This window comes from Neopsephotus bourkii, unplaced genomic scaffold, assembly GCF_033783945.1.
Source record: "Neopsephotus bourkii isolate Nb327-2 ecotype Australia unplaced genomic scaffold, CSIRO-AGI_Nbou_v1 NB_168, whole genome shotgun sequence".
Classification (NCBI taxonomy): domain Eukaryota; kingdom Metazoa; phylum Chordata; class Aves; order Psittaciformes; family Psittacidae; genus Neopsephotus; species Neopsephotus bourkii.
Window position 1 is genome coordinate 2,548,944 of NW_026900684.1, and position 542,982 is coordinate 3,091,925.

General features: G+C 39.3%; 12 protein-coding genes and 1 long non-coding RNA gene across 51 annotated transcripts; 7 read left to right on the top strand and 6 right to left on the bottom strand.

Moving 5' to 3' along the window:
- Positions 1-12,736: 12,736 nt before the first annotated feature.
- FGF20 (fibroblast growth factor 20) lies at positions 12,737-19,824 on the bottom strand. Its single transcript, XM_061370059.1, has 3 exons — positions 17,312-19,824; positions 14,998-15,101; positions 12,737-13,855 (listed from the first exon to the last, which is right to left on the bottom strand). The coding sequence occupies exons 1-3, from the start codon at positions 17,610-17,612 to the stop codon at positions 13,610-13,612; spliced, it is 651 nt and encodes a 216-aa protein (XP_061226043.1). The 5' UTR covers positions 17,613-19,824; the 3' UTR covers positions 12,737-13,609.
- Positions 19,825-24,845: 5,021 nt separating this feature from the next.
- MICU3 (mitochondrial calcium uptake family member 3) lies at positions 24,846-78,731 on the top strand. 4 transcript variants are annotated; one of them, XR_009728072.1, is made up of 16 exons: positions 25,161-25,616; positions 36,775-36,928; positions 40,886-40,917; positions 41,739-41,817; positions 47,466-47,513; positions 48,923-49,005; positions 53,791-53,862; positions 55,149-55,187; positions 58,363-58,458; positions 63,495-63,595; positions 65,001-65,172; positions 67,345-67,453; positions 68,385-68,542; positions 71,564-71,638; positions 75,993-76,136; positions 76,347-78,731. XR_009728072.1 is itself a non-coding variant. In XM_061370964.1 (15 exons), the coding sequence occupies exons 1-14, from the start codon at positions 25,335-25,337 to the stop codon at positions 71,630-71,632; spliced, it is 1,494 nt and encodes a 497-aa protein (XP_061226948.1). In that variant the 5' UTR covers positions 25,161-25,334; the 3' UTR covers positions 71,633-71,638; positions 76,347-78,731. The 4 variants fall into 4 exon arrangements, 3 of the variants coding, with proteins under 3 accessions (XP_061226959.1, XP_061226948.1, XP_061226941.1); XM_061370964.1 differs by lacking the exon at positions 75,993-76,136; XM_061370975.1 differs by lacking the exons at positions 25,161-25,616; positions 71,564-71,638; positions 75,993-76,136 and adding an exon at positions 24,846-24,961.
- Positions 78,732-87,192: 8,461 nt separating this feature from the next.
- Positions 87,193-121,799, top strand: ZDHHC2 (zinc finger DHHC-type palmitoyltransferase 2). The gene is made up of 13 exons (XM_061371008.1): positions 87,193-87,438; positions 95,913-95,939; positions 98,538-98,632; positions 101,697-101,817; positions 102,713-102,782; positions 104,419-104,451; positions 109,448-109,568; positions 110,292-110,424; positions 112,842-112,968; positions 113,144-113,236; positions 114,683-114,792; positions 115,260-115,338; positions 118,260-121,799. Exons 1-12 carry the CDS (start codon positions 87,264-87,266, stop codon positions 115,298-115,300), a joined length of 1,146 nt encoding a protein of 381 aa, XP_061226992.1. The 5' UTR covers positions 87,193-87,263; the 3' UTR covers positions 115,301-115,338; positions 118,260-121,799.
- Positions 121,800-125,968: 4,169 nt separating this feature from the next.
- Positions 125,969-146,293, bottom strand: CNOT7 (CCR4-NOT transcription complex subunit 7). 5 transcript variants are annotated; one of them, XM_061371066.1, is made up of 7 exons: positions 146,175-146,293; positions 144,951-145,157; positions 144,459-144,652; positions 141,099-141,260; positions 135,058-135,202; positions 130,396-130,506; positions 125,969-127,687 (listed from the first exon to the last, which is right to left on the bottom strand). In XM_061371066.1, exons 2-7 carry the CDS (start codon positions 145,065-145,067, stop codon positions 127,559-127,561), a joined length of 858 nt encoding a protein of 285 aa, XP_061227050.1. In that variant the 5' UTR covers positions 145,068-145,157; positions 146,175-146,293; the 3' UTR covers positions 125,969-127,558. The 5 variants fall into 5 exon arrangements, with proteins under 5 accessions (XP_061227050.1, XP_061227023.1, XP_061227033.1 ...); XM_061371039.1 differs by lacking the exon at positions 146,175-146,293 and adding an exon at positions 146,000-146,134; XM_061371049.1 differs by lacking the exon at positions 146,175-146,293 and adding an exon at positions 146,004-146,133.
- Positions 146,294-146,347: 54 nt separating this feature from the next.
- Positions 146,348-161,924, top strand: VPS37A (VPS37A subunit of ESCRT-I). Of its 2 annotated transcripts, none has more exons than XM_061370987.1 (12): positions 146,348-146,528; positions 150,852-150,926; positions 151,771-151,885; positions 152,799-152,899; positions 154,184-154,400; positions 155,440-155,510; positions 157,669-157,796; positions 157,887-157,945; positions 158,040-158,108; positions 160,092-160,235; positions 160,893-160,973; positions 161,201-161,924. In XM_061370987.1, exons 1-11 carry the CDS (start codon positions 146,401-146,403, stop codon positions 160,971-160,973), a joined length of 1,188 nt encoding a protein of 395 aa, XP_061226971.1. In that variant the 5' UTR covers positions 146,348-146,400; the 3' UTR covers positions 161,201-161,924. The 2 variants fall into 2 exon arrangements, with proteins under 2 accessions (XP_061226971.1, XP_061226979.1); XM_061370995.1 differs by having other exon boundaries at positions 146,392-146,528; positions 150,860-150,926.
- Positions 161,925-168,485: 6,561 nt separating this feature from the next.
- Positions 168,486-288,807, top strand: LOC133221866 (uncharacterized). Its single transcript, XR_009728080.1, has 2 exons — positions 168,486-168,646; positions 284,558-288,807. It is a non-coding gene; the product is annotated as an uncharacterized LOC133221866 (long non-coding RNA).
- On the bottom strand, positions 168,743-212,218 carry MTMR7 (myotubularin related protein 7). Of its 3 annotated transcripts, none has more exons than XM_061370900.1 (14): positions 211,849-212,218; positions 193,352-193,474; positions 192,093-192,255; positions 191,710-191,867; positions 190,001-190,129; positions 187,415-187,549; positions 182,702-182,834; positions 178,594-178,703; positions 176,513-176,638; positions 175,718-175,767; positions 174,138-174,338; positions 172,800-172,940; positions 170,785-170,911; positions 168,743-170,321 (listed from the first exon to the last, which is right to left on the bottom strand). In XM_061370900.1, exons 1-14 carry the CDS (start codon positions 211,870-211,872, stop codon positions 169,962-169,964), a joined length of 1,980 nt encoding a protein of 659 aa, XP_061226884.1. In that variant the 5' UTR covers positions 211,873-212,218; the 3' UTR covers positions 168,743-169,961. The 3 variants fall into 3 exon arrangements, with proteins under 3 accessions (XP_061226884.1, XP_061226894.1, XP_061226902.1); XM_061370910.1 differs by lacking the exon at positions 211,849-212,218 and adding an exon at positions 203,049-203,087; XM_061370918.1 differs by lacking the exon at positions 176,513-176,638.
- On the top strand, positions 229,542-282,863 carry SLC7A2 (solute carrier family 7 member 2). Of its 5 annotated transcripts, none has more exons than XM_061370931.1 (12): positions 229,542-229,671; positions 266,513-266,903; positions 268,163-268,318; positions 271,540-271,705; positions 272,433-272,569; positions 273,077-273,296; positions 276,037-276,176; positions 279,460-279,562; positions 280,230-280,435; positions 280,744-280,910; positions 281,798-281,906; positions 282,457-282,863. In XM_061370931.1, the coding sequence occupies exons 2-12, from the start codon at positions 266,528-266,530 to the stop codon at positions 282,642-282,644; spliced, it is 1,968 nt and encodes a 655-aa protein (XP_061226915.1). In that variant the 5' UTR covers positions 229,542-229,671; positions 266,513-266,527; the 3' UTR covers positions 282,645-282,863. The 5 variants fall into 5 exon arrangements, with proteins under 5 accessions (XP_061226915.1, XP_061226920.1, XP_061226911.1 ...); XM_061370936.1 differs by lacking the exon at positions 229,542-229,671 and adding an exon at positions 236,516-236,599; XM_061370927.1 differs by lacking the exon at positions 229,542-229,671 and adding an exon at positions 261,055-261,219.
- A 3,051-nt stretch (positions 288,808-291,858) lies between the features above and the next one.
- PDGFRL (platelet derived growth factor receptor like) lies at positions 291,859-315,891 on the top strand. Of its 2 annotated transcripts, XM_061371019.1 has the most exons (6): positions 291,859-291,929; positions 301,183-301,477; positions 309,073-309,224; positions 310,660-310,953; positions 311,253-311,392; positions 315,226-315,891. In XM_061371019.1, the coding sequence occupies exons 1-6, from the start codon at positions 291,872-291,874 to the stop codon at positions 315,412-315,414; spliced, it is 1,128 nt and encodes a 375-aa protein (XP_061227003.1). In that variant the 5' UTR covers positions 291,859-291,871; the 3' UTR covers positions 315,415-315,891. The 2 variants fall into 2 exon arrangements, with proteins under 2 accessions (XP_061227003.1, XP_061227012.1); XM_061371028.1 differs by lacking the exon at positions 311,253-311,392 and having other exon boundaries at positions 315,226-315,364.
- A 4,285-nt stretch (positions 315,892-320,176) lies between these two features.
- On the bottom strand, positions 320,177-407,090 carry MTUS1 (microtubule associated scaffold protein 1). Of its 5 annotated transcripts, XM_061371096.1 has the most exons (15): positions 404,854-407,085; positions 402,421-402,613; positions 389,872-390,048; positions 385,037-385,171; positions 383,702-383,791; positions 382,402-382,449; positions 348,472-348,689; positions 336,072-336,138; positions 327,485-327,699; positions 326,905-327,010; positions 325,863-325,936; positions 325,663-325,758; positions 323,095-323,211; positions 321,713-321,810; positions 320,177-320,869 (listed from the first exon to the last, which is right to left on the bottom strand). In XM_061371096.1, exons 1-15 carry the CDS (start codon positions 406,906-406,908, stop codon positions 320,653-320,655), a joined length of 3,906 nt encoding a protein of 1,301 aa, XP_061227080.1. In that variant the 5' UTR covers positions 406,909-407,085; the 3' UTR covers positions 320,177-320,652. The 5 variants fall into 5 exon arrangements, 3 of the variants coding, with proteins under 3 accessions (XP_061227080.1, XP_061227082.1, XP_061227087.1); XM_061371098.1 differs by lacking the exons at positions 382,402-382,449; positions 383,702-383,791; positions 385,037-385,171; ... (1 more) ...; positions 402,421-402,613; positions 404,854-407,085 and adding an exon at positions 370,669-371,145; XR_009728082.1 differs by lacking the exons at positions 320,177-320,869; positions 321,713-321,810; positions 323,095-323,211; positions 383,702-383,791 and having other exon boundaries at positions 325,863-327,010; positions 404,854-407,090.
- A 45,443-nt stretch (positions 407,091-452,533) lies between these two features.
- FGL1 (fibrinogen like 1) lies at positions 452,534-480,349 on the bottom strand. 2 transcript variants are annotated; one of them, XM_061371285.1, is made up of 8 exons: positions 480,213-480,349; positions 470,501-470,576; positions 464,748-464,928; positions 461,279-461,438; positions 459,197-459,294; positions 458,253-458,341; positions 457,507-457,694; positions 452,534-453,088 (listed from the first exon to the last, which is right to left on the bottom strand). In XM_061371285.1, exons 2-8 carry the CDS (start codon positions 470,564-470,566, stop codon positions 452,929-452,931), a joined length of 942 nt encoding a protein of 313 aa, XP_061227269.1. In that variant the 5' UTR covers positions 470,567-470,576; positions 480,213-480,349; the 3' UTR covers positions 452,534-452,928. The 2 variants fall into 2 exon arrangements, with proteins under 2 accessions (XP_061227269.1, XP_061227265.1); XM_061371281.1 differs by lacking the exon at positions 480,213-480,349 and adding an exon at positions 474,966-475,111.
- A 617-nt stretch (positions 480,350-480,966) lies between these two features.
- Positions 480,967-526,999, top strand: PCM1 (pericentriolar material 1). Of its 19 annotated transcripts, none has more exons than XM_061371138.1 (41): positions 480,967-480,985; positions 487,889-488,007; positions 488,587-488,832; positions 489,982-490,254; positions 490,781-490,951; positions 491,124-491,240; positions 492,484-492,672; positions 494,318-494,495; positions 498,689-498,798; positions 499,204-499,420; positions 500,566-500,764; positions 501,050-501,226; positions 501,957-502,114; positions 502,341-502,555; positions 504,046-504,197; positions 504,279-504,405; positions 505,093-505,227; positions 506,771-506,961; positions 507,492-507,686; positions 508,576-508,798; positions 508,918-509,063; positions 509,703-509,896; positions 511,021-511,204; positions 511,947-512,302; positions 512,842-513,000; positions 513,744-513,800; positions 514,982-515,154; positions 515,234-515,362; positions 515,953-516,073; positions 516,387-516,524; positions 516,793-516,926; positions 517,490-517,624; positions 518,153-518,350; positions 520,683-520,742; positions 522,572-522,710; positions 523,580-523,728; positions 523,886-523,961; positions 524,917-525,167; positions 525,399-525,491; positions 525,595-525,718; positions 526,664-526,999. In XM_061371138.1, the coding sequence occupies exons 2-41, from the start codon at positions 487,912-487,914 to the stop codon at positions 526,687-526,689; spliced, it is 6,411 nt and encodes a 2,136-aa protein (XP_061227122.1). In that variant the 5' UTR covers positions 480,967-480,985; positions 487,889-487,911; the 3' UTR covers positions 526,690-526,999. The 19 variants fall into 19 exon arrangements, with proteins under 19 accessions (XP_061227122.1, XP_061227101.1, XP_061227131.1 ...); XM_061371117.1 differs by lacking the exon at positions 480,967-480,985 and adding an exon at positions 480,992-481,245; XM_061371147.1 differs by lacking the exon at positions 480,967-480,985 and adding an exon at positions 480,992-481,245 and having other exon boundaries at positions 511,950-512,302.
- Positions 527,000-529,051: 2,052 nt separating this feature from the next.
- Positions 529,052-532,773, bottom strand: LOC133221988 (general transcription factor IIE subunit 1-like). Its single transcript, XM_061371297.1, has 4 exons — positions 532,326-532,773; positions 530,889-531,090; positions 530,165-530,391; positions 529,052-529,769 (listed from the first exon to the last, which is right to left on the bottom strand). The coding sequence occupies exons 1-4, from the start codon at positions 532,771-532,773 to the stop codon at positions 529,381-529,383; spliced, it is 1,266 nt and encodes a 421-aa protein (XP_061227281.1). The 3' UTR covers positions 529,052-529,380.
- Between the last annotated feature and the right edge of the window lie 10,209 nt (positions 532,774-542,982).

Here is a 542,982-nt window from a genome sequence, read left to right on the forward strand (position 1 = left end):
GATATGATGAAAGCTAGCCCTCCATTATAGTTAACTGAGTAACATTATTTTGCATGGAAAAAAGTTATTAAATATAAAAAACATTTGCAAAGAGCTGCAGAAGGGTATTTTTTACCTAGTGACCAGGTAATTGAAATGACATATGAAATTCAGTGGAAGTCATGTTTCACCAACCTTATAGCCTTCTATGAGGAAGTAACTAGGTGGATGGATGATGGTAGAGCAGTAGATATGTTTTTTCTTGATTTCGGTAGGGCATTTGATACTGTCTCCCACAGCATTCTCATAGATAAGCTAAGGAAGTGTGGGCTTGACGATCAGGTAGTGAGGTGGATCAAGAGCTGGTTGAAGGGAAGAAGGCAGAGAGTTGTGGTCAATGGGGCAGAATCTAGCTGGAGGTCTGTGACTAGTGGAGTACCTCAGGGGTCGGTGCTGGGACCAGTGCTGTTTAATATTTTCATCAACGACCTGGATGAGGGAACTGAGTGTACCCTCAGCAAGTTTGCTGATGACACTAAACTGGGAGGAGTGGCTGACACACCAGAAGGCTGTGCTGCCATTCAGCGAGACCTGGACAGGCTGGAGAGTTGGGCGGGGAGAAACTTGATGAAATTCAACAAGGGCAAGTGTAGAGTCTTGCATCTGGGGAAGAACAACCCCATGTACCAGTACAGGTTGTGGGTTGACCTGCTGGAAAGTAGCGAAGGGGAAAGGGACCTGGGGGTCCTAGTGGATAGGAGGATGACCATGAGCCAGCAATGTGCCTTTGTGTCCAAGAAGGCCACTGGAATCCTAGGGTGTATTAGAAAGGGTGTGGTTAATAGGTCAAGAGAGGTTCTCCTCCCCCTCTATTCTGCCTTGGTTAGGCCACATCTGGAATATTGTGTCCAGTTCTGGGCCCCTCAGTTCAAGAAGGACAGGGAACTGCTTGAAAGAGTCCAGCTCAGAGCCACAAAGATGACTAAGGGAGTGGAACACCTCCCTTATGAGGAGAGGCTGAAGGAGCTGGGTCTCTTCAGCTTGGAGAAGAGGAGACTGAGGGGTGACCTCATCAATGTTTACAAATGCGTAAAGGGTGAGTGTCAGGATGATGGAGCTAGGTTTTTTCAGTGATGTCCAGTGATAGGACAAGGGGCAGTGGGTGTAAACTGGAGATAGGAGGTTCCATGGGAACATCAGGAGAAACTTCTTTACTGTGAGAGTGACAGAGCACTGAAACAAGTTGCCCAGGGGGGTTGTGGAGTCTCCTACGTTGGAGATATTCAAGGCCCGCCTGGACAAGTTCCTGTGTGATGTACTCTAGGTTACCCTGCTCTTGCAGGGGGCTTGGACTAGATGATCTTTTGAGTTCCCTTCCAACCCTTGGGATTCTGTGATTCTGTGAAAAAGCGATCTCACACAGTAGTGGTCTCCAACTAGCTACTGAGACTCAGAAAAAGGATCTAGTGTTACAGCAGGTAGTTTCATGAAAACTGAGAACTCATCTCAGTTCTCAGGAGTAGTGCAGGAAAAAGCAGTCAAGAAAAATGATAGGGCTTACTTTACATGAATTCGTTCTTAGAGCACAAACCAGAAATCATATCCCTATATCATGAATTTAGTAGACAGTTTCATCAACGACAAAAAGAATAGAAATAAATTGGGAATAAGGACATTCAAAGGTACCCATATAAGGTATGAGTCAAATAGAGAAAGATAGAAAGAAAGATAAAAGGCAAATTTCTGTATTGAATATACAATTACATAGTGGAAATCACTTAGGTGCTAAAGTTTTCATAAGCTCAGAGAAGTTTAGACAAATTTGTGGAAGACAACACATAAACACAAACGTTCAAATACAAAGGCATTGCCTCTAATTCAAGAAACCCCTCTGTTCCAAGGAGTTGGAGAGTAAAAGGGTGCTGGGGAAATAACACTGTATGTTTGTCCTGGACATATATTCACCTCTGGCCTTGGCCATTAGATAGGGCAGGAGAGTGATTGACAGACCTTCTGGTCCAACCTGGTACCACTGTTCATAAGGAAAAAAACTATTAAGAATAATTAATGCTATGTACATGCTTCAGAATGTTCTCAAGTGCCACATGCTTCAGATGACATCCTTTTTTTCCCCCCCCGGGAATGAATTCTGCCTTTGAAACATACAAACACAATTTCCACCTATAAAGTGGGGTTTGCATTTTGAATCATTCCATCCATGCAAATCTATATTTCTATACTTTTTGCAAATCAGTAGGGTTTCAGTCTTGCTGGAGGAATATTATAGTAAAGAACTATACTAGTTTTACTTCAGCATTTCTTTATCGGCAGCTGTTCTGATAGCAGCAGAACTTTTACTGGGAAAAAAAATAATTCCCTGTTAAAAAATGCAGTTTACATTTCTCCCTTTTTGCAATATACATGCTGCCAACAAGGTTACTGATGTACTGTTTCTTCTGATTGTCCTTCTCAAGGTTACAGAGCTAGTACTGCAGGTGCCTGATAAGAGAAAGCACCCTCCTTTGTGTTGTACTGTCCTTCCATGAACAGAAGTCTCAGGCAGTGTGCTGAAGTGGACTGGTTTTGCCTCACAATATTCCTTGCTTGAGGGATTTCTAGTTTTCAAATAACATCTGATGTGACAAGCATTTTAAGAATCTCTGGTTCTTTAAAATGCCACCTATTCCTCTGGAAAGGCATGTTAGCAAAATGCCATGTCCTTTACTGGCATTTACCCTGAAGGCTAGGAAAGCATTTCTGTGATAAGTGGAGTTCTGAGAGTACAGAATTACAGCAAATGTCTTGCAAAGACCTACTTTAGGCTGGTTGTTATTCCTGCACTCTATCAGAGCTGATTGTTTTCCCCTGTCTGTGTGAAATTATTAATTCCTTGTGTTTACACCAGAATAAACATAGCACAGATTTGGTCACAAACTTGTGTCTCTGATAGAAATGCCTCTTTGGGACTGTCTTCATTTTTGATTTATTTAAAATGTCATGATTATTAGCCCCCTACTTTTCTTTTCAAACTTCATTAAGAATATAAGATTCTCTTAATTTACTTTTCGCTTCTACTTTATTAGCAAGTTACTCAGTTCCACGAAATAGAATAGCAGAAAACTAACATGTCATTGGGTCCTTGGAAGAAGAAAGACTACATATAACATGATGAGATGACACAAGTCTATTAAAAATAGAAGGAAAGAACACAAACAGAAGAAATTAATTATCTAAATACTGATGATATATGAAAAAAATTGGTTTCTAATCTTTTTCTGGTTTTTTGCCATCTACATGGCTATGAATTGTTGGGGTTTTTTTCCATAGTAGCTTTAATATAGCAAGCAGAAATATAACTTTTAAACTGAGGTCTTTAAAAACTAAATCCAAGATGATGAGGATGAGGATTATGATGATGATGATTAACATTGTTATTATTCTTGTTAAGAATAGTTATTGTTGTTATTGTCTGTAGTATAGCAAAAATATACTGCAGATCATGTTTTATAAGTTCATTAAGATGCATTATAGTTGGCTAGAGCTCCCAGAGAAGCTGAAGCACTTGCTAATGGCTTTGAAATATGTGTTCTATCATGCCTTCATGTTAAAATACCTTCTGGCAAAACTTGTCTTCTCATTGGACACAATCAGATACTAACTCAGATTTGAAACATACAATTCTCACATTCATGTTTACTAATATATTAATGTTTCACATTTAAAAAATAATTCACTGGAACATAATTTTTCTCTTTTTTTTATAATACTAGAAAAACCTAAATGTTCTACAGAGCCATCTGGGGATTTAGGAAATTTTAAATGTAAATCATATATATGAAAAACTACAGAAGTGAATATGAGCACGTAACTCTATTAGCATGTTTTATCTACAGATGAATGTGTCAGACCAGGACAGAACAGATAGCCCAAAGTCTTTAGAATTTTGTATCATGAGTCACTGGTGCCAAAAAAAAAAAGTTACTATAAAATTATAGTTTGATCAGCATTCACTATCAAACAAATTCATGCTTCCCATTCAGTTTGCAGAATGTGTGAAAAACACCATTATGGTTGCCAGTAATCACCCTTGTTTGACTATCTAGCTGGCAAACAAAATACAGAATGCTGAGGGATATGAAAACTTGTACCTCAAAAGGCCTCAGGCACCACAGTTCAGACAAAACGGAAAGTGGTGTGTAATGCTACTGAATGTTTTTAAAAGGAAAAAGTTCTTCTGCCTTTTAAGTATAGGCAGCCAATGAGATTTGCATCAGAACATTTTCTGATCCTGCTTCCCACCTATATAACCAAGGGCTAAACGCTAGCAAAGTGGTTTGATCTCAGACTGCTGTTTTCTCCCCTCTCTGCACACACACCTTTGCTGCTATTCATATCCCTCAGTGCACTGCTTGTATCAAGCACTCATTTGCATTTCCTAACCCTTCTCTTTTACCCATCTCAGCTCCATTTCTTCACACAGAAACACACTGGTGTTACTGCTGCAGGCTAAGGTAGCCGCGCTGGGTGAGGGATTTGGCATGTCGCAGGAAGCGAGGCATTGCTTTCCTTGAGAGCAGTAAGAGATGCCTCTTCGTAAAGCCGGGGCCAGCTTTACAAAATCCAGAGTTGCCTCTCACAGTAAACACTAAACAGTACAAGCATCTGTGGCACAGCCTTCATCAGAAAGGTCCAGCTCTCTCCAATTAAACAGGAGATAAGGGATGATCAAGGAATTCAGTCTATAGTTTCTAAAAAATGAGAGGGTAATTAGGAAGACTTCATTTCCTCATGAATCTGAATGTGGCTTGTGAAGGGAGGTAAGAGGATATGCATGTAGAAGAATTGATGACTGACAGATCAACTTTTTGGAGGGAACCAGCTTCATGGAGAGCATAGTTTGTGCAAATAGTCGGGGAATTGGGACTGGGAATTGTTCATAATACATTAACCCCATCCTGCCATTCTCAGTGCTTTGGACCACTTTCTAATTCTGCCTTTCTAATTTGACAAAGAGAAGCGGAGATGTTAGCCAATTATGATTTAATTAGCTGAGTATTCCCCTATATTTCTAATGATCTTAAAGAGATTAATTTCCTGCTATGCTGTATGTATTTACTTTCTGGTAACAGGAAAAATAAATGTTATACCTTGTAAGTCAGCAGCAAAATACATTAATTTTAGTATCATTACACATTTATGAATTCTGTATAGAAAAGCAGAACACCAGCCAATTTCCTTCGCTTTTTTTTTTCAGCTATGTGAAGGAAAGCCTGAACAAAAAAAATGAAGTTCAAAAACACCCAAAGATCAAAAATACATCTTTTGATTATTTTTCCTTTACTATCAGATCTCTTCTGCTGATTTGAATAGGTTACCTAGGAGAAACAATGTATAAAAGTCTGTCTTTAGATCTCTGATAGGAAATCCCCACTGCAGCAATAAATATTCTATCTGTGGCAGGCAATTGGCAAGCTACCTTGATTGTGATAGTCCCTGGCTGACAATCACACAAAAGTGAGACCAGAAAGTATATCTTAAATGTTTCAGCACTTGGATTTTCCTAACTACTCCTTTCAAGTACTTTATGAACAACTTGTATATAGATCAAAACATGCTAATTTCATCATTGCTGGCCAGCATCATAAAAGAATCATGAAAGCATATGGGCACACTCACCAACTTTTTAAGCAACCAAACCTTTCATAGAACTATTGAAGTTTCTTCATGAGATAAAAGAGTTTTCTGTTTTGAAACAATAGTACCTCTTTTTTAATATTAAAACATATGAGAGTGCTATATGTCATTCATTATCTGTCACCTTTTCATTTAAAATGCTTTCAAGGGGCTGCCTGAATACGTAGAAGTAGCAAGGGCTAGTATACTGCACTGCCAAGATAGCTTGGAGTTTTGACCCTGAATACACTGCCTAATTCCCCAAATCAACAAGGAAAAAAGTACAAAAAAAAAAAAAATGCAATACCTGGTTATGAGATTATATCTTATTTTATCTCTCTTGCAACAGTATTTGAAGGAGCACTGAGGAGCTGCAAGTGGTCGGTTCTCAGATATGTGCAGGGGTAGGAAATCCATCCTAAAGTGTAACCTAAAGGGAGGAGGTAAGAGCATTAAGAAAATACAGACTTGCCATATGAAAAACATCAACAAAGCAGATAGAATGTCTTAAGGCAAACTCTGCTAATAACCCAGAATTAGATGACTTGAGCTTTTCAGAGGGTATGTGCCCTGAATAAAACCTACAGAAACATCTACATTTTACTTATTGCAGTTGTTTGCCTAGCACCATCATAAGAATGAAGAACACTTTACATAGTTAAAATTAGCAGACACATTCCTAGATAAAAAAATTTATCGCTTCATTACAGTAAACTTGAGGAGTTAATTGAGGTTATAAGCCACAAAACCAGAACCACTACAGAAATGCAGGTATCTTGGGCCCAATTTGTAGTAATAAATCAAATGCAATATGGCACCTGCAATGGTACTTGAATATAAACCTGAGATATTTCTGGTCACATCAGACAATTTCACCCTGCACCTTACAATGCTCAGCAATCACAAAGCACAAAACTCACCCTGAGAGACTTTATGATTTTGGAATGTGTATGGATGACACCATGACCTAAAAGATGAAGTGTGAGTGACTAGGTACTATGCCACACACATGTTTAGGGTCTAGTGTTTGTTGGTTTCTATTTTATACATAAAGATTATAGCATAGAATTAAGTCCATTTGGTGACTGTTAAGTACTGAATTCTAACTCACTACGGAAAGTTTGGACAAAGCAATTGTCTCATAGAAAAATCTACTGCCCATTTATTCAAAGAGGAATAAGACTGTAGCAAGAGAGGGTATGCTTTTGGATTAGCTGGAAAAAGATTAGTAAGAAAAAAACAGGTATCCAGATCCCTACAGTAAATTATAGGGGGTAGCTAAAGTGGTTTCTGTAAAAAACAAAAAGGAAAAGGAGAGAAGCCTCTGATCTATGTTAAGAGCTGCAGATCTCAAAGTTTGACTGGAGGGCCAGCAACACAGTATAGCTTTGTAGAACCATGACAAGGAGTTTCCTGAACAGGAAAAGCTACCATCTGACATTTTAAAAATCAAATCCTGTTATAAATCATACCTGGAATAGAGTAGCCTACAAGCAGGCATCTGTATCTTTGTGTTAAAAGTTACCAAACGTATAGACCATTTTAATAGGCCCATTCTGCAGCAGGTTAAATCTCCTGACAAATTTGCAGTCACGTGTGTTATAAGACTTTTCTGTGGTTGTTTAGCTTGATGATTTATTATAAATACTGACCCCTTATAGGTGTTTAAATTAAGATTTAAAGACTTTAATAGACAGTCCCATGTTTGAATAGCTGGAAGAAAAGGCAGAACAAGAAGCATAATGCAATTCTGACTTTTCATGCTGTCATTGGATTATGCTACTTTTCAGAAGAAGTAGATGGCCAAAGTGGTGCTAAATTTAAGAGATGAAGACACAGTCTTTGTTCAGCTAAAAAGGAAAAGAGTTTCTGGCTGGAGTTCAAAACTTGATAAGCTACCCGTTCAGTAGGATCTCTAGTAACAAAGACTTACTAATTGTGACAATCATCTTGGAGCTTGCAAAAAGTCCTCAGAATATTCCCCTTCCTACCATTTCACCTCCACCACGTTCATGCCAAGTTCCAGCCAACTGGCTTCCGCCCATATTTCTACTAGAAAAAGAAATTATATTCTTCTGGCTCAAGCAAAATAGGAGACATAGAATTAGCATTATTAGGATATTCATGATTTGGTAGCTAATATTACTTTATGCTCCTACCTAGAAGTTTCAGCACAGCAAGGGTCAACTGCTAAAACTCATAGGTCTAAGCACCATCATAAGTATAAACCTATCACCTCCTTCTGATACTCTCAATCATGTACAGATGAAACCATCCTAAGGCAAATCTAGCCACCATGAGCCCCATGTTCATGGCTCGGGCACCTTACAGCCACTGGAATTAGAGACGGATGGTAGATCTCACACAAAAAATAAAAAGGCAGATATGTTCCCTGAAACACTGAGACTATTACTGCCAGGAACAAAGGAAATGCTTGCAATTTTAGAAGCATCTTCAATGGATATATGCTCGTATATATATAAAAGATGACATTTGGGTGACAAATGTGATTTAACTTGAGCTCTATTCATAAATCAAGTAACACTCAATATTTGAAGATATCCATGGCAGTGGTTTGTGATATTTTAAGTGTGAATAAAGTATGATTAAGTTTTCCTATAATTAGAGAAAATATATAAACCAGGATTTTATCACAGAAAGACTTTTATTAAACTCACTTTCAGTAGACCACCTTTCTAAAACTCTTACTCCTTTCCCCATGAATTGCAATTACTAGAGATCTTCTATGATAACAGAACACCAAAACCATTTTGGATGAGTTTGAAATACAGAGTGCTACTGTCACCACTGTGTTAATTCAGTATTTTCCCTTTTTCCTGAACTTCCAGAATGGTTGTAGTGTCCGATCATGTTGCAGATGAAACAGTTATTTTGGCAAGCTGCCAACCAATTTCTGTTTGAAACTTAATCTCTCTCCAACTGGCAATAGAAGTAACTGTTTGACCTCTTCCCTGTTTAGGGTTTTTTTCACCCTATTCGCACACAACTGATTCATAAAGTTGTCATGGTTAAGTATGTTCCACCTGAGAATGTTTTACACCTTTCTGGTTTTTTGCCCACAAATCTCGGACTGGTAAGGGTTCTTAACAGCATGATAATGCAGCACTGTTAAGTGCTGCAAAAATCTGTATCAAAAAACTTAGCTACAATTAGTGCCATAAACCAAACTTTCCTGATTAACATTTTGACAGAATAACTTCAGAATGTTTTCTTTTTCTCTCTACCATAGACAAATTTATTTATTGCCTTGTACTGAGACAAGAACATGTATACATGACACTAAGTATGTCAGACATACACTAACTAACAGCAACGATTTCACCACAGCAGCTGAATACACCACAGCAAAGGAAATTGTTTTAAGAGAAATGTCTGATAAAGTGCAGGTTGATGCAGACATCCAGGAAGTGCAGAACTCCACCATCATGTTCTTCAATGTTGTAAAATGTTTATTTCTCTTTTCTGCCTCGTAAAAGGAAACGACCCAGAGGAGAATTGACTAATCCTAGCCAGGTCCTAATCTTAGTCAGGATTCTACTGTGAATGCCCAGAATATAAACCTTATTTCTACACTCTTTCCCATGCAGTAGAGATGTGGTGTGGTCTGATCTCGGGCAGCCATTGTTATGTTCCTATAATTTCAATCTTCAAATGGTTGCACTACCAAAAACTCCACCAAATAACTGCAGTGACTTTAAAAGCAACGAAGTTAACAGGTTTTTTTTCTCATGAAAAGCAAAAGGATCAAATGCAGAGGTTTCCAAAAAGGCCTCCTTGCTGATAGCTTCTCCATGCAGTATGGCACAAAACTTAAGCATCTTAACCACAGTGCTCTCAGTATTTATGACACAGGCTTGGTTCAGTACATTAAAGCAATAGTGAAGATGCATTTATGGTGTATAAAACTGGCTGAGCTCTGTTTAGTTCTTTGCTGTACAAAAAAAAAAGGAGCACGGCAAACCTAATGGTTTGCAATGGTATAACTAGAGCCACGGTACAATGGTACTAATATGATTACATAAACTGAAAAAACAAATAATACTAATCGCACCCATAGCCCATATGGCTGCTGGTAAAGACCTCTGTTTAAGTAAAACATCACAAAGCTAGTAAATCATGATTGGTTGGCTATGAAAAAGAGTTAATAAAGCACATAAAGAAACAAAAATAGCTGGAAATTGAAGCTGATATTAAAATGTACTTGCTAAATGACTCTCACATGTCAGAAGTTAAATTCTGCACAACCCTGGAGCGCTACCAGAGTGCATGGCCATACCAGTGATTTGAAGTTTCAGACAGAACCAGTGAAGCTGGTCTGTCACACCTGAGCATGAGGATAACATCAATAAGCTTATGACAGAAAACCTGAAGACAGCGCCAAACTTCTCCATGCAAACACAAATGGTTAAGCCCAATGAAAGGACTCTGTGCCTGTTGACTACCTCTCTCTTTTTCTGATTATATCAGCTTACCTGATAAAAAGTACCCATTTCCAGAGGCATTTGGGTTCTCCTATATCTTATAACTCTTACAGCTGGAAGACTTCCACAAAAGACTGTTAAAAACACTGCCATCTGCATTCTGACCAAGAGCACAAAGATTAATAAAAGTAACAATTTTACTTCAAATGTGCTCAGAAGTCAAGGTTACCCCTGGGTTTCAAAAAATCTCCTGCATGGCCAGTATATTATTTCTGACACAACTTGGAAAAGAAAGCAGCAGAAAACAAAGCATGTGAAGAAATACAGAACTGGCATAGAAAACTCAATTTCCAGCCAGCTCAGAGATCAAAGGGACAAGTTTTACAGCTACTAGGAGAATCAGTGAGAAGCAGAAAGTGGGGCTGCACCCTCTATACAAAATCCATAATACCTTGAATAGTTCTCCTTCCCTGGAAAAAAGGAAAGGCAAAAAACAGAGCAGCTACTGACATTTTCTCTGCCTTCAGAGATTTCCCCTGAACCTCTGTATTACAGCAGCCCCACAGCTTTCATATTGATAGGGCTATGCAAAATGTAATGAGAGGTAGACTAGATCATTAATTCTAATGGCTAAACAAAACCAACCCCTCCCCTTTTATCCAGTTGGGCTTTCTGAAACCACACAAATAAAAACAACCATTGACAACTGAAGTTATTAGTCTAATGACATCTGGAAAGAGCTACTTTGAGGGGTTACTTTTGCATCTGCCGTTTTCAAACTACAAAAACATTAACTGCATCTGAAGATCATGATGGACAGAATATAACAGTGAATAAAGAAATGCCGCAAGCAAAATGAAATAGGAAAATGCAGTATCTTTCTTCAATGCAGTACATGAGAACTGAAAAAGGAGGCTGTGACAGATTTTTAACGCTCTGGAGGTTTTATACAGTCATTCATCACCACCATACCTGCTCCATTACATTTTGTTCAAGGGTTATTGGCATATATCTAAAATGGGAATGGGGCAAGAAATGATAAGTATATATTGCTTTCTTCATCTGAATGTTGGCTAGGTGTTTGGATGCAGAAGTTTCAGCTGATTATTCACCACTTATCCGTGGTTACTGTTCTGGACTGTGTCATATCTGCAAAAGAAAGATGCATAATAACAATAATAACAAGGATTATAGCCTTTCCCATCTTCAAAGTACTTTTGAGGTACTTGGATTAACAGTAAACTGCTAATCCAAAGAAAGACAATTCTATTTTTGGTATGATTTAAACACTGTGTTTGCCAGAAACGCATGGAATTATGCCCTGAGCAGCAGCCAGGGTTTTTTACACAACTTTTTAACATGCGGAGCAAAAAGAAAAATCTATTTAAAGCAAATACTTTAGTTCTCAGCTATTGATCTATTACTAATGTGACTCAGTGTCATCCATAAAATCATTATTTCATGATAAATTGAAGTGCATTACAATAGTATTTTATTAAGCTGCATTCAGTGCATAGTAGATATTTCACTGCCTGTTTGGCAGAATATTATAATGAAGCCTTTAACTTTTCTAAGTTGCATTTCGCAAGCCACAAAGTGCTGAAACTTTTTTGTGTATCTGAATTCAACTTCTGTTAGGCAGAGCACAAAATGATTTTGTCTGCAGTCCATCAGTAATCTATACTCGTCCACTTCTTGTTAGAGATTGAAAGAAGTTGAGATACAGTAATGGCTCTAGCCAGCGTGTTATATACTGGAAAATGCTTTTTGTTGGTATCTTGGTTTGACATAAATGATGTGTATGCAGTACTTGAATCACATCCACAAAACTGAGCTAAAATAAGTTGGAGCCCACTGGGAGCGTTGGCACCTGAAACACGAGCACATGTCTGGTACATTATAAATATTACTGCCCTCTCCTGGATTTTGTTGCAGGCCTTTTTCTGGAGCAACCTTTCCCATGGAGGTGGTAATCACCTGATAGAAAGCTTTAGCAAGTTTAGGTCTAAATCATGTAGGTTCTGTCATTAACCCTTGGTATTCTTACAGAGGGCAGAAACTTCCTCATTAGTCAATATGTAGATGAGTTTGTGCTTCATAATTGACAGCCCTGAGTTACTTGAAATTAAATTAGTGTGATCTGTTGTATAGCTGTAAATAACTAGCCTAGAGACATAGCTCATCTTTGTCCTGACAGTCTTCATACAAAATCTTCTACAGAGATTATTCCTTAAAGGAGGAATTAAGATGAGGAAGTAGCCTCCTTTGGCTCCTCTGCATTCCGTGGAAAAACAACCTTCACCCACAGAAGCTTTCCATTCAGCAGTATCAGAAACCTCTTATTCTGATACTGTTTCTCCTTGAACTATTGATAGGGAATATAATCAAAATGTATACTGTTGAGAATCATACATGAAAATTTTAAGTAATTCAGAGAACATTTATTTCTTAGTAAAGACAGTAGGAACCATTTGGCAAAAGAAGAAAAAGAAATCAAGCATGCTGTGATTTGCATCAAGATTTCAAGAGCTAACACTTTTTCTTTCAAAGTAACTGCAATACATGTCACAAATGTTGCAGGTTTGAAATGTTACACATAGTGTGCTACCTGACTCTCAATTTAAAAATGACAGTAAACCAAATAAAGTAAAATAATCTTTAATTCCCTTCTTAAATGTGCATTGGAATTCAATACAGATCTGTAAGGCACTCTCATAGGTAAAAAAAAAAAATTAAAAATTAAACATTCTTTTAAAAAATAATGACAGTCACAAGGCAATGGTATGTGCATAAAATATAACCTTATCTGTAACTGATAAACAATGAAATATGAATGCTCAGGGTTTGGATGCATTGCAATGTAATGTCATTTCTGCCTCATGACACTACTCAAATGTAAATATTGGCACTGTAAATGATTTTTCATTGGGGTTAGGGGCTTGTATTCTCTTCATATCCCAGTAAAAAATAAACTCTTTAATAAATAAATATATAAAATAAATATATGCTATCTGGAGATGTATAAATAGGTCCATTCTGAAGAAAAGTTCCAGCTCTATGATGCATCAACATCTAAGATTCATTGCTAAAGTGGAGAGACTATGACTTCATATACAGTTCTCAGGTTTTAGTACTATTTAACAGTCCATTTATTTCTGTTTCTTCCAGCTGTCGTCTCATCAGTGTGATGCAGGTAGTCCTCTGCTAATTCACGGACTATAAGTAATCCAGACAAATTTGCCAAGATTTTGTTATTTTTAAAAAGTCACACTCCAACTTCCCTCTGGTTACTGGCTACCAAACAGTTCAGCAGGTTTGAAGGAGGATGGTCCACTGTCAGCTTTAAGGCTTGTCTCCTAAATCCAAAGGTTATAAAAAAGATGCTTGCCTATCACAAAGTAGCTTCTTCCAGTCCATCACCCCAGACCTCTGCAGGTTCCTCATGCTGGTATTGCTATGAAAGCAGGGGCAACAGCTCCAGTGTGGGGGCGTTTTCCCCACAGTTGCCCCCTTCCTCAGCTGTATCCTAAGACATCTTTGTACAGTTCTGGAACTCTTTCAGGATCCACGGGCCGGGGCAAGAAATGAGTGAACTTCTGGTGTCTTTTGGACCTTGCCCCATCTCTGGGAGTACCATCTTTGTTCAGTGCTACGAAGTATCGCCGCCCCGAATCTCCATGTTTGTACACATTGGATGAGTAAGTGTTGTACCAGTTCTCTTCAAACTGTTCCCTAAAGATGCATTCAGAAGTTAGTTTCTCCTACAGAAAAAAAGAGCAAAGAAAAATAAGTCAAGCTGTTGCTAGATATCATAACACACATAGAAAAAATACACGATAGAAATAAACAAAATGACTTAGGCTCTGTGTAGCCTTACTGTTCATTTAACTGTCAACACATCAAACCTCAGAAGAGTATGTAGACTTGACACTGAGTCTGGAAGCCTACTTTAATCTTAATTGTTTTTAAAACTGGACCTGTACATATACAATTTTGCATCTACCATTCTAGAAATGAGATTTGGTGGAAGGACTCAGATGCAATGGAACATATCACGAAGATACTTCCATGTGTTCTTTGTGGTATGCATCACTTCTCACATTTTAAACCACAAACAAAGTAATTGGAGAGACAGAGTATTTTATCTCAAGATGTTTTAAGACTTGAAAGGAGAAGAGTCTAAGACTTACGGGAAAAAATCAAAGATTACATTTTTACAGTCATATGTTGAAGTTATTTAATAGACACAAATCAAATGCTTCATTATTAAATGAAAATATTCCAGTCAGGATCTACAGATGCTGCCAATATTCTTGCAGCACTTCAATTTTTCAAAAGTGGCACCTAACTTTGACATATGGTATTGTACACTTTTGCCCGGCATTTGAAAGATTGCTTTTATGTTAAAAAGCTGGTACCTGGAAGTACCACCCGCTGATCTGTAAAGGAGCATTAGGCTATGCATAAAGTAAGTCAGGACATTATACTAATTGTTGTTTATTTGTTCCCTAAATATCCTTTTATCTTTTTTCCAGTTGCATTCAATGTTTTTGATGATAGAGTATGCACCATGATTCACTGGCAGTATTGATAGAAAGAAAATTAGATAGCAGGCAACTTAAATGCTGTTTGAATACTTGGTTTATCTACTTTTTGTTATAATTTAAGAGGAGTATTTCTTTTTTATTCTCTTCATCTAGAGCAGAGAAACTTTTCTCATCAAATATTCAGTATCCAAGGGTATACAGTATACTTTAAAAATGTGTTATACATTTCCACAGGCAAATATGTTAGTGTTTTGAAAGCTAAGATGACATCAGGTAGCTGCTTGAGGGGTTTGCACAGTGCTAAGAAGTGAATCAAAACTTCGACATGTATGATCTGACTTGAAAGTGGTACTTACAGAGCCATAAAGTTCTCCCTTCTCATTCATTCCAAGATAAAGGCCACTGTCCACACCTCTAATACTGACCAGTCCCACTGCCACACTGATGAATTCAAGGATACCTGAAAAAATAAGAGAGATTGCTTTAGTTCAACCTGTAAGCATACAATATGTAGCATCCAAAATACAGTAGAAAACAATAAGTGAAAAATAAGTAGAAAATAAATTTACACATGATAGTAAATGTGGCTTAACTTCTCTGAAATTTCAAATACTGCATTTGAACATGCAAGGGAAAGCATCTGAGAAGCTGCATCTAGGAACAAGAACCCTACTCCGTTTAAGAACCTGGGGTATTTTAACACAGAACATGCAAGGATTTTACTCAGCACTGACTCTAAAGCCTTCAGTACTATGTGCCTGGAGTCTATATTGATTACACACTATTTGCTAAACTGCCTACTCAAACATTGGAAGATAGGTTTGAATTACCTGAACACATACTTTGCTTTCTCTATAGCGTTATCTTAAAAAAACACACCCATTATCAGATCATTTGAATAGAAATCAAAGTACAGATGGGAATTTTATATAACAGAATCTACCCACAGGAAAAAAAAAAAGTATTTGCCAGACATCTTATCTAGCATATGGGCCCACACCTCTTGACACAACTTGCTGTCTTCAGTACAGGCTTTTTATGCGCATGAAATATGCTTCTTATTTGATAATGTTTGGGTTATAGTAATATAAATAATGCATTTGCCCCAAAATGTAATATATATTAATAATATATTCAAGAGATGAGGCACTATTTGAAGCCTGAATTTGGCAAGGGTATACCGACATATTTAACCAATTGATATGCACAGATTACAGTACATATAAAACATGAAAGAAAGGGAATGTGTGAACTGGCTTTTTGGAAGTTGTTAGCAGTGTAAACAAAGCCTCAAAAAGAAGTTGTTCTAGAATCATACCTGAGATTCTGCTGTGCAGCACCAAAACCACAAAAGTCTGAATCTAAGATAAGTGGGTTTAAGTGGCGCATTTGATAACGACATTTGTCTATTTGCTGTGTTTATAGTTACTCTTTATCATTTAGGACCACTTTTCACTCTCACACAGATGGACTGTCTGGACTACATGACAATTTAAAATGTTTTGAATTTTAATTGAGCTTTGCAGGTTTCTTATTTATATTACCAAGCAGCAAGGAAAGTAAATCCTTTACAAAGAGTAAGCATTACAAACTGATGCACGTAAATCATCCCAGTCTTCCAGGTCCTGAAGGACAAAGTCCCATAAAAAGAGGTGGAGGTATTTTGTCTTTCTGGTATAATTTTCTAAGCCAGCCTTTCTCAAACTCTAATAAGCAGGTGACTCAACCCACAAAGCAACCACATCAGACAAACCTGCCGAGAATAGTGGTAGCATAAAGGAAGAACGTTTCTAAAAAGCCCAGTAAATGTTTGATCTGGGGCTTTTTAATTTTTTTCCTTTTAAAGCAAAGATTTATTTCATGTTTACACGCTGTAGGAAATCTTCCTTCTGAGAACTGTTTGACTACTGCTCTTCTACTTCTGAAAACACCCATGTGTTACAAAAGCAATTAAGAGCTATTCCAGCAGATTGTTTTGACTATGGAGAGGAAGATAGGAAACTCTTGAATCACCTTTTTACGACTGCTAAATCAATACACACAAAAACTCACATGTAATTGACAACGGCAGGTTTGTTCAGATGTCCAGTTCCTACGGCTACTACCTAGGATTTACTCTTATATCACAGGAAGCATTTATATTTTGGGGTTGCCTTCAGCTGCTTTTGGTTTATTGACAGAGAAAGTTGACTGGGAAGCATGTTACAGATTTGAGCAAAGAGGTATTTTAGGCCCCTCTGCTTCAACCTTCCACCCTGCAAACCAAAGCAGCCTAACCCAGTCTAAGGGTCAGGATGCCCAGGAACTGTATTATTCTACAAAGACTCAAGCAGCTGCGATACGCACCGGGAACACAGAAAAAGTCGGTCGGACTTTAGACCCTCCCCACTAAACCTGAAGCGCATTACCGCAGTGCCAGCCACCCAAGCAGCAGCGGAGCCCGGCAAGGGATGCGCAGCCCCTTTGCCCTGCTGCAGCCCCAAGATTTGATGCCGCTTATCCCACCGATACCCCTGCCCAACACCACCGGTCCCGCACCGCCTTCCCCTTGGCATGGGAGATACATGTACACACGGACGCGCGCGCGCGCACGCACGGACACGAGCGGGAGCACGCTCCCGCGCAGGCCCGCAGGCAGAGCGCGACCGGGGCCGTGCCGCAGCCGCCTACCGAAGAGGCTGTGGTCCTGGCGGGTGCCGCGCACGCTGCCGTCGGGCAGGATCTGCAGGTGGAAGCCGGTGCGGCAGTACAGCTGCCGCCGCCGCAGGATGCCCTGCAAGTGAGCTAGGTCCGCTGCTGCCGCCGCTGCCGCTGCCGCGCCGCCGCGGGCTGCCCGCTCCGGCGGGGCGCGGCGGTCCCCGAGCAGAGCCGGGCGCTCCCCGGCGGGCGGGAGCAGGAAGTGGGCGCCCACTGGCTGCCCCAGGCCGTCCAGGCCGCCCAGGAAGCCCCCCACCTCGGCCAGCGGAGCCATGGGGGAGCGGGGCGAGCGGGCTAGGGCACGGCGGCGGAGAGCGGCTGCCGGCCTCTCCCGGAGGGCATGTGGGGGGGCGCAGCGGGGCCCCAAGCATGGGGAGCCGGCAGGGCCGAGCCGTGCTGAGCTGAGCCGAGCCGAGTCGAGTGAGCCAGGCGGCGCGGTGGTGTTTATACGCCCCGCGTGTGTATATATATATACGGCGGTCCCCCTGACATATGCTAATGAAGCCCTCTGCGGGGAGGCTGCGTTTGAAATTGTAAACCGGCTCCCCCTCTCCTCGCACCTTCCTCTGATCTGAGACGGCGGCGGGGAGGGAGCTCCGGGCGCAGCCCCCACGCCCCGCCGAACGCAGGCAGTAATCGGGGAGGCGGGGGAACGGCGCTCAGCGGGCAGCGGGGGGCGGGCAGGCGGGAGCGGGGCCCGGGCGGGAGCTGCCGGAGCATTACGTGGACAGGTGCAAGGAGAGGCAGGAGGGAAGAAGGAGAAAGGGCGTTACCTGAGGGTTAGACCTGCCCAGACACACATGAAAGGAAAAACACAAAGATCTGACAGTTTTACTCCCAGTTTCTAAAACGCTAATAAAATGTACATGCATTACCCTTCCCTTTTATCGCTTCAGCTACAAGGAGGGGAATTTCTACAGAAATTGGCATAGTCGGGAAGGTGTTTTCCCCTCTGCAAATTCTCCCTTGCATTTAATTTATCGTTAATGTGACATGAAACCGATTTATAGCGCTTGGGTATCGACACATCATCTTAAAGACAGAAATGGGCATGATGTCGTGGTTTAGGATAAATATTTTCAAAACCTACAGAGAAGAAAGATTGAGAGGTGGCTCCCCTAATCCATCTTCTTTGGGGTTTTGCATTGGGTCCGTAACCAAGGTCTGTGACCATCACAAATGAGCAATAACATCATCTACTGAAAGATCTCTGTTGTCTTCCTACAGTGTTTTGAAACAATTTAGGACTTTGCTGTCCTGTTCCAGATGAGCATATGCATTTTTTTTCATCCCCAGAGTAGAACGGTTCATGCACATAAATGCATTGGTGGAACACGTGTTCATTATTAGCAATGGTAAAAAAAACCCAAAACCTAAGAGCTTGACTTTTCCCTTCACTGCTTTTTTCTGTAACGTCTAATGAATTTTAGGACTCAAACTAGCGTTCAATATATGCAATGCAGTTTCTTGCCAGTATAAAATGCAAAGATCTCTCATAGTTTTTTCTTTCAAAAGTTCAAAAGAGAATCAGTGGCGGTTTAAGATTTCATTTAAACAAAAAAGTTGCAGAGAATCATGAAAGATTAGTTCTCCCGTCTTGCTCCGTGGTCTTTTCAATCACCGTCTAAATCTGAGAGATCAAATGGATTTGCCTGCTTAGCTTTATTTGCTATGGAGAGTATAGGGCTAATTAATTGGCAGGTGCTTTAAAGCAGGTAATGCTACACCTTTTCATCATTGCAGTCCTCGGTTCTGCCCCTGTGTGCACCTGAATTACAAAAAGGTTGCTTTAAAGCAAGTGATTTACTGTGGAGGGATTTAAAACTGAAAAAACTAACGCTAAATACAATGATCAGATAAATCACCTCAGAGGAGCGCACAGGCGGACCTGCTCTGAAGGCACTTACAGATAGATGTTATATTATTTTACCTTTCAGATAACAGGAGCCTGTCATGTGGTGGGACCCAAAAATCCACCATAATCGAGATTTCAAAGCACATCTGTGTAAACATTATCACATCAGTGTAAAACATCAACCAATGAGCTTTCTCTTTGAACCAAATCTACTTAATTGCAGTGCTAAATCAAAGAAATAGATCAAAGTTGAATAATCTATATGGCACCTATTTCTCAAGTAGCCTGTACATTGATTGCTCAAATACACCTAAAATGTTTGAAACATGCATCAAGTATTTTTATTGACATGATTGGCAGGTTAAGATCAAACTGTTCATCACAGCTGCTAAGTTGCAGGACATGTGCTAGGATAGTACACCTAAATGGAGGAAGTTTATTATTCTGTGTCTAAAGATGCTCCAGTACACATAATGTTTCTGAGTCCAAGCAGTACTCGCCAAGTCCTACAAAGAGTAGAGGGCTCTTCTGATTTGATGGCACCACTGTCTCCAGTAGAGAAGGGTTCATTTTGCAAACAAACTCCAAAATCCTCAGCCATCACACACTGGAAGACCCTTATGGCTAAATCTTTCCTGTCATATAGTGGAAACATTTAGAGTGGAATATATAACCTCAATCTTTCCCAAGTGGAGTCTTTAATGTCTGGGCACTAAACCGGTTATGCTGTTTTGTAAAGTACCAGAAAAGAAACAAAAAGATAAGAAATTTTTTTGTGTTTGCACTAGTCACGTGACAGGAAAAGATAACACTAAAGATTTTTCTTTTGCACCTTCTGAGACTATACCATGGGAAGTTAAATAATTTTGAAGAGTGTTTTTACAAGAGTACATAATTCAGCTTAAAAGTATACAGTACAATCTAATCGACTCTACGTATACTTCCTAGAGACGGCACTTTTCAGTGTCGTTGAACAAATACATATGTGGTCGAGTTTTCATTTCCATAGCCAAGTAGTTAGGGCTTCTATAGACAATATAATTACTGTGTATTTCCTAAGAATTGCATATTGTCATAGGCAAAACCTGGTAGCTACCAAGGGAGTGAAGAAAGCAATGGTCTGAAATCTTTGATAGGTAGGCTATATATATATATATATATGTCTATATATAGATAGAGAGATAGATCTAGGTTTCTGTCAAGGTGGATAAAAAATATCTGTTGGCTGTAAAACTTTATGCCCACCAATTTATTGCACTTTTATTAATTTTAGAACTCCCTCACAACAGTGCTGTGCAAGCCATGAAATTTCAATGATAAAATACTGGCTAGGAGAGTGAAGGGGGGAGGCCGTGAATACATGAGAAAGCAAACATGGCGTGGAACAAAAAAACAGTAAGTAGAACATAAAGGAATATGCCCAGCTGGAGATATCAGTGTATCATGGACAGTTCCAGATTCTTCCTAGACTGGACAAGAGAACATAGTTGGCTGCTTTCAACACAATGAGCACAACACAAAGAAGTTACAATGAGAGCCTTTCTGAGCACTGCAAGCTTAAGTAAAATAAGGTGTTTTCTTGTGCAGGATTTACTAGGAACAACAAAATAATTTTCACAGATCCATGTACAAATCAGGACATAGTCTGATGACCTAATGCCTTTTAAATGCAACACATACAGACTTAGAAGCATTTAGAACTTTTTCTTCTGAACTGATAAAGTTACATGTATGTATGCATGTATACATACATGTATATATAAATATACCTACCTATTTATGGTGCTGTAAAAAATATTTTCATATGGAAGTTGTACATTTCTTGCATCTTCATTTTTGTTTTGTTTCTTTAAATGAAGACAGAAATTCATAGAGCTTTTTAAGGTTCAGGATTTTGTTGTCCCTGCTTTTGTGGATATACCTGAATAACTCCTGCATAAGTAAAATGGGACAGAGAACCCGGGTAGTGAACACACATTTATACCCAGTTCCATCCAGTGAGAATGGACCTTTTCCATATATATCAACATTCAAATGCTGCTTCTGTCAGGTTTTATATTAGCTCTGCAAGAGGATCACTGGATAAAAACTACCTTGAGTTATTTAAACTACATAGTTTCTAAATCAGCACACATAAGATGTGCAGACAGCTTATGGTTTTTGACTTGCTGCACAAATAAATTGTGCTCTTGTTCCTAAATAAACACCTCAGCAGGGAAGTTCTGACTAACATACCCAGGTGTAAGTAGTTACAGATGTGTATTGGGTTTTTTTGAAGTGGAAAAAAAAATTAGCCTCAAGGTGTTATTGAAAAGTCATTAAAATGGTCATTAACCAATTTCAGGGAAACAATGTAAGCAGGGAGATAACTCACAGTCATGTCCACAGTTTAGGGAACTCATGAGTCATACAGCAAACAGGTTTACTTTGGGGCACTACACTGACCAAAAGTGGCTTCTTTTCCAATCAAATGGAAAAACTAGACTATTTTTAAAAGGTAATTGTATTGGTGAATGATGTCTCTTAATGAGGCAGCTAGAACTGAAAAGATCCAAGAGCCACATTGTACCAAATTTTCCAGACTGGATGTTTAGTCCCGTAACTGCAGGAGAAATACTTGAGTTTCAGTCATGCTAAGCACTGAAACTGTTATTGACACATAAATATTGGCCTTTGTATTGGCCTTTTGTCATTTAGTACAGAGATGTAAAACACATTTGGAGACGAGACTTTTGCTTGAGAAACATACATATATCATAAATAAAGCAGTAGACATGAAAAAAAATAGTTTTTAACATGGGAATAATGAACTGAATTACTTGAGGAATGAATTGGCTTACAGTATTCTAAAATGTTGAAAGAAATATTGTAACTGTCATTCACCCCAGATACCTGCCTTTCCAGACATAGCTCTGAGGTAATTCAACCCTGGCCATGATTACAGTGTCTGTCAGATTGTTGGTTGATAAACATGGCCACGATTCTCCCTTGACACAGTATCATAACCACTGAAATGGTTTCTTAAAAAATTAAAATGCGTGAGAGTGGCTTAAACCTATTAAGGCTGACCTGACAGTGTAAGCTTGCAGCCCAGAAAGTCAAATGTATTCTGGGTTACATCAAAAGGAGCATGGGCAGCAGGTTGAGGGAGGTGATTCTGCCTCTCTACTCCGCTTTTGTGAGACCTCACCTGCAGTACTGCATCCAGCTATGGGGCTCCCAAGTGTAAGACGGATAGGGCTGTTGGTACAAACCCAGAGAAGGGCCACAAAGGGCTGGAGCACCTCTCCTATGAAGACAGTCTGAGATAGTTAGATTTGTTCAGCCTAGAGAAGGCTAGAGGGAGACCTTAGAGCAGCCTTCCAGTGTGTAAAGGTACCTATAGGAAATCTGCAGAGGGACTTTTTATAAGGGCATGTAGTGACAGGACAAGGGGGAATGGGTTTAAACTGACAGAGGGAGATTTAGATTAGATATTCGGAAGAAATTCTTTAGTATGAGGGTGGTGAGGCACTGGCAGAAGTTGCCCAGAGAAGCTGTGTCTGTCCCATCCCCAGCAGTGTTCAAGGCCGGGGCTCTGACCAACCCAGTCTACTGGGAGGTGTCCGTGTCCATGGCAGAAGTGTTGGAACTAGGTGATCTTTGAGGTCCCTTCCAACTCAAACCATTCTGTGATTCTAATTAAGTTATAATTTGTGTATTTTCTGAAATCTTGTTCATAATAATATACAAAGCCACCAAAGATTTAGGGGGGAAAAATGGTTGAAACTTGGGAAAAACATATTTACACAAAGACTGAGGATGTACCTGACCACTGCAAAAAAATAGCCTGTGTTATGCTGTCACTTGAAATGTCTGTGTGCAGTTTATGAAGTTTTATAGAATCATAGACTAGTTAGGGTTGGAAAGGACCTTAAGATCATCAAGTTCCAACCCCCCTGCCATGGGCAGGGACACCTCACTCTAAACCATATTGCCCAAGGCCTCGTCCAACCTAGCCAGGGATGAAGCATTCACAACCTCCCTGGACAACCTATTCCAGTGCCTTACTACCCTAACAGGAAAGAATTTCCTCCTTATATCCAATCTAAACTTCCCCTGTTTAAGTTTTAACTCATTACCCCTTGTACTGTCACTACAGTTCCTAATGAAGAGTCCCTCCCCAGCATCCCTATATGCCCCCTTCAGATACTGGAAGGCCGCTATGAGGTCTCCACGCAGCCTTCTCTTCTGCAGGCTGAACAGCCCCAACTTTCTCAGCCGATCTTCATATGGGAGGTGCTCCAGTCCCCCGATCATTCTTGTGGCCCTCCTCTGGATTTGTTCCAACAGATCCATGTCATTTTTATTTTTGAGGACACCAGAACTGTACACAATACTCCAAGTGAGGTCTCACGAGAGCAGAATAAAGGGGCAGGATCACCTCCTTTGACCTGCTGGTCACACTGCTTTTGGTGCAGCCCAGGATACGGTTGGCTTTCTGGGCTGCAAGCGCACACTGCCAGCTCATGTTCATTTTCTCATCGACCAGCATCCCCATGTCCTTCTCCGCAGGGCTGCTCTGAATCTCTTCTCTGCCCAGCCAGTTTTGAGGTAACACAGGCGGTGATGCAGGCTGCAGCATGGAGAATGCCCCAAATGAAATGCCACACAGTGCCTATCACCCGTCAGCACCAGGCAGGGGTAAAAGAACATGATCACCTTTAACAACTGGTCTTTAACTGCAGGCAAGAGTGTCAGAGGAGAGGCTGTTGACATGGCAAGTGTCTGTCTTCCTGAAGAAAGGGCCTTACAACACAAGAGTGTGGAAGGGTAGGACACACCGTGGTTCGGCACCCTGTGAAATGAACAGCAAATACACTTGAAATAGGGCCAGAAGAATCTCCCTTTTCTGAGAACCTAAGAGGCAAAGAGAGGTATTGGAGGAAGAAGTCACATGGACCTGGGGAAGGCAGCCTACTGGTATTTAGGAAATTAAGTATTTAAATTGGGTCCCAATGCATCAGTGCAGTAAGCAACCAAACAGGAGTGTTATTTAGATCAGTCTTGAGAATGGTGAAGGACAGATCTTTGTTGGCAAGTTGGCTAGCTCCGTTTCACATTTAATTTCTAAAAACTCTTACTTATGGGACTAAGTGCCATCTACAGTTACTTTACAACACAGTTCGAAAACATGCAATAGTCTGCCAGACTGTTTGTCAGCTTTCAGTAAATTTTAGAAGCAAAGATTTGACAAATGCTGTATCGCAAGCAACACTGTTAGAGTTTATGTGAAACAATCCTCATGCTTCTTGTTTCAGGTGTATATTGGGTATTCCCCAGGAGTTTCGAAGGCTTTGGAAACAGGTTGGGACATTACTAGGGTTTACAGGACTGACAGAGTTGCATCAATCTTCATTCTAGTAACTAGGATCACTGGATGCTTCTAAAGCTTTGGCAGTAAACCAGTGACCAATCTTGATGCCGCAGCCACTTGCGGCCTTCGGGCCTGTGAAACCAATGAGGTATGCTTGGAAACTCTTCCTTTTACAAAACAAGTGCTTCCAGATTACTGCAGACACATTGCAGGGCTGTGTTGGCACACTTTCTTGGGTGCAAGGGTACAGAAGCAAAGGGCCAGGCTCTGTCATGCATTTCTGAGCGTACACAATCTGCGTAACAAGCTGCAGCGAGGCCCACACATGAGCTCTGTCAGCAGTCGTGGCAGTTTCCACCACGGGAAGACATTGCCCTTCCTAGGCACTTCGGCTTCAACTGCCCCGACTCAGGTTCACACCTGTTCTGTTCCCTGGTGTCCAACCACCCCGTGTCCCACCAACCTGGCTGCAGCCCGCAGACAGCGCTCAGCCACCTGCTGCCGCCTGTGCCAGAAACCGGGCGACCCCTCAGGCAATCCCTCAACAACGGCGGGAACCGGTGCTTCCAGCCTCTCTGGCGGGTTGCGCGGGGTGAGGGGGGCACCCGTGCGGGCTGCTGAGCCGCCACAGCGGACAGGCCTACGACCGCGGTACAGCGGCGCAGGTGGCGCGGGGCGGGGACTTGAAGGGGCCTCTCGGTTCCCCACCCCTTCCCTGCTTCTCGCGAGGCTTCTGCTGGCAGCCTGGGGGCTCCGTCCGCTGTCGCTGGGGCGGAGCGGCGGCCATGGCCGCCCTGCGCACCCTCCTGCGGTGGCGCCGTCGCTTGGGCCCCGCGCCTGGTGCGCAGCCCGCTCGGCGGCTATGGGCTGGCGGCGGGGCCGGGGCGGCGGGGTTGAAGCGGTGGCGACGGGAGCTGGGCTTGGCGGCGGGGGCTGCTCTCGCCGCGTACATGGGGTACCGGCTATCCGACCGGCACCGGGAGCCCTCCCGGGAGCCGGCAGCCGCCGGGCCGGGCGGGCCTCGGGCGCTACTCTCCATCCCCGTGGCGGCCGCTGCCAAGGAGACGGTAGGTGTGTGCGTGCGCACTGTGCCGCACTCGGCGGGCAGGCTCGGCTCAGCGCGGCGGGGACACCGCCGGGCGCTGCCAGGGGGGATGGAGGAACCGCTCCCCTCCCCTTCGTTGTGTAAAGGTCCATGCGAGGCGGTGGCGGAGAGGTGACCCCGGGTGGGGTCGGCCCGTGGGCTGGGAGGCGAGGCAGGGCCAGCGGTGAGGACGGGTCCCGAAGCTCCGCTCAGGTCGGGAGGGAAGGGCTGTCAGTGGGGCGTCGGGGCAGGCAGCCGGCCTTGGCTGCGCTTTAAAGCGTCAACTGCATGCGTCCTCCACGGCTTTTCGACTTTGGAGCTGTCCTCAGCGAATTTTTCTTCTTTGATAGAAAATAGTGTTTTACAAATGGAACTGCAGCTGATAGTGCAAAACCTGTCCTCATCTTCTTTGTATGTTGGACAGTTGCCTTCTTACTGTAAAATGTTCTGTAGAGTGAAAGTTCTTGCAGAATTTTGTAAGAAGTGATAGCATAGTGATTGGTGTAAATAAGTAGCACTTCAGTTGAACTAATTCAGCAAAATGCCCATGGGTAACAAAACGCAGTTGATGTGAGTCTGGAAAAGAAGTTTCCTGTATTAGGAAACTTCATGACAAAATTTTCTATCTCAAACATTATGTTTGAGATAGTTTGTACCGTTATGCATGGTACACCTGTACCATGCTGTATGTAACATATGGTGATGCTGTACCATGCTGTATGTAACATATGGTGATGATAGTAGTTTCCTCATTAAAAAAAAATGGTTCTTTTTAAAATGTCAAGAGCTGTGGTTAGGCAGTTTGTCAGTATGGCGTCTGCTGAGACTGGAAGTCAGTGGTGCAGACAGCCTGCGTTCTGTGGATCAAGTCTATCTTGTAATGTGTTTAGGAAGAGGATATGTGTCTTTGCAGTGGGGGCCTTGGGCTTAACAATAAATGTTGTTAGCCCTTTTGCCCTGAGTCGTTAGCCAAAAGGCAGATTCTGTTAGCAGCATCCTTTATGAAAGGAAGTGGAGCCAGGTGTTTTTTATTATTCATGTGCTTGTTGTCTTGAGTATGTTACTGTGGCACAGAAAACCAAAGGCAAACTCTTCCAGCTTTTCATAATGCCTTGATTTGACAGAACTTTACATTTTTACTTAGATGGTCTTAATTCTCAGTCTTCTTTCAAGGGAAATACAGCTGCTGCACCCTTGAAAAGGGTGAATTTAGTGTGATGTGTCATTATGAATTTTCACATCACTATAAAACCCCTGAGGTTGCAAAGTCAGAATTAAGGTTATATTGGAACAATGTAAAATAAAAAAATGTATAGAATATGTCTTCTATGTGTACACAAGCCTCTTTCTTCAAGACAAATGCCATAATCCTTTGAGAAAAGTCTCTGATTAATTTGGTTTTCCATTTGCATAATAAAAAATTTGAAAGATTAACCAGCACTTAGTTTGTGTGGCCAGAGTGTATGCACAGCATGACATCTCAGAATATTAGCTTTATGTTCCATTTTTTACTTTCTGAATGAGGGGTCTCACTGTTTTTAAATTTCAGGTCTGAGTGCTCAGCATTCCTGAAAAAATGGTGTTTTAATTGAATCTCACCAAAAATGAGGCTCAAATAGTTGTGGAATTTTTGGTCTGAGGTAGTAGGTTGCTTCTGCTTTTTTTATTGTTGACTGTCATGCTGCAGAAGGACTTGTGTGGTAATGGGGAAAAACTATAGTTGGATACGGGATCTAGCTGGTGAACTACCAAGGATAGTTTGACCATGAGCTCCATCTGTGATCTGTACTCCCATTTATGTTTGCCCTCTAGACCTGTGTTGAGCACCAACTCTTTCATTACAGGTTCCTAAAACACCTCCAGAGGTGTCTTCTGGGTGGGGGCAAAAAAGTGCAAATACTGTGTTCAAACTGCATTGAATAGTACTCTGCAGTGGTTTTGTATTGCAGTGTCCTGTATTAGAAGGCTGTATTTATGGTGCTTGGGTGACAGTAACTTTTTAATTCCTAATTGTAAGTACTGAGCTTACACCTTAATAGTGTTTTACAGCTTAAAAAAAAAACATAATGTTTGAGATAGAAAATTTTGTCGTGAAAAGTCATACACATTTCATTGGGTTCTGTCATGTAAGTGTCATTAGGATGAAGGTTGGAGCTCATGGGTCTACTGCAGAGTGTGTTTAAAGTAATGGCTGGAAAATGATAACCTGCAATTTCTATATAGATGAGTTTGATGGAAATGTGATGCACTTTTTGCTAAGAGGTTTTTATGGTTCTATCATGTACTGGCCAGCAGAGAATGATGAGGCTCAGGCATCTTGGGATCCTCTCCAGCTGCTTTTGAAGGTCAAAGACGTTTATCCTTTATTCCTGATGCACAAAGTCTAGCAATGGCTTCTGGGGCTTTCTAGGTTTGTCCTTCCCCCACTTTCCTATTTCTTTAGCTCCCCATTTAATTTCCAGTCTCAGTCTGCTTTTCATTCCACAAAGGCAAATCATCCAATATGGTTTTTTTCCTCCTTTCATCCAATCCAAACTTTTCTATTTCATCTTAATATTGCCATTTACATGGAATGTCAGTGTCTTGGTATAGAGATTTACAGCAGCTGGTAGAAGCAGTTACACTGAATGTTTCTGTTGTCCCCATCAGTAAGGCTCTGACCTAGAATGACCATATAGCAGGTGGAAATTTTGGGGGACTTGGCTAACAAATTGAGTATTTTGGGGTGATGGTTTGCATAGATGCATACCTTAGTTACTTCTTAGCAGAACCACTAAGAAAAAAGCCCCAGTACTGATGCTAAACCCTTGAAAAATGTGAAATAATTTCCTTTAAAACATGGAATTGCTGGGGTTTAGTAAAGAATTTAAAAATGTTCTGATGTGGGAAAAAAAATTATCTCCTCCCATAGTTTTTTGTTCCATTCAAAGAAAATCCATTCTGAAACATTAATTGATGATGGATAATTTCATTTTTGTTAATGAGTAGTAAGTTTTTAACTGAGACAGTATCACAATGTAAAGTATTCAGATATTCAAAGTGTTGAAAAGTACTAAAGATAGCTATGACTGTCTCATCCATCTTGTTGGGGTTTAACCCTGGCCAGAAGCTGCCACACAGCCCAGACTGCTGCTTGCTCACCCCCACTGCTCCCCAGTGGGGTGGTGGAGAGAATTAGAAGGGTGAAAGTTAGAAAAATCATGGGTTGAGATAAAGACATTTTAACAGGTAAAGCAAAAGCTACGCACGCAAGCAAAGCAAACCAAGGAATTCATTCACCATTTCCCATCAGCAGGCAGGCGTTCAGCCATCTCCAGGGAAGCAGGGATCCGTCACATACAACAGTTACCTGGGGAGACAAATGGAAAGATAAACACCACTCTGAATGTTGTCCCCTTCCCTGTCCTCCTTCCTCAATTTTTTTTTATTACTGAGCATGATACTGTGTATTATGGAATATCCCTTTGGTCAGCTGGAGTCAGCTGTTCCAGGTGTGTCCCCTCCCAACTTCTTGGAAATTGGGATATGTGTCACCAACATGGGGTTAGTGGTTGTTGTGGTTTAAACCCAGCCAGGCAGCTCGTTCGCTCACTCCCAGTGAGTCGTGCCAGGCTAAAAGCAGTCGAGGCCTGTGTTGTGTCCCCTCCCCCCCCCCCCGGGGGCTCCCCCCCTTCCCTGCTCCTGGAGGGACGGGGAGGAGATTCGAAAGAATGGAACTCCCACAGGTTGAGATAAGAACAGTCCAGCAACCAATGTACAACACAGATCACCATCGCTACCACCAACAACAACAATGATAAGAGATAATAACAAGGGAAAAGTGTACAATACCAGCCGCTGAGCAACAAGTCCGACCCAGCAGACCCCCTGTCCTTCCGGGTAACTCCCAGTTACCTCCTGGGCATGACGTGCTGTGGTATGGAATACCTCTTTGGTCAGTTTGGGTCAGGTGTCCTGTCTCTGCTTCCTCCTGGCTTTCCCTCCTCCCTGGCACAGCATGAGCCTCACAAAGTCCTTGGTCAGGGTAAACATTACTTAGCAACAACTGAAAACATTGGTGTTATCAGTGCTGTTCCCAGGCTGAACGTCAAAACACAGCGCTGCACCAGCTACCAAGAAGGAGAAAAATTGACTGCTATTGCTAAACCCAGGACAGTGGTGTGGCAGACATTTTAAACAGACCAATCTCATGTGGTCAGTACAAAAAAATACTAGCTTGGCCAAGCATATCACTAGAGGTGTTTTGGTAGAGAGTAATATTTGTTACAGGACCAGTATGAAGCTAAGGTCCTTACAGGATTCCCTTTTCCCAGACCCTCTCTGAGAATGATTGCAGTCTTGAGGGCCAGGGGTTTATTTCTGATTACCCGGAGCAAAATCTTAGACACAGTAATAAAGCCACAGTTTTTTAATTCCAGCGTTGCCAGTGCATAACATTTCGGAACCAAAGTAAAATTCTGCACTTAGAGTTGCTGGTTTTGTGTCTTAAGGTTTTGGTCTAGACTGGGAAAGCTCCACCAATAGGCAGTTTCTTTAAAGTCTAGGAGAGGCTTGTGCAGAGCAGAAAACTCTTTGAAAAAACTATTACTTTGATACATATTCTGTGTGCTGACAACTGAGAATAATACTGGCTCAAGAACCTTGATCCAGTATACCACTCATAAAGTATTTACCTTGTTGGAATAGCTGAGTATCATGGGGCTTTTTTCCAGAGGAAAAAAAAAATAATTTCAGAAAAACATAATCCAGTGTCAGAATTCCTCAGAGGAGTTAATATTTGTCTTACAGTTCCTGGCTTCTGTGCTCCTTATTTTCAAAAATACAGTTAATTTGTAAAGCTTATTAAAATGGTCTTGAAAATACCAATGATGTCTCTCTGCACTCCAAAGAGATCTTTTCTGTAATCATATTGTCACTGGGTAAAGGTAATGAACTCCAGGTCTCTCTGTTTTTACAAATTACTCTGAGAATCACTTCCTTCAGAGGTGATTTAGGAATTAAAAGGTGGGCAGGGAAAGGCAGACACAGAATATGTACTTTATCACATTTCTTGAAGGCACACTGATTTCCAGGAGAAGGAAGCTGCATACTTCAGATGTTTCCAGAGGTCTTTTTTTTTCTAGTACCTCAGCATTACTGTCAAACTCTCTGTCTGTGAAAATACTCAAAAGGTCCAAGTTTATTTGTAGCAGCGCATTTCTAAGTGGATTACATAATGTATTTCTATCTGTATAATGAAGAACAAGATTTAACTCCAAAAAGTAAGGCAGACTGCCCTAGGGAGGAGACTCCCGCCTGCTCAAAGAGGATGCTGTTCCAAGAGGTGCATAAAGCATCACTTTTACAAGAACCACTTGTAGCTAACCTTTTTTCATAAGCATGGTGCATTTCATGTCATAGGTCAGTTGGCAAATGTAGGAAGATGATTTGCCCTTGGCTGATGATATCTGAAACTCTTCACGGTCATCACCCTGAGAAGGATACTGTGCCAGGCAGCTGTAGTGAGAGATGCTGATGGAAACGGAACATTTACCTCTCAGCATTGATTCTGTGGTTCCTCAGGATGCTAAAAGGGATGAGACGTGTTTGGGACAGACAGCTCCAGCTTCTACTATGGTGTTAGTCTTACAAGCAGTGAAGCATATGGCAATGTATAGCAGCATATACACACTGACAAAAGCTTCTTGAGGAACTGTTAGAGATTAAGTAACTTCCATATGAAATTAATGTAAGAAGGACCGTTGGAGAATATTTTATCATAATACTTATTTTGGAAAAATTCTGGAATAGCTGTGCTTACAGCTAAACATTGTTACCCCAAGGATTTCCTGTAACAGAATTTTATTTGAACAGGGCCCTTTTTACAGCATTTTAAGCACATTCTGGCTTCCTATGCTTGTAAATATTTTAATATAATAATGCCCTTATCTCAGTGAAGCGGGATCAACTGACAGAATTGTTGGCTGCACTACATCTAAGTAGTCTGCTAGAAATATAACTTCAGTAAGCATCAAAACAGTTTTGTCTACTTGGGATTTTCCCACACTGGGAACTTGACGTTTAACCTTTTGGCCACCCAGCATGAAAACAAAATGTGCTACTTTTATCTACATGGGAGCATATTAAATAAGCCTCAAGTCAAATATAAACGAAGGAAGTAAGGAACAGCATTGCTTTGAAAACCTTTTTATTTTAATAGTTTGCACAGATTCTCATTGATGGAAGACAGATTACTTTGCAAGCAAAAATTCAAAGAAACTCACTTGAAATAAATTAAAGATTAAACTACTGTAACAGAACGTATATTTGACTGCAAGCAAAAGGTACTTTTAGTAGTAAATGTTGGCTTCTTTAGCTAAAATAGTCTTACCTTTATCTCAGTTGGAAAAAGCAATAGAACGCTGATTCAACTTGGAACTCTGCAAAGTTGTGGGACTTTATGTGGTACTCTTGGAGCTTTTTGCCTTGCATGCACATGCAGCATATATATATTTACCTATTTGTTTTGTAAAATGCATTGCATTATTTGTAGATATTCTCAGAATCTGGGAGCGGGGAGCATTGTTCTGGGTTTTGCAGATTACTTCTGCAGAGCTTTATAACCTTGTACGCATCAGTTTTTCTGCCAGTTTATCTGGCATTTGAGCTTGTTTTTATGGGAAAAAACAGATTTAATCCATGTTAGAAAGTGATTTGAAATGTCAGCTCTGTGAAAATTGGGTATGTGTATATACATTTCTGAGTGAGTGGGATAGCAAGAAAATAGGCAGAGATAATTTTTTCTCTTCATCTGATTTAATCAGAGTTTAGAAGAGTCATGCAGTCTCTGTTCTTAGTTTTGCAGAAGGCAGATGGAAGCCAAGACCGTGCATAGCATCACCTCAGAAAGGTGCTGTATTGGCTCTGCACTCCTTCTGCAAGATATGGCACTGGAGGACAGGAGGTAGGAAGTGAAATACAGAGCAACAAGGTACCAGAGTTTGAGGGAGAAAGGGCAGAAGGATGATAACCAGGAGTTTTCTGATTACAGCTCTTAATGCTGAAGAGTTTTTTGAGAATAGGGAAAAGATGATATATTGTTCTTGAGAGCTAATGAGCTTCAGTCTTGCCCCTTTTTATTTACTTCATGAGTTGTGAAATTAAAAGGACAGAAATTCTGGCTACTAGCTAGGTTCTTGGTTTCAGCTGTGGCACTTTTGTTTTCCTAATAGTTCCCATAACAAAAGTGGGTTGGTGTAGATGTGCAGATAAAGCAGAGCTAACCTGCTACACCTAAAATGAAGACAGTACTGCTGTTGGGAGATTAGTGACATGCTGCATGAAGGAAATGGCCGTGTCTAGTTTTTAAAAGGCAGAAAACCATAACATAACATGATACAAGATCACAGTAATTAGTAAGCAGGATAGCCAAGAAGGTTAGTAAACAGAGCATAGAAGAAAAAATCTCCCCTCTTTTGTTTGTCAAAGAGATGTACTTTCATGAAAGTTTTTGAAGATTGCTGATAATTACAGAGAGATTTAGTCTGGATAAGCTCTTGGAACTTCAACTAGAAATTGAAATCTTACTGAATCTTGTTCATTTTTTCACCAATGGTACCTTCCCTGAGGTATTTAACATCTACTTTCTATGTCTTGTTTATGTGTCTGTTGGATTTGATACTAATCCTAATAGTATCAAATAATAATAATGCTGAATACAATAAGATTGCCTAACCTAGGCATAAATATGGAATAGATTAATTTAGAGCAACTGCTGTCACTAAGATTCTCCCACTTGTCGCACTGGATTATGATTTGCTAATGTTGGGGAAAACAGGGACATTTCATACTTCAGTGAATTCCTGAAGAGGTGCAGATTGAGGCCATACTTGAGAATGGGTTGGCCTTTAATTTAGCATATTTATTAGTTCCTTATAATTGCAGCTTTTGTGCAAGAGAAGGTTGCTGTATGATACCTAAATTCTTAAGCAGTAATAGAAAAATGAAAGCTATAAACAAGGAACTTGGGCAAAAAATAGTAGTATTCCCAGGGATGGTTTTATTTGTCAGTTTGCTAAGTTATGTTTCTTGCAGTCTTCTGCAGCCAAACCTTGTTTTTTATTTGGACATTTAATGTATGGCCGAGTGTACACTTAACTGTACACATTAAGCCCTGCGTACATTTGTTTGACTTCATGTTGGAGCAGTAGCAGAAACAACTTGGTTTGGCTCTTTCAGATACAAGCACAGTTCAAAATAAAGTGGTACTTTTATCCCTTGGAATAAAATTGTCCTTGAGCTTGCAGTTTTCCCAGAGCTTGCTTCTGGAACAGGTGATAGCTTCTTTGCATAAGCTGCAAATATCCATGGCCTAGGTTTTGAAATAACCGTTGTGGAGTAGATCCAGGCATTTGTCTGGCTAAAAATTACATCACCAAAACAAAAGTTCTCAGTCAAATCAATTCCCTTATCCAGTTTGACATGTGGAAAAATGAATATAAAGTGCCAGAGCAAGAGTATGCAGGGTGTTGAGCTCTTTTTGGTGGTAGGCTGCATTCTTACCAGTTTGCAATGACTTTGAACCAGAGTGTGGAATGCGGGCATTGCTATATACTCAGAGTGAAACCGTAGATTGGCTAAAATGAGGCAGAAATTAGGGTTTTGCAGACCTGAGTATTGACATGAGTTAAGTTTAAGCATGTCTTGAAAATTCCTTGTTTGCAGAATGTTACTTTATATTTATAGTAGCATAGAATACTTTAGATAATGTTGAAATATGTGTCTGAGAATTTAGCAAATGCTTTTCGAAGTGTCTCAAGCAAAATACTAAGCAGTAGTATCTGAGAAAGTGTGAATTTCTTGAAAGAGCAAAGAATCTCAACATGCTTTCCAAATGCTAACAGTGATCAAAACTAAGATGATATTTCTTGAGTGGTACATTATCTACAGATTCTCCTGATTATGTATGATTGATTATGACTGATTACAATCGATTACACCTACTGCACGTGTAATACTTCCTTGAAGCAGTTTCTTTTCTGAAAATTGACATTGCAGAAATACAGCTTTATCACTCATGCTTACAACCTGCATGCATTAAAAAGCATGTTTCTAGTACTGATAAAATAACATGTATAAAAAATAAGATAGATTATTAAACTTCAAATACGGGGATAATCAGTTAATGTCACTACAAGCTCTATCAAAACAATTGACTCGTGTAAATCCCACATGAAGGCATAGCTTGAATGCCGCTGGACTCCTGAAGGATCAGTAAGACCATAACATTCAAGCAGTGAGATAGGACAGAAATATTTTGGCTTGCACGTGAGTATGTTGGAAGGGAATTCAGCTTTTTTCTGTTAGTCCAAAGTAAGTTTTTTGGTCTAGTTGTTAGATTTATTTTTTTCCCTTCCCATATTTAATTTGGTGATCATTTGAAAATTCTGAACACCACAAAGACCAGGTTTAAAGCTGCTCCTTGGGCAAAAATGCAGTATATTTATATGTAAAGTAGTGTCCTGAAAATTAGATGGTTGTATAAGCATTTCTATTTCTTTCCATGACAGACTTTTCCATTGAAATGAAACATTTTCACATATTCACACACCTACTAAAAGGAATAATTTCAAAAGACTAGAGACAATCCAGAAGCAGAAGTATGCAGTCAATAGTCTCTTTTTCCTTCTAGAAGGCTGGTTAAAATCTAAACTGTTGAAATACTGAGACTCCCATATATAAATTCAAGGAATTGTGAGTCTTCTGTTACAATGTGATTATATATACATGATTTTTTGTTTTCTTTTCCAAATAGAAATTGTTTGACTTCCTTCAAAAGTAGACATACTTTTGATCTATTTTACACACATAATTTAATTTCCTAGTTACAACTGAGGCCATAAAAATTGGTTTTGCTGCCGTAATCTGGCTAATGTGAAATCTGAAACCTGTTCTTACAAGGGTTTTGGAAAACATTTCCATTCGTAGTTGAGGACTCATGTCTTAGTGTACAGAATTGGAGACATCTCCCAACTTATCTTTGTGTTTATATGCCTCTCTGAAACAAAATGTATTTACCTGTTTTACTAGTTGTTAAAAGAAAACATGAACATTAGTTAAACCAAGTGCTACTGATTGCATTTTCTTAGTTTGACACCTGAAGAATTCAGGGATTCTGTATGAAATGACAGAAGCAGTGAGAACAGTGGTAACTTGGGGTATTTCATAGGTAAGATGAAATTCCTATTTTAGCATACTGGGAGGAGTTAGCTATGTCATTGTTTTACCTTTTATGAAACAGTTTGTGAAAGATTTATACTTTTAATTTCTGAAAAAAAAAACTTCAAGATACTTATATTTTTTTCAGGATGCTGATTCCACTGAGTTGTTTGCCTTGTTACGGGCTAAGAAAGGTTTTGCATAGTGGTAACATATTTTCTGTTAGAAGGTTGGACAGTGTAACACAGAGATGTAATAATTTAGAACACTTACAGTTTTGTACTACTAAGTTTACATGTAAATCAGCTGGATGGTAAACATACCAGACTCCTGACATCTATAAGCTCTCATGAGGTGTGAAATTACTGCCATATGGTACTTCTGCAACTCTGGAGTGCTTTTCTCTTCTCTCCCCCAAGTACGGTAGCTTTAATTGCACTGGACACTTGATACAGTTGTATTCATAGAAGATTTACATTGGGGTATATTATGAGGTGTCTTGCCTTAGTATTGTCAACAGCTGTGCTCTACATTAAGAAGCAATATAAAAAATGTTATTCCATTCTCTTATGGAAATGTCAGAGAACTAAATAATTTTAGCAGAGTTGTTTAAAGTTTGACTGCCTAAGTTTCGTGGATTTCCTTGAGTCAAAGTTGCCCCTTCTATGATTCAAGAGCCTAAGTTCTCTCTTTTTCTTCTTCCTTTTTAATTTTTGTGATCTTGGGTAGTGTCAGCAATTTGAATATGTAAAGATTGATTGCAAAAATTGTAGAAGACTGAAAATGATAGCAGTGAAATCCTGATTGGTGTTTCAGCTCTCACCATACAAATGTATTTGGATGCATGGACCTTATATTTACAGTTTCTTTATGGTGAATGGCAGTAGAAATTGTAAAACAAAACTTTTTTTGCACATTAAAATTGTCTCCTTCTTTCTTTCAAGGTTACAGAAAATAGATCAGACCTTGAAGATTTGGAGCTTTATGCAACTCCTCGGGAGCAACGGTTTCGCAGGTTTGCCAGTTTAGAATTTGAAGGACAGCTATATATGACTCCATATGACTTCATTCAGGCTGTCACAAGTGATGAGCCCAAACGTAAGCAGGAATTTTATATTGATTAAATTGCTAGGGAAAATGCCAGTGGTGTCTGTTATTTTTTTCCATTTGCTTTTGATTACTACTTCTGTTTCTGATTGTGGTAAAAAGATACTGCATCTTCCAGAGTTTTGTTTTTAATGGTATCCCCAAGTGCATGCAGTCAATATCCTGATTGTTATTAGATTGCGAACATCTGTATACTTGTCATTATTTAAATGTTCTTGTCTTAGAAGTCACAGGTAGCTCAACAGGCATGAAAGACAAGAAGTTCATTTGTACCATTCGCACTGACACAGGTCCTTTTTTTTTTTTTCCTGAGCAGGTCAGTATACCTGTAAAACTCTTTCTCCTCCTCTTTGTAGTTTCTGTGTAAATAGGCAAGATATGAGTTCCCTAAATAATTTAGGATAATTTTATTTTGCGATTTTTGCCATCTTAAATTGTTACCTGCTATCATGTTGGGATTTTTTGCCCTACAGAGATTTTACAACCATATCACATCTTTCTAAATAACATGCTTTGACTAAAAGTTTCAGTCCCCCAGGGGATCCACTTTCTATGCTTAGAAGTTGCCAGAGTTAAGCATATGTGTTAATTAAATTAATGAAAAATAAACTCTCAACTTTAATTCACTTATTGTAAAATGTTTGCTTTAAGTATCAAAGAGTGACTAAATAGTAAGGTGATGTATTTCTGATCTAGTTTGATTTCCTGGCCCTCAGGCTTGCAGTGCATTGATAGCAGCACACAACTTCTGGGGAAAGTGAATGTCTTTGCTCAGGTGTGACATGTATAATAACTTACCTTAAGTCTTTTTTTCCTAAAGTCTATACCACAAAGCTAGTATAGAGAACAGTCAAAAGCAGCTAAGACAGTCAATGGAGATCTTAAAGCTGTGCACAGATGTTAGATTTTTTTCTCTTTGTTCTCTTAACAGTAACAAAACAAGAGGAAAGAATTCAGCTGTGGCACATCAGTTGTCAAAACTTCTGTAACTTTTGAGTAAAGATATAATCTCATTGTAACAATAAAGACAGAAGCTTAGATGGTGAAAACTTGGAAAACTTTGAAACTCTTAACCAGAAAGCAGATCTTCAGTCTCTTTTTTTAGCTCTGCAGTTAAAAGGGAGGAAGCAGTTTCCTTATCACAGAAGTTAATACAAATACACATCAGCATTTTACATGTACTTCCTCTGCCTAGATGTCCAAGTCCTCCTTTTTTTGTTAATATGGGGTTTAGTTCCACCACATATGGTTGTGAAGCATTTGTGACATATACTGGACATCAGTTAAACATTTCGGTTTAACTGAATTTCATGACAGTTTGATTGGCTTGAACATACTGTATGTATGATTTGCTATTAAGATTTTCCCATGCTGAAGAAATTTATGTTTCCTGCTTGCTGACAGCAGGTATTCAGACTTAAAAACAAAACCAAACCAAAAAACGTTAAGCTTGCAAGGACAATCTGTTCAACTTATGCCAGAAGTGAAGAAATCTGGAGTTAAACAGTTAGGCAGCCTTCTGAGTGTAGCAGATCTTTTATGTACCAAAATCCTTCCTGTGCATACAGTTAGTCTTTGAGACTGGAAGCAAAACTAACCTGGATGTCCTTTAGTTTTATAGACTAGTATCAGAGTTTACATGACTGAGATAGTTATTTTGAGGGATAGTGTAAGAGGCTGTAACTAAGTAGAAGTGGATGACTTCATTATAGTGGAAGTCATATTGTATGGGACATTTGGAAGAAGGCTGACAAGTAGGAAATAATAGATGAAGTAGATGACCTGCAGATTACCAGTTCGAGCTTTTGATCTCCAACTATGTTAATTTTAACCTTTGTATTGCAGCTTTGCCAAAGAACTGCTTTGTCTGTTTTGGGCAAGTCTTAATTTTCTGCCTTACTCTGTTGAAAGTAGTAAGTTTAAGGAAGCTATTTTTCTGAGTAAAAGAATTCATTCTAAACATCTTATTTTGTATTTTTTGGATCATTTTGTAAATAAGCTGCAAGTTGTAAATAATGGAGTCCATTCAGGCTGACACAGTAGAGCATCTGTATTTTGCAGGAAAAAAAAAAAAAGAACATTCACCTGGGGGGTTTTTTGTGGATGAAGACTAGAAAGGTCTTGAGTTTTGTCAAAAAAGCAAAAATGCCCTTTGAAGAGTAATAATAGTAGCTCTTTATGGCTTTTTAGAAAAGCTAATAATACTAGACCTGAATGAGATTTGTGATGGAGTGAATGCGTCTATTGTGGTTGATTTACTTTGGAAATCTTGTAAACCCTACAAAAGTCAAGAGGGTGTTCACTTCCTTTTTTGATTAAACACTAATACTGTAAGGGTGTATTTTCTTTTATAAAACATAACTTTTGTCTACAGATGGTTATTATAAAAAGAGATATATAATAAATGCTGTAATTAATTTGCTGATGATTTTTTAGTGCAGGCTTTCATTTTGGAAAATCCAATAGTTTTAGCAGTCATGCTTCATACATTTTTATCATCTCTATATATGTTTATATATTTAGAAAGCCAGTTAAGAGAAGAGGAAATGTATTTTGTTCCCTTTAGCTCTAACTGTAGTAATTTAGAGTAATTCTGAACTGTAAGATAAATTTTCACTTGCTTGTCCAGAAAGAAAATCTATCTATCATGTATGCGACTGGGAAATTATCTAATTGGAAAGTTATTCTGCAAGTTTTTTATGGTAGGCATAAACATATATAAATTTGTATGGCAGATGATGTTGTTGGGGAGGTGGGGGAAGTATTTAATATTTTGAAACAAGACTTTAATTGATGTTAAAAAATTGAACTGAAAACTACATGAAAATCTGCTAGCTCATGTTATGATGTTGCTTGATGTAATTTCACCATAGTTAGAGTAGGATCTGTGGACAGTCTTGGTACTAATCTTTACCGAGATGTAAAGCTAAAATTTCACTAAGTTTCTAACCATGAACTAATGATGGACTATATTGAGTAGCTTCTGTATTGTGGTAGTTACTTCATGGAGCATGGAGTTCATAAAGAAGGGATTTCTAATGCCAGAGTGGTTTGCTCTATAAAATGAGCCTTTACAAACCAAAAAGTTACGGATTTGACCACACACTATGCAACTTTTTTACCTTTGTGAATTCTGATATTCATAGTGCTTTATCTTAATATTGAACCTGTGCACATTTGTCTTGAGTATGACGATGAACCTCTTGGATACTTGTAGACAACCGTTGTCAAATGCAAGTATCTTTGCTCCTGGAGTCTATCATGTAAGGCATTAGGAAAAAAGGCATACGCTCAGTTTTACTCATCAGTTTTCAGTGTTAACAAGCAGTTCCAGTTCTGAACTGGGGGCCCTCTTCAGCTCCTCTGTTAAGACTACTAACAAAACAGTGAGCCTGACAGAGGCTGGAAGAGGAAGCATGAATCTGAGTTATTAAAAATGGCCAAAGGGAGTCTTGGCACCTGCTGTAGTTTCAAAGATTATTTTTCTTGTATTTGCTTTAAAAGGCACAAGTAGTCCCTGAAGCAAGAGGCAGAATCCAGATCTCCCTACAATCTGCTGTGTAATACTGCTGCTACTGCTGCTACTAAATAATTAATTTCATAATATTGATAACAGTGGTTAACATGAATGCTTTGTATTTCCTGTTTAATCTTTTAATGGTGTATTTTGGAGGTAGAAAGTATTTTTTTCTCACTGAACTCTGGTTCAGTGGATTAAAAACTATACATCTGAATTGGTTCTTTAAAGTTAGGAGTTTATGTATGTATTAAACTAATTATTTCTTAAATACAAAGGAGAATATTTTGGAATGAGGTCAAGTATTACTCTCATGCGTAGGGAAAATAGCTCTTTGGCTGGAAAACACAGTATAGATGAAGTCCAATTTTTATGGCACCACATTGGCATAACTAAATTCTGTGCAATCATAATTTTGTCTTCTGTTGCAGGTGCTAAAAAGTGGCGATCCCTTTCAAAGCAGGTAGGAAATAATTCCTGTACTGTCTTAAAACCATAGATTTCGATACATTTACTCTCTTTCATGCAGTAACTTAGAGTCACAGGAGAAGTAAGGGACTCTTTTAGTTTATTTTGTTTTTAAGAGAGAAAGAGACTTTTAATTTCTGAATTTTTGTCACTTCAGAGTCAGCTGAGTGCAGAATCTCAGATACTTGATCAGCTGTGCCTGTTGTGGTGGATTTACTGACTTTCTCAAGCCTCTGTCAGTTCCTTCCTCAGCCCGCATCTGACTTTTCTTTAGTGTCACAAGTATAACAGGTGTATGAAAAACTGCTGTTTAAGTGCCTCTCACATTTTTTATTATTTTTTTTTTTTTTACTTTTGTGCAACTGCAAAAAGACTGTCATTATCCCTGTATTTTAAGTAAAGTACATTCATATTCATGGATGAAGTTTGCTTTAGTTCAGGCTGAGTGTTTTAAAAGAACAGTTGCTTGGAACTTGTATGAAAACCTTACTGAAATCCAGGGCGACTTATCCTTGGCTTCAGTGAATATGAGCAGTGGTGAGTAATTTCAGCAGCAAATCCGTTACATGTCTCTCTCCAACTCTGCAAACAGTATTCATGCAGATGAATATTTCTTGTAAGAATCATGTGTGCAAAATTTATGTATGTGCTTGAGTACTTCCAGAGTCATTGTGGTAAACTGAAGTTAAATTAACTGGCAGATTTGCATGCAGTTCCTTGTCTTTTATACTGATTCCTAGTATTTGCTCATAATTTGTTAACTGTTTCATCAAATGTTTATATACCTACTTTTATCTTTTTTAAATCTTATTTTAGGAGCTGAATCAGATCCTCATGGAGACACCACCAGTTTGGAAAGGATCATCCAAGCTTTTTCGTAACCTTAATGAGAAAGGTAAGGGTTAGTAATTCATTTTCCTGAACCAAATTATCACTTGTATTAATTTACTGTGGCTGAAGTGATGTTATAATCTGAGTCACATCTTTAACAAGATAAAAAGCATTTGTTGCTTTCCACATTTTACAGCATAGAAAAGTGTTCTTTAGTCTCTACAATGTTTTAATCATTCCATCTTTCAGCTAGGCTCTTCAAGTGAGTTGGTATTGTAGATTTTGTTAAACTGATGTTTGAATGTTTCAAATTCAGTTCATTGTAGCAAAGAATGATCTATAGACCATAGGTAAAATATTCTAATGAAGGCACTATCTCTTTACTTTTTTTAATAGGCTCGGTGATATGATTATTTTTAAAGACAGTAATGATATATCACTAAATAAGCATTTTCTTCACAAAGAGACAGTTTCCGAAATGCTATATATCCCTTCAGATTCTGCAGATAAGGGCTTTGATAGCTTTTAAAACACACATTATTGGTAAATGAAGATGCACGAGCCACTTCTGGTCTCTCTTTTTTCTTTTTCTTTTTTTTTATGATGGCTTGCATGCAGACATTTGAAAGCTATTTGTGATACATAATCCACGTATTCCTTTGCTTATATTCAGAATGGCAAAGGTCTGGCGGAGCATTTAAAAATATTTTAAAAGGCAGCTGCAAGTAATTGCTATGAAATAAAGGTGGTTTAGGAATGCTTAAAATAAGCATGCCAGCAACAAAATTCCAAATTCGTGTGTGTAATTGATGAATCTATTTTAAGCGTGGCTCAAATTTACTGACGAAGTAAGTATGCATGTCAGAGAAGTATCGCAAGTTTGAAACTAGTACATGGAGGTGCTTGCTTTTTTCCTCTGAGTCTGCAGCCAGAACTCCAGAGATGCAGAATCTGGCACATCATTGCACTGTATTTTCTTGTTATTTCCTTGCTCTAGGCTGCTCTCTATATAGTCAGAACAGCTGACTTCTGAAATACTAGTTACATAAAAATTCAGCTTCAGAATCTGTTACACCAGTATGTTATCAGTGAGAAAAACACAACCCTGTATGGGCATAGTAAGTATGTAATAAAATGTCTGCAGTGTGCAGCCTTAATTCAGCAATATCTTACTTCAGTTTTCTGCCAGTGAAATTCTACAGAAGTTGGTGGAATCAGAGGACACAAAAGTGGCTTCATAATCTGGTAAAATCAGTAATAAGCTTTAGCAGTTCCATAGCTTTTCAACATCCTTTATAAAAAAGTTAGTTCTGTTATCCCTGTGTATAGTTAATAGAAGAAAAGATGATGGGTCTTATGACTGACAAGTTCATTCAGTAAGCTAGTGAAAGGAATGGGAATAGGATTTAGGTCTCCTTAATCCTTAATTAGTGAGGGTTTTTTTTATGTATTAGTTTACTAATTTTTCTTTAAAATGTGCACATTTTAATATGAAGAAAGTAGCAAAAGCCTATGTCCATTTATTTTGCTGTAGTTTGATTTAAATCAGATGAACCACACAGATTTATGCAGTCGTTAAGTTTTATTTTTATGTTTTACTCTAGAGTGACCTCCCTCTCTTCTTTTTTAGTGTAAGCTTCTTTTTCCATTCAGTGTCATTTCAGAATTTTTCTCCCTTAACACTTACAGCAATCAACCAGAACTCTCTGCAGCCACAATATACCAGTACAAACAAAAGAAGAGCATGCTTTCAAGGCCTTTTATATTGCTTTCTCAGTAGTACCTGAGGGACTGCTTAACACACACACTTTCGTCCCCTGTTTTACAACAAAGAAGGTGTCATCAAACAAACAAAAATACATATTTACATGTATTGACTGGCTATTAAAGAACTCTTTACATCACTGGATGAGAACCTTTGAGATATTTGATTTCTTGATAGCTGCTTGTCCAAACAGATTCAAGCAGGGCTTTGAAAACTAATTTGTGCAAGCTTCTGTATAAAATCAAGAAGAGAAAGCATAGAACATGTCTACTTAAATGCCTGCATTTAATCTTTGCTAACCTTCAGTGTGGAGTTATGTGTAAATTGAGGAAAAGAGTAGGTGATATTAACAATAATTAGTAGCCTTCCTAACTAGATCTACTCGCAGTACTATAATCTTGATTTTAAATACTTAAATTTGCTATTCCATCAAAAGGTGGGAAAAATTTTACTTTTTTTATGAATGGAGTGATAGTTGGATGGGCAGTGTTTCAGCTAGTAAAGGTTGAGGGTTAAAGATCTCTCTGGTTGGCTATTTTTTCTTTTGTGTTTGAGGATAGGCAGCCTGATTCTCTTGAAGGTCCTCCTCTTTCAGGACAGTTGCTTCTGGGGAGGAGTATTGAAGTATCATTGAAGATTTGGAGAGGCATTTGGAAATCTGGACAGATCCAAGAGAAATATAGCTGAGATTTTCATATCTCAGCTATTCAAGAGGGCAGAGAGTCCCTCCTGAATATTATTACAGTACAGATTTAATTTAGAACTTTTGGTGCTGTAAATAACAGTAGAAGATGCCAAAGTATCTTACTTTAGCAGTGTTGGAAATGCTGATGTTAAATGTGTTCAATAAATGTAAAATATACATTAATGATAGAATGCTTTGAGTCTAATTGTACAGGGTTTTCAGTGAAAAAAAGATCAGATGACTTTACATGCTTTGTTACATATTCATTTAAGTCAGATTTTAAAATATATTTAAACATCCAAAGATGTGGCTGTTTATAGGAAAGCGTTTGCACCTGACTTGGACTGAAATCAAGGAAACAGCCAGCGACTTTTGAAAATCCCAGTTGATAGACATCTTTACTCTCAGGCATCTAATTACTTTGTTTTTACTCTTTTGAAATAGTCTACTATTGTGGACTGACTTAACACTTTTAGTTTTGGAGGACAGACAGAGTCAATTGGTTAGAAATCAAGAACCAGTTTTGCTAGTTCAGCCTCAAAGATCATTACATCTAAAGGCTTTTGGGAAAGCTGCAAGTCACTGTTCTCAGTTCTTACTGAACTGTAAGATGCTTCTCTTTATTGGTACTATGGGCATTCTGCAAGGTTATCACTATACCCCACAGCTAGAAAATCAGAAATACAGGTTGTGATACCAGACATGCTATTTGGATATTGACTTCATCTCTAAATTTTTCCTTAATCACTGCTGGAGAGAAAAGGAAGTGCCATTCCACACTTTGATTGCCTTCTGGCATTTAAAGAAAGGGTAAAAGCTTAGAATGTACTCCTTAAATTCCTTCTGAACATAGAAGAAGGGATAGTACATGTGTCTCTGACAGGCTTTAAAAATATTGAATAAAATTTATGCTTTCATTTAGTATGAGTTTTAATATAAACTTCATGTAATTATTGTGAAAATGTTCATAGAAGGACAACTCAAAATCTGTGCTTTCATAAGTAACATGAAGCTAAGATTTCAATTAATACAGGGCATGCACTTAGGAAACATGTATTAAAGTCAAGATTTGTATTCAGATAGTACATACTGGGGGGAGCACTATTAATGTTCTCATAGGAAGAATACAGGGATGTTGTCTGGGAAGCTCGGGACCAGGTTAGGAAAGCTAAGGCCCAGTTAGAATTAAACTTGGCTAGGGATGTGAAAGATAACAGGAAGGGATTCTATAGGTACATTGCAAATAAAAGAGTAGGGACAGCATGGGCCCCTTCCAGATGCTATTGGGAGAACTGGCTACCCTAGATTTGGAGGAGGCTGAGGTTCTGAATGACTTCTTTGCCTTAGTCTTCACTGGCAAATGCTCTGACCGCACTACCCAAGTCTTGGAAGGCAGATGCAGGGACTGTGAGAATGAAGACCTTGGGCCCCCTGTAGGAGAGAATCTGGTTCAAGACCATCTTAAGAACCTGAACGTGCACAAGTCCATGGGACCTGATGAAATCCTTCTGCAGGTCCTGAAGGAGCTGGCAAGTGAAATTACTAAGCCACTGTCCATCATATTTAAAAAATCATGGCAGTCAGGTGAAGTTCCTGACAACTGGAAAAAGGGAAAGATAACCCCCATTTTCAAGAAGGGGAAAGTGGATGACCCAGAGAATTACTGACCAGTCAGTCTCACCTCTGTGCCTGGCAAAATCTTGGAGCAGATTCTCCTGGAAGGCATGCTAAGGCACATGAAAATCAACAAGGTGCTTGGTGACAGCCAGCATGGCTTCACTAAGGGGAAATCCTGCCTGACCAATTTGGTGGCCTCCTATGATGGGGCTACAGAACTGATGGACAGGGGTAGAGCGGTTGATGTCATCTACCTGGACTTGGGCAAAGCATTTGACACTGTTCCACCTGACATCCTTGTCTCTAAATTGGGGAGACATCAATTTGATAGGTGGACCACTCAGTGGATAAGGAACTGGCTGGATGGCCACATGCAAAGAGTTGTGGTCAGTGGCTCAATGGAGACAAGTAATGGCTGGAGACCAGTAACGAGTGGTGTCCCTCAGGGATCGGTGTTGGGACCGGTCTTGTTTAACATCTTCGTCGCTGACATGGACAGTGGGATTGAGCACACCCTCAGCAAGTTTGTCGATGACACCAAGCTGTGTGGTTCAGTTGATACGCTGGAGGGAAGGAATGCCATCCAGAGGGACCTTGACACGCTTGTGAGGTGGGCTGATGCCAACCTCATGAAGTTTAACCATGCCAAGTGCAAGGTCCTACACCTGGGTCGGAGCAATCCCAGGCACAGCTACAGGCTGGGCAGAGAAGAGATTCAGAGCAGCCTTGCAGAGAAGGACTTGGGGGTGCTGGTCAATGAGAAAATGAACATGAGCTGACTTCAGTGTGTGCTTGCAGCCCAGAAAGCCAACCGTATCCTGGTCTGCATCAAAAGGAACATGACCTGCAAGTCGAAGGAGGTGATCCTGCCCCTCTGATCTGTGCTTGTGAGACCTCACCTGGAGTATTGTGTGCAGTTCTGGTGTCCTCAACATAAAAAGGACATGGAACTGTTGGAACAAGTCCAGAGGAGGGCCACAAGGATGATCAGGGGACTGGAGCACCTCCCATATGAAGACAGGCTGAGAAAGTTGGGGCTGTTCAGCCTGGAGAAGAGAAGGCTGCGTGGAGACCTCATAGCAGCCTTCCAGTATCTGAAGGGGGGCTATAAGGGTGCTGGGGATGGACTCTTCATTAGGGACTGTAGTGACAGGACAAGGGGTAATGGGTTAAAACTTACACAGGGAAAGTTTAGATTGGATATAAGGAAGAAGTTCTTTACTGTAAGGGTGGTGAGGCACTGGAATGGGTTGCCCAAGGAAGTTGTAAATGCTCCATTCCTGGCGATGTTCAAGGTGAGGTTGGACCGAGCCTTGGGTGGTACGGTTTAGTGTGAGGTATCCCTGCCCATGGCAGGGGGGTTCAAACTTGATGATCTTAAGGTCCTTTCCAACCCTAACTAGTCTATGATTCTACAGTCAGTGTATTCCTCCCCTAAAATAGTCGATCCCAAAGATAAACCTCCTACCCCATAGATCAGTATTTTAGACAACTCATTGACCAGCTTGGATACAGTCACGTGTACATGACTGTGAATATGCATATGCAACAGAAATTGTTCTTCTTATACGTAGATTTAATATTTTCAAGTTGGATGTGAAGACAAGGCAAAACTAATATGGCATAACTTTTTTTTTGTCTTCAGGTGTGATATCTTACACAGAATATTTATTCCTCTTATGTATTTTAACAAGTAAGTATTTTTGGAAGTGAAAAAAACAACCAAACAAAAAACCACAAACAAAACCAAAAGCTTTCTTGTAAATTTACAAGTTCTGCATGCGTTGTATGTTATAATACTCTTTCCTTTCCCCTCTCCTGCATGTCATGCATCTCTGTGTCCATTTGAACCTCTCCTGTCCTACTGGAATCTTGTGTCACATTTTATTTAAGGGCTTTATTACCTCGAACACCTTTTACTGAGGTGAACGCCTTTACTGATGAGGTAGTTGAGCCATACGCTTCAGCCAAGGTCGAGTTAAGAGCTTAAGTTTATTTTCTTCTTTGAAATTCTGATAGAAATTCTAGCTGAAGTTCATAAAGGATACTGAGTAAAGGGAGAAGAGCAAGATACACATTATTACAGGGTTCTTTCACCTATTAGTCCATAATGGGTGACATCAGTGAGACCGATAAAATACAAAATCTGCCAGACTGAAGTACATGTTTATTTATGTTAGAAAATGCTAACAGAATTGAATACATATTCTTCTACCACTCATAAAACCAAAGTAGAGTAACTTAAACGAAGCCTGATATAGACTATGTTTTGGTTTTTAAAGAGGTGTTTTTTGGAAGGAGCAAAGTGTTTCACTTCTATTCTGTTTGTATGTAATTAAAATACTTTTATAGAATTCATGTTTTTTTTCTCCAGACATGTTCTGGGTTCTTACTATGAATCAGAGCAGGAACTTGACCTTGAACCCTTACAATCTAACTGTTGATCGATGGATGTTCTTCCATAGTTTCCTTGTTATCTTTACTAACTTCTGGGCATTATTCATCCACATTGCAAATCACTGAGTATCACCAAAATGTTGCCTGAAGCTTCACTTACAGTTAACCTTCAAAATCCCCCTATTTCAGAAATAATTCAAAATTCAAGCCTAATTTTAAATTTCAGGGACTCTAGGCTTGTAAACAAGAAAATTCTGTGTCTTTTTCAGCACATCATTTCTTGACCGGAAGTTGCATCTTGTACCTTTTTTTTGCAAAAATTTTAGTGTCTTTTAGAATGCTGTGTTTTCACAGGGAATTTGTTTTCTACAAATGTGTGTTCTGTAGCATAAAAGGGACTCTAGTTGTGAGCTAACACTCTTAAGTCCCCAACCGGGCACTGCTGTGTGATATTTTTTTTAATATTTCATTTTCTATTTGTACTGTCTGTTTCCCCTAATCTAGGAATTTGTGAGCATGCCTTCTGTTTTCATAGTATGGATAATGCTGTTTTACAGATGTTATTGTTTTACTATATACACAAATGTATTAATTCAGATCAGTTGAGGATATGGCAGTTATAAACAGAATCCAAATAATTTCTTGGAGTTTTATATTTGATTTCTTTCCAAGCAAATAATTTAATAGGGAATTTTTTTTTGGCAGAGCCACATGCAGGTTTTAGAATTGCTTTCAACATGTTTGATACTGACGGCAATGAGATGGTGGACAAAAAGGAATTCTTAGTGGTACGTATATTTTCTGTCTTTGAATATTTTTATTTACTTTTGAAATTCATTTTTCTGAATCATGAGAACACGGTCTGTTCGCTGAATGTAGTTGTTTGTGTCTTATTTAATGCAAATGGAAAATGTAAATTGTAAACAGTAGCTCCTTATTACAGTGCACAGGTGAGTTGTATAAAATTTCTGAAGCTTAATTCCAGTTTTATTCTGGATCTTTTTAATTGCTACTGTATTCACAGGTAATTAGCCTATTAAAGTAATATTGTTGTATCAGTGGTCAGAAGAAGAATTTAATTACCATAATGGTGAAGGGACATGCCAAAGAATCTTTTCCTGGGAGACCACTTCACTTTGTCATTCATTTTGCATATAAACCCAGGTGACCTGAAAATATTGACTGACGTAATGTGGCACTATCACCTGTTTTGGACAAAATTTTTAATGAAATAAAACATACTGTGTATATATATATATCTCCATCCCATGAAATCCATATGCTGAAGCAATTTGTTCATTGATTTCTTTTTAAGGAGAAAATTCCTGATAGCAAAATTGATTTTGAGCTCAGTAATTTTCATGTGTGTAGGAACAGTTGGCAGGACATCTAGAATTTGGCAGTAGTTTCATTACACCCATGGTTTTGTTAATTACAAATCTGAATTACAGTATTTTTCAGACTAGAGCTTTACTCAGTTTATTGCTTTGAAAAAGCAATTCTGTAAATTTTTATTGCTAGTTATTTAATCAGAGAGTTTGTTTTTCTTCTGGCTAGAAATCTGAACAGTCATAAAAGGTACATAATTTGAAAGAAGAATTGGCTTATTTCCCATCATTGAGATTTGTGCATTAAGAATAATTCGTCACTTGACAGAAAATCTTCAAAAAATCTTAAATGACCCACTATAATTTGATTTTTATCATGATAAATCTGATAATTGCATCTTAAAGTTCTGATACTTCATCATTTTCATGGTGATAGGATCCACTAACTACAGAAGAATCATGTTTGCACTGACAAGTATAAAATTAAAAAGCCTTGGAACAAGAGGGCTATTTCAGGTTTATGTTAATGTCATTTATTTTCTGATTAAAAAAAGAAAAAGGGAGAATAGTTAATGCCATTTTAAACTAATGTCACTGATGAAGTAAAAAATTGGTAATTTTTTAAAAAATCATGAAATGCCGAAGATCACCCACTCATCACTGGGGCTTCTGATTTTACGACACCTACATGGTTTTACGTTAACAAACTCCACAATGCAGTATAAATCAGAGTTTTCTAAATTGGTAATATCCATACACAGCAGATGTCTGGGATTACTCAGTTATGGCAAAAACATAGTTTTTGACATTTTCAAAATTATCATTTAAGATTTTGTGGTTAGTGGCTTAGACAAGCTTTCTGAAGACTGCACAAGGCCTTTATTTTCTACTGAACAAGTACAGGTGATTGATAGAATAAAAATATTTGTAAGAATTTAATCAGATGTTTGTAAAAAATGTGTTTGCAGAAGTCAGCAGTTCTTCATACTTTTTTTTGGTGTAGTTTAATTTTTAAATGAATACAGTGAAACATGAGAAAAAGCCCACTACCTTCCTGAAGAACAAGAATGAAGCAAAACATAAAGATGAAACAGACACATGGAACGGATTTCAGTTTCAGACCATGGTTTACCTAAAATGAAGACATCCTAATTTCTTGTGTGCTGTTTCTTAATTGTTTTCAAGTCAACTTACAAGGTTTGATTCATATAAGCTATGCTAACCTAAAGAAAAGGGAAACAAACTGAACTTCCCTCTATTTTTCTTTTCACAAAAGTGATTTCTGAGATCTTGCAAATTGTGGCATGCTGGTAATTTTTTGTATTCCAGTATTAAACATGCACATCTTTCTAATTGTTAGTTCCTGACAGCCATCTCTTCCAGTTGAGGGAAAAAGCCAGCAAACATCGGATTACATTACAGTAGCTAAATGGGAGGAAATTGAAGCGGGAGGCTTTGTCTTTCAGAAGCTGATGCTGAAAATTAAATAAGTATATAAGGCAGGGAAGCAAGGACACCAGTTAACAGTGGATATTTCGTCTTTCTAATGATACTTCTATAGTCCTCTTCACATCTTGATTTTTATTTGTTCTTTGCCATGGTTCCTGATAAAAACTTATTTTTATTATTCTTTTTCTTTACCAGTCTTGGTGGATAGAAGAAAGCAGAATTTTCAAACATTAGATACAGTGTTCCCACCTATTATTGTATTTAACAGATTTGTATAAATTAAACCTGATCCTAAATGCTTGATTACCGTGTCAGTGACCCTTCACAAATGACATCAAAACGTGTAAGTCAGAATGTTAGATCTAAAGTGAGAAAGACTAAAATAAGTAGGTACATAGATAATGTCTGCGTAAATAAAAGTAAATATGAAAACAAAAGTGGATTCAGTGATGCTGCAGCTGTGATAGACCTGGCCCCAGAACATGCATTTGGCATCTCTGCTTTGCCTGCATGTACATCATCTTCTGTGCACCTGGTAGCAGGACATTCTTTAAGTGTTGCCATTTGAATTATATCAAACATTTGAGGTATATTTCTCCATTGATTACAGTCATAGAATTGGAAGTATAGCTAATACTATTCAGTTTTGCAAATGAAGAGACTTTGAAGATAATTGTGTAGGGATCACATGCATTTCTTGAAGAGTATGTGTAGTGAAGAGTTGAAAAAACACTTAATTTTTCTGGATAACAGCTTTAGTGGTCTTGTAAACTAATTCCATGATGTTTGTTCTTTCTTCTTTGCTTATGTCATAGGGTGGAGGTCAGGGAACAGAAGGCTTGTGTTACCTTGTTACAGGAGATCTTGGCTTTGCTGCTTTCAGCAGTCAATTTCATTATCCTCTTTCAAACAATGTTTCTATGAAAGTACTCCTAGATCCTTTTTGCATTCACTTTTCTACTCACTGGTATCCTATAGCACTTCTTCTGAACAAAAGATCCATTTCCAGAAGTTTAGCAAGTGCTTTAATGATGAATGCAACAGAATCCTACTCCCTTTGCCTCTGTGGCAGGGGAAATGCATCCAAGGATGCACTGCTTTCTACTGATCTTTTTTGGTTTTTCAATTGCTGCCACTCTTCTCTCCTACTTGATGGCTTGTCACTTCACTTTTCACAAGGTATTTTCTTTCTACTTCTCTCTCTTCATTTGCTTTTCTTTTTTCCACACAGTTTAGGGTTGCAAGCAGTGTAATACTCTAGACCATCCAGCTAAATGTCCTATTGTGACTCTTGTCGGCATAGGTTATGGTAATTTGTGACTGCAGATTTGCAAAAAAAATGAGAAAAAACATAACAAGGTCTGTAAATTGATCCCATACTCAAAAACATATACACACAATATTCTGCTCTGTTCTGGAAAGAGACAATTGCAGAACACAGTAGTCAATTTTGGAAATTCATAAAACATTATTTATAAATTCATTTGCTATTTAATCACTAAACACTGTTCATTTATTTGAGTGGTATTACACCCCTGCAGTAGACCTTGCTGAACCCTTTGTCTGAGTAATCTGCCTTCCCTGAAATGCAGTATTCTGAAATTCAGTTTGATAAATTTGCTTGTAGAATTTATCACACACACCCTGTCTTTCACATTCTGATCCCTGGGGAGCTCTGTGTCTGTGTCACTACAGTATCAGGTTTTTATCAGACTTGTGGTAGGTAAAATCAGGACTTTGCAGCAGCTGCCACAGTTCTGTCTGTATGCCATGATGTTTGGTTCTGAAAATACCATATTCTAGATAGAAAGATTATTTTTTTTTTTAGCCACATCATTTATTCTTTTTTCATTCCACTTTCAGATTACCAAATGCTGCAAGTGACAGTACGATATTTTCATGTGCAGGTTTTGAAAGCTGAAGTTTGTTGGTAGAGATATAGGTGGCATCTTGTATATTTAATACTGATCTGTCTTGCAGTAAAAAGTAAGCATTGTGACACTTTTTTTCTAATTGTTTGGGAATATTCGCAAGTATTACTATAAATAAAAATAGCTAAATAAAACAGGTACTTAAAGGAACAGACCACTGTTTGGAAGACTTTATAATTTCAAAAAAATAAGTATGCTCAAGAATCTGTGTGTTTTAGATCTGGTATTTGAGGTTTTCTCAGAAGTCATGTTTAAAGCTCTTAAAGTAGAGAAAGTTGTGAAAGGGGTATTTTACAAGACCTGAAGGTATTCTTTGAACAGACTTGAAAAAAAAAAAAGGTACTTGATAAATTATTCTTGAGTAGTAGTTTGTTGCTGCTGAAAGGGAATGTTTCACCCCCACCAGGTGCTTCCACTCCTCCCTTGTGCCAGCAGAAGTAAGAACTGATCTGGCTGGAAACAATATGAAAAAAAGATCGATCCATCTGACTACATAGCCACACAGACACTAATTTGTAGCTGACAAGAAAGGATGTGCCTCGAAGTGATGAAAAAGACTGGAACTTCCCCTTTTAGTATAGGCTTGATTAGCTAAAAAGTAAAGCTAAATAGGGTATTATTAATATAGTGCTCCCGAATAGAATTATTATACCTTGTGGAGAGAACATTTCCTTTTTCCTTTCTGTGTAATGGTTAAGGTCAAAGGAGGAACATGAAGGCATTAATATGAACAATAAAGCACCACTAAAACACTGATATTTTAATTACAGTTTGTAATGTTCCTCACAATCAATTATTGTTATTCACGTGAAATAGCCTAAAAACTGAGTGTGAACAAAATGTGGGGTTTTGGTTTTTTTTTCAGCTACAAGAAATTTTCAGGAAAAAAAATGAGAAGAGAGAAAGAAAAGGAGATGAAGAAAAACGTGCAATGCTGGTAAGTAAGAATAGTAACAGCTGGTAGGTGGTTTTCTGGATTTTTTTTAATTGATATAGGATGAAATTGCATATTTCATTAATCACTTTTTTTTTTCAAACAGTAAATTCATAAAATAAAAAGCATGATATTATATATATATATATATAGGAAAAAAGCAATGTTTAGCCCCAACTGCAGTTATTTAAAAAATCCCTATCTGAGTGGTCTATAGAAAGGAAAAATTAGTATTTTAATAGTGTATTACATATTATGACAGCAGGATTGATTCCATCTGGACTCTATAAATTTAGGGAAAAGTGAACAGTAATGACCCAGTGTTATTGTCTATGACACTGAGAGATCTCAGTGGCAAGACCAAATTATACTCCTGCTCATAACTAACTGAAGCTGTTCATGTAGACATACTGATCCTGATGCTAAAATAGCTGATGAAATACTGCAAGTGAACTTAGATTTTATATTCAGGTTTACTTTTTTTTTTTTTTACTAAATATTGATTATGACCAATGAAAAACGTTTCTAGCTAAATATTGGATACTCGTGTAACGTCAAATTTGCATTTTTTATATGCAAAAGAAAAGGTAAGTCAGACAAGTCTGTGGTGGTTTGTCTGGAGGATGGCATAAGTAGCAGAAACTTGTTTTACTGTTGGATAGGTAAAAACAGGGACAAGTCCCTGTCACTCACAGCAGAATAAAACATGTTTGTTTGCAATTTGGATATGTATGGCAAAAATTCTCTATCACAAGAAAGTTTTTGTCATACATGCAAAGCTTCTCATAGTGCCCATTATCTGAAACCATAGGTGCTTGATCTCAGGTCCTTGTCGTGAAGCCTAGGAACTTTGCATTTCAAGAATTAACTACTTTTCAAACCTTCCCTGAGCATAAAAAGGGATCTTTTCTTCCCAGGCAGAGAGACCTGTCCTTCTCAGTTTTTCAAAACTGTAGGTCAGCTGTTGAGTCTTTCACACACTTTATTCTGAACAAAGGAAACTTACACCTAAAGGAAGAGCTTTAGGCAAAAGTAAGGATTGTAAAGTGGAACCTTTCTCCTGAGAGTAATCTCTGCAACTCTGTACTTCTCTTGAAATTTTGAAGAATAAGATTAAAGAACCATTTTTTTCTTCACTGTAATCTTAAAAACAAACGAATCTAGTAATATATCAAGTTATGCTTGTCTTAACCTATTCTGTTGTCTTTTTTTTTTTTTTTCCTCCCCTCTTCTTTTGGCATCATTCTGACATGTGATACTTGGTTTGGCCCATGTTTGCTGTATGTCAGCGTCTTCAGCTGTATGGATATCATACTTCTACTAACAGTGTATGTACTCTAATTATTTTTAATGTATGCAGTCTTCACCAGTGAGGTGAAATAGTCTGCTATAAGAAAATTAACTGTATTTGTCTTTTTCATCAAGTAAATTACTTCTGCTAATCAGTAAAAATGTGATGGATCTTTACTTGCATAAAAGATAGTGCATGCTTGTTGCATGCATTCTGAAACAGGCAAGCGTACTCGGAGGAAAGGTTGCTCTATTTATATAAAATGAAGGAAACGTTATTTTGAAGGGAAAGGACAAAATGTGTCTTAAGAAATCATTGACTTGTTTTTAACAAATGTGTGTAATTTAAGTCGTTCTGCATGAGTCATTTAATCCAGTTCTCTCTTGTCTCCTTGTGTATAATGTGAAATAATAATTAGTCAAATGAATCCTTCACCTCTCACTTCCTCCCCCTGCCAAAGAAGAAACTAGAAGAGAGCTTTTATATTTTTGTGCTTCACTTGGAAAACAAACAAATAAGAACTTTCACTGCTGGACTAGAATAGGATTTACAGAAAATGGTCCCTGTATTACACAGGTGATGGTAAACTTAACTTTCAGTCAGTTTTGAGGAGTGGGAGAGAGAATCTGCAAGAGACAGATCTTCTGGGTTTTTTAATGTCTTCATCATGATCTGATTAATGTTTGGATCACAGCAGAAGTCAAACTGGTGGAAAAAAAAAAGATGATATTTGAAGTGAGGGGAGGGAGCCTTTGAGAACTAGACAACTAGTGAAGTTCCAATTTTAAAGTCTGTTTCTCTATATAAGTATTCACAGGAATGCACAGATTTATTTCATGTGAAGTTAGCTCCTACAGTTTGGGCAGTATGCAGGAAGGAAGTCTGTTGAATGAAAAGGTGCGGTGGCATGATGTAGATGCTGCAGTGTTGTGAGAATAATGTAGGGAATGTAAGGCCTTATGAGTCAATGGATTTTCGATCAGGCTTCACTGCAGTGAAGGATGCTGTAGAGTGATTGCCATATTCCTGTGATGCCTCCTTTTTTAAAATGAAACCAAACTAGTTAGGCTTTCGTACTCATATAATATTTTTAAGCCTTAGTAAGCAGTCTCCTTCTAGACTCCAGCCATATCCAGACTCATTATCAAAATGATGCTCAGGTGTGCACCGTGCTTTTCTGCCCTCATGCAACCTGAATGGAGGTCACCGTGTAAAGGAGAGTCAGATGTATAAGAAATCACAGTATCTGACAAATACCCCAGTCCAGAAAATTGATTATTTTGGGTTTCTGTTTCTCCTACTCCTATTCTGTTTCTCCTTTCTCCTACTGAAACAAGAAGTGTAGCAGCATTTTCAGTTTGCCTTGTTGTCCTGGGGAGTTGAGGATACTCAGGACCAAGGAGATGCAGCCCTAAAATGTTTGGGATAGTCCAGAGTGTTGAGCCCTCCTGCTCACTTAATCCTTCAAAACAATTCTAATTTTTTGAGAAGTGTCAAGGCCTAGTCTATAAGCCATAGAGTGCATACAGCGACATTTTAAATGGGTTAAATATTTCTGTATTTTTATTTGTATAGGTTAATTCTTTCAAGTCATGTTCTGGGGCATATTGCAGCTGTGTGTTGAGGCTACTTCAGCATGTATTGCATGACTTTCCTCTAGCCAAATGCTAACCAGAACATGGTAATTATGATGAGATGCATGTAAGGTAAATAAAATGTGCACACTTGTAAATACTAATTCCACTGGATAAAGTAAATTCCAGTAAGAGAACCAGTTCAGTGAACACTTAAAATAGATAATTACAGAATTGTATGCAGAAAAGAATGAGGTTTTGTTTATTCACATGACTCAATAAAACATCAAAGTGTAAGAAGGAAACTGCTAAGGACTTAACCCTGCACACACTGAAGTAAACAAATTATATGAGTTTAGCAGTTTAGGACTGAGTGGAGTTATGTATGAGAATAGTATGGCCATGATGTAGGAACTGTTACTCCAAAATAAGAGAAAGATGCGTAAAACCAGAATTTTTCAAAAAGGAAACAAACATATAATATACAGTAAGCATGGATATAATTCGTGGTAGTTTGTCATGTTTCTTTGATAACAGTTTACAGAAAGCTGAATTGAATTGGTTAGTGGAGGAAGTACGTAATAGAACTTGCAGAAGCACTACATAAAATGTTGACGTAATGTAGAATACATAGAGACAATAAACCTTAAAGTCTGTACCATATTCTTTATGATAACAGTGTGGGTTTATACGTCACACAGCAGCATAGATCTTCTAAGAGAGCAGTGTGTGCCGAGTCAAAAAGAAAGAAGTTTTTATTTGTAGTTAGAAGATTAAACTCATTCTGCATTTGTTTTGCTTGCCCAGATGGGTGTGAGTGGGGAGCCCTGAAAGTAGGAGACCTAGTTTAGATTACCTTGTGGAGGGAAAGGAGAAAGTTCATTCAGTTGCAATAACCCTAACCAAGTTCAAATAGCCTTCTACTGTCTTTAGGGTCATGTTCCCTAGGTTTGGGGGGTGGGGAGGAACGTGTTGCATAGTCTGCCAAGACTAATTTCAAGATAAAGGAAGGTCTGTTTTAATAGGGGAGGATTTTTCAGGCTTTCAAAAAGGAAACATTTCAGAGCAAAATGTAAGCGTATTTTACTTGGAGAGATTAATCACGTTTTCTATTTAAACAAGGTAAGTTTGATCATCAGATGTGCATAGTGTTTTCTGTATGTTTCAGTTGAAGTTGGACTTACGAGACTTGTTTTTTCTCTTTCTTGATTGGTGCAAGTATGTCCTGATTATTGGATGAAGGCAGTTTTAGATAGCTAGCTGTATTGTAATATTTATATTTTGAACAATGAGAAATTTTGTAAGTACATAAATAAATGTTTTTGGGGGGGCAACACAGAATTGCTTAAAAAACCAAGAGCAAAATACTGAATTTAAATGGATGTTTTCTCTAATTTTGTTCAGGAAAGTGGAGTGTGGTGATACTTTTTTCACAGCCAGGTTATGAGTAATAAGCAAATAGCTGTAACAGACCAGTGTTCTTTTAATTTATAAAGTGTCGTTTAACTGGATAGAAATTTCTCTGTGTAGAAGCAAAGGAAGCAAGCCATGCTATTGAAGATCAGTTTTAAAGTCTGTAAATGGTTGTTTTATTGTTTGTTGGTTTTCAAACAATTGTGCTTCTTGAAACTTCTGCAGGTCCTTAAAACAGAAGGAGAGGACCTTGTTCCCAGAAGCTATTGGGATACTTTGAGACGTAGCACAAGCCAAGCACTCTTTTCGGACCTTGCGGAGGTATAAGCCAACCTCTGTCTCTGGTCCATAAACACACTGCTATTTTATTTATTTATGTTCTGATTATTTTACTGGTTTATGCACTTTGCTTCTTCTCTTCCTTTTAATTATTTAAAAAACAGAACCAAAACCAAACCAACACTGAAAGTTTTAAGATGAAATAAATTTGGTTCCATGCAGTGGGAATAATAGAAAATTGTAATTTCCAAGTAAAAGCCAGGTTACCTCTTGAAAGACTTGGAAGATCAAATCCTCTTCAGTCCTTACTGTACGAAGCATTTGCTAACATTAGCAGTGACGATATTTCACAGTTGGAGAAGTAATTCAGGAAAACTTAGTCATTTAGGCTTGGTCCTAAATGACAACTTTAATGAGAGTTGAAGCCCTCTAAGCATTTCATTTTTTCAGGTCCTTAATGTGCTTATCTTCACAAAAACAGTATCACACAAAGATTGCTTTAATTGTTGGATCAAACAAGGAATGTTGTAAGTTATATTAGTTAATCTTTTTTAATATAATGCGCTTGTTATGGAGGACTAGCAATATCACTGAGCTGGCAAATAAATTTACATAGTGCTTTAAATTCTAGTAAGATTCTTGTTTCATGAATCTGCTTTCAGATAATTGAGACATTTATTTCCATTGATCATTTAAGTGGGTCAGAAAACTAGATCATTTAAGCTTTACTATGCCCATACAGTCAGGGTGCTTGCTCTGCTGGTTGTGGCATTAAAGGGCATAGAGGAGCTCCCCACTGACTCTGATCTCAAGTCCCATGGTTCATAAGCAGGATCATAATGAGAAAAGAACAAGAAACTGAAACGGACCTCCAGGATAAAGTGATCTCTTTTTTTGCTTCATAAGCAATGTGTGCTCCTCATTAAAAGTAATTAGTGTTTTGTCCCTGCTGTTCCTCTGCAGAAGCTATTGAATAACCTTAGGATTTGGATGGACTTTTTCTAATTTCCAGGTTAAATTTGCTCATAGTACCTTTGTACCAGTCTGTTGTCCCTTAATTTTCATAGGGCTTTTTCTTCTTTAGTGTTAATCTTCTTACTCATGGTTGTATTTATAAGTGCAGTCATAGCCCTCAGTTTCAATTATCATAGGATAAACACAACAAGGTTTTTGGTTTTTCTCTTACGGTAGAACCTGTATTTCCCAGGTATCAAATAGGCCTTCTCTGTACCTCTCTCAGCTTGAGTCCATTTGCTTTTGAACAAAACAAAATGTAGTGTTACAGAATTCAGTTTTATCCTATTTGTAGCAATACTCACAGTAATAATACCCTCATAGTAATCTTGCAATAAAGCCTTTCTTTCCTTGCTTTTCAATTGATGAGGTCCTGTATTAGTCCAGTTATTAGTCCTTATTTCTTCCACTATATTTTAAAACCCAGAAAATCAGCATTCTTGTCTAGTCAGATATAGACGAGAAAGCAGGCCACTTTTTTCATTAACTATTTAAGGAGCTTGAGGAACTGAGTTTTCTGAATTAACTGTTGTTTTAATATACAATTAGCTGGCATGGATTCAGTCCCAAGTATCGATGGACTCAAGTTCAGTAATTTCTACACATCTTTAATTTAAAGAGAGAGGTTTTTTACATCTGGTGCCTTAGACTAGTATCTGTAACTACAGTATAATTGAAGCTTAGCAGCAGCTATACTAAACATTGATTAAAATTGGTCTGCAAAATGTATAAAGGGTCTCGCTGCTCATCATTTTATCGAGAAAAATCATGTCCTGCGTTTGCTCCATTGACGATTTCCCACTTCTTTCCATAATCATCTTTTATTTTGCTTGGGTTAAGGTTGCGCCAACTGGCTTTCATCCATATTCTTGTCTCTCCTAGGTACTTTAACTACTAAGTAATATTATAGCCATCTGTACTAAGAAAGTGGCATAAAGCTAGGTGACACTGGCATCTGTGTTGTTTCATAGCCTTTTGAGAAGGCCTTGTGTAAATTGAAAAGGAAAGTAAATAAGGTTCCTTGTTGTGGGAGTCAACTTAATAAGGTCTCTGCTCTTTATTCATCACATGCATTTTCTTTCTAGGACAGCTTACAGTACTGTTTTGCCTATTCCTAATTTGCAGCTACACCATCCTGTTGGAATATGCCAGTTATCACTGAATTCAGTTTGTGGGTTTATTCTGAGATTTCTAAATGAAACTGGGAATCAGTACAGTCATTATGACTATTGAAAAAGTTAGGGGTTTGAAGCAAGAAGTCTCTTGTTAATTCAAAGCATAATATGCATACTTCATTTTCAGAATTTGTTGCTACAAGTGGACCATCCCTCATGAGAATAATTTAGTTTTAATCAGTTCTCTTTAATTGAAAGCTTGAAATTATTTTTGCAGAATATTAAAATAGATTTACTGCTCTTCAAGTTACAAAATTGAGAGGAAAAGATGTTGCCATTATGCAGCAAGCCAATAATGTGACCAAAACACTTTTCTCTCCTGTTTGTCTCTTTACCTGTATTTGTATTACAGCTACGTAAAGGTAAAGAGAAATGAGGCAGGGCTTTATCCTCATTTAAATGACTGCACAATATATTAGATCAAAATAGAGGCTCATTTATATACATGGAAACAGGTGTGGTCATTTCATTTTCACTGATCAATTTTTATGAACAATACATAATAGTTTTAAATGATTAAGGTTGTTTTTTTTTTTATCCTTACCCCTTCAGAGAGAGGATTTATTTAATGCTGTCGAGTGCAGAAGGAGCACAGGAATAGTTTTCAGTTGCCTGCCATTCTGCAGAGAGGCATACTGGGTTGAGTTTCTGGGGTGAGGTTTTTGTTTGGGTTTTTTTCTTTTAGAGAGGTTGACCAAATTGGAATTGTGAAAAGACTTACAGATTGTATTTTTTTATATAGTTCTTTAAATATGGTTGAATGCAACCTAGTTCTAAGATTTTGAATGTTTTTGCAAGATGAAAGTCTGTAATTTAACATTGGTATCTTTTTGGGATACTTGAAGGATATTGTTAGGGTTTAATTGCTTAAAAGACATAATAAATCGGGGTATCTGCATTTCAATATATTGTGTCCTGTAGTGGAGAATAACAATATTAAAAGACAAATAGTGATTACTTCTCTGAATTAGTTTGCTGACTTGAAGAGCGGAGCTGTCTTAATTGAAGAACATGAAATATCTTTCTGCCTACATATACCCTATATCATCATACTTCTCCCTGGAGAAGAATATGAGGATAAAGAGGAAGCTAGAGTACATGAAATACAATCTTGAGAATCCTAAACCGATTATACTAAAGTACAGAAAAGTCTCTCTCATTTCTTTAGTTGTTGGCTGTTGAAGGGATTGTGTTGTTACTGCCTAATATTTTTCCTTGTTGTTGATACATGAATATTCCTAATGGGTATTGCAGTTTACATTTTTTACAAATCAGTATGTAAATTTGAAATTAATATAGTATATTTCAGAGAATGTAGATACAAAATAGTTTTTTTCTGGTAAATGATGTTGGATTACTGCATACTGTTCAAAATCTTTTTCCTAGTTTCTTCATGTAGAGTTTCTCCATCTGTTATAAGTTTTATTTATGGCCTCTTCTGTTATGAAATAAAGTCAGACTTAAAGGACTCTTTAAGTCCAGCTTGCAGGTTCATATATGCAGATCTTCACAGATATGTATAAACAGTTTTCTATACTTATAGTAAATCCCATAGGTTCATAATCTATGACTACGGTGATAAATTAGTAGCTACATCTCCCATACGTACTAGGTTTCTGTACTGTGTATTCTGTTTTGTACTTCAGCAGTAGAGTTGGTAGGCACACTTTTGAAAAAATATGGTGTTGCTGATGGGTGGTAGCTTGCCTAGGAAGAGCAGAGACCACTGGATCCTACTCTTTGCTTTACTTCTATCTTGCATTTGTAAGAAAAGGGAGAGCTCAGATAGAAGGTTCTCCCTAAGCAGGTGCAGCAAGGAGACTAAGTATACTACCTTTTGAACTTCAAATGTTGGCAGATGCACATTAACGCAAGATGGACGTTGCCATGGTGGCTGTGGCTTATTTAAGAGTCTTTTAATTGCTGACTTATATTACTAGCTCTTCAGTTTATCAAGAGTTTCTTTTGTAAAAGAGGTAAAATCAGTGCATAGACATGACATTAGGGGTAATGAGTATGCAGTAAAAAAGTGGAATGTTGCACAGTCACTATACACAGATGATAGCTATTTCTATTTATATGCGTGTCTTCTTATTTAAAACTTGCTATTGCAAATTGTCAGAATTAGTTGGCATTACTTTTCTATTCTGTTGCCTTAAAATATGGTAGTTACTTATTAAGGAAATACTATTAGTATGTGTTCAAAGATTTCTGTGTGATGCAGAGACCACATACTCGATAGATAAGGAACATTCTTATGAGAGTGAGTCAGAATTTATTCTTTCAAAATTTCTTACAATTCTGTTGTTTTAAACATATTTGGGCAATAAAATTTTAACTGTCATTTTCTGCTGCTTATAGAAAAGAATCATATCAAGAACACCTCATTGATGTGAATGGGTTTGAAATACAATCCCACACTTAATAATTTTGAAATATAAAATAGGAGTATATGAGGTACTGTCCCTTAATTTCTTTGTAGTTGAATAATAGAAGGGAAAGGAGATTGTGTAATCAAAGGGATTTATTTTTATGGTTTACCTCAGCTGACTAGAACATGGGGTTTTTTTCTTTGGTTCCGTTCCCCTCCCCCCCCGGTTTTGGTTTTCTTTTTCATGCTTTTCCCTTTCATTGTAGTTTCCATTCTATTATATTGCTGTTTTAAGTGTTTCCTGCTAAATGCAATTAATAGCCTAATGCCATTTTGTGTGAAAATTGCATGACTAAATTCAGTTAATGTTTCTTAACGCAAAACTATTTTTTCAGACTGAGAACATAAACCACAAAATCTTTCGAGAGAAATGTCTATTATGATGATAGGCATTCTGAGATTATTCTTCTGTAACTAATCCAATCATGGCCTTTAATTTTTTTATTCTAATATTTAAGCGTGCTGATGATATTTCAAGTTCACTGTCAGATACTACACTGCTTGTACACTTTTTCGGCAAGAAAGGAAAAGCTGAACTGAACTTTGAAGATTTTTATAGGTGAGTCCCAACTTTATCAATTCCTGTAAACTACACTTGCCTACTTGGTCTAATTAGTATGTATTATATTACTATACTGTATTATATTACTCAGACATGCATGAAGTTTATGTTCCCTTTGTGTGTGTATTATATGTGCAAAGAACAAAATAAATCAGTAAGTCTACCAACAGAAAAAATCCTGTACTACTGCTGCTGCCACATTTGCAGATTTGTTTAGCACTCATGTACATAGTTGGTTTGGGGTCAAAAGATTGTACTTCAGCCTGTCTTTATTGTATACAGGAACTCTTCGTAAATTTTCATTAATTTTCTTCCCCTGTTTTTCAGTGCTTTGAAAAAAACTTTGTGTGCATCTCTAGTCTTAGGGACATGTATAAATGTGAGGATTTTTCTGAGTGTGTAGGCACCTTAGAACAACCTCCTTTGGGAAGAAGTGAAAACACAGTGGAAGCTATCGGCTTAATTATTACACCAGTTAAAACAGTTTAAAAATATAGGGAGAGTGCCATAAAAACAAAGCCATAAAACTGTTTCTGTGTAATTGATGGATACTGTATTTACTTAAATATTAGTAAATACTCCCAATACCTATTGTCTTTATAGCTGTCACTTAACTGTGCATTCTAATCAATCAGATGTTTGTAAAATAATTAAAATTATGTTATCAAAAGTATTCAGTATTTCACATAATATTAAAAACTGTGTCATTAAGTGAAATCGTGATGCAAGTTCAAAACAACCACCAGAAAAGATGGTACTTTTTCAAAAGGCATCTAGTTAAAATATCCATCTATTGCTCTAAGATGTTGTGAATGCTAAAAAGGTAAAAACCTAGGAGATGCATTCTAGTGTAAAAGAGGGAGCTATCAAGTTTGATTCAGTGCTGCTTTACTAGCTCAGAAAAATCATTAAACTATAGATTGGTGAGGGAAATACTGTTGTATGTTTACCTTGCGCTTATATTTTTGCTGAGACATCCTTTTGATTTTAACTCTTTGTAGTTCCTGGAAGTCAAGTTATGTATTGGTAAGGAGTGTTGCAGACAATGTCTACAGGATGGGAACCTTTGTGAATCTCTTAACAAGGAAGTTACAGGTTGACAGTCAGATAAGCTCCCAGTGCAGTACTGTGACTAGAGAGCTAATTCCATCCTTGGGCTTTATAACTAGAACATCAAGCAGAATAAGGGAAGTTATATTTCCTGTTTATGTGTAGCTGTTTTTATACTTAACCCAGTTTTGGTGTCCAGAATATACTAAATCTGTTGTTAATCAGAAGAATTTAAAGAAATATTGTAAGAAGAGTGAAAAATTAAAAAAAAAAAAAAGGTTAGATTGAAAGCACATGAATAGTACAAATCTAAGGTACTACTACTTCCTCATATTTATGTTTGTGCTTACAGATTTATGGATAACCTACAGACGGAAGTTCTAGAGATAGAATTCCTTTCCTACTCTAACGGGATGAACACCATTAGTGAGGAGGACTTTGCCCATATTCTTTTGAGGTATACAAATGTGGAAAATACATCAAGTTACCTGGAAAACATGCGCTGCAGGATTCCTGAAGAAAAGGTAATTGTTTAGCTACAAGGACAGCAGTGGGCCACAGCACCCAGTCCCAGTGTCATTTACAGGAAAACATAGCCTTGTTGGACTGAATGTGATTCTGTCACTAAATTAATTGGCACCAGGATTTTATTATGATCATAAACTGTCTCATGTTTTTCAGATTGCATCCTGAATAAAATGTAGAAGAGTAAATAGCAGAGAATTATGTTCCATAGGGTTTAGGTAGTAATGTTTTTGAAGTTTAGGTAACAAAGCTCTGTATTACATGAATATTCAGTTTAAGCAGGAGGAACCATAAGACTTGAAAAAGAAGCATTTTTTAGCAATGAGGGGTTATTTTTTTCTTCTGTTTTGCACGGCCACTGGAATAACACCTCTTCAGAAATAATTGACATTCTTTGTCTAGTTGTTTTATAGTCTTAATAATGGATCACAGCTATATAATTGTTGATGGGTATGTAGTTCTTACTAATTGCTGAAGAGAGAAAAGATAATAAAAACAGTAAAGGTCATGAGTTCCTTCGTTTAACAACCAGTGTGTTGTCGGATGTATACCTGAGAGAAAAGCAGTGGCAACTATGTATCAATGGTAATCAGTAGGATAATGTTAAAAGTAGCCCTTCAAATACAGGATGTTTTGGATATACTCCTTTTGTTTGTGTTGGAAAGATTGATGTTTCCTAGAAATGTAACTCTTTGAATAGCTATATATTTTAGTAGCATTGACAGCAGAGCTTGTGAAGAAAAGTAAAAATCAGTTTGTACAGTTTTGGTTTGGTTTTGGGTTGTGTTTTGTTTGGTTGGTTTTTCTTTTTTTCCCTGAGGAATTCCATTGTAATTTCAGTCTACAGAGGAAGTAAGTTCAGTCAGCTGACCTGGTAGAAGCATACCTCAAAAATAAACAGCTTTCTGTTCAAGTAGCTGGATTTTCTTATTCTTGTTGTGATTGAACAGCAAGTAGGTCCACTGAGAGGGTGAATGTAGCTGGGGAATAGAAAGGGAAAGCACCAGATTTAAGATGAAGTGGTAAGATTGGGACCTGTAAAAGATCTGTGCAGCATTCAATATTCAAAGCCAAGACAGTGCACCAGAAGTGGTATAAAACTCTTTTTGCGTGATTTGCAGATATGGTTTGTTTTTTTTTTGTTTTGTTTAGGGTGGAATGAAGATTTCCATATATATGGGAATCTGGAAAAAATATGTTTTGGGACTTGTATAGCAATGACATCTTAGGCAACTGAAAAATTAGAGTCATAGGTGTACAGAAATACTTTGAATGGCAAAAGTTGAATAAGTAAATATAAATATAGACACTTGTCTTTTAAACCAGGGAAGTAGTCTTGGAAGTTCATCTGTTATGTCTTCCAATGCCACTATTCTGATGGCAAGCCTTCCACAGTAGTTTCCTCTTTTTGATCTCTTGTGGGACCAAGGAATACTTCCACCAGAAAGCTGTGACACACCATTACAGGTTTGCTTATGCTGCATTCTGGGAATACCCTGGCACTTGACCAGTAACATACATCAATATGTCATACGCTATACCTCCCATAAGTGAAAAAAGATGTTGCCATTTTTCGTAGCTTCTTATCACTGGCTTGGTAAACACATTGTCAGTACAGTGGAAAAAGTAAATTCCCAGACTTTTGAGAATGGGACTTTGCATCTTACTGCCATGGAGGCGTTGTTCATATATTTGCACTTTTTTACACTTGTAAAAACATTATAATTTGAAAATTATAAAATATGTGCTCTATTTTGTTGCACTGATATGCTGCAATACTAATAAAAACTAGGGATTCCATTTAGAAGAAAAATTAGTCTAGCCTGTGAAGTAATAGGCAGCTACTCTCACAGTTGGCGATGTTAATCTTCCGTGGTGCTATATGTAGAAGCCTCTAAAGCAACACGAGGATTATTTGGCGTAGTGCAGTCATATTAAAATGTTCAAATGGCATGCTGCCTGCTCACAGGATGGTTTCTCCTTTTGCTAACTAGATGCCAAGCAGTGATTCATTTAAGCTGGCATCTTGGATTGCTACAAATAACAGCTCCTAAAGAAAGTCTGTGCATTTTTAACAGCATTGGCAGGCATGTGTAACTGCAAGGTTTATGTATTCAGTTGTCATCACTGCTGATAACTCTTCTGGTGCATATTGTGTTTCCATTTTTTAGGGTATCACATTTGACGAGTTTAGATCATTTTTCCAATTCTTGAACAACCTAGAAGACTTTACAATTGCGATGCAAATGTATAATTTTGCAAGTCGTTCCATAGGTCAGGGTAAGTATATTCGTATAAAAATTTGTTGATACACAACTGTTGACAAAACTACAAAAATGCTTTGGAATTCCTAGTTTGTACTTTTAATGTCTCAGGTAAATGGCTAAAAAGGCTAGGACTCCAGCTTTGAAAGGAAAAGTCTCAGTTATATCATAAGAGGTATGATAAAGGTTTACAAAGTCATATAAGGCCTGGATAAACTGAATGCAGAATAGTTAGTCACCACATCCTACAATGTAAGATTTAGGAGACACTTGATGACACCAATAAGAGATCAGTTTGAAGCAAACTCAAGCATTTCTTTACACAGTGGGCATCTGGAACCTGACCTCCTACAAATGTTGTAGTAGGAAATGGTGTCGGTCTGAAGAGGGATTAGACAGATTTTTGAACAAACCAGTAAGTGGGTGCTGAAAGAACTAGGCAGGTATCTTCTGACTAAAATCATTAATAACAATAGCTAAGATGGTTGGGGAGTGCAGGTGAACAGTACATAAACCGGTCAGACTTGTGTGCTGTCTTCACGTGGCATCCTCATGGGCCTGACACAGTCACACAAACATTATCCTACTTCATGTGGCCTTACCAAAGGACTATACTGATTTCTGTTCTGTTTTCAGATGGCAATTAAGTGGATGCCATTGGTATATATGTAGCGTAAGTTTAATTATGATACTCTAATTTTGTTATTACACATAGTATATGGGCTCTTATCTTTTGTATAATTGGTACCAATTAAACAGCATTTTATATCAGTTGAGAACTACTTGGTTTAGAACTCTGAAATTCAATCCTAATTTTCACATTTTCTTTTTTTTTTGACTGCTTAAATGTAAAAACTCAAGTTTACTTGTATTTCATAATATGTTGTCACAAAGGACAATTAAATTAATTCTGTTTTGTTCTTTCTTCTGATGTTCTCTTTATGCAGATGAATTCAAACGTGCTGTGTATGTAGCCACAGGTGTGAAGCTTTCACCACATTTGGTGAACACTGTGTTCAAGATTTTTGATGTTGACAAAGACGACCAGTTGAGTTACAAAGAATTTATTGGCATTATGAAAGACAGACTCAATCGAGGGTTTAGGGTAAGTATTCTTATAGTTATCTTAGTTGACTTTACTACTTCCGCTATATACTTTAGCACCTGTAGTACCAGTATGTTGCAAATAGTATGCATGTTTAAAGGCATATGTTTTATAGAAATCTGGATCAGTATATAAGATAAATTCCTTCTTAAATTCTTGACTTTTTTGTTAGGAAGCAATACATAGAGTACCTTTATAGTACACGACCTAAATTGGAAATGGGAAATCCTCTGCATACTGTTGCTTCTTTGGTGTTGTATGATTGATAGATAGACATTAAGAATTTTGACAAGGGTATCTATAATGACTGGGTTGTTTGCAGGGAAAAGAGAGTCTGTCTCTCTTGAACTCTGGCAGTTTATTTAAAGGGTAGCCTCTTCTAAAACATTATTTAAAGTACCAAGTGTTGATAATGACTGTCGAAAAGAGTTGCAGCAGAAGATAGTTTTAATTTTCAAATAAACAATTGCTGCACAACGCTATATTCTAGTTCAAAGATGCTTTTGATAATTTACCCATCTGTCTTATATATTGAGGGCTGGAAGTCACTTGCAGAAACTTTTCATAGGGAACAGCTCTTAAATCATACGTTTTAGGTGAATGTATAGGCCTTGCTGCCATCTTCAGGTTCTGTGTAGTACAGGAGAATTTTGTAGTAGCAGAAAATTTTTCATTGGAATGTGATCAATAAAAGTCACTTTTTCTTTTCTTCACATGGCAGGTGTTAACATTTTTTTACCAAATGTAAAATGGTGTTGTTCCTGACAACATAATCACTTAGAAATAAATCTGAAACACTATCATACTTCTTGAATTCACATTCCAGTATGTTACTTCTGTATTATAATTTTACTCATTTTTAGTTAGCTTCTTCAATATAATTTTAGAACTTTTTGTGAAGTTGTGTTGAGTCTAATAGTCTACTTGTTATTGTAATATTATGATCAAACGTAAAGTGCATTTGTAACAAACTTATTTCTTTGTTGGTCCTCAGTTCCTTTTATTATGGTGTGGGAATGATGATTGTTTCGTAACTTGTTTCAAGATGTTCAGCTGTATGTTTTAATTGTTTACTAATTGTAAGTGTGCAGTGTATGTTTAATTTAACAAGAAAACAGTCTGCTTACTAAGTAATTCTTGTAAATGTATTACATGTTTCTATTTCACAAAATGCATGACAGAAATCAGGTATAATCCTGAAGAATCTGTATCATCCAGCACTGTTCAGTCTTTTGCATGTGTCTTTCTTTTGCATAGGCCACTATAAAGCATTCCAGTGGCCTGTAAAAGAACTGTAAAGAATAGCCAAGGATGTACAGAAGAATAGCACCCTCTTTCATAACTGAAATGTCTAATTTTGGTTGGATATGAGATCTCCTGGTTTGCACAGGAGATGATAACCTGTAATTCAGTTATATTCAGACATGCCTACATGCATATTTGTTAGATTAGTCACAAAAATGGATTCCCTTCACTAATCATTAGTAGTCCAGGACAATTACAGTACCAAAATTAAGAATTAACAATTTCCAGTAGGTTTTCTTTAAGTGTCACGCAAATGCAATTTTTCCAAGAGTGGGTAGTAGTAAAAACTGCAAAAATTTGCCTTTTCTTAGTTTAATATACTAAAAAAATACAGTATTTTTAATATACTAATCATATTAGTGTAATTAGTATGATTAGTGTAATTACTACAATTATACTAATTACTAGTATATTCCATTTAATTAATTATGCTAATTACTAGTATATTCAGTTTAATAAACACCCCTTTCCAACCCCAATTTTGCTTTAGAATGAAAAGAAGAAAACACCTAAGAACCTATTGCCCAGAACAAATTGGTGAAAAGCACCATTAATTACTTTCTATTCTTTGTACATTAGAAGTTGCATAGCATTTAGCTTGGCCAGAACAAGTAAAATTTATGCTCTTACTCCTCCATTGTGGTGGCTCAAGTGTTGTCTTGTTCCAAATTAAAACTAACAAATCATTAACCTTTTTTTGTTAATAACTGTGTTTCGAATCCATATTAAGATTGATCAGTTCTGTTACACAGATAAAAGAACATTATAGCCTCTGTCTATGCAGTATTTTGTAGCAACATGGAAATTTTTACCATGAGAAATTGGAGCCTGTTTATAAAGTGTAAACACCCAATTTTAATGTTAAGTACCTTACAATTAATGTCTGCCGAAATCATTGTAGTCTTTTATTACCACTCTAAAAACATCTAAAACTAACAGTTTAAAACAGGCCTATAATTTGAAGTATGATTTTAAAATTACCATCTTATACTTAGTAATTCAACTTTTTAAAAAAGTTGTTTTACTGAAATGTTTTCCCAGAAGAAACTGGAGCTTGGTTACTAGGGCCATGTATTTTGTAGTTATATAATCTGACTACAGCAAATGTATTTAAGAGCAAAGTTTTGCACAAGTCCAATGAAACTGGAATTCTGAAGGGTCCTTTTTGAAAGCTCAGCCATAGACCTGAGATCAGGTACTACCCCTTATAGGAACATAATAAACACTCATATTTTAGCTATGATTTGGGATATGAAAATGTCTTAAAGAGTTTATCAAATTAAATTTCTTCTTTTCTGGAATATTGTATTATAATCTGAAACCTTTTGATTTTAGTAGTTTGAAACAAACTAATATATTAAGCTGCCATCAAGCGGTCAATCAGAGTATTGCCATAAACTTATTAAAGTGTGCAGAAATTAAAAGCTTTATTTTTGCCTGATGTTTGGTTTAAAACAGTGATTTCATGTCTTTTTTTATTTAAAAATATATATGAAGATTCCCTTTCCTTTATAAATTCAAATTTTAAACTGAATTATTTGGAACATGATTAAATGATAAATGTTTTACCTAGCACAAACTATACTGTATCTTCTAGCTATTCATCACTTAAAGCCATTTTTTTTGTATTTTCATGTTACTGTTGTCTTATGCTTACCTCTGGCTGCCTTCACATGTTGTCTGCATCTGCACACTTCTCCATCTTCTGCTCCACAGGGCTACAAACCTATACAGAGGTATACTACTTTCAAATCCTGCGTGAGGAAGGAACTCTATAGCAGATAAATGACGGTATGTGTTAGCCGCCCAGTCTGAGTGTGCTGGCATGCTTGCAGGAATGGCTGAATGTTAAACTGTCCCTGTTTTGTTTCCCATTCCAAAATGCAGGAATAGGTTATCTGAGTGTAAGCAGTGTAGTAGCTCAAAGTGTCACATAGTTTTGACTGAAGCAATAGAATTTTGTTCTGGAGTTGGCAATAACTGACTTGCACTGTCACTGTTTTGTAAGCCACCTGCGATTCTGTACTATGTTTGAAATAAGGAAAAGTATTCTTTCATGGTCTCTGTTGCTGTTTTCCATCTGTCCTGTGACCACTTTATAAGTAATTTCTCGGGTACCTGTAGCTAAGAAGTATTTAGCAGTGAAGACCACAGAGGCAGATTTTTCTTCTTGAGAGACTGTTAGTAACTTGTTTCTAGTTTTATTTAGACTTTTGGAAGCATTAATATGGTTTTAGCTCAATTAATGCTATACCAGCAGTTTTCAAAAATCAGCATCACCATGGCTGTTTCTGCCTATCCACTACATGAATATTATTCTTACAAGTAGGCTGTACTGAGGGTTTCAGTGTAAAAACTGGGGTGTGAATATTCTGTAGCCAGAACTGTAACTGTTTGGCACATGGTGGACGCAGAAGAAATGCGGTAGTAGACATTTCTCTCACATAAAGTGAGAGTTTGCTCCTTTGCAATTTAAGGTTTTGGTGCCAGCAAATTTTTCCTGTTTATATTTGCAGTAGTTGCTACAAAGGCTGTTAAGAGCTAACAAAGAGATGTATGCCATGACAAGCAAGGCCTCATGGCTCGTGGTCTCGTGTGAGTGGACCTCATGGGGTAGTCAGCACATCTCGTGCTCCTGAGCCAGGAGGGTTTGACTGTCATCAAGCCTAATAAAATTAGCTTGGTGACAAAAAGAGAAACTGTGGTAAAAGCATCAGGTTACATACATCAACAGCTTGACAGAGATCTGAATTCAGGCCATAAATTAATTCACATTTTGAGATGGTGTAAACAGGGAAAAAAATGCACAGCAGAGATTCATAAAGGCAGATTTTGTTCACTCTGTATAAAGTCATTCTCAAGAAAAAAAGATCAAAGTTAAATAATAGTATGTCTACACTATGCACTGGGAGGCAGAGAACCAAGGTGAGTTCTCACAGCACAGACATGGCTACAGGGAGCCTCATTGACATAGTGTAGAGGTCGCTGGTTGTATATTTTGCTCTTTTTCCCACCTGGAGCTCCTGGATGCTGTTAAGAAAAATGCTTCTTCTACCTAAGCTTCCTTGTGTAGGTCTGCATCAGATACCTATTACCTGTGCCATGAAGAATACAGTGTAAGCCTTGTTGACTTATATAGTATTCTTTCTTCCCTGCTGACACATTAGTTGGCTACTGCTCTTCACTGGAGCAACTGCTTCTTGTCTGTTATCATGAGTTATAGTCACATACTCAGTTCTTAGCTATTACGAGTTTCATTTTGTGCAAAACGTTACATAACGTAGAATCATAAAATAGTTAGGGCTGGAAAGGACCTTGAGTTCATCTAGTTCCAACCCCCCTGCCATGGGCAGAGACACCTCACACTAAACTATGTCACTCAAGACTCCATCCAACTGGCTTTGAACACTGCCAGGGATGGAATATTCACAACTTCCTTGGGCAACCCATTGAAGTGTTTCTTCAGATTTGTTGTAAACTTTAAAGTGTCAGTTAATGCTATGGAAACTTTAGCCAAAACACGTGTGAGGTGATTTGGTGTTAGTTACTGCTAAGGAGGAGAACAGAAGTAGTCCTGTCTTTGCCATACAGTGTGGAGGGAAAGTGGATTTACATCACTCTAGAAAAAAAATATTTTCCATTTAGTTTATAAATTGAAAAGATAATAAAGATTGAATTGTTGTAGATTTGAAATTGAACAATTTTGGTTGGGTAATTAAATTTCCATTTGATGTACACAGAAACATAAATGTATATGAAATACAAAAACCTGCTGCACCTGCATCCCAAAGTTAGGTCCAGTACAATTACTATTAAATTTACTTTGTTCCCCATATAAATGTACAGCTCATTGGGCTTTGATGTACTTTATGTGGTAAACGTAGAACTCTGATGAGAGATTAAGATGCTTGGCATATGTACCACAGATTACACTATACTTTGAATCTGCACCCTGAAAAGTGACATACAGCAGATTGTGCTGTACATTACATATCTCCATATTGAACTAACTCAATTTACTTCACAGTGTAAAGCATGTTATACCCTTGTAATAAATAATGAAAATCTCTCCTTGGGGAACAACTGTACAAAGCTCTGTGTGGTCCAAACACCTGGCGGCGTTCTCAGAGAGCTTGTCTTTCCTCATTGCTCTCCATGCAGAGCACATAGCCTGACTCAGCATCAGCAGGTGCTCCTTTGCATACACTGCAGGGAGAACAGAAGTAAACGTGTTAGTAGAGAAATTCCTGCCAGAGCAAAGAGGAGAGCTCCACTTTGAATGTTTTATGGAAGGGAAATTTCTAACAAAGCCCTTTCAGAGTTCATTTCTGAAAAAGGCTGCTAGTGGCCAACTTTAGGAGACATTCAGGTCTGTCTGAAAGTCCTATTTGTGTGCTCAGTAGCTGCAGTAATTTTCATTTTGTTGACTTCTGAAGTATTTAAAGTAACTATTACGCCACAAATATATATCTAGAAATTAAGTTGTATGTCCCAGTAATTCCCCCAAAATCTTAAGATTTTTGCATTAAAATATCTCTTTTCTAGATGTTCTCAATTTTGTGGGGGTTCTAAATTTTTTGATTAAAGGTTTTTAGAAAATAATAGTTAATAGCTAAAAATAGTATCTTGGGACTGATTGAGGAAGGAAATGTCATTTTGGGAAAGACCTGAAAGACTGAAGCATGGATTCAGAACCTCATTTCAGGACATGTTTCAATAATAAATTGCTGTCTTCTGTAAATATTTCATTAAGTCAAGTGAGATTAAATTTGTCATGTAGTTATTATTTTGAAAGCTTGTAATTTCCATACTTCTCTAGTTCACAGTAGTTGAATGCATCTGGTATAAGATCTTAAAAATAAACCCCAAACCTGAAGAGGCTGTTGCTTTTGTCTTTAAATCTGATGAAGTGAGAAGTGTGTGGTAGGCATGCCTTACTGACTCATCTTACAAATGTAACTGGAAATTACAGAACCCAGACTTCTCATTCTAAACCTGCCGAGAACTTTAAAAAACACACCTGTGTACAGTGAGAGGAAAATGTTCCAGTGAAATGTGAAAGCATTGCAGACTGTGGACAAAATATTCTTTCTATGGATTTGGTACACTACATGTGGATACAACAGTGCATACATTAGAAATAAGTAGACAAACAGTTAATATACTCCAGTGTTTCTCTTAATGATTTTCATGAACATTTGTCTGAACCTTTCTCATAAAAAAAAATAATGCATGTACTAAAGCACTGCTTAATTAACTGAATGTGATTTTGTTAAATAATGCAATGCATTTTGCAAGTAATGCTTTTTTTTCATAAGACTATAAATCTCAATGAAATTATGTGTTCATGTAAGTACTGTTTCTAATATTTCATGTAAAGTCTGGATTATATACTGCTGTGGTTTAGTTTGTTTTCTGAATCTTTACAACTTCTCTATAATATTCTGTGTTTTTTAATTATATGAGTGATGAGAGTAAGTGGATATAGGCTTCAGTCTCTTAATGGGCAGGTTTATTGTACTGCAGTATTGCAGTATTTCTAACATCTTAGTTCAGTCAGACCAAGCTATCAGACAATCTCTCACCTGGTTTTGGTGAGATAGCGTTCATTTTTTTCCTGTTCTGGTGGGGTTTTCTTCCCAGTTCTCTCTCCCATCCCACTGAAGGGGCTGGGAGCAAGCTAAGCGCTTTGTAGCGTTTAGCTGCCTGCCAAATTAAGCCTCCAGATAATGGACTTAAATTGTAATCCATTTTAGGAATTGAAATTGCTTGTAAATGCATCTGACTTACCTATAGCAATTGCAATCCCTATTCCTCCCTTAGCTTCTTTCCCTAGTTGCTTTAATAGTCTCTCTCCATCTTTTGATACTTACTATCAAAATAAGCTTGTGAAGTTAGGAATAGTGGAAGAAATAAGGAGATCCAGTGATAACTATGGATAGCATAGCATCCAGTGAATCTTCCAGGCCAGCCTTTGGCCAGTATTCCTCTCCACTCAGTGGGCATTCATTAACAGTGCTGAACCACAATGCAGTTTAGGATTAAGGTAATCCAGTTTAATAATACATATTGTGTTTGACTTCTGTTGATGCCTCAGTTTCATGAACACAGTAATTTTCTATGCTTTTTTATTTTGGTGTTATAGGTGACCTTTTTAGTACAGTGTCAATACAAAGAAGCAAGAAACAAAACTAGAGACAGCAGGACATATCTGAATAAAAAGGAAATCCTTTCTTGCAACTTTTAATATAAATAGGCTATTTGTTGAATGATAACTGTGTGCTGTGAGGTGAGGATGCATTTTGAATACTTAACCTGTGAATGAATTTATAACCCTCATTTTACAGAAGTACTTTTGAGCTATAGAAGTATTTGATCTTCATGATTTTAATATTAAAACCTACATTAGTGTGTATGAGTCTGAGTAAAATTTAATGGAGTATTAAGGAATTTAATGAACAATATCTTTTTCCAATTGTACGTTTTTCACTTTTCATAGGAGACTCCAAAATACGGTTGGAAGGAATATTACTCTTGCGTGATGACTGTAACCAGTGAACACCTCAGAGATCTGTGGAAGCAGTTTCGGAGACGAGATATGCTGAGATAAAGGAAGAAAGAATGATTATCTGCACTGGCTAACTATTTATCTCTATGAATTCCTGATGAAGAACAAACTAACCCAGGTGAATCGTGAATCTTACAGCTGCAGTAGAAAACACAGGACTTCTTTTCCACTCAAGTCTAGTGATCATCAACTCTTACAACTGCTTTTTCAGTATGTATTTTATTTAATTGATGAACTATCACGATTGGCAGAAATCTTTTTCTTAAGAACGTTTTGAATATTTTTTATTATTTTGAGATAAATTTGCAATTTAAAGGAAAAGATAAATAAGTTTCACACCTGGGTAGGCAAATGTGGCAATGAAGAGAAACTGCAGCAGCTTAGACTGTGAATTTTCTTTCAGAAGAGCACTATGAAAAGTTTGTGCAAAATTGGCAATGAGAATGCATTAAGTAGCATAACAGCTGTGTACGAGTTGAATGTACAAATGAAACTCTTAGAAGCTATTATTTTAAAAAGAGTAAAGCTGTTATGGTTATAATGTGAATGATAGGTATTTACCTAGGAAAGGTACTGTATGGACTCTGTTCAGATTCTCCAGGTCTTACTATTACATTCAGTAACTTATCCTTTTAAAAACATAGTATAGATTTTAAGATGTCTTATGAGCAGTATGTCAAAAAATCAGAATGTTCATGTTAAGTAATACACACTTTGTAATACTACGAATTTTATTGCCATACATATAAATTCACTGTTGTATTTCTGGTAGAGTAAAACTTCATGTGTTTCTTGTGAATAGTGCACTTTTCTATGAAGTGGCACTGAGTAGAAATTACAGCTGTCTAATTTGCTACTCTGGAATGCAGTGTCTGGAAAATAGATAATAACTTGTGCTTGTGTCAAACAGCAAAGCAAAACAAAACATGAATGCATGCAACAGTACAGAGCAACACTAAGTAATATTATTTGAATATTACACATCAAATATTAGACCCAAATTAGGCTTTACAAAGGTCATGGAGACTACAGGCAGGCAGTAGCCACTATGCCCTTTCGTGCCCTGTAGGCTTAGATGTTACTGAAACAGTGGTAAAGATGCTGTTACATTTGTTTTTCATATTCTTGAAAGTTTTTTTTGCTGTCCAGCAGCATTTTTCCTTATTCATTTCAATATTATTTGTATGTGGTATCAATTAAACCCACAAAGGAATGAACACCTATTTCTTACATCCTTCTTGAAAAGGTTTGCTGGACGTTAAATAAGTCTGTACCTATTGAGGAATAATCTGTGCCTTGAAGTATTTCTAGCTGAATACACACAGACTAAAACTAATGTCAGTAAGTTGTTATCAGAAAGGCAAATATATAGTGGAGTCAGATAATTAAAATACAACCAAAATAATGGTTTTAAATCTTTTATTACTCAAAATGCATGAAAGCAAACTTTGCAAAATTCTGTTTAGTGCGCATGTTGCTCAAATACCATCTGATTATCATGTGAATAGAAAGGACGTATAGCACCTGTGTAAGTGCAGCTAAGTTTAGAAGTGCTTAATTTATAGTAAGATTTACTTCTGCTAAAAAATTAAAATGAGAAGGAAGGTGGGTTTTAAGAAATACCACACTGGGCATTTCAGAAAATAAAAATGTGCTACATGTGTCTTTCATCTGAGAAAAAGCTAGGTCAGAAAGCATTTGAAGGGTGCTTCTTTAAGTAATGTTTCATGCTAGTTGCTTACAAAATATCCACCTTGGTGTCATTAAACTACTGACAACAAGAAAATCAAATAAACTGGGGTAAAGGTTTTGAATTGATACAACAGAACACAGATAAGCTGCAATCGCTGTGTGATGATTTAGGGAACCAACTATATTCAATGTATCATCTTGGTACGCAGAACTGTCTCACTGCTTCGTGTCAGCATAGGCAAAACCCAGATTGCTACTTCAGTGATGAAGGACAAAAAAATGGAAGAAAAGTTAGGGAGTTATTGAAGGGGTTCACATCCTTCCTCTTCATTCACTACTGCCCAAGCACACCAATCCTCCCCTTGGAAGCAGCAGTACCATCACCATTTTGCTCCTCCACTGCTCTAAGCAATAATGCACTTTGCTTTTGTGGCTGGCTTGAGACAATTTTATCATTTTTATATGTATTTCCTAACTATAGTCACTTAATATAAAATAGAATGTGAAAGTGTCAGATTAGTTTTTAAGAGTATTTTTTCTCATGTTTAATAATGTTATTTAATATAAATATGAATGTGCATATAGTATTCTTGTTTATTTCTAAATAAATGCACTTGAAATTAATTTTCTTTGCAGTTTATATTCAATTTTTTTGTCTAAAAAACCTTTGCATAACATGAATGTGTAAGTGCTTTGAGTTAGAGCATCTCACCATCATAAAAAAACAGACTTGTTTGCTTCTTTTGGTCACTTATTTAAACAGCCTTGCTCTTCTGCCATGTAATTCGGTATAAAAGAGCTGGAAGTGCAAGGACAGAGGTGAAAAGAAGGCTGGGTGATGGGATATGCCATCTGCTGTAGAGGCACCCCTCAGATAGACAGCAGTCACTGTGCTCAATGAAACATTCCTCAAAATCTGCCAAATTCCTGGCAGCAGAGAAAACATGTATGCTGCAGCTAAATTCTGTTAAAAGTTGCATAAATGAAGGGCTTTTTTAAAACCAGCTCTTGTTAAGCTAAGAAAACTGTAATAAGGTAAGAAGATATTCAGAGGATGCTTTGGAGCTGCCTGCTGATGCCCAGACCTGCTGTAAATTGTAGTGAAATGGTAGCTATTAAACCTGGAGCTTTGGGTAGCTTTGTGATACCAACTTTTGCCTGAGCTCTGATGAATTCCTAGTTCCGGCAGAATATCCTGTACTGCAGGCTGTTCCCTGCTCATCTTCTTCTGGTGTTTAAGATTACCATGGCAGTTTCCCTTCTTGCACATTTTGGCAGTAAGTCAATATAAATTACTTCCATTGCAGATTCTTGTGTTGTAGGACATAGAAATTTATTAACCTGAGGAAAAAAAAAACATTATTTAACAGTGACTTGCAGCATATTATTGGTCATACTGCTGGGTTCTTATAGTTACATGGTTTCTTCATGTAAATATCAAGATAAGGATGCATTGAAATGGAAAAAAAAAGAAAAGGAGAGAGGAATTTTTCACTTTGATTTCACTTAATATTATTTACATAATGATGTCTCGCACTCCTGTCTCACCGAGGACATTCTGAAGACAGTTTCTAGCAGAAGGACTCCAGACTTATACTTGCAGAAGGAAAATAATCAGTCCAGAACCTCGCTATACAAAAATTAATCTGAAACTAATTTATAGCAATACCAAGTCTGAACTCCCTTAAAATCAAGCCAAAACTAGTAAGAGTGTTTTCTAATATATGTGAGATCTAAATATACAGTGTTTTTCCTTGTATCTGAAAATCCATGAAAGCATTTGGCACCCAAACCTGTCAGCAGATGGTGCCCTTGGATATCTTATGTTCTTTTTCATACACACAAAAATTAAATACACGAGGATCTGCTTTAATCTTGAATGGGTAATGTGATTTTTTTACCACTAGTTTTGACTCATAAATTCTTCCCACAGAGGAACATTATTATTAGCTAGGGACATTCCATGAAAGTGTTTGTGTCCACTTGAAAATTTTAATACAAAATACCTAATTTTGCATATATAAACATTCATAGAAACAGCAGCGTATTAAATGTGTTTAAGTTTTATTAATATGTTTCTATTTATTCAATATAAGCAAGTAAACTGGAGTTATTTATATGCCCATCCTAATAAAAACAAATATCATTGTAGAGGAACTTTTCCAGTTCCTGGTTCATAGCTGTCCACTGCAAATAACTTTTCATTTACAGTTTGCTTCTGACAATAGATTTAGAATCCTTCTTTTTAAGTAGCCATACCTGTATACCATGGTTCTTTTAATGTGTGGGTTTACTGCTAAGTGGACTTTGGGAATGTGCATGAGGCTGTGAGTTCTGTTTTGAAACAATGAACTTTTAACTCACGCTAACCCTGATTCAGAACCTAGATTCAGAAAAGTGTAGTGCTGTGAAAAGAAACTTGATGTAGTCAAATCTCTGCAGTAAAATACTCAGTCTGAAGTTAGTCACCTGGGCTCTCAGAAAATGCATGTGGAGAATTGCATACGATCCAGAAATACCACAAACTGTTTTAAATTGGCAAACTAGCTCAACTAGTTAACCAGGCAGTAATGACTATAGGGATGTTGTAAGAGCTACTGCGAGCTGTGCCTTCTCATGCACCTTCCCTTATGGGCAGTAGCATGTGTGTGAGGGGAGTGAGATGCCTCAGAGTTACAAAGTAGCACATGTAAAAGAACCACATATATATGTATCTATGTACAGATGTGATTCAATGAGAACAGCTCCCTCTTACACGTGATGGGAACAGCATGGAGGTGGTGTGGAAATACACTGCCTGAAGCAGAGATGAAGAGCAAGATAATGGCAGTCAGGATTCAGAGAGACCTGAGCTGCTGTGGTAGTTGCTATCAAATTATGCTTCTTGACAGAGATAACATAGCCTGTGAAGAGAATATGCCCCTGCACCCGGAAACAGCGTGACAGGAAGAAATTCTTCACTATGAGGGTGGTGAGACACTGGAGCAGATTGGCCAGAGAAGCTGTGGCTGCCCCATCCCTGGAAGTAAGTCTTCAAGGCCAAGAAAAAAACAAATAAGAGATTGTCAGACTGATAGTTTTACATTTAAATGCCTACTTTTGGAGTCAGCCATTAAGCCCCATAACTTCTACTCCTAAGGGCATAGGTACTCCTAAGCACTGGATCAGTGCACACAGCCTGGGACGGCACTAGATGGGATAAGGTTTCTTAAATACAGCTCTTTAGGGCCCTTCCATGACAGGGGTTGTGATTTTTGCGTAAGCAGAGTCATGCCTTGGGGTACAAATCTCTGTTGCACCAGAACTAGTACTGGCTGGAGCTGCCTTAACTTTTCCCCTTGTTTCCCATCTGAAGTGGCAAAAGGGGAAGCAACAGGGGAATGAAAACTCTGAAGATTAATACATCTGGGAAAAAACATCACAGTGAAAGTGATAGAAGAGTGGATGGGAAAGCCCAAACAGGACTTTGAACAACTTCCGTAAGACAGACTGTGGCAAATAATAGTATTGTATTAATCCACGGGTAGTGTCATGGCTTAACCCCAGCCAACAACTAAGTACTACACAACTGCTTGCTCATTCCCAACACTGCTCCTCCCCCAGGTGGGATGGGAAGGAGAATCAGAAGAAGGTAAAACCCACGGGTTAAGATAAGAACAGTTTAATGATTGAAATTAAGTAAAAAATAATAGACATAAGAACAATAATAGTAATGACAATACTAGGGAATGACAAAACCAGGAGAAATAAAGATTTAGAAAACACGAGGCACAATGCAATTGCTCACCACCCACCAACTGATCCCAGCCTGACCCAAGCAGCAATCTGGGCCTTCGAGGTGACCCCCCCCCAGTTTATATACTGGACTGGGGATGATGTGCTGTGGTATGGAATATCCCTTTGGCTAGGTCAGATCAGATGTTCTGTCTCTGCTCCCTCCTAGCTTCCCGTGTCCCTCCTCACTGGCAGAGCATGAGACATGGAAAAAGTCCTCGATCAAGGTAGGCATTACTTAGCAACAATTAAACCATGGGTTCATTATCAGCCTTCCTCTCAGATTGAAGCCAAAACACAGCACTGCACCTGCTACTTGGAAGAAAATTAACTCTATCCCAGCTGAAAACAGGACAGGTTGCAATCAGGGAATTCCCGGAAGGATTTCATTATTTGAAAAGGAACAAAATGAGCCTTTCCTGTGGAGAACCAGGCAAATTTCCACTTGTAAATAACTAAGTTCCTATCTGGGATGAAGTGAGAGCAAGTGGATTAATACATCTGGGCTAGTCCTTCAATTAAAATGCATCTGACAGCTAGATCGAGACAGGAGAGGCAACCAAGCTGCTTGTTTTCATGTAGCTGGGAGCTACAAACTACACATGGTTGGTACTTGACTCCAGCTGGGATGCAACATAGATTTTCTAAGCGATGTCTTATGTTAGATGTAAGTGATGTTGCAGAGAGGCTTCTTTTTCCATGTGTGTTAAGTGTGGTCCAACACCCAAGCATTCTAGAGAGAATCAAGCAGCATGATCGCTGTTGTGAAAGTAGAGAGCATCCCTGCAGAGCCCCTGGGTCACGTCATTAGTGTCGTGTACCTGTTTGTCTGTGTCCATGTGTATTCCTGCTTCTGGCTGCTGGTCTGTGTATTGCACTGTTGTGAGAGCAAGGATTTATACTCCTGTCCTATTATCACTCCTCTTCTTGCTGTTCCACTGAATATGTGGGAAGCGGCAGGAGAGAAAGTATTCCAGCATATCAGATTGCTTACATAGAGGAGGAGATATTCAGAGTCTATAAACTGTAAATTCCTAATCTGAAAAATACTTGTTAAATTAAAAGCATTTTTCATGTGGGTTTATTTATTATTCACTGTATTCTGCATACAATTTGGGATTTTTTTTAATTGACCAAATAATAAATACCGTGATTAAAATCATCAGGAAGTTATTATGAGATTAAAAAAATGTATCATGCTTTATCATTTTCAAACTGGTCTAGCACAGTAGGTCTGTGACATTTTAAAATGATCCAGCAACATGAAGTGTTACTTTTCCACACTCAGTTGTAATGGTAGTCTTAAGAGTTCAGTGTAATTTTTTAGCTGACATATAATGAGCTAGATACACATAGGATGTTTCAAGCTTCTCATCATAATCTATGAATGGACAGCAAATATGAACATTTGTAGCCAGCCTTAGATATTAAATCCCCAAGAGGCTAAATGAATCCTATCGTAATGTTAGCCAAATGCTCATTTTATTTTTTTATTCTTATTTTATGACCTTTCAAACTGGCACAAAACTGAGCTCCAAAGACACTTGCTATGCTGCATTACCAGTAACAGGTAATTTTTCTCTGCCATATGTTAAGCGTGCTTTTTTCCTTCCTTCCATTTTGCCACCATTATCAGGAACTATTTATCACATCTTAAAAAAATATATTCAGGACATCTGTGTAACTTCATTAGACATGTAAAAACCTCCTACTACTGTTTGCTCTAGATAGATGACTTAGTCACACCAGAATTTCTAGTAGTTTCTTACTTCTTAAATGTCCTGAAATGCTCTGAATAGTATCCATTTACAATGAGCATTGTAGAAATGCAGCATCACCTGACCATAAGTATCAATGAACTTTTAATGTCAACAATTAGAACCACCATGTAATTATTTATCTAAAGGTGGTTCACCAAAGTAGAGCCCCTAGACTTGTGCACGAAAACTTTTTAATTGGGGCTGCATGTTAGGGTACTGGGATGCCTTCCTGCAGAAACAGGCACTATGTCCACTCTATCTATCCAGCTGGGTTATTTGTCTGAGCCCAGCTGGAATCTACCTGTCAGCATATGTGGAAGGAGAGGGTTCCTACTTCATTAAAGTCATCCTTCAGTAATGAAGGACCTTGTCAAGTGGTGTGACAAGGAGAAGGGGGGAAGCCAAACATACAGAAGCACAAACCCAACTGAACAACACTCAGAGACAATAGTGGGGACCAGCCAGACTGACTGGTAAGGGGGTGTGGAACAGGAGGATGCTAGCTCAAGCAAGATCAGATGGACAAGGACCATGTCAAAATGCAGTGATGCCAGGTCCCCAGGCTAGCCTCCAGCAGCCAGGCAGGAGGATGCCCAGCCACAGAGCTGCAGGAGGCAGCCCCTTCACACTAGCTAGGTCACACAATTTGATACAGTCAGACGTGGCAATGTTAGAAATACCCAAATGTATTCCAGGAGAGACGCTTCTTTAAAAAAATCCACCAGCAATGCTTTGCACACACCTTGCCTGAGGGGAAAAGCTGAGTTTACCCCTTAAGAACATTTTGTTTTCATTTGTCAGACACTCAAGCCTCCTCCCCAAACTCCAGCTATCTTCAGACCAGCTTCTGACAAGAAGAAAAGCCTGTAAATTACCTTCATTTCCTCTAGCTTGTGAATATTTCACACAAGCATCAACTATCTGTGTTCCAAGTAACCTCTCTCATTGTAGAAAGAGGCTGCCTGAGCAGAGTCATTTGGGAAATCTGTCCATGAATACCTTATGGTTTAGATTATTCCAGGATTTACTTCTGCCATAACACTCCTTTGAATATGCTCACTCTCAAGTTGTTCTGCTGTTACCTAAAACTTATGCAGGTTATATCGTGGAGGGAGGAGGAAAGGCAGAGAAACAAGGGTGTCATATGACCCAGTGGTAAGAGTTGTGCAAGGAACAGAAAGGAACTGTAAGCATGAAAAAGAGCGAGAGAGCCCAGATCCAGGGGGAGAAGTCAAGAGTGCAAGGGCAGGGGAGAATTCTTTACAGGTCTCTGACCAAAGAATGCTCCAAGGTAACTGGGAGTGTCAGTCAAGGCAGGCTTTTTTGTCCCAACTAAATTAAAGTGAGATTTGCCTGTTTATTTGACTACAACTAAATTAAAGTGAGATTTGCCTGTTTATTTGACTAAATGGGCTAAATTTTAACCAGAATGGCCATGATTTTGGAGCTCTGGTAAAGAGTATGCTATAATAATTATTATTCGTGTAATTATTAGCATACTAAGCAAGAAAACTCGGATTATTGTGAAATCCAAGCAGTGAGAAAAGGGTGATAGTGGCCAAAGGAAAGTTAGAAAGCTGAACCTGAACTTATAAATTAGTTAAGAGTTAGAAAGCTCATTTCAATGAAAGGGTAATAAAAAGCCTCTTTTTATTATCTAGGAATTAATACCAGGAATTGTATGATTTATTTTGAGGTCTTTGTAACACATCATCTTTTTATTCCATTATCTCTAGCAAACTGCCATCTCTCTATGTACAGAATTTTGTATAATAACTATTAATTCAAATAATTACTGCATTCAAAAGCTTTCTCTGATGTTTACTATGTTTCCCTGATATGTGTTCTTGTTAACAACCCCCATAACACATACAACATTTAAAAATGGCTTATAGGAGGAAGCCTTTCATTGCCCCCCCTCCCCCCCAGTACAATACAAAACCTCCTTCATCCTTATACATAGGGCATCTAGCTGCTAGCTTCTTGTGGTACAGGTGTGTCTCTGGAAACACACAACTCATTAGTTGTGTTACTGTTTGCACCTGAGAAATGTCACTGTCAGCTGCTCTCAAATTAGTGCAAAAAGCCAGCAAATGAATTGAATTACCTTAATTTCTTTTCACTTTTGCTTGTAAAACATGGGGTAATCTTATTCCTTATACTTTTAAAGTCTGTTTTGTATAACTATGGATGTTCTCATTAAAACATACTGAAGTCAAATCCTTTAATTATTGTATTAAAATGTGGTGACTTCCATAATTAATTGTGGTAAGCTAAAGAGGGTTTATTGCTTATGTCATGTTGGGTTTGGTGAAATACAGTATGCAGGAATATCAAATGTAGTTTTTCAGCACCAGTAATTACATCTCTGCTTTTTTTGATGTATAATACATAATTCCCCATTATGCAGAATCTTTTCTTAAGTTCTTAAGTTCTTATGTTCACATTTTTTAACCTCATATTCCATCCGTTTCTATAATAACTATACGAATTCCTCTGCTTCCTCTTACAATAAGGGGGGGCACATGGTTTTGCATTACATGAAAATACAGCAGCCATAGTTAACTTCTTTTCCTGTCTCTCTGTTTCATCCTCTGGAACCTGGCAGCACACCTACTATTGTATTGTCATATTTTCCCTAGCTTTTTTCCTCCCTCGCAGCCTGTTTCTCTATCAAAGGCAGTTGTACACCTTCCATGCTGTGATCACTTCACTTCAGTCTCCAGCGTGTGGTATTACACAAGCCTTTTTTCAAAGTCCAAACACATTTTAACCAAGCTCCTGCCTACCTCCCATGCTGCCAGTGCTCTGAGAGACTATAGCAGATTGCAGAAATACTACGGGCCGTGCTTGGCATTTCTAATTCTGCAACAGTAATTCACCAACACTGCACCGCAGCCTGGGTTTACTATGACATTCCACAGGCATTTCATTATGATGGCCATAACACTATTCGGGAAGGAGTGAGTCAGCACAACCCTACGCCGCCTTCCCTTGGCCGAATATCTGACAAGCACGGGGCCAGCCACTGCGGCCTCACCATGACATGACTGCCTGCGACACTTGGCCACTGTTGTACCTTACTCCGAGACATGATTCACAAGTGAGGCAGTGCCCTTCCTAACGAGGTGTTTTAAAGTATTTCCATTAAGTATCCACTTATTTTGGAGGTTGGAAAAGCTGGAAGAAGCCACACTGGGCCTTACAATGGGGGAAGATGTTGTGGGTGTCTCCAGCCACCTAATACCCAAGCGCTCCTGCATGTCCTAGGTGCTTGAGGCATGAAACTCATTTTGGAGGGAGCCGAGCTGCCTCAGGGCCCGGACCCCAACTTCAAGGAGTGCGTCCCACTACTCCCGCTATATCTCACGGGAGGCGGCGGGGAAGTCCCCTTTCCTGACAGGCCGGCGGCGACGGGTCCTGCAGGACCACGACTGGGGTTGTCGCCCTTCGGGCAGCCCTTCCTCAGCCCGACGCTGCCCCGGAGGAGAGGCAGGCTGGCAGAAAGTGGGAGGAGCGGCCATGCCGAAGAACCCTGTCAGCGCGGGAGGGAGGGGCTGGGGCGGGCTCCGGCGGGGTGCGCGGCCGGGGCTCGGGCCCCCGGAGCGAGCGGGCGGACGGGATGCGGTGCGGGAAGATGGCGGCACCGCCGCCGCCGCCGCCTCCAGCCAGGGCGGCGGGCACCTGGGGCGGCGTGCGGCGGCGCTGCCAGCGGCTGCTCTACTGGGTGCCGGTGCTCTTCATCTCCAGCATCCTCTGCTGGTCCTACTACGCCTATGTCACCCAGCTCTGCCTGCGTGAGTGCCGCTGTGGCGGGTCCCCAGGGACGTGGTGGGTGCCGCCGCCGCCCCGGTGCCCCTTTCCCGAGCCCTGCCGTGAGGGCGCAGCCGGCGTCCCGACGCCTGTGCCTGGCGGGATGGGGCCGGGGCAGCGGCGTTGTTTGTTGTTTGTCAGCTCCTGGGCGCCCCCGCCACGCCCGTGGCTGGGCCGGGAACGGGGCTGGGGCTGTTCCGCCGCTTGCGGCCGGCGGCGGGCAGGGCTGGGCTGGTGGGTTGAGCTGGGCTGGAGACTGGCAGCGCGAGCCCCCACGGGCCGGTCCCCCTGCGCGGCCGGGAATGAGCTGGGCCTCCGCGCTGCCCTGTCGTCCCCCCCCGACCCGCTGCGTGTGTTTTGCACGGGCGTGAGTTCCTCCGTGGCGTTCACCGGGAGTGACTGATCACACCCCGCTTGAACACGGGAAGTGGGGACTGTGCCGCAAAGTTAGCGCCCCTTCGCTTTCCCTGTGCTGCATGAGGGCACGTACATAATGTGGTCACATAGACAGACCTGTAGGGTCTTCTGTCAGCAGACCCGTTACCTATTCCTGGGAGCAGGAATAGGTAACGGGAAATCGCCGTGCCACGCTTCAGTCATCTAGAAAATGCCCAGCTGCCATAACTTCGTGGTCCTTTGGCATCAGCAGCTGGAATTCATGCCGGAGTCATCCCGATCGTGTCCCTCAGCTGCTCCGTCGCGGTAGGCAAATAGTCGCATACTGGAGACTGGGTGTGATCTGAGTATCTCTGTGAATTCGAGCAGTCGAGCCCGAAGGATTAACTAAATGACCAGCTTGCTAGGCTGCATTGAATCAATCCACTTATGTTTCGGTATATCCTGTAGAAAACATTGTGATCTTTGCATTTTAGAGGGTAATGTACAGCTACTGGCGTTTCATGAGTACTATATGAATGGCACGAAGGAATACAAATTAGCTGCTGTTTCTACTTGCTACTGTAGGTGAGGTTCACAGTGACTGTTTGTCATTTAGCATGTTTAATGAACAGCAGTGAGGGGAAAATCCCCAACTAAAGCTGAGTGCACTTATGTGCCTGTATAATTTTGGCAGACTTCAGCTGTTCACGTTGAAAATCTCAGCAGCCTGGTACCTAATTTTGGATTTCCTTTTTTTTTTTTTTTTTTTTAAGAGAAGAGTGTGATAAAATTCTTGTCCTACAGATGCTTGGCTGAGCAGTTGAGACATTAAGCAAAAAAATCATTGCCAAGCCTAGCACCTCTGGTTTGGAGGGAGGTATCAAGACTTTGTGTGGTCCTTAAATTGGAGGTGGGCTTTTTATATCTTCAGGTTTTGGTTTGTTTGGGTTTTTTTATTAACAACGTTCAAATCTGTTAGTTTTAAGTACTGCTTCTCAGCTAGAAACTGGGACTCGGGTTGTGGGAGAAGCTACATGAGTGAGCCTGGAAAGGGGAGCTGAAGGGCAAGAATGTCTGGGAGGAAAGTGGCCCTATAGTTAACAGCTGATGTAGTGTACACAGCCCCATAGTGCTTTGTGCAGTACAGTAGCCCTGATTCAGGCACTACTGTTTGAGTGATCTACTGTGGGTTTTTTTTTATTCTGTGTAATTCTGTATAGCAGAGGAAGATTGTGGTTTTGCTTACATGAAAGCAGGTACCTCTTAAGGAAGTGGCATGCTTGAAACTTGCTTTAAGTTGTGGGTACTGTAATTCCTTGAGAACCAGTCAAAACAAAAGGTAATGCAATGGGAGGGGAGGAAGAGGGAATCATAGGCCTCTGCTAAAATATCTTCTACTGAGCTCTTCTCTATGGACAAAGATGACTTTTGTTCCCTACCTCATCCCCACCCCTTTCCCATTCTGTCTGGCTCACCAGTTTTTGAATTCAGCCTAATAGTTGTCCGCAAGTTCCACTAATTCCATATTTTATCTGTATCTGGATGTTTTCCCTCAGTTTTGGCATATTAAGATAAAATAAACTTACATCTTGTCTTACTGATGAATATTTACTGTAAACAACAGAAGGAACAGCTAACAACTCTGAGAATGAAAGCCAATGGCAGGAATAGACTGGAAGCATTTCAGCACTTTGAAGCCAGCCTGTCTACTCAATGCGTTTTAATTCCAGTAGCACTGATTGCTAAAGAGGATGCATCTAGCTGCTTATTTTACTGCAGCTTACTGTCATTGATGCTAATGATACAGGGAACAGTGTTAACCATTGTGCAGTAGGACTTTGCAAGGACTTTGCACAGTTGTAAGTGAAGTTGTAAGCTTTTAATAATGCGAAACTGTTTCAAATGTAGTATCTTGAATGTATTTTTTGCAATTTCAATCAGGTGTTTTAAGAGGGAAATTGCACATTTTTTTAAAGAAAGAAAAAGTCTACTAAGATGATCCCTTTCATCCCTAAAGCTGAGTAAACTACTGAGTAGCATTTAGCATTTCACTCCATCCTTTGGATAACATGTAACCAGTAGTTTTTCGCAGTTTCTAGTAGATGTTGGTCAGAAATGTTTTGGACAAACTTGGATGTTGAGATCCTGTTTGTTTTTTTTTTTTGTTTCGTTTTCTTGGCAGTTTGTGGTTTGGAGTTGCATATAAGAAGGAAAATGGCAAAATTTGACAGTGCTGTGGAACATGTTTTTTAGTGACAATAACGACTGCACTGATGAACTGTGAATATATGTTCAGTTTTGATCAGTTTTTACATGTTGCTGATCTTAATTCTAGGGATGCTTTTGCTCAGGGGGTCCTGTCCAAAAATGCAGCTTGAATTTGTAAGTTGAAGAAGGAAAATAGATTTGCTGTGGAACATGCAAATAAATAATAAGCACTTTCTGGCTACTTAAGGGAAGGGAAAGAAATACTGTCACCTAGTGAGTGGTTTACCCAATTTGGTGAAGAATAAATGAATTCAGCACAGTTGAGGAGGTGGACAAGACATTCACAATACAGTGAGAAATGCTCATAAGCCTCATCTCTGGTTTTGGAGTAGAATATGAGACTGAGATCTGGCCACAGCTACTGTCAGTGAGGAACAGGAAAATGTGGAATGACATCCAGCTGCTAAAGATGTTAATGATCATGAATGATTTTTGCTAGAGGATCAGATTGATTAGTGCTGAATTAAGGGTTTTGACTCCCTTTAACATCAGTGGAATAGAATTACAGCAGGATAAAAAGCTGCTTAATTCATCACAGTTTAGAGGCAGAATTAATGAGTGCCCTGTAGGCATGGCGCAGTGTCATCAGGGGATCAGAAGCTGATGGATAAAAAATATGGAGACAGAAACTGATGGATAAAAAAACAGGAAGGAAAAAAAAAAGGTGAGGCCCAAGATTTGATCAGATGGATTTGAGCTCTTTCCTCAGGATGTTCTCCAGATGGATCAAAGGATGAATAGTAATTGCTGCTCATGTCTTGCAATCATGTACAGCTTACATTTGGCTATAGAAGTACCCATACGTTGTAATATTGCAGTTGGCAGTTGCCAAATACCAGTTAAATACCCTGTCTGTACTTTGGCTGTTAAGGTAGCAAAAGACTTTGGTCAATGCAGATTTGGTTTTTTTAATGCCATAATTTGCAAACACCATATTTTTTCCTCTTTGAGTTCCCTGGTTACTTTCAGGAAAGCTTCAAAACTGGCAGGTGAAGCAAAATAGGCTTCTGAATTTTAGCCAGTAGTACTGCTCTATGTTTCTCAAATTTAATTTAATTTCCTTCTCAGACAAGTGGCAGCTGCCATTCTCTACTTCTGAAACTGAACTCAAGTCTTTGTTAAGCGTGACTGGTTATCTCTCCATGTAGTGCCTAGTGTACTTACTACCTATAGGTTTTGTACCTTGAAATTCAAACCATGGCTTTAAGTTAAAAGCATGAGGTCTGTGGTGAGGATATAATTGTTAGATAAGATTACGTTTTCAGTTAAAGATTGAACAGTACTTGATACATAGTAACTTCTTGGGTATTCTTCTCAGGGTATACTCTGTTTGCTAAGAGCAATCTGATCAACAACTTCTTTAGGAATAGCTTTCACTCTTCAGTTAGTCTGTGTGACTTGGAAAGTAAATGGAAGTTTGTAAAGCAGAAAGATGGATCAGTCCTTAGTCATACTCAATCCAAAAGCAGTGGCGTCGTGACCTTAACTAAAAAAGTACCAGGTAGCAGCTTGCTGCTGGGTTGGTGTGTATGGTGATATAGTTTGCTGGGCACAGGGTTAAGAGGAATTTACTGAAACATTCACAAATACTGTCAAATCCAGATGTGTGGGTTATTGATAACTACTTATGCCAACCATCAGTCTCCCAGAAATATTTCTGTTAATTTTGTCCTGAAGTGAAGAACTGGTGGCAGTCTCCACCTCGTCACTCAGAATCAATGCAAACCACTGCTCTGCCTAGGAAAGAAGTAGTTTTTACTGTAAGTACTGATTTATTTTTTTTCTAAAGAACTGTTGCAGGCAATGATAGAACACTTGTCACAACTATAAAACACTTTTATGTGTACAGAGAGCTGAGTAAAACTGCATCTATAGATCAGTGTTTCACAGTTTCAAACAACACTATAAAGATAAAATATGTACTTAGTTTTGTGGATCAGAGCCAAGATGTTAAACTCTACGAAGTTTGAGAGAAACAGCTATTTATAAATGTGGCTGCAGAGTCTCTGAATCAGATGTATCTTATTTTCCCATTCCAAAGTTTTAAATATTTAGCAAATGTACTTAAAATATGGAAGCAAGATTTTGTATGTCTACTTTCATCAAAGCTTTAAAAAAATTGCTTTCTCCTATCTTTTTTTAATCTAACCATTACATTTAGTATAAGGGTCAGGAGCTTGATTTTTGGCTTTAAAAGTAAAGCAAGATTTAATGTTAGAAAATGAATACCAATTCTTTAAGTGAATTTTATCTTCCAAAATCTTTTGGGGTTTGTAGTAGCAATGTGTCTTGCTATGTCTCTAGGAGACAAATGCCTTAATTTTTCCATGGGTGAGCAAGAATAAAGATTTCCAGAGAAAATGAGCCACAGTTCAAGAAATGGGAAATCCAGTTCTATCACTGAATTAAGGTCTGACCCAGTGCAAGGGGCATAGCAGTGTGGCTTCTCTTCTTAGCAAACTAATTAGGTGATGAAGTTGTGACAGGCAGGTTTGAGATACTGTGGTGCCTCTTTGCTTGCCAGGGCAACATTTCGAATGCTGCGTAACTTTCTCCTGGTGGGGAAGACTACTAGCAAATGTGGGATGAATTTTCCTGGCTTCTCTGGGTGTCCTTTCCATCCTGGGCTTTTTTTCTGTCTTTTGTAACACAACTTTCTGTCCTCAGTCATTATTGATTTTTGCAAACATAGGCTGTTCAGCAGCACTGATTACTCATGTGCTGTTTCTGTTTCTGGCTGCCTGGGGCTCAGGGTAGCAGGGAATGATGTTTCTGGCTCAGAAAATTGGCATCTATGTTGGCTGAAGTCCTGCATACGTCCTAGACTGATCCCTAATTCTCATGAGCACTGTCTGCAAGCTGTGTAATGAAGCAGAGAGGCTCTAATTATGTGATAGTCTGCTAGTACTGAACTGTAAATGGCATCCTGATGCTTTAGCAGTGGAAGGCTGATTCTTAATGAATGCAGTATCTCAGCCGAACAGAGCTGTAACTTTGTAATGACTTCTGGAAGACAGGTCATAGTTTTATAATTATCTCCATCTCTGAGTATACAACAGTATCATTCCATTTCCCTCTCAGAGTGTTACCTTGTTTTCTCCCAGATTGTAGAAATTGCTTAATGGTTAGGATTGGCGTGTTATTGGTGCGTATTTTAAGCTATTGTAGACATAAATGCTTTTTACCCTTATTATTCATATGCTATTTGACTACTAGTGAGTGAATTCACATTTAAGCTGATATTTATTAAGGACAGGATGCACAGCCTGACCTACTTTTCTGTACACTATCAGCAGTGAATATAACCCCTTGCAAGAGAAATTAGAAAACTGCCAGAAATATTAGTATAAATGATTCACAGAAGACTGTACGATTGAATATTATTGAATAATATAGCAAATCTCTATCACTGAATCTACTGAAAAAAATAAAATTTGGTTTAAATAAATACATCAGGTGTGCTGTTCAGAAGGCAGGGAAAATAGCAAATGTTTCTTTGATCAAATCCAAGATTAGAGGAGTTCTTTCATGTTAGAAAATTACTTTCCATGTTTTTTTTGTTAAGCAGCTCAGCCAGTCTCCTCATGAACACCAGCTGCAGTAAGTGTGGAGAAAAAAGATGGTAAGATTGAAGATGCTGGCATCTCTCTTCAACCTTGCCTTTTATACTTTAGTCTCTTACGCTTTGTAACTCAGGAGTGTATCAAGTAATTTTGAGTTATACTCAGGTGCTAGAAGAGATTAAAATGACAAGATGTATCAAAAAAAAAAAAAAAGAAAGGGTTCTCACTCTGATGGGATTAACTGGCATCTTTGGGCACTTAAGTTCTAGCTTTCATGGTCTACAGCTCCTGACTGTCAGGAACATTTGGCTTCTAAGCTAGATACTACAGAAGGTGAAAAGGCAGTCTGCAGAGCAGGTACAGACTCCGAAGAGAGGGCAGAAATTGTGAAGTGGGCTTGCGGCCAGGTAGAAATCTGAATTTGGATTTTTTAGTTGTATTAGTCCTTTACTTACAGACATGTGGAAAATGTAAAAGTCTCAAACACATCCATTAATACATTTTATCTAAGGTTGGAGGTGTGTGTGTGAAACATGACAACTGCTTTCACAGCAATGTTCTGTGCCATTCCCTTGTTAAGAGAGAAAAATATCACAAGTCATTGTGAAAGGTTGGTGGATTGTAGTTTGAAACTGGTGATTCTGCAATGTATGCTTGGCTGTGGCTTTTCAATTAGCAGAGAGCAGTTATTCCAAGCAGACTGGCAAAATGTCTGTGCACCTTGCGGACCATACCAAGTGGAGAAATTAATATCAGAATTTGAGAAGTGGCTAGTTTGTCCTATCAGAGAGCTCCAGCACCTTTAAGTTACACATCAGCTCTAAAGGTGTCTCCTGTTTTTTTTGCCGGTGAATCCCTGTTTGCATACAGTTTTACAGTTCTTGCACATTATTGTACTGTAGCATCTCTGCTCCTCAGATTTAAATGTCTATGCATATTCCCTCAGCTTCTCTCTAGGGGTTGTCTAGATAGATTTAGCTTATCAAGCTCTAAAGACTTCTCTTAACTGAACTAGAAAACTAGTCTAGAACTAGTTCACGGCTGAACTAGAAAAACAGTCCCTAGGCTGTGTTGTTGCAGGGGGTTGTTTCTTTACAGGTGCATGACCTTTTCCCTTGTTGAATGTCCTAAAGGTGCTGTTGGCCCATTCCTCCAGTCTGTGTCTTCTGGATGGCAGTCCTGCACACAGGCATATCAGCTGGTGTCCCAGCATGGTGTCATCTGATAAATGTTCACCCTTCCAGAGCATTAGTTAAGGTGTTGAGCAGCACTGGTCCCATGGTACATCCTTACATTGTGCAAGATATACTTAAATAGTGACTTTCACTCTGTCAACACGCCTAAGTTTAATACATCAGAATAGGACAGTGTGGCTGCTTGGCCTTTCAGTAGGAGTTGCCTTGTGCCTGCTGTTTGAAGAGCAGCCATTTTTATTAGGACAGCAAGAGGGGATGAGAAATCCATACAGATACTGTCCTCTTGCTCACAGTTGTGGGCTGCTTAATTGGGATGGGCAGATGTGTGGTTTGGGTGGAGAGGAAAGAGCACCATGGGGTTTTTGATCACTTGGGAGTTTACAATCTCTGAGTTACCTGTTGTGGGGTGGTTATTTTTTAAATATGACTGGGGGTGGAATATAGGTATAAAAAAAAAAAAAAAGAAAAAAAAGGTCTATTCTCTTTAATAAATGCGGTGACTGATACATAACTGTACTTCACTCCATGGCTGACATACTTGTGCCTCTCTTACTATTCCCAAATCCTGTAATGTATGGACAGTTTCTTGATGGAAATGCAGCTTTTGTCTACTTCAGGTTTTTATGCCTTGGAGATCTAAGGTATCACTGAGTATTGCTGCAAAACTACCTCTGGAGCCCGACACCTCTGCCTCAAGAGCATAATGTATGGAAACAGTAAAGCCTGTACAGCCACAGTTAAAGAAACAACTGTTCCACAGAGGTGGCTTTTCTTGGGTTAAACTTGGGTAACTTCAGATAGATGGAGGTGCTAGTGAGTACTAGGAACTTGGCCTGGAAATGGGAACCAAAAAACCTGATAAGCAATTGGCATTGTCTACCTATTCTTGCCATGAATGTACACAGCATAAAAGCTGAATAGTGTGTGGCCTTCAGCTTGTATTTTTTAGTGATTGCTCTCCCCACTTTCGTTGAAAAAGAGTTTAAAATATTCAGTTACATCATTTGCTACTTAAACATCATTTTTACTCTGTCCTTTTTTCTCATTTTCCAGTGACAATGACAAATATTGGAGAAAAAGGTAAGTTGATTTTTATTAGCTGTTTATAAGTGGAATTCATATATCAGGGTAGTTTACTAGTGGTATTGAGATACAGATCTAACCTGTTTCAAGTAAGTGTACTTTTTTGTATTCCTCAGCTTCTCTTATTATCCTGCTTTTCCTGAGTATTGCTTTTGCTATTCCAAATCAAGATTAAAAAAAAAAAAATAGAACTTTTAACTCTACTCACTGGCTTTCTGAAGTGTCAGCTAAAATAATCCTTATATTCTGTTTTTCAAATTTTTCAGTCGGAACAAGTAAAGCTCTTGTAAAACCAGGACTTCTAAAGATGAGCAGTGTTTGTGCAGAGTGCAACATACTTAAATGGGAGGTTATTTTCTTCTGCATTTTTTTCTGTCCTTGAAGAAACAGAAGCCTTCAGATACATAACTTTTTCAGAAGATAATGAAACTGCCTGATTAGCGGTCACTGGAGTTTGTACCCCAAGGCTGTAGCATGTTTAGATTGCTGTTCCAGATGCTGTTTTAATACCACAGCACAAAATGGCAATGTAAAGTGTGGTTCCATGAAGGTTTTGCAGGAAAGAGTTCTGTCTTAAGAGGCAAACTGAATGCATTTTACACTTGTGTAATTCCAGCATGATTTACTATGTCATTGCTGACTCGCTCACTTCTAAGTGTTTACTAATTAAAAGACCCAGTGGAGCAGCTGGTGGGTCAGGGTCACTTTGTGGTGCAGGGAGACTGGTGGGTAGGTAATCTGGGAGAAGTGATTGATCAGGACCTTGGCCAGGTTGGAGAACTGAGGTGCATGAGTGAACAAGAAGAGCTTAAATCTTGTGCAGACTTTAAAGGGGAAACATGGGGCAATGTCTTCAGGCTAAAATTTTGTCTTCCTCCAGCAGTCCAAGTTTTTTAGTGTATGAAAAGGAATCTTCTTATCAGTTACCATTATTCTCACAACAATAAAATATTAATGCAGATTAGTAAATGCATAGCAAACAGGACTGATGTAACTTGCCCTACCTTACTCTCACGTAGTGCCATGAATATACTGTTGTTTAAAAAAATACTGATTTAGTTTGAATAAATCAGGGTGGGTTTTTTTAGTTAATAGAAATGTTTTGGTAAAAACGCAGGCTGTTCCTGCCAGGTGCTTGTGCAATAACCAGATGGTCAATTAATGTATTACGCTTGATGGGGAGTCCAGTTCCATTGCTTACTTATATCGATGAGGTTTTTTTCCAGTTTATAGACATGGCATATGGCTCTTTTCCCCTGTCATCTCAAAAGCTCTCTGCAGGGTTGCTCCTCATATTCTGTTAGCTTTTGTGTATTGTTTTTTTAACTGCCTAGTGAATAAGAATAAATATTTACTGTGTTTCTGCTTTTTTTGAGTAAACAAAACTTCAACACTAGAAACATTTATTCAGTGTTACTTTTGAGGCAAAATTACAAAACCCAAGAACATACTGATCTACTGTTCCTGCATTTATACACCGTCATACATGTGTTACAGAAAGTTCTCTAGCACTAAATATCATTGTGTATGTGAAAACATGTGCTAACCATAAAAGGGCAGTATTTCAGATTGTGTAGTGAAAGTACACAACTTTCCCTTTATGATGTTTTTTTTTTTTTGATGAAGAATTTATACAAGTTGTATAAAGGCTATTTGACCACATAGCCACATATAACCTTGAGCTGTCTATGATCTGAGTTCATCTGTACAGCAGAGAAATAGTATTTTTGACTGTTGCTGGCCTAACTGTTCTCTATTTTCTGCTTCTCTGCCCGAGTAGAAAAAAAATCCAACAAAATAAGTTTTCTTGTGTGTTAGAGCAAGTTTATCACAGGATACAAGTATTGGATTTACTGTGATGACTTGCTTGGTACAGTGAGAGATTTTAAATGGAAACACCACGGCAGGCTCTTTGGAAAAGATGTTACCTTCTGTATGCTGGTAAAACAACTCATCATGGTAGGTGTTGACTGGCATCTATTAAAAGAAATCAAAGAATAAATCACTGGCTATGAAGAATGTCACGTAGTGAGTGAATGTTCGAATTTAAAGAACCTGCAGGGTTTTTAAAACCATCCTACTGTCCTCCCTCCTAAAAATCTAGGAAAACAGATTAACTGGTTATGGTTACTGCTCAGATATCATATGCATAGCCACTTGAAGACTCCCCTTGTTGTAGTCATTGTTTAGATAGCTGTACTTCCTTTTGTGAGATTTGGGGGTTTTGGTTTGTTTTTTTTTCCTTTTGCATGGCTAGAAGTATCTATACATGTTTTATAAAACTAAAAAAGAGGTACATCGGTTAAGTAGGATTTAAAATGCGTAAATGCTTGCTAAATAATTACGGGGTTCTCATAGGCTTTTAACTGTTCCCCTCACAGTTTTGTAATGTGTGTAGCCTGTATCATGACTTTCCTTACAAAGTGTCTGTTTGTCTTATGTAAAGTTGCAGTGCAGTATTTTTGTTGTTAAGCTTTTGCAGAGGCTCTATTTACATCTGTTAGGGTAACTATCTGTGATATATATAGCAGCCATTAGTAAGTACTATAGTATCGCTGGTCTGTTTGTATTAACTCTGTTCCTTTTTGATTTTAGTTGTGTGCCTGGTTGCTTACCACATATTTTTCATGCTGTTCGTCTGGTCATATTGGAAAACAATCTTTACGCTACCAATGAATCCTTCAAAAGAAGTAAGATAAACTTCACTTTTGTTTCTGAAGTAGCCTACTCAAATGCCTGATTTTGTAGTTTTTTAATATCTTAGGCTCTGATTTCATGTAGTTTTACACTGTAGAAAATACAGATGGTCGTTAGAGCTGCTCAACGGCAGTAAGATTGCAAACAGCGTAATGACCAAGACAAAAAAAATTACACCTTCTCTAAGTTTAAAAGGTTTTTTAATTGCTTTGTAAAATTACATTGTGTTTATGATACTAAGAAGAAAAAAGCTCTCCACTTGAAAAATCAGAGTTGCTCAACCTAGCAGCTTAAGTCTTTGCATGGGGCACAAAATTGATTTCCCTATGTTTAAGGCATATTGCCTGTCAGCATCTGTCTGTTGTCCTCTGAGTTAGAACTTCTTCCCCATCTGTTTTGGTATGAAGGAATTTGAGGTTTGCGACATGAGCACACAAACAGGTAAACTGATGCTGGGAAGTCACAGCTGGCTAGGCAAGAAGGGGAGCTGCATGGAAAAGAGGTCTGAGTAAACCTATACCCCAAGTCTAAGTCCAGCTAGTTTAGAAGTGTTAAAGAAGGATTCAGTTGTCTTGGAGAATATTAATACACAAAACTGAGTTTAACATAATGTAGCCTCAAGATAATTGCTTTTAGTACTGTATTGGCTTTTTAAATTATTTTAATTTCATGTTCTTTCTAACATAAAAAAAAAAAAAACCACAAAAATACAAACAAAACCCCAAACCTGTCAATAACCTTGATGAAAAACCTCCCCGTGCAGCTTGGTACAAGCAGCACACCTTTTTAGCCTCTTCCGTCCTGTCCTTGTACAGATATCCCACAGTCCTCAGTAGGTGCATTCTCAGACAAACTCTGAGGTCAAGAATCATCATGCTGTGGCTAGTCTGCAGTTTGAAATATCCACAAAGCCAATGCTTATTTTGGCATGGACTTGAAACTGCAGTTTCTATAAGTACTATGGCAACACAAAATAAATAGCTTGTGATTTCTGCTGTCTGTTGTGTGGAAGTTCTTTTCTGAATAGTCTTTATTCACTAATAAGATGTGTAATAGTGGAAACAAGTAGATAATTCAAAATAATTGGCATCTTCCTTGAATTTCACACTGCAGTCTTTACTACAGCTTGGGGCAGAGAGGAGTGAAATAAATTAAGAACCCATTTCATTTGGTAATTGCAGCAAAGTATGTGTATCTATATGGTGAGTGTAGTGATAATTAGAAGGGATTTCAAATCACTGGGTTGATGCCAGTAAAAGACTTCCAAAACATTTTGACAAATCCTTAGTAATTACAGTGGATTTCAAAGCCATCATACAATGCTACTGGAGAATTTCAAATGGGATATTAGAAGTATTGAAATTGGGTAATAGAAAGCAGTGTATGGTGTTTCTGTGTTCTTTGAATTTACACAATGTTGCTGGCAGTAAGTGACATCCTTGTTCCATGTCTTCTTCCTGATGCAGTAAAGCAAAGTCTGTAAATGAACCGCTGTACCACCTATAACAAATACTTGTTTGAAGGCTGAAAACACAGATAAAGATTTTGTGGTTTCTTTTAATGGATACTGCAGGTGGTGCAAACCATGCAGCCTGTATATTTCTCTTCAAGCTTATTTCAACTTCATACACGTATGAAAACTCTAAAGTTCCAGCTGCAGTTTCCCTTAGGGAGACTTTGAGGGACTTCACTTTAGTGTGTGCCATTCTGTACCTATGTGTACTTTTATGGCTCACTAGCTGTATACAATCATTACATGAAGGTGGGAGAGAAGATGGTTTCCCAGGCAGGAAGGTTTTGTAGACTTAGGACAACTGTGAGAACCAATACAAAGTGAATGTACAATAGCTCCATGTACATCAAACAGGACACATTCCAAAAATAAAGTATTCTGACTCAAGTTTCTGCAGTGAAAAATCCTATGTATCCCAATATAAATCAATTCAGGTGTTAGCAAGAGTGTGTTCTTGCTAGGGAAAAAAGACAAAAGGTGTCTTGAGAAACTGATGCTAAATAGAGAAGCTCCAGCTTCTGCTGGAAGATTGTGAGTCTTGTTAGGAACGTAAAGTGGTGCCTTCTCTGTGTAGGGGAGAATAGGCTGCTAACTGTATGTTTGTCTGCTTTCTTAGTTTTGCATGCCTCGCTTCCATTGGGGGGGGAATATTACAATGATTAACCTTTCTGTAGACATAAACACTATTCAGAGGTCTTGTATTTCCAGTACAGGTTAGAGACATCCGTATTTGTCAGGAAAAGTGCTTGATTTTTCAGAGGTGATTTTGTATCCTGTTTCTCTGGTAGAGAAGCTTTGGCATCTCCCATTTCTTGAAGCTACAGTGAAAGCTGACTATGTCACTGTGTTGCAGAGGACTTAAGAGCGTAGGAAATCTGGACTGTGTCATGTATATTGTGCATCTCTTTCAGTAATTTTTACCCTCTCAGTTTTTACTAGAGCAATGTTTCTTGTGGCCATTTTTGCAGTGACAGAAGCTGTCCTTTCATGCAAGAAAATGTTAAGTGGTTATTCTGTCATACAGGATACCCATCTCTTCCTTCTCTCAGCCAGTCTCTGAAGTAACACATCCTAACAGCTGGTGAAGAGAACAGCGAGTCTCCAGTGGCAAAGAATAAAAAGGAAAACATGAGACACCAGAAGATAAATTAACGTTATCTTTTCTGCTATTACTAGTAGTGTATTTTCTTTCAGTTAAAGACTGGTACCTAGCTTATATTAACTATATAATATTTAGTATTACGGAAGTAAATTCACTCACCTTTCAAAGGAATGCTAAGCGCTTGAGCCTCTTCTTGAACAGTGCTTATTACTTCTGGAAACATTCAGCATTGCATCAATACCAAATCAGAAGTAATTATAATTTTGTCTTTAGTTGTCATAAACTAAATTAGGGGTCTTAAGAACACTGGGTTATTTGCTGTAGTACCGTGTATGTGCTGCAAATTCATCATTACGAAATGAATATTTACTTCTCTTTACATCTCTGCAGATACTTAACTTGGAATTTGCTAACATATCTTTGATTTTAAAAATTATTCCAGTTTCATCTATCATATTCAGACAAGGAATCCCTAGAGAGGGAGCCTAGAGGTGAATCCCAACAAGAAGTCTTAAGACGGGCAGCCAAGGATCTTCCAATCTATACACGGACAATGTCTGGAGGTAAATAGGTGTTCAGGAGACCACTAAAGGCAGGTGTCTTGATGTATTACCTAAACTAATTAAATAAAAAAATCCAAAGGTTTGGATTGTAGGGAAGATCTGCTTTTCATACTTTATAAAATAAAGTGACCCAAACCTTTAATATAACTTTATGCAGCTACATTAATTAAGTGGGAACATTGTTGGAAAGTAAATTGCTGCATATGATTTAGGATTTAAAAGTGGATTGACAATGCCTTGCTAAATGTTTGCAAACTGACATTAACAAATAGCTTGTAATACCAACTGTAGAAGAGCCTGTAGCAGTCATTAACTGCATCAACTTCTTCATAGGTTGAAAAAAACCAAAAAAATAATTAATCACTGCATGTCATGTACAGCTAGATCACAGTAACAAACTTGGTGCTTTACTTGCTGGTTGTTTGATTGCAAGAACAAGCTAAGAGTTAATGTTAACCTACTGATACTGTACATTTGTAAATGCCTGCTATCTAAACAAATCCAGGAGATAATCTCATATAGTGAATTAAAGCTCTTAGAATAATAGCTTAAAATAGCCATATTGTTGAACAGTCTTTAAAGGTTTTCCCATCTAGTACGACTTTTGTTTGTGAGTTTTGTTGATTCAGTGGGTTTTTTTGCAGAGCTGAGGGGTTTGGAAGAGAGAGCTTGATTAGCATGATTAGCAGAGATTGCAAAAACTGAACTTTTTTGAGTGCACTCTGCCAGATTCAGCATTGCAAGTACTTACAGAATGAAACTGTTTCTGACCACGCTGAAATGTTTTCCTGGGGGTTCTGCTGGGCTGAGCTGCTAGTATTTACATTTTGCAGACCTCAGGAATCAAGATGTGTAACTGTACATTGAAATCTAATCTTGGAACTTTTTCCTTTAGCAATCAGATACTGTGACAGATGCCATCTTGTAAAACCAGACCGTTGCCATCACTGCTCTGTATGTGACAAGTAAGAAAATATTTTAAATAAGTGTTTTTTTTCTGAATTAATGGATTTTTTTTCTTTTTGTTTTTTTTGTTTTTTGACACGGAGCCTTTATATTTTGTGCATAGGTTTTTCAGATTTAATGTTTTAGCATATGAGCTTTTTTTTTCCCCCTTAGAATTTTTTCAGATTTAATTTTTATTTACTTACTTCTAGGGAAGTCTGTACCTTACTCAAATTCATTTGATGGCTTTCTTGATGCCAGCATTAATTATACGGTCTTATACATTCTTTACATAAAGGTTAAAATGATGAATATTAATAAAGAACTTTCCTTAAGAATGTAACCAAAAATAGCTGATAAACAAAAATTTGCTTCTTTTGTTAGAATCTGAATATCACTACCCATGTCAATCTAATCATGATGTCACTTGCATCTTATCTGAGGTAATAAACTTAATATCCTATTTTTCATTGGATAACTTGCAGGGTTGAGGTTTTTTTGTTGTTTTTTTAAGGAAAGAAACAACAAAGCATCCCCCATTTTTAACTGAAGTCATAAAATACAAGTTTTGTTTGTCTAACACAAAAGGAAGTTCATAGCGATGCTCCCCAGAAGTCTAACTGATTTCTAATTTAATGTTATTTTGGCTGTTCTTCAGTCTGACCTCTATCCATTTAGCTTGAGTGTCTGTGTCGTTCTCCACTTTGCCCTCAGTGATTTAAATTTCTAACTTTAGAGAAGGGGCTTCCTCCGCAATTGATTTATTCTTAGCTTTAAGGCTGTTGGTCCAGGAGCTCTTCAGCTGATAATGCATCAAACCTCTCAACATGGTTGTGAAGGGAGATGACTTTTCTTTGGTCTAGCAAAACAGCTGAGGCACTGAAAGAGTAGCTGAGCTGAGGCAGAAGGAGGATCTTGGTTGTGTTGTATGGGATTCTGGTTGTAATGTAAGACAAGAGCATTCCCATGTCTGAGCAGGGTGGAGAAAAAGGATGACCTGTGTTATCCTATGAAATGTGAGTAATTTGCAGAAGGCTATTAGTGAATAAATTTTGCAGAATACCTTGATTTACCTTACCTTGTCACAATTCACTTAAGTCAGTTACATCTGATTTTCTTGTGCATGTTTTATTCATGGACGGTGATTAATTGAAAAAAAGTTTGGGTTTTTTCATACAAGGTAAGCTATTAAAAACCTTGTGGGTTTTTTTTTAACACCTATATATTTCTAGAAAAGCAAATCATGTACTTGGAAATAGATTTTGTTGCATCACTAAGAATATAATAATTGAACTAGCCTAGTTTCTAAGTCTCTGTCAGAGAATAAACAACAGTTGAAAAACCAATTCAGAATGAGCACCAAATCCTAGGGTTGAAGTTACAGGCTGTGTTGTCTTAAATGACTATGCTCTTGACAGAACAAGTGTCATGAGTTTGGGTTATCTCCAGTTTACTTTTAGGTAAACTATATTACCTGAATTTAAATAGATACCTTTTTAAAATAGATTAGGTAACCAGTAGTACATATGGGCAGTTCTTAATCTGTATGTGAATAATTTAAATCTGACATGTAACTCTGCATCTGACCTTTTTTTTTTTTTCTTTTTTTTCTTCTTGCCTTTTGCTATGCTATGAATTCTGTTGGGGTTTTTTAAGATGTATTTTGAAAATGGATCACCATTGCCCTTGGTAAGTGTACTATTGGCTTTCCTTTTCTTCTTTATGATTTTGTAAATTCTTGAGGGGCTGGTTATGAAGGTGATGCTTCACTGTTCCTGCAGTTAGATGCTTATGTGAAGTTACTGGTCTTTCAGGACTATTGCAGTGTCGTGGTTTAAGCCCAGCTGGTAACTCAGAGCCACACAGCTGCTCACTCACTCCCCCTCCCTTCTTCCCCCTGCTCCCAGAGGGATGGGGAGGAGATTTGAAAGAATGTAACTCCCAAGGGTTAAAAGAATGACAGTCCAGTACCTAAGGTATAACACAAACCACTACTGCTGCCATCAATAATAATAATGATAAGGGAAATAACAAGGGAAGAGAATACAATCGCTCACCACCCCCCTACTGATACCCAGCCCGACCCGAGCAATGATCTAGCCCTTCCGGGTAACTGCCCCCAGTTTATATAGTGGGCATGACGTGCTGTGGTATGGAATACCTCTTTGGCTAGTTTGGGTCAGGTGTCCTGTCTCTGCTTCCTCCCGGCTTCCCCTCCTCCCTGGCAGAGCATGAGACTCAGAAAGTCCTTGGTCAGAGTAAGCATTACTGAGCAGCAACTAAAAACATCAATGTTATCAGTGTTGTTCCCAGGCTGAAAGTCAAAAACACAGCACTGCACTGGCTACTAAGAAGGGGAAAAAAATGCCTGCTACTGCTGAACCCAGGACATGGAGCTATTTACTGTGTCTTTTTACCCTAATTGTGAGGTATGGAAAGACAAGGGGTAATGGGTTCAAACTTAAACAGAGGAAGTTTAGGTTAAATATAAGAAATAAGTTCTTTACTGTGAGGGTGGTGAGGCACTGGAATGGACTGCCCAAGGAAGTTGTGAATGCTCCATCCCTGGCAGTGTTCAAGGCTATGTTGGATGGAGTTTTGGGTGACATGGTTTAGTGTGAGGTGTCCCTGCCCATGGCAGGGGGATTGGAACTAGATGGTCTTAAGGTCCTTTCCAGCCCTAACTATTCTAGGATTTTTCTTAGACCTATGACTTAGGTATCTCCATGTTTTTACAGTTAGGAATATCTAGAATTCTGGTCACTAAGAAAACTTCTTTTAAGAATTTCATCTTCATGGACTTCTTAGTGTGGCTTGGTTGCACTGAATGATGAAATACTACCCTATGTTAAAAAACAAAGGGAAGGGCTGTGCCTCACTCCCCTTACTGAAGCTCCTAGGACAGCTGGAGTGGCCTTGGTGGAAACAGCAAGTTAGCTCTTTTTAGTTTTATGGGTTCTTTGTTTTCTTTCTGGTTTTTCTCCCCTCTCCCTCCCACCCTTCCTCTTTTTGTTTTCCTGTCCTTTTTCAGCAGTCCTTAGAACCAGTGGGTAAACAGGATGTGTAATTAATTTTACATCAGTTTGGCAAGTATCTCATGAAAATACTTAAGATAATTCTTTAGTAAAATTCACGTTAAGAGGATTGACTGGTAGATGGCAGTTCTTTACCACATGAAACCAACTGGAAAAGAAGAATCTCCTAACAGTGGTGGACGGTTCTAAGCAGCTGGTTTGACCTTCATAGATCAATTTGTTGTGGTGGAGGAAGGGGTGCAGGGCTTCCTCTGTTTGTCTTGAACCTGACTACAGCTTCTGACATAATGCAGTATGATTTAAGAGTCTCCCCTTATTTTGCAGCTGTATGGTAGATACAATTTAAAGAAATACTTAACAACATAGGGTAGGGTTACTTCCTATATATTTTTTTTGCTGTAGGGATATTAGCATGTGAATCTTGCTGATGCTTACTGTTGTTAGTGTGCTTCTTAAGAAACAAAAAACACAACAAACAAACAACCTCAAAGCAAAAATACCCACACAGATAAAACCACTGAATGTAGAACAAATTTCTTACAAGAAAAAAGCTGTTGCCTTTTTTCAGCTTTCTCACTGCTGTCCTGTAGAAAGCTGTAAGAAAAATAGCTGTCAGGCTATTCCTGGCAAAATGTCAGTGAAAAGGCTCAATACTATTATTATTATTATTATTATTCAGTGTTAAACACACTTCTCATAAGATTTATGGTCTGTTTGGGATTTTTTTAGTTGTCCTTCTTTAGGATAGTACATGAAAATGTCCTTCATGTAGACTTCAATTTAAGAATAAAAATCCATTGCATCAAATAACAAATCATAAACTGAGCACTTATGTGTTGTGTGAAGGGGTAGTGAAGTGGTATTTCACCAGGGCATAGATTTCTAGAAAAATAAACTCAATTTTCCTGTCAGTAGCATTTGCTTATTTTGCCTGTTTGCACACTCTTTGTAGCCAAGCAATATAAATATACCCAGTTTGAGAGAATATTTACGTTGCTCATTGGTTTTAATCTAGTAAGCAATGGCTGCAAAAAAAAAACCCAAAACACAACCTAGAGGTGGAGAAGGTACTTGAAAGACATGTAAATGCTCTTATTGGAAAATTGTTCTTATTTTACTCCAAGTAGCAGGAATGCACTAGAAAAAGAGGTATTACCTTGCTTTATTTTACCTAGTTTGAGTAAACTTCCATAGTTCCTTGCTCACCCTTAAAAAATAACTCTGTGGAAGTGACAAAAGTGTTTGAAATGTTACACAGATGCTGATCAAATCCTGTACTGGGAAACACAGGGCTATTTTGCCAACAAAAGTAACAGTGCAAATCAGTATAAGGGGTTGTGTTTAGCCCCCTTGAAAATACCATTAGGTCCTCTTTGCTTTTTGTGTTGGGATTTTTTTCGTGTGAGTAAGAAAGAAGGGGAAGGAACCCAAGCAATGCTTAGGGAGACCACAGAAACATTAGTGGGAATTACTACTATTTTAATACTCTGCTAAGAGAAGGGTTTTTGGAGAGAGGACAGGCTGTGGTAAAAATAACCTAGAGAAAGTAAGATGAAGTGTTTGGAAGGCAGAGGTAGTAAGATGGTAGTCATGTCCTAGTCCCAGGTTAGCTGTCTTCTCCTTTTCTGGGGGCTTTGTTTTGGATATCACTCCTGCACTAATGGAAGTGCTGTGATAAACGGAAATATTTAATACTAATTGCCCTCTAACTACTCTAAAAGGTTTAAGTGATGCAGACATAAAAGCATTAGTGATTTCTGTGCTAGTACTGAATATAGATGGAGCTGCAGGCAGGAATGCAATGGGTTGAGGTGTCACCAAAAATATAATTTGTATATAAGAACTCTAATAATAATAAGGTGCATTAGGAACACCTTAGGAATAATTTGAAATATCTCTCCTTTGTCTTTTGAGTCATCTGAAAAGAATTTCTCCATCATTCTGTGATGCTTTTTGTTAATCAAGTTGCATCACTTTCAGTGTCTTGTAGGTTATTTGCTTGGCACTTTCAGTAAACTTAGTCTTGAGACAGAGAGTATCTCTGCTATTTGTACTTCAAGATTAAGTATTTTGAATGTTATCTGTAGTCCAAATTCTTAACCTGGACTGTTCTTTATATGAATGTTTTACTGCAATAGCACATCATTATTTAAGCAGTTGTTGGTACATTTATCAGTTTTGCTCTTCCTCAGAAATCATAGACTTCAAATCTAACTACCATTCTTAGGTTTTATTATAGGTTCAAATAGTACAATTACAAACCCTTGGTGTTTACTTTCTCTTCAATCTTCTGATGAGCTATTCTGTTCCCATAAGAACTCCTCAGTCTGCAGCTCTTTCGAATTTGAATAAAGTTAAATAATTTATGAAAGTTTATTTTAATGTGTCTACCATATGCAATAGCACAAAACAACGAGAAATCTGTCTTTGATTCAAGAAATTTCATCTTTGGGGAATAACATTTCACTTAATGTTTGCTCACTAAACAGTGTCATAAAGTAAGAACTGTCCTAAAATAAATACCATTAAAGGAAAATAGGGTTATCAGAGAAACCTGGAATCTGAATTGCTTGCAGTTTATCATGGAATGTCTTACTTTGACACATTTAATGAAAAAGAACACTTTACTGTGGAGAATTATAAATTTGCTTTCCAATAAGAATTATGGTGAGCTTAGAAAATATCCTGTGGGTCTTTTTAATTAGAGCAATCTGTTGCATGTCCTTAACTGTAGTTGATACAGATGCTTAGCTATTACTGCATGTTTAAATGGCAATGCTAAATTTAGTGTTTGGCTAAGGTGGCATGTTTTATAAAAGTAAAGCCAATAACAAACCAAACAACCCCCTTATCCATCCTGAGGATGGATGACAGTAGTGTACGGTGAAAATTTATTTGGTAGTTTGAGACTTTACCCTCTTCTGATTACCATATATTACCTATTCTGCCATCACCATCACTGACTCCCTAAAGAAGAGAATAACTGCAATAACTTTTCCTGCACTTCTAAAAGCTAAAGTTAAGTCTTACCATGAATTCTTATGTTTTGAGAATTACTTTTCAACATACAAATACTTTCATGGATGTAGTCTCCTCTTAATTAGCTGATCTTTCTGACAGCAATATCAATTAGTTTAAAGTATATGGATTAAATGAGACTGTTTTTATTCTCACAAAATTCAGTTGAGATTCAGTTTCTTGGCTTGTAACTGTCTTAGTTATGTGCAATATACCTGACAGTAAAACATGGATACTTAAACTTACCTACAAGCTAAAAAATTAACTATAACTGCAGTCACATTTCTGTCACATGCTGGGAACAGATTTCCTGCAGTAAGTGAAAATTCAGTTTCAGTAAGCTGTTGAAAATGGTTTTACCTGGTAAAGTTTTTGGGGGGTTTTTTGTGGTACTTTTTGGTTAGAATTACTATACTAGTTTGGGAGTTGAAGCTAACTAAGTTTCAGTAGCTTGAGACACTAGAGATAGGAAGTAAAACTTGGTTTACATGCTGTTAATTACTTTTTTGGAGTAAATAAGTTTAAGTTGGATGAAAGGAGATAAAATTAACCATTATATTCCATTTTTACTTCTTTATTATCACATATTTATTATTACATCATATTACATTTTTTACATTTTATTATCACAGGGTGAACAACTGTGTAGGATTCTCCAATTACAAATTTTTTCTTCTCTTCTTGGCTTACTCGCTACTGTATTGCCTGTTCATTGCTGCAACGGATTTACAGTATTTTATCAAATTTTGGACAGTAAGTACCATACTGTCTTTAAGCATGTGAAGTTACCACTGTACAAGAAGTCGAAGATTCCAAGGTGTTGTATTGTTATTTAGTATCTCCTACTAGGAGGCACAGAAGTTTATCTAGTAATCATAGCCCACTACTTGTTTATGATAGTTTCCAAATTTTCACTTATTTCTTCCTTATTTTGAAGCTGTGTAGAACAAGTATGCAATTGTTTAGAAAACATTTTACAATGGAGTTTACATTATAAGTAGGCGCTGTGAACTCTGGTGCTATGCTGTGCAAAAGTTCCAGAGACATTTTCTAGTATTTTAATTATAATTATCTAGGTTCACAACTTAGGGTATTACCTTCTTAGATTTGCAATATTTATGCTATAATGTGAGTTTTCTGAAAAGGTTAATTAAACAAGACAATTGATGTAAAGATAAATTATTCTTCAATGAAAGACACTTCAAATTTCAGATCCAAATCTCAGATTATTCTTGTCAGTATTTATACTTTCTCAAGAAAGGGCCTGTTTGTTTAACTTAGATACTGTCAGCAATTTAGTTTCATGGCCATTTGTACATAGAAGGTGTATAATTCATTTACTGAGACTCTTGTATGTGGTGTGTTTGTGTCTGCACTGAATTTAATTTGACTGGATAGAGGATTATTAATAATCAAATTAAACAGCTATTTCCCCAGTTCTAACGTCATTTTCTTATTTGTTTGTTTTATTTGTAGAATGGCCTTCCTGATACTCAAGCCAAGTTCCACATCATGTTTTTATTCTTTGCTGCAGCTATGTTTTCTGTCAGTCTGTCTTCTCTCTTTGGGTATCACTGTTGGCTTGTCAGCAAGAATAAGTCTACATTAGGTAAGTAGATTGAATGCTGCTGTGTTTGACAGCTGAAAATAAATAATAAATGTATATGTATGGGGGTAATAGAAAAAGCAGGCAACCCTATAGAGATTCCTTTGATCCTGGTTAGAAGTGCCTGAACCAGGCTGTGTCCAGTATTGACTCCCCCGTTCTGGCGCTCCACAAGAATTGTATGTCTTCCTCTTGCCCCATGCTACTAATGAAGTTACCCTCTCCCTCCCATTTCCTCTCATGCACAGCTTGTTTAACAGTAACTAAATAAACTAAATAATAATAGTAAAATAAATAAATGAAAAAGTTGAGATCCCTTTGCAATAAATGCCATCTCACTAATGCATGCTTATGCAAGTGCTTCTTTTTTGGCATTTCCAGCCCTGCAGAGCAGTCAGCTGATGTGATGCCTCAGTAAGGGCAATGACTCCCATGCTCCATTCCCACCATTGCTCCCTGCACAAACCAAAGTTCCTCTGTTCAATTCGCCTATATTTTTGTTCAGAAGTTCTGAAAAGCATAGTTATTAATTCCAAAACTTTGCCTCTACTGGAGGCAAGGAGAGGGGGAAAATGTCCAGAAGGCAGGTTGATTGTCACCCTAGTGGCATTAGTTTTGATCAACATGAATGAGCAGAAAGAGGCGATGTCAGAGGATGATCTAATATGGAAGAACAGACTTCGAGAAAGTGTTTCTATTTTTGGTACGGTTGTGTGTCCTGTCTGTCACATAATTACGAATGCATTGAGAGGACTCTTGTGTTACAAGCTTATTTTGAAAAACTCAAAGATAGCCTATGCCTTTGCTATGCAGCAGTATATAGAACTTCATTGAGTATCAGCACTGAAGTGGGATTTCCCACCACTTGAGTGCATGTTTGCCTGGTTACAAAACTTAGTAAATGGAGGTGCAGAGAATTTGGATGCCTGTTCTACACTATATCCTGGATTATAATAATACCAATTTGCAATAATGGTCATTAAAGTTTCTAAATCTCTACATGCTTTTCTGTTGATATAAACTGAATTAGAGTGAGCCAATAAATTGATTTTTTTTCTTTTTTTTGCCCCCAATTCTCTTGGGATTTACTAATATGTAGGTGATTAATGAAAAACTTTGGATATATATATTTGAAAGACAGCTTGTTTACTTCAGGATTTCTCCAGGGTTTGTGGGTCTCTTCAGTATGCTGCAAATGATCTACTTAGCAATTAATATCGGAAAAAAATTGTTCAATCTAGTGATAAATGGAGAAAAACTTCTACTAATGATGCTTAAATGAACAGAAATAATTAAGCATTGTGTTTATAAACTGGTCTTAACCATTTTAGTGCAAAAAAAAATTTGTTAGAGCCACTTTTAATTCAACATTTCATACTTTCAAAACACATTGCATTCCATGCAGGTAATAAATCAAGTTTTCTGTATACCAAAGCTACTCAAAAAAATCTGTTTGTCTCTTCTTCCTATTTTACCTTGGGAAATTGCTCAATATGTGAAACCCTGAACATGCAATAGTTTGGAAATTAAGCCATGGCAGATCTAAGTGTGAGTGTTCTTAAATCCAGGGAGCTGTTTTCGTAGCCTGACATGGACATCTAAAAGGGTATCCATTTTTTTCTCTTCCCCCTTCTTTAAAACATCTTGTAACTCATTAGTTATGTATACTACATGTTGAAGATAATTTCCATCAATTCATAGCTAAAGATTTACTGCAGAAGGATGATTACTGCATGGTTTCAGCATGGTTTGAGCTGTACTGTCAGACACCAGAACATGGTTTGCCTAATATATATAGCCAATTAAGGGAATTAAATGGCTATCCATCACTTGGTGGAAAGTGGATGAGTTTTCTGCTTTAGGCACTTTCCAACACTTGAAGCTATGTTTAGCACTCGCCTCTAGAAATTTAGGTTGGATGTCTGGGGAATAATCTGGGTCTATGTGTAAAATGCTTTCTTTATGTAGCTGTAAAAATACACAACACTTTAATACACCAGGGTGTGAAAAGCTAGTCTTACTACTAAAGTAGGTTAAGCTTTTCCTCTTTTTTGGTAGTCTTTCTTTCATAAACCCTTCATTTAGGCTTTTCTTTCTTGAACATTGTGGTATAATCACATGCTGTATTCTTCATATACCACACCTTCTTAAAAAGTGAGTTACATGCTCTCCTTTGCCTTGATTAGGGAGGAAGGTAAAGGAGACATCCATCCTTCCTTGGCCATAGGACTTCCTCTGCACACACAGTGACTGTGGTACTGATTTCGGCTTTCATGTACATACTAGCTTTCTTAATCATTTGGGCAGTACAGCCTCTCCTCTTGGGTAACGGCATCATCAGTGCAATTGCCTAAATACCAGTGTGAAACTTGAAACATGCTACCCTGCAGAGATTTAATTATTTTTCTTTTTCTTTTAAGAGGTATTCAGAGCTCCCATATTTCGTCACAGAACAGACAAGAATGGCTTTAGCTTGGGCTTCAGCAAAAACCTAAGGCAAGTGTTTGGCGATGAGAAGAAATACTGGTTGCTGCCCATATTTTCAAGGTATGCTCAGTTTTTAGTGCTTCATTTGTTGGAACTGTTGAATAATCAGGATCCACAGGGTTTCTGGGAGTGGTTGGTATTTTGTCATAAGATACATTAATACTTGCTTCAGAAAAAAGTTCTTTGGAATTTGGGTTGGGTTTGGTACGTGTGATGCTAATTCTGAATTTTTCAGTCTAGGGGATGGTTGCTCCTTCCCAACTTGCCTCGTTAATCAGGATCCTGAGCAAGCTTCCACACCTGGTTGTCTTAATTCAACATCCAAAAAGTAATCTGCTTTTTGTTACTTATTTCAAATAGTTGATAATCTGTTTTTACCTCTGCACATGTAAACAGAACCGTTTATAAGATACGTGAAAGTGGTAAGCAAGCAAAGAGTATCCTATGCATAAGTACAAGTCAGGTTTTAAACAGCTAAGCTGTAATTCTACTAATCCTCAATTATATTTAAATTCATGGAAATAAGATGTTTTACCCACCCATCCAATGTGCTTTGTCTCAGTTCAGTGGCATCCCAGGACTTGAGTTTTCCACACCTGCCTAACATTCTGTTCTGCATACATAGGAGACTGTTGGTCTGCCTGTGATACGGATGCATTATCTTTCAAGCTTTTGGGAAGGCTTGCTGCTTTTTATCTAGTTAAAGAGGTTTCACATAGGGGAATCGCAGGCCTCAGCACTTGGAATCATAGAATCAGCTAGGTTGGAAGAGATCTTTAAGGTTATCCAGTCCAACCTTTACCCCAGGATTGCCAAGTCTGCCACTAAACCATGTCACTGAGAGCCTCACAGTTTCTGAACACTCCAGGAAGGGTGATTTCACCGCTTCCCAGGGCAGGCAGTTCCAATGCCTGACTATCCTTTCAGTGAAGGGATTTTTCCTAACATCCAATCTAAACCTCCCCTGGTGAAGCTTGAGACCATTGCTTCCTGTCCTATCACTTGTTAGTTGAGAAAATTAATCAACCACCTCCTCAGTCCATCTTCCTTTCAAAAACTTGTGCCAAAGCCCAGGAGGCTGCCTTTTAAATGTACATGTTGTTTCTCCTAATATTAGGACATATTTTCTTAGTTGTTATCCTTCATAGACATGACATCTTTATAAAGTGTGAAAAGTACACAGATGCTTCTTAAACTAAATTAATATAATAGCTTAGTATTTCATATGGTAACTTTTTTGCAACACTTACATAATGAAGAGTGTGGTAAGTAGAGTAGACTTGAATATGCAACTAAGAAACTATCATGGAATAGTAGAGACAATCTTTTATTCATAAAAGAAATACATTACATTTCACCTAGTGGTTTATTGATGTTTTAAACCTTACCCCAGTGATCCATAGCTTGTATTAAGTAAGAGAATCTGGAGATGTTCTCTCTGCTATTTATTATGTCAGGTTTGTTGTAGTGGGGGAGAATATGGTTAAAGTACATTTGGAACTGAAGTACATGTACTAATACACAGCAGCTGTCAAGGGGAAAATTGGAATGTTCCCCTGTTCTGTTCTAGGGAGTTGCTTTATAGATTGCATCTGTCACATGCTTGCATCTCTGACAGCTACAGGGTAATGTTTGTAGTGATAGAAGTGTTGTGATTCATCAGAAAAGAAGCAATGTAAGGTAGGTAAAATACAGATTATGACAGTTTGTAAAGCGTGGTAAGATAATGAAAAATTACTGCAGTTTACTGATGTTCTTTTTATTGGTGTTACAGTGAGAACCATCTGTTTCCTGCAAAGCCGTTGCGTGATTCCCAGAGCCACCTTCTCACAGATACACCATCTTGGTCTGAAACCAGTGCAAAGGCTGAAAAGGGCAAAGTTGGTAAGGAGCTGATCTTAATGCTGCAGTGGTTTGTTTTGTAGTAAACTAGTTTTGGAGGATACAGTGTAAAACTGACCACAGTTACTTGGTTTGTATTCATGAACCAAAATTCATGAAGCTTATTTTAAATCCATGTTTGTAGGAAGTTTTGTGTATCGAGCTGCTGTGTCTTCCCAGTTAAATCTGACCAAGAGGTACTGAGACCTCTAGTACTGTTAGATGCTAATTATCGTTTAAGCTGAGCCTGATAGTTCTTTTGGCAACAAATTGCTTATACTAGAATAGGATAACACCTCGTTGCAACTAATGAAAAGCTGTATAATGGACACAGGGGAGGAATAGACTTGGTAATAGTGGAATGACATTCAGGTGGCTTGTTAACTAAAGGCTGTATTATTTGTTGAAGTAGACATGAGACCTTTTCGTATGGAAATGCCTCTTTTTGTTCTTTTTTTTTTTCTCTAAAGGTATGAGCAATCCTGCATTAACCATGGAAAATGAAACCTAATTTCCCTAAAAAGAAACATTTTGAATATGTAAGGAAAGGTATGTTAATATTCTCTGTACTTAATATGCTTCCATGATACCTTGCCACTTGAAGAATGCACAAAAAAAATTATTAAAGCAATTCCTATTTTATTTTCTTAAATTGAATTATTTTACTACTATTAGTAGCACAGGAATTCCTAGTTTTAAACTAGGTCTCCTATTTCTTGATATGTCATGTTTGCAAACTAGTTTAACCTTTATACCGTTTGCTTTTAGGTAATATTCCAAAGTATTATTCCCTTTCTTTAGAAAGATAATGAAATTATGACTCTTCAAACAGTCCAGCAAATATTTGTCACTCTGAGTTCGAAAATGAAGTTAGTTCTTAACACTGAACCATAGCTTGGTCTGCTAAAACAGGTAAAGATCTATCAGATGATGAAGGAAAAAAGATTTATTTAAGTACGTAAGCTATTACCAGCTTGTTCTTCTGTGCCAAGGACTGAGCTGAATCCTCTTTAATATCAAAAACGTGCTTCCTGCTGAAGACAAAAGGTGCCCATATGACTTTCTGAGCATTTAGTCACCTGTCATCAAATCCAGCTACAATTTTTTCAATTTCTTGCATTTGTATCTTGCAACACAGACCTCAGGTTTGAGAAGCAGTTAGTACATTCTGTTATGTACATGAGAGTAGGAGACCATAGTAATTGGGTTGCAGGGAATGAACACAATTGATCATCATATTCACTTTCATATTCAGAGGTTTCTAACTCCACCAAACAATATGGAAATCAGCTTTTTAATATTTAAAGCTGGATAAAGAATTTTACTCCAATCCTAAGAATTTCAGCATACTGAATAATGTACAATTTTCCAACATCAGAGGAGTTGCTCCAGCAAGGTCATTTCTATCTCTGCTATTGAAGGCACCTTTTCAATCATCCTGAAAAAAGTGTTTCCAGTGCATGTCCTTCATTTGTGTGTGACATGGCTCCTAAACATGCTGTGTCATAGCTGTCAGGTTGCTCTCAGTCACTCCTGGGGGAAGTGGAAGGCATGGAATGCCACCAGAGAACTGCAGTGATTGTTACTAGATCCATCAAGCATGGTATTGCAATGTCAAGGCAGATGATAAAAATGGTAGGTGTGCAGACAGCAGCAGGTGGCCTGCAGCTTCTACCAAAACAGGTCCCACAAGTTCAGTTAGATTCATTGGAGAAACTGAAAAGTTCTTGACCCTTACATTCTGGTTTTGTGTTATGTGGTGAGTGAAGACGCAGATGGTTCCAGATATAGGTACATCTACAGACTTGATGGTGCGAAGTGTTAGTGTTGAAAATGTAGGTGTCAAATAGCAGAGTTAAAGAGATGAGAGAATGAAACAGCCATTTTCTGCAATTTTGACTGCTCTGTGTACATTTTTTTAACAGAATCTAAAAATCTCATTTCCAGCCTTTTGTTCAAAATGTAAGATGCTATGACTCTACCAGTTCTTTCTGCAGAATGGCTTCTGGGAAGAACAGATTACTCAGCTTCAGCTAGTTTGGTATCTTACATGTCATCGCTACTCATGTAAAGCTTTGGAGATAGGTTTTAAAGAACTAGTTTTGTCCAGTTAGAGTCCTGTTTTCTAAAGTCCTGTTAAGTAATAACCTTGAAATGTTCATATTTCTTTCAAGAATGTGTACATTTTACTGGGACTTTGTCATTAATATTATTCTGAGTTTCAAACATAGGCTGTGATTGTTCCCAAGATGCTGAAAGTGTTTTTTTAAAGCTGTTTATCTTGATAAACATCTCATGCTCTTTTTGGTTGGTTGTTTTGATTTGTTTTTTCCTTTATCAACCTGAGAAAGTAACAATTAGGGTTGTGTTTGCAATCTGATTACCTCAGCCCCTAGGTTTTGGGGTGGAATTTTTGTCTGTGATTTTATTACTTCTTATTGTGAGCATCCATTTTGAAATGCAGCTTTTTGGAGAGACAACCTTCAGAGAAGGTTATGTTCCAAAGAATAAGAGTAAAGCCACATAAAGAGGGTTCTGGAAGTTAGTTTTGCCTTAGACAGATACATGTACATCTCAAAAGGGCAGTAGCTAAGGACTGATAATTTTTCTGGAATTAGATTGTCAGTTTGTTTTCACCCTTAGCTCTGAGGTATTTCTGTGTGGCACTTAAAAGACTTTCTGGAGATGTAAAAACAGATTACTGTATGTATGTGTGTGTTTATATATATCTGACATTTAGTTGATGGAGTGAGAGCCTTTAAAAGTAGAAGTAACTACTTTGCTTTTAACTTCATTACTTTATTGTCAGTATTGGAGTTATATTTGTTTCTAGGGAGTGAATAGAATAATAAAGATTTTTAAGTAACAATAAACAACAAAACCAAGTAATTTAATCTTTGACATGAAAAATACAGCTCACGGTTCCTGCCAGTGTGTTAGTAAGTTGAATTTGTGTCCTAACTGAGGATATGTTGGATGATTGAACAGGGCTTTGAGCAGCCTGGTCTAGTGGAAGGTATCCCTGCCTGTGGCAGGAGGTTGGAACTGCATGAGCTGTAAGCTCCCTTCCAACACAAACCATTCCATGATTCTGTGTTCAATATCTTGTATTTTGTAATCTTTTATAGTTAATGAGGGGACTAATTACTGAGAGTGCCAGGTACAGTTTACACAAATGTGATTGATGGAGAATTATTTTTTGATGATGTTGGTATCTGGAAGTACTGCAACAATAGCTCACTTAATTTTATAAACTGGTGCCTGCTTGCTGTGTAGTCAGTTTTTAATCACTGTCATCCTGAAGTGGATTAATAACATAACTGTGAACAGTCTTAGCAGGTTCCTCTTCAGGGTGCGTTTTTCATGTGGCTGTTGTTCACTTTTCACTTTGAGTTGATGAGGCTTGTTGCAATGTCTTAAAGTGTTCTTCAATTCTAATACTGTATGTTGTGATTAATGTTATGTTCCAGTTCAAGAAAAAGCTGTTGTTGGAAGGAAAATGAATTCTTCCACGTATCAGCCCTGTTGGTCAGCTGCTCCTGTGAGGATGTGCTCAGAAGACAAACGGACAGATGACTAGCTGTCTCCATGTCACTGCTTGAAACATGAAACTAAACATACTACTACTTCTGAACCGTATAAGGAACGTTTCAACTTAGAAGTTACTGATTTGGAATGGTTAAGGATGATGAGTATTAGGAAATTTAAAAAACAGAGTCTGAGTTTACAATTGTAAAAATTCCACGGCTGATTGTACTTCAATATTCAGCACAAGAAAGGTGTGACCTCCTTATGTATCAGTCCATGTTCTCGCCTTGGTTGTGAAAACTCACCTGTTAATTGCTATAAGTAGCTGACTTCCAGATCAAGGTTTTGCACTACCGGCTTTACAGATTCGGAAACGAACCAGTATTGATTATGAAGAATTTAGTGGCTTGGTGGACTGTGTTTTTATTTCGAGCATTCGATAAGCACGTTTTGCAGATACGGGGACCCCAGTGAAGTGTGACTATTTATGAAGTATTTTTGGAAAACATGATTGCAAGAGCTCCGTTGTCCCTCAGATCTGGACTATGAATAGCTGGAAAAGTTGTGGAGGGGGGAGAAAGTCCTCTGTTAATTGAGTGCTGCAGTGGGTCACTGGCAAGTGGAGTGATAAAAAGCCTGTGTTCAGATGGATAATACATAAATGAATGTGGCCAGGTGGGGATTTTGATTGGAATTGCACAAGACAGTGCAAGAAAGAAATTGGGGATTTTATTGTGCCATTTGGAGCCATTAGCCCCTTTGAGAAATGAATGTTGGCACTTAACTTCGATCCAAAAGGCTTTTTACCAACCTATGTTCCCAAGAGCCACTGTCTTTCCAAATCCTCATTTGTTATTAATCAATAGTTGTCTCAGATCTGTTTTTCACTTTTCACTGTTGTTTTTTAAGACACTGCCTTTCTTACTGCATAACTTAATGAATACCTTGTACAGTCAAGGACATGGTTATAACTTGTGGTATTTGCTTTTACAGGACAGCAGACATTTGATTGCAATACCAAAAAAACAAGCTGCTGCATGTAGGAAACCCCCTTCAACTGAGTTAGAAGCTGGCAGCTTGCTTAGGATCAGAATTTACCAGCCAGAGAACAAAAGATGCATTATCAACTTTCAAAGTTAGGGAAGTTTCAGCTACACAAATCTAATTGTCTTGTGCCTTTTGTATACACTGCATTTATGGTATCAGTGTTTACATTTAAATGCAAATTGTTATTCTGGAAACAACTTTAGGAGGAACTCGGTAATGCTTTCTAGGTGGCTAGATAAAAGGACTAGTCCAAAGAAAAAGTTAAAACCTCTCACACTAAGCTAAGTTCAGTTGAAGCAGAAAGGTACGTCTGTTATCAAACCCAAGTCACGTAGCAGGTTGGTTTGCAGTGTGAAGATGCCCGTGTGCTTAGAAAACTGGCAGCAGGAGTGACAGATCTCTGAAAACAAAAATCTTACCATTCACTCTACTACAGGCAGGTAACCTTAAAATCTGTCTTTTCTGGGTTTTCAACTGCAGTGACAGCTGTTGGAGCACAACCGTGGCTTTTTTTTTCCTAATGAGAAAAATGTACTTATTTGACTTTTTTTTTTTAATAGAATCTCAGAACTTTACCAGCCTGAAAACATGTTTCTTGCCAGAAGTGCCAGATTGTGGATCCCTTGATGCAGAACACCAGTTTTTAAACTAGCATGAAGGTAGCATACAGTTTACATGATGGCTGCAGACATCTAGCAACCAAAATTTTTTGCAGCTATTTATTCAGTGTTGTTCTGTCAGCTTACCTCGTATTAGTGTTTGTTTAAAGGCTGACTTGTCAAGAGAATAAGGGGGAGAGGGAAAATATATTTTTTAACACTTCGGGTTCTCTAGCTGTAGAGTCTTGTTTTCTGTACGGTCGGTCAGTCACAGGGTGGTTTGTCACGGAGCATGCGTTTGAAAATACTGAGTAAAAAGTTGACGTTCAGCTTCAGTGTGACCTGCTCCATATTTTTACATGAAGACAAAGTACAGATTTCTTCCCGAGCAAAGCTCATAATGGTAATGGATCTCTCTGATACAGGTATCAGCCTCCCTGGCTATGTCCAGGGCTCTGACAGCGGTCAGTAAGGCTGAGGATCAGTGGAGAGAAAGGACAGGGGTAAGGGGTCAAGAAATCCCTGGCTTCTCCGTGTTTCAGAAGTCACTTGGAAAGCACAATAGCCCTAAATAGCCTGCAGCTTTGATGCAGCCAGAGGCTGTCCCTCTGGCAGAAAACTGATGGAGGCATGGGAAACATAGGCTGATGAGGGACGAAAAAGGGAGAGAAATGGCAGTAGCTCATTTCGCTGTTCAGCGGGTCTGTGCCAGAGAGCTCTCAGGAAGGGTATGAGCTGTGCCTCTGGGAAGAGTACTGTCACTGGGCTTTGGAGGGTTCCTGGCAGTTCTTGTTGTATAGAGGATGAATGAAAGTGAGTGAGCTAATCATGCTCCAAATTGTTTATTTCTGATAGGACTGTATTCTTGGCTTTACGCTACTACTTTATATAGCAAAGTGGAAATGGTCTTTTTGACATATTGTCATTGAGCATTGATACTATTACAATGCACATGGTAGAATTTGTGAAGAGGTAATGTTTGTCCACTTAAACTGATTCTCCTGTTCTTTATATTCTTGCTAGGCACTTTACTACAGCCTTTTGTGTAACTTCTGTATTTTTTTTAAAGACTGCTTTTTACCTACTGTACAGTTACTAATCTACTTTTTGCTAAAAGAAAGTAATAGCCCTGATATTTGTCTTGCAGTATGACTGCATGTCAAGCTTCAGTGGAAGTTGGACAAGTTCTACACACTCCTCAGATGGGATTGAGTCTCCCTAATGACAACAGAGCTAAATTTATTTTGTATATATGTAAACAGTCATGTGAAACATAGCCCCCCACGTGCATTAAGAAGCTTCCCTGATGTGTAGGTTAGGATAGATCCAATACACATCTGCACTAGAGGTGGCGCACACACATTGTGTCAGGTGATGTGCTGGTGAGGGAGTGTTCAGTCTTCACAGAGAACTATTTTTATGAAGAAAATGGAACACCTCGATGTTAAACACAGGTGCTGCTATGCAGTTCATTTCTTTAACTTGAGAGAAAAACCATGGTCCAGTTTAAGCTGCAGATTGATAGTTCTTTAATACCCTGTAACTATGGGCAGGTAATTAATGAAATTGCTAATTGTTTTTTACTGTTTGCATACTTAAAATCAGGGTCTTCAAGCAAGACTTGAGACAGGTTGCAGGAAGTAAGTCTGGCTTAGTGCATGGTGTGCTGTAGCTGTTATGATCATTATTTGGACTGAGAGTTCTTGCCCTGATTTAGTTGGCTGGTGTGCTAGAGTGTGTGTGTGAGGAATATATTTGTACATTAATTCAGTGTATAACTTTGCCACTTGTTAATGTATTGCTCACATAAATAAATGCTTCATGTTCAGCAAGTCACATATGTAGTAGTAATTGACTGTACCCAAACAGCAGAACATCATCTCTGCTATGGTATCATCAACACAGTTGCTGTAGATGTCCTCCCTCATCCCTTCACCAACAGTCTTTGCCTTTTATAGGTAAGGTTTCTGTCCTCAGTTCAATTTCTAGATCCAGAGCATCTCACACAGCACCTATACGGGGAGACAGGTTAACAGGAAACTAGATCCTTTTTAGTCTTCCATGTCTTAGTGCTGGCTGAGCAGAACATGCTGCACTCCTTTGGATGCTGTTGAAGGTAAAAAAGGGGGGAATTTTGTCCCCCCCAAAGAGGGGGTTCTAAAGATCTTTTCCAACCTAGTTGCTTTAATGATTCATAGAACTGAAGAGGTGCAAGGAAGTGGAATATGTTACTTACCAGACTGTCACCCACAGCAGCTTTTGCTTCATTAGGGCTCTTCAGTCACTTGCCAGACTCTTCTGACAGGCCTTTGTGCTCTTTGCACTTTGCTAAAGCTCTCCCCTGGGGCAGTGGTGTTATCTACCTCTGGTGCAGGGAGGAATGAGACTGTCTACTCAGGGGCCTCTAAACAGACAGGAATGGCACCTGAGGATGAAAGTGGCTTTCACCTGCTGCAGGTCAGACAACCTGCTGTATATGCTATGAGCTTTTCCCATTTTTGATTTCCAGCCCTTCCATACATGTTTGTATTGAACCATATAAAGTCATTCCCATCCAAAAGAAGACAACTAAAAAAAGCACATGCTGCTATAGTGCATGGGTGGAGAGGTGTTTCTGTGCCACTTCACTTGCAGCTATTACTGACCTGGTAAAATGGGAAGAGCAGCAGCCTTCTGGTGTGAAAATGGAAACAAGCAGCAGCTGATGTAACCTAAGGAAAGGCTCTCCTCCTTCCCTTCTGCAGCTTTGCAGTTGTTCCCTTTGCAGATTTCTGATCATCATTCTCACTCTTCCTTTCCAAGGAAGTTCAGATTGAAAAGTCTTTCATTTGAAATGTACAATCAGTATCACAATCACAGAATACCAGGTTGGAAGAGACCTCAGGGATCATCTGGTCCAATCTATCTTACCAAAGCATCATCTAGGCTTTATGTCCCAGCACCCTGTCCAGCTAAATCTTAAAGTCTACATCCTCTTTATTCCTCTCCCTCAAAAGGTTTATTCTAGACCAGCACTCCATTTCTCCCAAGTTTTCCTAACAGCACCCATCACTGAAATAAACAGAGTGACTCAGTCATCCTGAAATTCAGTATTTGGGGCAACGATCACATGCTCCATCCTGGATCACTGAAATCTTCTCAAGCAGATGGGCCCAACGGTTTGACTGCAGCATTTGGAAGCGCGTGCTGTGAGCTATGTCCCCTTTCCCACCTCCTGCAAACTCACAGTGTAACGGATTGGCATAACTGGAACAGACCCAGCACTTCCTGACAGTCATCATTTTATGAAGCCATTTTCCTCTTTTTTCCTTCTGAAAACAGAATCATTCTTCGTTCACTTGAGCAGGAGCCCCATTTAAAAAGATAAAGACATTTACAATCTGTGTGTTACAGCCTGAACAACAGGAACCTATTCCCAGTTACTTCATCATATGAGATTAAACTGGCCAGTCGTTCAAACAGATGCAACAGAGAAAATCAGTAGCTTAGTGCAGATATAAGCACTCTAGTGCTTAACCTTCATATAAAACACTCCAGAGCATGCAGAAGGACAAGAATGAAGGAAAACAGGGAGCTTGCAAAGCTCGGCTCCTAGGTGATGAAAGGTATGTAAAAGATACTGTCAACTGCAATCACAGCTACGATTTGCTGCCCTGTAAGAGAGAAAGCACATTCTGTGTAATGCATCTCAGAACTTCAGCTGTTGCTAATTTCTACCTGCACAAAGGTAATCCTTTCCCTTCTGCACAAAGAAGGGAAGGATTCCCCTCTCCTCCCTCTGTTTTCCTCCTTTTATCCAACACAGTTGAGGCAGATGTCTCTTGAGCACAGGAAAGGGCACACTTGGGCAAGTAAATTCTCCCCCTTAAGCAGAGGCAGAAAAAACTTCTCATCTGTGCTGGCAGAAAAAGGACAAGACAAGCTTCTGCAGAAACCAGATCCTCACAGTTGGCATCAATGCACATCTCATTCCCAACCCATGCTGAAAATCCTCGTTTCTTTACCATATCTAGGCAGGTAAGCAGGAAGAAAACACTTAAACTTCACGTATTTCCACAGCCCCACACACCCAACTTAACTACCTGTGACTATTTCTTTCAAAGAGTACATAGCAAAGAAAATCACTATTTCTATGAAAACGTTTAGATTTGGATTTTTATATATTTATCCTTTTATATATAAATATCTCCTTCTTTCAAAGTCTGAGCAACTACCCTTTAAAAATAATTTGTCTTGAAAAATAAAATGCAGGTAGATAGGTTTTACCTTCTTAACCTGACCCCAGCACACTGAAGATATTGTCACCTGTCCCTGCTTCCACCTTCAGTACACTTCCCAAGTTTGGCCATAGATGCAGGCTTCCTGTTACTTTCATTCTATTTCCTGTGTGAGGGAATGAACCATTCTGGAGCTTGAGCGTAACCAGTCAGGTACGATTAGAGAAAGTTCTTGCACGTCAAGTTATAGGTCACTCCCAAATTCATGTAGGAAAAAGCATCAAATACTCTGAATATTTTCCAAACTCATTTTCTTCCATCTCAAGGATCCTTCTTACCTAGTTCCAGTGAGCAAAGGGATTCAATGCTTTTTAAAAAAGTGACAGAGAACATAACATTCCTGGAACACTCGTTTGACTCTAGAAGCCAAAAACACAAGTAAATAATAAAGAGCAATTATAATGGGTTTTGATATTGCATTTCTTCTGACAAGCCTATTCAAACAACAGTATTTTAAATGGATTGAGAAGAGCAAAGAAACAAAAGAATTCTTATCTCTGAGCAAAAAGGTGCACGTCTAGACAGCTGGAACTGTGCCTGCACATTCATTTTTGCAAAAGCTATTCAAGCTGCCCACTTTGGAAACAGATTCAGATTTCAGGCTCTGCAGTTCACAAGTAACAGTCCTATGCATAAGGAGAAATTACTTTTTTCATAATCTCTACAATTTACCATTTAAATCACTCTGTAATGGAACCTAAATCTAATTTTGCCACGGAAACTGAACGATGCACAGATGTCTCCCCAGCTCTAGTCAGCTCCCAGACAGATCACATTGATCAGACTGAGCTCTCACACAGAATAAAGCATAATCTACATTTCATGCTGACTGGTGGCTTTTGAGAGAAGCTTTTCTTACAGAAAGAAAACTAAACAGAATTGCTGGAAGTCAAACACCCTATGAGAATTTTAGGCTTGGTCTTAAGCACAGTCAGCCTGGTCCTGCAGACAGTGTGCTCATTAGCACCTACCTGGGACACAAGGTGCACACCTATCACATATCTTTGGGTTTAGCTTCTTCCAAAAGGAACCCAAGCTCTGACAGGTTCATGATGGCAAGCAAAGAAAAGCACAGCACAGTGTGTGGGATGCTCAGCATTCACTTCAAAAGTGCATCCGAATATGAAATAAAACTTTTACTCTAGGCACACATTCAGAAGCCTCTAAAACTTCCTCTGACCCACAACTAAGAAGTTACTTCAAAACAAAAAGCCATCAAAGTTCTTTGAAGAGTCATCCCTTTTAAAAGTTAACCCCAGTGAGCTGTATTGGCACGTTTCAGGCAAAGCTAGTAAACTTTAAAGCAAAGGCATCAAACTTCAGGGGTTCTTCATTCCACGTGTATGCAAATGTTCCATGTAACACACAGTAAGAATCCATCCTGGTTTTTCATTATATAGTCCCTATCTTATTAAAGCCAAAGGCAATCAAAGTTAAAACGTAACCATCGTCATATAATGCATAATGGTATTAAAATCAGTTACTAATGGGATTTGGATGCCTCCATAGTAAATTGTAACCACCACTCTTGCAACTTACATGAGCAGGAATGAAGTGACTGGAAACACACGAAGAGAATTCTGCACTGGAAATGGAATCAGTCAGGGAGCAGCGAGTTACATCACTTTGTAAGCACATGGAAGAGAACTGTCATGCCTAAATGAACCAGAATGCAGAACTGAACTGACTAAATACACCAGGAAAAATTTTGCAACAAAACCACCAGTGTGTTGTTATGTAAGAAAACATTTCTTAGGCCTTTATTTACAAAAGCTTTAATAACAAATACCCTCTGTTATGCAAATCATTTGTTGTTTAAAAAGGACCACCCAGTTACATCATTGTAACTCCATGAAAAAAGGCGTTTTGATTTTTTTACGTACAAGGTAAACCAGAGTAATTTGGCGAACATTTGGAGATTCTTCTACTATTGATTTCTGTGTCAAGCACACACACACGTACGCGCGAGCACACAGGCACAGTGTCGCACTTTCCATCATTTCAGGCTAGTATTTAGCTATTCAATACCACAAAGTCCTTCCTGCACAACTGCTCTGTACACGTGCTATGCAGAGTTAAGAATGTCCTTTAGGGTCCTTTAAAACAATATATCTAAAATATATTGCTAAGATATACTCAAAAATAAACTAGCATTACACTCCTCAGGTAACTTTATTAGCTATAAGTTATTTATATTTTGTTGTTTTACAACAAATATCTGCAACATCTGTCTTTGTAACAACTACAAAAAAGCACGATTTAATTGTCCTTCTAATTCAATTAAATAGTTGGATTTTTTCAGATCTTTGGGTTTTGTCTTTAATTAAACTGACTTTCAAAAATCATGAAATCAAGTATGTAATAAATATGACTTCATAAAAAATATTTGAGGTGTACATTACTAGAATAAAAGCTAGGAAGTTAAATCAAGGGAAGCGTGCCATTCCGAAACTCCTACTATTCCAATATCCTTCAGCTCTCAGCTTCATAGCAAAAACGCTGAAGTCATAGCTGTTCTTTTCCTGAAGGGTGTAAAGCTGTTTTTTCAAGCCTCTTTCCCCCATTACAGAGCGGTTTTAAAGCAGAAGGCCAACCAGCAGTTGACATGTGCAGGATGTGTTTGAAGATGACTGAACACTAATAAGATAACAGCAGTTACTATGATTTCAGTAGTTTGTTTTGCTCGAACAGACAGAGGTTATGCAGCAAGTAAGTCACGTTCTGTGGGCTGAGATACCAAGGCAATACAGCGTGAAGCTGCTGAACTTGGCAGATGATTGTTTTCTAGCTTAGGGCAGAAGAACAGAACAAAACAAAACTTCAACTAAAACAGAGGATCTGAGTCAGAGTCACTCTCTAAAGTGCAAATCTGATGGTCCACAATCTTGAATAGCTAAAACGCCTGCGTACTGGAAGGAACAGACATGAATGGGGAAAGTTAGTTACAATCAGTGCCAGTTAATTTGGAGGAAGGAGGGGGAAAAGAGACAAAACACCAGAAGATCAATACAGGTAAGTTTACCAGACTTAAAATTCATTATGATTTAACATTCCACTTCTCTCTGCCACACTGATCCTATACATGCTTCTTTACAAATGGGCTAGTTATGAGGCCAAAATGTAACCCAGAAAATTTTACATATCAATATCAAGATCAAAATCCTGTGATAGGAACAGTCAAGTTTAGTACGTAGAAAGGCAGAAAAGAAAGTGTGCTGAGAAAGGGGGAAAAAAAGCCTTATTGTCCAAGGGGTTCAACCAGAGATAAAACCTATATACAAGCACATGGAGGTCAAAAAGATGGTCTTTCATTTCATGTCATGACTGTTTGTTGGCTTCTTCTTCATATGCATTTCCTGTGCCATTTTGTACATAAGATGACCCCGAACCAAGGCCGTATAAGTGGCCACAATATTTGGCATCGTCAATGTGATCTTCAAAGAACATCTAAAGAGTTAAAAGAGAAAAATTATTGCCAAAGAAATGGCTCAATTTAAACAGAACTATAGAAAGGTGTTAAAAAGTTACTTTTTAGCATAACATATGAAATCCCAAAGTGCAGAAGCTGATATAATTAACATAATAACACACTTAACAGGGTATCAAAATGTGCTTATATGACATGATTCTTTACAGTAAATCTGCCAACGAATACAATCAGTCTTCTTGTGCACCTTTCCTGATGAAATGGCCAAATGGACTGTTTTGGTAATTTTGTATTATCGGTTATCACCCGCTTTTCTGCAAGTGCAGCGAAGAGATTTCTCCAACTGATCTCTGTGGAGTTTCTCACAACAGGCATATGCCTGGCATCCATCATTGGTGCCCATACTGTACCTACTCTTCAGTATGAGTGTTTTCATCATACTGTGTCCTGAAATGGAGGTATGTCCTCGTTTATATTATAAAGGTTTGAGTGCGGGTAGAATGTTTGAGCGCAAAGCCCGTTATGGAGTTCAAAGAATTGCAGAACAACATATTTCCAGCTAGCTCCTCACAGAGAGGAACTTCATTTAATAAGGAAGCACAAAAATTACTTAAGTTTTGTGGTAAGACTGCATTTACACAAGTCTTAATTGCAAAGAGAACCTTTCAGTGTAAGACATACGTAACCTGTGACATTCTAGCTTTCAGACTCAGATTTTCAAGCAAAACCATGAGTTACCCCACAGAAATAAGAGGACAGCCACCTACACTAAAAACTTCACAGCAACCCTGCTGTGACCCACTGGGAACCACATCCCAGTGTCTGACATTCCAAGTCATCATCAACATCAGAAACCTAAGACAGCCAGAATCATACAGAAGAAGGGTCGACACAATACACAATCTGAATGCAGAGGACTGCATATATGATCCAGGCTAAGAACTTCTCCCTTCAAGCTTTACTTCATGCACCACAGTCTGAATGGGGAGTTCTGTAATGCAAGAATTGTAGACCTCAGAACTTTTAAAGCCCCCAACACTTCTTAAAATAATTAGGTAGGAAAACTCCAAAACAGCAGCTCTACTGTTGCAGAATCAGTATTTAAGTGTTTCTGATGGGAAGAAATGTATCGGGAACTTTTTTTGGCTGGCACACCAACACCCAGCAAGCAAGCTGCAAATCCTTCACAGCAATTAGTAAAATAAACTTTGTACCTCCAAAAGCATTGTAAAATGAATTTTTTTTTTCACTCAAATACATTGTTAAACAATGAACTCTACTGAAAATACTTTAAAAATGCACATTAACTATTTCTGACTCCTGTGCCCTTATTTAGAAAGGCTGCATTTGCAAAGAATCAGAGAAAGAACTAAAAAAAAATAATCAAATCCATGACTGTTGGCTGCTTTGCACTAAAAACCAAGGCTTCTACTTCTCCCAGTAACAGCTTTTGGTAAAAATATTCAAGAAGCTTATTTGCCACATAACACAAACTGCATCTCATGAGAGGAATGGTCCTGAGTTTGAACCTTTTCCACTAGAAAACAAACTTGAAAGGCAGTATGTTAGGCATGATTTTCACATACCTCCTCTTTCTCTTTATTTGCTTTGGATTTTATTTCCAATTCAAGAATGAAAGAACAATACTGGGCAGATGGCAGTTAGCCTCACTGGCCTTGGATCATACCAGAAACACAAACCTCTCTATTGCATCTGTAGCCTATGACCTGCTTGACAACTGCAGGTCCAGTGGAAGCAGAACAGTGTTACAATGAGCAAAACAGCTTAAATCACAGCATTTATTTTTTACTTGCTGTCTCACTAGTATTTGTCAGAAACTTGTGGTCGTTTTCTCCATTATACAAAAGGCTGCACTACAGAAGGTAGACATTTCATACTAAACACTATTAAAAGATGAGGTTTACTACTGCCATCCATTTTGACATGGTAAGCAACACTAAATTACTAGCAGAACGCCATGTTCAGATGTACTGGCAAATGCTTTGCAGAAGAGGCCCATTTAACATTTATTTGTTCAACTAATGCAAAATAACCCAATATCTTCCTGTTTTATGCAGACAAGTAGCAAGAAGATGCGAAGCTTCTAAGACCTGATTTCCCTTGCTGCAAACCTTGAATTAATTGACCAATGTATAATCTTTTAGAACCCGAGTTAATCTGTGCTTAACTTAATAGTAAGGAACAAATGCATGGACATTTTCCACAGTAGTGGAAAGTCATTATTTAATGTACCTACAGCCTGCAAGTTTAGCTGTGACTAGTCAACACTTTCCCTCTCTAGACCTGCCATAAGCAGCAGTGCACACCAGCCAAGTACTATACTGAGCAGAAGCTTCCAGAGAGTTGGCTTTCAGTGTGCGAGTATGGGAACCACACTCCCTGAATGGCATATGCTTCCAGCAGCTCATATGCTCACTTCTGGAGCCACCTAAAAATGGTACCCTCCGAAACAGGTAATAGAAAAAAAACAAAAAAACCATAGAAGATTTCAAAAGCCAGGCACAGAAATAAGAAGCAATATGCACTCACAGCATCTAAGCAGGGAATCAGAAGGGCTGGGTCACACGCTGAGAAAAACACAGGTGGTCTTATCTTTGTCAAGAGTGACCCCTGACCTTAAAATACAGCAGACTTAACAGAATCAGCAACTCATCTACCTATTGCAGCACATTACTATCATGGAGACAAAACCAGTATGTCCACCTACTTCTCTCATTTTGAAAAAGGCCATTCCTGTGAGTAAAGAATCAGATCCTGCCTGATGCTGTGGTCCTATTCTTTCCAGCTCTAGCTGCTCAGCCACTTCTTGTAATCCACCCTGAAACAGAAAACAATTGTGTTAACTGCTGAAAAATAAAGCAGAAAACTGAACAGCTGTATTTGGGGAAAATCTGTTACACAAGTCACACAACAGCAGGTGTATTTCAACACTTGCACAGTAGCTGAAGGAGGTATTATACTAGATAAATACACACCTGGAAAAATCAAACATTCAGTATCAATAGCAACATTAGAATTCTGTGTCAGTACTGATTAAATAAAGCACTATCAACAAAGCTACTACTCCTTCATGTTCCAGCTTCTTGATTAACCAGATGTCATTACTTTACAAAACAACTCCTTCAAGATGTTGAAAGAACTGGCAGTGCTGAAGAACAAAACCAGGTGTTCCTGTGCTTGTATTTGCATGAAAGTTTAAAAGGTAAAAATGTTCTACAACCTCAAGAATTCTACTGCTTACAAATGAGGTGCCCATAAGCCTCCATGACTTAAAAATACCTAGGCTTCCTTTGAAACAGACCTTTTTATTTCCACTTACCTTTCAACAACTGAGTTTTTCCACTTCCCTTCACAAAAACCGAGAGTATCCTTAAGTATCTAGAACACTACAGGGAGTCCAGGAAAGTGTTACACAGCAGGCATTTAGAAACCTGATGGTAAAGTCCAAAGAGGAAGAAAGCACCCACTCCAGCTTTTCTGTTAGAGAGCCATATTTAAGTCACATGTGTTGCAGTGAAACCTATTTCTTATCAAAGTATTCAAACACCTCACACACACAAAGGGAACAATTCAAAAGTGTAATTTTCTCTTTTGACTGTTGATACACGGTGAAGCTGCAGACATCACTCCAGAGCTGCAAATCTATCTGTTCTTAAAGGTAAGACTTACCCAGTTTTGAAGCAAACTTTCTTCCCAACAAGCTGATGTGAAAAACTATTCCCTTAACTGCAAAGTGACTAAATAAACCTCTTATTTAGTGTTTGGGGATTATTACCCCCAAAATGCTAATAACCACTATGTATGGAAGCAAACCTGTCAGAATCTGTCTGGCTTTACACAGGAACACAGATCTGTTGAAGGACAGACAGGCTATACTGTAATTGCAGTCTAATGCTGTAAACTACACTGGGAGCACATAATGTTGTACATAAAGTTTTTGTTTTTAAGCGATTAAGCCATAAAGCTACTGGAAACAAACTAAAGCATGTGCACGTTCTTTAAGGTCTAGAAGGATCAAAAATGTGAAGACAAACTGCTTAGTGCTCCCATAAGGTTTGGAAGGAAAAAGAATGTTGCACAGAGGCAGTGCTTTTAAAGAAAGACTGCCTAGTATTACAGTTCACCTTTGCTCGCTCTCAACCCATTTCAAGTACAGGAAGGGAAGCAATAAGAGGCAAAAGCATAACAAAGTTAAAACTAACAGAGCAATAGAAATAAAGCCTGATCTGAAAATGAGATCAAACATTATGAAAATTTCTGTGAATCTTATGGCAACAGGTTTTGGGCCAGGTTTCTGTTTTGTTTAAAACGATGGAAGCTTCAGTAACACCGTTTGGAATCAACAGCTCCAAACCAACATGAAAACATAGTACCGGTATGGCTAGTTTTATTCTAGCTTAAGCAGCAAGAATACAGTTTACAGAAGTTTAAGATAGTAAGTCTATACATTACACAGTTACGCTCTGAAGCTAGCTAGTTTCTTTATGTGCTTGGATACAATATCTGAACACTTCAACCATGCTTAGCAATCTAACTTACACTCAAAAACATGCTGAGGGCTAGTGGTCAGCAGAAAACAAAAAATGCATCTCAGATGTAAGTATGTTTGCTGCTTTCAAACTCCAAAAACAATCTGTGAAGAGTTAGCAACAGCAGGTAGGCCCATTACCATCACTTTTGGCTCCTAAACCCTCTGCTTCCTCAAGCTGTGAATAAGCAGTGCCTCATCACCAGGTTTTGCTAGCTGTAACTTATCTACTCTAGCTTCAAGTAACTTTGAGGAAAAAACCACTCAAGAATAAAAATCAGTAACAGTTACACAGCAGCTGCAAGCTCTGGAATGCAGCCTTAGTAATTCAAACTTTACAGTAACTGCAGCCTACAGAAGAATGCTTTGAAAGTAGTGCTTTTAATCCCTTTGTGAATGTATCCATTGGTAAATGTATCACACACGACTTGTCTTCTTGGTCTACAACTGCAATACCTGCAGAATTACATTTGGCTGTCTCTGAAAGATTACTGGGATTGTCTTTCAGGCAAGACTTTGCACTGCAGATAAGAACATTTTACTCATGGAGAGAAGGCCAAATTCTTCCTAAATTTTCAGACCATCAGTCTTTCAAGAATAAAGCCACAGACTGATTTACATAAACACACAACCAGAGCCAACAGCAAATTCAGATCAAACACTGGTTTCATGGCACTGGTACCAGAATTTATTGTTCTGCATGAACCCCATATTTAAAAGCAACTTTCCAACAAGGTCTATAAATCTACCTTAGAGTTACCATTACTATCGAAAAGGTTTGGGATTGTTTACATAGAATGATTTTTAGAGAACAAGCAGGAGTTTTAACCTATACTAATCAATATACCAACTCCCAACCTGCGTATCAGTACATTCATGCCCATTTAAGTTGGAGTAACATACTATAAATTCAGTCACTTAAAAGCTTCCCAATCCTGAAGCATGTTTCTTTTTGACTATGGGTGTGTGGGGGCACTGTGTGAGGGACCTACAGTAGGTCAGCGACTTCCATATGAAAAAACTCTTTAAGATTAGTCAATAAAGGACAACTGCACAGCAGTTCAGTTCACTGCAATTTAATAGACTGAATGTGAAGTATCAGGAGACAGCACATGCATTTTTAGTTACAAAACTGGATATTTAGCAATCTGTTTCAGATAGCTGCTCTCAGTACAGTACAAGTCCACTATAATTTCATCACTGATAAATCTGGACAGGCAGGGTAGTCCACATCCCTTCCCTGCTGTCATTACCAGCCTCCACATCAGGTGACAGGATCAAGATTTACGGCAGGAAACTGACCTACATATTCAGCTCTGAAAAATAAAATCACCCTTGTTCTTAAGGTTTGCTGGAACAAAACCTGGGAGGGTTTATCTTGTCTCCAAAAAAACATTAGCGTCTCTAAACAATGACAGTTACACACAATTACATCTTAATGAAATGACAGGAAATATAACCCCTCTTTTCCCCAGACTCACTGGGAGTGTCACCTCTGGAATGGTGACACTGTCGCCCCTCCTACATCGCTAAAGTTGGATTACACATTCTGCTTTTGGAAGGTGTGTTGCCACCACTAAGACACCAGATGCTTTATGCTGCTTCACCAGGAGTGATAAAATGAGGACGCTTTTTTTTTGGGTTTGCCTCCCCTAACCCCTCCTTTAAGACTCCTGAATTTTTTCTCCTGGCCTCTGTGGAGAAAAACTGTGTTTATGATGTTCATTAATACTCTGCCATTTACCCAGCTGATTATACCAATAACAGATCCAGATGAACACAGGTAGGTATATTTCTCTTTTTCTGACTGGAAGGCAGGTCTTTTTTTCCAACACTAACTCAATTAAGAAAGGACTCACACTGTTGACTTCCCACACAAGTAGGCTACTAAAAAGTTACATGCTCTATTACTTTATCTCAGAAAGAAACAGAGGACTATAAACAGCATACAGATCACTGGTCCAGCATGATGAAGTGGCAAGCCATCCCTTAGGATTTGGTTGTACTACAGTCAGTGTTCTTTTCCCTGCAGGTTCTCATTAAGAAAGCCTAGAGAATCAAGTTACTTCCCATAAAAGCAGCAAGTCATTAATTGCGATGCACCTCCTTCCAGCAGCAGTCTAGACTCTTACAGTTCTTTGGCAAGTAAAGCTGTTCACAGTCCCTGTAGCATCTTTCTTTCATTTGCTGTCTTCCCCTTCACATACTTAGTTCCAGTTTCCATTCATTCTCCAGTCCAATTAAGTATCCACATTTTATGTCTGACAGAGTAAACCCATTAGGAGCCTCAGTGGCTTGACATAAGTTTTTAGTACTGCTTTTTTTGCCCAGAAGCCACATATTGTCTCTGAACATATGTTGTTGTTTATCTTTCCTTATGAAGCCATCTGAATTATTCTTCATTCCTCTTCCCAAGATAATTCCACAGCATCATCGTCGCAATTACCTTTGCCAAGATGACTGCAGTCCTTTAGTGGACTGCACAACGAAGAAATAAGAGTATACAAAACCCATCAATTCTTATGGCTCAAAAAGTGAAGGATTAATTTCAAACATTGGTTTATCATCTGTCAACAAAGCCTGGGCACTGTAAAGGCAGCATCAACATGCAATTTTTTACCAGGTAAGCAGTTATAACAATTGATGCGTGCTCCTGCCTGCTTCTATCAATAGCCTTTAATATTAAATATAAAAGCTTGAGACAACACTGCTTAATAGGTATTATCAAAGCAAAACCAGTAAATAACAATGTAGAAAATAACAATTATTTTTTTTTTTTAGGCATAACTAATTCTGCCTCCAAACCCAAAAGTTGTTCTGAGCCATTAGCAGGTTACTCACCTTCAGATTTTTGCAGCTCTTCATGAGATACTTTACATCATAGATGACTGGGAAAAACAACCGCAGTATCTCAAAGAAGTCCAACTCTTCTTCAGGTAGATTAGAGTTTGTCAGGATTTTGATTAGATAGCCAAAGTCATATCCACTGCAAATTAATAACAAAAACAATATAAGCCAGTAATTTAGAAGCATCCTTCTCACTTCCAACATCAAGACTTTATTACACGTTAGCAGGACATTTAGCTTAATTTCAATGCAATTAAGACTGATTTTATGAAAGACTAAGCCTCAGTGTTAATGGCCCTATTACAGATCCCAGGGAAAATATTTTAATTTAGTCTGAATGACGCCAAGTGAAGACAGAGAAAGGTCTGCCTATAGGGGTTTCTCTAAATCCTGAAAACAAGGTAATGCTGCTGTGGCTTCGTCTGGCAAAAACTTGCATTCTGGTGTAAGAATTGAGTTTCTCACTACAAACTGAACAAGACAGACTTTTACAGTTCTTGAAATACAAAAGATTAAGGAGTTTCCAGAGCCAGCATATTTATGTCTGCAGGCAAGTTTCACCCTCACCAACAAAGACTGGACTTTCTTCCAATTTCCCCAAGTAAATCAGTACACATTAAACAACTGAAAAAAAAAAAAAAAACAGATTGTAGACTATTACTCTTTATGGAGGCAAGGACAGATTAAGTTGGAAAAACTTCACTGTGTGCATGTAAGTCAGCAGGAGGCAACAAGACAACCGAGCAGTACAGGTTTGGCAGAAGAAACTGAGGTATTATAGTATGTATGTGGAAGGAAGAATTTGGGAAGACTTCCTTCCCAAGAGCCTGACTGAAGAATGAGAACATAGGAAGAACAAGGTGAGGCAGTAAAATGGAAACCACATACTTTCACAAAGGGTTATGATAGGAACCCTAGGGTTTAAAGCATAGGAAAGGCAGATGTCAGGTACTAAGCAGGACTAAATGCCACAACAGTGATGACAAGTTACCCTTTTCCCTAGGAAGACAGAAGTTACAAGCCATGATCTGTTCATGAATCTGATCTGTTCTGATCCCCTGCAGAACTGCCTGTGTACGCACACATACACACACTAGAGAGGGGCAGATATGTTCTCTTCTTTGTTATTAGGTTTGCATTGAACCAAACCAGTTCCTAGATTTTACTGACATGCAATTTTAAAAACACCTGTACTAACAAAGATGAAAACACACATCAGGGCTGCTTCTGCTGAAGGCTGCATCAGTTTTGCTGCTTAAGGAACCTTTGTGTATAGCTGAGAGACAATTCAAGTGAACTGGTGGCTACCAGAGACTCAAAATTCTCAGTTGAAGACTTCATATTCATTCTTGGTCACATGACGATCTTTATCTGAGAGATGAACAAAATTAACTGAGGGAGTACAGAAGACAAATCAGTTACAAATGGGCACTGTACTATTGATTCTGTGGATATTTAGGACCCATAAAGACTGCTGAATTCTGACGTAAGCTCAAAGCTTTCACTTGCATGCTCAATGTGAAGAGGTCTGCTTTTTGTACCTTTCTTATATGATGGGAGTCTCTACATCATCTTTATCTTATGATTTTCTAGAGAGAGGGTAGAAAATCTTAAACATACTGGGAATGAATGACTGTTTGCCAAGAGCCCATTATTACAAGATATACAAAAGTAATGGGACTATTGCAGCCTTCCCATGGGGGGGGTTCCAGTACTCTAAACAGGAATTTCATGTTGAACGAATCCTGCACTGCATCTGGTGCCTTGAAGCTGTGCTGGCAGCACTCCAACCTCTACAGCAGCAGCCACTGGCCAGGCGCAAAGAAGCCAAAGATAAATACGAATTTCAGCCGAGTTTTATAAAGTAAAAATTTGAAATATACTTGGCAGAACAGTAGCTTGGAAGCTTAGTTTTATTAGATCTCAGGGAGGGAAAGGGGGGAAGCCTGTATCAGCATAAAGCCCTCTAGAGAAAAAAAATAAAAAGAAAAAAGCCACGCTAGCAAAAAAGGCTGCTCAGAAAAATGCAGAAAAGGCTGTTCAGGATTAAGGAGATTTACTCCGCTGGAGATTAGAGAGGTTATTAACTCACTGAATTCCTGCCATTTGCCATCCTTGTGGCTCAAATGTAGCAGCTGTATTAAAACTCTTAAAGTAAAGAAAACAGTATTTGTGCTCCTCTTAAATTTTTTGACCTTTCTCCTCTTCCCGAAAGAATTATGCGCATGTCTGAATTACAAGCAAACATATGCTCTCAAACACTTCCATTAAGAAGGAAGTACTGTAAGAAAAGAAACATGAAGATTCATTTACTATTTGTATTAAGAGGGAGGAGGTGGTCATAAATCTGCAATTTTGATGAAGATTCCCCCCTCCCCCCCCCCCCCGCCTTGGGGACTGTGGCAGACTCATTTCAGGATCTTTGTGCCTAAAAAGCAACAGGGCATTCAAACAACTGTTTTAACAGACATAATTGCTCTTCCACTGCATGACAACATTCAGTCAGATATTTGCTCTTGGATCCTAAGCCTGGGTTAGCTTTAGTCAGCTCAAACAAATGATGTCTCATATTTCTTAAATTCCAGCTGTTTAGACTTAGTCCCAGTGTGCTCGTAACAATCACCACAAACCACGCTTTACTAATCATAATGCAGTATTAAGGCATTTACATAATCTTTTTAGTATACTTTGGGGGGGTAATATGCTCCAGTCATCAAGCCTATACAGACATAAGGATTGTCACTTCAATCCAAGACTAAGATACACCAAGTTTAAAAATTTGAGTGGCCACTGCTGCTGAATGCGGACAAGGATAAGAAAGTCCACAATGAGCAATTTGGTAATCCCATGCTCATTAAAGAACTTTCCTTCTAATCCTCTAATAGACAATTAGTGGTTGCTTTCTACCCTGAAGCACACAGGCTTCCATTCCTTATAAAGCTTTCACTATTTCTAATATAATCACCTACTGTTACTGCAGCTAACCACAGTCCCTGGAGCCAGAAAGCTTTCTTCTTTTTTGCACTGAACATGGACAGCTGCAGGCAACAAGACCATGGAAAAGATCAAAGGTGCCTGTACTTCTTTCCCATACTTCCAGAAATTCAGATAGCCAATTAACAATTAATTCTACTCAAGCACCAGCAGTCTCTGAAATAAATCAAAACCTGACAGACCTGAGAAAGCTTTAGTTCACTTTCTAACTGGCTATCAGAAATGAACCAACAGATTCAATTTTACTAAAATCTGTCTCACACAAATGATTATTGAAATACAATAGCTTGGAACTTCCCCACTTCCAAAAAACATCTGGGTTAAGAGGCATGTTTGTACAGATCCCCCAAAGGTAGACTGAGGTTGCACACAGGTGGACACTCAAAGCCTCAGCACATACTCAGTTGAATATCCACAAAACCAGTATTTGAACTGTTCTGTTTTATAATTTGTTAGACTGCCAAGCACTCACAGCTCTCAACGGTGACAAGATCAAAATTCAGGGTTTCCCCCCCCTCACTCAACTCAAATACATTTTAACATACACAAGATTTGAGTTGCTTAAGAAGTTGTGATATATACAAGAATCGGTGACAGTGCAATGGCAGAGGTGCAGATCCATACAGATTCACCAATAGGTAAGGAAGTTACATCAAATGCAGAGGTAAAAAGCACAAAGCAAGCTATTTTAGAAGCCAACAACTTAGAAATAAACTACATAACAGTTCAAGTAAATCAAAGATGTGAAATGATACAAAACCAACACACAAGCTCACTCTGAAAAAGGAGTAACTTCCCTCTGCCCACTTCCTTGAAGACTCATACATTTGGAGGATAAGTAGTAACTAAAGTTTTTGAGGAAACAGAACCAATAGCACGGTCAGCAACATCAAGTACACCTTTTTGCAGTAGTAAAAGAACTACTGCGTGGAAAGCCTACATGAAACAAATTTTCAACTGAGTTGTCCTGCTGTTTAAGCTTCCACCAACAGTACATAATCACAATCAACACAAGATAAATTTAGAAACAGCTGTTTACTGCTCTTTGTGGCACATTCTATGTGACCCGTGCTCATTTGCAGCTTTGTGCAATCTTAGATCCCAAGTTCTGTGCTCAAGATAGTATCAACATACTCTATCAAGCACAAGAGCCTTTACATGCTTTTTGACATCAAGCAGAGTTGTTGATAATCAGTGTTGGATAAACATTTACTGGAACAGCTGTTTAAGGGGATTTCTAAAGACATTTTCAGTAAAGTCCACAACAGAAACTCATTTAAGCACAAATGAAACTGGACTTGGATAAAGCCATTCCAAATCCCTTACAAAAGCTGCACTAGTAAAAATGACAGTATTGCTCAAAGTTTACACTACACTTCAATCAGCATATGAGTCAGGAATCACACACAATCAATGTAATTATGCTTTAAAAAGAATCCCTAGTATGGAAATGGTTCAGGTATTCTTTTGCTAGGATAGCTTACACTGGACCCTTAAACTTACTACTAAGTGATACTGGAAGAACACTTTTGTAGCTGTAACTGCTCCTATGTGGCAGTGTCTGCTGATGTACAAGATACATGCATAATATGCCTCCCCAGCCCTTCTCCTGAACTATCCAGGTTATTTTACTATAGTCAAGTGTAAATCAAAAATATGCACATAAGAGCCCATAATAATGGGTTTAAGAAGCTTAAAGAAACTTAATTCGCTAATTCAAGCATTTGTAGTTAAGTTTGACACAGCTCATGGCATTATTTTTCTCCCATGGTGCTACTGCAGTAGCACAATAGCAAGAGTAAGATTATTTTGGAGTCATATTGTGAGTAGAGACAGCTGCAAGTGGAAGATGGAGGCAGATCAGGTGGCAAGCGTACTCAAAGAGGATCCCTGATTTTTTTTTTGTTAGCTGTTCCCCCTCCCCTTTGGAAGGAAAGTCAGTCTAAAACTTGCATTCTATAAAGCAAGCCAAAATGATGACTTCCGCAACAGGCTGTTATATGCATCTTTCCATTACTGTCTTGCATTGCTTGCTGAAGAAATCCTTATTTTTCAGTTGGTTAAAAATATAAATACTTCTCTAATTCCATGTGACTCTCTCTTCAAAGCTCCCCTCCAAGCTTTAACACTTAAGAATGAAGAATTTCCTTTTTTCTGATTTTGTCATCTACATATTACAGCTCAACAATGTAGCATGCATGATAAACAACAATAAGGTTGTAAAGAAACTACTAGTCTAAGCTAAAATGCTTGCTCTACCTGTTGACTTATTTATCAGCCAGCATTTAAGATGGCAACTTGAGGGCATTATATAACAATAAGCCATTAAAGCCACTGTTGCTTGCAAGAAGTGCAAATTACCTCTGGCAGGTAGCTGACTACACAATGACTCCTGTCTAAGTTTTAAGGTGTTCAATCTTATTAATGCCTGAAGATCTTTTCTATCTTGACAGATTCACAGAGATTTAGCATTCACAATTCTATTTCTACTTAGAGAATGTGCTCCTGTGCTGGTATAAATAGTAAAATATATTCAAGGCTTAGAATACAGAATCAAGGTTTATCAGGACTCTCCTTCAAGATGAGCAATTTCAGCTGCCCAGATTACCAGGAGATTTAGAACAAATTTAAAAGTGCCTTACAGAACTCTTCACTGACAGTTCTGCAGTCGCTGCTCTAAGACAAACTGCATTTGCTCAAGAATTGCTTAGGAATAGCTTGCTTTTATCATTGTTACAATTATTACTAGCATGTGTGATATTAAAAGATACAATGCCACCTGCTGGCTTAGGAGTTTCTTGCTTTTCTGGTTTACAGTTTTCTGGTTACAGTGTAAACACCGTTAGTAAAACACCACTACACTCTAATACAGAATGGTGCTATAGGTACTACAGCAGAAATACTTTCAAAGTCTTAGCAACTAAGGTACCTGCTATATACGCTATCACATGTAAACCACTTATCACATGAGATGTGAAACCCAAGCTCTAAAATTCAATGATCAGTGCCAAAAACGCCAACCCTTAACATGCAAAATTTACCTATGAAAGGAAAGCCACTTGACTCCTTCACATAGTACAACTCCTGATGTCATAAGCAGTTCTGCAAAGTATTGTGTCTCAATTCCTTCTTCTTCATGCTTTTTAAACTGAATACCAGATGTTGTCAACAGCTCAATAGAGTCCTGGGCGTACATATCTTCTCTAAAAAAAAAAAAAAAAAAAAAGTAAATTTCAGAATCTACAAACCTCAGTGATTATAAACCTGGTAACATTTATTTTTTGTTGTTCACTCCACAGACTTTGCTGCATAGAGAGGGAACAACTTGATTTTTTTTTTCCATGTTAATTTCAAAACAAACCTTTTTCATGGCTTTTATGAACCATCACCAGCATTTCATCCTTCCCAGCATCTCCATTCTCTCCTCCTTCATAAAATACTAGTTCCTGCTCCTCTCCCAGTTACCCAAAACTCCTCTTTTAGCAAATCTAAGGAAAGTTAATGTATGAATACACATATTTTACTGAATAATATCTATTGCTGGAACTGTGACAAATTTAACGTTAACAGTTGAAGCACTAACGCCCTGCACTACAGAATTAGGAATAGTATACTCCAGATCCCAGTGCTGCAGTAGTTCTGTGAATAATATTTTTCACACATTCTTGTGATATAAGTGTATGTAAAGTTTTAGATGCACGCTCAAAACTTCCTTCTCACTACAACTGGAAATTAAGCCTTTGTTCCACCTAGTCAACCCTTAAAATTCAGGTAGCCTAACATTTTCTTTCTAAAGACCATCTTCTAATAGCCATATTTTGGACCTAAAATTTCACAGGCTAGAAAAAGATTCCTCTATGCCTTGTTTGATCCTCTCATATCCCTCTACTCATTCCCTTTACTATTAACATTTTTGTAAAGTCTTAGGGATGCTGTGATGAAATCAATGTTTTGGGGTTTTTTTTTTCCCCTAAAGTTTAATCTACCTAGAGGATGATATTCATATTACTGTCACCAACATACTATTCTACAAACTCTCTTCAGTGTATAGTTTTCAATTTTAATAAAAAAATAAACACAACCAAAACAAGCCACAAAAAATAAAGGAGATACGACAACCAATATATCAAACTTGACTACTAGATTCAGTCATAGACTCATACCCCTTATTCCTAACAGCAGGTCATCATTCATCAGAACATAGAGATACATTCTTGAGATGTGTTGTATCTTTTTTCCCCTCCCTCCTACACAGCTGCTCATTAGTGCTCCAGCTTTAAGGCATCATTTTCCTAACACCTGTCCATCTCCCTAACACATTAAAGAACCCATCCAAAACAAACATGCCTATTTTAAAAGAAGAAGTTTCAATTCTAGTTTGTTGCTTTGCACTCATCAGGTGGATAGTCAGTTTAGAGAAATATTTACGCTCTTTAAAAGCACACTATAACAAGACCTGGCTGGAACAACACACAAAAAAAATTTACCTTCCAGGAACAGCCAACAGCTGTTTTGCTTCAGGAACAGAACACTTGGCACAGGGCCACTTCCCAAAAAGTTTAGAAAAACATAAAACAGGTTTCACCAACCATGCACAAGAAAAAAACCTCATGCTTTATGCAGCACTTACCTAGCTCACATTTTGTACCAAATCCCCCATGGGAACCACTAGTTCGTTAGGTGACTGCCTATCTTGCCTTACTAAGCTGCCCTATCTACACTGTATCTGGCACAAGTGGATGGAAAACTACTTTTATTTTCAGTTGCTTGACATTAAGTGGACCTTTGAAGAAAATAAAAATAAAAAAAAAGCATAACACAGGTTCTTCTTCCCAGATCACAGTTTGGAAGTTACTAATTCATTTCTCCTCCTCCCATATTTAGCCAGATTAATATATTCTATTAAGAAAACAGAAACTTTCTGTCCAGCATTTATATAGCCAGGTAAGGTTAGAGATACCAAAACAACAAATCTGCACTCCCAGTTCTTTTAAGAGGTGCTTCAGACAAAACTTTTTTTAAAAAATCATGTCATTCCTAAGCCCAAACTGACTAGTAACAAGACACAGCACTGACAGTTTAGAAAAGCAAAAAGATCAAGAGACAGCAGCAGACTTTTTTTCAAGAAGCCTGATTACTTTGAAAACCCTTCTTTTTATCTGCAGAAGAAAAAAAGGTCTGTTCTTTAAAGCTCCTTTAGGCTGCAATTTTAACTCATGTACATGAACTTGTCCTGTGATCAGCTTGTAAACTGCCAAAAGCCTTCAACATGCTTAAGTCTGAGTAGAGTTCGCACTGATACTCAGCTCAGGCCATATGAAAATTTATCAGACCAATTATGTTTACTTCAGGAAAAAACTCAAGATACTGCGCAGCCTTGTCTCAACTACCTTCTAAAGGTATAATCAGGACTCCACAGAAGCATCTGTGGGGTTCTCACTGGAAAAATTAGGCTTATACTTAAAAGATTTATCACTGATGAAAATCACATGGCAAAATAGTTCACAATATTACTCCAATAGATCATAAAAAAATAAACCAACATTTTACAGAAATAATCCAGAATAAAAATCTTCACAGGAGTTATACTATAGAATCAACAATCCATTCTTCATCAAAAGGATTGTCAAGCATTAGAACAGGCTGCCCAGGAAAACTGGTGAAGTCACCATCCCTGAAGGCATTTACAAGACCCAAAATTGTAGATGTGGCACTTAGGGACATGGTTTAGTGGTGGACTTGGCAGTGCTAGGTTAACAGCTGGACTCAATGATCTTAAAGGTCCTTTCCAACCTAAACAATACTATGCTATACAAGAAAATTAAAATACAGTAGCTCAGAGTATACAGCTTTGAAAAACACAAGACAGACTGCTGCAGTACTAAAAACTGAATGTAATTTACTAGCGTATTATCTAGAACTTATTGTGAGCCTCTTAATAATAGTGTTATTTTAAACAGTACATATCACACTTGCTGATATTTGTCATGCTCCTTTTTAGTCACTTCAGTAACATTACATTTTTTCTTCACATTGGTATTTTCCATTTAAAAATATGCAAAGGAATAATGTGACTTCTGTAATAACTAGTCAGAGTTATGCTAAGGTAGAAGTACTTTGAAATGCCAAATATGAAAAGACTAAGCTAACTCTTACACCAACTATAAATGCCTCTTTTTGAAACTTTTTCATCAAATTACTAACAGCAAGACAGGCTGTACAGAAGTGAGGAAAGAAAGCATGTATGTGGCTGACAAAATTTTTCCTATTTATGTATAGATACATAAAGTACCTAGAGCATTCCAATTATTCAGATAAAAATAATTGCTACAGGTTTCACAACCTAGAACACATTTTAAGTCAGAAACACATATTCACCCTCGCAGACGTTTAAGACTTACGTTAAATTAAATTTAAAATTAAACTGCCAAGTTGATGTTCCTGGAGGGTATTCTCCTTGCTCGTTCATAAAAGTCAGTCCTAGTTGAATTATTTTCAGCAAGTCTACATTGCAGCGTAATAACTGGTACTGATAGTCTGCATTGCTTCTGAATTCTCCAATAGGTCTTGCAACTACTCCTGGAAATTCTGTATCCTGCAAGAAAAGAATTAAAACTTCAACATAAGGCACCCATAAAAATACACGTTGCTCATTCTTAATAAAACATCTCAAGCATCTTAACTTTCATAGCTAAAGATTACTCTACATTTAGCTTTTAAAAAGGTAATAATCAGGATCCCAATATTTGTACAGCATTAATTCAACCTTAAGATTCCACTATTCTTTCAGTTAAAATGAATGAACAAGCCCATAGCTTTAATTTACTAACATCAAATGAAGGCATCATGTTTATCGTGGTAATTTGCTAGAAAAACATCAAATGCCCACTTACCATAGCTACATAGTTATACTTCCGTATAACTTGACGAATTTTCTTCATCTCTTCATCTAAGTTACAAGCCCAAACTTCACAGATTCTTTGGCTATGGTCTACGGTAGCTGCTGGCATAGTGGGGGGCTTTAGAGACCATACATCAAAAGTTACACTTGACTGAGGACCAGTTTCATAAAGAGAACGTCAACTGTTTATTTTTTTAACCTAAGAGACAAAGAAAGTAAAGTATCAGAGCATAAGTTTTTATTCTTCATTTATCTGGGAAAAAGCACATCCTAATTCCAGGATCAAGCTTTATTCTTCAGAATTTCATACAAGCAGCACAACATAGCCACCAAAACCATGCAAATTTCAGCTATATGAGTTCAAAATACTGTCTGAAACTGAAACCCTATGGTTTTGTTAGTAACTTCATTTCCTGCAGAAAGCCTTGCAAACCAGCAAGGAGCACTAGTTCAACTGATGAAAGAGGTACTTAAGCCCACAAGCGTTACTCCCCATAGGTTAGAAAAGCACATTCCTGTGGATGCCACGGCTGCGTGCAACATGAAACGAAGCGGCAATGCGATTCTTTGCGTTACGCAGAACTGGGGGGCACTGCGGATGGCGGGAAGCCGCCCGAGCTGGCCGCCTCCCTGGGCAAGCGTCTCTTTCAGCTCGTACGGGCCCAGGGAACTGAGACATGGCTCAACAGACGCGCGCTCACAGGTTCCCGGCCGCTTCCCTGTGCGTATAAGGCCCGACGAACGCCTCAAGGAGCCGCAAAACCGCGCCAGGCAGCACCCCGCCATGGGGAATGGGCCGCAGTGGGAAGGGGCCACCCCAGCTTACCTTGCCCCGCCCCGGCCTGGAGCCGGCAGAGGCTCCGCTCCCGAGCCCACCTTCGGCGGCCCGGGAAACCACGACCCACCCGCAGCAGGCCGTCACGACCACCAGTAAGGCAGCGGGGCCACCGTGGGCCCAAGCGGGGCAAGGCACCGGGCCGTCTCCAGCTCCCCCCCTTCCCGCAGCCCGCCGACGCCCCCCATGCCTCCCTCGCTGCTCACTCACGCTCTCGGCCGGGCCGCGCCGGGCCGCGGCGGGTCTGGCGGAGGCCCCGCGGCGGCCCGCGAACGCCCCACAGCCACCGGCCGCCGCGCGAGACGCAGGAAGCGCCGCCCCACCGCACAAAAGCCATTACATCATCGCCGCGCGCCGCTGTGTAGGCCTTTCCCCCCTCACCTCTGACCGCCGACAGCGGCGGCACCAATCACCGACCGCGCCCACGCCTTCTGCCTTCCGCCTCCCGTCCGCGGATCAGGTCGGCGGCGCGCGGCTGCGACGCAACCTGCACGCTGACGTAGCGGCGGGGCGGGGCGAAGGGGGGGCGCATGCGGGAAGGGAAGAGTGAGGCCGGGTCGCGGTGCCGGTCGTGTTGCCGCGCCCGCTTGGGGCTGCCGCGGGGAGGATGAACTGGCTGTTCCCCCTCGCCAAGGGCGGCGGCTCCGCCTCTCCCGGCGCGCCGCTGCCCCCTCTCACCACCCTCCAGCAGCAGAAGCAGCGGCAGATCGAGTCCCTCCGCGGCGCACACGCCTCGTGAGTGGCAGGAGATGGGGGCGCGGGGGCGGGGGCAGCCTGTGTCGCCTACCCGGGCCCGGCACCTCTCGGGGTCCCTGTGAGACCGCGCCCCGGGTGGGTGTCGTGTGTCCCTTACACGCCCAGGGACGAGGTCTCGCCCTGTTCGCTGCCGGGGAGGCCCGGCTGGGTCCCGCCGGCCCTCGGCCGTGCTCGACGCCGGTAAACAGGAACCCGCGTCCCGGTCGGACATAGCCCGCAGGGTTTCGGGGACGGAGGGTCCAGCCCGTGGGAACAGGGCGACCAGCGGTGCCGCGGGGTGTCGGCTCTGTCCAGGGGGCAGGGCCGCGGGTGCGTGGCCGGGGGACGGCCTGAGGGAAGCGGCGGGGTGGGAGGTTGCACCGAAAGTGAGACGTGCTGTCGGAGCGGCGGGGGCCGTCCCCGCTGGCCGGGGCTCTGTCAGTGTGGCTTGGGGGGACTCCCAGTTGCACCGGCCGCGTTACCGGGAAGTCAGCTGAGTTATTTAATGGGGTTTGAAGTCTACAGCGACGTACAGAGTACGTGAGTTCCCTTTTTCTGGGAACTGGTTATGGGAGCGTAGTTCTTTAGAAGTTCAGAATACAACACGGAGCATACAGGAGCTGTGCTTCGCAGTGGCATAGCAGCCCTACTGGCTCCACAAAATGTTGTGTTTTTTTTGATGTACAGTGTCAATTTGCTAATAACTGGCTTTTTTTTTTTGGTAACTCGTTTTATTTACATGCTCACCAGGGACAGTTAGCTTTTCCCTGTTCAAAATCCACACTTTTTACAGCAGAAAGTTCATCTACCCTGAAATACTCCAGCTTGTTAGTGTGCTGGTCAATTTTGCCTAAATTTTAGTCTTTTAAAAGGAGATCCACACTTCATGTATTTCAGGTTAGACTTTCCAGTGGATGTGTAAGCATTCCTCCTGCTTTCTGGGATGTCTGTCGAAGTGGAATGTTAGATGCCTCCGAAACAATACAGAAAAAGGAAGGAAATTTTTTTTTCTGTTATGCTAGACTGAGGCTGAGCACAAGAGATATTTATTGTATTTCCAAGCAGACTGCTCACTATCCTAAAATCCTAATTTTAGGATAGGCTAACATATCCTGTGTGATATTTTGAATTATCACACAGAAAACATAAGTTTGTCAGGATTGCTAAGTACTGCTGCTTGTTTGAACTTAAATCTGTTCACAGTCAATTTCACGAATATTTTTGAAAGACAGATCGTTTTTCTAAGGAGCTGTCTCTGTGGATATGCAGCAGCTCACCTAACTTAGTAGTTGTGTTGGACTGGCCTTTCTTTTAGCCTTGTATTTCTCCCCTTTTTTGTGTACCATGGAGAAGAACTCACTCCAAGTTAAGTCATCAAAAAAGGTGATCAGCTTTTGTCAAAGTGAGCTTGCTGAACTGGTTTAGCACCTGTTTGTGCAGGCATCAGTTAAGCACAGGCAGAGATGGAAAGAGCTCTGCAGCAGGGAATGGTCAGGAGAGAATAGCTGCTCTCACAGAATTTTACAGTGATGTAAACTCATCTGCCCCATCTCTTGATGCAAAATGCCCCAAAATTAGGCAAGCAAAGCAGTAAATTCTGGCCAAGCATGCATGCTTCGTAAGATACTACTGAATAAGCCTGAGTAACGGTGCCTCAAACTTTGCTTTTAAAAAGTGTATTTGTCCAAGTCTTCAAAAGTGCAAAGTTTTTTTTGAGTGGGACTGATGTGCTTGTTTACGGACGCCATAGCAGCACAGATCTATAGGATAGGAATATGCATTAATCATTGCAACAGCATTATTTCCTAAGCAGTGATTAAATAAATGTCATTCTAGTGTTTGCTTTGTCTGATAAGTATATTTTGTAAAAGCCCAGATATATGTCACCTTAATTTCATTAAAGTAGCTAGTCTTCCTTTTCAGGATGACTCCAGGTTAGGAGCTTGAAATGAAATTTTTATGTTTAAAAAAAAACGGGTTTTTTTATATTTGCTATTGTTCTAGCCAAAGTGTGTCATTTTTCCAGTGTACCTATTTCCACCTGGGGAAGGGACAACCAAGTTTGTTGATTCAGGGTTTTGCTTAAAGGAGGTTGTAATAGTTCAAACAGCTCAACAAGTTTCTGGATTTCTTGGTTCTCTCTCTCTGTTCTCCTCTTCCTCCCCAGTTCCTGTAGGTTGTGCGTAGAACATAATTATATACTCTTGTCAAGGATTTTGTAGCAGGCTATTAAAATGCATGGCAGATGATTATAGGGCAAGAATATGCGTGAGAGATTTCAGGGAGAATCCTTCAGTTAAGAGTGAGGAGGTAGCGATTTCTGTGTGTGGTATATCACAATAGAGAATTTGCCTGTGCTGAAGATCCCTGGTAGGTTCTTCAAACAGCATGTGATTTCACAGGAAAAGAGCAGGTACTGAGGAATAAGGTTGGGTTGGGGAAAGCAAGGTGCATAGCTAGGTTTGTGTCTTACTCCATTTATTTCTGAAGCTCTGAAAACAAGGGTTTTAAATTCTATATGCAAATAATGCTTTGGAAGGATACAAAACACTCCTAGTGCTACGCTTAATACACATTTGCAGGTAATGTGTTTCGGAGTTTTTGAGGAAGTAATTTTATGGAGTGTAAGTGGAGGTGGATGAAGGGACAATTCTGAAGCTGGGTGCAAAAGGCTTTCTGGGAACACCCAACTGCCATTATTCCCGGTTGGAACTGTCTTCCCTTGCTGTATAAGGGAGCCTTAGAGAGGTGAGGGGGAGGTGCCTGTACTTAACCAGGTACAGGCAGGAAGAATGTGCAGAAGAATCACTCTGGTTTTTGTTTTGATTGAGGCGTTGTAAGATGAAGTAATTTTTCTGCCCTCTTTCCCCTAGTCCCACCTTAGGTATGTTTTATTGTCTGGAAGTTCAGCTTCTGAGCTAAGTCTGAGCTAACTCCTCCTCCTCCACATTCTTTGGGATGCCATCTTTCAAAATAGTCTTGCTGTGCATACAAGCTATAGAGTGCTTTAAACACTGAAATCAATTCATTGTTGATGCACCCGATATAAAGATTTCCTCAGTAACTTAGCTGTTACAACAGAAGCAAATTTGGATTTGGTCTTGCCAGATCACTTGGCGCTTTCGGGGGGCTGTGTCTTGTGTGTCGCTGTATCACAGAACTTTGCATTCTTTCAAGTAGCTCTTCTCCAGATCATTTTTGGAAATACGTGTGCAAGTGCACAGAACTCGGTACATGTGGAAAAAAGCTGCTGTTAAGTAGTAAGCTAATACATTAAGGAAGAAGGCCTAGTTTAAAGCATGTTCCAAATATTGATCAGTAGGCAGTATTGCAGAGCAATATATTGTTGTGAACCAGGTGTAATGCCTTCACAAAGTAAATGTTTTATCACATAAAATTCAGTGTATTAAAAAAATCACTGATGTGATGACTTAGATTAAGCCAGTGAGTCGAGAAAGATAAATTGAGATTTTTGTCAGATCAGTGAGTAGCACTGTTTTTCCTACTGTATTTCCATTGCTTGTGTTCATGAATAAGTTTTAATAGTTGAACCTATTTTTTATTCAATCTTAATATTCAGTTGTCGTGGTTTAAACCCAGACAGACAGCTTGTGCACTCACTCCCAGTGAGTGGTGTCAGGCTGGAAGCAGTCGAGGCCCACACGTCCCCCCACCGGGGGCTCCCCCCCTTCCCCGATCCCAGAGGGATGGGGAGGAGAATTGAAAGAATGCAACTCCCACAGGCTGAGATAAGAACAGTCCAGCAACCAACGTACAACACAAATCACCACCGCTACCACCACCAACAACAATGATAAGAGATAATAACAAGGGAAAAGAGTACAATACCACCCGCCGAACAACGAGTCCGACCCAGCAGACCCCCCCATCTTTCCAGGCTCCTTCCCAGTTACCTCCTGGGCATGACGTGCTGTGGTATGGAATACCTCTTTGGTCGGTTTGGGTCAGGTGTCCTGTCTCTTCTTCCTCCCGGCTTCCCCTCTTCCCTGGCAGAGCATGAGGCTCACAAAGTCCTTGGCCAAACCAAAACATCATTTTTATCAGCTCTGTTCCCAGCCCGGAAGTCAGAACACAGCACTGCACCAGCTACCAAGAAAGAGAAAAAAATGACTGCCACTGCTAAACCCAGGACATCAGTATAGCCTTCTGAAGCATATTAATCTATTCCAACATTTTCAGTTTTATTCTGATAAGGCTTTTCCAAACTAAACTAAATGCAAAGATCTGGGGTCATGCCTTTTTTTAGACTTTAGGCTGTTATATTGGTCATGATTTGGATGGTGACAATTTCTTTTTTGACAGCATTGCAGAAATTCAGAAAGATGTGGAATATCGACTGCCATTCACTGTAAACAACTTGACAATTAATATTAACATGTAAGTAGACTGAGATATCTCTATGCACATATTGAATATTAAAATTGTTCTCAAAAAAAGAAAGTAGTAATAGAATGTAAATGGCTTCTATCTCATAACTATTTTCAGTAACTATAACCTGGATTTGTATTAGTAGTTGTAATGATATGAGTGAAACTGATTATGTACAAGATGCAGATGCTCAGCTGAAAGTAAAACTATGTTTTGCTGTGCTCAGCTCCCAAGATACCTTCATGGTTTGATGAAGGTAAAGAAAATACTTGAGGGTTTCTGATGACTACAACTGAAAGGAAACTCAATTCATAATTTACTAATCTGCTGTAACTCCTAATTCTTACCCAGTGAAACTTCTGGATCATACTTAATCAACTTAAGTGATTTTATTGTAACATTTCCTGTGAATTTATTTTGGGGGTGCTTTTGCTCTGGCAAACATTGACGGTGTTCCTAAGTTTTTATTACATTAGCCTGATAACTTGCCTGATATTCTTCCAGGTTACACTTCACTGTCGTTGAAGTAATAACATTTGTATTAGAAAATATTCTTATTATGCTCTAGCTTTTTCTTTGTCTGTGGGCATTATTGCTGCATTGTTACACTACACTTTTGCTCAGTAAATGCTCTCTTTAGTTCCATTGGAATCCTGTATTCTAATCTGTCTGACTGCTAGTTTTGTAACTGAATAATGGTTTTGTGTGCTTCATTCACTCTGTATTTCTCCGTAACTCTTCTCATATAAAAGTTTATGTAACTGATAGTGTTTTTTTCTTTGCATAAGAAGCCTTCTTATGCAAACTTTATCATGGGGTCTAGCTGTAATAATGACTATTCTTATATTTGCAGCTTGCTTCCACCTCAGTTTCCTCAGGAAAAACCAGTCATCAGTGTTTTCCCACCTGTGAGACATCATTTAATGGACAAGCAGGGAGTATATGTGACAGGTCCATTAATAAGTAATGTATGTATAATTTGTAGCTTCACATACATCTACTGTTAATAGCAATGTTAATACATGTCGCACTAGATTATTGCTAAAAAAGATCAGTACAGGTCCTTATCCCTCTCAAACTGTATTTTGAGGGGTCTGAAAACGAAAGTTCAGCAGCGTTCAGTATGCTACTGTTTTTTTACCGCTACCATTACTGAGCTTAGTATTCCATGTATCTAGAATTATTCTAAGTTATGGCTCAGGAAGTTCCTGTTGCTTTTCTTATTAGTAGCAATTAGTACATGATTCTTTACAGTGTACTCTAGGTAAGGGAGAAGGATGCTTAAAGACTGTTTTGTAAGATTGTTCTTTCTACCCTAATCCTATTAGAAAGATGTCAAGATTTCAGCTCCAATATTTAGAATTTTAACGGGTTTAATATGCTGTCCTTTTTTTATTCCCTTTCCTTTTTCTGTGCCAACAAGGGTGTGGTGTATTTTTCTGGGGTGAGAGTACTGGAGGGGTTATGAGTTTTTCAGAATGCACTTAATGCCTTTTTGTCTTAAAGCTTGGTTGGCTTTGGGTTTGGGCTTTTTGTTTGGTTGCTTGGTTTCTTCTTTCTCCTTTCTTTGCTTTCCCAAATGTAACTTGGTAACTTAAGGTGGGATTTTTTTGGTTGGTGATCAGAAATGTGCTTGATTGATTCTAAATCGTTAATGGACTTCCATTGTTAATGAAAAACTTTTACTTTCTGTTCAGTTCTGGGTGGTTTTATAACTTTGTTTGAAGCTTATGTATACATGTTTTAGATTAGCTAGTATGTTTCCGAGATAGCTTCCAGCACTGCTGTGTGTGTATAATAAACAGTCAAGTTCAGCACATTTTAGAACTGTTGGATTCCAGTAATAATTTTTTCTGCTGCATGGGGCTTTGTTTTTACCAGTTTACAATGCACTCAGATCTTGGAAAAATTATTCAGAGTTTATTGGATGAGTTTTGGAAGAATCCTCCAGTTCTGGCTCCTAGCTCAACATCATTTCCATAGTAAGTATCTATAAACACAATGAATGGAACGGTGTGTGTTAACTTATATTGTTAACAAAGAGATGAAACCAGGTATTGGGAGGGCGGGAACAGGAATAATGTATTGCGTGTACTGAGAGACGTAGGTTGCCTGCCCTTGCACAATTTCATGTATATGCTTTATGGCATAATTGTTTTGAGAGGAAACACAGCTTTCATTGGAGTTACTGTATCAAAATACCGATGTACCTTAATTTGCTTCTCTTTTTATATTTTTTTGTATTTTAATATTCTCTTTTTATATTTTTTGTTTATATTATCAGATGAAATCTTTAATTTTCTGTAGACCATGATATGAACAGTCATGTTTCTTCATATTCTGCTCCTAATCTCCCAGGCATAAAGGCAGCTTCTGTTGCACAGCTGTACAACAGAAATAGTGCAGTTTAAAGAATTGTGTTAAATATACAAAAGTGGTCTGAGACATTACAGCTTTCTCAGTACAACTGCGGTTCTTGTGGCTGGCAATAAAACTGCATTTAGATGCAGCTGCAGTTCTGAATTTAAAAAAATCATTCATGTTATTTAGAAGTAATTATGTGTGTGTTGCCCAAGCTGTTAAATACCATAAATAAGAACTAATGCACATCACAGATGCATTTCTCAGAACTTTTAGATGGAAGCAATATAAATTTACCCTCTTGTAGATTTTTGATAAGTGGGTTTCTGAAAAGTGTGAGTCTGTATTGGGCTGTTCTACGAGAATAGCGTTTAATGGAATATATGTTGTAGTACAAGACAGAGTAGACTTACTGTGTTAGAAGTAAATGAGAACAGAAAAAGCAAAGTTTGTGGTCATTTAAAAATTCAGTCTTACGTCTTATATGTTATCTGGTAATTATAATTCATAGAATCATAGAACAGTTAAGATCATCTAGTTCCAACCCCTGTGCCATGGGCAGGGACATCTCACACTAAACATGTCACCCAAGGCTCTGTCCAACCTGGCCTTAAACACCACCACCGATGGAGCATTCACAGCTTCCTTGGGCAACCCATACCAGTGCCTCACCACCCTTACAGTAAAAAACTTCCTCCTTGTGTCCAATCTAAACTTCCCCTGTTTAAGTTTTAGCCCGTTACCCCTTGTCCTGTCACTACAGTCCCTAATGAAGAGGTCCTCCCCAGCATCCTTATAGGCCCCTTTCAGATACCGGATTCAAATGATAAGAAATGTGCTGTAAGCAGTTGGTTGCTCATATTGTGGGGTTTTTTTTATTCATTTATTTTTTTATTCATTTTTAGCCTTTTCAACAAACCAGCTGGAATGCCTCCATTTGCTCCTCAGGGGTTTCCATTTCTTCCTCCATACCCACCTCAAGAAACAAATAGGACAATAGCACCCTTGCCAGTTGCTGAACCAGTTTCTTCAAGCTACACTACAGACAAGCCTGCTGCTCCCTCTTACGGGTTGATTGCTGATCTGCCACTACCTGTTCCAAGAGCAGAAGCAGGTCTTCAGGTCTGTGTGCAAAGTTTTGCTGCTTAAGGTATCAAACAATGGATACAGGTTCTTTAAGGACACATGCAACATTGCTGCAGAACTCAAGGGAACAGTCTGAGTGACTGCACTTGATTGTTTTGCTGGTGCTAGGAAAACAGAAGTCATTCTGGCTTTGATGAAAAGTTATTTAGAACAAACTTGAAGTCAGAACAAGAAGTTTGTCTTTCTGAGTTTCAGTTAAACTACTGTTAATGCTAAATATCTTTCAATATACATTTTTTGGTTTTGGAACTGCACTCCCCCATAGTGCAACTGTGACTCTTTCACCAGACACAGAAAATGAGATCCTGTTCTCTGTATGGGATTTCCTGCCCAGAACCTGAACAGTGTGCAGTCTCAAGCTTTTAGGTGCAGAGTTTTCAAGCTTAAAATAGCTTCTTTTCACAGATCATGTGTGTGTGTACTCACAAAGTCCCTCTCAATGATGCACCCTGGAAGGACTTTTTTTTGATGACTTCCAAAAACATTTTATCTCAGTGTTTAGTCTTTCATCAAATCTTGTCTTTAGAAACAAAAGCTTTCGTAATCTTGGAAGACACTTTCCTGCCTTTGTATAATTTAAGATTTCTACATTCTGTGAAGACAGACCTTTTTTCCTTGCCTGAACACTTTTTTTCCCCAAGGGATTATGGCTTTAAAAACCACATGAAAGAGATCAAAATGTCAATCTCTTCATCTCTTCTCACTTCCCTGAGTTATACGCCTCCTGTATGTTTCTGGGTCATCCAGCTCTTGTCAGATGGGGTACATAGCAAGACAGAATTCTTTTCTGTCAAAATTGTCTCCTCTTTTACTACATACCACCCGAAACATCCCCAGATATTTTGTTGCCGTGATTTAGTTAAGATGTCTTCTCTTCAGAGACTAGTGTTACTGATTCTTACTGCTTTTCTTACTTTTCTTGTTGCTAGCAGAAATACATAGCCAGTTTTGGAGGGTTAAATATCAAGAAATTGCTTTTCAAAAATCTGCTAAACACTTCTAAACTTCCATTTAGGTTGGCCAGAATGGATTTACTTACAAGATGCCTGATGTTCCTGATACCTTTCCAGAGCTCTCAGAACTAAGGTAATTTTTCCGAAGGCAGCAAAAGTTTCTGCAGTCATTAAAAGGCAATTACAGCTGGTCTGTATCTGACAAAAGTCTGTGTGCATCACTGAAAGGTTTTTGTAGGAATTAAAAATAGGAGAACTGCCACTTACCAAAATTGTAGAGTCAGAAAGTAAGCCAGCCTTGTATTCAAATGCGCTGCTTGTTTAGTTTTTCTCATTAGGAACTGTATTTCAGGATTCAACACCAGGAAGAAAAGCATTTATTTTTACTTTTCCTAACTTCCAGTGTTCTGCTCTCTTCTGGGGTCTTGCCAGGGACTTAATTTCTACTAAGACAATAAGTGTAACTTGAAGGAGGAGAGGGGACAGGGAAAGGGACTTGAGGCTGGTTCACAAATTGCATTCTCTTAAATTCCAAAGGACTTTAGCACAGGGTAAACAGACTACTTTGCAAGCAGCTCAGCATGTTCAGGGAGGGTGGGTTAGATAAATCCAGGAGGTAAATGTGCCAGCTGTCCCAGTGGAAATCACTTCCACATATTACACGAATAGACTTCATCAAAGCATATCTTGTCATGATTTTAAAAAATTGCGCTAGTTATTGTTCCCAGCAGTTTGCTCAGATGCAATGAGACAGCCTTATGCATCTATTATCTGGGATTGAATAGATTACAAATTAGCCTTTAATTCTGAAAAGGTCTTAGATTGGTTTTTCTCATCTCATGGTGGCATCATATTTTAGTGATTTAAAAACTGTGCTTCCAAAAGGTAAAAGACCTTTGACAAGGAGGGCTTCCATTTGGTTTTTGCTTGGTGGCTTTTTGTTTGTTTTTCTGTTTCTCCTGACACATTCCTAAGAGCCTGTTTAATTTAGTTCAATCAGCTGTAAGTTCTAGCAGCATCTTTGTTGCATAGCAGCAAGTTAAGGGTTTTGAGGGGAAGTGTGATTTGTTCATTTAACCAAAACATTATAATCAAGCTTGATCCTTCCAAGAAAACTGGATTAAAATTCCATGATTCTTCTGGTGGTAGCTGAGTAAAATCACAAACAGTAGTGCATCTGTTCGTTCTGAGTAGCTCTGTTGCATATAGGTGGCAAGATTTTGGTCGCTGCATAGGTGGAATGTGTGAGAAGGGGCCAGGGGCACAGCCAGCTTGGCAGCAAACCTACTGCAGGACAGCCAGGTCCAACAGTGAAGCGTATGGTGCCTCAATGATTCTGTGTTTGAAAAAGAGCACATTCTGTAGAGGCAGTGAGGATTGAGGGGAGGGTTGGAACAGTGTGAGAATCCTCCAAACACAAAAGGCAGAGAAGTGGGGCGAGGTGCTCCAAATGCCAGACAGATACCTACAGCTCATGTAAGTTTTCGAAAAGACCAGAGTAGGACAGGTAGGACAGGTACAGACCCTGTAGCCCATGTAGAGAACTAAGCTGGGGCAAAATGCATGCTGCAGTCCGTGGGGGACTCCATGTTGGAGCAGGCAGATATGCCCTGAAGGAAACTGCAGCTACCAAAAACTCACACTAGAGCAGGCTCTGCAAAGAACTGCAGCCTATGGAGAAGGGCCCATGCTGGAGCAAGGGTAAAGCATGAGAAGGAAGGAGCAGCAGAGACAAACTGTCCCAGACTGACTGCAGCATGTGCAGTTCTCCCCCAAACTCCACCTTGTGCGGCTTGGGGCAGAGGGAGGTAGAGGAGCTGGGAATGAAGGAGTGACGTTGAGCCTGTGGGAAAAGGGGGCGAGGTGTTTTTGTCTTTTTTTCGCTCACCATCCAATTCTCAAGTTGAGTTTGCTTTGCCTGTGATTGTAATTGTTAAGTGATCTCCCTGCATCTAGACCCACAAGCTTTTCCTCTGTATCCTGTTGAGGAGGGGGACCGAGAGAGCTGGGTGTCTGGTAGTTGGCTAAGATCAACAGTAGCATTAAAAAAACCCACTGTATAAGAAGGAAGACTTGAAATGAGAGATACCTTTTCACACACTGCTACTTAAGCTCACTGCTGCAGATAGTAGAGCCCACAGTCCAGGAGAAAGGGGAAAAGTAAATAGTGATCAAGTGTTGTGTACCTGAAAAACCACAGTAAATGCTTACATTTTGACTTTTGGCAGAAATAAGTAACTCATAACATTTGCTGTTAGTTTTAAATCTGCTTGCTTTCTGCTTGAATATAGCATATCGCAGCTGACTAATATGAATGAGCAAGAGGAAGTGTTACTGGAACAGTTTGTGACTCTACCACAACTGAAGCAAGTCATTACTGATAGAGATGAGTTGGTGAAAAGCATTGAAGAGCTAGCAAGTAAGATGTCAAAACATTAGCATCTGTGAGTGTTCTGTGAACAGAATCCTGGGAAAAAAAAAAAGTAGTAATAGTGACTTTATTTCACAGAAAAAAACTTGTTGCTGGAACCGAGTCTTGAGGCAAAAAGACAGATGGTGTTGGATAAAGTAAGTGAACAATAAAATCTTTTACAGAAATATTAATTGAAATATTAACGCTTTTTTGTCAGGGTGGAAACATTCTTTTTTCTTTTTTTTACAGTATGAGCAACTCACACAGATGAAAGCAGCCTTTGAAAAAAAGATGCAAAGACAGCATGAGCTTAGTGAGGTATAATCTCTCTTGCTATATTATCCTTTAAGAATTCTTCAATAAAACTGAAATTTTGGTTTGTATCTTTAATCACAAAGAATATTCTTCTGTTTAAACTCTAATTTTGTATAAAATAGATTAACATCAAGTATGAAATAAAATGTGATTAAGTACAAAACAGTTCAAAAGCAAAACACTGTTAGAATTGCACCAGGGTTTTGGGCTGGGGTTTTTTTTTAATGCTGTGGTAGAAGCAACATTGGAGGAAGGGAGTGTGATGAGCATTTAGAGCTGTTTATAAGTGCAATCCTGGGTTAAACCCCCTTTAAGAATAGAGTGATTTTTAAAGAAGGCTTGTTTAATTAATGGTACCTATTTAACATCATTAGTCTGTAAAACTGTACGAGATAAAAATGATTCAAAACATTGCTTTAGAAACTTAAATTCTGTGATTCACTGGGTATGCTTACTTTGGGCAACATATTATATGTGCTTTCAAACTTTGCACATTCTAAAGCACAAATAGGGTAAAGTCAATACTCCAGAAAGTAGTTTCGGAGGGGAGACTAATTTATCAGTATGTTTACCAGGATATGCATTAGAAGGTGTAACTTCTCATAAAGCAATTTCTGCACTGAAATCTTCATTATTTCCAAGACTTGTCACCTAAGAATATAAGTCCATCAAAACAGCATACACAGTACCTGAATTTCAAAATGCCCTGAAAGTAACAAAGTATGAAATAACAATTAAAAACTACATGAGAGCAAACTGAATTATTTCATAAGTGAACTAAACAAAATGAATGTTTCCATACTGGAAGACCAGAATCGTCTGACTCCTAATGCTTCCTTTCTGTGTGATGCAAGTTGTCTTTAAAGTGGACAGAGGTAGCTGGCATTGAGCAACTTTCTATTTCTGCAAGAAACAACTTAAGAACAGGACATTATACCCCACTGCTATATTACCCTTTATTTGGTTTGGGGATAGAGTTGTTGGTTCAATTCAATTATGATTAGGAAGCTGAGATTTGGGGAGCTGCATCTGGATTTCTGTGCTATTTTTCAATATATGCTCTATGTTCATGTATTGATGTTCACAGCATACTACCTGGTGTCTCTGTTAACTCTTCTTCAAAGTTCCAGACAAGTCTTTTTACTTGTACTGTGGGTGGATTTTACTCATTTTTTTATTAGAGCAAATTGTCCTTACTTTGCAGAAGATTAATTTAACAGGAAATTTCTTTTTTACATTACAGCTTTACAGTACAGAAGAGAAATATCTTCCGTAGGGTAGATGAAGAGTAGGCCAAGCATCTATAATCTATAAATATCTTAATTTTGCAGTTCTGGCTCTGTATGTCCTCCTGAAGAAGCAAATCATGTTCTTAATAACTACCCAAACATATTAGAGGAAAAGTAATGAAATTAAATTCAATAAACCAAAATAAGCTTTGACGTTTATAAGGATGGAAGAATGAGTATACTCATGGCTTTAGATTAGCAGCACATGTGCTTCTTGAGTAGGTGCTTTGTTCTTTCCCGCCTTCTCCATAGTCATCTAAAGGATATTTAAAAGCTGGACAGGATTTGCTTTTTTACCTTTTCATACTTCTTAGGCTCACTACTGCCTCTCAAAAGGTGACCCTTTTTATTGAAGATGCTTGAAACACCAGTTCTACTCAGGAGCCATGCACTTAAAAACCTGTCAGATTTCCAAGTTTGAATGGTTTCTACACTGTGTGGTAAAAGTTGAAAAGCTTTATATTTGTGAGAGTGATTGCGAACCAAGACCTGAGCTAGTAACACTTTTGTCACACTGAATAGTTTGACAAGCTATTCTGTTTACTGGAGATGAAGCTCCATCTGGTCACTTAGGCTTTTATGTAATAATAATGCTCTATTTGTATATCCCATATTTGTATAGTAATCTGGCTTTCTTCTTGGAAATGTAGGTTTTGATGGACAGTTTAATATTACATAGAAGTTTTTATCTTCTTAGAGTTGCAGTCCAAGTGCTCTGCAAGCCAGACTTAAAGTAGCCGCTCATGAAGCTGAAGAGGAATCTGACACTATTGCAGAAGACTTCCTGGAAGGCAAAACAGAAATAGATGACTTCCTAAGTAGTTTCATGGAAAAGAGAACAGTATGTAATATACAACTCATTCTACTCGGAGAGATACAAAACACAGTGAATAAACAGGATTTCAGCAGTCCTGTGTTGGAGTAAGCTCCAGCAGAGGAAAAATATATCCCAGAGTGGCTTCAGTCTGTTTAGACTACAAGTGCATTCTGAAGGCTCATGTGTTTAAGGTGGGAGTGCAAAGGTCTGCTGCATTTGACCCTGGTCATGTTGTGGTGCAGATAGTTTTGTGCCACTTTTTTTCTATATCCTGTATAGATAAGATAGCCACATTGACAGCTTTCAAATTGGTAAGTAGACATAGAATGACACATTAAGCAACCTTAATTTTTAATTGATTAAACCTCTTAAACTAATTATTCTGTTGACGGCTATCCCAAAAAAAGTAAGTAAGGTTCAAAAACCACTGTTCTTGCTTATGCTGTGACGAGCAACTTACTGGGTAGCATACCTTTCTTTAAAGTTGCCTATATAAATGCATTTCATAACATAGAATGTGGATGGAATAATGTTGTCGGTATAGACAGTTGAGCCTGAAGCTTGGAAGAGAGGTGGTTCACAGGGCTTTTCTTTTTTTAAGGAGCCTGCAAGGTAGCTGAATCATTAAAGACAATCATAAAAAACTTTCAGAATTCACTCTTCTGGTGTCTTGTTTTGTAGCTCTGCCACTGTAGACGAGCCAAAGAGGAAAAACTTCAACAGGCAATAGCGATGCACAGCCAATATCATGCTCCACTATAGGTAAACTGTTGCTGTAATGTTGGTGGCAAACTTTTTCTTTCTTTTTCCATTTTCTCATTGTCACACACTTGCAACTTGCTCATTGCAAATAGATCTATTGCAGTGCTTGGAGTTCTAATAATGCTTTCTGTAGAAATCAAGTATGAGCTGTATCTGTTGTTAGTTGTATTTAAAATGTAACTTCTGGAGGAGTAAAACTATCTAATTATGGAAATTTGTCTTTACAGACTTCCTGCAAGCTACACCTGCCAAGAAAACAAGTGAAAACCCCAATAAAGCACACTTTTTAATAACTATTATTTGCAAATAAGCATTTCATCTTGTATGGTTGTATTTATAGAAGAGATTGTATACAGAGTTGGGATGGGTTTTGTACAAATTAGAATGTCTCTTTATATTCTCGTTGTACTCAAGAATTCTTCTATTGCAATCTTTGCACTAATTTCTTGTATTTATTGTTGATAGTACTTACTATATTTAAGTTCCTGCTGCTATACTTCATTCTTCAGAGATTAAATACCTAAACATGTAATTTTGACTAGCTTTTTACATTTTTATAAAAACATAATTCATATCTTTTGTATTTTGGACTTTAAATGTAAGAATTGGCTTGATCTGTGGAAACATTTGAGATCAGTAATGCCAGGACTTTGGAAACTGGAGAAGTTCAATTTGAGATTGTCAATGGATCCAAAAACTGTCTTTTCTTGAAGCCAGAATGTTTAAGAACAGGTGTGGTTTTTTATTTTTAAGTTGTATAGAAAACCGAGTATAGCCTGTATTGTGTTTTGGATTAAGCAAAGAATATGTTGGAACAAATTGTACTGGAATCAAAATAGCGTAAACGATCTCTGCATAGATTTGGTATGTTGCTCGGTAGCACTGATGCACATGATTTCAGGAGTGGCTTGGTATCTACCACTGGAATTAAACACAATTTTCATTTAACAAGTTCATTTTCATATTTGTTTTTACTTGAAAAATAATCACATCAGCTCCCAGTGTCTGTTTATGCAATATGAATATGTTCATCATGTGAGGAACTCAAAATTCCTAATTTTAAGGAACAAATAAACTAATTCGGCTGGAGTTGCATGGTGTTAAGGCCAGTGATAGAATTTGGAAGTGAGACTTAATTCTGCCCTTTAATCACTGAATCTTGCCTCTGGTGAGCTGACTGTTTTTTAGGATGGCAGTATATATGGTGAGAATGGATAGGACCAAGTGCCGTATTCTGTAATAGAAAAATAGAGCCCCCAAATGCATGCATGTATGTTCTGTCTTGCTCTTGCAAAAAGAGACATTCTTAACCTTGTTGTTGCATTAGGTTTTCACAGAAACAAGTTCCAGTAGAACAAAAGGAATTGTACAGTCTGAAAGATGAATAAGATAAAGCACTGGTTAAGTAGTATATCAGGAATCCTGCTTCTTTCTTGTCAGGAAGCAGTCTGGAGATAAACCTCTTAGCAAAAAATACTCCCTTTGTGGTACGTAGATGGGGTCACAGAACACCACAGATCCAAATCTCAAACTAAAGCATGTTAGTGGAAGCGGGCACTTTTCTATATCACTAATATGTAGTCAGTCCTAAACACGATGCTCTTCTAGGGGAAGAGTAAGTTAAGAAATCATCTAAGTCACCAGCCTGTGGAACAGACTTTGTGCAGTCTTAAAATGGGACCTTAGTCTCAGCCCTGTACAGTACTGTGGTTGTCTGTTTTAAGCTACTGCCTTTTGAGTTGAGTAAACTATTCACTGGTATTTGATGGGATTTTAATTTGTAACGATGGTCTGCATTATGAGGTTAGATATCCTAAGAAAATAGAAATATGGTCCAAGGAAGATACTTAGGTGCCAGAAAAAATCAACAGGCTTAAGTGCCATGGTTAAGCAATAATTTTAGAGTATCCTCTTCCAAAACCTGCTTCTATTGGCTGTGTATAATACTGCTTGTATATTGACATAGCAGTTCTGCTAATGTGCTAACTGAAGCCCTAATTAAAAATAAGATTGCATAGGTTTTCAGGTGGTTCTTGACTTGGGTCTCTGAGTAGTGTGGTTTCTGCAGCTGTGGAGAAGAGTTAGAGTCATCAGTGTCCTTGGCAAACTCCATCTATTTTTGTGCTGAGTGTGTTAAGTTTGGTTTGGATGTTTTTCTGAGTAGCTAGCTAACAAACTTAAAGACTAGACACACAATTTTGTAGCAGGACTGTTTTGTTCTTGTTGTTTCTTCCTTGTAAGCAGAGAAAGGAACAGATAACCAAACATCTTCTGCTCTTCCTGAGTTGGGCTTCTGTGTTCTTTATACTTTTTATAATGTCCTGGAATTACATAATTCTGTCCTCCTGCCTCCTCCTGTTTACTGTTATGTGATGTGTTACGGTGCTTCACTGTGGCTGAACTCTAGCCAGATGTCCAGGGGATTTACTTCCCAAACTAGTGTAAGTTGTCAACACTTGAACTTTCCCTCTTATGTTACTTTCATGAGCAAATTTACAAATTCAGGACTTCTCTGTGGAGTCCTGACGATAGCAGAGGAATGTCTAGAAGAAAATTACACTCTTCAATGCAAGTTCTTAGTACAGTGTTTGGTGTTCAGGGATATATGAAAGTTCAAGGTCTTCTGTTTCCTCTCTTTCTATTCTATAGCTGATATTGCTGTTCCTGTTAGGGTTCTTCCCCACCCTCCCCCCCCCACACACACACACATACACACACACTATTTTTTAGACCCTTTTGCAGTCACAGACCCATCCTCTACAAAAGAAGTCTCTGTATTCAACAGTGGTTTACTGGGTTAGCTACAGGTATCCTGTCACATGCAATTATGGCCAGCCTGTTCCTGGCCTGTAAAGGATAAGCCAACTAGCTGCTGGTTGGTTGGTTTGCTTTCTTTTCTTGTACTTCTACACTGGTTGTGCCAATGGGAACATGTTTTCTTGTAGGTAATCCTCATACCTTCACCAGAATACTTGGAACATTGGTAACATTCTACCAACAGAGTTACGGTTTTTGGTTTCTAGCACCCTGTTCACTGTTAAGCACACTCCTTACCTTGGCCAAAATGTGGCATGTAGATGTAAATCCAGCTTTAAACAATTCCCTATGAAGTGTAAAAGAGTGGCAGCTGCTGTTGGAAGCATATTCTATAATCCTTTGAGATGTGTCAAGTGAACTCTTCTGATAACTGGAATAATAGGGTACATACAGTGTCTTGTTTCTGAAGAGCCTTGCACTGTGTCATGCTCATGCTGAGGTGTTCTGCCAAGTGGAAAAGTGAAGTAAATGAGCAAGAAATACAAGAGTAAAGGAGGTAGCTTGTCTATGAGGTTGCAGCAGTTTGGGGTGAAGGTACATTCTGTATTGTAACTGCTAATTGAGTCTGGGTTTTGCTTAATTTTAATACCTGATCTTGATGCTGAATGTTTTCTTGTCTCAGTTTAGACCTCTTGTTCCTCCCAGAGTTAAGTGACTAGTTAAATCAGAAGAGAATTCTGTATATAGCAATTGTAATTGATGCTATCGCGGACGAGAAATTTCAAAATACAAGTTGAAAATCAAGTAGATTTCATCTTAGAGTGATCCTGCATACAGCTGTTAATGGTACATTCTGCTACTGCTTATAGAAGAAAGCTGTTTCTAGATTTCAGTGTATTTGAGATGCTAACCTTTCTGAAAGATGGGGATTAGCAGGTATGTACAGCTATGCTAGCCACCACTGCAAGCCGTAGACTATACTAAAGTTAGTTCAAAGTAGTATTTAATGATCTACTATAGTTCTGTTATTTGCTCTGTACATACTTCTGCACATTTGCCACTTTAGACCTTGACCAGATGTGGAAGTTAGAAATATTTTAGTCTTGTTTATGTCCGGTTTCTTTCTATTTCCTTCAAAGATGAGAAATCTTTCTAAATGAGAGATTTAAGAGAACTTCAGGTAAAATTGAATTAAAACTCTGGCAGCAAAGTTAAGTCAGTTATCACAGCCTTATTGTGTCTGTTATTCTGAACCTTAAATGCTGTAATGTGTTCAATTTGCAAATAAAGGCTTTGGGATTTTTAAGATGCCTTGTATTGTCTAACCTGCATAATGAGTTGGGCATTGCAGGACTCTTTGGTTGGGTACAGAACTGCGTTGGAAATGGGTGCATTAAACTATTCAACAACAAACCTTATGATCTTTGCATGTAGCGATTTGAGCTTTTCCTGTTTAGCCCTTTCCACAGCAGTAATTCTTAGAGCCACCTTCACTAAAATGGGCTTTGAAAACTCGTATTGCATCTCTGGCTACTGCTTCTGTAAATGCCTTCTTTTGGTCACATACCTGTAGAGATCAAATTTATATTCAGTAGTAAGCTACAAAGCAAACTTATTTATATAATATGAAAATACTTTAACATAAAGAACCATGTTCTTTAGTCTTCAGAAACAGAGTAAACCAATCTGAATAACCTTGACAACCAGCAAACTTCAAAATGTGCCCTTGCCTGAACTCAGTCGTAGCAATTCTGGTGGACCTGTAAAGGTTTCATTAGCTTCCTTTCTGAATGGTTTATATTAAAATACTAAAAGTTTATTTTAAGGTTTAACATGATTTGATTTCCTGCTTCCAGATGCTTTACTGGCAATTTAAATAACCTAAAGCTGAATGTTTATTTTACCTTTCCTTCTCATAGCCCCACTCTCTGGTAATGTTTCTGGTCTCCCTGAATTCTGGCTTTGCTGTTTACTCAGCCCTAGGTCTTTGGCACATTATTCAGTAGTCTTAATACTGTGGTAAGTTACTCTACTTTTTACTTACCCCGCTCTATGTTCCTCCCTTCCCAGATGACTTGTCTGTGACTTACCCATCCTTGGAGGATTTTGCTGTCATTGTGGTGTTTACTTGTCTCTGCACTATGGAGTGTAAGGGTGACCAGCCACCCTAAAAGCTACATTCCGCTGTTACCCTGCACATGGAGGGACCCCATTGCCACAGCTGATGTTTGTGATAAACTTTATGACTTGTAGACAGATCAGGGCAGCATCTGCATAAAAACATTCAGTTAGCTGGTCAACAGTGACAAAATGCTTATCTCCATTGAAAAGGCTACCTCCTTGTTGCTGGGTTTTAATTGCTATTAGTTTGTGTCACCAAGCATCTTTAAAGATGTGTAAACTGATGCTCTGGCTTGCCCCTATCTTCAAAGAATGTGGTGGGCACCTCACACTAAACCATGTCACCCAAGGTTCTGTCCATCCTGGCCTTGAACACCACCAAGGATGGAGCATTCACAGCTTCCCTGGGCAACCCATTCCAGTGCCTCACCACCCTTGGTAAAGAACTTCTTCCTTATATCCAATCTAAACTTCCCCTGTGTGAGTTTAACCCATTACCCCTCGTCGTGTCACTGCAGTCCCTAAGGAAGAGTCCCTACCCAGCATCCCTATAGACCCCCTTCAGATACTGGAAGGCTGCTATGAGGTCTCCACACAGCCTTCTCTTCTCCAGGCTGAACAGCCCCAACTTTCTCAGCCTGTCTTCATATGGGAGGTGCTCCAGTCCCCTGATCATCCTTGCGGCCCTTCTCTGGACTTGTTCCAACAGTTCCATGTCCTTTTTATGTTGAGGACACCAGAACTGCACACAATACTCTAGGTGAGATCCCACAAGAGCAGAGCAGAGGGGCAGGATCACGTCCTTAGACCTGCTGGTCACGCTCCTTTTGATGCAGCCCAGGATACGGTTGTCTTTCTGGGCTGCAAGTGCACACTGCTGGCTCATGTTCATTTTCTCATCGACCAACACCCCCAAGTCCTTCTCCGCAGGGCTGCTCTGAATCTCTTCTCTGCTCAGCCTGTAGCTGTGACAATGATCTTTCTGTTCTTTAGATTATGATCTTCTGTAGCGAAAACTTTAGTAGTTTGATCCCATTGCCTTCAGTGTCTTTAGATGCATATTTTCATACTAAAGAGCAGTCTGAAACTAGTGAGGCTGGCATTACACAACAGAAATCTATAATGCTTTTCTCATTCTTACTTTCCAGTGGTTGTGTTCATGTGTGTCCTCTTTCAAACTACAATGGTCTTACGCCAAATTTGCAAGGACTTGCAGCAGAGGGGAGCACCCTCTGAGTGACAAGAAATCGGTGTAGTTCATATAATGTGGTTTTCTCATCCCTTCTTTTTCACATTCCTTAAAAATCAAATAAAATAATAAAGGTTTTAAACATGCTCCCGTATAAATAATTGAGTAGACAGGAGCCTTAGTGTTCTTCATTATCAATTGTAGATTCCTCCACAGCTTAAACTACTGTATTCAAATATTGAATTAAGGAAGATACAGAAATTCTTTGATCTTGGTGACAAAATTACTCTTGAGTAAGTGAAGAACTATATTGCAGAAAGTGGGAAAGCAAACCTTGGTTTCATTCACTGGTGTGAAATAGCATAATATTTATTTAAAAGTATTTTGCAGCAGGCTAATAATGCCACAGTTACACACATTGCAGTAGCTAATGCAAAATCACAGAGGGCTGCAAAGTAAATGCTTAATATAAAATGCTAGTGTGTTGGTATTTTAGCTGTAAAGCTAGTTACAAAGAGTTGCATAAGCGACGTGAAGACAGCACTTAGAATTTGCATATATTGCTGTTCTGCATTTATTTCTAGACATGCCTAATAGGACACAATAGCATCATACATAATTTAACATTTCAAGAATGCAATAATATTGCACAGGTTGCAGTAATATTGCCCCTTTTCAAACACATTTTTAGGCAAAATATTTGTGTGTTTTTTCATTTCTGACTCTGCGGTATGTTTCTTGAGCTTGAGAATACCCCGTTCAAAGTCTCCTTTAATACCATAAATTTTACAGGCTATATTCAAAATATGAAACATTCTAAAAAGTGCAATTAAAATCAGGGCTTTCATTTATTAAAAAATCATAAAGATTAAAACCCAGAAGGCTAGATTCTCAACAGAGTATAGATCCTAGCTGTATTTGTTGTTCCATTTGACATACAGTGATTTATCAAATTGAGGATCTGGCCTTGCCAGGATAATGTTAAGTTAAATCTTGGTGTTAGAAATTGAATTATTTGTTCAAAGACAGCAGCTCCCTTAAGAGGGCATCAATAATGCTGAAGTTTACCTACTCATTTTTAATAATAAAAGTTCACAGAACAGAATGAAAAGTCATTCTGTAACAGCAGAGTGAATAATTAAAGCTTCTAAGTTGAGGTATATTTATATAATTTAATTTTGCCTGTAAGTCTGTATTTGAAGGAGTCGTATGAAATGCAGTCAATTAAGTAGACTTGCGTTACTACTGCTTTGCTTTACTAGAGTTCAATACCACATTGCCTTCAAGCAGGAAAGAGCAGCCATATGAAATATATTTTAATTGCTTGCTTCAATTAAAAGGAAAAAAAAAAAAAGATAAAACCTTTGAAGAATTCAGACCGCAAATGAAAGCCTTTTTAGTAAGTTTCAAAACATAGAATAGTTCGGGTAGGAAAGGACCTAGTTCCAACCCCCCTGCCATGGGCAGGGACACCTCACACTAAACCATGTCAACCAAGGCTCTGTCCAACCTGCCCTTGAACACTGCTGGGGATGGAGCATTCACAACTTCCTTGGACAAGTTGTTCCAGTGTCTCACCACCCTTACCATAAAGAACTTCTTCCTTGTATCTAACCTGATCTTCCCCTGTTTAAGTTTGAACCCATTCCCCTGTGTCCTATTGCAACTGTCCCTGATAAGGAGTCCCCAGTTTTTTCAGTGGTTTCTTCTGTACCTATGGTTATGAAAGCTATTACTCCTACTCTTAAAAAATATGAAAAATCTTCCACTGAGATTAAAATTCCTGTCATGGTGAATCAGTCTTAAATTAGTAGTGCATGCTCCGTTCAGGTGGGCAAATACTGACAGGGAAATCTTGTGTGAGGATAAAAAAGCCCCAGCCTTGGTTGTGGTTGGCTTATTTTGAACAATAATATTCTTTATAACAGTTCCTTTATGGGCATAACCTTTCTTTAGTTCTGAATTCAGTGATGCTTCCGTAAGTGATATTTGTAAGGATTCCCTGTTGTTTCTGCTGTGTATGTACTTCGCTCCTACCCATATAAAACATTTTCAAGTAGGAATTAAAATAGGCTGGAGATATTTGGGGCTTTATTACCTTTAAAATTTTACCTTTATATCTTACCTTGGTTTGAAGCAAGGGTAAGGTATCAACAATCTAACTTGATAATAAAACATAAAGATGCTAGAGCATACTGTCTAATGTACTTAGGCATTATAATGGAATATCATTATAAAGGGGTGCTTCTCCAGGAAGGCTTTATAAATATTATATCGTTACAAAGGGGGTGCATTCATACGCAGCAGCAGCAGCTGCTTGCCGAAGGACTTCTTTGCAGGATCAGAGCTTCATTTATCCCCTAAGCAAGCACATCCATTTGATAAGTTTTACTTTGCTGCAAAGGATTCTAATAGGAGAATATGCAAAGTATTTGTTGGAATTCAAAATTTAACACCTCCCATGAAAAAAAGTGAAGAATATGCACACTGTCTGAAGGCAAAAAAGCTCTACAAAAATAAGTTTTGACTGATTCACGAGTAAGCCTAAAACTAAGGAATCTTCAACCTTGTCCCTATGTGTAAGAGAGTAGTTTGGAATTTCACTTCTTTGGAGAAGAATTAATATTTTGTACAACAAATAATTATGGAAATGTACAAAGTAAGGAATAATTACATACAGCATCGATAAATACCACATTGGCTTAACTAAATACAACAGCAGATACTACCTTTCTTTAGCACTATGTCTTTAATAATGGCTTGTTCCGCTTTGATCTTTACTTACACAATTGCACAGTTCCCTTTCTTTGGATTATTTCTTTAGGCCACACACCACTCCCATTCTTCATCTGTTGAAAAGATCTCGTTCCAGGCTGCGAGGGATTTGACTTAATCTGGGTCCTCACTGTTGTGGAGGTATTTCAGACCGCCAGAAACACAGCCTCATCTGAATCCTTGCCACTGTCTTCACTAGGCAAGCAGCCACCCCCACTTGGAGACCTACAGCTTAAGTCCTCCACACCAGACTCCTGATCACTGTTAGCTGAGAGGTCGGGATCAGAGCTTTTCAGATTGTCCTGTGTCAAAATCAAGGCTGAATCTTCTTCATCCCCTTGTGAAGGGCTCCGGGATGGGAATGATTTCAGATCGTTGCTATACTCCTGGGGAGTGTTAGCTAAGCTGTTGCTGGAAGTAGAAAGCCCTAAATGTTTGCTTTCGTCTTGTTGCTTACTCTTGGCTTTATTATCATTTAACTGTGATTTCTGAAGGTTCGCCAATCTCTGAAATAAAGATAAAAATAGATATTAAATTGATATAGTTAGGGCCTGCTAATCCTCTTACCTGTTTCTGCCTTTTTTTGTTTTTAAATAAAATAAGTTCAGAGCCTAACCCAATTTGCACCCTTAAATCTGCCTATTTGCATTTATGGAGTAAGAGAAATGCACAGTGTATCGCAAGCCGATGCTGAATTACAACAGCCTAAGTTACAATTCCTTCTGAGTTACAGAAGGTTATAAAATTCCTTTCAGGAGTAGTATTTGTGTACCAACACAGGTTAAATTTTATCCCTAAAGAAAGTCCACTGTTGTGTCTGAAATGTAAAACAGTAATTTCTGTGAGAGCAAAGATGACAGCTGAACATCCTCATGGTGAAAAAGGATGTAGCATGTAGGGGACTCTGCAGTGAATGGAATTGGGTTTCATTTACCATCAGTTAAGTCTGAGGCATCAAGTGTTTATTACCTCTCCTAAGACCTCCAGCTCTTCTTCCAGCTGCTGAGTTTCCTCCTTCACTGCCATCAGGTAATCAGTAACTGACTGTCGAGGATGCAGCCCCTTTTCAAAGCGGTTGTACATACCACTCCAGAACCTGGAATTGACAGAAAGCAATTGACCTGGGCAGTTTTCTCATTTGGTGAGGTGGCATGAGAAGACTGAAATACACAGGGGTTTTTATTTGTTTTTCCAGACACATGTTGTCCTAAATGATCCATTCACGAATTAATCATTGTTAGAGTGCATACACTAAGTTCATTCAATATGATATGAATATGGTTCATTTGTGTTGGCTCTGTCCTGAAGATGCAACTCTGGACATAAACAGCTTGAGCCAGTTATGATGCACAACAGAAAGAAAGGTGAGTGTACTTTGGACTTGGATCCCACGGTTGTGGGTTCACCTGTGTTCAGTGAACACAGGTTTTGGCTGTATTATTTTCTTATTCTACACTCTGGGCTTTAGAGGAATGGTACCTATAAAATAGCTGAGGTTGCGGGCAGCTTTTCATAATCCTAGTTCTCAACTGCTTCCTGTGAAGTCAACTTTGAAATTTTATGTGCTTGTTTTTGTCTGGGGCAGGAGAGGGGATGGTGAGGGTGGTAGTGGTGAGGTGCAGCAATTAACAGGCTTTTTTTTCCTCCACTGTATAGAAGAGTGTCCTATTCTCTTGAAATTTAAACTGACGTTTTAAACTGGCCTAAGGAAATAGCATGACATGCATATGTTGGCAAGTTTCCTTGTTCTGTGGAATTGTTTGACAAACCTTTATTTAAACAGCTGAGTTGATGTTTTGTTTTCAGGAGGAAAGGATTTAAACTGTAAGTCTATAGCTTACTGTAGCACTCCTCCCATCTTCTGTCTTCCTGGCAATACATGGCCATGGTCACGCTCTGAGCACGTAAGAAGTTCGCCAGACATGTTAAGTAACCAGGAGGCCTGCTGTCAGCTGCAGCTGTCCAGCCAAGTTGCTGACAGAGATTTTCAGAGTACGTGCATGCTCCTTGGTGGAGCACACACATACCTAATTATTCCTACCCCAGTAGTATACTGTTTAAGTCATGTTCCCTTTTAAGTTTATCATTTGATAGCTCATGCTCGGAAATCTTTATGCACCCAAGTAGTTCCATTAAAATCAACAGGATTACTCATCCGATGGAGGATATGCAGTATCAATAGTTCTTTTATAAATCCCACTATCCTAAAGAATACTATTAGTGACTATTTTAAAGTTGTTTTAAAGTGGATGTGACCTGGAACAGCAGACATGAAAGAATTCTGTTTCTGTCATTTAGGATATTTATTGACTTTTAACAGGTACTTTTTACTTGCAACTAGAAAACAAATTAGACAGTTTTACCTAAATCACAGTTCTCATTAATTTCTATTCAAGTTCTCATAATCTTTGTTAAGATTCATGTCACAATTATTACTATTGACATTCTGACTTGAGTAATTATTTCTAAAATCATGATACTACATTTTGAAAAAAAATATAAAACTATTCTTTGAGGTATAGCAACGACATTGGGGAATTCTGCTGTTTGTTTTACTAAACACTTGTTTTAGCAATGAAACCCTATCATTTCTTGAAATGTCTCTTTTTATTTTTGACACCAGTTGATCCAAATAAATACCACAAAATCATGGAATGGAAGAAGTTGAAATTTGGAAGCTGCAGATGAGAACAGAACTGAAAGAGACGTTTCTCAGTGGGAGAAGTAAGTAACCATGAAATGAGGACACACAACTATCAATATAGCTTTAATCTTAAGCTTCTTTTCAGACTAATACTCTGTTGTGAAATGGTGCAGAGGTGTTGGCTGATTATGAGCATACAAGGAATAAACACATAGCATCTGAGGCTGAATTCTCTAAAAGTCACCTTATGGAATAAGAAATATTAAATACAAAGGCACTCTGTTCTGTACAAACACATCCTACCATCCTACAATTCTTAGTAGCAAGTGATTCTACCTACTTGTACAAGAAGTTGCATGGAGCCATCTGAGGGCACAGGGTCCCTTGGGTTTTACTGTGATCAGGTCGATACAAAGGATTCAGGTAATCTGCACGATTTTTCCACAAGTGAGCCCACAGTGAATACGTTCGTTCTTGGATTCTAAAAAAAAATAAATATATATATAAATATAAAAATAATTAAAAGATATTAAAGTCAGATATAACTAAAGCTTAGTTGTGACATCCTAGCGCTCTGTACTTACTCATTTATAATCTGCTTTATACTTCCTGAACAGAATTAGTCTAAAGTTACAAATACAGAAAAACAAGAGAGCCATATTCCTTTGTTGTTCACTAAAGGCAACTGGAGCAGCTTTTTGGGGGGGGGGGGGGGGGTGAGAATAAGGTGGAGAAACGGGTTCCTTTGCGAGTTCATGGCTTCCCTAAAATTAGCTTTCAGACCAATCTCTACACCAAAGGGATCCCTGCATTTAAAAGCACTCCTACACCATTAAGCTGTTCATTTCTCAGTAGGTTAGGTTAGTTAGGTCTTGGCATAGGATGACTTCTGAAGGTTTTGACTTTAAACGGACTACGGGACTGAGGCAGCTCTGGATTTGAGCAGTGAAAGGGGCCAAATAGCAGCAAGCAGCAACTCTGTCCTGCCTCTCATGACTACTGCTGATAGGATCAGGATGCATGAGTAAATGGTGGGTATCATGATGTGCCTGAGGAACCAGGGCCCCAGAAGCAGATACGAACACTAGCACTGCCAGGAATGATATTACTGTCTCTGTTTGAGCCTGGGGGTAGGTAGGTTAGTTGATAATTGCTTTGGAGCCAGACATCAGGATAGTTTGCTGGCTCAGTCTGAGAGAGAGCTACCAGACAAAAAAAAACTGTTCATAAGAAAGTATTGAAGAAATCAGGAATAAAATGTCCTGAGATCCAAAGACAGGTTAAAACACAGAAGAGCAGTGACTCGTAAACTGAGAACTTAACTAGAGTTAATATCATCTTGTGTTAGAGCTGCAGTGACAGCTTGCCTTGTTTGTTGTCAATGCTGCAATAAAGGTAGGGCCACATGGCTGAAGGGCTAATGCTCCTGTCAGTTTTCCCTAATCCCTGTCACGCACACCGTGGATTAAACTCCCAGCAGAGCCAGACTGCAGGGGATCAACTTTTTTTTTTCCTGTATTAATCGGTGTTGCTAGAAGACAACGGCCAAGAATTCTACACTGCACTGTGCCCCTTAAGAAAGCACATACAAGTAGACTGGCAAATGTCTGACTCCTCAATACACCACCGCCCACAGGCTCCATACATAAATATGCTACTAAAGAAAAGACTTCCATACTTCAGCTCTCGTCTCTCCTTCTGGCTGTTACACAGGAAATTCCCAAACTGGCAAGAATAGATATGATGCTGTATGTGGATGAGGAATCTCTCATTGAATTCAAAGGCACAAGGAAACTGTTCCATTAACTGCCAAACACACTCAAGGAACTGGTCAATAACAGGGGATATCTCCTTTGGATCTCCATCTAAGTTGCCATACCTGAAACAAGACAAGATAGGTTCAATTATAACCTGAAATCCTCTAGGAAAACTGAATGAAAACTAATGAAAACAAACCCCTCATTTTTACTGTGCAAAGTTCATTTATAAAATCTCAACTGCCACTATATCGTTTTACTTACAAAAATGATGCAATATTTGTGGAGTAGAATGAAAGCAGAATTTATCAAATACAAACAAAAATAATACTTTTATGGGTGTCTTGTTTCCTGACAGCTACGTTTTAATGGTGTTAATATAAAGTTATACCACAGTAAAATAAGTCATAAGAATGACTGCAATGACTTACTGACAAAAATGTCATAGACAATCACTTAAATCTACATAATAGGAAGAATCATTTTCAATCAGTTATTCTGCTTATCTATTGTGTGTGTATATATATGTATATCTCAATCAATGGAAATTCCATAAACATCTAAAAATCAAAACTTCTACTATTTTCATGCATCAAAGAAAATACAGCAACACTGTACTGCAAACCAAAGCTAGCAGTGGTGATTACATTTCGTAATATCTCTCACCATCAATAGACATCTGAAATGTAGTAATTCTTGCTAGAATTTCACAAGTGGTGTGGAGCTACACAGATTTCCTGAAAGTTTTGGGTTGTTTTGGTTTTTTTTAAACTACAAGAAAATCATATTCAAATCAAGCAATATAATGTAATTAAACTCCAATATAAAAATTGATTTTTTATCTTTACAGAAACTAAAAGGAAATACAAGAAAGAAAGAAAATGTGGATATTTATGCATGCCTAAATGTATAAATCCTTCAAACATTTTTATTACATTTAAAGCAGTTACATAATGGATGTGCAAAATTACTTTTCCAAATAGATGACTTTCCACTCTGCTTTACTTGATGCTTCAGAACAAATCCTGCTATTTTGTTAGAACAGAGCGCAATAGGAGGAATGTGTTTTATGTCATAGATAACTTGCAGACATGCCTAAGATGAAGTATCATCCTGGAAGATGTAGACTTTGTTGATCAGGAACTTACATGAGGAGTCTTGGCACTGCGGAAAGATACGGTGGAATCCAAAGGGATTTTGCAAGCCACAAACACAGTACTTTCACATGGCTCTCTCAATGCTTATAGCAACTACAAGACCAGCACTGAGGATTCCCAATGGCACCCTTGGAGTGCATGTATAGGAAAAGACAGATTGATATGAAAATATTTGACTCTGATTTTTCCATGCAGCAAATTTACATCATAGGAGAAAGGGTATGGTGGTTTCCTGAGGGCATTCCGTTTGTATACTTTGTAAGTCAAGAAGGAAGTAAAATTGGAATGGAAACAGATACTGACTACATAAAAATATATATAGAAAAACCTTAGCACTGCCTTACCTGTGGTTGAATTTGTGGCCAAAGGAAACCCAGTCTTTTTCAATTAACACCTAAAATGAGAATATTGCATTCAGTGTTGTGGAGCAGAGCTGACACATGTTGAAACTGGTGGCGCAAACAAGCAGTATTGGAATCCCAGTTAGTTCTTAGATTAAGCAGAACAATGGCAAGAAAGAATGATGTAAGAAAGCAGTATTAGAATCTCAGATAACTTATAGAATAAGCAGAAAAATAATGAGTGATGAGCACTGCTGCCAGCTCAGGGGAAGTAGCACTCTGCATGGATGCAGGTAGGATGCCAGTATTTCAGCACAGCTTCACTTAGCTTGATCCATCTAAAAACATCTCAAACATCTTTTTAATGTATGACCAGTAATTTGATAAGCATTCCTAGATGCTTTACCAGTGCTGTATCGCTTGGGAAAGGAGCAGATTTTCCAGCATAGCTGCGCACTGCAGTTTAATGTCTAGAGAGCACATGCTTCCGATACTCAAAACTTCAGTGATCCCTGAAAATGAATATAAATTCTTGCTTGGATGAAAGCTCTTTGGGCTTCAAGCATTTCTTGTCAAGGTTAGGAAAAAAAGATATAAATGGGTGCCCAACTGATTCCCACCTTTGCTAACATTTCCTACGGAAACTGGGGGACTGTAACATAAACAGATAAAACCTTTCCTTCCTACTTAAAAAAGAAACTTATATTTAAGGAAAGTTTATTTTCCATCAAAACCAAAGATACTCATCCTAAATGATGCCATACTACTTCTTTACTGTATGAAAGAGAACCTGCTTACCATGAATCCCTTCATAGTTCTGTAATACGGATCCAATAGAAGGCTTGCTACAGAGCAAACCTGGGCTGTCCTATCCCAGCCATCAGAGCAGTGAACAAGCACACTCACACCTTCCTCAGCCACAGCCTAAGGACACAGAAGAAATTTCACAAGTAGGGAGAAAGGCAATAGTAAGAGAGGAACAGTGAGACAATGCAATGTAGAGAGTATTAATTTGGATACTGAGAGACCTCCTTCATTTTCTACTCTGGCACAGATTTCTAGAACTGAGTGGTGTTCCCCTCGTTTGAAAAGTCTTAATTAATCTCATTCCATCCCATGCAACATGGCAGCTGCAGCATCACCTGTTTGTGCTCCACTATAGAAGGATTTGGGGTCTGTTTCAATTAAAATACATTGATCTGTCAGAGCAGACAACTATCTAAAGCAAATTCCAGTGCAGTTAATGCTGTAATTCATTCAGTAACAGAACAACCATACTTCAAATATGGCTTTTAATTTCTCATCTTGATGGTAAGGTCAATAACAGCAATGCCTGCTTACGATGCCAGCACTAGTGTGGATATTATTACAACACACTGCATTGCACACTTGTGACATACTTCTCGAGGTCCGTGGGGAAGCCCATGGGAATGGCAAACTTCCATATCTAATAAATAAGATTGTGTCAGTATCTTTAATGTAAATAACGGAGGTTGGAGGATGACATTTTATACATAAACACATAAAGGAGAGATCATACTAAGTTCCCCCAAGTTTGGTTTGCATTAGCTGTGGAATTTGAGGTTGAGTTTTTTTAAATTTGAAGGGGTTTGGCCTTTGCAATTTGTAAAGAAAATTTAATTTTAAAAGTAGAGAAATGAAGTAGGTTAGGGAAGATACTGCTTAGAAAAACAAACAAACTCAGTTTGGGCTTAATAAGGAACAAGGAATTACAATAAATTATCTATGTTTATCTCAAGAGACAAGTAAATTCTACTAAAATAGAAGCCCTGTGGGCAGGTGACCAACAGCTGAGACCCTGGAATGGTACAAATGAGAATGGGTCCCAATGCATGTCCAAGGAGGCATGAGAAGCTAGCAAGCATAGGGACAAAGGATCAAATTTTTTTGGACTGTATTTTAAGACTAGCCATGGGGGAAAAGTTGGCAAGAGCCAATGTAAATGACCTGGTTTCTGTAAGGTAATAAAACCTAGAAGGGCTGGGAAAATAGCAAAATGCATTTATCTTGCAGCTGCTGTTCAGGTAAGAAACAGTTGCCTGCTGGGCAGGAAGAAGCAAAGCAAGAGAAACAAGCAGCTACTGAGAAGGGAAAGCCAGGAAGTTTTATTCGTATGGTCATATGTATCAGGACATGTGACTAAAATGGCCTGTAAGAAATTGTAACCTAATCTCAAAAATAAGAATTGAAACAGTAAAAGGCAAGGAAGGGGTAATAAAACTGCTGTCAGTAGATGATAAATTTCTGCATTACTTTGAGTGGGATTAGGAGAAAAAAATCTTATTGAAGCCACCAGCTCTTTTCTGAACCAATTCTCAAGTATGTAAGAGTAGAAACTGCTAGAGTTTGGCCATGGTAATGCACAGGACTTGGTTTAGGAGGTGAATTTTGTTTGTAGCTAAATAACTCAGAGGGGATAACACAGTAGCTAATATTCCTGTATTACAACTAACATGAAAAGAAGTAGTCCTCAAACAGAAACCTTCAACAAAGAAAATGTCCAGAAATCAGTGGAAGAGGCAGAGGAAATAGTGAAAGAAACAGTGACAATCACTCCTGTGGGGTGAAGTATAGACATTCAAATACCTGGCATACCAGATGCAGGCTAGTAGTGGCTTTAGTATGTTTGGATTCTTTGGTGAAGAATACAAGCTTCTTTTTACCGTATTAACAAAACATCCACACAACAGCACCTAAGAATCATCTCCCCTCATATACGAAGCATTTCACGATGGTTTTGGTGGGTTTTTTTCAGATACATCACTGAAGATAACAGAAGTTACCCACAAGCAGAGAAGTTGGTCGTTGGTTTCTGTACTGGGTTAGTCCAAGGTTAGTTCTCATTTTACACACATTACCTTAGCAATAAAAATGCCAGCATCCATAATGGCTTTGATATGCTTCAGCCAGCCAGAATTTTCTAGGCCCCACAGAAAGTCACTCATTGAAGGTGATTTCAGCTCACAAACTGCAAAATAAGCCACATCTTAAATGTACAGTAATCATAGACCCTGAGGCTTTCACTGACTGTTGAACCAAAAAGTTCTCTCTTCAGATATCCTCCATATAAAACATTAATCCTTTGAAAAGAATGGCTACTTCAAGTCAAAATTTACCACTGAAAAAAACCCAAACAACAGCATATATTTAAGAAAGAGTGATGGGTCAGGTTTCCCCCAGTATGTTGATTTCAGTTAGAAAGAGAAGCTGTTACAAAGCCTGTTGCAAGCAGTTGACCAAAGACATCTTGTGCAGAGCAAATTTTCCAGAACTGTATTGGGAGTGAAGTTTTCAAACCCGTGAGAGAGGATCACGTATTGAATAATGAGAGCTTGGAAACAGAAAGCATACAAATTTCTGCTCACAGATAGCCAGCCACCTAAGTGGTGCCACAGCCTCTCATTCCCAGCCATGTTTGCTGACGAAGCTCTAAGAGCAGGCCCACCAAACCCAGCCATCAGCATCACCACAGATGATGGTATTTGAGTGAAAGCGATTCACTCACCAGTTCTCCATCCCTGAATGGAGCATTATTAAAAGTTCACTTAGGAAGTATTCTGATGGTGAGGGAAATCTGTAATTCATCAAGGAAAATACTTTTCTGAAAGCTTTCCAAGCTCTATGCCATGTTTGAAAAAAAAGAAAACTCTCCCAGTTTTTGCAGCATTAAGTTTCTACCCTGCTGCATCCAAGTGTCTCGTTTTTAATATTAGAGTTTGTAACCTCAGGACAGAAAAATGGCAGTCAGAATCTAAATCAAATCATAGAATTGTAGAATGGGTTGGGTTGGAAAGGACCTTAAAAGTGCATCCAGTTCCAGCCCCCCTGCCATGGGCAGGGACTCCTTCCACTGCACAAGGTTGCTCAATCTAGCAGCAAACAAATACTCAGCAGTATTTGGTGCAATCTGCTTTCAACAGTGAGACACTAAATTTACCCCATAAACAGAATATACATGTATTTTGATCCATGTACAATTATACTGTCTTTTAAGGAAAAACGGTATTAACCAGTGAAATGTATTTAAGGAATACAGTGAAAAATGTCCTGGTTTTCACTGAGTTAATGTATAATCTATGAATTAATAATGGCTTAGTAGATCTCTTATCCTCTGGAAATCTTCTAAAGGACTCAGTTAATTATGTCCATTATGACCAGTGGCACAACTTTAGAGTCCTTCAATGTAATTGGAATTTGGTTTCACAAGCAAAGTCAGAGTTTATACCACATCCGAAGATATTTGGCTGCCTTAACTCCATTTAATTCAGGGGGAAAATAGCCCAATGTGTCCATACTGAGTCCTGCAGTCTTTATACATCATGCCTCTTCCAGATGGTTATTTTAAAAGTCATTTTTGAGGGATATTTATAAAAATGCATAGATAACAGCACTGACAGCAAACAGCTTTCCACATGATTAATGCTCCTGTGCAGATGGAAGCATGACCAATTAGTAGCTGAATGCTGGCTGAAGCTGCTGTCTCTATTTACAAAAGCCCAAGGTAAGGCTGAAATAGTGCTTTTCTCATTCCCACTACCAAATTAGAGTCAATATTTACTGACCACTTCACTGAGCAAAGTTCAGACTGTCCAAAAGGCATACACTGTATATTTCACGATTTTGGCTACCAATCTGGACCTTAATACTGAGTTCAATTATGAATTCAATTATGAGGCTTACCCTACAGGGAAAAGGTGTTTCTATCTCAGCAGAAAAAGCACCAAAATCTTGGAGAAAAAAAGACCTGCTGCACTGACTGCATGGGCACTGGAAAATCAAGAGCCCCTGTGCAGAACTCATAGCAATCCGGTGGAGTTCCCTTCCCCAGTAGGGAGGAAGAAACAGGACACGTAGTGGAAGCTGCCTCTTCGACCAGTGAAAGTACCAGAGGGGGATGCTGGACCAGTTCCCCCATTTCTAGCAAAAAGGCCATAGATAGAGGAAGTAGTAGATTCTGTGGGCCAAACCCTTAGGACTCTTTTTCTGGCTGATCCATTGCTGAAGTCAAAGGATCAGGGGGCTGCTCATGTATCAGCAACTACTCCTGGGGTGAGGGGAGGAGAAGCTCATATTGGCTGTTTAAATACAGACAGTGTTTAAATACAGACAGGAAGCAGCATGTGGAGTCATCATCTCGATGTACAACAAATGGGGGTGAAGTCTTGGCTGACGCCTGGATGCGTGGCAAAGTTCTCCCATCACAAACACCAAAAGATAGCCTCGGTCAGACCTTGAATCTTTACTGGAAGAAGTCTTTGTGCAATATTTCTTTCTAATAGTAAAAATAATTTCAAGGAGGTTGTGACCAGGATCAAATTATGGCAAGGACCTTCACGCATACCTCTTTTTAAATGAAAATTTAAAAAATCACTGCTATATTAAAGCAATATGAGGCAGCAGAGACAGAAGTAAAACATTTTTGGGGGAGGGAAGGAAACTTCAGCATGTTTACATGCATTTTATTTCCAGAGGACAGTCAAATCTCAACATTTTTTGCATATTATGAAAAAAATTCTCATTGTCTCACAGGTTCGATCATTTTATGATGTATTTTGCCCCAAATTAACATTATATAAGCGGAAATCCATGTTAAAGTTAAGAGAAATAAAATTGTTAGAAACAAAGTCAGTAAAATTACAAAGCTGAAGCCAATTTTTACCTACTCAAATAAATCATTGACATTATTACAATTATAAATTATTTTATTCAGCTTTTCCCTAAAGAAAAATCATTGAAATGAACACATTCCTAATATAAGTGCATTTTCCAATAGAAAAGTCAATAATCAATTTTTGTTCAAATTTCCTCAGCATTGAAAGATACTTAAAAATGAATGTGGAAAATAATCTGCAGTTTCTCATGTGAAGAAGGTCCTTCAACCTTCACTTCTGCTTAATTCCAGTACAGTGAATGAAATTGCCCCTGCACTTCTGCAACACATCAGACCCATTATGTCTTGATGTCCTCTTTTCCACACCGTACACTTCCAAGCAACAATGCAGCACACATGAAACATTTTTCATCAGCCTCATTTGTCTTTTCAGAGGTTCTTATGTACCTTGTAACATCTCACACCAGATCACAAGCAGCAGACATATTCATTTTTTAAGGCCACCAGGGAAACATGAAGGGAAATGGAAAAAGAGAAAACCTATGCAGCACCTTGCATGAGAAAAGCCCTTCTCGTCCACTGAAAGTCATAATTTGTTTTGAAACAAAAGGACTTGAAAGCCTCAAGTGCTTGAACTCACAGATTTAATTTATCTAATTTCCAATCTTATCACCAGGTTGCTAAATAAGAGATGTCAACATACCAAATATAAAACCTATGAAAAAAGCAGATGTTTTGTGCATACGGTTCATTTAAAAAGACATGCTAAGAAGGAATGTGCCCCAAGCAGCCTGAAGTGTTAAATGAATTAGAAATTACCTTGTTACAGATCAGTTTGAGCTGTGTGCCTCTCTCACAAACTTTTGGCTCAAAAATAATACACAGCCCTGCCCATGCAGCCAGGCTGGTCGTTTACTACTTTGACTTTTAAACTGAACAAATAGAAGAACAGGTCTATTCACCCAGCCTCTCGACTAGCCAAACAAGACTTTGTAATGAGCTAAAAATCCTTCTGTTTTCCTCCCTGAGACCCTTAGACCAAGGAATTAAGTATAAATATGTCACAAAGAGAGGGACTGTTATAACCTGCATCACTCTTTACTGAATGTCATTGAAGTAAATGACATCTGGATTTCAGCCACAAAGCAAGGTGTTTGCATGATTAGGAACTCACCACTAGTTGTGATGATGCTCCACTGTACAAGTCCCATTAGTCAGCAGTCAGCTGCACACAACTGCAATGGGCAAAGATCTCCTTTCATACCTGTTTTCACTGCTACTGATTTCAGAGCAGTTACCATGATTTGAATGACAGAAGAATTAAATCTTTCCTCTAGTTTTCAATAGAGCATTACCTTCAAGCATTTTCTGCAGACTGTTTCTCATGACATGGATGTTCTCAATGCCTATGAATTGAAACTTGATGTTGGAGTAGTTGTCCTCATTTTCGTATCCCTTCCCTGCTGCTCTGTTTGCCATTGCGTTGAGCTGGAAAAATAGGGAAAATTATAGGAAAACCCAGTAGCATGCTATTTTCAAATCAAAACTTGTGGTCTACTGCAATATATCAGTGTGATTTAAGTCAGGTACAAATAGGAAGCATTTATCATGGTGTCAACACAACAGGTTAGGAGTCAGGGATCTTTTACAGCCTGTTGCACGGCACTGGGCTGCTGAGCCTCTGACCTCTATTTTACACACTGGAGTGAAACTTCATTAGTGAAATTAAACACAAAAACCACAGCTTATGTAGGGCTCGTCGACAAGAGCATAAAGGTTTTAATTTTTTGATGAGCATTATGCTTACTAGCAGAATATACCCAGCAGGTGGCAGTGTCTTATCTGCCATGCCACTGTTTCATAACATGTACTCTGTAATGTTGCCCAAGCTACTGTTTTCTGCTCAGATCATCCAAAAGTTGATATAGTTTATTTCTTTGAAGCTTGGAATAATGGAGAGTTGGACTTCTTCCTAAGTTTATTCTATTTTGGCTGTAGTTGTATAAGACCACAAACTATTTGAATTAACAAAATCCACAAATATTTTCAGTTGCAATGCAGAACTATCAAATACTGTGCTCTGCTTCAGCAAAAAAAATACATGCAATTGGAAGCTGGAGTTTTGTCTTTGAATATCTTACTTGCTTCATGGCGTGGGAAAGTCACTAAATGATTCCTTAGTTCAATTTTCCCAAGCATAAAATTAAGGGGGTTTTTTAATGCTTATTTTCCCCCTTCTGAGGCGGAGCTGATCCAAATGAATGAAGTGCTTTTACTTTATTACTCTGTTTTTATTTTATTTTAAAGTTTTATTTCCTGTAAATCTCACTGTACAATAGAAATAAACTGTCTTTGCATGAAGTTCCTGCTCTTCTACGAAATGCACACTGTAAGGTAGCGGAGCCTTTGAACTTCCCAATCACTATGAAGGCTCCAGGAGTAACAAAGCAGTCCACATGGCAGAACCTCCATGCCACACATACATGTGTAGCACAGCTGGCAGCTGCTGCTCAGGAAAGATTTTAGAATTAAACAACAATGGATATTGCACATCCAGACTGGAGGGCACTAAGGAAGCTTTTGGAGAGACCTTATGAGGCATCAGCTGGACAAAAAGTGACTCATCTTCATTGCAGCGAGAGCCAATGCTCATGAAAAATCAAAGCAAAATATCTCTTAGGCATTGCCTAGGGGCCAAGAGACTATGCGGATAACTCCATTTCTCATTTATTTCACAATATTGCAGTCAGTACTATTGATTTGTTGTCTCTGTGGTGGCTTCTGAAACTCACAATAATCTACTTCAGTAATCTACTACTAGTACCATGGGATACACAAGAATGTCCTTTCCTGATCTTATACCCCAAACACACATACTGACAATATTCAATTTTAATTTGGAGCTGAATGAATGCAGTTGAGTAGGATTGATTGTCTGCTGCCAATTTACCTCCAGCTAAGATGAACAAGTTCAGCTTTTACACGTCATATGTCCAAATAGGTTTCAATGGACCAAATTCCACCTCTCAACTTTCAAAGGAAACAGCTAAAGAGAAAAAACTCTTTATGCCATTACAATTTTGTTTTAGATTCACAAGAAAACAGCTGGATGAAATAAATTTTCAATTCCTTTATTCTGTCCAAATTAATATGTAAAGATTTGGGATTTTTTTCCCATCTTCACACTTTCTAGCCCATCTATTCCCATGAGCAGAACTTCGCAACAGGAATATGTACTCACATTTCTGGACCACCATTTGGAATTGAAGCATTACACTAATTTCATGATGCAACTCTAAGATAGGAACCCAAGGAAACCCCCAGCATTTTTTGTTCACTCAAGTCCTGTGTAAAACTTCCTTTAACTTGTAGAGTGCATTCAGGAGAAAGGGGCCGGGGGGGGATTTCTTGTCTATCAACCAGCTGTCTGCTGATGTTCTATCAATGAACAATAAAAAAAACCAGATAGTCTGAGAACAGCATGTCCTTTAAGGACAAAGCCCTCAGTGAGACTTGCTAGAAAGATATAAATTATCTGCTGAATCCTAATCTTTCTCTTTTGAAGTAGACATCAGTGTCTAAGAAGAAAGATCTGTATGCATAAGTCTAAGCCACCACAACCCCTTGAAACACTAAATGACAAGTATCTAGCCCCTACTGACCTAATCCCCAGTAAAATAAATGCTGTTAACTGTCTCTGGAGCAGATCAATTTTGTCACAGAAATCCTTTCTTAAAAGACAATCTGAAATAGCCCTCGTTAAAAGTAAATAAACACAAGGTTAAATTTGCAAGGCTTTCTGACACTCATTTATTTTAAATATTGTCAGTTGCCAAACTTTGCAGCTGCCACAATATTTACTAACAAATTTTCCACATCACCTACCAAAATTCCATCTGCTGCTCTTAAAGTAGTTGTTGTAAAGCTCGCTGTGTTGTGCCTGACCTCGCTTAATCTCAGTGAATATGAGGATACAACCTCTGAAGGGAACAGACCTCACTTGGCAGATTTCCTGATATCCTTAATGTGGACAATAACCAAGTCCTGTCTTGTTATAAAGAGTTACAGAATTAATCTGTTCTACTCATAAACAGTAAGTTTATGTTAGCTTCTGTAAAGCTAATAGAAGAAAGAGAAAGCCAAGACAGACATCAACTTAAGTAAAGCTCTGCATATGGTCACCCTCATATATTTAAATGAAGTGGAAAAAAGCTTTCTTCCACAGCGAAGTCCTTTGTTTTGAAGATTATCAAACACAATGAAGCACAACAGATTTATAGATGCATGAGGAGGTATAGAATCGGAACAAGGCTGTTACTTGGCACCAGGAGCTTTAGTAAATTAGTCAATCTTGTAGCACAGAGAAGTAGGAATCTGCGTATACAAATTTCTTTACATCAAAACCCTTTTCTCTACAGAACTTCGATGAAAGCAGACTTTATCTCCTGAGCAGCTTCTGAAGAAGCCAGAGTTGCTGGAAACATGACGTCATTCATAACAGAGCAAGCCGGTTTTACTCTCTCCACTTAAAGTACAGGCTTGTTTCACTGCACACAGGAAGTGTCTGGATGTCATTTACCAGAAACGTTCACAGAATGGGACATTCCCACTAATACCTTGTAAAACATTACTAATAGCCAAGTCAGTCAGTCTTTAGAAATAAATCCCATCAGTGAGCAACTTCCTTAATTAGGGAAGACTACAAGTATCAGCCAGGAAACATTATGCTGTAACTATTATTACATATAGAAAACTGTTACAAACAAGCATTATTTAGGCAGCTAGGTCTGCACTTCATATTTAAAACCTGTTCTTCTGAACACAGTGGTAGCAATCCTGTCCTAGTGCTGATCATGATTCATTTTTTTCAGGACTAAAAGTAAGGTGGTGACATCCTTGTCTTCCCAACAGAGGGAACTGAAGGTCAATGTAGTCACCAAATTACAAAGTGCAATGAGACATGCCAAAGCCCTAATTTTCTGGCTAATGCCTTTCTGGTTACTGTGCTCTCTGGTTACAGCTGTGAGTGCTCAGCACTTTCCCACCAATCCCCCAGATCTTCAGTCAACCACCAACCAGCCAGATTTCTCGTTTCTGCTCCAGCTCTGCCCTTTCTCACTCCATCTCAGGATACTGAAACAGCTTCCTTGTTCCTTTCCTTCAAACCTTTGCTCCCACCTTTCCTTTTCCTGTGCTATAGCTCATCCCATATCTAGTAGGGATTTTGTGGAGATTTGCCCTTTTGTTTTCTTTTCTTTAGATACTTGGCAACATCAACAGGGAAGCTATTGATTGTGTAAGAAAGAACATATCCCTACTGCCACCTCCAGGCACTGAAGCCTGGCTAGTCCTCACCGCCTATAGCTGTTTGTTAGCATGTCAATTTGGACACAAGAGTTTTTCAGCTTCCAGCCTCTTCTAGATGATTACTGAGTTTCTGCACAGCATGATTTTTTAAAGCTTCTATCTTGGCCAAAGATTTTAGTCACATACAAGGATATGGCATCTGAGATCATTATTTATCATATTCCAGATTTCCTCTCACAAAAGCATAAAAGTGCTGGAGGTATTCAAAGAAAGTTTCCTGAATTTTTGTAACTTCAGTAAATGGTCTTTCCTCAGCCTTATGCAGAGGTAATTGAAATTTTCACATTTTGGGAGAAATGTTGCATGGAAAATCTTACTATAAGCAGGCAAAGGTTTGCAATGTTCCAAACAGCTGTAAATACAGATTTATAATGGGAATTATTTTCACTGCTCTCGTCAGTAATATATAGTTACTGATAGCTCCTCTGTGTGTGGAAGCAGTTCCAATTAAAGTTATTTACTTATCTGTATCTTAACATTTTGTTAAGAACAAAGATAAAAGCTCAGTGTAAAGAAAAATATTCTCCAAGAGCTAAAAATGTGGGCAAGGTTCCTAGTTGAGATTCCCCTGATAAACCCCGATTTGCCTCTGGAGTTGCAACTAAATCAGAATTATGGGGAGTCACTTATGCTGTGCATCTTCCCTAACGTATTTAGTCCAGATTCAGTCTTGCTATGTGCAAGAAATTTAAGGTACTTACTTTGGGCCGTGTGTCAACAACATATATGAAGTCACTTCCTGGATTTGCTTTTCTAATGGCCTGGAGCATCTGTTCATCCTCCAGGCATCGAGCACTAAAGCCAGATAAAGGCTGGCTGCTTCTGCATATGGAAGCCTGTGGAAAACCAGACAAACAACAGAAAAATCAATGTAGCTATTAAGCAGAAATTATTTAGCATCCAGATGCATTTACAAAACCAGCTCATTAGATGTTTGCATAGGTGTTCAGCTACGTGGGAAGGGCGGAATGGTAAAAATGAACTACGTGTTTATAAACTTATTTTTAAAAAGGAAATGAAATATTAAAACAATACAACCCCACTGGCCCAAGTCTAGTCTTGAATCCAAGTTTAAGAGCTATTTTTTTATAGTATTGTCCTAATGTGGAATAACTCCTGCAAGGTGGTCTCTAGAGGATGTGAGGAGTGCAACATTGCAATCACAAGAACACTGATGTAACATAAATAATGAGTCCTTTTGCACTGTCACTCACACTTTACCAGTTATGATACTGGTTACACCCAGCTTACATCAGTGCATGCTTTACTAAACAGCCTGATTCTATGAGTCCAGGAAACAAAACCACGTAACATGCAGTTGTTGGTATACTGATCACTGATGGTGTTATACTTTTAGCACTGCCTCTGGAGAAAGACCTTACTGCAGGGAAAGCGGGTCAGGCAGCCTGACCTCTGGAACACATTTATTAATCAGTGCTGTTGAAGAAGGAAAGAGAGTTTCTCCACAGGTCCATCAGGATCAGACCTTTAGATGAAACTGGGAAAGAAGGAACAGAATGTGAAACAGGTGAGCAGGGAGTTTTTTATTTCTGCTAGGGAGAGGGGAGATAGGTTTGTAAAGAGCAAGGGGCTAATACATGCACTTTCCAAGCACTGAACATAAGCATGAAGAGAATCTGCCTGCTGAAGGTCATGACCCATGCAGATTGCCCTATGGATTATTGATTAATGTGAAAAAGACATGCTTTTTTCCAGACAAGTCTCTGAAGTATCGGTAGTTAGTCAGTAAAACATAGATCTTTAATACAGGAAAGCTAAATTGTGTGAGAGCCTGTTCATACTTTATTCATAGGTTTTGCACACAGATTGTTGGTTATCTAGAGCCTTGCCTGCTGACGTACACATTCCAGCAATTTAATATAAACTTATACCTCCTTTGCATGAAGCAAAAGTACCTTGGGATATGTCCACAACCTGCCAATTTAATAGAAGGAAGATTTTTCTCTCTCCTCCATAGTGTGCCATACACGCATACATACAGGATTAAGGCTAAAGTTAGGGTTGTGAATGAAGGTTAGGATTCAGGAAAGTATGGTCTACAGCCCATTACATTATATCATACTGGAGTCACAAAGGTTTAAGGTGTGTGCAAGCAGCAGCATGAGAGAATGGTTTGTTTGTCAATTTAGGCTTGAGTTTAAGGTTATGTTTAGCCCCAGATGAAGAAACTTTTTCATTCCAATATTGCAAAATTAGAAAGGCAAGATATTCTAGTGACCATTGGATATCATAAGTGGAAATTATTATCCATGATCTTCATTAAGAGATCACCTCCTGCCAACCCAGGCCAAGTGCTTAGGATGAGCATACACATCTGTAAAATTTCTTGTGCTGTTTTTAAGAGTAGGGCAAGAGATGAGGTTGTGTTTACTGCTGCACAGGCTGAACAGATAGTTCCAAAGTTTGATCTTATCATACACAGATCTTGTAAGATGCAGAGAAAGATGCCACACTGTCATTGAATTTGTCAGTACCAAAGAGGAGTGGGAAACTTCTGGATATGAAAGACTGAATGAGTAGCACCTGTCTCTCCTGCATGCAGTAAAGCTCTTCCCAACCTGCTGTTTCCATTGCTGTTCAGTGTCTACCATCACAAATCTTACCCCACTCCTGCCCATTACTGTTAGCTGCAACTCATGCCAAGCTCCAAACTCACAAGGAGATTTTTTTTCTAATGTTCCCAGCCCTTTTCCTACCTCTTTTAATCATAAAGAATCCAGGAGTAAACACAAAACTTCAAATCCTTGTGGTCTGAACCTTAACCTGAACTCCAACTAAGCTCTTTCAGCCATCCTTTTTGGGTCTATTCACAGGTCTTTTCTTGAAAGGCTACCCCTGATTCTCTTAATTGCTACAAGCATAGTTTTTCTCCTCCTAGACTTGCTCTTAGACTGTGGTTACCAGATCCTTCATTGCTCTGTTCTTCTCCCAGTCACTTGCTCAGCTGCCTGCTACTGGCCTTTGCTCTCCTGCCACCCATGTTTCAGGATCTCCTTTACTACTCCACTTCGTTGTGACACAGAGATTGCATATTGTTGTGTTAGCTGGATGATGAAGCTGGGTTTAAATGACTATATGCCTATTAACAAACTAGCCGTTAACTCCAGTGTGTGCCCATATGCACAAACCACACTAACCTGACAACAGTAACCTTTTTGTTTTTGAATAAAATAATCACTGATTTCTTCTTGTGAAATCTTACCAGAAGAATTGTGAAAGCAAACCCAAAATAAGCCAACACTTCAGAGCTGCAAATTCACACTTACATTGTTCTCCTTGCAATAGTAAGAAAGAGCTGGGAAGCGCCTTCGGCTCCGAAATTTAGAGCTCCCCACTATGATGTGTGCAGTTGCAGACTTTGGTACATACACTTCTGTAGGATAGGAATCACAGACCTGTGAAAGAAAGCTCTACTTATTTTTGTTCTACTACATGCAAGTAACATTAGCCATCTCCACAGCAGAATCAAAATAAATAAAATATCCAGGAACTGTAACCTCAGGGAGTATTCCATCATTATTGCATACACATCACTGACTTTTCTCAAAACAGTCTTTTGAAGCTAGAAAGTATTAATTCTAACTTATGAATGGCAAAACTGAAGCAAAAGGGTTGAAGGGCTGTATTTCCAAATGTTAATCCATGCCTCTTTGAGAACAGATAAGCAGAACATACATTCTTAACAGGAAGGATTCATCACCGTGAGCAGCAAGATTGTATTTACAACTGCAGTTTCCTCTGTAGCAGAATTCAGAAGTAAGGATGGGAGGGGGTGAAGGTCTCAAACACCTCTCTGTTGTAATGGGAGGGGACTACAGAGCCAAATTTTCCAGCAAATCTGATGACTAAAAAGACAATGCCAAAAAAAAAAAAAAAAAAAAAAGACTTGGAGAAAAGAAATTAATTGGTATGAAATGAGGATACCGAAAGGCAAGCAGCCCTGACAGTGCCCACCACTTCTGAAAGGAACCCAATCAGCCTGTAAAAAAGTCCAGAAGTTCCTCTGGAGACAAGTGTGACAATAAATGGGGTCCTGGTCTAACTTCCTTTTCCTGAATCTGCCTGTGGCATTCTGGCTGGGGTCAAAAGGATATCCAGTATCTCCCTGGGGCTTTCTGAGATGACTGAAGGAATTAGGATGCCCAGGAAGAAATTAGGTTCTGAGAGTCAGAGATATGGAATGAGAGAGAAAAGGAAGGGCTTGTGGTTACAGATGCTGCTGTGGTGAACTGGGTTTTATTCATGATGCCATTTTTCCTACTCCTTATCTTAAAAGAGGTCAAACATTTTTTCCAGTTGTTTTAACAAAAAGAAAACAAACCCTGATAGCACATTCAGTCTTCTCTGAGAAATTCACAGGCCTTCCTTAACATGGATGTTCTCCAGCAATAGAGCCAATGGAGTGCATGAACAAACTTCCTTCAGAAATACTTTGGTTATTATTTCTTACAATTTATTAACATTCTAGGGACTTCAACTGAACAAGATTGAACTAGGCAGGACAGCAGGCAGCTAGGAAGATAATGACTTGTCAAATGGCTTAAAAATGTGAACAGTCAATCACAGAGGCTTCAAAAGGATTGTGAGAATTGCTAGCGAGGAAAAAATATTGCCAAGTTCACTATCTGAAATATTGTTTTTCTTAAAACGACTGTGTAGTAATTTTACATAACCCTACATGGCAGGAAAAAATTCATTCAGACACATAACATTAGGTATGATTTAAACCTCTGCCCAAGCAGGCAAGCACTAACGTTTAAAACACTGTGGACATGTTTTCTGTGTTAAATGAAGACACATCCTTTCTCGCACACTCTGTGTGTCTTTCTATGTGAAAGGGTGAAAGAACTGCGCCTTACTACCTGTGTACAGCACTGAGCACAATGGAAACCTGCATCTAAGCACTACAGTTATCCACAGCCAGACTGCTGCTTTACTTTACAGAGAGCCTCTATAACAGAAAATCACAACTCACTCCATAGTCTCTGTTTACATCACTAATCTGCCAATAGTTGTTTGGAATACCCATCCGATTATATTCTTCATTGAGGTTCACAAGCTTCCAGCCTTGTTCTCGTTCTTCTTTATCTAATTTTGGATTGAATGAGAAACAATACAGCTCTTCATATTTCACTGGGGGAAAAAAAGCAAACAAACAAAACCAATAAACCACTTCAGATTTCTCATTGTGAAACCACACTTCAAAAACAGAGGTTGGTATTATATTTCATGTACTTCCTTTTAAAACAGTATGCTTTGCTGTACAAAAGCACATATCCTGCAAAGGACAAAGATGCACAGCTACATTCTTCCTCTTCAGGATGAGGACTGACTTTCAGGCCAGTTTCCTTCCCTTACCTGGTCGTGTCAGACGTATCAGAGATATGTAAACATCATGGCAGTCTCGTTCCTGAGGGATGACCAGCTGGATGACCTGGAAGTTCTTGCAGCGAATCAGCAACGGGCAACCAGTAGCAGTGGTGGCCTGCTTCTCAATAGAGGAAATTTGACTGTGAAGAACCTGCAAGGGAATTGAAAATGGTTACACCAAGTGATTCAAATCTTTAGGAAGGAAAATAGTTATTTATGATGATGTGCCAGGGCAGGCACAGTAGCTTCCTGAAACTACTGTTTCAGAAAATCACCAGACTCCTCCTTGTGAACTTTTGTTCCTATCTTCAGCTTCAGGCTTAAGCAGTGCCTGATAATTACCTACAGACAAAGAAGTGTTGCTGTAGTTTTTCAGCTGCTCAAACATTAGCCTGCTCATGCTATCCAAAGCTGTTTGTTTGTTTGTTTGCTTTACTGCAAGCTAGCAGTTGTCAGCAGAAGAACTCTTTTCATCTGTCTGCACAGTGACAAGATGAACTGGTCAGATAAGGCTAAAATGTTGAGGATCCTCATCACCAGAATGGGAGTCCTAATGTAATTTTAAACACTGCATTAGATGAGATGAAACATTACCATAAAAATCGGGAGAGGAATAGTGGGACCAAAAGAGGACAGGGTTAATAATTAGTAAGAAAATTGACAAAGGGTTCATAATTAAGCTACATAAAAAAGCTCTCAAAAATTATAACACCACAGCTATATCTGTATATATATATACATACACATGCAACATATGTTATCAGTCCCTCAAAACAGATAACTCAAAATACTATGCAAAGAAATTGTATGGTATCCCACCCTGCACTATGCCAAAAAAGCCCCAAAAAACTAAACAGCAAAACCACTGATCCAGCACAAGCAGTCAGGGAGAGAGGCAAGAGCCAGCTGAACAATGGCAGCAATTCCCATTCAAAGCATTTCTCTTTCTGTTCTTCCTGGATGATAGAAGCAACACTAGTTCACAGCAGCTGTTCCTCAGTCAGTCACATCTGGTGTACATGTGGTGAAGGTCCTTCTACTCCTTTTACTGTGTTGCAATATCCAGAATCCATGGAAAACTCTCAAAAATTACTAGGCTGAAATTTCCCATGCTATGAAGTTATAAAGACATCCATATGAACTGACTTACTGTGCTTCAACTGTTTTGCAAGGTTTTGTTCAAATTACCATCAATAAAGTGACAAACACCTACAGCTAACTGAAAAGCAAAACCCGAAAGTTCATACCCAGGTTTCTTTCCGAGCTTCAGAATCATTCTCCACAAATATAACATGAGTAGCTGTTAAATACAAGGTTCCCAGGACAGCTTTTCTTGAAGATAAACGATCAAGTAACCGAACATTTTCCACCTATACAAAGAAATTACAGAGAAAAACATTACTATAATTAGGCTATGACATAGCCTGTGATAGTGAGATCTCAACATCCACATTTTGTCCTTTGCAAATGGTGTTTTCAGTACCATGAGTATCAGGGAGTATAACTATATGACAAAATACTGTTATATTGTTATCTATTTCCAGATCTACCTTAATATTAATTTTCTCCCTTTTGTGGTATAAAAAATTCTGTTAGCAGAGACTTCCAAAGAAATTTCTCACTTGAGCTTTTTCATGTTATCTCACCTTATCAAAAGGGCCTGGCCTTCAGCTAACCTCTAGCTTCATGTTGTCCATTCAAGCCATTCCAGAATGATCAGTGATACACAGGAAGCTAAATTAAAACAACAGTAATAGTGGTAGTGATCTTTCTTCAGCAGACCTCACCCAGGCTCCCAGGCAAGTCTCTGCTGATAGTTGAAAAACTGTTCCAGTGTTTGTCGCTGCGCTCCTGTTAGTGCTGACAGCACTGGTCGGACCAGAACTTTTTGCCTTCAGTTACTTTTGAATGGGAATAAAGGACTTCATGTCATTGCTCTGCCTCACTCAACAGGAAATGGGCAAATCTGTCTTTGCTGCACTCCTGACAACAGGCAAGTCCATTACATGTTGTTAACTCTCAAATCACCAGCTTGCTGCTTTTGCACCATCAATATTTGTGTATGGCATATGTCATAGCCATTTATCTAATGCTATATGGCATTTCTGACTGAGAAACTAGAATAAAAGAAATTAACAATTATTAAATTATTAATGTAATACTTGTTGGATATTAAATGGGATAAAACCTGCCTAAAATACTTAACAGTTTGTTACCATGGGTTTGATGCATTTCCTACTACAGCAACTTTAAAGCTAAAATTAGTAATTTTTCCTAAAAACATACCTAACTCAAACAGATGAAACCAAGGAATGCTGATGGTCAATATCATATAACTTGTAATAAATGACTGAAAAAGTTTAATCTGGATTTATAATGTTGGAATTGTATGAGACCACATGCTTTACAGGCAAGCAGTAGCACAGATCTATGCAGCCTGCCCACTGCTACAAAAGATCTTCAACCCACTAGCTAATCTTCTCTATATCCTCTTTTCAATTCTTCACTCAAGACTTACTATTTCTTTCATACACCCAGTCATTTTCAGAACTTGTGACTGGTAACTGTTGAAGAGATATGTCCTCATTAAAATCAAAGGGACTAGTCTTGTGTTTGAAGTACAGAAACTGACTTAAATGGTGCTCTGACAAAATAGGAGAAAAAAAAAGATAATAAATTTAAAGAAGACCTTATCACTTTTGCATTAAAATAAATGTAATTTTGCACTAATTTCCTGAAAATCAGAATTAGGTGCAACAAATACAAAGAAAAAAAGAAAATCATCAGTAAAATCAATTTGGTTTTTTTTTAAGTGCCAGAGAGTCCAGATCAGATTGACAGGAACTTTCTAAAATACTCTAAGAGATGGGATGTAGCAATGTATTCTCAAAATTTTTCAGAAATAGTTCCGCTGAAATAACACCAGAAACCAAATGATGCCATCACCTGAGAATTACATGTTTACAATGTGTATTCCAAATGCATTACACTATTTTAAAAACAGGAATAAAAAAAAAATCCTTAAAACCAAAATAAGCCATTTTGGTAGCAAAATGCTTAAAATCAAGCAATTAGTAAAACTAAGTCTTCTCCCTCAAGACCAGTTATAATCTGTTTTAAACAAAATAAATAGCTAGAAAGCATGGATGAAGTCTTTTCCCAGGACCATCTACTTCAGAGGTCATGTATTGGGGTGAGGAGGAATGGAAGAAACACAGCATTAACCCAGTAAGGATTCAGTAGTAGGCAAAAGAAGAGATACAAAAGAGCAGGGATGATACAAAGGAAAGACATAGGCAGTGCCCATCTAAAACCCACAAATAACAACAATAAATATGATGCTTGTCTGTACAAAAAACATACCTAGACTGTTGTCCAGGCAATAAGGACTCTGTGGTACAGAGCACTGATCTTGTGCAAGGCAGTCATCACTCCCACCCTACAAGCTGAAGTAATTAGCAAAGCAGACATCCACACAGCAGAGCAGGGCTGAAGGATGGATTTACAGGCTTCTTCATCCCACCTGTTCTCCACTCATCAATCAGAGCCCCATGACTGAATAATACTAACAAACAAAGCCCTTGGTTGGTTGTTTTTTAATACAGAGCTACAAATAAAATACAGGTTGGATCTGTATAATTAGGAACAGTTGTAATAACAACTGTGCAGTCAGTCATGTTTCATTAAAACAAATACAGTGGCTGCACCAGGTGAGATCAAAGATTCACCTGCCCCTGCAATTTATCTCTCAGAGCCAGCAATTGCAGTTGCTGAGGGAAGAGCATAAGAGGCAAGCATGTGCTGGTTCTCCCTTAGGATGTTATCACAGCTTTTAAAAAGCAGCAGCTCCTGGAGCTTCCTAAGCTGAGGTCATCGTTTTTTCTTTGTTTCTTATTTTTTAATCAGTTATTACTGATAGACCTGCATGTCTTGCACTACGATACTTAAATTTCTTCAAGAGCCTTCGATAAAGGACATGCTCAGATGAGTTTTGGAAGACCAGCTAGCTTCTATCAAATGGAGTGCCTTTGTTCATATGTTGTTACTTTTTCAAAGAAATGTTAGAGATTCTGGGTTCCTCTATGAAAGCTATGCCAATTCTTCCCCTTTCTATCATACTTACCCATAAATATAATGATTTAGAAGGAGACCTAGGAAGTGTTGCATCTTATACCAGTTACTCAGATTAGGTTTCATATTACTACCTCAATTTTTTTTTCCAACAAGGAAGCTTGTAAACATTACACCATCATTCCTGGCTTGAGAGTTTTGTAATTCAGTTCTTTTAACTTCATGGATACAGTCTGGTCCTGGTATTTTTTTACTATTCATCGTTGCCAGTTTCTTCTGAAACCTCTTCTTATAACACTTTTATTGGTGACAAATCTCCTGATGTGTTCTTGACAGAGAAATATGCCAGAATGGGCATGTCCCTAAATACCTTCCCTGCTTTATTCATTGATTAGTCCTGTAGAGTTTCTGTTAGGATTTTACTTGCTTAAAGACATCTTGAAAATGGCTTTACTAGTAGTTTTTGCCAAGTTGTTCTTAAAAATCTTATTTTGTTTATATATTTACTTTGTTCTTAAAAAGCTTTACTTTGTTTATATATTTAGCTTGTTTATGCTGTATTTTCCTCATTTAGGCACAACTTCAACTTGAAGAAAGCCCTTTTGCTTCTAATAAAAGAAGTCCTTTTAATAAGAGGCATCCTCTTCCTCATTTACCCTGCTGTTCAGCTATGAAAAGCTTTTTTTGTCTTTTAAAGCCTTTTTCTGGAAGTTGGCTTGCAGTGAGCTCCCATGTTTAAACAATTTTTATTACTCCTGTAAACATTTTAAATTTTGGCTCTCTTTCTTTTTAAACAGTTCTCATATTGTCATGTAGTTTCCTCTTTGAAGTTAAACATTGCCATGGGAGATCCCCCCCCCCCTTTTTTTTTGCAGTATACTCCTTCTAAATGCGTTAGTTATTGTTACACAGAGGTTCTAGGGTTCTAGCTGTATTTTGAACCAGGTCTTCCTGTCACTAAGACCAGGTCCTAGAGTTATTTAGAATTACTTAGAATTTCCTTCTTTTTTGTCAAGATAAACAAATACCCTCCATATAAGCAATTATTTAAATTCCTAACATTTTACTCAGAATCACCCTGCTCCTAGCCCATTTACTCAATCTCAGCTTGGTAAATGACATCTCTCACTGTTATTGCATTTCTGTCTTCATGTCCTGTTTGATCTTGTTAGGTTGTCACAGGAAATGCCACTATTTAGGTAGGAGAGTCAGTAGTACAATCCCAACACTGTACTCCAGTCATGTGCTGCTACAGTTCTGTTTTTCATATTTAATCTTGTGATTTCAATCTGCAGGGACTGTTTGCTTTTGTGATGTAGCCAATTTATAAGATTTTACTCTGTTTACTTCAAGACAAAAAAATCTGCTCTTTGACAGCCATGACTTCACCTGTCTTTCCCATGTAATTTGTCACTATGTGCCTGTCACATTGATTATTCTTCTTCTACTAAGTTTCTAATATTCCTGTTGCATCAGCAATCTCATTTATAACCAGTAACTTCAGTTTCAACATTTTTTTCCAGACTTCCTGTATTTGTACTGAACACACACATAGTTGATCCAACTATGTTTATTTGCTCTAGTTAAATTGAACTCCTGGTAATTTCTATTTAATTAAGAAAATAGGATTCTTCATATACTGACAATTTTTTGTGCCACAGCACAGTGTCCACAATAACATACATTTTCTGCATTCTAGCAAAGGCTTCTCGGTTTTTCAGTACTTCAGTGTGGGTAAGTATAGCTCAGAATGAGCTCTCCTGCAGGTTCAACAAGGAACCAGTACTGTTTGTGAGATGATGCAACAAGTGGAATTTTTAGGTAGCCCTTATTTCTGCTGACCTCAGAGAGTACCGTAAGGGTCAGTTAAAATTAGTGACAATCTCAAAATTTGGCTCAAGAAAAGTTAGCATGACTCATTGCTTAATCTTGCCTATATCTGAATGACATATGTCCACCTGTGACTGTAGTATGGGAAAAATAACGCAGGTTTACTAATAACTTGTATGATGAACCACCTGATCATATCTAACATCCAGAAGGGATTTCCTTTTTCCAAAGGGAAAAGGAATTGCTTAAAACTAAACTCTACCTGTATTCAAATCTACAGTTCTGATTTCATTCATTGCAGGGGGATTGGACTAGATGACCTTTGAAGGTCTGTTCCAACCTAAACTATTCTGATTCTATGATTTATACTAAGTGCCGTAAAGTGCCTTCAGGAGCAGTAAGGGACTCTAAGCTCTTAAGAGCTTGTTCTAAAAACTCTGCAATAACCTCCTGCATAGATTACAAAGTTTTCATCTGAGCTCCATCTATGTTTCTTCTGCCTCATTTCCAGCTACTTAGATTTCTGAAAAAGCAGTATATTTCACCCATGGTCAGGGGAAGAAAAGAGTACAGCAGAGCTAGCCTAATCTTAGATTACATTCTGCTGATCAAAGGATTGAGATGAGCTCCCTTCTTCTCCACCTTCCCAATCAGGAAAAGAAAGCCAAGTCAAAAAGTGTCTTTAAATGGTCTAGAGGGAATAAGAATACGTTCATTTCCACAAGAGAGGAACACTACATTGCAGTAGTGCTTTGGAAGAAGCTGAGTTTTTCTATCTAAAAAGTAGCAGCATGCTGAGAAATCATTTATAGTAAAAACAAAAGAAAAAAAAATGAGAAAGACACTACCATAATTCATCTCATACTTTTTCTCCAAAAAGTGCTCAATTTTCTCACAAAAACTAGTGTAAACTATTGGAGAAGCTAAGAAATCATGTATGTACTGACACACCAGAAAGAAGCCTACGGGGCAAGGACAAGTGCTTTGCCCAAAACAAACAGCTGGTGGGAGAGACCGGGACAGAAAATATCAGGTAAAGAGTAAAAAAGAGCAAAGCCAGCCTGGAAAGCTGAAAGCTGGAAGAGCTCAAAGGGCAGAAAAGAAAGCATTAACCAAGCCAGTCTGGAGAGTGGCATCTAAGTAAAAACTTCAGTAATTTATTTGAAGCTGTTGCCCTGTCATTTATTTTTGCCTGATGACTGTTGTTGTCTAGGCTTAAAGAAAATGCTGCCAAGAGATTTATTTCAATGATTACAGCCCCTTACATGGGGATAAAAAAGTTGGCCAGAAACTCCATTTTCAATGCAACACAGATGACAGAAAAAAGGAGGCAAAAATAGAAGTTAAAGGGAATACAGATTAAGACCAGATGGAAGGCACTTTTTACTCAGAGAATGAACATGAAAAATGACTTATGAACAAGGTTGCCAGGGGGTCATTCAAGAAAAAAATGTCATATTAGGAAAAAGCATGGGTCAAAGATTTATGCAGGCACAATTCTCACCAGTTTCAATGGGACTCCCACCTAAGGAAGAAAGGCAAAGATACAACCTTGAAAGTGTTCAGAAAAACTGATGTGCCAAAATGTTATTCCTAAAAATACCCATGTACCTTAAATTGTTTTCGTTTTTAGCATAGATTACTTCTTGAATGTCCTCTGACTGCATGGCCTATTTTCAAATGCTTCTTGAATATGCGACCTTAATTCTTACCTCTTTAAGATGTTTCAGAATCTCCAAATGTACGGCAATACTGTAAAAAAATGCAGAAGTTACTGCTACTTTTTCATGCTGTTCATGACTCCACATGGGAAAGCTCTAAGATAATGCAGTATCAGTTCTGACTGTGGACTCAGGTTTGACTAGGGAAGTGAGAGAGAAGCAAAGCTGTAGAGCAGATTGGTCATGCTAGGAAAAATCATGCATTGGAGCAAAACCTCAGTCCCACCCCTCTCCACATCATTTTGCTTGCTGACACAATGACACTGTGTACAGTGTGAAGATGCTATCTGATACAAAATGGTCTCTACTGTGGGATTTTCAAGTAAAATGAAAATCTGAATTAGGGAAAAACAGCTCAAGGATTTTTAGTCTGACTACATAGGTTTTTTTCTATGTGTTTGCTGCCTGTGTATTAGCTAACCTGAAAAAGAAGACAACACTTGAAACTGCCAAGTTCTGCTGTGGTGATCACTGAGATGGCCATTACAATTATCACTGTGCACCTGGAAGGAGAAAACCTATCTGGCAGCCAAGAACAAAATAGCTTTGCTCCCATGTATCACCAAGTTCTCTCCACTCCTTCAGGAGGAACTGTTATCAATTCCTCTAGTTGCTTATCACAAAAAAAGAGGGAAGATAGGTCAGAAAATTCTCTCAGCCAGGAGAAAGGTACTAATTAAAGGTAATCAGGGAACGTCCAGCTCAGGCCACATGTTCAGGAGCTTCTCCATCATTCATCTGGTTAAAATTTGTTGCTCTACAACAAAAGACTACCAAAGCAAGTTCCAGACAAAAATGGATCACATACCATGGCATCGGACTGTACAAAGGAGTTTCACTGATTCTTCAAGGGTAAAGAAAGACCACTTTCACAACAGTCTTTGCTGCTCAAAAGATTGACCCAAAGGAATGGGGCCTGGCCCTGGTTACACATGTGGACATATGTGAGTGAAAGCAAAAAGAAACTGAATCCTGGGAATTAGTGACAGGACTCTGACCGGCTTCAGCACTGCAGGCACGCAAAAGCTAAGGGAAGAGCTTGTGCAAGCCAAATGCTTGAGCTTAATGAGAAAAAAGGAGCACAGCTGGTATGGTTTGAGGCCAAGTGGAATATGTGAGATTTCTTCACCCTGGTTGACCTCAGCTATTCATGTGTTCAGCATAATTCCTGAGGGTGAAAAAATACAACATGCAAAAGACCAAATGCTATTACATTATTTCTTTTTCACACAAAGATAGTATAGCATTGTACTTGTTAAACAAAAGATAAAATAAGTGATCTTTTTGTAAAACTTGGAACGAGTAAAAGAAAACTGAATTGCCAGCTGATGCTGCCATGTAATGTGGCTTCTATTCTATTTCATAAGAATCATGAAAACTGTAGCTGATCCATGTAACTTTTTTATGTTTCCATCTCTGAAAAGTTATCCCAAGTGCAGTAAAATACTGAACAATCAGTCTGTTACACAGAGTTGGATGGGTGCATATGTCAAAAGAATCAAGCCAAAAATAGCAAAATCATTACATTTAAGCAAAGAAAACTTAAGCTCTGAATTGTAAAATGTTTTCTCAGGACAAATGTGACAGGATGGGGGAAATAATCAAGAAAAATCTAAACAAGTCAAGTTTACTAAAGGACTAAAGTGAAATGGGAATACTGGAAAAGAGCTGAAAAAAATTATGAGAAATCACTCATAATGTTAGCAAGACAGTGAACATATTACCTAACAATTTGGCTTAAGAAACCCCTATTTTCTGATAAGACCTATAAAAACTGGGAGCTCAGTACCATATTATCAGATATAGCTGAGTAGCTGTTGTATAGCAGATGTAGTGAACAGTAACCTATTACTATTTAGTAATTACTATTACCTGTAAAGTGTATTTAGCGTTGCAATATGGTGTCAGCACTGTAACACAAACCTCATCCATAATATGTTTTCTCTTTCAGTCTATATCGGATTTATTTATCTAGAAATGGAGAAGAAAACAACTGAGTAATTTCCTAATTTTTTGTGTGTTCTATTAAAAATCATACCCAACAGCTTTAATTTAGGGGAAAAAAAGCGCTTCCTCAAGTTAGTAAGTCTTACTTCATTTGCCAAAAGTGTTTAGATTTAGTACTGAAAACATACAGAGAATTGTATTGCTCACAGCAGTAAACTGGAATAGGGAGAAAGAATTCTGTGTGCAGTCAAAGGGCACGGAAAAGAATTGTAACTTTAAATTTCTCCACTTGACACAGGTTTTTCTGTTGCACTTTCAAAATCATGCCCTGTTCAGCAGTCTGTTTTAGAGCAGCAGTAACCATGCCGTTTCAGCTGTGCAAGCCACAAAAGACTTGCATTAAAGGATTTGTAGGACTCCCTTTTCTCATGGTAGAGATCCGTCTTTCTCAGCAGAGTACACCAGGAAATGTCAGTTTTCTGTTGCAAATAGATTGTTCCTTTAGCTTACAGGCACTGATACATCAAATAACACCACTCAAGTTCATTAACAGCAGGCTGAGAGATTGCAACCTTGACCACTCCAAAGCCAAACTTCCCAAATCCTCCACACCAAACTCAGTCTCCTATTATGCATGAACAGAACTCAAAGAGTACCCTGGAAACATGCTGTCTTAATGATTTTCAGTACCATTTTGAAATGCAACAAGTTTTAGAGTTACTAGTTCACACAACAGATGACAAGACAGCAAATTAAAGTATGTGGCTATCCATGGATTTTAGAACTTGTTTTATGACTTCATCCAGCTGCCTCTTTACTGAGGGTAATATTATTAAAAATAAGAAAGTCTGGCATAGAAAATTCAAAGGAGGTTGGCGAATTCCAGGATTAGGAAAATATTTTTATTATTATGAACTTAGCAATGTAAATCTAAAAGGAATAAATACTAAACTAGAAATCTAAAGACAAGCTACCTTTCCAATTAATACAATGAGTACACAGATCTTACAAGGGAGAAAGTGCCTTCCCACTCACACAATACGGGAAAAGTAAGGCATTTGGAGAAACTCTTGATTAAAAAAAAACCAAAGCAAACCAAACCAAAACACTACAATCGAATCAGAAATAAAGTGCATATTGGAAATAAGTATATGTATGAAAATCAAGTTTCAAAAGCAAAAAAGCTTTCAGAATAGAAGGGCCCTAATGCTAAGGGGAATATAAATAAAGGACAAAAACCATAAAAGACAAAATGTTAGATCCTAAGTTTTTTCAAGACAGTGGAATTCTTTCAGTGCCTTAAATGGCCTTTGGATTAGGACCACTGGCTCAATCAGTGTTCATGCTTCAGGACATAAATTTGGAAGCATCTTACCAGATGGATCATGCTTTCCCTCATTTCCCTTTACATTGCCTATTAGTATTCTGAATCAGATGGTTTGGTTACAAAGTTAGAAGCAGCACCAGCCTGATCTAGTCAAACAAGTTCTGTGGTCACCTGGCAAGTCAGTCACCTCACAAAGGTCAGTATGCTCCTGAGCTTACTGTAGATTAGATAGAACCAGTAAACACTGAATTAGCTATTATTTAAATGGTGAACTATCCTACGGACACAGGCACAGAGTTTTGAGACAATGAATATATTACATATTTTAACAGCTTTACCTGTTTCAAATGACACTTCCAATAGGATAACCAAAGATTAAGAAGAGAGATGGATGAAAAGAACCAAAAGCAATTTTCTCTCTCTTTTTATTTTTTTAAGTATATTAATATATCAGTAGGAGAATGCAACTCACAGAAGTAAGAAAACAGAACTAAGAATAGTGAACAGATGCAGTTGGTTATTACAGCACAAAATGAAGAAGGTATTGATACCATCTAAGTTTCAGTAGCTTATTTAGGTAACTGAATTAGAAGCTTATGCACACGAAGAATAAATGTTAAATGGAGACTGTGAATCTAGTCTAATAGGATTCTGGAAGTTTCCTTGACTACATCTGTGGAGCCTCTGTTCTTAAATTATATACCTAATGCTAAATAGTAAAAATCTCACCCTGTAAGTAGTGATGCCCAAAAGGAAAAAACAAACAGAAGGAAAAACAATGCAAACTTCACCCAAATAAACAGAAATGCGACATTTCGGCTGCAACTGCACTCCAAATTTTTAGTTCTAATCTTCTGTAACAAACAAGTTACTTGAAAAAACACAGTGGCATCCTGTCACTTAGAAAATATTTCATTATGTTGCCCATAGAAAAACTGCAACCTACTTCAACAAAATGGGATTTTTATGCATCCTGTAGTAGTTTTATCTGTGCCACCAACTCCAAGCTCAAAGACAAGGGAGAAAAGTGTGATCGCTTTGTGATATTTTGAGATCCCAGCAACAGGATGTAGGGTTTTGTCTACTGCCTCAGCAGAGTAACGCTTTTGGGCCAAACACATCTGTAATACAGATTTTGCATAGAAGTTAGGGAAAGTGAGTAGCACTGAAGACTTCACGACTGTGGTGTGCTCCTGTGTAGAACCTGCAAAGGTTGGTTTGGCTCCTTGCCCTTAGCAGTGTGCATCTGGTGCTTGTGTGGCAAATAGAAATAGCCAAAGCCTTGATCACTCTGGCATAGTTTTTTTCTTACCCCTCCAGAATCATAGAATCACAGAACAGTTAGGGTTGGAAAGGACCTTAAAGATCATCTAGTTCCAACCACCCTGCCATGGGCATGGACACCTTCCACTAGACTACCATTTGACAATTCCCATTGAATTGTACTTTGACAGCCCCCTCCCGAGAACTGGTACCCTGAAAACCCTGAGCACCCTGAAGCTCAGAAGTGAGACTTCTGATTTCAAGCTCTAGAAAAGGGAGTTTTGTGGGGAGAAAAAGAAAAGCTGACCTATGACAGTCCCCAAATCTCCAATTCCACTGCTGACTTGGAGGAAGGACACTTCTCAGATCCTCAGTAATCTCCTGGGTAGACAGCCAGGGAAAACAGGCAAATTTTAATCAGAACCCTGCTGATGCTTTCACAGAACTTCAGCAGAACAGCAATAGCCTTCTGTGGCTCATTTTAGTCTGGTAAATAAGAGCATGTCCATTTAAAACTCCTTAATTGAAAAGTTCCTGGTAAAGAAAAATAAAATTACAAGAGATGAAGAACAGAAAGAAGATGGAGTCCAACAGAAACACTCCAAAAGAAGGAAAACAGCAGCACTACAACCTGATAAGCCTGGGAGAAAGAAATAAAACATCCCCATAAGTGAACAAGAAAAAGGAAATTCTGCTCAATGAATAAAGCAGCAGCCAAAATCTTCTAGTATAACAAGCAAAGTCTGTTATTCACATGTATACCAGTGGGAATGAGCCAAACAAAACCCATGATGTGGGAAAGGAGGAAATCCAACACCCAACAAGCAATTCTGGCTGTGTGACTCTCTGAAATTACACTGCAGTATTTCTTTTTAGCAGGAGTTAGCTTAATTTCACTAATAATGAAATAACCTTGAAACCCACCCAAATCAAAGACAGCTCTGGATCTCCTAGTCCCCAGAAGGCATACTATGTGACTTCAGTGATAAAGATAATAAGAAAACTCAGGCTGAGATGGCCAATTCCAAGCTGGATTCTAGGACAGTCAGGTTACCTAGGAAAATATGAGCTATGAGTGAGGTAAGTTGCAGATATTGTTTGGATTTGTGGTCCCTACCATAATTTGTGGTCCCTACTATAAACAGGCTGTGGTTCTGGTGTCCAGTCAAATACAGCTAAAGTTTTAAAGTCCACAATTCTCTGAGATGGGTTAGGAAAAAAAGTAACTTTGAGTTGTAATTTAATTAAAAAGGTATTGTGAATGCACAATAACCATGATTTGCATGACCTCTTGACCATTTTCTGACCAAATATTTTGAGAATAATAGCTGTTACCAGATTTTGTTTAAATCTCAACTCACTCTAATAAGCAGATCTTTTGATGACTCCAGTTCAAAATAAATATTTTTGGAGCAAATTCCAAACTGAGATTTTAAATCCAATCCCACATCACCTAGATATTTTCTGCAGTTCCTATTTTAATTTTATCTGACTCCAGGATGAATGCCAAACCACAGCATGATTTTTGGCATAGTACATTGCAAAGCTCATTTGTATTAAATTTATCATTTGTGCTCGAAGTTCCACAGCACAAAGTTGGAATAAATGGAACCCAAAGAAAACTAAGCAGCATTCTAAATAGGGAAGCTCCCTTGCCAAGAGAAAAAGAATTCATAATGCACAAAATCAGAGTCAAAAGTGTCCAGAATCAGTGTTGATTTCAATGCATTACTTTGAGTATAAGCAGTCAAGTAGAATGATGTGTCTGAAATCATTAAACGTCACTGGCCCCAGAACATGTTAAACATTTCCTAACCATGATGTAAAGTGACCAAGTTTGCCGAAGCCACCAAGCTGTGTGGTTCGGTTGATACGCTGGAGGGAAGGAATGCCATCCAGAGGGACCTTGACACGCTTGTGAAGTGGGCTGATGCCAACCTTATGAAGTTTAACCATGACAAGTGCAAGGTCCTACACCTGGGTTGGAGCAATCCCAGGCACAGCTACAGGCTGGGCAGAGAAGAGATTCAGAGCAGCCCTGTGGAGAAGGACTTGGGGGTGCTGGGCAATGAGAAAATGAACATGAGCCAGCAGTGTGTGCTTGCGGCCCAGAAAGCCAACCGTATCCTGGGCTGCATCAAAAGGAGTGTGACCAGCAGGTCAAAGGAGGTGATCCTGCCCCTCTGCTCTGCTCTCATGAGACCTCACCTGGAGTACTGTGTGCAGTTCTGGTGTCCTCAACATAAAAAGGACATGGATCTGTTGGAACAAGTCCAGAGGAGGGCCATGAGGATGATCAGGGGACTGGAGTACCTCCCATATGAAGACAGGCTGGGAAACCTGGGGCTGTTCAGCCTGGAGAAGAGAAGGCTGCGTGAAGACCTCATAGCAGCCTTCCAGTATCTGAAGGGGGCCTATAGGGATGCTAGGGAGGGACTCTTCATTAGGGACTGTAGTGACAGGACAAGGGGTAATGGGTTAAAACTTAAACAGGGGAAGTTTAGATTGGATTTAAGGAGGAAATTCTTTCCTATTAGGGTGGTGAGGCACTGGAATGGGTTGCCCAGGGAGGTTGTGAATGCTCCATCCCTGGCAGTGTTCAAGGCCAGGTTGGACGTGGCTTTGGGTAATATGGTTTAGAGTGAGGTGTCCCTGCCCATGGCAGGGGGTTGTAACTTGATGATCTTAAGGTCCTTTCCAACCCTAACTATTCTATGATTCTATGATTCTAATGGTTACAGAATCAGAAAGCACCAGCTGAACTGTAAGGTGCACTGCCCTAAGCTGTATACTTAGAAGAAAGAACGGAAACCACCTTTACACAAGATTTGAAAAGCAGAAAATCAACTTGCAGTTCAAAAAGTTGCAGTGATGTGTCTACAGTAAGCTGATGGCACAAAACACCAGTGAAAGCAAGGGCCATGCCAACCTCACATCCTTTACCTTTCCTAAGGAGCAAACTAAATAAAAGTTAGCCAAAGTGGTAGGACTACTACAGTGCAATGCCTGCAGCACTGCATTCCCTGGCTTGTAGGGCAAACAAGGAGCACACATCCTCAGCTGACTCCTATTATTGCCTTAGGACTGCTGCCACCTTCCTACATCACAAGTAAAATCAAACTTCTCCAAAAGGAATTGTAGACTGAATATGGAGAACCTAACTACGATGTCACTTCTTACCTCAACAGAAGGCACAAAGAGAGCAATGGTAGAAATACCCAGCTTAGCATAAAAAAAGATGGAGATCCATAGCCCAGAGCACGTAGCTGCAAAGTAAAGATTAGGTGTGCTGGGTTTAATTTTACCATTGACCTAGGTGGACAAATATTTTGCCATTTACATGCGTCATATATAAAGTGGTTGTAAATTATATGGCTCTTTTGATGGAGACTTTGGGAAAACTCACATATATTCTAAACCTTTTTGAATGAAAAACAAGAACTATGGAACAGAAAATAGATTGAAACTAAAAGGAAACAGAACTCATTTACACACACTGGAAATTTGTTTTGGAAAGTAGTACATCTGGTAGAAAGATTCAACATTATCATGAGAAATGGCAGCATATCTTAAACTCTGCCTGTGAAAGGGATCACTGAAAGGAAATACCTTACCATGTCGTCACAAAAATGAAAGCACTTGAGCAACTCAAGTTATCCCAAGTATGCTGTTAACATGAGACATTGAGCCAAGTGAATTTCTGGACTAGCTCCACTGAAGACAGCCTTACACCAGGGATAAATCTGATGTATTGTCTATTATAAGTAGGCCGCTCAGTAGGCCTCCTGCCAATATATAAAGCCAAATGATATGGAACAGTGGTAAATAAAATAAAATCAGGTAACCGATTAGGAACAGTTCACAAAGTCCCTGTGTGGGGTATACTTATCTTCAGAGCTGTTTATCTGTCAGCCTGTCCGCGGCCATACATATCTCTATGCATGTTAACAAGATGTGCCACTAGTCTGTGCAGAAGTGTTGCGTATTAACTTTTTATGACTGTTAGGAGCAGTTTGTCACATTTCGGGTTTTGAGAGTCGTCCAAAACTATCTTGCTGCTCACTCCATAACATAGCAGTCAGTGAGTTTACTATTTGTAATTCTTAAAATATTATTGGAGTTGCATATAATTCCATTTAGCAATAACTGACTTTTAGCAACTCTCAACTGCATTCAAATTACAGCCTTCATATGTAGGACAGCATTTACTTTGTGAATCTATCATTACTGAATATGTACATACGTACAAGCACATATCATGCATGCAATCTGTGTTCTACCCATAGTATAATGATATGACAATAGCATTCAGTACAATAAATAGTGTGTTAGGAACTTGGCTAACTGGAGAGTCCAGGGAAGGTCCAGAAGGTCTAGGGAATACCATTTCAAAAATAACAGAGAAGCAATTTCGTCTAACAGACAGCTGTCAAGAGACGTGGCTTCTCTTTCTGCTACTTTTACTTGCCTTCAACAAGCAGTCACATTCTTCAGAACTAGACTTAAAGGCATCACGTCTTTTGGTGAAACACTAGACAATGTGTCGTTACCAAATTACATAGTTATGGCAAAAGCATGTGAAAGAACAGAATTGTCCTTTCCGGTGGATGCACACAGTCTGCTGGGAAAGAACTAGAATGGATTTTGCAGAGGGAAATTCTGCTGAAATCCTGTGATGCTGCCAGAAAACACATGGGTAAAGGTGACCCAGAGAACATAACATATTTGGAGTTCAAAAAAACTTCTGATAATCAAAGGTTATTAGAGAAACTAAATTGCCATGGTACTGGAGGAAAGGTCCATTTACAGATGAAGCCAATTAAAGGACAGGAAGCAAAGACAAGGGCTTAATGGTCTCTTTTCAGGTTGGAGAAGAGTCAACAGTTAAGTCCTACAAAGTCTGGTGCTGGGAGTGGTTTTATTCAGCTTTTTCAATGACCTGAAGTAAGAATATACAGTGACATCTTCAATTCTGTGGATGATCATAATCTGTCTTAAAAAGTTAAATGCTTCATCTGTGCCACAAAAACACTGGAAGGGCCTTGCCTTGTGTGGGCAAAAGAGTCACAGAAAAGCTTCAACATAGACACAAAACAGTGTGCCTATAGGAAAAACAACCTAAACTATATCTACACAACCATGGACAGAGAATGAATAGTTACCACACAGGAAAGAGGTCTTAGGGTCACTGTTAACATTTCTTCAAAATTATCAGAATCTGGTGGGTTGTGACCAAGATTTACAGTGAAAGCAAACATGGTTATTCATCAAACCCTTGAAGCTAGAAGCAGGGAGTATTGAATAAAACTGCTAAGAACTTTTTAATAGCTAGAAAAAAGTATTCTTTGTAGCCATGATCTTCTGTAACTTGTTTGCATGCAGACTGCAGAGGCATAGGGCTGTCAGCAGCTTTGGCAAACTCACACAGAGAGGTCCATAAATGGACACTAATAGAACTAGGAAAGGTTGGACGCTAATACAACTGTGAGGGTACAGAATGTGGCCAGGTTTATATTGCTGTCCTTCTGTCACTGTCAGACACAGGGTAGTGATCTAAATGAACTATTTGTCCAGCTGGTATGGAATTTCTTCCTGCCTTTTTAATGACAGTTATTTTATCAGATTTATTTTAATATTTATGATCCATCACTCACTATCTTTATATTTCAATTAAAATAAAAAACAATTGCCAAGTCCTAATGGATGTCATGTAATATAGACTTTTTTACTGCCTTTTGAAGGAAAAGCTTTTACTTGGGGCAGGAATTTAATCTTCAGGTATTATTAAGTTTATTAATTTTTAAGTATGTGTTTATCTTGATTTCCCATTTTGCTGGTTTTCAAATCAAGGGAATTATCATTATCTGAGATGAATACCTTTACAGAGTAGGGCAGTTGCTTGTCAAATGTCTCTCAGGACAAAATTGGACGGAGTGAGGAAATGTGACACCAGAAACGAGTACATGATACAGTGATAATACCCCTATATTCACATAGCTTTCCCTCACTTATTTTTACATTACTAGCACTGGAAACCATTCAGCATTACATTCCAAATTCTAAAAAATAATTAAAAAAATCAGTAAAAGCAAACTCTCCCCCCCCAAAACCCCAACAATGTTCTGGCGGCTGATTTAAGCTGAGATTTTTTGAGCAAACAAAGCAAAGATACCAGTTCTGCTAGGTAACTGTATATATGCTGTCTTGTCAGTGTACTTAGGAGTAACTGGAGAGATGAGGTATTTCAATACTGACTCATGTCAAGTGTCCTGGATTTTCTACATTTATAGAGGAAATATTAAAGGATTTTTGTACCACTTGAACCTTTAAAGAATGCCTTCTAAACTGCTTTATTACATTAGAAAGATAACTTTTGGCATAGCTGTAATGTAAGGGAATGCTAGGAACCAGTACTGCAGAATCACCTTGCACTGAGTAAGATTTCTGGTGTCTTGAGTCATCAGTATAGTGCCTACTCACAGCTGCTGGATACAGAAATGGGTTTTGCGTATGCATAGTAACATTGTAAGGACTTGCTTATAGAAAAGCTAACAGAGAAGCTTCCATTGCCTGGGCTTGCCTGGACTTTCCATTCACTGCAAATATGACCATTTATTTTTAGGATTTTTTCTACCTTTATTCATTTATTTTCACTATTTTCCTTATTCATGCTTTCAGCATTCTTCAGCTAATGGTCAGGAGCATCTGTGAGACAACTTTCACTGATATTTCCTACTTGCAGTAGGATACATTCTTGCTATTCTGAGATTCTTCCTTCCCACATAGGCAGATAATAGATCATTAAATGAGACGTGAGGAAAGGCAGTTGTTGTAACTGCCTACCTTTTTAATATATTTGCAGTACCTAAGGGCCCCAAAATGTAGATAAAGTAAGAAAAGGCCCTCATCTCAAAATCAAGTCAACATACTAAATATTGATAAAAGACAAATAGCCACAAATCAAACACAAATAATCTTAATCAGGGGTTTGGATTAATAAATACATAAATATATGTGAAAAAATATCCTACTCCCACTTCAAATTAACATATTCATTCATTTGGGATTATTATTTTTAACCTGCAATATTCATGTGTCAAAATAGTATCTTCTTTTTCAGGACACAATGGCAATTCTGTTAATAAATACAGGCCTCATGCTGCCCAAATGTTGGTATACAAACACAAAGTCATCACCAGGTCTGAAATACTGGGATAAATGAGAGGCATCTAAGAAGCTGACAGCAGATCTGATTTTGGATACCTACAACTCATGGACACCATCAGTGTTAACAGGAAGGGCTGAATAAAAACTAGGGAAAATACCCGACAAATCTTAAGCCCACATGGCAAAACAATGAGTATTTGTGCGGATTTCACAGCAAACCTGATGAAAAAAAGCTCCGCATCAGCTACAAAGCCCTCAGAGGATGGCTGCGCAGAGCCTCAAGCCACAGGCTCCGGCCAAAGCCTCCTTCCAGCAGAAGCAGCAGCCGGCCGGAGGGGTGGTGGGGTGCTGTCGGAGTGCTGCCGGGGCCTAGGCGGCCTCTCCCGGCCCCGTTGCCCGCCCGCCCGCCTGGACCCACCTTGGGCATCCGGATGTGCTCCATGGCGGCGGCCCCCGGCAGAGCTCCTCATGCACCTCCAGCAGCCGGCGGCTGCACGCACCCGGCCTCTCTCCTCTTTTCTCCTGCCAGTCCTGCTTTTAAAAATAGATATAATTATTTTTAATAATATATTTATTTTTTATTTTTCCTCGCGTTTTCCGGCGCAGGTAGGAAGAAAAAAGGGAGGATTTATTCAAAGCCGATAGCGTGCTCCGATGCTGGCAGGTCAGCGGCTGGCTCCACCTCCCCGGCAGCTGCCATGGTGCCCAGCCGGCGGGGATGCTCCTCGCCCGCTCCGGTCCAGCCCCGGGCCCAGCCCGGCCGCACCCGCGGGGACCTGCGAGGCACCCCCGAAGGGCACAGCCTGAAGGAGGCTCTACAGCCGTTTGTTGTCTTGCCTAAAATGACAGCGCTCCGTCCTTCCCTTCAGGAAAGATAAGACCAGAAACACAAAAGCGAGCTCTGTCTGACATCGCCTCCCCCTATTAATTTTCTGTTCCCTGGTCCAGCATGTACAGTATCTCAAAGACAAAAGCTGCACTTACTGAAACTGAAGCACTGAATTTTGTTTATCTCCAGCTCTGCTTGTCTGTTGTTCTGTAATTCACGATTTTGCTGCATCCTCAGATTTGCACAAGGGGAAGTTTTTCATGACATGCAATTTTCAATCTTATGCCTGAAATTCTTATCCCATCTTTTGCCTTGCCTGGTCCAAGTGAGGTGTTACTTCTTGGAGCATAAAGAAATGCTACAGAGCTGTTTTCCCCAGCTTACCTGTGCAAAGATGGAGAACAGTTATCTCTAATAGTCTTTGAATCGCTATCATATTCTGAGCACAAAAAGAAACTTTTCAGTATATATGCCAAAGTGCAAATTGCTAGAGGTGCTAATATATTATTTCAGATAAACCATAACCTTTGAAGCCTGTCAAATGCCCGGGTATTCTGTATTAGTGTATTCCGGCAATTTTTCACAAACAGGGACTAGCCTCAGAAAGGGATGGACACAGATGTGGAAACCTGTCCAACCACGCAAAGGCCATGGCAGAACTGCTCTTCTCTAGAGCAGCAGAATCTCCCTACATATCCTCTCTTGCCTGCAGACAACAAAGCAAGATGAATTTGTTTTGTGAAAGATAAAATATGGGCTGAAAATAACACGCGTTTACAAAAAAATGTGAATGCATTTTACCCCAAGGAAAGGGAACAATGGGTATAGTCACACTGTCGCCAGCCCTGCAATGTTTCTCCAATCCTACCACTTTCTTACTAAGGAATGGCTAGATCGTTCAGTGTCAGTGAGATGTTTGGTCAGATGAGACAGCAGCTGCACTGTCAGGACTGGACTATAAGTCATTCCCAGATGTGACCATTCTCCTTCGTTCCTCCCCTGTTTTGGTCCATTTCTGACCTCCTTTTTCTCATAGTACAACTGCTGTTACTGAGCAGGAATGGCTGGAATAACCATAATCTGAGACACCATCAACTGGATGAAAACTCTTCTCTTCTTGGAGTTTTTAATCATTCCGTTTTATTCTGTTCACTCAGATCTGAAATGATCGTTGGAGGTACCTAGAAGTGCATGAATTGCATCAAGTGTGGATCTCACAAGACTTTTGATCATTGACATATTTTGCTATTTTAGGCCAGAGTTAATCAAAATCAATTAAGAATTAACCATCCATGAAATACGTTTCCTTTGCAGTTATGGCTGACATGATTCATTGCATACGTTATCATCTTTTGGCATTTGCTACAGCCAGTATGTAAGTAAAGTTGGAAGAATGAACTGTTATCCTTTTAGTCCCCAGAGATATTTACTTTTTCTCTGGTACATCTTGTGATTCATTACAGCCAAGTTCAAATCCTACTGCTGACGGCAAGAAGACTTTCAAAGTTAAGTTAGAATGCACTTTATCTCTGCTTCACATTCATCAGTAACTGCAAAATTAAGACATTGCTCAGAGGAGACTATTTATGCAACAGTCAGTTGCTCAACATCCCACCAGAGGTTTTGGCTTGTCTTAGACTGGCAAAATAACTAATGGGCAAGCACAGAAATAAACAGAACATGGGTTTAGACAAAAGTTATGCCTACTGCAACTGTCATGGAAAGCTGCAGTAAGCACAATCCTCTGAACATTCTCTAACATTTTTCATTTGCATTTCACACTCATGAAAACTGCTGTTTTAAAAATCCTGGAAATGAAATCCTCTGGGCACAGTAGAGGTACATTGAGCGTAGCAACACAAAATAACAATCCATAGCCTACTGCTCTGACTCAACTAAGGCGCAGGGGCAAGAAAATCAAATTGCCATTCCTACATAGGTTTTGACCTCTCTGCTGCAACTACCAACAAAGTTCTTGATTAACGTCACATGAAGAAGGCAGGTCACTGGGGGCTAGAATGATATCAGTGGATTTTCTGTATCCATAAGCAGCAGAGTCAGCTTTCAGTCTCATCCAGTAAAACCTGAGAGCACATGCTTCGCTTCCAATATGTAAGAGAATCCTAGGAAGATCAACAGTACAAGGATGTTACTGAAGAAACAAGAAGCCTTTTGAAGATTTTTAGCCCCCCTCTTTCCAACACAAAACCACATTAAGAGCACGTGGCCTTAGCAGGCACTCTAGCTTTGCATTGCTGCAGCTTCTTTCCAGATGAGCTTTCTGTGGTGCCAAGATCCCAGAGAAGAGATGTCCATGCCCTACGCTAAGGTATGGATCTGTAACAGGCTCACAGCCTGGCTGAGCTGAGCTGAGCTGAGCTAACTGCTGCCAGAGCAGCAAGGCAGACCTCCTAGCTTGTTTTAGCTGCATGCCTCTGCTTCCAGCTCTGCAGCTCCCTCTGCCTATGCTCTGTCTTGGTATTTATCTGGCTTTAGTGCCTATAAGCCAGGTGAATTTGCTGCGCTATTTGCTTTGTTTTAGCTGTCTAGCTTCACTTATTTTTGTGTGATGAACTGGCTTCCTGTGTGGTACAGAGGCAAGGGGGCCAGCTGAAAGTGAGTGGTGACAGGGAGCCAAGTTACAGAATAAAAGGGGAAATAAGAAAACAAAACCAGAAGAGTTGGGCTGGGGGTTAGTGAGGAGGGGTAATTTCATTCACTCATGAAATGTGGCAGGCATTCATACACTGTAGCATCAATACTCCTGTTTGCCTGTTACCTATTGCACTACTGATAGCCTCTGAACAGCCAAAAGTGCAATTTGTAGGTGCCTTGACAGTGTATATGCCCAGGATAACTAGTACCATCTATTTAGAAACAGTGTGTTTATATTTGTTTCATAACTTTTGAACTTTTTCAGGGAACATGCAAGTTTCTCATGGCAAATGCACTTGGACACAGAAACTTCTCACCCAGTTAATCAAGCAGGAGCTGCATGTGAAAAGGTAAAGGATGCAGGGAGTAGCTTTCACTTTATTGTTTAACTCAGCTAACTGTTACTAGGTTTGACCATTTCACACTTCCTTCAAGAAGTACTCAAAGCAATCTTTGATTTTGCCTTGTTACAAAACAGTGTTGTATTTTTATAAAAACAAATTTACGCTGGAAAGAATACCAGCAGATCTCTGAAAATCTGAATGGTTTTGATTGTATTCTGCAGATAGATGAACTGATATGATATATGATATATGATCTATACATGACATATGATACATCATACATAATATGTATCAGGCCCAATGTATAACCGGCCTGAAAGGCATAGTAGGGAAATAAAACAGATGAAGTTTTAGTATCACTCAGGATGTCCAGTTACTTATATGGGGATTCCCCCAGTTGAGGAAACTGGTAAGATTCTGGTGAACTGATCACTGTTAAAAGAGAGCATTTCAACAAGATTAGAATAGTTAATCCAGCTACTCTGAAAATATTGTATTTTTCATAACAAAGCATGTTAGGACAACCAACAGTGTTGGGACGTCAGCTGTGGTATACTTAAGCTGGTATATATCACATAGCAGTTAAAGGAATGTATAGCAGTTAAAGGAATGGGTCAGTTGTTAGAGCAAGGATTGTAGGGGGAAAATGGAGATGGAAAGATGTGATTCTCAATATAGCCAGTAGGAAAACAGACTTTTCCACAAGATGATTCAAAGCTCCTAAACTCTAGAAGTAGTGAAAATACTGCTTAGGGATTTACCTCATTATGCAAATCAATATAGAGAGATATTTCTACATACTCTCTTTTGCCAGTTAGACAGCTCAGTGAAAAGCAATTTATTAATCTTGGCTTCTCAGCAGGACACTGCTGTAATCAATTACTATACTGGGAACAGAGAACTTGGAAGAGAGTCCCCCACCTCCCTCCATAGATTAGCTATGCTTGAATACATCTGAGCAGGTCTGCTTCTAAGTTAAAACTTCAACTATGTACAGAAAGTTAGAATAAAGCTGATTTATTAATTTTTAAATGTATTATTTTTCATTAAACTAACAGAGAAATGTGTTTCTTGCACTTAAAAATGGTAATTTTTAAAAATGGGTATTTTGCAAATGGCTTTATTACAGAGTCAGGTATCAGCCATGAGTGAAAGTGAGTAATTGAATTCGCTTTGAGAAGAAGTGTTAGGCAGCTGTCCCAGATCCTAGCGAGACATGTAGGGATTCTCCAAATTGAAGTATCTGTGATAGTCTGACTACCTTTATAATATATTATCCAGAATCCTAGCCAAGAAGTTTTCCCTTAACTGATACTAAAAATATCTACTTTTTTAAATACTAATTTTTTATCTTCTCAACCCTTGCCATTGAAATGTTCAGTCATGGGCTCACCCACAATTTAGGAGAAGGAAATGAGACTACTGAGTTCAAAGAAACCACAACTGTGTATAGTCTGAAGCAGTATTGTTCAATGAAAAATAAAATCCTGAAAGCAAGGCAGCTTCCAACATTTTCACAAAGAAAATTTTCTTAACTTATGGGATTGCATTAATGGTCTGCCCAGAGCATTTTCCCCAACATGAGGAAAAAGAAATGGACATAGTATATTTGTGTTTAGGTAAAAAAGAACAGAGAAGAAAAAAATAAGTGAATAACAGGGGAAATGTATCCCATGGTCTTTGTACAGGAATTAGCTAAAGCTGTTTAAAATACTAAAGAGTTAGTTTATCCTGAAAGTCCTCATTGACCTATGATGATTGTAAGTCAGTGAAGCAAATGTGGCCTTTTCAGTTATGAGATTTATGCATGAGTTCATGATGACGGTAAATTATTTTTTATTACTTTCAAAAATTTACAGAATCTCCAAATTTATATGTAGGGAAATAGAGAAATAGCATTTGTTTCCAAAAAATACAGAATAAAAGCTTTGCAAGCCACGTGAAAGCATATTTTTATAATACTATACTTTTAGAATTTGTTTCTCTCTGAACTTGAAATGTAAACCTTAAGATTAGGCTTAGGCTTTTTTTTGTTTTTTAATTAGAAACAATATTATTAATTAAGGTGCTAATGCAAACACAATTATTTGAATGTCTACTCAGAACACCTGAAATTGATGTGATTCCTACCACCTTACTGACAAGCCATCTCTGTAAGTGGCCAGAATCAGTTTTGGCTGACTAATGCCTCTTTAAATCCTTCTGAATTTCTAGTGATTGCCTTGGCCTTTTATCTACCATAGTATTAAGGAGATAAGCTGACACTGTGAAAGTTGACAGTGAAGTCTCTCCCTTACTAACCTTCTGTGAAAAGGAGGTTCAGATTATGTGATAATCTCTAAACTACTGACAAGCAATTTAGGATTTGATAAATGGCTGATTAAGCAAGGGTCATAGAAACCTCAGTGTTCAGTCTGAAAGGGTGTTATGATTGAATTCACATGTGCTTTTCCAAAGCTTCTTCAGTTTCATATTTGAATTCACTTTGTTTCACTTCTGCCTGGTCAGTATGTTTTAGGTTCCACTACTGCTTTTTGGGGTTGGGGAAAAAATTAGATTTTGGGGTGGATTCTGAAGAAAGTTTGAACCACTTCTGGCTTTCCTGGGCTGAAAGCTCTGAGGCTCAGGAAAGGTCTTCTCTCTAACTCCTGAAAGTTTCTCGCTGTGTGTAGTATTAGATTTATGTTCCTTATCTTTGTCAATTATTTTCATGTGTTATGCATGAGAAGACAGTGTTTGCTGTAATCTGTTCCCAGAGTGGAATGTCCAGGGTATTGTTCCAACAAATTTTTGCTCACTGGTCACAGTTAGGGTCCATGGATTACCATGGTTGAAAGGTTCTCATCTGAGTGGAAAGGATGCAATCTCTAGAAAATCCATGTGTGAGATGAGATGTATCATTAACTGAAGATCACTACAGATATGGTTGTACATAACTATCCACTCTGAGGTTAACAGTTAACTAACTTAATGATTATAGTCAACACACAAAGCATATGCCTACACTGTATTTTTGCTGCATGCCACATCATGAACTTACTGAGCAAGTTGTATTTGCCATCTTACATCTCTACTGCTAATCTACGTCTGTACAAGTCTCAAGTAAACTGGCTCAACAGCTATTCCATGCCCTTGGTGCCCACAGGGGGCGGACCTCTCTGTGTTGATGCTCATCAGCCATCTGCCTTGTGCACATTAGACATCACTAGCTTCTGTAAATGCAGTGCTTTAGAGTCTCATCCTTTTTAGTCTTTCCCTCTGTTACAGAAATGCTACTGCTCACTGCTGCTGTTTTGCATGCCAGGCTATGTCAGCTGGACTGATGCTGTTAGACCATGCCAAAAGGGACCCCAACACGTATCCAGAACTGATAATCATGCAGAAACTGCTGCTAGTGCAGCTGGAAGAATCTGTTAAGGATATGCTCCTTTAACAGTGAATGTTGGGTCCTGGTCTGGGTTTTGGTTGGAATCCATTGTGGTCTCCTCAAAGTCAAAAAAGAGTGTGTCTCTATTAAGCCAAGAATGGGACTGTATCACTGAAGCTCAAGCTGACTATTGGGACAGCAGAGCTTGCGCATGTGAAGATTCACATCTGAAAGCTTCTTTTTCTAGTTACTGCCTGTCCTTCAGCACCAATATATGTTCTCATCATTTATCTCTGTTGAAAAGAGGGTGAACATCAGCCTGTAGACCTTCTCTACTGCCCATTCATACTTGTTGCTGGCCAGCCAGTTTCCACAGTAATACAGTTATTGTTGGTGTGATCATCATGGACAGCTCCTACTATCATTTGGTCAGCATTGGCAGCATCCCCAAGAACACAGTGACTTAGTCATTGTCAAAATTCAAAGTGGGAAAATCAGCAGTATTTACATTCTCACCCACATTGTCCCCACATAACTGATGCATTCATAGGCTTGTGATAGCAAGTCTTCTGAAAGTTTTAAGTTTTCAGAGACACTCTCTTCCCTTTGGAGTACATCAGCATTCAATGAGCTAGCCACTACTTCCAGTGTAGGTCTCCCTGCTACAACGGGTGTCTAGACAGCTTGCAACCTTATGGCCAACTTCCTATACAGCCAAAAGGGAGAATTTATTCCCGTGCTTTATTTCATGCTGGGGGATTCTGAGGGATAAACAAAGTACTGGTAGTCCAACACCAGCAAATTATACCTGCCTGTTGTGCTTTATCTACTGCTACTCTCTATCAGCCTCAGACTTGCCTTCCAAAGGGGCTGTCCACAGCTGAATCTTAGGGCAGGAGCAGGCCTAAACAGAGCACATGTCCTTATATCCCTGAGTGAAGTGTGATCAGGAAATGTTAGTGAAAACAGGGATGAAAAGAAGGAGAGGTTTTGCAAATGCTACTTCACCATGGATTTACTCATAAGCAGAACACATGAAATTCCTTCCAGTTCCAACTGATGTGGGTTATTTGCCATCCATGAAAGCTATTTTCCATAAACCCAAGGTGCAGTGTCACTTCGGCAGAGGGAAGCACATGACTGGCTGTAAAAGCATGCCTACAGGAACCATTTTTCATTAGGAAATTACCAGAATGACTGTAAACATCCATAGTTGCCAAGCTGACACTACTCTATAAAGCACAGGAAACTACCACTGAAGACTCCTGTTCTCCTGTGTCAACATGATGTATATAGAAAAACTAGTCCCGAAGCTGCTTAAGGTATTCATGCTGAGCAGGTGCCTGTCTCCTCCCCCTTCTGTCCTTCCTGATGGTGCAGGGACGGTGGCTGAGGAAGAGGTTAATGATTCAGCTGCTATGATAGCCTCTCAAAGTTGAAGACATCCCAGATGGGCCAGAGTTCTCAGCTTGCATCCTTACATACAGATCAGGTGATAAACCCTCTGATGTAGTGTCTTCCTTACTACAGATATGGTATCACAGCTTCTTGTGCTGTGAACGTGTTTGACAAGCTGCCCCAGGAAACCTGCTGTGGGTGCAGACCTGCCTTTGTATTGTTCAAACTGAATCAGAGCCTGTTGGTGAGTCTGACATACCCAGAAAGTACAAAGCTATTCTACTGTCAACAAAATCTTCAGCCCTTTCCTAACATAACTGGGCAACTATGCAAGGTTTTTTTCTAGTCCTCAGGTCAATCTTGTGTGTCTAAAAGACATCTTCTTTCTTGCTGAGAATGATCAGCACAATGAAGAAAGGACCAGATCCTGAACTGATTGCTTTCTGATATGCAGAACTTAAGTTTTTCAGCATACTGTTTGGTGGTTCTCATGGGGAATGAGGGCATCTCCATGGTTTCCTGAGAACAGAACGCTCTGGGAAAATGCTGAGATTGTTTCAGAGGGGAAGAGACTAGCACTTGGCAATACATGTTTCTCCACTCTCAAGGAGTGCTCTGCTACAGAAATTTCCTCCCAGCAATCCCACAGTAAGTCTGAGGTGGAGCTAGCTCCACTGCCTCTGACTGCATCTGATGGGCAGGGGGAAAGTGAGGAAGAAAGAGCAAAGCAAACTGCCAAATTGACAAGGTAGCAGTATTCTTGTAGACTGGTGTTCAGGGAATGGATGCCTGCTTTGTTGTTTCACCTGTGCTGAACTTCAGAAATGTCTGTCTGTAGCATTCATTACATATTGTTAAATGGAAAATAAATTTCAGAGAACAATTTCTCTAGATCTCCAAGTGTACAAGCATGGCTTCTGTATTACAGTCTCTATGATCTTAGAAAATGTTTGTATTTAATTGAATTATTTAGAGTCTTAATCTTTCTGTTGCATTTTGCAAGAGGGAAAGTTCAGTTGCATTTTGCAAGTGGGAAAGTTCAGCAACATTTTGCAGAATCACACAAGAAAATACTGGGATTCAAGATAACTCTCTCTTAGATGCTTTGGGTTTTGGTGTTTTCCTTTCTTGGCAAGGTATCTACTTTTTGTTGGACAAGCTCATTTAATATATATAGCCCTAGAAATTTACTATTTTTTAAGCAATCAGGGTACCATAAAGCTTGCGACTGGAAGGTCTTCATACCAGGATTAATAAGTCATGCTCTATCTTAGTTCTGACACTGAGCAGTGATGAATCAAATTACACTGCAAAGAATTGCTTTTAGACTAGTGTAGCCAGTGTCCAACATTCATTTGCAAGGGTGCTAAGTGCTATGTCTTATACAGCATTCAGAGCTGAGCTGCGAATCCAAATGCTTATAGTGCTGTTATAACTAGTTTAGTTCTGTTCTGTGTTGGATGTCTTGCTTCTCTGGGTAGTGCTAACACAATCCCTTTTTCTTGCACTTTTTCTATTGGGAAATAAATACAACCCATGTGTGCTCATTCTTATGAAAAGCATACACAAAAATAAAAATACTAATTGTTTCTAAATCCTTGTGTTCAGGCCCAGTGTTTCCCGGGCACTGTTACAAAGATGGTCAGTGCTCTCCAAACTACTTGAGTAATTAAAAATATATTCACCCTTTGAGAAAGACAAAGGACTGAAAGGGACCTTCTGGATCATCAAGTTAATACTCATTTACTGTGAACTACTCCATTATTTGGTCTTCATGAATTCAACTGGCTTCATTTAAGACTGGTTACTTTATTTCCCCCCTCCATACCACTCCTACAAAGAATTAGGTACTGACTCATAAGTCCCAGCAAAAATGTATTAATGGGCTTCTTATGCCAACAACTTTTGCCAGTCTAAACAGTTCCTCTCTTTCTCCCTGAAACTTACCCTTTGAAATAGATGCTGCAATCATACTTCCCATCAGCCTTCAATTTGCCGAGATAAAAATTCTCTTTCGGGAGTTTCTATATTGCAGATCGCAGTACAGTATATATACATCACAAGACAACATTTGGTGAGGGCCATCTTCCTGTGACAGCTGGCAGGTCTTTGACTAGATTTATCTTTGCACATTTTCAAAGATCATGTCATCTCTTACTGATGAAGAGTAACCACAGGAGTGGAACAATTCAACCATTTTGTTGGTGCCTGCCATTCATCGTTCAGAAGAGGAAGTGAACAAAAATGTCAAAAGCAAAACCCAGTGGCAATTGTAGGAAGTTATCTAGCTGATATTTTTCTTTGAAGAAACAACTTTGAAAGATCAAATGTTATAAAATATGAAGAGAAATTATGTATAATATCCAAAATACATTCCATTCTTATTGCTTAAAAATTTAGTTTTGTCTCATAAAAAAATAGCTTCAAACATGTTGTTCTTTTCATCAGCTTCAGAGTACATATATGTATAATGCATACTTATATATGAGGTATACACATGCAAACACAGATGAGCAAAGACATACACAGTGTACCTAGTCACAGAATCTATAGCATCTTTGCAGGCAATCACAAGCCGCAGTTGTAAACATTATTTTCCATGGGGAATATTAAAGTAATTAATGAACGCTGTTGTCATGCGAGATGGAGCAGAGTGTGCTGACATTATGGTTTCCCTAGTGGTATAACTGGGACTGAATGATTCAGCCAACTTTCTTCCCACCACCCTAGGCTGAGCTAATCTTAAAAATGTGTCAGTATATATTTATACTCCTTCTTTTCCAAGGGCAAAAGGGCTGTTTAAGTCTTCCACATCTGGCTGCTCTCTCCCACCCTTTTCCTGTGGGAAGTTCTTCTCTCACATCTATGGTCACAGAGAAGGGGAAGAATAGCTGTGTTGAGGAATACAGCAACCCAAAGGTCAGTGGAACCTTCCTGGGAAAGCTGATTAAAAGTATTGCTTTACTCTGAAAAGTGATTTTGTAAAACTTCCAGTTAGTTCTCTGAGTGACAGAAACATGCTGAATTGCAGGATTTAGGAAAACTGGAGGTTCTGGTAGGTAGGAACTCTAGGGTACAGTGGAAAACTGCAGAACAAAAACTAATATGTGTGGTGAAAATCAAACTAAGACTATTAGTTAATTAAGACCAATGTCATTGATGTAGAATTGCCTTTGACATTAAAAGCTACCTGACTGAAAGCTGTGGCACAAATCCTGTTTTTTCACAATGTGTTTACACTGCACAATTGGCATGTACTGCAGAAAAGCCTGACCAAATGTTAAAAGATCCAAGTTTGCATGTCAGGAAAAATCTAACAGCAGTGACCCAAAGCTTTACATGAATAGTTACCAGAATCCAGAATCAAAGACTTGTTTGTTAAAAGAGTAACTTTACTTAGAGGTTTGTTCTTCAGTGGAATTCCAGAAGCTCAGTAAGACAGCCTTAGCAATTCACTTGTACTGCTGTATGTTATTGTTCTCTTTTTTCTGCTCCTCATACCAGACGAACCTCCATGGGCGGCCCATGCTGCTTTTGTCCAGAACTCCACTGAGTAATGCATATAATGCATATATGCATAAATAATGCATGCAACTTCTGAACTCACTGAGCCCCTCTATACAGATCAGACTGCAAATCTTGCACCTATTTCATGTCTTAGACTCAGAAAACAAAATCACTACCCCATCCTAATTTGAGGGATTACTTCCTCCACTTCTTTCAGATTAAGGTGTCCAACTGATGCCCAGTTTGTGTAGAAAAGTAGAACAGATGAAAAGAATCCAACCCTCGTAATCCCATAAGGCACATTTCATTCTTTAAACGTGCCAAAACTCTTGTTGTTTGGTTTGGCTTCAGCAAGTCACCTAATACATCTTGCTGTGGCAACTCATCTGATTCATTATGCCTAATCAAACCTTAAGTATTTAGGCAAATTCTGACCCCAGAAGAGAATATATTGAGCCTGTGAACAGCATCTGGTACAGAAAGCTGTAAAGCAGTGGTTTATGTATGCAACTTGCTGGTAACTGTAACAAAAAGTATGCTTTCTTTGCTGATGAGACTGGGCAAGTTTCTTGGCATGTGTGCCTTCTACTTTTGGAAGTTTTATCCACATGGACTCAGTTGCTCAACAGCTGAGACTTGCCTTATGATGCTAGAGGTAGTTGTTGGTTACCTCAACATTGTTAACTGGAAAACAGCAGCTTTCCTGCCACTCCCCCTTACACTCCCCTTTGTACACCCCCTTGAAGTCTGAAATGGGAGGCCTGCTTTATGCAGCTGAAGATCAAGTCCTGCCAGAACTTTTTTCCTACTGTTATGGAAAAGCAATAATTCATTTCTGACTCTACATAGCAAAGATCTCTAAAGAAAATAAACCCCCAAACTGTTGGAAAGATTAAAAATTGTAATCCAGTGTACACATAAATACAGTTTTAAATCTTCATACCTCTTTTGTCTGCAAGTGCATAACGAATAATTTACAGAGATACACTACCTTTCTGTAGTTTTCTGCATTTAAATATTCTTTCGTTGTTGTTCAGTCTAATAAAAATACAGTGGTTTTTATTTATGAACACAGATTAAAAATACTTCTTGGATTTTTTTTTCTCTTTGCAAACTTTTTTCCCGTCTGTGTTTGTATTTGAAAAGTTTAAAGGACAATCTGTCCTGCATAATAAAAGCCCTTATTTGTCTAGCGGCTAAATGTATTCCAGGCAGCCAAAACGTGAAGCTTCTGTTCTGCCAAGTGATTCTGTCATGACCTCATGGGTATTAACCTGTGTGCAAGAAAGAACACCTTCATTTTTGTCATCTGTGTTCCTCACAGAATCACTGACTGTGAGTGACATTGCCATGAACTAGGTGGAGAAAGGGGAGGAGGCTAGAGCCCACCCCCCTCCCACCAAATCATCAGCCAGCACAGCTGACAGGGACACCAAAGGCACCACTAAGTACCTTTCTTCAGATAAAACTTCCCTGAACATACTGCTACCAGAATTAATGTACCTACCCCATACATAGCTAAGTACATGTAAGCAAACTTTATTTTATAAGGTGTGATATCTTTGTTAGTAATATTGGGTTACTTAGAGAAATGTATTCTTTCCCTCTCTTTTTCTTCCTTGTGACCCTGCTTGTCTGCTTCTTTGAGCCTTTCTGTATAATGCATGAATAAGACTGATAAGTCTGTGCTAATATCGTATATTTTGCTATACACATTAGTTACAATCAGGACTGTAAACTGGATCTTTTAGATCCAGTTAGCATGTCAGACTCCAAAAACTGGGATAGTTTTTTTAAAGTCATCAGGTTTTGCAATGTTAAATTTTGTGTTAATTATCTTCAGAGCCTCACTTGGATCAAGATATGTTTTCCAGGTTTTTCTTTACAACGTAAGGAGAAATTTTCTCCCAAACTTCAGACTTAAGGTGTTGAAGAAACCATTTTAAGACTTATGGTTAGGACTTATGAACTGAAAGAGGGTAGATTTAGATTTGATATTAGAAAAAAATTCTTCACCATGAGGGTGGTTAGAGGGTAAGGAATAGTTTGTTCAGGGAAGCTGTGGATGCCCTGACCCTGGAAGTGTTCAAGGCCAGGTTGGACAGAGTTTTGAGCAACTTCTGAACAATGTAGTGGAAAGTGTCCCTGGCCATGGCAAAGGGGTTGGAACTAGACTATCCTTAAATTCCCTTCCAACCCAAACCATTCTATGATTCCATGATGTGATTGTAGAAATTGGTAGCACCAATGCGTGTTAACATGACCCAACTCTCAAAATCTCACAAAAATCTACACAGCAGTCTGAAATTCAGAAGAAAGGAGGTGGTTATCTCTATACATATGGCCCCCACTATATGATGGATTTCTTCTCCAGGTTCATTTCCTGTACCACCATAGACATAGGTGACTACCTTATTCATTCTCACTCACTGGTTATTAATTTTTCATACTTGTATCTAGTTATTTGATCTGGTCAAACCATTTAATAGTGGACTGGCCCACTAAGACCGAAAACTGGGAAAATAAAGCTACTTTAAGGGTTTAAATGGAAAATTACATGTTCAAACTTCAAGAGTTTGTTTACTACATATATATATATTAATATATTAATACTTATCTCTTTAAGATTTCCTTCTGTCTATACATACCAAAGGACAATCAATACTCAGAACAGAAACAACTAAAAAAATAATGTAGTGAAAACCAGAAAGGTGAAAGGAATATGTTAACAGGGGGAAAGACTATAATTTACAGAATGAGAACCCAGTCTTACACCCCCTATCATATCATTCAAGTAGAAGATTGAAGAGTAGGAGAAAAGAAACAGGATAAGCCACCATTTTTATCTTAGTTTTGTACATGTGATAAAAATCTTATTGCTATCATCAGCTAAAGAATGGGGTAAAAATGGTCATTTGGTATTTGTGCAGTAACAGCACATAGAGTGCAGCAATAATAAGCAAGGTAACTGGAAATTTCACAAAACTATCTTTGTATCACAGATTTGGTGAGACTAATTTATTCTGTGGTACTTTATTTTAGCACTGATTTCTGACATGTAATGCGGTATAATCACATAGAGGACTTAGTACAGCTTCATATTTCCAAATCCAGCTACTCTAAAAGTACCACCCAGTATTATTCATAAGATTTTATTCATTGCACATATGATGTACTGACACAGGTTAGAATATTTAATTAAAACTGTTGTCCTGCACACATGGCAAGAGCAAGAACAAATAACTTGCTGATTGCCAGTTGTTTGGCTGGTTTGAAGTAAGAGACTCACAGTATGAGAGCTGAATCAGTTACAGATGCTTGGTTTCTTTCAGATTTGCAGTTCTGTAAGAGTTTCCCTGCAGAAGGAGAAAGGCAAAACCTAGCCAGGTTAAAGCTGGACTATGATCTGCTTTTGAAGGAAGCTCTAGTCTCAACAAGGACAAGAAAGGTACTTTTGAGTTTTTGCATATGCCAGTATCTAACAGCGTAGTGATGGTGGCAGAGGTTTCATTCACCTGGACTAATTCTTGTCTGTTTGCTTGTAGTTATGGAGATATGGAGCTGACTACTGATCCCAAACATGCCCAGGAACCTTTGGTATTTACCAATAAAATATTCTTGGGTGTGTTTGTTGTCAGCATGGAACTCCATGACTCTGTTTCTGATCTAGCTGGCTTAAAGCAGGACTGTGAGTATGTTTGTGAGCTGCAGTTTCACATCTGACTGTAGGATACATGCATTCCCTGTGAGGCTGCAAAACCAGCAGACAAGAATAGCTGCTATTTGCTCTAATTACGTGATACATTAGTACTCACTAAACATTTGAATCAGAATTGATGCATTTACAAGTGGCTAATGATAAATTGACAGCTGATGAGTTTGAACCCCCAGGACAGGAACTATTCCAAAGCAGACACTTGCCTTGGCTGCACAGTCAGTGGGAAAGGACTTTGGGCAGAAGGAAAGCTGTGACTGGGCAGGACCTGTGAGGCTGCATTCCCTGTGAGGCTGCAAAACCAGCAGACAAGAATAGCTGCTATTTGCTCTAATTACGTGATACATTAGTACTCACTAAACATTTGAATCAGAATTGATGCATTTACAAGTGGCTAATGATAAATTGACAGCTGATGAGTTTGAACCCCCAGGACAGGAACTATTCCAAAGCAGACACTTGCCTTGGCTGCACAGTCAGTGGGAAAGGACTTTGGGCAGAAGGAAAGCTGTGACTGGGCAGGACTACCAGACCTCCCAGAAACAATGTCGCTAGGCTTTGTGACACTCTGCTGCTTTTTACAAAAGCAGCTATGGGTCTGTCAGCATTTCAAAGCCACCATAGCAGGGAAAGACATCTCACGTTAACAGAGCAACACAGTATAATTAGACCTGAGATAATATCTGGCCATTCCTCTTGTTAAGGTAGCAGCATTTTCAAACCCCCATTAATACTGGATGTAAATATTTAATTTCTGACTTTACAGACAGTGTTGACATGCGCTTATACACAGTGGCTTCAGAATGAAACTTTGCAAAAGAAAAGTCCTTTGGTGGAATAACTGGAACCTACACTATTATTTTTTTTAACTGACAGAAATATTGTTATTTGTTGTGGAAAGAACTATATTTAAGGCAGACAACTCCTTTCCAGAAGAGCAAATGACACTTAGATCCAAGAAATTTACAGAAGAGTTTACCCCAGCAGTGAAACCTTTGTTATATGTGATCCACTGACAGCACGAGGTTTGGTTATCATGATGAAAAAACAGTTGTAAACAGTTTAAAGATGTCACATAAAAACTCAAAGACAGCAAACACTTTTTTTTCAGAAGTCAGCTGCATCTTTAGTTCTGATGTTCATGAAACAACCTCTGTTTTCTCAAAGCCTACAGTTAGGGATACATGCATGTATGTATATGTATATATAATGTACATATGCATGTACATGTGCACATACACACCATATACAGTGACAGAATATCACAGAAAAGAGATGAGCAGATCCACAGTCAGATTTTTAAAAGGTATTCCCAACAACTGTTAGGATTACAGTGTTGAGGACTTATGTAAATAGAATATCTATAAAAAGATGATGATTGTAAGATTTATTCCAGCTATTCTTAATGTTACTTATTCTTAGTGTTGGCTATTATTAGCCTAAGACTATTCTTAGTCTTAAAATTAGGTTTTTTTAAAGATATCTGGCCCAGGGGAATGATTTGAATTATTTAGGCTGAAGGCGAGTGAGGCACAAAACCTCTCCGACCTGCGGACAGAGAGCTGCCGAGTCCCAGACATCTCAAACAACTATGGCAAGGCTTGTGGGAAGAGGCAGTTTATTAAGCTGATGGACAACACCAAAGGAAAAGAAGCACCATACAGGCTGGTGCTGTATGCCGTCCTGTGGCACTTTGCTGCTCTCAGCAATATTTTGCCTATGATGTATCCCAAAACTCCCGAAGCAATATCAGTATGCCAGGTGACAGCCACTATAACTCTTTCCCCGTCATTCCCACCACTTCTAGGCGCTTCGCCCCAGAATCCCACACGGTGCAGCGCATGATGCACCACCCCACCACATGCTCCTGAAAGCTGTCCTGGAAAATACATCCAGCAAGCGGGAAAGGGCGACCGACTCTGAGCAGCTATTCCTCCTGCCTTCTGACATGGTGTCAGGGCGACACCCACCCAGGTGCTCACCCGTTTAAACCCGTGTGGAAATTTGTTTCTGAGGTTAGAAAACCCCGGTGGCTGTTGGTAACGTGAACTGGGAGACAGCCGTTGGGGGACGGTAACGGCTGCCCCTCGGCCGTTAGGAAGTGCAGACACTCTGAAGCGGGCAGAGGCCCAGCCGCGCGTCAGCCTCCGCTCCCCGAGAGACATAGCGGGAAACGCGGCGCAGCCATTCGGGGAAAAGGCGCTGATCTCCTCGCCGCACCGCAGTGCCGCCCAGCTGAGGGGGTGGCCTGGCTCCTGAGGGGAGGGGACGGGAGGGCGGGAAGGGAAGGGCTGCGGGCGGGATTTGCCGGCTCCGCACGTGTAGGACGGCCGGGCATGGGGGCTTTCTGAGGGGAGGAGAGCGCCGGTTTCCGCCACTGGCTCCGCACCTCAGCACAGCCCGAGCCGCCGCCGGGAGCCGTTCTCGTAAGTGGTGCCCTTCTCCCGCCTTTCCTTTCCTTGGGAACGGGTGGGCTGAGGGGCTGGAGGAAGCGCCGCTGCGGGTGCCTCTCGCTTGGCTCCCTGTGTGCGGCTGGAGGGGCTCTGCCCCTCCCTTCTCCGAGGGGGGCTCCGCGGAGCTAATCTTAGTGCCAGGTGGGGAGGGAGGAGGCCTTTTAGCATGCCGTGGGGGAAAGGGCACTGGCAGTTCCCTGTCGACTCTGGTCGCCGTTCCCACCAGCGCTCTGTGCCACCGGGGAGGGTGTGGGGGGCTCTGGCGCCCCCGGGCAGCGGCACAGTGGGTGCCAGGCGTCCCTGAAGGCTGCGAGAGGGACTTGTCCGCTAGTCCTGGGGTAGCATCTGCGGCTATTTGGAGGGGTGGGTAGGTGAAGCCGCCCTCCCTGGGTTTCCTGCAAACTCTCTCAAGCACTGCCTTTACCTGCAGGTGCTACCCCTGCAGGATTTTACTCAGTCCAAAGCTGAACAATCGCAGTTTAGAAAACGTAACTTTCTGCCAGCTTCGCATGTTTAAATATAGAAATGTGCTTGAGGTATATGTCATCCCATGTATAGTGCTACTGGCAGCTGGAGAAAGCTAATCCAATAAAATAATGTTTGAAATTTAACCTGTCTGAAGCAGCAGAACACATTTTTTCCTTTTAAAATTTTGGTTATCACTTGAAATTTATGATACCATTTGGATGATGAGTGTTGTGGAACTGTTGCAAGTTTTGCTTCTGGATGAACTCCATTAATTCAGCTGAACTAAATTAGTTTTGGGGTAGTGTGGGTATCTCACCACTTGGTTCTCTGGTTGTTATCCTGGTGCTTAACACTTCATTCCAGCAAAAGTAACTAACTTCTGCAAGGAATAGAAGTTTCCTCAAGTTTGGCCGGAGCTTTGAAAGGGGCTTCCTCAAGCCTACCCTCTGCTTCAAGTATATTAATACCTAATGTGTATTTATTTTAAAAGCTTTCAAACACATTTTTCTTTGTGTTCTTCCTAATTAAAACCAAAACAAATACATTGAGAGGCATTCAGATGTTTCAGAGCTGGGGAATGTGAAACAAGGGGTCATATGGAACTTGTATATATTGGAACAAGCTGATGGTAGTTTATTTATGCTAGAAAGACAGAACAAATTCTATGAAAAGTTTGTCGACACTGTGCAGATTCAGTGCACAGTGGATATTGGATTAGAATTTGGATTACACAGTGTGGAAAACGTTTTGAGTTCTGGTTTGTGTTACCTAATGGCATTAAAACACTAAGATTGACAGTAAAAATGGGCATAAGGCCTATACAAAAACTAAATTTGTTTCATTTACATCTATAATGTCCTATATAGTCAGACAGAAAAAGACATGATGCCTTGCCCTGCTCCTCTAAGCACTTGTCCACTGCTGCAGTTGATTCTATTTGACATTGCCTCTGTCCACACAATTTTCCTAAGCCCCACTGGGCTCTGAGACAAATTGGAACAGGAATAAAATAAGCCCTCAGAAACATAAGTAGCTGTACTGGTATCTTTTGAAAGGTGCAGTGACTTTCTGTGTGAATGACACAAATTTTTTAGTCTTTTGCCATATGTTACAATGAAGATTATCCATGAATGGAGTAATCTCCAAGTCATGTTACTAAAATACAATTTTGGATTCTTCAGACTTGGATGAAGGTTGGCACTTTATAAAGTTTTAATGCAATGAAGTTTTGATTTCAAATCTCAGTTTGTTGGTTAGTGTGAGCATGCTAAATGGTCTCACCAAGGTTCTTGACGTCAATAAACAATGTACCTGATAAGATGAATGAATATGTAGTTTCTTCTAGCTTTGCACACATTTGTGGATTAATTCAAAGTCAGTTTCAGATTTCTTAATAAATAAATGTATTTAACATGTTTTCAACCTGTCTATATATAATTCTAACTTTTTTTTAAGCTTAAGGTTCTAGTTAAAAAGGTACTTTAAGGCTGACAATGGATTTTCAGTCAATGTATTATGCTACTGATGCCATTTATTAGCTGCTTTTATGTTGCTTTTTTTTTTCTATATGAATATATTGGCATAGTAAGTGGCAGTGAGTACAAAAAGGTAACATAAAAAAAGAATAATAATTTAAAACTTTTTAAGAACTTTTTCACTTATAAGTGTTTTGGCAACTTGTTTTGAAGTGTTTGGCAAGTGCTTTGAAGGAGGCTGTACTCTGCTGTCGTGAGACCTCACCTGGAGTACTGTGTGCAGTTCTGGTGTCCTCAACGTAAAAAGGACATGGAACTGTTGGAACAAGTCCAGAGGAGGCCATGAAGATGATCAGGGGACTGGAGTACCTCCCATATGAAGACAGTCTGAGAAAGTTGGGGCTGTTCAGCCTGGAGAAGAGAAGGCTGCGTGGAGACCTCATAGCAGCCTTCCAGTATCTGAAGGGGGCCTATAGGGATGCTGGGGAGGGACTCTTCATTAGGGACTATAGTGATAGGACAAGGGGTAATGGGTTAAAACTTAAACAGGAGAAGTTTAGATTGGATATAAGGAAGAAGTTCTTTACTGTAAGGGTGGCAAGGCACTGGAATGGGTTGCCCAGAGAGGTTGTGAATGCTCCATCCCTGGCAGTGTTCAAGGCCAGGCTGGACAGAGCCTTGGGTGATGTGGTTTAGTGTGAGGTGTCCCTGCCCATGTCAGAGGGGCTGGAACTACATGATCTTAAGGTCTTTTCCAATTCTAACTGTTCAGTGATTCTATGATTCTATTTGTAAATCAGTGGTTGCAGATGGCTGTTACAGTGAGTAAAACCAGACAGAACTTCTGGGTAAGTATGTTGAATATAAGGATCCAACAGAATTTCTCTAGGTGGGCATAACTGCAAAGACACATATATCTTAAGTGAAAAGATGTGAAACTTAATTTTACAAGTGTAGGAACCAGAAATGGGATAGAGATGAACTCTACACCTGTGTAAAAAAGGCACACATCCACTTAAGTTAATAAGGTCTTTAGCTTGCTTGAAAATGCTCATTGCTTTTACCTTTCAGCTTCCACATGCTACAGAGTGACTGAGAAAAGTTGTGACATGTTCATTGCAAAATGGCATGTATTGAAAGGTTTCTCCTTTTGTGTATGGCAGTTTTTTGTTTATTTTGCAGATGACTCTGTGTTCAGGATAGAGGCAAATGAAAGTGAAATGATCAAAAATGTTTAAGCTGAATCTCATTCCCTAACTTGTCATAGAGGTTATGAGATCATAAAGTTTTCTGGGCTCTCTGGGCTCAGATCATCTTCATCTGTCTTGGTCCTGTAGGTTTTTTGCCATCTGTCCTTCATGATACAGGTATCATATGAGACAAAAAAACCCCTGCAACAAAACATGGCATGCTTTCCTGGTTTGCCTGCTGTACTGTTTTTAACCTGAATTCTCCCCAGCTCATAGGATGAAATACTACAGGGTAGAACCCATTAGGGAATTTTTCTTTTACATAGGCAATATTAGGTAGGGCATTAATGTAAAATATAGCATGCATTGTAGGCTGTCTACAAAGTTCTGTTTTTGACTTATTGTTCATTTTTGATACTAGAATGAGCAATTTTCTGCCATTTCTTTTTATTTTTTTTCACTCAGGTACCTCCCAGGCAGTTAGTGATCTATTAATGCTGTATAGCCAAAGATGCAGGAAACTGTTTGCAATGCTATCTGTATGTATATTTGTGACTTTAAAGCAGAACTTCATATATTCACAGTAGCTTTTTACATACTAAGATATTAAAAAATATTTTATATGCTGCTGAAATGAGTCAAAAGTATGTAAAAATTCATAGAGTTATGTTTCTGTGTCCGAAAGCTTTCATGTATCTGAAAGCTTTCACTTTCATGACACCTTTGCTGTCTATCACATGGCCTTTGATCTCTCAGTATCACAATATAATTCTGATCCTTAGACTTGTCAGTTCTTCAACTTCCTGTGCATCATCCAGCCTTGGTAAAAAATCATCCTTATTCCACTGGTTTAGTAGCATAACATTTTAGTATTGCAAAGTAAAGTGACAGCTGTTGGAAGCAAAGAGTTGAGCTTTTAGAAAATGACAAACGTGCCCGTCTTTCTGCTGGGAAAAGCATTTGTATAAGTGATCTGCCACTACAACTCCAGCGAGAGTTATAAAGGTTACTAGTAAAAGTGGCTTCTGGGATTCCTAAGTTTAGTCACTGCTGATAGTCATCCAAGATCCACAGTATTACAATGCCTGATCTCAAAAGTGCAGTTTATATGAGTGGATTGTACTTCAAAGGGAAGATCATTTAGAAAGACACTGAATGTTGTCATTGTCTTCATGAGTTCCTGTGTAGGATTGCGTATGTGTGGAATGAGAGATTTCTGAATGTATGTATGTAGGATACTGACAGGAAAACACATTACAAATGCTCGACCATAGAATGAGCAGTTAGCTCGAGACATCTTCTTCTACACAGCTGGAGAAGAAATGCCCCATTACCTTGAATAAAGCATTCTGCTTGTGAGATGATTTTTGTAGAATACTTAATGTGAAGATGTGATGTATAGTAATGTTGTACATGGATATCCTTTAGTTATATCAGTCTCACTTGACCATGAACCCCTGTAGAAATGAGGGTGGGCAGGTTATGACAGTCTAGTTTAATGGCTGGTGCTGGGTCTGTTTCTGTTTATTGAGTGTAACTACGGGAGAGGTGCTACTGGAATAGCACACACATGCAGTTGACATAGCTGTGCTTTCTTTACTGTGGCAATGAAGATTCTGTCCTAGACTGCATAGACTCCCATGTCTGTGTGATTGCTGTGTATATATGTACCTCCCGCCACCCCCCCACCCCGCTGTTATGAAGAGCTAAGCATTAAACTTAAACAGAGGCAACTCAAGTATACTCTTTGGTTAAAATGTAGGTTTTTACTAAAAAAATTCTAATACATACAGGTTTTTTTTTGAGACTATTTGGTTCTTTATTTGAAGCACACCCAAGATGACATTTAGGGATACGATTTAGTGGTAGACCTGGCAGTATTAGGTTTACAGTTGGTGGCAACTGTAAAAGTCTTTTTTCAAGATTTACAGTTGGATTTGATGATTGTAAAGGTCTTTTCCAGCCTAAATGATTCTATACCTCCATTTACATACTGTAATGTTAATAGAAGCCCCAAGGCGGATCTGGCTTCTCAGAATGTAGCCCAGACAGCAGTGAGCTTTTGAATGGTATGGAATAGCAATGGGAAGGACACCACAGCTCTGATAACAGCTGGCTATCCTAGTTTAGGTTATGGCTTTTAGGAACAGCATGACATTATCTAAAACTAGTTTATGCAAGAAATTAGGCCATAGGATGACTGTAGTCCCGTGTATAACGAATGACAGGGCTGTTTTGCCTTTTTGTGGTGGTAACACAAGGTTTTTAGAAGTCTTGCATGGCTGTTCTCACTGAATTCCCTAATTTTTGAAAACTGTGTCAGTACTACCAGGAAAAAATGGTACTTTATGAGATTCATCCAACTTTACTGGTTAATGGAATTTTGGTGAGTTTATCTGCTGTAGGAAGATGAAAAGCGTAGAAAAGTGTCAAATGACAAAATCCAAATAAGCACATTTTCATCTTCTGCAGGAAACTTAACTAGGAATCATTTGAGATTGGACTTAAGAAAAAGACAAACTGTACCAAGTGATTTTGCCAGACTTTACTACAGTGTTCTCTATTTAGTATACAACTTCACCTGCTTTTTGATTCCAAAATAAAGTGGGGTTGTTTTTTGGTTTTTTGTTTGTTTTGAGAAATGTGTGGGATAAATTTGTTCTTGCTTTAAAGAACATTCTTCTTTATGTGACTCTGTGGGAAGGGAGTTGGATTGATGGAATCTAATCTTCATTTTCTTTACTATGAAAACAGTGAACAATGTGGATAACCTGTTCTATAGCTGTGTGAATTCATGTAGCTAATCTCTCGTCCATGCCCATTTCATCTGAGGTTAGTTAGTTCTTTGTCTGGAGTTTGATTGCAGCTCTTTGACAAGATGGGAAAAAGAGTGTGTTTATTTTATTTTGTTTGTGCAGTACCATGTCTATTGTGGTTGTGGAATAAATAATAGTTGAAATGGAATTTGGAAGGGATTATTTATTGTCCTCTTTTCAGTTTCCTTAGATTGAGAAACATCACCATATTAGTTAAGGAAAATGTAACATTTGGATATTATGAAGATATCTGATTACTCCCATGAGGGCTTAAATTAGTTCCTCTGAATTCACTGTTTGAGTGATTTGATGGAATATGGATTTTATTCTGCCCTTTAAGGTTTTTGGACTATCATGCAGTTGAGACAAAACAATGGGATGTGACTTGCCATGAAATACTTTTGGCACTGTGAATTAGATGAAAAAAACTTGTGGATATATAGAATTAGCATGGATGTGTGACTCTTTTCAAAGATATAGTGCTGCAGTGTGGTTTTTTTTGAAGCAGTAGTTTAGATGAGTAGGCAGTATTTTTGATCCTTGTAATGGCAGTCTAACTTGGTTTAAGGTTTAAAGCTAACAGTAAGTATTTGACTGCAGTCAGTTGCAGAATTGTTCTGCTGTAAGGATCTGAAGAAAGGGAAAACTTTTAAGGATAGTACTGCAGAAATATGTATCATGAAACACCAAGTTTGTTGTGTGGGAATTGTAGGCTAGCAAAAATTGTTACATGCAATAGGTACATGGTAATTTGTTCTGTTGTTGTTGTTCCTCAGCAATATGTTTTTAGAAAATCTGGATGCATCATATCTATGTACTGCTTTGAAGCTGTGTCCACCCTCTTCCTTTGCATAGACTCAAGGAGGGCTGTTCTGCAAGTGTAACGAGGTCTCCTTTTGTGTGAAAAGGGAAGTGCTGAGCTGGAGGATTCCTTCAGGCATCTCTGTAGAAGGTACCTCTTACATGTATGGATTTGTTTTGAAAAACAAATATTTTTCAAGAAGACATGAATATACGCTAGGTAAATTTCTATGCTGAAAAGCTAATAAGAGAAAAAATGTAGTTACCTGGAACTAGATCATCAAAAAGATTCAATGTAAAATTCAGTTATATGAATTACCAATAAGTACACAGTGCTTGGTTAGAAATACTATAAACTTTGCCATTGTAATATCCACTTTCAGATGGAGAAGTCCAGAGAAGTTGAAATTGGTACTTTTTAAAATACCTTCTATGCGGAGACTGCAGTACTGTATCCAGTAAGCCTGCTTTGCGATTTTCACTCTTTCGAGGTGACCAATGTACTTGGCCTTGCCATCCCTTTAAATATATCATTGTTTCTGTTATTTTGATTGTACCCCATTCTGAATTGGCCCACATGAATACTATGAATTACTACAAATGCTGTGAATACTGTTACTGTGAATACTATTAGATGAATTCTATGAATCCTATTACTATGAATAAAGATTAAAATCTTTTCAACTTCATAAAGTACTTCTGACCCCTGAGCCTCAAAGGTGAGTTGCTGTTTGTTGAATTCTCACAGTGCTGTGTTTTCCATTTCCATACTTATTTTTTCAGTGTAGTAGAGATTAGTACTTCATGTTTACATGAGTTTGTGTGAAATAACTTGGTGGTCTGTAGAGAGTTGTGCTGTCGTAAACAAATGATGCCTACAGTCCCATACCCCAACCATACTGGAGCTAAAATCATGGTTGCAAATAGACTTACTGAGCTGAAGTATTCCTATTAAGATCCATAACTGCCTTCTCTTAGTATTTGTATTTTTCTTTCGCCTTGTCCCAAGCCAAATGGATTCTTGTTATTTGTCCCTTTATATGAAAGATCCAAATACTTGAAAGAAAGTAAAGTCTACATCCTTGTTGCATTTCAGTATTGAAGTGCCTAAAACCAGATCTGGGACATCTACTTGAACTCTTCTTGAGGTCTAAACAGGTAAGTGGAATTTAAGCAATTAATGGTATTTAGTTGAGATGATATGCGGAGCACCCCATATTGCCAAGCTCTCTTTTTTTCTGCTCAGGGAAATACATGGTTGGTGCAGCACAAGATTAATGAAAACTTGAGAGAGATTTTTGTGTATGGAAGAACTTTTGGGGCATACAGAGGCTGAACAGTGGCAAACATGTCATTTATGTGACCAAAAAAGAGTATTACAAGGTTCTCTGAGGTAGTTTATTTTCTGTAGCAGGTGGCAGAAGATGAGATTGCCGCATAGGGAAGCAATGGTGATTCACATGGTGGTTGTTCCTGAGAGTTTGAACAGGTTTGTTTAAGGCATGTGATAAAATCAGGTAACCTGGAAGTTTCAGATTTTCAGTCACATCTTTCATCAGTTCTTGTGCTTTACAGAGCTCGGGTTATGAACCACATCAGGTGTGCATTGTTTTCTGGCTTGCATGAAAACTAAACATGCAATGTAAGTAAAACATTCAGTGCTGACTTGTTTACAGATTCTCAGAACATTAGGAAGAAGAACGTACTTTGGTGGTCTTTGGTTTTATTCTTGCTGACTTGCTAGCAGAAATTTCCTTGACAATAAAATAAATAGGTTAGAACAATCCCACAAGGGACACCAGAATTACTTAAATACATACTTCTGCAGGAATGAGTTGTTCCTAAATACATTTTCCCATACAGAAAGTGTTGTCACTTCACAATTAATGTTTTCTCTGCTTCTTTCTGAAGTGTGTGTATATATATATATGTACACTTGAGTGTGTATGTGTATATATGTATACTCAAGTATGTATGTATATATGGGTATGTATATATGTATTCTTTTTTTTTATTAAAACCAATACAGTTTAAGGTTTGGCTATTGCTTGCTGGTTTAGCAACAACAATAATAACAATTATTTTATTTTGCTGAAGTGCATGTCAGTCACATCAGAGCCTGAGTTCATGGATGCTTTAGGCCAAGTTCATCATGAAGACTAATGTGTGATCTTTCACTGCCATCCCCAAACACACTCATCCTCTCCAAAATCATACATTTGGATTTTAGAGCTTAGATTTATTGTAGCTGTACCAATTACAATATGATTTTCATACATGACTTTCCTGTAAGTCTTGATTTTCATTAATTACTCTACCTCTGCTTAGTTTTCCCTGCTCTCTTCTGAATGTCCAACCTCTGAAATTGTGTAATCTTTTCTTGGGAATTGCGTCAACAAACTGCTGCTGAGGCTTGTTCAGATTTTTAAAATAATTGCAAGTTTCCAGGAGTTTAAAAAAAATAATAAAATTTGATGTTCACATATCATTTGTGATAAAAATCTCATTTGTGATAAAAATCTCATTTGTCCCGCGAAAATGTACTTTTCACCATGGTAGTATAGCCTGATATTGAAAAATAACCATGTGGTAGCCAGTTACTCTTTGCTATGAGGCGTTCTGGTTGAATGACTGTCTTACAGCAGCAAGGTATTCACTGTCTCATTTTTGCATAGTAAAGAGTAAAGAAACTGAGAGGGGAAAATCAGCCCTGTGACATACTTTTCCTAAATGAAGAAAATCTGCTGTAATTGTTTCAACATTTATTCCTTAGTGGGACACTGCTTTTGGGTATCCAGTCCAGAATTGTTTGCAGTCTGCCATGCAATGTCCAACTCTGAGAAATATTTTATTAGACCATTTTAATTTACTACATGCATGTGCCTTATTCTGAGGCAATGAGTTTCAACATCAGACTTAATAACCTCATTTTGTATTCCTAATTGTCCTGCAATTTTGCAGTACTCAGTAAAGCCTTCTATGGTTTTGATTGCCTATACACGCCACTTCATTAGTCATCTAAGCAAATAATTTTGGATATGTATTAAATAAGAGGTTTGTGTTTTTTTTTTCTCTGTTTGTCTGTCCTGTGTAGTAACAGATGGGTTGCACTTAGTTCAATGAACCAAATACAAAAAGAGCAGAATTTGCAGTAAAATACTGTTGATGTTGCATTTTTATCTGCACACAATAAAGTCTGCTTTCTAATTCTATAAAGTGAATGTTTACACTATCTCATAACTAAGTAAAATGTATCCACTGTGTTCTGTGAAATAAGTAGCATTCCCAGCCTGGATGAGCTCATAGGTATATCTTACGCATTTTGGACTGAAGCTGTGTCAGCATAAGCAGCTTCTGTGTGATGCTCCAGGCCAGTGTTATGTCTTCTTTCTGCTTCAGTAATGGTCCTTCTGTGCTTGCACAGCTCTTTGTGGTACCCTACAGTGAACTGGATTAGGAAACTATTTCTTTTTTTTTTCCTTGAGATACTTAATTTCTCTTATCATCTCTGATCTTTGTCTTTGCTTCCTTTTACACCATCATCTGTTGTGCTGTGGTTTTTGTTTGTTTTTGCTTTTGTTTTTTTTTTACTGGAGAAAGCACTAGTTGCGAAACTTTGGTCATCATTCGAACTTTTAAAGTAAGTTTGGGAATTTAGAATCATACTTTTCGTCAACATAAGAACTCCTGTAGAGTTCAGTTCCACAGTTTCATCCCTTTGAACAGGAGCTAAAGAAAGTAATAACCCTTTAATCAAGAAGATGACATTTACCAAGTGCATTTTCTTGCCGTTGGTGTTTTAGATTTTCCCGGTAAACACCTTGTGTGTGAAACCTTTTTTATGAGGGATTTTGGATAGTTCCTACTTTGCATCTGTTACATCTTTACTATAATTGTAGTTCCATTACTGCATATTTGGCCTGATTCTGATCTCTGTTTGGCATTGTAAATAGGGAATATTCCCATAGGAACCAGTGAAATTACCAAAGTTGCAAAACATCCTTGTTGCTCCCTCTCTCCCCCCTGCTTTCAAGTCTCATTTCCACTTATTAGTAGCATGTTATAAGCTGAGTCCTTCAAAACTATTTTCTTATGCCTGTTTATGAAAACATGCTGTATTATGGCATATTTGTCCAAACTATTGCATGGTGACTGGTACAAATTACTTCTTTAGAAGATAGTGAGTGAGGTAAGTACCTTCAATCTATTTCAGGGAGCAGTGAAATCCAGTATTTTAGTGTATTTGTATTTAGATAATGAAAGTGTGGGATTTCCACTTTTCACATGGTTTCTAAGGATTTGATAACAAACATTGCTGATAACATAGTCAAGCTGTGAGTTGGTTTAATTGCAACTGTTGCAAATAGCAGAAAGGCATCAGAAACACAGAATGATGTGAATGGTGCTCATAACATTCCCTGGAGAGACAGCTTGGGGATGGAAGTGGTGCTTGAAAAGGAGCCTGGAAGTCTTAAGCAATGAAGCTTACTCCTTGTACTTTGACTCCTGCTATGTTCAGAAAAATAGGACTTTGCAAATGCGTAGCAGGGCATATGGGATACCCAACACTGAATTTCTCCACCTTGCTGAAGGAGATTGCAAAACCTTGAAAACAGATCATCCGAGTCAAAAGGGAAAATTGTAGTAGCTGCTAGAGCATCTGCTTTCTAGGGAGACAGGTTGCAAATGCTGTACATAGTATCTTCTTTGATGGTAAACAAGCCCCTTGAAAAAGGGGCTTGTTTTGCTGGCTTTTGGTTTTGATTTGACCATTTAGAGAGGTTCTCTTCATTCCTTGTTTGTATTATCGAAGACCTGTATCAAGAAAGCATGTCTGAACCTTAGCCACTTCTCAGATCTTGCTCACTAGTTAAGGTAACATGGCAGCATTGTGGTGTGTTACAGACTAGAGGAATTTGGCAACATAGTGTTGGAGAACTTTACAAACAAAAGATCCTGGCTTATACAGAGTGGTATTTTTTTGTTTCTGTAGTGAATCTTAAATTGTCAAGCAAGTCAGCATCCAAAGAACAACCAAAAGACTTTGTACAAGGATGAGAGTGTGACTGTTTTGTCTGTGACTTCAGGCTTGTACAGTATGCTAGTTTGCTTTTGGATAGGAGGAAGAAGATACTGCCTGGGTGCCTGCCACAGCCTGTTTACTATACCGAGATACATACCTTGTACTTAAAGGCATATACTAAGCCCTTTGAACCCGTTAGACATTTATCAGTAGGAAATCTATATCAGAAGGGAAATGGGAAAAGTCTGCTTAGTACTGATTTAGGGAAATGAGCCCTAGAATTCAGGAGTACCTCCTGTGTGAATTCCAAGCTCGTGCGTTAAGACCATCACAGCACACAGTGGGGATGAGCTTTCGTAACGGTCTCCTCCAGAAACTAGGAACGCAGCTGTGGAAACTGTTCATCCGGGAGAAGAGAAGCTGGGTGGAGACCTCATAGCAGCCTTCCAGTATCTGAAGGGGGCTTACAAGGATGCTGGGGAGGGACTCTTCGTCAGGGACTGTAGTGACGGGACAAGGGGTAATGGGTTCAAACTCAAACAGGGGAAGTTTAGGTTGGATATAAGGAAGAAGTTCTTTACTGCAAGGGTGGTGAGGCACTGGAATGGGTTGCCCAAGGAAGTTGTGAATGCTCCATCCCTGGCAGTGTTCAAGGCCAGGTTGGACAGAGCCTTGAGCAACATGGTCTAGTGTGAAGCGTCCCTGCCAATCGCAAGGGAGTTGGAACTAGACGATCTTAAGGTCCTTTCCAACCTGAACCATTCTATAATTCTATAATAAATCCTTCCTATACAAATGTACCCTCTGTAGGTTGCTGTTCTCATCTTTCTCAGCTGCTTTTTCCTACAGTTCACATTTAAGTAAGAATATTCACACTGAAATAAAGGCACACTGAAATATAACTTGGGAAGTATTTTCTTAGAATCAAAGCAGGACTAATAGTGCCTGTATTATTTCCGTAGAAGCCTCATTTTTGAGTTTCAGATCAAGTAACTTAGAGTGAGTTGGTCATTTGGCACTCCCACGAATGAATGCCACATCAGGATGCAGGGTGTGGTGTCAAGTATTCAGTTCATTACACAGAACTTGGAACGGAATAAGACTTAAAGGAGCTTTTATAACCAGTATTCTCTAAATATCTCTAGTTCCCTGACATATGCCAGTGGTCTGAAACAAATGACCTGTCCAAGTTTATTTAAAATGGATTTGTCTTTTGTAGGTGTTTCTGCCAGTGAAGAGATCAGGTTTGACACACTTTTCTGAGTCATCCACCATCAACACTGCTGCAGTGTTACATTGTAGACTTCAATGTTGCCATTCTGACTATTGTGGTATTTGCAAGTTCTTGGCTTGCTTGCCAGCTGTGCATTGCTTGAGAATAAACTTGTCCTTGCTTAGAGTTATCGTTGCACCAAAAAGGAGCTATATTTTAAGTCTGTCATTTAACAAATACTGCAGCTGGTATGGCCACCAAATGAAGCAATGCCACTTAGCTACAGCTGTTTATTTTTCTGTATAGGTACCCCTGCAGTAATGTCAGAATTTGTGCAGCTCTATAGTGAATTGTATCAGGAAACTAATCTGGGTCAAAATTGTTTGTTTCTTTGTTCCAACTGAGTATTACTGTGGCTCTGTTCCCTAGCTGAATTCACTGTGCAGCCACAGAATGTTCATGTTGGCCCAAGTGAAGAAAGTGGGAGCGAGCATCAGATCAGGATACACAATTTAGATGGAAATGCCAGCTTGAGCTGTTAGTTCAAATTATGCCATAACTGGTGATGAAGCAGTGGCAGCACAGAACTTAGTTTAGGTAAGAGCCTTCGCATTCAGGTGGGCTGGCAGATCAGCCTGCAGCCTTTGCAATTGAGGATTCACTGTTACCTGCATGCAGTTGCAGTGTCTACTTCAGCAACTGGTTTAGCTCTTCAGGAATGAAGCTGTAGAGAAAAACTTCTGGTGCTGAGGATTTTTTGACTGCACCACTTATGTTTTGGTGTGTGGGAGGACCACATTAGTTTTTGTCTGGTCCTGAATTTCCATTACCAGTTAAAATGTATTAGGTACTGCTCTGGAGCACATATTCAAATTTCTTTCACCCAGAAGGATGGTTCAGGATTGCTTCATGGAGCAAATCAAAACACAGTGAATGGTCAGGGTGGCTGAGAGAACAGCTTTGAAAAAGTGCATCTGATCTGAACAAAAATGCCATTATAAGCATAACAAAGGTGACTCAAGGTATTTTCCCACTGTTCTCCAAGCTCTGAGACTGATGCATTCACTCTGTGTTGAATTCAGTCTGGTCAGAAAAAGCAGGAAGGTTCTAGCACCATTTCATTACCTATCTCTACCTGCCTTGGCAGCGGTCTATGAAAACTGAGCTAAGTATGACGCTGTGAAGTCTAACTCTAATAAAAACTCCTTTTACTGGACCGTTTTGGGTATGCATGTGTGCTTTCATGTAATTTAGTACCCAAAGAAGGGAATTTCTTATACCAGAATGACTGTGGATCTTTAGCTGATAGAACTCTGTCAAAAAGAGGGAGGTATAAAGACAGCGCTTGCAGGAGTTGCTGTGTAATGGAAAATACTGAATCTGCATAACCTAAAGAGCCACCAAAGAAAGAAACCTGCATGTAAGAATTCAGGCAGGAAGAATCCAGTTGGATTCCACTTGGGCAAACAATTGGCCATTGAAAAAGTAATTCTGCAGGAAGCAGCCAGCCAAGCTTGAATTGTGAGGTGAAAAATCCCAACTTTCGGCTCGAATCAACTAAACTGTGTTTCAAAGATGAACTTTACAAACTGTTTCCATTCGTATTTGAGGTATTAGGAGCAACAGCTACACTGCAGCTTCTTGTTTTGACAGAGTCAGAAAAACTAATTGCACATCAGTAAGAAGACAGATGAGCCCACCATCCCATGCGCTTCACTTGCGTTCTGTTGTTTTACATCTACTTTTCTCATAATGTTGATTTTTTCCTTACATTAAGCTTTCGGACAGGCTTTGATTCTGAGCTGGGTGTTGCAGCAATATGAATAATTGCAGGGATATTTTTTATCTTAGCATGGCTGAAAAGTGGTGGGTTTTTTTGTTTTTTTTTTTTTTTTTTATTCACTAACTAGGACTCAAAGTGCATTTATGGGAATAATTTTGCCATGTGGCTACAGTCTGTAGTAAATTCAAGTGCTTTTATAACAAAGCCCTTAATTTTGAAGGGTTTTCAGTCTCTTTGATTATACATAACTGTTTGAATTTCTGGATCAAGGATAAAGAATTAAGTATTTTCTTTTTTAAAGAAATAAATACCGACTCTTCTTTCCCCTCCTGTTCTGGAACTAAACCAGCTTGGCAGCAGTGTTTGAACACAGTTCCAGTTAAACCAGTTTTGGAACATAGTTTGGCAGGCCAGGATGGAGTAAGGCCAATGTACGTTAGAGCTAAGTTTTTAAACCTAATTCTAAGCTAAAATTGTTGCTGTAGTGACAGAATGATGCAAAACTCAAATGGAGTGTTTGTTTCTTTTCTTGCCTCCTTTTTTCTTATTTCTGTGGTTAGTCAAACTGTGCTAGGCTGCTAGAAACTGTGCTCAAACTTCTCATGAATTCTACAGCTCTTTTGCCTGAGCCGCAGTCAATGTGGATAGGAAATTAAATAGTTAACTAGTTAGTTGTGAAGTGTTTTGCTTTTTAATCATATTATTATGAGGTAGAATTTCACTTACCTTAAAAATTAAGTTGTGTGGAGCTTAGAGCACAGAACATAACCGATATTTTTTTTTCTTCGCTGTGTCATTTATATAACAAAACAGTTGAATCAACGGCTGTTTCTGTCTCCCTTGACACCTTCCAGTGTTGTACAAACACATCTACTTTCAACTGCTTCAGTTTGTCTGCTGTTGACTTTAGAAGTACAATTCACGCTATGAAAGGATGACTGCAGGGTATTATTTTTAGTCTATATAAATGTGATTGTGCATCTTTCTTTTTTTTTTTCCCACAGTGAAAATGTCTAGACTTTTCTGAACCTTTGTAAAGCTGTTATCCAGACAAATTAGTTCCATGAATTTGAGCCACATCAACCTCAAGATTTATCCAAATAAACGGGGTCACCAGGTCATTATATTCTTAGCTATAACAGAAAGCACTGATGACAGATACGAAAGGAAAATTGCTCATCAGCTATAGGCCAGGGTGTTTTTTTGTTGTTGTTTTGGGTTGTTTGTTTTTTGTTGTTGTTGTTGTTTTAAAGGAAGATTTTCATTTCATCCAAGTATTAAAAATATTTCCCAGCAGAGTGGGCATTCTGTTGCGTAATAATACAGGCTGTCTCCGAGCATTGATAAGTTGTATTAAGCATAGGTGTCATGAGGACATGTAAGAGTCATGTAATACCCAGTTATATTTTTAGGGAGATGTTCAGCTCATCTGGGGGAGGGGAGATGTCATACTCCAAACTGCCAGTAGGTTCTCTTTGATCTTTTATACTGTTTCAGAATTCATACTAATGCCAAAAATTAACTCTTCCATATCCATGGCTTCTCATCTGGTTTTGATGGCACTTTTCAAATAGCCTTTTATTCAGCATGTGCTTGTTACTTGTTCTTTTTTTATGTGCTATGTACTCAATTAAATGAACTCTGAACACAGAAATTCTCTGAATGCGCCTCACATTCACTTACAGTCCATCTCCTCTCTTTTATACAAACTTCTCCAAATGTGTTTTGCTTTAGTTTCAGGCAGTTAAGACTGTGAACATTATTTTGTTTGGTCTTTTGTCCTTTGCAGAAGAAAGGGAAGGAACAAAAAAGAAGTAGTTTGAATAAATCGAATTAAGCTAAGTTCAGGAAGAGCCAGACTCATAGTTTTAACAATATCCCAAGTTGAATGATACTTTCATGGTCTGCTTGTGTGTCTTCTTTGAAGAGAACATGTTAGCAGGACAGAACTTTGATCACATGAAATACCTTTCTGAGGTGTTTGCTTTTTTTCAGAGTCTGCATTACAGAGTTTTAGGAACAGGTAGAATGAAAAGCAGAATGAAATTAATTCTTGAAGGAGTCATGGCATTATTGCATCATTGATCTTAGTGTGTATTTTATGGTGATAGTTATGAAATGGTAAAGTATTTCTCTGCTTTCTTGGAGGCATTTTCTGCCCATTTGGGTGATTTATGTTGAGGTCATGACAGAAATCCTCATGTCACACGCTCACAGAAGCTATCAAAGCAGAGAACAAAGTTATATGTTAAAAAAAAAGAGAAAGCATTCGTATTCTGACAAAATATCTGTCTCTGATCTGTTTGATCTCTGGGCTGAGTAGTTCTACTGCATTTTTCTCCTTTTCTCATGTTTTGGCTTAATAACTATCACCAGTTCCATGTGAAATGTTGCAGTCAAGTGCTGAGCTCACTGATGTCCTTCAAAAGTAAATCAATTTTTCTGCTCTGGACGATTCGTTCATTTGCTGTTTCCTGCCCTAAACATAATTTTGAAAGCATTCCTGGCAGTTGCACAGTTGTCTGGAGCTTATGGTAGGAAATTCCCATCAGAAAAACACTTTTTAAGATATGTTTTGAAGGTAGTGAATTAATTGTCATGTTTTGGAGATTAAAATAATTTCTTTTTCTTTACGATTGTAGGGATGTTTTTAGAGTAAGTGAAATACATTCAACTGTAACCTTGTGAAGCCTAATCCTTCCTGCTTAGAATATTACTTAGCTATATCTGGCATGTAGAATAAGTTGCCTTGAAAATATCAGAAGAAATATCTATTTCTGTTGTATAGCTAGAACACCACTGCTTTTTCCCCAGACTTTTACTGTCAGGGTTTGCAAAGATTTCTCTCAATATCATGTCAACAAGAGACTGTAGCCTGTCACCATCCAGGTCATCTGGATAATCAGAGTGTATTAGGATGACTACTAGCACTACTGGAGAACTATGAAGAAGTAGATCCTCTACTGTCGTTGGGAGGTAGAGTGAACGAATGCTAATGTTTCTGTACACAACAGGCAGTCTTCTATGGCAGCTTTCCATAAATATCTTCTGTGCTATACAAATAATCAGGTTTGATTGGTTTTGTCTTCTATTTTAAAGCTTTGTACCTGCAGAATTTAGAAATAGAGAAGAGGTTAGCCTTTAGAGAAATCCCTGACTAAATCAGAGGAAGATGCCAGTTAATTCCAGATGGGTCATAGATGGCACATTTTCAGGGTTGATTTTTTTACTTTCTGTTCTATCCAGAAATTCTGCTGTGCATACAATGATAGATTTTTAAAACTGTATTTCTGTAGTATCAAAAAACGTATCTAATTTGTGCACCACTGAAACTTTGCTTGTAAGTATAGAGGCACTCTTAATCCAGAAAGTCTTAAGGAGGAGCTCCTTGCCCTTCATATCATTTTGTCAAGACACAGACTTCCTGCCTTGGTTTTCCAAACTTCCATGATATTTTGTTACTTTAATTAGGGCTTGTTATTTGTATCTTAAGTATACCAGGCTGATGGTATTTGAGAAGGGTATTTTTTCAAAGGTTTTTTATCACCTCAGATGCAATAACCTGGGGAAAAAAAAAAAGTGGTTGTTATTAATGGATGAAGCACGGACTAGTAATTGCTGCATTTTCTCCTCTTTTTCTTCCCCTCTCTTTACCAGGATATGGATAGATAATGTTTTAGGTAGTTCAGTATCAGACATTGAACTCGGGATGCTTTGCTTGAGAAGGCTATACAAAGCTTGTGAAATGGGAGGTATTTGGTGCTTTGATGAATCATTTCTAGACTTCAGAGGAGAAATGTTGAAGTACAACAGTGATTTTCCTTCTGTTATCATTAAAGTATTTCTAAATTTTCTTTTGACCGTTAGAATACTGTTAGATTTTTCTTGAATCAAGTCAAAGGATTCTTACAAAGCTAGAAGTACTTTAAAATGTTTTGAGGAACATTTTTGTGGAGCAGTTACCATATCTTAATAGTTTTCTGCCTAACAAATTGTTCTACTTTCATTCATCTAGTTCAGTGTTCTATGTTTAAAATCAAAGACCAACAGAAAACCTCTTTAAAATTTCTTCTGAGGTGAGTTTTATTTTTTGAAATGAATACTTAAAATTGATGATTTAAATATAATGTGTTATGGCTTTTGGTATTCCAGTCTACTGAGGAAAATAACTTTACTCAAGCAAATTTTCAAATTTATTAAGATGCTCATGAGATTGCTTCAACCTCTACTGCAACAGAGGGAAGTCTTTACTACTTTTTGAAGAACACACATCAGACCACTTTTATTTTCTGAATTTGTCACAAAATCAGCACAATTGCAGTTAAATAGGGCAGCCAGTAACAATGAGTTCCCTGGCATCTCTCAGTACCTGTGGAAAGTCACGTATTGCAAAATTACAGTGACGTTTTGCCTGGGTCTCATGTTGCTAACAATGCATCCAGTTCACTTTTCATGTTACAAGGTGGACTCTGGCACTAACAGATAATGTGTCTGAAAGTTGCTATTGGCATGTGATACTGTTTGCACACTACTTCGAAAAACAAGCTTACTGTGTAGAGAGATATGCATGATAGTTCAGTGCTAGAAGAGCTATGTTTTCATGAGGGTCAATATTTAAATGGAAAGATGTTTGGATAAAAAATGTCTAGGCCAATCTAGTGGTACCAGAAAAGATTTTAAGGTGAGACTCTGTTCTTTGCATGTAATAATTTCAGAAGGCAGAAAAGAATGATAATTTGAACTTGATACGTGCATGAAATGTGGAGGGGAGGGAGAGGAAGGGGAAGAAAAGGCCAAGATTAAAGGGAAAGAAAATAACTGGTAGTTATGGGAGCTTGAGCACAGGGAATGTTTGGCTCTGCTTTAACATCTTCAGCTGCTGTAAACTGGAGTTCTGCATGAGAAATACACATGCATTGCTGGCTGGGCTTCTAGGGACAGAAATAAAGGAGTGCAGTAGTCTTGACAGCTGTATACCACTCAGTATTTTACCGCAAAAGGGTCGTGTGTATTCTAGTTGCTCTCTTAAACAAGAAGATATCAGATGTCAGAAGCTCTTTTGAAAGAGCTGGTAAAATGAGATGTGTTCCCTGGCTGTAACTTCCCACAAGGTTACCCTAGATCATTGCATCTTGACTAGCAACCTTCCTTCTGGGTTTGGGCTGGGTTTGGTTCTGTCCTGGTCACCTTTTTCTCCTGGGGCAAGCAAGGATTTGTTTGTGGCTGGATCCTGCCTCTGCACAGACAGGCAGCTGGAACTCAAGCTGCTGCCACTGCCTCCAGAGCTCATGAGAAATTGAGGGAGGAGGACAATTTTATTCCATATGGCCATAATAACAGTGAAGGCTCGGTCACACAGAAATAAGCTATCCTTTGTACTGAGAAGCACTCAAAAAAAATACCGTAGAGTGCATTCATGCACACATACAGTATGTGGAAGGATACCTCTTTGGTGGTAACTGCTCTAATTATTTGGAATGTATGGACTGTTGGTATTTCCACGCTTGTTTGCAGCATGGCTGGAGACGAGGCTATTTTTTTGTACAGATTTAGAAAAAATGGTTGATTTAGGAAAACATAAGGGAGAAGCATCTTGCTTCAATAAAATAAGTAGATGATAAAAAAGAAGATGTGAACATGCAGTTTAAGAAAACGTATGAGAGTTTGGTTGGTTGATGTTCTGTGTTGCTAATGTTCACTACGTATCAAAGGAGGATGTTTGAGGGAATTAATAATTATCTGTGTGACACCCCCTGACTTCAGTCAGAAGTTGGTTTTGCTATTTAATTGAAGTTATACTTGATTTTATTTTCTAATGAGAGGTTATTTAATTTTTAATATGCCCTGTGAACTTTTGAAACAATAACTGTCATTTGGCTGATTGCCTTTACTACATAAGATAAATGGGAAGTTTACTCTTGTGAAGGCATTAATTTCATGTATGTATGTGAAGGCTCTTTAGAAAGGATAGGCAAGGTAAAATTGGTGATGGGGTTGCATTGTATGTCAGGGAGTACATCGACTGCCTTGAACTCAGTGTTGTGAGTGAGAAGGCCAAATGTTTGTGTGTGAAGATCGAGGGAAGACCAACCAAGCAGATATCCTGGTAGGAGTCTGTTATAGACCACCCAGCCAGGATGAAGCTACAGATGAAGTTTCCTTCAAACAACTGGGAGAAGTTTCACAGTCACTTGCCTTTGTCCTCATAGGTTGGATATTTGGAAAAAATATCTTCACAGAGAGGGTAATCAGGTATTGGAACAGCCTGCCCAGGGAAGTGGTGAAATCACCATCCTTGGAAGTGTCCAGAAACCCATGAGGCTCTCAGTGACGTGGTTTAGAGGTGGACTTGGCAGTCCTGGCATAAAAGTTGGACTTGATGGTCTTAAAGGTCTTTCCCAACCTAGTTGATCCTATGATCCTACGATTCTATACAGGATCAATGGATGTGGCAAGGGAAGAATGTGGCTGAAGGGTATCAAATGTTTTGTGTTCACTAAAGATGGAATAAAAAGCTATAAGTTCACTCTTGCCACAGCAGGGTGAAATGGGAAAAGTGGATTTCATCAGGTCTTCACATGGGGCAAGTGATGGGCTTCCAGTTGCTATGTGATCCAAATTATTCTGAAAGCACATGTGTGTAATCTGTCTAGTGCATCAGCTAATACTGAAAGTATTTTTACTGCAAGCAACATTTATATGTTTTGTTCTTCTGTGTCTTTTGGTAGTAGCAAAGTAGCTTCATAGGTACAATAAATGTAATTTAATACTCACATGACTTTTGATATTTATGAGCAGAACAGCCTCATGGAAAACTGTGGAGCTGCTAAGCTGCTAGCATTTTCAATACCCTCCAAACAATTTATATTGACAATAAAGTTGCAATTAAAGAACCATCATGCTATCTCGCTGGGAGTACAGATGCACATGTTCGCACATACAACTTGGGCTTTGTTTGGGATGTTTGTGTTATTCTATACATCATTTATTATTTTCAAAACATTCATCACTATGAATCTATGCTTGTGCTATTTTACATGGGTTTTTTTATTCTCTGCTGAAATGACTTCTGCTGTTGCTAAACCTGTTCTGGATCTATAGTAAGAGAAGATCTAGTTTCTTCATGAGGGCCTGCCCATGTTTCAAGCTTTATGCATTAGATCAGGTCTGTATAGATCTGTGAAGCAGCAGCCTTCATGGCTATGCAACTGTCATGCATAGCTGTGGTTTATGGTACAAAAGAATACTTCTTAAGGGAATTTCACAACAAGTTTTCTATGTATCTTCAGAAGATGCTGAACAGAGCCTTGCTGTTTGCAGTGATTTAATATGTGACAAAGTGGGGCACTTCAGCCCACGCAAGTGTAAGCTCTCTGGAAAGCTGCAGCACTAACATAGGGTCACTTCCCATAGCTGTTGCTTGACCACTTGGATGTCTGTGATGAAGATCCTACTGTGTGACTAGAAAGGTCAGTCTTGTGTTTTGTTGTGTTTTGAAGCCTTCATCATGTTTTATCTGTGAGATGTTACACACAGTGAAGCTGTTTATCGACTTGCTTAAAAAATACCAAGAAACTTGAAAACATTCTCAGAAAATTACCCAGCTGAAGGTTAGAATGTTCTACAGGCTCTGTTCCTGATGCATTAAATGTAATGGTGCTATTTAAAGCCAAGAATGAAGAGGGAACTCTCTGGCATTAGTTGCCTCAGTTATAAATAATGTTAGACCTCAGGATTTATATGATCTTCGCATGGACAGTGTATATTCAGAATGCCTGGCTGAAGTGTCTACATTTAATGTCAAAGGGTAATGCTCTGTAACAGAGTTTCTATAGTGACTTTCTAATGACTTATTTTGGAGATTTCATATTTGAAAGAGGTGGTGGTTGATTTTAGAGTGTGCAGAAAGTACCCCCAAGGAATGCAGGGTGGTGTTAACACTAGTAACTTCAGAACATAGAATGCTGCTTAGCACTTCTGGAATTAAGCCTTGCAGATAGAGCTTATTTATGTTGTGTGAACTAACTATTCCTGTTTATGTTGTTCAGTATTTTTCTGATATAGAAGCCTAAAATAAATCACAGCAGCACACTTAGCACACTGATTCTGTCCGGTGTGAATGATGTCTGCCAGTGGCGTTGGGCATGTCACAGTTCCATTTTCACACAGAATGGAAGCAAAATACTTCTCTGATTTTAATATTAAAAGTCCAGTACAGATCCAGCAATGCATCCTACTTTAAATACTTCAGCATTATTTTGGAGCAATATTTGCTTGCAAAGGAAATTCTTCAAAACCTTCATGTAAGAATCTCTTACATTATTTCTTACCGCCTTTGAATTTAGATAAGTGAAATATGGAATATAAACAATTGTGAATCTAATTCTTGGATTTCTGTAAGTAAGAGAAAGCAAACCTGACTTTTAAAAACTGTTATAATTGGCAGGTAAGTAATAAGTACTTCATTTTAGATGTTCCATTCTGAGAAATTAGTCGCACATTGATTAGGTGACCTAGTTCTTTTTTTTTTTTTTTTTTTTAATCCCTTTAAGAAGGCAGCTTTTCCATGTGCCACAAAAAGTCAAATAGAAGCAAGGAAGATGTGTAATAGGAACTATTTCCCTTCTCTTGCTCAGTGATACTTTTGTAAGCAAAGCTATTTCCAGCATCATAGAATCATAGAACGATTAGAGTTGGAAGGGTCCTTAAAGATCATCAAATTCCAACCCCTCTGCCACAGGGGAATTAAAAGTCATCCGTGATTTCCTTTAGTCTTAAATTAGATGCATTCCTCCTTTCTCTCTCCTCTACTCTCTTTCTTCCTTGTCCCTGATAGAGAAAAGGGAGAAAGTCCAGTTATTTTATATAAAATTTAGTTATTTTAAACAATCTCCCATAATTTGATGTAGAAAATTAATTTCCCTTTTTTTTTTTTTCATAAATAAAAAGACCTACTGAAGTCCACCAGTGTATGGTGCACTGGTCAAATGGGCTCAGAGATGCCAATACCACTTTGGCCATCAAACCAGCCAGCTGAGGCTCGGAAGTGGATAACAATGAAGTAAATTATTAGCTCTTTGCATAATTTACTTTCTTGTAGCATGAAGGTAGGCTGCTGTTGGAGCTGTTGAACTGTTCTCTTTGTGTTTTCACTGTGGAAGTGTACAGGAGCACACTGCCAAAGCCATTCACTAAATATGTAGACTTTATAGAAATTTTAGAAGCCACCTCAGGAATGTAAGCAGGTGAAAGGGCTCTCATGGTATCCACTTTAAAATTAGGGGTTTTTAGTGACCAGCTTTTGTGCAAACCACTGCCATTTTCAGCAGGGAGAGGATTTAATTGTCATCCTGAAATCACTGCTCATACCTTCCTACCAGGACTAGAAAAAAATATTCTAGGACTGTATTTGTAAATACTTCCCTTCTAGTTTGTCAGGGTCTTATTTTTTTCTTTTGTCTGGTTCTGAAGAGGCCAGAGTAGATGGAATTGACCTGATGTTAGCTTGTAAGAGGCTTTCGATTACGTCTTACACAAGAGGCTGTCATGGAAACTTAGTAAACATGGGGTGAAAGGTAAAGCCTTGTTACTGATTAAAACAGCTTAAAACAAGAGTAAATAAAACCAGCAAACTTCATACCTTTTGCATTCTGGCATGGAAAATGACTGTTAATGACATACTTCAGGAATGAAGTAGAAATGAAGTTAAGAGAAATTTTCCAGACAAAATCATTTTTTCATAAGAAAACTGAATATTCATTAAAGATAGTAAATGGAAAAATTTCCCTTTTTTGATACAGGGAAAAAAACCCACAAAAACAAACTACTTTTAGTCTTTCCAATTGAAAGATTTTTAAAGAAAAACAAAAGCAAAAAAACACCATCAAAACCCCCTCACAGGTATTGCCATAACATGAAAAAATGCAAGCAAGCTGAGAAAAGAGATTATTTGGCTGGGGCAGTGCGAAGACTAATTTGAAGGGTAACAGTCCTATATTGCAGAAGGACTGAGAAAAATATTCAGTTGGTTAAATCGGGTAATGAAGCAAGTGATAACCAGAACAAGGCAACCTTAAAAAACTGTAAAGGAAACATATTCAAAAGAACTAAAAAAGTACTATCTTTGTGAATAATAATATGACATTTAATAATAAATATCTCAGAATCTCATTATTTGGATAAGAACCTTGGTAAGTTTGTTTTTTAAAGAAGTTTTGAGATATAAGTATTACTTTAAAATAATGTCAGTTGTATTTACATAGGCTCGGATAATTACTGTGAAATGTTTCCCAGTTACCTACCTAAATTGCCATTAGGAGATATACATGGTCAGTAGTGTGTTACCACACATTTAGCTCAAACATTGACTGTTGTCAGAAATGGAATATTTTTATCTTTTTTTAAAGTTTGCTTCAGTCTGAGATGTTGTGAGTTCCATCAGCCTCATGGAAAAGCAGGATAAGATGTTATCCAATAACTTACATCTCAAAAAATGTACAGTGTCCTAATTTGTTTTCTGGTAGATCTTTCTTCTCATTCTTACTGAAAAACCATTTGTAACTTCATGCCTTTGAAGAAATGCACTCACGCCTTCACTAGCCTGTGGTCCTTTCCTCATGCTCCTTCCGAAGCTGCAATGCAGAGCCATTTCTTATGCCCCTTTTCCTGGTCTCTGGGGATCTGTGAGGCCACTTCTTTTCAGTCTTGGCAAGAAATGGCATTGTACCTTATTTTCTATTATAGATCAAGTGTTTGTTTCAACTTTGATTTTCTTGGCTTTTCTTTGTATACATTACAAATGTTCGCATCTAAATTTCCTGTCTATATCCTGTATTCAAGGTGTGGATTTGGGCCAAAAGAAGTATGCGTGGATTTTTTTTTATTGAGAGTATGGCTTTAAATAGTTACTTTCCTTCTCCAAGGCTTTTCCAAAAGTCTGATTTTAGACTTGGGGACAGCACTGTGAGTCATCACTACAAACATTTTCTCTAGACCTTTGGGAATATTTAGAATTCAGCAAATGATAGCTAGTAGCTAGCTGCTTGGGACATGCTTGATAGTAGGTTAAATGACTCATTCCTGGGTCAAAATAGTGAGTAGGAATTTGTGCTAATATAGTCCTTCTTCTTATGACATGAAGGTCTGTGGATTTATTCTTAATGCCTGTATTAGGCTAATGGTATATGATTATTTTTAATAGGATGTATTACATTTCTGTTACAGAAGGTCAGGATTTGAGGTATTTTTTCTTTCTAAATGCAAAGTGAAAGATAATTATTACAGAAAAGTTGAAAGAATTAGTAAGTGATTTATTTTAATCTGTACAACACTCTGTAAGAACTAGTTTCAGTAATCCTTTTAAACTGAGAAGGAATCTAAAATATGTTTATATTTTAATCAATATTAAGGGCTTTAAAAAGTGTTAAATTGTAATTTATTTTCTTCAGAAATGATTCTGTTGTAACTTTACAGAGAGCCTATATTACTGTTAAGCTTTATAAAGATTCTCTCTCTTACATTTTTATGGTCATCTTATGTGGGTTAGCACAGAGATTGCATTAATTTTTTTGTGGTAAACTGGATTTTTTTTCTCAGAACCACAAAAATGCTAATTACTTTATTTATCTTGACATAGAAAGGATTCTTGCTGGGACTTGATGAATCCTTTTAGGAATACTAGTATATCTTCCTAAATCCTATCATAGCTGCATGAACTGTACAAACCACATTGCTGTTTTTTCTCTTATACATGTCAAAAGTTGTGTTTGTTACAGTTGGCTGCAAAGTCCTTACTTCCAAGGCAAAGCAGCACATGCTGTACAGAGCACTGTTGATGAATTGCAATGGTTCACTAAGGCCCCAGTTCTGCAAGCTCTTTTGTTCATATTTAACTTCTTTGTGGTATGAGTAGTTACATGGGCAAGCAATTATACGCTTTTGTTAAACGTAAATTTTACATAACCAGTTAGCACCTCTGGTTATGTAAAACTCCACAGCTTTTTGGCCCATAGCTGTGAGGCTGTATCTGTGAGACAATTCAGAGTCAACAGCAAGTCAGAGGACTGTTGGATGAGGCACTTGAGATTAATCCAAGTGTGATATAGTTGCTAAGAAGCAGAAAAGAAACCAGAACCTAACTATAAAGTAATGTTGCTGGTGAAAACACAGTTGGATTTGTAATAGGAAACAAACTGGGAGCCAAAGTGGACTACACAAAATGGATGTATTGCAGCTGTTTTCTGGAGAGAAACAAGAATTTCCTCCAAGAGAAGCTGCGTATGCTATTGAAAGTCACTGCTTCAAGACAGTGCTTGCTGTGCTCAGCCTTGAGACAAAGTATCTTGGGTCTAGTGTCCCTTGCTGGTACCCCACGAGAGCCTCTACCTTTATGAACACTTCTCTCACATTTCTGTGTCACACACCAAATACACCTTTTGGCTCAGCCTACAAAAACTGGGTGCTAACATGGTCATCTTGTAGCTTTGTGAATGCATGATTGAAAACACACACAAAGTACGTCTGAGTGTCCATAGGACCTCTGAACCAAACAGTATATAGTGAGGACATTCTGATCTATCCCACAGGGCTCTAGATCTGGGCAGGACAGACGCAAACTATTTTACTTCATCACCTGGCCAGGAGTCAAGACAGTTGAAGGTTGGAATGCCTTTAGCAGTGTAGCTGCCGTGTGCTCTTGTTCCCAGGATTAAGTTTTAGCAAGTCAAATGAACCATAGGAGCACAGCTCCTATCCATCTTTGTCACTTGTGAGTGGCTTTCCAGCCCCAAGTATGTCAGTAGAGTTTCTACTGTTAATTTAAGGATTGAGGATGAAATTTTGAACTGATTTATACAGCCCATGAAAGACTTGAACTTTTAGTGTCCATAACAAATCTGTACCACAATAAAGTCAAGAGTAAAAATTAGGAGAGGCAGAAAGCAAAAAGGGCTTCAGCTAATACCTAATCTTGTTTCTGGCATTTTCAGTAAAAAGAAGAACCACTTCTGAAGAGGCAATGCCGGAGGAGTCAGCGCCTCAGAGTTAGAAATAGTACCAAAGAAAGTTTGGAGATGTTCTGGAAGTGGATTTTTGCAAACTCTAGAAACCTTATGGTACATTAATTGGATTGCTTTATCCTGTATGTTACACAAAGTAGTTAAATACATAACTAGAGAAATAACTTGCATGGGTACTTTTCTGTTCTGTTTCGGGAGTAAATCCATGTAATATGCAGTGGTGGTGCTCTGCTGTGAAATAATAAGGATGGTGGGCTTTTTTTCTTAATTGTACAGTGAATAAATTGAAAGAGTGCTAGAAATTGCAATAGGTAGTGGGAAAAGATCTGGGATAAAAGGTAATGCCCCTAAAATACTTATTGTGGAAAAGTGTGAATAATCCTTGTGTTCTCATTGTGTACAGTTGGGAGAGTAAGGCTTGGTCCATTCTGTCATTACTATCTAATTCTTCCTGTTTCCAAATTCAGAGTTCTTATTTTTGAATCAAATACCCATCCCAGTGGTATAATTTTGCTTCAGTCTGACCAGGTTTGTGTATTCAATACCAAGAATTGTTTGTCTTGCTCTGAATATGACAACATGTCCTGGATAGCTCTCTGTTAGTTCTGCACACTGCAGGTTGAAATGTGTATCATAAAAATGGAAACAATGCAAATACAATCCCCATAAAACATTTATTTTAGGTGTTTTACAGATGCTATAGGAAGAACTATAATTACAATGAATATGTTTATAGGAATGCAAGTTTGAAATTAAACTATTTTTTAAGCTTGTTGTACCTTCTCAGAAATACAGAATTCCAATTCCCCTATTTAAATTTGGGCCCTGTCCCTGTTACAATTACATCTGTACAGTCTGCATAGTCTTCATTTCTATGTCCACATTTAGAAAGTAGCTGACAGTAGTTGTTAAGGTTTGCATTTTTCGTTTGGGGGGGTTTGTTTGTTTGTTTTGCATTTTTGGGGGGCTGGTTGAGTTTGTGGGTTTTTGTGGGTTTGTTTTTTTGGTTGGTTAGGTTTCAATTATTTATGTATGGTGATACCCCAGACAGTGTTTCCAGCACATCATCATTAACCTGGCTGGACTCTACCAGAAAGTGATTGAAGCCAGGCTAGCATCACACTCAGCTTTTCTGTGGGAGTATCTTGTCCTGGTACCATGGGGAAGATATGTCTGAGAATGGCAAACTTCTAAAAGTTAAATAGAAGTGGAGTCTCTGTATTCAGCAGATTATGAAGCAATCAGAGCTTCTACTTTTTTTTTTAATGAAAGGGATGTTTTCTATGACTAAGCAATAAGTCAATTTATGTATTAAAAATAATTCCTAGTGGATCTATATGGTTAGAAATGATTCAGAATTGGTCTTGAGGGTGTTAACTAAAATCCACACAAGTAATTCTCAAGTCATACATGGACTTGCTAGAGAGTGGTGGTTTGGAATAAAAAATGCCTATATTATTATCATGGTTGAGAATGATGCTCCATGTTTGCATTTAACAATTGCTTTCCATAAGGAAACATTCTTACTGCCATAGGAGTGATGGAAGTAGTAAATGTATTCTAAAGTGTATACTTTTTTAGTCAGCCAATACTAGAACCGTTTCAGTATTTGGTAGAGGTCTTATCTTTCTCTCAAATGTCATGTTCAGTCTCTTTAGATCAAATAAAAGCTAGAGCTGATCTTCTCTGTAAATTGAAGCTCAGTTATATGGGTATAACCTCTTGTTATTCTGAGCGGCTTTTTTGGACTTGGTACTTAGAAAAACATTTCTGTTTAACTTCTAGTGACAAGCAGTGCATCTGAAGCTGTTATTAGGTTTCTGTACATAAAAAAAATGTGTTTCCACACTTAGGAAGATTAGGGAGTTTACTAGACAAGGTTTAGTCCAGCATCCTACCATGTTTGTGGCTCAGAGCTGCCACAGAGTTCAGACCCTTACATCTTCAGGAATGATGGGAATGAATTTAGTGTGTAGCCGGGACTGACCTTTCAGTTTCACTTCTTCCAGAGGAAAAAGGAAAAACTAACATCTTGAAAAGCAGAGCACTGAAATAAACCAAAATATAAAACACTAGTACAGATGCAGGTACCTTTTGTGTTCTCTCCATTGCTTCTTCTTACCATAAGAGGTAGAGATTCCTGATGGAAGAGGAGATGTTCTTCTGTGGTTTGCTCCGGAGTTTTCATTTGTGTCCTGTCTACTTATCCCCACCATCATTCCTTCTTCACTTCCTTTTCACTTGTGTGGCAAATTAGCTCTGCAGGTTTCTGTGCTAAGTAGCCTAAGCACCAGTGGAGGGACTGGTGGAATTCACCGCTGCTGAGAGGAGGGGAAGAATGAATATTGTTACCAGAGAGTCAACAAACATGACCTTTACTCTTCACACCTTTTTGCACTTTTAGAGAAAAATAGTCTTGGATAATGTAAGAAATTACATTTGGACTAGAGGTGGTGAATTATGACCCACCCACATGGAGAATGCTCTTCTTGGAGCCATCTCTCTTTGAATCTGGAATTGCTGAAGAAAGGTTGTAGTTGGCCCTTGCATATGGCCACAGGAAGCAAGACTTTTCATGAAAGAAGAGTTGTCTTCTGTGTCCCTGGAGCACTGGCAGATTTTACACTCAGGAAAAACTAAAGGCTGAGCAAATTGCAGGGGACTGCCACACTAGATGTGTTATTCTCCTTATTTTCTTAGGAAAGACAGTTTAATGATTAGAGGCATAGGGCTTTTCTTTGCAAGGCTGTTATTTTCAGTGTTCTCTCAAGAAAAAGAGATCCTGAAGCACAAGTGTTTAAAGGGAAACAATATGCTGTGAATAATGTTGACTGGAGATGCTGCTACATGTTTGGGGTGAGGTTGTCTGTCACTGGAAGTAATAAAAATACAGCTGCATATTATCCATTGGAGTTTGGTTTATTCTGGAAGCTAATTTTTAAGGCATGGAGGGTTATATATTGTGTCACAGGAATATTTGGACTGTTCTAATTTCAGGCTTCAGCATTTTTACATTTCAAACCATATAAAGGCGAAGAAAATATATGGTGCATCTACCCCAGTTCAACAGAATGGGCTCTAACCAGTTTCTGTAAATATACGATCTTCTCTGTTGTTTCTAATCATAGCAGTACTACATATATTATTCTAAAACTTAGCAAAAGCAATCTTCATGCTATGCTATTACATTCAGGTCTCAAAGCACTGCAAAGAATCCTTTGATATGCTTCAAAGCCAGTTTATTTCTTACATGAGCAGTAGGAAGACTTTGCTTTTGAAGTGGGAGACCGAGTTTGACATCCACATTTTTGCTTTTCCCTCAGGATACGTAAAAGGAGTCCCTGGGGGAAGGTGTGGAGGGTATCCTTACTACAGTATGCATTTCATATGCAAGCAGATAAGTGCGTTTAGATGTAAAAAGTGGCATTCCGTTTGGATTTTTTATTGTGAAGGCTGTGGATATGATTTATCTGAACAGCAGCAAGACTATCTCCCTCCCTCCCTGACCTGCTTTAGCTGGGCAAATAGCTGCCCGGTTTGCAAACCTTCCAATCATCCCGGCTGCAGAGCCTCCACCCCTCAAGCACCAACAGCTCTCGCACCACCTACAGCTCTCTTTTAAAGCAAATATTTTAATAAAATCACTTTCAGTCATTACTCTTCCTTTTAAGACGGTGAAAATTCAGGACTGGGTAAGAAGAGCAGAAGTTTGCCCAGCAGAATTTGCTCTGATCAGGTTTGTAATGAAATTCACTGCTGAATGGAGTAATCTGAAAACAATATAGTTGTTATCATAGAAACTTTGCCTTTAACATGTGCTTTTTGAGTAGCAAGATCTGTGGTATGCAGTATTATATTTAGCTTACATTACAGCATGTTTGTGTCTCTGACAAAGTGCAAATTACAGTGTTAATGTATAGAAGATACAGTTTCTGTTTTTCTTACTAGTCTGATGGGAAGGTGATTCTGCTTTGAATGACTAAACTTTCTTCTCCTGTTTAGACTTCTGTTATAGGTGCTTCTTTCCAGTTTTAGGGCTTTAAGTATTATTCAAATACACTACTTCAAATGTTCCAAGGCACTAGGAGTTTTGTGAAAGTCTTGGGCACAACATCAACTTCAGGGCACTTGCCATAAAACCATGTATTGTTTATGCATGTGTCACACAAATTGTGGACTAGACCTAGTTTTGCTTCATCTCTATATGGATTCTTTTACTTTCATATGTTGTTGCACTAGATGTAATCAATGCAGTAGTGCAATTTTGGATAAGGTTAAATGTACATCAGAGCAAACAGAATTTCTCATAAATTCTATGTATTGAAAACAAAATGTAAACTTTAAATTTTTCAGGAAAATGAGGCTGTATAATCTATATATAACATGTATATATATATATTTTCCCATTTTCAATGTTACTTACTGAAGTGTGGTTTCCCTCATCGGTATGCTGTTTAAATGTTAAACTACTGCACCTAAAATTGATAGTATATTATAGTATACAGTATTAGCTCAACAAAATACTTTATAACTAAACTATCTTGAAGTTACTTTTACTATAGTAATCTTTAAACACACATCTCGATAACAGTATTTAAACTTTTAGAGGTTTTGTATTGCTTTCTAAGAGTTGCTTTCCATTTGAGATTTTTATCTTTTTTATTAGAGCTTTTAATGGAAAATTTTGTAGGAAAAGTTGAATGGCAACTGCAGTAAAACTTTGGATTTTCCCACCTGTAGCTTGGGTTTGATATGTGCTAACTTAAAACACTTATTACATGTAACTATATTGAAATGTTCTTCTAAAGGAAGAGTGTGGTAATACATGCCATAAGTTACTTTTTGCTCCAATATCCACATATTGTTTGCATTTTGTTTTGGGTGGGGGCTGCTAGGTTATTTGTACATAGAAAATGCTTTGCAAAAATGGTAGATTTTACCTGACTGTGAAACAGTAAAAGGAGTTTTAAAGATGAATATAAATTTTGCAGAGGGAGACTTTGTCTTTTGGGTTGTGTTTGTATTTAGAAAATTTTTTTGACACCAAACTTTTCCTGTTAGAAGAGAGCTAACAATAGATGACCATTAAATGTTTAAGATCATTCAGCTGAATGGAAGAGTTGTTATGAATTATAAGGCTGGACTCATCCTCTTGGATTAGCTTTCAAATGAGTGGTGGTCAACCAGTAAATTATGTGGTTCACAACTGGCTAGGAAAGACTGAAATAAAGAAGGGTCTGTCGGCAGCTACTGTAGAAAAAACCCAAGAGAATAAAGAACAAAGGGGATTGGAAAAGTATCTGTGCTTACTAAGGTGCTCTGACAAATATTATGAATGTCCATTAGACATGAGGAAGCTTTTGGAATTCCCTCCCCCCATGTTAGATAGATCTGTTCAATTCCTTTCCTGTCTGTTCTGCCTCTTTGTTGCATGCAGTTGAAGGGATGAAAGTGCAAACCGCAATGTGGATGACATTGCATTTCTTTCTAGGAATGGGTTCAAGGAAGGAGGAGGCTGAACACTGGTCAAGTCTAGGGCAGTTGAACTGGGGCTGAACTTTTTCAGAGGACTGTTGGACATATTCAGTGTTATAGAACAATTTGTAGCTAAAGAAAAACTTAGTCCAGAAGAGGCTTCAGAAGTGCAGTGACCCAGCACATGCAGAGCTAAAGAGCTGCCCGCTTACTTGTACACAGCAAAAGGAACGTGCGAAGGTCAGTCACAAATGGACTTCGCAGGTGTTAGCAACATCTCTGTAAAGCAGACTTCACTGAAGGGGAGCCTAGCACAGGTTTGAATGCATGGGAGAAGCAACCAGTTGGGTCTGCTACTCAGCTTAATTAGAAATAACTCACACTGCTGGTGAGTGCAAGGGCATTTTACTTTTTGGTTTCGTATCACCAGTTTCCTATGATTGAACGCTGTATAAGCTCAGGATTCAATCTTGGCTCTGCTTAAACCACATGAACAACTCAGGCCACCCTGACCGATTGTTTAGGTTCCATGGCTAACACTGTTGTTCAAATGCAGGCAGGTATCCAAGTCTGCTCCAAGAAATGTAGGACGGGTGTCTCAGAGATGCCTCAGAAACACTGTGAGCTCTGTCAGCAGCAGAGGATTATGAGAGCTTATTTTCTCCTTGATTATCCAATATATAATCCCAATATCTTACCAAAACCTCATTTCCCAAGCTGTCCAGTGTGCCTCTCCAAGCTGTCCAGTGTGCCTCAGAAGAGAGCCAGTGATCATCAGCTGTGCAGGATGTTCACCAAGGGTCCAAGCTGTGCTGGTGGAGTTCAGGGCAGCAGAGGTGAAGTGGAAGCAGAGGCCACAACAGTCTGCTAGGATGAAGCAGGCTTAGACTGCAGCAGCAAAAGGAGGAAGTAAAAAGGGGTAATTAGGAAAACAACTGAGACAAAGTAGGAGGGACTATTTTTTTCTGTGTTCACTTACCCTGCTTCGTGTTCCTCTCTGTCTTAAAGTTCAACAAACAAGGAAACCATGAGATCTGGCCAACAATGCCAAGGCAGGAATAAGACCCTTTTTAAAGTGTGTGGTTGCAGTCTGTGTAAACTTATCTAGGACAATGCTGCCACCAAAAGGCACACCCAGCTGTTACTTTCTTTGCTTCAGTAAGTTAGTGTTTGAGCATGGAAACTGCTCAACCACAGTGTTACAATAACCTGCGCCTGTAAGTCAGCACATGTCAGCACTGAGCCAGATCCCAGGTTGCTCTCTCGCAGTAATGGGTAATGCAATAAAGGGTCTGCCTTACAAGAGGCATCTCAGAAAAAGGTTACACTTGTCAGTGATGTCTGAAGACACTTTGTCACTGGTTACCTATGTCATTTGGTCTTGTGTGGAGGCCAAATATCCTCATAAGCTCATCAGTTCCCACTTCTGCACCTTCTTATCAAGACCCTTCGGTGACATGGTCTTGTGTGAGGCATCCATGCCTATGGCAAGGTGATTGGAACTAGATGATCTCAAGGTCTTTTCCAACCTGAACTATTCTATGATTCTATGAAGTGATCAGTACCAGCATCTTGGGATGTCTCAGACAAATCGGAAAGGGGGCCACATCTGAGATATACAACAGTGAGCTTGGCATACAGCAGTAGGAAAACCCTGCCATGTTTCTGCAAGATTGAAATTGTAAGGGCATAGAGTCCACAAGAGTGTTGCTCCCTGTTGCTATAGGCTACAGCCTCATGAGTACATCAATACAACATCCTAAGTGACTGCTACAGCTTCAGAAGTATCATTATGGAAAAAAACATAGTGGCCTTGGCAATACTTGTCAAGCTACATCCTATGGTAGATGAACCTGGCTTTGGGGGAGTGGAGCACCTCAGCCTCAGGCCCAAGGAAAGGCTTCACTTACTGAAGATTTCAGGAGCTACAGCAAGGGATTTTGCCTGAGCAGTTAAGTACTGATTCCCCTCAGAAGAGGCTATGGGTCTCTTCTGTTTGCCACATGCACATCATCTTAGTTCTGAAGCTGGTGTGTGAACTCTCCTTAGCAGATGAAGTCTACATACCATGGGCAGATACTTATCCCTGGGAGGCTGATGGGCTGAAAGGAGTGTAATTGGAGCAGTGCTTTGGAAACGTGCCTCTTGCCTCCAAACGCTGTCCTGGGACCTATTACAGGAATAGGGAGGAAATGGTTCCGCACAGAGATATCTCTCCCCTTCTTTTTCATACCCAAAAATATTTTTTTTCAAGCAATCTAGTATTAGGGTGGCAGTTCCCTTGCTTCTGACTCTCTCCTAGATCAAACACAGTTAAGTGAGCTACCCGTCTTAATGCAAAGTCGTTGCTGTTAGTGGATTGAAGTATAGTGAGTAGAAATGCCCTTTACTGGTCTAGGAGACTGATAAAGATGGGGGAGGAATTTAACACCAGAATATTTTGCCTAAATGAAAAAGATTCTCAGTTCCCTGGAGGGTTCCACTTAACAAATCATGAGTATAGGTATTTATGATATGAGCTGCAAAAACAAACATCAGTTTGGGGAGATGGCAGCTGGTATCTCTTAATTCTTACCAAACTCTTAGTCATCAAAAAAACAATCCAAACAAATATATAAAGAAAAACAGAACTTGTACATTAATGTTACCTGTTTGAGAATTATAGTCTATGGGATGTCAGTGTCCTGCCTCCCAGGCAAATGCTTTGGACCCTCAGCTACCATTTTTTTTTGAGTTGGGAAGCAAGCTGTTCCTAGGAGGCACCTGTATCACAGGCCAGAGAGGTGCTGCTCACCTACTGGCCTCCAGGACCTAGCTGGTCACAAAATCCGACCTTGTGTGCAGGAGCCGATAGCACCCCACACTGTGATGTGCACTCAGAATACTGAAGAACTGCAGTTGGCATGGTATGAGCAGGTTTTGTTAGATGAGAGTTGCACAAGATTTCTTGTAAAGATAATTATTTCTGGGAAACGTCATTGGTGTGGGAGGGAGTAGAAACACTATTTTAATCTGCTTGTAAGCAGTTTTTACTGAAGCAGATTCTAGAGGCAAAATCTATGTATTTGAAGGCTAAAGGAGATTGCATTGGCTTTCTCAGAATGCTGTGTTTTAAAGCTTTTGCTGATTATAGCCTTAGTGTTGGAGTTTTAGGTCTTAAAAATCCGTATTTATGTTGGTGTTGATCCTTATCTTAAAAGTCCTCATGACATGAGATCATAGAAGTGTATCTTGATTCTGTTTTAGAAATGGTTAAGAAGTTGCCATTAGCAAATAAATAGAAACAATTACTTCTTTTTAAAGCAGTGTAGTGAACCTAAAGATAATGGATATCTTTCCCTAGGGGAATAAGTGTTAAATATAAAATTAGAAATACTGAATCCCAAATTTTTTTCCTGGGAGAAGAGCATATGCCAGCTCCTTTAATGTCACAGACGAGTATAAATATATAAATTAGTATGTGTGATTAAAGCTCTTTATGCAAATACATTTTTTCATTGTTTTTCACTGGTGTTTACCTTTTTATGTACTGTAATGATTTTGTTTTATTTCAGAGCTCTACATTCACCATGTTGCCCTGTGGGCCAGCTTTGTCCTTTGTTCGGTGTCTTTTGCGGAAGAAGAATGTCAGTGGTGAAAGTCTCGAGGATTCCAAGTTGTGCCGATGCTTATCAACAATGGACCTTTTAGCCCTGGGAGTAGGAAGTACCCTTGGTGCTGGTGTTTATGTCCTTACTGGAGAAGTAGCCAGATCTGAATCTGGACCTAGCATCGTTGTTTCTTTCCTCATTGCTGCACTAGCATCTGTGATGGCAGGTCTCTGCTACGCTGAGTTTGGTGCTCGTGTTCCCAAGACTGGCTCTGCATATTTGTATACTTACGTAACTGTCGGGGAACTGTGGGCTTTTATCACTGGTTGGAATCTCATTTTATCCTATGTTATAGGTAAGCTTAAGAACAAACACAGGTCTGAAGGGCTTCTGAGGTGGCAGATGTAAGATACAGTTTTGGGTCTGTCTTTTCTGTCTTTGTACTTAGATATTCTTGCTTTTTACTTCTGCTGAGATGAAATGACAAAAGTAATTTGATTAGGCTATGTCCTCCTGTGCATCATCACTGCAGACAGGCTTTTTGCAAGATGCTTTTGTAAACAATGAATCTTCAGCAGAATGAACTCCATACCTTTTATAGAAATCATGTCTGTTCAGTGATGATGCAGAAGAATAAACAGGATTTCATTGCTGTCTATGGTCAGCAACAATGATTTCAGTAAAATCAATAAGCTTCTTTTTTTCCTGAATATACACAGCAAGGATGTTTACAGTGATCCCATCACTATATCTCACTTCAAGAATGCCGTGATGTTTAAGTACTAACTTGTTACTATAGCCTCATGCTAATTAAATAGTGTCCTATCAGGTAATCCCGTAAAATACAGAAGACCAGATCTGAATAAAATCAATGCTTATATGGCAGGTATTCAGATAACATTTGATATTTCAGTGCTTTAGCAGAGATGACATTTTTTGATTTAAAAACATTTTATTCCAGAGGTACGTGTTCCAAGCATTCATTACATTGTGTATAAGCACACCTAGCTGTATATGTATATCTAACTACAGGACTGTTGCCTGATCACTACAAAATCCATATGCCCGAGTACTGTGTTAAAGTGCAGTTCATGATAGTGGAGTTGTAAAAATAAGGTTGTATTTAGCTGTGGCCACATGCAGTCTTTACCATAGGAGAGTATAAATCTGAAATGCTAACTAGCAATATGCATCTTGGTAGTGACTTTTTTTGCTTTATTTCCAGGGGAGACAAACTTTCTTTCTTAAAGTGCTTTCTTAAAGTGCTTTCTTGCATTACTTTATATTGTTTAAAAAAATGTCATATTGTAAATTGAGAAATAAGTGTCTTCCAGAATGACATCAGATATAAATGATACAGAAGTAATTTATGCAATATTTTGGGAATAAATAAGGTGCAAATTTGTATATTTTATTTATAGGATAATATGTTCTAATTTAACTACGTAGAAAAATTCCAAAATGTTTAAACTCAGCAAAATAAAATTACTGTTTTAACACAAGCTCTGCTTTTTTAAATGCAAGTAGCAACATGCTTAGTTTTCTTTCTTTTTCAGTAGAAGTAACTGTATGCCATTGTATGCAAAATCCTAAACATGCATATATTTTGTGAAGGTACATCAAGTGTAGCAAGAGCCTGGAGTAGCACCTTTGATGAACTTCTTGGAAAGCAGATTAGTCATATCTTCAGAACCTACTGCAAAATGAATTACTCTGGGCTAGCAGAGTATCCTGACTTCTTTGCTGTATTCCTTGTATTACTTTTAGCAGGTAAGACAATATGGCTTCGTTTATGGTGGTTGTGATGTCTTACAGACAAAAATGCTAAGTTGTAGTTTGTGTTTTACCAGAAATACCTTAATAATGTTTAAGAAGTTCAGATGCACATTTGTTTATTGACCCAATGACTCTGGGAATTAAATGTATATAATCAAATTCTATGTGCACCCTCTTGTTGAAGCTGGTATATGAAATAATCACTTGTCAGTATTACACAGTTTTGTGGGGGCTTTACGGCTTTATCACTGGTAAAAGCTTTCAGAGGGATGTTGAGGTTAAGCTCTGTAGCTTGATGACGATATGTGCTCTCCTTAAATAACATATCATGCATGTAATGTATACGTGTAAGTTTTTGGGTTTTTTTTTCCCCTAAATTGATAACTTATTAAGTATAAAAATAACTTTCTTCTTTCTAAGTCTTCAAGAGTTGTTTATCCTAGAACTTATTTGGTCTAAAGGGCACCCCAAGGTACTGGTATGGCCGAACAGACCACTTTGAAACCTGACAAAATATTTTAGATCTACTTCACTCAGTTCTGTTTCTTTTTTATCTTTACTCTTGTATCATGTGTTTAAATCACAAAAATTAACATCAACTATATAACTACGTGCTTTTTGAGCTAACAGAAAGCTCAAAAGTATCTTCTGCATGTTTGCATTTAACAACTGTTTTCCATAGGGGAAACGTTCTTACTGCCATAGGAGTGACGGAAGTAGTGTGTTTTAAAGTGTATAGTTTTTTAGTCAGCCAATACTAGAAGCATTTCAATATTCAGTAGAGGTCTTTATCTCAAATATTTGTCATGTTCAGTCTCTTTAGATCAAACAAAAGCTGGGGCTCATCTTTGTAAATTGAAGCTCAGTTATATGGGTATAACCTCTTGTTATTCTGAGCGGCTTTTTTGGACTTGGTACTTAGAAAAACATTTCTGTTCAACTTCTAATGACAGGCAGTGCATCTGAAGCTGTTATTAGGTCTCTGTACATAAAAAGATGAGTTTTCACACTTACAAAGATCAGGGAGTTTACTAGACAAGGTTTAGTCCAGCATCCTGCCATGTTTGTGGCTCAGAGCTGCCACAAACGGAGTTCAGACCCTTACATCTTCAGGAATGATGGGAATGAATTTAGTGTGTAGCTGGAACTGACCTTTCAGTTTCACTTCTTCCAAAGGAAAAAAGGAAAAACTAACATCTTGAAAAGCAGAGCACTGAAATAAACCAAAATATAAAACACTAGTACAGATGCAGGTACCTTTTGTGTTCTCTCCATTGCTTCTTCTTACCATAAGAGGTAGAGATTCCTGATGGAAGAGGAGATGTTCTTCTGTGGTTTGCTCCAGAGTTTTCATTTGTGTCCTGTCTTCTTATCCCCACCATCATTCCTTCTTCACCTCCTTTTCACTTGTGTGGCAAATTAGCTCTGCAGGTTTCTGTGCTAAGCAGCCTAAGCACCAGTGGAGGGACTGGTGGATTCACCGCTGCTGAGAGGAGGGGCAGTGGGCTATGGCTCAAGGTTGATCATGATACAGTGCTTGGATTCTGAGCTGTGCAAATCTCAGTCATAGCAGCAGCCGATGATGATCTACAGAAAATGTTATGTGCTAAGCACAAGGGACAGTGCACAGAAATCTGGTTTGGGGATTTTTTTCCTAGAAAAACGACTTTAAAAATGTGCACGCTGTGTTTCCTACTCTGTTAGACTGATTGAGACAATACCTGTTAGGAAAAACTGAGCTAAAGAAAGCATACGTCTAATTTCAGTAGTAATGCCATTGGTGAAGAAAACTTAAGTGGCTCATATGATAAATTCTATGTTATGATAAAATAGAAAATGTCTCATTAGCAGTCAGAAATTTTCTAGACATTATCTTGAGCGGCTTAAAAGTTTTAGACTTAATCTCTAAATAATGAGGGAAAGCATGTACGGGGTACTAGTGGAGACACTTAGACTGCAAAGAAACTGGAGGTTTTTCCATTGTATTTATTTTTTCCTGATCTGCTCACTGCCTGCTCTTCCATTACACTGTTAATACAATAACAGTTGTTACGAGCCTAATAACACAGTAGGATCCTGATGGAATAACTTTCAAATTATTTAAATGCACTACTCTGCATCCCAGGGCACATGTATTTTGAATCAGAGTGTTTTCTGGAATCTCTGTGTTTAGGAACAAGAGGCATGCATTTCTTTTAAAGGTTTTATTAATGACTATGAGAAGGACTTATTTTGTGATGGATATGCCCTGAAAATCTTAGAGTGAACAGATTACATTATTAATTTAATAATTTTGCTTATTTTATTAATCTAATGAGTAATTGTTCTGTAAGGTATAAATAGATTCTACCAATCTGTTTTTACTAGGAATAGAATTTTTGTACTTATTTTTGCTCCATTCCATAAAATAGGGATGAATGGGAATCTCAAAAAAGCTGTAAGTAACAATTGTTCAAGGTAGTTTTAAATACTGTTCTGATTTCAGCTGCAGTAATTTTCTTCCTAGTAGCAGGTGCAATGATGTGTTTTGTCTTTAGTCTGAGAGCAATGCTGATAACACACTGATGTTTTAGTTGTTGCTAAGCAGCACTTACCCTGATCAAGGACTTTTCAGTCTCTTATGATCTGACAGTGAGGAGGAGCACAGGAAGCTGGGAGGAAGCAGAGACAGGACAGCTGACCCAAACTAGCCAAAGGGATATTCCATACCACAGCATGTCATGCCCAGTCCAGCATATAAACTGGGGGGAGTCACACAGAAGGGACCAATTGCTGCTCGGGTTGGGCTGGGTATCAGTGGGTGAGGAATAGTATTGTGCATCACTTGTGTTTATTGGGTTTTATTCCTCCCTCTTTTTCCTGTTGCTGTGTTTTACTTCAGTTATTAAACTGTTCTTATCTCAACCCATGGGTTTTACCTTTTCCTGATTTTTCCTCCCTATCCCACTGGACAGGGGGTGAGTAAGTCAGTTGCTCGCTGAGGATAAACCATGACAAATATTTAATACAATTAAAGAAGCTTTGTGTTTTGTGATTTCCAATACACTTGTCTACTGCAGGCTGTCAGAGTAGTAATTTGTGCTACTGCTTTTTAAAAGTACAGAGTCTAATGATGCTTAGTATTAAGTACGGTAATTACATGCCTATCTTCTTTAAACTGACATATTATTAGTCTAAGAGACCATTCACATCTATAAAATATTTTTATTTTATAGGTCTTTTATCTTTTGGAGTAAAAGAGTCTGCATGGGTGAATAAAATTTTCACTGCTATTAACATCTTGGTCCTACTCTTCGTTATGATTGCTGGTTTTGTGAAAGGAGATGCTGACAACTGGAAAATAAGTGAAGAATATCTCATAAACCTTACTGCAATAACAAAGTAATATTTTTAAAAATCAATTTACTTGCTCATATTACAAGGAATTTTCTGTTATACTTGCTTTTGAATCATAGAATAATTAGGATTGGAAAGGACCTTGAGATCATCTAGTTCTAACACCCCTGCCATGAGCAGGGACACCTCACACTAAACCATGTCACTCAAGGCTCTGTCCAACCTGGCCTTGAACACTGCCAGGAATAGAGCATTCACAGCTTCCTTGGGCAACAAGGAATAGTGATATTGCAGGTAATATATCAACTAATAGGTCTTGCTGGGAATGACAAAACCTTTTATTCCTTTAAAAATATTTTTTCTATTTTGTTGTTTGTAGTTTCTTTTAAAAATCGTCTTACTTCATTACTGTTATCTGTAGCTATTTGAGAGGTTACTGGCTTCTCAGCCTTAAAGCACGTAATAACTGTAGTATGTGAGTATGACACGGATTGTGTACATCATTAGTGTTTTAATATATTTTTCCACAAACTGTGAAGTGAGTAAGATGGTAGTTACTTGAATCAGGTACTCTTCTGTTTACTGTCATTTTTGTCTTACAAACCTTAACAACAAAATGTCCTCTTGTGACATTTTGTGAAGTAGAACTCTTTCTTGACAAGAGCATTTTAACATGTATTTCCATACTGGTAGGAGAGGAGAATGGATGTGTTTGCCGTACCAACAGTTAAAAAAGTAAGTTATATTTCTGCTGTATTTCTGTTTTTAATAGGAATTGTTCATCCTATGAGAATGTGACAAGTATATATGGGAGCGGTGGCTTTATGCCATATGGTTTCAGAGGAACATTGGCTGGTGCTGCAACCTGTTTTTATGCTTTTGTAGGATTTGACTGCATTGCAACAACTGGTATAGTATTTATGTGTGTCTATATATGTATACTTATTTCTGTTCAAAATAAATTAATTGTTACTTTCAAAGTCTGGGAAGTGTTTAGTATATATTTTTGTTTTCTGCACAAATCTGTTATTCACCTGCTCACTTTTACAATTCTCTGAGATGAGGTGTTTCTCCTAAATTCTGGCTTGTGTATGGCTAATAGGAAAGGAGTACATTGAACTTACAAATTGGAGGTAAATAACTAGAAATGATAGTCTTTGAATACCCTAGATATACAATGCATTTTATGTCCTTTATTTTACCTCTACTTTCAATGCTATTCTGGCAACAAAATACTGAGAGTTGTTCTGTGTCACTTAGGTTGTTTTCTACAGGTTTTTAAAACTTCTATTATAAATATGATTCCCATGTTTTTTTAGATTAATGGATGATTTGTCTCTGGTGTTATCTTTTAAAGCTGAAGATGAAAATGAGTAAGACTCTGTGGTGGGGCATTTTTTTTTCCTTCTTTTTCAGGAGAAGAGGTCAAGAATCCTCAGAAAGCCATACCCTTTGGAATTGTGGTGTCCCTGCTTGTCTGCTTCATGGCCTATTTTGGAGTTTCAGCTGCACTGACACTTATGATGCCATACTACCTACTAGATGAGAATCCTCTGCCAGCCGCTTTCGAATATGTTGGATGGGGTCCTGCAAAGTATGTTGTGGCAGTGGGATCTCTCTGTGCTTTGTCTACAAGGTAAAGACATTGAAATACTAATTTTATTGGGAAAAGCTGATGAATTATATGTGAATATTTAAATACATGTTCATGCATTCATTTTGAAGGCTCAGTCCATTCAAAGTATTACCAATAAGTGTTATAAGCATGTTTTAGACTTTTGCAGGTCTTCATCACAGTAAGTGCATTAATTTAAGTTCCTTTTTTGAGCTGTACTGTTTTTGAGCTCTACCTCTTTTGCTTATTATCCAAAAGTTGTTTGGTTTTGGTTTTTGGTATTTTTTATTAAACCATGTCAGACGTATGACCTGCAAGTTATCTTTATCAACTGATAAAATAAACCTCACCCACTTTGTTCTTTCTTGCTGTATACTCCTAATGACTCAGCAGCTTTATGGGCTCTGTGTATTTGCAGGCAAAATTGAAGAGATGATTAACTAGCTCCACTCCTCATCTTCGTTGCCTGTCTCTATTTTCCTCCAGTAGCCAGTCTGTCTTCTGATATCATACCAATCCTTGTGGTATCTGTGTGGATATTTGAGATGTAGATTATACCTGTGAAAATATAATTTATTCCCCTTTGTGAAACTATGTATGTAACAACTTAATATGTTAGTTTGATTAAAAAGATGAGGGAGGGCAGGAGATATATCGGTATGTGTTTATCTATATGACACCACATATAATGTAACGTGGTATAAACCCTTTCATGGAATAGAAAATTGCTTGATACTTGAATTTAGGGATAGAAAAATGCTTATGCCAGTCCGCTACCTGAGGTTATGTAGGTCAGGAGTCATTTACATGAGCTTCAGTGATAAGAATACTGGCTGTCTTTCAACAAAGGAAAATTACATGCCTGATGAAGCACTAATGCTAACAGTACTCCAAGATAACCCTGTAAGCTTTAGCCTGAAGATGAGTGCACTGGCTGTGGACAGTTGTTTAAAAGAAAGGAATATTTTGATGCAAGATGATATAAGGTGGTGAGGCACTGGAACAGGCTGATCAAAGAAGTGGTACATGCTCCATCCCCAGCAGTGTTCAAGGCCAGGTTGGACAGAGCTTTGAGCAACATGGTCTAGTGTGAGGCATCCCTGACCATGGCAGGGTGGTTGGAACTAGATGGTCTTAAGGTCTTTTCCAACCTGAGCCATTGTATGATTCTGTGATAGAAAAAGGCAATAATTCCAGAATTACATTAAAAGAATTGTAGGACTGACTGGAGAATGTTGTAGTTTCGCAGTTCAGTCTGGGATTAGTTACTTTCTGTCTAGTTGTCATTGTCCCCTTCAGTTTGGAGGGTTTTACTGAATTTTTCCTCTATATTGATAAGTAGTAAAAGTGATGTATAAGCAGACACTAGATTAAAGAAATTAATACTGAAACCCAAGATGAACTGAGATAGTAAGATGCTTTTTCAGAAATCCAAACTGTTGGTCCCTCCACTGTATTCTGAAGAATTTTATTTACTCATATGGGTAGGTTAATCTTTCAGTCTGTTGACTGACGTCCTTTTATTAGAACAAGAAGAATGAAATGGTATTTCATATTCGCCAATAAGAAAAAAAGTTGGAATTGTTGCTTTTGGTCCATATATTTACCTCTTACTTTGTTACGCTGTGAACTTACTTCGTCAGGGTAAAGACGTTTGTTAATATTTCAGTTATTTATGTGAGTATACTTAAATGAGGGTATGATAAATACATTTTACAAAGCCACAACTGCAAAAAAAATGGCAGGGGATTTTAACAGTATCATTATTTGAAAAATCAATTGTCACCCTGGTTCAGGAAACATTCTTTTTTGGTAGGGCCATTCATACACCAAAATCGGTTCATGTGCGATGAAATTTAACTCTTGTGTCTGACCTTAATGCTTGTGTATCACGAGCATTATAGGAGGTATGTAGCACCTGTGGTTGTAAAAGCTGTGCCTTCTGTAAGTGATACAGTTGATTCCCTAAAGTAAGACAGGCAACCATTCACCTGGTTAAAAACTAGTGTGCTTGCCACAGAGGTTATACTGGCTATGATTTCTCCTTTTGTCCTTTCAGTGTTTCTGATTTTCTTAATTAAAACTATTTCATTTGGAGGGAAAGAAACCACCTAATTTAAGAAATATGTTTAAAAGGAGCTTCAAGTTATCACAGTCTGAAAGCTTTGTGTCTTGCTAATAACAAATCTAAATTAATTAACTTTACTTCTTAAAAAAAAAAAAAGAAACAATCTTTAATGAAGCTTGCTAGAGGTTCTTTAATCGAAAGAAATAATGTGCCCATGGTGCTTACTTTGAATTACTGTTAATTAGCAGCCTCACATGGAAATGTAGAGTGTAAGAGATGCTGCTAATGCTTATTGATTTGCTGCTGCTGCTGACTGACAGACTTTTTCCAGGAATACTAAGGCTTAATTGCGTAGTTAGTGTGACCTGGAACATGATTCAGCTCCACTAATACCCAAGAACTACAGTGATGGCAAGTTATTTTGCTGATCTCAATTCTCTCTGATGAAGCAATTCCACTGCTTAAATTAATAAAAATAAAAAGGGGAGGGGTGCTAATCAGCTTTACAGAGAAAAATGCATTTCTGTTTGTGTCTGATCTGTAGTATCTTGGGATACAGGGCTTTCTGATTTTGTCTTGCAATCATAATTTTTATTTCTATACATGCCATTAATTAACGTTGTTTATCTTGTCCATGATTCAACTCTGCATGTACCGTGTTTGCCATGTTGCATGTGTTTGCTTTTTACTCAGTCTTCTTGGATCCATTTTCCCACTGCCACGTGTAATCTATGCTATGGCGAAGGATGGGTTGCTTTTCAAATGTCTAGCTCAAATCAATTCCAAAACGAAGACCCCACTAGTTGCTACTCTATCGTCTGGTGCAGTAGCAGGTGAGACTAAGAGTTGATCCTTGTAAAGAAAGGTGCACTGCTAAACAAATGCATTGATGGAAATAAACCACTGTTGTGCAGCTTTGATTTGCTTTGGACTGAATTGGTCAAATCTGATTGTTCCCAGGTGAAGTAGGCTACCAGGAAAACTTTTCTTTACCACAGATTTTATATTTATTGGTTAATCTCAAGTGCTTTAAAAACCTAGGTCAAAATAAACAACAACCCAAACCCAAGAACATTAGTCAACTGAACAAAAAACCAAGAGCAGCAACACAGAGCCTAAACCAAAACCATACCTAAACCCATTAACTCTTCCAAGGTTTTTGTGTAGTTGGGTTTACCAGTAAAGCATTGTGCTTTTAATAACCTGTATTTGAACTATACATTTTTCTGTTCTAGTCTTCTCGGCTCTATGTTCCCTTTGCCCCGAATTCTGTTTGCCATGGCACGCGATGGTTTACTCTTTAGTTTTCTTGCCAAAGTGAGTAAGAGGCAGGCACCAGTTTATGCCACCTTGACAGCAGGGGTCATCTCTGGTAAGCTCTCAAAGCCCGTGTTATTTAAAACTGAGATTTAAACACTCTATGCACGTGCATGGTACTTGATATTTTTGAAAAGGGCTGCTGGTTAACTTCCCTTGCATGTACAATGGGAATAAAATTACTGAGTAATCAAAGGGTGTAGGAACTCCAAGTGATACCAATCATGGTGGTGGTGATGGCCTTAATGTCACAGAATTCACAATGATTTTTTTTTAATAGTGGCCCGTTGTATGGTGAATAAACTGGTTACTTAATCTGGGTCCCTTAGGCTTGTGCTCTTCTCACAGGGTTTCCTTGTCTGATGTACACCTATATCTTTATCACACGTATAAGGGGGGGAGGGAATAAATCACTGTTTTATTATAAGACATGAGAAAAAAAAATCTACATTTGCAGCCAGATGAACTTTTGTGTAAAATGCAAAGATTTTTTTTTTTTTTTCCATTTTCTGCTAAACAAAATGATTCTGGTTTTGTATAGGCTTACCAAGTCGTGGTTGAGGGGTATGTGTGTGTCTTGGGGGTTATATGTGTATCCCTTACATGCACACTTTACCAAAACAGCATTTTGGGAGCTGTTGCCAACGCCTAATGTTTCACAAAGAGAAATTCTTAACATGTAAGTGTTTCAGTTTTGTCCATGCTTCTTGCAAAGGTACATGTAACTGTTCCCAAATTCCGTTGCCATTTCAGTGGGGTGTCTAATGACACAGGAAAACTGGAACCTCTAGATGTAATTCAAATATGAAATACATGCTTTATAAGATTTAGCAACTCTGGCTACAATTTATGTAAAATAAGAGATTCAGAACTGAAAATAAAATAATTCTAGTCAGGGTCATCCTCAGATGCCACAAGACTGGCACTGCTCATGCTGTATACTTGGCAATAATGTGGGAAGGCATAGGCATTGTCTGGATAGTGCCCACATAAAGCATTATTACCAGTCACTTTTGGTCAGAGTGCAAATAAATTGCTTAGGATTAATTTTATTGTTTTGGCTTTGTTATTTCAATTCATAATATTGAGATACTCCCTTATAATAATTTGGAAGTGCAGTTCTGTGAGATTAAATTAACATCTTTATCTGAAATCACAGGAATGATGGGGAGAAAGAAAACCGTACTGCCCAGCTGGTAAACTGATTGATGTGGTTACACAGCCCTGACTATAGCTATGCAGCAGCCATCACTTGCACTGCTTTTAGACAGTTTGGGGAATTTGGTGTGCCAACAACTTGCCTGGAGACAGCTTTATCTACTGCTGGAAAAGCAGTAATTTCTTCTTCTATTTTTAAAAAGATGCATATTTGGTAATGTGTGGTCATAAATAGTTTTGACAGAATAGTTACTGATGTATGCAACAGCTTTTATTATCTGTCTTTTCATACATAGCATGGGTAGTTTCATAGCTTTAAGAAACGTTAAGATTAGGTGTTTGGCCCCTTAATTACAGTTATCAGGCAAAGACTAGAGCTGAGGCAAATTGTCACGTGTTATTACTGTGACTTACCTTTTCACAGGTGGCAATCATGATTGCAAAACTCTGTACATAGCAAAATGTTCTTCTGTCAGTCCAAGGTTTCACCATAAATTAATCTACCATTGTTTCTTGCCTACAGATTTATTAACAATCACATGAATATTATATAAAGTATTTCTGAATATAGAAAAATCTGTGTATATATACATGCAGTGTGTAAAGACTATGTTTAATAGTTTCTTTTGATGTTGAGGTTACTAAGGAATCAAAAGATTAAGTATTTTTAGATTCTTTCTGCATGTCAATGATGTTAAAGAATACAAATATTTCAAGAGGTTCTTTGACCGCATGTACTCCAATTCAGTTGGAGTTAGCCTTTCATTTACTGACGACTTGTGCCAGTTTCTCTATGAGCTATGTGTGTCTGTGTGCAAACAGCATTGACAAAAAAGACATTCCATAATATCCAAAAGACACTGGTGTTAACTTTTATAAACACAAAGACTGCTATAATTACACTTGGTATCATGGAAGTTTCTGCCTCTGATTTCAATGATCTTAATATTAGTTCTTGTGAGAACTTGATAGCTTTTCCTGAAGGCCACTTAAACCTAACTTTTCTTTTTAGTAAGATATTTTAAAAAATAAATTTAAAAACCCCTACAAAACTATTTTATTTGCGATAACTCCTAAAAGTCCTCTTTACATAGAGCTCGCTTTCACCTCAGCAGAAATTTTACACACTGGTCACTTACTGGGTCAGATCACTTTTCCTTAGTTTTGCAGTGGGATACGTCTTCTCAGCTTTGGTGAGATTCTGTTGCAGGATCTGAACCTTATTCTATGGAAATGTATTTTTAAAGTAGCCACAATACAAGAAGCCATGTATGCAAATACATTCAAGTAAGTCCAATACAAAGTGCCTGATTATGCAGCATGACTGTAGGGTTCATCAGTGCGTATCTATATGAATGAGATTCCCAGCTGTAGGGAATTAGCTTTGGGAATGTTGGCGATGACTTCAAAAATATGTTTTTAAGGAGTAGCATGATTTCACTCGTATTGCTGTCAGTAAAACAATGTAAAGTTAAACAGCGGCCAGATTTTAAAATATTATCTCTCAATATGTCTTAATATCAAACTTAGTACTTATGGTTGGACTCAATGATCTGAAAGGTCTTTTCCAGCCTAAGCCATTCTATGATTCTGTGTCAGTCTCATATAAATTTAGCATTTTCCTTTCTCTTCTTTTTTTAGCTATGATGGCATTTCTGTTTGACCTAAAGGCTTTAGTGGACATGATGTCTATTGGTACACTTCTTGCTTATTCACTTGTGGCAACCTGTGTCCTTATTCTTAGGTGAGTCAAAAACATCCTTTTGTATTCGACTGTGTTTTATTTTGTGTTGGTCACTATATACACAGAAGTGACATTTACAGAGTGTGTTATTTGCTAGATAGCTCAATGGTTAAAAATTAGCTATATGTGTATAGACAATCACTAAGAAGCAGCTTTAATTCAGTTCAAATTCATTGTTGCAATAATTTACACTTTAAAAAAGAAGACTGTGTTATTCCATAGTGAATTATTTAAAACATATTTTTAAAAATATACTTAGATTTTAACAAGGCAGGTGTAAAATTTCAGTTTATGCCAGTTATGGGGCCTCTTACAGTACATGAAGCAAGTCAGAAAGGTGCCCCCTCCCCTTCCCTACCATTGACCACCAGACTCTGTCACCTATTTTTGTATGAGACTGATCATATATCTGACTTCTTGGTGCTTTTATGTAGCTTTAAAAAATGTACCAAAACCTCCCAAGCCCCAGCAAAAATTGAGTTGCCATATTTTGTTTATATATGATGGTGACTAACAATATATGCTGCTGCAGTGCATTTCTAAATTGGGAAATCCTAAACCTCTACTGCCAATAATTTAGTATTTAAATACACTCCTAGAGTCATATTGCTTCAAATCCCAAAGTAAGCTTTATTTTTTTCTACTATGTTCTTTGTTTTATGCATAGGTACCAACCCAGTTTAAGTTATGAGCAACCAAAATATTCCCCAGAAAAAGCAGCTTTGGCTGCATCTGAAAGGGAATCTGCAGTAAGCGAATCACAGATAAATATGATACAAGAGAAACAGTTCAGTCTTCAGGCGCTGATTAATCCATCCACTTTACCTACTGAGCAAACTGCAACTACAGTTAACTTCTTAGTGGGTCTGTTAGGTAAGTATTCAGCTGTCCAAACTCATGTAATACATTAACATAAATAATGGAATTTTACTAAAGGCAAAATTAAAAATCCAGTGATAACATGCCTTCTTTCAGTCATAATTAATGTGTCATTCTGCAGAATGCTTTTATACTTCTTGATGGCTCTAATCTGTAGTGTGGTATATTTTCCTTTAATTAAGCATTTTCACAATAACATTTCGTACTGAAGACCTGCTATCATTCTTCTTAAAGCTATCTTCCTCATCAATGCAGAGATTAAGTGACCTTTTTCTTATTTTCATCATTTTGTCTTCACACAGCTTGCTTGGTTTGTGGTTTAAGTGTCCTCACTACATACATGAATCATTCCATTGCTAACTTGGAGCTATGGAGTATTGGCCTTCTTGCTGTGTTCATGACATCCTTCATAGTTACCATTCTTCTCATCCAAAGGCAGCCTCAGAACCAGCACAAAGTGGCCTTTATGGTGAATAACATATTTTCTATGTGATTCTAATGAGACGTTTGGATGTCTTCTAACAAGTGGGAGAGGGGCACTGCCACTATTTCAGGTTTTTTGGTGAAAGTAAGAGTAGTGGATGGTCATGGTTGAATTGTGAGCCTGTGCAGCCCAGTCCAGACCTTCTCAGGACTAGAGAAAAGGTTTTATTGCCCACAGATGGAATGTATAACATGCATAGGAGCATGGCTGCAGAAAATGGCTGTATCGCTGATGTTGATATGAACAGCTGCTATTATAACAAGGAGGCCTGACAGCACTGATCATCTAGATATTCCTTTAGGTACATCCTCAAAAGTGATTCAAGCAGTTTTAGACCTCAAGTATTTAGAAACTGGAAAATGATTCAGAAACTGATCAGTGTACAATCTCTGGTCTGTGCTGTGGGCAATACCATAGACCACAGTACAGTTCATACCCTCCAGAGTATAAACCTTTTATCTTCAGCTTTCATTTACATTCTAAGATTAGAAATAATAAAGTACAGTGGTCAAGGTCTAGGACTCCAGTGGAGCTGGGAGGCATTTCAGAAGGAAGGGATATATTAAAAATATATAATATTTTTCAGTTGTAGAAACAGGAATTCATTAGTATATGTTCAGTACAAACTGGAAAGTTTTTCTACACAGTCTTAGAAAATATATGTTAAACATAATGTATTTCAAGAATCTAAGATATGTAGAAACGGGTTGTTAAACCTAGTGAAGAAGAAAATGTTAATATATTCCAATAAAAAATCCACCTCAATTCTTTTTTACTGATTAGATGTGTCACTTCTAGTGTGTGTTGTGTAACTGAAGTGTGCCATGCCAGAAATTATATTTAATACATATGTACTAAACATTTCCTTTTAGGTTCCACTAGTGCCGTTTTTGCCATCATTAAGTATCCTGGTAAATATTTACTTGATGGTACAATTAAGTGGAGATACTTGGATCAGGTTTAGCTTCTGGATGGCACTTGGTAGGTACTTGTGTTCATTTCAGTCACTTTTCATATTAAAACTCACTGATCCCATATTAGGACATTTGATTCTATTCATTTAAATACTTGAAAAGAATTCTGTTTTAATAAAGGTCAGCTGATATTTCTCATCAAAAATAGAACATGCTTCAGAAGTAGTATTTATATGCAGCCAAAAAAATAAGTACAGTTTTGAGGTAATAGAAAGAATCTAAGTTACAGGACTAATTCAAGAAGCCACATTTTTTCCCTTAATAAAGTGGTGCAGAAACCTGTTACAAACAGGTATACCAGTCATTCTCCTTTAAGATGTGGAAAATTGTATTAATTCAATCTAGATATAAATTAGAGACAGTAGTTTTCATGACCTACTAGAGCATTTAATTACACAAAGATGATACAGTGCAATTTCCATAGGAAAAGGAAAGACCTGAAGCATGAGCTTTGATTCCGATACCTGAAGAAACTTGCTTTGGAAAATATGTTCAGCCAGAGAAAGTAATAATTAACCATTTTTTAATGCACTACTTGTCTGTTTTCCTTTTGGTAGGCTTCCTCATTTACTTTGCCTATGGTATCAGACACAGTCTTGAAGGTCATCGTAGCAATGGAGATGATGAGTCTTGTTCAGAAAATAGTGGGTTGCAAGAAAAGAACCCTGTGGAAGAAGTGGATGAACCTGAAAATGCAAATGAAAGTGATCAGTTTCTTGCACATGAAAGGACAAGTGAATGTTAATCTATGCCAGCATGCAAGTCTTTTAGACCTTTAACTGACATTTTACTTGTGGATTGAAATTTCAAAAGCTTTCTGCCAACGTTGTGCCTCTTGAAAGTGTTTACTACAAGGCCTGTCTGATATTTTGGACACGCTGCTAATGCATCTTCAATGTTTCAAAGCTGACAGCATGGAGATTAATATTTAAACTAAAAAAAAAACAACAAAACCCAACCAAAAGAAATACCCTTTGGCAAGCAAAATTTTGGACGTATTGTTTGAACTATCATCCAAAATCATGGGCAATCATAAAATACAAAGAATTTTAGAGCTGCCTTCAAGAAGTTCTGAATATTGGATGCCTTCTCCTTATCTCTGTTACGTGTTTTGGTTGCAATCTGATAGCTCTCTTCTTTCTACAGATGTAATTCACATGGGAGACAAATTCCAGACAAGGCTGGAAGGTATCTGCAAAATGAATGGTAATTGTACAGATCTTATAGTTTGCAAAAATTAGAAGATCCTATATATATGTAAAAAGAAGTAATTGCTTATCTTTACTAATCAGTAGTCATAGAGAACTCAAATGATAAAGGTTCTTCAAAGGCCTTGAGTCCCTCTAAATAGTATTCCAGATTTCTACTCACATGAATTCCTTTCCTTTCAGATATGCTTTGTGTATAAAATAATACTCCCAAGAGGAGCTATGGGTTGGGTTTTTTTCTGCAAAAGAATCTGGGAAATAATGTGTTGGTCACAGTATTGACAGTGACATTAGGTATGTGATTTAGCAAGTATTGTGCTTTTGATTTCCGAAGAGCCAGGTTTTTATCCCTGACTATATGACTTGGTACTGACATACAGCAGTCATCAAGTTTTCTTCCTTACTACTCATTTATTCCTGTATATTCTGTTCTCCTTTATCATGTGCCAGAGCTGATATTTCTCAGATTAGTTGTTGCACGTTGCTTCTCCTCAAGAAAAGTTAATGCACAAAATCCCAGCCTTCCTTTCAGATGGAAGGGGAGGTTAAGGAAACAGAGGACCAGGCTCTGGAAAACATCCTTGTCAAAACAGTATTTCAGCGCTTCATGAAGCCTTAAGCACATGTTAGCACAGCAGCTTTTTGTGAGCCAAGCCTACATCCGCAGATCCATTCATGTGGGTAGAATAGAAGAGTTAAGGTTGGAAAGGACCTTAAGTTCATCTAGTTCCAGCCCCCCTGCCATGAGAAGGGACACCTCACATTAAACCATGTCACCCAAGGCTCTGTCCAGCCCGGCCTTGAACACCACCAGGGACGGAGCATTCACAGCCTCCCTGGGCAACTCATTCTTCCAGTGCCTCACCACCCTTACAGTAAAGAATTTCCTCCTTATATCCAATCTAAACTTCCCCTGTTTAAGTTTTAACCCATTACCCCTTGTCCTATCACTACAGTCCCTAATGAAGAGTCCCTCCCCAGCATCCCTTCAGATACTGAAAGGCTGCTATGAGGTCTTCACGCAGCCTTCTCTTCTCCAGGCTAAACAGCCCCAACTTTCTCAGCCTGTCTTCATACAGGAAGTGCTCCAGTCCCCTGATCATCCTCATGGCCCTCCTCTGGACTTGTTCCAAGAGTTCCATGTTGTTTTTATGTTGAGGACACCAGAACTACACACAATACTCCAGGTGAGGTCTCATGAGAGCAGAGTAGAGGGGCAGGATCACCTCCTTTGACCTGCTGGTCACGCTTCTTTTGATGCAGGCCAGGATACGGTTGGCTTTCTGGGCTGCGAGACTATCCAAATGCTAATTTATGTAAAGAATCAAATTATTGCAGCTGGGTGAAAAATGATTTTAAAGCTGGGGAAAATGAAACTGTTCTTTCAACATAAGTTATGTTACCTATCAAAGGCACGCAGGCATTTTAACACTTTCTCAGCCAGTAGTAGTCTCAAGTCCAGTGAAGGTTTCCACAATATGATGTTATTTTGCAAGAATGTATTTATAAAAATTACTTCTTGAAGTATGACCTGTCTTGGGCTTTCTCATGGAGAGTTGCCATCTGGTGCCAGTGCTCATCATTGGTGTTAATCTCTATTGTTAGCAATAAAAACTTTAGATGCCATGAGAGCTATGTTGGCTGACAGTGAAAAGTACTTTTTTATAATAGCTGGAATTTCACAAAAAAAAAAAAAGAAAAGGAAATAGTTAAGCTGTTTCTGTATTTCTCCTTTTTCACAGCAGTAGATTAACACTTTTTAATATTAGAACAACTTCTGTTGTAAAACACTAGCGTGCCTAAACGCTGAATGGCAGAAGGCTTCTTGACAGAAACCCCTGCAGACAGAAAACCAGGTGGGGTACCGAGGCTGGTATCTCACCTTGGAGCAGGAGGTTTTCAGCCTGATGCCTTCTTTCTCAGCTTGTACTGGGAGAGAAGGGTCGTGCAGTGCTGACAGCAGCCAGTGGATAGACGTGTGCTGTTGCACGAGTGACCTCTACTGGCTACACGGCATTAGGAGTAGCAATCGGAAAATTTTAAGCGGCATTGTAACTGAGTCCCCAGCGTATACATCCTCTAACTGCAGCTGCTGTTGTCCGTTGTTGTTGGTGGTCCCCAGAAACGGAAGGGGCTCAGTGGATGAGGAAAAACTATAGGGTAGGTGGCAATGGGATACTGCTTTCTAATACATCCTGATCTATCCAGAACTGATAACAAATTACAGCCGCTTCTTTTCACGACTGGTTATTGCTTTACAAATGCCATTAAGGAAAGACTCAAATCTCACATTTGACTAATAAAAATAGATGATATGCCAAGTAAATATTCAGTTGATGGGAAAGGACAGGAATTCTCAGGGCAGTTTGTAGAGATATTGATAACTTTCAATACCTTTATTCAGTAACTGAAAGAGCTGTCTATGTCAGTTGGATCTGCTGTTTTAATTTTACTTCTCAACTGGGACCCACTTTTATGCAAAAAATGACAGAAGAACTGTATGTTTTTGTTTGAAATAGTAGAAATGTAAGACTTTCCAGGCTCTTGAAAGGAACCCAATGTAGTAATTCTTAGATATGTCAAAACAAAGGTTTTATAAATAAGTAACCAGAAAGTTAATTAAATGAATGTATGTTCTGTTGGTTTTAATCCAATAAGTATCTGAAATAGAGAAGCTGATGCTTTTCCTCATCAGCTACAACTCTGTTGAGCATGGCCTCTTCAGTTCTTATACTTCTGGAGGACATTCTTAACTTGTCTTGCCCATGCTCTCCAAATCCTCAGCTGTAAAAAATATGCTGTTGCTGTGGAAGTGAGTGCTCAGGTAAAGCTTTTTCATGATTTCTTTAGAAGCCTACAGTGGAAAACAGCTCTTTTAAAATCTCTTGCACATCTCAGCATGTGGGAGGCAGAGCCTTCCTTTTTCCTATGGTTGCTGATGTTGCAGAGCAGGCAAGCCAGGCTCCCAAGATGCAAACTGCTGCTGTTCTGTGACGTGAAAGTAAGACCCCATTCGTACCCAAGCCCAACATATAGAATATATGTTTGCATGCCTGTCTATGTGTTCACATCTGTCTGATATTATCCCATAGTTATTTTGATGTACTGGTTAAAATAACTTCTGTGCTGCACTGGAATTTTCCTTTGAAGGGATTCTGTCAATATAATACACTTCTGACTATTAGCTAAGACTTTTGGAAATAATTACAAAAAATACATTTTCTAGCTTATTTAGCTAATGGATGTGTCAGCACTTTGTGTATTGACAGTTTCCCATATCATCTGTATGAATATTTCTCCCCCTGCTTAGAGAAATTAATTATATGAAAATAAAAGAAGGTGTTCTGTACAAATGTTGTTAAGGGAGATGGGAGCAGCTGCAGCACAGGAACTATCCACCTAACTACTGAGATATAAAAGGAAATCATGGGGTATTTCAGATGCTTCAACTGTTCACAGCTGATTTATATTTGTGTATAGCTAAAGTCATTATTAGGCAGTGGCTGAGTAAGAACACGACAAGCCAGAAATCAGATATTTATGCTAATTTTGGACTATATTTGTATGTGCAGTCTTGAAATTCCAGATGCTTTAGTGGTATTTTGCAGGAGCAATGGACATGGCATGGTAGTCCTTACACAGGAGCTGTGTATGAAACAAATCCTGATTGTGTTCTTGCATTTACTGTATGTGTATTTTCAGAGAGAGGAGCTGAAAGCATGAGTTCAGTGGAATTAAATGATTGTTATTTTTTAACATGGTTGTTGATATTGTAAATTGTTCTGTACAGATAACAATGGTATGTATTAATTCAAAGTATCTATTATTGGCGGTAGCTTATTGGGGTTTTGTTTCTTTGTAGAAAAAATCCTCCAAAAACATTACTTGCATTGGTACATTCTGGATGTGACTTTAGATAGATGAATTATTCTTATCCAGTTGGATTTAAGAAAGTAAGCCAAAGCATATTTAAGGGAGAACAAATAAATCTTTTTTGTTCTGAGGGATAAGAGTTATAAAACATTTCTGTATAGTTCATGTTAACTGAAGCAATCTTCTTGTAGTATTCCAGTCCAAATCCTGCAATAGGAAATTTTATAAGGTACCTTAGATGTCATTGTCTTTTATCCTGGATAAACCCATTTTGTTAGTAATAGTATGTTTTTGCTTCACAACAAATGCTGGTTAGATTCCTGAAATCTGTGTATCATGTTTATGTCACAATGTGTTGAAGCCCTTTATATTACCTGCTGTTAGAGTGCTATCAGTAATAAATGTCAATTGTAGTGATATAGAGTAACTTATGTACTTACATATGAATTTAACTATGCCACCCACAAACTTAAAATGATACAATGAATTTAGAATCAAAACATGGTAAAGTTTAAATATATATTCTATATTTTATTAGATCATAAATATACAAATCTAGCCACCTTCCCCCTAAAATTGATGCAGATATTTTTATATATATATATTTAAGAAATGAAAGGTATACTGTTTTCATGGATGTTTTAATAAGTGCCAATATGAAATGTGCCATAAGCATCCTGAGATACCAAAAGCAGAACAACCTGGGTGAAATTTGTGACAGTGCAAGAAATCTGTGCGGGACTGTGCAATTGTTTTAATCAGATGTGATGCCTTTGATATGGGGGTGCATTTTGTACAGTAGGAATTTAATTCACATGACAGCTGGCACACGTTATTTGATTACAGAGAAAAACTAACAGCACCTTTTAATGCTCTCAGGTCCTAATTCTTTCTAGACTTGCCAGGAAGTCTGTACCAGTTGCAGTGTGCTCATTTAAAGCACTGAGATTACTCAGTGTTAGACAAATACAATAAAGTAAGTGGAATTTCATATAATGTAGGATACTTGTATTTTGTTTTTAATTACCTGTGCCTTTAGTATATCTTTCTGGTATATGTTTTGAGAACCTCTGCATTTTTAGTAGCTGCACCTTTCAAAAGCTAACTATAATGCCTTTACCATCTCCTGACAAGTTTTGCATTCGAGTTTTAGAAATTTTGAAAACTTTAGCTAAGTTGAAGGTTTCTGTGCATAGACATGCATTACTAAAAACTATATGTATAAATATCTTTATTTTTATTGTCATTTGGACAAGTTCTGTTTGTATGTTTTCATTGAGCCTGGTGCCAAGTAAACTCCTGCTTTACCACGTTTAGTTGGAGTCAGGACAATGGATAAAAGGATTTGAATGTTCAGGAGGGATATTTTTCTTTTGTGTTACCAGAAAGTAAAGCATGAAATGTGTTACATATCTTTAAGAGTAATTATATTTTAAAGAACAGTAGTGCTCATATCCATTTTAGCTTTTCTCTTTGTTCATATGTACATTGTAGTGATTATTTCTGTATTATATCTGCTGAGCATATGAAATGTAGATAGAATGATTATGATGCAACTTAAGGTACAAATTCATATTTCATCAAAGTGCTCTACCAAAATGAAAAGTCTTGAATTTTTATGAATGTAAAAATGCTTATATTTAAGAATATGGTGCTTGTTTTTTCACTTTCACAATACAGTTTTAATCACTGATATTTTTAGTTACCTTTGTTCCAAATTCTGATGGAAATTACATTGCTCTTCATTTACTGTAAAATGTGCTTCATGGGACAATGATTGTGCATTTGTTCCATATTTTTTTTAAATAAAGCTGAATATTACTTGTACTTCATCCTGTAACCTAATTCTCTCTGTAACCCCTGTTACCACTGTAGTTTTAGTAAACACTAAAATTATCATTAGTATGTCAATTATCTCATCATGACATCATACAAACCATAAATCATTTAAAATAAAAAACATGATAACTTGTCTGATTTTACAGAGGGAAAAAAAACAACCATGTTTCATGTTTAAGTCTTATTTTTGCAGTAGTCCAGAGATGGGGATAGTAGCAGTGTTTGTTTCATACTTGCTTTCAAGACCTCAGGAAGACACTGAAATAGAGAATAACACCCTTTGATTTGGGCACTGTGTCTTATGGTGCCAAACCAGAGCTGATGACAGGTTTGATTTCCAGAGGGAGTGAACAGCTCTCAGCATTCATGGTGCTCAACGTTCTGAAGCACCAAGCCTTGCCCTGGCAGCATCTAGCCTCAAAGTTGGATGGATAAAAAACCCTGTTGTCTCTTTTTTCTCTTTTCTGGGGGGAAGGGAGGGAAAGAAAAAGAAAATAACTCCCTCAACTTTGAACAGTAGTGTGGTTATATCGGGAGAACAAAAGCATGAACTAGAACTATGTTGACGCGGGAGTCACGGACAACGCAGGAACGATCAATGTGATCAGCAAGTGCCGATTTATTACAAAGCTTTAACTCCTTATATACTATTTCTTACAGGCACTTACAGTTATTTGGCATATTATGATTAGATACATGTCTTGAAGACCCTTAGCGACTAAAACATAATTGGTTAAGCACAGGTGTGAGAACTTGACCTCGAAAGCTTGCCAGCAGTCCACAGTTCTCATAACTCAGTGAATTACAGCTGCTTCTTGTCTTGCTTGCTTAAGCTTCCTCGGGACTCTCACGGCCTTGCTGTATCTTTCAGGATTATTCAGAGTTTATGTACCAATTATCCATTATCCTGTGAGAATGGTCTCCACAGAACTAGATGATCTTAAGGTCCTTTCCAACCCTAACTATTCTGTGATTCTATGAGTATACTGTACTTCTATGTAATTCCTTACAAAGATTTCAAATGATTAATGATTGTACACACGATTTACCAAGACTGACCTTGAAAATCAGGGTCCTATGAAGCAGTGGTAATATGGCCACTGATTTAAATGAAAACAAGTCATTCTGCGAGTATCACATTTAAAGCACTGGGCTGAAAAGATGTATTTAATATATCAGTTTACTCATGTTGAGAGCTAGGGTCACTAAAAGAAGGTTTACATTAGTTCTTCTGATGTGACTATAAATGAAGATGTAACTTTTTTTTATGCACACCCATTTAAAACTAAGAAACTTAAAAATCATAAAAATCACTTTATTTCTTCATTATACACATCTATACAGGAAAAAAGGTTGCCAGCTTAAACGTTTCTTAAAATTAGTGCAGCCTGAGTGTTATTTCAAAGTGCTATTACCATGTTTTCCAAAATACACTAACACTTGGAGCTCAGTCATCATTAGATCATTGACCTACCATGTGTATGAAAGGAAAAGGGAAATTTGACCCAGGAAGGCACATAAGAATTTTAACTAGCAGTTTTGCAGATGACAGACAAAACCCCACTCTTTTCAGAACATAAAACTTGGTGGTATTCTAACAGTTTAAAGTGGGAAAGACTTTTAAAATACCTTGTAGCAACAAAAATATAATTTTGCTTAATGTGTTACAGGTAACTGATGACATGTTCAGGTTATGCTGATGTGTAGTCAGGTCACTGCATAAAACCCCTGAGAATTGTAATAGAACTGTAGAATGAAAAAGAGACCATGAAATTTCATCATTTTACTCCACACCTGGGCCCTGCTAGCTCTTTTACTGCTAACCAGGTACCCCAGGGTGAAGTCTTGGAGCAGGCTCAGTCAAGCAGGTCTGGAACTCCACATGTGTATGTACTTATGAGGATAAGAGAGCATTGTGTATATGCCTTCTATTAATTCTTTCTTTATTATGGATGCAGCTAAAGCCCAGACTTCCTTTAAGATCTGTAAATGCTCTGCTCTTCTTACATCTACTCTGGCCCTGGAACTGTGGCCAGGGGCACCGTTCCCCAGATACTTCACCTGCACCAAACTGTGGTCTTGCCTACTACAGGATGTGCCTGTGACTTGTCAGCCATTATTTTTCCTCCTCTCAGTCCAGTGTCTTCATCCTGCTGTGCATCTACCTTTGAGGTCCCTCCAGTCACATTTTCCCAGCCCTTCTCCAAGGAAACCCTCAGATTTCAATAAACAGCTTTTGAGAGCTCAGTGTGGGTGTAAACACACTCCCAGCAACTGTCAAATTTGACATGTTCATCTCTTAGCAATGAAGGGATACCTGCACACAGTCAGTTGTACATGAAGACTCTGTCATGGATTATGGAGCCCTAAATACCAATGCATAGCTACTTCCTCTGGTTTTTCATTTTTCCTGAGAAAGCACCCGGGGATCTCTTTGCTGTGGCAGGCTAGCATGACTGCAATAGTTTGACTGTACTTTTGCTGTCTTAGGCCGGCAATGACGTGTGCCTCCTGTCCACCCATAGGCTCAACTAAGTGCCATATAACTTATCACTCCCCTCTGCAGACCCAGCTACAGGCCCAAAGAGCTTCCACCTGTGCAAGGCTAAGTATAGCAAAGGGCAGCTGCCACCGACAAGCTAATTCCAGCACTAAACCTGCACAGCTGTCCCTGGGCTCATGATTGTTTGGGAGGCAGCCCCGTGTGAGTGCGCTGGGCCTGATGGCGGGCTCGTGTCATTGCTCTCAGCTGCCTGGTCAGGAGCTGCAGCAGAGAGGGAGGCCGCTGACAGGAGGAGCCCAGGAGTGACCGGTGAAACGCGGCAGCAGGTGCCCCGACCCGCGAGGAGCTGGGCCCGCTGCCGCGGCGTCGCGGCTCTTCCCTCCCTCAGCCGAGCAGCGCTAGGCGGTGAGCGCGCCCTGGGGCAGTGCAGCCGCGACACGCCCTGCCCAGCCCCAGCCCCAGTCCCTGTCCCTGCCCCGGCCGGCTCCTCCCCGCGCCGCGGTCCGTCGAGGCGCCACGAGGGCAAGCGCCGCTCCGGCCGGTCCCGCCATGCGGCTGTGGGTGCTCCTCAGCCTGCTGCTGCTGCTGCAGGAAACGCTGCCGCACGGTGAGCCGCGACCCCCGCCGTCCCGCCGGGTTCCCCAGCTTCGCGAATCGCCTCGGGCTTTGCAGCTGGGCCCCCTCTTTCGCCCTCGGCGCGGCCGCCCCTGCCCCACTCGGGCCATGCCAGCCCCCGGGGCCGGGCCGGAGCCATCTCGGGAGTGGGGGGGTCCGGTCCTGCTGGGCAGAGGCGGGGGGAAGGCGGCCGGCTCTTGGTCTGTGGGGGGCGAGCCGCCGAGGCTTTGCGCCCGGGACTGAAGAGGAGGTTTCAGTCTGTGCTGGGGTTATGGAGGAGGCGTTTGTCCCCACACCAGGCGCCTTTTCTATTCAGGGTCGACGTTTGAGCCTATGCTTAAATCTCCGTCCGGCCCTGGAGGAGGGTCAGTGCTGGATGGGGTGCTCGGGTTTAAAGAGTAAATGAAATGGTTTTGTGCATGGTTGTTGGGTTGTAGAGAGAACCAGACTCCACTCCTGACTCAGCTTCAGGTTGTGATGAAGTCTTGGTGGGAAAGGAGGCAAGTTTCTGACTGGAAAAGGATAGTCGCTAACCGTTCCTTTTAAAGACTGTAACTAGGCAAGAGAGAGGCTGTTTCCATCTTGCAGAGTGCAAACAAACTGACTAAAACATGTTCAGAAAATCCCTTTGTTTTGCACCACAGAAGGCCTGTGTAGCCTGTGGAAGGCTTTGTAGAGAAACTGGAGGAGGCAGGCTCCGAGGTGCACGGTGAGAGGCAGAGAGGTAGCTACCACCGGCAGCCCAAGAGGTCATCAGGGAGAAGTTCCTGTAAGAATGTACGTTCTTCACCCTGAGAGCTCTTAAGCACGGAAAGAAGTTACTGGGGGAGGCTGTAGGGTCTCCAGCCTTTGGGATAGTTGAACAAGGCTCTGAGCAACTGAACAGGGCAGGAAGGGGCTTCCAGAAGTCCTTCCTATCCCCATTCTTCTTATGACTTAAGTGCAAAGGAGCTGAACTTTAGAACAGTGTGGTGCAGGAGGTGGTTTCTGCTGAAAGACCCACTCTGTGGGTGTGCATTACCACACAGAATCATAGAACCATAGAACAGTTAGGGTTGGAAAGGACCTGAAGATAATCTAGTTCCAACCGCCCTGCCATGGGTAGGGACACCCTACACTAAATCATCTCACCCAAGGCTTCATTCAGCCTGGCCTTGAACACTGCCAGGGATGGAGCATTCACAACCTCCTTGGGCAACCCATACCAGTGCCTCACCACCGTAACAGTAAAGAATTTCTTCCTTATATCCAGTCTAAGCTTCCCTTGTTTAAGTTTTAACCCATTACTCCTTGTGCTGTCATTACTGTTCCTAATGAAGAGTTCATCCCTAGCATCCCTATAGACCCCCTTCAGATACTGGAAGGCTGCTATGAGGTCTTCACGCAGCCTTCTCTTCTCCAGGCTGAACAGCCCCAGGTTTCCCAGCCTGTCTTCATATGGGAGGTACTCCAGTCCCCTGATCATCCTCATGGCCCTCCTCTGGACTTGTTCCAACAGATCCATGTCCTTTTTATGTTGAGGACACCAGAACTGCACACAATACACCAAGTGAGGTCTTATGAGAGCAGAGTAGAGGGGCAGGATCACCTCCTTTGACCTGCTGGTCACACTCCTTTTGATGCAGCCCAGGATACGGTTGGCTTTCTGGGCTGCAGGTGCACACTGCTCATGTTCATTTTCTTATGGACCAGCACCCCCAAGTCCTTCTTCGGACATCAAGAAAAGTGTTTCCTATTTGACAGGCAATAAAAGCAGAGGATTAGAAATGTCTTGAGACTTGGGCAAAAGATTTCCCAGGCCTGTGTTCTTAGTTTGTCTAGTTTATGTTGAGGTTTGACTGGGTGGTTCCTGCTATGTCATCCTTGAGCTTAGCTATGGGAGAAGATGACCTGGTGTGTTTAATGCCAGTTCCTTGTATAAAGCTAGAGGTGTAAGTCGTCATGTAGACATTGTGATTTCAAAATAGTCATCTTAATTTAGCTTGTGTTATTAATGAACAGTGAAATATGTCCCTCCAGTTTGTGTTACCATCTATTGTCTGTATGAGTGTTTGGATTATTAGCTTTTCATTTGAAGTACCACAGAGGTGGCCAACCTGCTTTGTTACGTTAGTTGTGATTACAAAGGCTGTTGCCTCTTATCTTAATCCTGGTGGTTAAGAATTATTCTTTATGGTAACTTCTCACTTGATTTATTCTTTTTTCAAGGAAGATTTAATCAGTATTAATGAGTTGAGAAGTCTCTGATGCTGCCAAGATGTAGCATGGGGCTGCATGGAATGGTAGATCTGGCAGACAGTGAACCCAATTCCTTTGTCCCTGTGGGAGACCTTGCTCATTCTGTTCTTCAACACTTCTCCAGGTGGACACCTGAATAAGATCAGGGACCTTCTTGAGTTATAACATGTGCAGCTATGAGGCTGATGGAATGTGCATGTGAGCATAGGTGATGTCTGTCTGAAGTCTAAACTGGATGCTTTCTAGGACTGTGACAAGCACATATTTGGGGATTGTTGCGTGTGTAATATCTGTGAGAACAAGGCACAGCAAACAGTAAAGGATAGGATGAGAGCAATACTGTGAACCAGGAGCAGAAGTGCTGCACGGTGTATTTCTTTGGTGTATCGATGCACAGTTTCCTGCTTTGGAGACTGTTAGTAGGGGCCATGAACATACTGCTGTAGAGGAAATCAGTACAGTGCATCTCAGAACTGACATTAGGAGCTGATCAGAGGTTGAAAGAAGTTTTCTCAATATTTTCCTACTAAGTCTTAATTTTTAATTTTTATTAATAAGTGCCATTGCTAGATTAAAACACTGACGGCTCTGCACATAAATCTAGTGAGACAATGCCAGTATCCCAACATGTACTTGCATAAACGGGCTTGTTGAGTTTGTTCCCTTCCCTGGAAAAGTCTTACAGTTTGGGTAAAGAAATGCCATTCTGTGTTTCTAGAGGGATTTGATTGCATGTCCTCTTTATTTTAGGTGATAGACTATGTTCCAGTTATTTGTTGGGCATAGTGATACTTAATTGAGTGATGAGAAAAGGCAGAATTGTGAGGTACAGAAGTGGTGTCAGTAGATACCTGGACAGGCTGACGGGGAGTGCTGGAGAGGAGCACAGTCATTACTTGCTTGGCAATTCACCTCTTGAATGTGGCAACTGAGGCATGGACTCCAGTTGTGGTGCAGCCGAAATAGTTTATTGAGTGAGCTTACAGGCTTTTTATAGACCCCTGCCTAGGGGTTAGTAATTGTTAGTATGGGTTGGTTTCTTTTTGGTACTTTTTGCAACATCATACGCTTTTCCCAGCCAATGACATTACTGATCACCTGCCTTTTCAACCAATCACATTATTGTCCACGTGCCTTTGCTTTAGATGTATAAGCAGGTTTTCCTGTTAGCACTTTCTGCTACATTATTACTTTCAATTTTCCTTGAACATGCATTCTTTTGTCCCCTCAGCTCCTTGAGAAGTCCCGGGTACAGCATCTCATCTTTGTCTTTCAGTAACTTTATTTTAATATCTACAGTTCTGGGAAATTATCTCGGTGTTCTAATTTAGATTCCTCTTGACTCCCATGGTTTGCGGCTGATGAAGGTCAGGATATTCATGCTCTCATCCAGGTCTGCTGGTGCAGCTTCTTGTTCAACATTCCCCGCAGTTGGGAAGGTACAGCAGTGAGGCAGAAGCAGGTTTTCTCTGTAGGAACATAAAAGCTCCTCTGATGGTGTTTTCTGAAATCCCCCTGCTATCACCTGCAGGGAAGTCCAAGGTCAGACAGACAAGAGTCTCACTGTGTGGCTGGGAGTGTGGTGTAGGAGGAAAGTGTTCAGACTTGCTGGGAGCTACAGGAGTGTGGAACAGAGGGAGCTTGTGCAGAAAGGAAAACCTTCATCTAGAGAAAATTAAAACCAGGCTTCTGGCACTTAAAATTGAAAAGCTTTCATAGGGGAGTACTTACCAGTTTCTTAAAGGCAGAGTATCAGGTGTGGAACAGCACACAGTTTGGGATGATGCATTTGCTTGGGGTGAGGTTTTATGATTCATGTGCCTTCAAATAAGTGTCAGGATTGAGGCTAGTGAAATGTAGTAGAGATGGCCAAGAGTAGTTTAAACAAATAGTCAAATTTCAGTAGAGTTTGGGGTAAAAATAAAAGGGTGGCTGGACCAAAGCTTATGTGCTTTTAACAGATTGGGAAATTGCAACAGGGAATAGGAACTGCCAGTTTGAAATGGGGATGCTTAGGTGTTTATCAGGTCTGTCAGGGCACAAATTACACAGGAAAGATGGAACAGCTCAACCCAAAGGAGAAGTGGCTGTATGTGTTGAAGAAAGCTTTAGTGTTAAATCTGATTCACACAGTATCACAGTATGTTAGAGATTGGAAGGGACCTCAAAAGATCATCTAGTCCGATCCACCTGCCGGAGCAGGAACACCTAGCTAAGGTTACACAGGAACGTGTCCAGGCGGGTTTTGAATGTCTCCAGAGAAGGAGACTCCACAACCTCCCTGGGCAGCCTGTTCCAGTGTTCTGTCACCCTCACTGAGAAGAAGTTTCTTCTCAAGTTTAAGTGGAACCTCTTGTGTTCCAGTTTGTACCCATTGCCCCTTGTCCTATCATTGTTTGCCACTGAGAAGAGCCTGGCTCCATCCTTGTGACACTCCCCCTTTATATATTTATATACACTAATAAGGTCACCCCTCAATCTCCTCTTCTCCAAACTATAGAGACCCAGCTCCCTCAGTCTTTCCTCATAAGGGAGATGTTCCACTGCCTTAATCATCTTAGTTGCCCTGCACTGGACTCTCTCCAGCAGGTCCCTGTCCTTCTTGAACTGAGGGGCCCAGAACTGGACACAATGTTCTAGATGAGGTCTCACCAGGGCAGAGTAGAGGGGAAGGAGGACCTCTCTCGACCTGCTAACCACCCCCCATTCCTGGTGGGTTTGGTCAGTAGAAGTCATCTGGACTGAAATACCAGCTCAGTGGAGAGCAACTAATGTATTAACTGACCACCCAGTGTGATGGAGGGAATGACCGCTCTGTTAAGGAAAATCAGAGGGGTAGGAAGGACTGGATAGAAAAGCAAAAGGAAGACTTACCCTCACTTAGGTTGGATGACACATTGGGTTTGATGCCTAGTGCAACTGTTTAGATGCCACAAATGATGATTTCAGAGAACCCTTGAGGAAAGCAGCAGTTCTGGACTTGATCTGGAGCAGTGCTCAGGTAATTGGATTCAGATGTTGCTTTAGGTCAGCCAGACTGCAGTTTAATATGCTTGCAGGAGTAATAAAAGCCAAAGAAACAACTGATGCATTTAATTTCGGAAGGGGGAATTACATAAGATGAGGCTCATTAACTCACATATGGGTTAAATATGAAAACCAGAATAAGGCAGATAAAAAGAGTTTGAGAAACAGCTTGCACAAGGGATAAAACCAGCCATAAATCCTTTTCTTCCTGTGATGTGCTGGGGTGGAGCAGGGGGAGATGGCCCCAGAATTTGTAAGGCTGGTAGAAACAGGGATAAGAAAGAACACCTACAGAAGGTGAAACTTACAAACTCAGTTATGTGCACCTATGGAGATGCTTGGGGAGGTTTTAATGGAAAATGGTGACATGATAAGCATATTGGAAACCTTGAGTGCAGTATTCTACTGAGCACTGTAATAGCAGGCTCCGAGGTAGAATGTTTGCCTATAGGGAGAATCATTAGAGGACATTTCTCATTAATATGCCAAAGTAACTGGCTTTAGCGAAAATCAACAACATGAACAGTGTTTAAGTGCAGTGAGTTGATGATACACACCTGAGACTTGAATCTGAAATCGCTGAAGTCTTAACTTGAATGCATTGCCCATCACATAACTGTTCCTTTCCAGGGAAAAAATATGCCAGTATTGTAAGATTTTTGAGGGAGGTATGGGCACAAAGCCAGATCTCTGTATTCTGTAAATTGAACTCATGAATAAATAAATGAAATACAGAAGTCAGCATGGCTTTATATGGTTGCCCACCTCTCCGCCTTCAGAAGTGTGTTTTGTTTTGTTTTATAGTTATACAGTGTGGCCATGGATGAGCTGGTTGAGATACTTGGACTATTGAAGGCTTTTCATAAGCCTGTTGTTAAAGGCTGCATGGGAACTAAGGTGCTGCAAGACCTCTAGTGGAGTAATAACTAACAGAAAACAAAGAGTAGGAGTTAATCTTCAGGTTTTGCAATGTGAGCATAGAATCATTTTTATCTAGCTGAATTTCACAGGGATCTTGTAAGGCTTTTCAGCATATTGATAAATCTGTTAAAAGAAAACTTTCACCAAAGAGTTGAAGAAGGATTACTCCATTTTTGAAGACTGGGCGGTGAAAATTGTGTTGGTAGATGCAGAGTAGCACAAATGATTCGAACTTCATACACACATTGATGGGTTTCTACTTAGGAATTCTAACCAATGATTCCTACTTAGGAAAGTGATCTTGGAGTTACACCGGATTATTCTAGAGAAAGTCATCTCCTAATACTGCTTTCTTGAAAAGTAATGAGCTCTTTAGACATGAAAGAAGACACAGCTAATACGTTCAACAGTGATGTGACTGTATCTTGAACCTGGTGTGCAGTCTGCTTTTGTCTTCATTACCCAAGCATGATGTAATTGAACTGTTGTAACATGTATTATTTGCAGGGAAAAAATAAATAGAGTAGGACTTGTCAACCCAGGAAGGATATGTCTGAAAGATGCTTAAATTTTGCTAAAGTACAGGTGCTGCAGAGAAAGCTGTTGAAGAAACCATGGATATTTATTCAGTTAATACAAAACCTAGGAGGCATCTAATATTTATGTATAATTTATGTAGCTCTGAAAAATGACCAGTCTAATCAATGAAAGAAAAATCCACCAAGGACAACAAAACAGCAACTGTGGTTCACAGATTCCTTAAGCTAAAGGCTCTAGGGAAAGAGACTAGTCTAAAAGGAGCAGAGATGGGTGCCCTGTTCCCTGGTTGACATCTAGTGCTGGGTGATGTCAGTGCAAAGATGTTGGCTAGGAAATCATTTGGCCTGACCCACTGTTGCCTTTCTAATGTAATGCAGGAATAAATGTTCCTGCACTGTTTGCCCCTGTAATACACACACTGTGTCACTTGCTAGAATAATGTGCTCTGAGTGATTAGAAAAAACCTACTTCATGCTCTGCTGTGGGAGGCAGCAGCCATTCTCTGAAATTTTCCATTCCATCATTCCCCCAGAAAAGTTCAGAATGCATTGGGCAAACCAAGGTGACTACAGCGTTGCTGTCTTCCAGTTTATTTTCCAGTTGGTGTGAGCCCTGAAGGCAGGTTCTGGGCCCCTCAGTTTAAGAAGGACAGGGTCCAGCGCAGGGCAACTAAGATGATTAAGGGAGTGGAGCATCTCCCTTATGAGGAAAGACTGAGGGAGCTGGGTCTCTATAGTTTGGAGAAGAGGAGATTGAGGGGTGACCTTATTAGTGCATATAAATATATAAAGGGGGAGTGTCACGAGGATGGAGCCAGGCTCTTCTCAGTGGCAAACAATGATAGGACAAGGGGCAGTGGGTACAAACTGGAACACAAGAGGTTCCACTTAAACTTGAGAAGAAACTTCTTCTCAGTGAGGGTGACAGAACACTGGAACAGGCTGCCCAGGGAGGTTGTGGAGTCTCCTTCTCTGGAGACATCCAAAACCTGCCTGGACATGTTCCTGTGTAACCTGATCTAGGTGTTCCTGCTCCGGCAGGGGGATTGGACTAGATGATCTTTTGAGGTCCCTTCCAGTCTCTAACATACTGTGATACTGTGTAACTGCTTCTACACAGGCAGCCCTCATGGAGTCAACAGGATGGCTGAGATTGGAAGAGACCTCTTGGAATCATCCAGTTCAACCCACTGCTCGAGCAGGGTGCCTGGGGCGCTGTCCAGTTGGGTTTTGAGCATCTCCATTGATGGGTACTCCATTACCTCTCTGGCAACCTTCTTGATCACCCTCACAGTTAAATGTGAAATGTTTTCTTATGCTCAGATTGAATTTCCTGTTTTTAAAATTTGTGCTCATAAGGCTCTGTGCCATTTAAGAGATGTGGTGGACCTCATCCTGGACTTAACAGAAGTGGAAGGCTGAAGCAGTGCAAGATGTCCAGGCAGGGTATGGGAAGTGTTATGGGAGCCATCAGTGGCAGGAGTCTGGAAATGCTGCTGTTCATGCTGCAGCCAGTACCAGTTTTAATTCTGCTATCTCAGTATACAGCAGGGCTATTTTTAATTGCAGAGGGAGCTTTTGGATTGATTTGTACAATAAATTACCAGAGCATTTTCCTGTGGAAGGGCAGTGTTCAATGTGTGAATTAGCTGTCAGGCAGTTACTGGAGTTTTTGGTGTCTGGGGCAAAAGTTGTACACTCATCTTGCAGAAGATCTGTGCTTCCTGCTGTCAGTCAAAGTAGGAGTTTTATTTTGCCTTTCTTGAATTAGTGACACCTCGCTTTTCCCTTGCTTTGTTTTTAAAGGCAGCAGGGCATCCCTGTTGTCTCTAGCAGGTAGATCCACTGTTTGCCTCTAAATAAGGTCCTGTTTTCATCTGGACTGTGAAAATAAATGGCTGTTGCAGCAGAGAGGTGATGAATTAAATACCACCTCCAAGTGACTTAAGTGCAGTTTGTGTTTTCACAGTACATAACTGAAAAGAAGAAAGCTACATCGCTGTCAGTACATTATAAATCATCATAAATCTTCACACTTGAAAGTTTCTCTTCATGTGTCTGTCTTGGTAGCAAGACATGTGAAAAGGCCATGCAGAATTGATGGATGTGTGGCATCCTTATGAAGGTGGAGAACTCGGGTAGTGTTGTGCACTGAATGGCAGTGACATGAGGTAGAAAAGACAAAAGTAACTGGAGATAGAAATGCTGTATTTCTTTCCCTTCCCATTTCTAAAGTTCTCATACCTCACATATTTGTCTATTCATGTCAACTATTAAGTATAGATTTTTCCACATGTTGAAAGCTGGTTTGGGGTTTTTTTTTCTTTTTCCTCAGGAAAATGGGTCATACCAGAGACTTCAGAAGCTTATGGAAATTAACTCTTACTTGTTTTTATGAATCCTTTATAGGAAGAACAAAATTTTAGTTATTTTATTCTCTGTGGTAAGGAAGATTTCTTTTTGCAAAATGACTGTGTAACCTTTTCTGAATCAATAACATTTCTACCTTTTCTTTACTAGTTACGGGACAGCCTGCGAAGAGTAAGCATCCCAAAGAACCTGGGGAAAACAAAATTAAGCCTGTTAACAAAAGAGTAAAACCCAAGGCTTCTAAAATGAAGGAGAGAGAATCTGTTGACTCCTCTTTGAAGTCCCAGTCCATACTGACACAGGTGATGGATAAAGGTCACTTCCAAAAACTAGCTCCCACTTTAAGCCTGTCTGCAGGACAAAGCATAGAACTGCGATGCAAGGGGAGTAATGTTACTTGGAACTATCCTTCATATTTAGACACCTTTAAAGATTCCAGACTCAGGTAAGCTGTTTTTCATGTTTTTGAGGTGTTGGGGGGAAATCCAGAACTTTCACCCCTCACACCACCACCACTTTCAAGACCATTGGGGTTTTTGTTTTGTTTGCTTGTTTACGTTTTTACAATCAAAGTATTTCATCTCGTGATTTCTAATGTCAACAGAAAAGGATGAACATCTTTCAGACATCGCCAGTTACTGCCATGTGATCTGCACTGTGGAATAGTCTTGTATGTGTGAACTGGGTTACCCTCAAAGGGATCTGAAATAGAAGATGCAGTCCAGCAGGACACCAGTGTGCTCCAGCCATGGACAGGGAGCCATATTAGAGCTAGTCCAAAGTAAAACTCTCAAGGTGTGTGATGTCAGGTACTCACTACCAACTCTGTAGCTCTACAGAGACCTGCTACTGGTGGCCTATACTGGTTGCCAGTGTAGCTACCACCTGAGACACTAAGATTAATTTCCTGAAGAGGCTCAAACAAGATACTCCTGTAGCATCTGAATCTCTCAATTAGCAGGAACATACACCAAGCCACCATGCTAAGGAGCAAGTAAGAGCACTCTTTACTTTTTCAGTCAAAGTTATTTTTGTATGAGAGAAAAAGAAAGGGATTGTGAAGTCTGTCATGTGGCAGAGTTTAATGCTGAAGATAGTCACGTTGGGGTTGGGAATGATTTTTCTTCCATGTAGTGACATCTTAAAGGAAACTGCATAAATAGTTGTTAGAGACCCCTTATCATCTTTGTGGCCTTCCTCTGGACTTGCTCCAACAGGTCCATGTCCTTGTGTTGAGGACACCAGAACTGCACACAGTGCTCCAGGTGGGGTCTGATAGAGCAAGAGTAGAGGGGCAGGATCCCCTCTTTAAAGATGAAAGACAAGTAGTGAGGATACTGTGGAGCACTGTGCATGATGCTCTAAGAATGAACTGTAAGGAGCTTTTCTTTCAATATTAGGTGAGAAAAGCACAGAGGTATGAGGAAATCGACTCCTGTTGTCCTTTTGTTCCTAAATTAAGTGTGTATGCTCTTCGTAAATAACTGGCTGAGATTATCTCAATGTCTGTAATCCGTTTCCCTTATTTACAGTATGATGCTACAGTCACACCCAGGTAATTAATATTTCAGATATATTCTTCCACTTTGCACTTCTCTTTCAAAGAGTGTTCAAGATTGGCAGTTATACACTGTTTTCTTGTATATCCTGACATTCATAAGCCGGTTCTCTTTAGTGTTTACGTGCTTGTCCTGTGATGGCTGAGGAGTTCAAGAGCTACCCTGGCTGAATAAACCTCTGTAGCTAGTGCAGTGCTTCTGTCATACTAAGTTACAGCAGCAAGCCTGTTTCTGCTGAGGGCTTATTGAAGCAGCCGCTCTCAGATCATCTTGTGTTCCGTTTTAAACTATTGCCTTTTCTTTTGCAATGTTTTATCTGGATGTATTCCAGTAGGTGGCGTTTATCAGCTGCAGGACAGACCTGGCCTTCAGCAAGCCAAAGCTGATCCTGCAAAGTAACATCAACAGGAACCATGTGTGTGCTGGTTCTTGTTTTCAAGTGTGTCTTATGTTTTGTGTATTTGCAAGTAGGTCGGTGGAATGATTTGGTCCTGTATATATAGCAGGTCATGCTATAGCAGGTCATGTATTAGCATCTGGCACTTAAGCAAGGCAAGTATTCTCATTTTTGAAGAGGACTGTGAATGCTACTTCATTATTTGACTGTCTGTTCCTCTCTTGCAAAATGAAGTACTATTCTAGTGATGCACATGGGACAAAATACCAGTATTTAAGGTAGTTTGGGGTGGGGGGAAGATATGCATTTCCTAATCGTGTAGTTTGGCATTTTGTAGTTTGAAGTAGTTTGGGGTTCTGTTGCTTCAGCAATTTACCTTTTCTGTTCTCAGTCATATTCACAGTATTTGTAATTTTTTAACCGTATTGCAAAAATTCATAATGTCAGACAAAAATATGATGTAAAACATTTTTGCTGGGTGGATATAACTTGTCTGCGTATTTTCTTTTACAGGTATGCTAGGCTTATACCTAAGAGTCTGTATTGAAATATGATGATCTTTGTTTTAGAAAAAATATTTTGAAATAAGTTACTGAGGCAGTAAGTGTAGACTGAATCACCCATTTTAGATATAAGCAGAAGGTCCTGTAATCAACTTGAGAAATTGAAAGCATAGATGAATAGTACACTTCAGAGTCACAGAATAATGGTAATTTATGGTGACAATTGACTGCGGGATCATGTGCAGTTACATTTTCATCACATTTTTAGCATGACTTTGGTAATTATTTCAAGATCTTTTATAGTGTTAATAGATGCACGTGAAACAAAGTCTGCTTTATAGAATGTGAAATCTGTATTCTGTGGGTTTAGAAGGCTTTGATTTGAACTTAAGTAGAAATGGCATAAAGAGGGCATGTTATTTAGTTAGCTCGGTTGGTAAGTGTATTGGCAGCAGCAAAGGTTAACTCGGAGGAGCTCAAGTGTTCCTCATGGCATACAAGACCATGCACAAATAACAAACTGCAACAGGCAAAACTTGAAATTACATTCATTATTTAAAAACAAGAACTGAATATAGGGCAAAGGGGGGAAATCGGAAAAAATACTATCAACCTACAGCAAAAATCGTTTAATCCTCTAGGTAGATTTATGTCCTGTATCTTTTAACATTTTTTGAGTGCCTAAAGACCAAGTCTGAGGTAATCCCTTTGTTGCCAATTATGTGTGGAGTAAAAGCCAAGCTAATTAACTGGGCTGAGTTCTTTTTACTTTGTGTTTTCATGCTGGTCTTGCTGGAGTTGGGGCATTGGTGCAAACCAGAGTTGGTGGCTGCATCAAAGGAGAAGTGGTTGAGCTCTGAGGCAGTAATAGAAAGTCAAAGAGCCTGTTGCTGGGCTCGGAGGACAAGCATGGAGGAGGGACAGTGGTGATGAGGCCCATGCAATTGCTGTGAACTAAGGACTATGGTTCTTTTATTCATCTGTAAGTCTACAGTAACAGATGCTCAGGTATCCGGTTCATGGTTTTCCTTTAAATGATAGAAGGGATGCACAAATTCAACTCGTCTGGTGGGAATTTTAACAATAAGCAAGGTGTTTTGTATCTCCTGGAACTGCTAATGTCTTCTAGCTGCTACTAGAGAGAAGGATTTAAGGACCCTGATAGCTTAACAGAATTGCAATTGCAGGAGGCAGAAAAGACCTTTAAGGTTCAGGGCAGCGAGGGCGTTTGTAGCTCAGTTGGTTGCGGAGTTTGTTAACTCTTCTTCCAGGGTAGGAGCTGACACTAAAGAGGCTCACTGTGTTCTGTTGTCCTGTCTGTAGCTGTGGGAGAAGAGGGTGTTTTGGTTTGCAAATAGTTAAATTTAGTATCCGTATAATGTATTTCCTATGGATAATTGCAGAAAGAAGTACTGATAAAAGCCAGATGTTTTGTTTCTGTGTCGTGCTTATCATATTTTTAACTCACCCATATGGTAAGGAGAATACAGCAGCCTGGAGGACCATATGACTTTTCAAAGAATGAAGAGATTATTATTAGAAAAGCTATTCCTGTAGTATTAGTGGCTGTGTTTTCTTTGAGTTTGTGGGTGTACTTTACAGCCTGTTAAATAAGATATTTTTGCTTGCTGTGCCAGAGAGTCTCAGGTTTTAGTAGGTCTGTAGCTGTTAACATGTTAAAATTACCATCTGAGAGAAGGGAGGTGCTTTGGATGTTTCTTTTTGGGCTGGAGGAGAAATCCTCTCCACTATCCTAATTGGAGTAGATAACAGTACACACTGAAATTATTTACTTTGCTTTAGTGACAGCAGCATGCAGTGCAACTCTGGGAAGGAAGCTAGAATCATGCAAAGTTGGCTCCCAAGTTAAGGACGCACAGCAGCTGTCTCCAGGACTGTCTTATTATCTGTAATGCTGTCTTGCCTTGTGCAGCTTAAATCCGCCCTGCAGAGAACTTCTAGTCTGAAAATTTTGTGTAGTGGCTGAACTGGCCTAAAATCTGGGGCCTGTTAACGATCAAAGGTAGGTCATGCACCTCCCTAACAGAAGGGCTGGAATGCTGCTTTGTAAGACTGTGCATAACAAATTAATGACAGTAGGCTGGTCTAGAAACTGGATCTGCAATGTATGAGAAGGATCAGAAACTGAGAGGGATGAAAGAAAAATAAGGACAAGCACATTCTCCTTTTCTCATGCATTATAGCAAAAAGCTGCTCTAGATGATGGCAGTCTTAACTTCATACAGTTACTCCTCTGCCTGACCTGGAGTTTGAGTTTCCTGATGAAGACCAGCTGTATTTATCACAGGACTTTACCTGATAAGTAAACTCACGTTTGATTTTATGAAACTGGTGAAACGGAACTGCTCCAGTGGAAGAAGCTGGGGCAAGAGCTGGATGTGCATCGTATGTGTGTGCAGGGGATGTATGGACAGGAGCATTCTCGCAAGTACTGAGGAACCTGTATGTTGTAGAGGGCAAAATTAGACTGCTTTCAGTGAATGTGGGCTCCTCCTGGCTTTGTGGGACATCAGTTGTGCTCATGTGTATAAGTGAATTCCATTTTGTTCCGTGTGTTCTGAAGATTGAAAGCTAGGACTGTTTTTTCTTGCATGAAGCAGCAAGATGCTGTGTCCTCTACTAGTGAGCTGTGTTGGAGATAAGCTCTATTTTGTTGGTATGAATGCAGCTGCTTGAGAGGAGTTTGCTAGGTGCTGTGCAAAAGTAATGCCGTCTACACTGATTTCTTTTTTTTTTTTTTAAAGCTTCTAAGCTTGGCATAAGTTTTCTGGCAGAGTCTTTCAGGCTTCAAATATGTAAAGCTTAATAAGGTGAATATATGGAATAGGATTTTGGGGTAGTTTTCCAGTTCATTTAAACAGTCATGAAATGTTTGTATATACAGTGTTTCTACTTAGTGATATGTAGAGCACAGCAGGTTTTTGGCTTTTTGAGTCAGATTTCCCAGCACCTAAAACAGTAATGAAATGAAAATTATCCTGGAAATAATTGGTCAGCTGTAGGATTTACTGTTCATAATTTGCTCCTTATGGCCTGTTTTGTTTGCTTAATATGGTCATGTCACAAGTTTCATCACTTCAGCTCTCTGTTCCCAGGTTTTGTTAGTTCATGCTTGTGGATGACTACCTCGCTAGACTATTTCCATTGATTACTGGATAGCAAGTTCTCAGTTAAGTAGAACACACTGTACGGTAATTAATTAACTCTGGCCTTATTTTTTTCTGTTGAGATTTCAAGCTATAGTTCAGTGTCTGCATTAATGGTTGGAGGGAAAAATGTTCTGGCATAATGATATCTCTGTAGTGTTAACATTTAGTACTGAATACTTGCAAAATATTTTCTGCTAATATAGTCATGTAGCCTATCAAATGTGAACTGTGAAACTAAATAATAATGCAGACTAGGACATGTTCTGGATTTCTCTTCCTGTTGGTTGTGATACACAACATGATCTGCTGCATGGATAGGAATATCTCAAAGCCTATCCAAAAACTGAAGATCATTTATAATGCAACCTAGTGTATATATTAAAAATGCTGCTGCTCCATGATTACATAGAATCATAGAATACTTAGGATTGGAAAGGACACTAAGATCATCTAATTCCAAACCCCCTGGCATGGGCAGGGACACCTCATGCTTCTGAAAAGTGGAATTGGACAATGTCATGTAGGACAAGCACATTAGCAGGTAGAAAACATGATATAGCTTGTTTCCTGAGGCAGGCCTCAAAACTGCCCCATGGTGGCTGAGTGTACTAATGCTGTCTGAGGGCTTTAATGGAAAAGAGAATTCTCCGTTAGCCCTGTTTGTGTTGTGTATTTGGTGTGTGTTTCATTTCTAAGCTACTGGCTTTGTCTGGAGGCCAAATGTTGGGTTGCACAAACCATTGTTTATGATAGCTGGTAGTAGTGCAAACTGCTAGCAGAACACCCAGGGAGTCAGAAGTCTGGGAAGCTCATGTAGCTAGAAGAAGTGGCCTCTCTGTTTAAGCAGTTATTCTGCCTGAAATGCAGATGTAAACATAACATAGTATTTAGAGCATTCAGTACAGTCAGGACATGCACCACTCTTATGTGGTGACAAGGTGGTGTAGAGGGTAAGAATTTCTTCAAAGCATGCTAATCCTCAAACCAAACGATTCAGTCAGGCACCTGCCTCACAGAGTAACTGCCACATTAATAAGAAGAAATGGGAGAACAACAAATATTCAGAGAAGAACAGATGTTCAGAGAATCCACAGCTGTATGGAAGCTCTTCAGACTTCATGCAGAGCCTGTTCGAAACACCAAAAAGAAGTTCACTATCAAATGCTTAAAACTGGAAAGATCTCTCCTGACTTGGTTAGAACAGAAATGACCTTGTAACTTGGTGTCTTGCAAAAGAAAGTAGAGAAACCTTCATGCTCTTGATGTGCTACCATATAAAGGCAGTTGGCTGAAAATAACTTTTTTTAAGGGTCAGAGCAGCAGTGAAGTGCATCAGTACTGACAGCGGCTGTCTTCACAGGGTTCCCCAAGAACTGGTACTGTTGCTCTGTTGCTTTTACAATCCATCAAAGGCAGCACATCAGACTGCCAACTGTAACACCATCTGTCTGCAAGAAAGAGTCAGGGAAAGCAATCCTCAAAATAGAAAAGAACAAATGAGACTGTAGCTGCTGAATTTCATCTATAGGACCTTTGACCCTTAGAAACATTGCCAGTACCTACATTATATATACCTACATATTTAGAAATAGTTGCACGCTTGTAAATGTCAGTCTACTGAGAGATGTATCTGGGAAATTCAGGAGGAGAAAAAAGCAAATCAAGCCTGAAATAGTCACACAGGCTGTATTTTGTGTAGTTACGTGATGACACTGCCAGTACACCTCCAGCTGTTCTCAGGGTCATGCTCTGTAGTAGCTGAGGGGTGATGAGGAAACTCCAGTGAGAGGATGTCACTGAAGTGGCTTAGGGCAGAGGAGTAAGCAATGTGAAATGAATGACTTGCAGAACAAATCCAAGCTCAACTAAAAGCTCTTTATGATGGTGTTTGCAAGTGGAAACTTGGAAAAGTATATTAAAGAGGGAAGGCGTCCGCAGTGAAAGCAGTCATAAATCATCAAACAGACTCTTATTAAAGTGCCTGCTATTTAATGGTCCTGAATTATCTTTGTTACATACTACTGAGGCAGTGGTACAGTTAATGGTGTCAAAAAAGGACTGGAATGCTGGCAGGTTAACTTGCAGCATGAAAATACAGGCTTATATATGAACAAATGGATCTAAAACATAGGTGAACATGTTGTCACAGCAGTCGCAGCCCAGTTTCAAAACAGGGACTGCAAGAAATTCAAGAATGAGCTAAGACAAGTGCTAGCAAGTGCTTGTGTGTATTTGAAATCAGGAGAACTACTCATGTAAGCAGGTATTTGCTGAAGCAAAAGGGGAAGTTTCAGCAGAGCTCTGGAAGCAAAAGGTGGGTCAGTTGCAGAATAGGAATAAAGAAATAAAGCAGAAATGTACACAGACATATATCTGTGCTTTACTGTGCCTTTTGTTTTTCTTTTCTCCAGTATAAAGCAGCTTGACAGGTATGGTCAGCTGATCCTCGCAAACTCCACTGCAGCAGACACAGGTGAATATAGCTGCTGGCTTCAGCTGTGCAGTGGTAACAAATGCAGGAAGGATGAGACTAAAACAGGCTCAACATACATCTTTTTCACAGGTAATTAACTCACTGGGGGTTTATTAATGGAAATATATTTGCTAATAAGACAGGAATAAAGTTACATCAGTGATCTCACTGTCAAGATTTTTCTTCCACAGTTTTAGTGGCTGTTAAGGAAGACAGTGCTGGTGAGCAGAAAATTACTTGCTTAGTGTGATTAATGAGTCCATTTTCCCTATGGATTATGCTAAATGTGTACTCAAAATAATGTATAATGCAATGGAAAGCAAATACTTCTGAAAATACTAACATGTTCTGAGCATCCTTTAAAAAATGAATTAAAAAATGCTTTATTTTTGAAAATGTGTCTGGATAAAGAAAATCGTGCAGATCTTGTCAACAGCGTTCAGATGACCCCATGGACTCTTCTTCATCCTCTCCCCACCCCTTCCAGTTACCTGTAGTGACTTAAGTCTTGACCTCATTGATCCGTGTAAGGCTATGGTTTCTCGCAAGAGCCTGTGTAGCATGTTGAGAGGCAAAACACTCTTAAGTACATGTGTTTCCCGGCAGAGCTTGCGATTGACTGTAGCCCTGACACTGCAGGGATAGGGTCATAGTATGTAACTGTGCAGAGTTTACTGCTGGTACATCAGAGCTGTAATCAAATGGTTCACTTGTCCTTCTCATGGAGAGCATTCTCAATGCTCAACAACGTCTGGTGCCTGATCAGAGTGAAACCGTTCTTGGCTAGCAAATATTTTAGTACAAAATCCTAAACTAGGGTTGTTTGTGATATGTTTTGGAGTTAAATTAGACCATGAGACTGTGCAGAAGCCATTGATCAGAAGTGCTTAGTGTTCTGATGGTGCATTCCTTTAGAAAGGCTGGAATGAACTTTCCACTGAAGTTATTACATAAACACTTGTGCTGGAAAGAGGAATTTCAGTTTCATATTTCTAAGAAGCATGCCAAATATGGAACTACTCTTTAACTTTCATTCTTAAAGTGCTAAATATTTTACCTACTTAGAGAAGCAAATCAAACAGTTGCCTAAAATTATGTGTATGAAAAGGCTGTAGCTCCAAATAATATCTGTTTCTAGTAGTGCTTTTCTTACCAGTGGTGGTGAGGGTTTTATGTGTGCTATCCTTTAAAAGTGGTTGAGTGAACAGAATTAGATCCAGATGAGTATTTGGAAACTTGTCAAAAAGGAATTCCAAAGATGTTCATAAGATTAATAAAATCTGATTACAGTGAGGAATACTTTCTTTTCTTTTTGATGTAATGTGTTTAATGCAAGCTATGTAAATATATACTCACAGGTTAGAAAAGTTGCTATTGTTTTTTTTCTTCTGTGAATGAATATTTAAAGCAAAAAGCTTTGGGTAATTTTTAATACTGCTTATAGCTACTTTCTCTTGTCATATGTACTTTTCTTTCTGTTAAACCAAGATGTAAATATTCTAACTGTATCAACTGTTCTGCACAGATAAAGAGGAACTTTTTGTACCTACTCCCAGTTATTTTGAGATTGTATACCTGAACCCAGATAAACCTGCAGTCATCCCATGTCGTGTTACTACTCCTTCAGCAAAAGTAACTCTGCACAGGGAATTTCCAGCAGAAGAAATTGAAACAGATGGAACTGATATTGTTTATGATGTGAAGAAGGGTTTTGTCTACCAGCACCCTACTTCTGATCATAAGGGTATTGTCTACTGCAAAGCAGAGTCACAGGGAGCACCTCAGATTTCCATCAAGTATCACCTACTGTATGTGGAAGGTAAGTTGCAGTTTTCTATATGCTTACGCTGACATTCTACTGGCGTTGTTTAGAAAACAATACTTAAAAAAGAAGTAAAATATATAATCACAGAATTTTAAAATCTTGATTAGAAGTATACGTGATAAAACTGTAGGTTTAAATTCCAGCAGTTTCCCACTGTAGAGGGGAGAGTTTCAGGTGCACATCACTTACCTGTTGCAATAAGCAAGCAGAGGCAAAAATTGACCCGTAAGCTTTATCAGTGTATTTAACTTCACAAACTAATTTTCTTCTTCCAAACACTGTCTTTCTCTTAGTTCCCAAGGGCCCGCCCTCAACCACAATTTCAGCATCATCCAGCAGAGCAGATGTCAGTGACAGCATTCATGTAATCTGCACAGTCCTTGGTGAGCCGGATGTAGATGTGAACTTCAGGTGGAAGTACCCAGGGCAAGAGGTAAGAGATGTATGCCCTGGCTGAAATGGTGTGTGCTTTGTAAAGGTAATGTCTTCAATGCCAGTCAATGTCCAGAGTTGGAGTAAAAATTCCTTCAGATTGTGATGTCTGCCTCTTGCTAGCTCGGGCATGCTAGCAGGAGGAGGCAGCATGTTCCTTTTGAATTTCCCTTGTCATTCCCTGAGAGCCTTGAAGTAGCACAGGAACAAAGCTGGAGAGCTCTGCCCATGTTAGTAAAGATCAAGCTCAGCAAAGCTCGCTCTTCCCTCGGGTTTCCATTCCAGAGACACTTGGCCTCTGGCAGCATTTACAAAGAAAATCCTCAGACAGGGTCAGAGCCAGCCAGCGTCAGGAAGCTATTCTAGACCAAGCCATAAATCATCACTGATGCCTCTGCATTTGATATACCTTCCATCTCTGTGGCTCAGGCACATGAATCATCACAGCACAGAATCTTTTAAGTTTAATTGCTGCCCACATCCCAGGAGCACAGAAATCTGCTTTTGCGCTGCCTCATCTTGAAAGAACCTGCTGGAAACATCCAGTGAATCTTAGAACTTTGGTCCTTTTTCTTGCACAAAAGGTGTACCTGACTGGCATATTTCGGTGTATCTGACTGGCTTCATTGGTGATCCCCTCTATTAACCAGCCTCATTCTGCTGCTGTTTATCCTGAGCAAGCCAGGAGCAAAGGAAGGACTGCTGGAAGATCACAGAATCATAGAACAGTTAGGGTTGGAAAGGACCTTAAGATCATCAAGTTCCAACCCCCCTGCCGTGGGCAGGAACACCTCGCTCTAAACCATAACACCCAAGGCCTCGTCCAACCTGGCCTTGAACACTGCCAGGGATGGAGCATTCACAACCTCCCTGGGCAACCTATTCCAGTGCCTCACTACCCTAACAGGAAAGAATTTCCTCCTTATATCCAATCTAAACTTCCCCTGTTTAAGTTTGAACCCATTACCCCTTGTCCTGTCACTACAGTCTCTAATGAAGAGTCCTTCCCCAGCATCTCTATAGGCCCCCTTCAGATACTGGAAGGCTGCTATGAGGTCTCCATGCAGCCTTCTCTTCTCCAGGCTGAACAGCCCCAACTTTCTCAGCCTATCTTCATACGGGAGGTGCTCCAGTCCCCTGATCATCCTCATGGCTCTCCTCTGGACTTGTTCCAACAGATCCATGTCCTTTTTATGTTGAGGACACCAGAACTGCACACAATACTCCAGGTGAGGTCTCACGAGAGCACAGTAAAGGGGCAGGATCACCTCCTTCGACCTGCTGGTCACACTCCTTTTGATGCAGCCCAGGATACGGTTGGCTTTCTGGGCTGCAGGCGCACACTGCTGGCTCATGTTCATTTTCTCATCTACCAGCACCCCCAAGTCCTTCTCCGCAGGGCTGCTCTGAATCGATAGATAGAACCTTCACCAGAGACAGAACCCTTCACCAGGTGAAAGGAATCCTCTATGACCTGAGGGTTTGCATTGTATTCCACTTGCTAGCCCTCCTGGTGCTGGGTTGTCAAGGGACCATGTAGAGCTTTCTAAGAAGGTACTTGTATCAACACTGGTGTCCCTGAGGCAGCAGATAATTAAACAGCAGAGGTAATTGCTTATTGGAGTTCAGTGCTTACTAGGCTTGAGAAAATTCAAATCTAAAGCCCAGAGGTTTGCTGTAGCTATCAAGATGGAGACTGTAGCACTGTTTGAATATGAACAGCTACATACATGCAGGTGATCTCCCATGTGTGTAGTGCATGCTGCGATGTAGGGCACATGGTGGCTGGGAGAGAGACTCTGGCCTGTGACCTGCCTGACTCTGCTCTGGGAAGGACTGATCACTAGAGTGAACAGTCTCAGCTCCAGCTGTGCCTGGGGATAGGGAGGTATAAGTTGTGTTTGGGTTTCTGACCCAGCAAAATGATTAAGTAGATGTCAGAATAGAAGCACTGCATGCATGTTGGAGACTTAACATTTATTAAGGAACTGTTCTCATACTGCAAAGGTAGGGGTGAAGGGAGAAGAGAGCGCACCATCAGTCATTCTGGTCAGATACACCTTTTGTGCAAGAAAAGAGACTGGCAGAATTCTAAGATTTATTGGATGTTTCCTTTCATTGCGGCTGCTTTCAATGCAGGGAGCTTAGTGACAGCTTTTGTTCCTCAGCACCTGGGATGTCACCTACCACTTGATCCCTGAGCAGAAGCATCACTTCAATCTCTACTTGCTCCTAGGTACATTGCATTGGAGAGACCCCCATCTCTGTAGTCACTAACCTCTCCCTCGTACATTTTTATTCCTTGCCACTCCCTGACAACTGCATTTGCTCATTCCCCTGCTGTGAGTGCTTACTGATGCATACCAATCCACTTCCTTAATATGATTCCCTGAAACCAGCTTCAAAGCAGAAGGCAATTAGTTTGAGGAAAAACTGGGCTAGCAAGAGCCCAACCTGGCAAATAGCTTCTGCCATACATGGCCTTTACCTCACTTTCACTAGGGTCAGGGAAGTTCTCTCTGCTTTGTCTAAGAACTAACTTAGTCTTGCATTATGTGTGTGGTAGCACTTGATTTTCAGGCTGGCAACAGGTTCGTGCTCTGCTAGGTAGAATTCTGCGGTGTGGCTTGAGTCCTTCTAAAGGGTTAAGAATTTCTGGGTGAGATGACCATTGTAAGCAGAAGAAGTTCTTGCTAGCTGTAAATGTGTGTTACCTCTTTAGGCATCCCCTGAGCTTCACAAAGACTGGTGGCTTCTCCTGGACTGGTCATTTTGCAAGTGTGAGATGGTAGCTCTGGCACTAGATAAGTGTCTGGTTTACCCTCTTGCTACTATTAGCTTAAGCTTCATAGCATTCATGTTGGTAAACAGCTAAACCATCTGAAGCAAGAAGAGATGGTTTCCCAGCAAAAGCCTCTCTTACCAGTTTTATCCAGGTTATTGATGGAAGCTGCTGATTAGTATAATGGCTTTTGGAAGGGAAGAGACTGCCTTATTCTATCTTTGGGCCAGTTTTTCTCATGCAGGCTTTTGCAAGTTTGTGCGGTGCCAGGGAATGTGACCTGATAAACAGTCCATCAGAGAATTCACTTTTAGAAAAGGGGGGGAAGCACCAATTATATATAATACCATTGCAATGTAAAAAACATCATTCTAAGCATCCTTATTCATATTTTTGGCTTTGAAGTTGCACATTCTTGAAAGCATAATGTGAGGATTGATTTAGGATTTGTGAATTGTTAGTTTACTTGTATGTTATACAGTGTTTCTGAAACTAGAGGTGGGGGAATTCGTTCGCAATACATGATTTAAAGCTATTATCTGTGCTAAAGAGAAATAGGTAAGGCTTGGTCAACTGACTGATGCTGCTGCTGTCTTCCTTTTTGAGGCATGCTGAAATTCAGCCTGAAAATAAGCTCACACGTCTTTCCTGATGTCTCACCCAGGATACCTTGCTTATTTTTTCAAGTACCCAAAGGCAACCTTAGTAAGTGGCCCACACCTGCAATTGAGTTCATGTATATACTCCAGGCAGAGCTTTGGCAAGCCATTGCTAATCTAAAGATATACAGTATCTGCACTTGAGTGGAAGAGCTGTTGTATTTAGCCTTACTTGGTGTAACTTAGTGGTAGGTAAATATTTAGTGCAGGAATCTTGCTGCAACTGCCAGCCACCTAAAGTTTCCTCACTTAAGGCTGACTATTGACTATAGGCTTCCTGCTATATCTGATCTCTTGCTTCAGGGTTTGATAAGGTGGTGTCACCAAATGCACTTTGCAGAATCATGTATTTTCTTATGTGGTTGGTTATTTTTACTTGTTTCTTTTAAACAGTCTGAGAGGCCTGTGATTATCCAAAACTTCTGGAGATTGATAAACAGAGGAATTGGACATACCACAAGAATCTCAAAGAGTATTCTTCTTGTTGAGAGTTTTGAAGCCAGAGATGCTGGAAACTACATTTGTATAGCTCAGAACCTACAGGGAGAAACAACAGTAGCTACTAAAGTTGAACTAAATTGATCGGAGAGGTTTCTGGACATGGAATGAACTGTATGTTATTTGATATTATAGCCATTTATTTTCTTTAGTAATGTTTAAGTGACATTTTTCTCTATCACTGTCTTTTTTCATGCACTATCAATGCATTCCATATTCAGTAGCCTGACAACAGGCTAAAAGAGAGTTCCCTATGCCCAGCAGTAGTGAGTTAATAATACTACTGTGAAGCATTAAGGTTTAAGCCTGAACATGCATAAGGGTTACTTTATTTAGGAATAGGTGCTCTTGGGCTTTCCTTTTGCATATGGCCTTTTTCTTCAAACTCTTTCCTAAGGTTAACCTGCTGAATGCTTTGTGCCTTTTTTGTGTACGTGAGAACTGAGAGGGTATGAAATATCCTCAGAAATTCACCAAGCAGGTCTAGCTCTCCTGGTGCAGGGCAATTTTAGAGGTGAGAGTACTGTACATGTTTGAAACAATATCAAAACCAAACAAAAACCACCTCTTTTTATAGAATTAGCCAATAGCAAATGTTTATTTTGCAAAAGTAATTAAATTTCTGAATATTATGAAAACATAAATATGTGTATGTGTGTGTGTGTTTGCATTTCATGTACGTACAAACACAGAATTCTCATTCCTGAGGAAGATTAATCTTAAATACATATTAAGGTGCTGGAGGGCACCTCCACAGACTTGTAAACCGTTGGCTATGTTGGATTTCTCTTCTCTTGTTGCATCCATGTAGCTTACTGAGAGTTCACCTAAGCTTCCTAAATCATGTAGCAGAGTGTTTGCTAAAGGTAAAACTTCCATTTGTGTATATAGTATCATATACCAAAAAAAAACACCAAAAAACAAAACCGACCAACAACTATAGCATTAGAATAATGTTTGATTATACAGCAGAATCTTTTCTCAGGTTAATAACAAGTGCAACTTGATTGTATTACTTTACTTAGAAAACTGATGTGTCCTATCAAAAAACTGATGTATATGGATAAATAAGCAACTGCTGTCTTCATCCTGGGTTTAGTTACCAGTGCAAGGGAAGAGACGTTGCACAGAAGAGGTAAGAACCTGGTAAAATGTTGTTGGATGTTTTGGCAATGTTTTTTCTTCTTAGCCTCAAGCACAGAATCCATGTAAGCTACACCTTCCAATACAATCACATCAGTAATCGATTTCCTTCAAAATAGCTAACAAGTGGGAGATGTGTCACTCGCTCAGGCTGGTTCTATAGCACAGCGGATCACAAGGTAGCATCATTTCCTTGGTGACAGCTCAGCAGGAGTGGAAAAGCTGATGCAGATCCATTGTTGCATCATTGCTTGAGTAGTGACCCTTGGGTGAAATGGTTACATGTACCAATCATAAGCAGTTCTCAAGACTGATTATGGCTACAGAAGCAGTGCCTTTAAGGAAGAATTTTTGGTGTTTGGTTTCCCGCCTGCAGACATCAAAATGATTTCTGTAATTGTCAACAATGAAAATTAGCTTACTTTGTATTTTACATAGTTCTCATTTTACTAAAAGCCTCCTGGGCAGGCCTGATTCTTTTTTACATTGATGCAATTTACACATTTCCACATAAGTGAACAGTGACACAGGGGAAGAGAATGAAGCCTGGGAACTGAAGGAAGTGACTTGTTAAAGTCACATGCCTATACCCACCACTATTATTTTGACATCCCTACCTTGGTCACTGCTCTGCTATGGTAAGGTAGCAGAAATGGACAACAGGTATTTGTTTCTTAGGGGTTCAATGATTATTCCAGCTTTCTGATTACTCCTCAACTCCAGCTCAGCCCTTAATGATGTCCTGGCTGTCAGGCAACTACAGTTTTAAAGAAAGATCAGTGGTTACTCACTAGAAGTAATGTCTAGAGGGAATTTCCTGGAGGTGTCTTTGGTGTTTGTAATGGGAAGCTTCAAGTCTTCAGTTAACATAAGGAAATGATTCACCTCAAATTTCACTGCAAAACTCATATAAAGGCCTTTAAAGAGAAGTACTGAAGAGACGTGAACTATATTATAAATAGTTTGAATGGCTAGAAATTATTTGGTACAGATATAAATGTAACTTACTTCCTTTGAAATGTAGTATTACAGTGCAAACTACTAGTTAAGGCATAGTACCTGAAGATAATCACTTATGTGCATGACTAGCACTAGACCTTTAGCATATATTTATGGCAGCAGGTTTCTAGCTTTTCCTTGAAGGAAACTTTATGCAAAAGAAATGAACAAAAAACATGTACAAGTTACTGGATCGAACAAAGCCTTTGTTAACACACAGTATTTAAGTTAAAGCTTGACATAGTAATAGGGAAAAATACTGAAACTGTGCTTACAGGTGAACATAACTATTTAATTCTTCTGAACCAACAGAACAACGAATACACATCTATTTCTGTAGTCTGATTCCTATAGAAAAGGATTCCTCATTTCTTTGTTAGACCATTAAAGATTTTACTTGCAAGAGGTTTAGAAGTGAACAAGCTCCTGTATTGCAGAGGAAAACTATCAACAAATTACCAGTCTTGGTATTATTTACTATGACACACTTTTCTGTACTAGAAGGTAAGATAAGCTTTCCTCTGCTGTTACACGAAGGGACACACTGTATTTGGTCTTCAAACATTCATATGCAATCTCCTCGCATGTTTCCTTTGAGGCAGTAACATTGCAACCAAGAAAATAAAGTTCTTACATATGGCTAGACAGCTGTTCTTGTGACATGATCTGTAGACTGCTAAACTCTATTTGGCTTCTCTCGCATAACCTGCATAAGGTGAGCATTTTAGTAACATGAGTCCTCTAGGATGCCTTTACAGGCAGAAGCACATTAAGCCAACTGTACTCAAGTATTTTATTATTGCTTCATTCTGTAATGTTACCGGCATTGTCTGTCCTTTTTTAAAAGCCCAGCTCAAAGTGAGTTGCTAATAATCACGAGCAAGCTCTGTCTAACGTCTGCCCACATAGAGTTGCAAGGGTAGTTATATTTTTCTAGGGGTTAGCTGAACATTAATAATTTGTTCAGTGAAGCTTCACTATTGGTGTTCTGCTATGCTGAGCAGGTACTAAGAGTCTGTAGTATTTGGAGGAACGTTCCTCCTCCTTACTTAAAGATCCTGTGATTAACAGAAGCAGGAGAAAAACCCTTCAGTCGGTACAAAAAAATTTATTTAAGCATTCAGCTCAAATACATGTAATCAAATCTCTTTGACCATAGAAAATAAGAATGTTCCAAGATACACTTTCAGCCCAGTTGTAGCCCGCAGAGGATCTTCATAGTTCAATTTGAAACCCCTAGAAAACATTGTAAGTACTGACACCACTAACAAGTGGTATTGTACAGTGCCTTAAAGAGGATTAAAAGAGAGATTAATATTCCATAGAAATGGCACCCTTAGCTTGCACATTATGGAAAATTAAGTAAATTTAATGATTAAATAGTCAATCACAAGTATATTACAAGTTTTTACTTACTGTATGAGCACTGCTAACAACAGTCTTGTTTATATCTTTGTGTTTCTCATTACGAGCCAAGAATTTTCAAGTCTTGGTCAAAACGGTTTGAACTGGTTCTCCAGCTGAGTTACCTAAACACTTCCCCCCTGCCCTTCATTCATGCCCCCAAGCTACTGAAAAAGAGGGAAACTCAGCAGATAGACATCCTTTACCAGAGCAGTTACTAGCAAAGCTGGCTAACACCATTAACTAAGCAGTCGTGTACCATTGGTCCTGGAAGTGGTGCCGTAAACCTCAAGCTGCTGCAAGCTTGAGTAAGATGCTGTTTTGTAATACTAATTTGAAGTTGAACCTGTGTTTAGTAGGTACAATGTAGACATCTTAAACAGGTCTGACCAAGGGTGGAGCAAGGCTACATGAGTACCTTGTTGAAGCTGAAGCTGAGCACATGACATTTCCGAAAGTGCTGGTGCTCTTGGCCTCCAGTTCCAGCAGCCGGGACAATTTTTTTCCCTAAAGAATCTCTTGTATAGGATCTTTTGCCACATGAACTGGCAGCACACTGATATACTCCAATCTAAAAGGGAAGTTATGGCAGAATCAGCAAGCTAAATTAACAGCTGTCACTTCCCCCTTCTCCGCAGGTGAACTTTGCCTTTTTAAGCACTAGCATCATATTAACATCCTTCAGGGTTTGGCAAAGTGTGTTACCAGATACATTGGAACTCACAAATTACTTCAGATTCTTCTTGAGAACTGATTTTAAGAATCCATCTAATGACAATTATTGCATTTTTCTCTTTGGCTTTCAAATCTGTATCTAGTGTATCCTCAGCAGATGGCCTCAGCAGTGGACATGCTGTTTTGGGGAAATACACAATTCCTTTTCAGCAGGTACAAGGAGAGATCTAGTTTTCTAAACCTGCAACTCGACTGGTGATTTTTCACCTTGAGGGCTACCATGGTTCTGACTATAGCCTTGGAGCCTGTAAGCCAAAATTCACTGTATGCTGCAAAAAGCGTCTCTGTGTAAATGGCAGAGTTGTGCATGGATGTAAAACTGAGAATCCATGCTGCAGTTCAGTCTGTTTTTAAAATTAATTCAGAGTTGCATCCTGAGGTCAGCCAGGATACTAAGGAGTCAGTTAACAAAGCTTTTCAGGCCTTTTTCTTACTGAGCAAAAGCCAGAAGGATAAAGGAAACTAACTTAAGTACTAGTGGCAGTTTCTCCTCATTCCCAGGTGAGGGTACTCTCTGCTAAAAGCACGCATCCTGACACCAGCGTTAAGGAAGTACACATCAATGTATAGTCTTCAGCTTTTATCCTTTATTACATACACAGCAAAGAAGGCAGCATTAAACACACGCACAGTGTGTTACATCCATTCCGCACACAGCACATGCACGCACACAGGCATACACACAACCTTAAAAAAAGTGTCTGTGATAGGAACATATTATAAAGGTGGTGATCTTTATCTCTACGCCCCTGAGCTTTTCCTTATAGTTAGGTGAAAAGGCAATGAACAAGTCTTTTCTTGCTCTGTAAGTGCTTTGTGCAACAATGTCCATAGAGGTCATAAACAAGTCTTTTGGGAAGAGCAACATGAATGTCTTATTCCCATATTCTCAGTCTCTTACCGCCACTTTTGCACCAAATAGCTTCCAGTTATGTTTAGTTGCCACACTTGGCTAATGTAGCTCTTGCTCTTGTGACTGAAGTGAGGATTGGTTCTGCAGATCACAAATGAAATGCAATCCCCTCTTTCTCTCAAGAGATGTCATCTCGGTGATACTGTAGGACTAGAGAAGTTACCAGAATTCCGTGGGGACTGAAGAGGCACAGATGGAGAACTGGGAGACAGTTTTCTTGGGCTGCATAGGTCACCATTGTGCAACTTCCACAGTAGTTCTTCATTTTCCATGGACAGGCGCTTGTTCACTTTTGATTCTTTCTCCAGTGACTCCTGTAAAACAGCTTGCTCCGTAGAAAGTTGCCTGCAAGCATAAGGTAAGATTTGCATGAGAACATGAAATCCAAGTTGGAGGTCGCAGTACTGAACTTAACTGCTAAAGAAATGTTTGAAGCTGCATAGACTCCTGGCTGGCTTACAACTACTTTACTTTCTTAGAAGGAGGATTTATCTTGTTCTCATCCTTGCTGGATTTAAACCAGTAGCTTGCAGAAAGCAGGAGAAAATCCCAGTAAGAAACATCCTCAAAGGCCAGAAAAAGCATCTGAAAAGTAAGACTTGTTCTACTTGCAAGGACAGAAGGTTTTTAAATGGCCATCCTGAAGCCTTGCAGGTCTTGTTGCAGGCTCAGCTTTACGTAGAGGCTGCATTTCTGAAGTTTCCTTCAAACTGGAAGAGTTTGCCTATTCATTTAAGCAGTAGTTGAAGCTCGATGGATCTTGGGACTCATGCATGTCAGAGATTCCTATTATTGCTAAATAAAACACACCGGTCTTTTCACTGATCTAAACTGGGGACACATCACTCAACTGACATGGTTAAAAATAAAATCAGGTTTAGCTCACAAGCCTGTAATACTTAAAGAGCCAATCCATGGTAAGATTATATTTTGAGCAGACTTTTCTTCCGCAAAATACTGGTTTGGGGCACTGAAGAACATACCAAGCCTAACCCCTTATGATCTGTTCCTGCTTGTTCTCCTACATAGGAATGCACATGTGCAGAGATGCAAGTGGGGAAGAAAAGGGATGTGTTGTTCTACAGAGGGCCACAAAATCCCAGTCACTAATTAAACAGAATTTTCTCTTGGTCACAGAAACACCTTCTCCTGGTTCACAACATCTAAAAGTCCACAGATATTTTTCACCTTGAAAGCTCCATGTGTTTGTCCATCCGAGCTTTTAATTCTTCATTTTCTTGCTGAACCTTCTTTAATTTATCCATTAGGATTGTGTTGTTCTCCAGCTTAGGAAAAAAGGTCACAGTTTAAAACAAAACCCCATACCTGCACTCATCAAGACAGACAGTGACTGAGCTATCACAGATGTTCGTAACCTGGAGTTTGCAGATCTTGTTATAGTTAAGTGTAAAAGCCTGGAGTAATGTGAGGCAGACCTGCTATTGTGGCTTCATGTTCTGTAACAGTCAAACAGATCCTGCATACCCAATCCTTTCATAACACTGGCATTCTGCCCCTTGTGCCAATCAGATTTCAGCAAAGGAGGGTTGGATGGGGGATCTACTAGTTAACTGGACACCTCTGCCAGGAATAGGCAGCAGTTTTAGAAGCTGCTGCAGGCAGATGACTGTCAAGAACCCATATGCTAATCTGACAAATTCAACAGCTACCCTGTGCAAACAGCTCTCCTGGCTGCGCTCCTGATTCTACTTCATTGCTGCAGGATGGCGTCTAAAGGAACAAACAGTGATTAACTGGTCCAAGGGCTTTTATACTGTGACCAGAGTCTGTCAAAGATGATGAAGGTTTATTAGTGATTTACTGGGAACTGTAGACAAGGGCAGCATATGATGCTGTGCAATACCAAACAACTGACATGAATGTATTCCTTATCATCCAAAAGTCTTTCTGTACTTCCCCATTAAAATCCTGTTTAAGCACACATTACAGCAGCATTCAAATGCCCTGCCCAGGGTAAGGATCCTGTCCTGCCAGACTAGAGCATGCCAAATAATTACATGTTCTGCCCCCAAATTAATTTTCATGTGGAATTGTGCACAGATCAGGAGCAAATCCACACAGCCAAACTTACAGGTAACAGCTAAAATGACTGTCCTAATCTAATTAACTCTAGATTAAAACATTCCATTTCATATTTTGACCTCTTCTTGTATCATTTCCATGCTAATGTTTTCCTGACAGTGCAATCTATCCATGCCACTCAAGCAAACATAGGAGGTAAGGATTTTTTTTCCCTAGGGAATGGAGGAGAAGGAAAGGACATGTGGAAGAGGCTCTCAGATAACCCTGGACTAACCTAGCAATAGTTTATGCAAACCAGTAGTTGCCTTAAGAGATTAAAAGGTCATTTACAGCATCTGGTGAGTCTTTCCCCCTCTTTACCCTACAGCCTGATGTAGTTGTAGTTGTACAACATGCCACGTAAGCATGTCCCATCATTGTTTCATGTTTCCTTTTAAACAAAGGAATTAATCCTTGTGCATAAACCTGACCACCCCAAGTTCATTATCAGAACACAACACAGACATGGTCCCCCAAGGAAAACTCACCAGTTTCTCCATCTTCATTAGTTTTATATCCTGCTGGTGGAGTTTCTCATTCTTGATCTCCAGCACTGCCTTCAGGCTCTCCAGCTCCTGTTCCAGGTACATAATCTGTGGGTTTTTCTGAAAGATTTACACAGAGTTTGCTTAGTTCCCTGTATTTCAGAACAATCCAAGTGTGTCTCTGCTATTTAGAAAGGGCAAGAAAATAAATACGGTAACAACAGTTTTGTTCTAAGCAAAATCACGTCAAAAACTTTAGAATAAAGAAGATCTGGGATCACTTTCCCCTCTGATTTTATGTGTCCTTTGGTGTAGATGGATGGCTGGAGTTCTCCTTATGCGCTGTTCACAAAACACTTCATGCACAAACATGGAAACCCTTGTGAGTCAAAGCCAGGCACTAAAGCTGTCACACCAAAACTTGTTTTTCAGGAGTGCCCCAAGGCTCCCTTTAAGGCTAGGAGTTCCAAAATCTATTTCATATTACTCATAACCCATCCCAAGAAGTAATTACGAGTAAATATTTGAAGAGTTTCCAGATATGGGAATGGTTCAAAAAGCACCAGAAACTGAGAGCTGTGGACTTAACTGCAGCTGATTGTCCCTGGTTTGAGTCCAAATGTAGCTGGTTCATAAGCAGAAATTGAATATTCTTGGGGTTTCACTCTTCTTAAAGCCCAAGAATGCAATTGCATGTAAATATCTTGCCCTGCTGTATGTCCATGTAATGCACAATATGGGAAGCTAGGACTTTCTTTTCTATTTTTCCTATTTTTTATTGCTGGTTTTTGGGAGGAGGGGGGGACACAGCAGGGTCAGATCTGGTTTCCTCACAGACTCTTTTCCAGAGTAAGGACCCATTCAAACACTGCAGAGTAAACAACATTCTCTACATTGCAAAGGCAAAGTCACAGGCAAAAATTAGGAAATGAAGAGAACTACAGCAAGTGTCAATTCATTTCCACGTAGTGGAATAAAGAGAAATCAACCAGTGATTAAGTGTGTTGTGTAACTGAGTTTATCTTTAAAAACAAACAGAACTTGTTTCAGCATATTTAGGTAAGAATATTGGTGTACTGTGTTGAGTAACAGATTCACTGCTGTGTCAGAAACCCAACACTGGGAGGGCAGTGCGTGCGATTTTGTGGGGCACAGTCCCTCAAGCACAGAGCCAACAGCTCTCACTGGTAAACAAGGCCTCATCACCTACACATTTCATTCCCCTGCCTGTTTTTGAGGACTAGCATTAGCAATTATCTAATTCCTGCTTCCAAAGCACAGGTGAGGAGGGCAGGGTGTGCTGTGCTGCACTGCCTTGGAGGAGGAAACAGACAACTTGAAGTTTGTTCCTCCCTTTTGTGCAGCTTACAGTATGTTCAAAACTCATTTTTTTCTTTCCTTTCTCTGCCCCAGTGGTCTTAAGATGGCCTTTTAAAGTTGCACTTGAGCCACCACATTAGCTACTCACAGAAGAACACAGAGCCTGATAAAAAGACTGAAAGGCATATGAAGATTTTAGCAAAAAAGCTGGGTATATCCAGTGACACTGAATAAGACTGGAGAGCTGGAAACAACACCTCTGCCTTCAAAGGGCTAATGGGAATTCAGTAGTGCAGGGTTTGTGTTTAGTAGAGAAGAACATACTGGGTCAAATCTCTGTTTTTCCATAGAGAAGCATCAAGCTTATGATGTGTCTCACTGTACATTTGCAGCTATGTAAACACTTGACTATTACTCCTTTAATTAAACAACGCCTGAGCATGCGTAGGGAGTAGAGGTCAAACTCCCAAATGTAGTGTACAACAGGGTCTCTTTGGTGTCATCTTGCCTAACTATAGCTACATACTGTGGTTGCAGATTCCTGCAGCAGCAGTTCTACCCTGCTGCTAAAATAAGCAGTTAGGGAGGAAAAATACAAATTCCAGAGCAAACTAGGGCAACTTCTACTAGAAGCATTTTAAGTGAGTTTTTCTGTGTGGAATTTCTCTTGGTGCGACACGCAATAGTCCTGGTATTCCAGTTATTTCCAGGTAACTAGAAAGAGAAGCACATTTGTGTGTAACTCTCCCAGTGCACGAGAAACCTCCCTCAGAGCACACTGCTGACCCAGGAGCATCACAGAACATGGCAGCCTTGGGAGGAAAAGCAGGACAAAATGAAAGTCTACCAGAAGAATAAATCAGCAGTGAACCAATGATTGAATAAATGCATTAAAGACTTAAGTACAGGAGGCGAGTTTTGTCACAGTGATATAAGCCCACACAGGTCATAGCGCTGTTAGAGCATTTGTCAACTGTCCAGAATACAGCTATGGTTCTTTGTGCATGTAGGTCTTCAATTTAACCTGGGCTATAACTTATACCACTGACCAACAGCTTCACAGATTTATAATGGTAAAGTTCATACCCAACATTGTAGTGCTTGAGAAAAACTTTTGGCAGGCAAGCCATCTGCATAAAATGAAGCATGGGTGCCCCATCAGTCTTGATTGCAAAACCTTTCATATGTATTAAATAAACCCAGGCTGGCAAGATCTGCTCGTCTGCATTACTTCTGAAGATCAAGACTTACAAGATTGGCTTTTTCTTTGGCTACTTGTTTTTGCTCTTCTAATTTCAACTTCTCACTCAGAGAGTCATTTTCACATTTTAATTCATCGATTTTTTTCTGCAATGAAAAGACAGGGTATAGTGAGGGCAAGAATTCAGTGCACATCTCCAAACTGCATCTTCATTTTCACACCGTTGCAAAGACCCCAACCCTTAACAAACCTCTAGCGATTCCTGCTTCTCCGTAAAGGAATCTTCAAGCGACTTCCTTTCAGATTCATGAGCACTCTTGAGTTCTGCAACAAATTCATTTTTGCAGATTTTTAATACCATGTAAGACATGAAGATTCTTGTTGAAAAGCCAGCCAATACACATAAGCACAGATGCAGTCAGCGACAGTGCGGAAAGAACATTTATCATCCACTCATCCAAAGCATGTACAAAGTATCAGATTTATTGCTGCTTCCCATTTGTTGATTGCCCCTTGCATATCTATTTCATTAGCTGACTGGGTCAGTTTCGAAAGCATTCAGCTGCCTGCACTGAGCAGGAGCCACATCTGACAAGAGCTGAGTTTCTGAAGGGAAACACAGTGAAAGCTGAAACTATCTTCTTGCAAGCTTCTAGAAACACATTTCCTTTCCCATTTTGGAGGTGCCATACCTCTAGAGGAGTTTGCTCTTTGACTGGAATGGAAGCATCATCAGTTTTGATAATGCAGAAGTATCACTGGAAACTTGGCTATCAGGTGAGTTGGAGGGAGGATGGAAAGCATCAATTAGATGCAATACCATTTAACACTGAGCACACCCACCAAACCCTCCCTGATAAACCGCCTTTGTCCCTGTAGACTGTAAATAGTGTGTAGTATTTCTCAACATTCCCAGTCAGTCTGGAAAGCACACAATACTACTTAACCTCAATTTCAGCTCCGAGATGCTCCTTACAGAACTTGGGGGGTGGGAGCAATTACTTATTAACATGAGATCTTGAGAGCAGACTGCGATTCAGACACTTTTTACTGAAAGAAAAGGTCATCGCCACTCTTAAGCCATTTTCCAAGTTCCATTCATCTACAGGACACGATTATTTCTGTATGTAAAATGAGACTTGCTGATTTCCAAATGAAGGAATTCAGCCAAGGTTTTTAAAGATAGCTGACTGCCAAGAATAATGAAGTGGACATACGGATGAAAAAGCCTGAATGTTTCTGTTTGTGACTAGCAGTACTACAGCATTTATATTTGAACACAAAATACTTGCCTGAAAAAGAGGACTCGTACTCCTTTTTCAGCTCCTCTACCTTCTCCGAGTGGCTCCTTTCAAGTTCCTGCTTAAAGTTTTCATGTGTGATATTTAAATAGTCCACCTGCAACATGACAACATGATTATTTCCCCTTACATGTGTCAACCCTCATTTAAAGTACTGTTCCTTAAGACTTTATGCAGTACATAGAGTACATTTTAAATGGTCTAGGAAGCACTTAAAGATGATCACAGGAGAAGCTATGCCACATACAACACTCAGTAGATGAGAACAATACCTTACACTTAACCACTACCAACAGATTTATGTATGCATCTGTCACACACATGGAGTTGTTGCAAAGCAAGGTCCAGGCCAGGTGTGTTTCTGTAAATCTTAAAACTCAAGCTGCCTCAAATACCCAGTGGAGGTCTGCAAACCACTGAAGCTTGCAGGACACAAGGAATCTCTACCATGTTTAAACACAAGCTGAAGATCTGGACAGCTTAGTGCAGTAATGAGTGCATAACTGCAACAAAGTGGAGTTTCACATTAGCAAAGCAATTGCTAGAGAACACTTCTTCGAAGGTTACAAACCTGCTCTTGGAGTTGCGCTTTGTACTTCTCAGCTTCTTCAATGCATATGCTTTGGAGTTTCTCACACTCTGCAGTGTAAAACTGTTTAAGCCTCTCCTCCAGCTCAGCCAAATCATTGTGATGTTGCTCATTTAACTTCTGCAAAAACCCTTCATAAGCAACCTGCAGTTCATTCCTGTCTCTCTCCAATTTCTCACAAGCTGCAGAAGTGGTTACTAAAGATGTCAAAACAGAAAAAAGTAATTAAGTAAAATTCAATGCTGAATTCACCATCTTTGTTAGGTATTAAGGATACGAACTGCACAGCAACATGGTTATACGTAGACAAACATAATTTATCCATGAAATGAGTGCCTCCTCCAAGGACACACAGAAAGATCTCTGCAAAAATACTGAATTCAGTGTTTCTTATGCTGAGAATTAATTGAATCTAGTTAAGCCAGAAACCTACACAGAAAGCACAAGTGTGATGGGTTGTCATGACAAAGAGGAATGAGCGTCTCACGAGACACTGGAGTGCTACAATGAAAAAATTAATTGGATTTGCTACTTCACCTAATTCAATCCCATTTCAGAAGCGTATTTATCAGAGTACTTCACTTTTTGATATATAAACCACTTAGCTAGATTTGAAAGTCTTAATGTCCTGAAGACCATCCACTCAACATGCTACACTCAGACATGTGGCACAGAAGCAATTCTAGCCTGACTTGGGCTGCCCAATACAGAACTGCCAATCTGAAACGTGCTCACATGCGCGTGCCCAGGATATTTAAATACCTGAGATACAGAACAGTTTCAGGCAGAAAGTGCAAGAGTATCAAGAGAAATAAATGCCATGTAGTTCTCTTTACATTTATATTAACACAGGCCAGCTAAGAGGACTGCCTTGGTTTGTCTCCCCAGATCTGCAGCTGATTACAAGACAAAACAGAAGTTAGTAACTTGAACTTTTGAGTTTGAAATTTAGCATTCCTGACTCCAGACAGACATGCCCAAATAGGAAGAGTCCTTTTCCTACTGTTAATATGACTGCAGCAAGCGCCTCATGGAGTTCCAGCTGCACCCAAAGCCTGGAAGCAAGGTGGAACAGGACCTCCAACACAAGCGTAGGGTCACTGAGCTTATGCAAAACTGCTTCTATGCAAACTGTAGTACTTGGGTTGAAAATAAATTACTCAGATGCTTGTCTACTTAAGAGAAAAATCAACTAAAACACTACCTTGGCCTTCGGTCAAATAGGGGACAAGCCACACGTACCTGCACTTTACAGCAGCCTGGCACGCCGCCTGAACAGTCCAAATATAAATTGTGAAAGCATGGGAAGATTTTTGTACAGGCAGTACAGTGAGTTCTCATCACAGCTGTGTCTGAGCCTTAACATATGTAAATCAGTGTCTTCAAGGACTGATTCTCGAAGCAGTATGGGGCTAGGCTCTAGGGAAAGCAGCCTGCCCCTGCAGAGCGCCTTAAGTTACACACGTGTGGGATTACTTCTTTGCTACAGCTCATTAAGTGCAAGTAACTCGATTAATGATACTGGCACTCTCTTTTAAGGAAACTGTAAAGTCTCAGCCCTCCTGCCATCACCTGGAACCTGCAGTTGACCTACAGAGTGTAAGAGCGTGAGCTGGACTGCATGGCAATCAATCTCTGTGTGTCTACCCAAATTAGTTTTAACAGCAGGCTTAGCTCTGCGCTAGGTCTGTGTGAGAGAGTTACTGATCAGGACAGATTTAAGCCAAGCTGCTCACCCCATGAATGGCAACAATGCAACTAAGGGCTAAAATGTACCACAACATTCTGTGCAAGCCAAGCAGATTACAGTTTCCTGTATTTCCTGTACCACCACCAAGGAAGGGTTTTATTGCCCTGTTCTCACTCCTTCCACAAATCTCTAAAAAAATTAGCATGCACGCTTCTATCACATTGCATTGGCTTAAAGTTACTGAACATACTACTCTACATGGTCAGGTTTTGGGGACGAGGAAACGTTATAGGTAGGGACATTATTTTACAATGCAAGGAACCAGGCAGCGAGCCAAACAGGCATTACACAGCCAACCACATGCAGAATGCATCTGACCCTCTCTAGCCGAGTAAGAGGAGTATGTGTAGCTGAGAAGCAGGCAACTCCTATGCCTCATTTGTGGTAACTAGCAAAATGTTTCAAATGATCCACTTTAAAACCAACAACGGAAGAAGCAAGCATCCAATTCTTTATTTGTAAAGCCAGAGCCATTCCTTTGACTCCATTTACCCAAAAGAATATGCTGCCTATCACCTTATCTTCAAACAGCAGCACGCAGAACTTCAGATGATGCAAAACACTTCATGAAAAAGCAAATAGCAAACCACACCTTTGTCAAAGAAAACAGACACATCAGCTCTCCTTGGGCCAGCCTGCAGCTCGCATTTAGGAGAACACTAACGTTAGAAAGGCAAACAAAAACTTAAGGCTGGCATTGAGAGTCGAACGCTGTGTTACCTGCAGGGTAATGCCTGGTCTCCACAGAGCTGGTGGCTCCAAAGCTTCCTTGCACATCACAAGACCTGACCTGACTCCCTGCCATCCACACAAGGAGCAGAACCTACACACAACCACTGAGCCCCTGGTGTTGTGGTAGTGTGAGAAACTGCACATGTGAAGCGTTAACAAAAGCACCCACTGAGGAACTGTCAATCTGAAATCATGAGAAGTCCTGCAAACCAACGTTTGCCCCGTACTTGAGATTCAGGTGCCTGCAGCAAATGCTTTGCACAGCTCCATGATCTTCCAGACTGAATCGTGTGTTTTATGACTGTACAATGCCTTAAGAGAGGGACAAGCCATGAAAAAAAACAATTCCTTAGTTTGGCAATTCATCCACTGTAAGGAGATGCTGCAAAACTCCTGACTAACCAACCCTTACGGCTACTCAAGAGGTTTCTCACTAAACTGGTGCTTCATCTTGAACAAAAATCTGTAACTGGAACATGTTCTTTTCCATCCGAACACACAAAATCTCTACTTCAACTTCTCATCCACTTCAGAAACACCTGAAGGGCACATTTCAGAGCTTTTGTACACAACTACTGTGCTTCCTTTCCTTTCTTAAAGTGCTTCTCTCTGCAACTGCACATCTACATTATGCCATGCATCAGAACAGACCACACAACTTAAGCAAAAAATCCCAACAGCACTTGAGAGAAAAATCAAGCCATAAAGATGAAGAGATGTGCCATCATTTATCCATTAGGTCGTTCAATCTCATCTGTAACCCTAAGCAGTTTCAAGCTTTAAAGATGGCGCACATGGAATGGAGTACTTAGCAGCCAGAAGCAAAGATTTACTTCATTATTCAAATAGCAAAGCCATTAATATTTGTCCCCACTTGGTTGTCCCAGCCTCTCCTCCCAATCAGACAACACTGTCTCTCCCTACGTTATTACAACAGGGAGCAATATTAATTTGCAATTTTAAGCTTCCTAACACCTGCTTATTATAAATGAAGAGCCTGCATCTTTCAGGCTGAACCACGGCCTCTGGCAATCACAGGAAGTTTCTGAGATTTGGCAATAACATATCGTCAGATCAGAAACACTGGTTTTGATGTGCAAAATTAACATTCATCTGTAGTAGCTGATGGTGGCCACCTGCATCTTGGGCATTTCATTGCAAAGCTCTGTATGTGCCAAGCCATAAAACCAAACGTCTGCGAAGGAGAAGCGTGGAGAAACAGGCACATGGCAACTCCCTGCAATCGTGCAAATGGCAGCAGATCCAAACTGCGTGAACAGCAGCACCAGCTCAAGGAGAGGACTGCAAGAATTGCCTTGGTATTCCCAAGAAACCTATTTCATATTTTCACTAGAAGCAGCCAAGAGACAAGACCTCACAACTGTGCAGTATCTCCTTCTCACAACATTTAGGGTTTTTTCTTATTTTAACTATTAAACATTCATCATCTAATTCAGTCCTTATGGCTAAACTGCTTACATAAAAACATTTTTCAACCTGAATTCCATAAAGGTCATCATAACCATAGCTCTAAGAGGATAGACCATAATAGATTTTTTTTTCTTGAATCCTGAATTAAATTGTTTTGAAACAATAGCTATCTTCATAAAACAGTCTAGGTCACTCGCTGCTCTAGTTATGATTTATGAAATGCCATTAGACTGTCTGAGATCTTGAAATAGAGGTCACTAGAACAGTAAACTAACAGCATTTTAATAGATGTGGGGGATGTGAAAAGGGGTAATTACCAGAAAACATCAAGTATTTAGCACGGTGTTACTTTATTGCTCTTTGTTATTTCACACTGCAAGATCTGTTGTCGTATGTTCCACTGATCACTAAGTCTACTACAGACACAAAGGCTCATTTCCTTCTCCGTATTTTTTTTCTTGTGTTATCTAGCAATTAATTGATGTTTCTGGCAGATTCTCAATATTGGAAATTCTTCTACCAAAAGAGGCTTTCAAGTTTATGACCAAGTTTCTCTTGGTGTTACTTCTATAATATAACATACTCCAGGATGTTAAGCCGCGGTTCATGGCTTTGTTCTTGGTCAAGTTGAAAAGAGGCAGGCAGACCAGAAAAGCATGCTGTAAGCTACACTGAAGCGGGAATGGTTGAATAATTGTGTGAAACATTCACATACTCACTGGGAAGTAAGCTCCTATCCTGTAATGCTGCAGACACTACAGTGCCAGGAGGCAGGCAAGTGTACGACTTGCGGCAAGTTAGGCCCTGCCTCAAATGATTAATAGAAATGTCCACCTACTATTAGGTGTTTTTAGGGATCGCCAAAACCTGAAAACCAAATCACACCCACTCTGTCTGTCCATAAAACACAACAGTCTCCTTTAACCCAATCTCCAACACATTCTAAAGGTCATTTATTAATAAAAAAAGTCACGAAGGTATCTTGAAGAAAATATTGCTGATGAACAGCAACAGCAAACGGAGGGGAGGGAGAGGGGTCATGCATTTGGCTGGCTGCACTGGCTACACATAAACCTCTCCAGCCCACTGGAAAAGGCTCACAAGTGGCAATTTTCAGCAGGCGAAGGCAGGCACATGCTGAGCCAGCTTTACACCTGCAGTTCCATAGCAGCACTGAGCTGGATCACGTCCAGCACAATTGCAAAGCGGCTCCCAGACAATGTGGAGCACAATTAGTTTAGAGGAGTCGTTCTGTACCTGCCCAGAAACACGCAGCTCTTACAATTTCTACTTACGCAATTAAACAAGTAACCACAAATGATTTACACACTAGCCTGCATCTTAATTACAAAGGTGACAAACAGGACATCTGTACCTACTCCAGGCTCTCAGAACTAAGGTGTTTCCATTCAAACGGCAAAGTACGGTCTCTGTGGCTGGAGATGTTAAGGAAACCCAAATTCACAACCTGCCTGCTAATGAATTTGAACTCCTTTGGAAAAGCCCATCCCCAAACCATTACTGTTGCTAATCCTCACACACTTCTAGCTACTGGGAGCAGAAAGCAGTGCCTGGTAACCATCCACCCCGCACTCTGCACAGCCACACGGTCACTGCAAAAGGCAGATTCTAGGATTGTAATACCTATTTAAATCATTATATGAAAAGGTATTTTGGTAGAAAGGGTCATTCAGAATAACCAAGCAAAACGGACAACCTGACAGCAAGCAGCTTTGGTTTTGCAAGGTAAATCAAGGAGCTTTGGAAATAGAGGACTCCAAACCATGCCGGGTGCAACCTGCAGGTGACTGCATGATCCTCTTACTCAGCGACACACAATAAACATTCTACACTGGGCTGGGTGCACCTGGTTCCTCTTTCTAGACTGCCTGTTCCCAAGCTGCAAACCAGCAGACACTGACAACACAGCAGCCAAGGCTCCATGGAACATGTGTGAGTGTCCACACAGCCAAAGTAAGGTTTTAAATGTACTCTCTGAGCCAATCTATGCCTAGATCATACTGCAAATCAAAATTTACAGTACTTCCATCAAATTATCCCACAGAAACCTTACATTCCGCTATATCCATTTAACAGTGACAAGAGAAAGCTGATTAGCAGGTGTGTATTTAAACAGATTATTTTTAGCTAAAGCTATCATTACAAAATGCTTTTCTCACACCTTGTCAATGAATGGGGCCTGGCTGGATTTGTTTTGTTGCTTAACCTGAAAAACCCCAAAACAAATATTTTTAAAGGCAGACAGAACTGAAGACCTATGTAGTTTATTTTCTGATTAAATCCCCTTTACAAGCTGAGGGGAGAAGTACAGACAGGCCAGGCATGTGACGTGGTTAAGACAAAGGAGCTGCACGAAGATAAATGCTGAAACCATGGTCTGGAAAGCTCACAAAGGAAGTGAGCCTGAGGCTGCCATTCCAATGCTCCTGCGGAGCTTACCCAATAAGATGCGCTCTGTGAGGGGAACGGCTGATGACCTCGTCCAGCAGCACAACAGCCAGCATCCCTGGATGACAGCTCTGTGCACTCGGGCATCACACATCCATCAAGCTCTGTTGCATTAGACAGGGTTTCTTTTCTAGTTATCTGCCTACTGAACGGCATATTCTTCTGTCAGGAGTCCCACATAAGAGTTCTGCAGGCTGTTAATCAAAGCTCGAATGTAACAAGTTTGAAGGAAGCTCATTTAAGAGTGAGGCACCCTTGGAAAGAACTAAGCTTTCAAAACAAACAAACAAAAAACCCCAAACCTTATCTGGTCTGCCCATCTATGCTGAATTTTCCCTTTCCTGGTGAATACTGAACATAGTACCTAGACAGATAAAGGAAAAATCATACTGAAGATGCACATGAAAGAATAAAGAGCTTCTTGCTATATAGCAACCCCTGTGAAGTCATTTTCATTAGAAGGTAAATAAATGGGTTTACCCAGAAAGTCATGTACATAAAAAAATAAATCTAGCTTATAATGTTTATAGCACAAGTTTGTATGAATGCAAGAAGCCCGTTTCCACACTAAGACTCTAGTTCTGTCATTACTTCAGGGTGGAAGGAAGGCTGGCTGCAGATGACGGGGACACAACCGTCCACCCTGCTGCTTCTCCCCCTTCACCTGCTCCAACACCAGTGCTCCTCTAGCCTCACTCTGTGCCACGCCAAGGCAGCTTTGGCAAAACAGCACTTCAAGCCACCAGTTCTCAGCTGGCTCCCCAGGCAGCTCAAAGCACAGCTGGGCACACAGCTGCCCAGGCAGCACTGCTTGCACAGGGCAGGGCAGAGCAATGAAGTGGCAGAAGGCAGCCAGGCTCTTTCAAAGCCACCCCTACCAAAGCCTGCCTGAAACTACTGCAGAGCAGTAAGCCAGGTGCTTCATCAGTAGGAAGGTTAGGAGCTGCATCTTGGCAGATGCCAGACTGCACCAACCTCTAGAAAACCCTCAGCCTTTTAGTACTATGCTTCCAAGAAAGATAATGCTACACATTTCTCCAGTATCTTTGGTACTCATCTACCTACTCAGGCTATAAGCTTTCTCTGCTTGTCATACTCCCTATTTACACATTTGCAATTTTATGCAGCACCAAATAAAGCTCCCCCAAAGCTGCATTTTAACATAGCCCTCTAAACTGGATGACAGTAATAGTGACAAGTGGAGAAGCTGTAATTGCTTTAGCCGTGGGGAAGGGAAGACCTCTCCCTCCCTACCACACTTCCAACTCTGCCAGGGAATGCCTGTCTTAATCAGGGCTAAAAAAAATGAATCTGAGCATTAAATACACCACCTGCATGTAACAAGACCTAAATCCACGTTCAAGTTTGACTGACACAATACTCAGCGTCCAAAGCATGTGAAAATAAACATTTCCAACTTTTCAGCAACAAGTGACGTATCTGAAACTGCTCCACATGTGTTGTCGCTTCTGCTTTCAAAGCTTTCTTTTCTTTCTCTCTTTTTTTAAAGGGGCTTCACCATCAGTGTGCTTTTATAAAATGCCAGCTTCACTTCCAAGTGCTATCATTTTCAGCCCAATGACTTTTTGCACTCCACAAGATGATTCTGCTTTGAGATCAAACAACTTACATGAAGTTACCATTAAACGGTGTTAAATCAAGCTTCAAAGTTAGCACAACCAGCCCCTGCACATAATAGCTTAATTTCACATTATAGCTGTCCACTAGGATGAGTTCAAAGATTGAATCTCATTAGCCTCATAGCATTTCCTTCTGTTAATTTTACATTCATTCACCTACAAGCCATTAAGGCAAAAAGTAGATTCTGCACAGCATATTTTACAGGTTTATGGATCTTTGCCAACAGTTCTCTAGAAGACAGCACACAAATAAATTAGGGATTAACAGAAGTGTGTGTACTGTCAGCCATCCTCCCATTCTTAAGGAAGTGAGAGCTTTGGTCATCAGACACATGTTTTTCAAGGAGGCCCTGCTAGGCGCAGTCAGATCAGTGCCAGGAATCCGGTGAACCTGGGGTCACACTGTCAGGCCCCAGAGAAATGCATCTGAGAAGAATTCAGGCAGGGAATTAAATGACTGCCATTACAATACCAGGGCATCTGTCTCGCTGCAGCTCTGTTTTGCTGCATTTCTGTTCTCATGTAGGGTACAAAAATAAACTCTTACCTAGTTCTCCTCGAAGGTTAACCAGTTCCTGAGATAACTCTTTGCGCTGCTTCAGTGCTTCCTCCCTCTGCAGAGAAAAAAACCAACACAAACCCAAACATTTGGTTACTAGTGATCTGAGCAGGGCACCTTCCGATAATTAACTTACATGTCTTCTGCAGGAAAACAAGAGAAGCGAGAAGCCAAGAAATGAATCATTTAGGATAACAGCTCTGCTGTTACAAAATACACAGATGTTCTCCTGTTGTTAAGGAAGTTACACTTTAAAACAAAGAATAGTTTTTTTCCAGGATAACGCTGTGATCACTTTGCAGCAATTAATTATATATTTTATGATGGGTGTAGCAATATAAGCCTCCAGAACAAATCAACTGATAGCTGTCAAGGGCACAAAAGTATGGTATATGTCAAAGAGGCATGCATTAAATATTTACCTTACGCTTACTCAAACACAAACCCCAGAACTTTGCTAAATGCTCAGTCTTCCATGAAGAAAAGGCACAGCCCTGTGCAAAGTTGAACACAGCCCACCCCACTGCTGGCAGTTCTTAATGTTAAGATAGATGATGGGTTTTATACTGACAGAATCACTGCAAATCCGTGCTAAAACACGCAGAAGCACCCATCCCCCTGCCCTGCCTAGGGCTGTCCTCAGCCAGGGGACGGCGGCCGCCAGGCTCCTCTGTCCCCAGACCCTCACCCCAGGGAGCAGCTCAGGCGCAGCCACAGCAGAGCTGCTCCGTGACTCGGCGACCAGCACCTCGCACCCACGGCGCGGAGGTGACAGGGGCCGGGCTTCCCGCTGCCAGGGCGCGTTCACCTTGCTCGCTCAGTCCACGCTCCCGTCCAGCTCCCTGCCCTGGGCAAAGCAGCGCGAAACAAACCCCGGTTACCCTTGCTGCAGCACACTGGGAATAGAGGCACAGTCTGCTGCTGGAGCAGCCCATCTTCCAGCGCCGGCAGACCCCGCTCGGCTCCCCAACCCCTCATAGGCGACGCGCAGGTGACGGCTCCGGCTGCGGCCGAACGGCGAGGCTGGCCCTTGCCCCTCCGCAGGTTACCCCGCTTCCGTGCCGATGGCTCCGGCAGCGGCAGATACTGCAGCTTCTGCAATTGGCACAGGCAGCCAGCGCTTACTTAAAGCCACAGCCCTTCTTTTATGAAAGACGAGCCCCAGACATTACACTGATCGATCTCCGCTTGCTCGAACGGCAGCCGGGATCGCAAAGGGAATGCTGCCCTTCTCTGTAGATAATGGACCTTATTTTTAGCCGTTCCGAGCTTGCTATACGCTGCTTTCACACTTAATTTACTGATGCAAAAATAAGCCACGGGAGGCCTGAGCTGAATGGGAGAGCCACAGATACAGCAGCTCTGCTGCTGTCAATGCCCCAGCTTACGTTCACAGCCCCAGAGCACGCGAAGAGCTTGAAACTCACTTTGCATGCTTCTCCTTCAGCTAAGATACATCAGAGGAAAACAATAACAATGCACTGGCCCCAACGTCACATGGGCTCTTCCACCACTGACCACAATGGACGAGTTTGCACACTGGAATGGCCACGCCTGCACCTGGTTTTCCCCAGGGAAAACCTTACCTTTGCCGCAGGTTCCCCATTTGCCCCCCATCACTCTGTACACAGCTTGACCCCAGGCTAACATCTTAAAAGCACCCTGTCCTGGGGGTAGGCAATACTCACTGCATGCCTGCAGAGCAAATAAAGCAATAAAATGCATCATTCATAAGAAAATAACAGAAGGAATGAGCACCCAGAAGCCAGTGATGTATTAAGACCTGACATAATACTAATCAAAATGAGTGATTTTTATGCATGCACTCTCATCTGCAAGTTACAGGAAATTGCAGCTGAAAGAAAAGCTGAAATTGCAGAAGAAAGGGCAACCCTTTAATAGGAATATTTGGTTTTGACCTTGTGTGGGGAAAGATCCCCTTTTAATACTTAACAGTATTAACTGGTATTAAGTAGGTGTGCTGCAGTTGTACATTAAGCACTTAGATGCTTTCTGCAGCGGCAGTGGTCTAAGGCTGAAAACCACGCCTCTCCTCACAGCAAATCATCTGGAGAGCAGAGAGCTCAGCTATGGAAAGGACTCGCCCTGTTCTCTCCCCTGGTCAGGAAGGAGAGATGAGTCATCTCGCTCCTACTCATCACCAGCTCAGGCTACGGACACAGCATCCACTGATGAAAACCCGAACGCTGCAGTGGCGATTGAGCTGTGTCCTAGCACACTAGGCCACAACCACATAATGGATGTGCAAGCAAGGCAACTACCAAAACACTTTCATTTTCATGCTGCAGGCTCCACATGGGATTTCCCAAAGCTTTTATAGTAACTTTGTCCATTACCAAAGTAATGTACAAACAACACATAGGAGGTTTTATGTTCACCCTCCCCCTTGGTTTGCATATTCATTCTTTATTCTAATTCTCAAAAAGTCATCCTTGAACCTTATTACTTCCAGCCCACTCTGTTTGTAAAACAACTCAAATTTTCCCCCCTCAGCTCAGCAGCTGGACCATACTGCAGGCCCTTGGAAACACTGCTGATTTCAGTTAGTGTTTCCGAAGACCCACTTCACAATCCATGTATTTTGTATTTGGAGGTAGAGCAATTTGACAAGGGCACAGGAGATCAGAATATACCAAGGACTGCCAGAGACTGAGATTAAAAACACAAAAATCAAATAATGTTGCCTTACTATATTTTTTAGTGTTTCTTGCTTTCTGCTGCTCTTAGCCCTGTTGCTTTTTACTGGTGCTGACTTTGTGCCTCAACCTCCTGCTTGTCCATTCATAGTTCTGCAGACCAAGAAATCCAAACAGACTTGTTATCACCTCCTACTAAAAAATATATTCAGAAAGAGCCAGCCATAGAGACTGCCAGCCTTAAGTAAGTTGCTCGTATGGTTAAGCAACCATATGAACTAGTCAGACTGACTAGCAGTTCATTCAGCTTTTATGGGAGAGAAATGAAGCTCCAGGTATGGGGGTCTCCCCAGGAAAACAGGAATGTTTGCAAGACCCAAAACACAGTGAAATACCAAAGTCCACTTGAATAATCCAGTAAGGACCACCCTCAGTATTTAAAGACAGCTATGCACATGCTTTGGGCTAGAATATCAAGCAACCTTCTTGTTTATCCTTTACAAGATTCTACTTGAGAAATCAGTACCAGAAATAGAAGGAGCAGAACCAGGACAGAAGCATACAAGATTGAGCTATTTTGGCATTGTTCACTTATCCAGGTAAGTCTGGCAATAGGGTTCATTCTTGTTTTGCTGTCAGAGACCCAAGGAAGACCTTCATACAAATTTAAAGCTGTTTCCAGCACAATTTAGGAGCTTATGCCAAGATCATGTAGATTACTGGGCAGCTGTTTTTTCTTAGGTCAGAAGAATCTGTTGTAGGTGCACAAGAAATTTGGTTGAGTTTTAGCCCAAACTTTCCCACCACCATAAACATGGAAGCTGTAGGAAGGAATGAGAGGCTGGGGATAAAAGCCTTGCCACAGGCAGTACTGGGGTGGTGTCCCTCTGCTATCACATGCTACAGAAAAATTCTCAGCATAAAGAAGGAGACTGGGATGTTTCTTGTTCTGAGGAAGATTAGGCAGTTCTGAAACACCGACAAGCAAGTCCAGAGGGCTGTGTGCCCACAGCAAAGACACCTGAAAAAGTGAGGTATGCTCCACTACAACTGGATGGAAACAGACAACGTCCAAGGTAGGGGCTCAGAGGATACAGCAGTTTCTTGATCACATAAATGACCAAGTCAGGAATGGAATAAATTACAGAACTTGTCATTCATGTTTGTGTTACTGGCAGTTATGTAGCCTGGATACAGGCTTAAGAGTATTTTTCCTGGCAACCAGCTGTTTTTGCTACCTCTTGAGATTCAAACAGCCCAGCCTAGGGTCATTTTGGATAACGAGGGTGAAGGCACATCAATGTCTGAACCATTTCCAGCACTCTGCTTTGAAAGTGGGAAGCTCTACAAAAGTCCACATCCTAGAACGAACAAAAAAGGTACTTCTACCAAGCATGTAAGCAACCAGCCTTCCTGGCCGTGTACTTATACCAAATCTTCACATAAGTAAGACACAAAAGACACCTCTGAGAGCTCGGGTCATGAGCAGTTCTCAAGCTGGAACGGGTGGTTATCCCTCAAGGATCCCACAACTCCTTTGCAGATCCCACATCTAGGAGCTGTGGGGGCCCACCACATGCTCTGCCTGCAAGTCAGGCTTTGAGAGCTACAGATAGGCCCTGTGTGGCTAAAATGCCCTATTCTGCAAGTTTTGCCTCCAAGTTAAGAGCTTCAAGTCCTTCAACACCTACTTGATGTAAAAGAGCAAACCATGACAGAAAAGTAAGGTTTGAGTATGTGTGACCAAATAAGCTAACACTACCCATCCGACAGTAATTATCATTGACATCATTGTTCGCATTTTAAACCACCACATTCCCTTTGGCAACAAAAGGTATATTCTTTTGGAGCTGTACTACAGAAGGAAGAATTTACAAGCACCAACACTGAAAAGTTTGCATTTATATACCAAAATATGGGCTTGTTTAGTTTTTTTGGGTTTAATTTTGAGCAGCTATGTCACACCAATACCTCAAAATTGTACTCGTTCAAAACCTTGTATTTTCCAGCCATTAACAGGCTCAGAATAGGCATTATGGATTGCTGGAACCAAAAACTGCAGAGCACTGGTGCATTGCAAAGGAACAGACACAACCCTCTTCTAGGTATGAAATATCCCAGGGAATCAGGTTGTGTCATGGGACCTTCCCCATGACAAACATACAGCAGCCATACTGGAACATTCCCCTCATAGTGCTGGGATGTGACGTGGTCCCTGCCCAGAGAAGGTGGAGAAAGGCCCAGACGATGCTGGTACCAAGCACTCCACGGCACAGGGTCAGGCAGCCCTGCAATGGGCAGCAACTGTACCTGTCACAGGCAGAACTGGTAGGTGGAAGCACCTCTGATCTGGAAGGTTGTAGATGAGCCTTTTACTTTTATCAGCAATACACTTTGTAAACAAGTCATTTCAAAAGACAAAACTTAGAGGAGGGGAACATCAAGTGTTAAATATAAAAACATTGAAATGCTTTTTTAAAAAGCATTTTATTACACCAGACTAAATAAACTTTGTTCAAAGCATGTAAACCAAAAATTCATCAGCACAGCAAAGAGCGGAAGCACTTAAATGTGTTTTACTTAGATGTGTTTTGCAGTCATATACAGGGCCAAATTAATTTCATTCTGGGAAAGGAAAGCCTGATATTTGAAAGCCATGTGCTGTCAAACCACAAGCACTTACTCCTAAAATCAAACTTAGAGAGAAACACTAAGCATCTTAAAAACATAATAATAAATTGTGGTTATTTGCAAGCACTTCTGTAATGTGCGCTTAGACCTTACAGGGGATACGCTTAGACTGTATGGAAGAAAAGATCATTACTTAAATATTGTTTAATACTGGTACAGTCCCAGTTGTCAACTGATACCGATATAGGATGAGTCTTTTTCATCTGAGGAGGTATTGTTCTCGTAGAACAGCATTAGAAATTGGAGCCTACTCCATCCTTGTGCTGCACCAGGCATGAAAAGATGAGCATCGCCATTGGCTATAATGTAGAAACTGAGTCACATCTTTGCATAAAATCCAGTCACTCATGTGTCATCAGCTATAGCCTGGAAGTAATGATGAAGGGTAACAAAAGGGCCATTCATATCCGCTATGCAGTATGAAATTTACTTTTCTTATTTGGGTCCTTATACTGCAGTATTTGTACCAGACCCTGTTCCTCCTTTGCTGGCAAAACACCATCCTCTAAAGAAATTTTCTAATTATTAGTCAGCAAGTTTAAGTTTTTTTCTTTTTTTAAACTCACCTGCCCCTCACCCCACTTGAAACCCCTTTGAAATGTCATTTCATTCACATCACTTAGATGCAAAAGCAAGCTAAAGAAATGAGCCAACTAACTACTAGATTCTGAGCCAAAGAAGTGGCCGAACAACAGGATGTACACCCTCTGCTCCATGTATATGTTTGAAAGGAGCAGCAGGCTAGTACTGCAATGAAATGAGTATGTCATTAACCATCTCAAATCAATAAATATGCAGTGAAATGACTACTTCCACATTACTCTTGGCCTTGTTAGTGTTATGCAGTGCCTCCTTACCAAATGAAATAAGCAGTCAGCTTTCACCTTATTGTCTCAAACAAAATTCAATTAAGCCTTCAGAACACAACACTTATGTGATTCGCTGATAGAGACCCACTGTTATTTCTAATGTATTATTTGCTAGGTACATTTATGGAGAGTCAGATGTTTATTCCCTAATGTTTAGTATGTGAAACACTAAAGCAGAGAACCAGCTAAACAGGATTCCTATGAGTCACTATATATTTAACACAAGCTATATACTTACAGGCTCTTTATACTTTTACAAGGTTTACATGGGATCTTATAGTCATATGGGATCTTTGTTTTCCCACTTAGAAGTGATGTTCACCTTCATGCAACAACTTTACAAGTTGTCACATAGAACGACTGCCTCCTTCTCTATAAAAATTCCAATCTCATAATGAGTTTACTCTACCAAGTGCTTACTATTTAGTATTTTCTAGGTTTTTTGAGTCTGTTCCATCAGTTACCATGCAGCCCTGACAAGTTATACTGTCATAACTTTTCACATCTATAAAATTATAATTATAATGTTCTCTGAAATGTTAGAATGAGATCCTAGGCTTGAGAGTACTACTGTATTTTCTTTACATCATTCCATATTTAAGGCTGTTTAGAGTTTAATCATAAAAGGCAGTACAACACTAAAGAGGGAAACAAGAAGCAAAGATGCTCTTTCTTCTACTAACTACTCCCTTTAATTTTGATGTTGTAACAGACACATCTAAGTTTGCTACTGTCATTAATTATGCATCTTCTTGGAGAGAGAAAAAAAAAGAGGAGAAAAAGATAAGTAACAAGGTAGTCACAAGAATCAACTTCTGCATGGAAAGCAACACTGGGTGCCTGAAATGCCAAGTTTGTTTCAAAGATGTCTTTTCTCATGACACCTTTTGCTAGAAGTAGCTATCGACAGGGACTCCTGAGCTTCTCCAGCTGTAATCCATCCTGAATACCCAAATGCACCCAATACATTGCTTAACTGAGGTGTCTTCTAAAGAGTTGTGTCCAAGAGAGCCTAGTTTCACAGTAATTAATGGATTAAAATCTTTTTCTGACATTAGAACTCACAAATCTTCAACCTGTTGCCAGGAATACTCTTGTCCAGCAGCACCCACACGTTGTAGAAAGCTTGAGAATCATTTGAAGCTTCCTTGCTTCTCAACAGCTATGTGCCACATGCAAGCTGCCACAGCCTAGGTTTTGCTTTACAAGGGGAAGTTGCTGTGTTATTACTGAAATACTCTCCTTTCCTGAACAGAAAATAGTTGAATTCCTCAAATTCAGGATATTATCTTTTAACTTCTAAGTGATTTATTTTTTTTAAATCTGAACAAAACAAAACAAACAAAAAAAAAAAGCTAAATTAAATTTCCTTATTCTCGCTTGTAAAAAATTACAACCATACTTTGGGAGGCCAGGTTTAAAGAGCAGAAGAACACTTCAGATGAAAATCCCAATGACAGCTGGCCAAGTTTGATGTTAGGTTCCAGAAAATCAAAACTACAAGTTTTAAGTCAAAGCGAGCTGTCCTAAACAATAGGCCTGCCAATATAGTTTGAATTTATAAGCCAAAAATTTGACTGTTCCAAACCTCTTCCTTTCACTGTAAATGGTTTTGGGGTTAGCGATGCCATGTGTGCTCCTCTGCTCCTTAAGCTAGATTTGCATTTCTTATATGATAAATATTTTCTGCTGAACTTCTGTAAAGGCCAGGGCAAACTTTTCTGATACATGTGTCCATGTATTCCAAGATGGAAAACCCCTCCTCTTTAAAGTGCTAAGAAGTTCCCAAGAAAACTACTGTCTCAACTCTTACATGTCAGGAAATGCCAGTTATAGTAGCTCACACGCTAATGGTTAATTCCTATTTCCACCTAGGATACCGAAGCTTGTTCCAGCCACACAATTACTAGCACATTCCTGTGTCACATCCATGATTAGTGATATCTGCATATTATTGTCAAGACTCTATAGCCTCTCAAATAGCATTTATCAAGGAAACTTCTTGAAGATGTCACCACAATCATTCGAAAGTAAAGCTGGAACTGTAAATATCAGTCTTCCCATAACCACACCAAGAGAAGCACAAAAGTGGAACTTGGTTTCTGTTCATCTCTGTAGCACCCTGGAGCACAGACACAAATTTGAGGCTCATTTCTACAGCAGAATCTGTTGAGAGCTCTCAAAACACTCAATTAGATTCATTTATTCAACTAGAAGTACAGAAACGGGTGTTTAGCGTTAATTAAACACTGTACCATCTAAACTGCCTGAGCAGTTCTGAATGTGGCAATTTATGCATTAAAATAAGAGGATGGAAAAGGTAGTATTTGTCAATTCACCCTGAACAGTCACAAAGCTGTTCACGTCACTAACCACATATTAGCGTTTCATTCTAAAGCTAAACCTCCCTTAAACAGTCAAAAGCAGATTTAAACCAAGCAGGTACTGTGCCACTAAAACAAATACCCTCCACCACCAAACACGTAGGAGTTTCCATATGGCAGCAAGTTAGAGATTCAGGCTCCCCAGCTGCAGTGGTCATGCAGCCTTGCAGGCAGCAGCCTTGAGGTAGGGCAAGGGGCCGAGCACCACTCAGGAGGTAGAAGCAGGGGCTCACAAAGGAGCTGTCACAGCTGGTGATGTACTTTTGCAAAACATCACTAAAACCATCAGAGTTTGGGATTTTCCTTCCCAAAGGAGCACCCGGCTTCTGCCCACAGCTGCAGACCTCTGAGGTACATGCTGCCACTCCAGCACTAACGGCTCCTCACTCCTACTCCTTCCCACAGTGAACCACTGCACAGTGGCATACCCATAACACTTCGGGTATGGACAGACCTATAAAACTAGACCCATCATTGTTTTTTCTTCCTGACTGGATGCCTGAACTGGCTCCTCAAGGCCACGCAAGCACCAACACACACAGACATGAGGGCCGTAGAAGAAAGGGCAAGTCTGTAGGAGTGCATCCATAGCCTGCTTTGCACAGATGGGCTAAACCATGTATTTAAAGCCTCTGGGAACACATCTGTTACTGAAGGGATGAGAAATACATTCAAAATTAATATGCACAATGAATAGCAGGGTTGCTAAAAGATCAACTCAAACAGTGGTGCAAGCAGAAGATAGCTTTCCTTGGCACTTCATGCAGTTACTGTAAACGGCTGATTTCACCATTTCCTCTGTACTGCCACTTTTCCTTTCTCATTTGAGCTTAAACAGGAAAACAGTTATGAAGTCACAGGAATTCCCAGGGGATGAGGAGGGGAGCAGTAGTCTAGAAAGACTAAGCTTGCTTTTGCGATTAGCCCCCAGTTTGACACATGGTTCTTACACTGCTGGTGCACATACAGCTGTCTAAACAGAAAAAATACAGCATGCATGGTGTTCTCATCAGCCACACACTATTCATTGCCATCAATGCCAAAAAGGTTTTCATCTGGCATTAACCAGTGCAGCAGTGGATCCTGCTATGCAGTAACCAAGTTTCTAGGACTTTTAAATTCAGAAGAAATTTTAATTTCTGAATTTTTATATTAATTCTAAAATGAAAAGCACAGAAACTCCCTGGACAAAGCCTGACAGCCTGACTGTGAAGGTATTATCAGAGGCAGCTGTTAATATTGACAGCTCTAAGATAATGCTTGTAACAAACAGGTTTGAGCTCGGGCAGACTTCTGTGAGAGATTCCTGCTTGGCTAGAAAAAGCATGAGCAGCATTGCTCAATCTCCTTTAACCCTTCAACAGCAGCCTCTCCACTTCACTCCATATGGTCTGGCTGCATTCTTGACAGAAGACATTGCCAGCAAGTCCTGATTTCGTTCACAGCCATATCCCATTTCAAGTGAGCTCGTAAGAAGTAACTGGACATTTGTGCAATTGGGATGCACTGGGACATCCTGGGGGTGAAAAGGAAATCAAACCCAAATAAACCCATAGCTGAATCACCTCCCTGTAACTTCAGCTTTGCAGGGAAAGCGGGAGAGGATAGGGCAGGTTTTACCAAGAAGCTGGAGCTGGGCTGCACAGCCTCAGAGTGGCCTGACAGCTCACTCCAGCTCTTCTCTCCATTTGGCTGAGCAGCCTGTCCCTGACCCCACTGCACCCTCAAACTGACTCTGACCGCCCATTCGGATGGTCCATGTTGCTAATCTACCAAGGAAATTATCTCGCACTGGGGAGTCCAGAGCAGGACCTGCCCCTGGTTACAGCAAGCAAGCCGTTTCATCAGCTTACACTGCATTGTGTCACTTCGCACTTGCTCTACTGGGAGAAACAGAAGCACAGCTCTGTTCTTGACATAATCAGCTAAGCATGTTTATTTTATCGTATTTTTAAAGAGAAAGCTGAAGCTGCTCTCAGTTGGCTCTGCAGTAGTTAAGCTACGAGCCCCTGCCTTACGAGCTAAAACCTGACTTTATATTTCACCCCAAGGTTATCCAAAGAGTTTGAAAATTGCATGGAAGGGATCCCCAAGAAAAATAAATGTATGGCCAGTTGAGATTACATTAGCGACACCAGATCCCAAGCATCAGCATAAAGGAAAAAGAAAATCCCAACAAACAAAACCAAAACAAACCACAAAAGCAAGGTAACGCTTCAGTGTTCCCTGAAACAAAGAAATCTTATGGGATGTTCCCCCAGCTAACTAACAGATTCTTGAGTATTCCTTATACCACCGTGGCAGAAGAGTCCTTCTCAGCCATACAGTAAGTACACAACAAAACAGTGACTCTTCAGCAAGTGTTGTCTTATCCTAGGAAAGGAGAGAAATCCTCAGTACCAATAACTGGTATAGAAATCATATTTAGCCCAGCTTCATAGACTTGACTTCATGCTCCAAGATTACTGATTTTACACAATTTAATAGAAATACAATGTATTTTTTCTTTCCATCTTCAAAAGAATAATGAAAAGGAAGAGCAAAATGACCAGTTTCCTGTATGCAGTTCTCTTTCCTCCATCTCAACACTACCCACCGCACCCCCCCTTCTTTAAATAGCCATTCCCATTCACGGCGTTTATCATACAGTAATTAGAAGATTGCACAGGTTAGCAGTGAGAATTTCATATATAAATTTCACAATTCATATCAGATGACAGGCCCCCAAAAATCCCCTTTCAAATTGCTTTGAAGATCTTGAACTAGTTCCTTAGCAGAGAAAGGTGTTCCATTCAAGAGTTTAAAATGCCCCTCCAAACCAAATCCACAAGTCTGCCTAAGAGTCACTGCTCTTAAGAATTGAACCAGACTTGGGCTTAAATGCAGTATTATTGCAGAAGAGCAAGCAGATTATCTCACAAGAAGAGAATATTACATTTCTAGCAGCACAACTCAGTCTATTTTTAATATACCAGACTGTAAAACCTGCCATATATCAGAACAGCTGAAATAAAATTGATACCAATCTTGTAACATCAGTTATAAATGCAAGAGAAACTGCTATTAAAGCCTGAATCAACAGTTGCAGTATAAATCCGTAATTGCTATAATTTCCATAACTTCACATTTTCCTTCTCTCAAAAGTTTTCAAGGCAGACCAAAAGTTTCTAGTACAATATCAAATTGATACAGTCATTATGCGTGTCAAACAGACTAGAACAAATAAACATTAAACCACATCAGATTAATTCCATTCTAAATTCCAGGGGCATTTCTAATTTTTTTTTTAATGACATGTTGACAGTTTTCAGACACCAACAGTAACACTGTTGGATTCAATAAATAAAACCATTATAACTCATGCTTTATTCTGAACAGCTCAAAAGCATATCTACCCCTTCCACACTCTTCTATCCAATGTCAAATAACAAAACAAGGTCATGCAGATTACCTGTTGAAATTAAGTCTTTCCCCTACAAGGGCAGAACCTAAAGTATATTCTTGGAATGGTACTCAAGCCTGAAGGACCCTATGATTACAAACATTCAAAAACTCATCTTTTAAAAAGGATGTGAAGCTGCAAAGAGGCCATAAACCCCAGTGTCAGGGCTGTTTTTTTTTTATCCAGCTGATGCCAGGAGCAGGTTTACTGCTGCTTCCACAGGAAAACAGAAACCACTGGAATGGAAACAGATGTTCTGTATTGGTATGATCGTTATGTTCAAACACCCTTGCTGAGAAGAGTTCAAACAATTAAAGCCCAAATTGCTTAGCTGTGAGTTTTTACCTCAGACTGCAGGTGCTGGATCACAACTGTTAACGCTTCAAACTTCTGGTTGCTGCTTGTCAGGAATCTTTTCAGCTGCAGGATGATTCCACTTTGGGTCTCACATTTTGTTTTGTACTGTGTCAGCTCGGCTGCTTTTGTACCAAGTGAATGTGCATCTGAGGAGGCTTGAGCTGGTACGCACGAGCTCCTGGGATTCCACGGCTTGCCCTTGTCAACTGAAAAGCCAACAATAACTAATTAATATGCAACATATGTTGAATTATCTCACCAACACTTAAAGCACAGATGCAAAAGAAAGTAGTTATAAGTTCTTATAAATGCTTCCTGAAACACTAACTTGGAGAAAGGGTTATTTCAACAGCACTACAGAGCACATACTGCCACCTGCCAGGTTGATTTCTAGCACCATATAATGTTTGCAGTTCATTCTCACCTTCATATATTCTGTGGCTTATTTTTCAGCATGCTCTTCACACTGTACTCTGAATAAATATTGTCATAAAATGCAAGACCTCCATCATCCTACCTAACCAGTAACTTATTCCTAACGCAAGAGTTGACCACTTTTGTTTGCAACATGCAGTTATCTCCTGCACTCTAAAGTCCTGGTGAATAAAAACCAAAACAAAACATTTTCCCTACATTTACTTGGCTTTTCACTTGCTTTCAAAATTTTTATTGTAAAACTCCCCTCTCTGCAGCTCACATTTGAGCTCCATTAACTAGGAGTCTTGTAGCATTTCTGTGTCAGCAATTTCAGTCACAAGAATGAGACTTTTAAAGATAAGACTTTTAAAGATGCTCTAAAATGAATGTATTTCAAGTTTTCACTGCCAGTATTCACCGTCCAAGAATGACATCACTGATTTAATATTCCTACTAATGCTGCAACCTCAATACCTTCATAGTACACAATCACCTCATGTCAGACCACATCACATAATTCAGCACTTGACTTAGAAACATCACAGAGGTTACAGGTTTCTCTGCTGCCTTCAGACTGGAAAGGGAGCACAGTACTGCTGTGCAGATAGGGCCAATCTTCCCCATTTGATCACACAGGGAATGAGCAAACAGTTTTGCAATGAAAGGCTGATGCAATATATAAATATCCCTTGGCAATTTAACGAAAACATCTAAGCAGATTACTTTGTACAGTTTCATCTTAACAAGATTTCTTCCAGATAAAGTGAAAAAACCTGAGAGGTGAGATTTAGAGAAAAGAACCGTAGGAATGTGTGGAAAAGAAGGGGGACAAACTAACCAAATGAATCCTTTCTGAAGCCCAAGCACTTGAAGGTTGTCAAGTGACTCTGGAATAGTTCAATCACACAACTGGAGACAGTATTAATAACAAAAGCTTTGCTTCTTAGTTAATATTAGTCTTACTGACACGTCAACCATTGTATTACTACATCAGTCTTGCACAGCCTTCACTTGTTTTCAGAGCATTTGAAAACAAGTTTCCTGTTCAAAATACTGATGTTCTCCGTGCCTCTCTTCCTGAATCACATACAAAGTGCCTCCTAAGCCTATTAATTTTCCAAATACATCCTCTCTATGCAAGATTTTCCATCATTCCTCATAGTTAGGGAATTGTCCACACACTGCTTTATCGCGTTCAGATGCTCTTGTGTTCTTGGAGATTTCACTACACTTCTGCTCATGAGATGCTGACTGCTAAAGGGCCTACTGTGAGTTAGAAAAATACCATCTTGCAGTTTCGTAGTAGAGCTGTTAAAAGATGTAACAACATAATAATCCAAATCAAAATACAAATCTGTAGGGAAAAAAATAATTAAAAAAAAAATCGAGGTTACCTGACCATTCTGGTTATTTTTACCACCATTTTAACTAATGTGACCACTTCTTTTCTCACAGTGCAGACATAACGACCTTTGAGTACATCTCTTTAAATGAATGACAGTTCACACTTGAGAGCAACCATGTCAGATTTCCAGGAAGGGAGAATACTGTGTTTAGGAAAATACTGGTTACCTTCTGAAGCTCCTTCAAAAATCACAAGAGACAATCAAGGAGAGAGGAGAAAAAGAGCAGAGAACAAACATGCACAGTCAGTCCTTCCCTGCCCTCCTGGCTCACATACTCCTACTCTCTCATATATTCCACCTCCCTTCCTGAATGCTCCACTTTAAGTGGAGAGCTAGAGCATTCTTCCTGATTTAAGGGTACTGGGTAAACCCACTGATACAGATGCTAATGTCATCATTTAATTAACTGTATGAAATGGCTTTTACATCCATTTGTAGGACTCTTGGCAGAGCTGTCTTAAACCTGAACAAATGTTTGCAGACAACTTCTATTCTGGAAAAATATTACATCATACCTATCACACCTAATAAAGTTATTTAATTTAAGTACAGTGATAAAGCAGCTACCCACAAATGACACAGGACTCCAGATACCCACTATTTCCAGCATTTAGCCAGCCTTTATCAGTTTGCCAGTTTCATGCCACTGCTTTCATCAAGGTGCCCAGACTACTCAATCCTTTCCTAGAAGCTAATTCAAACATCCAACCAAGCCAGCCCTGGACACTCTACTAAAAAAAGCTGAACAAAAAACAGGCACTAGAGAAATTCAGTGACATTGCTGTTGGCAATTTATCATAGACATGTGCTACATGCAGCCACTTCAAAATGTTGAAAAGCGCTCCTCTGCTATCATGAGCATTCTGTAGCATGAACTGCCTCTACAGATTAACACCAGTGACACTCTGATGCTTATTTATGTCCTACATACCTCTGGGCAATAACAGAGCATTTCTAGATTTGTACAGAAGGCATGCTGTGATGCCAAAACAAAAACCATGCTTTCATTAAAACAAAAGCATCATGAGCCTAATTACTGATACAACACATCAGTGATGAACTCTAAATTAAAGACAGTACTGGTTACCAGCCCAAGTCCTCCTTATGCTGGCCTTTATACTTGCCACCTTTATACAGTCAGACTTGTAAAGCAGAACAATTTCCACCCTCAAGTTGGACTCCTCTCCAGGCTTGAAAACCCTGTACCAAATCTAGCTGAAATGCTCAGTTTCTGAAGACTGAAATCAGATTCACAAGTACCACACATAGCACAGTAACTGGGAAGAATCAGCAAAATAAAAATCAGCAGGAATTTTGCAAAGCCTTTTGATCACTGAATCATTCACAGAAGATTCGACACCTCGCTGGCAAAAATAACCCCTGACCTTGGAAATGGTCCAAAAACCCTCCCACCCCCTCTACAGTCACTATGGAGATGGCAGCAGCCAAATCCAGTTCCTTGGGGAGAACATTAGATCCATCCCAAGCTTTTCAATGAAAAAACCCACTTCCCATAAATAGCTTCTCTGGTTAACAGGCATTCAGAAGCAAGAAATACACAACTGTTCGTACATTAGGGTGTGTGTTTCATTAAAGTTACATTTAAGTGCTGGGATATTGCCCCAGTACTTGACATTGTACTTTACTATCTCAGAGCTTGCCTGGTACCACTGGTTTCCTCAGCCTCTTTATCTTGTGCACTGTTGCTGGATTACTAGAGGAACCATCCATCGACCACTTTTTGGTTTGCAGAGCCAAACTGAAGCCTTCTTTTGTTCCCATGTACTAGGAAGGTCTGTGTAGCAATGTTTACACCAGCTACAATTAGGGGATTTTAAGCAAGAGATTAAATTTCTAAAAAATTACATTTCTTATAAGCATTCCCAATAGCCTGAACAAACCACTTGACAAGCGCAAACAGGAACAACCTCATTTCTCTCCCCACACTTCTGCAATCACCATTGTCTTACCCCTAAGCACCTTCTTCTCACATTCCTCATCCAAACTGTTAGCTTCCATAGGTTTTTCAAAACCCACGTGTGAGTTGTATAAGCAATTTTCAAAGAAAAATCCTTCCTCAACATTTTGTCTTGTAGGAAGATGCAGGCTGGTAAAAACCTTCTGCCTCTCCTCCATTTTCTGGAAAGCCTTGTCTACACATGTTAAATTGGTGCTCACTTCTTTGATCAGTAAGACCAGATCAGCCTGAGTATTTAATCGAGCTTCCATTTCTTCTCTTACTCGCTGGATTTCCTCAAGCACAGTTCTTATATCCAAGTGACTGGACTTCACCTCTGCTCGGAGATCTTCTTTCACCTGTTGCTGGCTCCTCTGCAGTGCTAACACTGTTCTGATTTCCTTCTGGGATGTTTCCACGTCATGTTTTAGCTCCTTCTGCCCAGCCTGCATCGCCTCCTGGCTAGCTTTCAGCTCTGCCAGCAGAGCCGCGAGGCACTCCATCTTAATCCCACAGGAGTCACAGGTCTTCTTCCAGCGTCACAGCTTCCAAGTGGTCAGGGACATTGGTGAGCTGGTAGCAGCTTTCCCAGACAGCAAGAGAGCTAGCACATAGCCCTATGGTATTCTGCCACAGCATGCTGCAGTGAACTAGGTAGAAGTCTAGTGCAAGGCAAGACGAAGGCCGTAAGTAAGAGCTCAGTAAGCAGGGCTGTGAAGCAGAGCTGCTCCTCAGGCCTCAGCCAGAGCACTAATCAGTTTAATTGGCAGATTATGCCACACCTGAATTTTTTAAAATCTTTTGCTGACATCACTGTACATGGAACGTCACCCAAAAGCCACTCCCAAGAGTCACCTGATCTGCGCATCAATCAAAGTATGCCTGGGCATCAGGAACCACGTCTGTTGCAACACAGGCAAACAAATCTGCAAGAACAAGGCAGCCTTTCCTTTCCAACACAAAGGCTCAAGAGGAGCCTGAACTGCCTGCAGGAGCTGAAAGACAAACAGTTCAACAGGGCTTAGTTATTTCAATTGTATATTCATCAAGGTGATTGTGCACCTGTCCTTCTGCTAATGTTTGCAGTGAGAGTTCAGGAGTACCTCTGTGAGCATGATGGATATTGCCTCACTCCCATTGAATGCCCTTCTCATTCCCCCAGCTGGCAATGCTCTTTCAGCAGCCTTTGGAAGAACCCAGATCCTGAGGAAGCCCTCTAGTGCACAAACAATAAGCAGTTACCAGAGCAATATGGGAAAACTGACTAACGAGGTATTTTTGGCAGGTTAAGGAGGATAAGCCTTTTAGCTACCAGGGCTGAGAGTTAACTTTTACAGAGAAAAGCTAAGGCTTCTTACTTTTAAGCACAGAACTCATAAAAGGTGTAGGCTTCACGTAAAACCAGGTAGGTTAATGACACCAGGCTGTTACCTGTTTTGTTACACAGCAATTTAATTACCCAGTCATTGGATTCAGTTGAAAAAAAATGACCAACACAATGAAGATCTAGGTCTATAGAAGGCGTTAGTCTCTGCCTTCAAAGAGCTGAGCTGGTACTCAGCACAACACCCAGCGGAGGAAGACCTGGAGCAGCATCCAGGTTTGAGCTCAGAAAAACTTTTACACCACACCTTTGGCACTGTCATGACTTCAGGATGCTTTCGGAAGCAGTGATGATCCCACAAACACTCCAGAACAGACAACCTATCCATCTAAAACCACAGTAATCCCCATCAGCACTTGTTTGGGCTGGGAAGCATCACTAAGAATGGCAACAGTTCGTGAACACACAGATTCAGGATTTCCAACTCGGCATAGTGCCTCTGGTCAACAAGCCAAACTGCGGAGTCCCAGTTGCAGTCAGTTCACCTCCTACACTAGTCCAGGCATACTCACAGAACCAGGAAGGTATCAGAGACACATCCATCACACAGAGCACCTCACAGCTTGCAGGTATCCCCTGACTGTCCTCCATTGTGGAGGTTGTAACAGTCCCTGGTGGGCACAATGCTGATGGTGGTGCTTTTTTCCAAGTCTCTATTACTTGCCAGAAGGCCAGACATGAGCTTTCTGATGGGATTTCCCCAGCACAGCTATTAGCCACAGGTGTGATTTCTCCTCCCCTCAGCCCCATGCCCCATTTCTACCTGGATAGCTATCCCAAGAACTCCTAAGTGTTATTATTCACACATAGCCACCACTGAAGACTGGTACACAAAACAGACTGCAGAAGCATAATCTGAAGTTTGAAGGTAACACCTGTGACAAAAGATTTAGGTAGGTGAAGAGAGCTAGGTATGAGCACTAGCAGTACTTCTGCATCCCTAGATCAACACCCGCAGAAACTCAACTCAGCAGCTGAACTCTTCATCCCACCCTTCACCATACCTTAGCAGTTGCTAAAAATTTCAGAAACAGAGATGAAGCACTTGCAAAGACCTTGTCAGACACTTCCTGGCAGCAAATGGGTTGTGGTCAATGGCTCAATGTCCAGCTGGAAACAAATGTAAAACTCATTACTTGAAAACAGTATCGAGTTGTGTCCCTCAGGGATCAGTGTTGGGACCAGTCTTGTTCAACATCTTTGTCAGTGACATGGACAGTGGGATTGAGTGCACCCTCAGCAAGTTTGATGATGACACCAAGCTGTGTGGTTCGGTTGATACACTGGAGGGAAGGGATGCCATCAAGAGACCAGTATCATGCACAGTCCTGAAGTCAGCACAGAAACTCACTAAACCATAGCAACAGTTTTGTTTTACAGTGTTAAGTAACACAGCACATTTGAAATATAAACCAAAAGAATTTACACATAGCTTACAGTGAATCATACAGAAAAAGTCCATTACTTTGAGTTTCAGGGTGGTTTCATGTTCTATGAGGCTGACCAGTTCATACAACTAGGACTGGGGTCAGACTTAAAACACCAACCAGATATTTTCACTTCCCAAACATGAAAGAGGAAGCCATGAGTTGCATCTGTATACTAATTTACTAACTTCTCTCTTTTTCAAAAGGTTTGTTACACCTAATTATAATTGGTAGCTGAACACACTTCCTCAGTTAAAAAAAAACAACAGACCAACAAACTATAAACACCACCCCACAACCACCCCTGAACTTCCTGGCATTAGGCTGGCAAAGAGTTTGAGAGCTAAGGAGAAAGACTAAATTAAAAAGGAAAACAAGAGTAAAAACTAGAGAGGGCTACAGAACAGAGTACTTGCTATATATAAAAGGAGAGAACACTCAGATAAGAATATATCCTTGCAAACTAGATACATACTTGTATTTAAGAAATCAGCCAAGTTACAACTAAAATACTGAACTAAAGGAAATGTTGCCAACACATCCCACAACACACATTGAACCAAGTTATGGCAAGCATTATGAAACATGTATCCTCTACAGTATTAGCAGTCATGAAACACTTATAGTTAAATGTGTTCAGTGGAGTTTTGAGTTTGATCAAAATTTCCTCAAACATACAAATAAATACTAAAGTAAACTTGAAGGTCCACATGTTTTTATTAGAGCCTGAAGAAGAGGCCTACACTGCTGACCTCTCTCTAGCTGCATTTATCTTTTCTTCTCCTAAGCAAGCTTGTCCCTTCAATGCAGTACTGTGCGACCCATGAGTCTGATTCTGGGTTTTTTTCCCCTTCAGGAGTTATCAAATCTCACTTTCACATCTGACCCAGCCCCTAAGCAAGTACGCAACTTTGCCTTGTACGTTAATCTTTAAACAGCTAATTCTGGAGCCTTAACAGGGCTCTAAAATTCTCCTGCCACCCTCCCCTGCTGCCTTCCCCCCTGCCGCAATGCACACAAGCTATTCAAGCAATGCAGCAGAAAGACTGATCAACAATTTAATCTCATGGCTTTGATTTTAAAGTTGGCCTCACGATAAGCTAGAGCACTTCAGAGAGGGAGACTTAAGAACATCCATACAAATAAGGAAGCTGTTAGGTTTTGTCTGAAGCGACTGTGTGAATACACAGTCTTTGAGAGGACCTGGAAATTTGGCTAGCTGTAAATTACCACCCTCAATTCTTTCAAAACTCCTGCTCTGGGCTATAAATGCAGGAAGCTGTTTCACACAAATATACAGGGAAAGCAGTCACAAAACTAGATTAACGGTGTCTGACAGGCTAGACTTGGATGGAAGTGTTCCAGCCCCCCCAGACGCTCCACAGCTTGGGCAGCTGTAATTTTTGCCTACATCATCCAGTTTGGTAGGTGGCAAACACACGCCTTCCTGCTGTGCCTCTCTGAGCCCAGGCTGGTGACTATACAAACACAGACTCTCGAAGGAGTGATGTTTTGATTCTAAGCTGTGCCTCAGGCCTGTCTGTATAAGCCGATGCATACAGCCCCAACTTCGTCTGTTCACACCTCAAGCACATCAGTCATGAGCCAGTTCTAGTCCTCAATAAAGCAACTTCATTTTTCAGAGTTCTGCCTGAAATAATTGCCCAAGTGAAATGCTTAAGAAAATGCCGCATCTCAGGCACTTTTCTAGCTACTTGCTTAGCTGGCCTTGTATCACAGCAGCTGGGGGAAGATTAACAGCACTTCTCATCTTCCATCTCTCTCTGCACCAATATGGTCTGAAGCCCAAGACAAGTAGATGCTTTCTAAACCAGCATGGCAGCTCTTCCTTTCCTTTACTCTTACTGTAACCCTTGAGTCTCCCTTCTTTAAGGTCAGGCACTAGCCCCTGCCCAGAACATCCAGTTATTTTAGCTGTCATCAAATCCTTCTCAAGTTGTTCTGAACAAAAATCACAGAATACATGGTTGGAAGGGACCTCAAAAATAATCTGGTCCAACCTTTCTTGGCAAAAACATGGCCTAGACAACATGTCCCACCACCCTGTCCAGCTGAACCTTAGAAGTGTCCAGAACTGGGGAGTCCACCACTTCCCTGAGATGATTCTAATGGCTCATTGTGAAAACTGTGAAACATTTTCCTCTTGTGTCTAGTCAGAATGTCCCCAGGACTAAATTGTATCTGATACACCTCATCTTTTCCATATAACTCCTTATAAAACACAAGTCTTCTTACAATCTTCTTCAAAGGTTGGCTACAGATACTGGAATGTGGTGATAAGGTCTCCCCTGGGCCTTCTTTTCTCCAGGCTGAACAAACCCAGTTCTCCCAACCCTTCCTCAGATGCCAGGCTTCCCAGTCCTTTGATCATCTTCGTGGCCCTCCTCTGGACCACAAAGTGGTTTTGCACTATCTCCACAAAAGGCTCAGCAAGTCCAAGCAGTCCTTCAGAAGAGCCCTTTACAAGGGCTCCTCTGAAGACAGATGCCAGCCTACTCCTTGCCAGTCAATCTGACACATACTTCATACTCTTTCAGGCTCTGAAGTGATAACCCACAGGGTGTAGCAAGCCTTCTGCCCTACAGTGTGAGGGTCTGGACTCTCTGTTGGGTTACAAGCATGCCCCTGCCATCTTTCCATGAAGCAAGGAGTGCCTTCCCTGCACTGAGGGCAGCCACAAAACTAAAGGCAAGCAAAATACCAACAATCCAAGTGTGACATTGCACTAAGGCTCCTAGATAAGCCACAGTACATTATCTTTCCAGTTCCTACCCCAACAGACTTTTACCCACACAACAGCCTTTGAAGTGGGCTCCCTGAGGATACATGCCCATTAAAATGAACTATCCATTAAAACATCAGTATTTCTCAACCAAAACCATGCCTTCTATTTAAACACCGACATGTCTTTTTTCTGTAAGATGTCACCTGTCCTATGGTATACGGCTCTTGAGCCTGTCCAACTGTTTTAGCACATTGTCAAACCGACTGCCCAGAACACAGTGCTTTCGCCCCCTAGAGGAAGCATGTTAACGACACATTTTCGTTTGCCATTACTTTGGTACGTTCTGCTCCTACACTGATTAAAGCATACAGAATCTCCACATTGCATTAGCCTTACTCACATTTCTGAAGATTGTAATTTCTGTTTTAAAACCTTACACCGAAGCTGTGAAAGGAGTTAAGGCTATAATGTTTCTAAAGATACCTAAACCACATCTGAGGAAATGCATTACCCTCCAAAGTGCTGATGGCTTCCCAAATAAAAGCACAAAGACAAGCGTTAACTCAACTTGCGTCATCAGTGCAACTGGCTGATCAACTAGCCTGTGCATTTTTTAAAGAGCAAGTTTTGAAGGGAAGCCTGGTGATCAAGACTCTCTTGAGCTGGGCCCTACGCTGCCTTAGTGTTATGTATTTCTTTGTCATTTCACCAGTAGCTGTTTCTTTTCCAGTCTTGATGATGACAGTGAGCGTCAGCTGAGATGATATCAAGTGGCCATGCATTTTGCCAGCCTGAGTAGCAGTGCACTGGTAAAAGCTGTGATGATGGCAGGAAAGAATTAACAAAACAAAACAAAAAAAACCCCAACCAAACCACAACAAAACCCCAAAAATTTTGAAATGCAATGTCCAAGATTTCAAGCAGTTCAGAAGACTGGAAGGGATAATCTTTACAAGTCATGTTTTACAAAGGACTTAAAGGAGTGTCAGACTTGAACGTTAAGTGTGTAATACACTTATCAGATAGATGTCTACCTGTTAAATGTGTAGTACACATGCAAGTCTGATTGATGCTGAAATTTCAGCATTGTGCCCTTAACACTTCTTACCTTATATGCCACAGGACTCCTTTACAGAAGCACTGTCTGAGTTTTGAACACTTAACATACAAAGTTATTTTCTTTTAAAACTGCATTCCCAATATATTAGTCAAGTTTACTGGAACTGTAACACTTAGAATTGAATTGGGTTTTCAGCTAGATAGTACATATTAAGCATGAATGAGCCACACATCAACTACAAATATGTAAAACAAATTAATAAGTCCTCTCTACGTTCAGATATGGCTGCAAACTAAATAACCAAATTTGAAATGCCATGCAATTTACAGAAGACAAGTCTAACAGGCACAAGCTAGACTGCCAGTGGATCAGGGTTATTCTAGTTATTTTCTCAGTAAACAAGAACAATACTGATGCTTGATTTCTTAGCTCATTCTGAAATAGGACAAAGCCTGGCACATGCCAGTTAACCACACAGTGCCACCTACCTCTGTCTGTGGGAAAAGGAGGGAGAAGATAGTAGAACTAGTTTATTGTACTACTAATGCCAAGCCTAGAGCATGGAAGTTTTGATATGAGGAACTGGCTGTATGTACCCTAATGAAACAACTCTACATCCACCTTAAAAAAAAAAAAAAAAAAGAAAAAAAAACAACAAAAAAACAACACTGCTCTAAGTCACCCATTTGTAAGGACACAGATGACAGGATGGAAAATAACTGCATGAGGATGTGTTACAGTGTGTTGATGGTTTGGCCAGTAAGGACTGAGTTAAAGATTGAACTGTATCTCAACCTATTATCTTTGCTTTAGGCACTTGAATTTTGCTACGTCAGTTTATCATATATGCCACAGGCAACTTTAAATCTTTGAATTCCCTAGATTTTCAAGGAAAAAAAAAAAATAGCTAGAAATTCTGTTTACTTAAGGGGTTTACACTGAAGTTTCCAGTTCAGATATTGCTCTGAGTAAGCAAACAGACATCTGACACACTCCTGTTTTTTTCTGCATACCTTCTTATAGCTGCAGCAGTGCCTTCTCACCCCCAAAACACACACTTGCCCATAGAACCGAGCACAGAGCGATGTTGAAGACTGATGTTTGTTACTCCTCTCTGCTCTTATTTCCTCTCCTTTTTCTTTTCTCTCCGTTTCCACCTCCTATACAAGAAGTTGCTCCTTGTTGTCTGGTGCCCTCTGCTGCTTCAGCACCAATACAGGACATCACATATTTTTTCCATTTGCTCTGCAGCCTATGCCTACAAAGTCAGGACTCCGAGTCGAGGTGAACAGGGAATCCCATCATGGTTAGTTCATACCATCCGCAAGCCCTTTCCAGATCCTATTAACTGCCTCCACAGTGCAAATCCTGATCCCTCCTCCTCACCTCTACATTCTTCTTGAATACACTCAGGGACACCCATTTCCCCATTTGCAGATACTTAAACAGGGTACCATCACATCCAGGAAAAGACTTTCAGGGGGGACAACGTCTGTGTTTGTGTGTGCTGTTACAGAAAAAAAACTCACTGTATATCCACATGTGTGTGGAAAACCCTCACACAGCACCAGTGAGCAGAATGATGTCAAGACAACCTTTCTCCTTTCCCAGCCTTTCTAAAGATCCCAGCTCTTGCATGCAATCAGGGCTGAAACACAGTCAGAAAGGAAGAAGCTGTCCAAGCTGCAGTTCTTGAACTCATTCTTTCCTTAATACCGTAGTCTACTCTACCCTGCTCATCATCAGGAACACAGGGCTGAAAGAAGCCTCCAGAAACCACTTACATTAATCCTTCTTGAGGCAAGGTAAGCACTACCTAGACATAAAAAACATTTCACCAGACTGATCAACTGTTTCAAGTATTACCACAATACACCCCCCTGCATTTTTTATGGTATCTTTTCTTCCAGCTCAAGCCTGATCTGAATTCACATAGATTAAATCACTGACTATAATCCTTCTACATGCCACATATTTCATCCAGATATTAACAGGTTAGCTGAGAAGCTGCTCTCACACATGCACTGCAGTCTTCTACATTCTGGGAAGTCAGACATGTAGACAGTCTTAACTATTTTTCAACTATTTTTTAATGTGCTTCCTTCCAAAAGGGCTAGTAAGCATTATAAATATGCTAGGGACAAACATCAAGGAATTGGGAGAAACACTGCTGCTCACAAATCCCAGTAAGAGAAAGTTAACAGCTTATTTATTTGTATGATAAATTTATTCTAGATCTATGTATCAAACTGGGCTCCAAGAACCCTAGGTTTTAACAGCTAAGAATAGAAAGAACTACAGACAAATCCTGTTTGAAAGTCACCTTCTGCTTATGCACTGTGGAGGTCCACTTTGTTGCAATAAAGACAAAGAAAATCTCAACCAAATGACCCAGAACTTACTTGGAACTTTAACTGAATCACTGAACTTCATCAATTATGCCTGCCTCTAAATCAATGAAGCAATTCTTCCTGCACAACCCACACATGATTAGTTAACTGCCAGAACATTTATTAGCCCAGCTTAATGTTAGATTCAAGAATTTGGTACTTTTCTCTTTTTTCCTGAACTACTCAAAGTCTTTCAGAGTCAGAGCCTATATAAAGCTCAGTAATTTGCAAGGAAGCAGAATATTGAAAACAACTGTGCAAAAGAAACCTGTAAACCACATTTTTGACCACAAGACTAGAACATCAACATGCATCATTTATTCTACAGTATCTGCAGCTATCTTGGACGGAGAGGACAGAGTGGCTTTTAGTTTGAACTCAGAAGCTATTTATTCAATCACACTAGTATGAGCTGATCTTATATGACTGTAACAAATGTCACTGACTTCAGCGTGGCACTGAAATACTGCCTAAAGGATATCATGGAAGAAAAAGTAGGGCAAGCATTAGAATTTAAAGAGCCTCAGTTATATTTTGTATTACTGCACTTGTGCCAAAACTCTTTCTAAATGTACTCAACAACAGCTTCCTGTGTTCAGGGAACTCTACATCCATTTAAAGACAAACCCAGATTAGACCCAAATTCACTCAGGCTGTTCTTTAAAATGTGAGGTGATAGCACTTCTAAGGGTGCAGGAAGCACTATAATCAGTGCTAAGTTATCCATAATATTAATACTTTATCTAACAAAGAAAATGCACTAAAGAGTTCAATTCCAACATTTTCCTCAGAAAACAGACTGCTGCAGTTTGCAGTTTCAAGTTAGGAAATAAATAGCTAACATCCAAATTTTCCTTCTGGTATACACGGAGTCACTTTTTAGAGAAGTCACAAAATTCTGAGTACGAAATGAAGTATAAAGTAATTCACAGACAAAGCTAGTACATGAACTTTGCCATGGATTAAAACCCCCCTGACCTTCAATGATGATTAGGCATGATTAAGCTTACAGGTTGGAAATAAAATTGAGAAAAGTTTAAACTGCTCAACTGCCCATATCCCCCCTTCAAGAATCAGTTCTAGTGCTCTTAGGAGCTATATAGAAAATGCTGATGGAGCATTTTTTACACTGCTCACTATGGGACAATGCACCTGTGCTATTCATCCTTTTGATTACACGTATCACCACTGCTAACATGAAGTCTCTGCAAAATGAAGGAAAATTTAAGTAGGCACCAAAATCAGAGGTAAGATCACAACCTCAGGAAAATGCACTTTAGGAGGCAGCTGCATAGCATGTTTTAAAATTAACTTTGAAATGGTACTTTAAAGCCACCCTAGCTGTGAAGCACAATTTGCTGGTGAACAGAATAAAACATCTTAATGGAACCACTTCAGCTGCTGCCAGTTAAAATCATCCACATGAATTCAATCTTCCATGCTTCAGTGAAACTGCAAGACAGAAAATGTGGCATCTCAAGCGCCCCATACCAGCTCTAAGTGCTGCTGGAACATCCCCTTTTAAAGAGACACACAAAATGCACTTAGACAATTCCTGGCAGTCACCACATCATAGTTAAATACTTCTTTGTGTATTTCCTGTTATGTTAAACAGCTTTCCTGTTATTAAGCAGCAAAGATGTCTCCCCAGGGACGTGCCTAGAACATTGCACACCATTGTTTCAGGAACAACCTGAGCACAACCTCATGGAGCCCACATGAAAACATCTTGCCAAGCTGAAAACAAAACAGAGAACAGGGCAGCACCCAGTGCTTTTATTAGCCATAAGATGTAATATGCCTCCACCCTTGGAGAGGCACACAATCCTTCCGCTGCCTGCTGACTGCACCTGGAAGTTAAGGGACTTCTTTTCCCAATGACTCCTACTCAAACTGTGCAACTAAAGATCACTCTGGCAAAGGCTTCCCAACAGGGACCAGTGCTCCCCTCAAGGAGCAATTGCTTGCCATGCCTGCTATGGAGACCAGGCAGTTCCTGTGGAGGATATTTAAAACATTAATCACATCATTCTTTGCATTCAATGTTCCCCAGAGTCTCTTCTATTTAAGCTACATGGATGGCAGAGCTACATTTTTGCATAATTGGGTGGTGGGCAGGGAGAGAAGCAAAGATGACTACAGAAATATTCTTGAGGAGCAGATTCCTCAGGTAAACTGGGGTATGCCCATAACTTACCACAAAGACCAGAGGCCACATGTGAGGTTAATCCCCATGAAAGATCTCTAACTACAAACACCTCTACCTGTGTCATTAGGAAGTGCAGCAAGAAAAATAGCTACTGCACACTATATATACATCTTGCCTTCCTTGACCCTAAGTCCTAGTTGAGAGGTCCCTCCAAGTCACAGAAATGTAGGTTTAACAGGGTTATGCTATTCATTTCATATTAGATCCCCTCCTCCCCCTTTTTTTTAGGTGGCAAAACGTCTTAATTTTGTGAGTTAAGAAAGCAACAAACTGTACAGTAATATTTGTGGAAATAAGTGAACCTTGATTTTATATTGATTATACAACAAGTGGCCCATGCTTATAGCTAAGAAAAGCAACGTTTTCTAGCCTTCTATTTCATTAGGAGTAATTTGCAGTTAGGTTAATAGGTAAGTTCACACATTCTTCTGCTAGAAGCATTTCCAGTACTCATGGTTTACTATTTCAAATATTTGAAAAGGCTTAGCACAAAGTCTATTCTTGCAATAAATACAAACATAACATTTTTAATCATTTAAGTGCTTGATATTAGCAATATCAAACAGAAAAAAAAACAAAGGCATGAAGTGAATTAATTCATTAACAAGTAGTATTTATAACACTTTCCCAAATTTTCTACTGAAGGACTGCTAGTTCTCTTTAAGAAAAAGATGAGGTTTCATTAGAAGAATTTCACCACAGATGTTCCCAGCTGTCCTATTTCCTGCCTAACCAGAAGTTTTTCCACAACATTACAAACTGTTTACACAAGCATCTTGAGGAGGAACCTTCAGTTGCCACAAATGCACAAGCAGCATACTACCATGACAAGTAGCAAAAATAAATTTAACCAGGAGTTTAACACAGGACACAGGGTTATTAACGTCCTTGCTACAACCACCAGACATCAGTAAAGATGATACTGATGGAGGGTTCATAAATAGCAACTGCACAGAAAAACAACTCGGTGAGATACAAGCCGGGTTATTTAAAGTGGGTTATTTCTACATGTGAGTATGTGGTCAGCTAAACTGAATAGGAATATTTTTTTATTGAAGAAGTTTTAAGTATGTAAATTATCCTGCTGATATATTCATTTCTCAGAAGATCAAATACTATTTTCTTCTCCCTGTAGAATGGAGAACAGAAAAATTACTCCATGACCAGGAAAAGGTAATGGAATGGGGAAGAGCGCTGTTGGTAGACATTGTTAGAAAGGTGCTAGTGATACCATTAACTGTAATCTAAATCATTAATAATTCTGCAGCACTAGTTTACCACATTATCATGGTAAAAGTAATAGCTTTATCTCCTCTTAAAAATAAGATTTAATTTAATCAAATCTTTCTGACAACAATACTACTCTATTGGACCATAGATAGCAGGTATGTCTAGAGAAGAATAAACAGACATACAGGTAAACTCTGCAAGGTAGACAGCTTGACCAATGCAGCCTTCACTGAGTTTTGGTCTGCAGAAAGATAAGCCAAGAGAGATGGGATCTGCTTGCAAGTAATTTTCCAAGCAAGGTAGTTTTAGTCTGACATTTAGTGAAACAGTCAAGAGCTGTTTGAAACGCCAGGACTTTTCCTACAGGTATCAAATCCATCAGCCCTGGACCCAGGTTCTTTTGTTGCATCATGACACTCAAGGAACAGAACTTCTTAAAACATTAAAAACAGTGGAGACACTGCTTCATTACAGGACACTAAATTAACAGCCAATCTATACATAGAAATTGTTACTCCTTGCCACTGATTATAATGAGAGTGCTGAGTGTGATCCCAATCTACACAGTATTGCCTCCACAGTAATTAACATACAATTATATTTGATTAATTGAAGACATAAACTCTTTTGCCTTCCACCCCTCCCCTACCTCAAAGCTTTCTGTGCCAACAAAGAAAGAAGAGTAACACAGAACAGCCAGCCAACTGGCTACAAATACTCAAAGCATCGCATTCTAGTACAGACTTCATGGCATCCTTTTCCTCAAAAAAGCTACTGCTTTATGCCTTAGAAAGTTGAAATTAAAAGGACTGAGTAAGTAGTAATGCTTTATTTGTCTGGATATTGAAAGCCAGCTCTACTATGGTAACAGACTCATCTGCAAAAGTTGCAAAACTTGTAGAGGTAGCTCTGACAAGTTTTAAATCCAGTTTTACCACACTGGAAATCCCCTGAAGTAATTTAAAAGCTATTCAGGTTTTTAAGTGTAATTACAGCTGCCTGACACTTTCAAACCCCAATCTACTTCACAGCAATATAGGTTGCAGCCAGACCCTTTTCTTCTATTAGGCATATCAAGTGGGAACAAATATACATTTAGCATATGAAATGATATTAGCAAAGATAATTTGCTAGGTCTTTCATATTTACTTGCCAATTAACTATTCTTCTATGAAGTTGAGTTTGAAGCAGCAATTCTACTTTATTTCACGTTGACAAATATTTGAGGCATCCTTCACATATAATTAATCTCTTTAAGTGAAGGAATAAAAATCCAACATCACTCACTACAGTGGAACCAGAATGCAAAAGTTGCCATCCATCTGCTTTCACAGACTCCAGCTCTTCTTTCTCTAAGGGCTTTTTATGAGCAAAGCCCCTCATTTATTTTCTTGCTTTATTAAATATATGCACAGTTTAAGTGTTAAAATCACAGAGAAGTTACTGTTTAGACTTTGGCGTGGTTTTTGGTGGTTTGTGGGGTTTTACGTGGCATATTTTTGGTTTGGGTTTTTGTTTTCAGCAGGTCGTTTCTGCTATCCAGGAACTACTGTCATCTTCATTTTAAACCTACTGTAAGTGCAACAACTGGATAAGACAGTACAAACTATACTTACAAGCTCCAAAACACCTGCCACCCGAAAATAAGGACCTCCACTTAGCTGTCACCTACATGCCTACTGAAGCTATGACCTCTTAAGACTGAAATCAAGCACATCAGGCAAGGCATTTAGCACCCAGTCTTGAACAGATTAAGTTTAAGTCAGGAGCAAAGAGCTTCATTGACTTCAACAGAAACATGATTAAATCCAGAATCTCCCATGACAAATGGTTTCCACTTATTCAACTTCTTCTGCTCAGAACAGACAAGCTGGTTTTACTTCTGAACTGTATTTTTCCCTGGTAAGTGACACAAATTTTTAACATGCTTGACCTGTATCAAATCTCTCCAGCAGATTTTTAGATTTAAAATTCTTAGTAGGGTTGATTGTGTTGGGTATGCTTCTACAGTTCCATATTCAACTGTGGCGTCAGATGTTAATGGGCATTTCTGTTATTCTTCTGAGGTGGAGAGGAAAGGCATATGAACAGTTAAGCAATTTATGACACCTGAGGCTTTCAGAATCCTCCTTTAAGAGCTCTCCTTTGCAATGCACAAAAGTAATCTTATAGTTCTCAGTGTGATCTGAAGCAGGATTTAGGGAAGGAATCATATTGGAAAAGGATGTCATCTGCCTAAACAGGCCTGTAATGTTTGCTCATTAGTAGCAATACAAAAAGGGAATTTTTTAAATCAGTCCTGAAATGACATTGGCTACTGTTTGTACTGACACACCTCTGACTCCCACGGTAATAAGAGAGTAACTAGGTTTAGTAAGCAATGGAAGTCACCAGCAAGTTAAGAACACTAAGTACAGTTTGCTTAGGGAAAGTAAAAAAATTAAGGAAGAGCAGCATGAAGGGCTGGATGAAAACAGTTCATCACAAAAGCATCAGTACAGTTCAGTATGCAATCCTTGGAAAACTCTGAACAAAAGGTACAAAAGCTTTGACCTCCATTTGCAAAACCAGTTCCCTGTCTAGAATTTTATCTTCATGCAAAGGAACACCTAGTAACTCAAAATGAATGTTTCGAATCATTCATAAAATAATGTCTCTCTGGCAGTTTATACAGAATCATACAGAGATGATGATTTACTCTGTCACACCACTGATGCATGAAGAGTGTAAGAGCACTTTACTCTTCAGTAAAAATTTGTAAGGGTTTGATAAAGGAACCAAATGTTTTATTTCATCACTGAAAGACAATGGTGCATGCTTAACTCACATGCATCATGTTTATGCAGTTCTGAAGCATTGAGATATTAGTTGCAGTTACTTGGTGAAAATAAGTTTTACAAGTCACAGGACAGGCAAATAAAGGATTTCCTGATCTATTTCAGTGTTTCTGGTTTTGCTGAAGAGGCCACACATTAATACACAGCTAATAATGCAGGTGTACTATACTTACAGTAGCAGAAAAAAAATGACACTTTGATGTCTGCCTACATTTAAAGGGAGAAGAAACTTCTGGATATGGTGACCTTGACGCAGTACAGACCAGGCAGAATTCAGACACAAGGCAACAAGCTGAATGATCAAAAGAAAAAAAAAATACAAACCCCCAAAAATCCACTTTAAATTTTACAGCAAATTTCCTCTGGATTTATTTCATTCATAGTGGGGGGGGGGAAGTACTTGGTTTTCCTGAACAAGCTGTATGCTAACACCGCAAGATACTTTAATTACTCCAGTTACTCTGACACCTCCACCTGGAAAAGATGTAGGAAGTGCAAACACACTTCAGCTAAAGGATCCATTTAACCATAAATGCAATGACTAATCTAGACTAACTTAACACCAGTGCAAGTAACCGTACATCAAGCCATGCTACACACTGAAGAAACTGCAGCAGGCTGCTGCAAAATACCCTCAAGTCAAAGGGTATTTTGCAACTTGCAAAAGGGGGTATTTTGAACTCACAAGAGCAAGTTCCATCCTCTTCCTCCCAGTAGTGCTTACATCCTAACTTTACCAAGTTACTTCACCTCAAACCGTCAGTCAGGACATGGTAACAGAAAAAGTCAACTTGACCTGTACTCTAGACCACTTTAAAACTGTACATTTCAACAACTGCCCTAAGTATCTCACGGATGCTTTGCCGCCACACAAGGCAGTTGGTCTATGCTATTAGGAAAGCGAGCAACAGATGAAATCCATAATAATGCCTATTAAAAGCCCAGTCTACACCAAAACCAGAACTGAATGTTGCTTACATAATACTCATTCACATTCCTACATGGACCCCCAAATTCCTTTTTTCAATCACTCTGTCCCTTATTTGTTGACACAGCCCCTAATATATTCTATTTCTCATTGCTTGTGTGACCTTGGAAAGAAGCCACATGCCATCATGCCATTTTAATCCAATTAAACCACTACAAGAAAAGATACACTGGTGCTGCAAAACTAAATATGGCTCCTCCTGGCACATAACAACAACAAAAACAAGAACCTTCTATGCTTATGATATACATTAACATTGCCTGATCTACTATTGCTGAGCTATGAACCCAAAATAATCACTAATAAGCTTCGATGCACTCCACCGTGTCTAAACCCACAGTGTATCCTATACATACTTGCACTGTGCACTAGAGTATGACCTGGTTTTCAGATGCCCTACTTGCTTGGAATATTCAACTCTAGCTAAACACTGGTCAGCTTTCTGCTAACACACCAACTTCCTGTAAGACACAGGGACAGCAAAGCAGAAGGGGAAGACAAGGCAAAACCCCCTCTAAGCTTTCAATGATGTACCATTAGCCTGTCGTACTGCACACAAGCACACAGAAGGTCTATTCAGCATTTCTTATTTAGTGAAGTGCTGCTTAACTAGAACACAAGGCTAGCAATCTATTTTACATGCTGTATTTAACAGAGGCATCCTGCAGGCAGGTTTTGCTTTCACATCCACTCAAACGAAATAAAACCACAAATGGATTCTTCTAATTGTAAAATTCCCTTGATACACACACTGATACTTAGTTTTTCAAAATTATACAAATTTAAGTAGCAGTTAATGAACATTATCTCCTCCCCTTCTCTTTTAGGCTTTTTGTCCCTGGAATATGTACTATTTCACACTGTAGCAACATCAAGGATGTGGATATATGCACAGACTCCCTTACGTAAGGATTTTTAGCATCAAGGTATTTTAATCCTAGCTTAAAGCCATGTAAGCAAGCTGCAAACAGAAGTCTATATTGTGTTTCATAGTTGGCCTATATTACATTCATAACTGAATTTATCACCCAGGAGGAACTGGGACACCATATTTGCCAGAACAGGAAAGCAAGCTGACTGGTAGACCTGAACTCCAAATAAAATAAAAGCAAAAAGGGTGTTGTTCGGGAGAGAGAGGGAGGAAATGCCCGAGAGTAAGAGCTTCTGCAAAACTAGTTTATGTAGCTGCTTGCTCCTCCCTAAGTAAAATGAGAGAAAATTACAAACAGTGCAGTGCAGTGCAGAAAACGCCTTATGTAACACACAGGCTGCCACCAGTTTCTTTAGATGTCATGTATCTCAGCTAAAACAAACAACAAACAACTGCCACCCTCCCCCAAAACCATGCATGTCCTGGAACAAAACTCAGCTTCCACAGTCTTGTTCCCTCTCCAGATACTTGCTTTATTTGCCTTACCTGCCGCTGAAGATGAAAATCAGGTCAGATGCAGCTAAGAATTTTGTGGCGACTGTCACTGGATTGGTTTTCTAGGGTTTTGTTGTTGTTGTTTCTGTTGCCTTTTTTTTTCTCCTGGTGGGTTTTTTGTACATTTGGTTTTCTGTTTGGTTTTGTTTCTTTGAGGGGGATGTTTAAACACACACTTCCTTGAATGTCCCTAACACTCCATAATTTCTAGGTTTGTATCAACACAAGTGAGCATTAAACCTTGCTTGTCCTACTTGCAAATAAGATACATGTAACATGCCATGTACTGTAACAGATATCTACAAGTATTCAAGTATTTCTCACAGACAGAACGCCACATCACAACAGCCCCTGTATTCATTCCTTTCCCCCCTCTCTTCTCCCCATCAAGGTATAGAAAAGACAGAGTTCCCAGCAGAAAATCATTAAAATGATTAAATATTTAATAGCACAAGCTTCCTGATACTATTTTTGGACTTGTGAGAAGAGCAAATTCCAATTAGCATTTCATAAACAGAATAACCATCTCCCAAATGAGCAGCTCAGTGCGAGTGCACGAACACACAGACTTAGAACATGAAACTACTTTGCTCAAAAGTCAGGCTTCTCTATGAAATTCAAAAACTTTCATGCCCAGTTGCTGCTGCTGAAGTAAACAAGATATTCCCTCAATGCATGCTCTAATCATCATATTAAGAAACCACAAACCTGTATGAAATATAACAGTGCTTTTCCTGTAGCCAGAAGGTAGACGAATGTTTCGGAGCAACCCCTTTGCTGTCAGCCTTACACGCATGTTGGATAAGGAAAATTTCGGGGACCATAACATGTCTTCAGTGCAAGTGGAAGATAGACAAGCAAGAAACAGCATCCATGTACTGTCACATAGTATGTTTTTAAATCACTATTAGCAGAAGTGAGCAGATCTTGCTAAAGAAAACAGGCTTGAAGAAGTACTCAAGTCTCCATTCCTTTGCTCTCTTTCCTTATGCACAGACAAGCAAAAAAAATCAGCAGAGGCAGATATTCACAGCGTAAATGCTGCTGGCAGCTTCTCCTCACCAGATGTTGTGGAAACAAAGCTTGTCCTCAGAATAAAACCGACTTAGTGATTCGGAAAACCAACAGCCTCTAAATTACATCACCGTGTTGATGCTTAATCTGCTATGGGACTCTGTGGGAGCTAGGAAAGGAGAAAAGGGAGGAGGAGGATGAGGAGGGAGGAGGAGGAAGTGGGTGGTCTCCCCAGCTGAATATATCATCCAGCAATGTCACAGACCATGTAATTGTTCTTTGGAGACATTAAGGAGATTATTTGAATATTCCTGGAGGCATATTTCAGCTCTCTTCTCCAAGAATCCTTTCAGGATGACTTATTTTTTCTTTTTTAGTCTCTTTCAATTGACATGAATTTATCAGAAGATTTATCAGCTAACACTTTTTACCAGAGGGGTTCTTTCTTGCATTAAATATTATGTAAACATTTAAAGTCTTCACAAATCTAGAAACACATCTATTCTCTAAAAACAATTCAGTACTTGTAATCTGCTGAAGGGAAATACTATTCAGCTTGGCAGCTCAGCTCTGCAGATACTTCCATTTATGAGAAGAGGAGCAAGGAATCAATTTCATATTAAAACACATCTCTGCCAGCTGGGTTTTGAAGGCACCCAAACATTGCAGCAAACAGGCAGTGGTGCAGAAGTGTCTAGATGCTCTCTCTGTATTTAATTAACCCTCTTAAAAATGTTTCTCCTTGCTATTTAATCAGTTCGAAAGTTTTGCACATACCTTGGTCCCTTTCAAATGCCACTAGCAAGAACGAAATGAGGACAGCCAGAAACTAGAAAACAGAGGAGTGACTTTTACAGATAAAAAAAAAAAAAAAGTCACATTTTTCACCTAAGACCATGACTATGAATACATGCACTGTCCACCTTCCTGTGTAAAAAGAAACAGTTCACTACTTTGCCTTGCTAGGCAGCCACAGGAGCAGGGACCCCCACATATCTCACAGCCAATGCAGGAGACAAGGCAGTAACAGCTCCTATGTTCCTTTGGATTGCCTGAAGAGCTGCCCTCCAAAGCTATTGTATCTTTTTAGGGACAAGAAGATTAGGTACTATTCCAGTGATTCTACACTTCTGTCATTTCACCAAACTCCAGTTAATGCTCTCTAGCACCTATCCCTCCGACGTTTTTTTCTTGTTCCAGAAACAATGCGCTTCCCTTGCTCTGAAGGAGGCATAACCCAAAGCAAACAGTCTCGTTCCAGAGGTGCCTTACCAGTCCACTACTTACCACAAATCTATTACATTTTGATAGCATGTCTTTCTTGCTTAAAATGTGTAACATTTTAAGTTCTCTAGTGCTCATTTACCACATCAGCTAGAACGTCTCCGGGTATCTCTAACATCACACAGGACAGTGACAGTAAAGCAGTTCCTTGTAAGAGCAGCAAAAGAGCTGCAGCCCAGCATCAAGACTATCAGACCCGTTAAGCCTATCTCCACAGTGTACTGTGGGAGAATGCTGCTGAATGTTTTATGATCATGTACCAAAACATTTCCCAGCACAGTGATGTACCACCAACTCTGAAGAACTGTAACATGTCTTCAGACCGCACAAAGCCATTCAAAATAAGTACAAAGACAATAAATTAGCTTTTTTTGTTTGGTTCCCAGGGCAGCCTCCGCACACAAGAGGGCATGCATGTCATTACTGCTATAAAATCCTATTCCTTCTAGTCTGAAGAGCTTTGGCACTAGCAATGTGTAATCATCTGTATTTCCAGCAGCATGCAGATCCAGACACTTTCCCAATCTAACACCAGTATCAAAGACACCACATCTTTTCTGTGTTATGGGATTATTAGACTTGGAAACCATACTCAGCAGTAAATAGAAGGCTTGTTACAGCACATTGGAATAGCTTTGCGTATTCAGCCTAGTTCATTAGCCCATCTCAAAAATATTAGATCACTGCTGTCAAATGCCTTCTTAATGAAATCATCTTGAGACTTTGACTGGGCCTACAGCCAGTCTTCAAACACCATTCAATGCCCAGCTCATGCCAGGTTTTACCATTCTGCCAGGGCACCCACAGGAACTCCCTTTGGTTTTCCTTCTGTCCCTCACAGCTCCCCAAGGGAAGAACTGCTCTATGTAGTAAGTGTTCTCTCACCATCCCAATTTGACACTCTCACAAAGAAAGGAACAGTTCAGCCAGGTTTGGGGGAAAACAAACAAAATCAAAACCAACACCACACACATACACATACACAAAACAACCAAAACCAACCCAACCTAAACCCCAAAAAACCCCCCACAAAAAAACAACCTCATACCCTCAAAAAGCAACCCCTCCCTTTTCCCCATCCTTGCAATAGTGCCTGGGAGAAAGGTAAAAACATCTCCTTATCCTGTAAAACCAGAGCAGCTGAAGTACCCACTGAAATCATAACTTCCTTCCTAGGAACAAGAGCAGAACAAAGAATCTCTAGGGGGCAAGTGTGATATAATGAAGCACTCTGGAGACTGAGGAAGGAATAATCACAAGGCAAAATATAAGCAGAAAAAGGCTCTATATGGACATCAAAATCCTTGTAGCAGAGACCAAAACTCTTCTTACAGAGACACACAAACAATACTTACACCACTTCCTCTTTCCCACCCCTTCTGGGTGGAAATAGGCCATGAAGAAACAGATACATCATAGTATCTCTTTCTAAAAAACTTTTGATTTGAGGCAAATGCCTTTCTAGCTTCTAAGATTGAAATCCTGCTAAACCCCAGAAACCTAAAACAAGTCTGCTTCATAAAGAGGTAGACCCAACAGCACTAAAAAATGCAATAGATGCATGTCGGTCTCATGTAGCACCCAACGCTCAAAGAGCACTGACAGCAGCCGGCAAGAGGACTGCCCATCCTTATATGAACAGCTCCAGGAGAGATTTAACTCACAGAGAGGTTCCTCCAATGTAGCTGTTCCAGAGTTCTGTGCTACAGCATGGTATGCTCCACTGTGGTGGCTGTGCATCTGCTCTTTCCTTGGCTCAGGAAAAAAGCACCTCCAGGTCCATGTCTGTATTCCTACGATGACCATCAAGTGCCTGGCACTGGCAGGGTACAAAGCCAGGAAATAATCCATGGGATCTTCACACAGCCTGCCAGGAACATGCACTGTCTACATTTCCTGCATAACATGAGGATCAGAGAGGTCTTTTTCTATCTTGACATTGGATAAGGGTGATAGAAAATAGCACCAGAAAGCAGCAGGATAAAATAAGAAGTGATATACAGCCCAGAGAACAAAAGGACTGACAAATTTTATTTACTAGCACCTTATAGCTGGCTTTTCTCCAACTCCAAGGGCAAAACTGGTGATCAACATGGACGGAGGGGCTCTATCCTGCTATGACCATGTAATTCAGTCTGGGTTGCTAAATACATCAATACCTGATGACACCACGACACCAGATTGATGGTGGGGATAGACCTATTTTAACCCCAGAAGATTTAGTGTATCTGCCACTCCCTAGGAACATTAGCAACGTGACAAAAAAGGAGCAAAAGGCACTGGCATCTGTAGGCACTTCAGCTCAGCCTCATGATGTCAAGTCTGCAGTATCTGTATGTGTTTCTGCTGTCTCTGTCCCTCCTTCCACATCTAACAAATCACCAAAAAAAGCCATCAGAGCACAGTTAAGTGTCTCATTACAAAGAAGTCTAAATCAGGGCTAGATCTTTAGATCTGAGAAGCCCACACAGAGGACACCTGCCTTTGTGTCATAAGACAGCAAGGGCAGTGCAGAGCAGATGGATTTTACTGGCATGCTTTACTTCAGGAAGAACTGAGACGTGACTGCTTATGCAAAGAGGTATGTGAGAAGCAGGAGCCTACTAAGAGCCAAAGGGTCACCTGTGTCCTCGTTTTTATTTCTGGAAGATGACTGTGCTCTCTCCACTTTCCTGTGACCACCTTGCTCTAGCCAGTGTTCCAGTTTGAAACGCTAACCTTCCTGCACGCAACAGTACCCACTGCCATGCCTAATGCAGCCTGCAGCTTTGGGACTTAAGCTCCAATCCCCACCTGAAGAAGAAAAGCAAACCTTTTACTGCCTCAGAGCAGGAACTAAAATCCTAAATAATTTAGTTTTCTTCTAGGACACGGAAGCTTTTAATCATTATAAATTTAGCAGCCTGTCAAACAGAAGGTGATGCTGTAATAAATTCCTAGGCAAACAGCTACAGGAATCAGGCTTACTGGTGTGTCTCTCCGTAACAGTGGCAGCATTTACATTGCCTGTACTCCTGCAGAACTGAGAAGAGTCACAAAACACTGCAAGAATAATCTCAATTTTCAGTCTCTGACTTAAGGCAGCAACAAGTTAACTTCCACGTGTAGGATGTCCCCTCCAGAACAGCAGTTTTGTTAAGATTGCCTCCATCTAAATCCTACAGAGCTTTGAAGAAAACCCTGGTACTCTACAGCAGTGAATTATGTCACTAACATTAGGGTAACAGACTTTAAAACATCATAAAAATCACATAGCAATTTGGATTTAACGGGACCTTAAAGATCATCCAGTTCCAATCCCCCTGCCATGGGCAGGGATACCTTCCACTACACCAGGCTGCTTAAAGCCCCATTCAAAATATGAGGCACCTACAGGCTAGGCATACACAGAAGTCTTTATGAGTTCAGGCCTCAAGGAAAAGAGGAAAAATAAGTTTTACAAGCTGTTTAACCATCTTTCACACAAGTTCCATGAGTTACAAGTCTCTGGGACATTTCCATGGTCTTTCAAGTATTACATCAACTTGTCTCCCTAACAGGGGTCAATAACAAAAATATGGCCAGCTACTGTATCTGCTGAAAAATATCTTAAGAAATACAGGGAAAGAAAGGACTTAAAGAAAGCCAGATGGAACAAGTCAGAGGACTTCAAAATGAAACTTAAATTGTAAGAGGATATTAAGAGTCAGCTTTGGGATATCCCATACACCTCACCTTAAAGTTAAGGAAGAACTCCAGCAGAATGACACCCCATTACCCACTGTTCACTGCAAACACAAAGAACGTCATTCTGTGCGCAACTTAAGGAACTCCACAGAGTCAAAGAAAAAAACCAAGTCTAAGAACATCAGAAGAGATTCATGTCTATGTTTAACCGAAGAGGGATGGACCAAGAAGATAGTAGAGAAATAACCAAGTACCAAGGATGGCATTTTCAAGAACGTGATATAATTTGGCACTGAGTATAGCAACTCAGTTTGGAACGACAAAATAAAAATTGTTGCTGTAGGTACCTAACCTTGCTGGCCAGCCAAAGCTTTAAAGTCTCCTGACAAAAGAAGAACTTAAATCGCTCTCTTGATCACTGGGAGTGGGGGAAGTAAGAATTTAGATATTTTAAAATTCTAGCTAGTTCTAACAATACAGTCTACAATTTAAAGTGGTTAGGACAGACTTCCATGCTAAAAAAGCCTCAAACTCCAGCTCCCAACACTAGGAAATTTTCTTTATGCATCCCTTGGACTGAGCTGATACCATCTATGCATATCCATTTCAGCTGCCCCTTCTACTCAACACAGAGGTTGGCCTATTCACTGTTTATACAAGTGTGAGAAAACTACAGCTCTGTGTTCTCCTCCTGTGTGGCTTGTTATTGTGAAACATCAAAATAAATTCCATGGAAGAGAACTACAGACATTCCTCCCAACATCAGAATAAACACCAGAGAAGTGAGCTACAAACCATCCCTCCACGGAAAGTCTGCATGCTTCTGCGTCACCAAGAGTTTGGAGTACGGCTGCGTGGAGCTGGGGAGCAAGTTTCTCACAGAAGCTTGGCATTAAATAATAAATAAACATTTCTGAAATATCTAATTTACAATCCAGAAAACAGGTCCTTCCTTAAATGCATTAAACAGAAGAAACAGGCCATGTAAAAAACTATTTGGGTTATGCTACAAAAGGGCTAAATGGATGACACTTACTGTAGGAAAACCGGCAGGATCCACATCAAGTCCTCACTGCTGGGGTTGTAAAGATAATCCCAACCCTTGCAGTTCACTGATTTGAGAAACTGCCAACAAAATCCCACCATCTGAACAGAGCTGGCCCATCTGTTACTCCAGAGCAAGCCCTGAGATGTCAAAATTCACTGTTTCTTGTAAGACATCTGTTGAAGGTACAGGGAGCAGCGCTGACTTTTAGCAAGGAACAAGAGACAACCTTCTCAAAGTGTTAATTTTCAGATGATCAAGCTTGGGAAGAACACTAGGAACATGCACACAAATACACTGATACACTTACTTGATAGCTGTAGGGACCAATCTGGATTACACTAAATATGTCATGCATCTCAGGTTTTTGCATTCTATTCTCTACCCTGACAAACATGCTACCACAGGAAAACATCTGTTATTAAAACAAAAATGATAAAACCAAAAACACACCCCAAAACACACAAAACAGATAACTGTGGAATTTAAGGTGACATTCTCTGAACATCAGCACCAGTCATTTCACTCCAAAGACGTCTGGAGCATAGTAGTTCTCACCTAAGGAATTAAATCCCAGGATTCAGCTTTTGTATCATACTTTATTTGGTAACGCTGGAAAAGCCTGGCCAAGAAAGTTAACAGCTATTGGGTTTCAAAGGTTATTCCAGGTTTACAGATATTCCCTTAACTCTTCAAAATAAAAATCTTAATGAATGCATTCATTAGGGAGACATAACAAAAGTCAAATTCACACAGATTTAGATTAAGTCTAAGAAATGGCAAAATGAAGGCCTACTTTTATAGCGGGTTCACATGCAGTAACTACACCACTTAAGCAGCTTTGCTGTCTGTTTATAAGAACATTCCTTATTAGCCTTAAGGTATTCTAAGGCTAGATCACATGAGACAAGTCATTCACATAGTCCTCACAGTTCACACGAGTGAAAAAAATACAAAAAACATCTAATAAAGAAGACTGTAGCTGGTTTTTTCATCACAGATAGAAAGGCAACAAAACAGTCCAATGCACAGGACTATGTGAAAAGAAGTTTAAGTAGTCACATTTTTGTTGCTTTTCAAGAAATAAAGAAAAAGGACTAATTTATGCTATCAAACTCACAGAAGTTCCAACATATAAAATATTAACTACATTAATACTGAATCTCATTTTGTTCCCGCATCACAAAACTGTTCCAAGTTTTTCCGCAAAATTTCCAGGCTTTTCTTTTGGAGAGAGGGGTAGAGACAGAAAAACTGGCAAACCCAACTTATTTGCAAGAGATGTAGCTCTGAATGTGACAGACTGAGAATTCAGTCTCAGCACATCCAAATTGAAACTGGTGGTTAGAACTAGTCAGAGATACTCCTTTTGCAGCATGGAAGACCTGCACCAAAACCCTCCCTGCATAGCCCAGTTTTAACAAGCAGTTAAACACCACCTTTCTACACCTGGGGTGCTTTCAGCACAGGACAAAACTATTAGCTGTTAAACAGCAAAATCTTCCTCCTGTTTTTAACTTCACTACACAAGGTAACTAGCTTATTTCAGTGCAGAACAGGAAAGAGCTTTGACATACTTAAGCTATTTACCCATCAAACTGTTTCCTGTATGAGTCTTAAGGGAATTTAATTTCCCATGAGCTGAAGAGTACAGTTTTAGAGGACGCCTAAAGAAAAGCAAAATGGGTTCAACAACAGGACAACAAAGTTTTACTGCATGGAAAAATTCCACAAACTACCATAGGATGGAATTTTAATTTTTTTTTTTAATGCATAACTGAAACCTAAAATTGCTGTTTAGACAATACTGACATACTGTTTGTCCTAAAACAGTCACACAGAGCTTTGTAATGTATGTTCTTTAGCAGAACTGTTGGGATTGCGAAGGGGAGATTTTTTTTATATGAACGCACATTCTTACCTGAAGAAAATTAATTTTACATTAATAACAAAGTTATTAACTGCAAATTTATTGCAATTGCAAAGTTAGGCACTCAAAAAAAAAAAAACCAAAAAGATCCAGCTGTATTCTGTAGCAATAATCTAATTATGTTTATGTTCTACAGTAGAAAAAGGGTGTTAAAAGTGAATACTAAGATAATGCCACCAAAGAATACTCAAAATGCAGAGACAGAAGCAGCTTGCTCCATTTTCTGCATGTAGCTAGCATCAGTTCTGTGACCTATGCTAGAGCTGCCACCTGTTCTTATTCTTCCTAACTTGTTTTTAACTTACGTAAGCTCCCCAGTCCTACCTGCACTGCGACCAACCATATGAATGCTTGCGTTAAAATGGAATAAACTATTTCAGTTGGAAGGGACCTACAGCAATCACCTACTCCAACTGCCTGACCAGTTCAGGGCTAACCAAAGGTTAAAGCATGCTGTTAAGGTCATTGGCCAAATGCCCCTTAAACACTGATAGGCTTTGGCCATTGATCACCTCTCCAGGAAGCCTGATTCCAGCATTTAAGCACCCTCTCAGTAAAGAAATGCTTCCTACTACCCAGACTAAACCCCCCTGGTGCAGCCTTGGACCACTGCCACATGTCCTGTCACTGGATACCAGGGAGAAGAGATCAGCACCTCCCTCTCCACTTGCCCTCCCCAGGAAGCTGTAGAGAGCAAAGGGATTACACCTCAACCACCTTTTCTCCAAACAAGACAAGCCTAAAGTCCTTAGCTCCTCCTCATAGGACATTCCCTTCCCCCATTTTGAGAGGCATTTTTGAATTTAGTTCAAAATTACATGTCTCAGGCGGCAACCTTTCCAGTCCTATTTAAGACATTACAGTAAGTACAGACGTACATTCTTACTTGAAGTTAGCAAGTTAAAAAATATAATAAAACACATTATGCCCAGTAAGTTAATTTTGCCTTAGCTTCAAAGCCAGTACTGAAGCAATACACCACAGAACCTGCAGAAATTACTTGATCCACTGGAATAGCACCCATGAAAAACACAGAATTCACAAAAAGGAGCTTTGTGAATGTTTTAACATGAACAGTGGCAAATACATAAGTCTCTCCGATTTTACAGGCATAGTAACAGTATGTTGTACCTTGCTTTGTCAAACGGATTCCAGCTTTGCATCATTGCTGCAAGTGAATGGAAAATGGATAAAGAGCACAGTCAAAGAATAGAGACCATATCCTAAAAGCGCCTGCTATTTTTCCATCTTGAAATAATGTGAAATGCAACATTAGCAACTAAGCAGGCAACTAATGCCTTAATACTGTAATCAGTTATCAGAGTCCTATTGCAATAAGTTAGTCCTGACTTTAGATAGAGCACAAGAGCAAGAAACAGATGTTGGGCTAAAATCTGTAGAGTTAACTGTGGCACTGAAATAAAAGAACAAAAGCTTTAAAGTAGCTAAAATCACGAGAACAAAGCTTCACTATAATATCAAGTCTGCTAAAAGAAAGAAAAAGGAGAAGGCCCCATTCTCCATGGTACCAGCTGGCATTATTTCAGTTCATTTCAAAAAGATCATTTGTCTTTCCTTAAAGTGCAGGATATTGTACTGCACAACATTCAAGCAGCCACACAGTATTTTTATTCTGCAAGAACTATCTGCAATTGTGAAGACTGAAAAAATCCTTCTTAAAAAAGTGCTCCTTCAGAAAGCTTTGCATTCATAAATGGGAAATTATATTAAAACTGTACAAGTTAGAAACGTTGAAAGTCTAACTTACCATCCAATTTTGGAAGCTGACTTAGTACAAGAAACAGTACAGGTTTATTAAAAACTCTGAAACACAGCTATTCAACTGGCAGAAGTATGCTGTTAAAGACCATTTGATAAAGATCTACTAAACACTACAGCTAATTTGGAGTTTATAGCTGTGTTTTTACAGCATTTTTTTATATTGAATATAATACTGCAAGGCTATGTAGCAACACTGTTTACTAGGTTGGAAAAGACGAATCACAAGAAAAAACACATTAAACTAGTAAAAAGGGGAGGGAACAGTAATTATATATTTGGACAGAAAACAGGAAGTGCCAAGCTAAATATAGGGGAAAATAAAGTTATATCTTAAGACTGTCATAAGCAAGTGGAACAGGAATCTATTTCTCTATTTCTAGTGCAGAAACAGATTTTGTTGCTTATCATGAGTTTCCTCAACTGAGCTAATTAAGACACTATGCTGTTAGCTGTAGCATCTTCTACACAGTTAATGGACTACACATGAGCTCATGATACTTGGTGTCAGGCTATACCTAAACTAATGTTAGCTCAGCCAAGTATCAATAAAAGTAACAAGCAAACAGAATAAGCCCTTTGTGCAAAGTCTTATGCTTGCTGTATGACAGAAGCCCTCATTCTTAACACAAGATATCGAGAAAACTACTCAGTAACAATTAAGATGTAGATACCCAAGAGAGTTAAAAGGCAAAAGCACTGTACTCAATGTTCTGACTACAGGAAATTAAAAACATACTGCCACAGTACCAGAGTTACAGGTCAGAACCTATTTACCCAGTAATTCCAGACTCAAACTTGTAACATCTGCTTGGATACAGCACCTCTTTCAGAAAGACATCTGCTATTCACTCAGGGGACACAAAGCCTTCCAGTGGTCTTCAGTATCTTTCAAAGAAGGCTTTTCAATGAGTAATTAATTACAAGCAGCTTTTAATTCAGCACATACACACTGATGCTCAAGCAACTAACTTGGACTGCCAACTCTCTTGAAAAGACCTGGAAATAGCTGCAAGTAGAAACATCATCTGAAGACTTTTCCGTCTCCTGCCAGATAAAAACTAGCACCAGGTATCCTGACTGGCATAAACACCCAAAACAAACCCAATATGAAGTCCTTAAAATTCTGCCAGCTTTTGGAATGCCATCTGCTACTTAATCAGCTATGATTCCACCCTCTGCCATACAAGCAGACACACACACACACACACACACACACACATCAACACACTTGGTTAATTTCAATTTCTTATTCAAGTGTAGTCTGCAGTGACACACAGAGACAGCTCACACCAAAACTGTACCTACTGTGAACCTTCCAGAAAAACCTGTTATACTGCATGAGTCTTCTATTTATTTTTTTTAAGCCAAAACATATGAGCTTTAATCATTATTTACCTCAGTGTGGATAAACAGCAAAACTACATTCAGGATTCACTGGCATATTTCTTATTACAGTTAAAACCTCCTTAGGCTTTAATGGAAACAAAGAGAGTGACAGCACAGGCTGCATATTGTAAGAGCTGGGTAGCCCGAACACAGTAAGTAGAAAAAAAAACCTAGACTTTTCTCTATATCCCTTGAAACTGAAAACAGAGATGGTTTATGGAATTACCAACTGCAAAACTTCTCTTCAAAGAAGAGAACCAATACACTAATATAAAGTCTAAACCTAATTTAAGTTGCAACACAGAAAATGCAAAAATGCTTTAAGAAAACTCACCAGAACCCAAGCAAGATAGGCTTTGGTGTCCGTTTCTTCCAGGAGTACCTATGATATTAAGGGGGAGGAAGAAGAGAATTACGCTTTAAGCCAGCAAGGAACAGTTCCACATAAGCTCCTCAAACTTGACAATTTCAGTTCCTTTCTTGCAATGGCTGATGGCATTTTCAACAGCAAGATTTAGCATTGCAAAGTTAAACTACTTGGAAAATGCATGACGAAATCCCAATAAGCCAAACATTTTCTTTCAATTACAATTATCATACTTCATTTAAGCCAAGTAGCACTGCTTTATTTTATTCATTCATAGGGGACCACAGCTAATAAAAAACAATTGTCTATACTAGCATCATAGTAACTTTTTTGCACTTACACAATCCAGATATTTTATTTATATAAAGGTGGTATAAATTCACAGCACTCTCAAATGTGCTACCAATCAAGATAGATACAAATGAAAGCACTGAGGAGGTTAATCTACCTTTTCTGCATTGCTTTAGAGTCACGTGAAAACTGATCCAAGAAGTTCATTACAAGAATATTAATTAAATGAAAGCACTTTAGACTGCTAGGTCTAAGAGCAAAAGCCATGTGCAGAACTTTGTAAAAGATCTGTTGACAACACCTATCAGCTTTCTTCATGATTTACAAAGAGTGTGTGATCCTTCAACAGATGTTTCAATAGTAGACATTCTGGTTTGTCCTGCACCAAACTTGCTTCCCTCACCCCAGCCACACAAATGTAACTTTGCTCTCAACATGAAAATTTTATCTTACAAAGCCTGACTCAAGATTTTTATCTATTTTTTCTATTCATGCTGGTAAAAATGACTAATTTCAATTGAAAGTTGAAGATAAACCAAGCATCTGATACAGATAAATACTATCCTGAACAGTCAAACCTGATCAAGATGTTCTTGCAAGAATTGTGCTTAAATTAAACACAAACTCGGGAAATCTAGTCTGGGTTGTGTGTTGCAAGTATATGATCTTATAAGCAGGTGACAGAATATCATGTAACAGACATTATCAAGTATTCTGAACCCTCATGGGATGCTAGTTTAAAGCAGATAGTGGCAATGATGCCCTGATTGCCACATACACACCTGACCCAATACATAAGGATACAAATACATAAGGAGTACTCTGAAGACCCAGTCTCCAATACTTTAAACTACAAGGAAGAAGAGCAGACTACTACCTCAATTACTCTGAAGTCATAAAGCACAGCTGTTCTTTCTCAAGACAGGGGGATTCAAGAATGTAAGTGAAAAACTGACTTCACCCAATAGCTGATTACCTCTAGTCTCACTGACTTTCCTTGCTGAGTGCAGTGGTCCAGATAATTTTGGTGTGCACTGATTCAGTGAAACAGACCTGGCCTTGGCTCCTAGAAGTAGAAGCTTAGATCAGGTTTAAAAGTATAGCTATGTCAGCAGTTTAAGACATGCCAAATATTACATACTTGCAGTTAGGATGCACAAATCTCCTCAAACAGAAAAAGAGACACTACCTAGAAAATTTAAGCTATATTTAACTTTATCACAACTCACACTGGAAGAAAGAAAAACATAGCTTTAATAAAGCTTCTAAGCAGAAGGAAACATTAGTAGATTTCACTTCACACTAAGATTGAATTATGTAAGTCTCAAAACAGCAGCAAATACAACACAGCTACATAGAGATTGTCTGAAAGGGACCTCCGGAGGCCAGCTATCCAGCCACACACTCAGAGCGACCACCAAGACACGCTTCTAAAACCCCGGTCACTTTACATGTTGCACGGTGCACAGTTGTGTTGCATGTATTAGATTGTGTTTGTGCCAAAGTGATCTATAGTTTGTGGCAAATTGTTTCTTTTCACAGTTTACCAATTTAAATCATGACACTTGGCAGGCATCTCTTCTATTTATTCTCAGTTATGTCAGACACCAGCTTAAAATTTAAGACTAAAGCAGAAGCATTGTATTTAATTAGGTTTATCCAATTATGGTAACCAGTTCACCACAAAGACGGACAAAAGCAAGCTGATTATAACTAGGATTTACAAGAGAGACAGCAAGCTTATTTATCTGCTCCTGTTGTGTCTTTAATTTTGGCCAGAGAATGAGTTGTCAACTGCTGTTGCTAGCTTGAATGAAGAAGCAGCATTGGCCAGTTGAGGAGTCCTGGTTCAAACAGGAACAGGAACCGTAACAATGTTTAATACAAAGACAGTAAGCCCATTTAAATTAATGTTTTCTTTAGCACCAGGTGATGAAACACAATTTTCTTATGCCCATTAGAGGAAATCTCTGCTTCCAATTCAGTCAGTAAAAAGAACATCAAGAAAAAGAAGCATGAAGAGCTAAGCTGTTTCTGGGAGTCTTCCCTTAGAAAGACAGAACAATGTTGTCCATCTATGAAAGAAGATACTTCATCTAATACCTTATTCAAACAAACATCCCCATCCCCTAATGTCCTTTCTGTCCTGAAAGGGATGAAGATAATGCAAAGTCTGCATGAGGACAAGGACAACCACATATTCAGAATAAATCAAAGGTACTTCTGCCCTACAAACCACCAGCAGCCACAGTGTAGTAGCTTAACAGTAGTACCTACAGTTTCACTCTTATCTACAAACAGTCCCATGTACCTTTTGGGGTTGACTTCAATGCGTGTAACCTGGGTCTTGGTACTGCTTTCAAAGGGACAGGAGCAGAAGTACCATTCTGACAGGCTGGTTTTGTAGGCCATTCTCCATTCTTGATGACGACTGTGGCACTTGCAGCTGCAACACAGAATGACAAAGAACTTGCTCTAGGCAGTATCTAGTTTTAGGAAAATTAAATCCTTAAACAAGCCTGTTTTACCCAAGGCTAAAGTTAGGAGATAAAGTTGGAATAAAAATGTTACTACCACATCCAATACATTCAGTACAGACTGATGACCCGTAACAGCTCAGTGTATGACTGTTATAACACTTCTCAGAAATAGACAGACTGCTTTGAACCATGCTTAAGTGAATATATATGAACGTATTTGATCAAGATACACAACAAGAAGGTTGATATTGCTGTACAAAGTTAATAAAAAACACATTTCAGTTTAAGCGAAGAAAAAGTATCATCAGTACACAAAAACATTCTGACCAAAGAACTGTTAAAAACCATAATACCCAAGTAAAACTCGGACAACTCCCTCATGCAACACCTTCCCCTGTTCTCTCTCATTTGAGCTGAGCCTGTTGTTTTAATGATATGGCGCACACACCACCAGCGGACTCTGCATCCCTTCCATCCCCTTTGGGAGGCACTGAAAGAGTGTGAGCACAACTGCCCTTACCAGCTACTAAACAAGTTTTGAAAAGCTTCCTGTAGTCTCTGCTCATAACAATGACCTCCTCAACGACAACAGACCTCAGAAGACTGTCTACCCCCAAGAGAGCACTGTAGTCATAGAATCATAGAATAGTTAGGGTTGGAAAGGACCTTAAGATCATCAAGTTCCAGCCCCCTGCCATGGGCAGGGACACCTCACTCTAAACCATATCACCCAAAGCCTCGTCCAACCTGGCCTTGAACACTGCCATGGATGGAACCTTCACAACCTCCTTGGGCAACCTATTCCAGTGCCTCACCAAAGTCATACAGCAAAGTACTCCCTACAAAAAGACGTAGACATGCCGTAACTGGGAAAGGCCAGAAAATAACCAATTGCTACCTCATACCCAAACTGGGAGTCTAACTTACACGGAAGTTGCTACAGAAAACATCTGGATCTATTTCAAAGGAACATGAGAAAGATTTGGGTTTACTGTCATTATGAAGATTATTTTCCTTGAAAAAAAAAAGAAGACTGAAATTTGAGGAAAGCATTGTTTTATTTTTTTCTGAGGAAAAAATAATACTTCTAAAGCAAGTATAGATTGAGAACACTTTGGTTCAGGTACTAAAAAAATTACATATACTGACACATTGAAGAGTAAGAAACCGACATTACATTTACCAAAGACAAGCAAAATCTAAGTTACACTGGAATAGCTTGTCACATTTGCTTTTTTCTGTAGTCATTTGAAGAAAAAGAGGGTGGGGTCATATCAGGTTTGCCTCAGATTGGTGTTTTAATGAGGCTAAATTTTTCTAAAGGTAAGGTGAACTAGATATCCAATATTGCTCACTGAAAGACAGAACATACAGTCGTGAGATAATTTTAGCATCTTTAAATGCACTAGCATAAACCATGTAAGTTACGTGCTTCAAAAAGATGCTTTTTGCCCACTAATCAATGGATTTTTAATCTCAGAAAGAAGGACAGAACTTCTTTCTCTTTTAGAAACATGCAACTGAAGTCCTTCTCTTATTTTTTAAATAAAGCTGGAGCCTCTCTAAAAGCACAGAAGCTAAATACTTGAAAAAAAATCTAGGAACAATTCATGTAACACATCAATAACACAGTTATTCTATGAATATCCATTGACATGACAGAGGATTCAAACCAATTTGCTTTCGTAAAGGCCTGAAACAGTCCTTAATTCTTTCTGTAAGTCACTAAATTGAGTATTTTTGCTCAGAGTTCACTGCAAGGAGCTAACAACTGCCTACGAACTGCTGTGCTACTTTTGAGAAGCATGCTATGCAAGTACCACATTGGGTAAGTGAGCACACTTCTGGTGAAGAACTAGTCAGGGCACTGTTTTGTCCTGTTACAAGCTCTGGGATCAGCTAACCAGGCTGAGTGCAGAAAAAGGCAAATCTGCAAACTTTGGTCCCTATATGATTCAAAGGTGGTTATCCATAGAATTAAGAGTAGCTAGTGCAATCTTGATGAAAGATGGACAGGCATGAAGTTATCTCACCACAGCTAAGATCTGAAAGGTTTAAAAACTCAAGTCCTTAAAAGCACTTAGTCAAGTATTGACTGCAGAGAAATGCAGCTCCAGGTCAATTGCTAGGACCAGCCTTTTCACTTCTGAAACACTATTTCCTTTCCATGCAATTATACTAACGCAATTCGTGTTTGAATTCTTGTCCTTAACCTCAGAGTTTAAACATTTCAGTATGTTCAAACGACAGTACTTCCAGCACAGCACTGAAATTGCTATTTGTCTGCTGTTAAAAAAAATAATCAACTTTTCACTGCTTGAACTGACAGCTTGTGCGCAAAATACACTTTCATTAACAACATTTCAAACTCCATCATTTCCAAACTTCTCAAACAGTCTGTTTAGACAAAAAAAAATCATAAAATTCAAGTGCTCATAAACAAACAAACAAAACATCAAAAAACCCTAATACTGCCACAGGAAAATTCTAATCCACGGACATCCATAGCAATCCATAACAAAGGGCTGAGCTGACACAGCAGGACAAATGCTCTCTTCTGTATTTTTTTCCCCTGCTAATACAAGGCAAACTCCTTAAGCAAAACAAGCCAAGCAACTCTGTAAATTTAATACTCTTGACAGCACCACAACAGTTAAAAATTTCACGATGCTCACAGCATAAGGCTCCCATCTTGATCTTTGTGTGTCCCACCCATCCAATTAAAACATTTTAGGTTTACAAATACAGACTTATTTTTCCTGACATCACTGTAGAGTAACTGAAAAAATAAAAACCAAGAACAGCACCGTACTCTATTATTAGAGTACAAAGTAAATTCATGAGTTCTTTCCAATTTGATTCAAACTCAAAAGCTTCACTTGATTAATCTATAAATTATATGTAACCTATTACACTCAGAGAACCTGACCACCAGACATAAATCACTCATCAAGTGTAAGAAATTAACTAAAGAAAAATCATCTCACAGAAAATCAGCAAGTCAAAACACTGCATGCATTTACCAACCTCCACAAAACAAACGCTTTAGAAGAGAAATAAAAAGGAATACAACCTACTTCTTTTCCCAGTGATCGTGGCTAACAAAGGAATAATACAAAAGCTGTAAGATCCCACTACCAGCAATGTCAGTAAGGTAATATCAAAGTGGCTTCCTGAGTCAGTCGGTGGTGTTAGTGTAGAATTGATGAAAATAACAGGAGAAAAATTGGTTTCTGTGCAACTGCGGAGTCCTCCTGGTATAGTCATTTAAAAAAGATCAAAGCTAGCTCAAAGCCAGAGAAACTGCAGCCATGTCCAACAGCTCATATTGCTCTTGCTTGCTCTTCGTGAATCGGAGTGGAAAAAATTATAAGCTTGAAGGCAGGGGGCAAAACAGATTAAACCGGCTACCAAGTAAGGCTAAATAAGGAGTCATCTGTTTGGATACTTAATCTGAATACACTTCTTTGTTATGAAGCGATGACCCTTTCGTTTGTTACACGAGGGAGTAAAATGAAGAGAGAACAAAGCTGCTTAGGAATACCAGATACAATCCTAAACCTGAACAGCAAGAGTCAACATGGCTGTCACAGTAATCGAACCGACCTGATTACACAGGAATAGGCACTGCATGCTTTATTACACACTCTTATTTCTTTGAGGAAAGAAGTCTTTGTTTTTTAACAAAGACACTCCAGGGGAAAGAAAAAAAAGGGGGGGGGACACAACTCAAACACCAAGAGAAAATGTATTTATGTATGCATGTATGCATATGCGCATACATAAACTACAGACATATGTTATATCACCATTCCCTTTTTCAGCCCATTAAAGACAGATTTAAACATCATCTGGCACTAAGTAAAGGCCTTTACCCAGTCTCTAAGATATAACAGATGATGCAACAGCAACAGAATATTTAAATGTACTCATTTGAACGTGTACAGCTGGGAATACTACTACATCTGATAGTCAGCTGTGTGTAATGTCCTTCATATTTTTGGCCCTAGAACTCCCACAACTGCTGGTACAGACCTTTTGCAGAGCTTCAGAATCAAAGCAAGTTCTGTTATTCTTCTCCCTACTTATAATCAAAATGGAATTGGTTCAGGTCAGACACCAATGCTTACAGTTACCTTACAAATTATAGAAGTCTACACATGCAAAAAATTTAACATTCTAAAAGGAATTTGACTTACCTGCTTTTCATCTGATCTACATATTTTGTCTTAAAACTCTGAAAACAGGTAATAATCTAGTCCAAAAAGAGCATTTAGTACCAAACCCCTGTAACACGCTGTATTATGACTGGTAATCCATTCCCACCATCCACTTACTACACTACATGTAAACACAAAGAAGCTTTCACTGAACACAAGCCTCGCTGTTTTTGTAATGTTTCATTATGAAAGAGGAGCTCTACTGTAGCCTCTAGCCAGCAAATCAAAATCCAGGGTTCAAGGCTCCTTCAAGTGGCGCATCTCAAGAAGTTGTAAAGTAAGAGGCAAAAAGTCTGAGATCTAGAGCTGTTACGTACTAGAACTAGAATCAACACAGGCCTTCTGTCAGACAGCACTCCCCTTCAAGGGGATTATTTTTGTTTTCTTTTCAACAAGCAGTTGATGCTGACTATCAGCGAAAACTCATAACCCCAATAGATACTTACAGTTACTGCTGAAATGACTTGGCTCACTCTGGGCACTGCTGACTGATGAGATGCTAGGAGTTCTCTCAAGCACTGATCTTTTGACAGGCACTTTGGATTTGGTGAGTGGTTTACCAGAGCCAGCCCAGGAGACTGGAGTATTTTTCACAGAGGCATGCCTCTCTCTTGGCAAAGATCCTGTACTTGTCAATTGGGGGGAAGGGGTAGGGAGAGAAAATAACAAAAGGAGTTGCAAAGAATCTAAAAGAATTGCTTCTTCCATATATATGACCACAAGTAAAAATATTTACACATTAAAAATACACATAAAAAAGCCTTATCTACCTCATATTGGCATGGTTAAAAAATGCTGTAAATGCAGAAAAATGGTTCCAGGGATTTAAAGAGTCCCATTTTACCTGCACGCTGACATCAGGAACAAGTCAAGAGCTTTAAAGACTGGCCTTTCAGGCAGAAATATGCGTTCACAAAGTTTTCCTGCATTCTCCTACGTCTGTGTATTATGGTTAGCTGTACTAGCGAACCCATGAGAATATAAACTCTAGCTCAAAGACAATCCAAGAAAGATTATTTCATTTGTTACCAGCCCCAAACCAGAGATTCCTTCCTATCAAGGACAAACAGCACAAGAGTATCAAAGTGTGCTGTATTCACATAATGCACTGAAAACTGACTAGCTCCCTAGGACTAGTTAATCAGCACTCCCCAGAACCAAGTTCCTGGTGACCAACTGGTGCAGACACATTTTTTTTTATTAAATGCTGTTTTCATTTCAGCTTGTTGAATACAAATGCCCAACATCTATATTAATCCAATACAAAGAGTATTTATAGATGAGGCCAGTGTGCCATCTTCAGATGGGAGCTTGCTCTTGTACAACACAATTTCTGCAAGAAAAACTCTTTAGTTAAAATAAGTTTTTAGGTTTTTTTCAGAAAAAAAGTGCACCCAGATTAAAACTCCAGTGGCCCAAAGGAAGTTATGTACACACAGACTTGCCTGGCCAGCACCACCTTGTCTCTTGTCAGCTCCAATGTCAACATTTTATACAGTCCTCTAACAATTGAAGAGGTTTTCATTTCTACACAAAAACACAGATATGGCAGACAGACTTTTTTTCTTTTTTAAAATACCGTTGGTTTTGGTGACAAAAACCTGGTCTCTGCGTGGACACCTCATAGCAGCCTTCCAGTATCTGAAAGGGGGCTACAAGGATGCTGGGGAAGGACTCTTCATTAGGGACTGTACTGACAGAACAAGGGGCAATGGGTTCAAACTTAAACAGGGGAACTTGAGGTTAGATATAAAGAAGCAGCTCTTTACTGTGAGGGTAGTGAGGCACTGGAATGGGTTGCGGTTGCCCAAGGAAGTTGTGAATGCTCCATCCCTGGCAGTGTTCAAGGCCAGGCTGGATAGAATCTTGGGTGTCATGATTTAGTGTGAGGTGTCCCTGCCCATGGCAGGTGGGTTGGAACTTGATCTTAAAGTCCTTTCCAATCCTAACTATTCTATGATTCTGTATTTTGCAAAACTTGGGATGTTACTGCCATTTTAAAGATTGACAGATATAGTTTATCTTACTTGGAGAGACAACTACAGTGTTTCAGATTTGACTTAGAGCAACCAAGTTTATATTTAAATGGCATACCCTTCCCTTATTCCTGTCACTTTAAACCAAATTTCAGTTTTACTTAAGGTATATAAGAGATTACTGAAATACAACAAAATTAGCTAGCAATTCCACTTTATTCAACAGTAGTTTTGCTGCAGGACCTCCACTCCCTAAAGACCAAGAAATGATCAGTCTGCACTACGGCCAAGAAAGAGTGACGTTAGGACATTACACTAAAATTCAGGCAAGAAAAACACTTAGGCCCAATGTCTGCTTTTCAACAGTAGGTGGTGTACCAGGATTAGATAATTTGTCTCAAAACATACATTACCCAAAACCAGGAACAGTACTGGTAAAAGGAAGGTATGTCCAAACTATTTCCTAGTTCAGATCAACTCAGCAATGAGAGAAAAACCCTACATACAATATATACTAAACACGCATTAGGGTATATAGGCATACAGTACTGGTCACTGAATATAACACACAAACTTCAATGAGTCATTACACAGGCTTTATGTCAGACCTCACTTCTGAGGTGCGCTTTTACCACTTGTTTGGCATTACTACACAGAGCTGTGGCTCTGTATATGGCTTTACTGTAGATCTCCAAGACAAAGTTATCAACCATATTTTAGATTTTTTTGTAAGTTACAGTAATGGATCCTTGAATATCTCCAGCTCACTAAAGAGCATCCAGCCTTTGTCGTGATAGGAGAACACAAACTCACACTGACTAAAAACACATCTATAACACAGCACTCCAGACAACATACCTGAAATAGCTCATGTTTGACTGAAATAGATTTCTGTGACATCTGAACCTCATACAACAAATCTGACAGCCTTGTAACACACTTTCCATGTTGTTTTATAACACCTTGTTTCATTAACGGGTCAACATACCAGAAAAGTAATTAATCCAGACCAGGCAGAAATTCCTTTTCTAAATAGCCCCTCAGCAGAAAAGGTGCAAAACCCAAACAAACTTCACTCCCTCAGAACAAACAGAAGAAAAAAAACAACCCCAAAATATAAACCCAACCAACCAAGCAAGCAAAAAAAGGGGCTGCTATACAAATGCTGCATGTTAAATTCAACTTAGTAATTTAAAGCTTTGTATTTCCAAAGGTAGCTAAAAGAACAAAGGTAGCTTATCAGCTGTATTTTATTGTCTAAAGATGAAGGGTAGGTAGCATGCTTGACTACTATTGTGCTGGACTTGTTCATCCAGTTCAAAAGGTACAGGAACAAAATCCTGTTTTGTTCACAGTGAACAAGCATGTGAAAACACTGAATCTCTTCTTGTACAGTGTGATCCCTATATATATCTTGCAGCCAGCCTGGCTTCTCTGCAGATGCTGGAAAGCAGCAGTGCCCCAAGCCAGCTGCAAACTCAAACCCATCCAGTGAACGCAGCACGCTCTAGGATGACCAGTTTCAGAAGCAGTGAAACAGATGACCTTTGCTCCTTACTTAGTTCTTCTACTGCTTGGTGCTTTTCTATAACACTTCTATTAAAGTAATTACTTCAAGTACTCAAACACGCTTTTCAAAAGCCCAGCTTGAGGGAGAATTTCTTTTAAGTCATGAAACAAGACCATTAAGCAACTACTCTAAGCGTTACTTCAGTTTTACGAAGCATTTTTTGTAAGTACCATTCCCTAAGAAAGGAGTCACACAGAATTAAATGTGAAGGTTTTGGAGACAGAAGCCGGAAGATATGAGATATAAACAAAAGGACTGGAAACAACCACAAAAGCAGGATATTTAGTGAATCATTATTATGAAGACAACAAGCAATATCATCAAAGTAGCAGGCTTTCATCAGTTATTTAATCTAGTCACTGAAGTGGAATACTAGAAATATCACATTCCTCTACACTGAAGCAATGAGTTGGCAACTCTTTAGAAATTAAGTCTCTATGCAACAGCCACATTACTTCAAGTACGCTAAAATATCTCTTGTATTGCAATGGAAATAAGCAAAGAACAAAGCTCATTTTTCAAGAAGCTCTGAAGTCAGCTTTCAGATCCTTACTCAAATAGTCATATGCTCATATGAACCCTTCTCATAGGCGGTTATTGTGAAGAATAACTTAAAGCCTCCTTCAGTATCACTGGAGTCTTAAAAAAAACCCAAAACTGCAAGCTTAAAAATCCAGAGTGCTCTATTTTAGAAGTGCTAAATTTCATAGCTTTAAAAAAAAACAAAACAAAACAAAAAAAAATCATTTCAAGCATGATGAAAAGGTGTAGTCTAAACCTACTATACAAGGTCTTTGTAAAGCAAGGGGAGTAAATCTTCAAGAAAACATATAATTTTTTGGCATCTATTGAAAGGAGTAATAAATCATGGAATGACAAACTAGTCTTTTGTATTGTTTCCAGCATACCAATCCTAACATAGTTGTAAGAGCATTTATGGTTGCTATTCTGAGCACTGTAAATCTAAATACTAACAGATTCCTGATGGCTGCAAGCTCTCCAGGTTGCCTGGTTGGCCACTCAGCAATATTAGTATTACTGTATTATGCTAAATATATATACACATCACTGTTTGTTCAAGGAATCATAGAATAGTTAGGGTTGGAAAGGACCTTAAGATCATCAAGTTCCAACCCCCCTGCCATGGGCAGGGACACCTCGCTCTAAACCATATCACCCAAGGCTTCGTCCAACCTGGCCTTGAACACTGCCAGGGAGTGGTTACAGCACATTCCATAATCCTACTAAAGATACACAGATAATCTCTTTCTAGTTATCTCTCCCTTTAAAAGTCTCAAATTACTACCAAAATTACCAAAGAAAAGGCAGGACACACTTAAGTCACGTTGCTTGTAATACCTCAACTGATAAACAAACACGTACAAAAAAGACATGGAATGTCAAGTTACTGGTGGGTCTTGAAATATTAAGATGAAAGAGATTCATTTGTTTAGGGGATAACAGCTGATCAGAGAACAATTTACATTATTAAGGCAAGACCCAACTCCCCTTATGATGCAGACTTCCCCACTATTGTTCCCGTTCACCTACAATCCTTACGGAAGTGCTCATCCTTGGCACAGATATGAATCAGCAGCAAGCTAGTGCCAAAAACATAACCAGGATGCCAGCAGCCATGTGGGTAGGTATTGATGTGTTCTTCCTATTGCAGCTCAATTTTTTTGGACTAAAACTGAAAATCTGATCATCAGTGCATTATATTAGCAGCTAACAACCACCAAGCCAACCCTTTTAATTCTCCTACACACTCCTGCTGTCAGAATAGTGATCAGTGTGTTTTCAATCAGAGGAAGAGAACAACACTAATGTACAACTACTGTTAAATTTCACTTTTTCCCTTCCTATTTGTCCCAGCTTTGAAATGTGGCAGACTTCCTCCCAGTTAAATCCTTCCACTACCAGAGACTCTTCCCTTCCCTATCTTCCATCAGGCTCAACTCCCTGCATGTCACCTCTCCAGCACCTGGAAATAGCCTTTCTCCTTCCCAGCCTCATGTCCAAACTCACGCCTGCTCTCCCACCTCCAGCGGTGTCTGCCCCCATATTGCCTGCTGCACTGACTCAGTGTTAGGTTTTTCCTTCTGTAGGCTGAACCAGAGCACCCCCACAAGAGACCACATCTTCACAGTCATGCTGTCATCTCCTACGACCCCAGGCAGAGCCAGTCTCCAGACAGGAGCTTTGCACCAGCTTCATGGGCAACTGCACAGTGGTAGCAAAGCTGGCCAGCTTTGCCAGGAGTCTGTTGTAAGCTGTTTTCAACTCAAACAAACAACTCCCAACAGCTAGTTTTACACAGCCACTGGAAATCCCTGTTTGCTTAGGAGTAGTGGGCACAAGAAGTCAAACCAATGCACTAAGGGAATAGCTGAGGCAAAAGAAAACCACTAACTGCATCATGTCATGCTTTTCATTATTGTCCGGCTCTTTGTACCACGCACCCCTTCATGTTATACGCTGAGATTTTTTTTTTTATAGTTTGCAGCTTTTATATCTATGTTACCTATAATTATTTTGAGATTTCTGCTGCAGGAGTTTGTGCATTCCTTGCATGAAGGAACAACCTTCCTGCAGCAAAACATAAATACAATTTTCTTCAGAAAGACAAGGATTCCTATTCCTCTCCTCCTTTACCTCTTCCCTCAGAGAATTCAAAACTAACCAGTACAGGTGAAGAGTTATTTGAAGACACACTGGCATGTTCCTGCAAGTAAATGATGAAGCATCAAGAAATTTCCCTGCAGGGAAATGGAAATGGTGCACACCTCACTTCTTAAGGAGAATATTCTTACAGATGCATCCGCATTTCTGGCGGCATTGATACGTTGACTGTTAGTATCAGCCTCTGCAAGTATGATCATGCTTCCTGCTACAGGAATAACACATTAAAACCCCAACTGGGATAGTCATAAATCACCTGTAAAAAGTCTGGGAACAGAATGGCCACTGATGGCACCAGATACAAAGCTGACAGAATGGAATGCTCCCAGCGTCCAGAGGAGGGCCATGGAGATGCTCAGAGGGCTAAAGCATCTCTTCAGCAGAGACAGGCTAAGACAACTGGGGTCGTTCAGCCTGGAGAAGAGAAGGCTCAGGGGAGACCTTAGAGCAGTTTCCAGTGCCCAAAAGGGAACCCTGAAGAAACCTGGAGAGGGACAGCATGCAGTGATAGGACAAGAGGGAAGTGCCTTTAAGCGTAAAGATGGTAGATTAGATTAGACATTAGGAAGAAATTCTTCAGTATGAGGGTGGTGGGATATTGGAACAGGATCCGCTAAGAAACTGTGGCTGCCCCATCCCTGGCGGTGTTCAAGGCCAGGTTGGATGGGGCTTTGAGCAACCTGGTCTAGGGTGAGGTCTCTACCCATGGCAGGGGGTTGGAACTAGATGATATTTCAGTTCCATTCCAACCCAAACCATTCTATGATTCTTTGATTCTGCAAGGTGGAAGTCCACAGAATACTGGAAAATTTGGAAACTTGGGAAAAAAGATCATTTAATTTCATCTTCAAATGTTTTCACCACCAGCCCCTTATTCCCCCAAACCTCAGAGGAACACACCTAAGGTTACCAAACCAAAGATGCATCAATAAACTTGCTTTGACACATCATTCATTGTAACAGATCCTGTATTACCTCACAGACAAAATCCTTCCACTTTTACTCATTTCTCATGATCAATTTGATTTCTAAAACTAAACAGGAAATAGTTTATTCCAAATGGATGTTTTTATGCTGAACCCTGTCTAAGGCTTGTAAAACATAGCAGTATCTATCCCATGATATGAGCTCCTTGTTAATGAAAATAAAAGGAAATTGCTGCCAAAGTTATAGCAAGTTTTTCACTAGTGTATGTAGCCAAAGCTAAAAGCAAATTGACTAAATTGAGTTCAGATTACATGATTTTATGGCTCCTTTCTGGCTTCAAATTGCAAATTGACCATTTTGTACCTGAATGACCCACACCTGAGGCAGAGGCTTAGAGGTCAATACTTGGCATAAGGATGTGCATAGCTCCAACTAGCTTCCAGCAAACCACTCCCATTGAGAATGGTCAGGAAGAGACTGCAAAATAGAGTGGAAACGTCACCAGGGAAGTCCAACTCAAGCAATCACAGAAAGGATGACCTGCAAGGTTCCTACACCCTCACAACTTCTGCTGTTTTCTGAACTCTAACAAACTGCTCAGCTGGACAAAAGTCTTTTCAGACACATGGGGTAAGTTTCCCCCCCCACCTCATACTGCAAATTAGAAGAGAACAGAAGAGAACTGGTTATGAGACACAGTCACTGTGCAGCGAAGCAATATGGGTGAAGATGACCAAAAGAGGGATGACAGACAAGCTTTACATCATACTATAGACTACAGACCTTATGTTCCATGGAGACCCATGCATTGGTTTCATCTTTCCTGCACCTCCGAAGGGGAATATGGGAGTTTAAAGCTCACTTTTCACACAGGCTTTAATTACTGTAGTGAACCCCTACATATGCAATACAGAAAAGGAAAAGGGGACTCTATAATCTGGACAAATAATAAAAGGATAAATAATGATCTTGGATAAATCGGCACATGAGAAACCAGCTGTTCTGCAAAAGAAAAGGCATAAAAAGACTGGTTGAAATTAAATTTTAAGCCTTATTTGTGGACACTGGTACATTTCAGACTTGTTCATGAGAAAGTCTATGGACAGCCTTACAACTAACTCCTCATTCCAGCATTTTGAGAAAAGGTCTGACTGTTTCAGGCCAGAGAACCTGGAAGTTACGTTTGCCTTTTAAAATATTTTGCTTCCTCTTGGCAATTTGTCAATCCAACTTTGAAGAGTCACATGCTAGACAACAGGAATAATACAAGGTGAAAAGTGACTTTCACAGCAGACATGTTGGGTTTAGCTCCTGGGTCAGTGTCAGCACAGAAACTCAAGGATTGTGGGAATGCTTGCTGGAACCGAATTATTTCAGTTCTGCTTCACTAGTATTGCAAAAGGCTACACCAAAGTCCTGAATTACTAAGTTTACGTACCTTTCCAGCTGTATGAAAAACCCACTAAAACCATTCTGTTTCAATTTTCCATATGAAAAGCCTGCCTTTGTACAATAAACAGGAACAACACTCAGTAATGAACACAGACTTAATCTGTCACAGCTTGTTCTAGTTTTAGTTTTGGAAGCTTCTCTGAATTACATATATACAAGTGTAAGATCAAGCCAAAATTCAACCAAAGGAATTTCGCAATTATGAACTAATAAGCAAATCAGTATTTCAAAGTATCACTAAACCTGCTATGGTCTAACCCAACTTAAAACATACTTCCTATAGCATATGGGGCATTATTTTTCCTGTGCTTCAGTTAGTTGCAAAACACTGGAAAACGACCTTCAGTATCATCAAGTTTTCGTATGGGCTTAGTTGTACAAAATCTTCAAGGAAACACAGAAGAGATGTCAAGCTTCTCTCTACCTGAGCTTTCATTACTCTAGTTAAATGCTGTGAAAATACTAGCAAGAGAGAGAGTACCAATGGATGAGACATATGGAAAAGATAAGGAAAGCATAGGGCCATAACTCTGCTAACTGGGTATTGGTCACTTAAGTCAGAGACAAAATGGCACCCAAAATGTTCAGAAGTAATTGTCAAACACTGAAAAACATTTTGGTTACAATGATGATTTACATGGCTTCCATTAATTTCTGGAAGTCTTTAACAGAGGAATAGTATTTGTGATACGTTCATATTCCCAAATAGTTTCAGTTACATTTAAGTCTTGACAGAGCTCTCACAGCTAAGACTCAGTAACAATGCAACATTTCATACAGTGGGAAGTAATTTAAAGCAACGGTATAATTTTAAGGCAGAAGTGTAGGTGAAGTTGTAGCATAGCTGAAATCTTACTTGCTGGTAAAGCTCCTTTCTTTTACATACTTACCGGTAGGTTGTAATCAGCAATAGGAGAAAACACGTCAATAGTGAGCATTCACATTTTTAGATCTAAAGTAATTTATATCCCTATTTTATGCTGTTCAAACACAAATAAAACAACTTGCTACGGCTCAGACTGCTACAGTGCTTCCACTCAGCTGCACAGGTGGTAATGTGTGGTTGCTGGGGCAGGCTGACAGCAGGATTCATGAGTGATGCTCCATGGGACCACCAAAGCTCCTTGGCTTCTCCATTCCCCTTCTACTTCAAGTGAAGGACATCACTCTCCCCAAACCATAATACCACAACTATTAGCAGGTTATTACTCCTCCACAGTGGTTATGTACACCCAATTAGAAGGCATGTGCATTTGCTGGGAACAAAACCAATAGTTTCTTTCATTTCAGGACTGGTTCAAAGTCCTGAACCAGGGTTCTAAAATTACATACGCCTTCCAATAAAAACCAGGTAACCCAAACACCTTATTATGTGTCTTGGATTCTAATAAATGCTTTCCCCAATAGAAAACTACCATAGTAAAAGGCACTGCCTGCCATCCAGTATCACAGAAATCTACATGTTATGAAGAAATAGAGATAATTTTGATGCATCTCACAACTGTGACCCGATTTCTAGACTCTGCCATTTCAAAAACCACTTCACTACACTGAATCAAGTCAGGTTCACCCTTCAGAGAGCCTATTTCTAATTCAGCGAAAAACCCAAGTTCCAGCCATGTTACACCATTGCTGGCAAAAAGCAGTCAGCAACCATTTGGAGCTAATAAAAAAGTTATTTCTAGCTTAACGTACCCTGCAAAGAACCTCAAGAAAACCTAACACTTGAGATATGAGTTTTCCTCTCCTTCTGCTGTCTTTTGTCCAGAAGAGAATCGGGGAATTTCCTTAGAAGATACGTTTCCTATTGGTTAGTACATTACCACTGAAAAGCTTTAAGGTTTAAATCTGCAAGACAAAAAGTATTACTAAAACCTCAACTCCTGCCAAGTTGCAACGATTTTATAATTAGTGTTTTATACATCTCTTTTATTTCTTGGTTGTAGGGAAATTCCCACTTCCCACTTGAAATGACAGTGCACGACACAATCCACTGCTCACAAGCTCATGATTATACATACACTAATACATTTTGGCCAGATGGACTGCTTCTCTCCCTCAACATACACATGTGAGAGATGACACAGAGCTATACCATCAGAGTATTTAATGGAATCACTGCACCAATTTTCCTTCCCCCCTAGCAATCCAAACACAGCCAGCAACTGGTTAAGAATTAGCTACATTTACGTTAGCACCTCAAGAAGCAATGAGGTCATTAAGATTTTTAAGACTCAGATTGACAAATGTCTGAGCAACCTAATCTGAATTCAGTGGTTGACCCAGTTACAGGCAGGGAGGGCTGGACTAGGTGACCTTGAGAAGTCCTTTCCATCCTGGATTTAACTAGTCTCTCTGTAGTCTGGAGAAATCCTGACAGCAAACAACTGTACAGCTACTGAGCTATTTTTCTGGACTGCTGGAATTATACCAACACATGAGTTTAATGCCAAAGTTTTCAAATTACTTAACTGGAAGAAACAGTTACTCCCTACAGGAAGGCTGTACTAAAATGGGCAACTAGGTTTGGTTTACAAGCTGCTGCTTGGCCGCAGTCAGCATATGTACAGTTCTACTTCAAGAATCTTCAGAAACAGACGGGGTAGGCAGAAATAGGGGGAGTTTTACCTAAAAAGTATGGCCACAAAACACAGCAGGGCTTTGGTAACAATACCAAGTAACTCCTTCCTTTCCTCATCCTCGCTTCTCCCACCCTGCACTGCCATCTTCTCATTTGTGCCAATAGTGTGTTTACCAGGGAACAAGGAATTGTGCTTAAGAATTCCCTTAGCAAAGGATGTTAACTTAACCTGACACAGTTTAATGCACAGAGTCCTACCCTGCAGCACCAAAACACTGCATAAGCAAAATGGAGAGTAGAATGTGCTCGTAACTCTGCACATTGGAAGCAGGGCTGGGGAGAGGACAAGGAGTTAAAAAAATTAGTCTCATGTGCAGCATTAGAGTTCCGGTCTCATAGATCATACCACAGATTTGACATGTTGAGGTGCTGCTTCATGCTCTTACCTTAAGTAGCCTTTTTCCAAAAGGAAAAATTCAGAAGGTATTCTACTGACCACCGTAATTTCAACATAAAATGAGTTAGAGAGGGACAGGTTTAGCTAAACAAACTTGGGGAGTAAAGGGTTTTCTTTTCAACAGCAAATGACTTCTTATGAAAGTGCATCTGTTTTTTTGGTTGGTTGGTTAGTTGGCTTGTTTATACGAAGGAAGAAAGTTATTCCTATAACCCAGCCATACTTACATTTACTTCTAGTGATATCATAACTCTACTCTGGACTAATAACCTAAGAGACAAATATACATCTATATCTATATCCATCTCAATTCTTCTAAGACTATAATTACAAATAGGAAAACTCTAAACTGGTATTTAGGGAGGTGATGAGTTTTCCAAGAAATTGGTGGCTTACAAGCAGGTACCTAGCTCACTGAGCAAGTCACTCACATTAGCAAGGCTCAATTCAGTGAATAGCCTATATCCACTTTCTTTCAGGGACTCATCCCACTAAGGACTACACCAATATAGATTTTATCATGCTTCACCACCTGTACATAATTAAAAGGAGCAGACTGGACTGTTTTATAATCTTAGATTGAGTAGGTTAGAAAAAACCAAACAGGTTTTACTGGGTATAGCTGGGTGTGCACACTTTCAAAATTACACTGTATTGTAGTGTAGTTGTTTATAGCCAGGATATCTTTGCCATCAGCTATATTACCACACTTGATTAAAAAAGGCACTAACTTAGAAGAGCATTCCTGACTCACTACAATGCGGTTACAGAACATATTTTCCAGTCACCAGATTTAAATGGTGGCCTACAGACTAAAGACCCCCCCAACCTTTGGTATTAATCAGTCTGAGCTTAATTAGCAACTCAAACAGTAGTCTCTCTTTCAACTATAGTTTCTAGAAAGGGAGGACCTAGAGCTGTACTGAAATTAGGTTGAACAAAGTATGTTACGTCTTGAAATAAGGGCTCACTCCCACTGGGATAGCATACAGTTGCTTATCATAAATGCTTTGTACCCGAGCCCTGTATTTTCTCCTCTTCAGTCCTACATCTTTCAAATAATTCTAGTTCTAATTCTGCAACATTCTGTTATATAATCAAACTATAAATAATATTTAAATACTGTTTCTTTTATTCGTACCACATCCTCCTAAACAAAAGATGAGATTTTACACTAATGAGGTGTCACCTGCCTTTTTTCATCACATGTATTAGCAATTTGCAGTCTATACAGAATAGTATGTAGCACCAAAACCACAGCTCTGTAGCATTCTAGAAGAGCATTTAATATGATATCCTAATTTTAAGAAACTGGTTAAGTGGTAATATTCCAGAGAAAAATTCTCTTACCAGAGCTTGATGACTGAACAGCCCCTTTGTGAGGTGTTTTAACTGCGCCAATAGTTTTATTTTCACATCCTTTCTTCAAGGGCAACACAGATGGCACCGTTTTAACTTTGGGAGTTGATGCACTCCGTAGTGTGAATGGACCTTTCTTCAGTATGCTTTTCCCTGGTGTTGTCCCATCCTTCACAGAAGGCATCTGTTTTTTAAAAAACAAATGAAAGCCTAAAAGCAAAAAAACACAACAAAAAACCCACACACCGCCACTGCGAGAAGTCAAAGATCTCCCTTTCCAGCATCTGTAAGGGAACACTGACAACACAGGTAGGGGATCTGCTTAGCTGTCTGCTGTCACATTGTCCACATCCGTAGTTCAGAACCTCAAGTATCATCTCCTGAGTGGCCTTCAGCAACATCAAACTATTACTTTGAAGCTAATCACTGCTAATGAGAAACACACTCAAGAGGTTACAGAGACTACTTTACATCAGAATTTCTTCCTCCCCACACTCCAATTAAGCCATTCAATTACATGACTGCACCCAATCTCAAGATGAATTCTTTACTATGCAACTATGCAAGTTAATGCACTGACAAGATAGTTGTCCCGTACTACCTGAAATGTCACAGCCTGTACAATAGGTTTCTTAGTCTAGGTCTTACATTACAACACAAAAACAGGTTAAAAACTTTCACGCTCGGGTGCCACAGATAGAACAAATTCAGGAACAGACCCAGGGCAGGCTTAAAATAACCTGTTTACACGTAGTACTCCTCTACCATTCCTTCAGAATTCTTGTTCCATTTTATATAGGCACTAATTAATGACCACTCATGCTCTAAAGTTAAGCCTATATTGGTAAACTTAAAAAATGTACAGTTGTTCATATGCTTTTTTTATGACTCACGCTGATATGCAGCAATTTAGTTACATGAATGCACTTTCAACTTCTGACTCCATTCCTTGTCATCTTTTTCAGAAGTTCCTCTGTACTTTCAGAAGAGCATTTATTAAGTTCAGTCCAGTTGACTGGTCCACTGCACATTTTATAGAATTTGGTCTGTTGATATTTTCCAGGTACCAGAAGTACAATGAATAGCACAAAGGTTTCTTAGCAATGCAGCAAATTAAGAGCATTGTTTCTAACCCTCAGCACCAAAAGGAAGGAGTGAAGCAGAATCCAAGCTCTGAAATACTTTAGCGTTAAAACAGACCATCTTTGCTTTCAAGTTCATTTATGTTTTCAGGTTAATTTAATACATAATATTACTAATTTCTTCTGTAATGTTTCAAAAAAAACGGATAGCTGCTTCTGCTTTACCTGAAGTACCTTCCTCCATACAATGAGCTTTACTAAAGTTTTTCTTGCAGATCAATAAAGCCTGACAAAAACTCAGACAACACCTGTTTTACCAGTAACAGCTAATGCCTCCATTTTGCTCTTAATAAAAGCTGTTGAAACGACAAGCAAACAACAGGAGGCACTCCATACAGCAGCAGGACTCCAACTCTGTGTCCCTACTTCCCGAGATCTCAGTCGGCGAAATCCCAAAGCTCTTTGCTTCTTTCCCACAGTTCCTTTTCTTTTAAGCTTCTTTCAGAGTATTTGGAAGCAGCACGTTTCTTCTGACAGGCAGCTGACTCATCCCAAAATATTTCCCAACCAACCAGCACACGCATACCTCCCGGCCAGGAAGTTTGCACCTTCCAGCTGGCTGACTGCCCACAACCAGGTATATGCCCTCTGCATGAGAAATATTTCCTGGCTACTCTTAACTATTCAAATGAGTCCCAGTTCTCCTTTAAATAAACAACCTCCCAAATTATTCAAAGCAGACAGCTAAATTAAGATGTTAAAAATAAAATGCTTGACCAAGTTGCTGGTCTTCAGGTTTTATGTGACTTAGTATTATTGTTACTATACACACAACATTTCTGTAAGCAAATTTAAGAAGTGTAATTTATTTCTAAAGCATGTTTTGAAATGGAATACTGAAAATGGAAATTTAACATCTATTTAAAGTTACAGCACCACTAGAATTACCTTGATGAATGTGCATATTAAAAGGCATATTTCAGAAAATTTCACCAAGTTCTGCTATGCAATTTTACCAAAAAATTTTACCAGTTTGACAAAATTAAGACTTGTTTGTTTTTTTATTATAAATCTTAACAATTTCATTGTCTTAAAAAGAATTTATCAAAAAAATTGTTTATACCATGGAATAAGACACTAAGTTGCACTTGAGTGCAACCAGTTTGTAAACCTGCAACTTCTTCATTTCCTTTATTAGGGAAAGCCTTCACCTCAGAAATCAACACTACAGCTACGACTGAGGACACAAAACCCATTCCCCGATTTCCATTCAGCACTGTGCAATGCAGAATTCCCTTTTATCAAGTGTGCAAAACGTAATTATGTAAAGAAAAAAGCTTACCAAAGGAACAGAGTGCAGGTCAAACGTTTCATTGGCCACATCTTTTAACAAAGCTTCTTCCAGAAAGATTCCCATGTTGCTGCTTTGCTCACTTTCACCTCCAGCCAGGAAGGTATTCTGAGCACAGGGCTCCACTAAAGAGTCTGAACTTTCCATTTTATCATTCAGCATTTCTTTTGAGTTCTCTACACATGCTGGAAGCACAGCAGAAGCAGAGGAGCATGCCGAATGGGTAGAGTTTGCTTTGCCAGTGTCTTCCGGATTCTGTTTTAACAGAGGTGTCTTTGAAGCTTTGTGGGAAACATTTCTGGGATGTGTTGTGGCATGTACATCTTGGCTAGTGAAGAGGTGTTTGTTAAGATGTAGCTTGTGGGGCTTATTCACAGGCAATTCCACTGCACTATCTTTAGCAAGATCTATTTTCTTCTTCAGCACTTTTATAGAGGGGGACAATCGCCTTGGGGAAGCAACCAGTGAGGGCGAGGAGCCAGCTGATGGCTGGGGCGACTGGGGAGACTGTTTAAAGGCTGCACTGTCTCTTGACTGTAGAGAAGGTCTAGACATAACCTTTGGCTTAACGTTTTTGAAATTAGGTCTAGGAAAACTAACAATCTCTGATTTCTTTGCTTTGGTTAGTGTTGACACAATAGGAGACCTGCCCACCGTTTTTCCTGCACTTTGACCTGAACTAGCCTTACGTAAAGGCTGTCTATTATGCCCTCCTGCAAATGCCTCATTTGGTCTCAATTTGGGAGACTCGTCTCTGGGTTCCACCAAGGCTGGAACACAGAAAGTTGTATTTTTTGATAGCTCTTTAGGGGTTGAAGTACACAGAGCTGGATCACTTTCATCAGCCATAGGACTGAAGACCACAAAAGTTGCTTCACATTTCAGATCAGGTGTAACAGCCCTATTCAATTTTGGTACACTGTAAGATACAGAAGAGGTGTTGCATGTATCCCGAAGAGCAGCATTTCCAGAGATATGCTGTTCTCTGGTTGAGAGTTCATTGGTTTTCTTTGATAATTGCTCTTCATCCGTTTTATTTAGTGGGAGAAGGTGCACACTACTTACAGGACCATCCATGCACGTTTTAGCACTGGAATTCCCAGTTTCACCATGATCAGGCGTATCCTGTGAGAATTTGATTTTGTCATGTTCATTAAAATTAACACATGGTGATAATGCATCTTGCCTATAAGGATCTCTACATCCAGCAGCTAGTTTTACAGACTCTGTTTCTGTTTCCTGTGATTCGTTATCAGGCTTATCAGTGTTATTTAGGTAGTGCTTAACACCTGCAGGGGAAGGACAATAGACTTCAGGTTCTGAACAGGCATCTGGGCTTTCTGGAGCCACTACTGCAGAGGAGAAATTAGGTGTTCTTTCCGAGCTGGTTCTATCAGACCGCTCTCTCGTACATACTTCAGAAGAGATTAGTGTTTCTCTTGGATCCATGTCATCATTTTGGTCAGTTCCCAGAGTTTCACCTACAATATTAGTAACATCCAACATGGTCAGGTGGCAACATGTCCTGTCATTTACCAGGGACTGTGTGTTCTGTTCTGAAGCAGGAGGTAATACACACTCAGAGTCAGTCTGACTGTAAGGCACCGATTGTTTGATGCTCTGACTTTGCATTTTTGCCACAGCAACATTACCTTTCAGTAAGTTTGTTGCTTCTTCCAAGTCACGGTTCAAAGGATACTCACAAATCTGTTCAGTCATGGAAGACTTGCATGCAGCATCTGCATCTCCCAACAGAGCTCCTGTGCAGGTGTATTTACCAGGTGTCCTCTGCAGATGAAGTGCTTCAATACCCTGCTGTTTTAGAAGAGTACTTCTGAAGTCACTGTTATTTTCAAGAATGGTGGTATCATCTTCCTGCTCAGTCACTGTATTTTGGTCAGTCGAATTACTGTCTGTCTCTGCGGTACAATTCTTTAAAGAAGGTGTAGCTCTGTGACATGCGTAGTTATTTCCATTTTCATCCCTTATAAGTAAGGAAGACTTCAAGCCATTCTCTGCTTTGTCATCTGACTTTTCAACATTCATTTTGAAGGCTAAGCTTTAAACTGTTTTCATTTTATACTTATTTAAAATCCCAGAGAATGCAGATTCTTCTGAACTTCACAGTAAAAAAAAAAAAAAACAACCCCAAAAAAACAGCTTTTCTCTGGAATGTGTCAAGTGTCCTGAAAGATATTGAAAAAGTAGATCTTTGTTTTCATGTTTCCCAAGAAGATTCAGAAATTCTGGAATTAAAAAGAATAAATAAATACAATAAAATTAAAAACTATTAGCCAAACCAGGATTTTAAGATAGTAAACATTCTTAAACTACTAGGCCTTGAATCAAGTGCAGCCATTCTGACCAACTTTCTTAAGCAGATTAGGCTTTTACAACAATGTTGTCTGTGCATGCTAACTTTCACAAGCAATTTCTGCTTCCTGACTGCCAAGCAACTTTTGAACCCTCTGGTCAATTGCAATTAAGTGTCACTTTAGGGTTGCTCATTGACAGCAGTCAGGTTCCCAGTCAAAGAACAGAGCTGAATCCATCACTCCAGATGGGTGGTGGCGTTCAACACTTGTGCAAACAAATAAAGCCAGAAGAATGAGGACACTTGCCATCAAAAACAATGAGCAAACAAGTCACTGTTTTTTAACTAGAATGCAGACACCAGAGTGTGATGTCCTTAAATGAGCATAATGATATAATGACATTTGAAATTTGGAGGGAAAAAACGTAGCAGGACATGAACATCAGGGTTAAGTACACAGGGTAGACAGAATAATGCACACTAACACGCATGCTAAAATCTGAAAGGATTTGACTGTAACCACAAGGAGTATCAGAGTCCCTAAAGACTAAAAATCCAGAGCTGGCAAAACCAGAATACCTGATCTGCACTATCAACCTTCTCAACCACAGTGACAAAAGTGGTTGCAACACCCTGAGACAGGTCAAGGAAGCTACAAGATCAAAGGGGAAAAAAAACCTCAAACTACAAACAATTTCTGCTATCTTGATGTTTGTTAGATGCACTGAAGAGTAGTTCCCTGATCGTATTTTTGTACAGGAATCAGTGCCTGCTTTGGGAAGAACTTTAGAGAAGTAACTCTTGATTTGTTGTCTAACAAAGCAATTCAAATCCTCACAGAAACCACATAAACCATTTTGGAAGCCACAGCAGGGGAAAGAAAACAAACTCTTATCAGCAAATACTCTGGAAAGTGAAAAATAAACCCGGCACACTAAAAGGTGAAAGGTAAGTTACTAAAAAGAAGAATGCAACCTTCAAAAAGCTGACATTTTCCTTTATTTTCTTCAGCTGGATTCACAGCATTCAAAATAAATCCTGTCTCATATCAGTTAAAAGTATAAAGCCTTCCAGAGGGGCTGCAGGGCCTGCAAACAGTACAAAAGCCGCACACAAATTAAGACAGTTCTAGAACTGCAGGAATTTGCATGCTAATGATGGGCCAAACACAGAGTGGGCTCTGGCCCACAACCATGTGTTCACATGGGACTCCAAACATCTGCCTCAGACTGAGGATAAAATGATCATGGAACAAGGAATCAAAAACTACCAAAATCAGACAGCAACCTCCTCTTTCCCCAGGATCAAACAGCTTTACTACCTTAAATCTCCTTGTTCCTTAAGACTGGTCTAGATCCTTTTCCTACCCACTATTATTTAGTCTCTAGAGAAGCACAAACAATTTCAGTACCCTCAAATATGAGGGCACTTCCATTAGGAAACTTAAGGCAGACTCAACAGCTCTTCCAGAAAAGTCTTCCCTAAAGGCAGGGCAAGAACCTGGCCTAAATAATTTTCCATTGATTTAAGTCAATCACAGAATCACAATTGCTGAAAGATATTTGCAGACTTTGCTTTCACTGTTGTTTTGACACATTCAAACCGGTTTCTACTTGTCCAGGGACTAGCCCGTAACACAGCTTGCTCACCTAGGCATGCAACAAAATGTTAAAGACTGCATTTTGATTCAGCATTAGCTTAGATCCAACTAGCAGTCTTACCTCTTTCAAGAGCTTTCTCACTAAAGTAAACAGGGAACTTCAATATGTCAAGACTGAGCGAGACTGAGATCCCAAGAATTTAAAGAATGACATGTTAGCTCACAGCATTCGTAGCTGATAATGCCAAGGTTTTCAACAAAACCAACAAAAACAGCTAAATAAACCTTGATTCAGTCAACACTGAAAAAATTCCAACAAAAATAGAAGTCATTTTGAGACTGAGTAGAGAAACACAGAATGCGTTTACAGGTGTATATATAGATGTACACATTTGTATATGCAAGTCTGCTCACACAGTGCTCTGGACTGACGTATAACTAGAGAACATACAGTAATAACTCAGTTACTTTTAAGCAAGTTTTCACTTTAGTAATCAATACTTTCATGAGCAACTAAACCAGCTAAAAATATGGCTTCACATCCACATTTAGAGTCCTGCATAAAAAGTGAGGCATTCTAAGGATTAACTCTAGCATATAAAAATCTGGAACCTAGATGAACATTAGTCCTCAAAAAATTACATTCTGTATCTCTGCAGGTACTACTATGCTCATCAAGCTTATGAGAACACTTCCTGGTGGTGAGAAATTCTTTAGAGTTAAGATCTGCCATAGGAGGCTGAATGAAGAGCTAACCTCAGCCAGCACCTCCTCCCTAGGAGAGGCCAGTAGCAGATGCACAAAACTGTTGCCCTTCTCAAGAACACCCCTTCCCAATACACTCTTCCTGGCACATAATGACTTGCAATCCTCTAAACTAAATGCTACTAATAAACTCAAAGAGTTTGTCTTAACATCAACAAGCATTATGCATGCCTGGACTCCACAACACCCTGTAGTCCAACACGAGAGTTCACCTATTTTGTGCCTTCAGTAAAGCTCAACTTGCCAAATTTCAGTTGCATGTTTCAAGGGCTTACACATTGCAAAAAAAGTCTTCATTACCAGAGCTCTAAGCTTTCCTATTCCTCCACAGATATGAGAGCTTGGGGTAACAGAAAATATCATGGGGAAAAAAAAAAAAGACAGGAGCTTAGCAAGCAGATTCTCCTAAAAGGAGAAGAGATCAGCTGCCAGCAGCCTCAGATCCAGGAGAAATATACCGCAACATGCGGAGCTGGACTCACAGCAAGATCTTGTCACTTACACTAACCTACAAGGGGCACCCAGAGATGTGCTGTAAAAGGGCAGGACAGTGATTCATTCAGTACTGGGTAAACAGGAATCAAACCCATATCAATTACAATCAGTAATCCAAACTACAAGTTTACAAGTTACAACAAGAATGCAAGTCAGTTTGTGTTAATGACACAATGTAGACAGTGATAATTTACGCTTTTCCTGGTACCCCACTCAGTTCTTTCACCTACACCACCAGGTGCCATTTACTCAAACCCATCGGCTATGTTTGTGCAGCCTGTATAAAGGAGGGTGGGTAGGGAATAAATCTGAAAGGAGAGGGTGTGCCCAGACATGCAGGCAGGCAGTCTAAAAGAGCTCTAACCAACTGAACACACTTTGATACCAGACAAAATGCATTATCAGCACCCGTATTTCAGCAGAAAACAGTACTGCATAGTCAGGATTAGCAGTCACTGAAGTCAGAAATCATTTAAGGCATTTCATATGTCTAACAATGTTCATTACACTACAACCAGTTTACCTGACCATATTCTAGAACATGACACAATCACACAAGTCTGACCTTTTCAGCACATACACCTGAAGGCAGAGATAGCAGCATCCAGGAAAGAGGGAGTCTGCCATGACCAGGCATCCCTCCCAGCATGCTCTGTCCAGTGTTGCTCACACATGGTTCCATCAGGAAGGACTGGGAAAACATGTGATTTCAGGCGACACTGCATTGCACAGGATCACAGTTCCAGAGCTCACTGTACAGCCTCAGTAATGATACATCCTGATGGGAACTAGCCTGTTGCCAAGCATAATTCAAGCTATTAGAAGAGAGGACAAGTTAAGCTGCTAAAATAAACATCACCCAGACATTTGCAACATGACAAGTACAACATACTCCTTGAAGCACTCATATGCTGATGGCATTGCTTGCTTAAGAACACACAGCATCATCAGTGCTAGCACTGTGAAGGTGCTCTGTTTATAACAAAAACCCCAGCACCACAGGGTAGCTAGGTGATATCTGTGTGCTCTACTCAAAGCACATTTTAAAAACCAGGATCAATGTGAGACACTTCCTATGGTAAGCAGATATTATATGCAAGTTACATCTGCAAGCAATCATGCAGGCACATTTGACTGAAGGAGCAGTACCACTTTCACTGGCATGGACCATAAGGTCTTGCCTCCTACTTGGCTATTTGTCAGCCTGCTTCAAGACTTAAGCACCAGCATAACATATAAGTGATAGTAACCAAGGAGTATGAAATTTTAAAGCTTGGCACTAAGGTACAGAAGAAGTAGAAAGGCTGTTGAGCATACAGCTGCAGATATCGGACATCCTAAAGTTAGACAAGAGGTGCTGACTCCACACAAGAAGTTCAAACCATGACACAATACTATCAGACTACCCCAAAGCACATGACTGCTGATGCTAACAGGTGCATCTGCTCTAGTAGTTTGCTCCTACTAGTGACCAAATGGTTGTTTAGAGAGAGTGATGCTAGCACTTTCCCCAGACTCCAGTCATTGTAGTCCTCAAGAGCATCAGTTCAGTGGAAAGCTTCAGCTGCTTTTGGAACTTTCTTTTCCTTGCCCATAGTCATTACTTTCCCAAGATGAAGATTCCTTACCTTTTTTATCGTTCATAAACTCTAGCCATTCTTGTTAGCCCGTCTTTAAGTATGTTAGGCTGTTGTCTCCATCTCCAAGCTCAGACTATTATTTATAAGCACATAATACACTCAGATATTCCAATGGATTCATACAGTGTCTTGGTAACACAGTTTTTCTTCCTTTAATAACTGCCTACTTCAGATTTTTACTGTAAGCTAAGTTCCAGCAGAACTCTGTATTCAGAAATGGAAGACTGGTCCAGGGACTTTTCTTACAAGTTAGTTAAATCCATCTTTTACTTGGATAATAAAGATACTTGAAAACAGTGGCTAGAAATGGCATCTAATATTTCTGGGATGTTGAGGTGCAACACCCTGAACCAGGAAGATCTGCAAAGGCACATGCCTTTCCTCTACTCTTACAGCAACTGACAAGATGAAACTCAGGGAAGTAATAAAGATAAGCTTACACAAGCCAGTAAGAAATGACAGCTATTAAGACAGTGCAAGTAAACACATATACTTTAGTATTTTTGATTAAATGCATGATCAAATAAAAGCAAAACCACCTATCTGAATGTGCAGACGAGAATACCAACAAGCCTCACACTTCACTTGGATATTCCAGCACAGAATCACCTACACTGGAAAAGACCTTTAAGATCATCACATCCAGCCTTCAACCCAGCACTGCCAACGCCACCACTAAACCATGTCACTAAGGGCCTCATCTACACAGTTTTTGAACACTTCCAAGGACAGCGATTCCACCACTTCCCTGGGCAGCCTGTCCCAATATCTGATCACCCTTTTGGTGAAGAAAGCTTTCCTAATATCTAAATTCTCTTATGACTTAATTAGGCTCTCATTTGCAGCTGCATTAAGACCACATTCACTGCTGAAAGTGGCACAGACCACTCACAGGGGTTTGAAAGTATGGTGCAGCGCACAACTGCACACGTGGTCAGTTATATACTTGGTTATTATACCTTTATCCATTGCCAGCATAAACAACAGCTGTCCATGGTTTTCCATGAGATCAATATTCAATCTGTCACTCTTTAGGAACCTGTATGAATGACATTCAGTTATTAATTCCTGGTTAGTCATCAACTTTTCAGGAGGATGCTTTGGGGTTGTTTTTCATTTGGTTGGTTGGGTTTGGGGGGGACAGAGGATTAGCTATTTTATAACAACTAACTTGTTTAGCAGAAGCCTGTGTTCTTGTACAAAGAAGGATAAACCTTCAGATCAAAATGAAAGTAAGGAGCTGGATCTTAAAAACAAACAAACAAAAAACCCAACAAAACAAACAATAGCACATTCATTATGGCACTTCCTTGGAAGGACAAGATTAAAGCCCTTTTTGGAGGATTGCATAGCTAAGCACAAACAAGGCTGAGACTGTCAGAGGCCTACGTTCAACAAGCCTAATCAGTGTTCAAGTTCTTTGACTAGATGGGGTTACAAATATTGTTCACTTCCTCCATTTCCTGGAATTCAGTTAAACTGATTTTCTCCATTACTACCACTCAAAGGGTGCATTTATTCATTTTGGTATCTTCAAGTTAGGAAACAGCAAACCAGGGTAACTGACACAAATTTTCCCTCTAAGACTGAAATATTATCTGTGTAGGAAGAACAGTGGTAATAGATTATGAAGAACAAAAAAGCTTTGTGAATTGGATGCTAGGTCTGCCCAGCCACCCGCATACACCAAATAAGTGAAAGTTTAAAGCTCTGCAGAAAAGGTTTCTGCTCTTCAAGAACATCCTCAAGTTTCAAGATAGTCTTCAGATATCTACCAGCTTTCCTGAGGTCTCCCACTGTACCTTCTTTATCATTTCTCATTCTTTAAGGAAATTTCAGCCATCAGCACCTTTGCTGCCCATCCTTCTTTGAACATTCTAAGTAGAAGTTGGGCTGACTTATCCAGAAATAACTTTCCAGTTCTCTCAGCACCTTTCTACTCTCCATTATATGTTTCTCCTCGTTGTCAATCCTTTTAAATTGCCCTGTCTTCTTCATTTGCTTGTCATTCCAGCTGAAGTCAAATCTAGTAGAGAGGCAAGTATGTAGGGAAGCAGCGCAGAACAGTCATTACACCTTGGATTCTCAAGAAAGATGGGTGCTGCTGCTGGTGTTTTGGTGGTTTTGTCCTGGGGCTTCTTTTTTGTTTACTTTTTATTTTAAAATATGACCTCCGAGTATTACGTCTACAGACACTCAAGTGAAAACTTTGTCTGCTGCTGATCTCCTCTTGACTGACAAGTACAGAACACACAAAAAATGGCAGAAATACTCTGCAGAAGCAGCACCATGCTGAAAGCTGGTGGCTAAAATACCGGGGGGGGGGATTAGTTCTTGTTTCCTAACAATGAGAACAACATAGTCATTTGTTTGGCAAGTCAGAGCAGAGATGCCTGTAACAATCACCCATGAACTAACTCCTGCACTAATATTTGCCTTTACAATCAAGTTTTAATGCCAAGCAAATATACCACAACGTGCTAGGCAGCATACAGTGAAACTACTTAAGATTATGTGCTGATTCTAGATTTTCTGTGTTCCTGAACTATTTTATGAAGCATCTATAGCCCCAGCCCTAGCGTGAGGGCTACACAACATGTAGCTGACACTACCAGTATTCTGGCTAGTGCAGTGACTGCATAGATGTGATTGGATAGTTAAGGCCACAGAAAGAATCATCTGCTCCTGTGTCCTTTCAGGTCTCCACCTAAAACTGCTCAGCAATTGGCTATATTTAACACCAACGTATAATATGAACTAGTTTACACAGCATTTGGAGTACTCTCAATATAACCCACAGTGAAGCAAGATACAGTAAGAACAGCAGCATTACTCAGCTCTAGCTGATTATTCTATGTAACAAATCCATAACCTAATTCACCTGAAAAAGCAGATCAACAGGGTCTCCAACAACTGAAAAAGCAGTTCTCTTCCCTGATATCCTTCTGCAGTACAAATTGAGGAATTAACCAAGATGCTTAGGATTTTCCGTGTTAACCAGGATCAGAAGTTTAATCAGCTCACAGTGGACCCAAAGATGCTTGCTGTGCACAAATGGGCATTCATTCAGAAAACACTACAGCTAGCCAAGAATAGTTTCCACTTACTGCACAAGAAATTCTACCACTCAGTTAGGACTGCTCTTCTGCACAGCAACAGCATCACAGAGGATTTTAATTCTGAGAATGCTGGACTTACCAATTAAAGAACAGCTATTACTACAATTTATTTTTTCTTTAATATTGAAGACTACCAATTATATACAGTGAATAAAATCTAGTAGAACTGCAATAAACCAGTTACGTGACATAATATTTTGGTAGAATACAGCTCCAGTCCAACAACTGAAAGTCCTAAAGGTGCAGTGGTTGTTGAGGATTTTCGGTAAGTATTGCTGAATAGCAGTTTAAATCCTATCAAACCTAAGTTTCACCAATGTTTCACCTGCAGTGTTGCACCAGTGGCATCTGGAGTAACTGGGCAATTCACAACCATTATTCCAAACGCTGTAGCCTCAGGAGAAAACACACAACTATGTTGTTCTGTTTGTTTGCCTTTCAGTCCCAGAAGACACAAGCCTCCAAATCCAAGATGGACCAGCCCTGAAGGGCTAAACGCAGCACAGCACCTCTGCAACATACACATGACATGAAAAGACGCCATGAGACAGCTTTGCAGAGCTGTTCAGAGAAACAGCTTGATTTACACAACACTATTAGGTAGCAGGCTGCAGTTGGTGCTCTATGGAAAGCATGAGCTCCCCATGCCGCTTGACGTGGCTGCCGACAGGCTACCTGCAGCCCTGCGAGAGCCAAAATTTCACTGGGACCTGGGGCGTGAAGGACTGGAAAAAAGGGGGAGGTGGGCATACGCTGCTTGAAAGGCTGCTAGGGCAAGGTTACTTATCTCAGCCAGGCCATCTGGAAGGAATCCAGATGTGCAGCCTGCTGCCTGGCTCCCTACAGATCCACCCTGGCTCTGAGGAAGGGGCTCCGCTTGGGCCCTGAGCAGCAGCACTCCTGCAGAGGGTTCGGCATCTGCAGGGCAACAGGAAGACTGGAAGCTCCCACACAGAAACTGTCCTGTCGGTCCCTCTAAGACCCCCACAGGAATACAAAGAACCACAAATTTATTCCTTAAGACTCAACCGTGTAAATCCATTATTTTAGTATTTTTCCTTGAATCAAGTTGCTTAAATTTAGGCATCAAACCCAAATGCTGCTTATTACAGTCTATGTTTTGCTCTACAGTATAGCTAAACCTCAACACCAAAGCTTCAGAGAGCTGAAAAGTTGTAACTCCAAATGCCTCTCAAAACAGTTCACCCACTTCAACTCTCAGCTGACTTGACAGCTTCCCACAGGAGTAAAGCATACATACATCACCAGGTAATTGCAGACACCCTGGAACTACAGTTATACATTGTAAGAGAATATTAGCTTTCATTTCAAGTCAGGACTGACCAAAATCAGTGCCACAGACAGTGACAGAAGCATTACACACCCATTGCCACATCTATGCCTAATGTTCCCTATTGAGTTTCTGCTTCTGCTACAGCTTCCCCCAAGACCAGAGATGTACACAACTAGAGGGCATTGCACACCCTGGCAAAATACTGTCTCTGTGCTACAAAGAGACAAAGCAGCACCCTGGTTTTATAATAAACTAGATCATAACCCCTGAATAACCGACAACAGAAGTTACAGGATTAACAGGCAAAAACTGCCTTCCTGTTCCTATGACTGGCTTTTGAGAGAGTCAGCTCTGTCTTCTGCAAGGACTGATCACACATTAACTTTCACTGTACTGACCTCAGCCAGACAACTTGTTTGTACACTGGTTCTCTGGAATCTCTAGGATGTGGTACCATGCATAAACTACCCAGTCTGCAACACAGCTCATTCACATTTAACCCTTTAGAGGCTTTCTCTTCACCTGCTGTGTAAGTCTAATGGAGGGAAAACCTGAACTGCATACAAGCAGTAGCAGCAGCATCACGATATGCTGAAAGGACATTGCTCTGATCTGGTACACTTTAATCAGTCATTCTACAACCAGATGCCCAGTTCTGTGGGCAGCAACCTATCAAATACTATTTATTGGATTAAAGCACACTTAAGACGTGCAAATCTTCAGCAGAGAATAACTGGGAGAACATGCAGATAAAGGGGCTTTCCATTACTACCATTTAAAAATGTGTTCATGGAAAAAATACTGCAACTTGTCCAGATTCTGCACAAGGACAGGAATATAAAGATTCAGGTTGGAAGATAACCTTTATATTACAGTCAAAGCTTCACCTGCTCAAAACTGGAGAGTGCACCAGAATGTACAGCATCATTATGCACAAGCTTCTCCAAAGCTGGGCTCTCCAGGCTGTTTCTCCAAGGACACAACACATGCATCATGAAGAGTGCAACGGAGAATTATTTCTGGATTTATGTTGGTAACAGACCTTCATTATTTAATTCTCCTAAATATCAACACCATATGGCAGCCGCTGGGTCAAGCAGTCACTTGACAGTACAGACAGCCACAAAACTATCATCTGTACCAGCAGCAAGTCAGAAACACTAGCATTTCATAGAGCAAATACTTCGCCACTCTGCAACACGGGTGGAAAACTCCTACACGCTAACACAAATAAGTGTACTTGGATAACTTCATACAGTTGAAGTTAATTTGGGACATGGATAAGCAACTCTGCCTCCTGTGTTTCAGCTTAAAGAAGCAAGAAAACACTGGGAAAGGTATTTGGACTGCACAGAGTATAAGGGGGGGTGGGGGTGGTTATGGGAATAAGGAAGAAATTCTGTTAAAACAAGTTTCTTAGGCACCTAGTCAACTGAACTCGCATAACTGAGTACTGCCCTGTGAAGGGTGATCAGCTTTTTTATCAAAGCAGTATCAGTAAGCTTGAGTTTACACAACAGATTTCATCTACCATCATCACGTTCACCGAAGCATGCTAACAATGCTGCTGTTTCTAGATTTGTATCTAGAAACCCACCAGTTCATGGTGCACAAACAAGGATCCTCATGTCCTGCTCAATCAGGACATGTTTGATTGGTACAAGTTTGTTGACACAAGTTCCCTGGTAAATGAAATCCCAGAATGCTGGGGCAGCCTGAACTGCGAGGGCTGCCTAGCAGGGTGAAGGAGGAAAGAAAAAACCTAACAAAATAGAAAAACCCCAGACCACAGACACACACCCACTGCTGAGTAATCGGAGAAATAAAGAGGGAGAAAAGTCACAAAGCTTCCCTTCCTAGGAAAAAACACAGCCGTAACTGCTGAATGCCGAGGGGAAAAAAAGTGGAGCTGAGCAAACCATCCAGGAAGAATCCACAAGAGATCTCCATACCCAGACTTCTTGTTTCCATTTCTCTAATTTTACAGAGTATTTACTAGTTTAAGTGCTCTCCCCCTCCTTCATCAGGTACTGGGGGATGTTCTTGGAAGAGGAAGCTCCTTCTACTGTGATGTTTTCCCTTCAAATACACCACTGGGGTTCTCCGTTCTCCTAGCCAAGTTAAACATACCAGAGGTGTTTTCACAAGTCATTTGCTCTCAAACGTCAACTGCCAGCAATTAGTGCTGCATTACAAACTTTCTCCAGAGGAAACTGCCTCACAAGAAGCAGGGGTGGAAGGGACTGGGGTACCTGGAAACCACTTGCTTCAGTATTCTGGGAAGTCCATGTACAGCTAAGCCTTCAGGGTGGCAAAGCAGTATTTGGTGGTTAGACCTAAAATTATTTGGAAGTTTTCTGAAAAAAAAAACAAAACACAAAAAAAAAAAAAAAAACCCAGAGGAACAGCAGTCCACCAAATAGATCTATGAGTACACTAGATGTAACGCACTGGGATGGATTTCTTGCACCTACAAAAAAGGTTCTAGTCAAAACTAGGTATATGCCAAAAGTCAGAAGGAGGGATGGTCCCAGCAACTGGGACACCTGCCATGCAGGGGGCCAGGGTTCAGTTTGCCTACAAGTACAAAAAGCTCAATTTAGCTCTGCTCTTCTGATCTTCCACATCACAGACCAACTGGTGGCTTGGGCACTTCATTTGTGACCACAGAGAAGGTCTTAAAGAAAAATCAGACCTCAGCCAGATTCCTTTTTGGGTTTTCATTTGTTTGGGGGTTTTTGTTGTTTGGGGTTTTTTTTTGTTTGTTTGTTTGTTTTGGTTTTGTTTGTTTGCCTTAAACATAAAGGATCAAAATGCATATTCTCAAATGAGCACATGGCAGGTCATCAGCTTCTGAGGCATGCATATCAGTCTAAAAACCAAGCTGTACGTCAGACAATCAAGTCTGCCACATCAATGAAAGCTGTTAAGACTGAGTCCTTTAACCATTTTCTTCATGAGTCACTGTATTAAAGAGAACAGCAGATGTGAAAGGCAGCAGAAGTAAACATTTTCCTAATATTAAACTGTACTAAAGTCTCCTGAATCGTCACCTTGTTTCACAGTCTTCCTCTTCCCACCCAAGGGGGGGAAGCAAAAGCAACTGCTTCTTAAGGTCACTGTTGAACAGTTTTGAGTCTTAGCAGTTTACTGCCCACCTCTGTCTTTTGTTGAAACAAATCTGGTTTGTGTTTCTCCCCATTGTGTCCCTGAATTCCACGTTCATACATTAGGATTGAGAATTTTAGGGTTCTGATTATTCCTATTCAAATGTTGGCAACTACCAAATTTAAGTGCTATGGACGAACTACACTCACTCCTAAAAATTATTGTAGGCACACAAACCATTAATTCCATGTACTACAAGAAGACTGCAATTTCACATACTTGCAAACCAAACCCAAGCCAAGCACATGCTATATTAGAGAAGCAGTGTCTGGAATACTACATGAGAATGCTTTTTATCTCCATTATATTTGAGAGATTCAAATCTACTCTGGCTCCCAGAGACTCCACTGAAAGAACTTAAACCTTGAGAATAAAGTGGTATTCACATAACAAGCTGGAGAGCATATTCTGGTTTAAGCAGAGTAATCTTTACTAACACAGGAACCACTGCAGTCATCAGTGCCTTCTCCTGATCAGCTCTAATGCTGGTACACCAGCTTAGTAGCCTGTTTTTACATCTCCATCCTATCACATTAAAGCATGTTTCGTCTACTTTGCACAGAATGGAATGGATACAAGATGCAGCACTATCCTCACTATGCTTTCTTCAACAAGCCTACTCAGCATTAGCTTCCACATGCAGAAATAAAAAGGAATAAATTGCAGCATTCAGGTTTATTTATACGTCAGGTACCTGTATGTCTGCTCATACAACCACACAATGGAAAAATATGTTTTAAAAGTTATTTGACAGAACAATCATAAGACTTATCATAGCCACAGATTTAGTTCAGTAACACATTGGAGCTTACTGTAAAGAAAACTTTATGCATCAGATGCCTATCTCTACCTTATTCTTTAAGTATAAATGACATATCCCACAAGGAGAAAATACTAGTTCTAGTAAAGAACTAGCATTTTATAGTTATGTAAGTAACACAAAATATATTTACTAAGGTCCCTATTAGGGTAAGGATTAAATGTGAAACATGTATGCAAATCAACAGCTAGATCAGTGAATAATTCAGATCCCAAACCAACCACAGGAAAATTGCTTCTATTCTGAATCAAACAATGTAATAACAAAGTCAAAGTCAGGCAGTGTTAACTCAAGTCCATGCACCAGCAACCATTAGCATCAACACCTTGCTGAGCAAGACTCTTTATTTGCATAAATTCACCCCATGGCCTGGACAGATTCATCCTGCATGTACCCAGAAGGTCAATACATTCAAAATACTCAGCATGGAAGGGGAAATTGAATACCAAGTTAGAGAACATTCATGTGGTCACACCACCAGACCTCTCAAACTAAGCCTGCCAAGTTTTATGTATCTCACATTTCATGAGCCACTAGAGTTTGACAGCCCTGTCGTGCCATCCCTCTCTGCCAAGGCGCACAGGCACAGCTGAGATCCAGGAAAGCTGACAGCTCCTCCAGCACAAGAGGAACCACCTCAGCAGCTTTTAACAGCTAAAGAGATGCAACTGCAGCAATCAGAGCTGCACGCTCACTTAAATAGCAACAACTGCCGGGACTACATCATCATCAGGACAGGGAGGAGACAGACTCCAGAACCAGAATCTCCTTACTTGAATGCTGCCACATTCTCCCCATAGCAAGAATAAACCCTCAAAAGTTGACATACTCCTTTAGAAAGCTATGGATGCCTGAAAAAAAACCCAAAGTTTTACTCAAGGCAGGAAGAAAAACTTGAGATCCCTCCTGAAAAAGGGTGCCTGAATGGAAGTCCCCTCCCAGAGCAGAATGGTAGTGATGACTTTAAAATTACTGACTAGGGAAAAAAAAAGAAGAGGTGAGTGAGAGTCACAAGATCACTTTCTGCTTAATTCATACCATATTCAAAAAGAAACAAGATGTCAGTACTGTCATGCTTATTTAGAATGAACATATACAGAGAAATACCAGTTACTAGCTACTTCTCCCAACAGAAGGTGCCTGCAGGCTTTACGATACTGGTTAAGTGCTTAAGTAGCAACAGCAATTTCCTACACAGAACAAACCTCAGCCACTGTACTGATGCAAACACAAGTCACCCACTTTCACCAACTAAAGCCTCACTGGTAAAGCAGTGAAGCACAGAACAGTTAGGTTTGGAAAGGACCTTAAGATCATCAAGTTCCAATCCCCATGCCATGGGCAGGGACACCTCACACTAAACCATGACACCCAAGGCTCTGCCCAACCTGGCCTTGAACACTACCAGGGATGAAGCATTCACAACTTCCTTGAGCAACCCATTCCAGCGCCTTACCACCCTTACAGTAAAGAACTTCTTCCCTATATCTGGAAGCCAGAAAGCCTCAGTTGCAAGACATAAGTGCGCACATTTGCTTTTCAAGCATCTGAATGAGTTGTCACATATAGCTCCATCTAAGGTAAGGTGACCAGGAACAGGATAAGATGTGCTAGGATCATACAATTGCTCCTCCTTTCCCACAGATGAAAGCCCATTCCTGAGCAGCAATCGGCACTACATGACCAGCTCAGACGCCAATCTTCCTCAGATCATAGCAGGGGAAATGAAGTGAGCAGTCCCCATTGCTGTCTCCACAGCCTGCACCCCTTTCACTCCATCTGCTGTGGAAAGGATCAGTTTTGGGGAGCAATGAAAAGCAGCACGTTAGCTCTGACAATGGTTTCTGTTTGAAAAGTGTACCTATATGTGTTCACACACAGACAGAGGTGTAGGTCAGAGCCTACAGCAGCTTCACTGTACCCATTTTGTTAAACATTTCACCAGATTCAGCTTAATGCACTTACCCAAACCTTCTGGTTGCAGGTAATAGCTTGCTGTGCTAAGGCTAACCCTGTCTGGCTGTTCAGGACACCTGACACCGTCCACAGTTTCCACTCTTCACTGCTTAAGTGTTATTAGACACTATTCCTCACATGCTTCCTTGCACTCTTCACCTCTCAATGGCAACAAGATAAGAACATTTTGCTAAGAAAAATCTTAAGTTTTTTGGAAAAGCACTGTTACCAGTCCCAGTCTATGATAACAGAAAGCCACAGGTGAACACATGAGGTACAGAAATACAGGCATGAAACTAAAACTATTTCCTCCCTTCCCTCCTCTGAAGGTTCCGTGCTGGAACAGGGGGCACTGAAAAGAGATACTATTCTTAAAAGTTTGTACGATAACCTAAGAAATAGTATCATAAATTTACTTCTGGGATTGATTTTGAAGTAATTACTACTCTTATCTAACACAGACCCACATACAGGTGTGACTCCTGCATATCTGTGTCAGGAAGTAAGGTAAACGTCACAGTAGATCTAAAAGCTAAGGTGACGCCGTGGCTACCCGTTTGCTTGACCCAAACCCTGAATGACTAAGGGAGGTGGTAGCAAGAGGGACGTACCCTGCTATTACCTAAACTGTAGTTTTTTAGACAGTCACCGATTTGCTTGTCCCAGTTGTTGAGCTCTATCCTTGAGCAATGGATGCTTGTTTGTAGGTTATAGTCGGTCTGCCTACAAGTTCAGCTCTATTAAGACAGTATTTATTACCATTTAATAATGTATTCAAGTCAGTAACTCTGTTAGTTTAAACACATTCTGTGATATTACACTATTTTCCCACTTTTTCCCATCCTAGGTATAGGTGTTCTCTCTTCCCATAAGAGGAAACACATGAGATTTCCTTTTCCACACTTAAAAGTTTGATTGATCTTTCCTTCTATTCAGAAATCAAATACTGGTAGCTACTGTTTTAGTAGCTTAGCTAAAGTTAGGAGCAGACAAAAAAAGCAATACCTTGGCATGCAAAGATCAGCGATAAAAGATCATCTCAAATACTGAGAATACCAAAAAACCCACTAAGTAGAGGCCTTTTATCATCCCAACTCTCCATTTTAAGAACTGCAACTTGATTGTTCTTTCCAAACTTTAACAGAAAATGGCATACATATACTAGTTTTGCCAACACATTAACAAGCCTTCCAGGAAATAATGTGTCAGCAACGTATGGAAACTACTTGCAGGGGTTTTTTTCCTGGCATTTGTCTCCCAGCCTTGCATGCTTGTAACATTAATTGTGGAAGCCACTGATGCTTCTGTTTTAGCTGTTAAATTTGAAACACCAGAGAACATTAAATCAATGACAGTATGTAGTTACTGTTTGATAGCAGTCACCAAACCTCCCAGCTTCTATGCAAGTTTTGCAACTAAAATGTTTATTTTGGACTACATTTAGGCAAACAGCTTCAGAAAACAGAAGTAATCTCATTAACCTCTAAGTAGCAGAGAATAAACTGTAAGAGCCCCATATAAGAGCTGCTTCTGTATTTATGGAATACAGAACAACTACAAGTAATACATTTGGAAAGTTATTTGGAACACAGTAGCATCTCACACTAGGGCATGGGGGGAAAGAAAGCCACACCACAAGCTACCTACTATAGTCAAAGTACAGGCCTTTTAAGGGACGAGTTAAGGGGAAACTAGATTGGTCATCAAAAGCTCTCAGTGGCATACATCAGAGCACAAGCAATCAGCAAGATTGGGGGGGGGGGGGGGGGATACAAAACCAAACATATAAGCCAGACTGTACAGAGTTCTCTCACGAGATTTCATCTTTCAAAGATCAGTTCAGCCACGCAGCAATAAAAGGCTCAGGCTCAAGAATTTTCCTTCGGTTCTGCCAGCACCGAATTCAAATCTCCCTGCGTGCTAGCAACATGTCCCAAGAGCAGGTCTGACAAGGACTTCACAGATGTGGTGGATGATTAACTTGCAAAGAGCTATTTTCTGTACTGCTTCAGAACTCATTTACAGCAAGGGACAAGAGCTCTGTTCAACAAAGCAAGCAATTAGTTTACCTGGCCTGGCACAAGAGGAGGATGGCCTTGTCAAACTCCCCTTTCTGTTACTGAGGGACTCTGAAGACTTCAAAAACACAAACTGTTGTTTTCATACACACACACACACACACACACACACGTGTTTTTCCCCCCTCTGCTGCCATCCTTCCCCTGTGCACCACAAATTACAACAAGCAGCTACTCTACAAGACAATCTTACATTAAAAAAGTCTGCAGAGCAGCTTGCACAAATGTAATCTTAGCCTACCTCCAGATAGCCTGGGGAAAGAACAGTTGCTCAGAACAGTCGTATTGCAACACATCAAACTGTTACTCACTTTTGCCCTACAGAAATAACAGTTCCCCCTCACCTTTTTAAGTGACATAAACCACAGTCTCTTACTCCTGTTTGCTGTCAGCAAGGAAAGATAGATACGGTGCTTCCAAAAAGCTGAACTGGAGACTCTACTCAGTTTAACCACACCTTAGATTCACCCTAGAAGTGTATAATTTGCTGTTACACCTATTTACTGCAACCTTTTCAATTCAGTATTGAAGGAAAAGTAAAAGAAATAAAAAGTGAAAATACACTACCTATGTAAAACAGTGTTAAGGTTTTTTCACCCTCTGAAAGTATTTCTTTCCTCAGGGTATAAAAGAATTGCAATAAACAAATACACCTCAAAGTCAATTTAAATGTGAAATTATGACAGCTATATTAAACTCCACCGTAACATATTCATCATTCAAATTAAGCCATTCAAGTGGCACATGCTCACTGACAACACTTTAAACACAAACCAATGGCTTTGGGTACACAAAGCTGAAGAGTTAAACATTTCAGAATAATTTGTATTTAAGAACAAAACTAGAACTTCTTCCATTCATTTAATTTATTCAGTTCAACGACTGGGTTTTCAAGCTGTAAGAGATGAAATCAACTTGAAGTCTCTTAAAAGGCCACAAAAAAACCCCAAACTCAACCTCTAATACTTCTAAAAAAAGAAGTTAGGAATCTTAAGATCAATGCACTTGTTCATCCTGTAGGTTATATAAAAGTATCAGAAGAAATTATGCAATTATCTTTAATTATAAATGAGAACTGATAATGCACCATCCTTAAAAGAAGGCACAGAATATCAGCTTTTTCCTACACAGAAATACATGAAAATTTGCACTACCAAGACATCCTTTATCAACAGATGCTAAATGAATTAAATGCTTACCCTCAGAACAGGAAACAACTCTATCCCATTTTCTAGATGACAACCTTTACCAATGAGTTTTGTAGCATTGAATGTTTTGAGGTGTCAGATGAACTGATTTGACAAATCCAAATCTATTTATGTTCTTGAAAGAGCCTTGCAAAAGTTACCTGGATGGCAACAGGATCTAAACTGCATTTGATAAAGAGCATGCTATAGCTCTGCTGAGTTACCAGAGGAAGATGACAACACTGGAAGAGCAAAGACTGGCACTATACAGCTTTTCATGGAAATCCCATCTCAATGTCCCAAATACCAGCTCCCAGTTCATTGTGTTCACCATCAGAAAAATACGCTGCACCAGAAACTTAATAGAAAAGCAGAGAGCTGAGCACCTGCAGAATAGGAATAGCTGTCTGCAAGCTATAGTCATCTCTCAGAGCAAAAAACCCCACACAGAAATCAGAAGGAACTAAAGCAATGAGTATATATATCCATTACCTCGAGGGATACTCAGTTTGAGAAAGCCCTCCCTCAGCCCTACAGGCATTCTCCATTCAGAGTTTCACTGGGTAGTAAGCCCCAGTGCTGCCCAGCTGGCACACAGGACAGAGCAGGATACATTAACATAGCCATCTAACAACCATGTGCTACCACTACTCCACAACAAACACATCACCAGCTGAAGCTTGTACATCATGACCACCCCTCCCCTGACAGGCCAAGCCTGTCATCACTCCCCATTACCTGACCCTCCTGAGTCACCACCTGAACTTGTTACAGCCTGGTCATGACCTTGAGGAGTTCTGAAAAGCTGCTTTTTAAGGTCAGTCTACACTGAGCTATGGGCTGATCTCTCTGCTGTATTACTCCCCACTCCGCTGAACACAGTCTCGCTCATGGAGATTAACATGCTTTCACTCTATCTAAACAAAGCCCAACCACCTCCCTGCAAAAAAGCCATCACCAACCACTCTCCTCTTTCCCTCAGAACACCACAGATCCAACTTTATCTTCTATTTGATCCATCCATTCATATTTTCTTAGCCAGTTAAGACTGTATGCTTTGTTGGACAGAATTCTGGAATTGTTTCCCTACCACTCTGATTGCTACAGTCTTTCCCCTTGACTAAGGGTGATGAAGAGTGCTGCTGGAGGAGGTCAACGTGCGTATGCACAAGAGCACCAGGCAGGTATCACTGGAAGATTCTGAGAGTGGAGTCTGAATACATCGCTCTCCTTCATCCAACTTCACAGGCTAGGATTAGAAAAGAGCCTCTCTCTTCAGAAGTAAGATTTTAAAATTTCACCTAAAAGGCAGGTATAGCAGAGCTCCTGCTAAAAGTTTCCCAGCTGAGGTAGTGTCTTCTTTCTTCAGTTCAGCATTTTATTATCCACCTGTAAAGCACTCAAATGTAAACTCTGATGTTTTTATAGTCTGATTCCTTTTTCCTCTGAATCACCAGACAATGACATGAAGAGGCTGGCCAACTGAAAGCGTGTCTGTCTTCCTATCTTAGGATGGCAAGTGAAACAGCTATTTAAGTAGAAATTTGTTTCATTTATATTGAAATTCCCAAATATATTAATTATCATTACATTTTCTCTCCAACTATTGACACAGATGATAGAAAAGAAAAACCTGTTCATATTAGTTTGAATTGCAGTACTCATGCTGGTGACAGGAGCATGCTTTTTGGCACTGTGCATATTTCATAGCCAATTACTTACCCACCACCCCTTTAGGCCACATGAATCACATGGTAATATGTGATGTATTAATTCTGTGCTGGCCATTTGCAGTGTCATTCCTTTTTTCCCCCCTACAGGATATGCAAACATGAGCTCAAGCAGTCAGCTGCATCACTGACCCAGAGAATTTCATTTCCATGCTGTAATACTAATACCACACAATTTGACCAGAGTTAAGCCAAAAACTAGTTTTTCTGAGAAACTGTGGCAACCTCAAGTATTTATCTCATAGGCTGGAAGTTGCAGGATTTATAATGATTTTCATTAAAGAGTTCTTAGGTGTGAGGTTCCACATCTATACATGTTGAAAAATTCACGTAGTTGTTTAATTTGAACATGAGATTTGTACAACAAAGCAAGATGAGGCTCTCCTTGCCCAGCCAAGCTTATCTTATCACACCTCACACACTGCTTCATTCCCTCAACTCCAGAGGATGACCAGTCACCAAAGCAGCATGGCTGAGACCTGGCTACTAATTGAAAATACTTGGGATACTTGGCGGAGAACCTGTGTCTGCATCATCTGGCACAGGAGGCAGAAGCGCTCCCCCAAGAGGGATTTACCAAGTGGAGTTCTTAGTAAACTTCAGGTCAGAATAAAACCAGGTTAGAGATGCAGTCCCAAGGTCAAAGCTCTTGCTCCTCTTCCAGACACAGGCAACACAGTCCTCTGGATTCAGTTAAAGAGCGCTAGACATCTTAAGAACGCCAGAGTGATTGCTCTTGGCTCTCTTCTTTGATTTTTTCCATTTCAAGTCATAAGTACTGAGACTCCCAAATTAAGTTTGAGCTTTACACTCATAAACCTTACTTAACCTTTTCATTCCAACCCAAAGCAAACTAAAAAGAAAGTTATCCAAATTTAACAAGTTACCCAGTTTTCAACAAGTTTCAAATTCCTTTACGCAGAGCGGTACCTTTTAGGATTACTTTAACCAGAGTCCACACCAGCTTGCTTATGCTGGACTTCGACCCACAAATGCATGCTCCTATTTAACCTAAAAAGTTGTGATAGCATCTGTAAAACTTCCCTTCCCCTCAGGTAAACAGGGAAATTGGATCGATAGCTCTCCTTTAGGCTACCCTTGTTCAGGATTAGCCTTAAATCATAATCCTAGAATTTACCAGATCACTATACTACTGAGTAATTTTTTCTTGCTTCCCAGGGAACTGTGCAAGTCTCAGGGTTAAGCACACGCTGCTCTACTCAAATGGCAATAAGCCAAATCCGTTTAAATATTTAAACATTAACCTCAAAGTCACTGGTTTGTAGAAAAGCAGCTGTTAGTGCAGAGAGATTAAACTTGCTCTCCAGGCAGTATCACTCAGTACAAAGGCCATTTTGCCACTTCCTGAAAATGATTTCTGGGAGAAAGTGTAAGAGCATGTAAAAGGCACTGGAATATTCATAATCCCTTTAGTGGCAGACTTCTTTTCAATCATGGACAGATGCACATTATGTGACATTTTCCCCTTCCGGCACTACAGAGACATCTCCTGTGTTTAAAAGCACTACTGTTTCGCACTGGGAAAGCCAGACAAGTTTTGAAGATTTCACAGGCAAGATTTCCTTTGGTTATTCCATGTCAAAACATAGCTATCGAACAGTGGTAACCTATATTCGACAAACTGAGCTCCCATCTACATTTACGAAACAAATAACCAACAACTAAAAGCTCAATGACCAAGGACAGGGTTGCTACACTTGCTCTTCTTAATAGGCTGCATGATTACCAAGTTATTCACCGTTATTTCAAAAGTTTAATTTGCCATTGAAGATTTCTCTGAAACTGTGCCCCTCAAACAAAACCAGAAAACAAACCACACACACTGAAAGGCTATTATCAGTTAAGAGATTCAAGAATTGGCACCTCTGTGGACCACTACAACTATTTCTTATTTAGCTGTCAGTGAATGAAATGAACACAAGTATTACATTTTTAGGTTATTCTTTTGTGGGGAGAGAGGGGTAAGATCAGCCACAGAGGTACAGGGAAGGAGCCAGCACAGTACTTTTGCAACTGTTTCCTAAGCTATCTTCTGCTACCTGCAGACCACGATTAGTCCTGGATACTGAGCTACAGCATCTGGCTATATTTACAATTAACAAGCATAAAGCCACTTCTATATTAAGCCATTGGCTGGCAAAAGAAAACAGCCATCGAGAACACACTGATTTCTTTTTTTTCCTAAAAACCTTTTTCCCCATATGGGTTTTTTTCATAACAAAGTCCTAGGCTGCCCCTCTACAGGAAGCTGGCATTCACTGAGTACGTATAAATAATCAGTTCGTAACAGTAGCTTTACTCTGACACCAATCAAATATAAACAAGTTCTAAATATAACTTCTGTGGCTACTATGGAATGACTTCTACAGAACCGCACTTATTTATCAATGATATGCATCCTGTTACAGAAAGGCTGATGCCAAAGACCCCCAATCCAGCTTCTGCATGGTCTTTATTGAGAAAGCTAAACAACCGAAAGTATGTGAAAGCCTATGATGGAGTGACCCTGTACAAGCCAAAGCTTTCCCACTTGCTTTGCACCAAAAATAGCCCATTAGGCTTACTATATTTAGATGACAACTTACCTACAGGGTACCCTACATGAGGATAGATGCTGGAGGCATGCCCACATGCCAAGCTACACCACTGAAGTGTCAAGCATTCTGCTAGAAGGGCTGCTCTAACCGCTGCAGTTCATTATCTTTGCTCTTCTCAGTTACGGGTATGTTACAGTTGCTCCTCCCAAGGCTCCACAACGCTTATTTAAAACATATATTTTTACAAATTCACATTTGTGACACACATCCCTGTAGAGCTACGCTTACACGGCAGCCCAACAGTGCAGCGACCTGTGGGATGCCAACAGCTTGGCTTACAGAAGACATGGCTATAAAGATAGCTGGGCACAGAAGGAAAGAATTACAATACTGATTGCCACTAGGCTCAGACAAGTGGAAAAATCCACATGTTGAAAAAAGAAATCCAGAGACCTCAACTCATGGCAGGCATCAGGCCCAGTGCTTGAAGCCCACAGGCAACAGGGCAAGCAGGAAGCTACTAGTCCAATACAAGAAGAAATGAAAAAACTAAAAAAATCACACTCAGTACTCTCCTTGCTAAAGTAATGGCTAGAGCTGCAATACCTTTCAGCAGAAGCAGCTTTTAGCAACACTTCAGAGGGTCTAATGATACAGCCTCCTCACCTAGGAAACTGAAGACAGCTGCTATTTAATTATCACATTGCAATTAAGTTCTTAAATGAACCACCACCTCAAGCTGCCTGAAATTTGGAACCACATTTACAAACATCTTATGTGTTGAGATCTGGCACTATTAGAGTAGAGAAGCACAAATAAATACTAATACAACCATTAGGAAGCCTATGAGAAATTTGTGACACTAAAGACTTGCTTTATGGTATTTGACTTCAGAGCCCATTTGCTCAGCATCAGGATATTTTATTGCATGAAATCCAAGGCACATAAACTCAGTAAGGCCATGTGAAGGAAAGAAAGTCAGGGAACTGTCCTAACCACATACAGAAACTCAGATACCTTCATCTGTGTGTTTGTGCAACAAGGCAGATACAAACTTCTACCACAAGTGGTATACATAATGAAGTGCATGACCAAGAGCCTTGATAATCTCGTGAGAAAACTGTCAAGCTCATGAGCTTTGTACTACTTGCTATTAGTACATCAAGGAGTTAGAAAGGACAAAGAAACCTTAGGTGAAGCAGTGCCCTGCACAACTCTAAATAAATGATTATCAGAGCAGGTGCTCATTAGAGGAGTTTGTGCAAGAACATTTATTCTGCAACTACAGATTCAAGCACAGTAAAGTAAGTGAGCTTCCTAACTGCTTGGCAAGCCTCTGCCATCCTTCTAGGTGGATACTGAGAGTGCAAATACCTAAAGGCATCCAGCTGCCCAAGGACAGCAACCCATGCCAATTGCAGAACCAGCCATTATTATCTCCTGGCATCAAAGCTCTAGCTGATTACATTAATATAGTAAAAGACAACACCCTGATGGTTCAGTTAAATAATACTCAGCTATAACAATTCCTGAACAGGTTCTGTGAACTGTTTACAAGCATGACACGAACCAGAGGAAACACAGATGCAATACAGGGGACATCTGTAGCTTTGAGACACAAGGACAAAACCAGACCAAAATGTCTGTGAGAAATACCTTTCGCTTAGGGAAAGTTTGCAAAGGAAGAACTCCAGCAATCCAACCCAACAAAAGTCTGATTACCTGCAACTGAGTATCCAATAAGATGACCCTCACTGCATCCAAAAACACGCATGATAGATATTCTATTATGTGAGTGGTAAAGTACTTCTCAGGAAGACAATGCTGGCAACAAATTCATTAAGTTGAGCCACATGTTATGTGATAACACATGCTGCTCTATGAACTATGAATACAAGGGGAAGCTTTTCTTCCATACTTTCATGGTGTTGATGGCAGCTGCTGGTAATAGAGACCTGAAAGGGATGAGGTTTCACCAACAATAACAAAAGCCCAGGCTCCCCACTGTTTGAAAGATAAAAGAACGAACTGCTCTTAAGTTTGTCTTGTTTCACTAAATGAGGAGTAAAACAAACCTACAAAATAGCATTCTCACTAGTGGGAACTTGCAGTAAAGTTTAACTCCTGCAAACTTACACCTGAAGGACAGCCAAGATGATATGACACCATATAGGCTGTCCAGTTACAAATATGTGTCAGAGAGCATACATAAATGGGAGTTGTCCAAATAGCATCCAGAAACACCAAACATCTACAGACATCTCCTAGACATCTACAATGTAATAGAACTATTGAGTCAGCATTAAGGGTGTCTTGCAGAGGTGGAACTGGCAGACAAGCCATGCAATCAGGTAGCATTGCAACAGTGGAATATTGCAATCAACAGGCTTCCCAAGATTAGACAGCAGTCAAGCTCAGAGTAATGATTTTAAGATCCTTGACTACCAATGGGAGGAAAGCAATAACCAGCACACAAATCAGATGAGACAGTGCTGCATCAGATGAAGCCTTGCTTACAGTATCAAAAACCGCTAGGCCAATACATCCAGAAGTGGCCAGCATCAAATACCCATAAACAAGCAATATCAAAGATGAGGTTTATCCTCTCACACAACACTGTTGAGACAGACTCAGCGGAGACAGCATCAACATGAAACTCTTCACATTGTTTAGACAGTCAACGTCAACAAAAAATCCACAGAGCCATCAAGAGCTTCAGCTATGATTCAGAAATAATCACATAGACACAGGACTGATGTCCAAAAGGTGATCAGGAACAGCTGAATACAAGCATACCTTTTCCTCTTTTTCTCCACCCCAAAAAAACAGGACAGGCACACCTGTAGCAAACTGCACTGAGCTTTACATCGAGAATTGTACATGCCATTAAAGACAAGGAAAGCTTTCTCAAGCATGTGAAACACTGTTACCCCATTTCTGCAGAAGATTTTCTAATGAGCCAGATCAGATGCCTGTGACAACAGGATAATTTCAGTGCTAATTTCTTAGACCAGCTGACCAAGCTCACTATTTCAGTCCAATGCTGTGCATAGTACATACTCTCAGGAACGAAGGTAGAAGATCATTAACAAATGTCTGGTTTTACATTCCACAAAGTAGAAACCCAACTACTGCACACACCCTGCTGCAAGAATCAGTTGTTCTTACAACCTGCCCTTTCACCCTAGTGGGTTTTGGTTTTATTTGAGCTTTAGAGTGTTTAATTGCTACCTCTTCCACCAACAGAATTCAGCTTTCACACAGATCTCAGCCAACAAATCAAGATGGAACAGTTCATCACATTTAATTATTGCAGTTCCTGGGAGAATTATAAACTGATGTAACTGATAGAAAAGGACTCGCTACAAGCTGTGTTTTTCTAAAGTGTGACTTTTGGGTTTCCTAATGCCAAAGAGCACCGTTCAAGCCTGAACAGAACTGGTGCAAATCCACAGAAGGTTTAGCATTGTTTAAAGCCTAATAATGAACATGGCAGGAGAGTTCCTGCTTTGTGACAGGTAAAGCTCTATCAAAAGAAGTATTTAATCTCCAAGCAACATCATTGCAGAGGACATGACATACTGAACAGCACTGTCTGTGGCAGAGAAGAGTATTAAAAGTCTTTCAAATCAAATTTCAAGTAATTCCTCAATTTTTCTCAGATGAACATCATAGAAGTTCAAGAGTAGGACAACATCCTGATACTGTTAGTTGATTCATAATGTAAATGGTAAGTTAATGTCTTAATATGAAGATATGAGAAAATTACCAATACAGAATACTGAAGATAAAGAGACGCAACACTAAATAACATAGAATTCAAGACACCAAAATTTATAAAATAAGCAAAACAATAAGGGGAACAGGACCTAAATTGAAATGCATGTCCAATTTTGACTATTTCCAATCAAATGATCCTTTGAAAGTATACCTACACATAGCCAATGCACTCTGTGGAATAATCTGCAACAACAGAGAAAATAGGAAAGCAGAAAACAACTTCTGCCATACCTGTAGCAGAGCAACTGCTGAACCTAACAACACCTTCATGCACAAATTAGGAAAACCACTCCACAGTGCAAGCACTCCCTCAAGTATGAAACTGCTACACTCACTTTTATGTTTGCTTAAAAGAAGCTGTACAACAGCAGTTAAACTTCACAAACACCGAAAAGCACTAGCTCTTATTCCCCTTTCTACAAGAAATCAAGTAAAGCAGAATAAAGATAATTAACCTTTGTCCAGCTTTAACTCCAAACTACTGCACAGACTGGGCATTCCACAAACTCACTAGGTAATCGTCTGAATTCACAGGACAAAGGCAACTTTTAAAAGGCTTGATTTTCCCAGTTAAAAAGTAATTCAGGATATCCTATGAAACTGAATGAAGAGAACAAATGACTTAACAGGCATAGGGACTCTGGGGCAGACAATCACTTCAGCAGCTTCTGCTGGATCATATCACAGGCAGCACTTACACAGGTATCTCTAAACACCAATCATAATATAGCAGTGACACACTTTAGCATCTTACATTAATATATAACATGCCACATTTATAAATATATGTTAAATATATATACATATATGCATGCATAAAAATCGTATATATGTATACAACCTATGTACGTTTTTATTTTATATATATATTTAAAAAAATAGTCCCACACTATCAGCTGGTTAATCTGCATTCCACAGTTCCTATTATAAATCCAAGTAATTATTGTGCTATATTGTCGAGATCATTAGCTACCTGGCATGTTAGATCTTAGCCCAATGCCAAGTCCTCCAAGTTAAAATAAAATAAAAAATAAAATAAAATAGCCTCCTTTGAGTTGTCATTTTCCATTACAATCTACCTCTGTGCAAGAACCTTGGCTCTTCCTAAAAAAGAAACCCACTTCTTCCATATGTGATTGCAGACAAAAGTTTGAAACCACAAAATGCAAGAGTTAGAAACAGGAGCCCCAAATGCATTTAAGCATGTCATTACTCTGTCAAATCTTGATTTTGTCAAGGCTTTCACACTGTGTTTTTGCAGTTAGTCTCACAGCTGAAACTAATATCTAAGAATTGACTATTTAAAACACCTGAGAACCAGGAACAGTTGTTATTCATCCAAGACTAAGGCTTGCTATTCATTGAATCTAAATTGCTAAAAAAGATACCATGAAACCCATTTTAAGGTGCCAGCTACTAAAGTTTGACATTTCTTTCAAATACTTTCAAGTTATAGAATCTTTAAACACTGAGTCATCTCTACCCTGGATGGAAAACAATGCTAAGTTTTAGTATCAGAGTTACCAGACTAGTATCACTATTTCAGCCACAGTTCTGAAGCAGACTGATCTCAACCAGAAATACGAACTCTGCAATAGTTTAAACGTGACTACATGAATTTTAAGTACAGCCTTGTAACCACATGTACAATTACACTCCACAAAAACAGAGCTGAAAAAGCCACCTATTGCTCACCCACAATAACATGCATTAGGAGAACTAAGTCAGCCCAGTGGCTGGTATGGATGGAGTCACACAAGCTGGCACTACAACACATCCCTGTAGTTCCACAGGAGTGTGGTTCACATCATGAAGAATAAACAGTTTTTAATACCAGTCTTATTTAGTAATGCAGACTGTGAACTCCATCACATTGGTCACCATCCAGTCCGAAAATTTCAGTGATATAAATCAAGCGGGTTAAAGCTTTTCTGCTCCCCAAAAAACATGTTAAAGGCTTACCTCTCCCTGCCACTTCCCACACAGACACACTTTAGAGACACAAGTATTACTGTGTGTTGAGTTCATATAGAAAAAGAAGGAAAAAATCTATGAGTATCTATTCAGTACAGGTGCTCGATTCAGTATTAGTTATAGCTACTTTTAGACTGTTCCAAAACCTTACAATGCATAGGTAATGACCAAGAACAGTTTATATGCCTATATGAAAGTCACATATCTGCCACAGTGCAAGACTTCACCTTCTGGATCACTCCCTGGTGTGGGGTTTAAGCAGCCACACTGCCTATCACATCACAGGCATAAAGCAAACAAATCAATACTCTCACCGCAGCACAGCTTCAGTCCTGGTGGCAGAACCTCAGGGCCGTGTCTGAAGACCCTACATATCCCCAACAAGAAGCGGATGCTCAGTCCTATGCTTCAATCATACAGTTGAAAAACACGGGGTGCGGGAAGGAGCATGTTTGGGGTTTTTTTGGTTTTGTTTTTTTTTTTTTTTAGTATCTGCACTCTCTCCTTGGCCTTGGAACAATGGTATCAAGTTTAAGCTCAATGTCGTTTTGCAAATGCTGGCTCTCCTGTCCTTGCCAACCTTGCATGGTATAAATAGCAGCAAGCAGAGGAGCAAGATACTTTTTGAAACCCCAAGAGCGTTTAGCGCGCTGAAGGAGCAAAGCAACCCGGGTGCACCAGCGCAAGCTCTATCAGACTGCAAACATTTCACACTCGATGGCAGCACTTAATTAGCCAAAAAGCTCCACCAGCAATGCACAAATCCCCTCTCGTTAAGCACAGAAACACCCGAACGCGCAACTAACGCCCTCCTGAAGTTCTGACTTCTCCGCTGAGGTAAAGGCCCCTCGGCTCGGTCCGCGCTGCCGCCGCACCTGCGCTACCCGCCGGGCCCGTGGCTCGGCCATCCCTAGCCGCAGCGCGGCAGGCGGTTCATCGCCAAAAACAGAAGGGAAAAGAAAGTAGGAGCAGCGCCGAGCGGCGGCGTCCCCGGCGCGCCACCGACCGCGCATCTCCAGACCCACACCCGGGACCCGTTACTCGGCCGGCTCCGCGCCCCACACCGGGGGCGAAGGGGAACACGACGACAGTGATACTGTAAACTACCACAAACAGTCCGTACTTACGCCGGCGCTCACCCGCCGCCCCTTTCTCGCAGCTGCGTTGCGAAGGGCAAGACTGCCCCGCGCCGCCGTGCCTCGCCCGCTGCCGGCCCCACGCACCCCTCCGCCTGCGGGAGGCCCCAGCAGCGTCGCTCCAGCGCCCAGCCCGCGGAGCCCCGTCCCGAACTGGGCCCCTCCGCCGCCTCACGAGCGGCTCCGCGCCCCTTCCCGGCTCGGGCCGTCCCGAGCGAGGCGCTGCCCCCGCGCTCCCGCCGCACCTGCCCCGCGGCGGGCCCCGCGCTTCGCTCTCCTCACCTGGCTCCGGGCCGCGGGGCCGGGCCGCCCCTGGGCGGTGCTTTTGTCGGCGGGGGCTGCCGCCCGCCCGGGGGGGGGCTCGGCCGCGCTGGGGCGGGCTGTGAGGGAGGCGCAGGTAGGCGGGCGGGGGAACTGGGTCAGCGACTAAAAATACCGCGCAGGAGCCAGGAACGGGCTCTGGCCGCGGCGCATGGGGAGGCTGTGTCCCTGCGGGGGATGGCGGCGGTGGCGGTGCGGGGCGAGACCCGGCGGACGCAAGGTGCTTCGCGCAGGTCATGGCAGGCAGCCGGTGACCTTACTCTAGCCGGGCACGGTGCACTCGTTCCAAATCACAACTTACGGCGGCAAAGCCTTCCCTTGTCTTGGTTCTTAAACGGCGTGTGGCTGCACAGGCGGCGCTCGGGGCAAGCAGACCGAGGGCTGCAGTTGCTGGAGGGCTGCGCCGCTGCCTTCTCGCCCCGGGGGCGGGCCTCGGGTAAATCACCAGCCCGGGGAGCAGCAGGTCAGGATGGGCCGCATTCCCCCGTCCGTCCCCGTGCGATCCCTCACGGCCCGGGCCTCTGCAGGGAGACTGGCTGCCCCCACTGCTGCATCCAAAACAGCGTGGAAAACACACATTGTTCTTGCTAAGTCAGCTGAGAGCTGCCGTGGGTCTGAGGTTAGCATCATGGCTCACAGCAGCAGCGAGGCTATGTGCAGGGTACGACAGAACACCTCAGGCAGTTGTGTCTTAATTTTCCTGATGGTCTAAGCTGCGCATGCCAGACTTGTGCTACTCTTTGCATTTGTGCAAAATAGCTTACAAGTGCAAACCACATACAAAGTGTTTGAGTTTAGTGGCAGCTGGCCACAACTTTTAACTCCACCTTTTAGCGCGTTGTGCACAGTATTATTTGCTGCCGCTTTTTGCCTGATGTTTGGGTGGTAGAGCCACCGCTTCTCTCCAGGATCTGTCCTCTCGGGGGGTTCAGTGGGGAAGGTACATCTCATGGCAGTCTCCCTGACCCCATGGAGTAACTGCGCTGAAGTGGTGTCCTCAGCTGGCTGTGCCGCCCCTAGCAGGAGGCAGAGAGGGGAAACCTGTTACTCATCTTTACAAAGCCCACAAAAGTAGGTTTTGCCTGTGCAGCATCCAAGGAGGAGAAGCTTTCATAAGCCAGCAAGGTTGGAGACAACTTACCCAGCGTGTCTGGTGCATGAGGGCACAGCAGCCTTGTGCTGCTGGAGGAGCCTGCATCCAGGACAGATTGGGTGACTCCACAGGAAATGTGTTCTTCACAGCCAGCTAATTTCCTGACCTCCGCCCTCCACTACTATATACAGTTTCTGGCTATTTATATTATGTGATGAATATGATTCAGAATTAAACATGCCAGGAAGACACTGCATCTTTCAACCTAATAATTAAAAAAGGAATATAGCAAGATTGCTTTGTTTCATCACCACATGAAAGAGAACTATTTATTTTACTGTGGTTAGCTTAATAGTAACAAACAAAATATTGTATTCCCATCCATGAAAAGCAATCTTGCCCATCTTTATAGGCTTCAGCCAAAGCGTGCCAGTATTATGCATGGGCTTTCAGTTAGCACATGACTGCACATCTAGTGAGCTGGAGTAGAGCAAGAGTGTTTTAGGCTACAAGGCTGTGAGCATCATGCCAGTCTTTAGCACGGGTCTGTACGGTGCTCCAGACGGTCCTCGGGAGGCAAACCCTTCAGCAGCACAGTTGAAGCACACTGGCATGAGTCCGCAGCTGTGGCTGGACGTGTGGAGTGAGGGACATTGTGAGAGTTTTGTGGTGTCATTAGATTACTGCTCATGTGAAACCAAGTAGTGAGATAGTTTACATAGCCAGCCTTTTATCAAAGTTCACAGGCATGGTTCCAACTGTATGTATCAAGGCTAAGCTCAATTACAATTTAAAAATGCCTCTGTCTTTGTCGCTGTGGGGATGATCTGGAAATCATCAACAGACCGCTAAGGCTGAAAGCTTGTCACGTTGATCTTTATCCCACCAAAGATCACAGCTCATTCAGTGTTCACTGCAACCATTCCACTCAGATGGCTCTTTCGTTTTCCCTGGTTTGTTGTTTTCTAGGGCTTTCATACACCAGTAATCAAGGGAAAAGATCAACTTAAAAAACTGAGACTTGGATTCCTTTGAAATGAGATAATGAGGGAATTCAATGCCAGTTGCACTGGCATTCCTTTAAAATGTTCCCGTCTGGGAAGATGGTATTCAGGTTGATGGTGATAGCTGAAATCATTACGTGGTGGAAAATTTTGTCAAATCTCATGAAGCAGGGTTTAAAAGTGGCCAAACACTCTCCATGCAGGGAAGGAGAAGGAACTAGAGAGAACACTGAGGCCTGTATAATTCACATTGGTTTGCATCGTTTGCATCATTTGCTCTTGGAAGTCCCCTTCCTGGGGTTCTATCCAAAAGCTGTTGGAAGAGAGTTGTTCTGATCAAAACCTCATGACAGCCCTTTCTTCTCTTGCTAAGTAGCCATTAAATGACGTTTGCTTCTCTGCCTCTTTTTTTTTTCTTTCTCCACAGCTCTTCTGGTCCATGCACTTTGAGTTTCATACATGTAAGAGGAAGACTTCAGTATCGTCACTGAGAGTTGAAAAAGGAAGGAAGGAAAAGAAGAGGGAAGAAAGGCAAAACAACTGAGATGAGAAAGAGACCTGGAAGGCAAAGGATTACAAGGGGGAAGTTAACCAAGACCACAAAGAGGAAGAAAGCATGGGAAAGAATTGTAGAGACCAGAAGTAGTGAACATCATAATGGGTGGGAAAGGGAAGAAATGGAGTGGCAGACAGTTTTGTATATATTCTTTCTTTGTTTCTTGTCAATAGGAGTTAGTCAGGAATAGGCTCCACAAATGCCTCTGAAGGAGCTGGAAAGAAAAATTACTCCAAGATGGGTGTATGTCTGTCTTTAATAATAGATATGGTGACAGCAGGTGTAAATAGTCTGAAATAGTACCAGGTAGTGTGAGTATCAGTAACAGTAAAAATGCAGCAGCACAGGATGGCCAAGTCTGTGTCCTGTTGGTATCCAGGGTAATGGATGGTTTTGAATAGATTATTAGGGATCTCAGTTTCTGCTCCTGACTCCTAATCCTTGCTTATGTACTTTAATATTACATGGTAATTGGCTAGAAAAGCAGTCTTGTAACAGGGACTGAAATTCAAATTTCCCCACTCCCAGCTAGGTATTTTAATTGTTGCATTGCACAGTGATGCCTTGCTTTGCTGGCCCAATTAATGTGGATTAGTTTGTTCAGAATTACAGCCTTTCAGCAGGCACAATGAAAGGCATTCCTCCCAGCTAGCCTCCAGACTGGTGACGGAGGGAATTTCCTGGGAAATGCCAGGTAACTCAGAGATTCAGTGCTGTCCTCAGGACTCTCCATGTCTAAGCTCTACCTGTTTAACTGCTGAGAGGACTTCTTCCTCCTGTCATGCTTTTGAAAAACACCCAAGTCTAAGAGCAGACCCTGCTCCAGCATAACTCAATAATTAAATGCTTTAAATGCCAAGAAGGTTGTAGTTGCAGTGTCAGTAACTGGCAACTCAGGTGCTTCTCATGCTGGCTGGTAGAGATTCTGGTCCAAGGTACTGATGCTTGTGGTGTAGTGGAGAGCTGGGACTCATGGCTAGCAAACCAGTGCCAGAACTTGGGGTTGCAGCTCTGAACACTGCAACAGTTTGGCCGGTGGTGGATTTATAGTCTGTGATAGGACTTATCTTGGATGTATTTGGGAAAACACCATGTTGTGGATTTGTTCATGTTACACAGTGGTGTGTGTTCATGGGTGATTCTCTGGCACTGGGAGGCTGACTTCTGTCAGATAAAGTTCTGGTAGGCTGGAGGTTAATGTACTCTGCTGAGATTTTTTTTCTTTTTGAGGTGGCGAGAGGGCCAGTGGAGACATGTAATGAAAGCTGGTAACTGCCTTTAATTTCTTTGACAAGTGGTAAGTACTATTCCCTTTTGTTTGCTTATGCAGACTACACTTAAAGTATTCCATAATATTGCAAACCCTTCTGGAGACCAGTGCCAATTTTGGTTGAAGAAAAATATAGCACCACAGTTGAAAGTATTCATTATCTTCTGAGGCTCAATGACTAATGAATATTCCTTAATTTTTGTTACCACACACTTCACATTCATATGACTTCTTTTGTGCCCAAGGCCTATCTGAATAAAATTGTACACTTGCTGCTTTGACAACATACATATGATGTATGCTACAGAAAATCATTAGTAGTCCTGCTGAAAACGTTGAAAATTTACTTGAATGGTAATTTGGGATCAATCCTGTTATTTTAGTAGTGATTTTACCTGTCATGGCTACAAGTTAAATCATCCTAAAAATCTTTGGTATTTCTCTTTCACAGTTTAGAAAAGAATCAGACAGATTGTGGGTGTCCCTGCAGAAAGTATTGGTGAACAGATCACAGATCTCTGGGCTAAGTTAGTCCTGTAAGTAATTTCTTTTTTCATATGCTTTTCACTCAAACAAAGTTCAGTCCTCTACTTACGAGGTGGGGAGCTAGAAAATACTCTTAACGCTTTAACTATTAAACTGTAGTTCACTTGATTCCCTAATGTAATAAAACTCCTGCTTTCATGGGCCATTATCTGTCAGATAAACCCTTACATTGTATGTGTTATTAAATATTTATTGTTTATTCTTTCCATTATTCTTAAACGCACATTAAAGAATTGTCTCATGGTTTCTATTAACAATTCATAAGGACAACTCTGTTTAGTAATTTTTGGATGTATTTTCTTATGCCAAAAAAAGTAATAAGGAAAACATTAAGTTTTCTCTTCCATGGAGTTAAGATATCACTTTAAACATTTTATTTCCATCACTATTTGGAGAAATCTAGATGGAGTTTTTTATTTTCCTGATATTAGTGATTGAGAATATGCATATTGTTCTTCTAGGCTATTGAATTTTCTATTTTTTCTAGTTAGAAAAAAAAAACCCTGGCTGATTTTTCCCACTTACTTCTTCGGTGTCATTTCAATGACCTTACACAGCCATACGCAGAATGACAGCTTCACTGTTCTGTACCTACTGTTGTTACCCCTTGGTATTTTCCATATATGCAGTTTCCTAAGCATGATTTTGTAAACAGATTCATGCAAAAATACTAAATATGGTTATTTGTCTGTTCTGAGTGGGAAAAAAAAAAAGGAGATTGTATAGTGAACATGATGGTCCAGCAGAGCTATCTTTAAAACAGTATTTTCATTCCAAGTGGCTATAATTGAGAATATGTTTTGTGAAGGCAATGGGGAAGGGATAGTACAGCAAAGGAGATGGCTAAACCTTGAAAAAGTACACTGGCTAGGAGGATGGCTGCTAGGGAAGGTTAAATCACAGATCATGCGAAGAAGACGTTTGAGAGATTCACATATTGCCACAATGTGAAGATTTCCAGCCAAAACTGCCCACTTCCTAAGAGAATGATAGTGGTGTTTTTTGTAGATGTCAAGAAATGACTGAACAGAAATTAAAGTTAGAATCCTGGTTTTCAGTCGTGCTGAACTGGAGCTGATGTATAACTAACCACAAGGGCACTGACTTGATGAATGACTTGGTCAGAGGAGAGAAGGAGACCTGTGAAAAAAGTGCCTAGAGATGTTAGCTGGCTCTCCCTCAGGTGAGACTATTTGATGTGAAAAGAGATGATGGTTGACAACAAACTTCTGTGGCACACATAGCAAGTTAGAGGAGACACTGAAGGAGCTCTCCAGACAAGACACTGGCAGATGAGACAAGCTAGAGGAGTGGGAGATAATTGAGCTACTAGAGACAGTGAACAGGGAATGGAGACTTCCTGTCTTTTAGCGCAAGATGAAAAGCTGCCAGCACCACACATTATTTTTTTTTTGTATTACTGATTGCTTCTATGCTTCTTTCCTTTTTTCTTTTTTCTTTTTTTTTTTTTTTTCCCCTTTAAAGGAAAACACCTTTTCTTAAGATCTTTCTGTTCAAAGAACTGCCTGTGGGGAAGAAATGAAGGTGAAGATAAAATTCCAAGAGAGCTCTTGCGCAGACCTATTTGGAAGTGTTTCCTGCCACAAAACAAGCGCTCCTGAGCCTTTAAGGGCTATGCCTATGCCTCTGCAACAGCTCCAAGATACACTTGTCTTCAGCTATATAAGCAGTTAACAGGCGTATGCGGAAAAATTATTTACACTAAGACTTATTTAAAGGAAACTAATAGAAGGAAAAGGTTGCCCAGACAGCTGCTTTTCCTACTTTTCAGTGGTTTCATCACTAGCTCACTATAGACTTAATGTTTTGAAGAAATAAAACTTTGCTGAAGTAAACCCAATTCCATTCTCACCTGTAGCTGATCAGCTGTTTAAATGGTGCTGAATATTATTTGCTTGTCACTTTTCTGTGATTAAGGAACATAAAAATCGCATTGCTGTTGCAGCATCTCCCCTGTGTGGGGCTTGGATGTGAGATCAACTTAGCAGGGCTCAGCAAGTATGATTTGCACAATGGTAAATGTGGACATGGGGATGAATAGGCTCATAGCCAGCAGCAAATACATGGTGATGTGACTTGGTCTGACAGGAGAGAATACTAAGCTAGCTTGCACATAGTTTGCCTATAGCAGTACAAAGTAATAAATACATGCTGACAATTTCTGCAGAGCAGCTAATGCATTGTAAGCTGTTTGTAGGTGCTCCTGAGCTCACAAGACAGTATAATGCAGTGTTCCACACTCCTCTTTGCTTACTGTTCTATCAGTAACTGGGTTTTTCTGGTTGTTCAGTAAGCTTCTATGGGTTTCAGATCTCCATGTATGTGAATGTGAATTGGATTAGACACACAGCACCTGAATATTGCTAGTTATGCCAGTGTTCATACTGGCTGGAATAGTCCTATTTAGAAGTAGGTGTGGTATACATAATGGGACAAACAACAGAGAACTGAGAGTAAATGTGATAAAGGCAGTGAGTGCTAAACAGAAACTTGTTCTGTGTGGCAACAAGGTGTTCCTGTCTGAGCCTTACTGAGACAGGATGGAACAAAACAATGCTGTGAGAAAGCACTTACTGACCAAAAAGGAACTGCTAAAGTCTGATAATCAGAGAATGAAACCCTTTCCTCCTCTTTGCTCATTGTCTCTGTATGTACAGATGAATTCCAACAGTAATGAAGGAACAGCATGTGCTTTTGATTTGACTATTGAAACTGAATGCTGTTCTCTATGCATGAAAGGTTACTGAATAAACAAGAAAAGATGGGTAAAACAAGTAAAGAAAACCCAAAACAAACATTTTCTGCATATTATTTTAAAGAAATGGTATGCATCCAACAGTAGCAAGAAAATGAAAACAAGTTTAGGATATTTTCCCTCCCAGGTGGCAACACATGCCAAAGGAAGAAGACGAGAAAACACATACGGAAAATAGAGTGAAAATAATCCAATGGAGGAAAAATACAATTTTTCTTATTTGTACTTAATGTGGTTTGGTCCATGTTTTCATTGCAGCATAGATCACTTAGGGGTCTTACATGAACTCACGTCTGAACCAATTCTTATTTTCCTTAGAACAGGTCTCATGCTCCCCCCAATACTTTTTCTAATTGCCCCAAAAAACTGTGCTAGGGAAAAGAATCCACAACTTCAATGCGACAGTCTAGATGAGTGTTGTTCTTGGCATAGTTTTAATGGCTGGACAGGCCTTACATAAGAAGATTTAGTCCTGTCTAGGGTTCAAGCCACTCGACTTCACAAATGGGACAAGATTACTGTTGAATCACGTGCATCTGAAATAAGAGTGACATTATTTGGCTGGAAAATAGCAGGGAAATGAGAAAGGTCATGTATGCATTATGTATCTACAGCATTCTTTACCTGGGATGCAGTAGGATTTATCTATGGAATTATGTGTTGTTGATATTTCATACTGTAAAGACACTGAAAATAAATGAAATTATTAATAAAAGAGATACATTTTGAATTAATATTTTACATGTGTTATTTTGGCTATTGTGCAGTCTTAAGGTATAATTGGAAGTTTAATGAACTGTAACAAAAAAGAAAAAGCCAAGCATATAGAGTTACAAAATCATTAACATTGTGTGGGCAATCTATTTTGTTCTTTGTTTTCACTTCAGTTCCTTTTTCTGATAGGCCAGTAGTCTAGGAGGAAAAGTTAAATTGGAGTAAGAACAAACATGTTTGTTTTTTCACCACTAGCTACTTGCTTTCTTTTAGCTGAACTACAGGCTAGCAGATAAGTTGCCAAGATGCAATGTTGGAATTTTTTGAAGGCATAAGTCAGTTTATTTGCACAAGGGAGTATGAAAACATGTATGTTTTCTATTGTGACAAGCTTCTGAGTCAGAACTGGAATGTGCGGCAGAACAAGGCTCTCCTTAACCACAATCTCTTGCTCAGCCTCCTGTTAGTGGGCACTTGTCAGGTTTTATAATTTTCCACTGTCTGAAATGCAAACTGCAGTAACAAAAACCATTTTCTAAGCCCCCACATATTACTAGAATTTGCCATGGAATCCTTGTATGCCTGAATTTTTTTCCCTACTTTGTATGTATCACAGAAAACTGCCTGAAATACCATACTATGCACATTGACGTGTACTGCTGGATTTCATTTGCCATGTACTATGAGCAGCTTGCAGTGTGTTTAAAATGGCTATAACAGGCAGTGCTCTTATTTAGAGTTACTGATCCTGTCTCTCTGAATATTGACGTGATGGATGGTGGTGCCGCCTAGCGCTGATTACTTCCTGCTCTTCAGTGTTGCTGTCTGGAAGTTGAAGATGCAGACTTCCTTAATTAATCATGCCAGTCCAGAAACTGAAGACAGTAAGGTTAAAGTCTAGTGGAGACTTCTGCTCTAGTCAGCACTTCTTTCCTTTAAATGCAGAGCATGGATGTAAACTAGCAAAGGTAATCTTTCAGGGAGAACTCTGGTCGTTTAAATATACCCTAAAATACTTGCGCAGGACGTCTCTTCCAGAGACTGAATTAATCACTGTGAAAAATGCTTCTGAAACAGAGCCATTCTGCTACCTTTTAAACCAGTATGCAGACAGTGTATGAAAGCCTTAATCTCTCTTCCTATGTTGTATTCAGTTTAGCAAATGCTGCTAGTAGGGCTTTATCTAAGTGAAAAAGCTGAAGATTCCGGATTATAGACAGGGATCAGACAGAACTAGTAGTCTAGGCTAGTAACAGAATAAGTGTAGTCCCAAATTACATGTTTCCTGAGGAGGTTTTGAAGTGCTCTGTAAAATGGTTAAATCATACTTCTCTCATACATGAGGAGAGTATCAAAGGGTTCAGTGAGTTGCTGTGTGATACAGATGTGATGCAGGAGAACATTCTCACTCTTAACATCTATGAATTCTAGGCTTCACTTCTTAAACTGAAAATGCATACATTTGGCTTTCATTCTTCTTCATGTTAAGAAAATGAGATCCATGAGTCTGAGGGGTTACAGATTTTCCTTGCCTCTCAAAATTTATATATGCCAGAGAAGGGGGTTTAATTTTGGTCACTTATTCTCTTCCCACTATGATTGGACTCCTTCATGGTAAAATAAGCTATGAAATAAACAGTATGGCAATACCTTTTTGTTTCAGAGAATAATACAGGCTTTGCTAAAAATAATCCAAGAAATGCATTTGTAGCTGAAGATTTATATCACAACATTTCCAGGAAGCATTCTGCTGAAACTTCTTTGTTTCTAATGAGTAAGCACAAATACATCCCAATGAAGGCTTTCTCTGGTATCACATCAGAGTTGCTTGCATTTAGATTAGTGGGTCAGCAACAAAGGACAGTGGAACCTTTTATTAGCAGCTGACTTCTCTTGAGTCTCATTTTACATTTTTGGTTCCAGCACTATTCAAGGGAAAGGAGATACTGTAGGTTAAAAAAAAAAAGGGGGAGGAGATGAACAACAGAGTCAAGGCAGCTGCCTGATGTCAGCTTCTACTGTTCTTCACAGATACCCGCATCTTCAGTGGTATCATAAAGAATCATAATGCAGCATGATGTTTCCTTGTGAAAGGAAAGCTCTGGTAAGAGCTTTTCATGAGCAAAGTCTAGGATACAGGGTTCAGTATTTTTTTAAAGCTGTCTTAGAGGAAGGATCAGCCCATCAAGTAAAACAATAAAAGTAAATATTCATATACATTATATTTCACCTGCTGAAATCATTATGGTAGTGCTGTTCCATAAGGAAGTCTGTATTTTCCCTACAGTCACTTTGTGATGTACCAGAAGACCTCAAAAGTGAATTTGGTAACACCTACTATTTCTGTCAGGAACTCTTCCCATGTTGGACAGCCTGGTATTCCTTCCTCATCTTTAGTGATGGTGTTCCTTGAAAAGTTGCGGGATGTCTTAATTTCTGATGAATTTGGGGTCTGAGGGTTAATTAGTGTACAAATGACAGAGACTTTGTGAGACCTATTTTGAGAATCATAGAATTGTTTGGATTGGAAGGTGCCTTAAAGATCATCTAGTTCTAACCTCCCTGCCAGAATGTAGAGCCTGTTATCCCATGCATCGAGTAAGTCTGAGATGTCATGGGCAACCTCTCCTTGCTTTCTAGCTCTACCCCTTTCCACCTCTAGGTGTACACAAGCACAGCTATTTTTGTTGTTCAGGTAACATGGGAGAAGGTTGCTGATCATTAGTATATGATGAATTGCAGAGCACATAGAGACTTACAGGGCTACACTCCCTGTAGAATGCTATATAATGAATATGGCTGATACCTTATTAATGACAAAGTAGAATAATAGAAAGAATTTGTTGTTAAAACTGTTTTCTTAGGGATACAATATAAATGATCTGCTTGAAAAGCAAATGACATGCTAATTCATTCCCAATGTAACTTTACTGGTCTCAGGCTTGCATGAGATTTTGTTCATTCTTTTAGGGAGAAAAGAAAAAAAGTTGAGAATTACATCTCTGGGAAGGTGTCCAATTATATATGAAACTTTTCTGCCAGGTTTAGAGGCCCAAGAGCATTAGTTTAATGTTGGGAACTTAAAGAGAAATGTAATGTAGAATTTAAAGTTATTGTCATGGATTGCAAATATTAATGACTTCTTTTTTCAAGTTGTGTAAACATAAAAAGGAGGCCCTTCCCTTCCTTCAATACTCTAGAACTTTTTGCTTAGAAATTTTAGGTTGAGAGTGACTTGTGTTCTTCCATATGTATGTGATATTTCTGGTTTCTTTTTTTTCTGTACTCAGTCAGAGGGGTAGTGAAACCAACTCAGAAGCTGTTAAGCCCGTTAGGAAGTCTTAGTAAGAGGAACAGATAAGAACTGTGATGACATCTTTAATTAAGTATGCTGCATAACAGAAGTAGAGAGGATTCAGTGACACAGGACTGGAATAATTTGGATTAGCCTTATTTCAAAAACTTCCACTGGATATTTAAAAGGAGTCATTTGAAGGTTTTAGAAAAAAAAGGAGAAGCATTACAGTCATTAAAATCCTCTTCATCACAAGAAAAATGTTTGTACATCTTGCAAGCAGCTATAATTCAAACTTAGATACTAGCCTAAAGAGGGAAACTTGCAAGACTTTCTAGTAATTACATGCAGCATGAATTTTACATTCGCTGAGTACCACATGAATAACCCAGCAATTCTAGGAAGGGTGCTTTTCCCAGATGGGGGTATGGCATCTTGGCAGGAAAGGGATTTCCGGCTCTCCCTGCAGTGAATTCACTATGCCACAAGCATTCATTTCATTTCATCCTGCTGGTGCCACAACTGCTCACAAAATCTCAGTTTCTTGACCATGAAAAACGTTCAAATGCTTTGTTATTTGTGTAATGATACAAAGATAGGCCTCACTCCAGTAAAGTTCCCTTGAATTTCAGAGTAGTTGCAATGTGACAAATAGAAAGGGATCCTATCAGGGAAGAGCAGTAGAGGAATCATAGCAGGAATACAGTAGTGCAGATATGTTACTTCAGGTAGTGCTGGGAACTTGCACAGTTTTGTTTCTGCTTTCTAATCAGCAGTAGTTACAAACTAGTGTTGCAATGCAAGGCACTTCCAAGAGACCACAATTTACCTGCTTAAAAGTGCCATACCTCAGGATAATTAGAAGCTGTGAATTTCCATAGAGTTTACGTAACCTTAGGAACTCATGTATGATTTCAAAAGTGAGTTAAGGACTACATTCACTTAAACATTTTTTACTTGTTTCCTGTCATTTAATAATTAACTTAATCAGGAGAAATGTTTGTACTAGTTTACAAATGGGGTATTGCCTAAAAAAATTAATGTACAGAGCACCATCTAGTGCAGGATATAACTAACATAGAAGCCTTTCTGCTCGAAAGTCACTTGACTGTGTTTAACTAATTTAATATGAACTATCATGTTGCAGAAAGTGCCCGCCTGGTGACTCCTGTGGCAGTCTAATCTTGCAGTTACATGAGATTTCATGGATTGAAAATTATTTGAGAACCAACTGCCATTTTAGGTGCCTCAAGTACACTACTTCACTGCTCAGAGCCTTTGCTGAGCTTCTGCAGAACCTCAGAGCTACACAGGTTCCTTAAGCCAGGCATTCACAGGTATGCAAACACCACTAACAGGCAAGAGCTCATTGTCATTAAGAAAGGAAGAAAAGAATAATAAAGGAAGGAAGCTTAGATGCTATAGAAGACAAGTAAAAGAAACTTATATACAGGTACATATGCATTGCTGAGGAATGATAGGAAAAAATGAGCTACAGGAATTTTTTTTTTTTGCAAAGGCCATATTTTCTTTCTTTCTGCAAACAAACATATACATTTGGTCCAGTGGTTGTTTAATCAATGTTTGCAAATCAAAATTATGTTTCTAATGCAATCTTTTTAATGTTAGGATAGGGTTAAGTCTTACTTAACCAAAGATGTAGCAATGAGAAGGTGGATTTCATCATGCACTAAATAAAGGTTAAGATGGCCCTCAGGTACTTGGAAAATATGAGTTTTGGACGAACACTATATATTCAACAAACCACCACCCCCAACTAATTACCAAAGAGCCACCATCAGTGTGAAGTTTTACATTCTCTTTGAATGAGCACTTTAACAGAAAATAGTATCTTTCCTATCTCTGCGCATGCACACACGTATATGGATTTTGGCTGAGTGCTTGAAATCTTGCTGATTTCCTAGTTCTCAAACCTACTCTGAGAAAACAGCAAGCATATGCTCATATTCATTCCAAAGTACTTCCTGGGTTTGAATAGCTCTGTTTTTTTGCTTTCTAAGTTGACCTATTAATAGACAATTAAAAAGACAAGTGGAAAATTTGAAAATTTAGATACAGAATATTTCCTTGGACACTTTTTTTGCTCTTTCTACCTCTTTTACAACTGCTAATGAGAACCTGCACTGAAGCAAAAGCTGCATTTTCTTTTTTTTTGAGCTAATGAGCTTTTTGAGCTTTAGTAAACAAAAGGAACATGATAGGAATGTTCACAGCCCTGGCAAGCTGTGGTTTGATTCCCCTTTCTGGGTACACCAGTTTGCTAACAGCAAGGAGAAGTAGCTTTGACGGAATAAAATGTTCTACTCACAAAAGGGGTTTGAGAATTGGTGTCAGGAGTAACAGTTTTGGGAATGGTAGGTATAGGTGGGCTGTACGTAGGCAATAAGCCGACGAGAAATCTCCACTGGAAAGGCAGTATACTAGACTGCAGTACCTCAGCTCTCTCAGTGCATACCAGACATTCTAGGAAAAACAAATGCTGTAGCATATAAGGCTCTTTCACTGATCATTTATATCATCTAGGTTTGTAGTTTCCATTCTTTTCATGTCCAATATGTTTAGCAAATGGAAGAAAAGAGAAATACTCAACTGAAGATAGAAAGGTGTTTCCCTTGAACAGATACTACAGTAAGATGTATTTTTGATTACATGTTGATGGTAGCTATCATTATGTTCTTTATTAAATCATGACTGACAAACATTTTCCTTGTTACTGTCTTGATTCTTATTCTTTTTCTGTTGCGTTATATGATTTATATCAAATGGTATGTATTCATTCTCAACTATTTGTGAGTTATTACGTTGTTCTGTCTAACGCCTGAACAAATAAACTGGCCTTTGTTCTTGTAAGAATAAAGACTACCTTAGAACATGTTCACACTTGTTGAAGAAATAAATTAATATGAACAGGCAAGCCAGGTAAAGAAAAGAATTCTCTTCCAAGCTCTGTCTTGCCCAGTAGCTATTTAAACTTGCCTTTTGAAAATAAGGGACTTCTTTATTTGATAACAATTATATGACCATTTTGAATTACAACACTTTGACATGTTTTTCATGTGGCCAAAAAGATTTATTACATAAAGAAAGGCCATAGGAAGGTGGCAAGAATACTGTATTTTCACATTGCTAGCAGTATACCGGATGCATTTTAGACAGCTAGTATATCACAGTCCTTGTTCTAAAGATCATTCAGTCCTTTAGGCTGAATACAAATGCATTGTAAAATGTAAAAATGAAGATTTAATCCTCCTTCATTTATGATTTCCAACAGAGAAAGGGAGTCCATTTTTATGACAGAATATGGCAAAAGCACCCTAACTCAGCTGAAAGATTTCATTACTATTTTCCTAAGTAGAGGATGGATTTATGCTGCAGCAAAGGAAGAAATTGCTGCAATTTTATAAGCACAATATGCACATGGTTAGAGTCTTTTGTGTGCGTGTGCTGGAGATCCAGCTTTGCTGTACTTAAATCCTCCACATCTTTTATTTTAATTATGTGGAATATGATCTCTCTTGATACTCCACAAATAAATGAGCTAATCTTTCCATTTTCCTGTGAAAAGCTAAGGATGTTTTTACAATTTCTACATAATGACACCCATGTTTTTGCAAATAATTAAATCTTTCTCTTAAAAGTAGCAAAAAAAAAAAAAAAATTGAAAATCATAATGGGAAATACTGTACTTACAACATCTTTTTAAACCATTCCAAACCTTCCATCATATTATTAATTATCCATACTTACATTGCTACTCATAGAGTTACATGGGAACCCATTATAAATTCTGTAATAAAATTGGATAGGAATGCACATCATAGGTTCTGTTATAATGTTGAATGTTGAACATATATATCTGTATGTAAGTACGTATGTATACATACACACACACAGAGGCTGGTATGCCTTCCTGTCAGATACAGAATTTAATTTAGTTTAACTGATCAAACAAGGCTCCAAATAAGCAGTTGTAGAGCTTTCCATTGGTCCTCTCTTGCAGGGGTACAGGGATTTACTAAAGCATGGAAAAGAAGAAGGTAATAGGCCTAGAATCAGAACCACTTTGAAGTGACTGAACAAGACATCTGAATTTGGAGAGTTGTGCAGTTTGACAGATACATAAAGAAAGTAAAAAATTATAGTCAAGTGCTAAGAACCTCTAAAATGCCAGATTTTAGTTGCACATAAAATACCCTTCCCTCTACACAGGCATGTTAGATTTTAGTGATGTGACCAGCCCTAGAAATGGCTCAGCAATAACAGACAATCCACTTCTGTATGCTGGGTTCAATTGATTCTAGCCTGGTAGCATCCCTTCTCTTCCTTCAGTTCCCTGCCTCATTCTTTATACTTCTTATGTGTGCTATGTACACAACACATGCAACAAATAAATCAGAGGAATTTACAGGGAACTCACTTCCAAAGCCTTGAGCCATTATAAAGAAAGTATGTTCCATCTACTGAGTAAACCAGCCTTACACTTAAATAGTTTTTTGTTGTAATAAGTACAATTCATTTTAATTTTTGAGTCAACACTGTGACAATACTGTTTTATTTGAAGGTGAAAGGATTTTTAGTTACTGCAGAAGCTAAAAATTCTCCATGTTGATGATGTCCTTATTCCTAGGTGAATGTCTGCCTTTTTCAAAAAAGCCTGTACACACAGTAGTGTAAGTATTCATATACAGATTTATAAGCCATATTTTCTTCTCATTTACATCTCCTAAAACTAGTGGTTACAGAGAAATTATTCCAGATTTATATATGCATAGATCAGAAGCAAAAACTTGCCCATCTGTTTTAATTTGGACTTACTCCCTGAAAGATTAGCCAGATAAATTGTTTTAATAAAACACTTAAACAATATTAGGTTCAAAGTCTGCTGGTCTGACCTTCATGACAACAGATTTCAGAGAATACCACCACCCATGCCAAGCATACCAAACGATCCCGTTGTCTGTCTTTGCAGTATAGGGACCCTTGTAGTACAAACCGTTCAAGTTGGCAGAATGACACCTGGTGGAAAGTAAAGGAAAACAGAAATAAAGCCTTCAAAAAGTTGCATTTATCGTTTCTTTGCGAGTCAAATATTTTGCTATGTTGATAACAGCCTAGTTTGGCAGCTGCAAACATTTGCATTTGGGGACTTCACCTAAACAGTAACAGCTCAATTAGGGCATACTGCAAGCGCTCTTATTAGTTTCTTTGAAACAAAAGTTCTTTTTGTTCTTTCCACATGTTTCCTGGTATTACTAGCTCTCTGAGTTCTGCCTGCTAATCTGTTTCAGTGGAGAATTAGTCCAGATTTTTTCAGGTCATGGGTGGCAGCAGGGCATGCACCACACAAAATTCTGGGAAAGAAATGCTGTTCTGCTTTTTGTTGTTCTGTTTTGCAGTTACCCCACATGGTGTTTTGTGTGACAAAACCCTGAATATTACCATCAATTTGCCTATTCATCTGTGGACTTCTGTATACAAATAGATTAAATCTGTCAGCTAATTAAACATATGTATACCACATCACTGGCTCATCAGAGCTAGCATTTTATTTGACTATACAAAAATACCTGGGGGGAAGGGGAAAGGGTTTCTTTAATACACTGAAGAAATGCTGTTACAATTTATTAACTGAAGTGGTAAAACAAATAAATAAAACCCCACAAATTCCCTAGCAAAACCCAAAAGGCTTAATTAGGCACCAGCACCATCTTGATACACATTTGGATTCCACAGGAAAGCTTGGATCCTTATGTGACCATATGGAGAGCAAAATAGCTGTTTCTTCTGCAGCACACTGCAATGAATTGGCTTGGTTTATCTGCCAATTCATTATTTTGTTGTAAGTGCTGTTAATATCTAGCTGTCGAGCACCATGCTGTATTTCAAAAGTATACTTCAGAAAATATGCAAACAGAAAACAGCCTAAATTAAACTTATGGATATTATTACTGGCAAATCTTAGTCTCTTTGCTTACATTTCATTAACAACAGTTTTTGAGAACTGAAATAAAAATGTCATGAAAGCCTCACAGGAAAATTCTCATATATATATATGCTTATTTATAGCTCACAGTTTCTAAGCTCAATTTTGATGATGTGTTAGTTGAAAGCATATAAACCACAGGTATCAAAAGTGACTTTGGTTTTAAGAATGACAAACTTGTATCAGAGCTGACATAATCCTTGTAGCCATACAAATTCAGCGCTGAGCAGGGACTCTATCAAAATGAATCAAACCACTATTTCATTGGAAGAATCATAATTGCTAAGAGGTATCTAGATCAACTGAACCCCTCCTTTTAGTTCCTTTAATGGAAGCAAGCAAAACATGATTTTGTCAACAGCAACATGAGCCAGTAACAATTCTTAATTAGTGCTGGGAGGCATGGTTTTCTGTAACCAACTGGATTCTGCCTGAAGTAACTGAACATACTAAGGAAACAACTGGCATAGAATCATAGAATAGTTAGGGTTGGAAAGGACCTTAAGATCATCAAGTTCCAACCCTCCTGCCATGGGCAGGGACACCTCGCTCTAAACCATATTACCCAAGGCTTCGTCCAACCTAGCCTTGAATACTGCCAGGGATGGAGCATTCACAACCTCCTTGGGCAACCTATTCCAGTGCCTCACCACCCTAACAGGAAAGAATTTCCTCCTTATATCCAATCTAAACTTCCCCTGTTTAAGTTTGAACCCATTACCCCTTGTCCTATCACTACAGTCCCTAATGAAGAGTCCATCCCCAGCATCCCTATAGGCCCCCTTCAGATACTGGAAGGCTGCTATGAGGTCTCCACGCAGCCTTCTCTTCTCCAGGCTGAACAGCCCCAACTTTCTCAGCCTGTCTTCATATGGGAGGTGCTCCAGTCCCCTGATCATCCTCGTGGCCCTCCTCTGGACTTGTTCCGACAGCTCCATGTCCTTTTTATGTTGAGGACACCAGAACTGCACACAGTACTGCAAGTGAGGTCTCACGAGAGCAGAATAAAGGGGCGAGATCACCTCCTTCGACCTGCTGGTCAACTATATTATGAAGCAACAGTCATTCACAAATCAATAAGCTCCCTAAGGTTAGCCTGTGGTGCTCCTTGTCTTCCTGATAGTCTTAGTTTTAAACTAAAAAACTTCACTGCAATAGTTTCAGAACTACAGTCAACTCTCAATTATCTATGAACATTCAATCTAACTTACATACTAACTGTATGACAGATGCAGGAAGATAGAGTTGGATTTCTGAAGAATCGTTTGAATTCTGCCTGCTCTTACTGGCTCCAGTATGGCCCCACAAGGATGTAGCTATGCCAGGATGATTGGTGAGGCAAGAAGCCTGAGTTGGTGAGACCTATAGCCCCAGCGTGATGCCTGGCAAATCCACCATGATCACCCATGCATGATCTAACTAAAATTGGGAATGCTGGGGAGAGAATAAGCTCATGTCCACTAGCCTTGTTAGCTCTTCTTTTACTAGCTATGAACCTACTGACCTTTGCAATGCCCTGGATGCAAGAAAGCTTGTCACCTGAGCATAGTACCAGAGTGAACCCAGCTCCGTGGATTTGCACCCAAGTTGAAAATCTCTTCTACAGCTTTGCTTAAAAAAGAATGCCATTTTTCTGCAGAAATCCAGGAAGACAAGTGCTGAGCTGGGGCAAGACTTAAGCTGCCTCCATGTGGCCTCACTTGTGTCACATCCCTTGGTATTCATATTATCTGGGCGTTTCTGTGTTTTGTTAGTCCAGATAGCACAGAGCTGGCTATAAGACATTCCTTCATAGCTGGGAGCTCCTATACAAACCAGCCGAGAGCACTAATTCCTTCTAGGTTTGCTAATCTGTGCATGACAAATACATGTTCTGAAAGCTTTCCTTTCTCTGCCAATATTGTTCTTTTGGATAGGATTTAAGGATACTGAAATTTTCTAGTATTTTGCAGTATTCAGTCTGATGCTAGGCTTAACATAAAAAAGTCTGTAGCGAGGCAGTGGAATCAATTGCTATTAGTGATTAATTTTCATTATCCAGATAGACTGTCACTTTAAGAGCATGAGCTACACAGCCATAGTAGGAACTAGCCTAAGCAGGAGCCAGCTATCTTTAGCAGTTATGCAGCACCAACTACAAGGTATTAATAACTGTCAAGTCTGCCATACAATTACTTTTGCAAAAGGGTCATTCTTTTGCCCAGACCAATCCAATATTACACAATAACAAAAAAGTTTTTGAAATATCAAAAAAATATGCAGTTGACTAACACTCATTGGTGATTCACTCTTAATCAACTCCATGGCATGGTATCAGAGTTTTACGCTCCTTGAGGTCTATGTATTCCTCTAAATCCACAAAAGTTACGATTTCATGGGAAAAGGACCTCCAGCACAGTTGCCTTTCCCTTTTATGTCTTAGCTTTTGTGAGAACTGCAAAAAACTTTGTCTACATGTGAGTTTTTCCATATGTCTCAAACATTCTGCTGACCCCTTATCCATGCAAATATATTAAAATGTATTAAGTATTAATTATGAAACCTTGAGTTAATGGCTACATCGTATCAGCTACAATGGTCACAGATGACTTACAGAAACAGCATCTGGAAAATGAGGAATTAAAAAACAGAAATAAAGGATGACACAACAGAGAAACAATAGAGTTGATCCAGCATGGCAGCTCTTGCCAAGTGAACTGAGATCACCATGAGAGACTAGTATGCTTTCTTGTGTTTGAAATCGCTGTATTACACAGCTAGATTGCATAGTTTCTCTTCATGGCTATTGTTATCTGAAGAATTAAGGGAAAGAACATAGATGTCTATATAGACAGTGCTAAGGCTACCAGGTTTATCCTTTCTTTTTGAGTTGGTATTTTTCATGTAAGTAGGATTTAAAAATTCCTTTACTGAACCCTGTTTAAAAAAATGTTCCTTTCAGTTCATCCGTGCTCCCTGACAGAAACTGATTGGACACATTCCCATCTTGATACTGAAGGAATAACAAGAGCAAGACGCTGTGAACTGAGGTGAAAAAATGAGGCTTAATAACCCAGCGCTAGCTTAACTTATCAGATATTCTGTGGTACTGCCACATCTGCTCTAGTGCAATACAGGAGAAATGCAAAAGTACAACAGGGATGCATCTGACCTACTTGTGTACAAAATGGTTAAAGGGGCAGAATTGTCTTCTCCTTATTCCCTGATAAAAAAGATGACTAAAATCTATGGCAAATAGTTTTATCGCAGACCAGCTTGAGCTGCGTGGTAGGTGCTGTCCTTCTAAGGTGAGCCTCAGTCTAACCAGCACTGAGATTTCTGCTAGGGGTCAAGGGCAGATTGCAAATACAATAAACAATGCCAGTCCTGTCTTCTACCATAAGTTATTACTGCATGAATACACATGAAGCAGAATAATTGTCAATCCTATATTAATATAAAATCAAAATACCTGTTAAACCACCAGCCAGCATTTTCCTCTTCAGCACAGTTCCCTTCATAGTTGTCATTATCCCTGTCTCTAGTACTGAATTTCATTCCTCGATGATCAGCCCACCATTTTACTTCAGGATGAAATCCACCAGTAAGAGAATCACCAGCTGTACCAGAGTATTCACCACAATTCATCTCATAAGAATACTAATAAAATGTGAAAAAGAAAGGAAAAAAAAATGCCAATATGTCTTTAACCTTTAGCATGTCAGAGTGTGAAACCACAAAGGGAAACTAATCTATTCCATTTGCTACTATTTTTATGCTCAGAAACGTCATGCCACTTGCACACCGTGTACTCGATAATGGAGGGTTGTAAAGATGCTTTCTGGGGTAAGCACATTTATTATGTGCATAAATGACATACTAAAAAACAACCTTAGTGTTAATTTGTAGTACATGTTAACAAACCAGAACATCATGTACCATTACTGTTGGTGATACTGACAAAAATAGAAAACCTTGTTTTAATCCATGGCTGCTAAAATGAAATAATTCATACATCTTACAGTAAGTGTGAAACTGATGTAGCAAAGTAAATCACTGTTATTATATATTTGAAAATTCCAAGCATATTCAAGAAGGAAAATATGATAAGGTTCTACACAAGCCTTTACAAATATTAGGGAACCTGTATGTCTATTGTCTGTCTACAGAATCCACATTTTCATTAAACCCTCTAGTCACTACTTAGCATTTTATTACCTCTTCACCTGCAACTCTGAATCTTGCATATTGTGCAAACCGCCGTTCTCCTTCAAAATCAGTCAGATCAATTCTTAAAGTATAGTTCCCTTAAGAAATAACAAGACAAATTATTTTGGTTAAACTATTCCACCTCACTACTTTTTAGAACACAGTATTATAGTAGAAGATTAATATACTAACTAGGCATTTATCATGAATCTTATCACATCACAGCATATTTTATGGGGGTTTATCTTCTTTCTTCATGCATATTAAAGCATATCTTGTCTTTATTCACCTGATTCAGCTTAGAACATTTTAGACTTATTCCAATACAGATTTTCAAGTTTAGAAAACAAAAAATCCTAAGAAAATTAGATTTTTATACACTTAAGATAAAAGTTAAACTAGGACTGCATCCTGGTGGCACTGATTTCCATATAATTAGCTGGCTAAGTTAATGTGTAAGTTTTGTATTTGGTGTATCCTACAGCAAAGCAGAAGTTATCTTAGATTGAGTGGCTATTAGAAAGATGGAAATAGCTTTCTAGAATTAGCCTCAGATTTACCTTCATGTAATAGCCTATGCAGCTGTGTAAAGCCCTGACTAAATGAATTGGTACAGCATACTTGCCTGGCTCTGGACTGTTAGTGATGCTGACTGTGAAGTGGGTAAAGAGAATTCTTTTAAGATATACTCCTATCTACCACCTCCTGTTTTGCTGGGGCTCTCTGCATGACAGTGGCCCAATGTCAGTTTTGAACCTTCTGTTATAAAACAAACTTATATTCAAATGTGTTTTGTTCTGAAACATGCGGAAGTCCATGCAGACTAACAACAGAATTCAGGATTTGTGCAAAGAAAACAGGTAACAAAAAATGGCCTGGAAAGAGCAGAGAAACAGAAACAAGAGAAGACAATTGTTACAAGAGAAGACAAATTGTTACAATACAAGTCTTACCTTGATTAGTCAAATAATGAAGATTTTTATTTCCAAGCCAATATTCACCATTTTTTGAAACAAAATTTCCAAATCCTTCTTCATAGTCAGTCCAGTCTCTGAAAAGAATATAAGCCACTAATTTACAAAACCCCCAAGTTTTCTTGAACGTTTATTTTATCATACAATCATAGACCACAGAATAATTCCAATTGGAAGAAACCTCAGGATGTAATCTAGTCCGATTTCCTGCTCAAGTCAGTCAGCCATGAGATCAGACCAGGCTGCTCAAGGGCTTGTCCATTCAGGTCTTGAAAACCTCCAAGGATGGAGACTGCACATCCTCTTTGGGCAACCTGATGAGTGTTCTCAGGGCAAAAAAGGTTTTCCTTATATCCAGAACTTCTCTTGTTTCAGCTTATGTACTTTGTTTCTCATCCTCCCACCAGACATCACTCTGAAGAGACTGTTTACCCAATAAGCTCTCAAACTGCTCTGCTTTCTTAGTGACCTCCTTGTAGGTACAGGCAGGCTACTATTAGGTTCTTTTGAAGCTGCCTCTTTCCCAAGCTGAACAAGCCTCAGTCTGTCCTCACAGGGCAAGCGCTGCAGCCCTTGATCATCTCTGCTGAACTCTAGAGGTTTATTATATATCGGAACATTAATAAACAAATATTTTAGATATTAATATCTTATTTACATTGTTGATCTTCACAGAATTATTTCTATTTTTCACATGTGAAAGACTGAATCCCAGTCTGAAGATTAACAGATTTTTAAAACCAGAAGAAAACACATTAGCTCAGTCCAATCTCTGGCATAGCACAATTTCCCTGAAGAGAAAATATTTTTCCTGGTTACATCCAGGGGATTGAAGTGGATGTGTAGGTTTACCACAAATGCAGTTTCTTTATTTTCCATGATGTTATTAAAACGTGAAATCCCTGTAGCTGGATATATAACTTTTTAAATTGAGATATTAGCTATTTCCAGCTTGGACTTACTGACAGATTTAACAATTTTTGAACTTTAACACTGGTGCATAGTTTCAAGAATTAATGTGTATACTGAAAACATTGGACCTTTTCCCTGTCAACACTGGCTTTGAAACAGTTTCTCAGTGGTTTTGCTTTCATGACATGTTCTTAATGGGGACAAAAATATGATCTGTTTCCTTGAGGGAGGGGAAGTATTCTTCAAGTAGTGGGTGAAAGTATTATGCTGTGCACATGCAGTCATAAGAGAAAGCAGTCTCTGTGACTTTAATAGCTGGCAGTCTCTGGCAAGGGAGAATGGGTGGTGTGTGGCTGTAACAATTGTAAAATGCTACAGACTGCTTCTGTAGCTTGTCTGTCTATATTTTATGAGATAAGAATAGCAAAGTTTTCTTGGCTGGATTGAAGTATTTCATCCTCTCTGGGGATTGCTTCTTTATTTTATAAGGGTATTGTAAAGTCAGTTGGAGTAATCATAAACACAGGTAAGACACAAATCCACAGAAGGATGCAGATACATGAGAATCAAACTGAGCAAAGCAGAGGTTCTAAAAACATTCTTGTTGCTTCTAATATCTGTAAATATTTGTAGAGCTTTATATTCAAGTCTCACAGAACAAAAAAATTCACTTCTGGACATTCTCCAAAATGCTTGAATTTTGGCAAAGGCAAGGAGAGTGTCACCCATCATAGCTTTCCTGAAGGCATTTTATCATGAGCTACAAAAGACTCTGTGGGGGGTTTCTCTCAAACTTGTTTGCTGATGGTATTTTGGTTCAAGCAGACTGCTTACATTTTTACTATTTACAAAAGACAAGGTAGTCTTTTGTTAGTAAGAATTTGTGCTCCAACAATTATTAATGCATTTAACACTGAAGTGTCATCATGTAAAATGTTCAAGCTATCAGAAAAAGACTAGAAGAGATGTCTGCCAGAAGAGTGCCAGAGCCAGAAGTGGTACCTCATCTGGAGACTGTCCCACAAAATAACCATTCCTCACTTTTATCTGGGATAACAACAATTATAAAGTTAAGATTTGACTTGGCTCCATCTCATTGAATGTTTCTCCACTTTGTTTCCAATTTTAATGACCAAGTCTGGTACCTACCTGTCAAAATTCTGGCTGCCATCAGAACGTCTCTGAAAAACAGTCCAACCACCCCCTTCAGACATGTCACAGAAGGCAAGGAATTCAGTAGGACTCTGGATAGGTTTCATCTTATAAAATCCACTTTGCTTATGGCCATCATTGTAGATTTCTGCACAATCTGTTCACAAAACATTCATTGGACACAGGTTTTTTACTCCTATGCTTACTGGCAAAATCAGAAATCAAGTCATGTCATGAAATAGTCACATACAAACCAAGCTAATACAAAGGAAATATTTCTGCAAACATCTTTTTATGACTTGTGGGCATTTTCTTGTATTTGTGTTGGTTTAAATCTTTACTGAGCTGTAATTATTTCGGCATTTCTTTAAAAGAATCTTTTTCTACCATAAAATATTATTCTTATTTGTATCTGACTGGCAAAATCATTCCTCTGGTTTAAGTGGTGTCACTTTTCATTTACAATGGTATCATCCACACTAGAATCCTGTTACAACCATATAATCTATCTACATATAAAACACACGGTAACCTTTAAAAACAAACACGTACTTCTATTTCCAGAAAGTCCGCAGGAGAACTACTGAAACTAAAAACATGGAATCACCAGTGTTAGAAAAGGCAAACAATTGCTGGATCTCATACTTCTGTACCAAACAGGTGCAAAAATATGTAGAAGACAATCCCCAACATAAAAAGGACATGGACCTGTTGGAACAAGTCAAGAGGATGACCACGAGGATGATCAGGGGGCTGGAGCAACTCCCGTATGAAGATCGGCTGAGAAAGTTGGGGCTGTTCAGCCTGGAGAAGAGAAGGCTGTGTGGAAACCTCATAACAGCCTTCCAGTATCAGAAGGGGGGCTATAGGGATGCTGGGGATGGACTCTTCATTAGGGACTGTAGTGATAGGACAAGGGGTAACGGCCTAAACCTTAAACAGGGAAAGTTTAGATTGGATATAAGGAAGAAATTCTTTACTGTGAGGGTGGTGAGGCACTGGAATGGGTTGCCCAAGGAAGCTGTGAATGCTCCATACCTGGCAGTGTTCAAGGCCAGGCTGGACAGAGCCTTGGGTGGCATGATTTAGTGTGAGGTGTCCCTGCCCATGGCAGGAGGGTTGGAACTAGATGATCTTAAGGTCCTTTCCAACCCTGACTATTCTGTGATTCTAAAAAATGCTATATATGTGTAAAATGATATCACTTTGGCTTGATACCATTTACAGTCTAGTCTGCATTGGTGTTAGTGGCTAACCAGCATTTACAGCAATGACAAAATTCAGAGCTCATGAAAATATAACAGCAATGTAATTGTATAATCTTATATTATTTTCCTCTAGGAGTTAAGAAATGAAAGGAGTTCTTTGTTTATATGTAATCTACCATCAAGCAGTCATACAGGAAAGATGTATCATTTTCAACATTTCTGTTTTTCCTGGCAAAGGTAGGGCTGAATAACTGTAAGATTTTCCCTGAAACATTTATGAGCATGTTGGCTGAACTTCAAGGCCAGTTTGGAACTTTCTGTACTATTATATTTCTTCTCAGTGAAAATGTCAGTGAAGATTAGACATAGAAAATAAACACTTCATATTGAAAAAAAACCAGCTATGTTAAGATTTGAATAAACTTCAATGGAAAACAGAATTTAAATGATAGCTAAGCTGTCTTTCCAGAGAATGTTTGATTGGCTTATAAAAAAACAGCTTTTCCTGTCCACTATTTTCTTGTAGATTAGCAAAACACTTGAGCATATTTTATTCTTTAGCAGGTGTATATAGTGTGGAATTTCTCCCTTATTATCTAACTTCAAATTACCCAGCTCTGTTGACATTAAAATGCTACAGCAGTTCAAATTAAATACTGCAGTACCAACAGGGAAAGTAAAAAAATTGAGAAAAAACCAACCCCACAACAGAAACTGGAACAAATTAGATCTGTTATTTAGAATCACATCTTGAGAAAATAAACTGAAGCAAATGCTAAGAAAGGACAAATACCTTCCACCTAAATGTGGTTTTAATAATCTTTTCCACTAACAAATGAATCAGCCATAATAACGAAAGAATTCCAGGGTGCTGAATATAAATAAATATACAGCTAAAATTTAAAGTCAGACTTATAACTGCTTTCAATTTCATTTTAATGCTGCTTTCTTAAATTCGATGCCTTGTTATATCTTGTGATTTCTTCCACCAGCATAAACACAAGTATATTCAAACAAGACTATTAAAAATCACGGAAGTTTAGGCTTTCTAGCACTGGACAACTAGAAACAAATACCATCCCAAGAATCCACCCCCCAAATTGTATTTTCAATCCAACCGTTGGTTTGCATGGTATTTTATTATTTTAAGAGATTGGGCCTCACTCCAGCTCCTAGGAGCTAACACACTTAGCCTGCTTCCACTGTAGAGGGACTGGATCACCACCAGAATGCTGGTGAGATTACAAAAACAACTTAAAACCAATATTTTAAAAGCTGTGATGTCCTGACCTGAACTTAACTCAGTCAAAATGGTGCAACATACAGAATATTACTAAAACAAGATGCAGATGTCATTATGCCAGGCTTGCGTGTGTTAGGATGTCACAGGGACTTTAGAGGTTGGAACAGTCAGGGTGTACTTTTAACCCATGCCATGCTGTGAATGTGTGAATGTGAACTGACCCTGTGGGTCAGAAGTTCTGGAGATTAGTCAAGGGGTGTTTAGAAATCTGTAACTGTATATTAACATTTCATATGTATCTGTTGTTGGCTTTTATCTGTTGAATTGCCGATATTTGTTCTGAACCTATTATATGAAGATCGCCTGAGAAAGTTGGGGCTGTTCAGCCTGGAGAAGAGAAGGCTGCGTGGAGACCTCATAGCAGCCCTCCAGTACCTGAAGGGGGCATATAGGGATGCTGGGGATCGACTCTTCATTAGGGACTATAGTGGTAGGACAAGGGGTAATGGGTTCAAACTTAAACAGGGGAAGTTTAGATTGGATATAAGGAGGAATTCTTTCCTGTTAGGGTAGTGAGGCACTGGAATAGGTTGTCCAGGGAGGTTGTGAATGCTCCATCCCTGGCAGTGTTCAAGGCCAGGTTGGACGAGGCCTTGGGTAATATGGTTTACAGTGAGGTGTCCCTGCCCATGGCAGGGGGGTTGGAACTTGATGACCTTAAGGTCCTTTCCAACCCTAACTATTCTATGATTCTATGATTCTATGATTTACTGGCTGTTTTTGAATTATATGTTATTAACAAACCAATAAACCACTTAAATCCTGATTTAATTTATACCATGTGACATTAACAATTTTTCCCTGTGGCAGCAGGCCTGAGTAAAAGCTGAACACTGTTTTAAACAAACAATTTTCTGTGAGCTTCTGAAACAATAAATCAATGGGCCTAATTGTGCTAAAGCTTCTGGGTATCATTACAATGAATGGAAATGAAAAGAATAGCTTCATTTCTAACCTGAATACTGTCTTTTTCCTCCCAAGTCAATGACACTCTTTTCATCTCCTCTGTCACCGTACTGAATCTCTTTCTTCTCTAAAAGCTGTATAATTTTTAGCTGCTGCTGTTTCACACGATGTTCCAGAAGCCTAACCTGCCCCTGAAGTCGTATCTGCTCTTGAAAACAGTTCTGTAGATCCTAGAGAGGAAAACATACTTTACTGTAAAATCAACAATTTTTGTTACATTTAACATGTGACACAAAAATAAACAACCAACCAACCCATAAATAAAATTTAACTTGAAAAAAATATTTGCTCACAATTTCCTGGAGACACTATGTTGTCCTCTGCCTCAATTGCTACCTCTATTTAATATTATTTTGTGTATTACAGTGCCCAAACATATGCCTGCTTTGCAAAGAGAAACCTTCTCTTTAATAGCTACAATTACCAGCTCTCACGGCAAACATGAAGAGGGGACTTTAGGGAAAAGCACTATAGTATAGACCCCACCATAAAGATTGCTTATTTTCCATTGCCTGCCATATACAGAGATTTACTATTCAGTGAGGCCTTGCTACTAACATTAAAGGTTCTAAAATGCCAGAGTTTTAAAGAAATATAGTCCATACACATTTCCAAATTCACTGTGCATTTTTCAAATGCTTTTAGATTACACACTACTTATGATAAAAATCTTAACATTTCCAACGTAAACACTGTACAGTTTCAAGCTCATTTTTTGGCATGATAAAAGAAATACTCCCTAAGAAGCTGCAAATACATATGAAATGTAAAAAATAAACACTCAAAGTCTCTATTTTGCTGTGACTTGTACACTTAATTTTGCCATGCAGAGTGGATGAGAAATGTGGTGATTCTTATATGGTGACACCTAGCCCTCATTTTACCCTAGTGCAAATACAGATACATGACAAGAGAGTTGGAATAACTCTTCCAAATGCTGACACGCTGATTGTACACAGAGCAATAAATAATTTGGTTTAGATTAATGACTATGGTAAAACAGCCAAAGTGAACAGAACCCGATCTAGGGAGCTTAAATTAAAATAGCCTGTAGCCTGTACAGCTTCAAACAGATGCTACACAAATTTGATTTCAACATAGACAAAAAAGCCTTTGGAGTTTTATGACACACTGTACAAATGTGCCATGAGGTTTTGTATCAGTGGCATTGTGTCTGCAATTTTATATGAGCAAACTGAGTTTAGTAGTTACAGTGCTTGCACAAGAGCACAACTAGCACTTTAAAAGCAAAATCAAAGGTCAACCTTTTGGAAATCTGATATGCAAGATCAAGTATGCAGTAGGTCTAAATTGGTACAACCTTATTCATAGGGCAACATTATTTACATGAGCTAAGGATGTAGACCTCTAACATTTTCCATTCATACAGAAAAGCTGATATCTTAGACCATTGCCCTATGGCACTGAACTAGCAAGACCTGAAGTAGCATACTGACATGCACCTCCAGTGGTATCTGCATACTTCCATTTGCATCAAGCTCAGGCTTCACCTATTTTCCATGAACACTCTCACTAAAATGTTTTGTGTCACTTTCTTGCTGCAGTGATATTGTTTTTTCTTCTATCTGAAAAACAGATACCATTCTGTAAGTTTCTATGCAGCACAGTCACAGTTCTGGGTAGACTGACTTCCTTGTGGTACCATTCACCACAACTCCAAGGGAAAACTTTCTGAATTAAACTAACATCTAATAGAATCTGCCTTTTATAACTCTATCACATGCAGATTTTTTTCATAATTCATTTAGGGTACTAGTGAAGAAGCAGAGGAACTTCTGCTACTGTCAAGAAACATCCATATAAACTGTGTCATGACTATGGTTATTTCTGGTAGAAGTAAGTATTGCAGACCCCTTTGCTTTTTCACCAGAGAGGGTGCAATTCACTTCCATCAAATAGACAAAGGAACTAGAAAAAAAAATTAAGATTAAATAATCTATGTCCATGAGTAAAATGGTTCCTAACCATCACGTTCCATATTTAGTCACATTGAAAATTTTGATGATTGGGCTTTTGCATAACAATCCTGAATATAGGCCTCTGCTGTATTTCTGAAGTCTATCAGACGCTTGCTTTAATTCATACTTAGCTGCAATCTAACACATGGTAAAATAAAAGACTGGGGAATACACATGTGGAAGGACTAAGCAGTTTGTCAGTGACCTGTTTGAGAGGAAAATATTCAACTGCCCCCCTGGGTTTGTGCTGCCCATGTTAGGCTGCTTTGACAGTTCGTTTGTCTGCAGACTCCAACTGTTTGCTACTAGTTCCTGAGACGCCACAAGGAGGCGCTGTGAAATAAGAGGCATGTTTACCAAACACTAGCACCCTTAGAAGAATGAACAATGCAGGCAATGACCTAATATCCGTCTAGTCCTATCTTATTTAAGAATACTCCCTTGAAAATCTTTTCCAGTTGTTGATAGATATACTAGATCCCTAACATACCCTCCTTTTCTTCCATCAGGAAGTGAGAGAAGAGAAAGTGCTTAAAATACATGCACATACAGAGACAAACCTGCTACAGTGGCTTAGAGAAATGTTATTTGACCATCAGCACTGGTCAATGTGTGATATGTTCCATATTACAAAGAAAGGATGCAGTATTACATAGTCTTTCCAGAGTGTTTGTCTCAGTTTGTATCTGCAACTTCACATAAACCCTTCACAAAAGCTGAGTTGAACTGGGAAATTAGAAGAGGCTTCATTGACAGGTCTCTGCAAATTTGCTGACTAGTCCCAAGTGCATACATAAAACTATGGAGAACTGGAGAGATGCACAGGTAGGTTGAGAAAGAGTTAATAAATACTAGTAAAAAAAATAATTCCAGGCTCTCACTGATGAGCTAATAGACGTAAAGCTGTCAAAAATCCCATATTAACAGTTAGACCAAATAGTAATCCTAATAATATAAAGTTAAGATTGCTAAAGAAGCCATCATGCCACACTTACTAGTCTTACTGCAGTGTTTATGGAGAAGGTTAGCCTTTATCAGTCTTAACTCAGGACTCTCAACTTTGGAGAACATGGTAAAATACAATAGGAAAGAACTGTGTGATCCTGGAAATGGTGGCCCGTATCACCAAGCCCTAGAAATTTCATGGACAAAACTTCAGTTGCGTAGTCTCTTTAACACATGGCAAGGTCTGAGCCACAAAGAGATCAGTTTGGAGAGGGCACGAGCCTGAGCATTTCAGAGGCAGCTACATGCAGGTAAGTGTGTTTCTTTCGGGTGTAAGTGAAAAGCATCTATCAATTCACCCTTTCATACTGTTAAAAGCCATTTTTCTTGCTGTGATTAAATTATACAGCAGAAGCACAGAACTTCTCAAAAGCTACAATTGTACCTTAGGAAAACTTGCTCTCTAAACACAGTATGACACTACTTCATATACCACTATAAAAGGTCCTTTCCTCTGAACCACATAAAAAACAAGTCTGCAATGGGCTATGTCTCTAAATATTATTCTTAACTTTGCATTTTAAATTGATTTTTTTCTTTTTTCTTTACTTATTGTGAATTGTGAATTAATTCATGAAAATGCAAAAGTGTCACTGAGCTGATTCTCATCTACTTCACAGACAATTATGTAGTGAACAGTAATACAGCTACAATTTCCTGATGAAAAGAATTTAAGCTTACAGTGCTGGTAAATAGTAAGTGACAATAAAAAAATCACTAACCATACTGAATAGCTACACTGTAAGAAAGGAACAACTGAACAGAGAAAACATTTTGAAAGTAACCTACTTATGAAAAGCACTGGTATCTAGTACTTTGCTTTCCCTGACATCAACCTCCTCATTTATCTTTGTCAGCTCCAGACAAATCCCATTATACTTTGCAGCACAGCAAATCCACAATTCTTGTATTTGGAATTCCACACCTATTTTTCCCATGGGACAATCCCAAGCTAGCTGTGTACTTTCAGCGTGGAACAATGCAGCTTGATCTGAAGTCTGCAGGCTACCAGACTGTTCTTTTAATGTACTACTATACTTTTTATCAGGATAACTCTTTTAAAGTCTTTGGAGCTAAACCAGTGCACAGCTAGAGTAATATTAAAGCAAAACATATCTTAGAGTTATGAGAGTCAGCACCTGTAACATATTGCTCTTCCTTTTGTTAGATATGAACCAAAGTTAAACTAGTACAATATTGAAATACTCAATAAAATGGGAATCTGATTGTTGCTGTCTCCAGTGGACAGTAGTGCCCACTGACTGAAACCAGACTGAACATAACCTGTTCTGTCTGTTTCAGTGAAGCAACTGTTTGTACTACACATTGAGAAGCAATTATCCAACAACTGCTGACAGCCCTATTCTTGGACATATTTAACCAGCTGCTGTAGTTAATGTGCATTCACAATTTTACTATATTATTGTGTGAATTATTTAGCAGCTAGTGACTTTGCATTAAAATTGATGCTGTAAATTACACTCAGAATACTTTATGAAAACTATAAATTTATTTTTTTTACTTGAAGATTTCTTATATTTTTAGACTTTAAATGAGGTCCAAAAAATCTCTATTGAGATTAGTGTTTCAGTGAGATTACAATGTGAAAATTTAAGAGGTAAACTTCAGATTATTCCCAGTTTTTAGTCATAGGGCCAGCTAAAGCACAGAACATTCCAACTGAAAAATTAAAATCAAGCAAATGCATTTCATTGCAATGCCTTTTTCCTAATAGGCTTCTATAAAATTTAGTAACCTTCTTCTTCACTGAGCAGGAGTGATTAGAGGCAGGTGTTTCCTATTCTGCCCCTGTGGAGATACTTACCTGAACAAAGTGCTTCCATAAGATAATGTAAGACACAATGATGCTCAATTAGTTGTAAATTCAGCAACCACTTCCAGCTAGGCAGTTATGAATCAAGAATTCAATCTCCCAGGTCCTTGCTAGCTAGAAACAGAATACCAAACTAGGAAAGACAGCCAACACAGGCAGTACAGGGCTGGTGAGGTTAGAAGTATTTTAAGCAGTGGAGTAAGTGGGATTGCGTTAGGGTTTTTGTTGGAGATCAGAATCCATAGCAGAAGGTTTTGAGAGTTAGATGTGAAGGTGTTTTGATTGTTGTTTCTGAGTGTGAATTATAACATAGTAACATGGGAATAAGTAAGAATATGAAGCTGTGGATCTTGAGAAAAAGTTGTATGGCAAGTGGACAAGACAGAAAAGGATAGAAACATTCTTCATCCTGAGCGCCAATGACCAGAAATACTACTGCTGTAGCTACTGCTTTAGGAGTTCCAGGGTTCTGCCTTCCTGTAAGTATACTGGTCAAAACTAAAGGTGTTATTCTGAGTTAGCATTACCCATGAGTGGTAGTATAACTCTCTTGTGTGCCTTATACAATATACCTGTTAATGCATCATATGATACCTTTTTTAGCAAAGATATTCCATTGCCTTCTAATTCATGTTGGATCCCATAACAAACTGGCTGGCTTATTTTCTTCAGGGCTACTACCCAGTCATTTATCTTCCACTGTATGTTGTGCATTTGTTTCCCCTTTCCTTACTAGAAACTTGTCCCCACTGAACACCATCTGAGGTTATTTCTCCAGTCTTTCAGTTTTGGTCTGAATTCTGATCTTTTTCACCAAAGGTTCTACCATCTCACATAGCTGAGATACATTGTAAGCACTATGGAGGACACGGTATGAAAGATTTAGAAGAAACTCTATAGGCAAATTTAATTACTGGAACTTACAGAGCTGCCAATGGCACCCATGAAGTTAGCTGCAAGGACAAAATCAATCATTATCAGTATCTTCATTCTTTGGAAGCTGTGAAGTAGAAGAACAAAGGAAATACTAGTTAACTTACACATTAAAACTAAACATTTACACTGGACATCTATATTTTATTTGAAATAATTAGTTTCTTACATGTTGTAAATATGTTTACTTAGGCTTCATTATAAATGTTGAAAACAGCCTCATTAAGTAGAACTCCAAAATTTTCAGTAGAAACAATTTATCTTTTTAGGCTACTTTGTAGCAGAGCTCCCCATATATTTTAGGGCACCTATTCAAGATTCAAACCCATGCATTTTATTACAAAATGAGATAAAAGAAAAATAGCATTTTAAAATGCTCTGAAAAGCAGGGCAATACTCCTTGTTGGTCCTTTGAAATTGTGAGAAAGTTCTCTGTTATATTCAAGTAATTAAAAGTTGAATTGGGCTAACTGTACTTGAACTAAAGTTTTGTGCAACTTTTGTGCACCAGGAGAGGATGGAGATTTTACTGTCAAAGAGCAATTTTAGGGAAAATGAGTAATAGTTACTAGCTTTCATTCTAACATCTTTCAACTGACAGCTATGCATATTTTGTCCTGTATAACCCACAGCACTTTAAATCCCATTATTTCATATGAAAATTATTTTATATGACCAAAAGATCACCATTGTAACTTACTGCCTTGCAAACATTAACACAATATCACAATTTTATGTAAGGTAGATGTGTGCTTTTCATCTCACAGATGAGAAAGCAAGGCCCCCAATCACTAAAATACTTACATATACTATACATGAACCAATTCTAAATAGATTAGGTAAACTGCTGCAAGCTATCAATTGAGGAACGTTTGGGGTTTTCTTTTTAACTTACAGTATTTTCATTTAGCATATGTCAACACCATTTTAAACCAGAAATATGTGTCCACTCTGCTTTTTCTGCTTACTAAACTGAATCAACTAACTACATGTTACAACATTTGTGGTTAGACAAAGTATAAGACCTTTAATAGAGATTAATGATTCAATGCCAGTATGTGCATATTGAAACATAAACTTTATGGAAATTACCATTCATGTTTCTACAGGAATTAACATAAAACACCAGTGGAACTTCGGCAGACTCTGCTTTTTACTGTACAAAGACAAGCAAGGTGCTTATGTGAAGTATATTTTTAAGTTCCTATAGAATTGGCCTAGTGTGAGGTGTAGCTGCTCACGGCAGGGGGGTTGCAAGTAGATGATTCTAAGATCCTTTCCAACCCAAACCATTCTATGATTCTGCGATAAGTCCAATTCTATTTTCACCAACCTCTGAAAAAGTCCTGCAAGTGTACAAATTACAGACCAGCCTAATTTCAGGTTTTCAACACCTACTAATAAAATACTAGGGATGTTTTTTTAAATTGCATTTATTTAAGTAAGCAACATTTGGTTTACTTTTACTTTTGAGTTTTGCTGGTTTGAAAACTTTATATATGAAAGCATAGAGTTGTGAGGCCCAAGTATATCTGTATAAAGCTCTTGCACTGGACTGATGCAGACACAAGGTATGCTGTTGCGTACTCTGTATGCACTGACTCATATTACAGACAGCTTCAGAAGGGTTTTCTAAGCATTTTGGACATATGCAACATCTACCATTAAGCTGCAAAGCACTATACTAAGCAGATGTCTATCACTAAGGATTCTGAAGGAATCCATTAAAAATTACCCATAAAATGTTTCTTGTTTATAAAGTGTGAACTGAAAATCTTAGACTAAGTTATTCCTGTGACATAAAATTTATGAATTTTGGGTTGTAAGCTGTCCTTTATGCTAACCAAATAAATGTTTTATCGTTTGAATTAGAAGCTTTACCATACTTGAATGCAACAAGTTCTGCTACTGTTTGAAGTGGTGAATCCTATGAATTTCAGGCTTAAAAAATGATGTGGGTCAGGATCTGCAAGAATTGTCTGGCATTGTATTCTGTTATTAATTTAGGTTTTGGAGGTTTCCATCATGATAAAACATGTGCTTTCACCTTACAGCAGTATTGCAACAGTATTAATTATGGGTAATGCAGCCACCACCGTTTTGAAAGCGGCTGTTGCCATCTGTTGTAATGACACTGTCAGTGAGAGGAGTGACTGAACTACCTGGACAACCTGCAAATGGTCTATATCTGATAATCACTGTCCCAGCTCCATGCATATCTAAATATGTTTTCTAGGAGAGAGGGGACAATTTATTTTTTTTTCACCGGAGGAGCAATATTTAACTGTTCTGCTTCATTCTCTGTTATTTTCATTATAAAAGCCCCATCTTCCTCACATTAGTCTTAATATTCAAACTGTTCTATCATGATTTCACTGACCGAGTGTCTGAATACCACAATCAGTCATAAAAGGTTTGTACAGCTTTACAACTACAGTATACTTTTTTTAAATAGACTACCAAGTGAATCTTGCATACTGTTCAGTGAAATTTATCTTAGTATAAAAAGAATATAAATAGAAGACTATCTGTCACAATCAAGGCAGATCACATCCCTTGCAGCATCTGTGAACTACTATGAGCAAGCTGCACAAAAGGAACGCAGGGTAGAGTGAGAAGTGTAGAGTGTGTACAGTTGGTTTGGTTTGTCATCTTCAGATGAAGTCATTCTTCTATTTAAAGGCTGCCTCTTTCTAAAGCATGATCCTTTCGTAGTGAACTTCAGGAGGGCTGGATTTGGGAGACAACTTCACATGTATCAATCAGATCTAGCACTGAACTAAGATATGCTCAAAAGTCTCACAAATAAAATTTTAAATGTGATTATTTAAATATATTGCTCTATATATTTTCATCCTGGAGTTTAATTTCTGAGAAAATAAGTTGAACAGTAAACTCAAGATGAATTATTGAGCCTGTAGTCCCTCAAAATATAAGTTCGCTATGATCATAAGAGAATTAAAAGGCGTATAAAGAAGGAGTAACCAAGCCAAGAGTTCAATTTGGCAGACCTCTACATCAGAAACACGGATGACACTGAAACAGAAGGAACACTGAGAGCTCCAGAGTGGACCTGTGTCCTGGGTTCAGTAGAAACAAGGGCCGTTGTCCCCCCAAAAGAGAAGAAAGATCAAGAAGAGTTGGAGAAGACATGAAAATTCAAGCTCTGAAAGTGGCTGACCTAACAATGTTTCTCTGCTTCTGTGATTGTCCAGCAGAGACAGCTGGTAAGGTAGAGGACAGTACCTTTGAGCCAATTTCTCAGGAGGTATAAATTCCCAGAGTTTATCTGATCCCACAGATGCAGTGACATGAGATTCACTGAGTGGTCAACCCTACAGTGATAATAAAGCAATAAATAGGGTCAAGCCCCATATATGTTCAAAATGCTTTGCACATACTAACTGAATCAACAGGTTCAGTCTTGAATCACCATAGGTACCTGTTTACTTAGTTTTCCACATTTCTACTAAAAGTTTCTGAAAAGACAGTTCTCTGAGAGTGTGCATCCATGCTCTTTGGTAATATATAAATCTGAAGTTCTGTTCAAAGAAAGATTAAAGTAGGGAGAGAATACAGTCGTTGATATTCACACACAAAGCAATAAAAGCATTCACCCCCAAAACTGCAAAATAATTATGTATCTTAATCCATGTCACAGGTGAATACAATTGTTTAGTTTAGCAAATATATGTGTGTTGTTGATGCTAGGAATGCAAAGAGTTAATAAGTCCTGAGAGACTTACAAGACTTTTGTAATAACACCTGTGCTGGTTTAACAAAACAAAACCTGTGCAGAGTAGAACCCTTTCCAGGAAAATCTTCCTCTCAGACAGTAGACATGTGGATTAATTATCACACATCATCATCAAGCAAGATAAACTTACTGTAATATTTTCAGGCTGAAAACACAAACCCTTTGCAGTTAGGAACCCCTTTCTGTTTTAATAGTATTGAAGTTTCAGAACAACTCTTTTGAAACCTTGAAATTTTACCCATTTACTGTCATTTACTATTCAAAGATTACACCTGCAATGTGCACTTGCACAGCTGTGCAGAAAGATTTCTCCAAAGCTATGGAATAAAAATTCTAGAAAGGTACCTTTTTCTTTCTCTATGCCAGGGCTTTCTTTACAGGCTACTCGGATAATCCTATCTTCATATTCCCCCTAAATTCAAATCATGATTTGATCTACTTTAGGCTTAAATAGCAGCCTTGTTCATACACGCAAACATTACTATAAATTTTAAAACTACAAATTTTAGTATGAGGTTTACTAACTAGATATAGTAGCAAAACAGCTAGAACCTGCTAAAACATTCATATGTCGTTAGCAACATTGCACAGGGTATACAGTCTTCAAAAACACACTGCTTTTAAACTGTAACTACAGCAGTTTCCCCAAATTTTATTCTACCTTCCTCCTACCTGCCCCTAGGTACCTAAAATGTTTACCTTTTCCCTCTGGACAGAACTCAAAGTTGATAAATCTTCTTAAGCTGATGCAAATAATTCCAGAGCCCTTCCCAGGCTGTGATTGTTTTTGCTATTAAATTCTGTAGAGTTGAGGCTTACATCTGCTATGAGTCACCGTGTAGGAATGTTTCTGAGAAGTTGCAGTTATCAAGACTAAATTGCAACATAAGAAGACGACAATAATTCTGTGCCTAACACAACATTTCTGAAATAAAAATAGACCAAAAATAACAAAGGAACATCCATTCCTTTTTACTGTTCTGATCCAGGAAATTGCTCTCAGCATCATACTCAGCTATATACTCTAGCGCTTTCCTGAATCACAGTCTAAATCTCTCAGGTTCTAGACGTATACAGAAAGTCTAACTGACCCAGCTGATTTACAAACAAAACATAATCACTCAGACTAGAAGTCACATGTTAAAGGTAACAAAATAACAATGAATCTGCTAAAAAATACCCAACAAAGTAACCGAGAGAAAGCCAAAGTGAACGAGAAAAAAAGGACAAAAATCTTGTTTGATGTAAGTCCGTATTTTTTAGCTGAACTGGAAAGCACTCAGAAGCACATGATCTCAGTGACTTGGCTAGACTTTCTATTTAAGCTTTTTGGAACTTGATGATCTTAAGGTCCTTTCCAACCCTAACTATTCTATGATTCTATGAATACATCGAGGAATGGAATTTGTTTTGCGTGTTTGCCCTCCTTCTCTGTTGGTTCTTCCCCAAAAGTTCAATAAATGAGTATACTTAAAGGAATGCTTCTGGAAGAAATGAACTGAACAAAAGCAGTAAAAGAAGTTTTACATTCCACAATATAATAATAATAATAAAATTATTCACACCATCAATTTATTTTGAAAACTAATACTTGTTGCACACTTCCTCTGAATAATTTCTGGTGTAATATTTGGAATCTGTTCACCTGGCAGTATTTCTCTTTACTAATTACATCAACAAATTAACTTTATATTTTACATTTCAAATATTTAATAGTATCAGTAAGTTTCTCAGAAGTAACATACACTAAGAGTCATTGAAAATTTGAAATCATCAAGAAATTTTTACTGCAAATCTTGCTACGGTGAATGCCTTTTGCATGGAGGGAGATGTGTGTTCATTGCATGACTCTTAACCAACTGTTACTCAGTAAGGAGGCTCTGAATTTAGAAAGTTGAAAAAAAGCATGGCATTTTAAACTTGGATTTATTAACCATTTAAACAACTTATTGAGGGTTATAAGTAGAGTGTCCATTACTTGAAGTCTTTAAACAAAGACTAGATGGCTAAAATGTATGGCTGTGATTCAAGAGTTATATACAGTGTCAAGTCACAGGTTTGCGTTATTCAAGAAGTCCATCTATAAACTTATGAAGATTTCACCTACTATATAAATACATTGGTATATGGATGTAATATGTAACAATCATCATCATGGCTTGACTTCGCAAATGAAGATTTGGGAATGGCTTTACCCACACTTACTACAAGTGCGCTGATGACTAAAAAGGCCAATGTGGGATAGGCAAATCTGGCTGCAAAAAGCACAACGAAAGGTCTCCTTGGGTGGTATAGGCGGGTGTCGCTACAGGGCTTTGCAAGTGTGGGTAAACCCTTCAGGCCTGCACAGTGGATTTTTTAGGTGAGACACAGCATGCGCAGAACTGGCCCCACCCTTTACACCTGAGGTTTATCTGCCAGGGTCTAGCGAGCTTGGATGGTGACAGCGAAGTCCTCAGGTCATAGGTTTGATTAGAGTATCCTCTTAGATGGATGGCCTTACAGGGCTATATGAGCTCCATCTGCCCGGGTTTGAAGTTAGAGTTGTCCTTCTCCTAGGATGGTTGCCCAAAGGCTAGTGAGCCCATCCTGCCCATGGACGCACTTTGTCTGACCCTTCAGTTGAGACCTGTCTGGCATGGGAGACCCTACTGGAGGCATATGCCACCACCAGCATAGCTCCCAACCTCACAAGGGCACGCAAGCTCTTTCCCCACAACAAGGGGGTGTAATATCCAGGTTTTAAGTGATTCACCTAATTTTTTAGTATTAATCTAAGAAACAGGTGCATCATTTAGTTATTTCAGTTATTTCACAATCTGTCATTTCAGATATATGATAACAAAATCAGAAACATACCTTCATTACCATGGATGATATGATCAGCATTTTTTTGACTTTATTTTATCTTTTTGGACTTTATTTTGGACTTTATTTTATCTCCTCCCCAGTTCGTATTAGAAATTGGACTTTATTTTATCTCCTCCTTAGTTCTTATTAGAAATACAAACCAAGCAGTCCTTCCCATCTTTTTCAGTAGATGCTAGCAAAGACAGTACTACTAGCATAGATGGAACACATTACAGAAGTTAAAGATCTAAAAAATATCCTCATCTGTACAAATCTCCCATTGCAGAATAGAGAGAAATGGTGCATTTGGTGAAGGCCCAGAGTAATTTTTTTTTTTAGAAAATTATCACAAAAAGTTCCATTGCTGACATTTGTCTTCTATTCATTAACCCCAAGATCATAAAAAACATTAGTTAAACTGTGTTGTAAGGAAAGGTATATGGCAAGCAAGCGACTTGCTCAAGATCTTAGTGCAAGTGACAAGAGAACATGAACCTGTCCATTATTCAGCTGAGGTTAGTGTGCTTTTCTGGGGTCTGACCAGGTTAGCTAATACCTGTCTCCCAGTTAGTCTTGTTTCCTTTATTGCTCTGATGGCTATTATGCTTGAGTGGATCATCAAAAAATGCTTTCTTCTTCACTGGTAGAGAACTGGCTAATCCTTGACCAGCCTAATGCTTCGCTTTTGGCTCTTAAATGCCTGTGCCTGTGCCCTACACCTGTTTAATTTATTATCAGATCCCATGGGGGTAAGTGGACACTTTATATTCCTGTATAAATCAACTCAAGACTCTTTGTTAATGACTTAAAAGATCTTTTGGATCCAATATAACACAAAGAAAGGAAAACTACCTTTATTATAGTAGCCTGATAGCCACTGTGTAGCCATATCATGGTAATCATATTCGACCAGTTTCATTTTTGTAGCAAAAAGCTCTGTCACAAAATCAGCAAAAAAGAGTACAATTGCTATTTGAACTGAATGCCCTATTAATTAGCGCCTTTATTCCAGGGCCTTTAAAATTTCTCTCCCACCTATTCATCATCTCTCTTCTCTCTCAGTAAAACTAATTCTTCACTTCTTGTTTCTAGTCCTTACTTGCATTATTTTGTTTGCTTTCTTTCCTTTCACTCTGGAATAATAAAGTAAAATTAACAAGATACAGCCAGCAGACGCACAAGGAAAAATTCATCATGTCTCTGACATAGCTTTCAATCCTAATTGAATTGGGCTATCTCAAAAATAATCCATTCAGTTTTTGTGAGGGTGCATTCATTATTATGTCTGCTGATGGAAGCACTTACAACAGAGATCTTTGTAGGAGGAATTAGCTACTGTCAATCTAGAGGCTCATTAGCGTTGATATAGGAATTCCCCCAAAAGATTTTTTTTAATTTTGTTTTATTTAAACAAGACATTCTTTAAGCCAAATTAGTTTTGGCTCACAGTCATCACCAAATCCTGAGATGTTATCTTATAATAGTAGTGGAGAATCACCTACTGGAAATAATGCTTCTTGAAGTGCAGTCCATGATTTCTAAATACTCATTGTATCTTTTTTCAGTCCCTATCCCAAGTGAAAAATGGCTTTGAGGGTCCTTATTTCCTTAGAACTTTTTTTTTTTTTTTCCAAAAACAAGTTTGCAAATTCCAGAAGAAGGACAGAAATTAAGAAGACAAAAATCAACCTGCAAATGTGAAGCAGGAATCAGAGTAACGGAGCTGTAAGCTTCTGTGGGAGACATGCTACCAATATATGACAACCTGTGGTAAGGAAAATATGCTGTTATGACATATTGGGGACCATGGTAAAAACATCGTTACTAAAACACACTGAAACCTATTTAACTTACTGTTTTTCCTTAATAACTCGTTATATTTTTGCTTTTTTTTTATTTGTTGTGTGGTTTTTTTCTTTTTGCCCTACAGGAAATGATAGGAATGAGGGAGCTGTACTTCAAGAATAAACCACCACAACAAAAATAATGATAATCATTGCATTAAGGCTCTATTTTCTCTTAAATTCTGCCTCCCTCTGCCGGGCAGTGGGAGGTATGCCACTGTGACAATATAAAGCATCCTACAAACAGCAACATTGCCAATATGGTGCTGAATAATCAGACTAGGATTAAAAAAACCATTATTTAGAAGTATGATTTTAAAAGCTGATAAATTAACTTCTTTACTAGCTGCAGAATTTCAGGAGAAATTAATAATATATATTCAATACATAAAGATCTTCCATCAAGTTGTTGCAGATTGCTTTCGAAGCAGTTTCAATTATGGATATAAAGTCATGTAGCCCATAGTAGAAATGGGACAAAAATGCTGCTATAACAGGTAGTCTTACGCTCACCTCTTTCACATGCTACAGATTGTCCAGAACATTTCCCTTGATACAGGGGTATCTGCTAGTGAAAACAATAATATTTTTATTTAAATATTTTTTATTTCACAGGTTTTCCAATCATTTCATTCCTTTCTAAATTTCAGACAGATTAATGTCTCATTGAAAAAGATCAATATGTCATTTATTTTTTTTGGTGGAGCAAAATACATTGGTATGAGTACTAATATGGGGGACATGCAGATTAACTACATTTCCATGTAGTACCAGTAGAATGTTTTTCACCCAGGATGAATTTTGAGGCCTATGTGAATATTTAATACTTCTGCTTTAGAAACTCAATGTAATGGAAATGCTGAAAATGATAACTTATTTTTCCTATTCTGACAACAAGGGACAATCTCTTCAAATGCAAGAAACAGAAATTATTATCAGCCTTATAGAATCAAAACTTCAAAGTCCTGAGTATATTACCCAAGTCCAGCTCTTGAGGCCTAACAACAGGAACTTCTACTGAATACTAAGTTCACCTGCCTGGAACAACTGGATGATCAGAACATAACAGTAAAGCACAGCATGACTATTACCGACAACTGTTTTTAAAATGCCAAATCCTCTAAATTTTCCTAGTATTTTCCCAAATGAAAGCTTAGAGAACCTATAGCCATAATCTCCAAGCCCTAAAGGAAGTATCAAAACACAAATAATGGCACTGCAGAAAAAGGAAAAAAAAGCTAGATAGGCTTACAATGATTTCCACCTTTTCACCGCTGCATATACACCTGTTACTTCTTATAGGAAACCAAATGCAGACAGAAACAGACTCTGGAAATTGATGCTGCTCTGAAGGAGAGGGACTTCTTACAAGAGTGTGTAGTGATGGGACAAGGAGAGGTGGGTTTAAGATGAAACAAGATAGATTTAAGTATTAGGAAGAAGTTCTTCACAAGGACAGTAAGACACTGGCACAAGTTGCCCAGAGAAGCTGTGGCTGCCCCATCCTAGCAGTGTTTAAGGCCAGGTTGGACGGGGATTTGAGTAACCTCGTCTAGTGGAAGATGTTCCTGCCTGTGGCAGGGGGGTTGGAACTAATAGATCTTTAAGTCCCCTTCCAACCCAAACCATTCTACTATTCCATAACAGCATCTGATCCTTGTCCGGCGTTTTGACACGATTTTTCTACTTTTCCACTTAGGTAAACATTGAATTCCTCATAATTTTCGTATTTTATTTCCTCTGCAACGCGAGCCCACCACTCCACAGCCCAGTGCAGGCTAGCCGCGGACATCCACTAACCCCGTCACGGGGCTGACGCTGCCCATGTCTTGGCTGGAAAACTACCGCTCCCAGGAGGCACTGCTAGAAGGCATCTTCCGCTCCTCCTGCGTTGCACGCTGGGATTTGTAGTTCCGGACCCCCAGTCTGCCGGGTCGCTGAGCTGCGCCGCGCCAGGGAGGAGAGCGGGAAGCGGCGGGCGGCGCGTGCGCAGCGTGGCTAGGCAAGGCTGGGTGGGGTTACTAGGTAACGGTAGGAGCCTCTCCGCTGGGGGCTGTCTTCGCGCTCCTACTGGAGTGGCGGTCAAGATGGCGGAGGTGGCAGTGGAAGCCGGGCCCTGAGTTCGTCTGCCAGCCAGCGCTGTGCCTTGGCATTGCGCGAAGCCAGGCTGCTGCTCTTCTCCGTTGGCGGAACGTGAAACGCTCAGCCGGGCAGCCCGGGCCCTACGGGTACGGAGCGGCGGTGGAGGAGAAGCCAGGCCTGGGTGACCTCCCTTCCGCCGCGGGGTGAGCTGCCCTCTCCTCCCCTTTGCGCGACGGGTTAGCCACCTTCTCTGGCTGGCAGTGGAGCGCGGGGAGAGGCGGGGGCCGCCTCTGTGGTGTTGCATGTCCGCCCATCCCTACCTGGCCTTGGCTCCCCTGCGGGACCGCGTAGGTAGGCACCCGGCCGGCGGGGAGAAAGGATTGGCTTCGCTGCCCGAAGTGGAGGGGAGGGGGGTCCGGAAAGACAGGCGGGCGCGGGGCCAGCAGGCCCAGGGAGGCCTTGTGGATCGGGTGCGTCGCTCCTCTCCGCGCCGGGGCAGGGTGCGTTACTCGCTCTCCAAGGAGACGCCGGCGGGGCAGGGGCAACAGCCGCGCTTTCGCCTGAAGCGCTTTGAGCAGAACCCGTTCCGTAGTGCGCGGCGTTTGTTTTGGCGCCCTGAGGGAGCGGGCTTCGCGCGCGCCCCCTGAGCGCCCGGCCCGCGGAGCGCTTGTGCCGCCTCACGCAGCCGCCCGGCCCGCGGAGCCGCCGAGGATCAACACTCCCTGTGCCGGCGCCGTTGGCAGCGGAGAAACCTGCCAGGCCGCGGAGGTGGAGCGGGTCGAGCCAGCAGCCTGCGGGGCGCCGGGGTGGAGCTGCGCGGCGCGGCCCGGCCTCGGCTCCGCAAGCTGGAGGTAGTGATGGGCATCCTTCCTTTGGGCCTGGTGTGGAAGTATTCCGTTCTCCTACCTCGATGCTCGTGTGAGGGCTGCCTGGTGCCGCCAGAGAGGGCTTGCGCCTTTGCCTGCTCGTGTTTGATGATGCTGTGGAGTTGGCAGTACTCTGTAGCTGTGTAATGAGTTAATGCAAAGTTAATGCTCAGTGAGGAGCGTATGTCTTCGAAAACTAAACTGGAGAAATGTTCGGTGCCATTTTCAGTCTTTATGGCTTTATGATGGCTTCCTACAACATTGTGTTTTTCATTTAAGTTTTAATTTTCAGAAGTTTCTCTGTGTAGGATTAAGTGATCTTAAGAGCTCTGGCAGTTCTCTTGAATGCCATAGGAAAAAACATGTCAAAACCAACTCCACTGTAGCAAAAAAAAAAAAAAAAAAGAAAAGCCTTTTAAAATACCTGTCTTTGTTTTTGTTATAATGTGAAATTTCTGAGCAGTTTGCATATTACATGTACAAAATATGTTTTGGCTACAGTCTTGTGTATGTTTTTACTGTAACCTTGCATGTTTTCTGAAATCATTTGTGTAGAAAATATACTTGAAAATCTTTTTCAACAGAAAATGCACGTTAAAGTTTTCTGGTTTGTTTCTTCAAGCCCCCAATAAGGGGACTTGTAAGGCAGTACGTGCATGCTGAAATTAGAGCTTTTCTACAGGTACTATAATGTGCAGACAGCTGGGATTGGTAATGGGTTGCTGCATGCCGAAATAGTATTAATGGGAGAATACCAAAGCTTTTATAAGAGGATTTCTGGAAATAGCTGGTAAAATGAAAAAGAAGGAAAAATACAAATTGGTGATATGTGGGGAGGTGAAAACCACAGCTTCGTGTGGAAGGGTTCCATCACTAAGAAAAAATCTGTCTGTAGCTCTTTGTGTTTTCTGAGTTGGAGGAGTGAAGTATCAGCATAGCTGTCTGATCTTAGGTTCACTTGAATATGGCTCATTTGGAAAAATCAAACACTTCAATATGAATATTTAGAAGTTTCTATCTGGAAAGGCATGGTTCTGTTAGAACACTTCGAAGTCCGCTTGCTTTAAGTAATCAGGATATTATTATTTTTGAGCTCTATTAGTATACGCCTAGTGTCCTTTTTGAGAGTATTCACAGTGTTCCATCTGTGGCAGTGAATTTAACTCAGAGGTAATTAGAGACTCCTACAGCAAAGACAGTTGAAGATAACTTTTGTGAAAGCTTTACATAAAATAAATGTGAATAGTTGCTTATATTCTGTAAAGATGAATGCTGCTGCATCTTGTTTTTACAGTAGAAGGCAGGGGAAAAACTGCTTTTGCTACTGTTTTAGTGGAATTATATAACACGATGATGAGAAAACAGCTTACTGAATTGGACTGTGAACCCAGATGGCCTCTAATCTTGTGGAGATGAACTCATTATGCTTGGTGGCATAGGTCAGCATAGAGTGCCATTTGAAATGCTGGGTCTTGGACATCTACAAGGCTGAATAGTTATCTGTAACTTAAGTTCTTACAAAACATAGCTGTTTTCTAAAATAAACTAAACTGATGACTATGCCTTTGTTTTGAATGCTTGTCCAATTTACTTTGAGTTGGCAAGAGAGCTTCCCTGTCAATTTCTCATGGGATGCTTCTGCTTCTAATTGGAAACAAAGAAAATGTGAAAGGCGTAGTGTCTTTATTTTGTAAGTAAATCTGACAGTTCACCTGGGTGAAAGTTACACAAAAGGTGTGGTTTTACACTTGGCCTGTCTGGGTTTCGCTCCTTCTGATGATATGGCTTTTATTTGCCTGCCTTGAGTCTACAAATCATTCTTATATAGTCATAAGGTTAGCTAGATCAGGGAGCTTAGCCAGCTGAGAACTCACGTGTTTTTTAATGTTGGTTTTATTTGTTGGCTAGCTAGTTTACAGATGGTACCCTGCGAATGCATGGTGTAGTGGACACTTCTGGTGAGATGAGGAAGGGAGTATGGATGAATGTGCAAAGACAGTAGGGCACAGGTATGCCAGTTCCCAAAGTAAGCAGGCTTCTCATTATACCTGTGTTATGATTCTGATTGCGATATGCAGAAGCTGGATTATTCTGAACTGTGTTTGTGTGACTTGGGTCCAGACATAATGAGCATACCTTGTAGATCCTGTTTCCTTAATGGTATAGTAATAGGCTGTGTTTGCATAAAAATACTGCTTAGTGCAAGTGCTGAGAGGGCTGTACTGTATGATTTTTCTTGGAATAGTATACCTAAGACAGACAGGTGTAAGGTGTACTAGTACAGTTTTTAAACTTAGTTCAGGATTGATTGCCTTCCCCTGGAACTGATTATTAAAAAAATCATTTATTTAGATACTTCTTAATCTTGAGTCTGGAGCTTTAGATGACTTTTTCACCTGTACTGCATGAAAATTAATAGTAGATAGGTTGTAGTAAAATGTTTAGAAATAAGTTGTCCCTTTTAATTCTTCCCTGCCCATATAAAGATGAAGCTAGGATCATGTCCTAATGTAGCAGTTAAAACTAGCTGGAAAAAGTAATTCTGTGCAAGACTCTTTTTCTTCCACATCTATAGGGGAACTTTATAGCTGTTACAAAGGAAAGGTTTGAGGCTTTGTGCAGTGAAACTGTGTGAGAAGCACTTAGGCTGCAGGGGTTTTTATTGCAGCCTGACAGTATATATGGTTAGCACTCTATAGACAGATAGGAAAAGCCTCACGCTCACAGGCCCTTGTTCTTATGGGTGACTTCAACCACCCTGACATCTGTTGGAATGACAGTACCGCCCGGCACAAGCAATCCAGGAGGTTCCTCAATTATGTGGAAGACAACTTCCTTCTGCAAGTAATAGAGGAGCCAACAAGGAGAGGTGCCATGCTTGAGCTTTTGCTTACCAACAGGGAAGGGCTTGTTGGAAATGTGGCACTGCAGGGCAGCCTTGGATACAGTGATCAAGAGATGGTCGAAGTCAAGATCCTCAGGACAGCGAGAAGAGCGTGCAGCAAGCTCACTGCCCTGGACTTCAAAAGAGCAGACTCTGGCCCCTTCAGGAACCTGCTTAGTAAGGTTCCATGTGGTACAGCCCCAGAGGGCAGGGGGGAGCCAAGACTCTTGGTTGATGTTCAAAGATCACCTGCTACAAGCTCAGGAGTGTTGCATCCCAACTAGAAGAAAGTGCAGCAGGAGGGCCAGGAGACCTCCTTGGATGGATAAGGAGCTGCTGAGGAAAATTCAGTTGAAAAAAGAGTCTTGTAGAAAGTGGAAGCAAGGACAGGCAGCCTGGGGATAGTACAGGAGTGTTGTCAGGAAAGCTAGGGACCAGGTTAGGAAAGCTAAGGCCCAGTAAACTTGGCTAGGGATAATAAGGTTAACAGGAAGGGATTCTACCGGTAAATAGCACATAAAAAACAGACTAGGGAGAACGTAGGCCCACTCAGGAAGCTCTTGGGAGAACTAGCCACACAGGATTTGGGGAATGCTGAGGTTCTGAATGACTTCTTTACTTCGGGCTTCACTGGCAAAGGCTCTGACCGCACCACCCAAGTCTTGGAAGAAGGACTGTGAGAATGAAGACCTTGGGCCCCCTGTAGGAGAGGAACTGGTCTGAGACCACCTTAAAAATCTGAACATGCACAAGTCCATGGGCCCCGATGAAATCCATCTGCACGTCCTGAAGGAGCTGGCGAACGAAGTTGCTAAGCCGCTGGCCCTCATATTTGAAAAATCATATCAGTCAGGTGAAGTTCCCAGTGACTGGAAAAAGGGAAATATAACCCCCTTTTTCAAGAAGGAGAAAATGGATGACCTGGGGAATTACAGCCCAGTCAGTCTCACCTCTGTGCCTGGCAAAATCTTGGAGCAGATTCTCCTGGAAGGCATGCTAAGGCACATGAAAATCAACAAGGTGCTTGGTGACAGCCAGCATGGCTTCAGTAAGGGGAAATCCTGCCTGACCAATTTGGTGGCCTTCTATGATGGGGCTACAGAACTGATGGCAGGGGTAGAGCGGTTAATGTCATCTACCTGGACTTGGGCAAAGCGTTCGACACTGTTCCACACGACGTCCTTGTCTCTAAATTGGAGAGACATCAATTTGATGGATAGACCACTCGGTGGATAAAGAACTGGCTGGATGGCCGCACACAAAGAGTTGTGGTCAATGGCTCAGTGTCCAGCTGGAGACCTGTAACGAGTGGTGTCCCTCAGGGGTCGGTGTTGGGACCGGTCTTATTCAACATCTTTGTCAGTGACATGGACAGTGGGATTGAGTGCACCCTCAGCAAGTTTGCCGATGACACCAAGCTGTGTGGTTCAGTTGATACGCTGGAGGGAAGGAATGCCATCCAGAGGGACCTTGACACGCTTGTGAGGTGGGCTGATGCCAACCTTATGAAATTTAACCATGGCAAGTGCAAGGTCCTACACCTGGGTCAGAGCAGTCCCAGGCACAGCTACAGGCAGGGCAAAGAAGAGATTCAGAGCAGCCCTGTGGAGAAGGACTTGGGGGTGTTGGTCGATGAGAAAATGAACATGAGCCAGCAGTGTGTTCTTGCAGCCCAGAAAGCCAACTATCCTGAGCTACATCAAAAGGAGTGTGACCAGCAGGTCGAAGGAGGTGATCCTGCCCTTCTACTCTGCTCTCATGAGACCTCACTTGGCGTACAGTATGCAGTTCTGGTGTCCTCAACATAAAAAGGACATGGAATGTTGGAACAAGTCCAGAGGAAGGCCATGAGGATGGTCAGGGGGCTGGAGCACCTCCTGTATGAAGATAGGCTGAGAAAGTTGGGGCTGTTCAGCCTGGAGAAGGGAAGGCTGTGTGGACACCTCATAGCAGCCTTCCAGTATCTGAAGGGGGCCTATAGGCATGCTGGGGAGGGACTCTTCATTAGGGACTGTAGTGATAGGACAAGGGGGAATGGGTTTAAACTTAAACAAGGAAAGTTTAGATTGGACATAAGCAGGAAATTCTTTCCTGTTAGGGTGGTGAGGCACTGGAATGGGTTGCCCAGGGAGGTTGTGAATGCTCCATCCATGGCAGTGTTCAAGGCCAGGTTGGACGAGGCCTTGGGTGATATGGTTTAGTATGAGGTGTCCCTGCCCACGGCAGGAGGGTTGGAACTTGATGATCTTAAGGTCCTTTCCAACCCTAACTATTCTGTGATCTTAAGGTCCTTTCCAACCCTAAGTATTCTATGATTCTGTGATTCTATGGTTATGTATTTTTCACCTTTTTGAACAGATTACTTTTTCTGCTATAAAGAAATTCTTTATTTCTGATCTTTCAGGTTTAGCAACTTTTCCGTTACTAAAGTCAAAACTAGAAGTGAAAAGAACTGTTAACATACAGATTGGTTTATACTGCACAGAATGACACTATTCGAGAGCATCAAAGCTCTAGGGAAACCAAATCATCTTGTTTGGTTTTACTAGAAATTGTGATGTAAGTGGCACAGCATTCCCTGCTCAAATAACTTAACCTGTAGTGAAGAAGGTAAAAATCCTTTTATTGATGTGTGTGTTTTCTGTGTATTGTGTCATGTATCCCCTTCACAGCCCTGTTTTCAACATATTGGTATTGACATAATGCAGAAGTTAGACATCCTAGGTCTCGAGACTCCCTGTATTGAATAGAAAGTGCAGGCTTTAGCAATCCCAAAGCAGTCTTTCCAAGCACTGTGTAATGTGTTTTACAGTGAGGAAATTTGAGAGCCTACCAAAAAAAAAAAAAAAAATTAAAACAATTCTAGTAACAGGGATTTCAAAAACAAAATTGTCAACCAAACCAATCCACAACTACTTGTTTAATTTTTAATGCCAGTATCTGTGGTGTTCTTACTGTTACATTTTTAGCAAACGGGTCTGTTTTCTAAAATAGCCTTATGTTTGCATTTTATTATTAATGTGTAATGGTTAGATTATGAATCTTTCAAATGTTCTATACAGCACTTTTTTTTTTTTTTCCAGCTGTTTCTTTTAGATTCTTTTTAGTGATTGCTTGTCATGGCAACGGGAGGTGGTCCCTTAGAAGAAGGCATGAATGATCAGGACTTGCCTAGCTGGAGCAATGAGAGCCTTGATGACCGCCTGAACAATACGGTATAATTAATCTTATCTTTCAGTTGCCATTTTATGCTGTCCACTAAAATTCCCAGGTAGACAGTGTTAGTGGCAGGTGACAAAGCAAAACCCAAAGCCTTGTCAGGAGAGCTTTACAGGTAGCAAAACCTGTAAAAATAAGGTAGATGTAAGCAAGCAGTAAGTGCAGTTCAGGGGTTGTGTGAAGTGTTTTGAATAAATGAAGTAGCTAGACACAAAAACATTGTAGGTGTCATGAAAGTTAAAACTCTAAAAGGTATAAACTGTTGAAGAGTCTTCAACAAAGAAGAATAATAGAATTTTAGCTTCATTTGAAGTTAATATAATACATTCTAGGATGAAACGGGTTTAAAATTTCCTGTCAAGCTATTTCTAATGTGTGCAGTGGAGAAAATTGTATTTTGTAGCATGACATTTGCTTTAGAAAACTTAGTGCATGTTTTTTATTGCTTTTTATGCTAACTTCTGAAATGGAAGTAAGCTCTCTTTTGCTGAATTAAAACATTTACTTTTTAATCAATCTGGATAACAAATAGGACTTTCTTTTTTTTTTTCCTGTGTCCTCTGCTTCCCCTTAAGGACTGGGGAGGTCAACAGAAGAAAGCAAACAGATCTTCAGAAAAAAACAAGAAAAAGCTTGGTGGGGAAGCTGAAACAAGGCTTACTAATGATATATCTCCAGAATCCACACCTGGAATGGGACGACGGAAAACCAGAACTCCTCATAGTTTTCCTCATGCTCGATACATGACCCAGATGTCTGTTCCAGAGCAGGCTGAGCTGGAAAGGCTTAAACAGAGAATAAACTTCAGTGATCTGGATCAGGTTTGTGTGGGTAGAATGCTAGCTGCCACTATAAATGTGACTACAAAATTTATTCAGCTATCTCTTAATAGTTTGACAGATGAACAAAGAAAGCTTTCATAAAGGATTGAGGTAAAAAAATGTTCATAGTCACCATGGAAGTCAAATCAAAATTTTGGTTTCGAGCTTGAGAAAAGTATGGAAAGTTTAGGACCATTCTTTCCTATCCTTGAGGGTGTGCTAGCTGCCTTCGCTTTCTTCTACTCAATTATTAACAAACTCCTGTGTCCTCAAGTTGGTATTTCTTACTCATCGTAATTGTTTGCCGCTCAGAAATACTTGTTACCTTGTTTTGAAAGTCTGTTCTTAAACTGCCAGTTTGTGTTTCTCAACTTTGTTATTCTTGTGGATTAAGGAAAAGAGTAGCATTAAAAGCTGCTCCTCAGGGTAGTGTAGTGAAATGTATGGCATGAATTCTTGGGCCATAAGTATTTTAGGAATATGGCACATTCATCCTTCCCTTGTCCAAAATGATGAAAAGTATAAGGGATTAATTCTTTGACAAGGAATAAATTTGTCCTAAAAGTTTCAGAATAGAGGCTTGTTCATTTTTGTCAAAGTTTGTTGCTAACTTTTTTGGTTTGTGAAGGTTCTTTTGAAATGTGATTCATTGCCTGGACTTAGAATATGAAAACTGAGTATAACTCCCTCCCCAAATATATGTTACAGCAGCAAGTTACTATTCAGAAATTTGTGAAGAAAAGTTGAAGTTATGAGGTATCATATTCTTCAAGTGAATATGTAGCTCTTTTACTACTGTTATTCTCTCCGATGTACCTGGAGAAGTAGGATGCCTTTTGCTATAGTAAAGGTAGAGGCCACAGCAAGGATGAGGAACTAAGCTCTGACGGCCCTTAGAACCATTTTGGTTCTGAGCTGTTCTGGGAGGGTGGGCTTGCTTTCTGAAAGCTGTGTGGCAAAAATTGCTGGCACTGTCTGTAGCTAGTTTTTTGGCTAATCTGTGACTAATAAGGTAACTTTAAAATCAGTCTAATAATACAGCAGAACTGGTAATCCAAGCAGTGAAACTAATCAGTATTCAGAATATATTGGAGGGAAAATTAAAGCATTAAAACAGTTTTTCTTTTTTGTTTGTTTGTTTGTTTATAGAGAAGCATTGGAAGTGATTCTCAAGGCAGGGCAACGGCTGCTAACAACAAACGTCAACTTAATGAAAATAAAAAGCCATTCAACTTCCTGTCACTGCAAATAAACACTAACAAAAGCAAAGATCCTGCCTCAGGTTCCCAAAAAAAGGAAAGTGGGGTATCAGTGCAATGTAAAGAGTTGTTTGGAGCCGCTCTAAGCAAGGATTTCTTGCAAAATTGCCAAGTCTCTGCTCAAGAAGATGGAAGGGGAGAAACAGCTATGGAGAGTAGCCAGGTATTTACTTATCCTAGAATGTCTACAGAATATTGACTGTTAGAAGGGTTTTAATTCTCTTGTTACTTTCCAGTAATTTTTCTAAATTTCCGAAATGTGTAACTTCATTGAAAATACTGATCTGATTCTAAAAGGCAACTTGAGGAAAACATGAAACCAGACTTAATCATGTACTGTTCTTTAGAAATCTCCTTGTTTGTAACAGAAGCAGTATTTTCATCTTAGAGATTGGTTCTCTTTTATACAGTTTCAGAAAATACTCTCACAATTTAATATTTTCCTGCATTAATGTGTTCAATTCTATTTTAGCTTATGTTGACAAGAAGCCCTGTGCTTCAGCCGTGCAGCTTCATGCATGCATAAATGATGAAAGCTGTTGCCTTTTAACTGCTCAGCAGAAGAGTGCTTATAGGATTTTATGTCACTCCTTATAATTACTACTTTGCTATTACTATCACCATGTCTTGCGCATTAACTACGTTAAAGCTGTAGCTGAATACATTCAGTAACTTTAGTGTCTTTACAGATTGTGAGCAGACTAGTTCAAATTCGCGACTATATTGCTAAGGCCAGCTCCATGCGGGATGATCTTGTAGAGAAAAATGAAAGATCGGCCAATGTTGAGCGTTTATCACACCTTATAGATCACCTTAAAGAGCAGGAGAAATCCTATCTGAAATTTTTGCAAAAGATGCTTGTAAGTTTGAGAATGTAATATATTTGTTTCTGCACTGTAAGCTTTTGAGGAATTGACCATTGATGTTTTGATAGTGCTACTGGGGTGTTGGTTTTGATATGTAGTACCTTCCCAAATTCATTTTTACTGACCCCTTACATAGTTTTTGATTTATGCCAATGAAATATTTCAGGCTAGAGAAAATGAGGAGGATGATGTTTGGACTGTAGATTCAGCTGTGGGATCTGGTTCTGTAGGTGGGAGCACATCGCTAAACATTGATGTGCAGTCTGAGGCTTCAGATACCACGGTAAGCTGCCTTTTAGTAATTAAGGTGCTAGAAATGAAGACTTCGTTTTGTTTTTGTCATGATTGCTATTATAGTTTTGTAATCTGCAGTTCGGTTAAAAATACTAGATCCCCAAGCACTTCTTCAAAAGGTGCTCATGAATGTGTGGCTATTTTCATTTTTTATTTAATATGGGGGAAAAATAATTATTTTGTCACAACACTATATCTTAATTATTAAAAAGAAAATAAAATCCTTAGTCTTTCTTTGAAGTAGAATGAAACGTGTACATCAGTAGACCATGCACTGGATTGATGTAGGAAGGATATTTCTGTGTACAATAATTGATCTATGAGTTCGTTTCTGTTAGTGGGGCAAACTTGTTGGTGTTGGGTGAGGAGAGGGTTAGAAATGAGTCATTAGTGGGTCATTGCCCAGGCATCTTTATAGGGATATGGTAAAAGTATTGCCCTAATGCAGCAGCTTCACTCTTTTTTTTTTTTTTTTGAGAGATGAGCACGTTCTAGGAAATGTGTTCTGAACTTCTGAGATACACAATCTTCCCTTCTATTTACAAAAGCTTTTATATTGATGTGGTATGCAGTGCTTGTAGTAGATACAACAGCACTTTAATAGTAACTTATGTTTTACATCTTCCAATCCTGCTGTACTGAGGAAAAGTACTAGAGAGCTGGTACTCTTTTGTCCCATTAGTACATTGAATATTCTTCAGACGAAGAGAATATACTTGGAAGTACAATAGCAGTTAAAATATTAAGAACTTTCTGTAGTTATTTTTAGCTTTGTAGGAACTCTTTCAATCCCTTTAAATAAATAAGTTGGTAGCTTTGGAAAATGTACTTTTCGCTTAAAAAAAAAAAAAAAAACAACAAAAACTGAAAAATGCAAAGCCCAGCAGAGTTTTTAAGTAGCATGCATGTAAATTTGCATTTTTCTTCATCTTTTCAAAATGGGCTTTAGTTTTATGTTTGGCTCTTCATTCTGCATTTGATTTCTCTTTAGATGGAGCTTGAATATATTACATACAGATTGAGTATTTCTAGACATAAAAGGCTGATTGCTATGTGAAGCTTGATTGTTACAGAAAGTCTAAGAATTAATAAAACTGTCTTTGCTTAGTAATTTTATTTTATATTAGTTATCGTTATTTGACAAGATACAAGTGGGTAGATTTGTAACTTAAAAATGCATGCTAAGTTGGAGCACCTTTTCAAAATGTAACCTACTAAACTATTTAATAAAGGAGGTATCTTTTAGTCTGAGCATTTGGCCCCGCACTGAGGACAAACTAGGGAACTCAGCTTCACAAGAACAGGTTACAGACATTGATGTTACAGCAAGCCCTAAAGGGAAAAGTGACAGAGCTGCTCTGAATGACAGGGAAATATGGCCTTGTAGGATTAATAGCCAAGAACATGGATTGCCTTCAAAGGTACACTTCAAAATATTATTTTAGCCTCACTAGGGTTCATACATGCTGTTCTTCTTGTTTCTTTTTTTCTCCTCCTCTTGTTACCTATTTCAAATGTATTTGTTACTTAGTGAATGTTCCCACTGGCTTGCTTACCTGTATCCAGCTGTCTCTTTGTTCAGTTCATTTCTTTGCTTAGAGTTGTTAGTTTTTACTTAAATAGAGACGTTTGACAACCTTCTTCTCTGAAGTATCCACACTGACAGAGAAAGTACTACATACATACAGCAGGTTTTCTGATTTCCTGTAAAAGATCCTTCCAGTTTTGCTGTTCTCTTTCTGGGAAAACGTATTGTAAATGTGACTTTCAGACAGTTGTCATGTTTACATCAGTAGTCTGCCAAAGCAAATTTAAACCAATAACATATACAGAAAATAAATTATAGAAGAGTAGTTGTAATTTGTTCCACAGATGTTCTTGTATAGCTGTTTATGTAAATGATAGGTTGGAAGGAAGAAGACTCGGAGTCTAAAACTTAAGATTGTTATCTGTTACCAGTTTTCCTATGCTTTGTCTCTGATTTAAAAAAAAAAAAAAAGAAAATCTGAGCTCATTTTTTTTTTATTTTTTTGTTTCTTAAAATAGAAGGCTTACATGTTTTGTCAGCCTTAGTCTAAATGTAGAACTAAGCTTGATCCTGCCCCCTCTACTCTGCTAGGTTAGACACAAGGAAGAACTTCTTTACTGTGAGGGTGGTGTGGCGCTGGAATGGGTTGCCCAAGGAAGTTGTGAATGCTCCATCCCTGGCGGTGTTCAAGGCCCGGCTGGGCAGAGCCTTGGGTGGCATAGTTTAGTGTGAGGTGTGCCTGTCCATGGCAGGGTAGTTGAAACGAGATGATCTTAAAGTCCTTTCCAACCCTAACTATTCTATGATTCTGTGAATAAAAGTTTTCAGGTAAATCTCCAGCTTTTAAGTAAGATAGAATGAAGAGATTAACTTAGTTTTCATGTATTTTTAACTTCTCAACATGCTTTCATTCATTCAGATTGTATTTCCATGTGTTTGAAAATACAGTATAGAAGATTCTGTGGCAGAGCAGAAACAAAACCCGTATTTTTGTTTTGAAATCGGTTTACATAAATATGGCCTTTTGTGGTATCTATGGCATAAATACAGCATACGAAACTAAACATTACACATTAAAGAAGAGTAACTGCACACCCAAAATGTTCTGTTGAAAAGTTAGTGATTTTGGGCCAGTAAACCAACTAGATCCTGTGTTACATATAACTCCATGGTACTATGCCTTTTCATTCTTATCCTTACCAGTCTTATAGCTTAATGTCCTCTTTAATAATTCAAAAGTCAGAAGGATACTTAAGTTAGTTCTTGGGACATATTAAGGCAGCTGACTGGATTTCTAAAGAAAACTTAACCCTAGGAGTGACAAGTGTGTGTTGGTGATACAGGCTTCTCCCTCTTGAATGTCTAAGATTTTAAGTCTGAAAAGGACTACTGGAAAGGTGGAGCTGTTTCATTTTCACCTTTTTACACTAGCCATCCTGTTTGATTCTCTTAAAGTTCTGCTTGTTTTGGCAGTTCTGTCACTAATACTCAACAAAGAAGTTGTCATGGTTATGCTAATGTTCTTCCATATCTTGCAGGCCAGAGATCCTCAGCAAGAAGCTGAAGAAGAATTGGAAAACTTGAAGAAGCAGCATGATTTGTTAAAAAGGATGCTACAACAGCAAGAGCAATTGAAGGCTCTTCAAGGAAGACAGGCAGCTCTTCTTGCTTTGCAGCATAAAGCAGAGCAAGCAATTGCTGTCATGGATGATTCTGGTATGTGGAATGATGAAGGTTTTGGTAGTGTGTTAGCATGCTGATTGAATTACTAAAGCTGGAATTATGAATTACACATTAATAAGTCCTTTTTAATGCGCTTACCACAAAATTTACTGCAAGGCTTCTATTTTTGAAAAGAGTTGACAATGTAACATTGTGTCCTGGGTTCAGCAGTAGCAGTCATTTTTCTCCTTCTTAGTAGCTGGTGCAGTGCTGTGTTTTTGACTTTCAGCCTGGGAACAGCACTGATAACACCGATATTTTATCATTATTATTATCATTGGTGGTAGCAGTAGTGGTTTGTGTTATACTGTGGTTACTGGATTGTTCTTGTCTCAACCTGTGGGAGTTACATTCTTTCAATTCTCCTCTCCATCCCTCCTGGAGGGGGGTGGAGGAAGGGGGGGAGTGAGAGAGAGACTCTGGCTGACTGAGTTTGAACCGCGACACATTGTTAGGTTATGTGTTAGTTAAAAAACACACAGCCAATTTCTGTGGTTTGCTTTTGTAAAATCCTAAAAGTGCAGGGTTTTCCTCTAAGAATTGATCTGTCACATCAGATTAGAAGTCTCTTATCTCCATCAGTGTACTAGGCCTTTGAAGAAGGAAGGGGTGGGGGGAGGGAGGAAGGCGGAATGGAATACAGTGTGTTCTCCCTCTTTATGGGTATAGGAGTTGGTAGTTTCAGGTTTTGTGTACCTTTTCATGCTTTTTTTGTTGCTGGTTACCTGGCAGTTGACCTTAGTAGACTAATGGTTTGTCTAATGAAAGGAGGAAGTTGCTACAGCAGTTTCATAAGTAAATATGAAACCAGAACTCTGAAATTCTGTGTCATGTAAATTACAGGCATGGTTCTGATACTCGAGCAGCACCATTATGTTATAACCTTCAGTTTAAAAGCCATCTTCTGATTTGTTTCCATGTGTTCTGAACTTTTAAAGAAGTATGTTTAGGACAGAGACTGCTTTTGATCAAGGCTGTCAGCAGTTGTTTTCTCAAGAGTTCAGTCTTAAAAGGTAGACAGTTGTCCTTGATTTGTGCATGTATTTTTTTTTTTTTCTTGGAAACTTGTCCTGCTCCCACCTCTCCTTAAATCCTGTTCAGTTTTCTTTGGAAGTGGTCTGCAGTTGTGTTCATTCATAGAGAATGTTTTTGCACTGAGCAAGTTCTGGTTCCTTCTGTGTTATTGTTTCATGATTTTTTCTCCATAAAAGTTGCCATTAGGCTTCATTAGAGGGTATATGGGATGGAACTTTCTACCACAGTTAGGTTTTGTATTTTTAATAGCTTAATTTGTAGAAATATAAGCACTGGTTTCTACATTTTACAGAAAGCCTCTCTTTAAGGTTCCTAGCTCTGATTGGGTCCTTTTTCTGCTTTTTCTCCTGTCTCGATTTGATACAGTATAGAAAAGAAAGTAGAATTAGTTAGGAAAACTCTTGATTTGAGTGTAGGAAAAGAAGCAGAGAAGTTGGTAGTTAGAGTGCTTTTAAAAAGCTAGCAAGAGAAGCAAATGCTTTTGAAAAGTGTTTCCTTCTTTCTTAAATGGTTTTCAATAATTTCTTTTGTCTTACCTGCTCTGCAGCAGTAGATCTGTGATGGAAACTGCTTTATCTTTCCTGAAATTAGAAAGAAAACATTTTGATGAGGAGTGGGTAGATGAAATGGGTAGAAAATAGCATTCCTTATGATATTTTTTTTATTTATTCTATGATGGCGTTTGTGTTTCACATTTCCACTTACGTCACTCTTACTAACAGTGTTTTACTGCTGTTTGTGTTATGTGCCAGAACTGTAGGGTAGGAAATGTAAAGACTCAAACCCAACATAGGGTAAAATAAGTGTGTTTAAATTTAAAAATAGTAAAACTTCATTGTACAGGTAAGAAAATTAATGATCTGTGAGAAAAATAATATTTGTGCTCGATTTTTCTCATCAGAAAAATCTTACATGTTGGTTTATATATGCAGAAAAAGATTTTCTTGATCTCTCAATTTCCCTGTCTTATATCTTAGAACTGTTTGAACTGAGCTTTCAGGGAGGGGGGGAAGAGCATTCATTTTAATGTATTCCTCTCATAAAGTTTTGTAAAGGACAGATCCCCAAGAATCTGTTTGCATCCGTAAAGATTCAACTTACACCAAGATGAAAGCTTGGTGTCTTGTTAATTTCTTATTTTAAGGGACTAAAATTACATGCATGGTTCTTAGTTTGGCTGTACTAAGTCAGACCAGTTTGTAACAAACAAAATTTTTCCATCAAGCCTAGACAAGTTGGTTGTTTTCATTTTACAGGGATGTTTTCTGGGAAGGTAAGGACCAGGTTAGGAAAGCTAAGCCCCAGAGCAGAATTAAACTGTATGGGGGGGTGTGAAAGATAAAAGGAAGGGATTCTGTATGTACATTGCAAATAAAAGACAGACTAGGGACAATGTGGACCCTCTCCGGAAGCTATCAGGAGAACTGACTACCCTGGATTTGGAGAAGCCTGAGGTTCTGAATGACTTCTTTGCCTCAGTCCTCACTGGCAAATGCTCTGACCACACCACCCAAGTCTTGGAAGGCAGATGCAGGGACTGTGAGAATGAAGACCGTAGGCCGACTGTAGGAGAGGGTCTGATTCGAGACTTGTCTTAAGAACCTGAACGTGTGCAAGTCCATGGGACCTGATGAAATCTCTCCATGGGTTGTGAAGGAGCTGGTGCATGAAGTTGCTAAGTCACTGTCCGTCATATTTGAAAAATCATGGCAGTCAGGTAAAGTTCCCGACGACTTGGAAAAGGAAAATATAACTTCTATTTTCAAGAAGGGGAAAATGGGTGACCGAGGGAACTACAGCCCAGTGAGTCTCACCTCTGTACCTGGCAAAATCTTGGAGCAGATTCTCCTGGAAAGTATGCTAAGGCACATGAAAAACAGCAAGGTGGTTGGTGGCAGCCAGCATGGCTTCACTAATGGGAAATCCTACCTGACCAGTTTGGTGGCCTTCTATGATGGGGCTACAGAACTGATGAACAGGGGCAGACCAGCTGACGTCTGCTTGAACTTGTACAGAGTATTTGACACTGTCTCACATGTGACACCCTTGTCTCTAAATTGGAGAGACATCAATTTGATGGATGACCACCCGGTGGACCACCATGAACCTGTGTGGTTCGGTTGATACGCTGGAGGGAAGGAATGCCTTCCAGAGGGACCTTGACATGCTTGTGAGGTGGGCTGATGCCAACCTTATGAAGTTTAACCATGCCAAGTGTAAAGTCCTAGACCTGGGTCAGAGCAATCCTAGGCACAGGTACAGGTTGTGCAGAGAAGAGATTGAGACCAGCCCTGCGGAAAAAGACTTAGGGGGTTTGGTTGATGAGAAACTTAATGTGAGCCGGCAGTGTGCGCTCACAGCCAGGAAAGCCAACCATATCCTCAGCTGTGACAAAAGGAGAGTGACCAGCAGGTTGAAGGAGGTGATCCTGCCCTTCTACTCGGCTCTTGTGAGACCTCACCTGGAGTATTGTGTGCAGTTCTGGTGTCCTCAACATAAAAAGGACATGGATCTGTTGGAAGAAGTCCAGAGGAGGGCCACAAGAATGATCAGGGGACTGGAGCACTTCCCATATGAAGACAGGCTGAGAAAGTTGGGTCTGTTCAGCCTGGAGAAGAGAAGGCTGTGTGGAGACCTCATAGTGGCCTTCCAGTGTCTAAAGGGGGGCTATAGGGATGCTGGGGATGGACTGTTCATTAGAAAATGTAGGGATAAGACAAGGGGTAACGGGTTCAAACTTAAACAGGGGAAGTTTAGATTGGATATAAGGAGGAAATTCTTTACTGTGAGAGTGGTGAGGCACTGGAATGGGTTGCCCGGGGAAGTTGTGAATGCTCCATCCCTGGCAGTGTTCAAGGCCTGGTTCTATGCTTTTTCTCTGACCTTTTTAGCCAAACATAGGACAGACTTACTTACAAAGTCCTTTTGTATGGTTCTTCACAAAGGAGCTGTGAAGTTGGTTAGCATTTCTGTAATGGGTTTGATCTTTCAAGAGTAAAATCAGTGGGAAGAACATAACATTAAAAATAATTGATGCATTTTAGGAGGTGGAGTATATTGATGATGTTGTTAAACCAAACGTCGTAACACATAGCCTTTATTTCATTGCTGTGGAAAAGTATTTTCATTTTTTCCTCCTTCTGCATGCCCAGTTGTAACAGAGACTACAGGTAGTGTTTCAGGAGTAAGCCTTACATCAGAACTGAATGAGGAACTAAATGACTTAATTCAGCGCTTTCACAACCAACTTCATGATTCTCAGGTCAGTCCTCGAATTACACTGTACAAGCTTTTCTATTGTCTGTTTTTTCTTACTGAACTGTTAAATGTTTGTCTTGCTTATTTGTGTGTATTTGCTAATGGAGTAATTGGGATTCCCCTGAACTTTAAAGCTTAGCATATTTATGTTCTTAAGAGTTACTAGCTGACTGATCTATCCTTTCTGTTGTGCCGATGCCCATGGAAGTCCAGAGAAGTAGTTTCTGTCTTGTAGCATAATTATATATTGACTCAGCATTCAATTGGGCTATCATGACAGTGTGTTTGATATCAGTTTCCCTCTGTTCTGGTGCTGAGCCTAGCAAGCCTATAAGAGGGCTTTTTGGTTTTTACAATTTATTTGGCTTTTCTCATAGTATTCAGAATAAAATGAAATTCCTCTTTTTAGACACAATCTGTGCCAGACAATAGAAGGCAAGCAGAAAGTCTTTCACTTACCAGAGAGATTTCACAAAGCAGAAACTCTTCAATGTCTGAGCACCTGTTGGATGAGAAGGCACAGCTTTTTAGCAAGATGCGAGTGCTGCAGGGTAAAAAGCAGAAAATGGACAAACTGTTAGGAGAGCTTCATACACTTCGTGACCAACATCTGAACAACTCCTCCTGTAAGTAAATACAGGCACAGTCACATCTGTTCAAGAACAGTGTGCATGTCTGTAACATGGTCTTTCAACTTGCAACTAGTTACTGAAATGCAGGTGATAAAGCTGTGCTGGGGTAATCTTATGTAAACGTTTTAATGCTATGTATGTTTCTGGCTTAATTGATTGCTCTACATGTAATAGTGGAGAGCTCTATGTAATGATGGTGGTTTTGCTAGGAGCAGTTTGGCTTATGACATCAAAGTTGACTAATGTGAGGATGTGATGATGGGATTTTTTTTCCTTCAAGGTTTGTCTGTGACACATTTCAGTTGTGGAGCGTACCATATAAACTTGAACTTTCTGTATTTTTATCATAGTGCAAATTGATTTATCATAAATCTGTATTTAGGTACTCAGCCCTTCAAGTGTTAGCTCTATGGCATTAGGGGGTTTGCTGGTCTACTGTTGACTTTCTCTTCCATTTTCTATCATAGGCAATACCAGAGGAACTTAACTGTCTGAATGGACTTAGAGTTTTGGCCTGTTCCTTAGATGGCTTTTTCTTCTCCCTGAAGTCTTGATTTGGGCCTACTTGATACTCTTGCTTTCTGTTTCTAGAAATATATTTGTAGTGGTGAAGTTTGTCCAGTAGTGGTGATCATAGCATATTTTGGTTAACATAAAGAAATGAGGCACTTGAAGCATGCTCCTGGAGAAGGACAGATTGATTTAATAGTTGCGTTGCTATTCCCCCATCTTTCTACATATACTTAATGTATATAATATGAACATACTTGGGTGTGATTTCATGTAGCTAGGAAAAAGCAAACATTAAATCTGCATTTTTAGCATATGGACAAAAGAACTTAGCAGAGGAAAAAATTGAAAGGATTTTTCTTTTTATCATGTTGAAATGTGAATATCAAAGCAAAAGCAATTCAGCCATAAATAAACTCTTGAAGAACTCATTGGGCAGATTTACAGTTTAAGTTTACTTATTACTCTCTGCCTAGTAGCAATTGCATGCTATGAAACTTTTAAGACAAAAGCTTTTGTTCTTCTAAGAAAAGAAGCTATTGACTGCTGGTTTGCATGTTGGTCAAGTAATTCAGTTAAGCAGGTTGTTTTTTTAAGTTGTTCTTACGAGCTATATTTCTTTTCTGCAGTTTTTCCTGCTTCAGGTTCTCCTCAAAGGAGTATTGATCAAAGAAGTACAACTTCAGCTGCTTCTGGTCCTGGAGGCATAGTAACTGTTGTCAATGGTGAATCGAATACCCTGGCATCTGTTCCCTATCCTCCTGATTCCCTGGTTTCTCAGAATGAGAGTGAAGAGGATGACAATCTAAATCCAACAGAAAAGCTTCAGTAAAAGTTCTTTAATTTTTTTATAATGTACTTTTGTCATTTTGAGTGTTACATTTTCAGTAATATCTATCTTAAGAAAACATTTAATATTTTAATTAATTTAATATAGACCACTTAGTAAATGTCCAAGACAGTTAAATATGTTCAGAGCTTCAAGCAGAAGGTTCTTACAGCTAGGAAAATGACAGTAAACTTTAAGAACTATAAAGTATATATATCTTTTTCAACTCTACATAGATCTGTTTAATACGACAAAACACACAGCATGTTCTTTTTTCTCCTTAGGAAACTAAATGAGGTTCGTAAGAGGCTGAATGAGTTACGGGAGTTAGTTCACTACTATGAGCAAACATCTGATATGATGACAGATGCTGTGAATGAAAACACTAAGGAAGAGGAAGAAACAGAAGACTCAGAAAGTGATTCTGAACATGGGGATCCACAGCCTGTTACAAATATTAGGTGGTCAGACTTTTTTGTCATCCTGAATCTTTGTAGCTAAGTTCTTGCAGGTTTCCTGAAAAAATACATTGTTTTAGTCAACCAGAAATAACTTAATCCTGTGATTACATTAACTTTTCAAAATTTTGAGTTTGAAGTAGCTTTCTTATACAGACAATTAATAATAAACTTGTTTTTGGTAACTTACTTGTATAGCAAATATAGATTATATTGGATATTCAACACTATAAGAGACTTCAAAATCTGTAATTCTTTTGGTTTTAAGCACTGAATTATGTGTATGGAAGTCCACTAGAAGGTTAACAGGACTCGACTAGAGACCAAGAGTGAAAACAAACTTCATTTTACATAGGCATTTAGAGGAGAAGTCTTAACAGGGCAACTGTGTGCATCAAGGATCTTCACTGTGCAAAACGAATACTAATTTAGCTATGATTCATATAAAGCTTTTATAATATAGGCATACACCTTGAAAGCCTCTTGTATTGTTCTAGATCTGGCAAGGGATAATTCATAGCAGCTTTTGATTCCTTAATTAAAAAACAATCTGTTGGAATGATGGATTACTGAGAAATTCCAAGCTTCTGGACTCATGGGGTTGATTTACTTATGTATTTTTTAAAGGGTCAGGACACATTCCTGTGAAAGCCAGTTAAAAAAGTGGCAGAAATAAAATTCCATTGGTACTGGTTTTTAAAATGTTAACGCAAGTAATGTATTTTTACCCTAGAAACCCTCAAGGTATGAGTAGTTGGAGTGAAGTAAATTGCAACTCCAATGTACAGTGTGGAACTAATAACAGAGATGGAAGACATCTTAATACAGACTGTGAAATAAATAACCGATCTGCTGCCAATATAAGGACTCTAAAAATGTCTTCTGCTCTAGGTATGTTCTCAAATCTTCTGATAATTTTAAGTCTTTCGTTTTAAGTCCTATTTAAGTCTTAAATAACTCTGATAGCAGCACAGAAGATGGGAGAACTTTGAGCAAAATGTTCAAGAGTCTAATCATTAAGCTGATACTTTTCTAATGTCCAGTAATTACAGTGGACTTCAGAAGTTCAATAACGTGTAATTGGTACTGTTTTGTCTCCTCCTCTCCCCACCCTCAGACTGTCATAATAGGGAGGATGGCAAAGACACTGACCTACCCCAAGGTGAAGATGATGAAGTGGAAGAAGACAGAGTTAGTGAAGATTCCATGTCTAGTCACAGAAGCAGCCTGGGTGATGCTGCTGGAGACGCTGAGTTTGAACAGAAGATCAATAGGCTTATAGCTGCAAAACAGAAACTTAGACAGCTACAAAACCTTGCTGCTATGGTGCAGGTATTTCATAAACATAAATCTGTGCACAGAAGTGTAGCATTCATTATTTTTAAAATGTATAGCTTCTAGTCGGGAAAACTACTCTGCTTAGTGTAACATTTAAAATGCTTACTTTTAGGCTGGGGAAAAAGAGATACTAGAGATAAAAGAAAAAGATTTTTCTGAAGTTAAGGGTGATACTTCTGAAGTTCAAATATGGGATTTTATTAAGGGATGCTAACCTAATGGAAGAATGGCTTTAGTACTTAGCACTGGAGTACAAAATATGAACGAAGAAGTCTTAATACTGGAATAGTGTTGATCTTTATTTTTAAGCTTATAATGAGTATTCATCTGTTTTAGTTTTTTAATCTTACCTAGGTTTCGCAACATCAGTCAGTAAGGAAAAATAATTGGTTTTGATTACAATCTTTGGATGTTGCAACCTGTTCAAGCTGTAATTTGATTAGGGTTTGGTGTGGTGTGTTTTGTGAGGGTTTTTTTGGTTTTGTTTTATGAATTGAAAGTGGTTTTGATTTAGAGTATCACATGCTAAGTTAGTAATGCTTACTAAACCCATATATTCTTGTATCTAATATTCCTACAGAATGCTAACATAAGGGTTTTATATGAGAACTCTAATTTTAATTAGAATGTTTTGCAATAGCAACAATGTAAATGCAGTATTACTATTTCAAGATTATACTGCTTCCAAAAATTTCTCAGCATCTGGACCATTTTTTGTCATCACTATAGGGATGATAACTTTACAGCAGCGTCTTCAATAAATAACGTAATTCATGGTGTCTTCAGTCTTTCCTTCATATTTACAAGGCTTGTATCTGTATGTACTCAGTAATGGTACTGTAGGTCTGCATAGCTCTGTCATACTTTGTCACTGACAGTGATCTCTCCTGTTCAGCAGGTTCTGTATTAAGAATGATCAAGTTGGAAAACAAGCAGTGGCTGCAGCTTTAATATTTTCAATTTAACTTGAGAACTGAAAATACTGAAATTATGAAAACAAGAAAAGTGGAATAGAAAACCATGTAGAAGATTTCCTAAAATAGTTTAGATTTAACTTTCAAGAGTAGTTGTTTTATTTTAAACTGTTGTTAGTAATCTTTAACTTCATGACTATAGTAATTAAGCAGTCTTCTTCACCTCAGTCTCCTTTTTTTCTCCTCCCCCTCTGGTTCTTGACGTGCCTGCATGTTTCTATCCGCTCAGTTGTAACCATAAAATAAAATTCAAGTGGCTAATGCTCCCCAAATGAGACAAGTTATCTGGCATTTATAGTGGAAATCTCAGTAGCATGAGCTTTATAACTTTGAATTCTCTCATTAATTTGTCTTAAAGTTGTGATTCCATGATGGGGATGACTTCTCAATTTATGATCTGAAGATAATGCAATTCAGACTGTTTAGTTTTTAAGAACTAGCTTGACAAAACACTTATATTTTGCATATCAATGTGAAAGTAGTCTAATTGCCTTTCTAACATCCTTTCAGGATGATGATCCAGAACCTCAAGCAACAAGTGCAAATGCATCTAATATTGGTGACTTGTTGGGTGAGATGGGAGAGACAAAGCACCAGCCGAACAATGTCCGAACTAGTACCAACAAGTTACAAAAAGATGCAGGGCTAAATGAAAGAGCGAGGTATGCCTTTGTCAAAGCAGAGTGGAATCATGCTTTAGGCAACTTCTTGCTGAGTAATATGCAGTTAACTTATTTACACAGAGAGAAGTTTTATGAAGCTAAACTTCAGCAGCAACGGGAGCTTAAGCAGTTACAAGAAGAAAGAAGAAAACTGATTGAAATTCAAGAAAAAATTCAAGTATTACAGAAAGCTTGTCCTGACCTTCAAGTAGGTAGAATGTATTTCTTCTCTCTCTTAAGCTGTTGAGCAACAAAACATAAAGTATCTTTCACACCATTTTTCACTATAAAAATTGAAAAAAAACCAAACATTAAAATTGGCAGTGCATGTCTATTGCATGCAGCTGGGCTTCTAGGCCTAGAGAAGAGCTGTGTTTATTTCATTCCACTGTAGGTTTTTGCTCAGTGATTGCTGCATCAAACTGCAATTTAACTGTAGTGAAATGCCTTAATGTAAAATCTTAAAAGATAGATACCCTTCTACCTTATTTTTAGCCTGACATACCTGCTAGTCTCTGCCTTTTCACTCCTTTTAGTAGTTATTTTCAGGGCCTGGTATTTTGAAACAGTATTGTGTCTTGTAAACATGATCAACATTATATTGTATTCCAGCTTAACTGGACAGTGCTGTATTGTTTCTCATACTCTTTAAAGACAGACTTTTTTCTATGAAGTGTGCATCTACAGCGTTATATAATATTATATTACATAAAAATAAATTTTGTTTATTCTTAGCTAAGTTCTGAGATAAGTATTTACCCTTGATTTGAAAATCCCTTTTCACTGACTAGCAATTCTCCTACCTCATAAAGCCTGAACTGTGTTGGGTTTTAATAGCAGTCAAGTTTTAGAAAGATGTTTTACTCTTATTTTTTAACTTTGCTTTCTCTTTCAGTTGACAGCTGGTTTGGGTAACTACCCAGCAAATAGGCAGACTTTACTAGCAACCTCAACTCCAGCCATGAATGAGTGCAATACAGCTGGCAAGCCTTTCTTTGAATTTGATGAATCCGTACCACTAGGCAATGAGGTATTTCATACTTGGTATTTTATGAGTTTAAAAGGGTTGATAAAGGAAAAAGTTTGAGATAACTTGGATGCACTAAGTATGTGGCCTGCGGAATGGAGTAGTAGCCGTTCTAACAAAGAGTGTGTAACTTTTCTATTTCATTTCTGGAAAGAAGTAAATATTGCCTGAACTGACAGGAGATCTTTTCCCAAATATAGCAGTTGTTGCCAAATATTAATTTGAACTTGAATGAAGTTTGAATTTATACTGTGGGCATTTGAAAGTATATACCACAGGCAAGTCATCCATGAAGAAAATTATGTCATTTTTTGTAATGTAGTCTATCTGCCATGCATATTCCTTCCTCTTTTGCACAAAAATTATGTCTTAAATAAGGATCTGGATATTACTCAATCTTTCTGAAAATTATGCTACTATTTGTAGGGGTGAAAGGATATGTGATGAGAAATTTTTCCTGGCTAGACGAGACATCAGAAACAAGTATCAGAAAAATACCTTTTTTAATAGACTTTCTCTGTGAGTTGCATCAGCATTCTTGTAAATTTTCCTTTAACAGTTTACGTGAGGCTGATTGGGCTACGCCTGTATAGTTATCATTGAAAGCCAGATTTTCCTTCTCCAAGATGAGAATTTCAGAACTTTGGCATCTTCCAAATAAGTGCTATAGAGCAAATTGTCTCTCTTCACTAAATAAAAGGGCTGTGAATTCTTCCTGCTAAAAAGAAATTGTCTCTAAAGTGAATGTGCTGCTGCAATTGCTAACAGTCTACAAACAGGTTGTGTTATTATCAAAATACATGTGGATTTTTGTTGGAAAATGTCTTTGCTCCAGCAGACCAACTAGTCCAGTTGTTTTCAGGCTTGAGTACATTGTTACTTGCCTACGTCTTTAAGGCTAAGTTTTCCAGTCTAGTTCACTTACACAATTGGTTTTGAATATTATGGTATTATGTAATGCTGTTTACATGCTTATTAAAGTACCTTGCCATAAATATTCTTTCACTGTATCTAATTTAAGGTAGATAAAGGCTTCCTACTCTCTGTACCTTTGTTTTCTTCTTTGTAAATCATGGCTTCCTTAAGTTTTCCTCAATCATAAACTGCTACTTAAAGTTTCTGCACCTAGCAGAAAATCTTTTTGTTGTAGCCTCTGCTTTATTACCAAAGAAGTACTCAGTGCAATTTTCACATTTCTCCAAAGGGTAGTATTCTGTCATGCTACTTAAATAGCTAACCAATAATGGATAGATTATGTGATAAAACCAGTGTTTTAGTGAAAAACTATGTGATAAAACCAGTGTTTTAGTGAAACATGAACTATTTCGCTTAAAAATTCCTGTCTTATAATGTTTAATTAGCTTAGATTTTTTCAGTATCTGGGATAAATAGTAGATATATTTTGCAGCTTTCTGTGGTGTGGCTTCATTTGCAGTATAATATCAAAGCCTGAACAGAAAGGTATCAGTGCAGTATCAAATGTGATTAAGTTTAGATTATGTTTATTTTGTTTATATTCTGATGTCTTCTATTTTATGGCAAACAGTTGTGGTCTGAGATAAGAAGACATGAGATTTTAAGAGAAGAATTACGGCAGAGAAGAAAGCAACTTGAAGCTTTAATGGCTGAACATCAGAGGAGGAGAGAGTTCGCAGAAACAGTATCTACTGTTGCTGCCTCTGTTAAAAGTGAAGGATCAGAAGCCCGGTGTACTCCACAGCAGTGTAGAACTGAAAAGTAAGAACATAAGTCACTCTGTATTAGTGGCTTCTGTTGTTTAGTGAGATATGATTCTTGGGCAGTTTCCTGTTTTCATTTGAGCACTGTGATGAGAGTAGAGAAGTAAATCAATTTCTAGACCTCTAAAGTGGCTGTTAGTGGCAGCCTGCCTGTTTTATGGGTCCTCCCAGCATATTTAGTATACCTTCTCCATAAATGGTGAAAAATCACTTAGGGAGAGGAGAATGTGTGGAAAATTGCTCACAGTAATTTTTCATCATGCCTACATCATTTATAACAATAATAAAGTAATAATGTTGCAAGAGTAAGTAATTTTATTTAACTATCCCAGTACCAGAAGAATACTAGTTTAATCTTGTATTAGTGAGATGCTTAATTTTGGTGCAGCTTGATTAACTGAAGATAGACTTGTAATTGTCAACAAATTCTTTTAATAACTTGTCATAATAAAAAAACACCTTCAAACCCACAAAACTAGCTTCCCCCTTCCCAAACACCACTCTTTCCTCTACTCCAATGTTGACTAGGACGATGGCTACCTGGGGCGGTTCCAGCCAGTGTGCACAAGAGGAAGAGAATGGAGATGAAGACGGTTATCTCTCTGATGGAGTTGGCCAGGCAGAAGAGGAAGAAGATGCCTCAAGTTTGAATGACAGTTTCTCTGTTTATCCCAATAACAGCATACCAGAAAACGCATATCTTGATAAAGAAAACAAGGATAGGTTAGTGGCGTTACTTATTGATTTGATGCTTGTCAGACTATATTTGGAAGTTGGGGAAGAAGCATTGCATGAACGACAAGGCATTTTTTAACAGCAAAGTGAAATACCTTTCTGCTTCCTAGGGAGCTGTGTGTAGTGGCACTTTCTTGTCTTGAGTCTCTGTGGTTTCTTCTGTTTTCAGTCATATCAAATGTCTACCATTGAGCTCTCCAGTTGCTGTAACTCCTTATGTTCCAATGGGGTTTCTGAATCAGCTTAAAAGAAAACGTTTGTTACATTTTTGCAGTGAAATTGATCACTCTCTTCAAAAACAATAGTTCACACGATTTAACTAGGAAATTTTTGCTTTCAAAGAGTTGGCTTTTCAGCTTCGAAAACTATTTCCTATTAGATTTTTTAATTTACATGAGTATTTAACTTTTGCTTACCTGACCGATTTCCTTAATAGTATTTGTGTGACTAAACGAAAATGCCGTCGTATAAGTAATGTATATATCTTCAGTTGATTTCCTCTGGTTTTGATACCAAATAATTTTAGTAGATATTGTCCTTCTAGTCAGAAGCTGGGCCTTTTAATTCTTAGTGTATTATGTTGGTGGCTTCTGCTTTCATCTGTGTAGATAATATGTATTGCTAATGGACGATACTAAAGACAAGGTCCAGAGACATCCTTAGCAATTGTTTTTTGATAGTGGTTGCCAATTGGGTGGCTGTTATTTTCCATTTGTTCAGGATAAAGTTGGATTGACAAAATCACATGGAACATTAGCTGGCATGCACAAATGGTCTGTGCCACATGAGTTGTTGACATTCAACTGAAATGTAATTTGAATATTGGAAGTGTCATTAGAAGAAGTTGTTTGAAATGTTAGCTTTTGTCCCCACCCAGGTGGAAAAAATGCCGGCCTCTTTCAGCAGATGGGAATTACCGTCCATTGTCTAAGTCCAGGCAACAGCAGAACATAAGTATGCGACGTCAGGAGAACCTTCGGTGGATGTCTGAACTTTCATATGTAGAAGAAAAGGAAAGATGGCAAGAGCAGATCAATCAGCTGAAGAAACAGCATGAATTTAGCGTCAGCATTTGTCAAACATTAATGCAGGATCAGCAGGTAGATATGAAGAGCAGTTATTTTGCTGTTCTTACTTTGCTTTTTGTATTTTCCCCTCTTTGCAGCAGTAAGTTCTGGTTTTGGTAGTTTAGTCACTGTTGTGTGTTTTCTTTCCACAGACCCTATCTTGTCTTCTGCAGACTTTGCTTACAAGTCCTTACAATATGATGCCCAATAATGTTCCATCTTTACAAGTACATCTTATTATGCATCAGTTAAACCAGTGTTACTCTCAACTGTCTTGGCAGCAGAATAACGTGCAAAGGTTTGTTGACTGCATTTGCATTTGTGGAATTTGAAATGCTTATGGAACAGGGAACATGGTTAGGTGAATAACAGATTATGGATAATGCTTTAATATGAGAAGATTGAACTTCTGAGCTGATCACAAACTTTGTATACAGCATTTTTGATTTTTTTTTTCTTCCCACCACTGCCTTAACATATTTTGAAATGGCTCTGTTTGAGTAATCTTCAGTGAAGAGAATCAGAAGTTGGTATCTCTTCCGAATATTTGTGGCAAGAACTTTATTTGGCTTTTATGGTTTAGACTTGCTTTCCTTGAGTATGCTTTTAAGTCTCTTCTTTCTGCTAGACTATGTGGCAAGATTCTGGATTCTAATGGTTATGGAAAGATTGTGGAAAAGGTCTTTATCCTTTCTTAGTATAGAATTTTTTACTTAGTTGGTTCTAAAACTGTTCCTGTCTGTTGCTCAGGGTTAAATACAAGGTGGGTTTCTTTCTTTGGGTTTGGTTTGTTTTTTTTTCCTAGCTGAATGGAGCAGTTCTCCATGTGTTACATGGGGCAGGTGAAATAATATGAATCCCAAATTACTTTAGTATAAATATACAGCTTTCTCCTAGCATTCTTTTTCCAAAGTGATTATTTTTTCTTGTTTTCAAGGTTGAAGCAAATGTTAAATGATCTTATGCGCCAGCAAGAACAACAACAGTGTCAAGAGAAACCATCGAGAAAGGAGAGAGGCAGTAGTACACCACCACCTCCATCCCCTCTTTTCTGTCCATTCAGCTTTCCTCCACAACCCATAAACCTGTTGAATGTACCAGGTTTTACTAATTTTTCTTCCTTTGCTCCAGGTGGGTATGAGTACAGCTGTGAAAAAAATAAGAATTTGAAAGTTTCCACTCCTTCATTTAATGAAAATCTTCATGCGAACTCACTGAACCTCTGTGACTTTTCCTTTGTATTAAAATAGTCTGAAATGGTACTTGCATGAGCTCGTATTATCCTAGCAGAAGTTTGTTAGTGTTTATTGAAGAATATTGTGTATTTTGATTTCAGTTTGAAAAGCAAAACTTTCTCTATAAGATGTTGGTTATAACTGAAAATGCCAACTGCGTAAAGTTAACATTTTTAATGTTCTACATCTAACCCATGAAAAGCAATGTTTAAAGCTTTTGCATACCTTCAGTAATCATTTAATAGTGTTCTCACTAAGTGAACCCTTTTATTGTAAGGTGTCACTTGGTAATTATTTTTCTTAGAACTTCCAGCACTTATTTTTGTTTTAAATGCCTGTAAATGGAGTTTGTTTCTAATTTTTTGATCCCATTAGAGGTATGGAAGAACTGTTGACTTGGATACAATGTTCCTAATCTCATCACCAAATCTGCTTTTAGTGTTGAATTTGAAGTGGGGGAAAAAAATGTTAGGTGTTTTACTGTATCTTTAAAAGTTGTTAACGCTGTCTTGATGTTTTTCAGTCATTTCAGGAAACCAGGAAGTAGGCAGGTACCTAGAGTGTCTGCTTTTTGTTTAAGAACATATTTTCCGTTATATGGAACCTGCACAGAAGAATAGTTAGGGTCCATTTGCCACTACTAGAAAGATTAAGTTAAAACAAGTATTATGACTTCTTTGGCCCTGTGAATACTTGTACCATTGAAATATTCTTGTAAATCTGATGGTATTTAAGTATTGATAAAGCCTTCATGCAGACAGAACTTTTTGTTGTTACTACCTTCATTTTTCACTTTCGCCGGTTTCTTGAAATACATTTGTCTCTCTACTGGTTGTAGTGTGTCGTATCCATTTATATTTAAAACCTGCATACATGCTTTCAGGAGAAAACCAGTTTTCGCTTACTTACCCACTATGTTTGCTTCATAATTTTATATTGTCACACAATGTGTCTCAAATTTGACTTTTACCACACAGATAAATGAGTTAGTATCTTCTGATTCTCTTGTTTGTTTTGTAGGTATTAACTATAATCCAGTGTTCCCTTCTGGTTTTGGAGATTTTGCACACAACGTTTCTCCACACAGCAGTGAGCAGCAGGAGCCACAACATCCTCTGGATCATAATGCTTCTGGGAAAACTGAGTATATGACGTTCCCTAAACCTTTTGAAAGTATATCCTCTAATGGAGCAGAAAAACAAAGGTAATAAATGTCACAGTGCAACTCGTGCTTAACTGTTTTCCCTCCCACACTCCTACCTTTTCTAGGGCTTGTGGGAATTCATCATTCTTCTAGAGAATTCATTGTAATAGAATTGCAAGATGAGCTTTAATTTTGCAGTTTCTGTTTTTTGGGTTTTTTTTTTTGTTTGTTTGTTTGGGGGTTGTTTGTTTGCTTGTTTCCTTTTTCAGTCAAACGTTCTGCTTTCTTATATATTAATGTATCCCTTAATTTTAAGCTCAAATGTAATGCTGGAGTGGTTTTGTGATACTTCTGTAAGTGGAGGAAGATTTGATTTCCATGGTTTTTAGAAACTGAGCTGTTTGAATAAATACAGAACAGAATTTCAGTGAAGGCTTATTTTTGTGCTATGGTAGATAGTAACGAATGTTGTTTAAAGAAATGTTTTGTCCTGTATTACTGTTTTAGCACAGCAATAGCTGCATAAGTGTATTCAGATTGAAATCAGTGATAAATTTCTTCAGGCATCATCTGTTTTCCGTTTAGAAGGGTTCTCACTAGATTTCCCTTCCTTCCTCCTCTCTCTCCCCTCCCCTTCCCTCCCTCCCTCCCAGCATTCAGTTGATGGCTAAATAAATAGGGCACGATGACTTGCATTATGGATAAAGCTGTTTGCCTGTATTTGCCTGATAATACATGCTGTTTCTATCTGAGAGACTAGGTTATGATATATTATGGTGTGTGTTTTCCTTCTTTGTAACAGAAGGAGTCATAGACAACCTGAAGAAGAAATGGAAAGAAGATCAACTTGGCTTAATGATAGCCAGGAAGTGAAAAAAGATGATCAGTCTCAGCTGAAAGCAGGCTTTACAGTTTCAGGACAAAACATTGCTTCCGGTCATAAAAATCAGTCTGATGTGAGCAGAAGAGACTTTGATGAAGAGTCTTTGCAGAGTTTTAGTAGCATGCCTGATCCGGTAGACCCAACTACTGTGACAAAGACATTTAAGTCTAGAAAAGCATCAGCACAAGCAAGTTTGGCATCAAAAGATAAAACACCCAAATCAAAGAATAAGAGGAAGAGTTCTTCTCAGCTGAAGGGCAGAATTAAAAATACTGGTAGGTTGTAAAGTAATCTTAGATACCATGGCATACTCAACTTGAATTATAATTGTTACATTATGGAAACATGGAAATTTACTCTCCATGAATGGTACCTATAGTAATGGAAAGTAAGTCACTGAAATACAAATTAATTTTACATAATGCACCTACATAAGGTTTTTCAGTATTTTAGTAAATAAAAAGCATAGCTGATTAGGGCATCATGATGTGAATGGATAGTGGATGCAGATACTCTAAGAATACACTTGGGGTAGACCACCAGGAGAATCTTCATCTTTGTTAAGTCTTCATGTTCAAACCGGATGACTTGCTGAAAGAAGTCCTTCAGTAGAATACTGAATGAGAAGATAGGGACAGTATTAACATGTAGTTGCAGTCACTGAGGGTTAGGCTTCAGTGCACAGAGAATTTCTGGCTAGGAAACATCACAGGTTTTTTTCATCTTTGAGGTTGCCCTCGGACAAGTTTTTAAATGTAATAAAACATTTTGTAAGCTATTTTTTTATTTTTTCCTTTTCATTCCCTTACGTTAGGTTACGAAAGTGCAAGTGCTTCAAGTGTGTGTGAGCCCTGCAAGAGCAATAAAAGCAGACATGTGGAAGAGGTGGTTCATGCAAAAGTGTTCAGCAAAAGGAATCGGGAACAATTGGAAAAAATAATTAAATACAGTAGATCTACAGAAATGTCTTCAGGTATTCTTTTCTGATGTAATTATTTTGTGAACTTCTCTGAGTAAAGGACCTCCATACTTTGTTGCTAGTGTAATTTTTAAAAGCAGTGTATTATGACAAGAAGACAGTACTGTATATTTAGGATGCTGTAAACATGAAAGTGTGTAAAAAGTTGGATATTGATTGATTTTGGGTGATTTCTGTAGATTAGGTATTTGATTGACAGGTTTGTTTCTATATTTAACTGTAAAACAAACAGAAACATAACCAGTAGGAACCACCACCCATTTGTTGGCGTCTTTATGAAAAGTAACTACACAACACATTAATCTTTGTTTAAACTACATCCTGTACTGCATACATGTTTTCTTTCTATTCATGCTTAAAGGAGCTCTATCAAATAATCATTCAAACTCAGTTTTATCACATAAACCCTTACATTTTTGGCACTGCACTGCTTTTCTTGCATCTAGATCATAAATATATTTATCTTTTTAGGTTCTGACAGTATCTTCTGTTTGAAAGATGCAGAAATTCTAGTCATTATAGCACGATGTACAGCTTTGTCCATGTTGCTATGTCCACACTAAGAGCTGTTTACTGGGTTATGTAACAGACTTTTACCAGTCAAATTCTCACAATAAGCAGCTTTGCTGTGGTTTGAATGACTAAGCATTTTTCCTCCTGCTATTTTATATAGACCCTGTCTTTATTTCTGGTGCACATTTTTGTGTTTATCACTGTCTATCCCCACTTTCCTACAGCGCATGCTAGGAGAATTCTGCAGCAGTCTAACAGAAATGCATGCATTGAAGCACCAGGTAATGCATTCAGTGCTTAGCTTCAACAATGTCCTGTTACTTTTTTCTTTTTTTCTCTTAGCTTTGGTCCTATAACTCAGACTGTTTAGCAGATGTTCAAATTAGTACTATTGCAGCACCTTCTCTGTAAACAAGGCAAGAGAAGTTACTTGCAATTTGCATGAAATGCAGTGATAAAAACTACTTTGAATTGTAATTGTGGAGAATTGTGTTTATCGTATTCTTGGTTAGTCACAATTACAAATAGAAAATACACATGTAGATACTACAGTAAGAATTTAATTTCCATAGGCATTTTTAGCAAGTTGAAAAGCTACTATTGTATTTTATTGATGGGGGAGAGGAGTGGTTTCTGGTGGCTTATTAACGGTTGAAAAAGCTTATCTGTATGCTTAAATACTGTTAAACTATTTGCAGATAATCAAATTGCACAGTAGCATCTGTTGTATTGCTAATAACTTCATTAACTTAAATACTAACAAATACACATCTGTTAAACTAAGCTGAGTTTTCCAAGTGTAACTTTTTTTCCATTCAATGCTTGCTAAAATATGTATGTAATACTTTAATTGTTGCAAGGATAATCCTCAGTTTTCAAAGGAATGGGAGCCTTAGTAGGGAGTACATTGTCTTTTCATAAATATGTAGTAGGGCTTAAGAGTATGATATTAATTTAATAATATACATGTATGAGAATGCAGGATTTATGCTCATGTAGGAGGTGTGGCAAAGAGTAGCTTTCATAAATTCAGTCTAGAGCTTTCTTAATGTTATTGCTTATGTTGCTGAAGTGTGGACTTACTAATATTATATAAATTTGAGACCTTTGGCTATCCTGTTTGGAACACCTCAAACTATTTTCAGTGTGGAATGGCTATTCTGAAAGCAAAATTGAAGTGTGTGCATTATTCGCTTTAGTAAAGAATGGTTTCTGAAGGTATTGTTCAGAAGTGTAAAAAAAGTTATTCCTATGAATGCTTTATATTTTGTATATATTCTTTCAGAATGTTAAATCACTGTTGCCCTTCAAGAAATGAGTGAGTTTTAAGAAAGCAGCTATATAATGGAATCTACAATGATTGTGATATAGTTTTGTGTACCTGTAACTTGCATACATAATAGACAGTTGTCTTTCAACTGGATGCATGTCAAGGACTTAATGAATTCCCTTTTTTCTGCAGAAACTGGTAGTGATCTTTCTATGTTTGAAGCTTTGCGCGACACAATTTATTCTGAAGTGGCAACTCTTATTTCTCAAAATGAGTCTCGTCCCCACTTTCTTATTGAACTTTTCCATGAGCTTCAGATGCTAAATACAGATTACCTGAGGCAAAGGGCTCTATATGCTCTACAGGTATGCACAAAAATCTTGCATATGAATCAAACAGATCTTAGATCCTTTTTTTACAGTATTGGTGTATTATCTTTTCCAGGATATAGTGAGTAGACATTTATCTGAGAACAATGAAAGAGGGAAGAGCACAAAATCACTGAATTCTGGAACATGGGTGGCATCAAATTCTGAGCTCACTCCCAGTGAAAGCCTTCCTTCTACAGATGATGTAAGTTTTAAAGTTCAGAAACTAGTTTACTGTCAGCTTTTCTTACTTTTTCAATTTACATGTATATGGTTGTGTACTGAAATATTCAGTCTAGCAATTAACTTTTTCTAAAATTAGGATCAGCTTACACAGACTTTTCTAAACAAAGAAATACAGGAAAATATTAATGAAAAAGTAATTAAATATGTTAAGATTCTTGATGCTGGAAACAAACATGTCAGGAAAGGAATATAACACGAAGGGGGATGTAAATCAGAAACTGATTTCAGAAAGAGTCAAAATCCACTAGTGAGTAAGGTCAGGGCAAGTACTCATCTGAAGATTTCCCCCAGATTTTTGCTTTTTTGTATCTAAGGGATCACTGATGCCTCTGTAGAGTTTCTTTTGTGTTTTATAGTTGAAATATTTGAAACAAACATGGTAGAATCACCTGATGGATCTATGCTGTAAGCAAGGTTGTTCCTCAGTCAGGCAGCCTGGTGCAAGGTCCTGATACTGCAGCATGTGGCAGAAAAGAATTGCAGGCTTGTTACATTTGTGAGAGGATGGTGCATTCCTGCACTGTAGTCAGTTGCTTGATGTCTTTTCAGGAAGCATTTGGCAAGAACTTTTCTACAGAAGCGTGTCAAGGTTGTGAACAAAATGATGCAGACAATAGGAGTATTATGTCTACATCTTCAAATTTTGAACCTTTTGCCACTGATGACCTTGGTAAGAATGATGTGATTTACCGTGTTAATCCCTCTGTCCCAAAATGCCTGTAATTGTCTGTGCCTAAATATAGCATATTATTCTTCGATTTTTAGTGTGTAATCATGTTTCATAAAATGACACTAAGAGACTAACTAGCCACTTGTGAAACACTTGGAGTTGATCAAAGTGTGTAATAAAGTACTATAATTCAAGTACAGTTATATGTAGATTTAAAAACTTGTGGCTTTGAATTAATTTTTGTTATTGTTAATTTGACAATCGATTGACTTTTTTTTATTTAGTTTAAAAGCTGTTTTTATTCTAAATATAGGCAACACAGTGATTCACTTAGATCAAGCTTTGGCTAGGATGAGGGAATATGAGCGTATGAAAATTGAAGCTGAAAGTACCCTTGACTCTGAGGGCTGCTCTAGTAATTTTCAGGGTGCTTCTGCTGCTAAATTAGAAGGTATGCACATATATACGTATTTTGCTTAGTTTTAGAAAATAATTATCAGGAATCATGTAGTTGGCTGAATTACTTTCCTCTTCATTTATTTTGAAAACTTAGCAAAGTTTCCAAGGAACTTTACTTGTTTAAGTAAATATTATTTATTTTTTTAAATGAAAATACATGGGTTTGAAATTGCATTTCTCTGATAGTGATGTTGAATGATTTAAATGTGCGTTTTTTTAATTTTTTTCTTCTTTTTCTTTTTTTCTTTTTTTTAAACAAGGTCCAAGTAACAGTGAATGTCCTCCTGTGCTACAGTTAAATGAAGTTTCTGCAGTTCCATGTCCTCGTATAGATACTCAGCAGCTTGACCGGCAAATTAAGGCAATTATGAAAGAGGTCATTCCTTTTCTGAAGGTAAAAACTGCTTTCAATAAGGTGTGAATTAGGATAGGAAAGGGATCTGCACAATTGCATAGAAAGCATTGCTTAAAATTGATAACTTGCGTTTTGGAAACAGCTGCCAATAAGTGTGTATGAAGTTGCAGACTTTGCAGAGGATGAAGCAATAGTTAAATCCTCCAACAGAAAGATTCTGTGGGGCTTTTAATAAGAGAAAAATTATAAGGTTTCTAGATTGCTAGAAAGGGCTGGTGAATTGGCATCAAGAACAGAGGTTTATTAGTTTGGAGCTGACCAAATCAAGTAGAAATGTTTGCCCAAACATTAAAAGATGACATGTATTGAAAAAGTGGGATAAAGCTTTGTGTGTCACGGCAGATCAGTCATTAATGAAGTATGGTATCTGCTATAACAGTGTTCCACTTAGTTTTGTGAGATGAGTTAGGACCTGCTCATGGGGTGCTGCTCCTTCGGAGGACAGGTGATGTTTTTATAAATTGATTTCAGTATTGGACTTGATGGCTAGTTGTTTGGGGTTTTTACGTAGTAACTATGCTTATTGTGTGATACTTGTTTAGGAACATATGGATGAAGTGTGCTCGTCACAGTTACTGACATCAGTAAGACGTATGGTCTTGACTCTTACACAACAAAATGACGAAAGTAAAGAATTTGTGAAGTTCTTTCATAAGCAGCTTGGCAGTATACTTCAGGTTAGTAGCTTTTCAGTGTTGTCTTGCCACCCTGTTTCAACTTGGATAATGAGCAACAGATAAACCAGCTTCCCTGAAGCTGTAAATTACAACATAGCTGCTGCTGTTCAACTTTGATACAGCAGTGAGGTATTTATTACCTTGTTTCCTAAAATTAAACTTCACTGGGTACAGAACTTCTTTTCCATCACTGCCAAACAGTGAGAAGTGTATCTTCAGCCTGTGGCTGTCTTCAGAGAGAGCTCTGGTGATGCTCTTGGTGGACTTTTTGTGTAAATTCCTTAAAATTGATAGCTGCTCTTGCGTCTTTTTTTTCCCCCTAAAAGAGTTAAATCAGTAACTTGATAAGTTCTGTTACTTGATTAGAGATTCTACTTAAAATCTCTTTAATAAAGACAATAAACTATATTTTAAAAGAAATACTAGCTATTGTATACCTAATTTTGAATTGTTAGGAATATGACAAATAATCAGTTTTTGAAGTTTGAAAGCCTGTTTCAGAAATGAAAGAATTGTTTCTCTTCATAGGATTCACTGGTGAAATTTGCTGGTAGAACATTAAAAGATTGTGGAGAAGATCTTCTTGTGGAGATCTCTGAAGTGTTATTTAATGAATTAGCCTTTTTTAAACTAATGCAAGACTTGGACAACAACAGTATTTCTGTAAAGCAGAAATGTAAAAGAAAAACAGAAACTACTGAAGTGATACAATCTTATGCTAAAGAGGTTTGTTTTATTATCTTTTTGAAAAATGTAGCTTTTTAAAGTCTCATATATCTGTATTTCCTAAACTAGTTCAATTACCTTAATTCATACATTGTATATATGTGGGGTTTGGGAGTTTTGTTGGGTATTTGTTGTTTGTTGGTTTTCATTTTATAAATGAGCACTATGTAGTCATAGTATTGCTCATGTAGAAGCATGAACTAGTTTTCCTCAGTAAGGGAGATGTCCTGTATTATAGATGAGCATCTGTTACAGATATCTAAGTGTAGACTTTGGTTTTGGTAATTCACAGGAAATGTGCTTTTATGGTTATATGTGCACATAAGAATGAATGGTCAAGTCTTGGAATAGTATTAACATCTAAGGCCATTGTGTAGTTACTGTGGTTTAACCCCAGCCAGCAGCTCAGCACCACACCACCACTTGCTCCCTTCCCCCCAGTGGGATAGGAGGAAGAATCAGTAGAGTAAAAGTGAGGAAACAGGTGGGTTAACTTAAAGGACAGTTTTAACAGATAAAGCAAAAGCCCAGTATGCAAGCAAAGCAAAACAAGGGATTCATTCACTACTTCCCATTGGCATGGAAATGTTCAGCCATCTCCAGGAAAGCAGGGCTACATCACACAGGATGGGTACTTGGGAAGATAAATGCCATCCCTCTGGAAGTTTGTCCCTTTCTTTCTTCCTCCCCCAGCTTTAAATGCTGAGCATGACACCATATGGTATGGGATAGCCCTATGGTCAGTTGGGGTCAGCAGTTCCAGCTGTGTCCCTTCCCAGCTTGTTGGCATTCCCAGCCTGCTTTTTGGTGGAGTGGTGCGAGGAGCAGAAAAGGCCCTGATGCTGTGTTAAGTAGTGCTCAGCAATAACTAAAACACTCCTGTGTTATCAACACTGTTTTCAGCACAAATCCAAACTGTAGCTCCATACCAGCTAACATGAAGAAAATTCATTCTATCCCAGCTATATATTTTGACAATGCAGTACCAGTTCATCATCTCTCCATCTGTGCCTGCAGCTTTCCTTGCCATAGCTTAGGCACCATCTTTACCTAACTTGAATAAGTCCTATGCAGTCATCAAATAGTTGGCTTGCTGGCATATGTAGAAAGTATCACTTTCTAGACTCAGAGTCTGAAACATGTATGACATTTTCAGAAATACTGGAGACTGCGGTACATATTCTGCTCTAACAAAGCAAATTTTGGTTGGCTTTTACACTGTTTACATTATTAAGATGTTGTGTCACCATTTCTAATTTTAGTATTGCAGTTTTTAGGAGCATAGCATTTTTTAACTAAGAAATGAACTGTTTACAAAACAAACACTAAACCAGATCATGTTTATATACTTACATCAGTCAGGTATCTACCTTAATGTTTCTTGTATAGTTATGACTTCAGTGTCCTTTCAGGTTTCTTTTAGAAAAACAAAAACTAAAGCAAACCCGTAACTCATTTTAAAATTTCAGCAGCAGGTATTTTCTGAATCTGTCATAAAGTTCTGTAAGCAGTTTTAAGCATATCAGCTATATTTCTAGTTCATCGTGGGTATACCAGTAATATAGCTGGTATGAGAGAGACTGCGGAGTGCCTTGTAAAAAGGCCAAAGAAACACGTACAAATCTTTCTGGAGTCAGACTTCTTTCTACCAGAAGTTGCTGGTTGGGTCCTTGTTCCTTAAAGGATTGATTCATACACTCTTGTGAGGATGCATAGAGCCAGCTTAGATCTGGCATTTCTTATCTTCTTCTGGAAGATGGAGAATTAGGGTGAAGGTCTGTTTGCCTTGTTCCTATGACAGCGGTTCAGGTTCAACAGAGTGAGAGATGAGCCAGAACTGATAGGTCCCCTAGTTACTTTTTACAGACCTGCACTATTATCTTTGTGTCGTCTTCTCGCAACTTTCAACTCTGGGATCCTGATGCAGACACATCTGATCTTGCTCGATTTTCTTGCTCTCTTGAGCCCAGTAAGCTAACTGGTTTTAGATTCCATGCTGAAAAACAGCACTTTCTTGACAAGAGCTGGTGTATCTAATTCTATATGTTAACTGTGATTCAACCATAGTTTGGAGAATTAGCCCACATAGACGTAAGTGTTTGACTAGAAAGGGCTAAAACCATTTTTGTAATGTTTTGCAACTCTCAACTTGTTAAAGCATCTGTGTAAACAGGTCATAGTGTAGAAGTCCCTGTAGCTTACTGCCATTTTGAGATAGTAGTAGTTCTTGGTAAGACTGGCATTTCAGCCAGGCTTTCATGAAGCCCTAGTTTGGTTCAGTATTTCAAATTTATTTCAGTTTAGAATTGAAGACAGTTTGTGTTTCTTCTAGGCAAAAAAAGGTGTCCAGGTGGATGTTTGTTCATCTGCTGAAGATGTCGATGAGGACAAAGTATGTTTATGCTTCTCAACTGTCTTTATTCCTCAGATAATTTCACAGATCACTTAGTCTTACTGTTTCTGTCATATAAATCTAGTATCTGTAAGGAGCCCATTCTCTAGTGTTTATAAATATATTCAACGTCATGTGTTTTATCTCCTTTTTGTTATTTTCAGCGATTTATTTTATCAAAGTAGCAAAGCAAATTACAGTTCCCTTTTTTTAAATATGAATAGATGGTCTGGGAAGGAAGTGGCTACCAAAAAATCTGCCTTCATCAATAAATCTTCGTTACTGTACGCATTCAGTAAACATGATTTGGATATCACTTTCTTGGTTGCTCTTGTTTTATTCTTGTTTCTACTGCAGAGCCATTACTAGCTTAAACACTATAATAAAGTATTGTCTTGTTAACTTTCAAGAAGTGCATTCAGATCAACAGAGATAGTATTGAGGATGTTTTTCTGTTTATTGTTGGTGTCCTTTATATAGAGTGACCTTTGCTTTAGGACTGAAAATTTGAAAGTCTAAAGCAGAGTTTATGTTGAATGCTACAGAACTGAAGTAGAGTAATTTGTTACACTCACAGAACAGCTTCAGGGTAGGGTTTCATTTTTCCTTTTAGTATTCATTTTCTGTATTTTTAAAGAAAAAAGGAAAGACCTGCTCTGAAGGTGTTTACTGTGGGATTTGGTCTGAGGCTGTTTCCCTTGTTCTCAGCTCAGAGCACTGAGCATGCAGTCATTTGCTGAAGAATTCAGTAACAATGATAGCTTAACTATTTTTAGCTATTAGCATTTTATTTCATAATGGTATGGAATAAGTTGTTTTCATCTTAAAGAGAAGGCAGAAGTTTTGAGTTGGGACACAAGGTATTTGCAGTTCTCAAAGCATGCATTTGCTCTAGAGTGTTAAATGTCAGTGCCCCAGACTTCTGCCTTTGCTCTTTAAGTTTCGAAAACCACTAAAATCATTGTGTTTGGGGAGATGGGTTATATATGAAGCTTTGTAGTTTCTGCTGGAATGTTGCACTCTTTCCAACAAAAGGAAAGAAATGGGTAAAGTACTAAGTAGAATGTTGAATGCTTTCCCAAATGGACATAGGCATATGTGTAGATATGTATGGGCTTAGAGTTACTGTAGCACTGCTTTGGAGCTAAAAGTGCGTATCACTTATTAAGGTTGTGTATCACTTGTTACGGTTGCTGGAGTGTAAAAGAGTGCCGTCAAAATTTGAAGCCTAGCTGTGTGATTTACTTGGGGGTTCATACAGGCTAAGCATCATTTTCTTACTCAAGTTGTTTAGAAAATCATTCAACTGAAAAACTGCTGAGTAGCTGTTGCTAAAGAAATGAGAAGCTGTAGTTAGAAATATTCCTAATGTTTTCTAGAAGTCATTTAGAAGCAGGGAAGTTGCTAGAAGGTACTAATGAAGGTGTGTCTGTCTTCCTCTAGATAATGACAAGCCTAATTTAAATAAGCTTTTTTAAACTAGAGTACTGATCAGTGTGGACCTTTTCAGATAATGAAAAACTCAAGTTGCAATGTCCTTGATAGCAACATCTGAACAGTGCATGATCTCTTATAGTAGGCTCCAATGATCTGTTTGAGGAATAGCTTTGCAGTATTCATTTCAAGGCCTTAAGTACTACTTAAACATTAATTTTAGTCTGTAGATATTTTTGAGTAGCAAAGGTGACTGCTTGATGCAGAAACCATAATTTAATCTATAGATTACATAACTTAATCTATAGATAAGTGTCCTGGGTTCAGCAGGAGCTACTGCTGAACCCAGGACAACAAGCAAACATGAAAATGCACAATATTCTATGTTTTCCTAGGACAAGGATGAGACTGAAAATGTTAAAGAAGTACAGGACGTGGAAATATATGATGGTAATGGAATTCCTGAAAGTATTAGGTCTGATCTGTCTGATCCAGAGGAAGATGAGGAGAATGAAAGTGGTCCAGTGGCAATAAGTAAGTGATGTTTTGTATAGCTCATTATTCAATGCTTTCACTGTAGTTTTGACCAACTAATTTTACAACAGGATTTGCGTGAAGTACTGCTGTGTAACACCTCCTCTCACGGAGTTTCTAGTCATAGGGTCACAGAATGGTCTGGGTTGGAAGGGACCTTAAAAGACTCCCCTGTCACTAGACTAGTTCTAACCCCCTCTGTCACTATACCATTGGAAGGTGCTCAAAGCCTTGCCCACCCTGGCCTTTAACACTTCCAGGGATTGGGCATCCACAGGACTTTTCCAGTGAAAGTTTTCCAGTACTGTATTTGCTAGTATTGTGTCATGGGTTAAACATTCCAATTGGAACAGCTTTTAATTTGTAATCAGTACATCTGTAAAAACAGAATCAGATTAAGTTACATATTCTGTCTCAGCTAAACTTGAAGTTTCTTAACCTTTAAATTGAATATATGAAAGCTGTTGAAATTTCAGACTTTTTTCATGTAAATGATTTTTTTTTATATGCTTCCACTTGAACTTGCATATTTTTTTAATAATTTATTGTCCTATTTGTGGCCTTACACCAGATACAGCTTGGTTTCACTTAGATTTAATTTCTTCACACCAGTTTGTTTAATAACTTAGATATTTCACATCAACACAGTGGTGTTTGTTTGCAAGATAGCTTATGGGGAGCATATGGATCATTTAAAGTTCAGTCATCACTGTACCTTAAATTTCAAAGACAGTTTTGAAGTAAGAGTTATAACTGATCATTGAAGTAAATTTCCAAAATGGGTTTGGGTTTTGCTGCCTTTTACTCTGTCAGGCTACGTCAGTGTGTAAATATAATATGGAGGTGGTTTTCCATTGATTTCCCTTCAGGTTTATCAAAAGCAGAAACCCAGGCTTTGACTAACTATGGCAGTGGAGAAGATGAGAATGAAGATGAAGAAATAGAGTTTGAGGAAGGGCCTGTTGATGTGCAGACATCGCTTCAAGCGAGCAGTGAAACAACAGCTGAAAATGAGCAGGTATCACCAAAGCTGTAAATGCAGTAAAAACTTGAGCCAGTGCACAGCTTTTCAGTACAGATTTGTATGTATCTCAGTTTTTCTTGTTGCACTGTTTTCATACTAATGAAAGTAGAATGATAGAAGAAATTAACCTGTTTGCAACTTTCCTTAATAGGCTTCAAAGCAAGAATTGAGTAGGACAAAAAGCAGTGAGATTTTATCATCAGAACAAGAATCTGTTAATATTAAAGGTAAGACCCCTATGCAGTAACTGAGAGATTAACACTTCTGTATGAATTTGCATGCTGTGAGAATTACCTTGGACAGTGCCTGTGATACATGTCATTAAAAAGAAGGTGTTCGAAGCTGCAAGAGTTTACTGGGCTGGGTTTTTTTATGGAACCACTTCAGTTGATTCAATCTCTGTCTGTTTATCTAGACACAGCAGACCTTTTAAGGAGGAAACCTGGAATAAATATACCTAGATAGATGTGGTTTTGATGCTTGAAAATAACTCGAATTCCAGTTAACTGTTGTAGCCCTTGGCATATAATTGTACCAGAGTTAAATTTGTCAGTTACGGTATTTTGCTGTTTAGATTTGCCTAGTACTTGCTTTTCTGCTACTACCATTTACTAGCAATTGAAATCACTTTATGTTTTAGGGATTTATTTCTGTGAGTAATGCTTTGCTGTAACTGATTAAGGACTAAGAAACCATTTTCTGTCAAAAGGCTCTACAGGGTGGTATGAATGTTACTTCCAATCCAGCAGTTTTACCACCTTCTCCTGGGTGTCCTTCTGTTGCAAATACTTGGTTTGTTCTTGGTCTTTTTCCATAGGCTAAAAGCAGTATTTGAGTAGATCCTGTGTTGCTGTAAGAATGTGGAAAAATGTTAAGGAATTTATTGTTCTTGATTATTTATTTCCTCATATCTAGAATGAATATTTTACAGTAGGTCATACAGTTCTGAAAGTTGTTTTTCATTGCTTCTTCATTTTTAAGGCTGTATCATGTCAGATACTTTGAAGTTGCATTCTGACTTGTGGTAATTGCTGATACTTAATGAAAGTACAGGTAACTTCTGTTGTTCATTTGTAGCTTTGGATCATAATCTAAAAAACATAATAGAAGGATCTGGGAATTTTGTATGCTCAGGATCTTTTCCTATCTCTACCTAGTTAAAATGCAGTTTTGTGGTTTTAGGTGAACAAGATGTGGCTACAATTTTGCCTCATTACCTCAGTGGCGTAGAGAATACACCACCTTTAACACTCAATACGCCAGAATCCTTTATAACAGCCAGCATGAAAACAGAAGAATCAAGCTCCTCTTTAACAGTAAATGAAACTCAAACACTAGATACAACATGTGTGGAAAACAAATCAGCTGCAAGTTCTGAAAGCTCCATGGCTGGCAGCCCCGATACGGAGTCACCTGTGTTGGTGAATGAATATGTGCGTATATTTCCATTAAGATACATCCAAGAGAAATGAGAAGCCTTTTTCTATTTCAGTGTTATGTCTAGTTTGCGGTCTTGTTCAGTTTTGATTTGTGAATTTGATACGGGTATTGTTTTTTGGTGTACTTTATTATAATAGTCAAGAATCTAGTTTTTGAGGGAAGGTAAACTGAAGTAGCACTATTTTAAGAGTAGCACTCTTAAATGTCACCGTTTCTATTTACAGGAAGCTGGTTCTGGAAATGTAAGTCAAAAATCTGATGAAGATGACTTTGTGAAAGTTGAAGACTTGCCCCTTAAACTTGCAGTATACTCAGAGGTATTTTGCTGTTGTTTGTGGGGTTGTTATTTATCAGTCTTAATTATCAAGAGAGCGGTAAGAATTATCCAGTATTTTGAGTTTTGCTTTCTGTCTTACAAAGGCAGATTTAATGAAGAAAGTGACAACAGAGGCCCAAACCAACAGTTTGTCTGATGAATTACTGGGTGGAGGTGGAGCTCAAGATCAAGAATTAGTAGGAGATGCCCAAACTTTGAAAGAACCTGGTAAAGATTATTTTTAAAGTGCTCTACACCTATTGGCAAAAACTCTGGAATGGCCTATAATTTAAATACCTTATTACCACTGATGGAAGTAAGCAGTCGTTGTGGTGCTGAAAGACTATCCTTTTTTGTTACAGGCATTTTCAAATGATATATTCAAGTAAAGGGATTTTGCTTCTGTGTCCTTTCTGTATACATACTTCTGTTAGATTATGTGGCTGATAGTCATAAAAAGTAACATGTTATAACAGGATAGTTTTAAAAGTTATTAAAATGGAACAGTAATTTTGTTCCTTGTTACACAAGCTGAGGTTTAATAATGATGTAAATTCTAATTGCTATTATCTGATATAATAATGGTTAATGCAGTTTGCTGACAGACTGCTCAGTGGTTTTGTAATAGAAGAGTTCAAGAGACTTCTCAATAGTAAAATCTCTCTTCAGGGAAATGAAAATAATTTTAAATGTGAAGCATACCATGACATAGAAAAGACTTTCAGTGTGTATGACAACAATAAAAACTTGTCACTCTCATGAAACAGTATTTATGCAGCTACAACAACCTAATGGTAATACAGGTCAAAAAAAACCTTTCTGGGTTGTTCTGTTGGGTTTTTTTTAATGTTGATATTGTAACACAAGTAATGGCATTAGAGGCTTATGTTGTTAGGCTTGTAGTTCTCCAGTGGAAGGTACAGTGCAGACATACATAAATGCATGAACTGGGTATTCTGATGGTAGTTTTCTGCTAATTTAACTAGTTCCAATTCTTCAAACAATACAAGCTGTTAAAGTAAGCTATGGCTCAGAATGCTTGTAAAAAAGGTTGAGGATGAGATATTTCATCAAGGTGATTTAATAGGTCCTTACAAGGAGCTGAAATGTATTCAGGAGCAGTTTGATGCCTTGTAGCTGTTAGACAATAATGAGCATTCTCTTGTTTTACAGAAACTTTTGGAGCTCAAAGTGGATGAGAACAACCTTGAAGATACCTGAATTTATAAACTCCTTGTATACAAACACATATAGAAGATCATTACTTATTTCCCAGAATTCTGGAAGTGTATAAAAATGTAAAATTTCTGACACACTGCCTCTTAGGATAGGTATGCTAACTTCTGCCTGTGGCAGTTTGAACAGCTGGAGCTGAATCTTCTTCTATTCAGTTTTGCTGCACTGTTCTTTTTCTGTCTTAACCTTTTCTTTATTTTTATTGTGACTTGTTTAGTAATTTTTAAACTGTTCAAAATGGTAGTTTCAAATAAAGTTTGGACTTGTCTGTAAGTTCATCTTCTGAAAAATTTTACTCTGGCTTACAAAATGGTAGGTGCAGAGTTTGGTGTTGGAAGTTAACTAACCTTAATCTTGAAATGCTTATAGCAGCCTGTTACTCATCTTCAGAGAAACATTGCTAGTTTTCCTGGGACAAGAAACTCTTGTCCCACAGAGTTTATCTTCCACAAATATAAGGTGTTGGCACAATATATGCCTTACCTGTTGCTTGTATACTAGAGTATAGCTGGTCTGTAACAAACAAACCAAACGAAAAATGTTCAGGGCCTGTGGAATTCATTTCTGTTAACACACTTGCCTGAGGCAAAGTAAATACCCTAGGTTTGTAGTTAAATGCAGAAACCAGCTCTTGTTTCCTGCATTTTCTGTATTGACTTTCAGTGTGCAAAGGAATAAACCTATCTGAAAAATTTAGTATTGTTACAGTTGCTGCAATAGGAACAGATTCTACAGGTTTTCAAACATATTTGACTGTGAAGAGTTTTAACGTTGAAGAAATTTAGGTAATTCATGTTTAAAAAACCTCAAACAGTTAAAGTCAGCACGTACTGAAATTTCATGGCAAAGGCAGGGCTAGGGTTGTAGAAAAGTAGATTGGAAAAATTGAATTGGAACAAACATTTCCTTCACTCTTTCAGATCAGAGTTGCTAATAACAGGAAGTCATAAAACAGAGCCATAAATAGCTTATTTGGCATATCTATCTGCTGCATTATAGATATCCATTTACCTTAAAAACCAAGATTTCCTGAAAGTAGTTAAAAAGCAAGGGTGATCTTTCTTTAATTCAGAATTGTCTTCCTTTTGAGGTCACTGTAATAATATGGCTATATGCTGTGACAAACAAACAAGTCTAGTGCCAGTGAAGCCTAAATATGCCTGAAGTTTGAATAAAAAGGAGAGTGTGATTCTTCTGTGATTTCTTTTTTTTTTTTTTTTTTTTTTTTTTTTTAGTTTGAGTCTCTCCAGGTTCTACGAGTGCATTTTGAAATGGCAGAGTACAATCCAAAGGAAAAAGTGTACCAAAAAGTTCAATTTAGTTACTGTGCAGGCTCTGAACACACTGTGGTACTGTGTGCAGAAAAGAACTTCACAGTTTTGAGGACAGAGGAAATCTATTGTGACACGGGCAAACCTGTGAAACAAAATTTAAGTTTTTAATCACTAGAGTAAGGCACAAGTGTAAGTAAGTCTGTGAGTGTACCTGAAAGGGGTCATTTTCATAGTGTAGAATGGTAAGATCTCTGAATAGTTGAGCTTAGAGTTTAATGATTTACCATACAAACTAGATTTGGCTCAAGAAATGGCACAAGCACACACCATTCCTGAATTCTTGCTCTGGAATGGTATGTACAAACAGTGAACTCTCATGGTATTTCTTTGGTCATGCTTTTTCTCTACCCTTTCACTGCAGGCTGGCTGAGGTTGGCAGGGACCTGTGAAGCCCATCTTGTCCAACCCCCTACTCAAGCAGGGCTACTCAGAGATGGTTGGTTAGGACTGTGCCCAGTTGTATTTGAGTATCTCCAGCGTGGGAAACTACACAATCTCCCTTGGCAACCCATGCCAGTGCTCAGTTTCTCCTAAAAAAAGGATTTCCTAACATTGAGGGAAGAGCCTGTCTCGTGTCATTCGGTTCAAATGGAATGTGTTTTTTCTAGTGGTAGCAGGGAAGATCTTGGTTTAAAAAGGTTATGGGAAAATAGATGAACTGCAAGAAGCAGCAAGCATTGCTTGCTGTCTTACCCATCCAGACCAAAATGAATGTTATATTTTGCTGTCTAGTATCCATTACACAGTTTATCATGAAGAATTCATGTAACTATTTTTAAGATTAAAGAGATCAGAGGTGGTTCTCTCCTACAGCCAGTGCAACTTAGTAACAGTTGTTAGTGCCTTATAGTGAATGACCTAATAAAACAAATAGAATACACTGATGTGGAGTGAAACCAAATCATATTTTGGCTTCAACTCATTTTCACTACTGGAAGTGTCTGCTAAGTTATGTATGGAAGGTGCAATAATAGATTTCTTACAAGTAGAGTTCATCAGTGCTTTTGAAACTTTATTTTGATCAATCCACTGTCCTGCAAAATTACTCATGCTCAAAAACTAATTACAGCATTCACAAAGTCTAAGCATTAAGACAACAGAAAACCCCTAATAACTTTTGGTGGCTTTTGCTGCAATGCTAGCATTTTGAGCTGTAGTCATCTACTACAGGTTTATAATCTTACATAAGAGCAAGGAATTCAAACAAAACCACCCTTTGGTGATAAACTTTGAAGAACACAAGTTAAACTAATAGATTGTCTTACTTCAAAAGAAGCCTTTACCCATTGTACACAAATTTGCATGTTTACACTACCATATTTATTCAAAGACAGACTGGAACATTTCTTGCCCTACTTTAATATACTCTTCCCTCTCTTCATTTGTCATTAGAGACACAAGCTCTGGATTTTCATTAACTTCACCATATGAATGAGGCTGACCAGCTACCATTAAAATAGGACCTTGTGCTTCCTGTTCTTCCTCCTCTTGTTCAGAGTTGCTGCCTGCTACTTCCATTTCTGCTGCTCTTGAGTGCTTGGCATCACCTTCAGACTCACTAACATCACTGCCTGATTTGGGTGGTTTGCTTTTGACAACAGGAGCCTTGTCTGTGCTAGATGACAGCTTGGGTTCATGGAGCAGAAGAGTCCTGAGGATTTCATTATCAGTGACAGTTTCTTTACCGGTATCTTCAGAGGCTTTTACTGCTAATAGACAACACTAAGTATCAGAGGTATCAATAGTCTACCACAGGCATTCTGCATAAATTAGTTTCTTCTACTCTGAATCATCTTTTCCCACACTATAGGATTTTATTCGAAGTGCAGACATCTCCAAGACTTCTCCACTTTAAAGATTGCCACTAATGTTACTGCATGACTACAGCTAAAATTTCCAGGAGCTGGTATCTGACCTCTGACTTTACAAATGCTGCCTCAGTCAGGCTAAAGACTGGTATTTATAAGCTGTGATAACCACTAGTGGTTAATTAATTAAAGTGTAACTCTATATTCTAAACCAAGCTGACTACATTTTCGATAGGGGTGCTATGTTTAAATGCAGCAAGGCTGCCAAATTGAAAGTATTTGCTAAAAACACTTACCAACACTGTTGTTGACAGTTCCTGTTGCTCCTTCCACAGTGCTCTGCGACATCCAGATAGGTTGCTTCTTAGTTGGTTTTTCTCTTGTTTTCTTCTTGTGCTCAGAGTCTTGGACATCAATAACTAAGTTTTGAGTGTACATACTGCTGTAAGAGGAACGTCTGCTGGCCCATTTCTCAGGTTGGCTGCAGGATTCCAGCACACTTGAACCCACCTTCTGATCAAAGCTGAATGAAGCATCACCAATTTGGGACAGGTTAAATTCAGGCAAGAACCCAAGTTCCCATACAAGCAAACAAAACAAGACCAAGAAAAAGCATGTTTTGTCAGCAGAGAAGCTTTAACCAGTGCTCTATCTTAAAGCAATTCTCATTCCTTGTTACTTCATCTCAGAGGCAAGTGGCTCTGATTTTTGCATGGTCTCCTCAGCTATGTGTCTCTGGATGGAGCATGTTGCTAGAGAAACATGACTTTCTCACAGAAAGGGTTATGGATATTAGCTAAAGAAGTCTGGAAAATTAAACACTTTTAAAAGCAGCAAAAATAAAACTATAAATACATAATTTAGAATGCCTTAGATATTGCAGGCTTCTTCAAGCAGCTGACAAAGCAGAACTGAGTAGAAGGTGGGCTGCAATTCAGTAGTTCAAAGGTTCTACAACTGAGCAGCTTTCGGGGTGGGGGAGGGGTGTGCTGATCAGAAGTTTGAGGGTTACAATTATACCTTCCTGACAATTCCGGTATTTCTGTTGGCTGTGGTTCCAGCAACTCATATGGCAGAGCAATGTCTTCAGTTTCACGCAGCAGCACAAAGACCGGTTCCATCTGCTCATTGAATTTTGCTAGCAAGGTTTGAGTGTCACGCTTCAGAAGTGCTGAGGCATCTTCCTCTACTTCAGTGTTGCAGTAAGTGCAGTGGAAAGTCTCTGCAACATGATCCACATTGGGAATTCTTGAGTTCATAGGACACAAAAGAGCAGCAGTATCTTGTTAAAAAATCCATAACCTGGACTATTAGCAAAAGTTATAAAAGCAAGCCTTTTTTTCTGCCTTTTGGAGAGGGACCGATACTCCCTATGGAAGGGAGAAATGGCTGTATTGGGGGAGGAGAAGTTGGCTAAACATGGAATGTCAGCAGATAGTAAGATCTAATATTTTTCTTCTCTGTTCTCATCTTAGTTCATCATGTAAGAAAAGACATTTGCTAGCATAAATAGCATCTGTTGTTCAGAGGTTTGAAGTTCAGAAAGACTCCTTTAATGCTAAACCCCTGTATTTACGTCTTAAGCAAGAAAAAAATTAAAGCATATTCTATTAAAAATATATTGCAAGCCTCAGTGTTTGCAATGTTGACAAAGTCCCTCCATTTAGAATAAGAGATGATACTGCTAACTGACAGTACACTCCTTTCACCTTTGACTTTCCAAGCTAGGCATGTAAAGTTCTCTCTCTCCGACTCTGGCATCCTTTGCCAATTCTACAGCCCAGATGTTAACACACAGCAGCTGCACTTAGAGTAATGCATTGTAGTATGATGCCATTTTAACTCCCTTTGGAAGAGTACTTTCTGTTGAGTGATTTTGATTTTAGAGAAAAGAAGCCCTCAAGCCCTGAGGTACTTCTGCTGTGGATGTGTTGTGCTGCCACAGGAGAAGCCCAGACTTCCCCACTTCCAGCACAGGGAGCAATGGAATGCCTCTACTTCTGAGCTGCAATACTCTTTATCACAGTAGTTGGCTGCAGTTTTCTCCATCTTGTCCAACTCTTTCAGCAGAAGAACTGAACGCACAAGTGGATTAACTGATGCTTTCAGAACAGAGTCAACTGAGTATTCTCATTCCTGTATGAGGAGGTGGGGATCACAAGACTTTGGTGAGTAGTCTTAAAACAGGTTAAAAGTCTTGTTCATAGCAAAGCAGAGGCCTGAAATCTGACTCCAAACCCCAGCACATATATTTAAGATAGTTCTTCCTCTTGCTTGGCCTGTTCTACAGGGACAGCTTTCTTACCCTCACCTCTCAGCTTCTCCTGTCCTAGGACGTTTTCCGCCAACAAATAAGAAATATATTCTAAAAACATGCTTTTATTGCAAAGTTTGCATAGGAGCCAACTTTGTGCTATCAAAGTTACTCTTTAAGATGAGAGCAAATAAGCAACATACCTGTAAATACATCAAAGAGCTGATTGACCTCAAGGTCCGTGTAAGTGCTGAAGCAAGATGGACATTTAAAAGAAGACCTGGTAGTTGAATCCCGCTCATCTGCTTCTATTTTCCGGCGTATATGATCCATTTTGTATTTTACCACATCCACCAGCACCTTGTAGTTGACGTAATAGTAATTGTGCCTTGTGCTCTTCCCATTAGGCCCCGTTTCAACTCGCATACGCAGCTTCACAAACTTGTCTGCCTTGAGAGTGTTGAGGATAGCGCGCAGTTGCTTACGTTCGTACTTGAGCAGCTGTAACAGGTCATCCTCTTTGATGCAGGGGTAGCGGATCAGTAGATCAAGGGCCAAGGAGTGCTCTGCTCCATAGAAACCACGCACTATGTGTTTGGCCAGGCGCTTTAGGGCTGCCGGGACCCCTGTGATAACGTTTTGTTCTTCCATCAGGAGCTGAACCACCGTCAGAAGTGCTGCACAACAAACAGAAGGGGGGTGAGCTATAGTGAGCCTTTCTTAGCACTGACCTGCTCGTGCAGCAGGTCATTTGCTGTGCTGTGCTTCTACAAGTCTTCATGGAACAGATTGATGTCAAATCCTTAACCTGAAGCTAGGGATGGGGAAGGTATTAAAGATTACTTAATTTTGATGTAAATTATTCATGTCCTCTTGTGTAAAAATCCACAGAAGATATCTAGGAAAACAGGTTACAGAAAGTTAATAATAATTCTCTTTACAGAGGACAGCACTGTTATCTTGCATGTTCAGGTCTGCCCAAAGTATCCGTTTTCATTCACAGCCAGCCCTGTAAGAGCTGAAGTTAACACCATGCACCTTCAAAAGTAAAGCTCAGGATACAAGCTAGGTCTTGGCTTAGCTCATAACAGCAAGTGAAATAGATGAGCCTGCATCTTCCTTTGGGGCAAAGCCACAAGAGGCATTTCAACACCTTTTAGCTTGTACTTTGTGATTTTTCTGCTGGCTGCTGCATGGCAAATCTGGGGCACAGGGTGGTCCATCTTGTCTGGCACTGCCTTCACTCAGCACTGGGTGCTTGGGGCTGTGCCTGCTTTTTCCACCACACCAGATCACCAGGGAACATCTGTAGCAGAACATTTTACTCTTTAGTACTTAATCAGTCCAGCTGTCCTAACTGTGCCTTACTTGTAAAAAGTAGAGGGAAAATAAAAGAATTGGTATAGGTTTCAATAAAGCCACATCCCAGTTTCCTTCTCTGAGGCATGTTAAAATCCTATAGCGGTGTTTGGTAGCACAGCCACCAGGCAGGCTGCTGTGCAGAGACCTGTGCCACGTGCGACCAGGCAGTGGATGCGTTACAGTACACTGCATTGCCAGCACTGGCACCTGCTGCTGAGGGGCAGCTTGCTCAAGCACAGGTAATGCCACACAGAGCTACCAGGTGCCCTTCATCAGAAATCCTAGATAAAAACCCAGACCTGTTCACAGTATCCTGGTAGTCAAGCCATAATTGAATTTACATCTCACAGGAGCAGCCTTTTGGATAACCGAAGCCAAACATAAACCTGCTGTTCTGAGGCTGTAAACCCTGAAAGCAATAGCACCACCCTGACCTAAATTTCTTCTCACAGAAAGAGCAGGGAAACTGGAATAGGCTGCCTAGACTGGACAAGAGCCTGAGCAGCCTGACCTTGCTTTGAGATTAGCTGTGCCATGAGCAAGGTTTGGACCAGATGGCTTCCAGGTCCTGTCTAACCTAAAAACGTCTGTTCCAAGTGAGGTAAATTTAAGCACAGTAAGAAAAGAAGCTTTGGGAATGTCAGTCAGTTCCTTGACAGTCCTCCTCAGACTGCAAAAAGAACATTTTTGTGCTTTTTCCACAAAAGCCTGGAGAAAGAAGCTTTTTTTTTTTATTGTTGCTTTCATAGTTCTACTCTTACACTTCTCCTTTGCCCTCATCCTCAAAAGAAGCTCAACTACAGTGCACCTGACTGTCATGTTGAGATCAGCAGGATAGCTCATCGCAAGACAAACAATATTTCCTTCCACAGGCAGGAAAGGTTGGGACCTGCAGCTTGCATTCCAAGAAGCTAAACCCTGTTCTTGCTGCCAGCCAAGTCCTCATGGAGGTTTGACATGGATATGGATGTGTCTGTGGTGGTACAGGGACACACTCTAGTCCAGAGTCAGGAGCTCCATCTGCTTAGCAGAGGCTAGATGCTTAATAAAATCATTTCAACTGCAGTCCCACCTCCGCCTCTTTCCCTGATGGATGAGCTACCTCAGATTCCCAGGGCATTTTCTGCTGGGTAAAACCATAAGCAGACCTTTTGGATACCAGGTCAGTGGGCACAGTGGCTACCCCTGAGCCACTCAACCATCTCTATGCCTCAGCTGCACTTGGCAGTCAATTTTCCTTTCACCATCCACAGCAAGGACTCTTTGCTCTTGGAGTTCAGTAGGCTTTCCTCTGCAGTCAGGATAAGGATGTGCATATATATATGCACATATATGATATTGAGAATAGCCCAGAAGCTTCAGATTGCAGAGAAGCTACCGGTGTGTGGCATAGCTTAGGTTTACTGCTCTTGACCCAGGGCTATGGTCTGGTTTCCCACATCTATCCAGTACTTTAACCTCAGGGGCACTTGAGCACAAACTACAAGATTTCTGGAGCACAGACAAACATCGGACTTCTTCCACAAAAAAGTGGGCTAACTTACAGTAAAGACACCTCCTTCTTCCTCTTTCTGGCCTCACATATTTGGAATGCTTCTGTGCCACAGCTTATACTCAGCGGGAAGGACAGGTGGTCAGCATCCTCAGCCAGCCTCCATTCCAGAGATCAGGAACAGGGCTGTGAGTCTCCTCAGGCTCTGGAGAGCCCTAAGCCTTGATCACTGAGGAGCACTAAATTGCAGCCCCAGCACCTGAGTCAGATACAGTCCTAGTCACATGCATTCGTCTGGGCTAAGATCTCAGCAAGGGCCAAGGTGCCCCCTGCCTGGATTCATTTTATATGAACATCAGCATGAGTGTGGGAACAATTAAAAGAACAAATCCACTTCTGCATCTAGCCCTTGGCTAATAGGGGCAGAACCCTGACACTGAAAAGACTTGTATTACAAGCAGGTCTCATGACTGTTTTTCTTACCCCAAGCCAAATAGAGAATGAAATAATTTCAAAGGGAGTGTGATAAGTAGGTAACATCATTAAGGAAGAAGTAGGACCTGAACTGTAAGTCTGAGGTTTGCTGACCTATCAGTTCTCTGGATGACTCCTTATTCCAGACTTGCATTGTGTACTTGCATCTCTAAAGCAAGCGGTGCTCTGAAGTGCTGGGAAGTCTGGACTGCGCTTAAGTGCTTCCAAGCACCTTGATGTTAAAAGCTGTTCAGGTCAAGGGTCCTACAACCATGTAAACTATTCAAGGAAGGGAAAAAAAACAGCTCACCCACACAGCAGATCTCCCCATACATAGACACATAGCATAAATATCATGAGTATATCCCGGGAAGTGAGTGAAAAGCTTTTCCCAAGAACGATTCTATAGAACCCACTGTCCATTTCCAGTGGGAATCTAGATATGACTTTGGTTCATGTAAAAGGAAATCCCTTTCCTTTACAAAAATAACCGAGTTTGCCCTGAATAAAGAGCATTCATGGAAAATACAAAGCCCTCCAGAAGTGTTCCTTTAAGCTACACAAAACAACAACATGTTTTTTTTTTTTTGGTTTTTTTTTTTTTTAGCAAAACCCACATAAAATCAAAGTGTGGGAATCTTTCTCTGCAGTGCTTTGGTTATTTTAAATTCTATTTCTCCAGTCCATTAAAAAAAAAAAAACTCCTCATCTTCTAATCACCAAAACTGAAGTCTTCCAATTCAGGAAAAGTGCTGATTTTTAAAGCTGCTGTGTAGTTTTCAGTTCACAGGTAGCAGCTCTCCTTTAAAAGCACCTAGAGATGGCCCTTACCGAGGAAGGGAGGAGGAAGAGGAGCAGGTCCCTACAGAGAGAGAAGGGTTTTAAACTGGAATCTGCTCTGTAGGTGAGCCACAGTCTGCATTAAGGAGACAGGTGTTTTGCTGCTCATGTAGAATAGAGGGTTTCCAGCTGATAGCATGTCTGGATAAGGTACCTCAGAAGTCAAAGTCTAGCTTCTGCCTTTAGATACTTTAAAGTATTTACTTAAATGAGTCTCAGAGGGGCTACCTTCTTACTACATTGATTAGTTGTAAGATTATTCAGTTCCTTAGATGCTTGAGAGGCCCTTCTGCTTATAGTTAATATAGAGCCATTATAATCTGAATAGAATCACAGAATGGTTTGGGTTGGAAGGGACCTGAAAACTCAGCCAGTTCCAACCCCCCTGCCCCCCCCCACCTCACACTAGACCAAGTTGTTCAAAGTCCCATCCAACCTGGCCTTGAACACTGCCAGGGACAGCGGAGCCACAAGTTCTCAGGGCAACCCGTGCCAATGTCATCAAGGAGAGATGAATGCAATGTTTTGTCTTTCCCACATACAGGATCTACCTTTTGCTTTGGGAAACCTACACAGAGGTTGGCAGCCAACAACCAAAAGCAGAATTTCAAGTTAAGAGGGCATCATATAGAGCAAGTTCTGCAAGGTTTCTCCGGAGCCAGTTGCTTCATTAACATTTCACTCGAGCTGCCTGAGAAAGCAAAGTACCCATCTCACCCTTCAGAAGGTACTAAACCAGAAAGATTTAATAAAACAATCTCCCATCACACTTCATATAACCATACCCTTTGCAGATAGGTTAAAAACCTCATCATTACCTCTCTTGAATAGGCAGGAGACTTCAGACTGATACTGTGGAATTGCTCCTTTACAAAGAGAGCAAAGGACTTGCAAAACAAGCTTAAGTATTTCCCAGCCTTTTCCTAGACCTATCTGTGATAAGCCCTAATTATCACCCAGCTGGAGTGAGAGAGTTCCCAAATCACATTTCGTTAGCAACTGAATGAATTCAGCCTTGCATACATTGTGTCATGATAGAGTCATAAATCTATTGCTCAATGAAATCCACCTACAACAGGGAAGGACTGCAAATGTAAGTAACTGCAATCTTTGATTAGTGTTTTCATTAGCATGACTTTAGAAGACTAAAAGTAACATAATCATTAGCTCTTCTTTTGTTGTTGCAAACCAAGTATTCAGTACAGGTATTTTATATAATCTGTGTTCAGAAGCTTTCATAAGCAAACCTGGGAACTTGAATATCTTACAAAGAAAAAAGCTGGAACGTATATGTTTATTGGGTTTGTGTTTTTACTTATTAATCTTTTCAGGTGTTTTATGTTTTCAAAAGGAAACAAAAAGCAGTTTTTCACTGCATTTCTCTAGACGATTAAGTTATAGATACTATTATTTCCTTTTGTGGGCTAGACATCTGTTTAAAAATGATGTTGAAATACAGTTGCCAGACACTGTATTGCCCAGGGTTAAAATGCTGAATTCTATTGGGATTACGATCATCATATTCCATCTCAAATCTGTATCTTTTATGTGTGCATAGTAAAGGCTAATATTTTGTAGTGATGCGGCTTAAGTCTTCATGATATGAGTTGCAGTGTGCAATGTGCTTTTGTTACTGATGTTTGTTGCTGGAACTGCAACTCTCCAACTTACCTGAGTCCATGGGGAGCCCTCAAGGTGCGGGTGCTTCTCTGCATAGGACGGGCTGTGGGACTGGCACCTGTGAATGTCACTGCAGAAGGTGGTGCCACTGAGAAATAGTTAATAACAGAAAAAGACCCTCATGGTTTAGCAGCAAAGGTTTGATACCACAGTTCAGAAACTGCAGGAACAGCTGACTATAAAAAAGATCCCTGAGATGAGCTCTGCTCTTGCTTGTGATTTATAGCAGCAGGGGTCGGTTTCATGCCTTATGCTGGGAAAGACCCTTTACTGATCTTTTTTTGTTCCATCAAGTAAGAAATTATTTGTTGGATGCCCACAGCTGAGGAATGTAATTGGCATGAACCTTCAACTGCAAACTGAAAATGCCCACAGAGGTAAAATAAAGCAGATGCGCCTCATTCCATGTAGTGGTTATTGAGTGTGCCACTTTGTTGTCACGTTACACTAGACAACACAAAGGAGCAAGACTGCTTGCTGGTACCTGTACAGTTCAGTCTGTGGAAAGCGTTTACAATGAGCAATACCCGTGGGTTTTAAGAGGGCAAATGCCACGTAACCTCAGCGCTGCTCCTCATGTGACAGTCCTCAGCCTGCGCGTGGAGGTGTGGAACCGGATCACAAGAAAACAGCTTTCTAAATTAAGGAGCATGATAGTCTGGCTGATACCACTGCTTCAGAAACAGGAAATCCCAGCAGCCTGCACCAGCTGTGCCTGACACCATGGGGGATGCTCACTGAGCACAGGTAACCTCCACACAGCAGAGGTAAGCCTCCATGTAGCAAAGGTGCTGCTCAGCCAAGTGTCTGAATGTTTGGTGCCTGGGAGGGAACTCCACATGGGCTCATGCTGTGCTCATGCAGCACTCCAAGCAGTGAAAATGGCAAGCCAAAACCAACCCCAATAAAGACACAGAGTGGTTAGAGCAGGTATTTGTGGCTGTGGCACTGAGGGCCGTGGGAAGCAGGGTTTGTGCTGGTGTGTTATTGTGATGTTGCACAACAGACACATCACTGAAAGCGGGCGGTTGACATGGGGATAGGCAGTTGCCTGACTTCACTTCAAACACGTTTGGTGCTGGGGTGTTTATCTCTGATGCTGTGTGCACACACTGCACTGGCAGGCTGCTTGGTGAAAAGGAGGCTGATAATCAACTGAGCAGTCTCGGGTGGGAGAAACAAATAGAGTCTGATCAGAGGGGAAAATCAGTGGGGACAAAGGTATGATCAGGATCTTCACAGAGCAAATGTGGTTCGTTTCACCTGCTGGCAGAGCAGAGGCTGCTACAGATGGCCTGGTGGGAGGTTGTGACCTGCACCTTGTGTAAATAGAAGCTGTTATAATTTACTTTATTGTCCTCTCCAGGCCAAATGGCTGCTGCTCTCCCTCTCTCCAGACAGGCATGTGGAAGCTGTGTTCTGGTGTATCTTATGTTCTCCATCCCAACTGAATACCCTACCCGCAGTTGAAAAAATAAAACCTCTAGCTGTCTAGCTTATACATTCAAGCACTGCAAAATAACCACCAGGAGTACAGCAAGCACCTGTAGGTAGCCTGCTAGCCCTGTCCACACAGTACTCTCCATCATACAGTCATCTCTCCTCTTTTTCCCTGTGCTGGCCCTTTCTCAAAGTCTCTGTCTCGGTGCATTGCCCTGATTTTATGAACCATCCAAGCCTTGCACTGAGATGGTTCAGTTTCTTCACAGTTTTCCTATGGTGCTCTCCCTATGTTATTTAGTTCCATGATTCCTGAAGGCTTGCTCCTATTGGACAAAATCAACTTTGTTTGAGGGCTTTAGGCCTCTCTTTGGATTATTTATGTCACAATCTTTCTGATACCTAGAAAGATAGGAGATATCATGCCTGTATTACATATGGGCCTCAGAGGTACAGCATTTGAAACCAAGATGCCTGGAGGACTTTTGAGAGCCTGAACTGAGATGTAAATAATTAGGACACATTGTACAGCACTTTATCTGATTGCAGCATAGCTCCCGCTGTCTGATGGTTGCTGTGATCAGTACTTCCAAGTGCAACAATGGGTATCACAGACTGGTACTGGCCAAAAACCACAACTTATTGGGTTGTCTGTGTAGCACCTTGCAGAGATGGGTGAGGATTCCGTTGTCCCAGTAGGTACTTAGGCCTGCCTGGTCCTTTCTCTTGTGAGGCCTTATTTACTGTCTTGAGAGCTGGAACAAAGCAGAAGCCTTTCTCCTTTATTATACCATCCTCATTAATCACAGGAACAGAGCCTGTCCTGTGCAGCCAGTGAAACAAGGCATCTTTGTAAGAGGAATTTTGGGATCATACAAAGAGACTGTGTCCCATCCAAAAAGGAAGGGGAATGAGTAGCTGCTATGCTTGCTGGCTTCTGGATGCTTTACAGCCTCCAGGTGCATATCTTGCTTTTAAATCTGAAGAGTGGTTGCCTGGGATAACATGAATGTTTTAACTTAAGTACTTTTCTCAGAGGATCTGTTTAGATCTACTATTTCTCAGCATGATTTCACAGACTATAGTAACAGCAGTTGCTGCAGGTGGTGAGGCACATTTTGGTTGGGCTTTAAATGACAGCAAAGGAATGCTTAGTTTAGGGAGCAGTGGGGTCAGTAGAGAAGTGTACTCTTTTTCTTGCTTTCCCTTCTCCATCCAATCACTTCTGTTTCTCTTCCCCACCTGGTTCGTGCAGAAAGCATACCTTCTGCTGCTGAATGGGGCTATCTGGGCAGAACAGTTTCCAGCTCTCAAGGGATGGTGTATGTACACCACTTGCAGGAATGCAGATGCAGCATTTTGGAAACTAAGTTGGCGCAAATAATATGTAACTACTCAAAGGGTTAAACAGTGGTGTAATTCAAATGGTTGGTGCAGCCTGAGAAAAGGCCGTGTTTAATTCAGGTACCTGCGCGTGTTTGTAGCAAAGTTCCACTTTAAAAAGAAGATGGCAATTCAGCTCTTTGCTACAACTCAGTCATTGTGATCTATCTTTATTATTACAGACAAAACAAGTATTCTTTTTTGTTAATGAGATGAACTACTTTCATTGAAATTTTATGAAGGAAAAGCCTATGGATTAACTTTTTTTTCTACATTGGGTGTCTTCCTAATAGAGAAGGCTTAGCCAGATTGAAAGAAACAAGACTATTAGTGGAAAACCCTAAGCAAGCCCTATGTCTGAAGTTACCTTAAACACAGAATGCCCAACAGAGGCAGCCTCACTACTGGGATTCTTCTATTGCTCATCCGTCACCCTTGAGCTAGGAGAACAAACTTTGCAAAACAAATTACACCGAGAGGGATTGTCCCATATACTATTAATATAATTCAGAGCTGATTCACAGCGCTTCTCAGTATGTAAACAGACTAACTCCTTTATAATTACTGTCCTCTCCTCTAAGTAACAGTATGGGAGCAGACTTAGCTACAAGAGGCCTTTAAAATCTTTGATACTGCCAAGTTATGGTGCTCTGAAAAACTGGTAGGCAGACCAAGAGAGAACAGCTGCTTGGCATGCTTGCTTCTTGATCACAGTGTCTGGCCAATTGGTATGCTGGATTTCCAGACTCCTTTAACAAAGGCAGCTGCTTATAAAATGCATAAATACCTGGAGTTTTCTTCCCAAGGCAAATTGTGGTTTCTGCAACTGCTTCGACTTAGCATTACTCTTTGTGGCTCATCTTGTTCTTCTGGTGCAAAGGATGAAAGGTTTTGCTGCTGGAGAGCTTGGGTGTGCCTTTCTCACCAATGCTTCTGGTCCTCCCAAAGCAGAAGAGTCCCTCTAATGATCTGTGGCATAAGCAGGACATTTTCCTATTGCTGCCGCCAAGGTGAAATCAGGTTTTTGAGCTTTCTGTTTGCGTTGCTTTTCTTATTTCTCCTTACACCTGTAGCCCTGTCCTGGGTTCAGCAGTAGCAGTCATTTTTCTCCTTCTTAGTAGCCCACAGAGGTGGCTGCATGAAGGTGGGACAGGTGTTTGTGCTGGGAGTATTTTGTTATCTGTGGCACCTGCCTAAAGCTCTTAGCTGCTCCCTCTCATTCTGCTCTCCATTATGCCCCCATGCATGCTCCAGCTCAAGTCTTCTATTTAATCCTGCTGCTTTTCCTGCACGTCCTTTCAGCACATCTGCTCTGGAGCCTGGCTTCTAAGCAAAGTCTTAACTCATAGCTGACTCTAATGCAGTCATTTGCATGTGTGTGCCATAACTAGTGCTTGACTTTAATGGAATCCAGTTCCTTTCCTGGATTCTCCTATCCTCACTAGCTGCTAGTGTTTTGCTCTTTGACATGGGAAATGCCATCCTTTCTTCCTCTGAAAAAGTATGGGGCTTCACCTCACGGGTTTCTGATATTGTAGAGGTGTGAAATTTTAGTGGCAGACAGGTTTTGCATTTAAATGCCAGTGCCCAAATGTTTTGTCTTTACTGTAATGACTTATTTGAGCAAGGTCTGAACAACTGGATTAAGTCTTTGTATTTACATTACCTGTGAAAATCTCTTGGAAGCTCAAATACTGAGGCTGTTCTTTATAGAACTAGATTATGCAGTGATAATACAAAAGTATGTTTGTCTTGTTGCTTACATACATGTATATGTATATATATGGGGTTTTTTGCAACCACTTGCTTGTTTTTCACAACAGAACTAGGAAAGCTGTGTAAACCCCTTATCTAAACTCCAAAGAGAAAATGTGCATGGTTGCTTCCTTGACCTAGGGAAAAACAAACCTTAAAACAAAAACTCAGGCCACCCCCTTCAGTGTTTGTGAGGTACCTCAACTATTAGACATTAGGAAGAAACTCTTTACTGTGACGGTGGTGAGACACAGGTGCAGGGTGCCCAGAGAAGCTGTGACTGCACCATCCCTGGCAGTGTTCAAGGCCAGGTTGGATGTGGCTTGCTTGGCGCAGCCTCCTCTAGTGGAAGGTGTCCCTGCCTGTGGCAGGGGGGCTGGAACTGGATGAGCTTTCAGGTCCCTTCCAACCCAAACCATTCTGTGGTTCTATGA

What these genes read in the sequence shown, in the direction of transcription:
- FGF20 (XM_061370059.1), bottom strand. Translation starts at nt 17,612, where the DNA reads ATGGCTCCGCTGGCCGAGGTGGGGGGCTTCCTGGGCGGCCTGGACGGC. An exon ending in CCAGGACCACAGCCTCTTCG is followed by an intron (nt 15,102 to 17,311) that starts GTAGGCGGCTGC and finishes TTATTTTTTCAG; the next exon opens with GTATCCTTGAATTCATCAGT. An exon ending in AGGGAGAACTTTATGGCTCT is followed by an intron (nt 13,856 to 14,997) that starts GTAAGTACCACT and finishes TTTTTTCTGTAG; the next exon opens with GAGAAACTAACTTCTGAATG.
- MICU3 (XM_061370957.1), top strand. Translation starts at nt 25,335, where the DNA reads ATGGCCGCCCTGCGCACCCTCCTGCGGTGGCGCCGTCGCTTGGGCCCC. An exon ending in CCTCTTATGTATTTTAACAA is followed by an intron (nt 47,514 to 48,922) that starts GTAAGTATTTTT and finishes TTTTTTTGGCAG; the next exon opens with AGCCACATGCAGGTTTTAGA. An exon ending in TCTTTTCGGACCTTGCGGAG is followed by an intron (nt 58,459 to 63,494) that starts GTATAAGCCAAC and finishes CTAATATTTAAG; the next exon opens with CGTGCTGATGATATTTCAAG.
- ZDHHC2 (XM_061371008.1), top strand. Translation starts at nt 87,264, where the DNA reads ATGCGGTGCGGGAAGATGGCGGCACCGCCGCCGCCGCCGCCTCCAGCC. An exon ending in GACAAATATTGGAGAAAAAG is followed by an intron (nt 95,940 to 98,537) that starts GTAAGTTGATTT and finishes TTTTGATTTTAG; the next exon opens with TTGTGTGCCTGGTTGCTTAC. An exon ending in TTGCTGCCCATATTTTCAAG is followed by an intron (nt 112,969 to 113,143) that starts GTATGCTCAGTT and finishes TGAATTTTTCAG; the next exon opens with TCTAGGGGATGGTTGCTCCT.
- CNOT7 (XM_061371066.1), bottom strand. Translation starts at nt 145,067, where the DNA reads ATGCCAGCAGCTACCGTAGACCATAGCCAAAGAATCTGTGAAGTTTGG. An exon ending in AGTATAACTATGTAGCTATG is followed by an intron (nt 144,653 to 144,950) that starts GTAAGTGGGCAT and finishes CTTTTCTTGCAG; the next exon opens with GATACAGAATTTCCAGGAGT. An exon ending in CCTTTTTCAAAATGAGAGAA is followed by an intron (nt 127,688 to 130,395) that starts GTAGGTGGACAT and finishes TTAACTCTTTAG; the next exon opens with ATGTTCTTTGAAGATCACAT.
- VPS37A (XM_061370987.1), top strand. Translation starts at nt 146,401, where the DNA reads ATGAACTGGCTGTTCCCCCTCGCCAAGGGCGGCGGCTCCGCCTCTCCC. An exon ending in CTCCGCGGCGCACACGCCTC is followed by an intron (nt 146,529 to 150,851) that starts GTGAGTGGCAGG and finishes CTTTTTTGACAG; the next exon opens with CATTGCAGAAATTCAGAAAG. An exon ending in GACAGATGGTGTTGGATAAA is followed by an intron (nt 157,946 to 158,039) that starts GTAAGTGAACAA and finishes TTTTTTTTACAG; the next exon opens with TATGAGCAACTCACACAGAT.
- MTMR7 (XM_061370900.1), bottom strand. Translation starts at nt 211,872, where the DNA reads ATGGAGCACATCCGGATGCCCAAG. An exon ending in TTGTTGACACACGGCCCAAA is followed by an intron (nt 182,835 to 187,414) that starts GTAAGTACCTTA and finishes CTATTTTTCCAG; the next exon opens with CTCAACGCAATGGCAAACAG. An exon ending in CTGGCATTTTTATTGCTAAG is followed by an intron (nt 176,639 to 178,593) that starts GTAATGTGTGTA and finishes CTGTGTCCTTAG; the next exon opens with GCTGTGGCTGAGGAAGGTGT.
- SLC7A2 (XM_061370931.1), top strand. Translation starts at nt 266,528, where the DNA reads ATGTTGCCCTGTGGGCCAGCTTTGTCCTTTGTTCGGTGTCTTTTGCGG. An exon ending in ATCGTCTGGTGCAGTAGCAG is followed by an intron (nt 276,177 to 279,459) that starts GTGAGACTAAGA and finishes TTCTTTTTTTAG; the next exon opens with CTATGATGGCATTTCTGTTT. An exon ending in TAGCTTCTGGATGGCACTTG is followed by an intron (nt 281,907 to 282,456) that starts GTAGGTACTTGT and finishes TCCTTTTGGTAG; the next exon opens with GCTTCCTCATTTACTTTGCC.
- PDGFRL (XM_061371019.1), top strand. Translation starts at nt 291,872, where the DNA reads ATGCGGCTGTGGGTGCTCCTCAGCCTGCTGCTGCTGCTGCAGGAAACG. An exon ending in TTTAAAGATTCCAGACTCAG is followed by an intron (nt 301,478 to 309,072) that starts GTAAGCTGTTTT and finishes TCTTTTCTCCAG; the next exon opens with TATAAAGCAGCTTGACAGGT. An exon ending in GGAAGTACCCAGGGCAAGAG is followed by an intron (nt 311,393 to 315,225) that starts GTAAGAGATGTA and finishes TCTTTTAAACAG; the next exon opens with TCTGAGAGGCCTGTGATTAT.
- MTUS1 (XM_061371096.1), bottom strand. Translation starts at nt 406,908, where the DNA reads ATGAATGTTGAAAAGTCAGATGACAAAGCAGAGAATGGCTTGAAGTCT. An exon ending in AAGCGCAACTCCAAGAGCAG is followed by an intron (nt 327,011 to 327,484) that starts GTTTGTAACCTT and finishes GTCATGTTGCAG; the next exon opens with GTGGACTATTTAAATATCAC. An exon ending in CCAAAGAAAAAGCCAATCTT is followed by an intron (nt 323,212 to 325,662) that starts GTAAGTCTTGAT and finishes TAAATCTTTCAG; the next exon opens with AAAAACCCACAGATTATGTA.
- FGL1 (XM_061371285.1), bottom strand. Translation starts at nt 470,566, where the DNA reads ATGAAGATACTGATAATGATTGATTTTGTCCTTGCAGCTAACTTCATG. An exon ending in TCAGAGTTGCAGGTGAAGAG is followed by an intron (nt 457,695 to 458,252) that starts GTAATAAAATGC and finishes ACATTTTATTAG; the next exon opens with TATTCTTATGAGATGAATTG. An exon ending in GCTGGCTGGTGGTTTAACAG is followed by an intron (nt 453,089 to 457,506) that starts GTATTTTGATTT and finishes ACTTTCCACCAG; the next exon opens with GTGTCATTCTGCCAACTTGA.
- PCM1 (XM_061371138.1), top strand. Translation starts at nt 487,912, where the DNA reads ATGGCAACGGGAGGTGGTCCCTTAGAAGAAGGCATGAATGATCAGGAC. An exon ending in GATAAAGAAAACAAGGATAG is followed by an intron (nt 507,687 to 508,575) that starts GTTAGTGGCGTT and finishes GTCCCCACCCAG; the next exon opens with GTGGAAAAAATGCCGGCCTC. An exon ending in CAGCAGAATAACGTGCAAAG is followed by an intron (nt 509,064 to 509,702) that starts GTTTGTTGACTG and finishes CTTGTTTTCAAG; the next exon opens with GTTGAAGCAAATGTTAAATG.
- LOC133221988 (XM_061371297.1), bottom strand. Translation starts at nt 532,773, where the DNA reads ATGGAAGAACAAAACGTTATCACAGGGGTCCCGGCAGCCCTAAAGCGC. An exon ending in ATACCGGAATTGTCAGGAAG is followed by an intron (nt 530,392 to 530,888) that starts GTATAATTGTAA and finishes TGCTTCATTCAG; the next exon opens with CTTTGATCAGAAGGTGGGTT. An exon ending in AACTGTCAACAACAGTGTTG is followed by an intron (nt 529,770 to 530,164) that starts GTAAGTGTTTTT and finishes GTTGTCTATTAG; the next exon opens with CAGTAAAAGCCTCTGAAGAT.